Source organism: Dendrobates tinctorius, unplaced genomic scaffold (genome assembly GCF_039654945.1).
Source record: "Dendrobates tinctorius isolate UK_male_01 unplaced genomic scaffold, ASM3965494v1 ptg000421c, whole genome shotgun sequence".
Classification (NCBI taxonomy): domain Eukaryota; kingdom Metazoa; phylum Chordata; class Amphibia; order Anura; family Dendrobatidae; genus Dendrobates; species Dendrobates tinctorius.
The window spans coordinates 199,861-769,354 of record NW_027362085.1 but is presented as its reverse complement, the minus strand read 5'-3'; the positions used below and the strand labels follow the sequence as shown (position 1 = coordinate 769,354).

Below are 569,494 nucleotides of genomic sequence, written 5' to 3'. Positions count from 1 at the left end.
AAACTGGGCAGAAACACGCTGTTACCCTTTGGTATCCAAGCTTTTGACTTTCAGTTCTTGATCTCGATTGCTTGTTGTCACCACAGTAAGCACTTGCATCTTTTTTCTGTAGTGTAGAGGTTATCACTAGTGTTGAGCATTCCGATACCGCAAGTATCGGGTATCGGCCGATACTTGCTGTATCGGAATTCCGATACCGACTTCCGATATTTTTTCAATATCGGAATCGGAAGTTCAGTTGATTGACGGCCTGACGTCATCATGATGCGCGGTGTGTGCGCATCATGATGCGCCGTCATTTCGGGCCTTCCGGGGGTCTCTGCCGGCCTGCCGGGGGGCTGTGCCGGCCTGCCGGGGGGCTGTGTGGACTGCCCGGGGTCTGTACCGGCCTGCCGGGGGGCTGTGCCGGCCTGCCGGTGGTCTGTGCACCCTGTGGGGGTCTGTACCGGCCTGCCGGGGGGCTGTGCCGGCCTGCCGGGGGGCTGTGCTGATGTCCGGGGGTCTGTGCAAGCATCGTCCGATGGGACTACAAGTCCCATCGGGCGATGCCTGCTACCATGACAGTGATTGACACATTAGCCAATGATGGGACAGTAGTAGTCCCATCATCCGGCTAATGTGTTAAATGTTAAAAAAAAAAAAAATACTACATACATACTACATGCATGCTACATACATACTACATACATACTACATACATACTACATACATGCTACATGCATGCTACATACATACTACATGCTACATACATACTACATACATGCTACATACATACTGCATGCTACATACATACTACATACATACTACATACATACTACATACATACTACATGCATGCTACATACATACTACATACATACTACATGCATGCTACATACATACTACATGCTACATACATACTACATATATACTACATACATACTACATACATGCTACATACATACTGCATGCTACATACATACTACATACATACTACATACATACTACATGCATGCTACATACATACTACATGCATGCTACATACATACTACATGCATGCTACATACATACTACATGCTACATACATACCACATACATACTACATACATACTACATACTACATATATACTACATGCATGCTACATACATACTACATGCTACATACATACCACATACATACTACATACATACTACATACATACTACATGCTACATACATACTACATATATACTACATGCATGCTACATACATACTACATGCTACATACATACCACATACATACCACATACATACTACATACATACTACATGCTACATACATACTACATATATACTACATGCATGCTACATACATACTACATGCTACATACATACCACATACATACTACATACATACTACATACATACTACATGCTACATACATACTACATATATACTACATGCATGCTACATACATACTACATGCTACATACATACCACATACATACTACATATATACTACATGCATGCTACATACATACTACATATATACTACATGCATGCTACATACATACTACATGCTACATGCATGCTACATACATACTACATACATACTACATGCTACATACATACCACATATATTCTACATACATACAATACATTCATACAATACATACATAGACATACAGTACATATAACATAGAGTAACATACTTACCAATACTTGTCACATTGTTCCCCGAAGCCATTGTCTTTTCCGGGATAAATATTAACATAACAAACCACAAAAATACTCACCCACGATCCGAAGCAGTCCACGAGTGTGTCCCACGACGATCTTGGGTAGAGAACTGCAGCATCAGATGATGCTGCCGTTCTCTACGGGCTGCAGGAATCCAATGACGGAAGGTAGGTATCCTTCCGCACTGTATTCCTCCGCCACTTAAAAAAAAAAAAGTCCCTAGTCTCACTTTATGCCATTGCTGCGTGGGAATTTCCCACACAGCAATGGCATAAAGTGAGACTAGGGACTTTTTTTTTTTTTAAGTGGCGGAGGAATACAGTGCGGAAGGATACCTACCTTCCGTCATTGGATTCCTGCAGCCCGTAGAGAACGGCAGCAACAGCTGATGCTGCAGTTCTCTACCCAAGATCGTCGTGGGACACACTCGTGGACTGCTTCGGATCGTGGGTGAGTATTTTTGTGGTTTGTTATGTTAATATTTATCCCGGAAAAGACAATGGCTTCGGGGAACAATGTGACAAGTATTGGTAAGTATGTTACTCTATGTTATATGTACTGTATGTCTATGTATGTATTGTATGAATGTATTGTATGTATGTAGTATATATGTGGTATGTATGTAGCATGTAGTATGTATGTAGTATGTATGTAGCATGCATGTAGCATGTAGTATGTATGTAGCATGCATGTAGTATATATGTAGTATGTATGTAGCATGCATGTAGTATATATGTAGTATGTATGTGGTATGTATGTAGCATGTAGTATGTATGTAGCATGCATGTAGTATATATGTAGTATGTATGTAGCATGTAGTATGTATGTAGTATGTATGTAGTATGTATGTGGTATGTATGTAGCATGTAGTATGTATGTAGCATGCATGTAGTATATATGTAGTATGTATGTAGCATGTAGTATGTATGTAGTATGTATGTGGTATGTATGTGGTATGTATGTAGCATGTAGTATGTATGTAGCATGCATGTAGTATATATGTAGTATGTATGTAGCATGTAGTATGTATGTAGTATGTATGTAGTATGTATGTGGTATGTATGTAGCATGTAGTATGTATGTAGCATGCATGTAGTATATATGTAGTATGTAGTATGTATGTAGTATGTATGTGGTATGTATGTAGCATGTAGTATGTATGTAGCATGCATGTAGTATGTATGTAGCATGCATGTAGTATGTATGTAGCATGCATGTAGTATGTATGTAGTATGTATGTAGTATGTATGTAGCATGCAGTATGTATGTAGCATGCATGTAGTATATATGTAGTATGTATGTTGCATGTAGTATTTATGTAGTATGAATGTAGCATGTATGTAGTATGTAGTATGAATGTAGCATGTATGTAGTATGCATGTTGTATGTATGTAGCATGTAATTTTTTTTTTTTTTTTTACATTTAACACATTAGCCGGATGATGGGACTACTACTGTCCCATCATTGTCTAATGTGTCAATCACTGTCATGGTAGCAGGCATCGCCCGATGGGACTTGTAGTCCCATCGGACGATGCCTGCACAGACCCCCGGAGCCTGCACAGACCACCGGCAGGCCGGCACAGCCCCCCGGCAGGCCGGCACAGCCCCCCGGAGCCTGCACAGCCCCCCGGCAGGCCGGCACAGCCCCCCGGCAGGCCGGCACAGCCCCCCGGAGCCTGCACAGACCACCGGCAGGCCGGCACAGACCACCGGAGCCTGCACAGACCCCCTGGCAGGCCGGCACAGCCCCCCGAAAGGCCCGTACAGACCCCAGAGAGGCTGTACAAGGGCAGGAAAGGGTTTTTCTTATTCCGATACCGGAAGTCCCATAGACTTGAATGGGACTTCCGGTATCGGAATCGGCGATACCGATACTTTTTTTAAAGATCGGCCGATACCATCCGATCCGATACTTTGAAGTATCGGACGGTATCACTCAACTCTAGTTATCACGTTCGCCTCACACGCGAAATGTCCCCAGTTCGAAATAGGGCAGAAACACAGCTTTTTCTCTTGGAAAACGATCTTTTTGACTTTCAGTGCTTGTTCTTTATTGCTTGCCATGACCACAGCATTTTTTGTTTGTTTGAATCAGTTGGTTTCTGTAGTGTAGCGGTTATCACGTTCGCTTTACATGCGAAAGGTCCTCAGTTCGAAACTGGGCAGAAACACAGCGTTCCTCATGCAAACTAGCGCTTTTGACAATGAGTGCTTGATCTTTAATGCTTGCCATGACCACAGTAAACGCTCTTGTCTGGTTACTGTAGTGTAGTGATTGTCCTGTTTGCCATCCTCCTGAAAGTTCCCTGTTTTGATCCCGGGCAGAAACATGTGGCTTTTCTTTATTTTGATCACAAACGTATATTGTTGGCTTAATTAGCCTTAGTTAGCATATTCTATTGCTGGTTTAATGAGCATTACTTTTACCAATGTGATTATTTCTACCCGTTTTTGCTTTTGGCAAGCATGTGTGTTTTTGACAGTGTCTAAGTGTTCCTAATTCAAGTAACACCTGATAGGATCAAGGTGCGAAAGCAGGCATCTAGGTGCTTTTTCTTTTTGGCTTTTGGGCAAAGGTATGAGAATGTTTTGTGGAGCATGGTTTTGTTTCCCTGTTTGTTCTTTTTCTCCAATAGCCTGACAAATGAAAGGTTCCTGTGTTGCAAAATGCACTTTGTCCTGTCTTCAGACATAGAGGAAGACCTCTTGACTTTGGCTGGCTGTTTTTTTCTTTTTCAAGTTCATTTCAGCATGTTTAAACATCTTTAGATTTGCATGGAGTTTCTAAAGTGTAGTGGTTGTCACGTTCACCTCACACGCGAACGGTCCCCAGTTCGAAACTGGATAGAAGCATGAAATTAGGCGTTGATATTAAAGCTTTTGACGTTGAGTCTTTGTTCTCGATGGCTCGTCATGACCACAGTAACCTTCCGCAGTGGGTTTCTGTAGTGTAGCGGTTATCACGTTCGCTTTACACCCGAAAGGTCCTCAGTTCGAAACTGGGCAGAAACACAGCGTTCCTTTTGCAAACTAGTGCTTTTGACAATGAGTGCTTGATCTTTAATACTTACCATGACCACAGTAAACGCTCTTGTCTGGTTACTGTAGTGTAGTGATTGTCCTGTTTACCATCCTTCTGAAAGTTCCCTGTTTTGATCCCGGGCAGAAACATGTGGCTTTTCTTTATTTTGATCACAAACGTATATTGTTGGCTTAATTAGCCTTAGTTATCATATTCTATTGCTGGTTTAATGAGCATTACTTTTACCAATGTGATTATTTCTACCCGTTTTTACTTTTGGCAAGCATGTGTGTTTTTGACAGTGTCTAAGGCTAGTTTCACACTTGTTTTTTTTTGCAGCGCGTTTTTCCCGCAAAAAAACGCTTTGAAAAAACACATACAAAAGCATACAACTGCTGCGTTTTTTTCAAGCATTTTTATGAGCATGCATGAAAAAAACGCAGCGTTTTTATGCGTTTGTATGCGTTTTTAGTGCGTTTTTACCTCGTTTGCGTTTTTTTCCAACATTAGGTGGCCCCTCACACTAACCCAAACCATGACTTTACTAACCCTAACCCTGACCCTAACCCTAACCCTAACCCTGACCCTAACCCTAACCCTAACCCTGACCCTAACCCTTAACCAAATCATACTTAACCCTAACCCAAACCCTAAACCCTAACTAACCCTAACCCTAACCCTAACCCTGACCCTAACCCTAACCCTAACCCTGACCCTAACCCTTAACCAAATCATACTTAACCCTAACCCAAACCCTAAACCCTAACTAACCCTAACCCTAACCCTAACCCTGACCCTAACCCTAACCCTAACCCTGACCCTAACCCTAACCCTAACCCTAACCCTAACCCTGACCCTAACCCTTAACAAAACCATACTTAACCCTAACCCTGACCCTAACCCTAACCCTGACCATAACCCTAACCCTAACCCTGACCCTAACCCTAACCCTAACCCTGACCCTAACCCTTAACCAAACCATACTTAACCCTAATCCTGACCCTAACCCTGACCCTAACCCTTAACAAAACCATACTTAATCCTAACCCTGACCCTAACCCTAACCCTAACCCTAACCCTGACCCTAACCCTTAACCAAACCATACTTAACCCTAATCCTGACCCTAACCCTGACCCTAACCCTTAACAAAACCATACTTAACCCTAACCCTGACCCTAACCCTAACCCTAACCCTAACCCTGACCCTAACCCTAACCCTAACCCTAACCCTGACCCTAACCCTTAACCAAACCATACTTAACCCTAATCCTGACCCTAACCCTGACCCTAACCCTTAACCAAACCATACTTAACCCTAACCCTGACCCAAACCCCAACCCTAACCCTGACCCTGACCCTAACCCTAACCCTAAACCCCCTTAACTAACCCTAACTCTAACCCAAACCCCTAAATTCCATGGTTAAAAAAAAAAAACGCATATGCAAAAAAACGCATACATGAGCATGCCAGTGCGCACATATAGGCATCCATAGGCTATAATGGCCATTTTTAGCGCAAAACGTGCGCATATGTGCGCATGCGCTTTTTTGCAGGGCCAAAAAATGCAACATGCTGCGTCTGGAAAATACAAACGCACACCCCAAAAAAATGCAGCACATGAAAATCGCATACATGTGCTTACAAGCGCGCAGGTATGCGCACCCATGTTAAATATAGGGGAAAAAACGCATGCTCACATATGCGTTTTTTTCCAGCGCTAAAAAACGCAAATGTGAAACCAGCCTAAGTGTTCCTAATTCAAGTAACACCTGATAGGATCAAGGTGCGAAAGCAGGCATCTAGGTGCTTTTTCTTTTTGGCTTTTGGACAAAGGCATGAGAATGTTTTGTGGATCATGGTTTTGTTTCCCTGTTTGTTCTTTTTCTCCAATAGCCTGACAAATGAAAGGTTCCTGTGTTGCAAAATGCACTTTGTCCTGTCTTCAGACATAGAGGAAGACCTCTTGACTTTGGCTGGCTGTTTTTTTCTTTTTCAAGTTCATTTCAGCATGTTTAAACATCTTTAGCTTTGCATGGAGTTTCTGAAGTGTAGTGGTTGTCACGTTCACCTCTGGGCAGAAACACAGCGTTCCTCTTGCAAACTAGCGCTTATGACAATGAGTGCTTGATCTTTAATGCTTGCCATGACCACAGTAAACGCTCTTGTCTGGTTACTGTAGTGTAGTGATTGTCCTGTTTGCCATCCTCCTGAAAGTTCCCTGTTTTGATCCCGGGCAGAAACATGTGGCTTTTCTTTATTTTGATCACAAACGTATATTGTTGGCTTAATTAGCCTTAGTTAGCATATTCTATTGCTGGTTTAATGAGCATTACTTTTACCAATGTGATTATTTCTACCCGTTTTTGCTTTTGGCAAGCATGTGTGTTTTTGACAGTGTCTAAGTGTTCCTAATTCAAGTAACACCTGATAGGATCAAGGTGCGAAAGCAGGCATCTAGGTGTTTTTTCTTTTTGGCTTTTGGACAAAGGCATGAGAATGTTTTGTGGAGCATGGTTTTGTTTCCCTGTTTGTTCTTTTTCTCCAATAGCCTGACAAATGAAAGGTTCCTGTGTTGCAAAATGCACTTTTTCCTATCTTCAGACATAGAGGAAGACCTCTTGACTTTGGCTGGCTGTTTTTTTCTTTTTCAAGTTCATTTCAGCATGTTTAAACATCTTTAGCTTTGCATGGAGTTTCTGAAGTGTAGTGGTTGTCACGTTCACCTCACACGCGAGCGGTCCCCAGTTTGAAACTGGATAGAAGCATGACATTAGGCGTTGATATTAAAGCTTTTGACGTTGAGTCTTTGTTCTCGATGGCTCGTCATGAAAACAGTAGCCTTCCGCAGCCGGTTTCTGGAGTGTAGTGGTTATCACGTTCGCCTAACACGCGAAAGGTCCCCAGTTCGAAACTGGGCAGAAACACGGTGTTACCCTTTGGTATCCAAGCTTTTGACTTTCAGTTCTTGATCTCGATTGCTTGTTGTCACCACAGTAAGCACTTCCATCTGGTTTCTGTAGTGTAGCGGTTATCACGTTCGCCTCACACGTGACAGGTCCCCAGTTCGAAACTGGGCAGAAACACAGCGTTTCTCTTGCAAACTAGCGCTTTTGACAATGAGTGCTTGATCTTTAATGCTTGCCATGACCACAGTAAATGCTCTTGTCTGGTTACTGTAGTGTAGTGATTGTCCTGTTTGCCATTGTCGGGATCCCTCAGATATCTCTTTCTTCTGAAGGACCGATGTTCTTGGGTGTAAGGCACCATATGTCTCTAATTGATTCCTCCGTCGAGAAGGATAACACAGACACAAGCTGTATAATACCACTCTGGATGCCTGCCAAGACGCCTCTGGCTTATCAGTTAGGCTTCCATCTTTTATAGCAAAGAATTTAAACATTTACAGACATGCGCAGTATAAAAAATGATTTCACAACTTGTTTTCTACAAAGAAAGTCATGTAGGCTAAAAAGCAGGAGTATTTGACCTTGGTTCACAAGGGAACAGAAAAGATAAGTTTTAAACAAGAAAATGCAACATAGACAGAACTCAATTTAACTACTTCAGTTCCTATCATTCCCCCCTTTGACATCTTTATTCTTCACAATCTGGAACACTGGATCCTGCAACGACAGCTGATAGTGCCCTATTCACCAGGTACTATCCCAGGCCAACGGGTTGCCCGAGGGAGACAGGTATCTTCTTTTACCCTCTCCATCCCCCAGTTACTAAGGCCACGTCTGTCATCACAAGAGTACGCTCCTTCATGCCAGAAATGAGATGTCAACCTAAAACCCCTACTGGTAACCATTTATATGCATTGTCTCCACATATCCAGTACATGTCACTAGGTAGGTCCCATAGGGCTGAATGTTGTAATACCAGTCTATGAACCAGATCTATGAACGCAGATACATTCTGAAGCATACACCAATTTGGAAGTTGTCCTAAAGGGCTACAATAGCCTACATCGGGATTTCCACAGGTGGGAATTCCTTTCTCATATCCAGATGACTCGTTGCAAGGTATATTACCTGAAATATTAAAACAAGTTTCATTATTGCCCTGGGGAAATAAATTGGAATACTCCCAGGACGTGTTATGCAACCTTCTTTCTAGCAGTATTGGTTTGAAGGCATCAGTAGAGTGGGAAGTTACATTAAAACTAACTTGTAGGCCATACATTGGAATTTGCCCCAGGTAGGTTAATCGAGTTCTATTCCTGGGTACCCAAGCCCCCCTTTATATGCCAGATATTGAAGGTGTGCATTACTTCCTGAAAGGTTACCCTGCCACCAAGGGTATCCTACCCATCCCACAATAGGTATTCCAACAGTTGTGTTCCATAACTTCACATTATTTGTGGCATTATTAGCAAGTGTATCAGAACAACTGGTCCAGGCAAATAATTCCTCGGGTGGCACAGGAATAACAAGGAACGGAATACTAGTGGCCGATATTGGTGAATGTGTGCAGATCCAGCAATCTGCTGGAGGCTGAGTGTCATTTAACCAATCATTCAGTAATTTTTCATGATGTTGTATAAACTTATTATTCAAGGACATTGGAGAATTTAGATTGTCCCACGCAGCTACCATTATTACAGATAATGCAACAAAACTAAACCAAAACATTATGCACTCTTATGCTTTGTTAACTCCTGTGGCTAGTTTGCAATGTGATGCGTGGATCCAGGTTGGTCGTCCTTCCAACTTAACAGAAGTAGGCGTTGTCAGGAGTACTTGGTAAGGTCCCTGATATCGGGGTTCAAGGGTCTTTCTGGAGTGTTTCTTGACATATACGTAATCACCAGGTTGCAGACAGTGAGTTCCTTCCACACTATCTGGATCTGGAATGGAAGAGAAAACTAGAGAATGCATTTGAGTTAAATGCTTTTGCAACTGGATTACATAACTTGTCAAATTATCCACATTGAGTGTTAAGACCTGTGGGTAGTACAACCCTGTGTTTGGTGGTCTTCCAAACAGTATCTCGAAGGGTGACAGTTTAGCTTTCCCCGTGGGTGTGTGCCTTACTGAGAATAATGCTAATGGGAGACACTCTGGCCATGGTCTATGGGTTTGCTTCATGGTTTTCTGTATTTTCAATTTTAGTGTCCCGTTCATTCTTTCTACCTTCCCTGAACTCTGTGGGTGGTAGGGTGTATGAAATGCTTGTTCTACACCTATCATTTGCATTACATTTTGCATTACCTCAGCAGTAAAGTGTGTACCTCTGTCTGATTCAATTGTTTCAGGGACACCGAATCGTGGTACTAGTTCCATCACCAGTTTCTTTGCAGTGGCTCGAGCTGTAGCCGTTTTCACCGGGTAGGCCTCTGGCCATCCAGAGAAGAGATCTACACATACTAGGATATTTGCATACACTCCTACCTTGGTAGCTGTATGTCGTCAATCTGCCGTCTCTGAAACGGGTAGAGAGGCCTAGGTGTCGCTTTCTTAGGGACTTTTACTGTTTTACCTGGGTTGTGCTGTGCACAGATGAGGCATGATTGTACAAGTTTCGCGGCTGCATAACTGAAACCAGGAGCGATCCAGAAGGCATCTACCATGGCACACATGTGACTTTTTGAGGTGTGATTGGGGCCATGTGCTGCTTGCGCCATGATTGGGAACAGGGACTTTGGTGGGCACATTTTATCCTTATTCTCCCATACTCCATTTGAGTTCAGCTCAGCTCCCAGTCTCCCCTGGTGTACCTTCTCTGTTTGGGCAGCCTTTTGCTGGAGGGATTTCAGGACATCTAGACCCAATGTGGCTGGAATACGCTGACTCCCCGCCACCGTCCACTGCTCTCTCTAGGCCGCCTTGTGCTATTTTAGCAGCCTCGCTCGCCCTTCTATTGCCCTCTACCTCCACGGAGTCACCTTTGTGTGTGCTTTTACCTTGACAATGCCAACCTGGACTGGTAACATCAATGCCTCCATCAATTGTTTCACCAGCTCTGCATTTTTAATGGGCTTCGAATCTGTGAAAATATTAGCGACTTTACCTGCAGCGGCTCTACACGCCTCAGTGAGTGCCTTCAACTCTGCCTCCTGCGCAGACATGTGAGGAGAGAGTGGTTCCGCTCGGATTACCTCATGTGAGTATACTACTGCATATCCAGTGTAGAATCGTCCATCCTGGTGGTATCTGGGGCCATCTACAAAAAAGAAACTCAAAGTCTGCATTAGGAACAGGTTTTTCATGAATGTGTGCAAACCCAACTGTCTCCTGACTCATCAGTTCTATGCAGACATGTTCATGCGTCATGTCAAAGTATCCTTCCTCACTTGCTAATACGGTCACCAATTCCCCCTTTTCTGAATCCACAGGCAGGAGGGTGGCTGGATTCAGAACGTTACATCTTGTGAGGAGTGACATACTCAGGAATTAGTAGAGCACACTCAAGTTGGAGCTATCTGGCCATAGACAGATGTTTTGGTTGAACTTGTAGGAGTATGGCATGGATGTCATGTGGGGAATAGATTGTCAAAAGAAACATCAGTGTCATCTCACATGCCTTCCCTATTACGTCTCCACTTTTTTCCTTGTGCTCCAGCATACATGACAGGTCGTTTTATTGTCCTTGTTTGCTCAATTTCTTTAGCTACCTTAAGGAGGTCTTTCAGATCTACATATCTCCATTCAGGTCTGGCTGTCTGTACTGCGTCTCGTAAGTCTTTGTTCATACCGTCAATGAATGCATTCACCAGTATTCTAACATCAAGTGGGTTTATGCAAATGTACCCATGTCTGCCCATTTCAGCTGTAACCGTCCAAAGTACATCTCTACACTCTCTCCTTTTTGCTGTGTCACATTAGTCAGGAGTACAGACTGCTCTGATTGTTCCACTGCAGCCCATTGTCTTAGTGACTCACAGTACGTCTCCCCAGATCATGCAGATTTATCATCCATGCCCCAAGCCTGATTCTTTGTCACATCTGTGTGTGTCTTAATTATATGTCCTAGTGCGTCACCTGCCTTTAAACTCACCAACCTCTCTAGGTCTGCCCAGGTACACTTATATGTCTGCTGTACTTCCTTTATGTGTCTGTAAAACAGGAATGGTTGGTCTTCAGGGTCAGGCAGCTGCTTCAGCAAAGCTAGCTGGTCAGAGGGGCTCCAGGGACAATACTCCTGCATCTTTCTTATTCTAGTCACACTTCTAGGTCCTGATGGGGTTGGTCGTCTGATGTCTACTGCCAGCTTACTCCTCAAGGGCCAATGTCCCCACTACCCACTATCCACACTATTATGTCAGCTTCTTATGATCTTGTCTGGATATGATTTAGTGCAATTCGCTTAGGTCAGTAGCACAGGTCACACAAGTAGCTATTCAGTCTGGGTTTGTCTGAGTCTGACCACAGTGTTTACAAGTCCATCTGTTTTGTCTGGGTCTCTGGTTACACTTTGTCAATCAAACATTCATAATACACCTTCCATACTGCTGCACATTCTCAAGCATCATTTATTCACTTGCTATTTTCTTCCCTTGTCTGTGCCTTTTTGTACATCCAAACATTCACACTCTGGCATTTTTGCCTTTTTCAATATTTGTCCCACTTGTTTTACTGCTTCCTTCCTTCTCTGTCTCTTGTAATTTGACACAATTTGCTATACAAATCAATCACACAACTAGAAGCAGGTTCAAACACATTAATGACCAAGCAATCACTTACAATGACCAAACAATCACTTACAATTCCCTTCTAATTTAGGCACCATATCTTACTTTTAACTTCCAATCTTCAATTAAGTACTGTTGCTTTAAAATGCACAAATCTTTCAGCTCGTACCTTACGGATAGAATTACAGAGAATTTTGAGCACAGCTCACACTCAGCAGAGATAAGAGCTAAGGGAGAAGAAAAACTGCGCAGCGCCATCCTTCCTCCCTCCCGTCAGAATGCAGCGTCGTCCTTCACAGAATTCTGTAGTTCTTTACACTTATCAAAATCAATTTCTACAAAGAAACTCAAAATCACGGGATTTCACTGTAAGGGCAGATAACTGTATAATGAGATTAACCATGCCTTGCCCTTTTTCTGGCCAAATGCATTCAGGAAACTTTACAATGTAATGCCACATATAACACGAACTATATCATTACTCAATTCATTCAGTCTCAGATGTAGATTTGAAATATATATAACGCATCTGTCCGGGATTCCACCACAACTAGAAAGGTCACAAATCTCTTGACACAAAAATGATGTGTGATGATTCATTCATACGTGCTCATTCACTGATTTTTTTTTTTTTTTTTTTTTTACTCAATTACTCATCTCTCATCTTATTCAGAGGTTCTCATAGACATATATACAAGGATTCACACAGCCTGCCTATCTTGCACTTTGGATTTGATTACTACTTTTTCCAGGTTCTTTGCTGCACTACTTCCATATCTATCCTCAATTATATCACATAACCGGTCTCCTTCTTCAGGTGTCTTTCCCTGACTGTTCCCCATCTTTCTATCCTGTTTCTCTTGTTTCTTCCTGTTAGTCCCCTGCCTTAGGTGGTTTATTGGGTAAGCTCAAGACTAGGCTCTACTATACCTCGTTACCTTCTTCCTAAGGTGCCAACAGGTTAAACGGGGTGTCTGTTCCTCCTTGTACTACGTGTCTCGTGTACTTATATGCTAGGTAGCATCCGAACAGTAACACTCCCACAACACACAGGATTGTAAACAAAGTATCCATTTATCGGGGTTCTTCAGTCATATCTTGTCACAGGCTCATTTCGTGGTCCAGTGCTCATTCGGTCACACTCTTATCTGTCACAAGGTTTATTCATAAAGAGTGCTGATTTAAGCTTAGGCGGTGACCTCCCCGAAAGGACGCTGTCACATGACCCAGTTAGGCAATATCACCACTCTTTGAACGAATACCTACTGTGCAGCTTATTTGTCTACTTTCCACAGTCCTTCAAATCAAGGCAGTCACTCAACAACCTCCTCTATTCCTAGTGCGGAACCGTCTATTGTGAAAAACTTGTCCGTCCGGGCTGCGCAGTATGAACTGTTCACCCAGCCTTATATTCCGTAATGTCAGACCTCTCAACGTGTCACTCAATGGGACATGTGTATTCAATGCTAACAATACCCACCACTGTTCTCCCTTCTTGAAGTGATGAAACTTTTTATGTTTGTGTCTGGGGTTGTCCCTGCAAATGTCCAATCACCATACCCGTTATGATTTGCATCAGTTCTTCTCCTAAAAATAGCAGTACACAGGCAGAATCTGCAATAGCCTCTCATTCAGACAGGAATTACATATGCGTGTCACACCCAATTTCCTCAGAGTTCTTATATGGACCTGATTTTACGACCCCCTCCTCTACTAGATTCCCCTTGATACGGACGTTAGTTATAATGATAGATTATGAAGAGCAGAGAAGAGAAGAATTGATCTCTTACCTGGACAGGTGTTTAGGTCTGCTGTTCACAATTTCATCAGTAACTGGAGTGGTCTGTAGATGGGGTAGTCTTGGAGAGGTGCCTATATCAGGTCCCTGTTTCGGGCGCCAGGAAACTGTCAGGATCCCTCAGATATCTCTTTCTTCTGAAGGACCTATGTTCTTGGGTGTAAGGCACCATATGTCTCTAATTGATTGCTCCGTCGAGAAGGATAACACAGACACAAGCTGTATAATACCACTCGGGATGCCTGCCAAGACGCCTCTGCCTTATCAGTTAGGCTTCCATCTTTTATAGCAAAGAATTTAAACATTTACAGACATGCGCAGTATAAAAAATGATTTCACAACTTGTTTTCTACAAAGAAAGTCATGTAGGCTAAAAAGCAGGAGTATTTGACCTTGGTTCACAAGGGAACAGAAAAGATAAGTTTTAAACAAGAAAATGCAACATAGACAGAACTCAATTTAACTCCTTCAGTTCCTATCACCATCCTCATGAAAGTTCCCTGTTTTGATCCCAGCAGAAACATGTGGCTTTTCTTTATTTTGATCACAAATGTATATTGTTGGCTTAATTAGCATTAGTTAGCATATTCTATTGCTGGTTTAATGAGCATTACTTTTACCAATGTGATTATTTCTACCCGTTTTTGCTTTTGGCAAGCATGTGTGTTTTTGACAGTGTCTAAGTGTTCCTAATTCAAGTAAAACCTGATAGGATCAAGGTGCGAAAGCAGGCATCTAGGTGCTTTTTCTTTTTGGCTTTTGGACAAAGGCATGAGAATGTTTTGTGGAGCATGGTTTTGTTTCCCTGTTTGTTCTTTTTCTCCAATAGCCTGACAAATGAAAGGTTCCTGTGTTGCAAAATGCACTTTGTCCTGTCTTCAGACATAGAGGAAGACCTCTTGACTTTGGCTGGCTGTTTTTTTCTTTTTCAAGTTCATTTCAGCATGTTTAAACATCTTTAGCTTTGCATGGAGTTTCAGAAGTGTAGTGGTTGTCACGTTCACTTCACACGCGAACGGTCCCCAGTTTGAAACTGGATAGAAGCATGACATTAGGCGTTGATATAAAAGCTTTTGACGTTGAGTCTTTGTTCTCGATGGCTCGTCATGACCACAGTAACCTTCCGCAGCCGGTTTCTGTAGTGTAGTGGTTATCACGTTCGCCTAACACGCGAAAGGGCCCCAGTTCGAAACTGGGCAGAAACATGATGTTACCCTTTGGTATCCAAGCTTGTGACTTTCAGTTCTTGATCTCGATTGCTTGTTGTCATCACAGCAAGCGCTTGCATCTGGTTTCTGTAGTGTAGCGGTTATCACGTTTGCCTCACACGTGACAGGTCCCCAATTCGAAACTGGACAGAAACACAGCTTTTTCTCTTGGAAAACGATCTTTTTGAGTTTCAGTGCTTGTTCTTTATTGCTTGCCATGACCACAGCATTTTTTGTTTGTTTGAATCGGTTGGTTTCTGTAGTGTAGCGGTTATCACGTTTGCTTAACACGCGAAAGGTCCTCAGTTCGAAACTGGGCATAAACACAGTGGTCCTCTTGCAAACTTGCACTTTTGACAATGAGTGCTTGATCTTTAATGCTTGCCATGACCACAGTAAACGCTCTTGCCTGGTTACTGTAGTGTAGTGATTGTCCTGTTTGCCATCCTCCTGAAAGTTCCCTGTTTTGATCCCGGGCAGAAACATGTGGCTTTTCTTTATTTTGATCACAAACGTATATTGTTGGCTTAATTAGCCTTAGTTAGCATATTCTATTGCTGGTTTAATGAGCATTACTTTTACCAATGTGATTATTTCTACCCGTTTTTGCTTTTGGCAAACGTGTGTTTTTGACAGTGTCTAAGTGTTCCTAATTCAAGTAACACCTGATAGGATCAAGGTGCGAAAGCAGGCATCTAGGTGCTTTTTCTTTTTGGCTTTTGGACAAAGGCATGAGAATGTTTTGTGGAGCATGGTTTTGTTTCCCTGTTTGTTCTTTTTCTCCAATAGTCTGAAAAATGAAAGGTTCCTGTGTTGCAAAATGCACTTTGTCCTGTCTTCAGACATAGAGGAAGACCTCTTGACTTTGGCTGGCTGTTTTTTTCTTTGTCAAGTTCATTTCAGCATGTTTAAACATCTTTAGCTTTGCATGGAGTTTCTGAAGTGTAGTGGTTGTCACGTTCACCTCACACGCGAACGGTCCCCAGTTCGAAACTGGATAGAAGCATGACGTTAGGCGTTGATATTAAATCTTTTGACGTTGAGTCTTTGTTCTCGATGGCTCGTCATGACCACAGTAACCTTCCGCAGCCGGTTTCTGTAGTGTAGTGGTTATCACGTTCGCCTAACACGCGAAAGGTCCCCAGTTCGAAACTGGGCAGAAACACAGCTTTTTCTCTTGGAAAACGTTCTTTTTGACTTTCAGTGCTTGTTCTTTATTGCTTGCCATGACCACAGCATTTTTTGCTTGTTTCAATCGGTTGGTTTCTGTAGTGTAGCGGTTATCATGTTCGCTTTACACGCGAAAGGTCCTCAGTTCGAAACTGGGCATAAACACAGTGGTCCTCTTGCAAACTTGCACTTTTGACAATGAGTGCTTGATCTTTAATGCTTGCCATGACCACAGTAAACGCTCTTGTCTGGTTACTGTAGTGTAGTGATTGTCCTGTTTGCCATCCTCCTGAAAGTTCCCTGTTTTGATCCCGGGCAGAAACATGTGGCTTTTCTTTATTTTGATCACAAACGTATATTGTTGGCTTAATTAGCCTTAGTTAGCATATTGTATTGCTGGTTTAATGAGCATTACTTTTGCCAATGTGATTATTTCTACCCGTTTTTGCTTTTGGCAAGCATGTGTGTTTTTGACAGTGTCTAAGTGTTCCTAATTCAAGTAACACCTGATAGGATCAAGGTGCGAAAGCAGGCATCTAGGTGCAGTTTCTTTTTGGCTTTTGGACAAAGGTATGAGAATGTTTTGTGGAGCATGGTTTTGTTTCCCTGTTTGTTCTTTTTCTCCAATAGCCTGACAAATGAAAGGTTCCTGTGTTGCAAAATGCACTTTGTCCTGTCTTCAGACATAGAGGAAGACCTCTTGACTTTGGCTGGCTGTTTTTTTCTTTTTCAAGTTCATTTCAGCATGTTTAAACATCTTTAGCTTCGCATGGAGTTTCTGAAGTGTAGTGGTTGTCACGTTCACCTCACACGTGAAAGGTCCCCAGTTCAAAACTGGATAGAAGCATGACATTAGGCGTTGAAATTAAAGCTTTTGACGTTGAGTCTTTGTTCTCGATGGCTCGTCATGACCACAGTAACCTACCACAGCCGGTTTCTGTAGTGTAGCGGTTATCACGTTTGCCTCACAAGCGAAAGGTCCCTATTTCGAAACTGGGCAGAAACACAGCTTTTTCTCTTGGAAAACGATCTTTTTGACTTTCAGTGCTTGTTCCTTATTGCTTGCCATGACCACAGCATTTTTTGTTTGTTTGAATCGGTAGGTTTCTATCGGTTGGATTCTGTAGTGTAGCGGTTATCACGTTAGCTTTACACGCGAAAGGTCCTCAGTTCAAAACTGGGCAGTAGCACAGCGTTCCTCTTGCAAACTAGCACTTTTGACAATGAGTGCTTGATCTTTAATGCTTGCCATGACCACAGTAAACGCTCTTGTCTGGTTACTGTAGTGTAGTGATTGTCCTGTTTGCCATCCTCCTGAAAGTTCCCTGTTTTGATCCCAGCAGAAACATGTGGCTTTTCTTTATTTTGATCACAAACGTATATTGTTGGCTTTATTAGCATTAGTTAGCATATTCTATTGCTTGTTTAATGAGCATTACTTTTACCAATGTGTTTATTTCTACCCGTTTTTGCTTTTGGCAAGCATGTGTGTTTTTGACAGTGTCTAAGTGTTCCTAATTCAAGTAACACCTGATAGGATCAAGGTGCAAAAGCAGGCATCTAGGTGCTTTTTCTTTTTGGCTTTTGGACAAAGGCATGAGAATGTTTTGTGGAGCATGGTTTTGTTTCCCTGTTTGTTCTTTTTCTCCAATAGCCTGACAAATGAAAGGTTCCTGTGTTGCAAAATGCACTTTGTCCTGTCTTCAGACATAGAGGAAGACCTCTTGACTTTGGCTGGCTGTTTTTTTCTTTTTCAAGTTCATTTCAGCATGTTTAAACATTTTTAGCTTTGCATTGAGTTTCTGAAGTATAGTGGTTGTCACGCTCACCTCACACGCGAACGGTCCCCAGTTCGAAACTGGATAGAAGCATGACATTAGGCGTTGATATTAAAGCTTTTGACGTTGAGTCTTTGTTCTCGATGGCTCGTCATGACCACAGTAACCTTCCGCAGCCGGTTTCTGTAGTGTAGTGGTTATCACGTTCGCCTAACACGTGAAAGGTCCCCAGTTCGAATCTGGGCAGAAACACGCTGTTACCCTTTGGTATCCAAGCTTTTGACTTTCAGTTCTTGATCTCGATTGCTTGTTGTCACCACAGTAAGCGCTAGCATCCGGTTTCTGTATTGTAGTGGTTATCACGTTCGCCTAACACGCGAAAGGTCCCCAGTTCGAAACTGGGCAGAAACATGGTGTTACCCTTTGGTATCTAAGCTTTTGACTTTCAGTTCTTGATCTCGATTGCTTGTTGTCACCACAGTAAGCACTTGCATCTGGTTTCTGTAGTGTAGCGGTTATCACGTTCGCCTCACACGTGACAGGTCCCCAGTTCGAAACTGGGCAGAAACACAGCTTTTTCTCTTGCAAACTAGCGCTTTTGACAATGAGTGCTTGATCTTTAATGCTTGCCATGACCACAGTAAATGCTCTTGTCTGGTTACTGTTGTGTAGTGATTATCCTGTTTGCCATTGTCGGGAACCCTCAGATTACTCTTTCTTCTGAAGGACCGATGTTCTTGCGTGTAAGGCACCATATGTCTCTAATTGATTGCTCCGTCGAGAAGGATAACACAGACACAAGCTGTATAATACCACTCTGGATGCCTGCCAAGACGCCTCTGGCTTATCAGTTAGGCTTCCATCTTTTATAGCAAAGAATTTAAACATTTACAGACATGCGCAGTATAAAAAATGATTTCACAACTTGTTTTCTACAAAGAATGTCATGTAGGCTAAAAAGCAGGAGTATTTGACCTTGGTTCACAAGGGAACAGAAAAGATAAGTTTTAAACAAGAAAATGCAACATAGACAGAACTCAATTTAACTCCTTCAGTTCCTATCATTCCCCCCTTTGACATCTTTATTCTTCACAATCTGGAACACTGGATCCTGCAACGACAGCTGATAGTGCCCTATTCACCAGGTACTATCCCAGGCCGACGGGTTGCCCGAGGGAGACAGGTATCTTCTTTTACCCTCTCCATCCCCCAGTTACTAAGGCCACGTCTGTCATCACAAGAGTACGCTCCTTCATGCCAGAAATGAGATGTCAACCTAAAACCCCTACTGGTAACCATTTATATGCATTGTCTCCACATATCCAGTACATGTCACTAGGTAGGTCCCATAGGGCTGAATGTTGTAATACCAGTCTATGAACCAAATCTATGAACGCAGATACATTCTGAAGCATACACCAATTTGGAAGTTGTCCTAAAGGGCTACAATAGCCTACATCGGGATTTCCACAGGTGGGAATTCCTTTCTCATATCCAGATGACTCGTTGCAAGGTATATTACCTGAAATATTAAAACAAGTTTCATTATTGCCCTGGGGAAATAAATTGGAATACTCCCAGGACGTGTTATGCAACCTTCTTTCTAGCAGTATTGGTTTGAAGGCATCAGTAGAGTGGGAAGTTACATTAAAACTAACTTGTAGGCCATACATTGGAATTTGCCCCAGGTAGGTTAATCGAGTTCTATTCCTGGGTACCCGAGCCCCCCCTTTATATGCCAGATATTGAAGGTGTGCATTACTTCCTGAAAGGTTACCCTGCCACCAAGGGTATCCTACCCATCCCACAATAGGTATTCCAACAGTTGTGTTCCATAACTTCACATTATTTGTGGCATTATTAGCAAGTGTATCAGAACAACTGGTCCAGGCAAATAATTCCTCGGGTGGCACAGGAATAACAAGGAACGGAATACTAGTGGCTGATACTGGTGAATGTGTGCAGATCCAGCAATCTGCTGGAGGCTGAGTGTCATTTAACCAATCATTCAGTAATTTTTCATGATGTTGTATAAACTTATTATTCAAGGACATTGGAGAATTTAGACTGTCCCACGCAGCTACCATTATTACAGATAATGCAACAAAACTAAACCAAAACATTATGCACTCTTATGCTTTGTTAATTCCTGTGGCTAGTTTGCAATGTGATGCGTGGATCCAGGTTGGTCGTCCTTCCAACTTAACAGAAGTAGGCGTTGTTAGGAGTACTTGGTAAGGTCCCTGATATCGGGGTTCAAGGGTCTTTCTGGAGTGTTTCTTGACATATACGTAATCACCAGGTTGTAGACAGTGATTCCTTCCACACTATCTGGATCTGGAATGGAAGAGAAAACTAGAGAATGCATTTGAGTTAAATGCTTTTGCAACTGGATTACATAACTTGTCAAATTATCCACATTGAGTGTTAAGACCTGTGGGTAGTACAACCCTGTGTTCGGTGGTCTTCCAAACAGTATCTCGAAGGGTGACAGTTTAGCTTTCCCCGTGGGTGTGTACCCTACTGAGAATAATGCTAATGGGAGACACTCTGGCCATGGTCTATGGGTCTGCTCCATGGTTTTCTGTATTTTCATTTTTAGTGTCCCGTTCATTCTCTCTACCTTCCCTGAACTCTGTGGGTGGTAGGGTGTATGAAATGCTTGTTCTACACCTATCATTTGCATTACATTTTGCATTACCTCAGCAGTAAAGTGTGTACCTCTGTCTGATTCAATTGTTTCAGGGACACGGAATCGTGGTACTAGTTCCATCACCAGTTTCTTTGCAGTAGCTCGAGCTGTAGCCGTTTTCACCGGGTAGGCCTCTGGCCATCCAGAGAAGAGATCTACACATACTAGGATATTTGCATACACTCCTACCTTGGTAGCTGTATGTCGTCAATCTGCCGTCTCTGAAATGGGTAGAGAGGCCTAGGTGTCGCTTTCTTAGGGACTTTTACTGTTTTACCTGGGTTGTGCTGTGCACAGATGAGGCATGATTGTACAAGTTTCGCGGCTGCGTAACTGAAACCAGGAGCGATCCAGAAGGCATCTACCATGGCACACATGTGACTTTTTGAGGTGTGATTGGGGCCATGTGCTGCTTGCGCCATGATTGGGAACAGGGACTTTGGTGGGCACATTTTATCCTTATTCTCCCATACTCCATTTGAGTTCAGCTCAGCTCCCAGTCTCCCCTGGTGTACCTTCTCTGTTTGGGCAGCCTTTTGCTGGAGGGATTTCAGGACATCTAGACCCAATGTGGCTGGAATACGCTGACTCCCCGCCACCGTCCACTGCTCTCTCTAGGCCGCCTTGTGCTATTTTAGCAGCCTCGTTCGCCCTTCTATTGCCCTCTACCTCCACGGAGTCACCTTTGTGTGTGCTTTTACCTTGACAATGCCAACCTGGACTGGTAACATCAATGCCTCCATCAATTGTTTCACCAGCTCTGCATTTTTAATGGGCTTCGAATCTGTGAAAATATTAGCGACTTTACCTGCAGCAGCTCTACACGCCTCAGTGAGTGCCTTCAACTCTGCCTCCTGCGCCGACATGTGAGGAGAGAGTGGTTCCGCTCGGATTACCTCATGTGAGTATACTACTGCATATCCAGTGTAGAATCGTCCATCCTGGTGGTATCTGGGGCCATCTACAAAAAAGAAACTCAAAGTCTGCATTAGGAACAGGTTTTTCATGAATGTGTGCAAACCCAACTGTCTCCTGACTCATCAGTTCTATGCAGACATGTTCATGCGTCATGTCAAAGTATCCTTCCTCACTTGCTAATACGGTCACCAATTCCCCCTTTTCTGAATCCACAGGCAGGAGGGTGGCTGGATTCAGAACGTTACATCTTGTGAGGAGTGACATACTCAGGAATTAGTAGAGCACACTCAAGTTGGAGCTATCTGGCCATAGATAGATGTTTTGGTTGAACTTGTAGGAGTATGGCATGGATGTCATGTGGGGAATAGATTGTCAAAAGAAACGTCAGTGTCATCTCACATGCATTCCCTATTACGTCTCCACTTTTTTCCTTGTGCTCCAGCATACATGACAGGTCGTTTTATTGTCCTTGTTTGCTCAATTTCTTTAGCTACCTTAAGGAGGTCTTTCAGATCTACATGTCTCCATTCAGGTCTGGCTGTCTGTACTGCGTCTCGTAAGTCTTTGTTCATACCGTCAATGAATGCATTCACCAGTATTCTAACATCAAGTGGGTTTATGCAAATGTACCCCATGTCTGCCCATTTCAGCTGTAACCGTCCAAAGTACATCTCTACACTCTCTCCTTTTTGCTGTGTCACATTAGTCAGGAGTACAGACTGCTCTGATTGTTCCACTGCAGCCCATTGTCTTAGTGACTCACAGTACGTCTCCCCAGATCATGCAGATTTATCATCCATGCCCCAAGCCTGATTCTTTGTCACATCTGTGTGTGTCTTAATTATATGTCCTAGTGCGTCACCTGCCTTTAAACTCACCAACCTCTCTAGGTCTGCCCAGGTACACTTATATGTCTGCTGTACTTCCTTTATGTGTCTGTAAAACAGGAATGGTTGGTCTTCAGGGTCAGGCAGCTGCTTCAGCAAAGCTAGCTGGTCAGAGGGGCTCCAGGGACAATACTCCTGCATCTTTCTTATTCTAGTCACACTTCTAGGTCCTGATGGGGTTGGTCGTCTGATGTCTACTGTCAGCTTACTCCTCAAGGGCCAATGTCCCCACTACCCACTATCCACACTATTATGTCAGCTTCTTATGATCTTGTCTGGATAGGATTTAGTGCAATTCGCTTAGGTCAGTAGCACAGGTCACACAAGTAGCTATTCAGTCTGGGTTTGTCTGAGTCTGACCACAGTGTTTACAAGTCCATCTGTTTTGTCTGGGTCTCTGGTTACACTTTGTCAATCAAACATTCATAATACACCTTCCATACTGCTGCACATTCTCAAGCATCATTTATTCACTTGCTATTTTCTTCCCTTGTCTGTGCCTTTTTGTACATCCAAACATTCACACTCTAGTATTTTTGCCTTTTTCAATATTTGTCCCACTTGTTTTACTGCTTCCTTCCTGCTCTGTCTTTTGTAATTTGACACAATTTGCTATACAAATCAATCACACAACTAGAAGCAGGTTCAAACACATTAATGACCAAGCAATCACTTACAATGACCAAACAATCACTTACAATTCCCTTCTAAATTAGGCACCATATCTTACTTTTAACTTCCAATCTTCAATTAAGTACTGTTGCTTTAAAATGCACAAATCTTTCAGCGCGTACCTTACGGATAGAATTACAGAGAATTTTGAGCACAGCTCACACTCAGCAGAGATAAGAGCGAAGGGAGAAGAAAAACTGCGCAGCGCCATCTTTCCTCCCTCCCATAAGAATGCAGCGTCGTCCTTCACAGAATTCTGTAGTTCTTTAGACTTATCAAAATCAATTTCTACAAAGAAACTCAAAATCACGGGATTTCACTGTAAGGGTAGATAACTGTATAATGAGATTAACCATGCCTTGCCCTTTTTCTGGCCAAATGCATTCAGGAAACTTTACAATGTAATGCCACATATAACACGAACTATATCATTACTCAATTCATTCTGTCTCAGATGTAGATTTGAAATATCTATAACGCATCTGTCCGGGATTCCACCACAACTAGAAAGGTCACAAATCTCTTGACACAAAAATGATGTGTGATGATTCATTCATACGTGCTCATTCACTGATTCTTTTTTTTTTTATTTTTTTTTTACTCAATTACTCATCTCTCATCTTATTCAAAGGTTCTCATAGACATATATACAAGGATTCACACAGCCTGCCTATCTTGCACTTTGGATTTGATTAATACTTTTTCCAGGTTCTTTGCTGCACTACTTCCATATCTATCCTCAATTATATCACATAACCGGTCTCCTTCTTCAGGTGTCTTTCCCTGACTGTTCCCCATCTTTCTATCCTGTTTCTCTTGTTTCTTCCTGTTAGTCCCCTGCCTTAGGTGGTGTATTGGGTAAGCTCAAGACTAGGCTCTACTATACCTCGTTACCTTCTTCCTAAGGTGCCAACAGGTTAAACGGGATGTCTGTTCCTCCTTGTACTACGTGTCTCGTGTACTTATATGCTAGGTAGCATCCGAACAGTAACACTCCCACAACACACAGGATTGTAAACAAAGTATCCATTTATCGGGGTTCTTCAGTCATATCCTGTCACAGGCTCATTTCGTGGTCCTGTGCTCATTCGGTCACACTCTTATCTGTCACAAGGTTTATTCGTAAAGGGTGTTGATTTAAGCTTAGGCGGTGACCTCCCCGAAAGGACGCTGTCACATGACCCAGTTAGGCAATATCACCACTCTTTGAACGAATACCTACTGTGCAGCTTATTTGTCTACTTTCCACAGTCCTTCAAATCAAGGCAGTCACTCAACAACCTCCTCTATTCCTAGTGCGGAACCGTCTATTGTGAAAAACTTGTCCGTCCGGGCTGCGCAGTATGAACTGTTCACCCAGCCTTATATTCCGTAATGTCAGACCTCTCAACATGTCACTCAATGGGACATGTGTATTCAATGCTAACAATACCCACCACTGTTCTCCCTTCTTGAAGTGATGAAACTTTTTATGTTTGTGTCTGGGGTTGTCCCTGCAAATGTCCAATCACCATACCCGTTATGATTTGCATCAGTTCTTCTCCTAAAAATAGCAGTACACAGGCAGAATCTGCAATAGCCTATCATTCGGACAGGAATTACATATGCGTGTCACACCCGATTTCCTCAGAGTTCTTATATGGACCTGATTTTATGGCCCCCTCCTCTACTAGATTCCCCTTGATACGGACCTTAGTTATAATGATAGATTATGAAGAGCAGAGAAGAGAAGAATTGATCTCTTACCTGGCCAGGTGTTTAGGTCTGCTGTTCACAATTTCATCAGTAACTGGAGTGGTCTGTAGATCGGGTAGTCTTGGAGAGGTGCATATATAAGGTCCCTGTTTCGGGCGCCAGGAAACTGTCGGGATCCCTCAGATATCTCTTTCTTCTGAAGGACCGATGTTCTTGGGTGTAAGGCACCATATGTCTCTAATTGATTGCTTCGTCGAGAAGGATAACACAGACACAAGCTGTATAATACCACTCGGGATGCCTGCCAAGACGCCTCTGGCTTATCAGTTAGGCTTCCATCTTTTATAGCAAAGAATTTAAACATTTACAGACATGCGCAGTATAAAAAATGATTTCACAACTTGTTTTCTACAAAGAAAGTCATGTAGGCTAAAAAGCAGGAGTATTTGACCTTGGTTCACAAGGGAACAGAAAAGATAAGTTTTAAACAAGAAAATGCAACATAGACAGAACTCAATTTAACTCCTTCAGTTCCTATCACCATCCTCCTGAAAGTTCCCTGTTTTGATCCCGGGCAGAAACATGTGGCTTTTCTTTATTTTGATCACAAATGTATATTGTTGGCTTAATTAGCATTAGTTAGCATATTCTATTGCTGGTTTAATGAGCATTACTTTTACCAATGTGATTATTTCTACCCGTTTTTGCTTTTGGCAAGCATGTGTGTTTTTGACAGTGTCTAAGTGTTCCTAATTCAAGTAACACCTGATAGGATCAAGGTGCGAAAACAGGCATCTAGGTGCTTTTTCTTTTTGGCTTTTGGGCAAAGGCATGAGAATGTTTTGTGGAGCATGGTTTTGTTTCCCTGTTTGTTCTTTTTCTCCAATAGCCTGACAAATGAAAGGTTCCTGTGTTGCAAAATGCACTTTGTCCTGTCTTCAGACATAGAGGAAGACCTCTTGACTTTGGCTGGCTGTTTTTTTCTTTTTCAAGTTCATTTCAGTATGTTTAAACATCTTTAGCTTTGCATGGAGTTTCTGAAGTGTAGTGGTTGTCACGTTCACCTCACGCGCGGACGGTCCCCAGTTCAAAACTGGATAGAAGCATGACATTAGGTGTTGATATTAAAGCTTTTGACGTTGAGTCTTTGTTCTCGATGGCTCATCATGACCACAGTAAACTTCCTCAGCCGGTTTCTGTAGTGTAGTGGTTATCACTTTCGCCTAACACGCGAAAGGTCCCCAGTTCGAAACACGCTGTTACCCTTTGGTATCCAAGCTTTTGACTTTCAGTTCTTGATCTCGATTACTTGTTGTCACCACAGTAAGCGCTTGCATCCGGTTCCTGTAGTGTAGCGGTTATCATGTTCGCCTCACACGTGAAAAGTCCCCAGTTCGAAACTGGGCACAAACACAGCTTTTTCTCTTGGAAAACGATCTTTTTGACTTTCAGTGCTTGTTGTTTATTGCTTGCCATGACCACAGCATTTTTTGTTTGTTTATAACGGTTGGTTTCTGTAGTGTAGCGGTTATCACTTTTGCTTTACACGCGAAAGGTCCTCAGTTCGAAACTGGGCAGAAACACAGCGTTCCTCTTGCAAACTAGCGCTTTTGACAATGAGTGCTTGATCTTTAATGCTTGCCATGACCACAGTAAACGCTCTTGTCTGGTTACTGTAGTGTAGTGATTGTCCTGTTTGCCATCCTCCTGAAAGTTCCCTGTTTTGATCCCGGGCAGAAACATGTGGCTTTTCTATATTTTGATCACAAATGTATATTGTTGGCTTAATTAGCATTAGTTAGTATATTCTATTGCTGGTTTAATGAGCATTACTTTTACCAATGTGATTATTTCTACCCGTTTTTGCTTTTGGCAAGCATGTGTGTTTTTGACAGTGTCTAAGTGTTCCTAATTCAAGTAACACCTGATAGGATCAAGGTGCGAAAGCAGGCATCTAGGTGCTTTTTCTTTTTGGCTTTTGGACAAAGGCATGAGAATGTTTTGTGGAGCATGGTTTTGTTTCCCTGTTTGTTCTTTTTCTCCAATAGCCTGACAAATGAAAGGTTCCTGTGTTGCAAAATGAACTTTGTCCTGTCTTCAGACATAGAGGAAGACCTCTTGACTTTGGCTGGCTGTTTTTTTCTTTTTCAAGTTCATTTCAGCATGTTTAAACATCTTTAGCTTTGCATGGAGTTTCTGAAGTGTAGTGGTTGTCACGTTCACCTCACACGCGAACGGTCCCCAGTTCGAAACTGGATAGAAGCATGACATTAGGCATTGATATTAAATCTTTTGACGTTGAGTCTTTGTTCTCGATGGCTCGTCATGACCACAGTAACCTTCCGCAGCCGGTTTCTGTAGTGTAGTGGTTATCACGTTCGCCTAACACGCGAAAGGTCCCCAGTTTGAAACTGGGAAGAAACACGCTGTTACTCTTTGGTATCCAAGCTTTTGACTTTCAGTTCTTGATCTCGATTGCTTGTTGTCACCAAAGTAAGCACTAGCATCCGGTTTCTGTAGTGTATCTGTTATCACGTTCGCCTCACGCGCGAACAGTCCCCAGTTCGAAACTGGATAGAAGCATGACATTCGGCGTTGATATTAAAGCTTTTGACGTTGAGTCTTTGTTCTCGATGGCTCGTCATGACCACAGTAACCTTCCGCAGCCGGTTTCTGTAGTGTAGTGGTTATCACGTTCGCCTAACATGCGAAAGGTCCCCATTTTGAAACTGGGCAGAAACATGCTGTTACCCTTTGGTATCCAAGCTTTTGACTTTCAGTTCTTGATCTCGATTGCTTGCTGTCACCACAGTAAGTGCTTGCATCCGGTTTCTGTAGTGTAGCGGTTATCACGTTCGACTCACACGCGAAAGGTCCCCAGTTCGAAACTGGGCAGAAACACAGCTTTTTCTCTTGGAAAATGATCTTTTTGACTTTCAGTGCTTGTTCTTTATTGCTTGCCATGACCACAGCATTTTTTGTTTGCTTGAATCGGTTGGATTCTGTAGTGTAGCGGTTATCACGTTCGCTTTACACGCGAAAGGTCCTCAGTTCGAAACTGGGCAGAAACACAGCGTTCCTCTTGCAAACTAGTGCTTTTGACAATGAATGCTTGATCTTTAATGCTTGCCATGACCACAGTAAACGCTCTTGTCTGGTTACTGTAGTGTAGTGATTGTCCTGTTTGCCATCCTCCTGAAAGTTCCCTGTTTTGATCCCGGGCAGAAACATGTGGCTTTTCTTTATTTTGATCACAAACGTATATTGTTGGCTTAATTAGCCTTAGTTAGCATATTCTATTGCTGGTTTAAAGAGCATTACTTTTACCAATGTGATTATTTCTACCCGTTTTTGCTTTTGGCAAGTATGTGTGTTTTTGACAGTGTCTAAGTGTTCCTAATTCAAGTAACACCTAATAGGATCAAGGTGCGAAAGCAGGCATCTAGGTGCTTTTTCTTTTTGGCTTTTGGACAAAGGCATGAGAATGTTTTGTGGAGCATGGTTTTGTTTCCCTGTTTGTTCTTTTTCCTCCAATAGCCTGACAAATGAAAGGTTCCTGTGTTGCAAAATGCACTTTGTCCTGTCTTCAGATATAGAGGAAGACCTCTTGACTTTGGCTGGATGTTTTTTTCTTTTTCAAGTTCATTTCAGCATGTTTAAACATCTTTAGCTTTGCATGGAGTTTCTGAAGTGTCGTGGTTGTCACGTTCACCTCACACGCGAACGGTCCCCAGTTCGAAACTAGATAGAAGCATGTCGTTAGGTGTTAATGTTAAAGCTATTGACGTTGAGTCTTTGTTCTCGATGGCTCATCATGACCACAATAACCTTCAGCAGCCGGTTTCTGTAGTGTAGTGGTTATCACAGTCGCCTAACACGCGAAAGGTCACCAGTTCGAAACTGGGCAGAAACACGCTGTTACCCTTTGGTATCCAAGCTTTTGACTTTCAGTTCTTGATCTCGATTGCTTGATGTCACCACAGTAAGCACTTACATCTGGTTTCTGTAGTGTAGCGGTTAGCACGTTCGCCTCACACGCGAAAGGTCCCCAGTTCGAAACTGGGCAGAAACACAGCTTTTCTCTTGGAAAACGATCTTTTTGACTGTCAGTGCTTGTTCTTTATTGCTTGCCATGACCACAGCATTTTTTGTTTTTTTTTAATCGGTTGGTTTCTGTAGTGTAGCAGTTATCACGTTCGATTTACACCCGTAAAGTCCTCAGTTCGAAACAGGGCAGAAACACAGCGTTTCTCTTGCAAACTAGCGCTTTTGACAATGAGTGCTTGATCTTTAATGCTTGCCATGACCGCAGTAAATGCTCTTGTCTGGTTACTGTAGTGTAGTGATTGTCCTGTTTGCCATCCTCCTGAAAGTTCCCTGTTTTGATGCCGGGCAGAAACATGTGGCTTTTCTTTATTTTGATAACAAACGTTTATTGTTGGCTTAATTAGCCTTAGTTAGCATATTCTATTGCTGGTTTAATGAGCATTACTTTTACCAATGTGATTATTTCTACCCGTTTTTGCTTTTGGCAAGCATGTGTGTTTTTGACAGTGTCTAAGTGTTCCTAATTCAAGTAACACCTGATAGGATCAAGGTGCGAAAGCAGGCATCTAGGTGCTTTTTCTTTTTGACTTTTGGACAAAGGCATGAGAATGTTTTGTGGAGCATGGTTTTGTTTCCCTGTTTGTTCTTTTTCTCCAATAGCCTGACAAATGAAAGGTTCCTGTGTTGCAAAATGCACTTTGTCCTGTCTTCAGACATAGAGGAAGACCTCTTGACTTTGGCTGGCTGTTTTTTTCTTTTTCAAGTTCATTTCAGCATGTTTAAACATCTTTATCTTTGCATGGAGTTTCTGAAGTGTAGTGGTTGTCACTAGAGTTGAGCGACTTTTGGTTTTTTAGGGTCGCGTTTCGTTTCGTGAAACCCGACTTTTCCAAAAGTCGGGTCGAGCAAGATCGTCCGATTATAGGGAAAAGTCGGGGTCGTCCCGAAACACGAATCCCAATGTAAGTCAATGGGGAATAAAAGTCGGCAGTGAGAGGAGGACAGGAAACACACCTACAGTGCCCATTTGAATGCCAAAAGCATCAATTCTTCTTACATAAGCTTGTCAACCTTAATTAACTTCATAATACAAGTTACGCACTGAAAAATGGGGGTTATTTGGCTAAATTTGTGGGGGGGGAGGGCTGGCTGCAGGTTTTCATGTGCCCTGGGCGAAAGAGCGCCCCTTTAACACATACCACAACTCATCATGCTCCGATACGGCAGAGAAATAGCGGTATAGTACAATGAAAAATACCTCACTTTTTACATCTCATGACGAGGCCCATCTATTTCTCCATACAAAATCATTGGTCCCATATAATGTTTGAAACAGTATATGATGAGCTCCACATAATGCTACAGTATATGTTGGTCCCCATGGATGAAGCTCCACTGTCTTATGGGCCCAAATAATGCTCCAAACATAATGGGCCCCATTTCTAATGCTCTAGTGTATAATGGGCCCTGTAAATGCTGCTCCAGTGTCTGATGTCCACCTTTGGAATGTTCCAGTGTATGGTGGGCCCCATCTATCATTCTCCAGAGTATAGTGCGCCTCAAAAATTGCTGTCCCAACATAGAAAACAATCAAATAAGTCTCCTCGCTAGGGAATCCCTGTACTTGTCTGGACAGGTGCTGTAGCTTGCTTAACAGCTCGCCAGCCGTTCTCACGCCCAGTATGGATTGCACGTGATTGCACAAAGGTTAGAAAGGGTACCGTATCCCTGGATAACATGTATGGATAGCGTACACATTCAAAATATATGTCTATACAGCATGAGGCAGGCTCAGACGGTGTTAGGGCCAGTATGGATTGCACGTCATTGCACAAAGGTTAGAAGGGGTACCGTATCCCCGGATAACATGTATGGATAGCGTACACATTCAAAATATATGTCTTTACAGCATGAGGCAGGCTCAGACAGTGTTAGGCCCAGTATGGATTGCACGTCATTGCACAAAGGTTAGAAGGGGTACCGTATCCCCGGATAACATGTATGGATAGCGTACACATTCAAAATATATGTCTATACAGCATGAGGCAGGCTCAGACGGTGTTAGGCCCAGTATGGATTGCACGTCATTGCACAAAGGTTAGAAAGGGTACCGTATCCCCGGATAACATGTATGGATAGCGTACACATTCAAAATATATGTCTATACAGCATGAGGCAGGCTCAGATGGTGTTAGGCCCAGTATGGATTGCACGTCATTGCACAAAGGTTAGAAGGGGTACCGTATCCCCGGATAACATGTATGGATAGCGTACACATTCAAAATATATGTCTATACAGCATGAGGCAGGCTCAGACGGTGTTAGGCCCAGTATGGATTGCACGTCATTGCACAAAGGTTAGAAGGGGTACCGTATCCCCGGATAACATGTATGGATAGCGTACACATTCAAAATATATGTCTATACAGCATGAGGCAGGCTCAGACGGTGTTAGGCCCAGTATGGATTGCACGTCATTGCACAAAGGTTAGAAGGGGTACCGTATCCCCGGATAACATGTATGGATAGCGTACACATTCAAAATATATGTCTATACAGCATGAGGCAGGATCAGACGGTGTTAGGCCCAGTATGGATTGCACGTCATTGCACAAAGGTTAGAAGGGGTACCGTATCCCCGGATAACATGTATGGATAGCGTACACATTCAAAATATATGTCTATACAGCATGAGGCAGGCTCAGACGGTGTTAGGCCCAGTATGGATTGCACGTCATTGCACAAAGGTTAGAAGGGGTACCGTATCCCCGGATAACATGTATGGATAGCGTACACATTCAAAATATATGTCTATACAGCATGAGGCAGGCTCAGACGGTGTTAGGCCCAGTATGGATTGCACGTGATTGCACAAAGGTTAGAAAGGGTACCGTATCCCTGGATAACATGTATGGATAGCGTACACATTCAAAATATATGTCTATACAGCATGAGGCAGGCTCAGACGGTGTTAGGCCCAGTATGGATTGCACGTCATTGCACAAAGGTTAGAAGGGGTACCGTATACCCGGATAACATGTATGGATAGCGTACACATTCAAAATATATGTCTATACAGCATGAGGCAGGCTCAGACGGTGTTAGGCCCAGTATGGATTGCACGTCATTGCACAAAGGTTAGAAAGGGTACCGTATCCCTGGATAACATGTATGGATAGCGTACACATTCAAAATATATGTCTCAGGAGGCAGGCTCAGACGGTGTCAGGCACAGTATGGATTTGACGGCCCAGATTGCACAGCGGAGGAGCAGGGAGAGGTAAAGATTGCAAATGCTGGGGCCCTTGCCAAGCAAGGGGGGCCCACTCGTGGGCGTCGGTACTGGCACTGGGCCCCTCATAGTACAGCGGTGTGTCTGACGGCGGGTGTGCACCACCACCGTCAGAGACACTTGATTGCACTATGAGGGACCCTGTGCCAGTGCCCGCGCCCAAGAGTCGGCCTACCCACCTGTCCAGGGCAACGGCACTCGCACGGTGTCGTGCGTTAGGTGGTGACCCCGGCCATGGGGGGGAGGCAGCACAGTTAGGGAGTTTTAGAAAGTGGCATATGTTGATGTTGGACATTCAACTGATGCAAAAGGCGAAATAGGTGAAGTACCAGGAAGAGGTGGACCAAAGCAAGCCATTTTTCTGTCACCCTATGTGTCATCAGGGGAAGGTGGGACAAAATCCTTGGAAACCCATGCGTGGTTCATGTTAATGAAGGCTAGATCATCCACATTTTGGGTTGACAGACGGGTCCTTTTTTCTGTCAGGATTGATCCAGCTGCACTGAAGACTCTTTCCGATATCACAGTTGCAGCTGGGCAAGCGAGCTCCTGTAAGGCATATTGTGCCAATTCAGGCCAGGTGTCCAGTTTAGCGGCCCAATAGTCAAAGGGGAATGACCTGTGTGGGAGAACATCGATATGGGAGGAAAAGTAGTTTGTAACCATAGTTGACAACTGCTGTCTCCTGTCACTTTCCATCAATGCAGTATTACCAGTTGTGTGAGCGGTATTTGAAAAATCAGTCCACAACATTGTGATGAAACCCCTGTCTCCAACGCCACTTCTGCTGTGTGCACCACGAACACCTCTGCCAAGCTGCCCCCGGCCCGTACGCCTCGTGTGAGAACCATCACCGCTGCTGTGTGCTGGGAATGCCTCAAGCAACCGATTTACCAGAGTTGCTTGTTTATTAGCCAATATTAGGTCAAGGTTCTCCTGTGGCATGATGTTTTGTAATTTGCCTTTATAGCGTGGATCCAGGATGCTGGCCAACCAGTAGTCGTCATCGTTCATCATTTTGGCTATGCGGGGGTCCCTTTTTAGGATCCGCAAGGCATAATCTGACATGTGGGCCAATGTTCCCGGTGTCAATGATGCACTGCGAGTGCTGGGTGGAGGAGCACTTTCTGGCAAATCCACATCCCTCCAGTCATGCACAAACCCTGTACCAGACCTTGCCACGCCAACATTTTCACTTGCCCCACGAGATGCATCCTCCTCCCCTAAGTAATCATCCCCATCATCCTCCTCCTCCTCCTCTTCTTCCTCCACCTCGTCCAGGAGAGGTCCCTGAGCAGACAATGGCTGAATGTCATCAAGGATTCCCTCCTCCTCTTCCTCCTCATCAACATTGGCTGCAGACGCCTGCTCCTTAAGGTGCGTCAAAGTTTGCATGAGCAGACGCATAAGTGGGATGCTCATGCTTAGGATGGCGTCGTCTGCGCTTACGAGCCGTGTGCATTCCTCAAAACACTGAAGTACTTTACAAAGGTCTTTCAGCTTCGACCACTGCACGCCTGTCAACTCCATGTCTGCTCTCAAAGTGCCTGGCCGTGTATCCTCCCACAAATGCATTATGGCCTGCCTCTGCTCGCACAGCCGCTCTACCATGTGCAGGGTGGAGTTCCACCTTGTTGCAATGTCGATAATGAGGCGGTGGTTGGGAAGGTGGAGCAATCGCTGCAGCTTCTGCATACGAACGGAGTGTACAGACGACCGGCGGATGTGCGCGCACAGTCTTCGCACCTTCTGGAGCAGGGCTGTTAACTCCGGATAATTTTTGAGGAAGCACTGCACCACCAGGTTCAAGGTGTGAGCCAAGCAAGGTATGTGGCTGAGTTTTGAAAGGGCTATGGCTGCCACAAAATTACGTCCGTTATCACTAACTACCTTGCCTGCCTCAAGATGTACACTGCCCAGCCATGACTCAGTTTGTCGCTTCAAGTACTCGGCCAGCACCTCGGCGGTGTGTCTGTCGCCCAAACACATCATCTGCAACACAGCCTGCTGACGCTTTCCACTAGCTGCTCGATAGGGGGACACATCGTGTGCAACAGTGGCAGCTGCAGATGGAGTGCTCGTACGACTGCGCTCTGTGGACGAGCTGTCGCTTCTGGAGGAGGAGGAGGAGGAGAGTCGAACGCCTACAGCCAACTGTTTCCTATACCGTGGGCTAGGCAGCACTGTCCCACCACCGCTGTCCCCTGTGGACCCTGCATCCACCACATTAACCCAGTGCGCAGTGATGGACACGTAACGGCCCTGGCCATGCCGACTGGACCATGCATCAGTTGTGAGGTGCACCTTTCCGCTCACTGACTGCTTGAGTGCATGGACAATGCGGTCTTTCACATGATGGTGGAGTGCTGGGATGGCTTTGCGAGAGAAGAAGTGGCGACTGGGTAGGTCATAGCGTGGTACTGCATAGGCCATGAGTTCGCGGAAAGCTGTGCTTTCCACCAACCGAAAGGGCATCATCTCAAACGAGATTAGTTTGGCAATGTGGGCGTTCAAACCCAGTGTACGCGGATGAGAGACTGAGTACTTTCTTGACCTACTCATAGTGTCTGGGAGGGTGAGCTGGACTTGAGAGCTGCATATGGTGGAAGTAGCGGTGGACAGGGCGGACTGAGAGAGGGTTGATGATGGTGATGGAGTTGGTGTTCTTTCTGATGGCCTAGAATCAGTCTTTCGTTGATATAACAGTGGGATTCCCTGACTGCTGTGGCCTTGCAACGACACCTCAACATTTGCTGCTGTGCTAACCGGTGGGCTTACAGTGGGGGAAACAATGTAGCGTTGCTGACTACCTTCGTTGTGATCAGTTGCACATGTGGCACTTGAGGTTTGGTGTTGTGTCCACGCTTGCAAGTGCATGCTGGTTAAATGTCTAAGCATGCAACTGGTATTCAAATTTTTCAGATTTTTCCCTCGGCTAAAGGTCTTTGTGCACTTCTTACAGATAACCTTGGCCTGATCATGAGGATTTTGTTCAAAAAAGTGCCACACTGCACTCTTCCTACTTTGGCAGACATTTTGCGGCCTAGCACGCTGTGATCTTTTGACCCTCTGGACAAGCTGTCCAGCAACTCTTTTGATGTTTGGAACCTGTCTTTGGAGTGCTCCGGGCCTGCCAGATAACAGCTGTTGCGATGTCGATGTCTGCTGTGGATGCTCCTCATCTGAGCTATTGGAAGCAGCACCCTCTTCCCCCAATGGATGCCAATCTGGGTCAACAACTGGGTCATCCATCACCTCCTCTTCTATGTCATGTGCACCTTTCTCTGTGTCACCGTGTATGGTGGTATAGTGTGCGGGAAGGGGCACCTGAGTCTCATCAGGGTCAAAATCTGGCTCTGTACACTGCGAGGACAATGTAGTGCTCTGAGTGAATGTACCAGCAGAATCATCCATCAGCGGCTGTGCATCAGTGCACTCCATGTCAGATTCATCTTGGCCTGGGTAATTCACCATTTGACTTGATAATCCAGGCATGGTATGTGAAAACAGCTCCATGGAGTAATCAGTAGTATGGCCTGCGTCATCCTTCAATCTTGGTTGGGGTGAAGGACACAAGGAAAGGTGTGGTTCATGAACATGAGCCTCCAATGACGACTCAGTGCTTTTACTTTTTACAACTGAAGAAGAGGAGGCGATAGAGCTGGAGGCTGAGTCAGCAATGTAAGACAAAACTTTTTCCTGATGCTCTGCCTTTAAAAGCGGTTTGCCAACTCCTAGAAAACTAAGCGTTCGAGTCCTTATGTAGCCAGACGATGACACAGGGTCAGCACCTCCTGCATTCGGTCCTATTTTGCTCTTGCCACTACCATCAGATCCACCACCAACACCATCATTACCAGCTGCCAACCCCCGCCCAATTCCACGGCCTCTTCCACCAGCCTTCCTCATTTTTGGTAGAAATGTAGACAAAATCCAACAAACTATATAGTAATGTAAAACAAGGTACAAGGTGTCTATAGGACAGGGGAGTTTTAGAATTTCTGCACACACTTGTGGACAGTGGACACTTGTGGATTGTGTGCGGCCCTCTGATATCTGAGCGCTATGTGACACGCTCGATGGCACAGCTGCCTGTGACCAAAGTGACGAGAGGATAATGGAGATTTTGAATCTCTGCGTACACTTTTGGACACTGGACACTTGTGGATTGTGTGAGGCCCACTGATATCTGAGCGCTATGTGACACGCTCGATGGCACAGCTGCCTGTGACCAAAGTGACGAGAGGATAAGGGAGATTTTGAATCTCTGCGTACACTTTTGGACACTGGACACTTGTGGATTGTGTGAGGCCCACTGATATCTGAGCGCTATGTGACACGCTCGATGGCACAGCTGCCTGTGACCAAAGTGACGAGAGGATAATGGAGATTTTGAATCTCTGCGTCCATTTTTGGACACTGGACACTTGTAGATTGTGTGAGGCCCACTGATATCTGAGAGCTATGTGACACGCTCGATGGCACAGCTGCCTGTGACCAAAGTGACGAGAGGATAATGGAGATTTTGAATCTCTGCGTACACTTTTGGACACTGGACACTTGTGGATTGTGTGAGGCCCACTGATATCTGAGCGCTATGTGACACGCTCGATGGCACAGCTGCCTGTGACCAAAGTGAAGAGAGGATAATGGAGATTTTGAATCTCTGCGTACACTTTCGGACACTGGACACTTGTGGATTGTGTGAGGCCCACTGATATCTGAGCGCTATGTGACACGCTCGATGGCACAGCTGCCTGTGACCAAAGTGACGAGAGGATAATGGAGATTTTGAATCTCTGCGTACACTTTTGGACACTGGACACTTGTGGATTGTGTGAGGCCCACTGATATCTGAGCGCTATGTGACACGCTCGATGGCACAGCTGCCTGTGACCAAAGTGACGAGAGGATAATGGAGATTTTGAATCTCTGCGTACACTTTTGGACACTGGACACTTGTGGATTGTGTGCGGCCCACTGATATCTGAGCGCTATGTGACACGCTCGATGGCACAGCTGCCTGTGACCAAAGTGACGAGAGGATAATGGAGATTTTGAATCTCTGCGTACACTTTTGGACACTGGACACTTGTGGATTGTGTGAGGCCCACTGATATCTGAGCGCTATGTGACACGCTCGATGGCACAGCTGCCTGTGACCAAAGTGACGAGAGGATAATGGAGATTTTGAATCTCTGCGTACACTTTTGGACACTGGACACTTGTGGATTGTGTGAGGCCCACTGATATCTGAGCGCTATGTGACACGCTCGATGGCACAGCTGCCTGTGACCAAAGTGAAGAGAGGATAATGGAGATTTTGAATCTCTGCGTACACTTTCGGACACTGGACACTTGTGGATTGTGTGAGGCCCACTGATATCTGAGCGCTATGTGACACGCTCGATGGCACAGCTGCCTGTGACCAAAGTGACGAGAGGATAATGGAGATTTTGAATCTCTGCGTACACTTTTGGACACTGGACACTTGTGGATTGTGTGAGGCCCACTGATATCTGAGCGCTATGTGACACGCTCGATGGCACAGCTGCCTGTGACCAAAGTGACGAGAGGATAATGGAGATTTTGAATCTCTGCGTACACTTTTGGACACTGGACACTTGTGGATTGTGTGAGGCCCACTGATATCTGAGCGCTATGTGACACGCTCGATGGCACAGCTGCCTGTGACCAAAGTGACGAGAGGATAATGGAGATTTTGAATCTCTGCGTACACTTTTGGACACTGGACACTTGTAGATTGTGTGAGGCCCACTGATATCTGAGCGCTATATAACACGCTCGATGGCACAGCTGCCTGTGACCAAAGTGACAAGAGGATAATGGAGATTTTGAATCTCTGCGTACACTTTTGGACACTGGACACTTATAGATTGTGTGAGGCCCACTGATATCTGAGCGCTATGTGACACGCTCAATGGCACAGCTGCCTGTGACCAAAGTGACGAGAGGATAATGGAGATTTTGAATCTCTGCGTACACTTTTGGACACTGGACACTTGTGGATTGTGTGAGGCCCACTGATATCTGAGCGCTATGTGACACACTCGATGGCACAGCTGCCTGTGACCAAAGTGACGAGAGGATAATGGAGATTTTGAATCTCTGCGTACACTTTTGGACACTGGACACTTGTGGATTGTGTGAGGCCCACTGATATCTGAGCGCTATGTGACACGCTCGATGGCACAGCTGCCTGTGACCAAAGTGATGAGAGGATAAGGGAGATTGGATTGCTTTTAAAAAAGCAGTTTGCGGAGCATTGGGTAAACAGCAATGCCAGCGTGTCAGGAAGCCTTAAAAGGCAGCCCAACAACCAACACCACTGATACACCACAATATAGCCTCCCCTTGCACTGCACACACAGTGACTTGTGTGTTGTGCAGGCCAAATCGCTAGCAGCAGAAGCAGTTTTTTTGTCTTCTTCCCTGCCTAACGCTCTCCCTACAGAATCAGCAGCAACCTCTCCCTATACTAAGATCGGCAGAAGTAAGATGGCGGTCGGCGTGCACGCCCTTTTATACCCCCTGTGACGCCCACCAAAGCAAGCCAATCACTTGCATGCCCTTCTGAAAGATGGTGGTGACCAGTGCCTAGGTCATCACGTTGCCCACAGTGTCCGTGGATCCTGATTGGCTGAAAAAGAGCGCAAAACAAACTTTTGAAACGCGACTTTGGCGCGTAAGTCGCCGACCTCGTGGCCGACCTCATCCTAGGGTCGGGTTTCGTTTCATGAAACCCGACTTTGCCAAAAGTCGGCGACTTTTGAATTTTTTCGACCCGTTTCGCTCAACTCTAGTTATCACGTTCGCCTAACACGCGAAAGGTCCCCAGTTCGAAACTGGGCAGAAACACGCTGTTACCCATAGAATCATAGAATCATAGAATCATAGAATCTTAGAGTTGGAAGGGACCTCCTGGGCCATCTGGTCCAACCCCCTGCTCAAAGCAGGATTCGCTAAATCATCCCAGTCAGATGTCTGTCCAGCCTCTGTTTGAAGACTTCCATTGAAGGAGAACTCACCACTTCTCGTGGCAGCCTGTTCCACTCATTGATCACTCTAACTGTCAAAAAGTGTTTTCTAATATCTAATCTGTGTCTCTTCCCATTCAGTTTCATCCCATTGCTTCTAGTCTTTCCTTGTGCAAATGAGAATAAAGTTGATCCTTCTACAATGTGACAGCCCTTTAGATATTTGTAGACAGCTATTAAGTCTCCTCTCAGTCTTCTCTTTTGCAAACTAAACATTCCCAAATCCTGCAACCTTTCCTCATAAGACAGGGTTTGCAGACCGGTCACCATTCTGGTCGCTCTTTTCTGAACTTGCTCCAGTTTGTTGATGTCTTTTTTAAAATGTGGTGCCCAAAACTGGACACAATATTCCAGATGAGGTCTGACCAAAGAGGAGTAGAGGGAAATAATGACTTCACGTGATCTAGACTGTATGCTTCTGTTAATACATCCTAGAATTGCATTTGCCTTTTTTGCTGCTGCATCACACTGTTGACTCATATTCAGTCTGCGATCTATTAGTATACCCAAGTCTTTTTCACATGTGCTGTCACTTAGCCCTATTCCTCCCATTCTATATATGCTTTTTTCATTTTTATTGCCCAGATGTAGTACTTTGCATTTCTCCCTGTTAAAAACCATTCTGTTAGTTGCTGCCCACTTCTCCAGTTTATTTAAATCTTTTTGAATCATCTCTCTCTCCTCTCTAGTATTAGCTATCCCTCCTAGCTTTGTGTCATCAGCAAATTTAATCAGTTTACCCTCAATTCCTTCATCTAAATCGTTGATAAAGATGTTGAACAATACAGGGCCCAGGACAGAGCCCTGTGGTACCCCACTTGAGACATTCTTCCAACTGGATGTGCAGCCATTTACGACCACTCTTTGGGTCCGATCACTAAGCCAGTTATGAATCCACCTAACAGTTGCCTTGTCCATTCCATACTTAGTCATTTTTTCAATAAGGATTGTATGAGAGACTTTGTCAAATGCTTTGCTGAAGTCAAGATATACTATATCTACAGCATTTCCTTGATCCACCCAATCAGTGATACCGTCATAGAAGGAAATTAAGTTAGTCTGACATGACTTATCAGTTACAAACCCATGCTGACTCTGTTTAATCACTTCATTCTTATCCAGGTATTGACATACATGTAGTTTAATAATTTGTTCAAAGATCTTTCCTGGTATAGAAGTCAGACTCACCGGCCTATAGTTGCCTGGGTCCACCTTCTTCCCCTTTTTGAAGATAGGAACAACATTTGCTCTTCTCCAGTCTTCTGGCACTTCTCCTGTTCTCCAAGAATTTTCAAAGATTATGGAGAGGGGTTCAAAAATTTCTTCTGCTATCTCCTTCAGTACTCTGGGGTGTAATTCATCTGGACCTGGAGACTTGAATTCATTTAGGTTAGCTAAGTGTTTCCTCACTATCTTTCTGTTTATAGATATCCTGGATTCTTCTATTCCCTTAATAGGACAGTGAATAACAGTTGATGTTGCATTTCCTTTCTGAGAGAAAACAGATGCAAAATAGGAATTTAAAAGTTCAGCCTTCTCAACATCCTGTCTTACCATTTCATCATTTTCATCCTGTAAAAATCCTATAGCATCTTTGACTTTTCTTTTACTTTTGACATATCCCCAAAATCCTTTATTATTGCTTTTGACATCTCTTGCAAGCCTCAGTTCATTTTCAGCTTTAGATAATCTGATTTGTGCCCTGCAGGTTCTGCAGACAGCATTATATTCTTCTTTAGATATGCCTCCCTCTTTCCATTTTATAAACATTTTTTTCTTCCTTTTTAGCATGTGCTTAAGTTCTGTGTTCATCCATCCTGGTTTCCTTAAATGCTTCCTATTCTTCCCTCTTTTCGGAATTGTTAACAACTGTGCTTTGAGAATTTCATTTTTCAAGATTTCCCATCCTTCCTGGACATTTTTGTCTTTAAGGATATCCAGCCATTGGATCCCTCCAATTCTCTTTCTGAATCCCTTAAAATCTGCCTTTCTGAAATCTAACCTTGACGTCTGAGTCTTCACAGGTCTTCCACCTCTAGTTATCCAAAATTCTAAAATAGCATGGTCGCTACCTCCTAGGGTCCCAGCCACTTTTACCTCCTCAACCATTTCCTCCCTTTGGTATCCAAGCTTTTGACTTTCAGTTCTTGATCTCGATTGCTTGTTGTCTCCACAGTAAGCGCTTGCATCCGGTTTCTGTAGTGTAGCGGTTATCACGTTCGCCTCACACGCAAAAGGTCCCCACTTCGAAACTGGGCAGAAACACAGCTTTTTCTCTTGGAAAACGATCTTTTTGACTTTCAGTGCTTGTTCTTTATTGCTTGCCATGACCACAGCATCTTTTGTTTGTTTGAATCGGTTGGTTTCTGTAGTGTAGCGGTTATCACGTTTGCTTTACACGCGAAAGGTCCTCAGTTCGAAACTGGGCATAAACACAGTGGTCCTCTTGCAAACTTGCGCTTTTGACAATGAGTGCTTGATCTTTAATGCTTGCCATGACCACAGTAAACGCTCTTGTCTGGTTACTGTAGTGTAGTGATTGTCCTGTTTGCCATCCTCCTGAAAGTTCCCTGTTTTGATCCCGGGCAGAAACATGTGGCTTTTCTTTATTTTGATCACAAACGTATATTGTTGGCTTAATTAGCCTTAGTTAGCATATTCTATTGCTGGTTTAATGAGCATTACTTTTACCAATGTGATTATTTCTACCCGTTTTTGCTTTTGGCAAGCATGTGTGTTTTTGACAGTGTCTAAGTGTTCCTAATTCAAGTAACACCTGATAGGATCAAGGTGCGAAAGCAGGCATCTAGGTGCTTTTTCTTTTTGGCTTTTGGACAAAGGCATGAGAATGTTTTGTGGAGCATGGTTTTGTTTCCCTGTTTGTTCTTTTTCTCCAATAGCCTGACAAATGAAAGGTTCCTGTGTTGCAAAATGCACTTTGTCCTGTCTTCAGACATAGAGGAAGACCTCTTGACTTTGGCTGGCTGTTTTTTTCTTTTTCAAGTTCATTTCAGCATGTTTAAACATCTTTAGCTTTGCATGGAGTTTCTGAAGTGTAGTGGTTGACACGTTCACCTCACATGCGAACGGTCACCAGTTCGAAACTGGATAGAAGCATGACATTAGGTGTTGATATTAAAGCTTTTGATGTTGAGTTTTTGTTCTCGATGGCTCGTCATGACCACAGTAACCTTCCGCAGCCGGTTTCTGTAGTGTAGAGGTTATCACGTTAGCCTAACACGCGAAAGGTCCCCAGTTTGAAACTGGGCAGAAACACGCTGGTACCCTTTGGTATCCAAGCTTTTGACTTTCAGTTCTTGATCTCGATTGCTTGTTGTCACCACAGTAAGCGCTGGCTTCCGGTTTCTGTAGTGTAGCGGTTATCACGTTCGCCTCACACGCGAAAGGTCCCCACTTCGAAACTGGGCAGAAACACAGCTTTTTCTCTTGGAAAACGATCTTTTTGACTTTCAGTGCTTGTTCTTTATTGCTTGCCATGACCACAGCATTTTTTGTTTTTTAGAATCGGTTGGTTTCTGTAGTGTAGTGGTTATCACGTTTCCTTTACACGTGAAAGGTCCTCAGTTCGAAACTGGGCAGAAACACAGCGTTCCTCTTGCAAACTAGCGCTTTTGACAATGAGTGCTTGATCTTTAATGCTTGCCATGACCACAGTAAACGCTCTTGTCTGGTTACTGTAGTGTAGTGATTGTCCTGTTTGCCATCCTCCTGAAAGTTCCCTGTTTTGATCCCAGGCAGAAACATGTGGCTTTTCTTTATTTTGATCACAAACGTACATTGTTGGCTTAATTAGCCTTAGTTAGCATATTCTATTGCTGGTTTAATGAGCATTACTTTTACCAATGTGATTATTTCTACCCGTTTTTGCTTTTGGCAAGTATGTGTGTTTTTGACAGTGTCTAAGTGTTCCTAATTCAAGTAACACCTGATAGGATCAAGGTGCGAAAGCAGGCATCTAGGTGCTTTTTCTTTTTGGCTTTTGGACAAAGGCATGAGAATGTTTTGTGGAGCATGGTTTTGTTTCCCTGTTTGTTCTTTTTCTCCAGTAGCCTGACAAATGAAAGGTTCCTGTGTTGCAAAATGCACTTTGTCCTGTCTTCAGACATAGAGGAAGACCTCTTGACTTTGGCTGGCTGTTTTTTTCTTTTTCAAGTTCATTTCAGCATGTTTAAACATCTTTAGCTTTGCATGGAGTTTCAGAAGTGTAGTGGTTGTCACGTTCACCTCACACGCGAACGGTCCCCAGTTCGAAACTGGATAGAAGCATGACATTAGGCGTTGATATTAAAGCTTTTGACGTTGAGTCTTTGTTCTCGATGGCTCGTCATGACCACAGTAACCTTCCGCAGCCTGTTTCTGTAGTGTAGTGGTTATCACGTTCGCCTAACACGCGAACGGTCCCCAGTTCGAAACTGGGCAGAAACACGCTGTTACCCTTTAGTATCCAAGCTTTTGACTTTCAGTTCTTGATCTCGATTGCTTGTTGTCACCACAATAAGCACTTGCATCCGGTTTCTGTAGTGTAGCGGTTATCATGTTCGCCTAACACGCGAAAGGTCCCCAGTTCGAAACTGGGCAGAAACACAGCTTTTTCTCTTGGAAAATGATCTTTTTGACTTTCAGTGCTTGTTCTTTATTGCTTGCCATGACCACAGCATTTTTTGTTTGTTTGAATCGGTTGGTTTCTGTAGTGTAGCGGTTATCACATTCGCTTTACACGAGAAAGGTCCTCAGTTCGAAACTGGGCAGAAACACAGCGTTTCTCTTGCAAACTAGCGCTTTTGACAATGAGTGCTTGATCTTTAATGCTTGCCATGACCACAGTAAACGCTCTTGTTTGGTTACTGTAGTGTAGTGATTGTCCTGTTTGCCATCCTCCTGAAAGTTCCTTGTTTTGATCCCGGGCAGAAACATGTGGCTTTTCTTTATTTTGATCACAAACGTATATTGTTGGCTTAATTAGCCTTAGTTAGCATATTCTATTGCTGGTTTAATGAGCATTACTTTTACCAATGTGATTATTTCTACCCATTTTTGCTTTTGGCAAGCATGTGTGTTTTTGACAGTGTCTAAGTGTTCCTAATTCAAGTAACACCTGATAGGATCAAGGTGCGAAAGCAGGCATCTAGGTGCTTTTTCTTTTTGGCTTTTGGACAAAGGCATGAGAATGTTTTGTGGAGCATGGTTTTGTTTCCCTGTTTGTTCTTTTTCTCCAATAGCCTGACAAATGAAAGGTTCCTGTGTTGCAAAATGCACTTTGTCCTGTCTTCAGACATAGAGGAAGACCTCTTGACTTTGGCTGGCTGTTTTTTTCTTTTTCAAGTTGATTTCAGCATGTTTAAACATCTTTAGCTTTGCATGGAGTTTCTGAAGTGTAGTGGTTGTCACGTTCACCTCACACGTGAACGGTCCCCAGTTCGAAACTGGATAGAAGCATGACATTAGGCGTTGATATTAAAGCTTTTGACGTTGAGTCTTTGTTCTCGATGGCTCGTCATGACCACAGTAACCTTCCGCAGCCGGTTTCTGTAGTGTCGTGGTTATCACGTTCGCCTAACACGCGAAAGGTCTCCAGTACGAAACTTGGCAGAAACACGCTGTTACACTTTGGTATCCAAGCTTTTGACTTTCAGTTCTTGATCTCGATTGCTTGTTGTCACCACAGTAAGCACTTGCATCCGGTTTCTGTAGTGTAGCGGTTATCACGTTCGCCTCACATGCGAAAGGTCCTCAGTTCGAAACTGGGCCGAAACACAGATTTTTCTCTTGGAAAATGATCTTTTTTACTTTCAGTGCTTGATCTTTATTGCTTGCCATGACCACAGCATTTTTTGCCTTTTTGAATCGGTTGGTTTCTGTAGTGTAGCGGTTATCACGTTCGCATTACACGCGAAAGGTCCTCAGTTCGAAACTAGGCAGAAACACAGCATTTCTCTTGCAAACTAGCGCTTTTGACAATGAGTGCTTGATCTTTAATGCTTGCCATGACCACAGTAAACGCTCTTGTCTGGTTACTGTAGTGTAGTGATTGTTCTGTTTGCCATCCTCCTGAAAGTTCCCTGTTTTGATCCCGGGCAGAAACATGTGGCTTTTCTTTATTTTGATCACAAACGTATATTGTTGGCTTAATTAGCCTTAGTTAGCATATTCTATTGCTGGTTTAATGAGCATTACTTTTACCAATGTGATTATTTCTACCCGTTTTTGCTTTTGGCAAGCATGTGTGTTTTTGACAGTGTCTAAGTGTTCCTAATTCAAGTAACACCTGATAGGATCAAGGTGCTGTCGGGAACCCTCAGATTATTCTTTCATCTGAAGGACCGATGTTCTTAGGTGTGAAGCACCATATGTCTCTAATCAATTGCTCCGTCGATAAGGATAACACAGACAAGGGCTGTATAATACCACTCGGGATGCCTGCCAAGACACCTCTGGCTTATCAGTTAGGCTTCCGTCTTTTATAGTAAAGAATTTAAACATTTACAGACATGCGCAGTACAAATGATTTCACAACTTGTTTTCTACAAAGAAAGTCACTTAGGCGAAAAAGCAGAGGTATTTGACCTTGGTTCACAAGGGAGATGTCTGAGACATCTCCTCGAAGAACAGATAAGGTTTTAAACAAGAGAATGCAACATAGACAGAACTCAAGTTAACTCCTTCAGTTCCTATCATTCCCCCCTTTGACATCTTCATTTTCCACAATCTGGAACACTGGATCCTGCAACAACAGCGGATAGTGGCTCGTTCACCAGGTACTATCCCAGGCCGACGGGTTGCCCAAGGGAGACAGGTCTTCTACCTTCTCCATCCCCCAGATACTGAAGCCACGTCCATCATTGCAAGAGTACGCTCCTTCATGCCAGAAATGAGATGTCAATCTAGGACTCAAAGGAATAATAGTTAAATTCTTGTTGTTTACAGTCAAACTTCCTTATCTATTTCTACATCTTTTCTTGCATACAGAGATACACCAAAAAACAAGTTTCAATAGCACATATATTACGAAGATACAAACAACAATACGTAATAGACTTAGTATAATCCCAGTTATCCAGCCTCCAATACCCTTAAACCAATTAGCTGGATTAAGAAAGGAGAATGTATCTGACCACCAACTATCCTTAGTACGATCATTGTCTTTATCGTACTGATCTCTAAGTTTTTGAACATCCTCTATTTTCAATTTTAACTTTATAATGCTTTTGGGATCTATATAATGACAGCAAGCTGGTCCGATGACTTGACACATACCTCCTTGCGCTGCAGTTAAATAATCTAATACTATGGTATGCTGATTAGTGGCTATGATGAGCTGATTTTGGACAGCAACGGTGGTGTTCAATATATCCAATATATCCCATATTTGGTCATCTAAGTAATCTGTAGCCCTGACTAATTTATCCCACATTTGAGTAATCATAGGATAAATAAAAATAGAGCTGACAATTTTATTAGCCACACTCATCTGCACTATATGTGGTCTCCCAGAGAGGCGAGGTGCATTGTCAGCAGCTCTTTTGTACAACGTGTGTTTAGGTATGCTCTGAGTATTCAACTGGTCATTCGGAATAACAAAGGTAGCTGGAGTCAAACGACCCAGAGTACAAGCACCTTTTACCCCTACTGGCAACCATTTATATGCATTGTCTCCACATATCCAGTACATGTCACTAGGTAGGTCCCATAGGGCTGAATGTTGTAATACCAGTCTATGAACTAAATCTATGAACGCAGATACATTCTGAAGCATACACCAATTTGGAAGTTGTCCTAAAGGGCTACAATACCCTACATCGGGATTTCCACAGGTGGGAGTTCCTTTCTCATATCCAGATGACTCATTGCAAGGTATATTACCTGAAATATTAAAACAAGTTTCATTATTGCCCTGGGGAAATAAATTGGAATACTCCCAGGACGTGTTATGTAACCTTCTTTCTAGCAGTATTGGTTTGAAGGCATCAGTAGAGTGGGAAGTTACATTAAAACTAACTTGTAGGCCATACATTGGAATTTGCCCCAGGTAGGTTAATCGAGTTCTATTCCTGGGTACCCAAGCCCCCCCTTTATATGCCAGATATTGAAGGTATGTATTACTTCCTGAAAGATTACCCTGCCACCAAGGGTATCCTACCCATCCCACAATAGGTATTCCAACAGTTGTGTTCCATAACTTCACATTATTTGTGGCATTATTAGCAAGTGTATCAGAACAACTGGTCCAGGCAAATAATTCCTCGGGTGGCATAGGAATAACAAGGAACGGAATACTAGTGGCTGATAGTGGTGAATGTGTGCAGATCCAGCAATCTGCTGGAGGCTGAGTGTCATTTGACCAATCATTCAGTAATTTTTCATGATGTTGTATAAACTTATTATTCAAGGACATTGGAGAATTTAGATTGTCCCACGCAGCTACCATTATTACAGATAATGCAACAAAACCAAACCAAAACATTATGCACTCTTATGCTTTGTTAACTCCTGTGGCTAGTTTGCAATGCGATGCATGGATCCAGGTTGGTCGTCCTTCCAACTTAACAGAAGTAGGCGTTGTTAGGAGTACTTGGTAAGGTCCTTGATATCGGGGTTCAAGGGTCTTTCTGGAGTGTTTCTTGACATATACGTAATCACCAGGTTGTAGACAGTGAGTTCCTTCCACACTATCTGGATCTGGAATGAAAAAGAAAACTAGAGAATGCATTTGAGTTAAATGCTTTTGCAACTGGATTACATAACTTGTCAAATTATCCACATTGAGTGTTAAGACCTGTGGGTAGTACAACCCTGTGTTCGGTGGTCTTCCAAACAGTATCTCGAAGGGTGACAGTTTAGCTTTCCCCGTGGGTGTGTACCCTACTGAGAATAATGCTAATGGGAGACACTCTGGCCATGGTTTATGGGTTTGTTCCATGGTTTTCTGTATTTTCAATTTTAGTGTCCCGTTCATTCTCTCTACCTTCCCTGAACTCTGTGGGTGGTAGGGTGTATGAAATGCTTGTTCTACACCTATCATTTGCATTACATTTTGCATTACTTCAGCAGTAAAGTGTGTACCTCTGTCTGATTCAATTGTTTCAGGGACACCGAATCGTGGTACTAGTTCCATCACCAGTTTCTTTGCAGTGGCTCGAGCTGTAGCCGTTTTCACCGGGTAGGCCTCTGGCCATCCAGAGAAGAGATCTACACATACTAGGATATTTGCATACACTCCTACCTTGGTAGCTGTATGTCGTCAATCTGCCGTCTCTGAAATGGATAGAGAGGCCTAGGTGTCGCTTTCTTAGGGACTTTTACTGTTTTACCTGGGTTGTGCTGTGCACAGATGAGGCATGATTGTACAAGTTTCGCGGCTGCGCAACTGAAGCCAGGAGCGATCCAGAAGGCATCTACCATGGCACACATGTGACTTTTTGAGGTGTGATTGGGGCCATGTGCTGCTTGCACCATGATTGGGAACAGGGACTTTGGTGGGCACATTTTATCCTTATTCTCCCATACTCCATTTGAGTTCAGCTCAGCTCCCAGTCTCCCCCGGTATACCTTCTCTGTTTGGGCAGCCTTTTGCTGGAGGGATTTCAGGACATCTAGACCCAATGTGGCTGGAATACGCTGACTCCCCGCCACCGTCCACTGCTCTCTCTAGGCCGCCTTGTGCTATTTTAGCAGCCTCGTTCGCCCTTCTATTGCCCTCTACCTCCACGGAGTCACCTTTGTGTGTGCTTTTACCTTGACAATGCCAACCTGGACTGGTAACATCAATGCCTCCATCAATTGTTTCACCAGCTCTGCATTTTTAATGGGCTTCGAATCTGTGAAAATATTAGCGACTTTACCTGCAGCGGCTCTACACGCCTCAGTGAGTGCCTTCAACTCTGCCTCCTGCGCCGACATGTGAGGAGAGAGTGGCTCCGCTCGGATTACCTCATGTGAGGATACTACTGCATATCCAGTGTAGAATCGTCCATCCTGGTGGTATCTGGGGCCATCTACAAAAAAGAAACTCAAAGTCTGCATTAGGAACAGGTTTTTCATGAATGTGTGCAAACCCAACTGTCTCCTGACTCATCAGTTCTATGCAGACATGTTCATGCGTCATGTCAAAGTATCCTTCCTCACTTGCCAATACGGTCACCAATTCCCCCTTTTCTGAATCCACAGGCAGGAGGGTGGCTGGATTCAGAACGTTACATCTTGTGAGGAGTGACATACTCAGGAATTAGTAGAGCACACTCAAGTCGGAGCTGTCTGGCCATAGACAGATGTTTTGGTTGAACTTGTAGGAGTATGGCATGGATGTCATGTGGGGAATAGATTGTCAAAAGAAACGTCAGTGTCATCTCACATGCCTTTCCTATTACGTCTCCACTTTTTTCCTTGTGCTCCAGCATACATGACAGGTCGTCTTATTGTCCTTGTTTGCTCAATTTCTTTAGCTACCTTAAGGAGGTCTTTCGGATCTACATGTCTCCATTCAGGTCTGGCTGTCTGTACTGCGTCTCGTAAATCTTTGTTCATACCGTCAATGAATGCATTCACCAGTATTCTAACATCAAGTGGGTTTATGCAAATGTACCCCATGTCTGCCCATTTCAGCTGTAACCGTCCAAGGTATATCTCTACTCTCTCTCATCTTTGCTGTGTCACATTAGTCAGGAGTACAGACTGCTCTGATTGTTCCACTGCAGCCCATTGTCTTAGTGACTCACAGTACGTCTCCCCAGATCGTGCAGATTTATCATCCATGCCCCAAGCCTGATTCTTTGTCACATCTGTGTGTCTTAATTATATGATCTAGTGCGTCACCTGCCTTTAGACTCACCAACCTCTCTAGGTCTGCCCAGGTACACTTATATGTCTGCTGTACTTCCTTTATGTGTCTGTAAAACTGTAAAACGGGAATGGTTGGTCTTCAGGGGCAGGCAGCTGCTTCAGCAAAGCTAGCTGGTCAGAGGGGCTCCAGGGATAATACACCTGTATCTTTCTTATTCTAGTCACACTTCTAGGTCCTGATGGGGTTGGCCGTCTGATGTCTACTGTCAGCTTACTCCTCAAGGGCCAATGTCCCCACTACCCACTATCCACACTATTATGTCAGCTTCTTATGATCTTGTCTGGATAGGATTTAGTGCAATTCTCTTAGGTCAGAAGCACAGGTCACACAAGTAGCTATTCAGTCTGGGTTTGTCTGAGTCTGACCACAGTGTTTACAAGTCCATCTGTTTTGTCTGGGTCTCTGGTTACACTTTGTCAATCAAACATTCATAATACACCTTCCATACTGCTGCACATTCTCAAGCATCATTTATTCACTTGCTATTTTCTTCCCTTGTCTGTGCCTTTTTGTACATCCAAACATTCACACTCTGGCATTTTTGCCTTTTTCAATATTTGTCCCACTTGTTTTACTGCTTCCTTCCTTCTCTGTCTTTTGTAATTTGACACAATTTGCTATACAAATCAATCACACAACTAGAAGCAGGTTCAAACACATTAATGACCAAGCAATCACTTACAATTCCCTTCTAAATTAGGCACCATATCTTACTTTTAACTTCCAATCTTCAATTAAGTACTGTTGCTTTAAAATGCACAAATCTTTCAGCGTGTACCTTACGGATAGAATTACAGAGAATTTTGAGCACAGCTCACACTCAGCAGAGATAAGAGCGAAGGGAGAAGAAACTGCGCAGCTCCATCCTTCCTCCCTCCCGTCAGAATGCAGCGTCGTCCTTCACAGAATTCTGTAGTTCTTTAGACTTATCAAAATCAATTTCTACAAAGAAACTCAAAATCACGGGATTTCACTGTAAGGGCAGATAACTGTATAATGAGATTAACCATGCCTTGCCCTTTTTCTGGCCAAATGCATTCAAGAAACTTTACAATGTAATGCCACATATAACACGAACTACACTCACTGGCCACTTTATTAGGTACACCTGTCCAACTGTGTGTTAAGACTTAATTTCTAATCAGCCAATCACATGGCGGCAACTCAGTGCATTTAGGCATGTAGACATGGTCAAGACAATCTCCTGCAGTTCAAACCGAGCATCAGTATGGGGAAGAAAGGTGATTTGAGTGCCTTTGAACGTGGCATGATTGTTGGTGCCAGAAGGGCTGGTCTGAGTATTTCAGAAACTGCTGATCTACTGGGATTTTCACGCACAACCATCTCTAGGGTTTACAGAGAATGGTCCGAAAAAGAAAAAAAATCCAGTGAGCGGCAGTTCTGTGGCCGGAAATGCCTTGTTGATGCCAGAGGTCAGAGGAGAATGGGCAGACTGGTTCGAGCTGATAGAAAGGCAACAGTGACTCAAATTGCCACCCGTTACAACCAAGGTAGGCAGAAGAGCATCTCTGAACGCACAGTGCGTCGAACTTTGAGGCAGATGGGCTACAGCAGCAGAAGACCACACTGGGTACCACTCCTCTCAGCTAAGAACAGGCATCTGATGGCTACTTTCAGCTGGATAATGCGCCATGTCATAAAGCTCGAATCATCTCAGATTGGTTTCTTGAACATGACAATGAGTTCACTGTACTCAAATGGCCTCCTCAGTCACCAGATCTCAATCCAATAGAGCATCTTTGGGATGTGGTGGAACGGGAGATTCGCATCAGGGATGTGCAGCCGACAAATCTGCGCCAACTGTGTGATGCCATCATGTCAATATGGTCCAAAATCTCTGAGGAATGCTTCCAGCACCTTGTTGAATCTCTGCCACGAAGAATTGAGGCAGTTCTGAAGGCAAAAGGGGGTCCAACCCGTTACTAGCATGGTGTACCTAATAAAGTGGCCAGTGAGTGTATATCATTACTCAATTCATTCAGTCTCAGATGTAGATTTGAATTATCTATAACGCATCTGTCCGGGATTCCACCACAACTAGAAAGGTCACAAATCTCTTGACACAAAAATGATGTGTGATGATTCATTCATACGTGCTCATTCACTGATTTTTTTTTATTTATTTTTTTTTTTTTACTCAATTACTCATCTCTCATCTTATTCAGAGGTTCTCATAGACATATATGCAAGGATTCACACAGCCTGCCTATCTTGCACTTTGGATTTGATTAATACTTTTTCCAGGTTCTTTGCTGCACTACTTCCATATCTATCCTCAATTATATCACATAACCGATTTCCTTCTTCAGGTGTCTTTCCCTGACTGTTCCCCATTTTATCTTTTATTCTTATCCTGTTTCTCTTGTTGTCTTCCTGTTAGTCCCCTGCCTTAGGTGGTGTATTGGGTAAGCTCAAGACTAGGCTCTACTATACCTCGTTACCTTCTTCCTAAGGTGCTAACAGGCTAAATGGAGTGTCTGTTCCTCGGTGTACTACGTGTTTCGTGTACTTATATGCTATGTAGCATCCGAACAGAAATACTCCCACAACACACAGGATTGTAAACAAAGTGTCCATCTATCGGGGTTCTTCAGTCATATCCTGTCACAGGCTCATTTCGTGGTCCTGTGCTCATTCTATCACACTCTTATCTGTCACAAGGTTTATTCGTAAAGGGTGTTGATTTAAGCTTAGGCGGTGACCTCCCCGAAAGGACGCTGTCACATGACCCAGTTAGGCAATATCACCACTCTTTGAATGAATACCTACTGTGCAGCTTATTTGTCTACTTTTCACAGTCCTTCAAATCAAGGCAGTCACTCAACAACCTCCTCTATTTCTAGTGCGGAATCGTCTATTGTGAAAAACTTGTCCGTCCGGGCTGCGCAGTATGAACTGTTCACCCAGACTTATATTCCGTAATGTCAGACCTCTCCCATTTTGATTTGCATCAGCTCTTTTTCTAAAAATAGCTGTGCACAGACAGAACCTACAGTAACCTCTCATTCGAGCAGAAATTACATATGCGTGTCACACCCGATTTCCTCAGAGTTCTTATATGGACCTGATTTTACGGCCCCCTCCTCTACTAGATTCCCCTTTATACGGACCTTAGTTATAATGATAGATTATAAAGAGCAGAGAAGAGAAAAATTGATCTCTTACATGGCCAGGTGTTTAGGTCTGCTGTTCACAATTTCATCAGTAACTGGAGTGGTCTGTAGATCGGGTAGTCTTGGAGAGGTGCCTATATCAGGTCCCTGTTTCGGGCGCCAGGAAACTGTCGGGATACCTCAGATTACTCTTTCATCTGAAGGACCGATGTTCTTAGGTGTGAAGCACCATATGTCTTTAATCAATTGCTCCGTCGAGAAGGCTAACACAGACACGGGCTGTATAATACCACTCGGGATGCCTGCCAAGACGCCTCTGGCTTATCAGTTAGGCTTCCGTCTTTTATAGTAAAGAATTTAAACATTTACAGACATGCGCAGTACAAATGATTTCACAACTTGTTTTCTACAAAGAAAGTCACTTAGGCAAAAAAGCAGAGGTATTTGACCTTGGTTCACAAGGGAGATGTCTGAGACATCTCCTCGAAGAACAGATAAGGTTTTAAACAAGAGAATGCAACATAGACAGAACTCAATTTAACTCCTTCAGTTCCTATCAGTGCGAAAGCAGGCATCAAGGTGCTTTTTCTTTTTGGCTTTTGGACAAAGGCATGAGAATGTTTTGTGGAGCATGGTTTTGTTTCCCTGTTTGTTCTTTTTCTCCAATAGCCTGACAAATGAAAGGTTCCTGTGTTGCAAAATGCACTTTGTCCTGTCTTCAGACATAGAGGAAGACCTCTTGACTTTGGCTGGCTGTTTTTTTCTTTTTCAAGTTCATTTCAGCATGTTTAAACATCTTTAGCTTTGCATAGAGTTTCTGAAGTGTAGTGGTTGTCACGTTCACCTCACACGCGAAAGGTCCCCAGTTCGAAACTGGGCAGAAACACAGCATTTTCTCTTGGAAAACGATCTTTTTGACTTTCAGTGCTTGTTCTTTATTGCTTGCCATGACCACAGCATTTTTTATTTGTTTGAATCGGTTGGCTTCTGTAGTGTAGAGGTTATCACGTTCGCTTTACACGCGAAAGGTCCTCAGTTCGAAACTGGGCAGAAACACAGCGTTCCTCTTGCAAACTAGTGCTTTTGACAATGAGTGATTGATCGTTAATGTTTGTCATGACCACAGTAAACGCTCTTGTCTGGTTACTGTAGTGTAGTGATTGTCCTGTTTGCCATCCTCCTGAAAGTTCCCTGTTTTGATCCCGGGCAGAAACATGTGGCTTTTCTTTATTTTGATCACAAACGTATATTGTTGGCTTAATTAGCCTTAGTTAGCATATTCTATTGCTGGTTTAATGAGCATTACTTTTACCAATGTGATTATTTCTACCCGTTTTTGCTTTTGGCAAGCATGTGTGTTTTTGACAGTGTCTAAGTGTTCCTAATTCAAGTAACACCTGATAGGATCAAGGTGCGAAAGCAGGCATCTAGGTGATTTTTCTTTTTGGCTTTTGGACAAAGGCATGAGAATGTTTTGTGGAGCATGGTTTTGTTTCCCTGTTTGTTCTTTTTCTCCAATAGCCTGACAAATGAAAGGTTCCTGTGTTGCAAAATGCACTTGGTCCTGTCTTCAGACATAGAGGAAGACCTCTTGACTTTGGCTGGCTGTTTTTTTCTTTTTCAAGTTCATTTCAGCATGTTTTAACATCTTTATCTTTGCATGGAGTTTCTGAAGTGTAGTGGTTGTCACGTTCACCTCACACGCGAACCGTCCCCAGTTCGAAACTGGATAGAAGCATGACATTAGGCATTGATATTAAAGCTTTTGACGTTGAGTCTTTGTTCTCGATGGCTCGTCATGACCACAGTAACCTTCTGCAGCCGGTTTCTGTAGTGTGGTGGTAATCACGTTCGCCTAACACGCGAAAGGTCCCCAGTTCGAAACTGGGCAGAAACACGCTGTTACCCTTTGGTATCCAAGCTTTTGACTTTCAGTTCTTGATCTCGATTGCTTGTTGTCACCACAGTAAGCACTTGCATCCTGTTTCTGTAGTGTAGCGGTCATCACGTTTGCCTCACACGCGAAAGGTCCCCAGTTCGAAACTGGGCAGAAACACAGCTTTTTCTCTTGGAAAACGATCTTTTTGACTTTCAGTGCTTGTTCTTTATTGCTTGCCATGACCACAGCATTTTTTGTTTGTTTGAATCGGTTGGTTTCTGTAGTGTAGAGGTTATCACGTTCGCTTTACACGCGAAAGGTCCTCAGTTCGAAACTGGGCAGAAACACAGCGTTTCTCTTGCAAACTAGCGCTTTTGACAATGAGTGCTTGATCTTTAATGCTTGCCATGACCACAGTAAACGCTCTTGTTTGGTTACTGTAGTGTAGTGATTGTCCTGTTTGCCATCCTCCTGAAAGTTCCCTGTTTTGATCCCGGGCAGAAACATGTGGCTTTTCTTTATTTGATTCACAAACGTATATTGTTGGCTTAATTAGCCTTAGTTAGCATATTCTATTGCTGGTTTAATGAGCATTACTTTTACCAATGTGATTATTTCTACCCGTTTTTGCTTTTGGCAAGCATGTGTGTTTTTGACAGTGTCTAAGTGTTCCTAATTCAAGTAACACCTGATAGGATCAAGGTGCGAAAGCAGGCATCTAGGTGCTTTTTCTTTTTGGCTTTTGGACAAAGGCATGAGAATGTTTTGTGGAGCATGGTTTTGTTTCCCTGTTTGTTCTTTTTCTCCAATAGCCTGACAAATGAAAGGTTCCTGTGTTGCAAAATGCACTTTGCCCTGTCTTCAGACATAGAGGAAGACCTCTTGACTTTGGCTGGCTGTTTTTTTCTTTTTCAAGTTCATTTCAGCATGTTTAAACATCTTTAGCTTTGCATGGAGTTTCTAAAGTGTAGTGGTTGTCACGTTCACCTCACACGCGAACGGTCCCCAGTTCGAAACTGGATAGAAGCATGACATTAGGCGTTGATATTAAAGCTTTTGACGTTGAGTCTTTGTTCTCGATGGCTCATCATGACCACAGTAACCTTCAGCAGCCGGTTTCTGTAGTGTAGTGGTAATCACGTTCGCCTAACACGCGAAAGGTCCCCAGTTCGAAACTAGGCAGAAACACTCTGTTACCCTTTGGTATCCAAGCTTTTGACTTTCAGTTCTTGATCTCGATTACTTGTTGTCACCACAGTAAGCACTTGCATCCGGTTTCTGTAGTGTAGCGGTTATCACGTTCGCCTCACACGCGAAAGGTCCCCAGTTCGAAACTGGGCAGAAACACAGCTGTTTCTCTTGGAAAACGATCTTTTTGACTTTCATTGCTTGTTCTTTATTGCTTGCCATGACCACAGCATTTTTTGTTTGTTTGAATCGGTTGGTTTCTGTAGTGTAGCGGTTATCACGTTCGCTTTACACGCGAGAGGGCCTCAGTTCGAAACTGGGCAGAAACACAGCGTTTCACTTGCAGACTAGCGCTTTTGACAATGAGTGCTTGATCTTTAACGCTTGCCATGACCACAGTAAACCCTCTTGTCTGGTTACTGTAGTGTAGTGATTGTCCTGTTTGCCATCCTCCTGAAAGTTCCCTGTTTTGATCCCGGGCAGAAACATGTGGCTTTTCTTTATTTTGATCACAAACGTATATTGTTGGCTTAATTAGCCTTAGTTAGCATATTCTATTGCTGGTTTAATGAGCATTACTTTTACCAATGTGATTATTTCTACCCGTTTTTGCTTTTGGCAAGCATGTGTGTTTTTGACAGTGTCTAAGTGTTCCTAATTCAAGTAACACCTGATAGGATCAAGGTGCGAAAGCAGGCATCCAGGTGCTTTTTCTTTTTGGCTTTTGGACAAAGGCATGAGAATGTTTTGTGGAGCATGGTTTTGTTTCCCTGTTTGTTCTTTTTCTCCAATAGCCTGACAAATGAAAGGTTCCTGTGTTGCAAAATGCACTTTGTCCTGTCTTCAGACATAGAGGAAGACCTCTTGACTTTGGCTGGCTGTTTTTTTCTTTTTCAAGTTCATTTCAGCATGTTTAAACATCTTTAGCTTTGCATGGAGTTTCTGAAGTGTAGTGGTTGTCACGTTCACCTCACACGCGAACGGTCCCCAGTTCGAAACTGGATAGAAGTGTGATGTACCATGTCTGCAAGATATGTTTTCTGTTGCAATGTGCTAACAAATCCTCCATCCTAGGACATTGTAAACTCTCAGTAGTAGGAATTCCTTCCCCCCAGGTTTTATCAACCCTGCCACTTCCTCTGGAAGAGCAGGAATGTTAATTAGCTAGACCATCTTCCTCACACCATTTGCCTTCTCTCCTCTTCAGAGCGGGAAAAACTTCTTTGTTTGAAACGAATAAAACTATGAGAGACTATACCATAAGAACCAAATACCCTAGAGATATGAAAATCATATTTTTGTAACCTGAGCGGTCCCAGCTTCTAGACTGCGTATGTTTCGAAGTTCTACCCTGTCCAGAACATGAGATAGGATTTGCGCCCAAATGGACGGTCATATCGCATAGATGTTTGATGTTTTCTTGATGGGCTCATTACGCTGGGAAACATGATACCACTGATGAGTCCATACCAGATTCTCCCATAAAGTTATAGCTAATCTAAGTTTTGTAGCCAAAACATAACTTGGATAAGAGAGGTGGGATCAACCCAGAATGCACCTCTCTGTGATGTCACATAGGAAAGTCTATAAGGCATTTCCTGGGCAAACCAGCTCAGAACAGCTCAAGTCGTCGTGCTAGAAGGACCCCAATGAGCGGAGAAGTGCAGCTCCGCCTCCACCCACCTTAGCCGCATGGTCTGCCTAAGGAACAATATGGAACTGTGAGTGTAATCTCTTTGTTTTCTCCACTTTTATTTTATACCTGTACTGTACATATTTTATGTCTCAATTTTATAGCAACTTTTATCTGTAATCACTGTCCTCTTTCGGAAAATAAATGAAATTATTTAGATCTGTCTCCATGCTCTAAGAATCGAACTATACGCCTTTGATAGATAATCGCTACTAATTCAAAGGGTTTGCCACGGACCCTCTTAATTTAACACTGTGAATTAAGTAACCGTGACTGGTGGCAGCGTGTTGTGTACGGCTATTACGGCTTGCTGGCAGTACAGAAGGGTCTTATATTGCTGAATAAGGGTCTGCAGCCACAGCATTGATAATTCCCTTACTGCAGAAGCCTAATTGCCGGTTCACAACAGGCAGCCCGTCCGGCGGCCAATTATCCTAGGTGCAGTTCCCTGACTGACCTGAGGGTAAGGGGGGCGCCGGAGAGCTGTGAGTTCCAAAGTGGAACTGAGAAAGTGGGATATACATAAATCCCTGCAGTACTTGGAAGATTGATAGCAGTGGTGGGGCATCCAAATTAAACTCCCCCTGCGGCAAATTGTAGAGCGAGATTAGCTTGCTGGATATTTTTGTCACATGGTGCCGGTGGTGGGATAACTAAGATAAGCCCCAACGGTGCCTGTGATAGCTGTGTGCCGGCATTGTGTCACGTCCATCCGTCCGCTGATACACCCGTGTCAGTGGTGGGATTGTGACATAGTGGTGACACAGGGTCCGCTGTCCGTCGCGTTTTGGTGGCAGCGGGACCCCCGTTAGTATCGCCCGTAAGTAGACGAACGGCGGTGGGCTGTTCGTCACATATTGGTGGCAGCGCGGTGGGATAATCCTAGAGCATTAGTGATTTGGTTTGAGCAATCATTCCTCTCACTAAAAACCTGCACGGTTCCTGCGGGAATCCTGCATCATAGGTTTTGGAGAACAGACTCAGTGGTTACTAGTCCTGAGACATTAGTGTGTACTTGCAAGTATCCCCCTCCCGTTTCTTCGTTTTTCTTTTTCTATCTTTTATTTGGCAACCATGGCGGCAAAAGGAGAACCTTGGTACACCCGGCAGACAAAGGAAGTTCTTGCTGCGTTATGCACGTACCAAGGCCTTGACGCCACGAACAAAAACAGAGCTCAAATGATCGCGGCTCTAGTGCAGCTGGACAACGACCAGAATCCAGCGAGCGCAGAAGTTGGCCCAAGTTGCAATGGGGCTGCAGCAGAGGCTCCACTCCTGAGCGCTGGCCCCGCATTCAACCAGGACGGGGTGGACCCCTATCTGCAAATGGCCTTGGACGCACTCCCCGCCGAAGACAGTGATGGGCGGGTGAGGCTGATCCAGCAATATCGGCAGGAGGCCCAAGCCGAGCGTCAAGCCCAGGCTGAGAGAGCTGAGCGCCGAGCGGAGGCTGAGAGAGCAGAGCAGCGAGCCGAGAGGGAGGCGCAGAGGGCCCATGAACTGGAGGTACTCCAGCGGGGTGGGAATGCCCCCACAGCCCGAAGCAGTGAGCCCAGCAGCGTCCAGACTCCTAAACCCCGGCCAGAGCATTTTCCCGTGATGGAAAAGGATGGGGACTTGGACACATTTCTGCGAGCCTTTGAGAAAGCCTGCAGACAGTACCAGCTGCCTAGAGACCAATGGGCAAGGTACTTGACCCCAGGGCTAAAAGGCAAAGCCCTGGAGGCATTTGCTTCTCTTCCGCCAGAAGCCGATGACGACTATGACGCCATAAAGCAGGCGCTGATCGCCAAATACCGGCTGACACCTGAGGTATACCGAAAGAAGTTCCGACACCTCCAACGTGGCCCACACGATAGCTACAGTGATGTGGTGCAAGGACTCAGGACCCACTTTGACCAGTGGATCCATGGACTGTCCGTTGAAACCTTTGAGCAGCTACGGGACCTGATGATCAAAGACCAGTTCCTGCATCTCTGCCCAGCTGAGGTCCGACAGTTCATCCTGGACCGCGAACCAACGAACGCGGACAAAGCGGCGCAGATCGCCGACAACCACGAGGCCAACCGGAAGCCCGAGACGCGGAGGCCAGTCGCCACCAGCTGGAAAGGGGGTAAGCCAGCAACCAACCCCAATGCCCCAGCTAGCCGTCCCTCCGGAGGCCCAGTCCCTGTTGCCAACAGCAGGCCGGCTACTGACAGTCGCCTGTGTCACCACTGCCAGCGGCCTGGTCACTTCTTTTACACCTGTCCGAATAGGCCGAAGAACCCCCCAGCCAAGGCCCCCGGGCCCAACGCCTCTGTTCTTTTGGTGGGAGGTGTGGTTGGGAGGGCTGACGACAACGTTCAACCTGTTCAGGTGGGGGCCCGTCTTGCTACAGGCCTCAAGGACACCGGGGCTGAACGAACCCTCATCCGTCCTGGACTGGCGGCCCCTGAAGAGTTTGTTGAGGGGAAAACCCTGACTGTCACCGGGATTGGAGGCACCCGTTGTCCCTTGCCAGTGGCACGAGTTTTTCTTGACTGGGGTGCCGGGAGCGGGTTGAGGGAGGTGGGAGTGTCTGAAAACCTGCCCACTGATGTTTTATTGGGGACTGACTTGGGGAGGATGGTTGCATACTATGTCCCTGACACCCTTCCCCAAACTGATAATAAGGGTAACGTTAACCCTGATGATGTTGATGATGGGAAACTGAATGTGTTACCTGCTAATGCCTTGATGAGTAATGATGCAACTAACAACCATTCTTTCCCAAGGTATGATGCTGATGCTGATGTGAATGTACCAAAGCAAACTGATAACCATTCTTTTCCTAGGAATGATGATGTTGATGTATCTGTGCCGACTGAACCCGTTAACCCTTTCTTTGAAACGGTAGATGTGTCCACAGGTACCGAGGTGCTCAGCCCCGTCACTCTGCGGAGTGAGACGGCTGAGGAACCCCTGGCAGGAGCAAGCAACGGTGCTCAAGAGAATGGGGAGGTGCATGGGGACCATGAGGAAGGTAATGCCATGCAGCTGACCAGTGCCACCGAGGAAGGTAACTGGCCCATAAGTAGCACTGCTCCTAAAGTGTTGGGGGTGGATGGGGAGGTAGAGCCCAGGGCAGCACCAGCTGGTGGGTCTGAAGAAATCCCCAGGGAGACAGCATACATAGCAGCTGTCACACGCAGTCAGAGTGCCCAGATCGCAGGTAACGCACTGTCTTCTGGACCCTCTGCTGCTACAGGAGAGACTGAACCAGAGGTGAACCCAGAGCCGGTTCCAGAGGGTCCCAGTAAAGAGGGGACCCTGACGTCACTTCTGGCAGCCTCCAGCATGGAGTTCCAGGCTGCTCTGCACTCAGATGCCAGCCTGGAGAAATTGAGAGGTCTCGCCGAGACGCCCACCTCCAAGTCTGATAAGGAGAGGGTGTTCTGGGAACGAGGAAGGTTGTACCGGGAGACAGTACCCGGAGATCCTAAAAAGGAGTGGTTGAGGGAAAGACAGCTGGTCGTCCCCTATCAGTTCAGAACTGAGTTGTTGCGGATTGCCCATGAGATTCCACTCGCTGGACACTTGGGGATCAGCAAAACAAAGGCACGGCTGTCTCAACACTTCTATTGGCCCAAGATGGGGACAGATGTAACACACTACTGCCGCTCCTGTGCCACCTGTCAAAAAGTGGGTAAGGCGGGGCCTGCTCTTAAGGCTCCCCTTATTCCTTTGCCGGTGATAGAGGAGCCTTTCCAGAGAATCGCGGTGGACATTGTAGGACCGCTGTCCGTCCCCAGCAGCTCCGGAAAGCGATACATTCTCACCGTGGTAGACTACGCTACCCGGTACCCAGAGGCAGTAGCTCTGTCTTCAACCAGGGCAGATAAGGTGGCTGACGCACTGGTGACCATCTTTTCAAGAGTAGGATTTCCCAGGGAGATGCTTACCGATCAAGGGCCCCAATTCATGTCTCGCCTAATGGAGGCTCTCTGTGAGAAAATGCAGGTGACGCAGCTGGTATCGAGTCCGTATCACCCACAGACTAATGGTTTGTGTGAACGTTTCAACGGTACCCTCAAACAGATGCTCCGCATACTGGTTGAGACCCAAGGGCGCGACTGGGAGCGGTACCTCCCACACCTGCTGTTCGCTTACAGAGAAGTTCCGCAGGCCTCGACCGGGTTCTCCCCCTTCGAGCTCCTGTATGGCAGGCGAGTCCGGGGACCCCTTGGGTTGATAAGAGAATCCTGGGAAGATGAGCCAAACCCCACAGAAGTGTCCATCGTGGATTATGTCATGCGCTTCCGTGACAAGATGCAGACCTTGACGCAGTTGGTGCATGACAACATGACGCAGGCTCAGGCTGACCAGAAGCACTGGTACGACCAGAACGCCCGGGAGCGGACCTACCAGGTGGGTCAAAAGGTGTGGGTGTTGGTCCCTGTACCAACGGATAAGCTTCAGGCAGCCTGGGAAGGCCCGTACGTCGTCCACCAACAGCTCAACCCGGTCACCTACGTGGTCACGCTTGACCATGCTCGGGGTAGGCGCAAGGCCTTTCACGTCAACATGCTGAAGGCGCACTACGAACGTGAAGCTTGCATCCTACCGGTCTGCAATCTGCCAGAGGATGGGGAGGAAGAGTCCCTCCTGGACATGCTGGCCCAGGCCAAGGCCAATGGGTCCATTGAGGACATGGAGATAAGTGGTTCGCTCACCGTGTCCCAGCGGTTGCAGTTGATGGCCACCCTGGAACTCTTCCGGCCCGTGTTCACCAACCGTCCTGGGAGGACGGAGTTAGCGGTTCATGAGGTGGACACCGGGAATCATGCCCCATTACGGCGAACACCTTATCGGATCTCTGAAACGGTGCAACAAGTCATGCGCCAAGAGGTCGATGAGATGTTAAGGCTGGGAGTGATTCGACGGTCAAAAGGTGCGTGGGCTTCACCTGTAGTCCTCGTGCCTAAAAAGGATCGAACCACCCGGTTCTGCGTGGACTACAGGGGGCTCAACGCCATCACAACCTCTGATGCCCACCCGATGCCGCGCATCGAGGATCTGCTCGAGCGGTTGACAAACGCCAACTACATATCCATCATGGATTTGAGTCGGGGATACTGGCAGATTCCCCTGAGCCCTGAGGCGCAAGAGAAATCCGCCTTTATCACCCCCTTTGGACTGTACGAGTCCACGGTCATGCCCTTCGGCATGAAGAATGCCCCTGTCACTTTCCAGCGGATGGTCAACCACCTGCTTCGGGGACTGGAGGAGTACGCAGTGGCGTACTTAGACGATATTGCCGTCTTCAGTTCCACCTGGGAGGAACACCTTCAGCACCTCCAGGAGGTGCTCAAGCGTCTTCACCAGGCAGGCCTGACCATCAAGCCGGGGAAGTGCCAGATAGGCATGCGCGAGGTCCACTACCTGGGGCACCGGGTAGGCGGGGGTTCCATGAGTCCGGAGCCAGAAAAAGTGGACGCAATCGTGTCCTGGCCCACCCCCAGGACCAAGAAACAGGTGAAGTCCTTCTTGGGCACTGCAGGGTACTATAGGCGGTTCGTACAGGACTATAGCGCCCTTGCCAAACCCTTGACTGACCTCACCAAGCAGAGGCTACCCCAAACAGTCAACTGGACAGATGACTGTGAGGCGGCTTTCCAAGCTTTGAAAGCAGCCCTGTGCAACTCTCCAGTGTTGAGAGCAGTCGACAGCAGTCGCCCGTTTCTGGTACAGACCGACGCCAGCGAGTTTGGCCTCGGTGCTGTGCTTAGCCAGGTCGACTCGGGGGACCAAGAGCACCCCGTGTTGTACCTGAGCCGGAAACTTTTGCCGAGGGAAGTGGCATACTCGACCATCGAGAAGGAGTGTCTGGCCATGGTGTGGGCACTGCAGCGTTTGCAGCCCTACCTGTATGGACGCGCCTTCACGGTGGTAACCGACCACAACCCACTGAGCTGGTTGCACACCGTGTCGGGAACCAATGGAAGATTGCTCCGCTGGAGCCTTGCCCTTCAACAGTACGATTTTACTGTAAAACACAGGAAGGGCAGTGAAAACGGCAATGCCGATGGGTTGTCCCGCCGGGGCGAACCCGCTGAGGTGCGCATGGCCGATTACCGAGAGGTAATGCCTCCTTAGCGCCCTCTTAAGGGGGGAGGTGTGATGTACCATGTCTGCAAGATATGTTTTCTGTTGCAATGTGCTAACAAATCCTCCATCCTAGGACATTGTAAACTCTCAGTAGTAGGAATTCCTTCCCCCCAGGTTTTATCAACCCTGCCACTTCCTCTGGAAGAGCAGGAATGTTAATTAGCTAGACCATCTTCCTCACACCATTTGCCTTCTCTCCTCTTCAGAGCGGGAAAAACTTCTTTGTTTGAAACGAATAAAACTATGAGAGACTATACCATAAGAACCAAATACCCTAGAGATATGAAAATCATATTTTTGTAACCTGAGCGGTCCCAGCTTCGAGACCGCGTATGTTTCGAAGTTCTACCCTGTCCAGAACATGAGATAGGATTTGCGCCCAAATGGACGGTCATATCGCATAGATGTTTGATGTTTTCTTGATGGGCTCATTACGCTGGGAAACATGATACCACTGATGAGTCCATACCAGATTCTCCCATAAAGTTATAGCTAATCTAAGTTTTGTAGCCAAAACATAACTTGGATAAGAGAGGTGGGATCAACCCAGAATGCACCTCTCTGTGATGTCACATAGGAAAGTCTATAAGGCATTTCCTGGGCAAACCAGCTCAGAACAGCTCAAGTCGTCGTGCTAGAAGGACCCCAATGAGCGGAGAAGTGCAGCTCCGCCTCCACCCACCTTAGCCGCATGGTCTGCCTAAGGAACAATATGGAACTGTGAGAGTAATCTCTTTGTTTTCTCCACTTTTATTTTATACCTGTACTGTACATATTTTATGTCTCAATTTTATAGCAACTTTTATCTGTAATCACTGTCCTCTTTCGGAAAATAAATGAAATTATTTAGATCTGTCTCCATGCTCTAAGAATCGAACTATACGCCTTTGATAGATAATCGCTACTAATTCAAAGGGTTTGCCACGGACCCTCTTAATTTAACACTGTGAATTAAGTAACCGTGACTGGTGGCAGCGCGTTGTGTACGGCTATTACGGCTTGCTGGCAGTACAGAAGGGTCTTATATTGCTGAATAAGGGTCTGCAGCCACAGCATTGATAATTCCCTTACTGCAGAAGCCTAATTGCCGGTTCACAACAGGCAGCCCGTCCGGCGGCCAATTATCCTAGGTGCAGTTCCCTGACTGACCTGAGGGTAAGGGGGGCGCCGGAGAGCTGTGAGTTCCAAAGTGGAACTGAGAAAGTGGGATATACATAAATCCCTGCAGTACTTGGAAGATTGATAGCAGTGGTGGGGCATCCAAATTAAACTCCCCCTGCGGCAAATTGTAGAGCGAGATTAGCTTGCTGGATATTTTTGTCACATGGTGCCGGTGGTGGGATAACTAAGATAAGCCCCAACGGTGCCTGTGATAGCTGTGTGCCGGCATTGTGTCACGTCCCTCCGTCCGCTGATACACCCGTGTCAGTGGTGGGATTGTGACATAGTGGTGACACAGGGTCCGCTGTCCGTCGCGTTTTGGTGGCAGCGGGACCCCCGTTAGTATCGCCCGTAAGTAGACGAACGGCGGTGGGCTGTTCGTCACAAGAAGCATGACATTAGGCGTTGAAATTAAAGCTTTTGACGTTGAGTCTTTGTTCTCGATGGCTCGTCATGACCACAGTAACCTTCCGCAGCCAGTTTCTGTAGTGTAGTGGTTATCACTAGAGTTGATTGACTTTTGGTTTTTTAGGGTCGCGTTTCGTTTCGTGAAACCCGACTTTTCCAAAAGTCGGGTCGAGCAAGATCGTCCGATTAAAGGGAAAAGTCGGGGTCGTCCCGAAACACGAAACCCAATGTAAGTCAATGGGGAATAAAAGTCGGCAGTGAGAGGAGGACAGGAAACACACCAACAGTGCCCATTTGAATGCCAAAAACATCAATTCTTCTTACTTAAGCTTGTCAACCTTAATTAACTTCATAATATAAGTTACGCACTGAAAAATGGGTGTTATTTGGCTAAAGTTGTGGGGGGGGAGGGCTGGCTGCAGGTTTTCATGTGCCCTGGGCGAAAGAGCGCCCCTTTAACACATACCACAACTCATCATGCTCCGATACGGCAGATAAATAGCGGTATAGTACAATGAAAAATACCTCACTTTTTACATCTCATGACGAGGCCCATCTATTTCTCCATACAGAATCATTGGTCCCATATAATGTTTGAAACAGTATATGATGAGCTCCACATAATGCTACAGTATATGTTGGTCCCCATGGATGAAGCTCCACTGTCTTATGGGCCCAAATAATGCTCCAAACATAATGGGCCCCATTTCTAATGCTCTAGTGTATAATGGGCCCTGTAAATGCTGCTCCAGTGTCTGATGTCCACCTTTGGAATGTTCCAGTGTATGGTGGGCCCCATCTATCATTCTCCAGAGTATAGTGCTCCAAAAAAATTGCTGTCCCAACATTGAAAACAATCAAATAAGTCTCCTCGCTAGGGAATCCCTGTACTTGTCTGGACAGGTGCTGTAGCTTGCTTAACAGCTCGCCAGCCGTTCTCACGCCCAGTATGGATTGCACGTGATTGCACAAAGGTTAGAAAGGGTACCGTATCCCTGGATAACATGTATGGATAGCGTACACATTCAAAATATATGTCTATACAGCATGAGGCAGGCTCAGACGGTGTTAGGCCCAGTATGGATTGCACGTCATTGCACAAAGGTTAGAAAGGGTACCGTATCCCCGGATAACATGTATGGATAGCGTACACATTCAAAATATATGTCTATACAGCATGAGGCAGGCTCAGACGGTGTTAGGCCCAGTATGGATTGCACGTCATTGCACAAAGGTTAGAAAGGGTCCCGTATCCCCGGATAACATGTATGGATAGCGTACACATTCAAAATATATGTCTATACAGCATGAGGCAGGCTCAGACGGTGTTAGGCCCAGTATGGATTGCACGTCATTGCACAAAGGTTAGAAAGGGTACCGTATCCCCTGATAACATGTATGGATAGCGTACACATTCAAAATATATGTCTATACAGCATGAGGCAGGCTCAGACGGTGTTAGGCCCAGTATGGATTGCACGTCATTGCACAAAGGTTAGAAAGGGTACCGTATCCCTGGATAACATGTATGGATAGCGTACACATTCAAAATATATGTCTATACAGCATGAGGCAGGCTCAGACGGTGTTAGGCCCAGTATGGATTGCACATCATTGCACAAAGGTTAGAAAGGGTACCGTATCCCTGGATAACATGTATGGATAGCGTACACATTCAAAATATATGTCTATACAGCATGAGGCAGGCTCAGACGGTGTTAGGCCCAGTATGGATTGCACGTCATTGCACAAAGGTTAGAAAGGGTACCGTATCCCTGGATAACATGTATGGATAGCGTACACATTCAAAATATATGTCTATACAGCATGAGGCAGGCTCAGACGGTGTTAGGCCCAGTATGGATTGCACGTCATTGCACAAAGGTTAGAAAGGGTACCGTATCCCCGGATAACATGCATGGATAGCGTACACATTCAAAATATATGTCTATACAGCATGAGGCAGGCTCACACGGTGTTAGGCCCAGTATGGATTGCACGTCATTGCACAAAGGTTAGAAAGGGTACCGTATCCCCGGATAACATGCATGGATAGCGTACACATTCAAAATATATGTCTATACAGCATGAGGCAGGCTCAGACGGTGTTAGGCCCAGTATGGATTTCACCTAATTGCACAAAGGTTAGAAAGGGTACCGTATCCCCGGATAACATGTATGGATAGCGTACACATTCAAAATATATGTCTATACAGCATGAGGCAGGCTCAGACGGTGTTAGGCCCAGTATGGATTGCAAGTCATTGCACAAAGGTTAGAAAGGGTACCGTATCCCCGGATAACATGTATGGATAGCGTACACATTCAAAATATATGTCTATACAGCATGAGGCAGGCTCAGACGTTGTTAGGCCCAGTATGGATTGCACGTCATTGCACAAAGGTTAGAAAGGGTACCGTATCCCCGGATAACATGTATGGATAGCGTACACATTAAAAATATATGTCTATACAGCATGAGGCAGGCTCAGACGGTGTTAGGCCCAGTATGGATTGCACGTCATTGCACAAAGGTTAGAAAGGGTACCGTATCCCCGGATAACATGTATGGATAGCGTACACATTCAAAATATATGTCTATACAGCATGAGGCAGGCTCAGACGGTGTTAGGCCCAGTATGGATTGCACGTCATTGCACAAAGGTTAGAAAGGGTACCGTATCCCCGGATAACATGTATGGATAGCGTACACATTCAAAATATATGTCTATACAGCATGAGGCAGGCTCAGACGGTGTTAGGCCCAGTATGGATTGCACGTCATTGCACAAAGGTTAGAAAGGGTACCGTATCCCCGGATAACATGTATGGATAGCGTACACATTCAAAATATATGTCTATACAGCATGAGGCAGGCTCAGACGTTGTTAGGCCCAGTATGGATTGCACGTCATTGCACAAAGGTTAGAAAGGGTACCGTATCCCGGGATAACATGTATGGATAGCGTACACATTCAAAATATATGTCTATACAGCATGAGGCAGGCTCAGACGGTGTTAGGCCCAGTATGGATTGCACGTCATTGCACAAAGGTTAGAAAGGGTACCGTATCCCTGGATAACATGTATGGATAGCATACACATTCAAAATATATGTCTCAGGAGGCAGGCTCAGACGGTGTCAGGCACAGTATGGATTTGACGGCCCAGATTACACAGCGGAGGAGCAGGGAGAGGTAAAGATTGCAAATGCTGTGGCCCTGCCCAAGCAAGGGGGGCCCACTCTTGGGCATCGGTACTGGCACTGGGCCCCTCATAGTACAGCGGTGTGTCTGACGGCGGGTGTGCACCACCACCGTCAGAGACACTTGATTGCACTATGAGGGACCCTGTGCCAGTGCCCGCGCCCAAGAGTCGGCCTACCCACCTGTCCAGGGCAACGGCACTCGCACGGTGTCGTACGCTAGGTGGTTACCCCGGCCATGAGGGGGGAGGCAGCACAGTTAGGGATTTTTAGAAAGTGGCATATGTTGATGTTGGACATTCAGCTGATGCAAAAGGCGAAATAGGTGAAGTACCAGGAAGAGGTGGACCAAAGCAAGCCATTTTTCTGTCACCCTATGTGTCATCAGAGGAAGGTGGGACAAAATCCTTGGAAACCCATGCGTGGTTCATTTTAATGAAGGTTAGATCATCCACATTTTGGGTTGACAGACGGGTCTTTTTTTCTGTCAGGATTGATCCAGCTGCACTGAAGACTCTTTCCGATAGCACACTTGCAGCTGGGCAAGCGAGCTCCTGTAAGGCATATTGGGCCAATTCAGGCCAGGTGTCCAGTTTAGCGGCCCAATAGTCAAAGGGGAATGACCTGTGTGGGAGAACATCAATATGGGAGGAAAAGTAGTTTGTAACCATAGTTGACAACTGCTGTCTCCTGTCACTTTCCATCGATGCAGTATTACCAGTTGTGTGATCGGTATTTGAAAAATCAGTCCACAACATTGTCATGAAACCCCTGTCTCCAACGCCACTTCTGCTGTGTGCACCACGAACACCTCTGCCAAGCTGCCCCCGGCCCGTACGGCTCATGTGAGAACCATCACCGCTGCTGTGTGCTGGGAATGCCTCAAGCAACCGATTTACCAGAGTTGCTTGTTTATTAGCCAATATTAGGTCAAGGTTCTCTTGTGGCATGATGTTTTGTAATTTGCCTTTATAGCGTGGATCCAGGATGCTGGCCAACCAGTAGTCGTCATCGTTCATCATTTTGGCTATGCGGGGGTCCCTTTTTAGGATCCGCAAGGCATAATCTGACATGTGGGCCAATGTTCCCGGTGTCAATGATGCACTGCGAGTGCTGGGTGGAGGAGCACTTTCTGGCAAATCCACATCCCTCCAGTCATGCACAAACCCTGTACCAGACCTTGCCACGCCAACATTTTCACTTGCCCCACGAGATGCATCCTCCTCCCCTAAGTAATCATCCCCATCATCCTCCTCCTCCTCCTCTTCTTCCTCCACCTCGTCCAGGAGAGGTCCCTGAGCAGACAATGGCTGAATGTCATCAAGGATTCCCTCCTCCTCTTCCTCCTCATCAACATTGGCTGCAGACGCCTGCTCCTTAAGGTGCGTCAAAGTTTGCATGAGCAGACGTATAAGTGGGATGCTCATGCTTAGGATGGCGTCGTCTGCGCTTACCAGCCATGTGCATTCCTCAAAACACTGAAGGACTTTACAAAGGTCTTTCAGCTTCGACCACTGCACGCCTGTCAACTCCATGTCTGCTCTCAAAGTGCCTGGCCGTGTATCCTCCCACAAATGCATTATGGCCTGCCTCTGCTCGCACAGCCGCTCCACCATGTGCAGGGTGGAGTTCCACCTTGTTGCAATGTCGATAATGAGGCAGTGGTTGGGAAGGTGGAGCAATCGCTGCAGCTTCTGCATGCGAACGGAGTGTACAGGCGACCGGCGGATGTGCGCGCACAGTCTTCGCACCTTCTGGAGCAGGGCTGTTAACTCCGGATAATTTTTGAGGAAGCACTGCACCACCAGGTTCAAGGTGTGAGCCAAGCAAGGTATGTGGCTGAGTTTTGAAAGGGCTATGGCTGCCACAAAATTACGGCCGTTATCACTAACTACCTTGCCTGCCTCAAGATGTACACTGCCCAGCCATGACTCAGTTTGTCGCTTCAAGTACTCGGCCAGCACCTCGGCGGTGTGTCTGTCGCCCAAACACAACATCTGCAACACAGCCTGCTGACGCTTTCCACTAGCTGCTCGATAGGGGGACACATCGTGTGCAACAGTGGCAGCTGCAGATGGAGTGCTCGTACGACTGTGCTCTGTGGACGAGCTTTCGCTTCTGGAGGAGGAGGAGGAGAAGGAGGAGGGTCGAACGCCTACAGCCAACTGTTTACTATACCGTGGGCTAGGCAGCACTGTCCCACCACCGCTGTCCCCTGTGGACCCTGCATCCACCACATTAACCCAGTGCACAGTGATGGACACGTAACGGCCCTGGCCATGCCGACTGGACCATGCATCAGTTGTGAGGTGCACCTTTCCGCTCACTGACTGCTTGAGTGCATGGACAATGCGGTCTTTCACATGATGGTGGAGGGCTGGGATGGCTTTGCGAGAGAAGAAGTGGCGACTGGGTAGGTCATAGCGTGGTACTGCATAGGCCATGAGTTCGCGGAAAGCTGTGCTTTCCACCAACCGAAAGGGCATCATCTCAAACGAGATTAGTTTGGCAATGTGGGCGTTCAAACCCAGTGTACGCGGATGAGAGACTGAGTACTTTCTTGACCTACTCATAGTGTCTGGGAGCGTGAGCTGGACTTGAGAGCTGCATATGATGGAAGTAGCGGTGGACAGGGCGGACTGAGAGAGGGTTGATGATGGTGATGGAGTTGGTGTTCTATCTGATGGCCTAGAATCAGTCTTTCGTTGATATAACAGTGGGATTCCCTGACTGCTGTGGCCTTGCAACGACACCTCAACATTTGCTGCTGTGCTAACCGGTGGGCTTACAGTGGGGGAAACAATGTAGCATTGCTGACTACCTTCGTTGTGATCAGTTGCACATGTGGCACTTGAGGTTTGGTGTTGTGTCCACGCTTGCAAGTGCATGCTAGTTAAATGTCTAAGCATGCAACTGGTATTCAAATTTTTCAGATTTTTCCCTCGGCTAAAGGTCTTTGCGCACTTCTTACAGATAACCTTGGCCTGATCATGAGGATTTTGTTCAAAAAAGTGCCACACTGCACTCTTCCTACTTTGGCAGACATTTTGCGGCCTAGCACGCTGTGATCTTTTGACCCTCTGGACAAGCTGTCCAGCAACTCTTTTGATGTTTGGAACCTGTCTTTGGAGTGCTCCGGGCCTGCCAGATAACAGCTGTTGCGATGTCGATGTCTGCTGTGGATGCTCCTCATCTGAGCTATTGGAAGCAGCACCCTCTTCCCCCAATGGATGCCAATCTGGGTCAACAACTGGGTCATCCATCACCTCCTCTTCTATGTCATGTGCACCTTTCTCTGTGTCACCGTGTATGGTGGTATAGTGTGCGGGAAGGGGCACCTGAGTCTCATCAGGGTCAAAATCTGGCTCTGTACACTGCGAGGACAATGTAGTGCTCTGAGAGAATGTACCAGCAGAATCATCCATCAGCGGCTGTGCATCAGTGCACTCAATGTCAGATTCATCTTGGCCTGGGTAATTCACCATTTGACTTGATAATCCAGGCATGGTATGTGAAAACAGCTCCATGGAGTAATCAGTAGTATGGCCTGCGTCATCCTTCAATCTTGGTTGGGGTGAAGGACACAAGGAAAGGTGTTGTTCATGAACATGAGCCTCCAATGACGACTCAGTGCTTTTACTTTTTACAACTGAAGAAGAGGAGGCGACAGAGCTGGAGGCTGAGTCAGCAATGTAAGACAAAACTTTTTCCTGATGCTCTGCCTTTAAAAGCGGTTTGCCAACTCCTAGAAAACTAAGCGTTCAAGGCCTTATGTAGCCAGACGATGACGCAGGGGCAGCACCTACTGCATTCGGTCCTATTTTGCTCTTAATACTACCATCAGATCCACCACCAACACAATCATTACCAGCTGCTAACCCCCGCCCAATTCCACGGCCTCTTCCACCAGCCTTCCTCATTTTTGGTAGAAATGTAGACAAAATCCATCAAACTATATAGTAATAAGAAAAAAGAGAAAAAAGGTGTCTATAGGACAGGGGAGATTTAGAATTTCTGCACACACTTGTGGACAGTGGACACTTTTGGATTGTGTGAGGCCCACTGATATCTGAGCGCTATGTGACACGCTCGATGGCACAGCTGCCTGTGACCAAAGTGACGAGAGGATAATGGAGATTTTGAATCTCTGCGTACACTTTTGGACACTGGACACTTGTGGATTGTGTGAGGCCCACTGATATCTGAGCGCTATGTGACATGCTCGATGGCACAGCTGCCTGTGACCAAAGTGACGAGAGGATAATGGAGATTTTGAATCTCTGCGTACACTTTTGGACACTGGACACTTGTAGATTGTGTGAGGCCCACTGATATCTGAGTGCTATGTGACACGCTCGATGGCACAGCTGCCTGTGACCAAAGTGACGAGAGGATAATGGAGATTTTGAATCTCTGCGTACACTTTTGGACACTGGACACTTGTAGATTGTGTGAGGCCCACTGATATCTGAGCGCTATGTGACACGCTCGATGGCACAGCTGCCTGTGACCAAAGTGACGAGAGGATAATGGAGATTTTGAATCTCTGCGTACACTTTTGGACACTGGACACTTGTGGATTGTGTGAGGCCCACTGATATCTGAGCGCTATGTGACACGCTCGATGGCACAGCTGCCTGTGACCAAAGTGACGAGAGGATAATGGAGATTTTGAATCTCTGCGTACACTTTTGGACACTTGTAGATTGTGTGAGGCCCACTGATATCTGAGCGCTATGTGACACGCTCGATGGCACAGCTGCCTGTGACCAAAGTGACGAGAGGATAATGGAGATTTTGAATCTCTGCGTACACTTTTGGACACTGGACACTTGTGGATTGTGTGAGGCCCACTGATATCTGAGCGCTATGTGACACGCTCGATGGCACAGCTGCCTGTGACCAAAGTGACGAGAGGATAATGGAGATTTTGAATCTCTGCGTACACTTTTGGACACTGGACACTTGTGGATTGTGTGAGGCCCACTGATATCTAAGCGCTATGTGACACGCTCGATGGCACAGCTGCCTGTGACCAAAGTGACGAGAGGATAATGGAGATTTTGAATCTCTGCGTACACTTTTGGACACTGGACACTTGTGGATTGTGTGAGGCCCACTGATATCTGAGCGCTATGTGACACACTCGATGGCACAGCTGCCTGTGACCAAAGTGACGAGAGGATAATGGAGATTTTGAATCTCTGCGCACACTTTTGGACACTGGACACTTGTAGATTGTGTGAGGCCCACTGATATCTGAGCGCTATGTGACACGCTCGATGGCACAGCTGCCTGTGACCAAAGTGACGAGAGGATAATAGAGATTTTGAATCTCTGCGTACACTTTTGGACACTGGACACTTGTGGATTGTGTGAGGCCCACTGATATCTGAGCGCTATGTGACATGCTCGATGGCACAGCTGCCTGTGACCAAAGTGACGAGAGGATAATGGAGATTTTGAATCTCTGCGTACACTTTTGGACACTGGACACTTGTAGATTGTGTGAGGCCCACTGATATCTGAGCGCTATGTGACACGCTCGATGGCACAGCTGCCTGTGACCAAAGTGACGAGAGGATAATGGAGATTTTGAATCTCTGCGTACACTTTTGGACACTGGACACTTGTAGATTGTGTGAGGCCCACTGATATCTGAGCGCTATGTGACACGCTCGATGGCACAGCTGCCTGTGACCAAAGTGACGAGAGGATAATGGAGATTTTGAATCTCTGCGTACACTTTTGGACACTGGACACTTGTGGATTGTGTGAGGCCCACTGATATCTGAGCGCTATGTGACACGCTCGATGGCACAGCTGCCTGTGACCAAAGTGACGAGAGAATAATGGAGATTTTGAATCTTTGCGTACACTTTTGGACACTGGACACTTGTGGATTGTGTGAGGCCCACTGATATCTGAGCGCTATGTGACACACTCGATGGCACAGCTGCCTGTGACCAAAGTGACGAGAGGATAATGGAGATTTTGAATCTCTGCGTACACTTTTGGACACTGGACACTTGTGGATTGTGTGAGGCCCACTGATATCTGAGCGCTATGTGACACACTCGATGGCACAGCTGCCTGTGACCAAAGTGACGAGAGGATAATGGAGATTTTGAATCTCTGCGCACACTTTTGGACACTGGACACTTGTAGATTGTGTGAGGCCCACTGATATCTGAGCGCTATGTGACACACTCGATGGCACAGCTGCCTGTGACCAAAGTGACGAGAGGATAATGGAGATTTTGAATCTCTGCGTACACTTTTGGACACTGGACACTTGTGGATTGTGTGAGGCCCACTGATATCTGAGCGCTATGTGACACGCTCGATGGCACAGCTGCCTGTGACCAAAGTGACGAGAGGATAATGGAGATTTTGAATCTCTGCGTACACTTTTGGACACTGGACACTTGTGGATTGTGTGAGGCCCACTGATATCTGAGCGCTATGTGACACGCTCGATGGCACAGCTGCCTGTGACCAAAGTGACGAGAGGATAATGGAGATTTTGAATCTCTGCGTACACTTTTGGACACTGGACACTTGTAGATTGTGTGAGGCCCACTGATATCTGAGCGCTATGTGACAGGCTCGATGGCACAGCTGCCTGTGACCAAAGTGACGAGAGGATAATGGAGATTTTTAATCTCTGCGTACACTTTTGGACACTGGACACTTGTGGATTGTGTGAGGCCCACTGATATCTGAGCGCTATGTGACACGCTCGATGGCAAAGCTGCCTGTGACCAAAGTGACGAGAGGATAATGGAGATTTTGAATCTCTGCGTACACTTTTGAACACTGGACACTTGTGGATTGTGTGAGGCCCACTGATATCTGAGCGCTATGTTACACGCTCGATGGCACAGCTGCCTGTGACCAAAGTGACGAGAGGATAATGGAGATTTTGAATCTCTGCGTACACTTTTGGACACTGGACACTTGTGGATTGTGTGAGGCCCACTGATATCTGAGCGCTATGTGACACGCTCGATGGCACAGCTGCCTGTGACCAAAGTGACGAGAGGATAATGGAGATTTTGAATCTCTGCGTACACTTTTGGACACTGGACACTTGTGGATTGTGTGAGGCCCACTGATATCTGAGCGCTATGTGACACGCTCGATGGCACAGCTGCCTGTGACCAAAGTGACGAGAGGATAATGGAGATTTTGAATCTCTGCGTACACTTTTGGACACTGGACACTTGTGGATTGTGTGAGGCCCACTGATATCTGAGCGCTATGTGACACGCTCGATGGCACAGCTGCCTGTAACCAAAGTGACGAGAGGATAATGGAGATTTTGAATCTCTGCGTACACTTTTGGACACTGGACACTTGTGGATTGTGTGAGGCCCACTGATATCTGAGCGCTATGTGACACGCTCGATGGCACAGCTGCCTGTGACCAAAGTGACGAGAGGATAATGGAGATTTTGAATCTCTACGTACACTTTTGGACACTGGAAACTTGTGGATTGTGTGAGGCCCACTGATATCTGAGCGCTATGTGACACGCTCGATGGCACAGCTGCCTGTGACCAAAGTGACGAGAGGATAATGGAGATTTTGAATCTCTACGTACACTTTTGGACACTGGACACTTGTGGATTGTGTGAGGCCCACTGATATCTGAGCGCTATGTGACAGGCTCGATGGCACAGCTGCCTGTGACCAAAGTGACGAGAGGATAATGGAGATTTTGAATCTCTGCGCACACTTTTGGACACTGGACACTTGTGGATTTTGTGAGGCCCACTGATATCTGAGCGCTATGTGACACGCTCGATGGCACAGCTGCCTGTGACCAAAGTGACGAGAGGATAATGGAGATTTTGAATCTCTGCGTACACTTTTGGACACTGGACACTTGTAGATTGTGTGAGGCCCACTGATATCTGAGCGCTATGTGACACGCTCGATGGCACAGCTGCCTGTGACCAAAGTGACGAGAGGATAATGGAGATTTTGAATCTCTGCGTACACTTTTGGACACTGGACACTTGTGGATTGTGTGAGGCCCACTGATATCTGAGCGCTATGTGACACGCTCGATGGCACAGCTGCCTGTGACCAAAGTGACGAGAGGATAATGGAGATTTTGAATCTCTGCGTACACTTTTGGACACTGGACACTGTGGATTGTGTGAGGCCCACTGATATCTGAGCGCTATGTGACACACTCGATGGCACAGCTGCCTGTGACCAAAGTGACGAGAGGATAATGGAGATTTTGAATCTCTGCGCACACTTTTGGACACTGGACACTTGTAGATTGTGTGAGGCCCACTGATATCTGAGCGCTATGTGACACGCTCGATGGCACAGCTGCCTGTGACCAAAGTGACGAGAGGATAATGGAGATTTTGAATCTCTGCGTACACTTTTGGACACTGGACACTTTTGGATTGTGTGAGGCCCACTGATATCTGAGCTCTATGTGACACGCTCGATGGCACAGCTGCCTGTGACCAAAGTGACGAGAGGATAATGGAGATTTTGAATCTCTGCGTACACTTTTGGACACTGGACACTTGTGGATTGTGTGAGGCCCACTGATATCTGAGCGCTATGTGACACGCTCGATGGCACAGCTGCCTGTGACCAAAGTGACGATAGGATAATGGAGATTTTGAATCTCTGCGTACAATTTTGGACACTGGACACTTGTAGATTGTGTGAGGCCCACTGATATCTGAGCGCTATGTGACAGGCTAGATGGCACAGCTGCCTGTGACCAAAGTGACGAGAGGATAATGGAGATTTTTAATCTCTGCGTACACTTTTGGACCCTGGACACTTGTGGATTGTGTGAGGCCCACTGATATCTGAGCGCTATGTGACACGCTCGATGGCACAGCTGCCTGTGACCAAAGTGACGAGAGGATAATGGAGATTTTGAATCTCTGCGTACACTTTTGGACACTGGACACTTGTGGATTGTGTGAGGCCCACTGATATCTGAGCGCTATGTGACATGCTCGATGGCACAGCTGCCTGTGACCAAAGTGACGAGAGGATAATGGAGATTTTGAATCTCTGCGTACACTTTTTGACACTGGACACTTGTAGATTTTGTGAGGCCCACTGATATCTGAGCGCTATGTGACACGCTCGATGGCACAGCTGCCTGTGACCAAAGTGACGAGAGGATAATGGAGATTTTGAATCTCTGCGTACACTTTTGAACACTGGACACTTGTAGATTGTGTGAGGCCCACTGATATCTGAGCGCTATGTGACACGCTCGATGGCACAGCTGCCTGTGACCAAAGTGACGAGAGGATAATGGAGATTTTGAATCTCTGCGTACACTTTTGGACACTGGACACTTGTGGATTGTGTGAGGCCCACTGATATCTGAGCGCTATGTGACACGCTCGATGGCACAGCTGCCTGTGACCAAAGTGGCGAGAGGATAATGGAGATTTTGAATCTCTGCGTACACTTTTGGACACTGGACACTTGTAGATTGTGTGAGGCCCACTGATATCTGAGCGATATGTGACACGCTCGATGGCACAGCTGCCTGTGACCAAAGTGACGAGAGGATAATGGAGATTTTGAATCTCTGCGTACACTTTTGGACACTGGACACTTGAGGATTGTGTGAGGCCCACTGATATCTGAGCGCTATGTGACACGCTCGATGGCACAGCTGCCTGTGACCAAAGTGACGAGAGGATAATGGAGATTTTGAATCTCTGTGTACACTTTTGGACACTGGACACTTGTGGATTGTGTGAGGCCCACTGATATCTGAGCGCTATGTGACACGCTCGATGGCACAGCTGCCTGTGACCAAAGTGACGAGAGGATAATGGAGATTTTGAATCTCTGCGTACACTTTTGGACACTGGACACTTGTGGATTGTGTGAGGCCCACTGATATCTGAGCGCTATGTGACACGCTCGATGGCACAGCTGCCTGTGACCAAAGTGACGAGAGGATAATGGAGATTTTGAATCTCTGCGTACACTTTTGGACACTGGACACTTGTGGATTGTGTGAGGCCCACTGATATCTGAGCGCTATGTGACACGCTCGATGGCACAGCTGCCTGTGACCAAAGTGACGAGAGGATAATGGAGATTTTGAATCTCTGCGTAAACTTTTGGACACTGGACACTTGTGGATTGTGTGAGGCCCACTGATATCTGAGCGCTATGTGACACGCTCGATGGCACAGCTGCCTGTGACCAAAGTGACGAGAGGATAATGGAGATTTTGAATCTCTGCGTACACTTTTGGACACTGGACACTTGTGGATTGTGTGAGGCCCACTGATATCTGAGCGCTATGTGACACGCTCGATGGCACAGCTGCCTGTGACCAAAGTGACGAGAGGATAATGGAGATTTTGAATCTCTGCGTACACTTTTGGACACTGGACACTTGTGGATTGTGTGAGGCCCACTGATATCTGAGCGCTATGTGACACGCTCAATGGCACAGCTGCCTGTGACCATAGTGACGAGAGGATAATGGAGATTTTGAATCTCTACGTACACTTTTGGACACTGGACACTTGTGGATTGTGTGAGGCCCACTGATATCTGAGCGCTATGTGACAGGCTCGATGGCACAGCTGCCTGTGACCAAAGTGACGAGAGGATAATGGAGATTTTGAATCTCTGCGCACACTTTTGGACACTGGACACTTGTGGATTGTGTGAGGCCCACTGATATCTGAGCGCTATGTGACACGCTCGATTGCACAGCTGCCTGTGACCAAAGTGACGAGAGGATAATGGAGATTTTGAATCTCTGCGTACACTTTTGGACACTGGACACTTGTAGATTGTGTGAGGCCCACTGATATCTGAGCGCTATGTGACACGCTCGATGGCACAGCTGCCTGTGACCAAAGTGACGAGAGGATAATGGAGATTTTGAATCTCTGCGTACACTTTTGGACACTGGACACTTGTGGATTGTGTGAGGCCCACTGATATCTGAGCGCTATGTGACACACTCGATGGCACAGCTGCCTGTGACCAAAGTGACGAGAGGATAATGGAGATTTTGAATCTCTGCGTACACTTTTGGACACTGGACACTTGTAGATTGTGTGAGGCCCACTGATATCTGAGCGCTATGTGACACGCTCGATGGCTCAGCTGCCTGTGACCAATTTGACGAGAGGATAATGGAGATTTTGAATCTCTGCGTACACTTTTGGACACTGGACACTTGTGGATTGTGTGAGGCCCACTGATATCTGAGCGCTATGTGACACGCTCGATGGCACAGCTGCCTGTGACCAAAGTGACAAGAGGATAATGGAGATTTTGAATCTCTGCGTACACTTTTGGACACTGGACACTTGTGGATTGTGTGAGGCCCACTGATATCTGAGCGCTATGTGACACGCTCGATGGCACAGCTGCCTGTGACCAAAGTGACGAGAGGATAATGGAGATTTTGAATCTCTGCGTACACTTTTGGACACTGGACACTTGTGGAGTGTGTGAGGCCCACTGATATCTGAGCGCTATGTGACACACTCGATGGCACAGCTGCCTGTGACCAAAGTGACGAGAGGATAATGGAGATTTTGAATCTCTGCGCACACTTTTGGACACTGGACACTTGTAGATTGTGTGAGGCCCACTGATATCTGAGCGCTATGTGACACGCTCGATGGCACAGCTGCCTGTGACCAAAGTGACGAGAGGATAATGGAGATTTTGAATCTCTGCGTACACTTTTGGACACTGGACACTTGTGGATTGTGTGAGGCCCACTGATATCTGAGCGCTATGTGACACGCTCGATGGCACAGCTGCCTGTGACCAAAGTGACGAGAGGATAATGGAGATTTTGAATCTCTGCGTACACTTTTGGACACTGGACACTTGTAGATTGTGTGAGGCCCACTGATATCTGAGCGCTATGTGACAGGCTCGATGGCACAGCTGCCTGTGACCAAAGTGACGAGAGGATAATGGAGATTTTTAATCTCTGCGTACTCTTTTGGACACTGGACACTTGTGGATTGTGTGAGGCCCACTGATATCTGAGCGCTATGTGACACGCTCGATGGCACAGCTGCCTGTGACCAAAGTGACGAGAGGATAATGGAGATTTTGAATCTCTGCGTACACTTTTGGACACTGGACACTTGTGGATTGTGTGAGGCCCACTGATATCTGAGCGCTATGTGACATGCTCGATGGCACAGCTGCCTGTGACCAAAGTGACGAGAGGATAATGGAGATTTTGAATCTCTGCGTACACTTTTGGACACTGGACACTTGTAGATTGTGTGAGGCCCACTGATATCTGAGCGCTATGTGACACGCTCGATGGCACAGCTGCCTGTGACCAAAGTGACGAGAGGATAATGGAGATTTTGAATCTCTGCGTACACTTTTTGACACTGGACACTTGTAGATTGTGTGAGGCCCACTGATATCTGAGCGCTATGTGACACGCTCGATGGCATAGCTGCCTGTGACCAAAGTGACGAGAGGATAATGGAGATTTTGAATCTCTGCGTACACTTTTGGACACTGGACACTTGTGGATTGTGTGAGGCCCACTGATATCTGAGCGCTATGTGACACGCTCGATGGCACAGCTGCCTGTGACCAAAGTGACGAGAGGATAATGGAGATTTTGAATCTCTGCGTACACTTTTGGACACTGGACACTTGTAGATTGTGTGAGGCCCACTGATATCTGAGCGCTATGTGACACGCTCGATGGCACAGCTGCCTGTGACCAAAGTGACGAGAGGATAATGGAGATTTTGAATCTCTGCGTACACTTTTGGACACTGGACACTTGTGGATTGTGTGAGGCCCACTGATATCTGAGCGCTATGTGACACGCTCGATGGCACAGCTGCCTGTGACCAAAGTGACGAGAGGATAATGGAGATTTTGAATCTCTGCGTACACTTTTGGACACTGGACACTTGTGGATTGTGTGAGGCCCACTGATATCTGAGCGCTATGTGACACACTCGATGGCACAGCTGCCTGTGACCAAAGTGACGAGAGGATAATGGAGATTTTGAATCTCTGCGTACACTTTTGGACACTGGACACTTGTGGATTGTGTGAGGCCCACTGATATCTGAGCGCTATGTGACACACTCGATGGCACAGCTGCCTGTGACCAAAGTGACGAGAGGATAATGGAGATTTTGAATCTCTGCGCACACTTTTGGACACTGGACACTTGTAGATTGTGTGAGGCCCACTGATATCTGAGCGCTATGTGACACGCTCGATGGCACAGCTGCCTGTGACCAAAGTGACGAGAGGATAATGGAGATTTTGAATCTCTGCGTACACTTTTGGACACTGGACACTTGTGGATTGTGTGAGGCCCACTGATATCTGAGCGCTATGTGACACACTCGATGGCACAGCTGCCTGTGACCAAAGTGACGAGAGGATAATGGAGATTTTGAATCTCTGCGTACACTTTTGGACACTGGACACTTGTGGATTGTGTGAGGCTCACTGATATCTGAGCGCTATGTGACACGCTCGATGGCACAGCTGCCTGTGACCAAAGTGACGAGAGGATAATGGAGATTTTGAATCTCTGCGTACACTTTTGGACACTGGACACTTGTAGATTGTGTGAGGCCCACTGATATCTGAGCGATATGTGACAGGCTCGATGGCACAGCTGCCTGTGACCAAAGTGACGAGAGGATAATGGAGATTTTGAATCTCTGCGTACACTTTTGGACACTGGACACTTGTGGATTGTGTGAGGCCCACTGATATCTGAGCGCTATGTGACACGCTCGATGGCACAGCTGCCTGTGACCAAAGTGACGAGAGGATAATGGAGATTTTCAATCTCTGCGTACACTTTTGAACACTGGACACTTGTGGATTGTGTGAGGCCCACTGATATCTGAGCGCTTTGTGACACGCTCGATGGCACAGCTGCCTGTTACCAAAGTGACGAGAGGATAATGGAGATTTTGAATCTCTGCGTACACTTTTGGACACTGGACACTTGAGGATTGTGTGAGGCCCACTGATATCTGACCGCTGTGTGACACGCTCGATGGCACAGCTGCCTGTGACCAAAGTGTCGAGAGGATAATGGAGATTTTGAATCTCTGCGTACACTTTTGGACACTGGACACTTGTGGATTGTGTGAGGCCCACTGATATCTGAGCGCTATGTGACACGCTCGATGGCACAGCTGCCTGTGACCAAAGTGACGAGAGGATAATGGAGATTTTGAATCTCTGCGTACACTTTTGGACACTGGACACTTGTAGATTGTGTGAGGCCCACTGATATCTGAGCGCTATGTGACACGCTCGATGGCACAGCTGCCTGTGACCAAAGTGACGAGAGGATAATGGAGATTTTGAATCTCTGCGTACACTTTTGGACACTGGACACTTGTAGATTGTGTGAGGCCCATTGATATCTGAGCGCTATGTGACAGGCTCGATGGCACAGCTGCCTGTGACCAAAGTGACGAGAGGATAATGGAGATTTTGAATCTCTGCGTACACTTTTGGACACTGGACACTTGTGGATTGTGTGAGGCCCACTGATATCTGAGCGCTATGTGACACGCTCGATGGCACAGCTGCCTGTGACCAAAGTGACGAGAGGATAATGGAGATTTTGAATCTCTGCGTACACTTTTGGACACTGGACACTTGTGGATTGTGTGAGGCCCACTGATATCTGAGCGCTATGTGACATGCTCGATGGCACAGCTGCCTGTGACCAAAGTGACGAGAGGATAATGGAGATTTTGAATCTCTGCGTACACTTTTGGACACTGGACACTTGTAGATTGTGTGAGGCCCACTGATATCTGAGCGCTATGTGACACGCTCGATGGCACAGCTGTCTGTGACCAAAGTGACGAGAGGATAATGGAGATTTTCAATCTCTGCGTACACTTTTTGACACTGGACACTTGTAGATTGTGTGAGGCCCACTGATATCTGAGCGCTATGTGACACGCTCGATGGCACAGCTGCCTGTGACCAAAGTGACGAGAGGATAATGGAGATTTTGAATCTCTGCGTACACTTTTGGACACTGGACACTTGTGGATTGTGTGCGGCCCACTGATATCTGAGCGCTATGTGACACGCTCGATGGCACAGCTGCCTGTGACCAAAGTGACGAGAGGATAATGGAGATTTTGAATCTCTGCGTACACTTTTGGACACTGGACACTTGTAGATTGTGTGAGGCCCACTGATATCTGAGCGCTATTTGACACGCTCGATGGCACAGCTGCCTGTGACCAAAGTGACGAGAGGATAATGGAGATTTTGAATCTCTGCGTACACTTTTGGACACTGGACACTTGTGGATTGTGTGAGGCCCACTGATATCTGAGCGCTATGTGACACGCTCGATGGCACAGCTGCCTGTGACCAAAGTGACGAGAGGATAATGGAGATTTTGAATCTCTGCGTACACTTTTGGACACTGGACACTTGTAGATTGTGTGAGGCCCACTGATATCTGAGCGCTATTTGACACGCTCGATGGCACAGCTGCCTGTGACCAAAGTGACGAGAGGATAATGGAGATTTTGAATCTCTGCGTACACTTTTGGACACTGGACACTTGTGGATTGTGTGAGGCCCACTGATATCTGAGCGCTATGTGACACACTCGATGGCACAGCTGCCTGTGACCAAAGTGACGAGAGGATAATGGAGATTTTGAATCTCTGCGTACACTTTTGGACACTGGACACTTGTGGATTGTGTGAGGCCCACTGATATCTGAGCGCTATGTGACACACTCGATGGCACAGCTGCCTGTGACCAAAGTGACGAGAGGATAATGGAGATTTTGAATCTCTGCGCACACTTTTGGACACTGGACAGTTGTAGATTGTGTGAGGCCCACTGATATCTGAGCGCTATGTGACACGCTCGATGGCACAGCTGCCTGTGACCAAAGTGACGAGAGGATAATGGAGATTTTGAATCTCTGCGTACACTTTTGGACACTGGACACTTGTGGATTGTGTGAGGCCCACTGATATCTGAGCGCTATGTGACACACTCGATGGCACAGCTGCCTGTGACCAAAGTGACGAGAGGATAATGGAGATTTTGAATCTCTGCGTACACTTTTGGACACTGGACACTTGTGGATTGTGTGAGGCCCACTGATATCTGAGCGCTATGTGACACGCTCGATGGCACAGCTGCCTGTGACCAAAGTGACGAGAGAATAATGGAGATTATGAATCTCTGCGTACACTTTTGGACACTGGACACTTGTGGATTGTGTGAGGCCCACTGATATCTGAGCGCTATGTGACACGCTCGATGGCACAGCTGCCTGTGACCAAAGTGACGAGAGAATAATGGAGATTTTGAATCTCTGCGTACACTTTTGGACACTGGACACTTGTGGATTGTGTGAGGCCCACTGATATCTGAGCGCTATGTGACACGCTCGATGGCACAGCTGCCTGTGACCAAAGTGACGAGAGGATAATGGAGATTTTGAATCTCTGCGTACACTTTTGGACACTGGACACTTGTAGATTGTGTGAGGCCCACTGATATCTGAGCGATATGTGACAGGTTCGATGGCACAGCTGCCTGTGACCAAAGTGACGAGAGGATAATGGAGATTTTTAATCTCTGCGTACACTTTTGGACACTGGACACTTGTGGATTGTGTGACGCCCACTGATATCTGAGCGCTATGTGACACGCTCGATGGCACAGCTGCCTGTGACCAAAGTGACAAGAGGATAATGGAGATTTTGAATCTCTGTGTACACTTTTGAACACTGGACACTTGTGGATTGTGTGAGGCCCACTGATATCTGAGCGCTTTGTGACACGCTCGATGGCACAGCTTCCTGTGACCAAAGTGACGAGAGGATAATGGAGATTTTGAATCTCTGCGTCCAATTTTGGACACTGGACACTTGAGGATTGTGTGAGGCCCACTGATATCTGAGCGCTATGTGACACGCTCGATGGCACAGCTGCCTGTGACCAAAGTGACGAGAGGATAATGGAGATTTTTAATCTCTGCGTACACTTTTGGACACTGGACACTTGTAGATTGTGTGAGGCCCACTGATATCTGAGCGCTATGTGACACGCTCGATGGCACAGCTGTCTGTGACCAAAGTGACGAGAGGATAATGGAGATTTTCAATCTCTGCGTACACTTTTTGACACTGGACACTTGTAGATTGTGTGAGGCCCACTGATATCTGAGCGCTATGTGACACGCTCGATGGCACAGCTGCCTGTGACCAAATTGACGAGAGGATAATGGAGATTTTGAATCTCTGCGTACACTTTTGGACACTGGACACTTGTGGATTGTGTGCGGCCCACTGATATCTGAGCGCTATGTGACACGCTCGATGGCACAGCTGCCTGTGACCAAAGTGACGAGAGGATAATGGAGATTTTGAATCTCTGCGTACACTTTTGGACACTGGACACTTGTAGATTGTGTGAGGCCCACTGATATCTGAGCGCTATTTGACACGCTCGATGGCACAGCTGTCTGTGACCAAAGTGACGAGAGGATGATGGAGATTTTGAATCTCTGCGTACACTTTTGGACACTGGACACTTGTGGATTGTGTGAGGCCCACTGATATCTGAGCGCTATGTGACACGCTCGATGGCACAGCTGCCTGTGACCAAAGTGACGAGAGGATAATGGAGATTTTGAATCTCTGCGTACACTTTTGGACACTGGACACTTGTAGATTGTGTGAGGCCCACTGATATCTGAGCGCTATGTGACACGCTCGATGGCACAGCTGCCTGTGACCAAAGTGACGAGAGGATAATGGAGATTTTGAATCTCTGCGTACACTTTTGGACACTGGACACTTGTGGATTGTGTGAGGCCCACTGATATCTGAGCGCTATGTGACACGCTCGATGGCTCAGCTGCCTGTGACCAATTTGACGAGAGGATAATGGAGATTTTGAATCTCTGCGTACACTTTTGGACACTGGACACTTGTGGATTGTGTGAGGCCCACTGATATCTGAGCGCTATGTGACACGCTCGATGGCTCAGCTGCCTGTGACCAATTTGACGAGAGGATAATGGAGATTTTGAATCTCTGCGTACACTTTTGGACACTGGACACTTGTGGATTGTGTGAGGCCCACTGATATCTGAGCGCTATGTGACACGCTCGATGGCACAGCTGCCTGTGACCAAAGTGACGAGAGGATAATGGAGATTTTGAATCTCTGCGTACACTTTTGGACACTGGACACTTGTGGATTGTGTGAGGCCCACTGATATCTGAGCGCTATGTGACACGCTCGATGGCACAGCTGCCTGTGACCAAAGTGACGAGAGGATAATGGAGATTTTGAATCTCTGCGTACACTTTTGGACACTGGACACTTGTGGATTGTGTGAGGCCCACTGATATCTGAGCGCTATGTGACACACTCGATGGCACAGCTGCCTGTGACCAAAGTGACGAGAGGATAATGGAGATTTTGAATCTCTGCGCACACTTTTGGACACTGGACACTTGTAGATTGTGTGAGGCCCACTGATATCTGAGCGCTATGTGACACGCTCGATGGCACAGCTGCCTGTGACCAAAGTGACGAGAGGATAATGGAGATTTTGAATCTCTGCGTACACTTTTGGACACTGGACACTTGTGGATTGTGTGAGGCCCACTGATATCTGAGCGCTATGTGACACGCTCGATGGCACAGCTGCCTGTGACCAAAGTGACGAGAGGATAATGGAGATTTTGAATCTCTGCGTACACTTTTGGACACTGGACACTTGTAGATTGTGTGAGGCCCACTGATATCTGAGCGCTATGTGACAGGCTCGATGGCACAGCTGCCTGTGACCAAAGTGACGAGAGGATAATGGAGATTTTTAATCTCTGCGTACTCTTTTGGACACTGGACACTTGTGGATTGTGTGAGGCCCACTGATATCTGAGCGCTATGTGACACGCTCGATGGCACAGCTGCCTGTGACCAAAGTGACGAGAGGATAATGGAGATTTTGAATCTCTGCGTACACTTTTGGACACTGGACACTTGTGGATTGTGTGAGGCCCACTGATATCTGAGCGCTATGTGACATGCTCGATGGCACAGCTGCCTGTGACCAAAGTGACGAGAGGATAATGGAGATTTTGAATCTCTGCGTACACTTTTGGACACTGGACACTTGTAGATTGTGTGAGGCCCACTGATATCTGAGCGCTATGTGACACGCTCGATGGCACAGCTGCCTGTGACCAAAGTGACGAGAGGATAATGGAGATTTTGAATCTCTGCGTACACTTTTTGACACTGGACACTTGTAGATTGTGTGAGGCCCACTGATATCTGAGCGCTATGTGACACGCTCGATGGCATAGCTGCCTGTGACCAAAGTGACGAGAGGATAATGGAGATTTTGAATCTCTGCGTACACTTTTGGACACTGGACACTTGTGGATTGTGTGAGGCCCACTGATATCTGAGCGCTATGTGACACGCTCGATGGCACAGCTGCCTGTGACCAAAGTGACGAGAGGATAATGGAGATTTTGAATCTCTGCGTACACTTTTGGACACTGGACACTTGTAGATTGTGTGAGGCCCACTGATATCTGAGCGCTATGTGACACGCTCGATGGCACAGCTGCCTGTGACCAAAGTGACGAGAGGATAATGGAGATTTTGAATCTCTGCGTACACTTTTGGACACTGGACACTTGTGGATTGTGTGAGGCCCACTGATATCTGAGCGCTATGTGACACGCTCGATGGCACAGCTGCCTGTGACCAAAGTGACGAGAGGATAATGGAGATTTTGAATCTCTGCGTACACTTTTGGACACTGGACACTTGTGGATTGTGTGAGGCCCACTGATATCTGAGCGCTATGTGACACACTCGATGGCACAGCTGCCTGTGACCAAAGTGACGAGAGGATAATGGAGATTTTGAATCTCTGCGCACACTTTTGGACACTGGACACTTGTAGATTGTGTGAGGCCCACTGATATCTGAGCGCTATGTGACACGCTCGATGGCACAGCTGCCTGTGACCAAAGTGACGAGAGGATAATGGAGATTTTGAATCTCTGCGTACACTTTTGGACACTGGACACTTGTAGATTGTGTGAGGCCCACTGATATCTGAGCGCTATGTGACACGCTCGATGGCACAGCTGCCTGTGACCAAAGTGACGAGAGGATAATGGAGATTTTGAATCTCTGCGTACACTTTTGGACACTGGACACTTGTGGATTGTGTGAGGCCCACTGATATCTGAGCGCTATGTGACACGCTCGATGGCACAGCTGCCTGTGACCAAAGTGACGAGAGGATAATGGAGATTTTGAATCTCTGCGTACACTTTTGGACACTGGACACTTGTAGATTGTGTGAGGCCCACTGATATCTGAGCGCTATGTGACAGGCTCGATGGCACAGCTGCCTGTGACCAAAGTGACGAGAGGATAATGGAGATTTTTAATCTCTGCGTACACTTTTGGACACTGGACACTTGTGGATTGTGTGAGGCCCACTGATATCTGAGCGCTATGTGACACGCTCGATGGCACAGCTGCCTGTGACCAAAGTGACGAGAGGATAATGGAGATTTTGAATCTCTGCGTACACTTTTGGACACTGGACACTTGTGGATTGTGTGAGGCCCACTGATATCTGAGCGCTATGTGACATGCTCGATGGCACAGCTGCCTGTGACCAAAGTGACGAGAGGATAATGGAGATTTTGAATCTCTGCGTACACTTTTGGACACTGGACACTTGTAGATTGTGTGAGGCCCACTGATATCTGAGCGCTATGTGACAGGCTCGATGGCACAGCTGCCTGTGACCAAAGTGACGAGAGGATAATGGAGATTTTGAATCTCTGCGTACACTTTTTGACACTGGACACTTGTAGATTGTGTGAGGCCCACTGATATCTGAGCGCTATGTGACACGCTCGATGGCACAGCTGCCTGTGACCAAAGTGACGAGAGGAAAATGGAGATTTTGAATCTCTGCGTACACTTTTGGACACTGGACACTTGTGGATTGTGTGAGGCCCACTGATATCTGAGCGCTATGTGACACGCTCGATGGCACAGCTGCCTGTGACCAAAGTGACGAGAGGATAATGGAGATTTTGAATCTCTGCGTACACTTTTGGACACTGGACACTTGTAGATTGTGTGAGGCCCACTGATATCTGAGCGCTATGTGACAGGCTCGATGGCACAGCTGCCAGTGACCAAAGTGACGAGAGGATAATGGAGATTTTTAATCTCTGCGTACACTTTTGGACACTGGACACTTGTGGATTGTGTGAGGCCCACTGATATCTGAGCGCTATGTGACACGCTCGATGGCACAGCTGCCTGTGACCAAAGTGACGAGAGGATAATGGAGATTTTGAATCTCTGCGTACACTTTTGAACACTGGACACTTGTGGATTGTGTGAGGCCCACTGATATCTGAGCGCTATGTTACACGCTCGATGGCACAGCTGCCTGTGACCAAAGTGACGAGAGGATAATGGAGATTTTGAATCTCTGCGTACACTTTTGGACACTGGACACTTGTGGATTGTGTGAGGCCCACTGATATCTTAGCGCTATGTGACACGCTCGATGGCACAGCTGCCTGTGACCAAAGTGACGAGAGGATAATGGAGATTTTGAATCTCTGCGCACACTTTTGGACACTGGACACTTGTGGATTTTGTGAGGCCCACTGATATCTGAGCGCTATGTGACACGCTCGATGGCACAGCTGCCTGTGACCAAAGTGACGAGAGGATAATGGAGATTTTGAATCTCTGCGTACACTTTTTGACACTGGACACTTGTAGATTGTGTGAGGCCCACTGATATCTGAGCGCTATGTGACACGCTCGATGGCACAGCTGCCTGTGACCAAAGTGACGAGAGGAAAATGGAGATTTTGAATCTCTGCGTACACTTTTGGACACTGGACACTTGTGGATTGTGTGAGGCCCACTGATATCTGAGCGCTATGTGACACGCTCGATGGCACAGCTGCCTGTGACCAAAGTGACGAGAGGATAATGGAGATTTTGAATCTCTGCGTACACTTTTGGACACTGGACACTTGTAGATTGTGTGAGGCCCACTGATATCTGAGCGCTATGTGACAGGCTCGATGGCACAGCTGCCAGTGACCAAAGTGACGAGAGGATAATGGAGATTTTTAATCTCTGCGTACACTTTTGGACACTGGACACTTGTGGATTGTGTGAGGCCCACTGATATCTTAGCGCTATGTGACACGCTCGATGGCACAGCTGCCTGTGACCAAAGTGACGAGAGGATAATGGAGATTTTGAATCTCTGCGTACACTTTTGAACACTGGACACTTGTGGATTGTGTGAGGCCCACTGATATCTGAGCGCTATGTGACACGCTCGATGGCACAGCTGCCTGTGACCAAAGTGACGAGAGGATAATGGAGATTTTGAATCTCTGCGCACACTTTTGGACACTGGACACTTGTGGATTGTGTGAGGCCCACTGATATCTGAGCGCTATGTGACACGCTCGATGGCACAGCTGCCTGTGACCAAAGTGACGAGAGGATAATGGAGATTTTGAATCTCTGCGTACACTTTTGGACACTGGACACTTGTAGATTGTGTGAGGCCCACTGATATCTGAGCGCTATGTGACACGCTCGATGGCACAGCTGCCTGTGACCAAAGTGACGAGAGGATAATGGAGATTTTGAATCTCTGCGTACACTTTTGGACACTGGACACTTGTGGATTGTGTGAGGCCCACTGATATCTGAGCGCTATGTGACACGCTCGATGGCACAGCTGCCTGTGACCAAAGTGACGAGAGGATAATGGAGATTTTGAATCTCTGCGTACACTTTTGAACACTGGACACTTGTGGATTGTGTGAGGCCCACTGATATCTGAGCGCTATGTGACACGCTCGATGGCACAGCTGCCTGTGACCAAAGTGACGAGAGGATAATGGAGATTTTGAATCTCTGCGTACACTTTTGGACACTGGACACTTGTGGATTGTGTGAGGCCCACTGATATCTGAGCTCTATGTGACACGCTCGATGGCACAGCTGCCTGTGACCAAAGTGACGAGAGGATAATGGAGATTTTGAATCTCTGCGCACACTTTTGGACACTGGACACTTGTGGATTTTGTGAGGCCCACTGATATCTGAGCGCTATGTTACACGCTCGATGGCACAGCTGCCTGTGATCAAAGTGACGAGAGGATAATGGAGATTTTGAATCTCTGCGTACACTTTTGGACACTGGACACTTGTGGATTGTGTGAGGCCCACTGATATCTTAGCGCTATGTGACACGCTCGATGGCACAGCTGCCTGTGACCAAAGTGACGAGAGGATAATGGAGATTTTGAATCTCTGCGCACACTTTTGGACACTGGACACTTGTGGATTTTGTGAGGCCCACTGATATCTGAGCGCTATGTGACACGCTCGATGGCACAGCTGCCTGTGACCAAAGTGACGAGAGGATAATGGAGATTTTGAATCTCTGCGTACACTTTTTGACACTGGACACTTGTAGATTGTGTGAGGCCCACTGATATCTGAGCGCTATGTGACACGCTCGATGGCACAGCTGCCTGTGACCAAAGTGACGAGAGGAAAATGGAGATTTTGAATCTCTGCGTACACTTTTGGACACTGGACACTTGTGGATTGTGTGAGGCCCACTGATATCTGAGCGCTATGTGACACGCTCGATGGCACAGCTGCCTGTGACCAAAGTGACGAGAGGATAATGGAGATTTTGAATCTCTGCGTACACTTTTGGACACTGGACACTTGTAGATTGTGTGAGGCCCACTGATATCTGAGCGCTATGTGACAGTCTCGATGGCACAGCTGCCAGTGACCAAAGTGACGAGAGGATAATGGAGATTTTGAATCTCTGCGCACACTTTTGGACACTGGACACTTGTGGATTGTGTGAGGCCCAATGATATCTGAGCGCTATGTGACACGCTCGATGGCACAGCTGCCTGTGACCAAAGTGACGAGAGGATAATGGAGATTTTGAATCTCTGCGTACACTTTTGGACACTGGACACTTGTAGATTGTGTGAGGCCCACTGATATCTGAGCGCTATGTGACACGCTCGATGGCACAGCTGCCTGTGACCAAAGTGACGAGAGGATAATGGAGATTTTGAATCTCTGCGTACACTTTTGGACACTGGACACTTGTGGATTGTGTGAGGCCCACTGATATCTGAGCGCTATGTGACACGCTCGATGGCACAGCTGCCTGTGACCAAAGTGACGAGAGGATAATGGAGATTTTGAATCTCTGCGTACACTTTTGAACACTGGACACTTGTGGATTGTGTGAGGCCCACTGATATCTGAGCGCTATGTGACACGCTCGATGGCACAGCTGCCTGTGACCAAAGTGACGAGAGGATAATGGAGATTTTGAATCTCTGCGTACACTTTTGGACACTGGACACTTGTGGATTGTGTGAGGCCCACTGATATCTGAGCTCTATGTGACACGCTCGATGGCACAGCTGCCTGTGACCAAAGTGACGAGAGGATAATGGAGATTTTGAATCTCTGCGCACACTTTTGGACACTGGACACTTGTGGATTTTGTGAGGCCCACTGATATCTGAGCGCTATGTTACACGCTCGATGGCACAGCTGCCTGTGATCAAAGTGACGAGAGGATAATGGAGATTTTGAATCTCTGCGTACACTTTTGGACACTGGACACTTGTGGATTGTGTGAGGCCCACTGATATCTTAGCGCTATGTGACACGCTCGATGGCACAGCTGCCTGTGACCAAAGTGACGAGAGGATAATGGAGATTTTGAATCTCTGCGCACACTTTTGGACACTGGACACTTGTGGATTTTGTGAGGCCCACTGATATCTGAGCGCTATGTGACACGCTCGATGGCACAGCTGCCTGTGACCAAAGTGACGAGAGGATAATGGAGATTTTGAATCTCTGCGTACACTTTTTGACACTGGACACTTGTAGATTGTGTGAGGCCCACTGATATCTGAGCGCTATGTGACACGCTCGATGGCACAGCTGCCTGTGACCAAAGTGACGAGAGGAAAATGGAGATTTTGAATCTCTGCGTACACTTTTGGACACTGGACACTTGTGGATTGTGTGAGGCCCACTGATATCTGAGCGCTATGTGACACGCTCGATGGCACAGCTGCCTGTGACCAAAGTGACGAGAGGATAATGGAGATTTTGAATCTCTGCGTACACTTTTGGACACTGGACACTTGTAGATTGTGTGAGGCCCACTGATATCTGAGCGCTATGTGACAGTCTCGATGGCACAGCTGCCAGTGACCAAAGTGACGAGAGGATAATGGAGATTTTTAATCTCTGCGTACACTTTTGGACACTGGACACTTGTGGATTGTGTGAGGCCCACTGATATCTTAGCGCTATGTGACACGCTCGATGGCACAGCTGCCTGTGACCAAAGTGACGAGAGGATAATGGAGATTTTGAATCTCTGCGTACACTTTTGAACACTGGACACTTGTGGATTGTGTGAGGCCCACTGATATCTGAGCGCTATGTGACACGCTCGATGGCACAGCTGCCTGTGACCAAAGTGACGAGAGGATAATGGAGATTTTGAATCTCTGCGTACACTTTTGGACACTGGACACTTGTAGATTGTGTGAGGCCCACTGATATCTGAGCGCTATGTGACACGCTCGATGGCACAGCTGCCTGTGACCAAAGTGACGAGAGGATAATGGAGATTTTGAATCTCTGCGCACACTTTTGGACACTGGACACTTGTGGATTGTGTGAGGCCCACTGATATCTGAGCGCTATGTGACACGCTCGATGGCACAGCTGCCTGTGACCAAAGTGACGAGAGGATAATGGAGATTTTGAATCTCTGCGTACACTTTTGGACACTGGACACTTGTAGATTGTGTGAGGCCCACTGATATCTGAGCGCTATGTGACACGCTCGATGGCACAGCTGCCTGTGACCAAAGTGACGAGAGGATAATGGAGATTTTGAATCTCTGCGTACACTTTTGGACACTGGACACTTGTGGATTGTGTGAGGCCCACTGATATCTGAGCGCTATGTGACACGCTCGATGGCACAGCTGCCTGTGACCAAAGTGACGAGAGGATAATGGAGATTTTGAATCTCTGCGTACACTTTTGAACACTGGACACTTGTGGATTGTGTGAGGCCCACTGATATCTGAGCGCTATGTGACACGCTCGATGGCACAGCTGCCTGTGACCAAAGTGACGAGAGGATAATGGAGATTTTGAATCTCTGCGTACACTTTTGGACACTGGACACTTGTGGATTGTGTGAGGCCCACTGATATCTGAGCTCTATGTGACACGCTCGATGGCACAGCTGCCTGTGACCAAAGTGACGAGAGGATAATGGAGATTTTGAATCTCTGCGCACACTTTTGGACACTGGACACTTGTGGATTTTGTGAGGCCCACTGATATCTGAGCGCTATGTGACACGCTCGATGGCACAGCTGCCTGTGACCAAAGTAACGATAGGATAATGGAGATTTTGAATCTCTGCGTACACTTTTGGACACTGGACACTTGTAGATTGTGTGAGGCCCACTGATATCTGAGCGCTATGTGACAGGCTCGATGGCACAGCTGCCTGTGACCAAAGTGACGAGAGGATAATGGAGATTTTTAATCTCTGCGTACACTTTTGGACACTGGACACTTGTGGATTGTGTGAGGCCCACTGATATCTGAGCGCTATGTGACACGCTCGATGGCACAGCTGCCTGTGACCAAAGTGACGAGAGGATAATGGAGATTTTGAATCTCTGCGTACACTTTTGGACACAGGACACTTGTGGATTGTGTGAGGCCCACTGATATCTGAGCGCTATGTGACATGCTCGATAGCACAGCTGCCTGTGACCAAAGTGACGAGAGGATAATGGAGATTTTCAATCTCTGCGTACACTTTTGGACACTGGACACTTGTGGATTGTGTGAGGCCCACTAATATCTAAGCGCTATGTGACACGCTCGATGGCACAGCTGCCTGTGACCAAAGTGACGAGAGGATAATGGAGATTTTGAATCTCTGCGTACACTTTTGGACACTGGACACTTGTGGATTGTGTGAGGCCCACTGATATCTGAGCGCTATGTGACACGCTCGATGGCACAGCTGCCTGTGACCAAAGTGACGAGAGGATAATGGAGATTTTGAATCTCTACGTACAATTTTGGACACTGGACACTTGTGGATTGTTTGAGGCCCACTGATATCTGAGCGCTATGTGACACGCTCGATGGCACAGCTGCCTGTGACCAAAGTGACGAGAGGATAATGGAGATTTTGAATCTCTACGTACACTTTTGGACACTGGACACTTGTGGATTGTGTGAGGCCCACTGATATCTGAGCGCTATGTGACAGGCTCGATGGCACAGCTGCCTGTGACCAAAGTGACGAGAGGATAATGGAGATTTTGAATCTCTGCGCACACTTTTGGACACTGGACACTTGTGGATTTTGTGAGGCCCACTGATATCTGAGCGCTATGTGACACGCTCGATGGCACAGCTGCCTGTGACCAAAGTGACGAGAGGATAATGGAGATTTTGAATCTCTGCGTACACTTTTGGACACTGGACACTTGTAGATTGTGTGAGGCCCACTGATATCTGAGCGCTATGTGACACGCTCGATGGCACAGCTGCCTGTTACCAAAGTGACGAGAGGATAATGGAGATTTTGAATCTCTGCGTACACTTTTGGACACTGGACACTTGTGGATTGTGTGAGGCCCACTGATATCTGAGCGCTATGTGACACGCTCGATGGCACAGCTGCCTGTGACCAAAGTGACGAGAGGATAATGGAGATTTTGAATCTCTGCGTACACTTTTGGACACTGGACACTTGTGGATTGTGTGAGGCCCACTGATATCTGAGCGCTATGTGACACGCTCGATGGCACAGCTGCCTGTGACCAAAGTGACGAGAGGATAATGGAGATTTTGAATCTCTGCGTACACTTTTGGACACTGGACACTGTGGATTGTGTGAGGCCCACTGATATCTGAGCGCTATGTGACACACTCGATGGCACAGCTGCCTGTGACCAAAGTGACGAGAGGATAATGGAGATTTTGAATCTCTGCGTACACTTTTGGACACTGGACACTTGTGGATTGTGTGAGGCCCACTGATATCTGAGCGCTATGTGACACGCTCGATGGCACAGCTGCCTGTGACCAAAGTGACGAGAGGATAATGGAGATTTTGAATCTCTGCGTACACTTTTGGACACTGGACACTTGTGGATTGTGTGAGGCCCACTGATATCTGAGCGCTATGTGACACGCTCGATGGCACAGCTGCCTGTGACCAAAGTGACGATAGGATAATGGAGATTTTGAATCTCTGCGTACACTTTTGGACACTGGACACTTGTAGATTGTGTGAGGCCCACTGATATCTGAGCGCTATGTGACAGGCTCGATGGCACAGCTGCCTGTGACCAAAGTGACGAGAGGATAATGGAGATTTTTAATCTCTGCGTACACTTTTGGACACTGGACACTTGTGGATTGTGTGAGGCCCACTGATATCTGAGCGCTATGTGACACGCTCGATGGCACAGCTGCCTGTGACCAAAGTGACGAGAGGATAATGGAGATTTTGAATCTCTGCGTACTCTTTTGGACACTGGACACTTGTGGATTGTGTGAGGCCCACTGATATCTGAGCGCTATGTGACATGCTCGATGGCACAGCTGCCTGTGACCAAAGTGACGAGAGGATAATGGAGATTTTGAATCTCTGCGTACACTTTTTGACACTGGACACTTGTAGATTTTGTGAGGCCCACTGATATCTGAGCGCTATGTGACACGCTCGATGGCACAGCTGTCTGTGACCAAAGTGACGAGAGGATAATGGAGATTTTGAATCTCTGCGTACACTGTTGGACACTGGACACTTGTAGATTGTGTGAGGCCCACTGATATCTGAGCGCTATGTGACACGCTCGATGGCACAGCTGCCTGTGACCAAAGTGACGAGAGGATAATGGAGATTTTGAATCTCTGCGTACACTTTTGGACACTGGACACTTGTGGATTGTGTGAGGCCCACTGATATCTGAGCGCTATGTGACACGCTCGATGGCACAGCTGCCTGTGACCAAAGTGACGAGAGGATAATGGAGATTTTGAATCTCTGCGTACACTTTTGGACACTGGACACTGTGGATTGTGTGAGGCCCACTGATATCTGAGCGCTATGTGACACGCTCGATGGCACAGCTGCCTGTGACCAAAGTGACGAGAGGATAATGGAGATTTTGAATCTCTGCGTACACTTTTGGACACTGGACACTTGTGGATTGTGTGAGGCCCACTGATATCTGAGCGCTATGTGACACGCTCGATGGCACAGCTGCCTGTGACCAAAGTGACGAGAGGATAATGGAGATTTTTAATCTCTGCGTACACTTTTGGACACTGGACACTTGTGGATTGTGTGAGGCCCACTGATATCTGAGCGCTATGTGACACGCTCGATGGCACAGCTGCCTGTGACCAAAGTGACGATAGGATAATGGAGATTTTGAATCTCTGCGTACACTTTTGGACACTGGACACTTGTAGATTGTGTGAGGCCCACTGATATCTGAGCGCTATGTGACAGGCTCGATGGCACAGCTGCCTGTGACCAAAGTGACGAGAGGATAATGGAGATTTTTAATCTCTGCGTACACTTTTGGACACTGGACACTTGTGGATTGTGTGAGGCCCACTGATATCTGAGCGCTATGTGACACGCTCGATGGCACAGCTGCCTGTGACCAAAGTGACGAGAGGATAATGGAGATTTTGAATCTCTGCGTACACTTTTGGACACTGGACACTTGTGGATTGTGTGAGGCCCACTGATATCTGAGCGCTATGTGACATGCTCGATGGCACAGCTGCCTGTGACCAAAGTGACGAGAGGATAATGGAGATTTTGAATCTCTGCGTACACTTTTTGACACTGGACACTTGTAGATTTTGTGAGGCCCACTGATATCTGAGCGCTATGTGACACGCTCGATGGCACAGCTGTCTGTGACCAAAGTGACGAGAGGATAATGGAGATTTTGAATCTCTGCGTACACTGTTGGACACTGGACACTTGTAGATTGTGTGAGGCCCACTGATATCTGAGCGCTATGTGACACGCTCGATGGCACAGCTGCCTGTGACCAAAGTGACGAGAGGATAATGGAGATTTTGAATCTCTGCGTACACTTTTGGACACTGGACACTTGTGGATTGTGTGAGGCCCACTGATATCTGAGCGCTATGTGACACGCTCGATGGCACAGCTGCCTGTGACCAAAGTGGCGAGAGGATAATGGAGATTTTGAATCTCTGCGTACACTTTTGGACACTGGACACTTGTAGATTGTGTGAGGCCCACTGATATCTGAGCGATATGTGACACGCTCGATGGCACAGCTGCCTGTGACCAAAGTGACGAGAGGATAATGGAGATTTTGAATCTCTGCGTACACTTTTGGACACTGGACACTTGTGGATTATGTGAGGCCCACTGATATCTGAGCGCTATGTGACACGCTCGATGGCACAGCTGCCTGTGACCAAAGTGATGAGAGGATAATGGAGATTTTGAATCTCTGCGTACACTTTTGGACACTGGACACTTGTGGATTGTGTGAGGCCCACTGATATCTGAGCGCTATGTGACACGCTCGATGGCACAGCTGCCTGTGACCAAAGTGACGAGAGGATAATGGAGATTTTGAATCTCTGCGTACACTTTTGGACACTGGACACTTGTGGATTGTGTGAGGCCCACTGATATCTGAGCGCTATGTGACACACTCGATGGCACAGCTACCTGTGACCAAAGTGACGAGAGGATAATGGAGATTTTGAATCTCTGCGCACACTTTTGGACACTGGACACTTGTAGATTGTGTGCGGCCCACTGATATCTGAGCGCTATGTGACACGCTCGATGGCACAGCTGCCTGTGACCAAAGTGACGAGAGGATAATGGAGATTTTGAATCTCTGCGTACACTTTTGGACACTGGACACTTGTGGATTGTGTGAGGCCCTCTGATATCTGAGCGCTATGTGACATGCTCGATGGCACAGCTGCCTGTGACCAAAGTGACGAGAGGATAATGGAGATTTTGAATCTCTGCGTACACTTTTGGACACTGGACACTTGTGGATTGTGTGAGGCCCACTGATATCTGAGCGCTATGTGACATGCTCGATGGCACAGCTGCCTGTGACCAAAGTGACGAGAGGATAATGGAGATTTTGAATCTCTGCGTACACTTTTGGACACTGGACACTTGTAGATTGTGTGAGGCCCACTGATATCTGAGCGCTATGTGACAGGCTCGATGGCACAGCTGCCTGTGACCAAAGTGACGAGAGGATAATGGAGATTTTGAATCTCTGCGCACACTTTTGGACACTGGACACTTGTGGATTTTGTGAGGCCCACTGATATCTGAGCGCTATGTGACACGCTCGATGGCACAGCTGCCTGTGACCAAAGTGACGAGAGGATAATGGAGATTTTGAATCTCTGCGTACACTTTTGGACACTGGACACTTGTAGATTGTGTGAGGCCCACTGATATCTGAGCGCTATGTGACACGCTCGATGGCACAGCTGCCTGTTACCAAAGTGACGAGAGGATAATGGAGATTTTGAATCTCTGCGTACACTTTTGGACACTGGACACTTGTGGATTGTGTGAGGCCCACTGATATCTGAGCGCTATGTGACACGCTCGATGGCACAGCTGCCTGTGACCAAAGTGACGAGAGGATAATGGAGATTTTGAATCTCTGCGTACACTTTTGTACACTGGACACTTGTGGATTGTGTGAGGCCCACTGATATCTGAGCGCTATGTGACACGCTCGATGGCACAGCTGCCTGTGACCAAAGTGACGAGAGGATAATGGAGATTTTGAATCTCTGCGTACACTTTTGGACACTGGACACTGTGGATTGTGTGAGGCCCACTGATATCTGAGCGCTATGTGACACACTCGATGGCACAGCTGCCTGTGACCAAAGTGACGAGAGGATAATGGAGATTTTGAATCTCTGCGTACACTTTTGGACACTGGACACTTGTGGATTGTGTGAGGCCCACTGATATCTGAGCGCTATGTGACACGCTCGATGGCACAGCTGCCTGTGACCAAAGTGACGAGAGGATAATGGAGATTTTGAATCTCTGCGTACACTTTTGGACACTGGACACTTGTGGATTGTGTGAGGCCCACTGATATCTGAGCGTTATGTGACACGCTCGATGGCACAGCTGCCTGTGACCAAAGTGACGATAGGATAATGGAGATTTTGAATCTCTGCGTACACTTTTGGACACTGGACACTTGTAGATTGTGTGAGGCCCACTGATATCTGAGCGCTATGTGACAGGCTCGATGGCACAGCTGCCTGTGACCAAAGTGACGAGAGGATAATGGAGATTTTTAATCTCTGCGTACACTTTTGGACACTGGACACTTGTGGATTGTGTGAGGCCCACTGATATCTGAGCGCTATGTGACACGCTCGATGGCACAGCTGCCTGTGACCAAAGTGACGAGAGGATAATGGAGATTTTGAATCTCTGCGTACTCTTTTGGACACTGGACACTTGTGGATTGTGTGAGGCCCACTGATATCTGAGCGCTATGTGACATGCTCGATGGCACAGCTGCCTGTGACCAAAGTGACGAGAGGATAATGGAGATTTTGAATCTCTGCGTACACTTTTTGACACTGGACACTTGTAGATTTTGTGAGGCCCACTGATATCTGAGCGCTATGTGACACGCTCGATGGCACAGCTGTCTGTGACCAAAGTGACGAGAGGATAATGGAGATTTTGAATCTCTGCGTACACTGTTGGACACTGGACACTTGTAGATTGTGTGAGGCCCACTGATATCTGAGCGCTATGTGACACGCTCGATGGCACAGCTGCCTGTGACCAAAGTGACGAGAGGATAATGGAGATTTTGAATCTCTGCGTACACTTTTGGACACTGGACACTTGTGGATTGTGTGAGGCCCACTGATATCTGAGCGCTATGTGACACGCTCGATGGCACAGCTGCCTGTGACCAAAGTGACGAGAGGATAATGGAGATTTTGAATCTCTGCGTACACTTTTGGACACTGGACACTGTGGATTGTGTGAGGCCCACTGATATCTGAGCGCTATGTGACACACTCGATGGCACAGCTGCCTGTGACCAAAGTGACGAGAGGATAATGGAGATTTTGAATCTCTGCGTACACTTTTGGACACTGGACACTTGTGGATTGTGTGAGGCCCACTGATATCTGAGCGCTATGTGACACGCTCGATGGCACAGCTGCCTGTGACCAAAGTGACGAGAGGATAATGGAGATTTTGAATCTCTGCGTACACTTTTGGACACTGGACACTTGTGGATTGTGTGAGGCCCACTGATATCTGAGCGCTATGTGACACGCTCGATGGCACAGCTGCCTGTGACCAAAGTGACGATAGGATAATGGAGATTTTGAATCTCTGCGTACACTTTTGGACACTGGACACTTGTAGATTGTGTGAGGCCCACTGATATCTGAGCGCTATGTGACAGGCTCGATGGCACAGCTGCCTGTGACCAAAGTGACGAGAGGATAATGGAGATTTTTAATCTCTGCGTACACTTTTGGACACTGGACACTTGTGGATTGTGTGAGGCCCACTGATATCTGAGCGCTATGTGACACGCTCGATGGCACAGCTGCCTGTGACCAAAGTGACGAGAGGATAATGGAGATTTTGAATCTCTGCGTACACTTTTGGACACTGGACACTTGTGGATTGTGTGAGGCCCACTGATATCTGAGCGCTATGTGACATGCTCGATGGCACAGCTGCCTGTGACCAAAGTGACGAGAGGATAATGGAGATTTTGAATCTCTGCGTACACTTTTTGACACTGGACACTTGTAGATTTTGTGAGGCCCACTGATATCTGAGCGCTATGTGACACGCTCGATGGCACAGCTGTCTGTGACCAAAGTGACGAGAGGATAATGGAGATTTTGAATCTCTGCGTACACTGTTGGACACTGGACACTTGTAGATTGTGTGAGGCCCACTGATATCTGAGCGCTATGTGACACGCTCGATGGCACAGCTGCCTGTGACCAAAGTGACGAGAGGATAATGGAGATTTTGAATCTCTGCGTACACTTTTGGACACTGGACACTTGTGGATTGTGTGAGGCCCACTGATATCTGAGCGCTATGTGACACGCTCGATGGCACAGCTGCCTGTGACCAAAGTGGCGAGAGGATAATGGAGATTTTGAATCTCTGCGTACACTTTTGGACACTGGACACTTGTAGATTGTGTGAGGCCCACTGATATCTGAGCGATATGTGACACGCTCGATGGCACAGCTGCCTGTGACCAAAGTGACGAGAGGATAATGGAGATTTTGAATCTCTGCGTACACTTTTGGACACTGGACACTTGTGGATTGTGTGAGGCCCACTGATATCTGAGCGCTATGTGACACGCTCGATGGCACAGCTGCCTGTGACCAAAGTGACGAGAGGATAATGGAGATTTTGAATCTCTGCGTACACTTTTGGACACTGGACACTTGTGGATTGTGTGAGGCCCACTGATATCTGAGCGCTATGTGACACGCTCGATGGCACAGCTGCCTGTGACCAAAGTGACGAGAGGATAATGGAGATTTTGAATCTCTGCGTACACTTTTGGACACTGGACACTTGTGGATTGTGTGAGGCCCACTGATATCTGAGCGCTATGTGACACACTCGATGGCACAGCTACCTGTGACCAAAGTGACGAGAGGATAATGGAGATTTTGAATCTCTGCGCACACTTTTGGACACTGGACACTTGTAGATTGTGTGCGGCCCACTGATATCTGAGCGCTATGTGACACGCTCGATGGCACAGCTGCCTGTGACCAAAGTGACGAGAGGATAATGGAGATTTTGAATCTCTGCGTACACTTTTGGACACTGGACACTTGTGGATTGTGTGAGGCCCTCTGATATCTGAGCGCTATGTGACATGCTCGATGGCACAGCTGCCTGTGACCAAAGTGACGAGAGGATAATGGAGATTTTGAATCTCTGCGTACACTTTTGGACACTGGACACTTGTGGATTGTGTGAGGCCCACTGATATCTGAGCGCTATGTGACATGCTCGATGGCACAGCTGCCTGTGACCAAAGTGACGAGAGGATAATGGAGATTTTGAATCTCTGCGTACACTTTTGGACACTGGACACTTGTAGATTGTGTGAGGCCCACTGATATCTGAGCGCTATGTGACAGGCTCGATGGCACAGCTGCCTGTGACCAAAGTGACGAGAGGATAATGGAGATTTTGAATCTCTGCGCACACTTTTGGACACTGGACACTTGTGGATTTTGTGAGGCCCACTGATATCTGAGCGCTATGTGACACGCTCGATGGCACAGCTGCCTGTGACCAAAGTGACGAGAGGATAATGGAGATTTTGAATCTCTGCGTACACTTTTGGACACTGGACACTTGTAGATTGTGTGAGGCCCACTGATATCTGAGCGCTATGTGACACGCTCGATGGCACAGCTGCCTGTTACCAAAGTGACGAGAGGATAATGGAGATTTTGAATCTCTGCGTACACTTTTGGACACTGGACACTTGTGGATTGTGTGAGGCCCACTGATATCTGAGCGCTATGTGACACGCTCGATGGCACAGCTGCCTGTGACCAAAGTGACGAGAGGATAATGGAGATTTTGAATCTCTGCGTACACTTTTGGACACTGGACACTTGTGGATTGTGTGAGGCCCACTGATATCTGAGCGCTATGTGACACGCTCGATGGCACAGCTGCCTGTGACCAAAGTGACGAGAGGATAATGGAGATTTTGAATCTCTGCGTACACTTTTGGACACTGGACACTTGTGGATTGTGTGAGGCCCACTGATATCTGAGCGCTATGTGACACGCTCGATGGCACAGCTGCCTGTGACCAAAGTGACGAGAAGATAATGGAGATTTTGAATCTCTGCGTACACTTTTGGACACTGGACACTTGTGGATTGTGTGAGGCCCACTGATATCTGAGCGCTATGTGACACGCTCGATGGCACAGCTGCCTGTGACCAAAGTGACGATAGGATAATGGAGATTTTGAATCTCTGCGTACACTTTTGGACACTGGACACTTGTAGATTGTGTGAGGCCCACTGATATCTGAGCGCTATGTGACAGGCTCGATGGCACAGCTGCCTGTGACCAAAGTGACGAGAGGATAATGGAGATTTTTAATCTCTGCGTACACTTTTGGACACTGGACACTTGTGGATTGTGTGAGGCCCACTGATATCTGAGCGCTATGTGACACGCTCGATGGCACAGCTGCCTGTGACCAAAGTGACGAGAGGATAATGGAGATTTTGAATCTCTGCGTACTCTTTTGGACACTGGACACTTGTGGATTGTGTGAGGCCCACTGATATCTGAGCGCTATGTGACATGCTCGATGGCACAGCTGCCTGTGACCAAAGTGACGAGAGGATAATGGAGATTTTGAATCTCTGCGTACACTTTTTGACACTGGACACTTGTAGATTTTGTGAGGCCCACTGATATCTGAGCGCTATGTGACACGCTCGATGGCACAGCTGTCTGTGACCAAAGTGACGAGAGGATAATGGAGATTTTGAATCTCTGCGTACACTGTTGGACACTGGACACTTGTAGATTGTGTGAGGCCCACTGATATCTGAGCGCTATGTGACACGCTCGATGGCACAGCTGCCTGTGACCAAAGTGACGAGAGGATAATGGAGATTTTGAATCTCTGCGTACACTTTTGGACACTGGACACTTGTGGATTGTGTGAGGCCCACTGATATCTGAGCGCTATGTGACACGCTCGATGGCACAGCTGCCTGTGACCAAAGTGACGAGAGGATAATGGAGATTTTGAATCTCTGCGTACACTTTTGGACACTGGACACTGTGGATTGTGTGAGGCCCACTGATATCTGAGCGCTATGTGACACACTCGATGGCACAGCTGCCTGTGACCAAAGTGACGAGAGGATAATGGAGATTTTGAATCTCTGCGTACACTTTTGGACACTGGACACTTGTGGATTGTGTGAGGCCCACTGATATCTGAGCGCTATGTGACACGCTCGATGGCACAGCTGCCTGTGACCAAAGTGACGAGAGGATAATGGAGATTTTGAATCTCTGCGTACACTTTTGGACACTGGACACTTGTGGATTGTGTGAGGCCCACTGATATCTGAGCGCTATGTGACACGCTCGATGGCACAGCTGCCTGTGACCAAAGTGACGATAGGATAATGGAGATTTTGAATCTCTGCGTACACTTTTGGACACTGGACACTTGTAGATTGTGTGAGGCCCACAGATATCTGAGCGCTATGTGACAGGCTCGATGGCACAGCTGCCTGTGACCAAAGTGACGAGAGGATAATGGAGATTTTTAATCTCTGCGTACACTTTTGGACACTGGACACTTGTGGATTGTGTGAGGCCCACTGATATCTGAGCGCTATGTGACACGCTCGATGGCACAGCTGCCTGTGACCAAAGTGACGAGAGGATAATGGAGATTTTGAATCTCTGCGTACTCTTTTGGACACTGGACACTTGTGGATTGTGTGAGGCCCACTGATATCTGAGCGCTATGTGACATGCTCGATGGCACAGCTGCCTGTGACCAAAGTGACGAGAGGATAATGGAGATTTTGAATCTCTGCGTACACTTTTTGACACTGGACACTTGTAGATTTTGTGAGGCCCACTGATATCTGAGCGCTATGTGACACGCTCGATGGCACAGCTGTCTGTGACCAAAGTGACGAGAGGATAATGGAGATTTTGAATCTCTGCGTACACTGTTGGACACTGGACACTTGTAGATTGTGTGAGGCCCACTGATATCTGAGCGCTATGTGACACGCTCGATGGCACAGCTGCCTGTGACCAAAGTGACGAGAGGATAATGGAGATTTTGAATCTCTGCGTACACTTTTGGACACTGGACACTTGTGGATTGTGTGAGGCCCACTGATATCTGAGCGCTATGTGACACGCTCGATGGCACAGCTGCCTGTGACCAAAGTGACGAGAGGATAATGGAGATTTTGAATCTCTGCGTACACTTTTGGACACTGGACACTTGTGGATTGTGTGAGGCCCACTGATATCTGAGCGCTATGTGACACGCTCGATGGCACAGCTGCCTGTGACCAAAGTGACGAGAGGATAATGGAGATTTTGAATCTCTGCGTACACTTTTGGACACTGGACACTTGTGGATTGTGTGAGGCCCACTGATATCTGAGCGCTATGTGACACACTCGATGGCACAGCTACCTGTGACCAAAGTGACGAGAGGATAATGGAGATTTTGAATCTCTGCGCACACTTTTGGACACTGGACACTTGTAGATTGTGTGCGGCCCACTGATATCTGAGCGCTATGTGACACGCTCGATGGCACAGCTGCCTGTGACCAAAGTGACGAGAGGATAATGGAGATTTTGAATCTCTGCGTACACTTTTGGACACTGGACACTTGTGGATTGTGTGAGGCCCTCTGATATCTGAGCGCTATGTGACATGCTCGATGGCACAGCTGCCTGTGACCAAAGTGACGAGAGGATAATGGAGATTTTGAATCTCTGCGTACACTTTTGGACACTGGACACTTGTGGATTGTGTGAGGCCCACTGATATCTGAGCGCTATGTGACACGCTCGATGGCACAGCTGCCTGTGACCAAAGTGACGAGAGGATAATGGAGATTTTGAATCTCTGCGTACACTTTTGGACACTGGACACTGTGGATTGTGTGAGGCCCACTGATATCTGAGCGCTATGTGACACACTCGATGGCACAGCTGCCTGTGACCAAAGTGACGAGAGGATAATGGAGATTTTGAATCTCTGCGCACACTTTTGGACACTGGACACTTGTAGATTGTGTGAGGCCCACTGATATCTGAGCGCTATGTGACACGCTCGATGGCACAGCTGCCTGTGACCAAAGTGACGAGAGGATAATGGAGATTTTGAATCTCTGCGTACACTTTTGGACACTGGACACTTGTGGATTGTGTGAGGCCCACTGATATCTGAGCTCTATGTGACACGCTCGATGGCACAGCTGCCTGTGACCAAAGTGACGAGAGGATAATGGAGATTTTGAATCTCTGCGTACACTTTTGGACACTGGACACTTGTGGATTGTGTGAGGCCCACTGATATCTGAGCGCTATGTGACACGCTCGATGGCACAGCTGCCTGTGACCAAAGTAACGATAGGATAATGGAGATTTTGAATCTCTGCGTACACTTTTGGACACTGGACACTTGTAGATTGTGTGAGGCCCACTGATATCTGAGCGCTATGTGACAGGCTCGATGGCACAGCTGCCTGTGACCAAAGTGACGAGAGGATAATGGAGATTTTTAATCTCTGCGTACACTTTTGGACACTGGACACTTGTGGATTGTGTGAGGCCCACTGATATCTGAGCGCTATGTGACACGCTCGATGGCACAGCTGCCTGTGACCAAAGTGACGAGAGGATAATGGAGATTTTGAATCTCTGCGTACACTTTTGGACACAGGACACTTGTGGATTGTGTGAGGCCCACTGATATCTGAGCGCTATGTGACATGCTCGATAGCACAGCTGCCTGTGACCAAAGTGACGAGAGGATAATGGAGATTTTCAATCTCTGCGTACACTTTTTGACACTGGACACTTGTAGATTTTGTGAGGCCCACTGATATCTGAGCGCTATGTGACACGCTCGATGGCACAGCTGCCTGTGACCAAAGTGACGAGAGGATAATGGAGATTTTGAATCTCTGCGTACACTGTTGGACACTGGACACTTGTAGATTGTGTGAGGCCCACTGATATCTGAGCGCTATGTGACACGCTCGATGGCACAGCTGCCTGTGACCAAAGTGACGAGAGGATAATGGAGATTTTGAATCTCTGCGTACACTTTTGGACACTGGACACTTGTGGATTGTGTGAGGCCCACTGATATCTGAGCGCTATGTGACACGCTCGATGGCACAGCTGCCTGTGACCAAAGTGGCGAGAGGATAATGGAGATTTTGAATCTCTGCGTACACTTTTGGACACTGGACACTTGTAGATTGTGTGAGGCCCACTGATATCTGAGCGATATGTGACATGCTCGATGGCACAGCTGCCTGTGACCAAAGTGACGAGAGGATAATGGAGATTTTGAATCTCTGCGTACACTTTTGGACACTGGACACTTGTGGATTGTGTGAGGCCCACTGATATCTGAGCGCTATGTGACACGCTCGATGGCACAGCTGCCTGTGACCAAAGTGACGAGAGGATAATGGAGATTTTGAATCTCTGCGTACACTTTTGGACACTGGACACTTGTGGATTGTGTGAGGCCCACTGATATCTGAGCGCTATGTGACACGCTCGATGGCACAGCTGCCTGTGACCAAAGTGACGAGAGGATAATGGAGATTTTGAATCTCTGCGTACACTTTTGGACACTGGACACTTGTGGATTGTGTGAGGCCCACTGATATCTGAGCGCTATGTGACACACTCGATGGCACAGCTACCTGTGACCAAAGTGACGAGAGGATAATGGAGATTTTGAATCTCTGCGCACACTTTTGGACACTGGACACTTGTAGATTGTGTGAGGCCCACTGATATCTGAGCGCTATGTGACACGCTCGATAGCAACAGCTGCCTGTGACCAAAGTGACGAGAGGATAATGGAGATTTTGAATCTCTGCGTACACTTTTGGACACTGGACACTTGTGGATTGTGTGAGGCCCTCTGATATCTGAGCGCTATGTGACATGCTCGATGGCACAGCTGCCTGTGACCAAAGTGACGAGAGGATAATGGAGATTTTGAATCTCTGCGTACACTTTTGGACACTGGACACTTGTGGATTGTGTGAGGCCCACTGATATCTGAGCGCTATGTGACATGCTCGATGGCACAGCTGCCTGTGACCAAAGTGACGAGAGGATAATGGAGATTTTGAATCTCTGCGTACACTTTTGGACACTGGACACTTGTAGATTGTGTGAGGCCCACTGATATCTGAGCGCTATGTGACAGGCTCGATGTCACAGCTGCCTGTGACCAAAGTGACGAGAGGATAATGGAGATTTTTAATCTCTGCGTACACTTTTGGACACTGGACACTTGTGGATTGTGTGAGGCCCACTGATATCTGAGCGCTATGTGACACGCTCGATGGCACAGCTGCCTGTGACCAAAGTGACGAGAGGATAATGGAGATTTTGAATCTCTGTGTACACTTTTGAACAATGGACACTTGTGGATTGTGTGAGGCCCACTGATATCTGAGCGCTATGTGACACGCTCGATGGCACAGCTGCCTGTGACCAAAGTGACGAGAGGATAATGGAGATTTTGAATCTCTGCGTACACTTTTGGACACTGGACACTTGAGGATTGTGTGACGCCCACTGATATCTGAGCGCTATGTGACACGCTCGATGGCACAGCTGCCTGTGACCAAAGTGACGAGAGGATAATGGAGATTTTGAATCTCTGCGTACACTTTTGGACACTGGACACTTGTGGATTGTGTGAGGCCCACTGATATCTGAGCGCTATGTGACACGCTCGATGGCACAGCTGCCTGTGACCAAAGTGACGAGAGGATAATGGAGATTTTGAATCTCTGCGTACACTTTTGGACACTGGACACTTGTGGATTGTGTGAGGCCCACTGATATCTGAGCGCTATGTGACACGCTCGATGGCACAGCTGCCTGTGACCAAAGTGACGAGAGGATAATGGAGATTTTGAATCTCTGCGTACACTTTTGGACACTGGACACTTGTGGATTGTGTGAGGCCCACTGATATCTGAGCACTATGTGACACGCTCGATGGCACAGCTGCCTGTGACCAAAGTGACGAGAGGATAATGGAGATTTTGAATCTCTGCGTAAACTTTTGGACACTGGACACTTGTGGATTGTGTGAGGCCCACTGATATCTGAGCGCTATGTGACACGCTCGATGGCACAGCTGCCTGTGACCAAAGTGACGAGAGGATAATGGAGATTTTGAATCTCTGCGTACACTTTTGGACACTGGACACTTGTGGATTGTGTGAAGCCCACTGATATCTGAGCGCTATGTGACACGCTCGATGGCACAGCTGCCTGTGACCAAAGTGACGAGAGGATAATGGAGATTTTGAATCTCTGCGTACACTTTTGGACACTGGACACTTGTGGATTGTGTGAGGCCCACTGATATCTGAGCGCTATGTGACACGCTCGATGGCACAGCTGCCTGTGACCAAAGTGACGAGAGGATAATGGAGATTTTGAATCTCTGCGTACACTTTTGGACACTGGACACTTGTAGATTGTGTGAGGCCCACTGATATCTGAGCGCTATGTGACACGCTCGATGGCACAGCTGCCTGTGACCAAAGTGACGAGAGGATAATGGAGATTTTGAATCTCTGCGTACACTTTTGGACACTGGACACTTGTGGATTGTGTGAGGCCCACTGATATCTGAGCGCTATGTGACACGCTCGATGGCTCAGCTGCCTGTGACCAAAGTGACGAGAGGATAATGGAGATTTTGAATCTCTGCGTACACTTTTGGACACTGGACACTTGTGGATTGTGTGAGGCCCACTGATATCTGAGCGCTATGTGACACGCTCGATGGCACAGCTGCCTGTGACCAAAGTGACGAGAGGATAATGGAGATTTTGAATCTCTGCGTACACTTTTGGACACTGGACATTGGGAATTGTGTGAGGCCCACTGATATCTGAGCGCTATGTGACACGCTCGATGGCACAGCTGCCTGTGACCAAAGTGACGAGAGGATAATGGAGATTTTGAATCTCTGCGTACAATTTTGGACACTGGACACTTGTGGATTGTGTGAGGCCCACTGATATCTGAGCGCTATGTGACACACTCGATGGCACAGCTGCCTGTGACCAAAGTGACGAGAGGATAATGGAGATTTTGAATCTCTGCGCACACTTTTGGACACTGGACACTTGTAGATTGTGTGAGGCCCACTGATATCTGAGCGCTATGTGACACGCTCGATGGCACAGCTGCCTGTGACCAAAGTGACGAGAGGATAATGGAGATTTTGAATCTCTGCGTACACTTTTTGACACTGGACACTTGTAGATTGTGTGAGGCCCACTGATATCTGAGCGCTATGTGACACGCTCGATGGCACAGCTGCCTGTGACCAAAGTGACGAGAGGAAAATGGAGATTTTGAATCTCTGCGTACACTTTTGGACACTGGACACTTGTGGATTGTGTGAGGCCCACTGATATCTGAGCGCTATGTGACACGCTCGATGGCACAGCTGCCTGTGACCAAAGTGACGAGAGGATAATGGAGATTTTGAATCTCTGCGTACACTTTTGGACACTGGACACTTGTAGATTGTGTGAGGCCCACTGATATCTGAGCGCTATGTGACACGCTCGATGGCACAGCTGCCTGTGACCAAAGTGACGAGAGGATAATGGAGATTTTGAATCTCTGCGTACACTTTTGGACACTGGACACTTGTGGATTGTGTGAGGCCCACTGATATCTGAGCGCTATGTGACACGCTCGATGGCACAGCTGCCTGTGACCAAAGTGACGAGAGGATAATGGAGATTTTGAATCTCTGCGTACACTTTTGGACACTGGACACTTGTGGATTGTGTGAGGCCCACTGATATCTGAGCGCTATGTGACACGCTCGATGGCACAGCTGCCTGTGACCAAAGTGACGAGAGAATAATGGAGATTATGAATCTCTGCGTACACTTTTGGTCATTGGACACTTGTGGATTGTGTGAGGCTCACTGATATCTGAGCGCTATGTGACACGCTCGATGGCACAGCTGCCTGTGACCAAAGTGACGAGAGGATAATGGAGATTTTGAATCTCTGCGTACACTTTTGGACACTGGACACTTGTAGATTGTGTGAGGCCCACTGATATCTGAGCGATATGTGACAGGCTCGATGGCACAGCTGCCTGTGACCAAAGTGACGAGAGGATAATGGAGATTTTTAATCTCTGCGTACACTTTTGGACACTGGACACTTGTGGATTGTGTGAGGCCCACTGATATCTGAGCGCTATGTGACACGCTCAATGGCACAGCTGCCTGTGACCAAAGTGACGAGAGGATAATGGAGATTTTGAATCTCTGCGTACACTTTTGAACACTGGACACTTGTGGATTGTGTGAGGCCCACTGATATCTGAGCGCTTTGTGACACGCTCGATGGCACAGCTTCCTGTGACCAAAGTGACGAGAGGATAATGGAGATTTTGAATCTCTGCGTAAACTTTTGGACACTGGACACTTGAGGATTGTGTGAGGCCCACTGATATCTGAGCGCTATGTGACACGCTCGATGGCACAGCTGCCTGTGACCAAAGTGACGAGAGGATAATGGAGATTTTGAATCTCTGCGTACACTTTTGGACACTGGACACTTGTGGATTGTGTGAGGCCCACTGATATCTGAGCGCTATGTGACACGCTCGATGGCACAGCTGCCTGTGACCAAAGTGACGAGAGGATAATGGAGATTTTGAATCTCTGCGTACACTTTTGGACACTGGACACTTGTAGATTGTGTGAGGCCCACTGATATCTGAGCGCTATGTGACACGCTTGATGGCACAGCTGCCTGTGACCAAAGTGACGAGAGGATAATGGAGATTTTGAATCTCTGCGTACACTTTTGGACACTGGACACTTGTGGATTGTGTGAGGCCCACTGATATCTGAGCGCTATGTGACACGCTCGATGGCACAGCTGCCTGTGACCAAAGTGACGAGAGGACAATGGAGATTTTGAATCTCTGCGTACACTTTTGGACACTGGACACTTGTAGATTGTGTGAGGCCCACTGATATCTGAGCGCTATGCGACACGCTCGATGGCACAGCTGCCTGTGACCAAAGTGACGAGAGGATAATGGAGATTTTGAATCTCTGCGTACACTTTTGGACACTGGACACTTGTGGATTGTGTGAGGCCCACTGATATCTGAGCGCTATGTGACACGCTCGATGGCACAGCTGCCTGTGACCAAAGTGACGAGAGGATAATGGAGATTTTGAATCTCTGCGTACATTTTTGGACACTGGACACTTGTGGATTGTGTGAGGCCCACTGATATCTGAGCGCTATGTGACACGCTCGATGGCACAGCTGCCTGTGACCAAAGTGACGAGAGGATAATGGAGATTTTGAATCTCTGCGTACACTTTTGGACACTGGACACTTGTGGATTGTGTGAGGCCCACTGATATCTGAGCGCTATGTGACACACTCGATGGCACAGCTGCCTGTGACCAAAGTGACGAGAGGATAATGGAGATTTTGAATCTCTGCGCACACTTTTGGACACTGGACACTTGTAGATTGTGTGAGGCCCACTGATATCTGAGCGCTATGTGACACGCTCGATGGCACAGCTGCCTGTGACCAAAGTGACGAGAGGATAATGGAGATTTTGAATCTCTGCGTACACTTTTGGACACTGGACACTTGTGGATTGTGTGAGGCCCACTGATATCTGAGCGCTATGTGACACGCTCGATGGCACAGCTGCCTGTGACCAAAGTGACGAGAGGATAATGGAGATTTTGAATCTCTGCGTATACTTTTGGACACTGGACACTTGTAGATTGTGTGAGGCCCACTGATATCTGAGCGCTATGTGACAGGCTCGATGGCACAGCTGCCTGTGACCAAAGTGACGAGAGGATAATGGAGATTTTGAATCTCTGCGTACACTTTTGGACACTGGACACTTGTGGATTGTGTGAGGCCCACTGATATCTGAGCGCTATGTGACACGCTCGATGGCACAGCTGCCTGTGACCAAAGTGACGAGAGGATAATGGAGATTTTGAATCTTTGCGTACACTTTTGGACACTGGACACTTGTGGATTGTGTGAGGCCCACTGATATCTGAGCGCTATGTGACACGCTCGATGGCACAGCTGCCTGTGACCAAAGTGACGAGAGGATAATGGAGATTTTGAATCTCTGCGTACACTTTTGGACACTGGACACTTGTAGATTGTGTGAGGCCCACTGATATCTGAGCGCTATGTGACACGCTCGATGGCACAGCTGCCTGTGACCAAAGTGACGAGAGGATAATGGAGATTTTTAATCTCTGCGTACACTTTTGGACACTGGACACTTGTGGATTGTGTGAGGCCCACTGATATCTGAGCGCTATGTGACACGCTCGATGGCACAGCTGCCTGTGACCAAAGTGACGAGAGGATAATGGAGATTTTGAATCTCTGCGTACACTTTTGGACACTGGACACTTGTAGATTGTGTGAGGCCCACTGATATCTGAGCGCTATGTGACACGCTCGATGGCACAGCTGCCTGTGACCAAAGTGACGAGAGGATAATGGAGATTTTGAATCTCTGCGTACACTTTTTGACACTGGACACTTGTAGATTGTGTGAGGCCCACTGATATCTGAGCGCTATGTGACACGCTCGATGGCACAGCTGCCTGTGACCAAAGTGACGAGAGGATAATGGAGATTTTGAATCTCTGCGTACACTTTTGGACACTGGACACTTGTGGATTGTGTGAGGCCCACTGATATCTGAGCGCTATGTGACACGCTCGATGGCACAGCTGCCTGTGACCAAAGTGACGAGAGGATAATGGAGATTTTGAATCTCTGCGTACACTTTTGGACACTGGACACTTGTAGATTGTGTGAGGCCCACTGATATCTGAGCGCTATGTGACACGCTCGATGGCACAGCTGCCTGTGACCAAAGTGACGAGAGGATAATGGAGATTTTGAATCTCTGCGTACACTTTTGGACACTGGACACTTGTGGATTGTGTGAGGCCCACTGATATCTGAGCGCTATGTGACACGCTCGATGGCACAGCTGCCTGTGACCAAAGTGACGAGAGGATAATGGAGATTTTGAATCTCTGCGTACACTTTTGGACACAGGACACTTGTGGATTGTGTGAGGCCCACTGATATCTGAGCGCTATGTGACATGCTCGATAGCACAGCTGCCTGTGACCAAAGTGACGAGAGGATAATGGAGATTTTCAATCTCTGCGTACACTTTTTGACACTGGACACTTGTAGATTTTGTGAGGCCCACTGATATCTGAGCGCTATGTGACACGCTCGATGGCACAGCTGCCTGTGACCAAAGTGACGAGAGGATAATGGAGATTTTGAATCTCTGCGTACACTGTTGGACACTGGACACTTGTAGATTGTGTGAGGCCCACTGATATCTGAGCGCTATGTGACACGCTCGATGGCACAGCTGCCTGTGACCAAAGTGACGAGAGGATAATGGAGATTTTGAATCTCTGCGTACACTTTTGGACACTGGACACTTGTGGATTGTGTGAGGCCCACTGATATCTGAGCGCTATGTGACACGCTCGATGGCACAGCTGCCTGTGACCAAAGTGGCGAGAGGATAATGGAGATTTTGAATCTCTGCGTACACTTTTGGACACTGGACACTTGTAGATTGTGTGAGGCCCACTGATATCTGAGCGATATGTGACACGCTCGATGGCACAGCTGCCTGTGACCAAAGTGACGAGAGGATAATGGAGATTTTGAATCTCTGCGTACACTTTTGGACACTGGACACTTGTGGATTGTGTGAGGCCCACTGATATCTGAGCGCTATGTGACACGCTCGATGGCACAGCTGCCTGTGACCAAAGTGACGAGAGGATAATGGAGATTTTGAATCTCTGCGTACACTTTTGGACACTGGACACTTGTGGATTGTGTGAGGCCCACTGATATCTGAGCGCTATGTGACACGCTCGATGGCACAGCTGCCTGTGACCAAAGTGACGAGAGGATAATGGAGATTTTGAATCTCTGCGTACACTTTTGGACACTGGACACTTGTGGATTGTGTGAGGCCCACTGATATCTGAGCGCTATGTGACACACTCGATGGCACAGCTACCTGTGACCAAAGTGACGAGAGGATAATGGAGATTTTGAATCTCTGCGCACACTTTTGGACACTGGACACTTGTAGATTGTGTGAGGCCCACTGATATCTGAGCGCTATGTGACACGCTCGATGGCACAGCTGCCTGTGACCAAAGTGACGAGAGGATAATGGAGATTTTGAATCTCTGCGTACACTTTTGGACACTGGACACTTGTGGATTGTGTGAGGCCCTCTGATATCTGAGCGCTATGTGACATGCTCGATGGCACAGCTGCCTGTGACCAAAGTGACGAGAGGATAATGGAGATTTTGAATCTCTGCGTACACTTTTGGACACTGGACACTTGTGGATTGTGTGAGGCCCACTGATATCTGAGCGCTATGTGACATGCTCGATGGCACAGCTGCCTGTGACCAAAGTGACGAGAGGATAATGGAGATTTTGAATCTCTGCGTACACTTTTGGACACTGGACACTTGTAGATTGTGTGAGGCCCACTGATATCTGAGCGCTATGTGACAGGCTCGATGTCACAGCTGCCTGTGACCAAAGTGACGAGAGGATAATGGAGATTTTTAATCTCTGCGTACACTTTTGGACACTGGACACTTGTGGATTGTGTGAGGCCCACTGATATCTGAGCGCTATGTGACACGCTCGATGGCACAGCTGCCTGTGACCAAAGTGACGAGAGGATAATGGAGATTTTGAATCTCTGTGTACACTTTTGAACAATGGACACTTGTGGATTGTGTGAGGCCCACTGATATCTGAGCGCTATGTGACACGCTCGATGGCACAGCTGCCTGTGACCAAAGTGACGAGAGGATAATGGAGATTTTGAATCTCTGCGTACACTTTTGGACACTGGACACTTGAGGATTGTGTGACGCCCACTGATATCTGAGCGCTATGTGACACGCTCGATGGCACAGCTGCCTGTGACCAAAGTGACGAGAGGATAATGGAGATTTTGAATCTCTGCGTACACTTTTGGACACTGGACACTTGTGGATTGTGTGAGGCCCACTGATATCTGAGCGCTATGTGACACGCTCGATGGCACAGCTGCCTGTGACCAAAGTGACGAGAGGATAATGGAGATTTTGAATCTCTGCGTACACTTTTGGACACTGGACACTTGTGGATTGTGTGAGGCCCACTGATATCTGAGCGCTATGTGACACGCTCGATGGCACAGCTGCCTGTGACCAAAGTGACGAGAGGATAATGGAGATTTTGAATCTCTGCGTACACTTTTGGACACTGGACACTTGTGGATTGTGTGAGGCCCACTGATATCTGATCGCTATGTGACACGCTCGATGGCACAGCTGCCTGTGACCAAAGTGACGAGAGGATAATGGAGATTTTGAATCTCTGCGTAAACTTTTGGACACTGGACACTTGTGGATTGTGTGAGGCCCACTGATATCTGAGCGCTATGTGACACGCTCGATGGCACAGCTGCCTGTGACCAAAGTGACGAGAGGATAATGGAGATTTTGAATCTCTGCGTACAATTTTCGACACTGGACACTTGTGGATTGTGTGAGGCACACTGATATCTGAGCGCTATGTGACACGCTCGATGGCACAGCTGCCTGTGACCAAAGTGACGAGAGGATAATGGAGATTTTGAATCTCTGCGTACACTTTTGGACACTGGACACTTGTGGATTGTGTGAGGCCCACTGATATCTGAGCGCTATGTGACACGCTCGATGGCACAGCTGCCTGTGACCAAAGTGACGAGAGGATAATGGAGATTTTGAATCTCTGCGTACACTTTTGGACACTGGACACTTGTAGATTGTGTGAGGCCCACTGATATCTGAGCGCTATGTGACACGCTCGATGGCACAGCTGCCTGTGACCAAAGTGACGAGAGGATAATGGAGATTTTGAATCTCTGCGTACACTTTTGGACACTGGACACTTGTGGATTGTGTGAGGCCCACTGATATCTGAGCGCTATGTGACACGCTCGATGGCTCAGCTGCCTGTGACCAAAGTGACGAGAGGATAATGGAGATTTTGAATCTCTGCGTACACTTTTGGACACTGGACACTTGTGGATTGTGTGAGGCCCACTGATATCTGAGCGCTATGTGACACGCTCGATGGCACAGCTGCCTGTGACCAAAGTGACGAGAGGATAATGGAGATTTTGAATCTCTGCGTACACTTTTGGACACTGGACACTTGTGGATTGTGTGAGGCCCACTGATATCTGAGCGCTATGTGACACGCTAGATGGCACAGCTGCCTGTGACCAAAGTGACGAGAGGATAATGGAGATTTTGAATCTCTGCGTACACTTTTGGACACTGGACACTTGTGGATTGTGTGAGGCCCACTGATATCTGAGCGCTATGTGACACACTCGATGGCACAGCTGCCTGTGACCAAAGTGACGAGAGGATAATGGAGATTTTGAATCTCTGCGCACACTTTTGGACACTGGACACTTGTAGATTGTGTGAGGCCCACTGATATCTGAGCGCTATGTGACACGCTCGATGGCACAGCTGCCTGTGACCAAAGTGACGAGAGGATAATGGAGATTTTGAATCTCTGCGTACACTTTTTGACACTGGACACTTGTAGATTGTGTGAGGCCCACTGATATCTGAGCGCTATGTGACACGCTCGATGGCACAGCTGCCTGTGACCAAAGTGACGAGAGGAAAATGGAGATTTTGAATCTCTGCGTACACTTTTGGACACTGGACACTTGTGGATTGTGTGAGGCCCACTGATATCTGAGCGCTATGTGACACGCTCGATGGCACAGCTGCCTGTGACCAAAGTGACGAGAGGATAATGGAGATTTTGAATCTCTGCGTACACTTTTGGACACTGGACACTTGTAGATTGTGTGAGGCCCACTGATATCTGAGCGCTATGTGACACGCTCGATGGCACAGCTGCCTGTGACCAAAGTGACGAGAGGATAATGGAGATTTTGAATCTCTGCGTATACTTTTGGACACTGGACACTTGTGGATTGTGTGAGGCCCACTGATATCTGAGCGCTATGTGACACGCTCGATGGCACAGCTGCCTGTGACCAAAGTGACGAGAGGATAATGGAGATTTTGAATCTCTGCGTACACTTTTGGACACTGGACACTTGTGGATTGTGTGAGGCCCACTGATATCTGAGCGCTATGTGACACGCTCGATGGCACAGCTGCCTGTGACCAAAGTGACGAGAGAATAATGGAGATTATGAATCTCTGCGTACACTTTTGGACACTGGACACTTGTGGATTGTGTGAGGCTCACTGATATCTGAGCGCTATGTGACACGCTCGATGGCACAGCTGCCTGTGACCAAAGTGACGAGAGGATAATGGAGATTTTGAATCTCTGCGTACACTTTTGGACACTGGACACTTGTAGATTGTGTGAGGCCCACTGATATCTGAGCGATATGTGACAGGCTCGATGGCACAGCTGCCTGTGACCAAAGTGACGAGAGGATAATGGAGATTTTGAATCTCTGCGTACACTTTTGGACACTGGACACTTGTAGATTGTGTGAGGCTCACTGATATCTGAGCGCTATGTGACATGCTCGATGGCACAGCTGCCTGTGACCAAAGTGACGAGAGGATAATGGAGATTTTGAATCTCTGCGTACACTTTTGGACACTGGACACTTGTAGATTGTGTGAGGCCCACTGATATCTGAGCGATATGTGACAGGCTCGATGGCACAGCTGCCTGTGACCAAAGTGACGAGAGGATAATGGAGATTTTTAATCTCTGCGTATACTTTTGGACACTGGACACTTGTGGATTGTGTGAGGCCCACTGATATCTGAGCGCTATGTGACACGCTCGATGGCACAGCTGCCTGTGACCAAAGTGACGAGAGGATAATGGAGATTTTGAATCTCTGCGTACACTTTTGAACACTGGACACTTGTGGATTGTGTGAGGCCCACTGATATCTGAGCGCTTTGTGACACGCTCGATGGCACAGCTTCCTGTGACCAAAGTGACGAGAGGATAATGGAGATTTTGAATCTCTGCGTACACTTTTGGACACTGGACACTTGAGGATTGTGTGAGGCCCACTGATATCTGAGCGCTATGTGACACGCTCGATGGCACAGCTGCCTGTGACCAAAGTGACGAGAGGATAATGGAGATTTTGAATCTCTGTGTACACTTTTGGACACTGGACACTTGTGGATTGTGTGAGGCCCACTGATATCTGAGCGCTATGTGACACGCTCGATGGCACAGCTGCCTGTGACCAAAGTGACGAGAGGATAATGGAGATTTTGAATCTCTGCGTACACTTTTGGACACTGGACACTTGTAGATTGTGTGAGGCCCACTGATATCTGAGCGCTATGTGACACGCTTGATGGCACAGCTGCCTGTGACCAAAGTGACGAGAGGATAATGGAGATTTTGAATCTCTGCGTACACTTTTGGACACTGGACACTTGTGGATTGTGTGAGGCCCACTGATATCTGAGCGCTATGTGACACGCTCGATGGCACAGCTGCCTGTGACCAAAGTGACGAGAGGACAATGGAGATTTTGAATCTCTGCGTACACTTTTGGACACTGGACACTTGTAGATTGTGTGAGGCCCACTGATATCTGAGCGCTATGTGACACGCTCGATGGCACAGCTGCCTGTGACCAAAGTGACGAGAGGATAATGGAGATTTTGAATCTCTGCGTACACTTTTGGACACTGGACACTTGTGGATTGTGTGAGGCCCACTGATATCTGAGCGCTATGTGACACGCTCGATGGCACAGCTGCCTGTGACCAAAGTGACGAGAGGATAATGGAGATTTTGAATCTCTGCGTACATTTTTGTACACTGGACACTTGTGGATTGTGTGAGGCCCACTGATATCTGAGCGCTATGTGACACGCTCGATGGCACAGCTGCCTGTGACCAAAGTGACGAGAGGATAATGGAGATTTTGAATCTCTGCGTACACTTTTGGACACTGGACACTTGTGGATTGTGTGAGGCCCACTGATATCTGAGCGCTATGTGACACACTCGATGGCACAGCTGCCTGTGACCAAAGTGACGAGAGGATAATGGAGATTTTGAATCTCTGCGCACACTTTTGGACACTGGACACTTGTAGATTGTGTGAGGCCCACTGATATCTGAGCGCTATGTGACACGCTCGATGGCACAGCTGCCTGTGACCAAAGTGACGAGAGGATAATGGAGATTTTGAATCTCTGCGTACACTTTTGGACACTGGACACTTGTGGATTGTGTGAGGCCCACTGATATCTGAGCGCTATGTGACACGCTCGATGGCACAGCTGCCTGTGACCAAAGTGACGAGAGGATAATGGAGATTTTGAATCTCTGCGTATACTTTTGGACACTGGACACTTGTAGATTGTGTGAGGCCCACTGATATCTGAGCGCTATGTGACAGGCTCGATGGCACAGCTGCCTGTGACCAAAGTGACGAGAGGATAATGGAGATTTTGAATCTCTGCGTACACTTTTGGACACTGGACACTTGTGGATTGTGTGAGGCCCACTGATATCTGAGCGCTATGTGACACGCTCGATGGCACAGCTGCCTGTGACCAAAGTGACGAGAGGATAATGGAGATTTTGAATCTCTGCGTACACTTTTGGACACTGGACACTTGTGGATTGTGTGAGGCCCACTGATATCTGAGCGCTATGTGACACGCTCGATGGCACAGCTGCCTGTGACCAAAGTGACGAGAGGATAATGGAGATTTTGAATCTCTGCGTACACTTTTGGACACTGGACACTTGTAGATTGTGTGAGGCCCACTGATATCTGAGCGCTATGTGACAGGCTCGATGGCACAGCTGCCTGTGACCAAAGTGACGAGAGGATAATGGAGATTTTTAATCTCTGCGTACACTTTTGGACACTGGACACTTGTGGATTGTGTGAGGCCCACTGATATCTGAGCGCTATGTGACACGCTCGATGGCACAGCTGCCTGTGACCAAAGTGACGAGAGGATAATGGAGATTTTGAATCTCTGCGTACACTTTTGGACACTGGACACTTGTAGATTGTGTGAGGCCCACTGATATCTGAGCGCTATGTGACACGCTCGATGGCACAGCTGCCTGTGACCAAAGTGACGAGAGGATAATGGAGATTTTGAATCTCTGCGTACACTTTTTGACACTGGACACTTGTAGGTTGTGTGAGGCCCACTGATATCTGAGCGCTATGTGACACGCTCGATGGCACAGCTGCCTGTGACCAAAGTGACGAGAGGATAATGGAGATTTTGAATCTCTGCGTACACTTTTGGACACTGGACACTTGTGGATTGTGTGAGGCCCACTGATATCTGAGCGCTATGTGACACGCTCGATGGCACAGCTGCCTGTGACCAAAGTGACGAGAGGATAATGTTGATTTTGAATCTCTGCGTACACTTTTGGACACTGGACACTTGTAGATTGTGTGAGGCCCACTGATATCTGAGCGCTATGTGACACGCTCGATGGCACAGCTGCCTGTGACCAAAGTGACGAGAGGATAATGGAGATTTTGAATCTCTGCGTACACTTTTGGACACTGGACACTTGTGGATTGTGTGAGGCCCACTGATATCTGAGCGCTATGTGACACGCTCGATGGCACAGCTGCCTGTGACCAAAGTGACGAGAGGATAATGGAGATTTTGAATCTCTGCGTACACTTTTGGACACTGGACACTTGTGGATTGTGTGAGGCCCACTGATATCTGAGCGCTATGTGAAACACTCGATGGCACAGCTGCCTGTGACCAAAGTGACGAGAGGATAATGGAGATTTTGAATCTCTGCGTACACTTTTGGACACTGGACACTTGTGGATTGTGTGAGGCCCACTGATATCTGAGCGCTATGTGACACACTCGATGGCACAGCTGCCTGTGACCAAAGTGACGAGAGGATAATGGAGATTTTGAATCTCTGCGCACACTTTTGGACACTGGACACTTGTAGATTGTGTGAGGCCCACTGATATCTGAGCGCTATGTGACACGCTCGATGGCACAGCTGCCTGTGACCAAAGTGACGAGAGGATAATGGAGATTTTGAATCTCTGCGTACACTTTTGGACACTGGACACTTGTGGATTGTGTGAGGCCCACTGATATCTGAGCGCTATGTGACACGCTCGATGGCACAGCTGCCTGTGACCAAAGTGACGAGAGAATTATGGAGATTATGAATCTCTGCGTACACTTTTGGACACTGGACACTTGTGGATTGTGTGAGGCCCACTGATATCTGAGCGCTATGTGACACGCTCGATGGCACAGCTGCCTGTGACCAAAGTGACGAGAGGATAATGGAGATTTTGAATCTCTGCGTACACTTTTGGACACTGGACACTTGTAGATTGTGTGAGGCCCACTGATATCTGAGCGATATGTGTCAGGCTCCATGGCACAGCTGCCTGTGACCAAAGTGACGAGAGGATAATGGAGATTTTTAATCTCTGCATACACTTTTGGACACTGGACACTTGTGGATTGTGTGAGGCCCACTGATATCTGAGCGCTATGTGACACGCTCGATGGCACAGCTGCCTGTGACCAAAGTGACGAGAGGATAATGGAGATTTTGAATCTCTGCGTACACTTTTGAACACTGGACACTTGTGGATTGTGTGAGGCCCACTGATATCTGAGCGCTTTGTGACACGCTCGATGGCACAGCTGCCTGTGACCAAAGTGACGAGAGGATAATGGAGATTTTGAATCTCTGCGTACACTTTTGGACACTGGACACTTGAGGATTGTGTGAGGCCCACTGATATCTGAGCGCTATGTGACACGCTCGATGGCACAGCTGCCTGTGACCAAAGTGACGAGAGGATAATGGAGATTTTGAATCTCTGCGTACACTTTTGGACACTGGACACTTGTGGATTGTGTGAGGCCCACTGATATCTGAGCGCTATGTGACACGCTCGATGGCACAGCTGCCTGTGACCAAAGTGACGAGAGGATAATGGAGATTTTGAATCTCTGCGTACACTTTTGGACACTGGACACTTGTGGATTGTGTGAGGCCCACTGATATCTGAGCGCTATGTGACACGCTCGATGGCACAGCTGCCTGTGACCAAAGTGACGAGAGGATAATGGAGATTTTGAATCTCTGCGTACACTTTTGGACACTGGACACTTGTGGATTGTGTGAGGCCCACTGATATCTGAGCGCTATGTGACACGCTCGATGGCACAGCTGCCTGTGACCAAAGTGACGAGAGGATAATGGAGATTTTGAATCTCTGCGTACACTTTTGGACACTGGACACTTGTGGATTGTGTGAGGCCCACTGATATCTGAGCGCTATGTGACACGCTCGATGGCACAGCTGCCTGTGACCAAAGTGACGAGAGGATAATGGAGATTTTGAATCTCTGCGTACACTTTTGGACACTGGACACTTGTGGATTGTGTGAGGCCCACTGATATCTGAGCGCTATGTGACACGCTCGATGGCACAGCTGCCTGTGACCAAAGTGACGAGAGGATAATGGAGATTTTGAATCTCTGCGCACACTTTTGGACACTGGACACTTGTGGATTGTGTGAGGCCCACTGATATCTGAGCGCTATGTGACACGCTCGATGGCACAGCTGCCTGTGACCAAAGTGACGAGAGGATAATGGAGATTTTGAATCTCTGCGTACACTTTTGGACACTGGACACTTGTGGATTGTGTGAGGCCCACTGATATCTGAGCGCTATGTGACACGCTCGATGGCACAGCTGCCTGTGACCAAAGTGACGAGAGGATAATGGAGATTTTGAATCTCTGCGCACACTTTTGGACACTGGACACTTGTGGATTGTGTGAGGCCCACTGATATCTGAGCGCTATGTGACACGCTCGATGGCACAGCTACCTGTGACCAAAGTGACGAGAGGATAATGGAGATTTTGAATCTCTGCGTACACTTTTGGACACTGGACACTTGTGGATTGTGTGAGGCCCACTGATATCTGAGCGCTATGTGACACGCTCGATGGCACAGCTGCCTGTGACCAAAGTGACGAGAGGATAATGGAGATTTTGAATCTCTGCGTACAATTTTGGACACTGGACACTTGTGGATTGTGAGAGGCCCACTGATATCTGAGCGCTATGTGACACGCTCGATGGCACAGCTGTGACAAAAGTGACTAGAGGATAAGGGAGATTGGATTGCTTTTAAAAAAGCAGTTTGCAGAGCAGTGGGTAAACAGCAATGCCAGCGTGTCAGGAAGCCTTAAAAGGCAGCCCAACAACCAACACCACTGATACACCACAATATAGCCTCCCCTTGCACTGCACACACAGTGACTTGTGTGTTGTGCAGGCCAAATCGCTAGCAGCAGAAGCAGTTTTTTTGTCTTCTTCCCTGCCTAACGCTCTCCCTACAGAATCAGCAGCAACCTCTCCCTATACTAAGATCGGCAGAAGTAAGATGGCGGTCGGCGTGCACGCCCTTTTATACCCCCTGTGACGCCCACCAAAGCAAGCCAATCACTTGCATGCCATTCTGAAAGATGGTGGTGACCCGTGCCTAGGTCATCACGTTGCCCACAGTGTCCGTGGATCCTGATTGGCTGAAAAAGAGCGCAAAACAAACTTTTGAAACGCGACTTTGGCGCGTAAGTCGCCGACCTCGTGGCCGACCTCATCCTAGGGTCGGGTTTCGTTTCATGAAACCCGACTTTTGAATTTTTTCGACCCGTTTCGCTCAACTCTAGTTATCACGTTCGCCTAACACGCGAAAGGTCCCCAGATCGAAACTGGGCAGAAACACGCTGTTACCCTTTGGTATCCAAGCTTTTGACTTTCAGTTCTTGATCTCGATTGCTTGTTGTCACCACAGTAAGCACTTGCATCCGGTTTCTGTAGTGTAGCGGTTATCACGTTCGCCTCACACGCGAAAGGTCCCCAGTTCGAAACTGGGCAGAAACACAGCTTTTTCTCTTGGAAAACGATCTTTTTGACTTTCAGTGCTTGTTCTTTATTGCTTGCCATGACCACAGCATTTTTTTTTTGTTTGAATCAGTTGGTTTCTGTAGTGTAGCGGTTATCACGTTCACTTTACACGCGAAAGGTCCTCAGTTCGAAACTGGGCATAAACACAGCGTTTCTCTTGCAAACTAGCGCTTTTGACAATGAGTGCTTGATCTTTAATGCTTGCCATGACCACAGTAAACGCTCTTGTCTGGTTACTGTAGTGTAGTGATTGTCCTGTTTGCCATCCTCCTGAAAGTTCCCTGTTTTGATCCCGGGCAGAAACATGTGGCTTTTCTTTATTTTGATCACAAACGTATATTGTTGGCTTAATTAGCCTTAGTTAGCATATTCTATTGCTGGTTTAATGAGCATTACTTTTACCAATGTGATTATTTCTACCCGTTTTTGCTTTTGGCAAGCATGTGTGTTTTTGACAGTGTCTAAGTGTTCCTAATTCAAGTAACACCTGATAGGATCAAGGTGCGAAAGCAGGCATGTAGGTGCTTTTTCTTTTTGGCTTTTGGACAAAGGCATGAGAATGTTTTGTAGAGCATGGTTTTGTTTCCCTGTTTGTTCTTTTTCTCCAATAGCCTGACAAATGAAAGGTTCCTGTGTTGCAAAATGCACTTTGTCCTGTCTTCAGACATAGAGGAAGACCTCTTGACTTTGGCTGGCTGTTTTTTTCTTTTTCAAGTTCATTTCAGCATGTTTAAACAACTTTAGCTTTGCATGCAGTTTCTGAAGTGTAGTGGTTGTCACGTTCACCTCACATGCGAACGGTCCCCAGTTCGAAACTTGATAGAAGCATGACATTAGGCGTTGATATTAAAGCTTTTGACGTTGAGTCTTTGTTCTCGATGGCTCGTCATGACCACAGTAACCTTACGCAGCCGGTTTATGTAGTGTTGTGGTTATCACGTTCGCCTAACACGCGAAAGGTCCCCAGTTCGAAACTGGGCAGAAACACGCTGTTACTCTTTGGTATCCAAGCTTTTGAATTTCAGTTCTTGATCTCGATTGCTTGTTGTCACCACAGTATGCGCTTGCATCAGGTTTCTGTAGTGTAGCGGTTATCACGTTCGCCTCACACGCAAAAGGTCCCCAGTTTGAAACTGGGCAGAAACACAGCTTTTTCTCTTGGAAAACGATCTTTTTGACTTTCAGTGCTTGTTCTTTATTGCTTGCCATGACCACAGCATTTTTTGCTTGTTTGAATCGCTTGGTTTCTGTAGTGTAGAGGTTATCACGTTCGCCTCACACGTGAAAGGTCCCCAGTTTGAAACTGGGCAGAAACACAGCTTTTTCTCTAGGAAAATGTTTTTTTTGACTTTCAGTGCTTGTTCTTTATTGCTTGCCATGACCACAGGATTTTTTTTTTAGTTTGAATTGGTTGGTTTCTGTAGTGTAGCGGTTATCACGTTTGCTTTACACGCGAAAGGTCCTCTGTTTGAAACAGGGCAGAAACACAGAGTTCCTCTTGCAAACTAGCGCTTTTGACAATGAGTGCTTGATCTTTAATGCTTGCCATGACCACAGTAAACGCTCTTGTCTGGTTACTGTAGTGTAGTGATTGTCCTGTTTGCCATCCTCCTGAAAGTTCCCTGTTTTGATCCCGGGCAGAAACATGTGGCTTTTCTTTATTTTGATCACAAACGTATATTGTTGGCTTAATTAGCCTTAGTTAGCATATTCTATTGCTGGTTTAATGAGCATTACTTTTACCAATGTGATTATTTCTACCCGTTTTTGCTTTTGGCAAGCATGTGTGTTTTTGACAGTGTCTAAGTGTTCCTAATTCAAGTAACACCTGATAGGATCAAGGTGCAAAAGCAGGCATCTAGGTGATTTTTCTTTTTGGCTTTTGGACAAAGGCATGAGAATGTTTTGTGGAGCATGGTTTTGTTTCCCTGTTTGTTCTTTTTCTCCAATAGCCTGAAAAATGAAAGGTTCCTGTGTTGCAAAATGCACTTTGTCCTGTCTTCAGACATAGAGGAAGACCTCTTGACTTTGGCTGGCTGTTTTTTTCTTTTTCAAGTTCATTTCAGCATGTTTAAACATCTTTAGCTTTGCATGGAGTTTCTGAAGTGTAGTGGTTGTCACGTTCACCTCACACGCGAACGGTCCCCAGTTCGAAACTGGATAGAAGCATGACATTAGGCGTTGATATTAAAGCTTTTGACGTTGAGTCTTTGTTCTCGATGGCTCGTCATGACCACAGTAATCTTCTACAGCCGGTTTCTGTAGTGTAGTGGTTATCACGTTCGCCTAACACGCGAAAGGTCCCCAGTTCGAAACTGGGCAGAAACACGCTGTTACCCTTTGGTATCCAAGCTTTTGACTTTCAGTTCTTGATCTCGATTGCTTGTTGTCACCAAAGTAAGAACTTGCATCCGGTTTCTGTAGTGTAGCGGTTATCATGTTCGCCTCACACGCGAAAGGTCCCCAGTTCGAAACTGGGCAGAAACACAGCTTTTTCTCTTGGAAAACGATCTTTTTGACTTTCAGTGCTTGTTCTTTATTGCTTGCCATGACCACAGCATTTTTTGTTTGTTTGAATCGGTTGGTTTCTGTAGTGTAGCGGTTATCACGTTCGCTTTACATGCGAAAGGTCCTCAGTTCGAAACTGGGCAGAAACACAGCATTCCTCTTGCAAACTAGCGCTTTTGACAATAAGTGCTTGATCTTTAATGCTTGCCATGACCACAGTAAACGCTCTTGTCTGGTTACTGTAGTGTAGTGATTGTCCTGTTTGCCATCCTCCTGAAAGTTCCCTGTTTTGATCCCGGGCAGAAACATGTGGCTTTTCTTTATTTTGATCACAAACCTATACTGTTGGCTTAATTAGCCTTAGTTAGCATATTCTATTGCTGGTTTAATGAGCATTACTTTTACCAATGTGATTATTTCTTCCCGTTTTTGCTTTTGGCAAGCATGTGTGTTTTTGACAGTGTCTAAGTGTTCCTAATTCAAGTAACACCTGATAGGATCAAGGTGCTAAAGCAGGCATCTAGGTGCTTTTTCTTTTTGGCTTTTGGACAAAGGCATGAGAATGTTTTGTGGAGCATGGTTTTGTTTCCCTGTTTGTTCTTTTTCTCCAATAGCCTGACAAATGAAAGGTTCCTGTGTTGCAAAATGCACTTTGTCCTGTCTTCAGACATAGAGGAAGACCTCTTGACTTTGGCTGGCTGTTTTTTTCTTTTTCAAGTTCATTTCAGCATGTTTAAACATCTTTAGCTTTGAATGGAGTTTCTGAAGTGTAGTGGTTGTCACGTTCACCTCACACGCGAACGGTCCCCAGTTCGAAACTGGATATAAGTGTCGGGATCCCTCAGATTACTCTTTCATCTGAAGGACCGATGTTCTTAGGTGTGAAGCACCATATGTCTCTAATCAATTGCTCCGTCGAGAAGGATAACACAGACACGGCTGTATAATACCACTCGGGATGCCTCTCAAGACGCCTCTGGCTTATCAGTTAGGCTTCCGTCTTTTATAGTAAAGAATTTAAACATTTTACAGACATGCGCAGTACAAATGATTTTACAACTTGTTTTCGACAAAGAAAGTCATTTAGGCGAAAAAGCAGAGGTATTTGACCTTGGTTCACAAGGGAGATGTCTGAGACATCTCCTCGAAGAACAGATAAGGTTTTAAACAAGAGAATGCAACATAGACAGAACTCAATTTAACTCCTTCAGTTCCTATCATTCCCCCCTTTGACATCTTCATTTTCCACAATCTGGAACACTGGATCCTGCAACAACAGCGGATAGTGGCTCGTTCACCAGGTACTATCCCAGGCCGACGGGTTGCCCAAGGGAGACAGGTCTTCTACCTTCTCCATCCCCCAGATACTGAAGCCACGTCCATCATTGCAAGAGTACGCTCCTTCATGCCAGAAATGAGATGTCAATCTAGGACTCAAAGGAATAATAGTTAAATTCTTGTTGTTTACAGTCAAACTTCCTTATCTATTTCTACATCTTTTCTTGCATACAGAGATACACCAAAAAACAAGTTTCAATAGCACATATATTACGAAGATACAAACAACAATACGTAATAGACTTAGTATAATCCCAGTTATCCAGCCTCCAATACCCTTAAACCAATTAGCTGGATTAAGAAAGGAGAATGTATCTGACCACCAACTATCCTTAGTACGATCATTGTCTTTATTGTACTGATCTCTAAGTTTTTGAACATCCTCTATTTTTGATCTTAACTTTAAACTACTGTTGGGATCTATATAATGACAGCAAGCTGGTCCGATGACTTGACACATACCTCCTTGCGCTGCAGTTAAATAATCTAATACTATGGTATGCTGATTAGTGGCTATGATGAGCTGATTTTGGACAGCAACGGTGGTGTTCAATATATCCAATATATCCCATATTTGGTCATCTAAGTAATCTGTAGCCCTGACTAATTTATCCCACATTTGAGTAATCATAGGATAAATAAAAATAGAACTGACAATTTTATTAGCCACACTCATCTGCACTATATGTGGTCTCCCAGAGAGGCGAGGTGTATTGTCAGCAGCTCTTTTGTACAACGTGTGTTTAGGTATGCTCTGAGTATTCAACTGGTCATTCGGAATAACAAAGGTAGCTGGAGTCAAACGACCAAGAGTACAAGCACCTTTTACCCCTACTGGCAACCATTTATATGCATTGTCTCCACATACCCAGTACATGTCACTAGGTAGGTCCCATAGGGCTGAATGTTGTAATACCAGTCTATGAACTAAATCTATGAACGCAGATACATTCTGAAGCATACACCAATTTGGAAGTTGTCCTAAAGGGCTACAATACCCTACATCGGGATTTCCACAGGTGGGAGTTCCTTTCTCATATCCAGATGACTCGTTGCAAGGTATATTACCTGAAATATTAAAACAAGTTTCATTATTGCCCTGGGGAAATAAATTGGAATACTCCCAGGACGTGTTATGCAACCTTCTTTCTAGCAGTATTGGTTTGAAGGCATCAGTAGAGTGGGAAGTTACATTAAAACTAACTTGTAGGCCATACATTGGAATTTGCCCCAGGTAGGTTAATCGAGTTCTATTCCTGGGTACCCAAGCCCCCCCTTTATATGCCAGATATTGAAGGTATGTGTTACTTCCTGAAAGATTACCCTGCCACCAAGGGTATCCTACCCATCCCACAATAGGTATACCAACAGTTGTGTTCCATAACTTCACATTATTTGTGGCATTATTAGCAAGTGTATCAGAACAACTGCTCCAGGCAAATAATTCCTCGGGTGGCACAGGAATAACAAGGAACGGAATACTAGTGGCTGATACTGGTGAATGTGTGCAGATCCAGCAAATGATTTGACCAATCATTCAGTAATTTTTCATGATGTTGTATAAACTTATTATTCAAGGACATTGGAGAATTTAGATTGTCCCACGCAGCTACCATTATTACAGATAATGCAACAAAACCAAACCAAAACATTATGCACTCATATGCTTTGTTAATTCCTGTGGCTAGTTTGCAATGTGATGCGTGGATCCAGGTTGGTCGTCCTTCCAACTTAACAGAAGTAGGTGTTGTTAGGAGTACTTGGTAAGGTCCTTGATATCGGGGTTCAAGGGTCTTTCTGGAGTGTTTCTTGACATATACGTAATCACCAGGTTGTAGACAGTGATTCCTTCCACACTATCTGGATCTGGAGTGGAAGAGAAAACTAGAGAATGCATTTGAGTTAAATGCTTTTGCAACTGGATTACATAACTTGTCAAATTATCCACATTGAGTGTTAAGACCTGTGGGTAGTACAACCCTGTGTTTGGTGGTCTTCCAAACAGTATCTCGAAGGGTGACAGTTTAGCTTTCCCCGTGGGTGTGTACCTTACTGAGAATAATGCTAATGGGAGACACTCTGGCCATGGTTTATGGGTTTGTTCCATGGTTTTCTGTATTTTCAATTTTAGTGTCCCGTTCATTCTCTCTACCTTCCCTGAACTCTGTGGGTGGTAGGGTGTATGAAATGCTTGTTCTACACCTATCATTTGCATTACATTTTGCATTACCTCAGCAGTAAAGTGTGTACCTCTGTCTGATTCAATTGTTTCAGGGACACCGAATCGTGGTACTAGTTCCATCACCAGTTTCTTTGCAGTGGCTCGAGCTGTAGCCGTTTTCACCGGGTAGGCCTCTGGCCATCCAGAGAAGAGATCTACACATACTAGGATATTTGCATACACTCCTACCTTGGTAGCTGTATGTCGTCAATCTGCCGTCTCTGAAACGGGTAGAGAGGCCTAGGTGTCGCTTTCTTAGGGACTTTTACTGTTTTACCTGGGTTGTGCTGTGCACAGATGAGGCATGATTGTACAAGTTTCGCAGCTGCGCAACTGAAGCCAGGAGCGATCCAGAAGGCATCTACCATGGCACACATGTGACTTTTTGAGGTGTGATTGGGGCCATGTGCTGCTTGTGCCATGATTGGGAACAGGGACTTTGGTGGGCACATTTTATCCTTATTCTCCCATACTCCATTTGAGTTCAGCTCAGCTCCCAGTCTCCCCTGGTGTACCTTCTCTGTTTGGGCAGCCTTTTGCTGGAGGGATTTCAGGACATCTAGACCCAATGTGGCTGGAATACGCTGACTCCCCGCCACCGTCCACTGCTCTCTCTAGGCCGCCTTGTGCTATTTTAGCAGCCTCGTTCGCCCTTCTATTGCCCTCTACCTCCACGGAGTCACCTTTTGTGTGTGCTTTTACCTTGACAATGCCAACCTGGACTGGTAACATCAATGCCTCCATCAATTGTTTCACCAGCTCTGCATTTTTAATGGGCTTCGAATCTGTGAAAATATTAGCAACTTTACCTGCAGCGGCTCTACACGCCTCAGTGAGTGCCTTCAACTCTGCCTCCTGCGCCGACATGTGAGGAGAGAGTGGTTCCGCTCGGATTACCTCATGTGAGTATACTACTGCATATCCAGTGTAGAATCGTCCATCCTGGTGGTATCTGGGGCCATCTACAAAAAAGAAACTCAAAGTCTGCATTAGGAACAGGTTTTTCATGAATGTGTGCAAACCCAACTGTCTCCTGACTCATCAGTTCTATGCAGACATGTTCATGCGTCATGTCAAAGTATCCTTCCTCACTTGCCAATACGGTCACCAATTCCCCCTTTTCTGAATCCACAGGCAGGAGGGTGGCTGGATTCAGAACGTTACATCTTTTGAGGAGTGACATACTCAGGAATTAGTAGAGCACACTCAAGTCAGAGCTGTCTGGCCATAGACAGATGTTTTGGTTGAACTTGTAGGAGTATGGCATGGATGTCATGTGAAACGTCAGTGTCATCTCACATGCCTTCCCTATTACGTCTCCACTTTTTTCCTTGTGCTCCAGCATACATGACAGGTCGTTTTATTGTCCTTGTTTGCTCAATTTCTTTAGCTACCTTAAGGAGGTCTTTCGGATCTACATGTCTCCATTCAGGTCTGACTGTCTGTACTGCGTCTCGTAAGTCTTTGTTCATACCGTCAATGAATGCATTCACCAGTATTCTAACATCAAGTGGATTTATGCAAATGTACCCCATGTCTGCCCATTTCAGCTGTAACCGTCCAAGGTATATCTCTACTCTCTCTCCTCTTTGCTGTGTCACATTAGTCAGGAGTACAGACTGCTCTGATTGTTCCACTGCAGCCCATTGTCTTAGTGACTCACAGTACGTCTCCCCAGATCGTGCAGATTTATCATCCATGCCCCAAGCCTGATTCTTTGTCACATCTGTGTGTCTTAATTATATGATCTAGTGCGTCACCTGCCTTTAAACTCATCAACCTCTCTAGGTCTGCCCAGGTACACTTATATGTCTGCTGTACTTCCTTTATGTGTCTGTAAAACGGGAATGGTTGGTCTTCAGGGGCAGGCAGCTGCTTCAGCAAAGCTAGCTGGTCAGAGGGGCTCCAGGGATAATACAAACACCTGCATCTTTCTTATTCTAGTCACACTTCTAGGTCCTGATGGGGTTGGCCGTCTGATGTCTACTGTCAGCTTACTCCTCAAGGGCCAATGTCCCCACTACCCACTATCCACACTATTATGTCAGCTTCTTATGATCTTGTCTGGATAGGATTTAGTGCAATTCTCTTAGGTCAGTAGCACAGGTCACACAAGTAGCTATTCAGTCTGGGTTTGTCTGAGTCTGACCACAGTGTTTACAAGTCCATCTATTTTGTCTGGGTCTCTGGTTACACTTTGTCAATCAAACATTCATAATACACCTTCCATACTGCTGCACATTCTCAAGCATCATTTATTCACTTGCTATTTTCTTCCCTTGTCTGTGCCTTTTTGTACATCCAAACATTCACACTCTGGTATTTTTGCCTTTTTCAATGTTTGTCCCACTTGTTTTACTGCTTCCTTCCTTCTCTGTCTTTTGTAATTTGACACAATTTGCTATACAAATCAATCACACAACTAGAAGCAGGTTCAAACACATTAATGACCAAGCAATCACTTACAATTCCCTTCTAAATTAGGCACCATATCTTACTTTTAACTTCCAATCTTCAATTAAGTACTGTTGCTTTAAAATGCACAAATCTTTCAGCGTGTACCTTACGGATAGAATTACAGAGAATTTTGAGCACAGCTCACACTCAGCAGAGATAAGAGCGAAGGGAGAAGAAAAACTACGCAGCGCCATCCTTCACCCCTCCCGTCAGAATGCAGCGTCGTCCTTCACAGAATTCTGTAGTTCTTTAGACTTATCAAAATCAATTTCTACAAAGAAACTCAAAATCACGGGATTTCACTGTAAGGGCAGATAACTGTATAATGAGATTAACCATGCCTTGCCCTTTTTCTGGCCAAATGCATTCAGGAAACTTTACAATGTAATGCCACATATAACACGAACTATATCATTACTCAATTCATTCAGTCTCAGATGTAGATTTGAAATATCTATAACGCATCTGTCCGGGATTCCACCACAACTAGAAAGGTCACAAATCTCTTGACACAAAAATGATGTGTGATGATTCATTCATACGTGCTCATTCACTGATTTTTTTTTTTTTTTTTTATACTCAATTACTCATCTCTCATCTTATTCAGAGGTTCTCATAGACATATATACAAGGATTCACACAGCCTGCCTATCTTGCACTTTGGATTTGATTAATACTTTTTCCAGGTTCTTTGCTGCACTACTTCCATATCTATCCTCAATTATATCACATAACCGATTTCCTTCTTCAGGTGTCTTTCCCTGACTGTTCCCCATTTTATCTTTTATTCTTATCCTGTCTCTCTTGTTGTCTTCCTGTTAGTCCCCTGCCTTAGGTGGTGTATTGGGTAAGCTCAAGACTAGGCTCTACTATACCTCGTTACCTTCTTCCTAAGGTGCTAACAGGCTAAATGGAGTGTCTGTTCCTCGGTGTACTACGTGTTTCGTGTACTTATATGCTATGTAGCATCCGAACAGAAATACTCCCACAACACACAGGATTGTAAATAAAGTGTCCATCTACTGGGGTTCTTCAGTCATATCCTGTCACAGGCTCATTTCACGGTCCTGTGCTCATTCGGTCACACTCTTATCTGTCACAAGGTTTATTCGTAAAGGGTGTTGATTTAAGCTTAGGCGGTGACCTCCCCGAAAGGACGCTGTCACATGGCCCAGTTAGGCAATATCACCACTCTTTGAACGAATACCTACTGTGCAGCTTATTTTTCTACTTTCCACAACCTTTCAAATCAAAGTAGCCATTCAACAACCTCCTCTATTTCTAGTGCGGAATCGTCTATTGTGAAAAACTTGTCCGTCCGGGCTGCGCAGTATGAACTGTTCACCCAGCCTTATATTCCATAATGTCAGACCTCTCCCATTTTGATTTGCATCAGCTCTTTTTCTAAAAATAGCTGTGCACAGACAGAACCTACAGTAACCTCTCATTCGAGCAGAAATTACATATGCATGTCACACCCGATTTCCTCAGAGTTCTTATATGGACCTGATTTTACGGCCCCCTCCTCTACTAGATTCCCCTTTATACGGACCTTAGTTATAATGATAGATTATGAAGAGCAGAGAAGAGAAAAATTGATCTTTTACCTGGCCAGGTGTTTAGGTCTGCTGTTCACAATTTCATCAGTAACTGGAGTGGTCTGTAGATCGGGTAGTCTTGGAGAGGTCCCTGTTCGGGCGCCAGGAAACTGTCAGGATCCCTCAGATTACTCTTTCATCTGAAGGACCGATGTTCTTAGGTGTGAAGCACCATATGTCTCTAATCAATTGCTCCGTCGAGAAGGATAACACAGACACGGCTGTATAATACCACTCGGGATGCCTCTCAAGACGCCTCTGGCTTATCAGTTAGGCTTCCGTCTTTTATAGTAAAGAATTTAAACATTTTACAGACATGCGCAGTACAAATGATTTTACAACTTGTTTTCGACAAAGAAAGTCATTTAGGCGAAAAAGCAGAGGTATTTGACCTTGGTTCACAAGGGAGATGTCTGAGACATCTCCTCGAAGAACAGATAAGGTTTTAAACAAGAGAATGCAACATAGACGGAACTCAATTTAACTCCTTCAGTTCCTATCAGAAGCATGACATTAGGCGTTGATATTAACGCTTTTGACGTTGAGTCTTTGTTCTCGATGGCTCGTCATGACCACAGTAACCTTCCGCAGCCGGTTTATGTAGTGTTGTGGTTATCACGTTCGCCTAACACGCGAAAGGTCCCCAGATCGAAACTGGGCAGAAACACGCTGTTACCCTTTGGTATCCAAGCTTTTGAATTTCAGTTCTTGATCTCGATTGCTTGTTGTCACCACAGTATGCGCTTGCTTCAGGTTTCTGTAGTGTAGCGGTTATCACGTTCGCCTCACACGCAAAAGGTCCCCAGTTTGAAACTGGGCAGAAACACAGCTTTTTCTCTTGGAAAACGATCTTTTTGACTTTCAGTGCTTGTTCTTTATTGCTTGCCATGACCACAGCATTTTTTGCTTCTTTGAATCGCTTGGTTTCTGTAGTGTAGAGGTTATCACGTTCGCCTCACACGTGAAAGGTCCCCAGTTTGAAACTGGGCAGAAACACAGCTTTTTCTCTAGGAAAATGTTTTTTTTGACTTTCAGTGCTTGTTCTTTATTGCTTGCCATGACCACAGGATTTTTTTTTTAGTTTGAATTGGTTGGTTTCTGTAGTGTAGCGGTTATCACGTTTGCTTTACACGCGAAAGGTCCTCTGTTCGAAACAGGGCAGAAACACAGAGTTCCTCTTGCAAACTAGCGCTTTTGACAATGAGTGCTTGATCTTTAATGCTTGCCATGACCACAGTAAACGCTCTTGTCTGGTTACTGTAGTGTAGTGATTGTCCTGTTTGCCATCCTCCTGAAAGTTCCCTGTATTGATTCCGGGCAGAAACATGTGGCTTTTCTTTATTTTGATCACAAACGTATATTGTTGGCTTAATTAGCCTTAGTTAGCATATTCTATTGCTGGTTTAATGAGCATTACTTTTACCAATGTGATTACTTCTACCCGTTTTTGCTTTTGGCAAGCATGTGTGTTTTTGACAGTGTCTAAGTGTTCCTAATTCAAGTAACACCTGATAGGATCAAGGTGCAAAAGCAGGCATCTAGGTGCTTTTTCTTTTTGGCTTTTGGACAAAGGCATGAGAATGTTTTGTAGAGCATGGTTTTGTTTCCCTGTTTGTTCTTTTTCTCCAAAAGCCTGACAAATGAAAGGTTCCTGTGTTTCAAAATGCACTTGGTCCTGTCTTCTGACATAGAGGAAGACCTCTTGACTTTGGCTGGCTGTTTTTTTCTTTTTCAAGTTCATTTCAGCATGTTTAAACATCTTTAGCTTTGCATGGAGTTTCTGAAGTGTAGTGGTTGTCACGTTCACCTCACACGCGAACGGTCCCCAGTTCAAAACTGGATAGAAGCATGACATTAGGCGTTGATATTAAAGCTTTTGACGTAGAGTCTTTGTTCTCGATGGCTCGTCATGACCACAGTAACCTTCCGCAGCCGTTTTCTGTAGTGTAGTGGTTATCACGTTCGCCTAACACGCGAAAGGTCCCCAGTTTGAAACTGGGCAGAAACACGCTGTTACCCTTTGGTATCCAAGCTTTTGACTTTCAGTTCTTGATCTCGATTGCTTGTTGTCACCACAGTAAACGCTTGCTTCCGGTTTCTGTAGTGTAGCGGTTATCACGTTCGCCTCACACGCGAAAGGTCCCCAGTTCGAAACTGGGCAGAAACACAGCTTTTTCTCTTGGAAAACGATCTTTTTGACTTTCAGTGCTTGTTCTTTATTGCTTGCCATGACCACAGCATTTTTTGTTTGTTTGAATAGTTTGGTTTCTGTAGTGTAGCGGTTATCACGTTCGCTTTCCAGGCGAAAGGTCCTCAGTTCGAAACTGGGCAGAAACACAGCGTTCCTCTTGCAAACTAGTGCTTTTGACAATGAGTGCTTGATCTTTAATGCTTGCCATGACCACAGTAAACGCTCTTGTCTGGTTACTGTAGTGTAGTGATTGTCCTGTTTGCCATTCTCCTGAAAGTTCCCTGTTTTGATCCCGGGCAGAAACATGTGGCTTTTCTTTATTTTGATCACAAACTTATATTGTTGGCTTAATTAGCATTAGTTAGCATATTCTATTGCTGGTTTAATGAGCATTACTTTTACCAATGTGATTATTTCTTCCCGTTTTTGCTTTTGGCAAGCATGTGTGTTTTTGACAGTGTCTAAGTGTTCCTAATTCAAGTAACACCTGATAGGATCAAGGTGCGAAAGCAGGCATCTAGGTGCTTTTTCTTTTTGGATTTTGGACAAAGGCATGAGAATGTTTTGTGGAGCATGGTTTTGTTTCCCTGTGTGTTCTTTTTCTCCAATAGCCTGACAAATGAAAGGTTCCTGTGTTGCAAAATGCACTTTGTCCTGTCTTCAGACATAGAGGAAGACCTCTTGACTTTGGCTGGTTGTTTTTTTCTTTTTCAAGTTCATTTCAGCATGTTTAAACATCTTTAGCTTTGCATGGAGTTTCTGAAGTGTAGTGGTTGTCACGTTCACCTCACACGCGAACGGTCCCCAGTTTGAAACTGGATAGAAGCATGACATTAGGCGTTGATATTAAAGCTTTTGACGTTGAGTCTTTGTTCTCGATGGCTCGTCATGACCACAGAAACCTTCCGCAGCCGGTTTCTGTAGTGTAGTGGTTATCACGTTCGCCTAACACGCGAAAGGTCCCCAGTTCGAAACTTGGCAGAACCACGCTGTTACTCTTTGGTATCCAAGCTTATGACTTTCAGTTCTTGATCTCGATTGCTTGTTGTCACCACAGTAAGCGCTTGCATCCGGTTTCTGTAGTGTAGCGGTTATCACGTTCGCCTCACACGCGAAAGGTCCCCAGTTCGAAACTGGGCAGAAACACAGCTTTTTCTCTTGGAAAACGATCTTTTTGACTTTCAGTGCTTGTTCTTTATTGCTTGCCATGACCACAGCATTTTTTGTTTGTTTGAATCGGTTGGTTTCTGTAGTGTAGCAGTTATCACATTCGCTTTACACGTGAAATGTCCTCAGTTCGAAACTGGGCAGTAACACAGCGTTCCTCTTGCAAACTAGCGCTTTTGACAATGAGTGCTTGATCTTTAATGCTTGCCATGACCACAGTAAACACTCTTGTCTGGTTACTGTAGTGTAGTGATTGTCCTGTTTGCCATCCTCCTGAAAGTTCCCTGTTTTGATCCCGGGCAGAAACATGTGGCTTTTCTTTATTTTGATCACAAACGTATATTGTTGGCTTAATTAGCCTTAGTTAGCATATTCTATTGCTGGTTTAATGAGCATTACTTTTACCAATATGATTATTTCTACCCGTTTTTGCTTTTGGCAAGCATGTGTGTTTTTGACAGTGTCTAAGTGTTCCTAATTCAAGTAACACCTGATAGGATCAAGGTGCGAAAGCAGGCATCTAGGTGCTTTTTCTTTTTGGATTTTGGACAAAGGCATGAGAATGTTTTGTGGAGCATGGTTTTGTTTCCCTGTGTGTTCTTTTTCTCCAATAGCCTGACAAATGAAAGGTTCCTGTGTTGCAAAATGCAATTTGTCCTGTCTTCAGACATAGAGGAAGACCTCTTGACTTTGGCTGGCTGTTTTTTTCTTTTTCAAGTTCATTTCAGCATGTTTAAACATCTTTAGCTTTGCATGGAGTTTCTGAAGTGTAGTGGTTGTCACGTTCGCCTCACACGCCAACGGTCCCCAGTTCGAAACTAGATAGAAGCATGACGTTAGGCGTTGATATTAAAGCTTTTGACGTTGAGTCTTTGTTCTCGATGGCTCGTCATGACCACAGTAACCTTCCGCAGCTGGATTCTGTAGTGTAGTGGTTATCACGTTCGCCTAACACGTGAAAGGTCCCCAGTTCGAAACTGGGCAGAAACACGCTGTTACCCTTTGGTATCCAAGCTTTTGCCTTTCAGTTCTTGATCTCGATTGCTTGTTGTCACCACAGTAAGCGCTTGCGTCCGGTTTCTGTAGTGTAGCGGTTATCACGTTCGTCTCACACGCGAAAGGTCCTCAGTTCGAAACTGGGCAGAAACACAGCGTTCCTCTTGCAAACTAGTGCTTTTGACAATGAGTGCTTGATCTTTAATGCTTGCCATGACCACAGTAAATGCTCTTGTCTGGTTACTGTATTGTAGTGATTGTCCTGTTTGCCATCCTCCTGAAAGTTCCCTGTTTTGATCCCGGGCAGAAACATGTGGCTTTTCTTTATTTTGATCAAAACGTATATTGTTGGCTTAATTAGCCTTAGTTAGCATATTCTATTGCTGGTTTAATGAGCATTACTTTTACCAATGTGATTATTTCTACCCGTTTTTGCTTTTGGCAAGCATGTGTGTTTTTGACAGTGTCTAAGTGTTCCTAATTCAAGTAACACCTGATAGGATCAAGGTGCGAAAGCAGGCATCTAGGTGCTTTTTCTTTTTGGCTTTTGGACAAAGGCATGAGAATGTTTTGTGGAAAATGGTTTTGTTTCCCTGTTTGTTCTTTTTCCAATAGCCTGACAAATGAAAGGTTCCTGTGTTGCAAAATGCACTTTGTCCTGTCTTCAGACATAGAAGAAGACCTCTTGACTTTGGCTGGATGTTTTTTTCTTCTTCAAGTTCATTTCAGCATGTTTAAACATCTTTAGCTTGGCATGGAGTTTCTGAAGTGTAGTGGTTGTCACGTTCACCTCACACGCGAACGGTCCCCAGTTCGGAACTGGATAGAAGCATGACATTAGGCGTTGATATTAAAGCTTTTGACGTTGAGTCTTTGTTCTCGATGGCTCGTCATGACCACAGTAACCTGCAGCAGCCGGTTTCTGTAGTGTAGTGGTTATCACGTTTGCCTAACACGCGAAAGGTCCCCAGTTCGATACCCTTTGGTATCCAAGCTTTTGACTTTCAGTTCTTGATCTCGATTGCTTGTTGTCACCACAGTAAGTGCTTGTTGCTGGTTTCTGTAGTGTAGCGGTTATCACGTTCGCCTTACACGCGAAAGGTCCCCAGTTCGAAACTGGGCAGAAACACAGCATTTCTCTTGGAAAATCATCTTTTTGACTTTCAGTGCTTGTTCCTTATTGCTTGCCATGACCACAGCATTTTTTGTTTTTTTTAAATCAGTTGGTTTCTGTAGTGTAGCGGTTATCACGTTCGCTTTACACGCTAAAGGTCGTCTGTTCGAAACTGGGCAGAAACACAGTGTTTCTCTTGCAAAATAGAGCTTTTGACAATGAGTGCTTGATCTTTAGTACTTGCCATGACCACAGTAAATGCTTTTGTCTGGTTACTGTAGTGTTAGAGATTGTCCTGTTTGCCATCCTCCTGAAAGTTCCCTGTTTTGATCCCGGGCAGAAACATGCGGCTTTTCTTTATTTTGATCACAAACGTATATTGTTGGCTTAATTAGCCTTAGTTAGCATGTTCTATTGCTGGTTTAATGAGCATTACTTTTACCAATGTGATTATTTCTACCAGTTTTTGCTTTTGGCAAGCATGTGTGTTTTTGACAGTGTCTAAGTTTTCCTAATTCAAGTAACACCTGATAGGATCAAGGTGCGAAAGCAGGCATCTAGGTGCTTTTTCTTTTTGGCTTTTGGACAAAGGCATGAGAATGTTTTGTGGAAAATGGTTTTGTTTCCCTGTTTGTTCTTTTTTCCAATAGCCTGACAAATGAAAGGTTCCTGTGTTGCAAAATGCACTTTGTCCTGTCTTCAGACATAGAGGAAGACCTCTTGACTTTGGCTGGATTCTTTTTTCTTTTTCAGTTTCCTTTCAGCATATTTAAACATCTTTAGCTTTGCATGGAGTTTCTGAAGTGTAGTGGTTGTCACTAGAGTTGAGTGACTTTTGGTTTTTTAGGGTCGCGTTTCGTTTCGTGAAACCCGACTTTTCCAAAAGTCGGGTCGAGCAAGATCGTCCGATTATAGGGAAAAGTCGGGGTCGTCCCAAAACACGAAACCCAATGTAAGTCAATGGGGAATAAAAGTCAGCAGTGAGAGGAGGACAGGAAACACACCTACAGTGCCCATTTGAATGCCAAAAGCATCAATTCTTCTTACTTAAGCTTGTCAACCTTAATTAACTTCATAATACAAGTTACGCACTGAAAAATGGGGGTTATTTTGCTAAAGTTGTGGGGGGGGAGGGCTGGCTGCAGGTTTTCATGTGCCCTGGGCGAAAGAGCGCCCCTTTAACACATACCACAACTCATCATGCTCCGATACGGCAGAGAAATAGCGGTATAGTACAATGAAAAATACCTCACTTTTTACATCTCATGACGAGGCCCATCTATTTCTCCATACAGAATCATTGGTCCCATATAATGTTTGAAACAGTATATGATGAGCTCTACATAATGCTACAGTATATGTTGGTCCCCATGGATGAAGCTCCACTGTCTTATGGGCCCAAATAATGCTCCAAACATAATGGGCCCCATTTCTAATGCTCTAGTGTATAATGGGCCCTGTAAATGCTGCTCCAGTGTCTGATGTCCACCTTTGGAATGTTCCAGTGTATGGTGGGCCCCATCTATCATTCTCCAGAGTATAGTGCTCCCCAAAAATTGCTGTCCCAACATTGAAAACAATCAAATAAGTCTCCTCGCTAGGGAATCCCTGTACTAGTCTGGACTCCTCGTCATCCCCATCTTCCATTTCACTGCACAGTATTTCAACTTTGCAAGTGCTGTGATCCTGGGCAAGCAGGGGGGGCCCACTCGTTGGCGACGGCACTGGCACAGGGCCCCTGATAGTACGGTGGTGTGTCTGATGGCGGGTGGGCCGAACCTGCACTTTCATCTGCATCTTCCTCTTTGTCACCGTGTAAGATGGAACTGTATATGGGAAGGGTAACCTGAGTTTCATCAGGGTCAGATTCAGGTCGTGTAGCGTGCGAGGGGAATGTAGTGGTCTGGGTCAATGTACCAGCAGATTCATCGAGCAATGGTTGGGCATCAGTGCACTTGTGTCGCCCCCAGGAGTACGGTCACCACAGTGGCATTACCTTCTTCCTAGGGAGTGTGATGTCATGCTTGGGAGCAACGAAGGATCTCTCTAGCAGGTTAACTGATTGGGCGGCGTTATTCCCACGAGTCATGACCCTCCAAACAGCTTTGATGAAGGCAAAGTGTTTGTTTTACGTGGGCAGTATGGTTGCAAAGCTGAACCTTAAAGGAATGTCCAGAAGGGCACCACCAGGAGTGGAGCCTATGGTTAAATTCGACTCCACCTGGGAAACCTCAACCATGCCAGCTACAGAACAGATGCACACATTGCAAGCTTAATTCCGTTAACGAACGAGACTCCGTCATGCCCCGCGGTCCGAGTCCGGCTTACTAGAGGGACACGTGAGGCTCTGGCACATGAGATTGGCCAATAACTGGTGTGTCATGCCCTTACATGTCCGTGGCTGCATGTGCGCTACACTGAAAAGGCCAGCGTTTGTCGCTTACAGGTGCAGATAACCCGCTGAACAACGTTAGTGATGGGGATCACTGATTACAATTATTACCCGCGAACAATGATTTCCCAGTAAGTGCAGGTCAACCGCAGTTCCGGAATTAGGCCTAACCATCATTCCTGAAAAAATGAAAAACTTACGTGTGCAAACCACAGGTGCTGTAGCTTGCTTAACAGCTCGCCAGCCGTTCTCACGCCCTGTATGGATTACACGTGATTGCACAAAGGTGAGAAAGGGTACCGTATCCCCAGATAACATGTATGGATAGCGTACACATTCAAAATATATGTCTATACATCAGGAGGCAGGCTCAGACGGTGTTAGGCCCAGTATGGATTGCACGTGATTGCACAAAGGTTTGAAAGGGTACCGTTTCCCCGGATAACATGTATGGATAGCGTACACATTCAAAATATATGTCTCAGGAGGCAGGCTCAGATGGTGTTAGGCCCAGTATGGATTGCACGTGATTGCACAAAGGTTAGAAAGGGTACCGTATCCCCGGATAACATGTATGGATAGCGTACACATTCAAAATATATGTCTCAGGAGGCAGGCTCAGACGGTGTTAGGCCCAGTATGGATTGCACGTGATTGCACAAAGGTTAGAAAGGGTACCGTATCCCCGGATAACATGTATGGATAGCGTACACATTCAAAATATATGTCTCAGGAGGCAGGCTCAGACGGTGTTAGGCCCAGTATGGATTGCACGTGATTGCACAAAGGTTAGAAAGGATACCGTTTCCCCGGATAACATGTATGGATAGCGTACACATTCAAAATATATGTCTATACATCAGGAGGCAGGCTCAGACGGTGTCAGGCACAGTATGGATTTGACGGCCCAGACTACACAGCGGAGGAGCAGGGAGAGGTAAAGATTGCAAATGCTGGGGCCCTGCCCAAGCAAGGGGGGCCCACTCGTGGGCGTCGGTACTGGCACTGGGCCCCTCATAGTACGGCGGTGTGTCTGACGGCGGGTGTGCACCACCACCGTCAGAGACACTTGATTGCACTATGAAGGACCCTGTACCAGTGCCCGCGCCCAAGAGTCGGCCTACCCACCTGTCCAGGGCAACGGCACTCGCACGGTGTCGTGCGCTAGGTGGTGACCCCGGCCATGGGGGGGGAGGCAGCACAGTTAGGGAGTTTTAGAAAGTGGCATATGTTGATGTTGGACATTCAGCTGATGCAAAAGGTGAAATAGGTCAAGTCCCAGGAAGAGGTGGACCAAAGCAAGCCATTTTTCTGTCACCCTATGTGTCATCAGAGGAAGGTGGGACAAAATCCTTGGAAACCCATGCATGGTTCATTTTAATGAAGGTTAGATCATCCACATTTTGGGTTGACAGACGGGTCCTTTTTTCTGTCAGGATTGATCCAGCTGCACTGAAGACTCTTTCCGATAGCACACTTGCAGCTGGGCAAGCGAGCTCCTGTAAGGCATATTGGGCCAATTCAGGCCAGGTGTCCAGTTTAGCGGCCCAATAGTCAAAGGGGAATGACCTGTGTGGGAGAACATCGATATGGGAGGAAAAGTAGTTTGTAACCATAGTTGACAACTGCTGTCTCCTGTCACTTTCCATCGATGCAGTATTACCAGTTGTGTGAGCGGTACTTGAAAAATCAGTCCACAACATTGTCATGAAACCCCTGTCTCCAACGCCACTTCTGCTGTGTGCACCACGAACACCTCTGCCAAGCTGCCCCCGGCCCGTACGGCTCGTGTGAGAACCATCACCGCTGCTGTGTGCTGGGAATGCCTCAAGCAACCGATTTACCAGAGTTGCTTGTTTATTAGCCAATATTAGGTCAAGGTTCTCCTGTGGCATGATGTTTTGCAATTTGCCTTTATAGCGTGGATCCAGGATGCTGGCCAACCAGTAGTCATCATCGTTCATCATTTTGGCAATGCGTGGGTCCCTTTTTAGGATCTGCAAGGCATAATCTGACATGTGGGCCAATGTTTACTTAAAAAGCCATCCCTGGACCAGAACTGCACTGCTAACTACAGACCTGTCTCTAACCTTCCCTTCATCTCTTATCTCCTGGAACGCCTGGTCCACTCCCGTCTAATCCGCTATCTCTCAGATAACTCTCTTCTCGACCCCTTACAATCTGGTTTCCGCTCTTTACACTCTACTGAAACTGCCCTCACTAAAGTCTCTAATGATTTAATAACAGCTAAATCGAAAGGTCATTGCTCCCTGCTGATTCTCCTGGATCTCTCTGCCGCATTTGACACTGTGGATCACCAGCTCCTCCTCACTATGCTCTGCTCTATAGGCCTCAAGGACACAGCCCTCTCCTGGTTCTCCTCCTACCTCTCTGACCGCTCCTTCACTGTATCTTTTTCCGGCTCCTCTTCCTCTTCTCGTCCCCTTACTATCGGGGTCCCGCAGGGCTCAGTCCTAGGCCCCCTCCTCTTCTCTTTATACACTGCCCCTATTGGACAAACAATCAGCAGATTTGGGTTCCAGTATCATCTCTATGCTGATGACACCCAATTATACACTTCTTCCCCTGACATCACCCCTACCCTAATTCAAAATACCAAGGATTGTCTGTCTGCTGTCTCTAGCATCATGTCCTCCCTCTATCTGAAACTAAATCTCTCTAAAACTGAACTTCTTGTGTTTCTCCCCTCTACTAACCTCACTCTACCTAACATCGAAATAACCCTGGAGGGTTCAACCATAACTCCCAAGCAGCATGCCCGCTGTCTTGGGGTCATATTCGACACTGAACTTTCCTTTACTCCGTACATCCGATCACTCAGTCGCTCTTGTCACCTGCATCTTAAAAACATCTCCAGAATCCGACCTTTTCTCACCTTTGAAACTGCTAAGACTCTTACTGTCGCTCTTATTCATTCTCGTCTGGACTACTGCAACTCTCTTCTGATCGGTCTCCCTCTTACCAAACTTTCTCCTCTCCAATCCATCTTGAATGTGGCAGCCAGGGTCATATTTCTGTCCAGCCGCTTCACCGATGCCTCCATCTTATGCCAGTCATTACACTGGCTACCTATTCGCTACAGGGTCCAGTATAAACTCATCTCTCTCTCCCACAAAGCTCTCCACTGTTCTGCACCGCCTTATATCTCCTCTCTCATCTCTGTCTATCGCCCTACACATGCCCTCCATTCTACAAATGACCTAAGACTAACATCCCCCGTAATCCGAACCTCGCACCTCCGTCTCCAAGACTTCTCTCGTGCTGCTCCAGCTCTCTGGAATGCACTTCCCCAGATGATCAGACTGATACCTAGCCCTGACCTATTCAAGCGCGCTTTGAAAACCCATCTCTTCAAAGAAGCCTATCACATCAACTACTCAGCAAGCTAACTTTGCCCTGTTCCCGCCTTCCAAATATTATTCTGAATCTGCACCCTACTATTCATCTGTCTCCACACCCTTCATGCACATGATAACTGCACTTGATACTTGTCTATTGCACTTAAACACACGGGCTGATGACCGGATCATGCAGCTTTATATGAAAATCCCTATTATAATTGCCAGACCTGAATTAACAAGCATTTCTCACCTACTGTGTCCCCCCATTTCCTTGTAGATTGTAAGCTTGCGAGCAGGGACCTCACTCCTAATGTCATTGTTTGAATTGTCTTAACTTGTATTGAATTTATTGTCTGTACATGTCCCCGCTTAATTGTAAAGTGCTGCGGAATATGTTGGCGCTATATAAATAAAAATTATTATTATTATTAATGTTCCCGGTGTCAATGATGCACTGCGAGTGCTGGTTGGAGGAGCACTTTCTGGCAAATCCACATCCCTCCAGTCATGCACAAACCCTGTACCAGACCTTGCCACGCCAACATTTTCACTTGCCCCACGAGATGCATCCTCCTCCCCTAAGTAATCATCCCCATCCTCCTCCTCCTCCTCCTCTTCTTCCTCCACCTCGTCCAGGAGAGGTCCCTGAGCAGACAATGGCTGAATGTCATCAAGGATTCCCTCCTCCTCTTCCTCCTCATCAACATTGGCTGCAGATGCCTGCTCCTTAAGGTGCGTCAAAGTTTGCATGAGCAGACGCATAAGTGGGATGCTCATGCTTAGGATGGCGTCGTCTGCGCTTACCAGCCGTGTGCATTCCTCAAAACACTGAAGGACTTTACAGAGGTCTTTCAGCTTCGACCACTGCACACCTGTCAACTCCATGTCTGCTCTCAAAGTGCCTGGCCGTGTATGCTCCCACAAATGCATTATGGCCTGCCTCTGCTTGCACAGCCGCTCCACCATGTGCAGGGTGGAGTTCCACCTTGTTGCAATGTCGATAATGAGGCGGTGGTTGGGAAGGTGGAGCAATCGCTGCAGCTTCTGCATACGAACGGAGTGTACAGGCGACCGGCGGATGTGCGCGCACAGTCTTCGCACCTTCTGGAGCAGGGCTGTTAACTCAGGATAATTTTTGAGGAAGCACTGCACCACCAGGTTCAAGGTGTGAGCCAAGCAAGGTATATGGCTGAGTTTTGAAAGGGCTATGGCTGCCACAAAATTACAGCCGATATCACTAACTACCTTGCCTGCCTCAAGATGTACACTGCCCAGCCATGACTCAGTTTGTCGCTTCAAGTACTCGGCCAGAACCTCGGCGGTGTGTCTGTTGCCCAAACACATCATCTGCAACACAGCCTGCTGACGCTTTCCACTAGCTGCTCGATAGGGGGACACATCGTGTGCAACAGTGGCAGCTGCAGATGGAGTGCTCGTACGACTGCGCTCTGTGGACGAGCTTTCGCTTCTGGTGGAGGAGGAGGGTCGAACGCCTACAGCCAACTGTTTCCTATACCGTGGGCTAGGCAGCACTGTCCCACCACCGCTGTCCCCTGTGGACCCTGCATCCACCACATTAGCCCAGTGCGCAGTGATGGACACGTAACGGCCCTGGCCATGCCGACTGGACCATGCATCAGTTGTGAGGTGCACCTTTCCGCTCACTGACTGCTTGAGTGCATGGACAATGCGGTCTTTCACATGATGGTGGAGGGCTGGGATGGCTTTGTGAGAGAAGAAGTGGCGACTGGGTAGGTCATAGCGTGGTACTGCATAGGCCATGAGTTCGCGGAAAGCTGTGCTTTCCACCAACCAAAAGGGCATCATCTCAAACGAGATTAGTTTGGCAATGTGGGCGTTCAAACCCAGTGTACGCGGATGAGAGACTGAGTACTTTCTTGACCTACTCATAGTGTCTGGGAGGGTGAGCTGGACTTGAGAGCTGCATATGGTGGAAGTAGCGGTGGACAGGGCGGACTGAGAGAGGGTTGATGATGGTGATGGAGTTGGTGTTCTTTCTGATGGCCTAGAATCAGTCTTTCGTTTATATAACAGTGGGATTCCCTGACTGCTGTGGCCTTGCAACGACACCTCAACATTTGCTGCTGTGCTAACCGGTGGGCTTACAGTGGGGGAAACAATGTAGCGTTGCTGACTACCTTCGTTGTGATCAGTTGCACATGTGGCACTTGAGGTTTGGTGTTGTGTCCACGCTTGCAAGTGCATGCTGGTTAAATGTCTAAGCATGCAACTGGTATTCAAATTTTTCAGATTTTTCCCTCGGCTAAAGGTCTTTGCGCACTTCTTACAGATAACCTTGGCCTGATCATGAGGATTTTGTTCAAAAAAGTGCCACACTGCACTCTTCCTACTTTGGCAGACATTTTGCGGCCTAGCACGCTGTGATCTTTTGACCCTCTGGACAAGCTGTCCAGCAACTCTTTTGATGTTTGGAACCTGTCTTTGGAGTGCTCCGGGCCTGCCAGATAACAGCTGTTGCGATGTTGATGTCTGCTGTGGATGCTCCTCATCTGAGCTATTGGAAGCAGCACCCTCTTCCCCCAATGGATGCCAATCTGGGTCAACAACTGGGTCATCCATCACCTCCTCTTCTATGTCATGTGCACCTTCCTCTGTGTCACCGTGTATGGTGGTATAGTGTGCGGGAAGGGGCACCTGAGTCTCATCAGGGTCAGAATCTGGCTCTGTACACTGCGAGGACAATGTAGTGCTCTGAGTGAATGTACCAGCAGAATCATCCATCAGCGGCAGTGCATCAGTGCACTCCATGTCAGATTCATCTTGGCCTGGGTAATTCACCATTTCACTTGATAATCCAGGCATGGTATGTGAAAACAGCTCCATGGAGTAATCAGTCGTATGGCCTGCGTCATCCTTCAATCTTGGTTGGGGTGAAGGACACAAGGAAAGGTGTGGTTCATGAACATGAGCCTCCAATGACGACTCAGTGCTTTTACTTTTTACAACTGAAGAAGAGGAGGCGATAGAGCTGGAGGCTGAGTCAGCAATGTAAGACAAAACTTTTTCCTGATGCTCTGGCTTTAAAAGCGGTTTGCCAACTCCTAGAAAACTAAGCGTTCGAGGCCTTATGTAGCCAGACGATGACGCAGGCTCAACACCTCCTGCATTCGGTCCTATTTTGCTCTTGCCACTACCATCAGATCCACTACCAGCACCATCATTACCAGCTGCCAACCCCCGCCCAATTCCACGGCCTCTTCCACCAGCCTTCCTCATTTTTGGTAGAAATGTAGACAAAATCCAACAAACTATATAGTAATGTAAAACAAGGTACAAGGTGTCTATAGGACAGGCGAGATTTTGAATTTCTGCAGACACTTGTGGACACTGGACACTTTTGGATTGTGTGAGGCCCAATGAATATCTGAGCGCTATGTGACAGGCTCGATGGCACAGCTGTGACCAAAGTGACTAGAGGATAAGGGAGATTTTGAATCTCTGCACACGCTTTTGGACACTGGACACTTTTGGATTGTGTGAGGCCCACTGATATCTGAGCGCTATGTCACAGGCTCAATGGCACAGCTGTGACCAAAGTGACTAGAGGATAAGGGAGATTGGATTGCTTTTAAAAAAGCAGTTTGCAGAGCAGTGGGTAAACAGCAATGCCAGCCTGTCAGGAAGCCTTAAAAGGCAGCCCAACAACCAACACCACTGATACACCACAATATAGCCTCCCCTTGCACTGCACACACAGTGACTGGTGTGTTGTGCAGGCCAAATTGCTAGCAGCAGAAGCAGTTTTTTTTCTTCTCAGCAAGACAAAAAAAAAAATTGGGATTGCTTTTAAAAAAGCAGTTTGCGGAGCAGTGGGTAAACAGCAATGCAGGAATGTCAGGAAGCCTTAGAAGGCAGCCCAACAACCAACACCACTGATACACCACTATATAGCCTCCCCTTGCACTGCACACACAGTGACTGGTGTGTTGTGCAGGCCAAATCGCTAGCAGCAGAAGCAGTTTTTTTGTCTTCTTCCCTACCTAACGCTCTCCCTACAGAATCAGCAGCAACCTCTCCCTATACTGAGATCGGCAGAAGTAAGATGGCGGTCGGCGTGCACGCCCTTTTATACCCCCTGTGACGCCCACCAAAGCAAGCCAATCACTTGCATGCCCTTCTGAAAGATGGTGGTGACCCCTGCCTATGTCTTCACGTTGCCCACAGTGTCCTTGGATCTTGATTGGCTGAAAAAGAGCGCAAAACAAACTTTTGAAACGCGACTTTGGCACGTAAGTCGCCGACCTCGTGGCCGACCTCATCCTAGGGTCGGGTTTCGTTTCATGAAACCCGACTTTGCCAAAAGTCAGCGACTTTTGAAATTTTTCGACCCGTTTCGCTCAACTCTAGTTATCACGTTCACCTCACACGCGAACGGTCCTCAGTTCGAAACTAGGCGTTGATATTAAAGCTTTTGACGTTCAGTCTTTGTTCTCGATGGCTCATCATGACCACAGTAACCTGTTGCAGCCAGTTTCTGTAGTGTAGCGGTTATCACGTTCACCTTACACGCGAAAAGTCCCCAGTTCAAAACTGGGCAGAAACACAGTTTTTCTCTCGGAAAATAATCTTTTTGACTTTCAGTGCTTGTTCTTTATTGCTTGCCATGACCACAGCATTTTTTTGTTGTTGAACCGGTTGGTTTCTGTAGTGTAGCGGTTATCACGTTCGCTTTACACGCGAAATGGCCTCAGTTTGAAACTGGGCAGAAACACAGTGTTTCTCTTCCAAAATAGAGCTTTTGACAATGAGTGCTTGATCTTTAGTGCTTGCCATGACCACAGTAAATGGTTTTGTCTGGTTACTGTAGTGTAGTGATTGTCCTGTTTGCCATCCTCCTGAAAGTTCCCTGTTTTGATCCCGGGCAGAAACATGTGGCTTTTCTTTATTTTGATCACAAACGTATATTGTTGGCTTAATTAGCATTAGTTAGCATATTCTATTGCTGGTTTAATGAGCATTACTTTTACCAATGTGTTTATTTGTACCAGTTTTTGCTTTTGGCAAGCATGTGTGTTTTTGACAGTGTCTAAGTTTTCCTAATTCAAGTAACACCTGATAGGATCAAGGTGCGAAAGCAGGCATCTCGGTGCTTTTTCTTTTTGGCTTTTGGACAAAGGCATGAGAATGTTTTGTGGAAAATGGTTTTGTTTCCCTGTTTGTTCTTTTTTCCAATAGCCTGACAAATGAAAGGTTCCTGTGTTGCAAAATGCACTTTGTCCTGTCTTCAGACATAGAGGAAGACCTCTTGACTTTGGCTGGATGTTTTTTTCTTTTTCAAGTTCATTTCAGCATGTTTAAATATCTTTAGCTTTGCATGGAGTTTCTGAAGTGTAGTGGTTGTCACGTTCACCTCACACGTGAACGGTCCCCAGTTCGAAACTGGATAGAAGCATGACATTAGGAGTTGATATATTATAGCTTTTGACGTTGAGTCTTTGTTCTCGATGGCTCGTCATGACCACAGTAACCTTCCACAGCCGGTTTCTGTAGTGTAGTGGTTATCACGTTCGCCTAACACGCGAAAGGTCCCCAGGTCGAAACTGGGCAGAAACACGATGTTACCTTTGGTATCTAAGCTTTTGACTTTCAGTTCTTGATCTCGATTGCTTGTTGTCACCACAGTAACCTCTTGCAGCTGGTTGCTGTAGTGTAGCAGTTATCACGTTCGCCTCACACGCGAAAGGTCCCCAGTTCGAAACTGGGCAGAAACACAGCTTTTCTCTTGGAAAATGATCTTTTTGACTTTCAGTGCTTGTTCTTTATTGCTTGCCATGACCACAGCATTTTTTTGATTTTTTGAAATGGTTGGTTTCTGTAGTGTAGCGGTTATCATGTTTGCTTTACACGCGAAAGGTCCTCAGTTCGAAACTGGGCAGAAACACAGCGTTTCTCTTGCAAACTAGCGCTTTTGACAATGAGTGCTTGATCTGTAATTCTTGCCATGACCACAGTAAACGCTCTTGTCTGGTTACTGTAGTGTACTGATTGTCCTGTTTGCCATCCTCCTGAAAGTTCCCTTTTTTGATCCCGGGCAGAAACATGTGGCTTTTCTTTATTTTGATCACAAACATATATTGTTGGCTTAATTATCCTTAGTTAGCATATTCTATTGCTGGTTTAATGAGCATTACCTTTACCAATGTGATTATTTCTACCCGTTTTTGCTTTTGGCAAGCATGTGTGTTTTTGACAGTGTCTAAGTGTTCCTAATTCAAGTAACACCTGACAGGATCAAGGTGCGAAAGCAGGCATCTAGGTGCTTTTTCTTTTTGGCTTTTGGACAAAGGCATGAGAATGTTTTGTGGAAAATGGTTTTGTTTCCCTGTTTGTTCTTTTTTCCAATAGCCTGACAAATGAAAGGTTCCTGTGTTGCAAAATGCACTTTGTCCTGTCTTCAGACATAGAGGAAGACCTCTTGACTTTGGCTGGATGTTTTTTTCTTTTTCAAGTTCATTTCAGCATGTTTAAACATCTTTAGCTTTGCATGGAGTTTCTGAAGTGTAGTGGTTGTCACGTTCACCTCACATGCGAACGGTCCCTGGTTGGAAACTGGATAGAAGCATGATATTAGGCGTTGATATTAAAGCTTTTGACGTTGAGTCTTTGTTCTCGATGGCTCGTCATGACCACAGTAACCTTCCGCTGCCGGTTTCTGTAGTGTAGTGGATATCACGTTCGCCTAACACGCGAAAGGTCCCCAGTTCGAAACTGGGTAGAAACACAGCTTTTTCTCTTGGAAAACGATCTTTTTGACTTTCAGTGCTTGTTCTTTATTGCTTGCCATGACCACAGCATTTTTTGTTTTTTTGAATCTGTTGGTTTCTGTAGTGTAGCGGTTATCACGTTTGCTTTACATGCGAAAGGTCCTCAGTTCGAAACTGGGCAGAAACACGCTGTTACCCTTTGGTATCCAAGCTTTTGACTTTCAGTTCTTGTTCTCGATTGCTTGTTGTCACTAGTGTTGAGCATTCCGATACCGCAAGTATCGGGTATCGGCCGATACTTTCTGTATCGGAATTCCGATACCGACTTCCGATATTTTTTCAATATCGGAATTCGGCATCGGAATCGGAAGTTCAAAGTTGATTGACAGCCTGACGTCATCATGATGCGTGGTGTGTGCGCATCATGATGCGCCGTCATTTCGGGCCTTCCGGGGGTCTCTGCTGGCCTGCCGGGGGGCTGTGTGGACTGCCCGGGGTCTGTACCGGCCTGCCGGGGGGCTGTGCCGGCCTGCCGGTGGTCTGTGCACCCTGTGGGGGTCTGTACCGGCCTGCCGGGGGGCTGTGCCGGCCTGCCGGTGGTCTGTGCACCCTGTGGGGGTCTGTACCGGCCTGCCGGGGGGCTGTGCCGGCCTGCCGGTGGTCTGTGCACCCTGTGGGGGTCTGTACCGGCCTGCCGGGGGGCTGTGCTGGCCTGCCGGGGGGCTGTGCTGATGTCCGGGGGTCTGTGCAAGCATCGTCCGATGGTACTACAAGTCCCATCTGGCGATGCTTGCTACCATGACAGTGATTGACACATTAGCCAATGATGGGACAGTAGTAGTCCAATCATCCGGCTAATGTGTTAAATGTTAAAAAAAAAAAAATACTACATACATACTACATGCATGCTACATGCATGCTACATACATACTACATGCTACATACAAACTACATATATACTACATGCATGCTACATACATACTACATATATACTACATGCATGCTACATACATACTACATGCTACATACATACTACATGCTACATACATACTACATATATACTACATACATACTACATACATGCTACATACATGCTACATACTGCATGCTACATACATACTACATACATACTACATACATACTACATACATACTACATGCATGCTACATGCATGCTACATACATACTACATACATACTACATACATGCTACATGCATGCTACATGCATGATACATACATACTACATGCTACATACATACCACATACATGCTACATACATACTACATGCTACATACATACTACATATATACTACATGCATGCTACATACATACTACATGCTACATACATACCACATACATACTACATACATACTACATGCTACATACATACTACATATATACTACATACATACTACATACATACTACATACATACTACATGCATGCTACATACATACTACATACATACTACATGCTACATACATACCACATATATACTACATACATACTACATGCATGCTACATACATACTACATGCTACATACATACCACATACATGCTACATACATACTACATACATACTACATGCATGCTACATATATACTACATGCTACATACATACTACATACATGCTACATACATACTACATACATACTACATGCATGCTACATACATACTACATGCTACATACATACTACATACATACTACATGCATGCTACATACATACTACATGCTACATACATACTACATATATACTACATGCATGCTACATACATACTACATGCTACATACATACCACATACATACTACATACATGCTACATGCTACATACATACTACATATATACTACATGCATGCTACATACATACTACATACTGTATATACTACATGCATGCTACATACATACTGCATGCTACATGCATGCTACATACATACTACATACATACTACATGCTACATACATACCACATATATACTACATACATACAATACATTCATACAATACATACATAGACATACAGTACATATAACATAGAGTAACATACTAACCAATACTTGTCAGATTGTTCCCCGAAGCCATTGTCTTTTCCGGAATAAATATTAACATAACAAACCACAAAAATACTCACCCACGATCCGAAGCAGTCCACGAGTGTGTCCCACGACGATCTTGGGTAGAGTACTGCAGCATTAGATGATGCTGCCGTTCTCTACGGGCTGCAGGAATCCAATGACGGAAGGTAGGTATCCTTCCGCACTGTATTCCTCCGCCACTTAAAAAAAAAAAAGTCCCTAGTCTCACTTTATGCAATTGCTGCGTGGGAAATTCCCACACAGCAATGGCATAAAGTGAGACTAGGGACTTTTTTTTTTTTTAAGTGGCGGAGGAATACAGTGCGGAAGGATACCTACCTTCCGTCATTGGATTCCTGCAGCCCGTAGAGAACGGCAGCATCAGCTGATGCTGCAGTTCTCTACCCAAGATCGTCTTGGGACACACTCGTGGACTGCTTCGGATCGTGGGTGAGTATTTTTGTGGTTTGTTATGTTAATATTTATTCCGGAAAAGACAATGGCTTCGGGGAACAATGTGACAAGTATTGGTAAGTATGTTACTCTATGTTATATGTACTGTATGTCTATGTATGTATTGTATGAATGTATTGTATGTATGTAGTATATATGTGGTATGTATGTAGCATGTAGCATGTATGTAGTATGTATGTAGCATGCATGTAGCATGCAGTGTGTATGTAGCATGCATGTAGTATATATGTAGTATGTATGTAGCATGTAGTATGTATGTAGCATGCATGTAGTATATATGTAGTATGTATTTAGCATGTAGTATGTATGTAGCATGCATGTAGTATATATGTAGTATGTATGTAGCATGTAGTATGTATGTAGCATGCATGTAGTATATATGTAGTATGTAGCATGTAGTATGTATGTAGCATGCATGTAGTATGTATGTAGCATGCATGTAGTATGTATGTGGTATGTATGTAGCATGTAGTATGTATGTAGCATGCATGTAGTATATATGTGTTATGTATGTAGCATGTAGCATGCATGTAGCATGCATGTAGTATGTATGTAGTATGTATGTAGTATGTGGTATGTATGTAGCATGCATGTAGTATGTATGTAGTATATATGTGGTATGTATGTAGCATGTAGTATGTATGTAGCATGCAGTATGTATGTATCATGCATGTAGTATATATGTAGTATGTGTGTAGTATATATGTAGTATGTATGTTGCATGTAGTATTTATGTAGTATGAATGTAGCATGTATGTAGTATGTAGTATGAATGTAGCATGTATGTAGTATGCATGTTGCATGTATGTAGCATGTAATTTTTTTTTTTTTTACATTCAACACATTAGCCGGATGATGGGACTACTACTGTCCCATCATTGGCTAATGTGTCAATCACTGTCATGGTAGCAGGCATCGCCCGATGGGACTTGCAGTCCCATCGGACGATGCCTGCACAGACCCCCGAAGCCTGCACAGACCACCGGCAGGCCGGCACAGCCCCCCGGCAGGCCGGCACAGCCCCCCCGGAGCCTGCACAGACCACCGGCAGGCCGGCACAGCCCCCCGGCAGGCCGGCACAGCCCCCCGGAGCCTGCACAGCCCCCCGGCAGGCCGGCACAGCCCCCCGGCAGGCCGGCACAGCCCATCGGAGCCTGCACAGACCACCGGCAGGCCGGCACAGCCCCCCGGCAGGCCGGCACAGACCACCGGAGCCTGCACAGACCCCCTGGCAGGCCGGCACAGCCCCCCGAAAGGCCCGTACAGACCCCAGAGAGGCTGTACAAGGCAAAAACAGGGTTTTTCTTATTCCGATACCGGAAGTCCCATAGACTTGAATGGGACTTCCGGTATCGGAATCGGCGATACCGATACTTTTTTTAAAGGTCGGCCGATCCATTCCGATCCGATACTTTGAAGTATCGGACGGTATCGCTCAACTCTAGTTGTCACCACAGTAAGCGCTTGCATCTGGTTTCTGTAGTGTAGCGGTTATCATGTTCGCCTCACACGCGAAAGGTCCCAGTTCGAAAGTGGGCAGAAACACAGCTTTTCTCTTGGAAAACGATCTTTTTGACTTTCAGTGCTTGTTCTTTATTGCTTGCCATGACCACAGCATTTTTTGTTTTTTTGAATCTGTTTGTTTCTGTAGTGTCGCGGTTATCACTTTCGTTTTACACGCGAAAGGTCCTCAGTTCGAAACTGGGCCGAAACACAGCGTTTCTCTTGCAAACTAGCGCTTTTGACAATGACTGCATGATCTTTAATGCTTGCCATGACCACAGTAAACGCTCTTGTCTGGTTACTGTAGTGTAGTGATTGTCCTGTTTGCCATCCTCCTGAAAGTTCCCTGTTTTGATCCCGGGCAGAAACATGTGGCTTTTCTTTATTTTGATCACAAACGTATATTGTTGGCTTAATTAGCCTTAGTTAGCATATTCTATTGCTGGTTTAATGAGCATTACTTTTACCAATGTGATTATTTCTACCCGTTTTTGCTTTTGGCAAGCATGTGTGTTTTTGACAGTGTCTAAGTGTTCCTAATTCAAGTAACACCTGATAGGATCAATGTGCGAAAGCAGGCATCTAGGTGCTTTTTCTTTTTGGCTTTTGGACAAAGGCATGAGAATGTTTTGTGGAGCATGGTTTTGTTTCCCTGTTTGTTCTTTTTCTCCAATAGCCTGACAAATGAAAGGTTCCTGTGTTGCAAAATGCACTTTGTCCTGTCTTCAGACATAGAGGAAGACCTCTTGACTTTGGCTGGATGTTTTTTTCTTTTTCAAGTTCATTTCAGCATGTTTAAACATCTTTAGCTTTGCATGGAGTTTCTTAAGTGTAGTGGTTGTCACGTTCACCTCACAGGCGAACGGTCCCCAGTTTGAAACTTGATAGAAGCATGACATTAGGCGTTGATATTAAAGCTTTTGAAATTGAGTCTTTGTTCTCGATGGCTCGTCATGACCACAGTAACCTTCCGCAGCCGGTTTCTGTAGTGTAGTGGTTATCACTAGAGTTGAGCGACTTTTGGTTTTTTAGGGTCGCGTTTCGTTTAGTGAAACCCGACTTTTCCAAAAGTCGGGTCGAGCTTGATCGTCCGATTATAGGGAAAAGTCGGGGTCGTCCCGAAACACGAAACCCAATGTAAGTCAATGGGGAATAAAAGTCGGCAGTGAGAGGAGGACAGGAAACACACCTACAGTGCCCATTTGAATGCCAAAAGCATCAATTCTTCTTACTTAAGCTTGTCAACCTTAATTAACTTCATAATACAAGTTACACACTGAAAAATGGGTGTTATTTGGCTAAAGTTGTGGGGGGGAGGGCTGGCTGCAGGTTTTCATGTGCCCTGGGCGAAAGAGCGCCCCTTTAACACATACCACAACTCATCATGCTCCGATACGGCAGATAAATAGCGGTATAGTACAATGAAAAATACCTCACTTTTTACATCTCATGACGAGGCCCATCTATTTCTCCATACAGAATCATTGGTCCCATATAATGTTTGAAACAGTATATGATGAGCTCCACATAATGCTACAGTATATGTTGGTCCCCATGGATGAAGCTCCACTGTCTTATGGGCACAAATAATGCTCCAAACATAATGGGCCCCATTTCTAATGCTCTAGTGTATAATGGGCCCTGTAAATGCTGCTCCAGTGTCTGATGTCCACCTTTGGAATGTTCCAGTGTATGGTGGGCCCCATCTATCATTCTCCAGAGTATAGTGCTCCCCAAAAATTGCTGTCCCAACATTGAAAACAATCAAATAAGTCTCCTCGCTAGGGAATCCCTGTACTTGTCTGGACAGGTGCTGTAGCTTGCTTAACAGCTCGCCAGCCGTTCTCACGCCCAGTATGGATTGCACGTGATTGCACAAAGGTTAGAAAGGGTACCGTATCCCTGGATAACATGTATGGATAGCATACACATTCAAAATATATGTCTCAGGAGGCAGGCTCAGACGGTGTCAGGCCCAGTATGGATTGCACGTGATTGCACAAAGGTTAGAAAGGGTACCGTATCCCTGGATAACATGTATGGATAGCGTACACATTCAAAATATATGTCTCAGGAGGCAGGCTCAGACGGTGTCAGGCACAGTATGGATTGCACGTGATTGCACAAAGGTTAGAAAGGGTACCGTATCCCCGGATAACATGTATGGATAGCGTACACATTCAAAATATATGTCTCAGGAGGCAGGCTCAGACAATGTTAGACCCAGTATGGATTGCACGTGATTGCACAAAGGTTAGAAAGGGTACCGTATCCCCGGATAACATGTATGGATAGCGTACACATTCAAAATATATGTCTCAGGAGGCAGGCTCAGACGGTGTCAGGGACAGTATGGATTGCACGTGATTGCACAAAGGTTAGAAAGGGTACCGTATCCCCGGATAACATGTATGGATAGCGTACACATTCAAAATATATGTCTCAGGAGGCAGGCTCAGATGGTGTTAGGCCCAGTATGGATTGCACGTGATTGCACAAAGGTTAGAAAGGGTACCGTATCCCCGGATAACATGTATGGATAGCGTACACATTCAAAATATATGTATCAGGAGGCAGGCTCAGACGGTGTTAGGCCCAGTATGGATTGCACGTGATTGCACAAAGGTTAAAAAGGGTACCGTATCCCCGGATAACATGTATGGATAGCGTACACATTCAAAATATATGTCTCAGGAGGCATGCTCAGACGGTGTTAGGCCCAGTATGGATTGCACGTGATTGCACAAAGGTTAGAAAGGGTACCGTATCCCTGGATAACATGTATGGATAGCGTACACATTCAAAATATATGTCTCAGGAGGCAGGCTCAGACGGTGTTAGGCCCAGTATGGATTGCACGTGATTGCACAAAGGTTAGAAAGGGTACCGTATCCCTGGATAACATGTATGGATAGCGTACACATTCAAAATATATGTCTCAGGAGGCAGGCTCAGACGGTGTCAGGCACAGTATGGATTGCACGTGATTGCACAAAGGTTAGAAAGGGTACCGTTTCCCCGGATAACATGTATGGATAGCGTACATATTCAAAATATATGTCTCAGGAGGCAGGCTCAGACGTTGTTAGGCCCAGTATGGATTGCACGTGATTGCACAAAGGTTAGAAAGGGTACCGTATCCCCGGATAACATGTATGGATAGCGTACACATTCAAAATATATGTCTCAGGAGGCAGTCTCAGACGGTGTTAGGCCCAGTATGGATTGCACGTGATTGCACAAAGGTTAGAAAGGGTACCGTATCCCCGGATAACATGTATGGATAGCGTACACATTCAAAATATATGTCTCAGGAGGCAGGCTCAGACGGTGTTAGGCCCAGTATGGATTGCACGTGATTGCACAAAGGTTAGAAAGGGTACCGTATCCCTGGATAACATGTATGGATAGCGTACACATTCAAAATATATGTCTCAGGAGGCAGGCTCAGACGGTGTCAGGCCCAGTATGGATTGCACGTGATTGCACAAAGGTTAGAAAGGGTACCGTATCCCTGGATAACATGTATGGATAGCGTACACATTCAAAATATATGTCTCAGGAGGCAGGCTCAGACGGTGTCAGGCACAGTATGGATTGCACGTGATTGCACAAAGGTTAGAAAGGGTACCGTATCCCCGGATAACATGTATGGATAGCGTACACATTCAAATTATATGTCTCAGGAGGCAGGCTCAGACGGTGTTAGGCCCAGTATGGATTGCACGTGATTGCATAAAGGTTAGAAAGGGTACCGTATCCCTGGATAACATGTATGGATAGCGTACACATTCAAAATATATGTCTCAGGAGGCAGGCTCAGACGGTGTTAGGCCCAGTATGGATTGCACGTGATTGCACAAAGGTTAGAAAGGGTACCGTATCCCTGGATAACATGTATGGATAGCGTACACATTCAAAATATATGTCTCAGAAGGCAGGCTCAGACGGTGTCAGGCCCAGTATGGATTGCACGTGATTGCACAAAGGTTAGAAAGGGTACCGTACCCCCAGATAACATGTATGGATAGCGTACACATTCAAAATATATGTCTCAGGAGGCAGGCTCAGACGGTGTCAGGCACAGTATGGATTTGACGGCCCAGATTACACAGCGGAGGAGCAGGGAGAGGTAAAGATTGCAAATGCTGGGGCCCTGCCCAAGCAAGGGGGGCCCACTCGTGGGCGTCGGTACTGGCACTGTTCCCCTCATAGTACAGCGGTGTGTCTGACGGCGGGTGTGCACCACCACCGTCAGAGACACTTGATTGCACTATGAGGGACCCTGTGCCAGTGCCCGCGCCCAAGAATCGGCCCACCCACCTGTCCAGGGCAACGGCACTCGCACGGTGTCGTGCGGTAGGTGGTGACCCCGGCCATTGGGTGGGAGGCAGCACAGTTAGGTAGTTTTAGAAAGTGGCATATGTTGATGTTGGACATTCAGCTGATGCAAAAGGCAAAATAGGTGAAGTACCAGGAAGAGGTGGACCAAAGCAAGCCATTTTTCTGTCACCCTATGTGTCATCAGGGGAAGGTGGGACAAAATCCTTGGAAACCCATGCGTGGTTCATTTTAATGAAGGTTAGATCATCCACATTTTGGGTTGACAGACGGGTCCTTTTTTCTGTCAGGATTGATCCAGCTGCACTGAAGACTCTTTCCGATAGCACACTTGCAGCTGGGCAAGCGAGCTCCTGTAAGGCATATTGGGCCAATTCAGGCCAGGTGTCCAGTTTAGCGGCCCAATAGTCAAAGGGGAATGACCTGTGTGGGAGAACATCGAAATGGGAGGAAAAGTAGTTTGTAACCATAGTTGACAACTGCTGTCTCCTGTCACTTTCCATCGATGCAGTATTACCAGTTGTGTGAGCGGTATTTGAAAAATCAGTCCACAACATTGTCATGAAACCCCTGTCTCCAACGCCACTTCTGCTGTGTGCACCACGAACACCTCTGCCAAGCTGCCCCCGGCCCGTACGGCTCGTGTGAGAACAATCACCGCTGCTGTGTGCTGGGAATGCCTCAAGCAACCGATTTACCAGAGTTGCTTGTTTATTAGCCAATATTAGGTCAAGGTTCTCCTGTGGCATGATGTTTTGTAATTTGCCTTTATAGCGTGGATCCAGGATGCTGGCCAACCAGTAGTCGTCAACCTTCATCATTTTGGCAATGCGGGGGTCCCTTTTTAGGATCCGCAAGGCATAATCTGACATGTGGGCCAATGTTCCCGGTGTCAATGATGCACTGCAAGTGCTGGGTGGAGGAGCACTTTCTGGCAAATCCACATCCCTCCAGTCACGCACAAACCCTGTACCAGACCTTGCCACGCCAACATTTTCACTTGCCCCACGACATGCATCCTCCTCCCCTAAGTAATCATCCCCATCATCCTCCTCCTCCTCCTCTTCTTCCTCCACCTCGTCCAGGAGAGGTCCCTGAGCAGACAATGGCTGAATGTCATCAAGGATTCCCTCCTCCTCTTCCTCCTCATCAACATTGGCTGCAGACGCCTGCTCCTTAAGGTGCGTCAAAGTTTGCATGAGCAGACGCATAAGTGGGATGCTCATGCTTAGGATGGCGTCGTCTGCGCTTACCAGCCGTGTGCATTCCTCAAAACACTGAAGGACTTTACAAAGGTCTTTCAGCTTCGACCACTGCACGCCTGTCAACTCCATGTCTGCTCTCAAAGTGCCTGGCCGTGTATCCTCCCACAAATGCATTATGGCCTGCCTCTGCTCGCACAGCCGCTTCACCATGTACAGGGTGGAGTTTCACCTTGTTGCAATGTCGATAATGAGGCGGTGGTTGGGAAGGTGGAGCAATCGCTGCAGCTTCTGCTTACGAACGGAGTGTACAGGCGACCGGCGGATGTGCACGCACAGTCTTCGCACCTTCTGGAGCAGGGCTGTTAACTCCGGATAATTTTTGAGGAAGCACTGCACCACCAGGTTCAAGGTGTGAGCCAAGCAAGGTATGTGGCTGAGTTTTGAAAGGGCTATGGCTGCCAAAAAATTACGGCCGTTATCACTAACTACCTTGCCTGCCTCAAGATGTACACTGCCCAGCCATGACTCAGTTTGTCGCTTCAAGTACTCGGCCAGCACCTCGGCGGTGTGTCTGTCGCCCAAACACATCATCTGCAACACAGCCTGCTGACGCTTTCCACTAGCTGCTCGATAGGGGGACACATCGTGTGCAACAGTGGCAGCTGCAGATGGAGTGCTCGTACGACTGCGCTCTGTGGACGAGCTTTCGCTTCTGGAGGAGGAGGAGGGTCGAACGCCTACAGCCAACTGTTTCCTATACCGTGGGCTAGGCAGCACTGTCCCACCACCGCTGTCCCCTGTGGACCCTGCATCCACCACATTAACCCAGTGCGCAGTGATGGACAGGTAACGGCCCTGGCCATGCCGACTGGACCATGCATCAGTTGTGAGGTGCACCTTTCCGCTCACTGACTGCTTGAGTGCATGGACAATGCGGTCTTTCACATGATGGTGGAGGGCTGGGATGGCTTTGCGAGAGAAGAAGTGGCGACTGGGTAGGTCATAGCGTGGTACTGCATAGGCCATGAGTTTGCGGAAAGCTGTGCTTTCCACCAACCGAAAGGGCATCATCTCAAACGAGATTAGTTTGGCAATGTGGGCGTTCAAACCCAGTGTACGCGGATGAGAGACTGAGTACTTTCTTGACCTACTCATAGTGTCTGGGAGGGTGAGCTGGACTTGAGAGCTGCATATGGTGGAAGTAGCGGTGGACAGGGCGGACTAAGAGAGGGTTGATGATGGTGATGGAGTTGGTGTTCTTTCTGATGGCCTAGAATCAGTCTTTCGTTGATATAACAGTGGGATTCCCTGACTGCTGTGGTCTTGCAACGACACCTCAACATTTGCTGCTGTGCTAACCGGTGGGCTTACAGTGGGGGAAACAATGTAGCGTTGCTGACTACCTTCGTTGTGATCAGTTGCACATGTGGCACTTGAGGTTTGGTGTTGTGTCCACGCTTGCAAGTGCATGCTGGTTAAATGTCTAAGCATGCAACTGGTATTCAAATTTTTCAGATTTTTCCCTCGGCTAAAGGTCTTTGCGCACTTCTTACAGATAACCTTGGCCTGATCATGAGGATTTTGTTCAAAAAAGTGCCACACTGCACTCTTCCTACTTTGGCAGACATTTTGCATCCTAGCACGCTGTGATCTTTTGACCCTCTGGACAAGCTGTCCAACAACTCTTTTGATGTTTGGAACCTGTCTTTGGAGTGCTACGGGCCTGCCAGATAACAGCTGTTGCGATGTCGATGTCTGCTGTGGATGCTCCTCATCTGAGCTATTGGAAGCAGCACCCTCTTCCCCCAATGGATGCCAATCTGGGTCAACAACTGGGTCATCCATCACCTCCTCTTCTATGTCATGTGCACCTTTCTCTGTGTCACCGTGTATGGTGGTATAGTGTGTGGGAAGGGGCACCTGAGTCTCATCAGGGTCAAAATCTGGCTCTGTACACTGCGAGGACAATGTAGTGCTCTGAGTGAATGTACCAGCAGAATCATCCATCAGCGGCTGTGCATCAGTGCACTCCATGTCAGATTCATCTTGGCCTGGGTAATTCACCATTTCACTTGATAATCCAGGCATGGTATGTGAAAACAGCTCCATGGAGTAATCAGTAGTATGGCCTGTGTCATCCTTCAATCTTGGTTGGGGTGAAGGACACAAGGAAAGGTGTGGTTCATGAACATGAGCCTCCAATGACGACTCAGTGCTTTTAATTTTACAACTGAAGAAGAGGAGGCGATAGAGCTGGAGGCTGAGTCAGCAATGTAAGACAAAACTTTTTCCTGATGCTCTGCCTTTAAAAGCGGTTTGCCAACTCCTAGAAAACTAAGCGTTCGAGGCCTTATGTAGCCAGACGATGACACAGGGTCAGCACCTCCTGCATTCGGTCCTATTTTGCTCTTGCCACTACCATCAGATCCACCACCAACACCATCATTACCAGCTGCCAACCCCCGCCCAATTCCACGGCCTCTTCCACCAGCCTTCCTCATTTTTGGTAGAAATATAGACAAAATCCAACAAACTATATAGTAATGTAAAACAAGGTACAAGGTGTCTATAGGACAGGGGAGATTTAGAATTTCTGCACACACCTGTGGACAGTGGACACTTTTGGATTGTGTGAGGCCCACTGATATCTGAGCGCTATGTGACAGGCTCGATGGCACAGCTGCCTGTGACCAAAGTGACGAGAGGATAATGGAGATTTTGAATCTCTGCGCACACTTTTGGACACTGGACACTTGTGGATTGTGTGAGGCCCACTGATATCTGAGCGCTATGTGACAGGCTCGATGGCACAGCTGCCTGTGACCAAAGTGACGAGAGGATAATGGAGATTTTGAATCTCTGCGCACACTTTTGGACACTGGACACTTGTGGATTGTGTGAGGCCCACTGATATCTGAGCGCTATGTGACACGCTCGATGGCACAGCTGCCTGTGACCAAAGTGACGAGAGGATAATGGAGATTTTGAATCTCTGCGCACACTTTTGGACACTGGACACTTGTGGATTGTGTGAGGCCCACTGATATCTGAGCGCTATGTGACACGCTCGATGGCACAGCTGCCTGTGACCAAAGTGACGAGAGGATAATGGAGATTTTGAATCTCTGCGCACACTTTTGGACACTGGACACTTGTGGATTGTGTGAGGCCCACTGATATCTGAGCGCTATGTGACACGCTCGATGGCACAGCTGCCTGTGACCAAAGTGACGAGAGGATAATGGAGATTTTGAATCTCTGCGCACACTTTTGGACACTGGACACTTGTGGAATGTGTGAGGCCCACTGATATCTGAGCGCTATGTGACAGGCTCGATGGCACAGCTGCCTGTGACCAAAGTGACGAGAGGATAATGGAGATTTTGAATCTCTGCGCACACTTTTGGACACTGGACACTTGTGGATTGTGTGAGGCCCACTGATATCTGAGCGCTATGTGACACGCTCGATGGCACAGTTGCCTGTGTCCAAAGTGACGAGAGGATAATGGAGATTTTGAATCTCTGCGCACACTTTTGGAAACTGGACACTTGTGGATAGTGTGAGGCCCACTGATATCTGGTCGCTATGTGACACGCTCGATGGCACAGCTGCCTGTGACCAAAGTGACGAGAGGATAATGGAGATTTTGAATCTCTGCGCACACTTTTGGACACTGGACACTTGTGGATTGTGTGAGGCCCACTGATATCTGAGCGCTATGTGACACGCTCGATGGCACAGCTGCCTGTGACCAAAGTGACGAGAGGATAATGGAGATTTTGAATCTCTGCGCACACTTTTGGACACTGGACACTTGTGGATTGCGTGAGGCCCACTGATATCTGAGCGCTATGTGACAGGCTCGATGGCACAGCTGTGACAAAAGTGACTAGAGGATAAGGGAGATTGGATTGCTTTTAAAAAAGCAGTTTGCGGAGCAGTGGGTAAACAGCAATGCCAGCGTGTCAGGAAGCCTTAAAAGGCAGCCCAACAACCAACACCACTGATACACCACAATATAGCCTCCCCTTGCACTGCACACACAGTGACTTGTGTGTTGTGCAGGCCAAATCGCTAGCAGCAGAAGCAGTTTTTTTGTCTTCTTCCCTGCCTAACGCTCTCCCTACAGAATCAGCAGCAACCTCTCCCTATGCTAAGATCGGCAGAAGTAAGATGGCGGTCGGCGTGCACGCCCTTTTATACGCCCTGTGACGCCCACCAAAGCAAGCCAATCACTTGCATGCCCTTCTGAAAGATGGTGGTGACCCGTGCCTAGGTCATCACTTTGCCCACAGTGTCCGTGGATCCTGATTGGCTGAAAAAGAGCGCAAAACAAACTTTTGAAACGCGACTTTGGCGCGTAAGTCGCGGGCCTCGTGGTCGACCTCATCCTAGGGTCGGGTTTCGTTTCATGAAACCCGACTTTGCCAAAAGTCGACGACTTTTGAATTTTTTCGACCCGTTTCGCTCAACTCTAGTTATCACGTTCGCCTAACACTCGAAAGGTCCCCAGTTCGAAACTGGGCAGAAACACGCTGTTACCCTTTGGTATCCAAGCTTTTGACTTTCAGTTCTTGATCTCGATTGCTTGTTGTCACCACAGTAAGCGCTTGCATCCGGTTTCTGTAGTGTAGAGGTTATCACGTTTGCCTAACACGCGAAAGGTCCCTAGTTCGAAACTGGGCAGAAACACAGTGTTTTTCTTGCAAACTAGCGCTTTTGACAATGAGTGCTTGATCTTTAATGCTTGCCATGACCACAGTAAACGCTCTTGTCTGGTTACTGTAGTGTAGTGATTGTCCTGTTTGCCATCCTCCTGAATGTTCCCTGTTTTGATTCCGGGTAGAAACATGTGACTTTTCTTTATTTTGATCACAAACATATATTGTTGGCTTAATTAGCCTTAGTTAACATATTCTATTGCTGGTTTGATGAGCATTACTTTTACCAATGTGAATATTTCTACCCGTTTTTGCTTTTGGCAAGCATGTGTGTTTTTGACAGTGTCTAAGTGTTCCTAATTCAAGTAACACCTGATAGGATCAAGGTGCGAAAGCAGGCATCTAGGTGTTTTTTCTTTTTGGCTTTTGGACAAAGGCATGAGAATGTTTTGTGGAGCATGGTTTTGTTTCCCTGTTTGTTCTTTTTCTCCAATAGCCTGACAAATGAAAGGTTCCTGTGTTGCAAAATGCACTTTGTCCTGTCTTCAGACATAGAGGAAGACCTCTTGACTTTGGCTGGATGTTTTTTTCCTTTTTCAAGTTCATTTCAGCATGTTTAAACATCTTTAGCTTCGCATGGCGATTCTGAAGTGTAGTGGTTGTCACGTTCACCTCACACGCGAACGGTCCCCAGTTCGAAACTGGATAAAAGCATGACATTAGGCGTTGAAATTAAAGCTTTTGATGTTGAGTCTTTGTTCTCTATGGCTCGTCATGACCACAGTAACCTTCCGTAGCCGGTTTCTGTAATGTAGTGGTTGTCGCGTTCGCCTAACACGCGAAAGGTCCCCAGTTTGAAACTGGGCTGAAACACAATGTTACCCTTTGGCATCCAAGCTTTTGACTTTCAGTTCTTGATCTCAATTGCTTGTTGTCACCACAGTAAGCACTTGCATCCGGTTTCTGTAGTGTACCGGTTATCACGTTTGCCTCACACGCGAAAGGTCCACAGTTCGATATTGGGCAGAAACACAGCTTTTTCTCTTGGAAAACTATCTTTTTGACTTTCAATGCTTGTTCTTTATTGCTTGCCATGACCACAGCATTTTTGGTTTTTTTTGAGTTGGTTGGATTCTGTAGTGTAGAGGTTATCACGTTCGCTTTACACGCGAAAGGTCCTCAGTTCGAAACTGGGCAGAAACACAGCGTTTCTCTTGCAAACTAGCGCTTTTGACAATGAGTGCTTGATCTTTAATGCTTGCCATGACCACAGTAAACGCTCTTGTCTGGTTACTGTAGTGTAGTGATTGTCCTGTTTGCCATCCTCCTGAAAGTTCCCTGTTTTGATCCCGGGCAGAAACATGTGGCTTTTCTTTATTTTGATCACAAATGTATATTGTTGGCTTAATTAGCCTTAGTTAGCATATTCTTTTGCTGGTTTAATGAGCATTACTTTTACCAATGTGATTATTTCTACCCGTTTTTGCGTTTGGCAAGCATGTGTGTTTTTGACAGTGTCTAAGTGTTCCTAATTCAAGTAACACCTGATAGGATCAAGGTGCGAAAGCAGGCATCTAGGTGCTTTTTCTTTTTGGCTTTTGGACAAAGGCATGAGAATGTTTTGTGGAGCATGGTTTTGTTTCCCTGTTTGTTCTTTTTCTCCAATAGCCTGACAAATGAAAGGTTCCTGTGTTGCAAAATGCACTTTGTCCTGTCTTCAGACATAGAGGAAGACCTCTTGACTTTGGCTGGCTGTTTTTTTCTTTTTCAAGTTCATTTCAGCATGTTTAAACATGTTTATCTTTGCATTGAGTTTCTGAAGTGTAGTGGTTGTCACGTTCACCTCACACACGAACGGTCCCCAGTTCGAAACTGGATAGAAGCATGACATTAGGCGTTGGTATTAAAGCTTTTGACGTTGAGTCTTTGTTCTCGATGGCTCGTCATGACCACAGTAACCTTCCGCAGCCGGTTTCTGTAGTGTAGTGGTTATCACGTTCGCCTAACTCGCGAAAGGTCCACAGTTCGAAACTGGGCAGAAACACGCTGTTACCCTTTGGTATCCAAGCTTTTGACTTTCAGTTCTTGATCTCGATTGCTTGTTGTCACCACAGTAAGCGCTTGCATCCGGTTTCTGTAGTGTAGCCGTTATCACGTTTGACTCACACGCGAAAGGTCCCCAGTTCGAAACTTTGCAGAAACACAGCTATTTCTCTTGGAAAACGATCTTTTTGACTTTCAGTGCTTGTTCTTTATTGCTTGCCATGACCACATCATTTTTTGTTTGTTTGAATTGGTTTGTTTCTGTAGTGTAGCGGTTATCACGTTAGCTTTACACGTGAAAGGTCCTCAGTTCGAAACTAGGCAGAAACACAGCGTTCCTCTTGCAAACTAGCGCTTTTGACAATGAGTGCTTGATCTTTAATGCTTGCCATGACCACAGTAAACGCTCTTGTCACGTTACTGTAGTGTAGTGATTGTCCTGTTTGCCGTCCTCCTGAAAGTTCCCTGTTTTGATCCCGGGCAGAAACATGTGGCTTTTCTTTATTTTGATCACAAACGTATATTGTTGGCTTAATTAGCCTTAGTTAGCATATTCTATTGCTGGTTTAATGAGCATTACTTTTACCAATGTGATTATTTCTACCCGTTTTTGCTTTTGGCAAGCATGTGTGTTTTTGACAGTGTCTAAGTGTTCCTAATTCAAGTAACACCTGATAGGATCAAGGTGCGAAAGCAGGCATCTCAGTGCTTTTTCTTTTTGGCTTTTGGACAAAGGCATGAGAATGTTTTGTGGAGCATTTTTTTGTTTCCCTGTTTGTTCTTTTTCTCCAATAGCCTGACAAATGAAAGGTTCCTGTGTTGCAAAATGCACTTTGTCCTGTCTTCAGACATAGAGTAAGACCTCTTGACTTTGGCTGGATGTTTTTTTCTTTTTCAAGTTCATTTCAGCATGTTTAAACATCTTTAGCTTTGCATGGAGTTTCTGAAGTGTAGTGGTTGTCACTAGAGTTGAGCGATACCAGCCGATACTTGAAAATATCGGATCGGAATGGATCGGCCGATCTTAAAAAAAAGTATCGGTATCGCCGATTCCGATACCGGGAACCAATGCAAGTCACTGGGGCCAAAATATCGGAATTAAAAAAAACCCTTTCTTTCCTTGTAGGTTAATTCTACATGAAGAAAAACAACTAAGAATAATGTAGAATGTATTGTGGGAGGTGGAGGAGACATTAAAGCCATAGAGGTTTAGCCCAATCAAATGGAATAGCAGGAATTAAACTTTTTTTTTAAAGACGTTAGGAGTTACAAAGATATTGACTATGTTAGCCTCATTTATATTTTGCCAGACATGTATGTCTTCTTCTTCTTTCTTCTTTCTTCTTCTTTCTTATTCTTCTTCCTTTTTTTACCTTCTTCTTCTTCTTATTCCTTTTTTTACATTCTTCTTCCTTTTTTTACATTCTTCTACTTCCTTTTTTTATATTCTTCTTCTTATTCCTTTTTTTACACTCTTCTTCCTTTTTTTAAATTCTTCTACTTCCTTTTTTTACATTCTTCTTCTTCTTCCTTTTCTTACATTCTTCATATTCTTCTTATTCAACAATTATTATTCTACATATTCAACTTCTTCATCTTCTTCCTATTCCTCTTCATCATATTCTTGTTTGTGTCAGGCATTCCTGTAGTTGTTATCTAGAAAAGTTAGAAGTTTACACCTTCCGTTCTGCCTGTCACAAAAGATTTACAACAGGATTTGTCCGCGTTCAGTTTGGCCTGCAGCAGCAGGCCTTTTCCAGGGGCACCACGAGGAGGAACGGACTCACCCCCATACACTGCTTAGTCTTCTTCTGCTTATAAATAAGATAATATCATTTGCTCAGAGTATTAGTCTTATGCTTAATGTTCTTCTGCTTTGTTTTTTTATGCTTCTTTGTCTTCTCTCTCTTGTTGTTCTGCATCTTGGTGGTTGTCTTCCTGTTCTTTGTCCTCTTGAACCAGCTGACTGTACTGGCACCCGGAGGGGCAGCAGAAGGAACAAGAGCCAATGGCACTACCGAGGACCAGCTGACGGTGCTGGAACCCGGTTACTAAGCAGGAGGTACCTGTGCTACAAAGCACTACCAAGGACCAGCAGACGTTGCCGGAACTCGGATACCGAGATGGAGGCACCTAGGCCAAAGGCTCTGACGAGAACCAGCTGACGGTGCTGGAACCCGGAGGGGTAGCATAAGCTGCAAGAGCAAATGGAAATAGCGAGGACCAGCTGACAGTGCTGGCACCCGGAGGGGCAGCAGAAGGAATAAGAGCCAATGGCACAACCGAGGACCAGCTGACGGTGCTGGAACCCGGTTACTAAGCAGGAGGTACCTGTGCTACAAAGCACTACCAAGGACCAGCAGACATTGCCGGAACTCGGATACCGAGATGGAGGCACCTAGGCCAAAGGCTCTGACGAGAACCAGCTGACGGTGCTGGAACCCGGAGGGGTAGCATAAGCTGCAAGAGCAAATGGAAATAGCGAGGACCAGCTGACAGTGCTGGCACCCGGAGGGGCAGCAGAAGGAATAAGAGCCAATGGCACAACCGAGGACCAGCTGACGGTGCTGAAACCCGGTTACTAAGCAGGAGGTACCTGTGCTACAAAGCACTACCAAGGACCAGCAGACATTGCCGGAACTCGGATACCGAGATGGAGGCACCTAGGCCAAAGGCTCTGACGAGAACCAGCTGACGGTGCTGGAACCCGGAGGGGTAGCAGAAGTTACCCCTGAAAAGCAAAGTTGGCATGCTGCAAGCTGGCCGCAGTTACCGAATCACACAGTCCTACAGGGGGTGCTTGTCCTACTGGCACTACGGAACAAGCCTTTCTTACCAGAACCCGCAGTCCACATAGGAAGCACCTAAACTGCTGGCACCCTAGCCTCGGCTAACCCAACCGCAACACGAAATGGCAACTTGGGGTGGCAAACTGACATTGACACTTCCCGGAAACAGCAGGCAGGGCTGGAACCAAGCTGGGCAGGAGGGAGTACCCGTGCCAAAGTCAGTTATGAGCAGCAACTGGCGATGTTGGAGCCCAGGACAAGCACTTAGCAGGCTGAGGCCTGATGTGCTGTCAATTGGGAGGCAGCAGGACAGATTGCCATCAAAACAGCAGGGGAACAGCTGACGTTACTGAACCCCACAAACACAGGAGCTAGTGTTTTACTCTGTGAAGACGGCACTTCCGAGCAACAACTGGCTGTGTTGAAGCCCAGGGACAAGCACGGAGCAGGCTGAGGCTGCATTGAAGAAATTTTAAGATCGGTTGTAGACTTCTACTAATTTTAACCAAGCTCCACTTAGGACTGTGGCTTCACTGATTTTCGTATTTCCCCTGTCCTCCAACCCCGCCAGTTACAGCTCCGAAGTGGCGTCTGCAAAATCCACACTTGTTCCTGTGTAACAGGTGTTCAGTCCGGTCAGTTAATCCCCTGATGTGTGTCCGGCAATGTCGCCTGCTCTGTCCACATTCTCATAACTAGTTATGTGAATGTGGACAGAGCAGGTGACATTGCCGGACACACACCAGGGGATTAACTGACCGGACTGAACACCTGTAACACAGGAACAAGTGTGGATTGTGCAGATGCCACTTCGGAGCTGTAACTGGCGGGGTTGGAGGACAGGGGAAATACGAGAGACAGTGGAGCCACAGGCCTAATTGGAGCACGGTTAAAAATCAGTAGTGGTACAACTGTGTAGGCAGCAGGAGACTTTGCCATCCACACAGCAGGGGATCAGCTGACGTTACTGAACCCCACTGAGACACGGGAGCAAGTGTCTCTTTCCGTGTGGACGGCACTTCCGAGCTACAACTGGCTGTGTTGAAGCCCAGGAAATAGGAGGGTGTAGGCAGAGGACTACTGTATTTGGAATGTGGTGACAGCAGGAGAGACTGCCATCCACACAGCAGGGGATCAGCTGACGTTACTGAACCCCACTGAGACACGGGAGCAAGTGTCTCTTTCCGTGTGGACGGCACTTCCAAGCTACAACTGGCTGTGTTGAAGCCCAGGAAATAGGAGGGTGTAGGCAGAGGCCTACTGTATTTGGAATGAGGTGACAGCAGGAGAGACTGCCATCCACACAGCAGGGGATCAGCTGACGTTACTGAACCCCACTGAGACACGGGAGCAAGTATCTCTTTCCGTGTGGACGGCACTTCCGAGCTACAACTGGCTGTGTTGAAGCCCAGGAAATAGGAGGGTGTAGGCAGAGGCCTACTGTATTTGGAATGTGGTGACAGAAGGAGAGACTGCCATCCACACAGCAGGGGATCAGCTGACGTTACTGAACCCCACTGAGACACGGGAGCAAGTGTCTCTTTCCGTGTGGACGGCACTTCCGAGCTACAACTGGCTGTGTTGAAGCACAGGAAATAGGAGGGTGTAGGCAGAGGCCTACTGTATTTGGAATGTGGTGACAGCAGGAGAGACTGCCATCCACACAGCAGGGGATCAGCTGACGTTACTGAACCCCACTGAGACACGGGAGCAAGTATCTCTTTCCGTGTGGACGGCACTTCCGAGCTACAACTGGCTGTGTTGAAGCCCAGGAAATAGGAGGGTGTAGGCAGAGGCCTACTGTATTTGGAATGAGGTGACAGCAGGAGAGACTGCCATCCACACAGCAGGGGATCAGCTGACGTTACTGAACCCCACTGAGACACGGGAGCAAGTATCTCTTTCCGTGTGGATGGCACTTCCGAGCTACAACTGGCTGTGTTGAATCCCAGGAAATAGGAGGGTGTAGGCAGAGGCCTACTGTATTTGGAATGTGGCGACAGCAGGAGAGACTGCCATCCACACAGCAGGGGATCAGCTGACGTTACTGAACCCCACTGAGACACGGGAGCAAGTGTCTCTTTCCGTGTGGACGGCACTTCCGAGCTACAACTGGCTGTGTTGAAGCCCAGGAAATAGGAGGGTGTAGGCAGAGGCCTACTGTATTTGGAATGTGGTGACAGCAGGAGAGACTGCCATCCACACAGCAGGGGATCAGCTGACGTTACTGAACCCCACTGAGACACGGGAGCAAGTGTCTCTTTCCGTGTGGACGGCACTTCCGAGCTACAACTGGCTGTGTTGAAGCCCAGGAAATAGGAGGGTGTAGGCAGAGGCCTACTGTATTTGGAATGAGGTGACAGCAGGAGAGACTGCCATCCACACAGCAGGGGATCAGCTGACGTTACTGAACCCCACTGAGACGCGGGAGCAAGTATCTCTTTCCGTGTGGACGGCACTTCCGAGCTACAACTGGCTGTGTTGAAGCCCAGGAAATAGGAGGGTGTAGGCACAGGCCTACTGTACTTGGAATGAGGTGACAGCAGGAGAGACTGCCATCCACACAGCAGGGGATCAGCTGACGTTACTGAACCCCACTGAGACACGGGAGCAAGTGTCTCTTTCCGTGTGGACGGCACTTCCAAGCTACAACTGGCTGTGTTGAATCCCAGGAAATAGGAGGGTGTAGGCAGAGGCCTACTGTATTTGGAATGAGGTGACAGCAGGAGAGACTGCCATCCACACAACAGGGGATCAGCTGACGTTACTGAACCCCACTGAGACACGGGAGCAAGTGTCTCTTTCCGTGTGGACGGCACTTCCGAGCTACAACTGGCTGTGTTGAAGCCCAGGAAATAGGAGGGTGTAGGCAGAGGCCTACTGTATTTGGAATGAGCTGACAGCAGGAGAGACTGCCATCTCCACAGCAGGGGAACAGCTGGCAGTGCTGAACCCCACTAACACTTGAACGAATGTGTTTGGCTCTGTGGAGATGACACTTCTGAACACCAACTGACGCTGTTGGAGCCCAGGATTAGGCGAGGAGCAGGCTGGGGCCTGTTGCTTTTGGCAGGTGAAGGCAGCAGGAGACTTGCCATCTCCACAGCAGGGGAACAGCTGGCAGTGCTGAAACCCACTAACACTCGAACGAATGTGTTTGGCTCTGTGGAGATGTCACTTCTGAACACCAACTGACGCTGTTGGAGCCCAGGATTAGGCGTGGAGCAGGCTGGGGCCTACTGGATTTTGGCAGGTGTAGGCAGCAGGAGACTTGCCATCTCCACAGCAGGGGAACAGCTGGCAGTGCTGAAACCCACTAACACTCGAACGAATGTGTTTGGCTCTGTGGAGACGACACTTCTGAACACCAACTGACGCTGTTGGAGCCCAGGATTAGGCGAGGAGCAGGCTGGGGCCTGTTGCTTTTGGCAGGTGAAGGCAGCAGGAGACTTGCCATCTCCACAGCAGGGGAACAGCTGGCAGTGCTGAAACCCACTAATACTCGAACTAATGTGTTTGGCTCTGTGGAGATGTCACTTCTGAACACCAACTGATGCTGTTGGAGCCCAGGATTAGGCGAGGAGCAGGCTGGGGCCTGTTGCTTTTGGCAGCTGAAGGCAGCAGGAGACTTGCCATCTCCACAGCAGGGGAACAGCTGGCAGTGCTGAACCCCACTAACACTTGAACGAATGTGTTTGGCTCTGTGGAGACGACACTTCTGAACACCAACTGACACTGTTGGAGCCCAGGATTACGCATGCCGCATGCAGAGGCCAATGGGCAGCGGTTTTTATGGAGGTTGTTGACTACTACTGATTCTAACCATGCTTCACTTAGGCCTCTGGCTCCACTGTCTCTACTATTTACCCTGGCCTCCAACCCCGCCAGCTACATCTCTGAAGTGGCGTCAGCACAATCTACACTTGTTCCTGTGTTACTGGTGCTCAGTCCCGTCAGTTGATCCCCTGATGTTTGTCTGGCAAGTTCGCCAGCTCTGTCCTCATTCCCACTACTGGTTATGGGAATGTGGCAGAGCAGGAGACCTTGCCGGACACACATCAGGGGATAAACTGATGGGACTGAGCCACAGGAACACAGGAACAAGTGTAGATTGTGCTGACGCCACTTCAGAGATGTAGATGGCGGGGTTGGAGGTCAGGGGAAATAGTAGAGACAGTGGAGCCAGAGACCTAAGTTGGGCACGGTTAAAAATCAGTAGTGGTTTGAATGTTGATGGAGCTGGTGACTTTGCCGTCCACACAGCAGGGGATCAGCTGGCGTTACTGAACCCCACTAACACAGGAGCTAGTGTGTTTCTCTGCAGACGACACATCTGAGCGACAACTGGCTGTGTTGAAGCACAGGGATTATAGTTCAGGTGGTAGAAAAATGAACACACCAGCAGACCTGGATACAGTTGCCAACCACTAATTTAGTCTGTAAGAGGAATGGCAAAGTCTTTGGAGATCCAGGCCTTGTTCATTTTCAGAAAAGTCAGCCGGTCAACATTATCGGAAGATAGTCGCGTGCGACGGTCTGTTAGTACACCACCTGCGGCACTAAAGACACGTTCCGATAATACACTGGCAGCAGGGCAAGCCAGCACCTCCAATGCATACTGGCTAAGCTCTGGCCATGTATCCAGCTTAGAGACCCAAAACTTGAAGGGGGAAGAGCCATCTGGGAGTACAGCGACAGGGCAAGACATGTAGTCTGACACCATCTGACGGAAGCGTTGCCTCCTGCTGACTCGAGGCGTCGCTGATGGTGTAGACAATTGTGGTGGACACACAAAGCTTTGCCACATTTGGGCCATAGTGGTCTTGCCTTGTGCTGCGGCGCTGCCTCTGCTCCCTCTTTGTGCAGAGTTTCCTCCACTGCCTCGACGCACAGAGCTGCTTTGTAAAGCACTAGCAAGAATGCTGTCGGGTGGAATGGAAAACATTATGGACTGCACCAGTGACTCTTCGTACTCCCGCAGTTTACGCTCCCGGTTCAACGTTGGTATGAGCCTTTGTACGCTGTCCCGGTAGCGAGGATCTAGGAGGGTGTACACCCAATAATCAGCCGAGACGAGAATGTGGGCGATGTGGCGGTCGTTTCTCAGGCACTGCAGCATGAAATCAACCATGTGCTGCAGACTCCCAACTGCCAAAGAACCGCTGTCCCCTGTTTGAGGCGTGACCTCGGCCTGCTCTGCATCACCCCACCCTCGCTGTACATACTGAGTAGAGGTTTGTGTACCTCCCTCCTCTGGAGAGATGTCTTCCTCCTCCATCGACTCCTCCTCATCCTCCTCACAAAGTGTCCCCTGCCTAGGCCTTTGTGAGGAAACACGTAGCGCAGACTGTCCAGAAGCAGATGGCATTTGGGACTCCTCATCCTCCACCTCTTCCGAAACCTCATCCCTTAGTGCTTGCAGTGTTTGTTGAAGCAGGCAGATAAGGGGGACAGTCATGCTGACTAGTGCATCATCTGCACTCGCCATCCGCGTGGATTCATCGAAGGCACGCAAAACGAGGCAGATGTCCTTCATAGAGGCCCACTCAATGGTGCTGAAGTGTGAACGGCGCACAGTGCGACTTGTTTGCGCCTGATGCAGCTGGTACTCCATGACTGCTGCCTGCTGCTCACACAACCGCTCCAACATATGTAACGTTGAATTCCACCGGGTGGGTAGGTCACATATGATGCGATTTTCCGGAAGGCCAAATCGTCGCTGCAGAGCAGCGAGGCGCGATCTTGCCGTGCTGGAACGTCGCAAGTGAGCGCACTCTATGCGGACCTTGTGCAACAGTGCATCAAGATCCGGATAGTCCCTCAGAAAGCTCTGCACGACCAAGTTAAGCACATGTGCCAGACATGGGATGTGTGTGAGGTTGCCTAGGCCAAGAGCTGCCACCAGATTTCGGCCATTGTCACACACTACCAAGCCCGGCTTGAGATTCACTGGCCCAAACCACACATCGCTCTCCAGCTTGATAGCATTCCAGAGCTCCTGCGCTGTGTGGCTTCGATTCCCCAAAGAAATTAATTTGAGTACAGCCTGTTGACGTTTGGCCACGGCTGTGCTCATATCGGTCGTAACAGTCTCCTGCTCTGCTGTTTCTGAGGAACTTGAGTAGGAGGAGGAGTCTATGTGTACAGACTGGAGTCCTGCAATCCGTGGCGTTGGAAGAACACGTACAGCGCCACTCTCCAGATCTGTACCCGGCTCCACAACATTGACCCAGTGGGCAGTGAGGGAAAGGTATCGTCCCTGTCCATGGTTACTGGTCCACGCATCGGTAGTCAGGTGGACCTTGCTACTAACGGCGTTTAGTAGCGCATGTTTTATTTTGCCCTCAACATGTTTCTGCAGGGCAGGGACGGCTCGCCTGCTGAAATAAAAGCGGCTGGGCACGTTGTATTGGGGGACTGCCAATGCCATTAAGTCCCGGAAGGTGTCAGTGTCCACCAGCCTGAATGACAGCATTTCAACTGCCAGAAGTTTGGTAATGCCAGCATTCAGAGACTGTGCTCGGGGATGGTTTGCCGAGTAAGGGCGCCTATTATCACATGCCTGTGCTACCGATGGCTGTGATGGATGGGAACGTGCTGCTATGGGTGGAATCTGACAGGGTCTCCGGACAACAGTGGCAGAGGTTCTTCCTTGGCGATCCTGTGAGGAAGCCGAACCAGCAGTGTGTGAGCTGGAGGAAGAGGCCCCAACACGAACTGAAGAGGTGGTAGGTGGTGCTGTACGTTGGCCTACGTCTTCAGGGTGTCTCTGCAACTCCAACTTGTGCTTGGTGCGCACATGTTTCCACATATTTGTGGTATTGAGGTTGCTGACATTTCTCCCTCTTCGGTGCTCTGATCCTGAGAGGATGCGGAAGTAATTGAAGTCGATGCGTTAGCTGCCATCCATCCGACAACGGCTTCAATTTGTTCCTCCCACAGCAGTGGGGTACGTTGAGGTCCTACAAAGCTGCGCATAAAGGACTGTTGCCTGCTAAAACTGGGGGATGCTGATCCACTGGTGCCCGCAGCAGGCCCAGAATCCCCACGTCCTCTACCTGCTGAATCCCCACATCCTCTCCCTGCAGAATCCCCACGTCCTCTCCCTGCTGAAACTCCACGCCCACGCCCACGCGCCTTACTCCCTGCCTTCTTCATCTTGCCAGACTGCTTAAGATAGGCAGAAAAGTACAAAGGGGGGCCTTAGTGTGCTTATTCCTGAACAGCTGGTTACAGGTACAAGAAACACTAATTTTATGAAGTGTGTGTATGTGGACTACACTTTAATAGGAGCTGATGTGGCCTACACAAGTTCCAAATGTAGTGTTTGGTGAACTTTTTTTGTGGTTTCTTTGTTGGAAACAAACTCAAAGTATGTGAACAAAGAATTGAAACTGATAGTATCACCAACGTTTTGGAGCTATTACAATGCAGGCAGGTAACCTACAATGCAAAAGATGAGGCTCCAAAAAAATTGGGTAATACAAATCTGGCTGCGCCGGCAGGGCACAAGCCAGAAAAAAAGGCTCCTCTATCTACTCCTATATAGTGTTTGCAACCAACCAATGTTGATGGATACGGATGGATGCACACTAATAGGAGAAGAAAAAATGAGCTGCACTCAAAGACAAATATGTGTGAGGCAGTGACGCACGTTGAGCGTCCTACAACCAGACGTAGCTGCAGGACACTCTACTCAGCGTGAGCTGCACTCACACACAGTCAGAGACCTCTCAGACAGCCGTCAACAGTGCAGCTAATTGGGCACTGGCACTGACAGACTGCAGAAAGGCTCCGCTGTGTACTCCTATATAGTGTTTGCAACCACCGTAGATGGAGACTGATGGATGCACACTAATAGAAGAAAAAATGAGCTGCACTCAAATAAAAATATGTGTGAGGCACTGACGCACGCTGAGCGTCCTACAGCCAGACGTAGCTGCAGGACACACTACTCAGCGTGAGCTGCACTCACACACAGTCAGAGACCTCTCTGACAGCCGTGAACAGTGCAGCAAAGTGGACACTAGCACTGAAAGGCTGCAGAAAGGCTCCGCTGTCTACTACTAGTGTTTGCAACCAACGTATATGGATACGGATGGAAGCACACTAGATTGAAATTATGTAAAAAATGCAGCTCAAAAAATAAAAGATGTATGAGGCAGCAGTGATCACACTGGGTGGCCTACAGCCTGACGTGGCTGCAGGACCCACTCCACAGGGTGAGCTGCACTCACACAGCCCTTGCAGACAGCTGTGAACACTGCTGCTAGGGCAAAGAAGGCTACAGTGGTGGTTTATGTAGCCTGGGTAAAGCACTAGATGTTTGGTGGAATCGCTATTTCTAACTGTCCCTCACAGTCTTCTACAGCAGCCTGTCCCTAACTGAATTCACAGCAGAGTGACCAGAAATGGCGGCTGCGGTGGCTTTTATAGTGCATCATGACATCATTTCGGCAGCCAATCACAGCCATGCCAATAGTTAACATGCCTACATGCCTAACAGGATGTGCCCACACTTCGGAGGATTCCCATTGGCTTAATCAAAGCAAGCAGGCTCATAGCATGATGGGAACTTCCGATTCCGATTCCGGAATCCGATATGACAAAAGTATCGGAAGTCAGTATCGGAATTCCGATACCGCTAATATCGGCCGATACCCGATACTTGCGGTATCGGAATGCTCAACACTAGTTGTCACGTTCACCTCACACGCGAACGGTCCCCAGTTCGAAACTGGATAGAAGCATGACATTAGGCGTTGATATTAAAGCTTTTGACGTTGAGTCTCTGTTCTCGATGGCTCGTCATGACCACAGTAACCTTCCGCAGCCGGTTTCTGTAGTGTAGTGGTTATCACATTCGCCTAACATGCGAAAGGTCCCCAGTTCGAAACTGGGCAGAAACATGCTGTTACCCTTTGGTACCCAAGCTTTTGACTTTCAGTTCTTGATCTCGATTGCTTGTTGTCACCACAGTAAGCGCTTGCATCTGGTTTCTGTAGTGTAGCGGTTATCACGTTTGCCTCACATGCGATAGGTCCCCAGTTTGAAACTGGGCAGAAACACAGCTTTTTCTCTTGGAAAACGATCTTTTTGACTTTCAGTGCTTGTTCTTTATTGCTTGCTATGACCACAGCATTTTTTGCTTGTTTGAATTGGTTGGCTTCTGTAGTGTAGTGGTTATCACGTTTGCTTTACACGCGAAAGGTCCTCAGTTCAAAACTGGGCAGAAACACAGCGTTCCTCTTGCAAACTAGCGCTTTTGACAATGAGTGCTTGATCGTTAATGCTTGCCATGACCACAGTAAATGCTCTTGTCTGGTTACTGTAGTGTAGTGATTGTCCTGTTTGCCATCCTCCTGAAAGTTCCCTGTTTTGATCCCGGGCAGAAACCTTCCGCATCCGGTTTCTGTAGTGTAGTGGTTATCATGTTCGCCTAACACGCGAAAGTTCCCCAGTTCGAAACTGGGCAGAAACACGCTGTTACCCTTTGGTATCCAAGCTTTTGACTTTCAGTTCTTGATCTCGATTGCTTGTTGTCACCACAGTAAGCACTTGCATCCGGTTACTGTAGTGTATCGGTTATCACGTTCTCCTCACACGCGAAAGGTCCCCAGTTCGAAACTGGGCAGAAACACAGCTTTTATTTCTCTTGGAAAATGATCTTTTTGACTTTCAGTGCTTGTTCTTTATTGCTTGCCATGACCACAGCATTTTTTGTTTGTTTGAATCGGTTTGTTGCTGTAGTGTAGCGGTTATCAAGTTCGCTTTACATGTGAAAGGTCCTCAGTTCGAAACTGGGCAGAAACACAGCGTTCCTCTTGCAAACTAGCGCTTTTGACAATGAGTGCTTGATCGTTAATGCTTGCCATGACCACAGTAAACGCTCTTGTCTGGTTACTGTAGTGTAGTGATTGTCCTGTTTGCCGTCCTGTTTGCCATCCTCCTGAAAGTTCCCTGTTTTGATCCCGGGCAGAAACATGTGGCTTTTCTTTATTTTGATCACAAACGTATATTGTTGGCTTAATTAGCCTTAGTTAGCATATTCTATTGCTGGTTTAATGAGCATTACTTTTACCAATGTGGTTATTTCTACCCGTTTTTGCTTTTGGCAAGCATGTGTGTTTTTGACAGTGTCTAAGTGTTCCTAATTCAAGTAACACCTGATAGGATCAAGGTGCGAAAGCAGGCATCTAGGTACTTTTTCTTTTTGGCTTTTGTACAAAGGCATGAGAATGTTTTGTGGAGCATGGTTTTGTTTCCCTGTTTGTTCTTTTTCTCCAATAGCCTGACAAATGAAAGGTTCCTGTGTTGCAAAATGCACTTTGTCCTGGGAATCTTTGTTGGGAATCTCTCTCAGGCAAAACTAACAGGTCAAGGAAATTCTTATCCTCTCTTGCTGACAACTTTATCTTCCAAAAGGTAAGGGAGAAAACAAGGGCAACTGCTACCTTGGATCTAATCCTTATAAACAGGGAGGAAATGGTTGAGGAGGTAAAAGTGGCTGGGACCCTAGGAGGTAGCGACCATGCTATTTTAGAATTTTGGATAACTAGAGGCGGAAGACCTGTGAAGACTCAGACGTCAAGGTTAGATTTCAGAAAGGCAGATTTTAAGGGATTCAGAAAGAGAATTGGAGGGATCCAATGGCTGGATATCCTTAAAGACAAAAATGTCCAGGAAGGATGGGAAATCTTGAAAAATGAAATTCTCAAAGCACAGTTGTTAACAATTCCGAAAAGAGGGAAGAATAGGAAGCAGTTAAGGAAACCAGGATGGATGAACACAGAACTTAAGCACATGCTAAAAAGGAAGAATAAAATGTTTATAAAATGGAAAGAGGGAGGCATATCTAAAGAAGAATATAATGCTGTCTGCAGAACCTGCAGGGCACAAATCAGATTATCTAAAGCTGAAAATGAATTGAGGCTTGCAAGAGATGTCAAAAGCAATAATAAAGGATTTTGGGGATATGTCAAAAGTAAAAGAAAAGTCAAAGATGCTATAGGATTTTTACAGGATGAAAATGATGAAATGGTAAGACAGGATGTTGAGAAGGCTGAACTTTTAAATTCCTATTTTGCATCTGTTTTCTCTCAGAAAGGAAATGTAACATCAACTGTTATTCACTGTCCTATTAAGGGAATAGAAGAATCCAGGATATCTATAAACAGAAAGATAGTGAGGAAACACTTAGCTAGCCTAAATGAATTCAAGTCTCCAGGTCCAGATGAATTACACCCCAGAGTACTGAAGGAGATAGCAGAAGAAATTTTTGAACCCCTCTCTATAATCTTTGAAAATTCTTGGAGAACAGGAGAAGTGCCAGAAGACTGGAGAAGAGCAAATGTTGTTCCTATCTTCAAAAAGGGGAAGAAGGTGGACCCAGGTAACTATAGGCCGGTGAGTCTGACTTCTATACCAGGAAAGATCTTTGAACAAATTATTAAACAACATGTATGTCAATACCTGGATAAGAATGAAGTGATTAAACAGAGTCAGCATGGGTTTGTAACTAATAAGTCATGTCAGACTAACTTAATTTCCTTCTATGACGGTATCACTGATTGGTTGGATCAAGGAAATGCTGTAGATATAGTATATCTTGACTTCAGCAAAGCATTTGACAAAGTCTCTCATACAATCCTTATTGAAAAAATGATTAAGTATGGAATGGACAAGGCAACTGTTAGGTGGATTCATAACTGGCTTAGTGATCGGACCCAAAGAGTGGTCGTAAATGGCTGCACATCCAGTTGGAAGAATGTCTCAAGTGGGGTACCACAGGGCTCTGTCCTGGGCCCTGTATTGTTCAACATCTTTATCAACGATTTAGATGAAGGAATTGAGGGTAAACTGATTAAATTTGCTGATGACACAAAGCTAGGAGGGATAGCTAATACTAGAGAAGAGAGAGAGAGGATTCAAAAAGATTTAAATAAACTGGAGAAGTGGGCAGCAACTAACAGAATGGTTTTTAACAGGGAGAAATGCAAAGTACTACATCTGGGCAATAAAAATGGAAAAAGCATATATAGAATGGGAGGAATAGGGCTTAGTGACAGCACATGTGAAAAAGACTTGGGTATACTAATAGATCACAGACTGAATATGAGTCAACAGTGTGATGCAGCAGCAAAAAAGGCAAATGCAATTCTAGGATGTATTAACAGAAGCATACAGTCTAGATCACGTGAAGTCATTATTTCCCTCTACTCCTCTTTGGTCAGACCTCATCTGGAATATTGTGTCCAGTTTTGGGCACCACATTTTAAAAAAGACATCAACAAACTGGAGCAAGTTCAGAAAAGAGCGACCAGAATGGTGACCGGTCTGCAAACCCTGTCTTATGAGGAAAGGTTGCAGGATTTGGGAATGTTTAGTTTGCAAAAGAGAAGACTGAGAGGAGACTTAATACTGTCTACAAATATCTAAAGGGCTGTCACATTGTAGAAGGATCAACTTTATTCTCATCTGCACAAGGAAAGACTAGAAGCAATGGGATGAAACTGAATGGGAGGAGACACAGATTAGATATTAGAAAAAACTTTTTGACAGTTAGAGTGATCAATGAGTGGAACAGGCTGCCACGAGAAGTGGTGAGTTCTCCTTCACTGGAAGTCTTCAAACAGAGGCTGGACAGACATCTGACTGGGATGATTTAGCGAATCCTGCTTTGAGCAGGGGGTTGGACCAGATGGCCCAGGAGGTCCCTTCCAACTCTACGATTCTATGATTCTGTCTTCAGACATAGAGGAAGACCTCTTGACTTTGGCTGGCTGTTTTTTTCTTTTTCAAGTTCATTTCAGCATGTTTAAACATCTTTAGCTTTGCATGGAGTTTCTGAAGTGTAGTGGTTGTCACGTTCGCCTCATACGCGAAAGGTCCCCAGTTCGAAACTGGGCAAAAACACAGCTTTTTCTCTTGGAAAACGATCTTTTTGACTTTCAGTGCTTGTTCTTTATTGCTTGCCATGACCACAGCATTTTCTGTTTGTTTGAATTGCTTGGTTTCTGTAGTGTAGCGGTTATCACGTTGACTTTACACGCGAAAGGTCCTCAGTTCGAAACTGGGCAGAAACACAGCGTTCCTCTTGCAAACTAGCGATTTTGACAATGAGTGCTTGATCTTTAATGCTTGCCATGACCACAGTAAACGCTCTTGTCTGGTTACTGTAGTGTAGTGATTGTCCTGTTTGCCATCCTCCTGAAAGTTCCCTGTTTTGATCCCGGGCAGAAACATGTGGCTTTTCTTTATTTTGATCACAAACGTATATTGTTGGCTTAATTAGCCTTAGTTAGCATATTCTATTGCTGGTTTAATGAGCATTACTATTACCAATGTGATTATTTCTACCCGTTTTTGCTTTTGGCAAGCATGTGTGTTTTTGACAGTGTCTAAGTGTTCCTCATTCAAGTAACACCTGATAGGATCAAGGTGCGAAAGCAGGCATCTAGGTGCTTTTTCTTTTTGGCTTTTGGACAAAGGCATGAGAATGTTTTGTGGAGCATGGTTTTGTTTCCCTGTTTGTTCTTTTTCTCCAATAGCCTGACAAATGAAAGGTTCCTGTGTTGCAAAATGCACTTTGTCCTGTCTTCAGACATAGAGGAAGACCTCTTGACTTTGGCTGGCTGTTTTTTTCTTTTTCAAGTTCATTTCAGCATGTTTAAACATCTTTAGCTTTGCATTGAGTTTCTGAAGTGTAGTGGTTGTCACATTCACCTCACACGCGAACGGTCCCCAGTTCAAAACTCGATTGAAGCATGACATTAGGCATTGATGTTAAAGCTTTTGACATTGAGTCTTTGTTCTCGATGGCTCGTCATGACCACAGTAACCTTCCGCAGCCGGTTTCTGTAGTGTAGTGGTTATCACGTTCGCCTAACACGCGAAAGGTCCCCAGTTCGAAACTGGGCAGAAACACGCTGTTACCCTTTGGTATCCAAGCTTTTGACTTTCAGTTCTTGATCTCGATTGCTTGTTGTCACCACAGTAAACGCTTGCCTCCGGTTTCTGTAGTGTAGCGGTTATCACGTTCGCCTCACACGCGAAAGGTCCTCACTTCGAAACTGGGCAGAAACACAGCTTTTCTCTTGGAAAACGATCTTTTTGACTTTCAGTGCTTGTTCTTTATTGCTTGCCATGACCACAGCATTTTTTGTTTGTTTGAATCAGTTGTTTTCTGTAGTGTAGCGGTTATCACGTTTGCTTTACATGTGAAAGGTCCTCAGTTCGAAACTGGGCAGAAACACAGCGTTCCACTTGCAAACTAGTGCTTTTGACAATGAGTGCTTGATCTTTAATGCTTGCCATGACCACAGTAAACGCTCTTGTCTGCTTACTGTAGTGTAGTGATTGTCCTGTTTGCCATCCTCCTGAAAGTTCCTTGTTTTGATCCCGGGCAGAAACATGTGGCTTTTTTTTATTTTGATCACAAACGTATATTGTTGGCTTAATTAGCCTTAGTTAGCATATTCTATTGCTGGTTTAATGAGCATTACTTTTACCGATGTGATTATTTCTACCCGTTTTTGCTTTTGGCAAGCATGTGTGTTTTTGACAGTGTCTAAGTGTTCCTAATTCAAGTAACACCTGATAGGATCAAGGTGCGAAAGCAGGCATCTAGGTGCTTTTTCTTTTTGGCTTTTGGACAAAGGCATGAGAATGTATTGTGGAGCATGGTTTTGTTTCCCTGTTTGTTCTTTTTCTCCAATAGCCTGACAAATGAAAGGTTCCTGTGTTGCAAAATGCACTTTGTCCTGTCTTCAGACATAGAGGAAGACCTCTTGACTTTGGCTGGCTGTTTTTTTCTTTTTCAAGTTCATTTCAGCATGTTTAAACATCTTTAGCTTTGCATGGAGTTTCTGAAGTGTAGTGATTGTCACGTTCACTTCACACGCGAACGGTCCCCAGTTCGAAACTGGATAGAAGCATGACATTAGGCGTTGATATTAAAGCTTTTGACGTTGAGTCTTTGTTCTCGATGGCTCGTCGTGACCACAGTAACCTCCCGCAGTCGGTTTCTGTAGTGTAGTGGTTATCACGTTCGCCTAACACGCGAAAGGTCCCCAGTTCAAAACTGGGCAGAAACACGCTGTTACCCTTATGTATCCAAGCTTTTGACTTTCAGTTCTTGATCTCGATTGCTTGTTGTCACCACAGTAAGCGCTTGCTTCTGGTTTCTGTAGTGTAGCGGTTATCACGTTCACCTCACACGCGAAAGGTCCCCAGTTCGAAACTGGGCAGAAACACGGCTTTTCTCTTGGAAAACGATCTTTTTGACTTTCAGTGCTTGTTCTTTATTGCTTGCCATGACCACAGCATTTTTTTTTTGTTTGAATTGGTTGGTTTCTGTAGTGTAGCGGTTATCACGTTCGCTTTATATGCGGAAAGTCCTCCGTTCGAAACTGGGCAGAAACACAGCGTTCCTCTTGCAAACTAGTGCTTTTGACAATGAGTGCTTGATCTTTAATGCTTGCCATGACCACAGTAAATGCTCTTGTCTGGTTACTGTAGTGTAGTGATTGTCCTGTTTGCCATCCTCCTGAAAGTTCCCTGTTTTGGTCCCGGGCAGAAACATGTGGCTTTTCTTTATTTTGATCACAAACGTATATTGTTGGCTTAATTAGCCTTAGTTAGCATATTCTATTGCTGGTTTAATGAGCATTACTTTTACCAATGTGATTATTTCTACCCGTTTTTGCTTTTGGCAAGCATGTGTGTTTTTGACAGTGTCTAAGTGTTCCTAATTCAAGTAACACCTGATAGGATCAAGGTGCGAAAGCAGGCATCTAGGTGCTTTTTCTTTTTGGCTTTTGGACAAAGGCATGAGAATGTTTTGTGGAAAATGGTTTTGTTTCCCTGTTTGTTCTTTTTTCCAATAGCCTGACAAATGAAAGGTTCCTGTGTTGCAAAATGCACTTTGTCCTGTCTTCAGACAGAGAGGAAGACCTCTTGACTTTGGCTGGATGTTTTTTTCTTTTTCAAGTTTATTTCAGCATGTTTAAACATCTTTAGCTTTGCATGGAGTTTCTGAAGTGTAGTGGTTGTCACGTTCACCTCACACGCGAACGGTCCCCAATTCGAAACTGGATAGAAGCATGACATTAGGCGTTGATATTAAAGCTTTTAACATTGAGTCTTTGTTCTCGATGGCTCGTCATGACCACAGTAACCTTCCACAGCCGGTTTCTGTAGTGTAGTAGTTATCACGTTTGCTTAACACGCGAAAGGTCACCAGTTCGAAACTAGGCAGAAACACGCTGTTACCCTTTGGTATCCAAGCTTTTGACTTTCAGTTCTTGATCTCGATTGCTTGTTGTCACCACAGTAAGTACTTGCATCTGGTTTCTGTAGTGTAGTGGTTATCACGTTCGCCACACACGCGAAAGTTCACCAGTTCGAAACTGGGCAGAAACACGCTGTTACCCATTGGTATCTAAGCTTTTGACTTTCAGTTCTTGATCTCGATTGCTTGTCTCCACAGTAAGCGATTGCATCTGGTTTCTGTAGTGTAGCGGATATCACGTTCGCCTCACACGCGAAAGGTCCCCAGTTTGAAATTGGGCAGAAACACAGCTTTTTTTCTTGGAAAACGATCTTTTTGACTTTCAGTGCTTGTTCTTTATTGCTTGCCATGACCACAGCATTTTTTGCTTGTTTGAATCGGTTGGTTTCTGTAGTGTAGCGGTTATCAGGTTTGCTTTACACGCTAAAGGTCCTCAGTTCGAAACTGGGCAGAAACATTGCGTTCCTCTTGCAAAATAGCGCTTTTGACAATGAGTGCTTGATCTTTAATGCTTGCCATGACCACAGTAAACGCTCTTGTCTGGTTACTGTAGTGTAGTGATTGTCCTGTTTGCCATCCACCTGAAAGTTTCCTGTTTTGATCCCGGGCAGAAACATGTGGCTTTTCTTTATTTTGATCACAAACGTATATTGTTGGCTTAATTAGCCTTAGTTAGCATACTCTATTGCTGGTTTAATGAGCATTACTTTTACCAATGTGATTATTTCTACCCGTTTTTGCTTTTGGCAAGCATGTGTGTTTTTGACAGTGTCTAAGTGTTCCTAATTCAAGTAACACCTGATAGGATCAAGGTGCGAAAGCAGGCATCTAGGTGCTTTTTCTTTTTGACTTTTGGACAAAGGCATGAGAATGTTTTGTGGAGCATGGTTTTGTTTCCCTGTTTGTTCTTTTTCTCCAATAGCCTGACAAATGAAAGGTTCCTGTGTTGCAAAATGCACTTTGTCCTGTCTTCAGACATAGAGGAAGACCTCTTGACTTTGGCTGGCTGTTTTTTTCTTTTTCAAGTTCATTTCAGCATGTTTAAACATCTTTAGTTTTGCATGGAGTTTCTGAAGTGTAGTGGTTGTCACGTTCACCTCACACGCGAACGGTCCCCAGTTCGAAACTGGATAGAAGCATGACATTAGGCGTTGATATTAAAGCTTTTGACGTTGAGTCTTTGTTCTCGATGGCTCGTCATGACCACAGTTACCTTCCGCAGCCGGTTTCTGTAGTGTAGTGGTTATCACTAGTGTTGAGCATTCCGATACCGCAAGTATCGGGTATCGGCCGATACTTGCTGTATCGGGATACCGACTTCCGATATTTTTTCAATGTCGGAATCGGAAGTTCAAAGTTGATTGACAGCCTGACGTCATAATGATGCGCGGTGTGTGAGCATCATGATGCACCGTCATTTTGGGCCTTCCGGGGGTCTCTGCCAGCCTGCCGGGGGGCTGTGTGGACAGCCCGGGGTCTGTACCGGCCTGCCGGGGGGCTGTGCCGGCCTGCCGGTGGTCTGTGCACCCTGTGGGGGTCTGTACCGGCCTGCCGGGGGGCTGTGCCGGCCTGCCTGGGGGCTGTGCTGATGTCCAGGGGTCTGTGCAAGCATCGTCCGATGGGACTATAAGTCCCATCTGGCGATGCCTGCTACCATGACAGTGATTGACACATTAGCCAATGGGAAATTCCCACACAGCAATGGCATAAAGTGAGACTAGGGACTTTTTTTTTTTTAAGTGGCGGAGGAATACAGTGCGGAAGGATACCTACCTTCCGTCATTGGATTCCTGCAGACCGTAGAGAACGGCAGCATCAGCTGATGCTGCAGTTCTCTACCCAAGATCGTCGTGGGACACACTCGTGGACTGCTTCGGATCGTGGGTGAGTATTTTTGTGGTTTGTTATGTTAATATTTATTCCGGAAAAGACAATGGCTTCGGGGAACAATGTGACAAGTATTGGTAAGTATGTTACTCTATGTTATATGTACTGTATGTCTATGTATGTATTGTATGAATGTATTGTATGTATGTAGTATATATGTGGTATGTATGTAGCATGCAGTATGTATGTAGCATGCATGTAGTATATATGTAGTATGTATGTAGCATGTAGTATGTATGTAGCATGCATGTAGTATATATGTGGTATGTATGTAGCATGTAGTATGTATGTAGCATGCATGTAGTATATATGTAGTATGTATGTAGCATGTAGTATGCATGTAACATGCATGTAGGATATATATGTAGTATGTATGTAGCATGTAGTATGTATGTAGCATGCATGTAGTATATATGTAGTATGTATGTAGCATGTAGTATGTATGTAGCATGCATGTAGTATATATGTAGTATGTATGTAGCATGTAGTATGTATGTAGCATGCATGTAGTATATATGTAGTATGTATGTAGCATGTAGTATGTATGTAGCATGCATGTAGTATATATGTAGTATGTATGTATGTAGCATGTAGTATGTATGTAGTATGTATGGGAGAAAACAAGGGGAACTGCTACCTTGGATCTAATCCTTATAAACAGGGAGGAAATGGTTGAGGAGGTAAAAGTGGCTGGGACCCTAGGAGGTAGCGACCATGCTATTTTAGAATTTTGGATTACTAGAGGTGGAAGACCTGTGAAGACTCAGACGTCAAGGTTAGATTTCAGAAAGGCAGATTTTAAGGGATTCAGAAAGAGAACTGGAGGGATCCAATGGCTGGATATCCTTAAAGACAAAAATGTCCAGGAAGGATGGGAAATCTTGAAAAATGAAATTCTCAAAGCACAGTTGTTAACAATTCCGAAAAGAGGGAAGAATAGGAAGCATTTAAGGAAACCAGGATGGGTGAACACAGAACTTAAGCACATGCTAAAAAGGAAGAAAAAAATGTTTATAAAATGGAAAGAGGGAGGCATATCTAAAGAAGAATATAATGCTGTCTGCAGAACCTGCAGGGCACAAATCAGATTAGCTAAAGCTGAAAATGAACTGAGGCTTGCAAGAGATGTCAAAAGCAATAATAAAGGATTTTGGGGATATGTCAAAAGTAAAAGAAAAGTCAAAGATGCTATAGGATTTTTACAGGATGAAAATGATGAAATGGTAAGACAGGATGTTGAGAAGGCTGAACTTTTAAATTCCTATTTTGCATCTGTTTTCTCTCAGAAAGGAAATGCAACATCAACTGTTATTCACTGTCCTATTAAGGGAATAGAAGAATCCAGGATATCTATAAACAGAAAGATAGTGAGGAAACACTTAGCTAACCTAAATGAATTCAAGTCTCCAGGTCCAGATGAATTACACCCCAGAGTACTGAAGGAGATAGCAGAAGAAATTTTTGAACCCCTCTCCATAATCTTTGAAAATTCTTGGAGAACAGGAGAAGTGCCAGAAGACTGGAGAAGAGCAAATGTTGTTCCTATCTTCAAAAAGGGGAAGAAGGTGGACCCAGGCAACTATAGGCCGGTGAGTCTGACTTCTATACCAGGAAAGATCTTTGAACAAATTATTAAACAACATGTATGTCAATACCTGGATAAGAATGAAGTGATTAAACAGAGTCAGCATGGGTTTGTAACTAATAAGTCATGTCAGACTAACTTAATTTCCTTCTATGACGGTATCACTGATTGGGTGGATCAAGGAAATGCTGTAGATATAGTATATCTTGACTTCAGCAAAGCATTTGACAAAGTCTCTCATACAATCCTTATTGAAAAAATGACTAAGTATGGAATGGACAAGGCAACTGTTTGGTGGATTCATAACTGGCTTAGGCCGGTTTCACACTAGCGCATTTTCAACGCGCGCACGGCCGGGGGTAGCTCCGCCCCCGATCCGGCTCTCTGCCCGGCGTGCCCGCCCCTTCCTTGTAGCGCCGCCTCCTGGCGGACAGCGGCGCCTGCGATCGGCGCACCCTATCTTTAGCATAGGGTGCGCCGATCGTGCGCAGGCCGTGCGCTAGTTGCGCTTTGACCTGCGCTGCGCACTTTTGACGGTGCGCCGTGCGCGCCAAAATCAAACTTTTCGGATTTTGGCGCGCACGGCGCACCGTCAAAAGTGTGCAGCGCAGGTCAAAGCGCAACTAGCGCACGGCCTGCGCACGATCGGCGCACTCTATGCTAAAGATAGGGTGCGCCGATCGCAGGCGCCGCTGTCCGCTAGGAGGCGGCGCTACAAGGAAGGGGCGGGCACGCCGGGCAGAGAGCCGGATCGGGGGCGGAGCTACCACCGGCCGTGCGCGCGCTGAAAATGCGCTAGTGTGAAACCGGCCTTAGTGATCGGACCCAAAGAGTGGTCGTAAATGGCTGCACATCCAGTTGGAAGAATGTCTCAAGTGGGGTACCACAGGGCTCTGTCCTGGGCCCTGTATTGTTCAACATCTTTATCAACGATTTAGATGAAGGAATTGAGGGTAAACTGATTAAATTTGCTGATGACACAAAGCTAGGAGGGATAGCTAATACTAGAGAAGAGAGAGAGAGGATTCAAAAAGATTTAAATAAACTGGAGAAGTGGGCAGCAACTAACAGAATGGTTTTTAACAGGGAGAAATGCAAAGTACTACATCTGGGCAATAAAAATGAAAAAAGCATATATAGAATGGGAGGAATAGGGCTAAGTGACAGCACATGTGAAAAAGACTTGGGTATACTAATAGATCGCAGACTGAATATGAGTCAACAGTGTGATGCAGCAGCAAAAAAGGCAAATGCAATTCTAGGATGTATTAACAGAAGCATACAGTCTAGATCACGTGAAGTCATTATTTCCCTCTACTCCTCTTTGGTCAGACCTCATCTGGAATATTGTGTCCAGTTTTGGGCACCACATTTTAAAAAAGACATCAACAAACTGGAGCAAGTTCAGAAAAGAGCGAGCTGAATGGTGACCGGTCTGCAAACCCTGTCTTATGAGGAAAGGTTGCAGGATTTGGGAATGTTTAGTTTGCAAAAGAGAAGACTGAGAGGAGACTTAATAGCTGTCTACAAATATCTAAAGGGATGTCACATTGTAGAAGGATCAACTTTATTCTCATTTGCACAAGGAAAGACTAGAAGCAATGGGATGAAACTGAATGGGAAGAGACACAGATTAGATATTAGAAAAAACTTTTTGACAGTTAGAGTGATCAATGAGTGGAACAGGCTGCCACGAGAAGTGGTGAGTTCTCCTTCAATGGAAGTCTTCAAACAGAGGCTGGACAGACATCTGACTGGGATGATTTAGCGAATCCTGCTTTGAGCAGGGGGTTGGACCAGATGGCCCAGGAGGTCCCTTCCAACTCTACGATTCTATGATTCTATGATTCTATGATTCTATGATTCTATGTAGCATGCATGTAGTATATATGTAGTATGTATGTAGCATGTAGTATGTATGTAGCATGCATGTAGTATATATGTAGTATGTATGTATGTAGCATGTAGTATGTATGTAGCATGCATGTAGTATGTATGTAGCATGCATGTAGTATGTATGTGGTATGTATGTAGCATGTAGCATGCATGTAGTATGTATGTAGTATGTATGTAGTATGTATGTAGTATGTATGTGGTATGTATGTAGCATGTAGCATGCATGTAGTATGTATGTAGTATATATGTGGAATGTATGTAGCATGTAGTATGTATGTAGCATGTAGTATGTATGTAGCATGCATGTAGTATATATGTAGTATGTATGTATGTAGCATGTAGTATGTATGTAGCATGCATGTAGTATGTATGTAGCATGCATGTAGTATGTATGTGGTATGTATGTAGCATGTAGCATGCATGTAGTATGTATGTAGTATGTATGTAGTATGTATGTGGTATGTATGTAGCATGTAGCATGCATGTAGTATGTATGTAGTATATATGTGGTATGTATGTAGCATGTAGTATGTATGTAGCATGCAGTATGTATGTAGCATGCATGTAGTATATATGTAGTATGTATGTAGCATATATGTAGTATGTATGTAGCATGTAGTATGTATGTAGCATGCAGTATGTATGTAGCATGCATGTAGTATATATGTAGTATGTATGTAGTATATATGTAGTATGAATGTAGCATGTATGTAGCATGTATTTTTTTTTTTTTTTTTTTACATTCAACACATTAGCCGGATGATGGGACTACTACTGTCCCATAATTGGCTAATGTGTCAATCACTGTCATGGTAGCAGGCATCGCCCGATGGGACTTGTAGTCCCATCGGACGATGCCTGCACAGACCCCCGAAGCCTGCACAGACCACCGGCAGGCCGGCACAGCCCCCCGGCAGGCCGGCACAGCCCCCCGGAGCCTGCACAGGCCACCGGCAGGCCGGCACAGCCCCCCGGCAGGCCGGCACAGCCCCCCGGAGCCTGCACAGCCCCCCGGCAGGCCGGCACAGACCACCGGAGCCTGCACAGACCCCCTGGCAGGCCGGCACAGCCCCCCGAAAGGCCCGTACAGACCCCAGAGAGGCTGTACAAGGCAAAAACAGGGTTTTTCTTATTCCGATACCGGAAGTCCCATAGACTTGAATGGGACTTCCGGTATCGGAATCGGCGATACCGATACTTTTTTTAAAGATCGGCCGATCCATTCCGATCCGATACTTTGAAGTATCGGACGGTATCGCTCAACTCTAGTTATCACGTTCGCCTAACACGCGAAAGGTCCCCAGTTCGAAACTGGGCAGAAACACGCTGTTACCCTTTGGTATCCAAGCTTTTGACTTTCAGTTCTTGATCTCGATTGCTTGTTGTCACCACAGTAAGCACTTGCATCCGGTTTCTGTAGTGTAGCGGTTATCACGTTCGCCTCACACGCGAAAGGTCCCCAGTTCGAAACTGGGCAGAAACACAGCTTTTTCTCTTGGAAAACGATCTTTTTGACTTTCAGTGCTTGTTCTTTATTGCTTGCCATGACCACAGCATTTTTTGTTTGTTTTAATCGGTTGGTTTCTGTAGTGTAGCGGTTATTACGTTCGCTTTACACGCGAAAGGTCCACAGTTCGAAACTGGGCAGAAACACAGCGTTTCTCTTGCAAACTAGCGCTTTTGACAATGAGTGCTTGATCTTTAATGCTTGACATGACCACAGTAAACGCTCTTGTCTGGTTACTGTAGTGTAGTGATTGTCCTGTTTGCCATCCTCCTGAAAGTTCCCTGTTTTGATCCCGGGCAGAAACATGTGGCTTTTCTTTATTTTGATCACAAACGTATATTGTTGGCTTAATTAGCCTTAGTTAGCATATTCTATTGCTGGTTTAATGAGCATTACTTTTACCAATGTGATTATTTCTACCCGTTTTTGCTTTTGGCAAGCATGTGTGTTTTTGACAGTGTCTAAGTGTTCCTAATTCAAGTAACACCTAATAGGATCAAGGTGCGAAAGCAGGCATCTAGGTGCTTTTTCTTTTTGGCTTTTGGACAAAGGCATGAGAATGTTTTGTGGAGCATGGTTTTGTTTCCCTGTTTGTTCTTTTTCTCCAATAGCCTGACAAATGAAAGGTTCCTGTGTTGCAAAATGCACTTTGTCCTGTCTTCAGACATAGAGGAAGACCTCTTGACTTTGGCTGGCTGTTTTTTTCTTTTTCAAGTTCATTTCAGCATGTTTAAACATTTTTAGCTTTGCATGGAGTTTCTGAAGTGTAGTGGTTGTCACGTTCATCTCACAAGCGAACGGTCCCCAGTTCGAAACTAGATAGAAGCATGACATTAGGCGTTGATATTAATGCGTTTGACGTTGAGTCTTTGTTCTCGATGGCTCGTCATGACCACAGTAACCTTCCGCAGCCGGTTTCTGTAGTGTAGTGGTTATCACGTTCGCCTAACGCGCGAAAGGTCCCCAGTTCGAAACTGGGCAGAAACACGCTGTTCCCCTTTGGTATCCAAGCTTTTGACTTTCAGTTCTTGATCTTGATTGCTTGTTGTCACCACAGTAAGCACTTGCATCCGGTTTCTGTAGTGTAGCGGTTATCACGTTCGCCTCACACGCGAAAGGTCCCCAGTTCGAAACTGGGCCTAAACACAACTTTTTCTCTTGGTAAACGATCTTTTTGACTTTCAGTGCTTGTTCTTTATTGCTTGCCATGACCACAGCATTTTTTGTTTGTTAGAATGGGTTGGTTTCTGTAGTGTAGCGGTTATCACGTTCGCTTTGCACGCGAAAGGTCCTCAGTTCGAAACTGGGCAGAAACACAGCGATTCTCTTGCAAACTAGCGCTTTTGACAATGAGTACTTGATCTTTAATGCTTGACATAACCACAGTAAACGCTCTTGTCTGGTTACTGTAGTGTAGTGATTGTCCTGTTTGCCATCCTCCTGAAAGTTCCCTGTTTTGATCCCGGGCAGAAACATGTGGCTTTTCTTTATTTTGATCACAAACGTATATTGTTGGCTTAATTAGCCTTAGTTAGAATATTCTATTGCTGGTTTAATGAGCATTACTTTTACCAATGTGATTATTTCTACCCGTTTTTGCTTTTGGCAAGCATGTGTGTTTTTGACAGTGCCTAAGTGTTCCTAATTCAAGTAACACCTGATAGGATCAAGGTGCGAAAGCAGGCATCTAGGTGCTTATTCTTTTTGGCTTTTGGACAAAGGCATGAGAATGTTTTGTGGAGCATGGTTTTGTTTCCCTGTTTGTTCTTTTTCTCCAATAGCCTGACAAATGAAAGGTTCCTGTGTTGCAAAATGCACTTTGTCCTGTCTTCAGACATAGAGGAAGACCTCTTGACTTTGGCTGGCTGTTTTTTTCTTTTTCAAGTTCATTTCAGCATGTTTAAACATCTTTAGGTTTGCATGGAGTTTCTGAAGTTTAGTGGTTGTCACGTTCACCTCACACGCGAACGGTCCCCAGTTCGAAACTGGATAGAAGCATGACATTAGGCGTTGATATTAAAGCTTTTGACGTTGAGTCTTTGTTCTCGATGGCTCGTCATGACCACAGTAACCTTCCGCAGCCGGTTTCTGTAGTGTAGTGGTCATCATGTTCGCCTAACACACGAAAGGTCCCCAGTTCGAAACTGGGCAGAAATACGCTGTTACCCTTTGGTATCCAAGCTTTTGACTTTCAGTTCTTGATCTCAATTGCTTGTTGTCACCACAGTAAGTGCTTGCATCCGGTTTCTGTAGTGTAGCCGTTATCACGTTCGCCTCACTCGCGAAAGGTCGCCAGTTCGAAACTGGGCAGAAACACAGCTTTTTCTCTTGGAAAACGATCTTTTTGACTTTCAGTGCTTGTTCTTTATTGCTTGCCATGACCACAGCATTTTTTGTTTGTTTGAATCGGTTGGTTTCTGTAGTGTAGTGGTTATCACGTTCGCTTTACACGCGAAAGGTCCTCAGTTCAAAACTGGGCACAAAAACAGCGTTCCTCTTGCAAACTAGCGCTTTTGACAATGAGTGCTTGATCTTTAATGCTTGCCATGACCACAGTAAACGCTCTTGTCTGGTTACTGTAGTGTAGTGATTGTCCTGTTTGCCATCCTCCTGAAAGTTCCCTGTTTTGATCCCGGGCAGAAACATGTGGCTTTTCTTTATTTTGATCACAAACGTATATTGTTGGCTTAATTAGCCTTAGTTAGCATATTCTATTGCTGGTTTAATGAGCATTACTTTTACCAATGTGATTATTTCTACCCGTTTTTGCTTTTGGCAAGCATGTGTGTTTTTGACAGTGTCTAAGTGTTCCTAATTCAAGTAACACCTGATAGGATCAAGGTGCGAAAGCAGGCATCTAGGTTCTTTTTCTTTTTGGCTTTTGGACAAAGGCATGAGAATGTTTTGTGGAGCATGGTTTTGTTTCCCTGTTTGTTCTTTTTCTCCAATAGCCTGACAAATGAAAGGTTCCTGTGTTGCAAAATGCACTTTGTCCTGTCTTCAGACATAGAGGAAGACCTCTTGACTTTGGCTGGCTGTTTTTTTCTTTTTCAAGTTCATTTCAGCATGTTTAAACATCTTTAGCTTTGCATGGAGTTTCTGAAGTGTAGTGGTTGTCACGTTCACCTCAAACGCGAACGGTCCCCAGTTCGAAACTCGATAGAAGCATGACATTAGGCGTTGATATTAAATCTTTTGACGTTGAGTCTTTGTTCTCGATGGCTCGTCATGACCACAGTAACCTTCCGCAGCCGGTTTCTGTAGTAGAGTGGTTTTCACGTTCGCCTAACACGCGAAAGGTCCCCAGTTCAAAACTGGGCAGAAACACGCTGTTACCCTTTAGTATCCAAGCTTTTGACTTTCAGTTCTTGATCTCGATTGCTTGTTGTCACCACAGTAAGCGCTTGCATCCGGTTTCTGTAGTGTAGCGGTTATAACTTTCGCCTCACACTCGAAAGGTCCCCAGTTCGAAACTGGGCAGAAACACAGCTTTTTCTCTTGGAAAACGATCTTTTTGACTTTCAGTGCTTGTTCTTTATTGCTTGCCATGACCACAGCATTTTTTGTTTGTTTGAATCGGTTGGTTTCTGTAGTGTAGTGGTTATCACGTTCGCTTTACACGCGAAAGGTCCTCAGTTCAAAACTGGGCACAAACACAGCGTTCCTCTTGCAAACTAGCGCTTTTGACAATGAGTGCTTGATCTTTAATGCTTGCCATGACCACAGTAAACGCTCTTGTCTGGTTACTGTAGTGTAGTGATTGTCCTGTTTGCCATCCTCCTGAAAGTTCCCTGTTTTGATCCCGGGCAGAAACATGTGGCTTTTCTTTATTTTGATCACAAACGTATATTGTTGGCTTAATTAGCCTTAGTTAGCATATTCTATTGCTGGTTTAATGAGCATTACTTTTACCAATGTGATTATTTCTACCCGTTTTTGCTTTTGGCAAGCATGTGTGTTTTTGACAGTGTCTAAGTGTTCCTAATTCAAGTAACACCTGATAGGATCAAGGTGCGAAAGCAGGCATCTAGGTGCTTTTTCTTTTTGGCTTTTGGACAAAGGCATGAGAATGTTTTGTGGAGCATGGTTTTGTTTCCCTGTTTGTTCTTTTTCTCCAATAGCCTGACAAATGAAAGGTTCCTGTGTTGCAAAATGCACTTTGTCCTGTCTTCAGACATAGAGGAAGACCTCTTGACTTTGGCTGGCTGTTTTTTTCTTTTTCAAGTTCATTTCAGCATGTTTAAACATCTTTAGCTTTGCATGGAGTTTCTGAAGTGTAGTGGTTGTCACGTTCACCTCAAACGCGAACGGTCCCCAGTTCGAAACTCGATAGAAGCATGACATTAGGCGTTGATACTAAAGCTTTTGACGTTGAGTCTTTGTTCTCGATGGCTCGTCATGACCACAGTAACCTTCCGCAGCCGGTTTCTGTAGTAGAGTGGTTATCACGTTCGCCTAACACGCGAAAGGTCCCCAGTTCAAAACTGGGCAGAAACACGCTGTTACCCTTTGGTATCCAAGCTTTTGACTTTCAGTTCTTGATCTCGATTGCTTGTTGTCACCACAGTAAGCGCTTGCATCCGGTTTCTGTAGTGTAGCGGTTATTACTTTCGCCTCACACTCGAAAGGTCCCCAGTTCGAAACTGGGCAGAAACACAGCTTTTTCTCTTGGAAAACGATCTTTTTGACTTTCAGTGCTTGTTCTTTATTGCTTGCCATGACCACAGCATTTTTTGTTTGTTTGAATCGGTTGGTTTCTGTAGTGTAGCGGTTATCACGTTCGCTTTACACGCGAAAGGTCCTCAGTTCGAAACTGGGCAGAAACACAGCGTTCCTCTTGCAAACTAGCGCTTTTGACAATGAGGGCTTGATCTTTAATGCTTGCCATGACCACAGTAAACGCTCTTGTCTGGTTACTGTAGTGTACTGATTGTCCTGTTTGCCATCCTCCTGAAAGTTCCCTGTTTTGATCCCGGGCAGAAACATGTGGCTTTTCTTTATTTTGATCACAAACGTATATTGTTGGCTTAATTAGCCTTAATTAGCATATTCTATTGCTGGTTTAATGAGCATTACTTTTACCAATGTGATTATTTCTACCCGTTTTTGCTTTTGGCAAGCATGTGTGTTTTTGACAGTGTCTAAGTGTTCCTAATTCAAGTAACACCTGATAGGATCAAGGTGCGAAAGCAGGCATCTAGGTGCTTTTTCTTTTTGGCTTTTGGACAAAGGCATGAGAATGTTTTGTGGAGCATGGTTTTGTTTCCCTGTTTGTTCTTTTTCTCCAATAGCCTGACAAATGAAAGGTTCCTGTGTTGCAAAATGCACTTTGTCCTGTCTTCAGACATAGAGGAAGACCTCTTGACTTTGGCTGGCTGTTTTTTTCTTTTTCAAGTTCATTTCAGCATGTTTAAACATGTTTAGCTTTGCATGGAGTTTCTGAAGTGTAGTGGTTGTCACGTTCACCTCAAAAGCGAACGGTCCCCAGTTCGAAACTCGATAGAAGCATGACATTAGGCGTTGATATTAAAGCTTTTGACGTTGAGTCTTTGTTCTCGATGGCTCGTCATGACCACAGTAACCATCCGCAGCCGGTTTCTGTAGTATAGTGGTTATCACGTTCGCCTAACACGCGAAAGGTCCCCAGTTCAAAACTGGGCAGAAACACGCTGTTACCTTTTGGTATCCAAGCTTTTGACTTTCAGTTCTTGATCTCGATTGCTTGTTGTCACCACAGTAAACGCTTGCTTCCGGTTTCTGTAGTGTAGCGGTTATCACGTTCACCTCACACGCGAAAGGTCCCCAGTTCGAAACTGGGCAGAAACACTGCTTTTTCTCTTGGAAAACTATCTTTTTGACTTTCAGTGCTTGTTCTTTATTGCTTGCCATGACCACAGCATTTTTTGTTTGTTTGAATAGGTTGGTTTCTGTAGTGTAGCGGTTATCACGTTCGCTTTACACGCGAAAGGTCCTCAGATCGAAACTGTGCAGAAACACAGCGTTCCTCTCGCAAACTAGCGCTTTTGACAATGAGTGCTTGATCTTTAATGCTTGCCATGACCACAGTAAACGCTCTTGTCTGGTTACTGTAGTGTAGTGATTGTCCTGTTTGCCATCCTCCTGAAAGTTCCCTGTTTTGATCCCGGGCAGAAACATGTGGCTTTTCTTTATTTTGATCACAAACGTATATTGTTGGCTTAATTAGCCTTATTTAGCATATTCTATTGCTGGTTTAATGAGCATTACTTTTACCAATGTGATTATTTCTACCTGTTTTTGCTTTTGGCAAGCATGTGTGTTTTTGACAGTGTCTAAGTGTTCCTAATTCAAGTAACACCTGATAGGATCAAGGTGCGAAAGCAGGCATCTAGGTGCTTTTTCTTTTTGGCTTTTGGACAAAGGCATGAGAATGTTTTGTGGAGCATGGTTTTGTTTCCCTGTTTGTTCTTTTTCTCCAATAGCCTGAAAAATGAAAGGTTCCTGTGTTGCAAAATGCACTTTGTCCTGTCTTCAGACATAGAGGAAGAACTCTTGACTTTGGCTGGATGTTTTTTTTCTTTTTCAAGTTCATTTCAGCATGTTTAAACATCTTTATCTTTGCATGGAGTTTCTGAAGTGTAGTGGTTGTCACGTTCATCTCACAAGCGAACGGTCCCCAGTTCGAAACTAGATAGAAGCATGACATTAGGCGTTGATATTAATGCGTTTGACGTTGAGTCTTTGTTCTCGATGACTCGTCATGACCACAGTAACCTTCCGCAGCCGGTTTCTGTAGTGTAGTGGTTATCACGTTCGCCTAACACGCGAAAGGTCCCCAGTTCGAAACTGGGCAGAAACACGCTGTTACCCTTTGGTATCCAAGCTTTTGACTTTCAGTTCTTGATCTTGATTGCTTGTTGTCACCACAGTAAGCGTTTGCATCCGGTTTCTGTAGTGTAGCGGTTATCACGTTCGCCTCACACGCGAAAGGTCCCCAGTTCGAAACTGGGCCGAAACACAACTGTTTCTCTTGGTAAACGATCTTTTTGACTTTCAGTGCTTGTTCTTTATTGCTTGCCATGACCACAGCATTTTTTGTTTGTTCGAATGGGTTGGTTTCTGTAGTGTAGAGGTTATCACGTTCGCTTTGCATGCGAAAGGTCCTCAGTTCGAAACTGGGCAGAAACACAGTGATTTTCTTGCAAACTAGCACTTTTGACAATGAGTGCTTGATCTTTAATGCTTGACATAACCACAGTAAACGCTCTTGTCTGGTTACTGTAGTGTAGTGATTGTCCTGTTTGCCATCCTCCTGAAAGTTCCCTGTTTTGATCCCGGGCAGAAACATGTGGCTTTTCTTTATTTTGATCACAAACGTATATTGTTGGCTTAATTAGCCTTAGTTAGCATATTCTATTGCTGGTTTAATGAGCATTACTTTTACCAATGTGATTATTTCTACCCGTTTTTGCTTTTGGCAAGCATGTGTGTTTTTGACAGTGCCTAAGTGTTCCTAATTCAAGTAACACCTGATAGGATCAAGGTGCGAAAGCAGGCATCTAGGTGCTTATTCTTTTTGGCTTTTGGACAAAGGCATGAGAATGTTTTGTGGAGCATGGTTTTGTTTCCCTGTTTGTTCTTTTTCTCCAATAGCCTGACAAATGAAAGGTTCCTGTGTTGCAAAATGCACTTTGTCCTGTCTTCAGACATAGAGGAAGACCTCTTGACTTTGGCTGGATGTTTTTTTCTTTTTCAAGTTCATTTCAGCATGTTTAAACATCTTTAGGTTTGCATGGAGTTTCTGAAGTTTAGTGGTTGTCACGTTCACCTCACATGCGAACGGTCCCCAGTTCGAAACTGGATAGAAGCATGACATTAGGCGTTGATATTAAAGCTTTTGACGTTGAGTCTTTGTTCTCGATGGCTCGTCATGACCACAGTAACCTTCCGCAGCCGGTTTCTGTAGTGTAGTGGTTATCATGTTCGCCTAACACACGAAAGGTCCCCAGTTTGAAACTGGGCAGAAACACAGCTTTTTCTCTTGGAAAACGATCTTTTTGACTTTCAGTGCTTGTTCTTTATTGCTTGCCATGACCACAGCATTTTTAGTTTATTTGAATCGGCTGGTTTCTGTAGTGTAGCGGTTATCACGTTCGCTTTACACGTGAAAGGTCCTCAGTTCGAAACTGGATAGAAGCATGACATTAGGCGTTGATATTAAAGCTTTTGACATTGAGTCTTTGTTCTCGATGGCTCGTCATGACCACAGTAACCTTCGGCAGCCGGTTTCTGTAGTGTAGTGGTTATCACGTTCGCCTAAGGCCTCTTTCACACATCAGGTTTTCGCCGTCAGGCGCGATCCGGCGCTTTTGACAGAAACCGGATCTGGCGAAATGCTATGCCGGATCTGGTTTCCCCCAATTGACTTGCATTTGCGCCGGATGGCCATGCGTTTCATCCGGTTTTCGCCGGATCCGGCAATGTGTCGCGATCCGGCGTCTGGAAAAAACGGCTACTGTAACGTTTTTTGTCTCCGGCGAAAAAGCCGGACATGCCGGATCCGGCGCGTCCAGCTTTTTCACACAATGAAAGCCTATGAGCGCCGCAATGCGCCGGATCAGGCGGCCGGATCCGTTTTTTTGGTCTGAGCATGCTCAGTAGCTCTGCCCACAGGAGATATATAAAAGCAAGACAATGGGACCCTCAGCCACACCCAACCCAAGCCAAGAACCAGGAGCAGGAGAAGGCAGCAAACATCTGCAGCAGCAGCACCATCAGCACCACCACAAATGGAGCAGCAAATGGAACATGCTGAGGAGGGGAGTCCAGCAGCAGATAAGAGATGGTAATTATCAAATCCCCCATTCCTCCAAACTAGGGCCATGGAATATCAAGATATTCATTGGCCCTTTGTTTCTCTTTATTCAACAGCCGCCAAAGAGATGCAGCAGCAGCAGCAGAAATGGCATCACTGGCAGCAGCAACAGCAGCAGCAATACCCACAGCCATGGAGTCTGGCCATCAACAGGACAGCACATCTTCTTCTGGGAGCCCTCCCTCGCATCGTCAGCATTTGACGGTAAGTTTTTATTTCCAAAATCCATCATCTCTGTAATATATGTCTATTCATTGCCTTTTATTTCAAAACAGGAATCACAAGATGAAGAGGAGCTCCCAGAAGAAGAAGGAAGGGGTGGACAGACACTTGGAGTGGGCTCACAATTGGTAAGTTTTTTGCATCAAACGCAGAAACACAACATCACACTACACACAACACATAGAAAACAACGTTCTGCAGACCACACACAGCAAACAAATGCCTACATCCAAATACATAACATTTTTTGTTTTTTTCTCTAGTCTTCCCAATCTGGTCCTCGGCCAAGAGGTCCTCGCAGTGCCTCCCAGGGTCGTCGGCGACAGCAACGCGGCGATCACCATCGTGTAAGTATAAATATTTTTGCTTTGTTTTTTTGCACTTTTTATTTCATTTCTTTTGTGGAGGCTAATTATGTTATTTTTGTCTTTTTCTTTAACAGCCTTCACAGCGTGCTCCCGACTCTGACGGTGAGGATGGAGGGATTGATGTGGACCGCCTCATCGATCTCGTCAGAGAAAGGGAGCCGCTCTGGAATATGGCTGACCACCGCCACGCTGACCTGATCGTTAACCGACGACTCTGGGAGGAAATCTGTTCGCTCCTTGTGGGCCGCTGGGAGGACCTCGATGTTCGGGCCCAGATTAAAGAGCGTAAGTATATACAGTACCGATTGCTTGATGTAAACCAGTGTTTCCCGAACTCCAGTCCTCGTGGTCCCCACGGATCATGTGTTCAGGATTTCTATTTACTATGGAAATCCTGAAAACATGACCCCTGGGGACCATGAGGACTGGAGTTTGTGAAACACTGATGTTGTATACTAACCACTCCTTTCTCGTTTCAGGGAACAGAATTGTGAATCGGTGGCGGTCTGTGAGGGATCGTTTCAAGAAGGAGTTCAATAAAGAGATGCGGGCCCCGAGTGGATCTGGAGGACGCAGGAGCAAGTACAAGTACGCACAAGCCCTGTCGTTCCTCCGGGAAACAATGCTCACCAGAAGGTAAATATTACACACCACATGTGAAAAAAAATGTTAGATGTAACTTTTTTTTTCAGCCAGGGCCATACCATGTCAGTATTTTAATTGTTTTTTTCTCTTTATTCCACAGCACGGTGAGCAGCACTCGGGAGCCTGCACGATTGGACCCTTCTGAGGCGATCCCTGAGGAGACCGGCACCGAGGGACACTTCGACCGCCCCGGTACATCTGCACCTTCCCAGCCTTCCCACACATTCGACCCATCTGTCCCATCCACCAGCACAGGAGCATCGTGGCCGCCTACATTACATGAAGCTGCTGGTGAGGAGATCGCTTTCCCTTTACCCCACCCTTCTGCCCCTGCCACCTCTACTACACCTGCGGGTACTGGGCGGCAGCGGCAGAGGGGTCAGGAAAAGAGTTATGCGCAAGAGTTCTTGCATCTGAATGCATCTTTCCAGAACTGTCTAAAAGTCTTGTCAGAGCAAATCTCCGCAGGCTTTCAGCAGATCAACTCTAACACAGGAAAAGAAATATGATGTCATTGGAATCACTGAAACTTGGTGGGACAATACACATGATTGGAATACAAGACTAGAAGGATACAACTTATTTGCAAGAAACAGACTTGATAAACGAGGAGGGGGTGTCGCATTGTATGTTAGAAACGCGTATATCTGCACAGAGATTGAAGCTTCAGAGACTGGGAGTTCTGTGGAAACTGTTTGGGTAAGAATACAAGGACAGAACAATGGAAAGGACACCATTGTAGGCATTTACTACAGGCCGCCTGTGCAAGCTGAAGATATGGATGAACTCTTTATGCATCAAATGGCCAAGTTCTCCAAAAAATATGACATAGTTGTCATGGGAGATTTCAACTATCCAGACATTTGTTGGGAATCTCTCTCAGGCAAAACTAACAGGTCAAGGAAATTCTTATCCTCTCTTGCTGACAACTTTATCTTCCAAAAGGTAAGGGAGAAAACAAGGGGAACTGCTACCTTGGATCTAATCCTTATAAACAGGGAGGAAATGGTTGAGGAGGTAAAAGTGGCTGGGACCCTAGGAGGTAGCGACCATGCTATTTTAGAATTTTGGATAACTAGAGGCGGAAGACCTGTGAAGACTCAGACATCAAGGTTAGATTTCAGAAAGGCAGATTTTAAGGGATTCAGAAAGAGAATTGGAGGGATCCAATGGCTGGATACCCTTAAAGACAAAAATGTCCAGGAAGGATGGAAAATCTTGAAAAATGAAATTCTCAAAGCACAGTTGTTAACAATTCCGAAAAGAGGGAAGAATAGGAAGCAGTTAAGGAAACCAGGATGGATGAACACAGAACTTAAGCACATGCTAAAAAGGAAGAAAAAAATGTTTATAAAATGGAAAGAGGGAGGCATATCTAAAGAAGAATATAATGCTGTCTGCAGAACCTGCAGGGCACAAATCAGATTATCTAAAGCTGAAAATGAATTGAGGCTTGCAAGAGATGTCAAAAGCAATAATAAAGGATTTTGGGGATATGTCAAAAGTAAAAGAAAAGTCAAAGATGCTATAGGATTTTTACAGGATGAAAATGATGAAATGGTAAGACAGGATGTTGAGAAGGCTGAACTTTTAAATTCCTATTTTGCATCTGTTTTCTCTCAGAAAGGAAATGTAACATCAACTGTTATTCACTGTCCTATTAAGGGAATAGAAGAATCCAGGATATCTATAAACAGAAAGATAGTGAGGAAACACTTAGCTAGCCTAAATGAATTCAAGTCTCCAGGTCCAGATGAATTACACCCCAGAGTACTGAAGGAGATAGCAGAAGAAATTTTTGAACCCCTCTCTATAATCTTTGAAAATTCTTGGAGAACAGGAGAAGTGCCAGAAGACTGGAGAAGAGCAAATGTTGTTCCTATCTTCAAAAAGGGGAAGAAGGTGGACCCAGGTAACTATAGGCCGGTGAGTCTGACTTCTATACCAGGAAAGATCTTTGAACAAATTATTAAACAACATGTATGTCAATACCTGGATAAGAATGAAGTGATTAAACAGAGTCAGCATGGGTTTGTAACTAATAAGTCATGTCAGACTAACTTAATTTCCTTCTATGACGGTATCACTGATTGGGTGGATCAAGGAAATGCTGTAGATATAGTATATCTTGACTTCAGCAAAGCATTTGACAAAGTCTCTCATACAATCCTTATTGAAAAAATGATTAAGTATGGAATGGACAAGGCAACTGTTAGGTGGATTCATAACTGGCTTAGTGATCGGACCCAAAGAGTGGTCGTAAATGGCTGCACATCCAGTTGGAAGAATGTCTCAAGTGGGGTACCACAGGGCTCTGTCCTGGGCCCTGTATTGTTCAACATCTTTATCAACGATTTAGATGAAGGAATTGAGGGTAAACTGATTAAATTTGCTGATGACACAAAGCTAGGAGGGATAGCTAATACTAGAGAAGAGAGAGAGAGGATTCAAAAAGATTTAAATAAACTGGAGAAGTGGGCAGCAACTAACAGAATGGTTTTTAACAGGGAGAAATGCAAAGTACTACATCTGGGCAATAAAAATGGAAAAAACATATATAGAATGGGAGGAATAGGGCTAAGTGACAGCACATGTGAAAAAGACTTGGGTATACTAATAGATTACAGACTGAATATGAGTCAACAGTGTGATGCAGCAGCAAAAAAGGCAAATGCAATTCTAGGATGTATTAACAGAAGCATACAGTCTAGATCACGTGAAGTCATTATTTCCCTCTACTCCTCTTTGGTCAGACCTCATCTGGAATATTGTGTCCAGTTTTGGGCACCACATTTTAAAAAAGACATCAACAAACTGGAGCAAGTTCAGAAAAGAGCGACCAGAATGGTGACCGGTCTGCAAACCCTGTCTTATGAGGAAAGGTTGCAGGATTTGGGAATGTTTAGTTTGCAAAAGAGAAGACTGAGAGGAGATTAATAGCTGTCTACAAATATCTAAAGGGCTGTCACATTGTAGAAGGATCAACTTTATTCTCATTTGCACAAGGAAAGACTAGAAGCAATGGGATGAAACTGAATGGGAGGAGACACAGATTAGATATTAGAAAAAACTTTTTGACAGTAAGAGTGATCAATGAGTGGAACAGGCTGCCACGAGAAGTGGTGAGTTCTCCTTCAATGGAAGTCTTCAAACAGAGGCTGGACAGACATCTGACTGGGATGATTTAGCGAATCCTGCTTTGAGCAGGGGGTTGGACCAGATGGCCCAGGAGGTCCCTTCCAACTCTACGATTCTATGATTCTATGATTCTATGATCATTTGCATTACATTTTGCATTACCTCAGCAGTAAAGTGTGTACCTCTGTCTGATTCAATTGTTTCAGGGACACCGAATCGTGGTACTAGTTCCATCACCAGTTTCTTTGCAGTGGCTCGAGCTGTAGCCGTTTTCACCGGGTAGGCCTCTGGCCATCCAGAGAAGAGATCTACACATACTAGGATATTTGCATACACTCCTACCTTGGTAGCTGTATGTCGTCAATCTGCCGTCTCTGAAACGGGTAGAGAGGCCTAGGTGTCGCTTTCTTAGGGACTTTTACTGTTTTACCTGGGTTGTGCTGTGCACAGATGAGGCATGATTGTACAAGTTTCGCGGCTGCGCAACTGAAGCCAGGAGCGATCCAGAAGGCATCTACCATGGCACACATGTGACTTTTTGAGGTGTGATTGGGGCCATGTGCTGCTTGCGCCATGATTGGGAACAGGGACTTTGGTGGGCACATTTTATCCTTATTCTCCCATACTCCATTTGAGTTCAGCTCAGCTCCCAGTCTCCCCCGGTGTACCTTCTCTGTTTGGGCAGCCTTTTGCTGGAGGGATTTCAGGACATCTAGACCCAATGTGGCTGGAATACGCTGACTCCCCGCCACCGTCCACTGCTCTCTCTAGGCCGCCTTGTGCTATTTTAGCAGCCTCGTTCGCCCTTCTATTGCCCTCTACCTCCACGGAGTCACCTTTGTGTGTGCTTTTACCTTGACAATGCCAACCTGGACTGGTAACATCAATGCCTCCATCAATTGTTTCACCAGCTCTGCATTTTTAATGGGCTTCGAATCTGTGAAAATATTAGCGACTTTACCTGCAGCGGCTCTACACGCCTCAGTGAGTGCCTTCAACTCTGCCTCCTGCGCCGACATGTGAGGAGAGAGTGGCTCCGCTCGGATTACCTCATGTGAGGATACTACTGCATATCCAGTGTAGAATCGTCCATCCTGGTGGTATCTGGGGCCATCTACAAAAAAGAAACTCAAAGTCTGCATTAGGAACAGGTTTTTCATGAATGTGTGCAAACCCAACTGTCTCCTGACTCATCAGTTCTATGCAGACATGTTCATGCGTCATGTCAAAGTATCCTTCCTCACTTGCCAATACGGTCACCAATTCCCCCTTTTCTGAATCCACAGGCAGGAGGGTGGCTGGATTCAGAACGTTACATCTTGTGAGGAGTGACATACTCAGGAATTAGTAGAGCACACTCAAGTCGGAGCTGTCTGGCCATAGACAGATGTTTTGGTTGAACTTGTAGGAGTATGGCATGGATGTCATGTGGGGAATAGATTGTCAAAAGAAACGTCAGTGTCATCTCACATGCCTTCCCTATTACGTCTCCACTTTTTTCCTTGTGCTCCAGCATACATGACAGGTCGTTTTATTGTCCTTGTTTGCTCAATTTCTTTAGCTACCTTAAGGAGGTCTTTCAGATCTACATATCTCCATTCAGGTCTGGCTGTCTGTACTGCGTCTCGTAAGTCTTTGTTCATACCGTTAATGAATGCATTCACCAGTATTCTAACATCAAGTGGGTTTATGCAAATGTACCCCATGTCTGCCCATTTCAGCTGTAACCGTCCAAAGTACATCTCTACTCTCTCTCATCTTTGCTGTGTCACATTAGTCAGGAGTACAGACTGCTCTGATTGTTCCACTGCAGCCCATTGTCTTAGTGACTCACAGTACGTCTCCCCAGATCGTGCAGATTTATCATCCATGCCCCAAGCCTGATTCTTTGTCACATCTGTGTGTCTTAATTATATGATCTAGTGCGTCACCTGCCTTTAAACTCACCAACCTCTCTAGGTCTGCCCAGGTACACTTATATGTTTGCTGTACTTCCTTTATGTGTCTGTAAAACGGGAATGGTTGGTCTTCAGGGGCAGGCAGCTGCTTCAGCAAAGCTAGCTGGTCAGAGGGGCTCCAGGGATAATACACCTGTATCTTTCTTATTCTAGTCACACTTCTAGGTCCTGATGGGGTTGGTCGTCTGATGTCTACTGTCAGCTTACTCCTCAAGGGCCAATGTCCCCACTACCCACTATCCACACTATTATGTCAGCTTCTTATAATCTTGTCTGGATAGGATTTAGTGCAATTCTCTTAGGTCAGTAGCACAGGTCACACAAGTAGCTATTCAGTCTGGATTTGTCTGAGTCTGACCACAGTGTTTACAAGTCCATCTGTTTTGTCTGGGTCTCTGATTACACTTTGTCAATCAAACATTCATAATACACCTTCCACACTGCTGCACATTCTCAAGCATCATTTATTCACTTGCTATTTTCTTCCCTTGTCTGTGCCTTTTTGTACATCCAAACATTCACACTCTGGTATTTTTGCCTTTTTCAATATTTGTCCCACTTGTTTTACTGCTTCCTTCCTTCTCTGTCTCTTGTAATTTGACACAATTTGCTATACAAATCAATCACACAACTAGAAGCAGGTTCAAACACATTAATTACCAAGCAATCACTTACAATGACCAAACAATCACTTACAATTCCCTTCTAAATTAGGCACCATATCTTACTTTTAACTTCCAATCTTCAATTAAGTACTGTTGCTTTAAAATGCACAAATCTTTCAGCGCGTACCTTACGGATAGAATTACAGAGAATTTTGAGCACAGCTCACACTCAGCAGAGATAAGAGCGAAGGGAGAAGAAAAACTGCGCAGCGCCATCCTTCACCCCTCCCATCAGAATGCAGCGTCGTCCTTCACAGAATTCTGTAGTTCTTTAGACTTATCAAAATCAATTTCTACAAAGAAACTCAAAATCACGGGATTTCACTGTAAGGGCAGATAACTGTATAATGAGATTAACCATGCCTTGCCCTTTTTCTGGCCAAATGCATTCAGGAAACTTTACAATGTAATGCCACATATAACACGAACTATATCATTACTCAATTCATTCAGTCTCAGATGTAGATTTGAATTATCTATAACGCATCTGTCCGGGATTCCACCACAACTAGAAAGGTCACAAATCTCTTGACACAAAAATGATGTGTGATGATTCATTCATACGTGCTCATTCACTGATTTTTTTTTATTTATTTTTTTTTTTTTACTCAATTACTCATCTCTCATCTTATTCAGAGGTTCTCATAGACATATATACAAGGATTCACACAGCCTGCCTATCTTGCACTTTGGATTTGATTAATACTTTTTCCAGGTTCTTTGCTGCACTACTTCCATATCTATCCTCAATTATATCACATAACCGATTTCCTTCTTCAGGTGTCTTTCCCTGACTGTTCCCCATTTTATCTTTTATTCTTATCCTGTTTCTCTTGTTGTCTTCCTGTTAGTCCCCTGCCTTAGGTGGTGTATTGGGTAAGCTCAAGACTAGGCTCTACTATACCTCGTTACCTTCTTCCTAAGGTGCTAACAGGCTAAATGGAGTGTCTGTTCCTCGGTGTACTACGTGTTTTGTGTACTTATATGCTATGTAGCATCCGAACAGAAATACTCCCACAACACACAGGATTGTAAACAAAGTGTCCATCTATCGGGGTTCTTCAGTCATATCCTGTCACAGGCTCATTTCGTGGTCCTGTGCTCATTCTATCACACTCTTATCTGTCACAAGGTTTATTCGTAAAGGGTGTTGATTTAAGCTTAGGCGGTGACCTCCCCGAAAGGACGCTGTCACATGACCCAGTTAGGCAATATCACCACTCTTTGAACGAATACCTACTGTGCAGCTTATTTGTCTACTTTTCACAGTCCTTCAAATCAAGGCAGTCACTCAACAACCTCCTCTATTTCTAGTGCGGAATCGTCTATTGTGAAAAACTTGTCCGTCCGGGCTGCGCAGTATGAACTGTTCACCCAGCCTTATATTCCGTAATGTCAGACCTCTCCCATTTTGATTTGCATCAGCTCTTTTTCTAAAAATAGCTGTGCACAGACAGAACCTACAGTAACCTCTCATTCGAGCAGAAATTACATATGCGTGTCACACCCGATTTCCTCAGAGTTCTTATATGGACCTGATTTTACGGCCCCCTCCTCTACTAGATTCCCCTTTATACGGACCTTAGTTATAATGATAGATTATAAAGAGCAGAGAAGAGAAAAATTGATCTCTTACCTGGCCAGGTGTTTAGGTCTGCTGTTCACAATTTCATCAGTAACTGGAGTGGTCTGTAGATCGGGTAGTCTTGGAGAGGTGCCTATATCAGGTCCCTGTTTCGGGCGCCAGGAAACTGTCGGGATACCTCAGATTACTCTTTCATCTGAAGGACCGATGTTCTTAGGTGTGAAGCACCATATGTCTCTAATCAATTGCTCCGTCGAGAAGTATAACACAGACACGGGCTGTATAATACCAATCGGGATGCCTGCCAAGACGCCTCTGGCTTATCAGTTAGGCTTCCGTCTTTTATAGTAAAGAATTTAAACATTTACAGACATGCGCAGTACAAATGATTTCACAACTTGTTTTCTACAAAGAAAGTCACTTAGGCAAAAAAGCAGAGGTATTTGACCTTGGTTCACAAGGGAGATGTCTGAGACATCTCCTCAAAGAACAGATAAGGTTTTAAACAAGAGAATGCAACATAGACAGAACTCAATTTAACTCCTTCAGTTCCTATCAGTGCGAAAGCAGGCATCCAGGTGCTTTTTCTTTTTGGCTTTTGGACAAAGGCATGAGAATGTTTTGTGGAGCATGGTTTTGTTTCCCTGTTTGTTCTTTTTCTCCAATAGCCTGACAAATGAAAGGTTCCTGTGTTGCAAAATGCACTTTGTCCTGTCTTCAGACATAGAGGAAGACCTCTTGACTTTGGCTGGCTGTTTTTTTCTTTTTCAAGTTCATTTCAGCATGTTTAAACATCTTTAGCTTTGCATGGAGTTTCTGAAGTGTAGTGGTTGTCACGTTCACCTCCCACGCGAACGGTCCCCAGTTCGAAACTGGATAGAAGCATGACATTAGGCATTGATGTTAAAGCTTTTGACGTTGAGTCTTTGTTCTCGATGGCTCGTCATGACCACAGTAACCTTCCGCAGCCGGTTTCTGTAGTGTAGTGGTTATCACGTTCGCCTAACACGCGAAAGGTCACCAGTTCGAAACTGGGCAGAAACACGCTGTTACCATTTGGTATCCAAGCTTTTGACTTTCAGTTCTTGATCTCGATTGCTTGTTGTCACCACAGTAAGCGCTTGCATCCGGTTTCTGTAGTGTAGCGGTTATCACGTTCGCCTCACACGCGAAAGGTCCCCAGTTCGAAACTGGGCTGAAACACAGCTTTTTTTCTCTTGGAAAACGATCTTTTTGACTTTCAGTGCTTGTTCTTTATTGCTTGCCATGAACACAGCATTTTTTGTTTGTTTGAATCGGTTGGTTTCTGTAGTGTAGCAGTTATCACGTTCACTTTACACGCGAAAGGTCCTCAGTTCGAAACTGGGCAGAAACAAAACTTTTTCTCTTGGAAAACGATCTTTTTGACTTTCAGTGCTTGTTCTTTATTCCTTGCCATGACCACAGCATTTTTTGTTTGTTTGAATCGGTTGGTTTCTGTAGTGTAGCGTTTATCACGTTCGCTTTGCACGCGAAAGGTCCTCGGTTCGAAACTGGATAGAAGCATGACATTAGGCGTTGATATTAAAGCTTTTGATGTTGAGTCTTTGTTCTCGATGGCTCATCATGACCACAGTAACCTTCCTCAGCCGGTTTCTGTAGTGTAGTGGTTATCACGTTCGCCTAACACGAGAAAGGTCCCCAGTTCGAAACTGGGCAGAAACACGCTGTTACCCTTTGGTATCCAAGCTTTTGACTTTCAGTTCTTGATCTCGATTGCTTGTTGTCACCACAGTAAGTGCTTGCATCCGGTTTCTGTAGTGTAGCGGTTATCACATTCGCCTCACACGCGAAAGGTCGCCAGTTCGAAACTGGGCAGAAACACAGCTTTTTCTCTTGGAAAACGATCTTTTTGACTTTCAGTGCTTGTTCTTTATTGCTTGCCATGACCACAGCATTTTTTGTGCGTTTGAATCGGTTGGTTTCTGTAGTGTAGCGGTTATCACGTTCGCTTTACACGCGAAAGGTCCTCAGTTCGAAACTTGGCAGAAACACAGCGCTCCTCTTGCAAACTAGCGCTTTTGACAATGAGTGCTTGATCTTTAATGCTTGCCATGACCACAGTAAACGCTCTTGTCTGGTTACTGTAGTGTAGTGATTGTCCTGTTTGCCATCCTCCTGAAAGTTCCCTGTTTTGATCCCGGGCAGAAACATGTGGCTTTTCTTTATTTTGATCACAAACGTATATTGTTGGCTTAATTAGCCTTAGTTAGCATATTCTATTGCTGGTTTAATGAGCATTACTTTTACCAATGTGATTATTTCTACCCGTTTTTGCTTTTGGCAAGCATGTGTGTTTTTGACAGTGTCTAAGTGTTCCTAATTCAAGTAACACCTGATAGGATCAAGGTGCGAAAGCAGGCATCTAGGTTCTTTTTCTTTTTGGCTTTTGGACAAAGGCATGAGAATGTTTTGTGGAGCATGGTTTTGTTTCCCTATTTGTTCTTTTTCTCCAATAGCCTGACAAATGAAAGGTTCCTGTGTTGCAAAATGCACTTTGTCCTGTCTTCAGACATAGAGAAAGACCTCTTGACTTTGGCTGGCTGTTTTTTTCTTTTTCAAGTTCATTTCAGCATGTTTAAACATCTTTAGCTTTGCATGGAGTTTCTGAAGTGTAGTGGTTGTCACGTTCACCTCACATGCGAACGGTCACCAGTTCGAAACTGGATAGAAGCATGACATTAGGCGTTGATATTAAAGCTTTTGACGTTGAGTCTTTGTTCTCGATGGCTCGTCATGACCACAGTAACCTTCCGCAGCCGATTTCTGTAGTGTAGTGGTTATCACGTTCGCCTAACACGCGAAAGGTCCCCAGTTCGAAACTGGGCAGAAACACGCTGTTACCCTTTGGAATCCAAGCTTTTGACTTTCAGTTTTTGATCTCGATTGCTTGTTGTCACCACAGTAAGCACTTGCATCCGGTTTCTGTAGTGTAGAGGTTATCACGTTCGCCTCACACGTGAAAGGTCCCCAGTTCGAAACTGGGCAGAAACACAGCTTTTTCTCTTGGAAAATGATGTTTTTGACTTTCAGTGCTTGTTCTTTATTGCTTGCCATGACCACTGCATTTTTTTTTTGTTTGAATTGGTTGGTTTCTGTAGTGTAGCGGTTATCACGTTCGCTTTACACGCAAAAGGTCCCCAGTTCGAAACTGGGCAGAAACACAGCGTTCCTCTCGCAAACTAGCGCTTTTGACAATGAGTGCTTGATCTTTAATGCTTGCCATGACCACAGTAAACGCTCTTGTCTGGTTACTGTAGTGTAGTGATTGTCCTGTTTGCCATCCTCCTGAAAGTTCCCTGTTTTGATCCCGGGCAGAAACATGTGGCTTTTCTTTATTTTGATCACAAACGTATATTGTTGGCTTAATTAGCCTTAGTTAGCATATTCTATTGCTGGTTTAATGAGCATTACTTTTACCAATGTGATTATTTCTACCCGTTTTTGCTTTTGGCAAGCATGTGTGTTTTTGACAGTGTCTAAGTGTTCCTAATTCAAGTAACACCTGATAGGATCAAGGTGCGAAAGCAGGCATCTAGGTGCTTTTTCTTTTTGGCTTTTGGACAAAGGCATGAGAATGTTTTGTGGAGCATGGTTTTGTTTCCCTGTTTGTTCTCTTTCTCCAATAGCCTGAAAAATGAAAGGTTCCTGTGTTGCAAAATGCACTTTGTCCTGTCTTCAGACATAGAGGAAGACCTCTTGACTTTGGCTGGCTGTTTTTTTCTTTTTCAAGTTCATTTCAGCATGTTTAAACATCTTTAGCTTTGCATGGAGTTTCTGAAGTGTAGTGGGTGTCACGTTCACCTCACATGCGAACGGTCCCCAGTTCGAAACTGGATAGAAGCATGACATTAGGCGTTGATATTAAAGCTTTTGACGTTGAGTCTTTGTTCTCGATGGCTCGTCATGACCACAGTAACCTTCCGCAGCCGGTTTCTGTAGTGTAGTGGTTATCACGTTCGCCTAACAGGCGAAAGGTCCCCAGTTCGAAACTGGGCAGAAACACGCTGTTACCTTTTGGTATCCAAGCTTTTGACTTTCAGTTCTTGATCTCGATTGCTTGTTGTCACCACAGTAAACGCTTGCATCCGGTTTCTGTAGTGTAGAGGTTATCACGTTTGCCTCACAAGTGAAAGGTTCCCCGTTCGAAACTGGGCAGAAACACTGCTTTTTCTCTTGGAAAATGATCTTTTTGACTTTCAGTGCTTGTTCTTTATTGCTTGCCATGACCACAGCATTTTTTTTATGTTTGAATTGGTTGGTTTCTGTAGTGTAGCGGTTATCACATTTGCTTTACACGCGAAAGGTCCTCAGTTCGAAACTGGGCAGAAACACAGCGTTCCTCTTGCAAACTATCGCTTTTGACAATGAGTGCTTGATCTTTAATGCTTGCCATGACCACAGTAAACGCTCTTGTCTGGTTACTCTAGTGTAGTGATTGTCCTGTTTGCCATCCTCCTGAAAGTTCCCTGTTTTGATCCCGGGCAGAAACATGTGGCTTTTCTTTATTTTGATCACAAACGTATATTGTTGGCTTAATTAGCCTTAGTTAGCATACTCTATTGCTGGTTTAATGAGCATTACTTTTACCAATGTGATTACTTCTACCCGTTTTTGCTTTTGGCAAGCATGTGTGTTTTTGACAGTGTCTAAGTGTTCCTAATTCAAGTAACACCTGATAGGATCAAGGTGCGAAAGCAGGCATCTAGGTGCTTTTTCTTTTTGGCTTTTGGACAAAGGCATGAGAATGTTTTGTGGAGCATGGTTTTGTTTCCCTGTTTGTTCTTTTTCTCCAATAGCCTGACAAATGAAAGGTTCCTGTGTTTCAAAATGCACTTGGTCCTGACTTCAGACATAGAGGAAGACCTCTTGACTTTGGCTGGCTGTTTTTTTCTTTTTCAAGTTCATTTCAGCATGTTTAAACATATTTAGGTTTGCATGGAGTTTCTGAAGTGTAGTGGTTGTCACGTTCACCTCACACGCGAACGGTCCCCAGTTCTAAACTGGATAGAAGCATGACATTAGGCGTTGATATTAAAGCTTTTGATGTTGAGTCTTTGTTCTCTATGGCTCGTCATGACCACAGTAACCTTCCGCAGCCGATTTCTGTAGTGTAGTGCTTATCACGTTCGCCTAACACGCGAAAAGTCCCCAGTTCGAAACTGGGCAGAAACACGCTGTTACCCTTTGGTATCCAAGCTTTTGACTTTCAGTTCTTGATCTCGATTGCTTGTTGTCACCACAGTAAACACTTGCATCCGGTTTCTGTAGTGTAGCGGTTATCACGTTCGCCTCACACGCGAAAGGTCCCCAGTTCGAAACTGGGCAGAAACACAGCTTTTTCTCTTGGAAAACGATCTTTTTGACTTTCAGTGCTTGTTCTTTATTGCTTGCCATGACCACAGCATTTTTTGTTTGTTTGAATCGGTTGGTTTCTGTAGTGTAGCGGTTATCACTTTCGCTTTACACGCGAAAGGTCCTCAGTTCGAAACTGGGCAGAAACACAGCTTTTTCTCTTGGAAAACGATCTTTTTGACTTTCAGTGCTTGTTCTTTATTGCTTGCCATGACCACAGTATTTTTTGTCTGTTTGAATCGGTTGGTTTCTGTAGTGTAGTAGTTATCACGTTCGCTTTACACGCGAAAGGTCCTCAGTTAGAAACTGGGCGGAAACACAGCGTTCCTCTTGCAAACTAGCGCTTTTGACAATGAGTGCTTGATCTTTAATGCTTGCCATGACCACAGTAAACGCTCTTGTCTGGTTACTGTCGTGTAGTGATTGTCCTGTTTGCCATCCTCCTGAAAGTTCCCTGTTTTGATCCCAGGCAGAAACATGTGTCTTTTCTTTATTTTGATCACAAACGTATATTGTTGGCTTAATTAGCCTTAGTTAGCATATTCTATTGCTGGTTTAATGAGCATTACTTTTACCAATGTGATTATTTCTACCCGTTTTTGCTTTTGGCAAGCATGTGTGTTTTTGACAGTGTCTAAGTGTTCCTAATTCAAGTAACACCTGATAGGATCAAGGTGCGAAAGCAGGCATCTAGGTGCTTTTTCTTTTTGGCTTTTGGACAAAGGCATGAGAATGTTTTGTGGAGCATGGTTTTGTTTCCCTGTTTGTTCTTTTTCTCCAATAGCCTGACAAATGAAAGGTTCCTGTGTTGCAAAATGCACTTTGTCCTGTCTTCAGACATAGAGGAAGACCTCTTGACTTTGGCTGGCTGTTTTTTTCTTTTTCAAGTTCATTTCAGCATGTTTAAACATCTTTAGCTTTGCATGGAGTTTCTGAAGTGTAGTGGTTGTCACGTTCACCTCACACGCGAACGGTCCCCAGTTCGAAACTGGATAGAAGCATGACATTAGGCGTTGATATTAAAGCTTTTGACGTTGAGTCTTTGATCTCGATGGCTCGTCATGACCACAGTAACCTTCCGCAGCCGGTTTCTGTAGTGTAGTGGTTATCACGTTCGCCTAACACGAGAAAGGTCCCCAGTTCGAAACTGGGCAGAAACACGCTGTTACCCTTTGGTATCCAAGCTTTTGACTTTCAGTTCTTGATCTCGATTGCTTGTTGTCACCACAGTAAGCGCTTGCTTCAGGTTTCTGTAGTGTAGCGGTTATCACGTTCGCCTCACACGCGAAAGGTCCCCAGATCGAAACTGGGCAGAAACACAGCTTTTTCTCTTGGAAAACGATCTTTTTGACTTTCAGTGCTTGTTCATTATTGCTTGCCATGACCACAGAATTTTTTGTTTGTTTGAATTGGTTGGTTTCTGTAGTGTAGCGGTGATGTTCGCTTTATACGCGAAAGGTCCTCAGTTCGAAACTGGGCAGAAACACAGCGTTTCTCTTGCAAACTAGCGCTTTTGACAATGAGTGCTTCATCTTTAATTCTTGCCATGACCACAGTAAACGCTCTTGTCTGGTTACTGTAGTGTAGTGATTGTCCTGTTTGCCATCCTCCTGAAAGTTCCCTGTTTTGATCCCGGGCAGAAACATGTGGCTTTTCTTTATTTTGATCACAAATGTATATTGTTGGCTTAATTAGCCTTAGTTACCATATTCTATTGCTGGTTTAATGAGCATTACTTTTACCAATGTGATTATTTCTACCCGTTTTTGCTTTTGGCAAGCATGTGTGTTTTTGACAGTGTCTAAGTGTTCCTAATTCGAGTAACACCTGATAGGATCAAGGTGCGAAAGCAGGCATCTAGGTGCTTTTTCTTTTTGGCTTTTGGACAAAGGCATGAGAATGTTTTGTGGAGCATGGTTTTGTTTCCCTGTTTGTTCTTTTTTCCAATAGCCTGACAAATGAAAGGTTCCTGTGTTGCAAAATGCACTTTGTCCTGTCTTCAGACATAGAGGAAGACCTCTTGACTTTGGCTGGATGTTTTTTTCTTTTTCAAGTTCATTTCAGCATGTTTAAACATCTTTAGCTTTGCATGGAGTTTCTGAAGAGTAGTGGTTGTCACGTTCACCTCACACGCGAACGGTCCCCAGTTCGAAACTGGATAGAAGCATGACATTAGGCGTTGATATTAAAGCTTTTGACGTTGAGTCTTTGTTCTCGATGGCTCATCATGACCACAGTAACCTTCCGAAGCCGGTTTCTGTAGTGTAGTGGTTATCACGTTCGCCTAACACGCGAACGGTCCCCAGTTCGAAACTGGGCAGAAACACGATGTTACCCTTTGGTATCCAAGCTTTTGATTTTCAGCTCTTGATCTCGATTGCTTGTTGTCACCACAGTAAGCACTTGCATCTGCTTTCTGTAGTGTAGCGGTTATCGCGTTCGCCTCATACGTGACGGGTCCCCAGTTCGAAACTGGGCAGAAACACAGCTTTTCTCTTGGAAAACGATCTTTTTGACTTTCAGTGCTTGTTCTTTATTGCTTGCAATGACCACAGCATTTTTTGTTTTTTTTAAATCGGTTCGTTTCTGTAGTGTAGCGGTGATGTTCGCTTTACACGCGAAAGGTCCTTAGTTCGAAGCTGGGCAGAAACACAGCGTTTCTCTTGCAAACTAGCGCTTTTGACAATGAGTTCTTGATCTTTAATGCTTGCCATGACCACAGTAAACGCTCTTGTCTGGTTACTGTAGTGTAGTGATTGTCCTGTTTGCCATCCTCCTGAAAGTTCCCTGTTTTGATCCCGGGCAGAAACATGTGGCTTTTCTTTATTTTGATCACAAATGTATATTGTTGGCTTAATTAGCCTTAGTTAGCATATTCTATTGCTGGTTTAATGAGCATTACTTTTACCAATGTGATTATTTCTACCCGTTTTTGCTTTTGGCAAGCATGTGTGTTTTTGACAGTGTCTAAGTGTTCCTAATTCAAGTAACACCTGATAGGATCAAGGTGCGAAAGCAGGCATCTAGGTGCTCTTTTTTTTTGGCTTTTGGACAAAGGCATGAGAATGTTTTGTGGAGCATGGTTTTGTTTCCCTGTTTGTTCTTTTTTCCAATAGCCTGACAAATGAAAGGTTCCTGTGTTGCAAAATGCACTTTGTCCTGTCTTCAGACATAGAGGAATACCTCTTGACTTTGGCTGGATGTTTTTTTCTTTTTCAAGTTCATTTCAGCATGTTTAAACATCTTTATCTTTGCATGGAGTTTCTGAAGTGTAGTGGTTGTCACGTTCACCTCACACGCCAACGGTCCCCAGTTCGAAACTGGATAGAAGCATGACATTAGGCGTTGATATTAAAGCTTTTGACGTTGAGTCTTTGTTCTCGATGGCTCGTCATGACCACAGTAACCTTCCGCAGCCAGTTTCTGTAGAGTAGTGGTTAAGACGTTTGCCTAACACGCGAAAGGTCCCCAGTTTGAAACTGGGCAGAAACACGATGTTACCCTTTGGTATCCAAGCTTTTCACTTTCAGTTCTTGATCTCGATTGCTTGTTGTCACCACAGTAAGCACTTGCATCTGGTTTCTGTAGTGTAGCGGTTTTCACATTCGCCTCACGTGTGACAGGTCCCCAGTTCGAAACTGGGCAGAAACACAGCTTTTTCTCTTGGAAAATGATCTTTTTGACTTTCAGTGCTTGTTCTTTATTGCTTGCCATGACCACAGCATTTTTTTTTTTTTTTGAATCGCTTGGTTTCTGTAGTGTAGCGGTTATCACGTTTTCTTTACTCGCGAAAGGTCCTCAGTTCGAAACTGGGCAGAAACACAGCGTTTCTCTTGCAAACTAGCGCTTTTGACAATGAGTGCTTGATCTTTAATGCTTGCCATGACCACAGTAAACGCTCTTGTCTGGTTACTGTAGTGTATTGATTGTCCTGTTTGCCATCCTCCTGAAAGTTCCCTGTTTTGATCCCGGGCAGAAACATGTGGCTTGTCTTTATTTTGATCACAAATGTATATTGTTGGCTTAATTAGCATTAGTTAGCATATTCTATTGCTGGTTTAATGAGCATTACTTTTACCAATGTGATTATTTCTACCCGTTTTTGCTTTTGGCAAGCATGTGTGTTTTTGACAGTGTCTAAGTGTTCCTAATTCAAGTAAAACCTGATAGGATCAAGGTCCGAAAGCAGGCATCTAGGTGCTTTTTCTTTTTGGCTTTTGGACAAAGGCATGAGAATGTTTTGTGGAGCATGGTTTTGTTTCCCTGTTTGTTCTTTTTTCCAATAGCCTGACAAATGAAAGGTTCCTGTGTTGCAAAATGCACTTTGTCCTGTCTTCAGACATAGAGGAAGACCTCTTGACTTTGGCTGGATGTTTTTTTCTTTTTCAAGTTCATTTCAGCATGTTTAAGCATCTTTAGCTTTGCATAGAGTTTCTGAAGTGTAGTGGTTGTCACGTTCACCTCACACGCGAACGGTCCCCAGTTCGAAACTGGATAGAAGCATGACATTAGGCGTTGATACTAAAGCTTTTGACGTTGAGTCTTTGTTCTCGATGGCTCGTCATGACCACAGTAACCTTCCGCAGCCGGTTTCTGTAGTGTAGTGGTTATCACGTTCGCCTAACACGCGAAAGGTCCCCAGTTCGAAACTGGGCAGAAACAAGATGTTACCCTTTGGTATCCAAGCTTTTGACTTTCAGTTCTTGATCTCGATTGCTGGTTGTCACCACAGTAAGCACTTGCATCTGGTTTCTGTAGTGTAGCGGTTATCACGTTCGCCTGACAGGTCCCCAGTTCGAAACTGGGCAGAAACACAGCTTTTTCTCTTGGAAAACGATCTTTTTGACTTTCAGTGCTTGTTCTTTATTGCTTGCCATGACCACAGCATTTTTTGTTTGTTTGAATCGGTTGGTTTCTGTAGTGTAGCGGTTATCACGTTCGCTTTACACGCGAAAGGTCCTCAGTTCGCAACTGGATAGAAGCATGACATTAGGCGTTGATATTAAAGCTTTTGACACTGAGTCTTTGTTCTCGATGGCTCGTCATGACCACAGTAACCTTCGGCAGCCGGTTTCTGTAGTGTAGTGGTTATCACGTTCGCCTAAAGCCTCTTTCACCCATCAGGTTTTCGCCGTCAGGCGCGATCCGGCGCTTTTGACAGAAACCGGATCCGGCGAAATGCAATGCCGGCTCCGGTTTCCCCCCAATTGACTTGCATTTGCGCCTGATCGCGCCGGATGGCCATGCGTTTCATCCGGTTTTCGCCGGATCCGGCAATGTGTCGCGATCCGGCGTCTGGAAAAAACGGCTACTGTAACGTTTTTTGTCTCCGGCGAAAAAGCCAGACACGCCGGATCCGGCGCGTCCGGCTTTTTCACACAATGAGCGCCGCAATGAGCCGGATCCGGCGGCCGAATCTGGTTTTTTGGTCTGAGCATGCTCAGTAGCTCTGCCCACAGGAGATATATAAAAGCAAGACAATGGGACCCTCAGCCACACCCAACATGCCACCCAAGCCAAGAACCAGGAGCAGGAGAAGGCAGCAGACATCTGCAGCAGCAGCACCATCAGCACCACCACAAATGGAGCAGCAAATGGAACATGCTGAGGAGGGGAGTCCAGCAGCAGATAAGAGACGGTAATTATCAAATCCCCCATTCCTCCAAACTAGGGCCATGGAATATCAAGATATTCATTGGCCCTTTGTTTCTCTTTATTCAACAGCCGCCAAAGAGATGCAGCAGCAGCAGCAGAAATGGCATCACTGGCAGCAGCAACAGCAGCAGCAATACCCACAGCCATGGAGTCTGGCCATCAACAGGACAGCACGTCTTCTTCTGGGAGCCCTCCCTCGCATCGTCAGCGTTTGACGGTAAGTTTTTATTTCCAAAATCCATCATCTCTGTAATATATGTCTATTCATTGCCTTTTATTTCAAAACAGGAATCACAAGATGAAGAGGAGCTCCCAGAAGAAGAAGGAAGGGGTGGACAGACACCTGGAGTGGGCTCACAATTGGTAAGTTTTTTGCATCAAACGCAGAAACACAACATCACACTACACACAACACATAGAAAACAACGTTCTGCAGACCACACACAGCAAACAAATGCCTACATCCAAATACATAACATTTTTTGTTTTTTTCCCTAGTCTTCCCAATCTGGTGCTCGGCCAAGAGGTCCTCGCAGTGCCTCCCAGGGTCGTCGGCGACAGCAACGCGGCGGTCACCATCGTGTAAGTATAAATATTTTTGCTTTGTTTTTTTGCACTTTTTATTTCATTTCTTTTGTGGAGGCTAATTATGTTATTTTTGTCTTTTTCTTTAACAGCCTTCACAGCGTGCTCCCGACTCTGACGGTGAGGATGGAGGGATTGATGTGGACCGCCTCATCGATCTCATCAGAGAAAGGGAGCCGCTCTGGAATATGGCTGACCGCCGCCACGCTGACCTGATCGTTACCCGACGACTCTGGGAGGAAATCTGTTCGCTCCTTTTGGGCCGCTGGGAGGACCTCGATGTTCGGGCCCAGATTAAAGAGCGTAAGTATATACAGTACCAGTTGCTTGATGTAAACCAGTGTTTCCCGAACTCCAGTCCTCGTGGTCCCCACGGATCATGTGTTCAGGATTTCTATTTACTATGGAAATCCTGAAAACATGACCCCTGGGGACCATGAGGACTGGAGTTTGTGAAACACTGATGTTGTATACTAACCACTCCTTTCTCGTTTCAGGGAACAGAATTGTGAATCGGTGGCGGTCTGTGAGGGATCGTTTCAAGAAGGAGTTCAATAAAGAGATGCGGGCCCCGAGTGGATCTGGAGGACGCAGGAGCAAGTACAAGTACGCACAAGCCCTGTCGTTCCTCCGGGAAACAATGCTCACCAGAAGGTAAATATTACACACCACATGTGAAAAAAAATGTTAGATGTAACTTTTTTTTTTCAGCCAGGGCCATACCATGTCAGTATTTTAATTGTTTTTTTTCTCTTTATTCCACAGAACGGTGAGCAGCACTCGGGAGCCTGCACGATTGGACCCTTCTGAGGCGATCCCTGAGGAGACCGGCACCGAGGGACACTTCGACCGCCCCGGTACATCTGCACCTTCCCAGCCTTCCCACACATTCGACCCATCTGTCCCATCCACCAGCACAGGAGCATCGTGGCCGCCTACATTACATGAAGCTGCTGGTGAGGAGATCGCTTTCCCTTTACCCCACCCTTCTGCCCCTGCCACCTCTACTACACCTGCGGGTACTGGGCGGCAGCGGCAGAGGGGTCAGGAAAAGAGTTATGCGCAAGAGTTCTTGCATCTGAATGCTTCTTTCCAGAACTGTCTAAAAGTCTTGTCAGAGCAAATCTCCGCAGGCTTTCAGCAGATCAACTCTAGCATTCTGGAGGTGAAGACACTTCTGCAAACCATGCATTCAGAAGCAAGATCTTCGCCAAACCACACCTTTTTCAGGTCTGTTGTGGAGCGCATGGAAACGCTATCTCCTACCCAGCAGATGCATGTAATGCATTCGTGCCACGGTGCTCTACAGCAGGTTACCTCCCAACCTCCACCTCCCACGACTGTAGTTCCTCCACCTGCACCCCCTCCAGCCACTTTCCATCCTCCCCCTCCTATTACATCTGCACCCCCTCCAGCCACTTTCCATCCTCCCCCTCCTATTACATCTGCACCCCCTCCAGCCACTTTCCATCCTCCCCCTCCTATTACATACCAGCAACCTCACCAGTACCAGCAACCTCCCCAGTACCAGACATCTCCCCACTTCCAGCAACCTGCCCCATACCAAACTCCTTCCCCGTACCAAACTCCTTCCCCGTACCAAACTCCTTCCCCATACAACTTTCCATCAACATCATCTGCTCCTACAGTCCCTGCCCAACCCTCCACTCCACCGCCCACCACCTCTTCTGCCTCCAACATGTCCACCCATTCTGTAGCTTTTTCCACACCTTCACCTCTAACTGTTCCTTCCCCACCACGATCCCAGTCCTCTCTCCACACACCCAGTGTCGAAGTGTCCCGCAGCCCCTCCAGCAGTATTTCCACCCCACACTACACAGATTTGTAATTTTTTTTTTTTTTTAATAAAAATGCCCATTGGGTTTAAAACCTTTATTAAAAAAGTTTTTTGCACTTTAAAAACATTTAAAAAAAAAAAAAAAATTTAAATAAAAGTTAAATTATCGTTTCACAATGGTTGTCTGTCTTTTCTTTCTGCGGCGAACTATGTTTAAAAAAAAGGTTAAATACAGGGTATTTCAAAGGTAAAAAGGTATTCAAAACCAGGTATGTAACTGTGGGTAAATTTTAGCTTTTTGCCACAGTTGTGTTCCTGGTTGTGTTTGAAGCAAAGTATTTCACCTAAAAAGTTGTGTTTATTGTTGGTGATTTCCTACCAATGTACACAACTTTTGTTAAAAGGTGAAATACTTTGCATAAAACACAACCAGGTACACACCTGTGGCTTAAAGCTAAAAATAGTAGACCATGACAAGATAGACAACTTTGGTTGGCAAAGGTATATACTGTTGGTCCAGAAGGTACACAAGTTTGGTTAGGGCACAAATCTTTCACACTCTGTCATCCTGCCAGTGTACTCTGCCTTGAGGGTCAATTTTAAAAACCGGATAATCGTAATCCGTCGAAAAACAGATAGAAAAACGGATGAACCGGATGAGACGGATCCGGTTTTGTCTGTCAAGAACAAGACGGATCCGGCAGAAAACCGGATCCGGCACATCAGGTTTTACAAAACATTTGCCGGATCCGGCATTCCGGCACGACGCCGGATCGCGCCTAACGCCGAAAACATGATGTGTGAAAGTAGCCTAACACGCGAAAGGTCCCCAGTTCGAAACTGGGCAGAAACACGCTGTTACCCTTTGGTATCCAAGCTTTTGACTTTCAGTTCTTGATCTTGATTGCTTGTTGTCACCACAGTAAGCGCTTGCATCCGGTTTCTGTAGTGTAGCGGTTATCACGTTCGCCTCACACGCGAGAGGTCCCCAGTTCGAAAGTGGGCAGAAACACAGCTTTTTTTCTCTTGGAAAATGATCTTTTTGACTTTCAGTGCTTGTTCTTTATTGCTTGCCATGACCACAGCATTTTTTGATTGCTTGAATCGGTTGGTTTCTGGAGTGTAGTGGTTATCACGTTCGCTTTACACATGAAAGGTCCTCAGTTCGAAACTGGGCAGAAACACAGCGTTCCTCTTGCAAACTAGCGCTTTTGACAATGAGTGCTTGATCTTTAATGCTTGCCATGACCACAGTAAACGCTCTTGTCTGGTTACTGTAGTGTAGTGATTGTCCTGTTTGCCATCCTCCTGAAAGTTCCCTGTTTTGATCCCGGGCAGAAACATGTGGCTTTTCTTTATTTTGATCACAAACGTACATTGTTGGCGTAATTAGCCTTATTTAGCATATTCTATTGCTGGTTTAATGAGCATTACTTTTACTAATGTGATTATTTCTACCCGTTTTTGCTTTTGGCAAGCATGTGTGTTTTTGACAGTGTCTAAGTGTTCCTAATTCAAGTAACACCTGATAGGATCAAGTTGCGAAAGCAGGCATCTAGGTGCTTTTTCTTTTTGGCTTTTGGACAAAGGCAAGAGAATGTTTTGTGGAGCATGGTTTTGTTTCCCTGTTTGTTCTTTTTCTCCAATAGCCTGAAAAATGAAAGGTTCCTGTGTTGCAAAATGCACTTTGTCCTGTCTTCAGACATAGAGGAAGACCTCTTGACTTTGGCTGAATGTTTTTTCTTTTTCAAGTTCATTTCAGCATGTTTAAACATCTTTAGCTTTGCATAGAGTTTCTGAAGTGTAGTGGTTGTCACGTTCACCTCACACGCGAACGGTCCCCAGTTCAAAACTGGATAGAAGCATGACATTAGGCGTTGATATTAAAGCTTTTGACATTGAGTCTTTGTTCTCGATGGCTCGTCATGACCACAGTAACCTTCTGCAGCCGGTTTCTGTAGTGTAGTGGTTATCACTTTCGCCTAACACGCGAAGGGTCCCCAGTTCGAAACTGGGCAGAAACACGCTGTTACCCTTTGGTATCCAAGCTTTTGACTTTCAGTTCTTGATCTCGATTGCTTGTTGTCACCACAGTAAGCGCTTGCATCCGGTTTCTGTAGTGTAGCGGTTATCACGTTCGACTCACACGCGAAAGGTCCCCAGTTCGAAAATGGGCAGAAACACATCTTTTTTTTCTCTTGGAAAATGATCTTTTTGACTTTCAGTGCTTGTTCTTTATTGCTTGCCATGACCACAGCATTTTTTGCTTGTTTGAATCGGTTGGTTTCTGTAGTGTAGTGGTTATCACGTTCGCTTTACACGGGAAAGGTCCTCAGTTCGAAACTGGGCAGAAACACAGCGTTCCTCTTGCAAACTAGCGCTTTTGACAATGAGTGCTTGATCTTAAATGATTTCCATGACCACAGTAAACGCTCTTGTCTGGTTACTGTAGTGTAGTGATTGTCCTGTTTGCCATCCTCCTGAAAGTTCCCTGTTTTGATCCCGGGCAGAGACATGTGGCTTTTCTTTATTTTGATCACAAACGTATATTGTTGGCTTAATTAGAATTAGTTAGCATATTCTATTGCTGGTTTAATGAGCATTACTTTTACCAATGTGATTATTTCTACCCGTTTTTGCTTTTGGCAAGCATGTGTGTTTTTGACAGTGTCTAAGTGTTCCTAATTCAAGTAACACCTGATAGGATCAAGGTGCGAAAGCAGGCATCTAGGTGCTTTTTCTTTTTGGCTTTTGGACAAAGGCATGAGAACGTTTTGTGGAGCATGGTTTTGTTTCCCTGTTTGTTCTTTTTCTCCAATAGCCTGACAAATGAAAGGTTCCTGTGTTGCAAAATGCACTTTGTCCTGTCTTCAGACATAGAGGAAGACCTCTTGACTTTGGCTGGCTGTTTTTTACTTTTTCAAGTTCATTTCAGCATGTTTAAACATCTTTAGCTTTGCATGGAGTTTTTGAAGTGTAGTGGTTGTCACGTTCACCTCACACAAGAACGGTCCCCAGTTCGAAACTGGATAGAAGCATGACATTAGGCGTTGATATTAAAGCTTTTGACGTTGAGTCTTTGTTCTCGATGGCTCGTCATGACCACAGTAACCTTCCGCAGCTGGTTTCTGTAGTGTAGTGGGTATCACGTTCGCCTAACACGCAAAAGGTCCCCAGTTCGAAACTGGGCAGATACACGCTGAAACCCTTTGGTATCCAAGCTTTTGACTTTCAGTTCTTGATCTCGATTGCTTGTTGTCACCACAGTAAGCGCTTGCATCCGGTTTCTGTAGTGTAGCGGTTATCACGTTCGCCTCACACGTGAAAGTTCCCCAGTTCGAAACTGGGCAGAAACACAGCTTTTTCTCTTGGAAAACGATCTTTTTGACTTTCAGTGCTTGTTCTTTATTGCTTGCCATGACCACAGCATTTTTTGCTTGTTTGAATCGGTTGGTTTCTGTAGTGTAGTGGTTATCACGTTTGCTTTACACACGAAAGGTCCTCAGTTTGAAACTGGGCAGAAACACAGCGTTCCTCTTGCAAACTAGCGCTTCTAACAATGAGTGCTTGATCTTTAATGCTTGCCATGTCCACAGTAAACGCTCTTGTCTGGTTACTGTAGTGTAGTGATTGTCCTGTTTGCCATCCTCCTGAAAGTTCCCAGTTTTGATCCAGGGCAGAAACATGTGGCTTTTCTTTATTTTGATCACAAACGTATATTGTTGGCTTAATTAGCCTTAGTTAGCATATTCTATTGCTGGTTTAATGAGCATTACTTTTAGCAATGAGATTATTTCTACCCGTTTTTGCTTTTGGCAAGCATGTGTGTTTTTGACAGTGTCTAAGTGTTCCTAATTCAAGTAACACCTGATAGGATCAAGGTGCGAAAGCAGGCATCTAGGTGCTTTTTCTTTTTGGCTTTTGGACAAAGGCATGAGAATGTTTTGTGGAGCATGGTTTTGTTTCCCTGTTTGTTCTTTTTCTCCAATAGCCTGACAAATGAAAGGTTCCTGTGTTGCAAAATGCACTTTGTCCTGTCTTCAGACATAGAGGAAGACCTCTTGACTTTGGCTGGCTGTTTTTTTCTTTTTCAAGTTCATTTCAGCATGTTTAAACATCTTTAGCTTTGCATTGAGTTTCTGAAGTGTAGTGGTTGTCACGTTCACCTCACACGCGAACGGTCCCCAGTTCGAAACTGGATAGAAGCATGACATTAGGCGTTGATATTAAAGCTTTTGACGTTGAGTCTTTGTTCTCGATGGCTCGTCATGACTACAGTAACCTTTCGCAGCCGGTTTCTGTAGTGTAGTGGTTATCACTAGAGTTGAGCGACTTTTGGTTTTTTAGGGTCGCGTTTCGTTTCGTGAAACCCGACTTTTCCAAAAGTCGGGTCGAGCAAGATCGTCCGATTATAGGGAAAAGTCGGGGTCGTCCCGAAACACAAAACTTAATGTAAGTCAATGGTGAATAAAAGTCGGCAGTGAGAGGAGGACAGGAAACACACCTACAGTGCCCATTTGAATGCCAAAAGCATCAATTCTTCTTACTTAAGCTTGTCAACCTTAATTAACTTCATAATATAGGTTACGCACTGAAAAATGGGTGTTATTTGGCTAAAGTTGTGGGGGGGAGGGCTGGCTGCAGGTTTTCATGTGCCCTGGGCGAAAGAGCGCCCCTTTAACACATACCACAACTCATCATGCTCCGATATGGCAGATAAATAGCGGTATAGTACAATGAAAAATACCTCACTTTTTACATCTCATGACGAGGCCCATCTATTTCTCCATACAGAATCATTGGTCCCATAAAATGTTTGAAACAGTATATGATGAGCTCCACATAATGCTACAGTATATGTTGGTCCCCATGGATGAAGCTCCACTGTCTTATAGGCCCAAATAATGCTCCAAACATAATGGGCCCCATTTCTAATGCTCTAGTGTATAATGGGCCCTGTAAATGCTGCTCCAGTGTCTGATGTCCACCTTTGGAATGTTCCAGTGTATGGTGGGCCCCATCTATCATTCTCCAGAGTATAGTGCTCCCCAAAAATTGCTGTCCCAACATTGAAAACAATCAAATAAGTCTCCTCGCTAGGGAATCCCTGTACTTGTCTGGACAGGTGCTGTAGCTTGCTTAACAGCTCGCCAGCCGTTCTCACGCCCAGTATGGATTGCACGTGATTGCACAAAGGTTAGAAAGGGTACCGTATCCCTGGATAACATGTATGGATAGCGTACACATTCAAAATATATGTCTATACAGCATGAGGCAGGCTCAGACGGTGTTAGGCCCAGTATGGATTGCACGTCATTGCACAAAGGTTAGAAAGGGTACCGTATCCCCGGATAACATGTATGGATAGCGTACACATTCAAAATATATGTCTATACAGCATGAGGCAGGCTCAGACGGTGTTAGGCCCAGTATGGATTGCACGTCATTGCACAAAAGTTAGAAAGGGTACCGTATCCCCGGATAACATGTATGGATAGCGTACACATTCAAAATATATGTCTATACAGCATGAGGCAGGCTCAGACGGTGTTAGGCCCAGTATGGATTGCACGTCATTGCACAAAGGTTAGAAAGGGTACCGTATCCCCGGATAACATGTATGGATAGCGTACACATTCAAAATATATGTCTATACAGCATGAGGCAGGCTCAGACGGTGTTAGGCCCAGTATGGATTGCACGTCATTGCACAAAGGTTAGAAAGGGTACCGTATCCCTGGATAACATGTATGGATAGCGTACACATTCAAAATATATGTCTATACAGCATGAGGCAGGCTCAGACGGTGTTAGGCCCAGTATGGATTGCACGTCATTGCACAAAGGTTAGAAAGGGTACCGTATCCCTGGATAACATGTATGGATAGCGTACACATTCAAAATATATGTCTATACAGCATGAGGCAGGCTCAGACGGTGTTAGGCCCAGTATGGATTGCACGTCATTGCACAAAGGTTAGAAAGGGTACCGTATCCCCGGATAACATGTATGGATAGCGTACACATTCAAAATATATGTCTATACAGCATGAGGCAGGCTCAGACGGTGTTAGGCCCAGTATGGATTGCACGTCATTGCACAAAGGTTAGAAAGGGTACCGTATCCCCGGATAACATGTATGGATAGCATACACATTCAAAATATATGTCTATACAGCATGAGGCAGGCTCAAACGGTGTTAGGCCCAGTATGGATTGCACGTCATTGCACAAAGGTTAGAAAGGGTACCGTATCCCCGGATAACATGTATGGATAGCGTACACATTCAAAATATATGTCTATACAGCATGAGGCAGGCTCAGACGGTGTTAGGCCCAGTATGGATTGCACGTCATTGCACAAAGGTTAGAAAGGGTACCGTATCCCCGGATAACATGTATGGATAGCGTACACATTCAAAATATATGTCTATACAGCATGAGGCAGGCTCAGACGGTGTTAGGCCCAGTATGGATTGCACGTCATTGCACAAAGGTTAGAAAGGGTACCGTATCCCCGGATAACATGTATGGATAGCGTACACATTCAAAATATATGTCTATACAGCATGAGGCAGGCTCAGACGGTGTTAGGCCCAGTATGGATTGCACGTCATTGCACAAAGGTTAGAAAGGGTACCGTATCCCTGGATAACATGTATGGATAGCGTACACATTCAAAATATATGTCTCAGGAGGCAGGCTCAGACGGTGTCAGGCACAGTATGGATTTGACGGCCCAGATTACACAGCGGAGGAGCAGGGAGAGGTAAAGATTGCAAATGCTGGGGCCCTGCCCAAGCAAGGGGGGCCCACACTTGGGCGTCGGTACTGGCACTGGGCCCCTCATAGTACAGCGGTGTGTCTGACGGCGGGTGTGCACCACCACCGTCAGAGACACTTGATTGCACTATGAGGGACCCTGTGCCAGTGCCCGCGCCCAAGAGTCGGCCTACCCACCTGTCCAGGCTAACGGCACTCGCACGGTGTCGTGCGCTAGGTGGTTACCCCGGCCATGGGGGGGGGAGGCAGCACAGTTAGGGAGTTTTAGAAAGTGGCATATGTTGATGTTGGACATTGAGCTGATGCAAAAGGCGAAATAGGTGAAGTACCAGGAAGAAGTGGACCAAAGCAAGCCATTTTTCTGTCACCCTATGTGTCATCAGGGGAAGGTGGGACAAAATCCTTGGAAACCCATGCGTGGTTCATTTTAATGAAGGTTAGATCATCCACATTTTGGGTTGACAGACGGGTCCTTTTTTCTGTCAGGATTGATCCAGCTGCACTGAAGACTCTTTCCGATAGCACACTTGCAGCTGGGCAAGCGAGCTCCTGTAAGGCATATTGGGCCAATTCAGGCCAGGTGTCCAGTTTAGCGGCCCAATAGTCAAAGGGGAATGACCTGTGTGGGAGAACATCGATATGGGAGGAAAAGTAGTTTGTAACCATAGTTGACAACTGCTGTCTCCTGTCACTTTCCATCGATGCAGTATTACCAGTTGTGTGAGCGGTATTTGAAAAATCAGTCCACAACATTGTCATGAAACCCCTGTCTCCAACGCCACTTCTGCTGTGTGCACCACGAACACCTCTGCCAAGCTGCCCCCGGCCCGTACGACTCGTGTGAGAACCATCACCGCTGCTGTGTGCTGGGAATGCCTCAAGCAACCGATTTACCAGAGTTGCTTGTTTATTAGCCAATATTAGGTCAAGGTTCTCCTGTGGCATGATGTTTTGTAATTTGCCTTTATAGCGTGGATCCAGGATGCTGGCCAACCAGTAGTCGTCATTCGTTCATCATTTTGGCAATGCGGGGGTCCCTTTTTAGGATCCGCAAGGCATAATCTGACATGTGGGCCAATGTTCCCGGTGTCAATGATGCACTGCGAGTGCTGGGTGGAGGAGCACTTTCTGGCAAATCCACATCCCTCCAGTCACGCACAAACCCTGTACCAGACCTTGCCACGCCAACATTTTCACTTGCCCCACGAGATGCATCCTCCTCCCCTAAGTAATCATCCCCATCATCCTCCTCCTCCTCTTCTTCCTCCACCTCGTCCAGGAGAGGTCCCTGAGCAGACAATGGCTGAATGTCATCAAGGATTCCCTCCTCCTCTTCCTCCTCATCAACATTGGCTGCAGACGCCTGCTCCTTAAGGTGCGTCAAAGTTTGCATGAGCAGACGCATAAGTGGGATGCTCATGCTTAGGATGGCGTCGTCTGCGCTTACCAGCCGTGAGCATTCCTCAAAACACTGAAGGACTTTACAAAGGTCTTTCAGCTTCGACCACTGCACGCCTGTCAACTCCATGTCTGCTCTCAAAGTGCCTGGCCGTGTATCCTCCCACAAATGCATTATGGCCTGCCTCTGCTCGCACAGCCGCTCCACCATGTGCAGGGTGGAGTTCCACCTTGTTGCAATGTCGATAATGAGGCGGTGGTTGGGAAGGTGGAGCAATCGCTGCAGCTTCTGCATACGAACGGAGTGTACAGGCGACCGGCGGATGTGCGCGCACAGTTTTCGCACCTTCTGGAGCAGGGCTGTTAACTCCGGATAATTTTTGAGGAAGCACTGCACCACCAGGTTCAAGGTGTGAGCCAAGCAAGGTATGTGGCTGAGTTTTGAAAGGGCTATGGCTGCCACAAAATTACGGCCGTTATCACTAACTACCTTGCCTGCCTCAAGTTGTACACTGCCCAGCCATGACTCAGTTTGTCGCTTCAAGTACTCGGCCAGCACCTCGGCGGTGTGTCTGTCGCCCAAACACATCATCTGCAACACAGCCTGCTGACGCTTTCCACTAGCTGCTCGATAGGGGGACACATCGTGTGCAACAGTGGCAGCTGCAGATGGAGTGCTCGTACGACTGCGCTCTGTGGACAAGCTTTCGCTTCTGGAGGAGGAGGAGGGTCGAACGCCTACAGCCAACTGTTTCCTATACCGTGGGCTAGGCAGCACTGTCCCACCACCGCTGTCCCCTGTGGACCCTGCATCCACCACATTAACCCAGTGCGCAGTGATGGACACGTAACGGCCCTGGCCATGCCGACTGGACCATGCATCAGTTGTGAGGTGCACCTTTCCGCTCACTGACTGCTTGAGTGCATGGACAATGCGGTCTTTCACATGATGGTGGAGGGCTGGGATGGCTTTGCGAGAGAAGAAGTGGCGACTGGGTAGGTCATAGCGTGGTACTGCATAGGCCATGAGATCGCGGAAAGCTGTGCTTTCCACCAACCGAAAGGGCATCATCTCAAACGAGATTAGTTTGGCAATGTGGGCGTTCAAACCCAGTGTACGCGGATGAGAGACTGAGTACTTTCTTGACCTACTCATAGTGTCTGGGAGGGTGAGCTGGACTTGAGAGCTGCATATGGTGGAAGTAGCGGTGGACAGGGCGGACTGAGAGAGGGTTGATGATGGTGATGGAGTTGGTGTTCTTTCTGATGGCCTAGAATCAGTCTTTCGTTGATATAACAGTGGGATTCCCTGACTGCTGTGGCCTTGCCACGACACCTCAACATTTGCTGCTGTGCTAACCGGTGGGCTTACAGTGGGGGAAACAATGTAGCGTTGCTGACTACCTTCGTTGTGATCAGTTGCACATGTGGCACTTGAGGTTTGGTGTTGTGTCCACGCTTGCAAGTGCTTGCTGGTTAAATGTCTAAGCATGCAACTGGTATTCAAATTTTTCAGATTTTTCCCTCGGCTAAAGGTCTTTGCGCACTTCTTACAGATAACCTTGGCCTGATCATGAGGATTTTGTTCAAAAAAGTGCCACACTGCACTCTTCCTACTTTGGCAGACATTTTGCGGCCTAGCACGCTGTGATCTTTTGACCCTCTGGACAAGCTGTCCAGCAACTCTTTTGATGTTTGGAACCTGTCTTTGGAGTGCTCCGGGCCTGCCAGATAACAGCTGTTGCGATGTCGATGTCTGCTGTGGATGCTCCTCATCTGAGCTATTGGAAGCAGCACCCTCTTCCCCCAATGGATGCCAATCTGGGTCAACAACTGGGTCATCCATCACCTCCTCTTCTATGTCATGTGCACCTTTCTCTGTGTCACCGTGTATGGTGGTATAGTGTGCGGGAAGGGGCACCTGAGTCTCATCAGGGTCAAAATCTGGCTCTGTACACTGCGAGGACAATGTAGTGCTCTGAGTGAATGTACCAGCAGAATCATCCATCAGCGGCTGTGCATCAGTGCACTCCATGTCAGATTCATCTTGGCCTGGGTAATTCACCATTTGACTTGATAATCCAGGCATGGTATGTGAAAACAGCTCCATGGAGTAATCAGTAGTATGGCCTGCGTCATCCTTCAATCTTGGTTGGGGTGAAGGACACAAGGAAAGGTGTGGTTCATGAACATGAGCCTCCAATGACGACTCAGTGCTTTTACTTTTTACAACTGAAGAAGAGGAGGCGATAGAGCTGGAGGCTGAGTCAGCAATGTAAGACAAAACTTTTTCCTGATGCTCTGCCTTTAAAAGCGGTTTGCCAACTCCTAGAAAACTAAGCGTTCGAGGCCTTATGTAGCCAGACGATGACGCAGGGTCAGCACCTCCTGCATTCGGTCCTATTTTGCTCTTGCCACTACCATCAGATCCACCACCAACACCATCATTACCAGCTGCCAACCCCCGCCCAATTCCACGGCCTCTTCCACCATCCTTCCTCATTTTTGGTAGAAATGTAGACAAAGTCCTACAAACTATATAGTAATGTAAAACAAGGTACAAGGTGTCTATAGGACAGGGGAGATTTAGAATTTCTGCACACACTTGTGGACAGTGGACACTTTTGGATTGTGTGAGGCCCACTGATATCTGAGCGCTATGTGACACGCTCGATGGCACAGCTGCCTGTGACCAAAGTGACGAGAGGATAATGGAGATTTTGAATCTCTGCGTACACTTTTGGACACTGGACACTTGTGGATTGTGTGAGGCCCACTGATATCTGAGCGCTATGTGACACGCTCGATGGCACAGCTGCCTGTGACCAAAGTGACGAGAGGATAATGGAGATTTTGAATCTCTGCGTACACTTTTGGACACTGGACACTTGTGGATTGTGTGAGGCCCACTGATATCTGAGCGCTATGTGACACGCTCGATGGCACAGCTGCCTGTGACCAAAGTGACGAGAGGATAATGGAGATTTTGAATCTCTGCGTACACTTTTGGACACTGGACACTTGTGGATTGTGTGAGGCCCACTGATATCTGAGCGCTATGTGACACGCTCGATGGCACAGCTGCCTGTGACCAAAGTGACGAGAGGATAATGGAGATTTTTAATCTCTGCGTACACTTTTGGACACTGGACACTTGTGGATTGTGTGAGGCCCACTGATATCTGAGCGCTATGTGACACGCTCGATGGCACAGCTGCCTGTGACCAAAGTGACGAGAGGATAAGGGAGATTTTGAATCTCTACGTACACTTTTGGACACTGGACACTTGTGGATTGTGTGAGGCCCACTGATATCTGAGCGCTATGTGACACGCTCGATGGCACAGCTGCCTGTGACCAAAGTGACGAGAGGATAATGGAGATTTTGAATCTCTGCGTACACTTTTGGACACTGGACACTTGTGGATTGTGTGAGGCCCACTGATATCTGAGCGCTATGTGACATGCTCGATGGCACAGCTGCCTGTGACCAAAGTGAAGAGAGGATAATGGAGATTTTGAATCTCTGCGTACACTTTTGGACACTGGACACTTGTGGATTGTGTGAGGCCCACTGATATCTGAGCGCTATGTGACACGCTCGATGGCACAGCTGCCTGTGACCAAAGTGACGAGAGGATAATGGAGATTTTGAATCTCTGCGTACAATTTTGGACACTGGACACTTGTGGATTGTGTGAGGCCCACTGATATCTGAGCGCTATGTGACATGCTCGATGGCACAGCTGCCTGTGACCAAAGTGAAGAGAGGATAATGGAGATTTTGAATCTCTGCGTACACTTTTGGACACTGGACACTTGTGGATTGTGTGAGGCCCACTGATATCTGAGCGCTATGTGACACGCTCGATGGCACAGCTGCCTGTGACCAAAGTGACGAGAGGATAATGGAGATTTTGAATCTCTGCGTACACTTTTGGACACTGGACACTTGTAGATTGTGTGAGGCCCACTGATATCTGAGCGCTATGTGACACGCTCGATGGCACAGCTGCCTGTGACCAAAGTGACGAGAGGATAATGGAGATTTTGAATCTCTGCGTACACTTTTGGACACTGAACACTTGTGGATTGTGTGAGGCCCACTGATATCTGAGCGCTATGTGACACGCTCGATAGCACAGCTGCCTGTGACCAAAGTGACGAGAGGATAATGGAGATTTTGAATCTCTGCGTTCACTTTTGGACACTGGACACTTGTGGATTGTGTGAGGCCCACTGATATCTGAGCGCTATGTGACACGCTCGATGGCACAGCTGCCTGTGACCAAAGTGACGAGAGGATAATGGAGATTTTGAATCTCTGCGTACACTTTTGGACACTGGACACTTGTAGATTGTGTGAGGCCCACTGATATCTGAGCGCTATGTGACAGGCTCGATGGCACAGCTGCCTGTGACCAAAGTGACGAGAGGATAATGGAGATTTTTAATCTCTGCGTACACTTTTGGACACTGGACACTTGTGGATTGTGTGAGGCCCACTGATATCTGAGCGCTATGTGACACGCTCGATGGCACAGCTGCCTGTGACCATAGTGACGAGAGGATAATGGAGATTTTGAATCTCTGCGTACACTTTTGGACACTGGACACTTGTGGATTGTGTGAGGCCCACTGATATCTGAGCGCTATGTGACATGCTCGATGGCACAGCTGCCTGTGACCAAAGTGACGAGAGGATAATGGAGATTTTGAATCTCTGCGTACACTTTTGGACACTGGACACTTGTAGATTGTGTGAGGCCCACTGATATCTGAGCGCTATGTGACACGCTCGATGGCACAGCTGCCTGTGACCAAAGTGACGAGAGGATAATGGAGATTTTGAATCTCTGCGTACACTTTTGGACACTGGACACTTGTAGATTGTGTGAGGCCCACTGATATCTGAGCGCTATGTGACACGCTCGATGGCACAGCTGCCTGTGACCAAAGTGACGAGAGGATAATGGAGATTTTGAATCTCTGCGTACACTTTTGGACACTGGACACTTGTAGATTGTGTGAGGCCCACTGATATCTGAGCGCTATGTGACACGCTCGATGGCACAGCTGCCTGTGACCAAAGTGACGAGAGGATAATGGAGATTTTGAATCTCTGCGTACACTTTTGGACACTGGACACTTGTGGATTGTGTGAGGCCCACTGATATCTGAGCGCTATGTGACACACTCGATGGCACAGCTGCCTGTGACCAAAGTGACGAGAGGATAATGGAGATTTTGAATCTCTGCGTACACTTTTGGACACTGGACACTTGTGGATTGTGTGAGGCCCATTGATATCTGAGCGCTATGTGACACACTCGATGGCACAGCTGCCTGTGACCAAAGTGACGAGAGGATAATGGAGATTTTGAATCTCTGCGTACACTTTTGGACACTGGACACTTGTGGATTGTGTGAGGCCCACTGATATCTGAGCGCTATGTGACACGCTCGATGGCACAGCTGCCTGTGACCAAAGTGACGAGAGGATAATGGAGATTTTGAATCTCTGCGTACACTTTTGGACACTGGACACTTGTGGATTGTGTGAGGCCCACTGATATCTGAGCGCTATGTGACACGCTCGATGGCACAGCTGCCTGTGACCAAAGTGATGAAAGGATAATGGAGATTTTGAATCTCTGCGTACACTTTTGGACACTGGACACTTGTGGATTGTGTGAGGCCCACTGATATCTGAGCGCTATGTGACAGGCTCGATGGCACAGCTGCCTGTGACCAAAGTGACGAGAGGATAATGGAGATTTTGAATCTCTGCGCACACTTTTGGACACTGGACACTTGTGGATTGTGTGAGGCCCACTGATATCTGAGCGCTATGTGACACGCTCGATGGCACAGCTGCCTGTGACCAAAGTGACGAGAGGATAATGGAGATTTTGAATCTCTGCGCACACTTTTGGACACTGGACACTTGTGGATTGTGTGAGGCCCACTGATATCTGAGCGCTATGTGACACGCTCGATGGCACAGCTGCCTGTGACCAAAGTGACGAGAGGATAATGGAGATTTTGAATCTCTGCGTACACTTTTGGACACTGGACACTTGTGGATTGTGTGAGGCCCACTGATATCTGAGCGCTATGTGACACGCTCGATGGCACAGCTGTGACAAAAGTGACTAGAGGATAAGGGAGATTGGATTGCTTTTAAAAAAGCAGTTTGCAGAGCAGTGGGTAAACAGCAATGCCAGCGTGTCAGGAAGCCTTAAAAGGCAGCCCAACAACCAACACCACTGATACACCACAATATAGCCTCCCCTTGCACTGCACACACAGTGACTTGTGTGTTGTGCAGGCCAAATCGCTAGCAGCAGAAGCAGTTTTTTTGTCTTCTTCCCTGCCTAACGCTCTCCCTACAGAATCAGCAGCAACCTCTCCCTATACTAAGATCGGCAGAAGTAAGATGGCGGTCGGCGTGCACGCCCTTTTATACCCCCTGTGACGCCCACCAAAGCAAGCCAATCACTTGCATGCCATTCTGAAAGATGGTGGTGACCCGTGCCTAGGTCATCACGTTGCCCACATTGTCCGTGGATCCTGATTGGCTGAAAAAGAGCCCAAAACAAACTTTTGAAACGCGACTTTGGCGCGTAAGTCGCCGACCTCGTGGCCGACCTCATCCTAGGGTCGGGTTTCGTTTCATGAAACCCGACTTTTGAATTTTTTCGACCCGTTTCGCTCAACTCTAGTTATCACGTTCGCCTAACACGCGAAAGGTCCCCAGATCGAAACTGGGCAGAAACACGCTTTTACACTTTGGTATCCAAGCTTTTGACTTTCAGTTCTTGATCTCGATTGCTTGTTGTCACCACAGTAAGCACTTGCATCCGGTTTCTGTAGTGTAGCGGTTATCACGTTCGCCTCACACGCGAAAGGTCCCCAGTTCGAAACTGGGCAGAAACACAGCTTTTTCTCTTGGAAAACGATCTTTTTGACTTTCAGTGCTTGTTCTTTATTGCTTGCCATGACCACAGCATTTTTTTTTTGTTTGAATCGGTTGGTTTCTGTAGTGTAGCGGTTATCACGTTCACTTTACACGCGAAAGGTCCTCAGTTCGAAACTGGGCATAAACACAGCTTTTCTCTTGCAAACTAGTGCTTTTGACAATGAGTGCTTGATCTTTAATGCTTGCCATGACCACAGTAAACGCTCTTGTCTGGTTACTGTAGTGTAGTGATTGTCCTGTTTGCCATCCTCCTGAAAGTTCCCTGTTTTGATCCCGGGCAGAAACATGTGGCTTTTCTTTATTTTGATCACAAACGTATATTGTTGGCTTAATTAGCCTTAGTTAGCATATTCTATTGCTGGTTTAATGAGCATTACTTTTACCAATGTGATTATTTCTACCCGATTTTGCTTTTGGCAAGCATATGTGTTTTTGACAGTGTCTAAGTGTTCCTAATTCAAGTAACACCTGATAGGATCAAGGTGCGAAAGCAGGCATCTAGGTGCTTTTTCTTTTTGGCTTTTGGACAAAGGCATGAGAATGTTTTGTGGAGCATGGTTTTGTTTCCCTGTTTGTTCTTTTTTTCCAATAGCCTGACAAATGAAAGGTTCCTGTGTTGCAAAATGCACTTTGTCCTGTCTTCAGACATAGAGGAAGACCTCTTGACTTTGGCTGGCTGTTTTTTTCTCTTTCAAGTTCATTTCAGCATGTTTAAACATCTTTAGCTTTGCATGGAGTTTCTGAAGTTTAGTTGTTGTCACGTTCACCTCACACGCGAACGGTCCCCAGTTCGAAACTGGATAGAAGCATGACATTAGGCGTTGATATTAAAGCTTTTGATGTTGAGTCTTTGTTCTCGATGACTCGTCATGACCACAGTAACCTTCCACAGCCGGTTTCTGTAGTGCAGTGGTTATCACGTTCGCCTAACACGAGAAAGGTCCCCAGTTCGAAACTGGGCAGAAACCCGCTGTTACCCTTTGGTATCCAAGCTTTTGACTTTCAGTTCTTGATCTCGATTGCTTGTTGTCACCACAGTAAACACTTGCATCCGGTTTCTGTAGTGCAGCGGTTATCACTTTCGCCTCAAACGCGAAAGGTCGCCAGTTCGAAACTGGGCAGAAACACAGATTTTTCTCTTGGAAAACGATCTTTTTGACTTTCAGTGCTTGTTCTTTATTGCTTGCCATGACCACAGCATTTTTTGTGTGTTTGAATCGGTTGGTTTCTGTAGTGTAGCGGTTATCACGTTCGCTTTACACGCGAAAGGTCCTCAGTTTGAAACTGGGCAGAAACACAGCGTTCCTCTTGCAAACTAGCGCTTTTGACAATGAGTGATTGATGTTTAATGCTTGCCATGACCACAGTAAACGCTCTTGTCTGGTTACTGTAGTGTAGTGATTGTCCTGTTTGCCATCCTCCTGAAAGTTCCCTGTTTTGATCCCGGGCAGAAACATGTGGCTTTTCTTTATTTTGATCACAAACGTATATTGTTGGCTTAATTAGCCTTAGTTAGCATATTCTATTGCTGGTTTAATGAGCATTACTTTTACCAATGTGATTATTTCTACCCGTTTTTGCTTTTGGCAAGCATGTGTGTTTTTGACAGTGTCTAAGTGTTCCTAATTCAAGTAACACCTGATAGGATCAAGGTGCGAAAGCAGCCATCTAGGTGCTTTTTCTTTTTGGCTTTTGGACAAAGGCATGAGAATGTTTTGTGGAGCATGGTTTTGTTTCCCTGTTTGTTCTTTTTCTCCAATAGCCTGACAAATGAAAGGTTCCTGTGTTGCAAAATGCACTTTGTCCTGTCTTCAGACATAGAGGAAGACCTCTTGACTTTGGCTGGCTGTTTTTTTCTTTTTCAAGTTCATTTCAGCATGTTTAAACATCTTTAGCTTTGCATGGAGTTTCTGAAGTGTAGTGGTTGTCACGTTCACCTCAAACGCGAACGGTCCCCAGTTCGAAACTGGATTGAAGCATGACATTAGGCGTTGATATTAAAGCTTTTGACGTTGAGTCTTTGTTCTCGATGGCTCGTCATGACCACAGTAACCTTCCGCAGCCGGTTTCTGTAGTATAGTGGTTATCACGTTCGCCTAACACGCGAAAGGTCCCCAGTTCGAAACTGGGCAGAAACACACTGTTACCTTTTGGTATCCAAGCTTTTGACTTTCAGTTCTTGATCTCGATTGCTTGTTGTCACCACAGTAAGCGCTTGCATACGGTTTCTGTAGTGTAGCGGTTATCACGATCGCCTCACACGCGAAATGTCCCCAGTTCGAAACTGGGCAGAAACACAGCTTTTTCTCTTGGAAAACGATCTTTTTGACTTTCAGTGCTTGTTCTTTATTGCTTGCCATGACCACAGCATTTTTTGTTTGTTTGAATCGGTTGGTTTCTGTAGTGTAGCGGTTATCACGTTCGCTTTACACGCGAAAGGTCCTCAGTTCGAAACTGGGCAGAAACACAGCATTCCTCTTGCAAACTAGCGCTTTTGACAATGAGTGCTTGATCTTTAATGCTTGCCATGACCACAGTAAACACTCTTGTCTGGTTACTGAAGTGTACTGATTGTCCTGTTTGCCATCCTCCTGAAAGTTCCCTGTTTTGATCCCGGGCAGAAACATGTGGCTTTTCTTTATTTTGATCACAAACATATATTGTTGGCTTAATTAGCCTTAGTTAGCATATTCTATTGCTGGTTTAATGAGCATTACTTTTACCAATGTGATTATTTCTACCCGTTTTTGCTTTTGGCAAGCATGTGTGTTTTTGACAGTGTCTAAGTGTTCCTAATTCAAGTAACACCTGATAGGATCAAGGTGCGAAAGCAGGCATCTAGGTGCTTTTTCTTTTTGGCTTTTGGACAAAGGCATGAGAATGTTTTGTGGAGCATGGTTTTGTTTCCCTGTTTGTTCTTTTTCTCCAATAGCCTGACAAATGAAAGGTTCCTGTGTTGCAAAATGCACTTTGTCCTGTCTTCAGACATAGAGGAAGACCTCTTTACTTTGGCTGGCTGTTTTTTTCTTTTTCAAGTTCATTTCAGCATGTTTAAACATCTTTAGCTTTGCATTGAGTTTCTGACGTGTAGTGGTTGTCACGTTCACCTCACACGCGAACGGTCCCCAGTTTGAAACTGGATTGAAGCATGACATTAGGCATTGATGTTAAAGCTTTTGACGTTGAGTCTTTGTTCTCGATGGCTCGTCATGCCCACAGTAACCTTCCGCAGCCGGTTTCTGTAGTGTAGTGGTTATCACGTTCGCCTAACATGCGAAAGGTCCCCAGTTAGAAACTGGGCAGAAACACGCTCTTACTCTTTGGTATCCAAGCTTTTGACTTTCAGTTCTTGATCTCGATTGCTTGTTGTCACCACAGTAAGCGCTTGCATCCGGTTTCTGTAGTGTAGCTGTTATCACGTTCGCCTAACACGCGAAAGGTCCCCAGTTCGAAACTGGGCAGAAACACGCTGTTACCCTTTGGTATCCAAGCTTTTGAATTTCAGTTCTTGATCTCGATTGCTTGTTGTCACCACAGTAAGCGCTTGCATCAGGTTTCTGTAGTGTAGCGGTTATCACGTTCGCCTCACACGCAAAAGGTCCCCTGTTCGAAACTGGGCAGAAACACAGCTTTTTCTCTTGGCAAACGATCTTTTTGACTTTCAGTGCTTGTTCTTTATTGCTTGCCATGACCACAGCATTTTTTGGTTGTATGAATCGCTTGGTTTCTGTAGTGTAGCGGTTATCACGTTCGCTTTACACGCGAAAGGTCCTCGGTTCGAAACTGGGCAGAAACACGCTGTTACTCTTTGGTATCCAAGCTTTTGACTTTCAGTTCTTGATCTTGATTGCTTGTTGTCACCACAGTAAGCGCTTGCATCAGGTTTCTGTAGTGTAGCGGTTATCACGTTCGCCTCACACGCAAAAGGTCCCCTGTTCGAAACTGGGCAGAAACACAGCTTTTTCTCTTGGCAAACGATCTTTTTGACTTTCAGTGCTTGTTCTTTATTGCTTGCCATGACCACAGCATTTTTTGGTTGTATGAATCGCTTGGTTTCTGTAGTGTAGCGGTTATCACGTTCGCTTTACACGCGAAAGGTCCTCGGTTCGAAACTGGGCAGAAACACAGCATTCCTCTTGCAAACTAGCGCTTTTGACAATGAGTGCTTGATCTTTAATGCTTGCCATGACCACAGTAAACACTCTTGTCTGGTTACTGAAGTGTACTGATTGTCCTGTTTGCCATCCTCCTGAAAGTTCCCTGTTTTGATCCCGGGCAGAAACATGTGGATTTTCTTTATTTTGATCACAAACGTATATTGTTGGCTTAATTAGCCTTAGTTAGAATATTCTATTGCTGGTTTAATGAGCATTACTTTTACCAATATCATTATTTCTACCCGTTTTTGCTTTTGGCAAGCATGTGTGTTTTTGACAGTGTCTAAGTGTTCCTAATTCAAGTAACACCTGATAGGATCAAGGTGCGAAAGCAGGCATCTAGGTGCTTTTTCTTTTTGGCTTTTGGACAAAGGCATGAGAATGTTTTGTGGAGCATGGTTTTGTTTCCCTGTTTGTTCTTTTTCTCCAATAGCCTGACAAATGAAAGGTTCCTGTGTTGCAAAATGCACTTTGTCCTGTCTTCAGACATAGAGGAAGACCTCTTGACTTTGGCTGGATGTTTTTTTCTTTTTCAAGTTCATTTCAGCATGTTTAAACATCTTTAGCTTTGCATGGAGTTTCTGAAGTGTAGTGGTTGTCACTTTCACCTCACACGCGAACGGTCCCCAGTTCGAAACTGGATAGAAGCATGACATTAGGCGTTTATGTTAAAGCTTTTGACGTTGAGTCTTTGTTCTCGATGGCTCGTCATGACCACAATAACCTTCTGCAGCTGGTTTCTGTAGTGTAGTGGTTATCACTTTCGCCTAACACGCGTAAGGTCCCCAGTTCGAAACTGGGCATAAACTCGATGTTACCCTTTGGTATTTAAGCTTTTGACTTTCAGTTCTTGATCTCGATTGCTTGTTGTCACCACAGTAAGCACTTGCATCTGGTTTCTGTAGTGTAGCGGTTATCACGTTCGCCTCACACGCGAAAGTTCTCCAGTTTGAATCTGGGCAGAAACACAGCGTTTCTCTTGCAAACTAGCGCTTTTGACAATGAGTGCTTGATCTTTAATGTTTTCCATGACCACAGTAAACTCTCTTGTCTGGTTACTGTAGTGTAGTGATTGTCCTGTTTGCAATCCTCCTGAAAGTTCCCTGTTTTGATCCCAGGCAGAAACATGTGTCTTTTCTTTATTTTGATCACAAATGTATATTGTTGGCTTAATTAGCATTAGTTAGCATATTCTATTGCTGGTTTAATGAGCATTACTTTTACCAATGTGATTATTTCTACCCGTTTTTGCTTTTGGCAAGCATGTGTGTTTTTGACAGTGTCTAAGTGTTCCTAATTCAAGAAACACCTGATAGGAACAAGGTGCGAAAGCAGGCATCTAGGTGCTTTTTCTTTTTGGCTTTTGGACAAAGGCATGAGAATGTTTTGTGGAGCATGGTTTTGTTTCCCTGTTTGTTCTTTTTTCCAATAGCCTGACAAATGAAAGGTTCCTGTGTTGCAAAATGCACTTTGTCCCGTCTTCAGACATAGAGGAAGACCTCTTGACTTTGGCTGGCTGTTTTTTTCTTTTTCAAGTTCATTTCAGCATGTTTAAACATCTTTAGGTTTGCATGTAGTTTCTGAAGTGTAGTGGTTGTCACGTTCACCTCACACGCGAACGGTCCCCAGTTCGAAACTTGATAGAAGCATGACATTAGGCGTTGATACTAAAGCTTTTGACGTTGAGTCTTTGTTCTCGATGGCTCGTCATGACCACAGTAACCTTCCGCAGCCGGTTTCTGTAGTGTAGTGGTTATCACGTTCGCCTAACACGAGAAAGGTCCCCAGTTCGAAACTGGGCAGAAACACGATGTTACCCTTTGGTATCCAAGCTTTTGACTTTCAGTTCTTGATCTCGATTGCTTGTTGTCACCACAGTAAGGGCTTGCTTCTGGTTTCTGTAGTGTAGAGGCTATCACTTTCACCTCACACGCGAAAGGTCCCCAGTTCGAAACTGGGCAGAAACACAGCTTTTCTCTTGGAAAACGATCTTTTTGACTTTCAGTGCTTGTTCTTTATTGCTTGCCATGACCACAGCACTTTTTGTTTTTTTGAATCGGTTGGTTTCTGTAGTGTAGCGGGTATCACGTTAACTTTACACGCGGAAGGTCCTCACTTCGAAACTGGGCAGAAACACAGCATTTCTCTTGCAAACTAGTGCTTTTGACAATGAGTGCTTGATCTTTAATGCTTGCCATGACCACAGTAAACGCTCTTGTCTGGTTACTGTAGTGTAGTGATTGTCCTGTTTGCCATCCTCCTGAAAGTTCCCTGTTTTGATCCCGGGCAGAAACATGTTGCTTTTCTTTATTTTGATCACAAACGTATATTGTTGGCTTAATTAGCCTTAGTTAGCATATTCTGTTGCTGGTTTAATGAGCATTACGTTTACCAATGTGATTATTTCTACCCTTTTTTGCTTTTGGCAAGCATGTGTATTTTTGACAGTGTCTAAGTGTTCCAGGGGAAGAGTCTTGAGGAGATCATTTGCATATTCCCAGTGCCTTCTGGGATAAGTGAAGAGTCTCCGTGAGCTCAACGATCACTGGGTTTTGGCCGTTGCAGCTGAAAAGAGGAAATCGGAAAATTTTTTGCTCATCTTTCATCATTTTTAAGAAATCTCAAGATGGAAGAGGCCAGGAGCCATTTGGTGAGCTGCATTTCTTGCTACATGTTTACAGATTTACCAGTGGAAAAGCCAAACTTCTCTTGCCACAAATGCAAGCTTGTGACCCTGTTGGAGGAAAAGTTGCAAAATCTCGAAGAGAGGTTAGCTACGTTGAAGATCATTAAGGAAGGTGAAGAGTTCTTGGACAGGGCAGAATTATCTCTTCATGTTACAGAAAGAGAAGAAATTCGAAGTGCACCTGAATAAACAGAGGAATGGAGACATGTGACCCAGAGAAGCAGGAGGATCAGGAGGCAGTCAGCACCCATACTGCTCAGAAACCAGTACCAGGCTCTCACGCAGGAAAATGATGACGAAATACATCAGGATAAGACTTTGCCAACAAACAGCAACCTTGTACGCCTTCAGAGTCCTCCTAGATGGAGAAAGAAAAATGTTGTGAAGAAGAAACGGAGAGCGGTGGTCATGGGGGATTCCCTGTTGAGAGGAACAGAGGCCGCTATCTGCAGACCGGATATAACTTCAAGAGAAATGTGCTGTCTTCCAGGTGCAAAAATTAAAGATGTGTCTGACAGGATATCAGGACTCTTCAGACCTACAGATGACTATCCATTCCTGCTACTACATGTGGTAACAAATGACACCGCAAGAAACGACCTGGAAACCATCTGCAGAGACTTTGAAGACTTAGGCAAGAAAGTGAAAGAACTGGGAGCGCAGGTGGTCTTCTCTTCCATCCTCCCAGTGGATGGCCATGGAACAAGGAGGTGGAATAAGATTCTGCAGGTGAACAACTGGCTACGTCGATGGTGCCGTCAGCAACGATTTGGATTTCTGGATCACGGAGTGAACTACTTATACGATGGACTACTTGCTAGAGATGGGGTGCACCTTACGAAGACTGGAAAGCAGGTATTTGGAAGTCGCCTTGCTACACTTGTAAGGAGAGCTTTAAACTAGAACAACATGGGAAGGGAAGCAAAAGACCAGAAAAAGCCATACACCTGACAAATGCTATTGAGAACTCTGCTATTAGAAGTGGAAAGGAAGAACAAAGACGAAAGAATCTAATTAATAAAAATATTGGAGAAAGAGAAACCAATCACAAACTAAAATGTTTCTATACTAATGCACAAAGCATGGGCAACAAACAAGGAGAATTGGAACTACTAACACAGGAAAAGAAATATGATGTCATTGGAATCACCGAAACTTGGTGGGACAATACACATGATTGGAATACAAGACTAGAAGGATACAACTTATTTGCAAGAAACAGACTTGATAAACGAGCAGGGGGTGTCGCATTGTATGTTAGAAACGCGTATATCTGCACAGAGATTGAAGCTTCAGAGACTGGGAGTTCTGTGGAAACTGTTTGGGTAAGAATACAAGGACAGAACAATGGAAAGGACACCATTGTAGGCATTTACTACAGGCCGCCTGTGCAAGCTGAAGATATGGATGAACTCTTTATGCATCAAATGGCCAAGTTCTCCAAAAAATATGACATAGTTGTCATGGGAGATTTCAACTATCCAGACATTTGTTGGGAATCTCTCTCAGGCAAAACTAACAGGTCAAGGAAATTCTTATCCTCTCTTGCTGACAACTTTATCTTCCAAAAGGTAAGGGAGAAAACAAGGGGAACTGCTACCTTGGATCTAATCCTTATAAAACAGGGAGGAAATGGTTGAGGAGGTAAAAGTGGCTGGGACCCTAGGAGGTAGCGATCATGCTATTTTAGAATTTTGGATAACTAGAGGCGGAAGACCTGTGAAGACTCAGACGTCAAGGTTAGATTTCAGAAAGGCAGATTTTAAGGGATTCAGAAAGAGAATTGGAGGGATCCAATGGCTGGATATCCTTAAAGACAAAAATGTCCAGGAAGGATGGGAAATCTTGAAAAATGAAATTCTCAAAGCACAGTTGTTAACAATTCCGAAAAGAGGGAAGAATAGGAAGCATTTAAGGAAACCAGGATGGATGAACACAGAACTTAAGCACATGCTAAAAAGGAAGAAAAAAATGTTTATAAAATGGAAAGAGGGAGGCATATCTAAAGAAGAATATAATTCTGTCTGCAGAACCTGCAGGGCACAAATCAGATTATCTAAAGCTGAAAATGAATTGAGGCTTGCAAGAGATGTCAAAAGCAATAATAAAGGATTTTGGGGATATGTCAAAAGTAAAAGAAAAGTCAAAGATGCTATAGGATTTTTACAGGATGAAAATGATGAAATGGTAAGACAGGATGTTGAGAAGGCTGAACTTTTAAATTCCTATTTTGCATCTGTTTTCTCTCAGAAAGGAAATGTAACATCAACTGTTATTCACTGTGCTATTAAGGGAATAGAAGAATCCAGGATATCTATAAACAGAACGATAGTGAGAAAACACTTAGCTAACCTAAATGAATTCAAGTCTCCAGGTCCAGATGAATTACACCCCAGAGTACTGAAGGAGATAGCAGAAGAAATTTTTGAACCCCTCTCCATAATCTTTGAAAATTCTTGGAGAACAGGAGAAGTGCCAGAAGACTGGAGAAGAGCAAATGTTGTTCCTATCTTCAAAAAGGGGAAGAAGGTGGACCCAGGCAACTATAGGCTGGTGAGTCTGACTTCTATACCAGGAAAGATCTTTGAACAAATTATTAAACAACATGTATGTCAGTACCTGGATAAGAATGAAGTGATTAAACAGAGTCAGCATGGGTTTCTAACTAATAAGTCATGTCAGACTAACTTAATTTCCTTCTATGACGGTATCACTGATTGGGTGGATCAAGGAAATGCTGTAGATATAGTATATCTTGACTTCAGCAAAGCATTTGACAAAGTCTCTCATACAATCCTTATTGAAAAAATGACTAAGTATGGAATGGACAAGGCAACTGTTAGGTGGATTCATAACTGGCTTAGTGATCGGACCCAAAGAGTGGTCGTAAATGGCTGCACATCCAGTTGGAAGAATGTCTCAAGTGGGGTACCACAGGGCTCTGTCCTGGGCCCTGTATTGTTCAACATCTTTATCAATGATTTAGATGAAGGAATTGAGGGTAAACTGATTAAATTTGCTGATGACACAAAGCTAGGAGGGATAGCTAATACTAGAGAAGAGAGAGAGAGGATTCAAAAAGATTTAAATAAACTGGAGAAGTGGGCAGCAACTAACAGAATGGTTTTTAACAGGGAGAAATGCAAAGTACTACATCTGGGCAATAAAAATGAAAAAAGCATATATAGAATGGGAGGAATAGGGCTAAGTGACAGCACATGTGAAAAAGACTTGGGTATACTAATAGATCACAGACTGAATATGAGTCAACAGTGTGATGCAGCAGCAAAAAAGGCAAATGCAAATCTAGGATGTATTAACAGAAGCATACAGTCTAGATCACGTGAAGTCATTATTTCCCTCTACTCCTCTTTGGTCAGACCTCATCTGGAATATTGTGTCCAGTTTTGGGCACCACATTTTAAAAAAGACATCAACAAACTGGAGCAAGTTCAGAAAAGAGCGACCAGAATGGTGACCGGTCTGCAAACCCTGTCTTATGAGGAAAGGTTGCAGGATTTGGGAATGTTTAGTTTGCAAAAGAGAAGACTGAGAGGAGACTTAATAGCTGTCTACAAATATCTAAAGGGCTGTCACATTGTAGAAGGATCAACTTTATTCTCATTTGCACAAGAAAAGACTAGAAGCAATGGGATGAAACTGAATGGGAGGAGACACAGATTAGATATTAGAAAAAACTTGATGACAGTTAGAGTGATCAATGAGTGGAACAGGCTGACACGAGAAGTAGTGAGTTCTCCTTCATTGGAAGTCTTCAAACAGAGGCTGGACAGATATCTGAATGGGATGATTTAGCGAATCCTGCTTTGAGCAGGGGGTTGGACCAGATGCCCCAGGAGGTCCCTTTCAACTCTATGATTCTAATTCAAGTAACACCTGATAGGATCAAGGTGCGAAAGCAGGCATCTAGGTGCTTTTTCTTTTTGGCTTTTGGACAAAGGCATGAGAATGTTTTGTGGAGCATGTTTTTGTTTCCCTGTTTGTTCCTTTTCTCCAATAGCCTGACAAATGAAAGGTTCCTGTGTTGCAAAATGCACTTTGTCCTGTCTTCAGACATAGAGGAAGACCTCTTGACTTTAGCTGAATGTTTTTTTCTTTTTCAAGTTCATTTCAGCATGTTTAAACATCTTTAGCTTTGCATGGAGTTTCTGAAGTGTAGTGGTTGTCACGTTCACCTCACACGCGAACGGTCCCCAGTTCGAAACTGCATAGAAGCATGACATTAGGCGTTGATATTAAAGCTTTTGACGTTGAGTCTTTGTTCTCGATGGCTCGTCATGACCACAGTAACCTTCCACAGCCGGTTTCTGTAGTGTCGTGGTTATCACGTTCGCCTAACACGCGAAAGGTCCCCAGTTCGAAACTGGGCAGAAACACGCTGTTACCCTTTGGCATCCAAGCTTTTGACTTTCAGTTCTTGATCTCAATTGCTTGTTGTCACCACAGTAAGCACTTGCATCAGGTTTCTGTAGTGTAGCGGTTATCACTTTCGCCTCACACGCGAAAGGTCCCCAGTTCGAAACTGGGCAGATACACGCTGATAGGCTGGTTTCACATTTACGTTTTTTTTCGCGGTATTTTAGCGCTAAATAGCGCATGCATTTTTTTTCTCCTATACTTTGCATGGGATGCGCTTATGTGCGCATACACATGCGTTTGTACTCTTTTTACCGCGCATGCGTTTTTTTGCGGTATGCGCTCGGGCGCACAAAATGCAACCTGTTGCATTTTTTGAGCGTCCGACTTGCCTCAAAACAATGCATGCACGCGCAATGCATTTTTTTACAGCAAGACACCCATTTTAAGTCTATGGTGAGCATATGTGCGCATTGGCATGCTTATGTATGCTTTTTTTGCACATGCGTTTTTTTTTTTACCATTAGTTTAGACAATGGAATTTAGGGGTTTGGGTTAGAGTTAGGGTTAGTTAAGGGGGTTTAGGGTTAGGGTTAGGGTTAGGGTCAGGGTCAGGGTTAGGATCAGGGTATGGTTTGGTTAAGGGTTAGGGTTAGGGTCAGGGTCAGGGTTAGGGTTAGGATCAGGGTATGGTTTGGTTAAGGGTTAGGGTTAGGGTTAGGGTCAGGGCTAGGGTCAGGGTCAGGGTTAGGGTTAGGATCAGGGTATGGTTTGGTTAAGGGTTAGGGTTAGGGTCAGGGTCAGGGTTAGGGTTAGGGTTAGGATCAGGGTATGGTTTGGTTAAGAGTTAGGGTTAGGGTTAGGGTCAGGGTTAGGGTTAGGGTTAGGGTCAGGGTCAGGGTTAGGGTCAGGGTTAGGGTCAGGGTTAGGGTTAGGGTCAGGGTCAGGGTTAGGGTTAGGGTCAGGGTTAGGGTTAGTAAAGTCATGGTTTGGGTTAGTGTGAGAGGCCACCTAATGTTGGAAAAAAACGCAAACGCGGTAAAAACGCACTAAAAACGCATACAAACGCATAAAAACGCTGCATTTTTTCATGCATGCTCATAATAATGCTTGAAAAAAACGCAGCATCTGTATGCTTTTTTATGCGTTTTTTAAACTAGCCTTGCCCTTTGGTATCCAAGCTATTGACTTTCAGTTCTTGATCTCGATTGCTTGTTGTCACCACAGTAAGTGCTTGCATCCGGTTTCTGTAGTGTAGCCGTTATCACGTTCGCCTCACACGTGACAGGTCCTCAGTTCGAAACTGGGCTGAAACACTGCTTTTCTCTTGGAAAACGATCTTTTTGACTTTCAGAGCTTGTTCTTTATTGCTTGCCATGACCACAGCATTTTTTGGTTTTTTTTGAATCGGTTGGTTTCTGTAGTGTAGCGGTTATCACTTTCGCTTTACACGCGAAAGGTCCTCAGTTCGAAACTGGGCAGCAGGGCCGCCATCAGGGCATTACTGCCCTTACTACTGTATGGGGCCCCATGAACAGTAGCAAAAGGAGAGGCCCGGAAGCGCTGGCAGGCTGGGCCCTCCTCTCTTGATACTGCTGTTTGGGCTACAGGTGCAATAGGTCATGGCCGCTGCAAGCCAGATACCTAACAACACCGCGGTGATTTAAAGATACACCTACAGTGTTGTTAGTGAATGCGGCGGCCAGAATTCAGTGCTGTACCTTTAAAGCAGCAGCAGGACCAAGTGCATCATGGTCCTGACGCAGGTCATGTGACACACTGCGCGCTCTTCTTCATTCTCCAGCAGAGCAGCAACATGTCATGTTTCTGGGAGACAGAAGATGCTGAAATCGGCAGAGGCAGAGGAGGTGGGCAGTGTGCCAGGACTTGCAGGAAGTTGCAGAGGGGAGTGAGGTGAGGAGATGGCAATCTGCTGAGGAGATGGGAGGTTGCTGAGGTGAGGAGATGGGAGGCTGCTGAGGTGAGGAGATGGGAGGCTGCTGAGGTGAGGAGATGGAGGCTGCTGAGGTGTGGAGATGGGAGGCTGCTGAGGTGTGGAGATGGGAGGCTGCTGAGGTGAGGAGATGGGAGGCTGCTGAGGTGAGGAGATGGGAGGCTGCTGAGGTGAGGAGATGGGAGGCTGCTGAGGTGAGGAGATGGGAGGCTGCTGAGGTGAGGAGATGGGAGGCTGCTGAGGTGAGGAGATGGGAGGCTGCTGAGGTGTGGAGATGGGAGGCTGCTGAGGAGAGGAGATGGGAGGCTGCTGAGGTGTGGAGATGGGAGGCTGCTGAGGTGTGGAGATGGGAGGCTGCTGAGGAGAGGAGATGGGAGGCTACTGAGGTGAGGAGATGGAGGCTGGTGAGGAGATGGGAGGCTGCTGAGGAGATGGGAGGCTACTGAGGTGAGGAGATGGAGGCTGGTGAGGAGATGGGAGGCTGCTGAGGAGATGGGAGGCTGCTGAGGTGAGGAGATGGGAGGCTGCTGAGGTGTGGAGATGGGAGGCTGCTGAGGAGAGGAGATGGGAGGCTGGTGAGGAGATGGGAGGCTGCTGAGGAGATGGGAGGCTGCTGAGGTGAGGAGATGGGAGGCTGCTGAGGAGAGGAGATGGGAGGCTACTGAGGAGAGGAGATGGAGGCTGGTGAGGAGATGGGAGGCTGCTGAGGAGATGGGAGGCTGCTGAGGAGAGGAGATGGGAGGCTGCTGAGGAGAGGAGATGGGAGGCTGCTGAGGAGATGGGAGGCTGCTGAGGAGAGGAGATGGGAGGCTGCTGAGGAGAGGAGATGGGAGGCTGCTGAGGAGAGGAGATGGGAGGCTGCTGAGGTGTGGAGATGGGAGGCTGCTGAGGTGTGGAGATGGGAGGCTGCTGAGGAGAGGAGATGGGAGGCTGCTGAGGTGTGGAGATGGGAGGCTGCTGAGGTGAGGAGATGGGAGGCTGCTGAGGAGATGGGAGGCTGCTGAGGAGAGGAGATGGGAGGCTGCTGAGGTGTGGAGATGGGAGGCTGCTGACGTGTGGAGATGGGAGGCTGCTGAGGTGTGGAGATGGGAGGCTGCTGACGTGTGGAGATGGGAGGCTGCTGAGGAGAGGAGATGGGAGGCTACTGAGGTGAGGAGATGGAGGCTGGTGAGGAGATGGGAGGCTGCTGAGGAGATGGGAGGCTGCTGAGGTGAGGAGATGGGAGGCTGCTGAGGTGTGGAGATGGGAGGCTGCTGAGGTGTGGAGATGGGAGGCTGCTGAGGAGAGGAGATGGGAGGCTTCTGAGGTGAGGAGATGGAGGCTGGTGAGGAGATGGAAGGATGCTGAGGAGATGGGAGGCTGCTGAGGTGAGGAGATGGGAGGCTGCTGAGGAGAGGAGATGGGAGGCTGCTGAGGAGAGGAGATGGGAGGCTACTGAGGTGAGGAGATGGAGGCTGATGAGTAGATGGGAGGCTGCTGAGGAGATGGGAGGCTGCTGAGGAGAGGAGATGGGAGGCTGCTGAGGAGAGGAGATGGGAGGCTGCTGAGGAGAGGAGATGGGAGGCTGCTGAGGTGTGGAGATGGGAGGCTGCTGAGGTGTGGAGATGGGAGGCTGCTGAGGAGAGGAGATGGGAGGCTGCTGAGGTGTGGAGATGGGAGGCTGCTGAGGTGTGGAGATGGGAGGCTGCTGAGGTGAGGAGATGGGAGGCTGCTGAGGTGTGGAGATGGGAGGCTGCTGACGTGTGGAGATGGGAGGCTGCTGAGGAGAGGAGATGGGAGGCTACTGAGGTGAGGAGATGGAGGCTGGTGAGGAGATGGGAGGCTGCTGAGGAGATGGGAGGCTGCTGAGGAGATGGGAGGCTGCTGAGGTGAGGAGATGGGAGGCTGCTGAGGTGAGGAGATGGGAGGCCGCTGAGGTGAGGAGATGGGAGGCTGCTGAGGTGAGGAGATGGGAGGCTGCTGAGGAGAGGAGATGGGATGCTGCTGAGGAGAGGAGATGGGAGGCTGCTGAGGTGTGGAGATGGGAGGCTGCTGAGGTGTGGAGATGGGAGGCTGCTGAGGAGAGGAGATGGGAGGCTGCTGAGGTGTGGAGATGGGAGGCTGCTGAGGTGAGGAGATGGGAGGCTGCTGAAGAGATGGGAGGCTGCTGAGGTGAGGAGATGGGAGGCTGCTGACGTGTGGAGATGGGAGGCTGCTGACGTGTGGAGATGGGAGGCTGCTGAGACGACCAAAAAAATTCTAGAATTCCACTTTTTTCAATTTCAACGCACTTTGAATTTTTTTCCCATTTTCGAGTACGCTATTTGATAAAGCCAATCATGTCATTCAAAAGTACAACTCGTCCTGCAAAAAACAAGCCCTCACACGGCCATATTGATGGAAAAATAAAAAGTGGGTATATATGACTGGGAAACATCTTTATTTGGGAAACTAGCTGAAGAGCCCGGCGCTGCCCGGGCATAGTAACTAACTGTGGTTAGTTATAGCAAATTATAATTATCCGCCATCCCATAGTCCCGTGCCCATATACCCATCATACATATCCTCCATCCCATAGTCCCATGCCCATATACTCATCATACATATCCTCCATCCCATAGTCCCATGCCCATATACCCATCATACATATCCTCCATCCCATAGTCCCATGCCCATATACCCATCATACATATCCTCCATCCCATAGTCCGGTGCCCATATACCCATCACACATCCTCCATCCCATAGTCAACCATAGTGACATCATAATGAGGGGCGGGGCTTGATGCGCACACACTGGTTCCCCAGTATGCAAATAGGGGCATTATAACATCACAATGAGGGGCGGGGCTTGACGCGCACACACTTTTTCCTCATTATGTAGATAGGGGCAAAATTGGTGAATTGGAACGCACGGGGTTAAAATTTTGCCTCACAACATAGCCTAGGACACTCTCGGGTCCAGACGTGTGACGTGTGACATTTTGTGGCTGTAGCTGCGACGGTGCAGATGCCTATCCCGGACATACACACACACACTTTGAGCTTTCTATATTTGATTGTTCTGCGCTCGCACTGCGGTGCATGGACTGGGCGCCGATCTCCTGGCCTGCATCCTCATACATGCTGTGAGGCTGCTGAGTTCTAGTCAGGAGACCGGCGGCCCGTCCATGTACTGCGGTCCGAGCGCAGATCGATATCCACCGACAGCTTCATACATGTACAGAAAACAATACAATAATCTACAATCAGAAATACAGATTATAAAAAAAATCACAATCTGGTTTCAATTATTTTTTAAAAAAGTATGTGACTCATTTCCTTAACCCCTTACCTACAATTGACGTAATATTCCGTCCATGTGACCCTGGACCTAATTACCATGGACGGAATATTACGTCATCGCGATCAGCGGCGCCCACGTGGTGAGCGCCGCTGATCGCGGCCGAGTGTCAGCTAATTATCATAGCTGACACCCGGCACAATGTGTCAGGGACGGACACGATCGCGGTGTACCGGGGGTTAAAAGGAAGCATCGGCAGGGAGGGGGCTCCCTCCGTGCTTCCCTGAGCCCCCCACGGCAGCGCAATGTGCAGCGCTGCTGCGGGGGGCTCTTTCCCTGCAGGTCCCCGGATCCAATATGGCGACGGGGACCTCCGGGGGCCTGCAGGAAGCTGGCTTCCTCAGTGCCTGCAAAGCGCAGGCATGAGGAAGCCTGTGCAGTGCCTGTGACAGATCGCTGATCTGTCACAGTGATCTGTGATGTGACAGATCAGCGATCTGTCACAGGACAGTTATGTCCCCCCTGGGACATTGTAATAAAGTAAAAAAAAAATTAAAAAAAGTGTAAAAATAATAAAAAAAAAATCGCTAAATAAATTCAAAAAAAAAAAAAAAATATTCCCCAAAAAATTCATTTTTTGCAAATAAAAAAACCCAAAAACAATAAAAGTACACATATTTGGTATCGCCGCGTCCGTAACGACCCGCCCTATAAAACTGTCCCAATAGATAACCCCTTAAGTGAACCCCTTAAAAAATAAAAATAAAAAACGAAGCAAAAAATAATGATTTATTATCCTACCGCCGAACAAAAAGTGCAATAACGCGCGATCAAAAAGACGCATATAAATATCCATGGTACCGCTGAAAACGTCATCTTGTCCAGCAAAAAACAAGCCACCATACAGCATCATCAGCGAAAAAATAAAAAAGTTATAGCTCGCAGAATAAAGTGATGCAAAAATAATTATTTTTTATATAAAATTGTTTTCATTGCATAAAAGCGCCAAAACATAAAAAAATGACCTAAATGAGGTATCGCTGTAACCGTACTGAACCGAAGAATAAAACTGCCTTATAAATTTTACCGCACCCGGAACGGCATAAACGCACCACCCAAAAGAAATTCATGAAACGCTGGTTTTTGTTCATTCTGCGTCCCAAAAAACGAAATAAAAAGCAATCAAAAAATGTCACATGCCCAAACATGATACCAATAAAAGCGTCAACTCGTCCCGCCAAAAATAAGACCTCACATGACTCGGTGGGTCAAAATATGGAAAAATTATAGCTCTCAATATGTGGTGATGCAAAAACTATTTTTACAATAAAAAGCGTCTTTTAGCGTGCGACAGCTGCCAAACATAAAAACCGCCATAAATAGTAAATCAAACCCCCCGTTATCACCCCCTTAGTTAGGGAAAAATAATAAAATTAAAAAAATGTATTTATTTCCATTTTCCCATTAGGGCTAGGGTTAGGGCTAGGGCTAGGGTTAGGGCTAGGGTTAGGGTTAGGGTTAGGGCTAGGGTTAGGGCTAGGGTTAGGGTTAGGGCTAGGGTTAGGGCTAGGGTTAGAATTGGGGGTTTCCACTATTTGCGTACATGAGGTGCTCTCCAAACGCAACATGGCGTCTGATCTCAATTCCAGCCAATTCTGCGTTGAAAAAGTCAAATGGTGCTCCTTCCCTTCCAAGCTCTGCCATGCACCCAAACAGTGTTTTACCCCCTCATATGGGGTATCAGCCTACTCAGGACAATTTGCAAAACTACTTTTGGGGTCCTATTTCTCCTGTTGCCCTTAGGAAAATAAAAATTTTGGGGCAAAAATATCATTTTTGTGGAAAAAAAATGTTTTGTTATTTTCACGCCTGGGCGTTATAAACTTCTGTGAAGCCCTTGTGGGTTCAAAGTTCTCACCACACATCTAGATAAGTTCTTTGGGGGGTCTAGTTTCAAAAATGGGGTCACTTGTGGGGGGTTTCCACTGTTTAGGTACATCAGGGGCTCTCCAAACGCGACATGGCGTCCGATCAGAATTCCAGCCAATTTGCATTGAAAAAGTCAAACGGCGCTCCTTCCATTCTGAGCTCTGCCATGCGCCGAAACAGTGGTTCCCTCCCACATATCAGGTATCAGCGTACTCAGGACAAATTGCACAATAATTTTTGCAGTCCAATTTCTCCTGTTACCCTTGGTAAAATAAAAAAAATTGAACCTGAAGTAATTTTTTTTGTGAAAAAAAGTTAAATGTTAATTATTTTTAAATATTCAAAAAATTCCTGTGACGCACCTGAAGGGTTAATAAACTCCTTGAATGTGGTTTGTGAATGTGGCACCTTAAGGGGTGCAGTTTTTAGAATGGTGTCACTTTTGGGTATTTTCTATCATATAGACCCCTCAAAGTGGCTTCAAATGTGATGTAGTCCGTAAAAATAAAATGGTGTTGCAAAAATGAGAGATCGCTGGTCAACTTTTAACCCTTATATCTTACTAACAAATAAAAATTTTGGTTCCAAAATTGTGCTGATGTAAAGTAAACATGTGGCAAATGTTACTTATTAAGTTTTTTGTGTGCCATATCTCTGTGGTTTACGGGCATAAAAATTCAAAGTTGGAAAATTGCGGAATTTTCAAAATTTTCGCCAAATTTCCGTTTTTCTCACAAATAAACGCAAGTTATATGAATGAAATTTTACCACTAACATGAAGTACAATATGTCACGAGAAAAGAATGTCAGAATCACCGGGATCCATGGAAGCGTTTCAGAGTTATTACCTCATAAAGGGACAGTGGTCAGAATTGTAAAAATGGGCCCGGTAGTTAACGTGCAAACCACCCTTGGTAGTGAAGGGGTTAAAGAAAAAGAAAAATATACCTAAACAGAGTATTGGGTATTTTAACAAATGATTAATAAGTTACAGTACAGTAGAGCTCATCCAAAAGAGTCTACCTTGTTGTGGTGGCGGCTTAAAATTCTTTTGGCCAGAACAAAAGCTGCTGGCTATATGTATGATCTGGGAAATGTTAATGTGTGATTGTTGAGGACGTGGTGCAGAAGTGGAGTTTTTCCAAGAGTGGGTAGTGGGACTCTTGAGGGGTGGAGGCAGGGCTGGAGTGGAGCCTGGACGGAGTCTCAAGGGGGTCCAAACATTTTTACAGTATGGTGCCCTGAAATTCCTAATGGCAGCCCTGCTGGGAAGAAACACAGCGTTTCTCTTGCAAACTAGCGCTTTTGACAATGAGTGCTTGATCTTTAATGCTTGCCATGACCACAGTAAACGCTCTTGTCTGGTTACTGTAGTGTAGTGATTGTCCTGTTTGCCATCCTCCTGAAAGTTCCCTGTTTTGATCCCGGGCAGAAAAATGTGGCTTTTCTTTGTTTTGATCCCAAACGTATATTGTTGGCTTAATTAGCATTAGTTAGCATATTCTATTGCTGGTTTAATGAGCATTACTTTTACCAATGTGATTATTTCTACCCGTTTTTGCTTTTGGCAAGCATGTGTGTTTTTGACAGTGTCTAAGTGTTCCTAATTCAAGTAACACCTGATAGGATCAAGGTGCGAAAGCAGGCATCTAGGTGCTTTTTCTTTTTGGCTTTTGGACAAAGGCATGAGAATGTTTTGTGGAGCATGGTTTTGTTTCCCTGTTTGTTCTTTTTCTCCAATAGCCTGACAAATGAAAGGTTTCTGTGTTGCAAAATGCACTTTGTCCTGTCTTCAGACATAGAGGAAGACCTCTTGACTTTGGCTGGATGTTTTTTTCTTTTTCAAGTTCATTTCAGCAAGTTTAAACATCTTTAGCTTTGCACGTAGTTTCCGAAGTGTAGTGGTTGTCACGTTCATCTTACACGTGAACGGTCCCCAGTTCGAAAATGGATAGAAGCATGACCTTAGGCGTTGATATTAAAGCTTTTGACGTTGAGTCTTTGTTCTCGATGGCTCGTCATGACCACAGTAACCTTCCGCAGCCGGTTTCTGTAGTGTAGTGGTTATCACGTTCGCCTAACACGAGAAAGGTCCACAGTTCGAAAATGGATAGAAGCATGACCTTAGGAGTTGATATTAAAGCTTTTGACGTTGAGTCTTTATTCTCGAAGGCTCGTCATGACCACAGTAACCTTCTGCAGCCGGTTTCTGTAGTGTAGTGGTAATCACGTTTGCCTAACACGCGAAAGGTCCACAGTTTGAAACTGGGCAGAAACACGCTGTTACCCTTTGGTATCCAAGCTTTTGACTTTCAGTTCTTGATCTCGATTGCTTGTTGTCACCACAGTAAGCACCTGCTTCTGGTTTCTGTAGTGTAGCGGTTATCATGTTTGCCTCACACGCGAAAGGTCCCCAGTTCGAAACTGGGCAGAAACAAGGCTTTTCTCTTGGAAAATGATCTTTTTGACTTTCATTGCTTGTTCTTTATTGCTTGCCATGACCACAGCATTTTTTGTTGTTTTGAATTGGTTGGTTTCTGTAGTGTAGCTGTTATCATGTTCGTTTTACATGCGAAAGGTCCTCAGTTCGAAACTGGGCAGAAACACAGCGTTTCTCTTGTAAACTAGTGCTTTTGACAATGAGTGCTTGATCTTTAATGCTTGCCATGACCACAGTAAACGCTCTTGTCTGGTTACTGTAGTGTAGTGATTGTCCTGTTTGCCATCCTCCTGAAAGTTCCCTGCTTTGATCCCGGGCAGAAACACGTGGCATTTCTTTATTTTGATCACAAACGTATATTGTTGGCTTAACCCCTTCCTGACATGAGACGTACTATCCCGTCCACAGTACCCGGGCCCGTATGACCGGGGACGGGATAGTATGTCTACCGCGATCAGCGGCGCCCACGTGGTGAGCGCCGCTGATCGCGGCCGGGTGTCAGCTGATTATCACAGCTGACACCCGGCACAATGTGTCAGGGGCGGTCACGGACCGCCCCCGACACGTTAACCCCTTGCACACCGCGATCAAACATGATCGCGGTGTACCGGGGGTTAAAGGGAAGCATCGGCAGGGAGGGGGCTCCCTCCGTGCTTCCCTGAGCCCCCCACGGCAGCGCAATGTGCAGCGCTGCTGCGGGGGGCTCCTTTCCTCCAGGCCCCCGAATCCAAGATGGCGACGGGGGCCTTCGGGGGCCTGGGGAAGCTGGCTTCCTCAGTGCCTGCAAAGCGCATGCATGAGGAAGCCTTGTGCACTGCCTGTGACAGATTGCTGATCTGTCACAGTGATCTGTGATGTGACAGATCAGCGATCTGTCACAGGACAGTGATGTCCCACCTGGGACTATGTAATAAAGTTAAAAAAAATATTAAAAAAAAGTGTAAAAATAAATTAAAAAAAATCGCCAAATAAATTAGTAAAAAAAAAAAAAAATATTCCCCAATAAATTCATTTTTTGAAAATAATAAAAAAAAAAACAATAAAAGTACACATATTAGGTATCGCCGCGTCCGTAACGACCTGCCCTATAAAACTGTCCCAATAGTTAACCCCTTTAGCGAACCCCTTAAAAAACAAAAATAAAAAACGAAGCAAAAAATAATGATTTATTTTCATACCGCCAAACAAAAAGTGCAATAACGCGCGATCAAAAAGACGCATATAAATATCCATGGTACCGCTGAAAACGTCATCTTGTCCCGCAAAAAACAAGCCGTCACACAGCATCATCAGCAAAAAAATAAAAAAGTTATAACTCGCAGAATAAAGCGATGCAAAAATAATTATTTTTTATATAAAATAGTTTTCATTGCATAAAACTGACAAAAACATAAAAAAACGACCTAAATGAGGTATCGCTGTAACCGTACTGACCCGAAGAATAAAACCGCTTTATCAATTTTACCGCACGCGGAACGGTGTAAACGCACCCCCCCCAAAAGAAATTCATGAAACGCTGGTTTTTGTTCATTCTGCGTCACAAAAATCGGAATAAAAAGCGATCAAAAAATTTCACGTGCCCGAAAATGGTACCAATAAAAACGTCAACTCGTCCCGCAAAAAATAAGACCTCACATGACTCGGTGGATCAAAATACGGAAAAATTATAGCTCTCAATATGTGGTGATGCAAAAACTATTTTTACAATAAAAAGCGTCTTTTAGCGTGCGACAGCCGCCAAACATAAAAACCGCCATAAATAGTAAATCAAACCCCCCGTTATCACCCCCTTAGTTAGGGAAAAATAATAAAATAAAAAAATGTATTTATTTCCATTTTTCCATTAGGGTTAGGGCTAGGGGTGTGTTGGGGTAGGGTTAGGGTAGGGTTAGGGTTAGGGCTAGGGCTAGGGCTAGGGCTAGGGCTAGGGTTAGGGCTAGGGTTAGGGCTAGGGTTAGGGCTAGGGCTAGGGTTAGGGCTAGGGTTAGGGCTAGGGTTAGGGGCGTGTTGGGGTTCGGGTTGGAGTTAGAATTGGGGGTTTCCACTGTTTGGGCACATCAGGGGCTCTCCAAATGCAACAAGGCGTCTGATCTCAATTCCAGCCAATTCTGAGTTGAAAAAGTCAAATGGTGCTCCTTCCCTTCCAAGCTCTGCTATGCGCCCAAACAGTGTTTTACCCCCACATGTAGGGTATCAGCCTACTCAGGACAAATTGCAAAACAATTTTTGGGGTCCAATTTCTCCTGTTACCCTTAGGAAAATAAAAAATTGGGGGCAAAAATATCATTTTTGTGGAAAAAAATGATTTTTTTATTTTCACGTCCGAGCGTTATAAACTTCTGTGAAGCACTTGGGGGTTCAAAGTGCTCACCACACATCTAGAAAAGTTCCGTGGGGGTCTAGTGTCCAAAATGGGGTCACTTGTGGGGAGTTTCAATAGTTTAGGTACATCAGGGGCTCTCCAAACGCACATGACACCCGCAGACCATTCCATCAAAGTATGCATTCCAAAACGTCACTGCTTCCCTTCCGAGCCCCGACGTGTGTTCATACAGTAGTTTTCTCCCACATATGGGAAATCAGCGTACTCAGGACAAATTGGACAACAAGTTTTGGGGTCCAATTTCTCCTGGTACCCTTGGGAAAATAAAAAAATGGTGACTAAAAGATCATGTTTGTGGAAAAAATACGAATTTTTTATTTTCACGCCCGGGCGTTGTAAACTTCTGTGAAGCACTGGGGGGGTCAAAGTGCTCACCACACATCTAGATAAGTTCCTTGGGGGGTCTAGGTTACAAAATGGTGTCATTTGTGGGGGGTTTCCACTGTTTAGGTACATTAGGGGCTCTCCAAAGGCAACATGACACCCGCAGACCATTCCATCAAAGTCTGCATTCCAAAACGTCACTACTTCCCTTCCGAGCCCCGACGTGTGCCCATACAGTAGTTTTCTCCCACATATGGGGTATCAGCATACTCAGGACAAATTGGACAACAACTTTTGGGGTCCAATTTCTCCTGGTACCCTTGGGAAAATAAAAAAATGGTGACTAAAAGATCATGTTTGTGGAAAAAATACGAATTTTTTATTTTCACGCCCGGGCGTTGTAAACTTCTGTGAAGCACTGGGGGGGTCAAAGTGCTCACCACACATCTAGATAAGTTCCTTGGGGGGTCTAGTTTACAAAATGGTGTCATTTGTGGGGGGTTTCCACTGTTTAGGTACATTAGGGGCTCTCCAAAGGCAACATGACACCCGCAGACCATTCCATCAAAGTCTGCATTCCAAAACGTCACTACTTCCCTTCCGAGCCCCGACGTGTGCCCATACAGTAGTTTTCTCCCACATATGGGGTATTGATACTCAGGACAAATTGGACAACAACTTTTGGGGTCCAATTTCTCCTGGTACCCTTGGGAAAATAAAAAAATGGTGACTAAAAGATCATGTTTGTGGAAAAAATACGAATTTTTTATTTTCACGCCCGGGCGCTGTAATCTTCTGTGAAGCACTGGGGGGGTCAAAGTGCTCACCACACATCTAGATAAGTTCCTTGGGGGGTCTAGTTTACAAAATGGTGTCATTTGTGGGGGGTTTCCACTGTTTAGGTACATTAGGGGCTCTCCAAAGGCAACATGACACCCGCAGACCATTCCATCAAAGTCTGCATTCCAAAACGTCACTACTTCCCTTCCGAGCCCCGACGTGTGCCCATACAGTAGTTTTCTCCCACATATGGGGTATCAGCATACTCAGGACAAATTGGACAACAACTTTTGGGGTCCAATTTCTCCTGGTACCCTTGGGAAAATAAAAAAATGGTGACTAAAAGATCATCTTTGTGGAAAAAATACGAATTTTTTATTTTCACGCCCGGGCGTTGTAAACTTCTGTGAAGCACTGGGGGGGTCAAAGTTCTCACCACACATCTAGATAAGTTCCTTAGGGGGTCTATTTTCCAAAATGGTGTCATTTGTGGGGGGTTTCCACTGTTTTGGTACATCAGGGGTTTTCCAAACGCGACATGGTGTCCGATCTCAATTCCAGCCAAAAACGTCAAGTGGCGCTGCTTCCCTTCCGAGCTCTGCCATGCGCCCAAATAGTGGTTTACCCCCACATGTGGGGTATCAGCGTACTCAGGACAAATTGCACAATAACTTTTAGGGTCCTGTTACCCTTGGGAAAATAAGAATTGAGGGTGAAAAGATCATTTTTGTGGAAAAAAATATGATTTTTTAATTGTATGGCTTTATGTTATAAACTTCTGTGAAGCCCATGGGGGTTCAAAGTTCTCACCACACATCTAGATAAGTACCTTGGGGGGTCTAGTTTCCAAAATGGGGTCACTTGTAGGGGGTTTCCACTGTTTAGGTACATCAGGGACTCTCCAAACGTGACATGGCGTCCAATCTGAATTCCAGCCAATTTTGCATTGAAAAAGTCAAACTGCGCTCCTTCCATTCTGAGCTCTGCCATGCGCCGAAACAGTCGTTCCCCCCCACATATCAGGTATCTGCGTACTCAGGACAAACTGCACAATAACTTTTGCAGTTCAATTTCTCCTGTTACCCTTGGTAAAATAAAAAAAATTGAACCTGAAGTATTTTTTTTACGAAAAAAAGTTAGATGTTCATTTTTTTTAAAATATTCAAAAAATTTCATGTGATGCACCTAAAGGGTTAATAAACTTCTTGAATGTGGTTTTGAGCACCTTAAGGGGTGCAGTATTTAGAATGGTGTCACTTTTGGGTATTTTCTATCATATAGACCCCTCAAAGTGGCTTCAAATGTGATGTGGTCCTAAAAATAAAATGGTGTTGTAAAAATGAGAAATTGCTGGTCAAATTTTAACCCTTATAACTTCCTAACAAAAAAAAATTTTGGTTCCAAAATTGTGCTGATGTAAAGTAATCATGTGGGAAATGTTAGTTATCAAGTTTTTTGTGTGCCGTATCTCTGTGATTTAAGGGCATAAAAATTCAAAGTTGGAAAATTGCAAAATTTTCAAAATTTTCGCCAAATTTCCGTTTTTCTCACAAATAAACGCAAGTTATTTGAATGAAATTTTACCACTAACATGAAGTACAATATGTCACGAGAAAACAATGTCAGAATCACCGGGATCCATGGAAGCGTTTCAGAGTTATTACCTCATAAAGGGACAGTGGTCAGAATTGTAAAAATTGGCCTGGTCATGAACGTGCAAACCACCCTTGGGGGTGAAGGGGTTAATTAGCCTTAGTTAGCATATTCTATTGCTGGTTTAATGAGCTTTACTTTTACCAATGTGATTATTTCTACCCGTTTTTGCTTTTGGCAAGCATGTGTGTTTTTGACAGTGTCTAAGTGTTCCTAATTCAAGTAACACCTGATAGGATCAACGTGCGAAAGCAGGCATCTAGGTGCTTTTTCTTTTTGGCTTTTGGACAAAGGCATGAGAATGTTTTGTGGAGCATGGTTTTGTTTCCCTGTTTGTTCTTTTTCTCCAATAGCCTGACAAATGAAAGGTTCCTGTGTTGCAAACTGCACTTTGTCCTGTCTTCAGACATAGAGGAAGACCTCTTGACTTTGGCTGGCTGTTTTTTTCTTTTTCAAGTTCATTTCAGCATGTTTAAACATCTTTATCTTTGCATGTAGTTTCTGAAGTGTAGTGGTTGTCAAGTTCACCTCACACGCCAACGGTCCCCAGTTCGAAACTGGATAGAAGCATGACATTAGGCGTTGACATTAAAGCTTTTGTCGTTGAGTCTTTGTTCTCGATGGCTCGTCATGACCACAGTAACCTTCCGCAGCCGGATTCTGTAGTGTAGTGGTTATCACGTTCGCCTAACACACCAAAGGTCCCCAGTTCTAAACTGGGCAGAAACATGCTGTTACCCTTTGGTATCCAAGCTTTTGACTTTCAGGTCTTGATCTCGATTGCTTGTTGTCACCACAGTACGCGCTTGCTTCCGGTTTCTGTAGTGTAGCGGTTATCACTTTCGCATCACACGCGAAAAGTCCCCAGTTCGAAACTGGGCAGAAACACAGCTTTTGTCTTGGAAAACGAGCTTTTTGTCTTGGAAAACGATCTTTTTGACTTTCAGTGCTTGTTCTTTATTGCTTGCCATGACCACAGCATTTTTTGCTTGTTTGTATCGGTTGGTTTCTGTAGTGTAGCGGTTATCACGTTCGCTTTACACGCGAACGGTCCTCAGTTCGAAACTGGGCAGAAACACAGCGTTCCTCTTGCAAGCTAGTGCTTTTGACAATGAGTGCTTGATCTTTAATGCTTGCCATGACCACAGTAAACGCTCTTGTCTGGTTACTGTAGTGTAGTGATTGTCCTGTTTGCCATCCTCCTGAAAGTTCCCTGTTTTGATCCCGGGCAGAAACATGTGGATTTTCTTTATTTTGATCACAAACGTATATTGTTGGCTTAATTAGCCTTAGTTAGAATATTCTATTGCTGGTTTAATGAGCATTACTTTTACCAATATCATTATTTCTACCCGTTTTTGCTTTTGGCAAGCATGTGTGTTTTTGACAGTGTCTAAGTGTTCCTAATTCAAGTAACACCTGATAGGATCAAGGTGCGAAAGCAGGCATCTAGGTGCTTTTTCTTTTTGGCTTTTGGACAAAGGCATGAGAATGTTTTGTGGAGCATGGTTTTGTTTCCCTGTTTGTTCTTTTTCTCCAATAGCCTGACAAATGAAAGGTTCCTGTGTTGCAAAATGCACTTTGTCCTGTCTTCAGACATAGAGGAAGACCTCTTGACTTTGGCTGGATGTTTTTTTCTTTTTCAAGTTCATTTCAGCATGTTTAAACATCTTTAGCTTTGCATGGAGTTTCTGAAGTGTAGTGGTTGTCACGTTCACCTCACGCGCGAACGGTCCCCAGTTAGAAACTGGATAGAAGCATGACATTAGGCGTTGATATTAAAGCTTTTGACGTTGAGTCTTTGTTCTCGATGGCTCGTCATGACCACAGTAACCTTCCGCAGCCGGTTTCTGTAGTGTAGTGGTTATCACGTTCGCCTAACACGCGAAAGGTCCCCAGTTCGAAATTGGGCAGAACCACGCTGTTACCATTTGGTATCCAAGCTTTTGACTTTCAGTTCTTGATCTCGATTGCTTGTTGTCACCACAGTAAGCGCTTGCATCCGGTTTCTGTAGTGTAGCGGTTATCACGTTCGCCTCACACGCGAAAGGTCCCCAGTTCGAAACTGGGCAGAAACACAGCTTTTTCTCTTGGAAAATGATCTTTTTGACTTTCAGTGCTTGTTCTTTATTGCTTGCCATGACCACAGCATTTTTTGTTTGTTTGAATCGGTTGGTTTCTGTAGTGTAGCGGTTATCACGTTCGCTTTACACGTGAAAAGTCCTCAGTTTGAAACTGGGCAGAAACACAGCGTTCCTCTTGCAAACTAGCGTTTTTGACAATGAGTGCTTGATCTTTAATGCTTGCCATGACCACAGTAAACGCTCTTGTCTGGTTACTGTAGTGTAGTGATTGTCCTGTTTGCCATCCTCCTGAATGTTCCCTGTTTTGATCCCGGGCAGAAACATGTGGCTTTTCTTTATTTTGATCACAAACGTATATTGTTGGCTTAATTAGCCTTAGTTAGCATATTCTATTGCTGGTTTAATGAGCATTACTTTTACCAATGTGATTATTTCTACCCGTTTTTGCTTTTGGCAAGCATGTGTGTTTTTGACAGTGTCTAAGTGTTCCTAATTCAAGTAACACCTGATAGGATCATGGTGCGAAAGCAGGCATCTAGGTGCTTTTTCTTTTTGGCTTTTGGACAAAGGCATGAGAATGTTTTGTGGAGCATGGTTTTGTTTCCCTGTTTTTTCTTTTTCTCCAATAGCCTGACAAATGAAAGGTTCCTGTGTTGCAAAATGTACTTTGTCCTGTCTTCAGACATAGAGGAAGACCTCTTGACTTTGGCTGGCTGTTTTTTTCTTTTTCAAGTTCATTTCAGCATGTTTAAACATCTTTATCTTTGCATGGAGTTTTTGAAGTGTAGTGGTTGTCACGTTCACCTCACACGCGAAAGGTCCTCTGTTCGAAACTGGATAGAAGCATGACATTAGGCGTTGATATTAAAGCTTTTGACGTTGAGTCTTTGTTCTCGATGGCTCGTCATGACCACAGTAACCTTCCGCAGCCGGTTTCTGTAGTGTAGTGGTTATCACGTTCGCCTAACACGCGAAAGGTCCCCAGTTCGAAACTGGGCAGAAACACGCTGTTACCCTTTGGTATCCAAGCTTTTGACTTTCAGTTCTTGATCTCGATTGCTTGTTGTCACCACAGTAAGCGCTTGCATCCGGTTTCTGTAGTGTAGCGGTTATCACGTTTGCCTCACACGCGAAAAGTCCCCAGTTCGAAACTGGGCAGAAACACAGCTTTTGTCTTGGAAAACGAGCTTTTTGTCTTGGAAAACGATCTTTTTGACTTTCAGTGCTTGTTCTTTATTGCTTGCCATGACCACAGCATTTTTTGTTTGTTTGAATCGGTTGGTTTCTGTAGTGTAGCGGTTATCACGTTCGCTTTACATGCGAAAGGTCCTCAGTTCGAAACTGGGCAGAAACACAGCGTTCCTCTTGCAAACTAGTGCTTTTGACAATGAGTGCTTGATCTTTAATGCTTGCCATGACCACAGTAAACGCTCTTGTCTGGTTACTGTAGTGTAGTGATTGTCCTGTTTGCCATCCTCCTGAAAGTTCCCTGTTTTGATCCCGGGCAGAAACATGTGGCTTTTCTTTATTTTGATCACAAACGTATATTGTTGGCTTAATTAGCCTTAGTTAGCATATTCTATTGCTGGTTTAATGAGCATTACTTTTACCAATGTGATTATTTCTACCCGTTTTTGCTTTTGGCAAGCATGTGTGTTTTTGACAGTGTCTAAGTGTTCCTAATTCAAGTAACACCTGATAGGATCATGGTGCGAAAGCAGGCATCTAGGTGCTTTTTCTTTTTGGCTTTTGGACAAAGGCATGAGAATGTTTTGTGGAGCATGGTTTTGTTTCCCTGTTTGTTCTTTTTCTCCAATAGCCTGACAAATGAAAGGTTCCTGTGTTGCAAAATGCACTTTGTCCTGTCTTCAGACATAGAGGAAGACCTCTTGACTTTGGCTGGCTGTTTTTTTCTTTTTCAAGTTCATTTCAGCATGTTTAAACATCTTTAGCTTTGCATGGAGTTTCTGAAGTGTAGTGGTTGTCACGTTCTCCTCACACGTGACAGGTCCCCAGTTCGAACCTGGGCGGAAACACAGCTTTTTTTTCTCTTGGAAAACGATATTTTTGACTTTCAGTGCTTGTTCTTTATTGCTTGCCATGACCACAGCATTTTTTGTTTTTCTTTGAATCGGTTGGTTTCTGTAGTGTAGCGGTTATCACGTTTGCTTTACACACGAAAGGTCCTCAGTTCGAAACTGGATAGAAGCATGACATTAGGCGTTGATGCTAAAGCTTTTGACGTTGAGTCTTTGTTCTCGATGGCTCGTCATGACCACAGTAACCTTCCGCAGCTGGTTTCTGTAGTGTAGTGGTTATCACGTTCGCCTAACACGCGAAAGGTCCCCAGTTCGAAACTGGGCAGAAACACGATGTTACCCTTTGGTATCCAAGCTTTTGACTTTCAGTTCTTGATCTCGATTGCTTGTTGTCACCACAGTAAGCACTTGCTTCTGGTTTCTGTAGTGTAGAGGCTATCACGTTCACCTCACACGCGAAAGGTCCCCAGTTCGAAACTGGGCAGAACCACAGCTTTTCTCTTGGAAAACGATCTTTTTGACTTTCAGTGCTTGTTTTTTATTGCTTGTCATGACCACAGCACTTTTTGTTTTTTTGAATTGGTTGGTTTCTGTAGTGTAGCGTGTATCATGTTCGCTTTACACGCGGAAGGTCCTCACTTCGAAACTGGGCAGAAACACAGCGTTTCTCTTGCAAACTAGCGCTTTTGACAATGAGTGCTTGATCTTTAATGCTTGCCATGACCACAGTAAACGCTCTTGTCTGGTTACTGTAGTGTAGTGATTGTCCTGTTTGCCATCCTCCTGAAAGTTCCCTGTTTTGATCCCGGGCAGAAACATGTGTCTTTTCTTTATTTTGATCACAAACGTATATTGTTGGCTTAATTAGCATTAGTTAGCATATTCTATTGCTGGTTTAATGAGCATTACTTTTACCAATGTGATTATTTCTACCCTTTTTTGCTTTTGGCAAGCATGTGTGTTTTTGACAGTGTCTAAGTGTTCCAGGGGAAGAGTCTTGAGGAGATCATTTGCATATTCCCAGTGCCTTCTGGGATAAGTGAAGAGTCTCCGTGAGCTCAACGATCACTGGGTTTTGGCCGTTGCAGCTGAAAAGAGGAAATCGGAAAAATTTTTGCTCATCTTTCATCATTTTTAAGAAATCTCAAGATGGAAGAGGCCAGGAGCCATTTGGTGAGCTGCATTTCTTGCTACATGTTTACAGATTTACCAGTGGAAAAGCCAAACTTCTCTTGCCACAAATGCAAGCTTGTGACCCTGTTGGAGGAAAAGTTGCAAAATCTCGAAGAGAGGTTAGCTACGTTGAAGATCATTAAGGAAGGTGAAGAGTTCTTGGACAGAGCAGAATTATCTCTTCATGTTACAGAAAGAGAAGAAATTCGAAGTGCACCTGAATAAACAGAGGAATGGAGACATGTGACCCAGAGAAGCAGGAGGATCAGGAGGCAGTCAGCACCCATACTGCTCAGAAACCAGTACCAGGCTCTCACGCAGGAAAACGATGACGAAACACATCAGGATAAGACTTTGCCAACAAACAGCAACCTTGTACGCCTTCAGAGTCCTCCTAGATGGAGAAAGAAAAATGTTGTGAAGAAGAAACGGAGAGTGGTGGTCATGGGGGATTCCCTGTTGAGAGGAACAGAGGCCGCTATCTGCAGACCGGATATAACTTCAAGAGAAATGTGCTGTCTTCCAGGTGCAAAAATTAAAGATGTGTCTGACAGGATATCAGGACTCTTCAGACCTACAGATGACTATCCATTCCTGCTACTACATGTGGGAACAAATGACACCGCAAGAAACGACCTGGTAACCATCTGCAGAGACTTTGAAGACTTAGGCAAGAAAGTAAAAGAACTGGGAGCGCAGGTGGTCTTCTCTTCCATCCTCCCAGTGGATGGCCATGGAACAAGGAGGTGGAATAAGATTCTGCAGGTGAACAACTGGCTACGTCGATGGTGCCGTCAGCAACGATTTGGATTTCTGGATCACGGAGTGAACTACTTATACGATGGACTACTTGCTAGAGATGGGGTGCACCTTACGAAGACTGGAAAGCAGGTATTTGGAAGTCGCCTTGCTACACTTGTAAGGAGAGCTTTAAACTAGAACAACATGGGAAGGGAAGCAAAAGACCAGAAAAAGCCATACACCTGACAAATGCTATTGAGAACTCTGCTATTAGAAGTGGAAAGGAAGAACAAAGACGAAAGAATCTAATTAATAAAAATATTGGAGAAAGAGAAACCAATCACAAACTAAAATGTTTCTATACTAATGCACAAAGCATGGGCAACAAACAAGGAGAATTGGAACTACTAACACAGGAAAAGAAATATGATGTAATTGGAATCACCGAAACTTGGTGGGACAATACACATGATTGGAATACAAGACTAGAAGGATACAACTTATTTGCAAGAAACAGACTTGATAAACGAGGAGGGGGTGTCGCATTGTATGTTAGAAACGCGTATATCTGCACAGAGATTGAAGCTTCAGAGACTGGGAGTTCTGTGGAAACTGTTTGGGTAAGAATACAAGGACAGTACAATGGAAAGGACACCATTGTAGGCATTTACTACAGGCCGCCTGTGCAAGCTGAAGATATGGATGAACTCTTTATGCATCAAATGGCCAAGTTCTCCAAAAAATATGACATAGTTGTCATGGGAGATTTCAACTATCCAGACATTTGTTGGGAATCTCTCTCAGGCAAAACTAACAGGTCAAGGAAATTCTTATCCTCTCTTGCTGACAACTTTATCTTCCAAAAGGTAAGGGAGAAAACAAGGGGAACTGCTACCTTGGATCTAATCCTTATAAACAGGGAGGAAATGGTTGAGGAGGTAAAAGTGGCTGGGACCCTAGGAGGTAGCGACCATGCTATTTTAGAATTTTGGATAACTAGAGGCGGAAGACCTGTGAAGACTCAGACGTCAAGGTTAGATTTCAGAAAGGCAGATTTTAAGGGATTCAGAAAGAGAATTGGAGGGATCCAATGGCTGGATATCCTTAAAGACAAAAATGTCCAGGAAGGATGGGAAATCTTGAAAAATGAAATTCTCAAAGCACAGTTGTTAACAATTCCGAAAAGAGGGAAGAATAGGAAGCATTTAAGGAAACCAGGATGGATGAACACAGAACTTAAGCACATGCTAAAAAGGAAGAAAAAAATGTTTATAAAATGGAAAGACGGAGGCATATCTAAAGAAGAATATAATTCTGTCTGCAGAACCTGCAGGGCACAAATCAGATTAGCTAAAGCTGAAAATGAATTGAGGCTTGCAAGAGATGTCAAAAGCAATAATAAAGGATTTTGGGGATATGTCAAAAGTAAAAGAAAAGTCAAAGATGCTATAGGATTTTTACAGGATGAAAATGATGAAATGGTAAGACAGGATGTTGAGAAGGCTGAACTTTTAAATTCCTATTTTGCATCTGTTTTCTCTCAGAAAGGAAATGTAACATCAACTGTTATTCACTGTGCTATTAAGGGAATAGAAGAATCCAGGATATCTATAAACAGAAAGATAGTGAGAAAACACTTAGCTAACCTAAATGAATTCAAGTCTCCAGGTCCAGATGAATTACACCCCAGAGTGCCAGAAGACTGGAGAAGAGCAAATGTTGTTCCTATCTTCAAAAAGGGGAAGAAGGTGGACCCAGGCAACTATAGGCTGGTGAGTCTGACTTCTATACCAGGAAAGATCTTTGAACAAATTATTAAACAACATGTATGTCAATACCTGGATAAGAATGAAGTGATTATACAGAGTCAGCATGGGTTTGTAACTAATAAGTCATGTCACACTAATTTAATTTCCTTCTATGATGGTATCACTGATTGGGTGGATCAAGGAAATGCTGTAGATATAGTATATCTTGACTTCAGCAAAGCATTTGACAAAGTCTCTCATACAATCCTTATTGAAAAAATGACTAAGTATGGAATGGACAAGGCAACTGTTAGGTGGATTCATAACTGGCTTAGTGATCGGACCCAAAGAGTGGTCGTAAATGGCTGCACATCCAGTTGGAAGAATGTCTCAAGTGGGGTACCACAGGGCTCTGTCCTGGGCCCTGTATTGTTCAACATCTTTATCAACGATTTAGATGAAGGAATTGAGGGTAAACTGATTAAATTTGCTGATGACACAAAGCTAGGAGGGATAGCTAATACTAGAGAAGAGAGAGAGAGGATTCAAAAAGATTTAAATAAACTGGAGAAGTGGGCAGCAACTAACAGAATGGTTTTTAACAGGGAGAAATGCAAAGTACTACATCTGGGCAATAAAAATGAAAAAAGCATATATAGAATGGGAGGAATAGGGCTAAGTGACAGCACATGTGAAAAAGACTTGGGTATACTAATAGATCACAGACTGAATATGAGTCAACAGTGTGATGCAGCAGCAAAAAAGGCAAATGCAATTCTAGGATGTATTAACAGAAGCATACAGTCTAGATCACGTGAAGTCATTATTTCCCTCTACTCCTCTTTGGTCAGACCTCATCTGGAATATTGTGTCCAGTTTTGGGCACCACATTTTAAAAAAGACATCAACAAACTGGAGCAAGTTCAGAAAAGAGCGACCAGAATGGTGACCGGTCTGCAAACCCTGTCTTATGAGGAAAGGTTGCAGGATTTGGGAATGTTTAGTTTGCAAAAGAGAAGACTGAGAGGAGACTTAATAGCTGTATACAAATATCTAAAGGGCTGTCACATTGTAGAAGGATCAAATTTATTCTCATTTGCACAAGGAAAGACTAGAAGCAATGGGATGAAACTGAATGGGAGGAGACACAGATTAGATATTAGAAAAAACTTGTTGACAGTTAGAGTGATCAATGAGTGGAACAGGCTGACACGAGAAGTAGTGAGTTCTCCTTCATTGGAAGTCTTCAAACAGAGGCTGGACAGATATCTGACTGGGATGATTTAGCGAATCCTGCTTTGAGCAGGGGGTTGGACCAGATGGCCCAGGAGGTCCCTTCCAACTCTATGATTCTAATTCAATTAACACCTGATAGGCTCAAGGTGCGAAAGCAGGCATCTAGGTGCTTTTTCTTTTTGGCTTTTGGACAAAGGCATGAGAATGTTTTGTGGAAAATGGTTTTGTTTCCCTGTTTGTTCTTTTTTCCAATAGCCTGACAAATGAAAGGTTCCTGTGTTGCAAAATGCACTTTGTCCTGTCTTCAGACATAGAGGAAGACCTCTTGACTTTGGCTGGCTGTTTTTTTCTTTTTCAAGTTCATTTCATCATGTTTAAACATCTTTATCTTTGCATGGAGTTTCTGAAGTGTAGTGGTTGTCACGTACATCTCACACGCGAACGGTCCCCAGTTCGAAACTGGATAGAAGCATGACATTAGGCGTTGATATTAAAGCTTTTGACGTTGAGTCTTTGTTCTCGATGGCTCGTCATGACCACAGTAACCTTCCCCAGCCGGTTTCTGTAGTGTAGTGGTTATCACGTTCGCCTAACACGCGAAAGGTCCCCAGTTCGAATCTGGGCAGAAACACGCAGTTACCCTTTGGTATCCAAGCTTTTGACTTTCAGTTCTTGATCTCGATTGCTTGTTGTCACCACAGTAAGCGCTTGCATCCGGTTTCTGTAGTGTAGCGGTTATCAAGTTCGCCTCACACGCGAAAGGTCCCCAGTTCGAAACTGGGCAGAAACACAGCTTTTTCTCTTGGAAAACGATCTTTTTGACTTTCAGTGCTTGTTCTTTATTGCTTGCCATGACCACAGCATTTTTTGCTTGCTTGAACCGGTTGGTTTCTGTAGTGTAGCGGTTATCACATTTGCTTTACAGGCGAAAAGTCCTCAGTTCGAAACTGGGCAGAAACACAGCGTTCCTCTTGCAAACTAGCGCTTTTGACAATGAGTGCTTGATCTTTAATGCTTGCCATGACCACAGTAAACGCTCTTGTCTGGTTACTGTAGTGTAGTGATTGTCCTGTTTGCCATCCTCCTGAAAGTTCCCTGTTTTGATCCCGGGCAGAAACATGTGGCTTTTCTTTATTTTGATCACAAACGTATATTGTTGGCTTAATTAGCCTTAGTTAGCATATTCTATTGCTGGTTTAATGAGCATTACTTTTACCAATGTGATTATTTCTACCCGTTTTTGCTTTTGGCAAGCATGTGTGTTTTTGACAGTGTCTAAGTGTTCATAATTCAAGTAACACCTGATAGGATCAAGGTGCGAAAGCAGGCATCTAGGTGCTTTTTCTTTTTGGCTTTTGGACAAAGGCATGAGAATGTTTTGTGGATCATGGTTTTGTTTCCCTGTTTGTTCTTTTTCTCCAATAGCCTGACAAATGAAAGGTTCCTGTGTTGCAAAATGCACTTTGTCCTGTCTTCAGACATAGAGGAAGACCTCTTGACTTTGGCTGGCTGTTTTTTTCTTTTTCAAGTTCATTTCAGCATGTTTAAACATCTTTAGCTTTGCATGGAGTTTCAGAAGTGTAGTGGTTGTCACGTTCACCTCACACGCGAACGGTCCCCAGTTCGAAACTGGATAGAAGTGTAGTGTCGGTGGTGGTGGGGTGGTCCTACTTTTATACCGCGCAGAGATGACAACAGAGACACGATGGAGGCAGATTCTGGGTGCAACAGGTCCAAGTTTATTTCTTCACTTGCCGTCCGACTGACGGCACACCTCGCGGCCCTCCGTTTCCAGAGCCGCTTCTCACACCGTACACTGGAGACGTGTCTGCACACACCGTCCCCTCCTTTACTGTCGACGCTCCTGACAGTTCCGTCACTGTGGCCACCTTTGGCCCATTAACCAACAGCGCTTCTACTGCTCAGTCGTCGTGTCACATACGGTGTCTTACACCCAGTACCTCGTCTCAACTGCGGTCCTTTCCTGTCAGGACCACCCCCCTGATGTCCTCTCTCCTCAGTCCCCCTGGTCTGGATTCTCCTCAGGGCACACAGACTGGCGTAGTCCTCCTGTCACCTGGGCTTCCCCTGGGGACTGGATCTTTCTGGAACCCTCCCTCAGTATTTATAACTCCCCCGGTTCCTTGAAACTGTCACTCTAACTGTCACCACGCCCCCCATGACCAATGGTTTCTAAAGCCCTAAGCTGCTGTAAAGTCCTTTGCTCACACTCCACCCTGCCATCTAATGGTCATCCCAAGGTACTGCACGTCCACTACACTTTCCTAGTTGTTTCCCCACTGTAATCACTGACTCCTACCTACACTGTGCAAACCTATCTTTCTTCACTCTGACTAGTCCGTCCATCCGTCAGGTCACCTTCCCTACACTCCCCCTTCCTTTGTCCATTGTCGTCCTCGACAATCGTCATCCCTGCCTTCGTCGTTCTGAATCTACACCTACATTCTGTTGTCGGACCAGAAGTTGAGCCAAACCCACTATCTGCGGGGGCCGAACCATACTGGGAGCACTATGCTCTGAGCAGCCTACTGCTACTCACCAGCGCGCACGCCACATGACAATGTCTTTCAAATTGGGCAAGGTACACCCGTATTCTCTCTACGGCGTGTATCTTTCCCCTACTCTCCCCTACTGTTACCTTTCACTATCCGGTACGCCATGATCGAGGCCACTCACCTACCAGATCATTGCCGGCGCCCGCCTTTCCTTCTTCAGGGGTGTCCGTGGTGTTGGGGACCTGACCTAGGACGGCTGTCTTTCTCACGTCTTCCAACTCATTTTCCTTCTTTCAATTACATGTCATGGTCGGCGTCCCGGTCTCCCAGACCTCCTCAACTCTTAGATCCCTACCGGATCTCACACTTTCCTTTGGTCCCGCAGACCTTCCCTTACCCGGACCTGTTGCATTTACTTTGGCATATTATACATTAAACAACTTTATAATAGCACAAGTACCCATTTTTATAATTTTTTTTTTCTTGCTTTTAAAACCAAAATATAACATAACATTGCAAGTCTCCTTTCCTCCTCCCTTCCTTGGACATGGACACTCCCTCTCTTCTAAGTATCCCGCGCTCTGTCAGTCTAAAAAGTAAACACAATCTATCCTGTAAGAGGAACATAGAAAAACAGACATAAAAATCACAGATAAACATTTCTTTTTTTTTTTAAAAGCTGACCGCGAACTGTCCTTTTGACCTGCACAACGAACTCCTGACAGTTCAATCCTCCTTTCGGTGGTCAGTAGTATGGAACCCCACAACCGTGGAGCTCCCAGGATGCAAGAAGTGTCCCTTTCTGCAAGATAGTATAAACGAGCCATCCCGGGGGTCGTGCAGCCGCCATGCCAGCCTCTCCCCTCTCATGGAGCAGGTTCCAGACTTCCTGCCCCCTGGCCCTCTTCTTCTCTATAACTCCTGCGACCCAAACAGAGGGTCCGGCATGAGCCCTGGAGTCCGGTGGGCGGGACTTAACCGAGGAAGGACGTGGATCAGAGGCGGCCGATGATTCCTGCAGCTCAACAGCCGCTGGGGCCAGGTGGCAAATGGGGACAACCGGGTCCTTGGAGGCTGGAATCACAAGGCCCACTAAGTCGGCCGCAGTCGACTTCAGCAGCGGCATAACCGCGGCCTCAGGACAGGCCGCATCCACTACTTCCAATGGAGCCGGAGTAACGGCCGGTTCCAACGACGCAGCTGCTATCAGCAGGGGGAACGCAGCAGCGTCTTCTTTGGATGACTTCCGCACTGGCGGCTCCAGGCGGGGTACCTCAGGGACTTGAGCAGGGGCCTCGCACAACTCTGCATACACCACTGGGCCCGATGTACCCAGGCCTTCCGGTGCGCAGGGGGCAGCGTGCTGCGGCGGAATGATGAGGGCCGCTGGCGGAGGCACTAGTGGTGCCGGGGGTACTCTCACCTTCCCCGGCGCTGCGGCCTCCATCACATCAATACGTGGCTTCACCCGCAGCCTCCGTCCCTTGCTCCACTGTCCCGCGGGTTTTTCCCCTAAACTCGGGGGCTCCGCTGAGAAGTCCTCTGCTGGTATTGGTGGCGGCCGTTTTCGCTGACTCCGCTCAGGCTCCGCTCCCCAGCTCAGCATCCCGCTGCTCTCCCGTGGCTCTGAGGGCGACTTCTGGCACAGCTCCATCCCCTGCCGCCACTGCCACTCTAGGCGGCCGATGCCCCGACACCTGCAGAGTCTCATACCGTCCGTTGGGCAGCACTCGAATGGCATCAGACAGCCGCAGCCAAGTTTTTCTTCTGTGCCACTCCCTCTGTGAGGTGAGGTGTCGGCAGGCCTCTCCACCATCCTGTCAGGGTCCAATATATGGAAGCGTCGATTTCCAGGCACATACTGCTTCCTTTTGGGGTACGTTGGAGGGGGTCCCAGTCCATTCAACACGACTGCAAACACCCGGACCTCTCCTCTGCGCTGAAGCAACACCGCCATACTGCACAGTACCTGGTACCGCCCCGGATCCTCTGCTGGCCACACAGATCCGCCACAGCGCTTCCCATTTGTATTCCACAGGTAGGTCATTTGTAATCCACAGGTAATTGTAATCCAAACAGAGTAGTCCAAGTCCTTTTCCATTCTTTGAGGCAGGTCTGCCGCAGAAGATGAGGTATTAGCGGCGGCGATCCTGCTGACTACGCCAAATGTAGGGTCGGTGGTGGGGTGCTGAGCTGGGGGGGTGGTCCTACTTTTATACCGCGCAGAGATGACAACAGAGACACGATGGAGGCAGATTCTGGGTGCAACAGGTCCAAGTTTATTTCTTCACTTGCCGTCCGACTGACGGCACACCTCGCGGCCCTCCGTTTCCAGAGCCGCTTCTCACACCGTACACTGGAGACGTGTCTGCACACACCGTCCCCTCCTTTACTGTCGACGCTCCTGACAGTTCCGTCACTGTGGCCACCTTAGGCCCATTAACCAACAGCGCTTCTACTGCACAGTCGTCGTGTCACATACGGTGTCTTACACCCAGTACCTCGTCTCAACTGCGGTCCTTTCTTGTCAGGACCACCCCCCTGACGTCCTCTCTCCTCAGTCCCCCTGGTCTGGATTCTCCTCAGGGCACACAGACTGGCGTAGTCCTCCTGTCACCTGGGCTCCCCCTGGGGACTGGATCTTTCTGGAACCCTCCCTCAGTATTTATAACTCCCCCGGTTCCTTGAAACTGTCACTCTAACTGTCACCACGCCCCCCATGACCAACGGTTTCTAAAGCCCTAAGCTGCTGTAAAGTCCTTTGCTCACACTCCACCCTGCCATCTAATGGTCATCCCAAGGTACTGCACGTCCACTACACTTTCCTAGTTGTTTCCCCACTGTAATCACTGACTCCTACCTACACTGTGCAAACCTATCTTTCTTCACTCTGACTAGTCCGTCCATCCGTCAGGTCACCTTCCCTACAGAAGCATGACATTAGGCGTTGATATTAAAGCTTTTGACGTTGAGTCTTTGTTCTCGATGGCTCGTCATGACCACAGTAACCTTCCGCAGCCGGTTTCTGTAGTGTAGTGGTTATCACGTTCGCCTCACACGCGAAAGGTCCCCAGTTCGAAACTGGGCAAAAGCACAGCTTTTTCTCTTGGAAAATGATCTTGTTGACTTTCAGTGCTTGTTCTTTATTGCTTGCCATGACCACAGCATTTTTTGATTGCTTGAATCGGTTGGTTTCTGTTGTGTACAAGTTATCACGTTCGCTTTACACGCAAAAGGTCCTCAGTTCGAAACTGGGCAGAAACACAGCGTTCCTCTTGCAAACTAGCGCTTTTGACAATGAGTGCTTGATCTTTAATGCTTGCCATGACCACAGTAAACGCTCTTGTCTGGTTACTGTAGTGTAGTGATTGTCCTGTTTGCCATCCTCCTGAAAGTTCCCTGTTTTGATCCCGGGCAGAAACATGTGGCTTTTCTTTATTTTGATCACAAACGTATATTGTTGGCTTAATTAGCCTTAGTTAGCATATTCTATTGCTGGTTTAATGAGCATTACTTTTACCAATGTGATTATTTCTACCCGTTTTTGCTTTTGGCAAGCATGTGTGTTTTTGACAGTGTCTAAGTGTTCCTAATTCAAGTAACACCTGATAGGATCAAGGTGCGAAAGCAGGCATCTAGGTGCTTTTTCTTTTTGACTTTTGGACAAAGGCATGAGAATGTTTTGTGGAGCATGGTTTTGTTTCCCTGTTTGTTCTTTTTCTCCAATAGCCTGACAAATGAAAGGTTCCTGTGTTGCAAAATGCACTTTGTCCTGTCTTCAGACATAGAGGAAGACCTCTTGACTTTGGCTGGCTGTTTTTTTCTTTTTCAAGTTCATTTCAGCATGTTTAAACATCTTTAGCTTTGCATGGAGTTTTTGAAGTGTAGTGGTTGTCACGTTCACCTCACACGCGAATGGTCCCCAGTTCGAAACTGGATAGAAGCATGACATTAGGCGTTGATATTAAAGCTTTTGACATTGAGTCTTTGTTCTCGATGGCTCGTCATGACCACAGTAACCTTCCACAGCCGGTTTCAGTAGTGTAGTGGTTATCACTTTCGCCTAACACGCGAAAGGTCCCCAGTTCGAAACTGGGCAGAAACACGCTGTTACTCTTTGGTATCCAAGCTTTTGACTTTCAGTTCTTGATCTCGATTGCTTGTTGTCACCACAGTAAGCGCTTGCATCTGGTTTCTGTAGTGTAGCGGTTATCACGTTCGCCTCACACGCCATAGGTCCCCAGTTCGAAACTGGGCAGAAACACAGCGTTCATCTTGGAAAACGATCTTTTTGACTGTCAGTGCTTGTTCTTTATTGCTTGCCATGACCACAGCATTTTTTGTTTGTTTGAATCTGTAGGTTTCTGTAGTGTAGCGGTTATCACGTTCGCCTCACACGCCATAGGTCCCCAGTTCGAAACTGGGCAGAAACACAGCTTTTCTCTTGCAAACTAGCGCTTTTGACAATGAGTGCTTGATCTTTAATGCTTGCCATGACCACAGTAAATGCTCTTGTCTGGTTACTGTAGTGTAGTGATTATCCTGTTTGCCATTGTCGGGATCCCTCAGATATCTCTTTCTTCTGAAGGACCGATGTTCTTGCGTGTAAGGCACCATATGTCTCTAATTGATTGCTCCGTCGAGAAGGATAACACAGACACAAGCTGTATAATACCACTCTGGATGCCTGCCAAGACGCCTCTGGCTTATCAGTTAGGCTTCCATCTTTTATAGCAAAGAATTTAAACATTTACAGACATGCGCAGTATAAAAAATGATTTCCCAACTTGTTTTCTACAAAGAATGTCATGTAGGCTAAAAAGCAGGAGTATTTGACCTTGGTTCACAAGGGAACAGAAAAGATAAGTTTTAAACAAGAAAATGCAACATAGACAGAACTCAATTTAACTCCTTCAGTTCCTATCATTCCCCCCTTTGACATCTTTATTCTTCACAATCTGGAACACTGGATCCTGCAACGACAGCTGATAGTGCCCTATTCACCAGGTACTATCCCAGGCCGACGGGTTGCCCGAGGGAGACAGGTATCTTCTTTTACCCTCTCCATCCCCCAGTTACTAAGGCCACGTCTGTCATCACAAGAGTACGCTCCTTCATGCCAGAAATGAGATGTCAACCTAAAACCCCTACTGGTAACCATTTATATGCATTGTCTCCACATATCCAGTACATGTCACTAGGTAGGTCCCATAGGGCTGAATGTTGTAATACCAGTCTATGAACCAAATCTATGAACGCAGATACATTCTGAAGCATACACCAATTTGGAAGTTGTCCTAAAGGGCTACAATAGCCTACATCGGGATTTCCACAGGTGGGAATTCCTTTCTCATATCCAGATGACTCGTTGCAAGGTATATTACCTGAAATATTAAAACAAGTTTCATTATTGCCCTGGGGAAATAAATTGGAATACTCCCAGGACGTGTTATGCAACCTTCTTTCTAGCAGTATTGGTTTGAAGGCATCAGTAGAGTGGGAAGTTACATTAAAACTAACTTGTAGGCCATACATTGGAATTTGCCCCAGGTAGGTTAATCGAGTTCTATTCCTGGGTACCCGAGCCCCCCCTTTATATGCCAGATATTGAAGGTGTGCATTACTTCCTGAAAGGTTACCCTGCCACCAAGGGTATCCTACCCATCCCACAATAGGTATTCCAACAGTTGTGTTCCATAACTTCACATTATTTGTGGCATTATTAGCAAGTGTATCAGAACAACTGGTCCAGGCAAATAATTCCTCGGGTGGCACAGGAATAACAAGGAACGGAATACTAGTGGCTGATACTGGTGAATGTGTGCAGATCCAGCAATCTGCTGGAGGCTGAGTGTCATTTAACCTATCATTCAGTAATTTTTCATGATGTTGTATAAACTTATTATTCAAGGACATTGGAGAATTTAGACTGTCCCATGCAGCTACCATTATTACAGATAATGCAACAAAACTAAACCAAAACATTATGCACTCTTATGCTTTGTTAATTCCTGTGGCTAGTTTGCAATGTGATGCGTGGATCCAGGTTGGTCGTCCTTCCAACTTAACAGAAGTAGGCGTTGTCAGGAGTATTTGGTAAGGTCCCTGATATCGGGGTTCAAGGGTCTTTCTGGAGTGTTTCTTGACATATACGTAATCACCAGGTTGCAGACAGTGAGTTCCTTCCACACTATCTGGATCTGGAATGGAAGAGAAAACTAGAGAATGCATTTGAGTTAAATGCTTTTGCAACTGGATTACATAACTTGTCAAATTATCCACATTGAGTGTTAAGACCTGTGGGTAGTACAACCCTGTGTTTGGTGGTCTTCCAAACAGTATCTCGAAGGGTGACAGTTTAGCTTTCCCCATGGGTGTGTACCCTACTGAGAATAATGCTAATGGGAGACACTCTGGCCATGGTCTATGGGTCTGCTCCATGGTTTTCTGTATTTTCATTTTTAGTGTCCCGTTCATTCTTTCTACCTTCCCTGAACTCTGTGGGTGGTAGGGTGTATGAAATGCTTGTTCTACACCTATCATTTGCATTACATTTTGCATTACCTCAGCAGTAAAGTGTGTACCTCTGTCTGATTCAATTGTTTCAGGGACACCGAATCGTGGTACTAGTTCCATCACCAGTTTCTTTGCAGTAGCTCGAGCTGTAGCCGTTTTCACCGGGTAGGCCTCTGGCCATCCAGAGAAGAGATCTACACATACTAGGATATTTGCATACACTCCTACCTTGGTAGCTGTATGTCGTCAATCTGCCGTCTCTGAAATGGGTAGAGAGGCCTAGGTGTCGCTTTCTTAGGGACTTTTACTGTTTTACCTGGGTTGTGCTGTGCACAGATGAGGCATGATTGTACAAGTTTCGCGGCTGCGTAACTGAAACCAGGAGCGATCCAGAAGGCATCTACCATGGCACACATGTGACTTTTTGAGGTGTGATTGGGGCCATGTGCTGCTTGCGCCATGATTGGGAACAGGGACTTTGGTGGGCACATTTTATCCTTATTCTCCCATACTCCATTTGAGTTCAGCTCAGCTCCTAGTCTCCCCTGGTGTACCTTCTCTGTTTGGGCAGCCTTTTGCTGGAGGGATTTCAGGACATCTAGACCCAATGTGGCTGGAATACGCTGACTCCCCGCCACCGTCCACTGCTCTCTCTAGGCTGCCTTGTGCTATTTTAGCAGCCTCGTTCGCCCTTCTATTGCCCTCTACCTCCACGGAGTCACCTTTGTGTGTGCTTTTACCTTGACAATGCCAAACTGGACTGGTAACATCAATGCCTCCATCAATTGTTTCACCAGCTCTGCATTTTTAATGGGCTTCGAATCTGTGAAAATATTAGCGACTTTACCTGCAGCAGCTCTACACGCCTCAGTGAGTGCCTTCAACTCTGCCTCCTGCGCCGACATGTGAGGAGAGAGTGGTTCCGCTCGGATTACCTCATGTCAGTATACTACTGCATATCCAGTGTAGAATCGTCCATCCTGGTGGTATCTGGGGCCATCTACAAAAAAGAAACTCAAAGTCTGCATTAGGAACAGGTTTTTCATGAATGTGTGCAAACCCAACTGTCTCCTGACTCATCAGTTCTATGCAGACATGTTCATGCGTCATGTCAAAGTATCCTTCCTCACTTGCTAATACGGTCACCAATTCCCCCTTTTCTGAATCCACAGGCAGGAGGGTGGCTGGATTCAGAACGTTACATCTTGTGAGGAGTGACATACTCAGGAATTAGTAGAGCACACTCAAGTTGGAGCTATCTGGCCATAGACAGATGTTTTGGTTGAACTTGTAGGAGTATGGCATGGATGTCATGTGGGGAATAGATTGTCAAAAGAAACGTCAGTGTCATCTCACATGCCTTCCCTATTACGTCTCCACTTTTTTCCTTGTGCTCCAGCATACATGACAGGTCGTTTTATTGTCCTTGTTTGCTCAATTTCTTTAGCTACCTTAAGGAGGTCTTTCAGATCTACATGTCTCCATTCAGGTCTGGCTGTCTGTACTGCGTCTCGTAAGTCTTTGTTCATACCGTCAATGAATGCATTCACCAGTATTCTAACATCAAGTGGGTTTATGCAAATGTACCCCATGTCTGCCCATTTCAGCTGTAACCGTCCAAAGTACATCTCTACACTCTCTCCTTTTTGCTGTGTCACATTAGTCAGGAGTACAGACTGCTCTGATTGTTCCACTGCAGCCCATTGTCTTAGTGACTCACAGTACGTCTCCCCAGATCGTGCAGATTTATCATCCATGCCCCAAGCCTGATTCTTTGTCACATCTGTGTGTGTCTTAATTATATGTCCTAGTGCGTCACCTGCCTTTAAACTCACCAACCTCTCTAGGTCTGCCCAGGTACACTTATATGTCTGCTGTACTTCCTTTATGTGTCTGTAAAACAGGAATGGTTGGTCTTCAGGGTCAGGCAGCTGCTTCAGCAAAGCTAGCTGGTCAGAGGGGCTCCAGGGACAATACTCCTGCATCTTTCTTATTCTAGTCACACTTCTAGGTCCTGATGGGGTTGGTCGTCTGATGTCTACTGTCAGCTTACTCCTCAAGGGCCAATGTCCCCACTACCCACTATCCACACTATTATGTCAGCTTCTTATGATCTTGTCTGGATAGGATTTAGTGCAATTCGCTTAGGTCAGTAGCACAGGTCACACAAGTAGCTATTCAGTCTGGGTTTGTCTGAGTCTGACCACAGTGTTTACAAGTCCATCTGTTTTGTCTGGGTCTCTGGTTACACTTTGTCAATCAAACATTCATAATACACCTTCCATACTGCTGCACATTCTCAAGCATCATTTATTCACTTGCTATTTTCTTCCCTTGTCTGTGCCTTTTTGTACATCCAAACATTCACACTCTAGTATTTTTGCCTTTTTCAATATTTGTCCCACTTGTTTTACTGCTTCCTTCCTGCTCTGTCTTTTGTAATTTGACACAATTTGCTATACAAATCAATCACACAACTAGAAGCAGGTTCAAACACATTAATGACCAAGCAATCACTTACAATGACCAAACAATCACTTACAATTCCCTTCTAAATTAGGCACCATATCTTACTTTTAACTTCCAATCTTCAATTAAGTACTGTTGCTTTAAAATGCACAAATCTTTCAGCGCGTACCTTACGGATAGAATTACAGAGAATTTTGAGCACAGCTCACACTCAGCAGAGATAAGAGCGAAGGGAGAAGAAAAACTGCGCAGCGCCATCTTTCCTCCCTCCCGTCAGAATGCAGCGTCGTCCTTCACAGAATTCTGTAGTTCTTTAGACTTATCAAAATCAATTTCTACAAAGAAACTCAAAATCACGGGATTTCACTGTAAGGGTAGATAACTGTATAATGAGATTAACCATGCCTTGCCCTTTTTCTGGCCAAATGCATTCAGGAAACTTTACAATGTAATGCCACATATAACACGAACTATATCATTACTCAATTCATTCAGTCTCAGATGTAGATTTGAAATATCTATAACGCATCTGTCCGGGATTCCACCACAACTAGAAAGGTCACAAATCTCTTGACACAAAAATGATGTGTGATGATTCATTCATACGTGCTCATTCACTGATTTTTTTTTTTTGATTTTTTTTTTACTCAATTACTCATCTCTCATCTTATTCAAAGGTTCTCATAGACATATATACAAGGATTCACACAGCCTGCCTATCTTGCACTTTGGATTTGATTAATACTTTTTCCAGGTTCTTTGCTGCACTACTTCCATATCTATCCTCAATTATATCACATAACCGGTCTCCTTCTTCAGGTGTCTTTCCCTGACTGTTCCCCATCTTTCTATCCTGTTTCTCTTGTTTCTTCCTGTTAGTCCCCTGCCTTAGGTGGTGTATTGGGTAAGCTCAAGACTAGGCTCTACTATACCTCGTTACCTTCTTCCTAAGGTGCCAACAGGTTAAACGGGGTGTCTGTTCCTCCTTGTACTACGTGTCTCGTGTACTTATATGCTAGGTAGCATCCGAACAGTAACACTCCCACAACACACAGGATTGTAAACAAAGTATCCATTTATCGGGGTTCTTCAGTCATATCCTGTCACAGGCTCATTTCGTGGTCCTGTGCTCATTCGGTCACACTCTTATCTGTCACAAGGTTTATTCGTAAAGGGTGTTGATTTAAGCTTAGGCGGTGACCTCCCCGAAAGGACGCTGTCACATGACCCAGTTAGGCAATATCACCACTCTTTGAACGAATACCTACTGTGCAGCTTATTTGTCTACTTTCCACAGTCCTTCAAATCAAGGCAGTCACTCAACAACCTCCTCTATTCCTAGTGCGGAACCGTCTATTGTGAAAAACTTGTCCGTCCGGGCTGCGCAGTATGAACTGTTCACCCAGCCTTATATTCCGTAATGTCAGACCTCTCAACATGTCACTCAATGGGACATGTGTATTCAATGCTAACAATACCCACCACTGTTCTCCCTTCTTGAAGTGATGAAACTTTTTATGTTTGTGTCTGGGGTTGTCCCTGCAAATGTCCAATCACCATACCCGTTATGATTTGCATCAGTTCTTCTCCTAAAAATAGCAGTACACAGGCAGAATCTGCAATAGCCTCTCATTCGGACAGGAATTACATATGCGTGTCACACCCGATTTCCTCAGAGTTCTTATATGGACCTAATTTTATGGCCCCCTCCTCTACTAGATTCCCCTTGATACGGACCTTAGTTATAATGATAGATTATGAAGAGCAGAGAAGAGAAGAATTGATCTCTTACCTGGCCAGGTGTTTAGGTCTGCTGTTCACAATTTCATCAGTAACTGGAGTGGTCTGTAGATCGGATAGTCTTGGAGAGGTGCATATATAAGGTCCCTGTTTCGGGCGCCAGGAAACTGTCGGGATCCCTCAGATATCTCTTTCTTCTGAAGGACCGATGTTCTTGGGTGTAAGGCACCATATGTCTCTAATTGATTGCTTCGTCGAGAAGGATAACACAGACACAAGCTGTATAATACCACTCGGGATGCCTGCCAATACGCCTCTGGCTTATCAGTTAGGCTTCCATCTTTTATAGCAAAGAATTTAAACATTTACAGACATGCGCAGTATAAAAAATGATTTCACAACTTGTTTTCTACAAAGAAAGTCATGTAGGCTAAAAAGCAGGAGTATTTGACCTTGGTTCACAAGGGAACAGAAAAGATAAGTTTTAAACAAGAAAATGCAACATAGACAGAACTCAATTTAACTCCTTCAGTTCCTATCACCATCCTCCTGAAAGTTCCCTGTTTTGATCCCGGGCAGAAACATGTGGCTTTTCTTTATTTTGATCACAAATGTATATTGTTGGCTTAATTAGCATTAGTTAGCATATTCTATTGCTGGTTTAATGAGCATTACTTTTACCAATGTGATTATTTCTACCCGTTTTTGCTTTTGGCAAGCATGTGTGTTTTTGACAGTGTCTAAGTGTTCCTAATTCAAGTAACACCTGATAGGATCAAGGTGCGAAAACAGGCATCTAGGTGCTTTTTCTTTTTGGCTTTTGGACAAAGGCATGAGAATGTTTTGTGGAGCATGGTTTTGTTTCCCTGTTTGTTCTTTTTCTCCAATAGCCTGACAAATGAAAGGTTCCTGTGTTGCAAAATGCACTTTGTCCTGTCTTCAGACATAGAGGAAGACCTCTTGACTTTGGCTGGCTGTTTTTTTCTTTTTCAAGTTCATTTCAGCATGTTTAAACATCTTTAGCTTTGCATGGAGTTTCTGAAGTGTAGTGGTTGTCACGTTCACCTCACACGCAAACGGTCCCCAGTTCAAAACTGGATAGAAGCATGACATTAGGTGTTGATATTAAAGCTTTTGACGTTGAGTCTTTGTTCTCGATGGCTCGTCATGACCACAGTAACCTTCCTCAGCCGGTTTCTGTAGTGTAGTGGTTATCACTTTCGACTAACACGCGAAAGGTCCCCAGTTCGAAACAATCTGTTACCCTTTGGTATCCAAGCTTTTGACTTTCAGTTCTTGATCTCGATTACTTGTTGTCACCACAGTAAACACTTGCATCCGGTTTCTGTAGTGTAGTGGTTATCACGTTCGCCTAACACGCGAAAGGTCCCCAGTTTGAAACTGGGCAGAAACACGCTGTTACCCTTTGGTATCCAAGCTTTTGACTTTCAGTTCTTGATCTCGATTGCTTGTTGTCACCAAAGTAAGCACTTGCATCCGGTTTCTGTAGTGTAGCTGTTATCACGTTCGCCTCACACGCGAACGGTCCCCAGTTCGAAACTGGATAGAAGCATGACATTCGGCGTTGATATTAAAGCTTTTGACGTTGAGTCTTTGTTCTCGATGGCTCGTCATGACCACATTAACCTTCCGCAGCCGGTTTCTGTAGTGTAGTGGTTATCACGTTCGCCTAACACGCGAAAGGTCCCCATTTTGAAACTGGGCAGAAACACGCTGTTACCCTTTGGTATCCAAGCTTTTGACTTTCAGTTCTTGATCTCGATTGCTTGTTGTCACCACAGTAAGTGCTTGCATCCGGTTTCTGTAGTGTAGCGGTTATCACGTTCGACTCACACGCGAAAGGTCCCCAGTTCGAAACTGGGCAGAAACACAGCTTTTACTCTTGGAAAATGATCTTTTTGACTTTCAGTGCTTGTTCTTTATTGCTTGCCATGACCACAGCATTTTTTGTTTGCTTGAATCGGTTGGATTCTGTAGTGTAGCGGTTATCACGTTCGCTTTACACGCGAAAGGTCCTCAGTTCGAAACTGGGCAGAAACACAGCGTTCCTCTTGCAAACTAGTGCTTTTGACAATGAGTGCTTGATCTTTAATGCTTGCCATGACCACAGTAAACGCTCTTGTCTGGTTACTGTAGTGTAGTGATTGTCCTGTTTGCCATCCTCCTGAAAGTTCCCTGTTTTGATCCCCGGCAGAAACATGTGGCTTTTCTTTATTTTGATCACAAACGTATATTGTTGGCTTAATTAGCCTTAGTTAGCATATTCTATTGCTGGTTTAATGAGCATTACTTTTACCAATGTGATTATTTCTACCCGTTTTTGCTTTTGGCAAGCATGTGTGTTTTTGACAGTGTCTAAGTGTTCCTAATTCAAGTAACACCTGATAGGATCAAGGTGCGAAAGCAGGCATCTAGGTGCTTTTTCTTTTTGACTTTTGGACAAAGGCATGAGAATGCTTTGTGGAGCATGGTTTTGTTTCCCTGTTTGTTCTTTTTCTCTAATAGCCTGACAAATGAAAGGTTCCTGTGTTGCAAAATGCACTTTGTCCTGTCTTCAGACATAGAGGAAGACCTCTTGACTTTGGCTGGCTGTTTTTTTCTTTTTCAAGTTCATTTCAGCATGTTTAAACATCTTTAGCTTTGCATGGAGTTTCTGAAGTGTAGTTGTTGTCACGTTCACCTCACACGCGACCGGTCCCCAGTTCGAAACTGGATAGAAGCATGACATTAGGCGTTGATATTAAAGCTTTTGACGTTGAGTCTTTGTTCTCAATGGTGCGTCATGACCACAGTAACCTTCCGCAGCCGGTTTCTGTAGTGTAGTGGTTATCACGTTCGCCTAACACGCGAAAGGTCCCCAGTTCGAAACTGGGCAGAAACACGCTGTTACCCTTTGGTATCCAAGCTTTTGACTTTCAGTTCTTGATCTCGATTGCTTGTTGTCACCACAGTAAGCGCTTGCATCCGGTTTCTGTAGTGTAGCGGTTATCACGTTCGCATCACACGCGAAAGGTCCCCAGTTCGAAACTGGGCAGAAACACAGCTTTTTCTCTTGGAAAACGATCTTTTTGACTTTCAGTGCTTGTTATTTATTGCTTGCCATGACCACAGCATTTTTTGTTTGTTTGAATCGGTTGGTTTCTGTAGTGTAGCAGTTATCACGTTCGCTTTACACGTGAAAGGTCCTCAGTTCGAAACTGGGTAGAAACACAGCGTTCCTCTTGCAAACTAGCGCTTTTGACAATGAGTGCTTGATCTTTAATGCTTGCCATGACCACAGTAAATGCTCTTGTCTTGTTACTGTAGTGTAGTGATTGTCCTGTTTGCCATCCTCCTGAAAGTTCCCTGTTTTGATCCCGGGCAGAAACATGTGGCTTTTCTTTATTTTGATCACAAACGTATATTGTTGGCTTAATTAGCCTTAGTTATCATATTCTATTGCTGGTTTAATGAGCATTACTTTTACCAATGTGATTATTTCTACCCGTTTTTGCTTTTGGCAAGCATGTGTGTTTTTGACAGTGTCTAAGTGTTCCTAATTCAAGTAACACCTGATAGGATCAAGGTGCGAAAGCAGGCATCTAGGTGCTTTTTCTTTTTGGCTTTTGGACAAAGGCATGAGAATGTTTTGTGGAACATGGTTTTGTTTCCCTGTTTGTTCTTTTTCTCCAATAGCCTGACAAATGAAAGGTTCCTGTGTTGCAAAATGCACTTTGTCCTGTCTTCAGACATAGAGGAAGACCTCTTGACTTTGGCTGGCTGTTTTTTTCTTTTTCAAGTTCATTTCAGCATGTTTAAACATCTTTATCTTTGCATGGAGTTTCTGAAGTGTAGTGGTTGTCACTAGAGTTGAGCGACTTTTGGTTTTTTAGGGTCGCGTTTCGTTTCGTGAAACCCGACTTTTCCAAAAGTCGGGTCGAGCAAGATCGTCCGATTATAGGGAGAAGTCGGGGTCGTCCCGAAACACGAATCCCAATGTAAGTCAATGGGGAATAAAAGTCGGCAGTGAGAGGAGGACAGGAAACACACCTACAGTGCCCATTTGAATGCCAAAAGCATCAATTCTTCTTACTTAAGCTTGTCAACCTTAATTAACTTCATAATACAAGTTACGCACTGAAAAATGGGGGTTATTTGGCTAAATTTGTGGGGGGGAGGGCTGGCTGCAGGTTTTCATGTGCCCTGGGCGAAAGAGCGCCCCTTTAACACATACCACAACTCATCATGCTCCGATACGGCAGAGAAATAGCGGTATAGTACAATGAAAAATACCTCACTTTTTACATCTCATGACGAGGCCCATCTATTTCTCCATACAAAATCATTGGTCCCATATAATGTTTGAAACAGTATATGATGAGCTCCACATAATGCTACAGTATATGTTGGTCCCCATGGATGAAGCTCCACTGTCTTATGGGCCCAAATAATGCTCCAAACATAATGGGCCCCATTTCTAATGCTCTAGTGTATAATGGGCCCTGTAAATGCTGCTCCAGTGTCTGATGTCCACCTTTGGAATGTTCCAGTGTATGGTGGGCCCCATCTATCATTCTCCAGAGTATAGTGCGCCTCAAAAATTGCTGTCCCAACATAGAAAACAATCAAATAAGTCTCCTCGCTAGGGAATCCCTGTACTTGTCTGGACAGGTGCTGTAGCTTGCTTAACAGCTCGCCAGCCGTTCTCACGCCCAGTATGGATTGCACGTGATTGCACAAAGGTTAGAAAGGGTACCGTATCCCTGGATAACATGTATGGATAGCGTACACATTCAAAATATATGTCTATACAGCATGAGGCAGGCTCAGACGGTGTTAGGGCCAGTATGGATTGCACGTCATTGCACAAAGGTTAGAAGGGGTACCGTATCCCCGGATAACATGTATGGATAGCGTACACATTCAAAATATATGTCTTTACAGCATGAGGCAGGCTCAGAGAGTGTTAGGCCCAGTATGGATTGCACGTCATTGCACAAAGGTTAGAAGGGGTACCGTATCCCCGGATAACATGTATGGATAGCGTACACATTCAAAATATATGTCTATACAGCATGAGGCAGGCTCAGACGGTGTTAGGCCCAGTGTGGATTGCACGTCATTGCACAAAGGTTAGAAAGGGTACCGTATCCCCGGATAACATGTATGGATAGCGTACACATTCAAAATATATGTCTATACAGCATGAGGCAGGCTCAGATGGTGTTAGGCCCAGTATGGATTGCACGTCATTGCACAAAGGTTAGAAGGGGTACCGTATCCCCGGATAACATGTATGGATAGCATACACATTCAAAATATATGTCTATACAGCATGAGGCAGGCTCAGACGGTGTTAGGCCCAGTATGGATTGCACGTCATTGCACAAAGGATAGAAGGGGTACCGTATCCCCGGATAACATGTATGGATAGCGTACACATTCAAAATATATGTCTATACAGCATGAGGCAGGCTCAGACGGTGTTAGGCCCAGTATGGATTGCACGTCATTGCACAAAGGTTAGAAGGGGTACCGTATCCCCGGATAACATGTATGGACAGCGTACACATTCAAAATATATGTCTATACAGCATGAGGCAGGCTCAGACGGTGTTAGGCCCAGTATGGATTGCACGTCATTGCACAAAGGTTAGAAGGGGTACCGTATCCCCGGATAACATGTATGGATAGCGTACACATTCAAAATATATGTCTATACAGCATGAGGCAGGCTCAGACGGTGTTAGGCCCAGTATGGATTGCACGTCATTGCACAAAGGTTAGAAGGGGTACGGTATCCCCGGATAACATGTATGGATAGCGTACACATTCAAAATATATGTCTATACAGCATGAGGCAGGCTCAGACGGTGTTAGGCCCAGTATGGATTGCACGTGATTGCACAAAGGTTAGAAAGGGTACCGTATCCCTGGATAACATGTATGGATAGCGTACACATTCAAAATATATGTCTATACAGCATGAGGCAGGCTCAGACGGTGTTAGGCCCAGTATGGATTGCACATCATTGCACAAAGGTTAGAAGGGGTACCGTATCCCCGGATAACATGTATGGATAGCGTACACATTCAAAATATATGTCTATACAGCATGAGGCAGGCTCAGACGGTGTTAGGCCCAGTATGGATTGCACGTCATTGCACAAAGGTTAGAAAGGGTACCGTATCCCTGGATAACATGTATGGATAGCGTACACATTCAAAATATATGTCTCAGGAGGCAGGCTCAGACGGTGTCAGGCACAGTATGGATTTGACGGCCCAGATTGCACAGCGGAGGAGCAGGGAGAGGTAAAGATTGCAAATGCTGGGGCCCTTGCCAAGCAAGGGGGGCCCACTCGTGGGCGTCGGTACTGGCACTGGGCCCCTCATAGTGCAGCGGTGTGTCTGACGGCGGGTGTGCACCACCACCGTCAGAGACACTTGATTGCACTATGAGGGACCCTGTGCCAGTGCCCGCGCCCAAGAGTCGGCCTACCCACCTGTCCAGGGCAACGGCACTCGCACGGTGTCGTGCGTTAGGTGGTGACCCCGGCCATGGGGGGGAGGCAGCACAGTTAGGGAGTTTTAGAAAGTGGCATATGTTGATGTTGGACATTCAACTGATGCAAAAGGCGAAATAGGTGAAGTACCAGGAAGAGGTGGACCAAAGCAAGCCATTTTTCTGTCACCCTATGTGTCATCAGGGGAAGGTGGGACAAAATCCTTGGAAACCCATGCATGGTTCATGTTAATGAAGGCTAGATCATCCACATTTTGGGTTGACAGACGGGTCCTTTTTTCTGTCAGGATTGATCCAGCTGCACTGAAGACTCTTTCCGATATCACAGTTGCAGCTGGGCAAGCGAGCTCCTGTAAGGCATATTGTGCCAATTCAGGCCAGGTGTCCATTTTAGCGGCCCAATAGTCAAAGGGGAATGACCTGTGTGGGAGAACATCGATATGGGAGGAAAAGTAGTTTGTAACCATAGTTGACAACTGCTGTCTCCTGTCACTTTCCATCAATGCAGTATTACCAGTTGTGTGAGCGGTATTTGAAAAATCAGTCCACAACATTGTGATGAAACCCCTGTCTCCAACGCCACTTCTGCTGTGTGCACCACGAACACCTCTGCCAAGCTGCCCCCGGCCCGTACGGCTCGTGTGAGAACCATCACCGCTGCTGTGTGCTGGGAATGCCTCAAGCAACCGATTTACCAGAGTTGCTTGTTTATTAGCCAATATTAGGTCAAGGTTCTCCTGTGGCATGATGTTTTGTAATTTGCCTTTATAGCGTGGATCCAGGATGCTGGCCAACCAGTAGTCGTCATCGTTCATCATTTTGGCTATGCGGGGGTCCCTTTTTAGGATCCGCAAGGCATAATCTGACATGTGGGCCAATGTTCCCGGTGTCAATGATGCACTGCGAGTGCTGGGTGGAGGAGCACTTTCTGGCAAATCCACATCCCTCCAGTCATGCACAAACCCTGTACCAGACCTTGCCACGCCAACATTTTCACTTGCCCCACGAGATGCATCCTCCTCCCCTAAGTAATCATCCCCATCATCCTCCTCCTCCTCCTCTTCTTCCTCCACCTCGTCCAGGAGAGGTCCCTGAGCAGACAATGGCTGAATGTCATCAAGGATTCCCTCCTCCTCTTCCTCCTCATCAACATTGGCTGCAGACGCCTGCTCCTTAAGGTGCGTCAAAGTTTGCATGAGCAGACGCATAAGTGGGATGCTCATGCTTAGGATGGCGTCGTCTGCGCTTACGAGCCGTGTGCATTCCTCAAAACACTGAAGGACTTTACAAAGGTCTTTCAGCTTCGACCACTGCACGCCTGTCAACTCCATGTCTGCTCTCAAAGTGCCTGGCCGTGTATCCTCCCACAAATGCATTATGGCCTGCCTCTGCTCGCACAGCCGCTCTACCATGTGCAGGGTGGAGTTCCACCTTGTTGCAATGTCGATAATGAGGCGGTGGTTGGGAAGGTGGAGCAATCGCTGCAGCTTCTGCATACGAACGGAGTGTACAGGCGACCGGCGGATGTGCGCACACAGTCTTCGCACCTTCTGGAGCAGGGCTGTTAACTCCGGATAATTTTTGAGGAAGCACTGCACCACCAGGTTCAAGGTGTGAGCCAAGCAAGGTATGTGGCTGAGTTTTGAAAGGGCTATGGCTGCCACAAAATTACGGCCGTTATCACTAACTACCTTGCCTGCCTCAAGATGTACACTGCCCAGCCATGACTCAGTTTGTAGCTTCAAGTACTCGGCCAGCACCTCGGCGGTGTGTCTGTCGCCCAAACACATCATCTGCAACACAGCCTGCTGACGCTTTCCACTAGCTGCTCGATAGGGGGACACATCGTGTGCAACAGTGGCAGCTGCAGATGGAGTGCTCGTACGACTGCGCTCTGTGGACGAGCTGTCGCTTCTGGAGGAGGAGGAGGAGGAGGGTCGAACGCCTACAGCCAACTGTTTCCTATACCGTGGGCTAGGCAGCACTGTCCCACCACCGCTGTCCCCTGTGGACCCTGCATCCACCACATTAACCCAGTGCGCAGTGATGGACACGTAACGGCCCTGGCCATGCCGACTGGACCATGCATCAGTTGTGAGGTGCACCTTTCCGCTCACTGACTGCTTGAGTGCATGGACAATGCGGTCTTTCACATGATGGTGGAGGGCTGGGATGGCTTTGCGAGAGAAGAAGTGGCGACTGGGTAGGTCATAGCGTGGTACTGCATAGGCCATGAGTTCGCGGAAAGCTGTGCTTTCCACCAACCGAAAGGGCATCATCTCAAACGAGATTAGTTTGGCAATGTGGGCGTTCAAACCCAGTGTACGCGGATGAGAGACTGAGTACTTTCTTGACCTACTCATAGTGTCTGGGAGGGTGAGCTGGACTTGAGAGCTGCATATGGTGGAAGTAGCGGTGGACAGGGCGGACTGAGAGAGGGTTGATGATGGTGATGGAGTTGGTGTTCTTTCTGATGGCCTAGAATCAGTCTTTCGTTGATATAACAGTGGGATTCCCTGACTGCTGTGGCCTTGCAACGACACCTCAACATTTGCTGCTGTGCTAACCGGTGGGCTTACAGTGGGGGAAACAATGTAGCGTTGCTGACTACCTTCGTTGTGATCAGTTGCACATGTGGCACTTGAGGTTTGGTGTTGTGTCCACGCTTGCAAGTGCATGCTGGTTAAATGTCTAAGCATGCAACTGGTATTCAAATTTTTCAGATTTTTCCCTCGGCTAAAGGTCTTTGTGCACTTCTTACAGATAACCTTGGCCTGATCATGAGGATTTTGTTCAAAAAAGTGCCACACTGCACTCTTCCTACTTTGGCAGACATTTTGCGGCCTAGCACGCTGTGATCTTTTGACCCTCTGGACAAGCTGTCCAGCAACTCTTTTGATGTTTGGAACCTGTCTTTGGAGTGCTCCGGGCCTGCCAGATAACAGCTGTTGCGATGTCGATGTCTGCTGTGGATGCTCCTCATCTGAGCTATTGGAAGCAGCACCCTCTTCCCCCAATGGATGCCAATCTGGGTCAACAACTGGGTCATCCATCACCTCCTCTTCTATGTCATGTGCACCTTTCTCTGTGTCACCGTGTATGGTGGTATAGTGTGCGGGAAGGGGCACCTGAGTCTCATCAGGGTCAAAATCTGGCTCTGTACACTGCGAGGACAATGTAGTGCTCTGAGTGAATGTACCAGCAGAATCATCCATCAGCGGCTGTGCATCAGTGCACTCCATGTCAGATTCATCTTGGCCTGGGTAATTCACCATTTGACTTGATAATCCAGGCATGGTATGTGAAAACAGCTCCATGGAGTAATCAGTAGTATGGCCTGCGTCATCCTTCAATCTTGGTTGGGGTGAAGGACACAAGGAAAGGTGTGGTTCATGAACATGAGCCTCCAATGACGACTCAGTGCTTTTACTTTTTACAACTGAAGAAGAGGAGGCGATAGAGCTGGAGGCTGAGTCAGCAATGTAAGACAAAACTTTTTCCTGATGCTCTGCCTTTAAAAGCGGTTTGCCAACTCCTAGAAAACTAAGCGTTCGAGTCCTTATGTAGCCAGACGATGACACAGGGTCAGCACCTCCTGCATTCGGTCCTATTTTGCTCTTGCCACTACCATCAGATCCACCACCAACACCATCATTACCAGCTGCCAACCCCCGCCCAATTCCACGGCCTCTTCCACCAGCCTTCCTCATTTTTGGTAGAAATGTAGACAAAATCCAACAAACTATATAGTAATGTAAAACAAGGTACAAGGTGTCTATAGGACAGGGGAGTTTTAGAATTTCTGCACACACTTGTGGACAGTGGACACTTGTGGATTGTGTGCGGCCCTCTGATATCTGAGCGCTATGTGACACGCTCGATGGCACAGCTGCCTGTGACCAAAGTGACGAGAGGATAATGGAGATTTTGAATCTCTGCGTACACTTTTGGACACTGGACACTTGTGGATTGTGTGAGGCCCACTGATATCTGAGCGCTATGTGACACGCTCGATGGCACAGCTGCCTGTGACCAAAGTGACGAGAGGATAAGGGAGATTTTGAATCTCTGCGTACACTTTTGGACACTGGACACTTGTGGATTGTGTGAGGCCCACTGATATCTGAGCGCTATGTGACACGCTCGATGGCACAGCTGCCTGTGACCAAAGTGACGAGAGGATAATGGAGATTTTGAATCTCTGCGTACACTTTTGGACACTGGACACTTGTGGATTGTGTGAGGCCCACTGATATCTGAGCGCTATGTGACACGCTCGATGGCACAGCTGCCTGTGACCAAAGTGAAGAGAGGATAATGGAGATTTTGAATCTCTGCGTACACTTTCGGACACTGGACACTTGTGGATTGTGTGAGGCCCACTGATATCTGAGCGCTATGTGACACGCTCGATGGCACAGCTGCCTGTGACCAAAGTGACGAGAGGATAATGGAGATTTTGAATCTCTGCGTACACTTTTGGACACTGGACACTTGTGGATTGTGTGAGGCCCACTGATATCTGAGCGCTATGTGACACGCTCGATGGCACAGCTGCCTGTGACCAAAGTGACGAGAGGATAATGGAGATTTTGAATCTCTGCGTACACTTTTGGACACTGGACACTTGTAGATTGTGTGAGGCCCACTGATATCTGAGCGCTATATAACACGCTCGATGGCACAGCTGCCTGTGACCAAAGTGACAAGAGGATAATGGAGATTTTGAATCTCTGCGTTCACTTGTGGACACTGGACACTTGTGGATTGTGTGAGGCCCACTGATATCTGAGCGCTATGTGACACGCTCGATGGCACAGCTGCCTGTGACCAAAGTGACAAGAGGATAATGGAGATTTTGAATCTCTGCGTACACTTTTGGACACTGGACACTTATAGATTGTGTGAGGCCCACTGATATCTGAGCGCTATGTGACACGCTCAATGGCACAGCTGCCTGTGACCAAAGTGACGAGAGGATAATGGAGATTTTGAATCTCTGCGTACACTTTTGGACACTGGACACTTGTGGATTGTGTGAGGCCCACTGATATCTGAGCGCTATGTGACACACTCGATGGCACAGCTGCCTGTGACCAAAGTGACGAGAGGATAATGGAGATTTTGAATCTCTGCGTACACTTTTGGACACTGGACACTTGTGGATTGTGTGAGGCCCACTGATATCTGAGCGCTATGTGACACGCTCGATGGCACAGCTGCCTGTGACCAAAGTGATGAGAGGATAAGGGAGATTGGATTGCTTTTAAAAAAGCAGTTTGCGGAGCATTGGGTAAACAGCAATGCCAGCGTGTCAGGAAGCCTTAAAAGGCAGCCCAACAACCAACACCACTGATACACCACAATATAGCCTCCCCTTGCACTGCACACACAGTGACTTGTGTGTTGTGCAGGCCAAATCGCTAGCAGCAGAAGCAGTTTTTTTGTCTTCTTCCCTGCCTAACGCTCTCCCTACAGAATCAGCAGCAACCTCTCCCTATACTAAGATCGGCAGAAGTAAGATGGCGGTCGGCGTGCACGCCCTTTTATACCCCCTGTGACGCCCACCAAAGCAAGCCAATCACTTGCATGCCCTTCTGAAAGATGGTGGTGACCAGTGCCTAGGTCATCACGTTGCCCACAGTGTCCGTGGATCCTGATTGGCTGAAAAAGAGCGCAAAACAAACTTTTGAAACGAGACTTTGGCGCGTAAGTCGCCGACCTCGTGGCCGACCTCATCCTAGGGTCGGGTTTCGTTTCATGAAACCCGACTTTGCCAAAAGTCGGCGACTTTTGAATTTTTTCGACCCGTTTCGCTCAACTCTAGTTATCACGTTCGCCTAACACGCGAAAGGTCCCCAGTTCGAAACTGGGCAGAAACACGCTGTTACCCATAGAATCATAGAATCATAGAATCATAGAATCTTAGAGTTGGAAGGGACCTCCTGGGCCATCTGGTCCAACCCCCTGCTCAAAGCAGGATTCGCTAAATCATCCCAGTCAGATGTCTGTCCAGCATCTGTTTGAAGACTTCCATTGAAGGAGAACTCACCACTTCTCGTGGCAGCCTGTTCCACTCATTGATCACTCTAACTGTCAAAAAGTTTTTTCTAATATCTAAACTGTGTCTCTTCCCATTCAGTTTCATCCCATTGCTTCTAGTCTTTCCTTGTGCAAATGAGAATAAAGTTGATCCTTCTACAATGTGACAGCCCTTTAGATATTTGTAGACAGCTATTAAGTCTTCTCTCAGTCTTCTCTTTTGCAAACTAAACATTCCCAAATCCTGCAACCTTTCCTCATAAGACAGGGTTTGCAGACCGGTCACCATTCTGGTCGCTCTTTTCTGAACTTGCTCCAGTTTGTTGATGTCTTTTTTAAAATGTGGTGCCCAAAACTGGACACAATATTCCAGATGAGGTCTGACCAAAGAGGAGTAGAGGGAAATAATGACTTCACGTGATCTAGACTGTATGCTTCTGTTAATACATCCTAGAATTGCATTTGCCTTTTTTGCTGCTGCATCACACTGTTGACTCATATTCAGTCTGTGATCTATTAGTATACCCAAGTCTTTTTCACATGTGCTGTCACTTAGCCCTATTCCTCCCATTCTATATATGCTTTTTTCATTTTTATTGCCCAGATGTAGTACTTTGCATTTCTCCCTGTTAAAAACCATTCTGTTAGTTGCTGCCCACTTCTCCAGTTTATTTAAATCTTTTTGAATCATCTCTCTCTCCTCTCTAGTATTAGCTATCCCTCCTAGCTTTGTGTCATCAGCAAATTTAATCAGTTTACCCTCAATTCCTTCATCTAAATCGTTGATAAAGATGTTGAACAATACAGGGCCCAGGACAGAGCCCTGTGGTACCCCACTTGAGACATTCTTCCAACTGGATGTGCAGCCATTTACGACCACTCTTTGGGTCCGATCACTAAGCCAGTTATGAATCCACCTAACAGTTGCCTTGTCCATTCCATACTTAGTCATTTTTTCAATAAGGATTGTATGAGAGACTTTGTCAAATGCTTTGCTGAAGTCAAGATATACTATATCTACAGCATTTCCTTGATCCACCCAATCAGTGATACCGTCATAGAAGGAAATTAAGTTAGTCTGACATGACTTATCAGTTACAAACCCATGCTGACTCTGTTTAATCACTTCATTCTTATCCAGGTATTGACATACATGTAGTTTAATAATTTGTTCAAAGATCTTTCCTGGTATAGAAGTCAGACTCACCGGCCTATAGTTGCCTGGGTCCACCTTCTTCCCCTTTTTGAAGATAGGAACAACATTTGCTCTTCTCCAGTCTTCTGGCACTTCTCCTGTTCTCCAAGAATTTTCAAAGATTATGGAGAGGGGTTCAAAAATTTCTTCTGCTATCTCCTTCAGTACTCTGGGGTGTAATTCATCTGGACCTGGAGACTTGAATTCATTTAGGTTAGCTAAGTGTTTCCTCACTATCTTTCTGTTTATAGATATCCTGGATTCTTCTATTCCCTTAATAGGACAGTGAATAACAGTTGATGTTGCATTTCCTTTCTGAGAGAAAACAGATGCAAAATAGGAATTTAAAAGTTCAGCCTTCTCAACATCCTGTCTTACCATTTCATCATTTTCATCCTGTAAAAATACTATAGCATCTTTGACTTTTCTTTTACTTTTGACATATCCCCAAAATCCTTTATTATTGCTTTTGACATCTCTTGCAAGCCTCAGTTCATTTTCAGCTTTAGCTAATCTGATTTGTGCCCTGCAGGTTCTGCAGACAGCATTATATTCTTCTTTAGATATGCCTCCCTCTTTCCATTTTATAAACATTTTTTTCTTCCTTTTTAGCATGTGCTTAAGTTCTGTGTTCATCCATCCTGGTTTCCTTAAATGCTTCCTATTCTTCCCTCTTTTCGGAATTGTTAACAACTGTGCTTTGAGAATTTCATTTTTCAAGATTTCCCATCCTTCCTGGACATTTTTGTCTTTAAGGATATCCAGCCATTGGATCCCTCCAATTCTCTTTCTGAATCCCTTAAAATCTGCCTTTCTGAAATCTAACCTTGACGTCTGAGTCTTCACAGGTCTTCCACCTCTAGTTATCCAAAATTCTAAAATAGCATGGTCGCTACCTCCTAGGGTCCCAGCCACTTTTACCTCCTCAACCATTTCCTCCCTTTGGTATCCAAGCTTTTGACTTTCAGTTCTTGATCTCGATTGCTTGTTGTCTCCACAGTAAGCGCTTGCATCCGGTTTCTGTAGTGTAGCTGTTATCACGTTCGCCTCACACTCAAAAGGTCCCCACTTCGAAACTGGGCAGAAACACAGCTTTTTCTCTTGGAAAACGATCTTGTTGACTTTCAGTGCTTGTTCTTTATTGCTTGCCATGACCACAGCATCTTTTGTTTGTTTGAATCGGTTTGTTTCTGTAGTGTAGCGTTTATCACGTTTGCTTTACACGCGAAAGGTCCTCAGTTCGAAACTGGGCAGAAACACAGCGTTCGTCTTGCAAACTTGCGCTTTTGACAATGAGTGCTTGATCTTTAATGCTTGCCATGACCACAGTAAACGCTCTTGTCTGGTTACTGTAGTGTAGTGATTGTCCTGTTTGCCATCCTCCTGAAAGTTCCCTGTTTTGATCCCGGGCAGAAACATGTGGCTTTTCTTTATTTTGATCACAAACGTATATTGTTGGCTTAATTAGCCTTAGTTAGCATATTCTATTGCTGGTTTAATGAGCATTACTTTTACCAATGTGATTATTTCTACCCGTTTTTGCTTTTGGCAAGCATGTGTGTTTTTGACAGTGTCTAAGTGTTCCTAATTCAAGTAACACCTGATAGGATCAAGGTGCGAAAGCAGGCATCTAGGTGCTTTTTCTTTTTGGCTTTTGGACAAAGGCATGAGAATGTTTTGTGGAGCATGGTTTTGTTTCCCTGTTTGTTCTTTTTCTCCAATAGCCTGACAAATGAAAGGTTCCTGTGTTGCAAAATGCACTTTGTCCTGTCTTCAGACATAGAGGAAGACCTCTTGACTTTGGCTGGCTGTTTTTTTCTTTTTCAAGTTCATTTCAGCATGTTTAAACATCTTTAGCTTTGCATGGAGTTTCTGAAGTGTAGTGGTTGTCACGTTCACCTCACATGCGAACGGTCCCCAGTTCGAAACTGGATAGAAGCATGACATTAGGTGTTGATATTAAAGCTTTTGACGTTGAGTCTTTGTTCTCGATGGCTCGTCATGACCACAGTAACCTACCGCAGCCGTTTTCTGTCGTGTAGTGGTTATCACGTTAGCCTAACACGCGAAAGGTCCCCAGTTTGAAACTGGGCAGAAACACGCTGTTACCCTTTGGTATCCAAGCTTTTGACTTTCAGTTCTTGATCTCGATTGCTGGTTGTCACCACAGTAAACGCTTGCATCCGGTTTCTGTAGTGTAGCGGTTATCACGTTCGCCTCACACGCGAAAGGTCCCCAGTTCGAAACTGGGCAAAAGCACAGCTTTTTCTCTTGGAAAACGATCTTGTTGACTTTCAGTGCTTGTTCTTTATTGCTTGCCATGACCACAGCATTTTTTGTTTGTTTGAATAGGTTGGCTTCTGTAGTGTAGCGGTTATTACGTTCGCTTTACACGCGAAAGGTCCTCAGTTCGAAACTGGGCAGAAACACAGCATTCCTCTTGCAAACTAGCGCTTTTGACAATGAGTGCCTGATCTTTAATGCTTGCCATGACCACAGTAAACGCTCTTGTCTGGTTACTGTAGTGTAGTGATTGTCCTGTTTGCCATCCTCCTGAAAGTTTCCTGTTTTGATCCCGGGCAGAAACATGTGGCTTTTCTTTATTTTGATCACAAACGTATATTGTTGGCTTAATTAGCCTTAGTTAGCATATTCTATTGCTGGTTTAATGAGCATTACTTTTACCAATGTGATTATTTCTACCCGTTTTTGCTTTTGGCAAGCATGTGTGTTTTTGACAGTGTCTAAGTGTTCCTAATTCAAGTAACACCTGATAGGATCAAGGTGCGAAAGCAGGCATGTAGGTGCTTTTTCTTTTTGGCTTTTGGACAAAGGCATGAGAATGTTTTGTGGAGCATGGTTTTGTTTCCCTGTTTGTTCTTTTTCTCCAATAGCCTGACAAATGAAAGGTTCCTGTGTTGCAAAATGCACTTTGTCCTGTCTTCAGACATAGAGGAAGACCTCTTGACTTTGGCTGGCTGTTTTTTTCTTTTTCAAGTTCATTTCAGCATGTTTAAACATCTTTAGCTTTGCATGGAGTTTCTGAAGTGTAGTGGTTGTCACGTTCACCTCACACGCGAACGGTCCCCAGTTCGAAACTGGATAGAAGCATGACATTAGGCGTTGATATTATAGCTTTTGACGTTGAGTCTTTGTTCTCGATGGCTCGTCATGACCACAGTAACCTTACGCAGCCGGTTTCTGTAGTGTAGTGGTTATCACGTTCGCCTAACACGCGAAAGGTCTCCAGTACGAAACTTGGCAGAAACACGCTGTTACTCTTTGGTATCCAAGCTTTTGACTTTCAGTTCTTGATCTCGATTGCTTGTTGTCACCACAGTAAGCACTTGCATCCGGTTTCTGTAGTGTAGCGGTTATCACGTTCGCCTCACTTGCGAAATGTCCTCAGTTCGAAACTGGGCCGAAACACAGATTTTTCTCTTGGAAAATGATCTTTTTTACTTTCAGTGCTTGTTCTTTATTGCTTGCCATGACCACAGCATTTTTTGCCTTTTTGAATCGGTTGGTTTCTGTAGTGTAGCGGTTATCACGTTCGCATTACACGCGAAAGGTCCTCAGTTCGAAACTGGGCAGAAACACAGCATTTCTCTTGCAAACTAGCGCTTTTGACAATGAGTGCTTGATCTTTAATGCTTGCCATGACCACAGTAAACGCTCTTGTCTGGTTACTGTAGTGTAGTGATTGTTCTGTTTGCCATCCTCCTGAAAGTTCCCTGTTTTGATCCCGGGCAGAAACATGTGGCTTTTCTTTATTTTGATCACAAACGTATATTGTTGGCTTAATTAGCCTTAGTTAGCATATTCTATTGCTGGTTTAATGAGCATTTCTTTTACCAATGTGATTATTTCTACCCGTTTTTGCTTTTGGCAAGCATGTGTGTTTTTGACAGTGTCTAAGTGTTCCTAATTCAAGTAACACCTGATAGGATCAAGGTGCTGTCGGGAACCCTCAGATTACTCTTTCATCTGAAGGACCGATGTTCTTAGGTGTGAAGCACCATATGTCTCTAATCAATTGCTCCGTCGATAAGGATAACACAGACACGGGCTGTATAATACCACTCGGGATGCCTGCCAAGACACCTCTGGCTTATCAGTTAGGCTTCCGTCTTTTATAGTAAAGAATTTAAACATTTACAGACATGCACAGTACAAATGATTTCACAACTTGTTTTCTACAAAGAAAGTCACTTAGGCGAAAAAGCAGAGGTATTTGACCTTGGTTCACAAGGGAGACGTCTGAGACATCTCCTCGAAGAACAGATAAGGTTTTAAACAAGAGAATGCAACATAGACAGAACTCAATTTAACTCCTTCAGTTCCTATCATTCCCCCCTTTGACATCTTCATTTTCCACAATCTGGAACACTGGATCCTGCAACAACAGCGGATAGTGGCTCGTTCACCAGGTACTATCCCAGGCCGACGGGTTGCCCAAGGGAGACAGGTCTTCTACCTTCTCCATCCCCCAGATACTGAAGCCACGTCCATCATTGCAAGAGTACGCTCCTTCATGCCAGAAATGAGATGTCAATCTAGGACTCAAAGGAATAATAGTTAAATTCTTGTTGTTTACAGTCAAACTTCCTTATCTATTTCTACATCTTTTCTTGCATACAGAGATACACCAAAAAACAAGTTTCAATAGCACATATATTACGAAGATACAAACAACAATACGTAATAGACTTAGTATAATCCCAGTTATCCAGCCTCCAATACCCTTAAACCAATTAGCTGGATTAAGAAAGGAGAATGTATCTGACCACCAACTATCCTTAGTACCATCATTGTCTTTATCGTACTGATCTCTAAGTTTTTGAACATCCTCTATTTTCAATTTTAACTTTATAATGCTGTTGGGATCTATATAATGACAGCAAGCTGGTCCGATGACTTGACACATACCTCCTTGCGCTGCAGGTAAATAATCTAATACTATGGTATGCTGATTAGTGGCTATGATGAGCTGATTTTGGACAGCAACGGTGGTGTTCAATATATCCAATATATCCCATATTTGGTCATCTAAGTAATCTGTAGCCCTGACTAATTTATCCCACATTTGAGTAATCATAGGATAAATAAAAATAGAACTGACAATTTTATTAGCCACACTCATCTGCACTATATGTGGTCTCCCAGAGAGGCGAGGTGTATTGTCAGCAGCTCTTTTGTACAACGTGTGTTTAGGTATGCTCTGAGTATTCAACTGGTCATTCGGAATAACAAAGGTAGCTGGAGTCAAACGACCCAGAGTACAAGCACCTTTTATCCCTACTGGCAACCATTTATATGCATTGTCTCCACATATCCAGTACATGTCACTAGGTAGGTCCCATAGGGCTGAATGTTGTAATACCAGTCTATGAACTAAATCTATGAGCGCAGATACATTCTGAAGCATACACCAATTTGGAAGTTGTCCTAAAGGGCTACAATACCCTACATCGGGATTTCCACAGGTGGGAATTCCTTTCTCATATCCAGATGACTCGTTGCAAGGTATATTACCTGAAATATTAAAACAAGTTTCATTATTGCCCTGGGGAAATAAATTGGAATACTCCCAGGACGTGTTATGCAACCTTCTTTCTAGCAGTATTGGTTTGAAGGCATCAGTAGAGTGGGAAGTTACATTAAAACTAACTTGTAGGCCATACATTGGAATTTGCCCCAGGTAGGTTAATCGAGTTCTATTCCTGGGTACCCAAGCCCCCCCTTTATATGCCAGATATTGAAGGTGTGCATTACTTCCTGAAAGATTACCCTGCCACCAAGGGTATCCTACCCATCTCACAATAGGTATTCCAACAGTTGTGTTCCATAACTTCACATTATTTGTGGCATTATTAGCAAGTGTATCAGAACAACTGGTCCAGGCAAATAATTCCTCGGGTGGCATAGGAATAACAAGGAACGGAATACTAGTGGCTGATACTGGTGAATGTGTGCAGATCCAGCAATCTGCTGGAGGCTGAGTGTCATTTGACCAATCATTCAGTAATTTTTCATGATGTTGTATAAACTTATTATTCAAGGACATTGGAGCATTTAGACTGTCCCACGCAGCTACCATTATTACAGATAATGCAACAAAACCAAACCAAAACATTATGCACTCTTATGCTTTGTTAACTCCTGTGGCTAGTTTGCAATGCGATGCGTGGATCCAGGTTGGTCGTCCTTCCAACTTAACAGAAGTAGGCGTTGTTAGGAGTACTTGGTAAGGTCCTTGATATCGGGGTTCAAGGGTCTTTCTGGAGTGTTTCTTGACATATACGTAATCACCAGGTTGTAGACAGTGAGTTCCTTCCACACTATCTGGATCTGGAATGAAAGAGAAAACTAGAGAATGCATTTGAGTTAAATGCTTTTGCAACTGGATTACATAACTTGTCAAATTATCCACATTGAGTGTTAAGACCTGTGGGTAGTACAACCCTGTGTTCGGTGGTCTTCCAAACAGTATCTCGAAGGGTGACAGTTTAGTTTTCCCCGTGGGTGTGTACCTTACTGAGAATAATGCTAATGGGAGACACTCTGGCCATGGTCTATGGGTTTGTTCCATGGTTTTCTGTATTTTCAATTTTAGTGTCCCGTTCATTCTCTCTACCTTCCCTGAACTCTGTGGGTGGTAGGGTGTATGAAATGCTTGTTCTACACCTATCATTTGCATTACATTTTGCATTACCTCAGCAGTAAAGTGTGTACTTCTGTCTGATTCAATTGTTTCAGGGACACCGAATCGTGGTACTAGTTCCATCACCAGTTTCTTTGCAGTGGCTCGAGCTGTAGCCGTTTTCACCGGGTAGGCCTCTGGCCATCCAGAGAAGAGATCTACACATACTAGGATATTTGCATACACTCCTACCTTGGTAGCTGTATGTCGTCAATCTGCCGTCTCTGAAATGGGTAGAGAGGCCTAGGTGTCGCTTTCTTAGGGACTTTTACTGTTTTACCTGGGTTGTGCTGTGCACAGATGAGGCATGATTGTACAAGTTTCGCGGCTGCGCAACTGAAGCCAGGAGCGATCCAGAAGGCATCTACCATGGCACACATGTGACTTTTTGAGGTGTGATTGGGGCCATGTGCTGCTTGCGCCATGATTGGGAACAGGGACTTTGGTGGGCACATTTTATCCTTATTCTCCCATACTCCATTTGAGTTCAGCTCAGCTCCCAGTCTCCCCCGGTGTACCTTCTCTGTTTGGGCAGCCTTTTGCTGGAGGGATTTCAGGACATCTAGACCCAATGTGGCTGGAATACGCTGACTCCCCGCCACCGTCCACTGCTCTCTCTAGGCCGCCTTGTGCTATTTTAGCAGCCTCGTTCGCCCTTCTATTGCCCTCTACCTCCACGGAGTCACCTTTGTGTGTGCTTTTACCTTGACAATGCCAACCTGGACTGGTAACATCAATGCCTCCATCAATTGTTTCACCAGCTCTGCATTTTTAATGGGCTTCGAATCTGTGAAAATATTAGCGACTTTACCTGCAGCGGCTCTACACGCCTCAGTGAGTGCCTTCAACTCTGCCTCCTGCGCCGACATGTGAGGAGAGAGTGGCTCCGCTCGGATTACCTCATGTGAGGATACTACTGCATATCCAGTGTAGAATCGTCCATCCTGGTGGTATCTGGGGCCATCTACAAAAAAGAAACTCAAAGTCTGCATTAGGAACAGGTTTTTCATGAATGTGTGCAAACCCAACTGTCTCCTGACTCATCAGTTCTATGCAGACATGTTCATGCGTCATGTCAAAGTATCCTTCCTCACTTGCCAATACGGTCACCAATTCCCCCTTTTCTGAATCCACAGGCAGGAGGGTGGCTGGATTCAGAACGTTACATCTTTTGAGGGTGACATACTCAGGAATTAGTAGAGCACACTCAAGTCGGAGCTGTCTGGCCATAGACAGATGTTTTGGTTGAACTTGTAGGAGTATGGCATGGATGTCATGTGGGGAATAGATTGTCAAAAGAAACGTCAGTGTCATCTCACATGCCTTCCCTATTACGTCTCCACTTTTTTCCTTGTGCTCCAGCATACATGACAGGTCGTCTTATTGTCCTTGTTTGCTCAATTTCTTTAGCTACCTTAAGGAGGTCTTTCGGATCTACATGTCTCCATTCAGGTCTGGCTGTCTGTACTGCGTCTCGTAAATCTTTGTTCATACCGTCAATGAATGCATTCACCAGAATTCTAACATCAAGTGGGTTTATGCAAATGTACCCCATGTCTGCCCATTTCAGCTGTAACCGTCCAAGGTATATCTCTGCTCTCTCTCATCTTTGCTGTGTCACATTAGTCAGGAGTACAGACTGCTCTGATTGTTCCACTGCAGCCCATTGTCTTAGTGACTCACAGTACGTCTCCCCAGATCGTGCAGATTTATCATCCATGCCCCAAGCCTGATTCTTTGTCACATCTGTGTGTCTTAATTATATGATCTAGTGCGTCACCTGCCTTTAGACTCACCAACCTCTCTAGGTCTGCCCAGGTACACTTATATGTCTGCTGTACTTCCTTTATGTGTCTGTAAAACTGTAAAACGGGAATGGTTGGTCTTCAGGGGCAGGCAGCTGCTTCAGCAAAGCTAGCTGGTCAGAGGGGCTCCAGGGATAATACTCCTGCATCTTTCTTATTCTAGTCACACTTCTAGGTCCTGATGGGGTTGGTCGTCTGATGTCTACTGTCAGCTTACTCCTCAAGGGCCAATGTCCCCACTACCCACTATCCACACTATTATGTCAGCTTCTTATGATCTTGTCTGGATAGGATTTAGTGCAATTCTCTTAGGTCAGTAGCACAGGTCACACAAGTAGCTATTCAGTCTGGGTTTGTCTGAGTCTGACCACAGTGTTTACAAGTCCATCTGTTTTGTCTGGGTCTCTGGTTACACTTTGTCAATCAAACATTCATAATACACCTTCCACACTGCTGCACATTCTCAAGCATCATTTATTCACTTGCTATTTTCTTCCCTTGTCTGTGCCTTTTTGTACATCCAAACATTCACACTCTGGTATTTTTGCCTTTTTCAATATTTGTCCCACTTGTTTTACTGCTTCCTTCCTGCTCTGTCTTTTGTAATTTGACACAATTTGCTACACAAATCAATCACACAACTAGAAGCAGGTTCAAACACATTAATGACCAAGCAATCACTTACAATTCCCTTCTAAATTAGGCACCATATCTTACTTTTAACTTCCAATCTTCAATTAAGTACTGTTGCTTTAAAATGCACAAATCTTTCAGCGTGTACCTTACGGATAGAATTACAGAGAATTTTGAGCACAGCTCACACTCAGCAGAGATAAGAGCGAAGGGAGAAGAAACTGCGCAGCGCCATCCTTCCCCCCTCCCGTCAGAATGCAGCGTCGTCCTTCACAGAATTCTGTAGTTCTTTAGACTTATCAAAATCAATTTCTACAAAGAAACTCAAAATCACGGGATTTCACTGTAAGGGCAGATAACTGTATAATGAGATTAACCATGCCTTGCCCTTTTTCTGGCCAAATGCATTCAGGAAACTTTACAATGTAATGCCACATATAACACGAACTACACTCACTGGCCACTTTATTAGGTACACCTGTCCAACTGTGTGTTAAGACTTAATTTCTAATCAGCCAATCACATGACGGCAACTCAGTGCATTTAGGCATGTAGACATGGTCAAGACAATCTCCTGCAGTTCAAACCGAGCATCAGTATGGGGAAGAAAGGTGATTTGAGTGCCTTTGAACGTGGCATGATTGTTGGTGCCAGAAGGGCTGGTCTGAGTATTTCAGAAACTGCTGATCTACTGGGATTTTCACGCACAACCATCTCTAGGGTTTACAGAGAATGGTCCGAAAAAGAAAAAAAATCCAGTGAGCGGCAGTTCTGTGGCCGGAAATGCCTTGTTGATGCCAGAGGTCAGAGGAGAATGGGCATACTGGTTCGAGCTGATAGAAAGGCAACAGTGACTCAAATTGCCACCCGTTACAACCAAGGTAGGCAGAAGAGCATCTCTGAACGCACAGTGCGTCGAACTTTGAGGCAGATGGGCTACAGCAGCAGAAGACCACACTGGGTACCACTCCTCTCAGCTAAGAACAGGCATCTGATGGCTACTTTCAGCAGGATAATGCGCCATGTCATAAAGCTCGAATCATCTCAGATTGGTTTCTTGAACATGACAATGAGTTCACTGTACTCAAATGGCCTCCTCAGTCACCAGATCTCAATCCAATAGAGCATCTTTGGGATGTGGTGGAACGGGAGATTCGCATCAGGGATGTGCAGCCGACAAATCTGCGCCAACTGTGTGATGCCATCATGTCAATATGGTCCAAAATCTCTGAGGAATGCTTCCAGCACCTTGTTGAATCTCTGCCACGAAGAATTGAGGCAGTTCTGAAGGCAAAAGGGGGTCCAACCCGTTACTAGCATGGTGTACCTAATAAAGTGGCCAGTGAGTGTATATCATTACTCAATTCATTCAGTCTCAGATGTAGATTTGAATTATCTATAACGCATCTGTCCGGGATTCCACCACAACTAGAAAGGTCACAAATCTCTTGACACAAAAATGATGTGTGATGATTCATTCATACGTGCTCATTCACTGATTTTTTTTTTTTTTTTTTTACTCAATTACTCATCTCTCATCTTATTCAGAGGTTCTCATAGACATATATACAAGGATTCACACAGCCTGCCTATCTTGCACTTTGGATTTGATTAATACTTTTTCCAGGTTCTTTGCTGCACTACTTCCATATCTATCCTCAATTATATCACATAACCGATTTCCTTCTTCAGGTGTCTTTCCCTGACTGTTCCCCATTTTATCTTTTATTCTTATCCTGTTTCTCTTGTTGTCTTCCTGTTAGTCCCCTGCCTTAGGTGGTGTATTGGGTAAGCTCAAGACTAGGCTCTACTATACCTCGTTACCTTCTTCCTAAGGTGCTAACAGGCTAAATGGAGTGTCTGTTCCTCGGTGTACTACGTGTTTCGTGTACTTATATGCTATGTAGCATCCGAACAGAAATACTCCCACAACACACAGGATTGTAAACAAAGTGTCCATCTATCGGGGTTCTTCAGTCATATCCTGTCACAGGCTCATTTCGTGGTCCTGTGCTCATTCTATCACACTCTTATCTGTCACAAGGTTTATTCGTAAAGGGTGTTGATTTAAGCTTAGGCGGTGACCTCCCCGAAAGGACGCTGTCACATGACCCAGTTAGGCAATATCACCACTCTTTGAACGAATACCTACTGTGCAGCTTATTTGTCTACTTTTCACAGTCCTTCAAATCAAGGCAGTCACTCAACAACCTCCTCTATTTCTAGTGCGGAATCGTCTATTGTGAAAAACTTGTCCGTCCGGGCTGCGCAGTATGAACTGTTCACCCAGCCTTATATTCCGTAATGTCAGACCTCTCCCATTTTGATTTGCATCAGCTCTTTTTCTAAAAATAGCTGTGCACAGACAGAACCTACAGTAACCTCTCATTCGAGCAGAAATTACATATGCGTGTCACACCCGATTTCCTCAGAGTTCTTATATGGACCTGATTTTACGGCCCCCTCCTCTACTAGATTCCCCTTTATACGGACCTTAGTTATAATGATAGATTATAAAGAGCAGAGAAGAGAAAAATTGATCTCTTACATGGCCAGGTGTTTAGGTCTGCTGTTCACAATTTCATCAGTAACTGGAGTGGTCTGTAGATCGGGTAGTCTTGGAGAGGTGCCTATATCAGGTCCCTGTTTCGGGCGCCAGGAAACTGTCGGGATACCTCAGATTACTCTTTCATCTGAAGGACCGATGTTCTTAGGTGTGAAGCACCATATGTCTCTAATCAATTGCTCCGTCGAGAAGGCTAACACAGACGCGGGCTGTATAATACCACTCGGGATGCCTGCCAAGACGCCTCTGGCTTATCAGTTAGGCTTCCGTCTTTTATAGTAAAGAATTTAAACATTTACAGACATGCGCAGTACAAATGATTTCACAACTTGTTTTCTACAAAGAAAGTCACTTAGGCAAAAAAGCAGAGGTATTTGACCTTGGTTCACAAGGGAGATGTCTGAGACATCTCCTCGAAGAACAGATAAGGTTTTAAACAAGAGAATGCAACATAGACAGAACTCAATTTAACTCCTTCAGTTCCTATCAGTGCGAAAGCAGGCATCCAGGTGCTTTTTCTTTTTGACTTTTGGACAAATGCATGAGAATGTTTTGTGGAGCATGGTTTTGTTTCCCTGTTTGTTCTTTTTCTCCAATAGCCTGACAAATGAAAGGTTCCTGTGTTGCAAAATGCACTTTGTCCTGTCTTCAGACATAGAGGAAGACCTCTTGACTTTGGCTGGCTGTTTTTTTCTTTTTCAAGTTCATTTCAGCATGTTTAAACATCTTTAGCTTTGCATGGAGTTTCTGAAGTGTAGTGGTTGTCACGTTCGCCTCACACGCGAAAGGTCCCCAGTTCGAAACTGGGCAGAAACACAGCATTTTCTCTTGGAAAACGATCTTTTTGACTTTCAGTGCTTGTTCTTTATTGCTTGCCATGACCACAGCATTTTTTGTTTGTTTGAATCGGTTGGTTTCTGTAGTGTAGCGGTTTCACGTTCGCTTTACACGCGAAAGGTCCTCAGGTCGAAACTGGGCAGAAACACGCAGTTACCCTTTGGTATCCAAGCTTTTGACTTTCAGTTCTTGATCTCGATTGCTTGTTGTCACCACAGTAAGCACTTGCATCCTGTTTCTGTAGTGTAGCGGTCATCACGTTTGCCTCACACGCGAAAGGTCCCCAGTTCGAAACTGGGCAGAAACACAGCTTTTTCTCTTGGAAAACGATCTTTTTGACTTTCAGTGCTTGTTCTTTATTGCTTGCCATGACCACAGCATTTTTTGTTTGTTTGAATCGGTTGGTTTCTGTAGTGTAGCGGTTTCACGTTCGCTTTACATGCGAAAGGTCCTCAGGTCGAAACTGGGCAGAAACACAGCGTTTCTCTTGCAAACTAGCGCTTTTGACAATGAGTGCTTGATCTTTAATGCTTGCCATGACCACAGTAAACGCTCTTGTTTGGTTACTGTAGTGTAGTGATTGTCCTGTTTGCCATCCAACTGAAAGTTCCCTGTTTTGATCCCGGGCAGAAACATGTGGCTTTTCTTTATTTGATTCACAAACGTATATTGTTGGCTTAATTAGCCTTAGTTAGCATATTCTGTTGCTGGTTTAATGAGCATTACTTTTACCAATGTGATTATTTCTACCCGTTTTTGCTTTTGGCAAGCATGTGTGTTTTTGACAGTGTCTAAGTGTTCCTAATTCAAGAAACACCTGATAGGATCAAGGTGCGAAAGCAGGCATCTAGGTGCTTTTTCTTTTTGGCTTTTGGACAAAGGCATGAGAATGTTTTGTGGAGCATGGTTTTGTTTCCCTGTTTGTTCTTTTTCTACAATAGCCTGACAAATGAAAGGTTCCTGTGTTGCAAAATGCACTTTGTCCTGTCTTCAGACATAGAGGAAGACCTCTTGACTTTGGCTGGCTGTTTTTTTCTTTTTCAAGTTCATTTCAGCATGTTTAAACATCTTTATCTTTGCATGGAGTTTCTGAAGTGTAGTGGTTGTCACGTTCACCTCACACGCGAACGGTCCCCAGTTCGAAACTGGATAGAAGCATGACATTAGGCGTTGAAATTAAAGCTTTTGACGTTGAGTCTTTGTTCTCGATGGCTCGTCATGACCACAGTAACCTTCCGCAGCCAGTTTCTGTAGTGTAGTGGTTATCACTAGAGTTGAGTGACTTTTGGTTTTTTAGGGTCGCGTTTCGTTTCGTGAAACCCGACTTTTCCAAAAGTCGGGTCGAGCAAGATCGTCCGATTAAAGGGAAAAGTCGGGGTCGTCCCGAAACACGAAACCCAATGTAAGTCAATGGGGAATAAAAGTCGGCAGTGAGAGGAGGACAGGAAACACACCAACAGTGCCCATTTGAATGCCAAAAACATCAATTCTTCTTACTTAAGCTTGTCAACCTTAATTAACTTCATAATATAAGTTACGCACTGAAAAATGGGTGTTATTTGGCTAAAGTTGTGGGGGGGGAGGGCTGGCTGCAGGTTTTCATGTGCCCTGGGCGAAAGAGCGCCCCTTTAACACATACCACAACTCATCATGCTCCGATACGGCAGATAAATAGCGGTATAGTACAATGAAAAATACCTCACTTTTTACATCTCATGACGAGGCCCATCTATTTCTCCATACAGAATCATTGGTCCCATATAATGTTTGAAACAGTATATGATGAGCTCCACATAATGCTACAGTATATGTTGGTCCCCATGGATGAAGCTCCACTGTCTTATGGGCCCAAATAATGCTCCAAACATAATGGGCCCCATTTCTAATGCTCTAGTGTATAATGGGCCCTGTAAATGCTGCTCCAGTGTCTGATGTCCACCTTTGGAATGTTCCAGTGTATGGTGGGCCCCATCTATCATTCTCCAGAGTATAGTGCTCCCCAAAAATTGCTGTCCCAACATTGAAAACAATCAAATAAGTCTCCTCGCTAAGGAATCCCTGTACTTGTCTGGACAGGTGCTGTAGCTTGCTTAACAGCTCGCCAGCCGTTCTCACGCCCAGTATGGATTGCACGTGATTGCACAAAGGTTAGAAAGGGTACCGTATCCCTGGATAACATGTATGGATAGCGTACACATTCAAAATATATGTCTATACAGCGTGAGGCAGGCTCAGACGGTGTTAGGCCCAGTATGGATTGCACGTCATTGCACAAAGGTTAGAAAGGGTACCGTATCCCCGGATAACATGTATGGATAGCGTACACATTCAAAATATATGTCTATACAGCATGAGGCAGGCTCAGACGGTGTTAGGCCCAGTATGGATTGCACGTCATTGCACAAAGGTTAGAAAGGGTACCGTATCCCCTGATAACATGTATGGATAGCGTACACATTCAAAATATATGTCTATACAGCATGAGGCAGGCTCAGACGGTGTTAGGCCCAGTATGGATTGCACGTCATTGCACAAAGGTTAGAAAGGGTACCGTATCCCTGGATAACATGTATGGATAGCGTACACATTCAAAATATATGTCTATACAGCATGAGGCAGGCTCAGACGGTGATAGGCCCAGTATGGATTGCACATCATTGCACAAAGGTTAGAAAGGGTACCGTATCCCTGGATAACATGTATGGATAGCGTACACATTAAAAATATATGTCTATACAGCATGAGGCAGGCTCAGACGGTGTTAGGCCCAGTATGGATTGCACGTCATTGCACAAAGGTTAGAAAGGGTACCGTATCCCCGGATAACATGTATGGATAGCGTACACATTCAAAATATATGTCTATACAGCATGAGGCAGGCTCAGACGGTGTTAGGCCCAGTATGGATTGCACGTCATTGCACAAAGGTTAGAAAGGGTACCGTATCCCCGGATAACATGTATGGATAGCGTACACATTCAAAATATATGTCTATACAGCATGAGGCAGGCTCAGACGGTGTTAGGCCCAGTATGGATTGCACGTCATTGCACAAAGGTTAGAAAGGGTACCGTATCCCCGGATAACATGCATGGATAGCGTACACATTAAAAATATATGTCTATACAGCATGAGGCAGGCTCAGACGGTGTTAGGCCCAGTATGGATTGCACGTCATTGCACAAAGGTTAGAAAGGGTACCGTATCCCCGGATAACATGTATGGATAGCGTACACATTCAAAATATATGTCTATACAGCATGAGGCAGGCTCAGACGGTGTTAGGCCCAGTATGGATTGCACGTCATTGCACAAAGGTTAGAAAGGGTACCGTATCCCCGGATAACATGTATGGATAGCGTACACATTCAAAATATATGTCTATACAGCATGAGGCAGGCTCAGACGTTGTTAGGCCCAGTATGGATTGCACGTCATTGCACAAAGGTTAGAAAGGGTACCGTATCCCCGGATAACATGTATGGATAGCGTACACATTCAAAATATATGTCTATACAGCATGAGGAAGGCTCAGACGGTGTTAGGCCCAGTATGGATTGCACGTCATTGCACAAAGGTTAGAAAGGGTACCGTATCCCCGGATAACATGTATGGATAGCGTACACATTCAAAATATATGTCTATACAGCATGAGGCAGGCTCAGACGGTGTTAGGCCCAGTATGGATTGCACGTCATTGCACAAAGGTTAGAAAGGGTACCGTATCCCCGGATAACATGTATGGATAGCGTACACATTCAAAATATATGTCTATACAGCATGAGGCAGGCTCAGACGTTGTTAGGCCCAGTATGGATTGCACGTCATTGCACAAAGGTTAGAAAGGGTACCGTATCCCCGGATAACATGTATGGATAGCGTACACATTCAAAATATATGTCTATACAGCATGAGGCAGGCTCAGACGGTGTTAGGCCCAGTATGGATTGCACGTCATTGCACAAAGGTTAGAAAGGGTACCGTATCCCTGGATAACATGTATGGATAGCATACACATTCAAAATATATGTCTCAGGAGGCAGGCTCAGACGGTGTCAGGCACAGTATGGATTTGACGGCACAGATTACACAGCGGAGGAGCAGGGAGAGGTAAAGATTGCAAATGCTGTGGCCCTGCCCAAGCAAGGGGGGCCCACTCTTGGGCATCGGTACTGGCACTGGGCCCCTCATAGTACAGCGGTGTGTCTGACGGCGGGTGTGCACCACCACCGTCAGAGACACTTGATTGCACTATGAGGGACCCTGTGCCAGTGCCCGCGCCCAAGAGTCGGCCTACCCACCTGTCCAGGGCAACGGCACTCGCACGGTGTCGTACGCTAGGTGGTTACCCCGGCCATGAGGGGGAGGCAGCACAGTTAGGGAGTTTTAGAAAGTGGCATATGTTGATGTTGGACATTCAGCTGATGCAAAAGGCGAAATAGGTGAAGTACCAGGAAGAGGTGGACCAAAGCAAGCCATTTTTCTGTCACCCTATGTGTCATCAGGGGAAGGTGGGACAAAATCCTTGGAAACCCATGCGTGGTTCATTTTAATGAAGGTTAGATCATCCACATTTTGGGTTGACAGACGGGTCTTTTTTTCTGTCAGGATTGATCCAGCTGCACTGAAGACTCTTTCCGATAGCACACTTGCAGCTTGGCAAGCGAGCTCCTGTAAGGCATATTGGGCCAATTCAGGCCAGGTGTCCAGTTTAGCGGCCCAATAGTCAAAGGGGAATGACCTGTGTGGGAGAACATCAATATGGGAGGAAAAGTAGTTTGTAACCATAGTTGACAACTGCTGTCTCCTGTCACTTTCCATCGATGCAGTATTACCAGTTGTGTGAGCGGTATTTGAAAAATCAGTCCACAACATTGTCATGAAACCCCTGTCTCCAACGCCACTTCTGCTGTGTGCACCACGAACACCTCTGCCAAGCTGCCCCCGGCCCGTACGGCTCATGTGAGAACCATCACCGCTGCTGTGTGCTGGGAATGCCTCAAGCAACCGATTTACCAGAGTTGCTTGTTTATTAGCCAATATTAGGTCAAGGTTCTCCTGTGGCATGATGTTTTGTAATTTGCCTTTATAGCGTGGATCCAGGATGCTGGCCAACCAGTAATCGTCATCGTTCATCATTTTGGCAATGCGGGGGTCCCTTTTTAGGATCCGCAAGGCATAATCTGACATGTGGGCCAATGTTCCCGGTGTCAATGATGCACTGCGAGTGCTGGGTGGAGGAGCACTTTCTGGCAAATCCACATCCCTCCAGTCACGCACAAACCCTGTACCAGACCTTGCCACGCCAACATTTTCACTTGCCCCACGAGATGCATCCTCCTCCCCTAAGTAATCATCCCCATCATCCTCCTCCTCCTCCTCCTCCTCTTCTTCCTCCACCTCGCCCAGGAGAGGTCCCTGAGCAGACAATGGCTGAATGTCATCAAGGATTCCCTCCTCCTCTTCCTCCTCATCAACATTGGCTGCAGACGCCTGCTCCTTAAGGTGCGTCAAAGTTTGCATGAGCAGACGTATAAGTGGGATGCTCATGCTTAGGATGGCGTCGTCTGCGCTTACCAGCCATGTGCATTCCTCAAAACACTGAAGGACTTTACAAAGGTCTTTCAGCTTCGACCACTGCACGCCTGTCAACTCCATGTCTGCTCTCAAAGTGCCTGGCCGTGTATCCTCCCACAAATGCATTATGGCCTGCCTCTGCTCGCACAGCCGCTCCACCATGTGCAGGGTGGAGTTCCACCTTGTTGCAATGTCGATAATGAGGCAGTGGTTGGGAAGGTGGAGCAATCGCTGCAGCTTCTGCATGCGAACGGAGTGTACAGGCGACCGGCGGATGTGCGCGCACAGTCTTCGCACCTTCTGGAGCAGGGCTGTTAACTCCGGATAATTTTTGAGGAAGCACTGCACCACCAGGTTCAAGGTGTGAGCCAAGCAAGGTATGTGGCTGAGTTTTGAAAGGGCTATGGCTGCCACAAAATTACGGCCGTTATCACTAACTACCTTGCCTGCCTCAAGATGTACACTGCCCAGCCATGACTCAGTTTGTCGCTTCAAGTACTCGGCCAGCACCTCGGCGGTGTGTCTGTCGCCCAAACACATCATCTGCAACACAGCCTGCTGACGCTTTCCACTAGCTGCTCGATAGGGGGACACATCGTGTGCAACAGTGGCAGCTGCAGATGGAGTGCTCGTACGACTGCGCTCTGTGGACGAGCTTTCGCTTCTGGAGGAGGAGGAGAAGAAGGAGGAGGGTCGAACGCCTACAGCCAACTGTTTACTATACCGTGGGCTAGGCAGCACTGTCCCACCACCGCTGTCCCCTGTGGACCCTGCATCCACCACATTAACCCAGTGCACAGTGATGGACACGTAACGGCCCTGGCCATGCCGACTGGACCATGCATCAGTTGTGAGGTGCACCTTTCCGCTCACTGACTGCTTGAGTGCATGGACAATGCGGTCTTTCACATGATGGTGGAGGGCTGGGATGGCTTTGCGAGAGAAGAAGTGGCGACTGGGTAGGTCATAGCGTGGTACTGCATAGGCCATGAGTTCGCAGAAAGCTGTGCTTTCCACCAACCGAAAGGGCATCATCTCAAACGAGATTAGTTTGGCAATGTGGGCGTTCAAACCCAGTGTACGCGGATGAGAGACTGAGTACTTTCTTGACCTACTCATAGTGTCTGGGAGCGTGAGCTGGACTTGAGAGCTGCATATGATGGAAGTAGCGGTGGACAGGGCGGACTGAGAGAGGGTTGATGATGGTGATGGAGTTGGTGTTCTTTCTGATGGCCTAGAATCAGTCTTTCGTTGATATAACAGTGGGATTCCCTGACTGCTGTGGCCTTGCAACGAAACCTCAACATTTGCTGCTGTGCTAACCGGTGGGCTTACAGTGGGGGAAACAATGTAGCATTGCTGACTACCTTCGTTGTGATCAGTTGCACATGTGGCACTTGAGGTTTGGTGTTGTGTCCACGCTTGCAAGTGCATGCTGGTTAAATGTCTAAGCATGCAACTGGTATTCAAATTTTTCAGATTTTTCCCTCGGCTAAAGGTCTTTGCGCACTTCTTACAGATAACCTTGGCCTGATCATGAGGATTTTGTTCAAAAAAGTGCCACACTGCACTCTTCCTACTTTGGCAGACATTTTGCGGCCTAGCACGCTGTGATCTTTTGACCCTCTGGACAAGCTGTCCAGCAACTCTTTTGATGTTTGGAACCTGTCTTTGGAGTGCTCCGGGCCTGCCAGATAACAGCTGTTGCGATGTCGATGTCTGCTGTGGATGCTCCTCATCTGAGCTATTGGAAGCAGCACCCTCTTCCCCCAATGGATGCCAATCTGGGTCAACAACTGGGTCATCCATCACCTCCTCTTCTATGTCATGTGCACCTTTCTCTGTGTCACCGTGTATGGTGGTATAGTGTGCGGGAAGGGGCACCTGAGTCTCATCAGGGTCAAAATCTGGCTCTGTACACTGCGAGGACAATGTAGTGCTCTGAGAGAATGTACCAGCAGAATCATCCATCAGCGGCTGTGCATCAGTGCACTCCATGTCAGATTCATCTTGGCCTGGGTAATTCACCATTTGACTTGATAATCCAGGCATGGTATGTGAAAACAGCTCCATGGAGTAATCAGTAGTATGGCCTGCGTCATCCTTCAATCTTGGTTGGGGTGAAGGACACAAGGAAAGGTGTTGTTCATGAATATGAGCCTCCAATGACGACTCAGTGCTTTTACTTTTTACAACTGAAGAAGAGGAGGCGACAGAGCTGGAGGCTGAGTCAGCAATGTAAGACAAAACTTTTTCCTGATGCTCTGCCTTTAAAAGCGGTTTGCCAACTCCTAGAAAACTAAGCGTTCGAGGCCTTATGTAGCCAGACGATGACGCAGGGGCAGCACCTCCTGCATTCAGTCCTATTTTGCTCTTGATACTACCATCAGATCCACCACCAATACAATCATTACCAGCTGCTAACCCCCGCCCAATTCCACGGCCTCTTCCACCAGCCTTCCTCATTTTTGGTAGAAATGTAGACAAAATCCATCAAACTATATAGTAATAAGAAAAAAGAGAAAAAAGGTGTCTATAGGACAGGGGAGATTTAGAATTTCTGCACACACTTGTGGACAGTGGACACTTTTGGATTGTGTGAGGCCCACTGATATCTGAGCGCTATGTGACACGCTCGATGGCACAGCTGCCTGTGACCAAAGTGACGAGAGGATAATGGAGATTTTGAATCTCTGCGTACACTTTTGGACACTGGACACTTGTGGATTGTGTGAGGCCCACTGATATCTGAGTGCTATGTGACATGCTCGATGGCACAGCTGCCTGTGACCAAAGTGACGAGAGGATAATGGAGATTTTGAATCTCTGCGTACACTTTTGGACACTGGACACTTGTAGATTGTGTGAGGCCCACTGATATCTGAGTGCTATGTGACACGCTCGATGGCACAGCTGCCTGTGACCAAAGTGACGAGAGGATAATGGAGATTTTGAATCTCTGCGTACACTTTTGGACACTGGACACTTGTAGATTGTGTGAGGCCCACTGATATCTGAGCGCTATGTGACACGCTCGATGGCACAGCTGCCTGTGACCAAAGTGACGAGAGGATAATGGAGATTTTGAATCTCTGCGTACACTTTTGGACACTGGACACTTGTGGATTGTGTGAGGCCCACTGATATCTGAGCGCTATGTGACACGCTCGATGGCACAGCTGCCTGTGACCAAAGTGACGAGAGGATAATGGAGATTTTGAATCTCTGCGTACACTTTTGGACACTTGTAGATTGTGTGAGGCCCACTGATATCTGAGCGCTATGTGATACGCTCGATGGCACAGCTGCCTGTGACCAAAGTGACGAGAGGATAATGGAGATTTTGAATCTCTGCGTACACTTTTGGACACTGGACACTTGTGGATTGTGTGAGGCCCACTGATATCTGAGCGCTATGTGACACGCTCGATGGCACAGCTGCCTGTGACCAAAGTGACGAGAGGATAATGGAGATTTTGAATCTCTGCGTACACTTTTGGACACTGGACACTTGTGGATTGTGTGAGGCCCACTGATATCTAAGCGCTATGTGACACGCTCGATGGCACAGCTGCCTGTGACCAAAGTGACGAGAGGATAATGGAGATTTTGAATCTCTGCGTACACTTTTGGACACTGGACACTTGTGGATTGTGTGAGGCCCACTGATATCTGAGCGCTATGTGACACACTCGATGGCACAGCTGCCTGTGACCAAAGTGACGAGAGGATAATGGAGATTTTGAATCTCTGCGCACACTTTTGGACACTGGACACTTGTAGATTGTGTGAGGCCCATTGATATCTGAGCGCTATGTGACACGCTCGATGGCACAGCTGCCTGTGACCAAAGTGACGAGAGGATAATAGAGATTTTGAATCTCTGCGTACACTTTTGGACACTGGACACTTGTGGATTGTGTGAGGCCCACTGATATCTGAGCGCTATGTGACATGCTCGATGGCACAGCTGCCTGAGACCAAAGTGACGAGAGGATAATGGAGATTTTGAATCTCTGCGTACACTTTTGGACACTGGACACTTGTAGATTGTGTGAGGCCCACTGATATCTGAGCGCTATGTGACACGCTCGATGGCACATCTGCCTGTGACCAAAGTGACGAGAGGATAATGGAGATTTTGAATCTCTGCGTACACTTTTGGACACTGGACACTTGTAGATTGTGTGAGGCCCACTGATATCTGAGCGCTATGTGACACGCTCGATGGCACAGCTGCCTGTGACCAAAGTGACGAGAGGATAACGGAGATTTTGAATCTTTGCGTACACTTTTGGACACTGGACACTTGTGGATCGTGTGAGACCCACTGATATCTGAGCGCTATGTGACACGCTCGATGGCACAGCTGCCTGTGACCAAAGTGACGAGAGGATAATGGAGATTTTGAATCTCTGCGTACACTTTTGGACACTGGACACTTGTGGATTGTGTGAGGCCCACTGATATCTGAGCGCTATGTGACACACTCGATGGCACAGCTGCCTGTGACCAAAGTGACGAGAGGATAATTGAGATTTTGAATCTCTGCGTACACTTTTGGACACTGGACACTTGTGGATTGTGTGAGGCCCACTGATATCTGAGCGCTATGTGACACACTCGATGGCACAGCTGCCTGTGACCAAAGTGACGAGAGGATAATGGAGATTTTGAATCTCTGTGCACACTTTTGGACACTGGACACTTGTAGATTGTGTGAGGCCCACTGATATCTGAGCGCTATGTGACAGGCTCGATGGCACAGCTGCCTGTGACCAAAGTGACGAGAGGATAATGGAGATTTTTAATCTCTGCGTACACTTTTGGACACTGGACACTTGTGGATTGTGTGAGGCCCACTGATATCTGAGCGCTATGTGACACGCTCGATGGCACAGCTGCCTGTGACCAAAGTGACGAGAGGATAATGGAGATTTTGAATCACTGCGTACACTTTTGGACACTGGACACTTGTGGATTGTGTGAGGCCCACTGATATCTGAGCGCTATGTGACATGCTCGATGGCACAGCTGCCTGTGACCAAAGTGACGAGAGTATAATGGAGATTTTGAATCTCTGCGTGCACTTTTTGACACTGGACACTTGTAGATTTTGTGAGGCCCACTGATATCTGAGCGCTATGTGACACGCTCGATGGCACAGCTGCCTGTGACCAAAGTGACGAGAGGATAATGGAGATTTTGAATCTCTGCGTACACTTTTGGACACTGGACACTTGTAGATTGTGTGAGGCCCACTGATATCTGAGCGCTATGTGACACGCTCGATGGCACAGCTGCCTGTGACCAAAGTGACGAGAGGATAATGGAGATTTTGAATCTCTGAGTACACTTTTGGACACTGGACACTTGTAGATTGTGTGAGGCCCACTGATATCTGAGCGATATGTGACACGCTCGATGGCACAGCTGCCTGTGACCAAAGTGACGAGAGGATAATGGAGATTTTGAATCTCTGCGTACACTTTTGGACACTGGACACTTGTGGATTGTGTGAGGCCCACTGATATCTGAGCGCTATGTGACACGCTCGATGGCACAGCTGCCTGTGACCAAAGTGACGAGAGGATAATGGAGATTTTGAATCTCTGCGTACACTTTTGGACACTGGACACTTGTGGATTGTGTGAGGCCCACTGATATCTGAGCGCTATGTGACACACTCGATGGAACAGCTGCCTGTGACCAAAGTGACGAGAGGATAATGGAGATTTTGAATCTCTGCGTACACTTTTGGACACTGGACACTTGTGGATTGTGTGAGGCCCACTGATATCTGAGCGCTATGTGACACACTCGATGGCACAGCTACCTGTGACCAAAGTGACGAGAGGATAATGGAGATTTTGAATCTCTGCGCACACTTTTGGACACTGGACACTTGTAGATTGTGTGAGGCCCACTGATATCTGAGCGCTATGTGACACGCTCGATGGCACAGCTGCCTGTGACCAAAGTGACGAGAGGATAATGGAGATTTTGAATCTCTGCGTACACTTTTGGACACTGGACACTTGTGGATTGTGTGAGGCCCTCTGATATCTGAGCGCTATGTGACACGCTCGATGGCACAGCTGCCTGTGACCAAAGTGACGAGAGGATAATGGAGATTTTGAATCTCTGCGTACACTTTTGGACACTGGACACTTGTGGATTTTGTGAGGCCCACTGATATCTGAGCGCTATGTGACACGCTCGATGGCACAGCTGCCTGTGACCAAAGTGACGAGAGGATAATGGAGATTTTGAATCTCTGCGTACACTTTTTGACACTGGACACTTGTAGATTTTGTGAGGCCCACTGATATCTGAGCGCTATGTGACACGCTCGATGGCACAGCTGCCTGTGACCAAAGTGACGAGAGGATAATGGAGATTTTGAATCTCTGCGTACACTGTTGGACACTGGACACTTGTAGATTGTGTGAGGCCCACTGATATCTGAGCGCTATGTGACACGCTCGATGGCACAGCTGCCTGTGACCAAAGTGACGAGAGGATAATGGAGATTTTGAATCTCTGCGTACACTTTTGGACACTGGACACTTGTGGATTGTGTGAGGCCCACTGATATCTGAGCGCTATGTGACACGCTCGATGGCACAGCTGCCTGTGACCAAAGTGGCGAGAGGATAATGGAGATTTTGAATCTCTGCGTACACTTTTGGACACTGGACACTTGTAGATTGTGTGAGGCCCACTGATATCTGAGCGATATGTGACACGCTCGATGGCACAGCTGCCTGTGACCAAAGTGACGAGAGGATAATGGAGATTTTGAATCTCTGCGTACACTTTTGGACACTGGACACTTGTGGATTGTGTGAGGCCCACTGATATCTGAGCGCTATGTGACACGCTCGATGGCACAGCTGCCTGTGACCAAAGTGACGAGAGGATAATGGAGATTTTGAATCTCTGCGTACACTTTTGGACACTGGACACTTGTGGATTGTGTGAGGCCCACTGATATCTGAGCGCTATGTGACACGCTCGATGGCACAGCTGCCTGTGACCAAAGTGACGAGAGGATAATGGAGATTTTGAATCTCTGCGTACACTTTTGGACACTGGACACTTGTGGATTGTGTGAGGCCCACTGATATCTGAGCGCTATGTGACACACTCGATGGCACAGCTACCTGTGACCAAAGTGACGAGAGGATAATGGAGATTTTGAATCTCTGCGCACACTTTTGGACACTGGACACTTGTAGATTGTGTGAGGCCCACTGATATCTGAGCGCTATGTGACACGCTCGATGGCACAGCTGCCTGTGACCAAAGTGACGAGAGGATAATGGAGATTTTGAATCTCTGCGTACACTTTTGGACACTGGACACTTGTGGATTGTGTGAGGCCCTCTGATATCTGAGCGCTATGTGACATGCTCGATGGCACAGCTGCCTGTGACCAAAGTGACGAGAGGATAATGGAGATTTTGAATCTCTGCGTACACTTTTGGACACTGGACACTTGTGGATTGTGTGAGGCCCACTGATATCTGAGCGCTATGTGACATGCTCGATGGCACAGCTGCCTGTGACCAAAGTGACGAGAGGATAATGGAGATTTTGAATCTCTGCGTACACTTTTGGACACTGGACACTTGTAGATTGTGTGAGGCCCACTGATATCTGAGCGCTATGTGACAGGCTCGATGTCACAGCTGCCTGTGACCAAAGTGACGAGAATATAATGGAGATTTTTAATCTCTGCGTACACTTTTGGACACTGGACACTTGTGGATTGTGTGAGGCCCACTGATATCTGAGCGCTATGTGACACGCTCGATGGCACAGCTGCCTGTGACCAAAGTGACGAGAGGATAATGGAGATTTTGAATCTCTGTGTACACTTTTGAACAATGGACACTTGTGGATTGTGTGAGGCCCACTGATATCTGAGCGCTATGTGACACGCTCGATGGCACAGCTGCCTGTGACCAAAGTGACGAGAGGATAATGGAGATTTTGAATCTCTGCGTACACTTTTGGACACTGGACACTTGAGGATTGTGTGACGCCCACTGATATCTGAGCGCTATGTGACACGCTCGATGGCACAGCTGAATGTGACCAAAGTGACGAGAGGATAATGGAGATTTTGAATCTCTGCGTACACTTTTGGACACTGGACACTTGTGGATTGTGTGAGGCCCACTGATATCTGAGCGCTATGTGACACGCTCGATGGCACAGCTGCCTGTGACCAAAGTGACGAGAGGATAATGGAGATTTTGAATCTCTGCGTACACTTTTGGACACTGGACACTTGTGGATTGTGTGAGGCCCACTGATATCTGAGCGCTATGTGACACGCTCGATGGCACAGCTGCCTGTGACCAAAGTGACGAGAGGATAATGGAGATTTTGAATCTCTGCGTACACTTTTGGACACTGGACACTTGTGGATTGTGTGAGGCCCACTGATATCTGAGCGCTATGTGACACGCTCGATGGCACAGCTGCCTGTGACCAAAGTGACGAGAGGATAATGGAGATTTTGAATCTCTGCGTAAACTTTTGGACACTGGACACTTGTGGATTGTGTGAGGCCCACTGATATCTGAGCGCTATGTGACACGCTCGATGGCACAGCTGCCTGTGACCAAAGTGACGAGAGGATAATGGAGATTTTGAATCTCTGCGTACACTTTTCGACACTGGACACTTGTGGATTGTGTGAGGCCCACTGATATCTGAGCGCTATGTGACACGCTCGATGGCACAGCTGCCTGTGACCAAAGTGACGAGAGGATAATGGAGATTTTGAATCTCTGCGTACACTTTTGGACACTGGACACTTGTGGATTGTGTGAGGCCCACTGATATCTGAGCGCTATGTGACACGCTCGATGGCACAGCTGCCTGTGACCAAAGTGACGAGAGGATAATGGAGATTTTGAATCTCTGCGTACACTTTTGGACACTGGACACTTGTAGATTGTGTGAGGCCCACTGATATCTGAGCGCTATGTGACACGCTCGATGGCACAGCTGCCTGTGACCAAAGTGACGAGAGGATAATGGAGATTTTGAATCTCTGCGTACACTTTTGGACACTTGTGGATTGTGTGAGGCCCACTGATATCTGAGCGCTATGTGACACGCTCGATGGCTCAGCTGCCTGTGACCAAAGTGACGAGAGGATAATGGAGATTTTGAATCTCTGCGTACACTTTTGGACACTGGACACTTGTGGATTGTGTGAGGCCCACTGATATCTGAGCGCTATGTGACACGCTCGATGGCACAGCTGCCTGTGACCAAAGTGACGAGAGGATAATGGAGATTTTGAATCTCTGCGTACACTTTTGGACACTGGACACTTGTGGATTGTGTGAGGCCCACTGAAATCTGAGCGCTATGTGACACGCTCGATGGCACAGCTGCCTGTGACCAAAGTGACGAGAGGATAATGGAGATTTTGAATCTCTGCGTACACTTTTGGACACTGGACACTTGTGGATTGTGTGAGGCCCACTGATATCTGAGCGCTATGTGACACACTCGATGGCACAGCTGCCTGTGACCAAAGTGACGAGAGGATAATGGAGATTTTGAATCTCTGCGCACACTTTTGGACACTGGACACTTGTAGATTGTGTGAGGCCCACTGATATCTGAGCGCTATGTGACACGCTCGATGGCACAGCTGCCTGTGACCAAAGTGACGAGAGGATAATGGAGATTTTGAATCTCTGCGTACACTTTTTGACACTGGACACTTGTAGATTGTGTGAGGCCCACTGATATCTGAGCGCTATGTGACACGCTCGATGGCACAGCTGCCTGTGACCAAAGTGACGAGAGGAAAATGGAGATTTTGAATCTCTGCGTACACTTTTGGACACTGGACACTTGTGGATTGTGTGAGGCCCACTGATATCTGAGCGCTATGTGACACGCTCGATGGCACAGCTGCCTGTGACCAAAGTGACGAGAGGATAATGGAGATTTTGAATCTCTGCGTACACTTTTGGACACTGGACACTTGTAGATTGTGTGAGGCCCACTGATATCTGAGCGCTATGTGACACGCTCGATGGCACAGCTGCCTGTGACCAAAGTGACGAGAGGATAATGGAGATTTTGAATCTCTGCGTATACTTTTGGACACTGGACACTTGTGGATTGTGTGAGGCCCACTGATATCTGAGCGCTATGTGACACGCTCGATGGCACAGCTGCCTGTGACCAAAGTGACGAGAGGATAATGGAGATTTTGAATCTCTGCGTACACTTTTGGACACTGGACACTTGTGGATTGTGTGAGGCCCACTGATATCTGAGCGCTATGTGACACGCTCGATGGCACAGCTGCCTGTGACCAAAGTGACGAGAGAATAATGGAGATTATGAATCTCTGCGTACACTTTTGGACACTGGACACTTGTGGATTGTGTGAGGCTCACTGATATCTGAGCGCTATGTGACACGCTCGATGGCACAGCTGCCTGTGACCAAAGTGACGAGAGGATAATGGAGATTTTGAATCTCTGCGTACACTTTTGGACACTGGACACTTGTAGATTGTGTGAGGCCCACTGATATCTGAGCGATATGTGACAGGCTCGATGGCACAGCTGCCTGTGACCAAAGTGACGAGAGGATAATGGAGATTTTGAATCTCTGCGTACACTTTTGGACACTGGACACTTGTAGATTGTGTGAGGCTCACTGATATCTGAGCGCTATGTGACATGCTCGATGGCACAGCTGCCTGTGACCAAAGTGACGAGAGGATAATGGAGATTTTGAATCTCTGCGTACACTTTTGGACACTGGACACTTGTAGATTGTGTGAGGCCCACTGATATCTGAGCGATATGTGACAGGCTCGATGGCACAGCTGCCTGTGACCAAAGTGACGAGAGGATAATGGAGATTTTTAATCTCTGCGTATACTTTTGGACACTGGACACTTGTGGATTGTGTGAGGCCCACTGATATCTGAGCGCTATGTGACACGCTCGATGGCACAGCTGCCTGTGACCAAAGTGACGAGAGGATAATGGAGATTTTGAATCTCTGCGTACACTTTTGAACACTGGACACTTGTGGATTGTGTGAGGCCCACTGATATCTGAGCGCTTTGTGACACGCTCGATGGCACAGCTTCCTGTGACCAAAGTGACGAGAGGATAATGGAGATTTTGAATCTCTGCGTACACTTTTGGACACTGGACACTTGAGGATTGTGTGAGGCCCACTGATATCTGAGCGCTATGTGACACGCTCGATGGCACAGCTGCCTGTGACCAAAGTGACGAGAGGATAATGGAGATTTTGAATCTCTGTGTACACTTTTGGACACTGGACACTTGTGGATTGTGTGAGGCCCACTGATATCTGAGCGCTATGTGACACGCTCGATGGCACAGCTGCCTGTGACCAAAGTGACGAGAGGATAATGGAGATTTTGAATCTCTGCGTACACTTTTGGACACTGGACACTTGTAGATTGTGTGAGGCCCACTGATATCTGAGCGCTATGTGACACGCTTGATGGCACAGCTGCCTGTGACCAAAGTGACGAGAGGATAATGGAGATTTTGAATCTCTGCGTACACTTTTGGACACTGGACACTTGTGGATTGTGTGAGGCCCACTGATATCTGAGCGCTATGTGACACGCTCGATGGCACAGCTGCCTGTGACCAAAGTGACGAGAGGACAATGGAGATTTTGAATCTCTGCGTACACTTTTGGACACTGGACACTTGTAGATTGTGTGAGGCCCACTGATATCTGAGCGCTATGTGACACGCTCGATGGCACAGCTGCCTGTGACCAAAGTGACGAGAGGATAATGGAGATTTTGAATCTCTGCGTACACTTTTGGACACTGGACACTTGTGGATTGTGTGAGGCCCACTGATATCTGAGCGCTATGTGACACGCTCGATGGCACAGCTGCCTGTGACCAAAGTGACGAGAGGATAATGGAGATTTTGAATCTCTGCGTACATTTTTGTACACTGGACACTTGTGGATTGTGTGAGGCCCACTGATATCTGAGCGCTATGTGACACGCTCGATGGCACAGCTGCCTGTGACCAAAGTGACGAGAGGATAATGGAGATTTTGAATCTCTGCGTACACTTTTGGACACTGGACACTTGTGGATTGTGTGAGGCCCACTGATATCTGAGCGCTATGTGACACACTCGATGGCACAGCTGCCTGTGACCAAAGTGACGAGAGGATAATGGAGATTTTGAATCTCTGCGCACACTTTTGGACACTGGACACTTGTAGATTGTGTGAGGCCCACTGATATCTGAGCGCTATGTGACACGCTCGATGGCACAGCTGCCTGTGACCAAAGTGACGAGAGGATAATGGAGATTTTGAATCTCTGCGTACACTTTTGGACACTGGACACTTGTGGATTGTGTGAGGCCCACTGATATCTGAGCGCTATGTGACACGCTCGATGGCACAGCTGCCTGTGACCAAAGTGACGAGAGGATAATGGAGATTTTGAATCTCTGCGTATACTTTTGGACACTGGACACTTGTAGATTGTGTGAGGCCCACTGATATCTGAGCGCTATGTGACAGGCTCGATGGCACAGCTGCCTGTGACCAAAGTGACGAGAGGATAATGGAGATTTTGAATCTCTGCGTACACTTTTGGACACTGGACACTTGTGGATTGTGTGAGGCCCACTGATATCTGAGCGCTATGTGACACGCTCGATGGCACAGCTGCCTGTGACCAAAGTGACGAGAGGATAATGGAGATTTTGAATCTCTGCGTACACTTTTGGACACTGGACACTTGTGGATTGTGTGAGGCCCACTGATATCTGAGCGCTATGTGACACGCTCGATGGCACAGCTGCCTGTGACCAAAGTGACGAGAGGATAATGGAGATTTTGAATCTCTGCGTACACTTTTGGACACTGGACACTTGTAGATTGTGTGAGGCCCACTGATATCTGAGCGCTATGTGACAGGCTCGATGGCACAGCTGCCTGTGACCAAAGTGACGAGAGGATAATGGAGATTTTTAATCTCTGCGTACACTTTTGGACACTGGACACTTGTGGATTGTGTGAGGCCCACTGATATCTGAGCGCTATGTGACACGCTCGATGGCACAGCTGCCTGTGACCAAAGTGACGAGAGGATAATGGAGATTTTGAATCTCTGCGTACACTTTTGGACACTGGACACTTGAGGATTGTGTGAGGCCCACTGATATCTGAGCGCTATGTGACACGCTCGATGGCACAGCTGCCTGTGACCAAAGTGACGAGAGGATAATGGAGATTTTGAATCTCTGTGTACACTTTTGGACACTGGACACTTGTGGATTGTGTGAGGCCCACTGATATCTGAGCGCTATGTGACACGCTCGATGGCACAGCTGCCTGTGACCAAAGTGACGAGAGGATAATGGAGATTTTGAATCTCTGCGTACACTTTTGGACACTGGACACTTGTAGATTGTGTGAGGCCCACTGATATCTGAGCGCTATGTGACACGCTTGATGGCACAGCTGCCTGTGACCAAAGTGACGAGAGGATAATGGAGATTTTGAATCTCTGCGTACACTTTTGGACACTGGACACTTGTGGATTGAGTGAGGCCCACTGATATCTGAGCGCTATGTGACACGCTCGATGGCACAGCTGCCTGTGACCAAAGTGACGAGAGGACAATGGAGATTTTGAATCTCTGCGTACACTTTTGGACACTGGACACTTGTAGATTGTGTGAGGCCCACTGATATCTGAGCGCTATGTGACACGCTCGATGGCACAGCTGCCTGTGACCAAAGTGACGAGAGGATAATGGAGATTTTGAATCTCTGCGTACACTTTTGGACACTGGACACTTGTGGATTGTGTGAGGCCCACTGATATCTGAGCGCTATGTGACACGCTCGATGGCACAGCTGCCTGTGACCAAAGTGACGAGAGGATAATGGAGATTTTGAATCTCTGCGTACATTTTTGTACACTGGACACTTGTGGATTGTGTGAGGCCCACTGATATCTGAGCGCTATGTGACACGCTCGATGGCACAGCTGCCTGTGACCAAAGTGACGAGAGGATAATGGAGATTTTGAATCTCTGCGTACACTTTTGGACACTGGACACTTGTGGATTGTGTGAGGCCCACTGATATCTGAGCGCTATGTGACACACTCGATGGCACAGCTGCCTGTGACCAAAGTGACGAGAGGATAATGGAGATTTTGAATCTCTGCGCACACTTTTGGACACTGGACACTTGTAGATTGTGTGAGGCCCACTGATATCTGAGCGCTATGTGACACGCTCGATGGCACAGCTGCCTGTGACCAAAGTGACGAGAGGATAATGGAGATTTTGAATCTCTGCGTACACTTTTGGACACTGGACACTTGTGGATTGTGTGAGGCCCACTGATATCTGAGCGCTATGTGACACGCTCGATGGCACAGCTGCCTGTGACCAAAGTGACGAGAGGATAATGGAGATTTTGAATCTCTGCGTATACTTTTGGACACTGGACACTTGTAGATTGTGTGAGGCCCACTGATATCTGAGCGCTATGTGACAGGCTCGATGGCACAGCTGCCTGTGACCAAAGTGACGAGAGGATAATGGAGATTTTGAATCTCTGCGTACACTTTTGGACACTGGACACTTGTGGATTGTGTGAGGCCCACTGATATCTGAGCGCTATGTGACACGCTCGATGGCACAGCTGCCTGTGACCAAAGTGACGAGAGGATAATGGAGATTTTGAATCTCTGCGTACACTTTTGGACACTGGACACTTGTGGATTGTGTGAGGCCCACTGATATCTGAGCGCTATGTGACACGCTCGATGGCACAGCTGCCTGTGACCAAAGTGACGAGAGGATAATGGAGATTTTGAATCTCTGCGTACACTTTTGGACACTGGACACTTGTAGATTGTGTGAGGCCCACTGATATCTGAGCGCTATGTGACAGGCTCGATGGCACAGCTGCCTGTGACCAAAGTGACGAGAGGATAATGGAGATTTTTAATCTCTGCGTACACTTTTGGACACTGGACACTTGTGGATTGTGTGAGGCCCACTGATATCTGAGCGCTATGTGACACGCTCGATGGCACAGCTGCCTGTGACCAAAGTGACGAGAGGATAATGGAGATTTTGAATCTCTGCGTACACTTTTGGACACTGGACACTTGTAGATTGTGTGAGGCCCACTGATATCTGAGCGCTATGTGACACGCTCGATGGCACAGCTGCCTGTGACCAAAGTGACGAGAGGATAATGGAGATTTTGAATCTCTGCGTACACTTTTTGACACTGGACACTTGTAGATTGTGTGAGGCCCACTGATATCTGAGCGCTATGTGACACGCTCGATGGCACAGCTGCCTGTGACCAAAGTGACGAGAGGATAATGGAGATTTTGAATCTCTGCGTACACTTTTGGACACTGGACACTTGTGGATTGTGTGAGGCCCACTGATATCTGAGCGCTATGTGACACGCTCGATGGCACAGCTGCCTGTGACCAAAGTGACGAGAGGATAATGTTGATTTTGAATCTCTGCGTACACTTTTGGACACTGGACACTTGTAGATTGTGTGAGGCCCACTGATATCTGAGCGCTATGTGACACGCTCGATGGCACAGCTGCCTGTGACCAAAGTGACGAGAGGATAATGGAGATTTTGAATCTCTGCGTACACTTTTGGACACTGGACACTTGTGGATTGTGTGAGGCCCACTGATATCTGAGCGCTATGTGACACGCTCGATGGCACAGCTGCCTGTGACCAAAGTGACGAGAGGATAATGGAGATTTTGAATCTCTGCGTACACTTTTGGACACTGGACACTTGTGGATTGTGTGAGGCCCACTGATATCTGAGCGCTATGTGAAACACTCGATGGCACAGCTGCCTGTGACCAAAGTGACGAGAGGATAATGGAGATTTTGAATCTCTGCGTACACTTTTGGACACTGGACACTTGTGGATTGTGTGAGGCCCACTGATATCTGAGCGCTATGTGACACACTCGATGGCACAGCTGCCTGTGACCAAAGTGACGAGAGGATAATGGAGATTTTGAATCTCTGCGCACACTTTTGGACACTGGACACTTGTAGATTGTGTGAGGCCCACTGATATCTGAGCGCTATGTGACACGCTCGATGGCACAGCTGCCTGTGACCAAAGTGACGAGAGGATAATGGAGATTTTGAATCTCTGCGTACACTTTTGGACACTGGACACTTGTGGATTGTGTGAGGCCCACTGATATCTGAGCGCTATGTGACACGCTCGATGGCACAGCTGCCTGTGACCAAAGTGACGAGAGAATTATGGAGATTATGAATCTCTGCGTACACTTTTGGACACTGGACACTTGTGGATTGTGTGAGGCCCACTGATATCTGAGCGCTATGTGACACGCTCGATGGCACAGCTGCCTGTGACCAAAGTGACGAGAGGATAATGGAGATTTTGAATCTCTGCGTACACTTTTGGACACTGGACACTTGTAGATTGTGTGAGGCCCACTGATATCTGAGCGATATGTGTCAGGCTCCATGGCACAGCTGCCTGTGACCAAAGTGACGAGAGGATAATGGAGATTTTTAATCTCTGCATACACTTTTGGACACTGGACACTTGTGGATTGTGTGAGGCCCACTGATATCTGAGCGCTATGTGACACGCTCGATGGCACAGCTGCCTGTGACCAAAGTGACGAGAGGATAATGGAGATTTTGAATCTCTGCGTACACTTTTGAACACTGGACACTTGTGGATTGTGTGAGGCCCACTGATATCTGAGCGCTTTGTGACACGCTCGATGGCACAGCTGCCTGTGACCAAAGTGACGAGAGGATAATGGAGATTTTGAATCTCTGCGTACACTTTTGGACACTGGACACTTGAGGATTGTGTGAGGCCCACTGATATCTGAGCGCTATGTGACACGCTCGATGGCACAGCTGCCTGTGACCAAAGTGACGAGAGGATAATGGAGATTTTGAATCTCTGCGTACACTTTTGGACACTGGACACTTGTGGATTGTGTGAGGCCCACTGATATCTGAGCGCTATGTGACACGCTCGATGGCACAGCTGCCTGTGACCAAAGTGACGAGAGGATAATGGAGATTTTGAATCTCTGCGTACACTTTTGGACACTGGACACTTGTGGATTGTGTGAGGCCCACTGATATCTGAGCGCTATGTGACACGCTCGATGGCACAGCTGCCTGTGACCAAAGTGACGAGAGGATAATGGAGATTTTGAATCTCTGCGTACACTTTTGGACACTGGACACTTGTGGATTGTGTGAGGCCCACTGATATCTGAGCGCTATGTGACACGCTCGATGGCACAGCTGCCTGTGACCAAAGTGACGAGAGGATAATGGAGATTTTGAATCTCTGCGTACACTTTTGGACACTGGACACTTGTGGATTGTGTGAGGCCCACTGATATCTGAGCGCTATGTGACACGCTCGATGGCACAGCTGCCTGTGACCAAAGTGACGAGAGGATAATGGAGATTTTGAATCTCTGCGTACACTTTTGGACACTGGACACTTGTGGATTGTGTGAGGCCCACTGATATCTGAGCGCTATGTGACACGCTCGATGGCACAGCTGCCTGTGACCAAAGTGACGAGAGGATAATGGAGATTTTGAATCTCTGCGCACACTTTTGGACACTGGACACTTGTGGATTGTGTGAGGCCCACTGATATCTGAGCGCTATGTGACACGCTCGATGGCACAGCTGCCTGTGACCAAAGTGACGAGAGGATAATGGAGATTTTGAATCTCTGCGTACACTTTTGGACACTGGACACTTGTGGATTGTGTGAGGCCCACTGATATCTGAGCGCTATGTGACACGCTCGATGGCACAGCTGCCTGTGACCAAAGTGACGAGAGGATAATGGAGATTTTGAATCTCTGCGCACACTTTTGGACACTGGACACTTGTGGATTGTGTGAGGCCCACTGATATCTGAGCGCTATGTGACACGCTCGATGGCACAGCTACCTGTGACCAAAGTGACGAGAGGATAATGGAGATTTTGAATCTCTGCGTACACTTTTGGACACTGGACACTTGTGGATTGTGTGAGGCCCACTGATATCTGAGCGCTATGTGACACGCTCGATGGCACAGCTGCCTGTGACCAAAGTGACGAGAGGATAATGGAGATTTTGAATCTCTGCGTACAATTTTGGACACTGGACACTTGTGGATTGTGAGAGGCCCACTGATATCTGAGCGCTATGTGACACGCTCGATGGCACAGCTGTGACAAAAGTGACTAGAGGATAAGGGAGATTGGATTGCTTTTAAAAAAGCAGTTTGCAGAGCAGTGGGTAAACAGCAATGCCAGCGTGTCAGGAAGCCTTAAAAGGCAGCCCAACAACCAACACCACTGATACACCACAATATAGCCTCCCCTTGCACTGCACACACAGTGACTTGTGTGTTGTGCAGGCCAAATCGCTAGCAGCAGAAGCAGTTTTTTTGTCTTCTTCCCTGCCTAACGCTCTCCCTACAGAATCAGCAGCAACCTCTCCCTATACTAAGATCGGCAGAAGTAAGATGGCGGTCGGCGTGCACGCCCTTTTATACCCCCTGTGACGCCCACCAAAGCAAGCCAATCACTTGCATGCCATTCTGAAAGATGGTGGTGACCCGTGCCTAGGTCATCACGTTGCCCACAGTGTCCGTGGATCCTGATTGGCTGAAAAAGAGCGCAAAACAAACTTTTGAAACGCGACTTTGGCGCGTAAGTCGCCGACCTCGTGGCCGACCTCATCCTAGGGTCGGGTTTCGTTTCATGAAACCCGACTTTTGAATTTTTTCGACCCGTTTCGCTCAACTCTAGTTATCACGTTCGCCTAACACGCGAAAGGTCCCCAGATCGAAACTGGGCAGAAACACGCTGTTACCCTTTGGTATCCAAGCTTTTGACTTTCAGTTCTTGATCTCGATTGCTTGTTGTCACCACAGTAAGCACTTGCATCCGGTTTCTGTAGTGTAGCGGTTATCACGTTCGCCTCACACGCGAAAGGTCCCCAGTTCGAAACTGGGCAGAAACACAGCTTTTTCTCTTGGAAAACGATCTTTTTGACTTTCAGTGCTTGTTCTTTATTGCTTGCCATGACCACAGCATTTTTTTTTTGTTTGAATCAGTTGGTTTCTGTAGTGTAGCGGTTATCACGTTCACTTTACACGCGAAAGGTCCTCAGTTCGAAACTGGGCATAAACACAGCGTTTCTCTTGCAAACTAGCGCTTTTGACAATGAGTGCTTGATCTTTAATGCTTGCCATGACCACAGTAAACGCTCTTGTCTGGTTACTGTAGTGTAGTGATTGTCCTGTTTGCCATCCTCCTGAAAGTTCCCTGTTTTGATCCCGGGCAGAAACATGTGGCTTTTCTTTATTTTGATCACAAACGTATATTGTTGGCTTAATTAGCCTTAGTTAGCATATTCTATTGCTGGTTTAATGAGCATTACTTTTACCAATGTGATTATTTCTACCCGTTTTTGCTTTTGGCAAGCATGTGTGTTTTTGACAGCGTCTAAGTGTTCCTAATTCAAGTAACACCTGATAGGATCAAGGTGCGAAAGCAGGCATGTAGGTGCTTTTTCTTTTTGGCTTTTGGACAAAGGCATGAGAATGTTTTGTAGAGCATGGTTTTGTTTCCCTGTTTGTTCTTTTTCTCCAATAGCCTGACAAATGAAAGGTTCCTGTGTTGCAAAATGCACTTTGTCCTGTCTTCAGACATAGAGGAAGACCTCTTGACTTTGGCTGGCTGTTTTTTTCTTTTTCAAGTTCATTTCAGCATGTTTAAACAACTTTAGCTTTGCATGCAGTTTCTGAAGTGTAGTGGTTGTCACGTTCACCTCACATGCGAACGGTCCCCAGTTCGAAACTTGATAGAAGCATGACATTAGGCGTTGATATTAAAGCTTTTGACGTTGAGTCTTTGTTCTCGATGGCTCGTCATGACCACAGTAACCTTACGCAGCCGGTTTATGTAGTGTTGTGGTTATCACGTTCGCCTAACACGCGAAAGGTCCCCAGTTCGAAACTGGGCAGAAACACGCTGTTACTCTTTGGTATCCAAGCTTTTGAATTTCAGTTCTTGATCTCGATTGCTTGTTGTCACCACAGTATGCGCTTGCATCAGGTTTCTGTAGTGTAGCGGTTATCACGTTCGCCTCACACGCAAAAGGTCCCCAGTTTGAAACTGGGCAGAAACACAGCTTTTTCTCTTGGAAAACGATCTTTTTGACTTTCAGTGCTTGTTCTTTATTGCTTGCCATGACCACAGCATTTTTTGCTTGTTTGAATCGCTTGGTTTCTGTAGTGTAGAGGTTATCACGTTCGCCTCACACGTGAAAGGTCCCCAGTTTGAAACTGGGCAGAAACACAGCTTTTTCTCTAGGAAAATGTTTTTTTTGACTTTCAGTGCTTGTTCTTTATTGCTTGCCATGACCACAGGATTTTTTTTTTAGTTTGAATTGGTTGGTTTCTGTAGTGTAGCGGTTATCACGTTTGCTTTACACGCGAAAGGTCCTCTGTTTGAAACAGGGCAGAAACACAGAGTTCCTCTTGCAAACTAGCGCTTTTGACAATGAGTGCTTGATCTTTAATGCTTGCCATGACCACAGTAAACGCTCTTGTCTGGTTACTGTAGTGTAGTGATTGTCCTGTTTGCCATCCTCCTGAAAGTTCCCTGTTTTGATCCCGGGCAGAAACATGTGGCTTTTCTTTATTTTGATCACAAACGTATATTGTTGGCTTAATTAGCCTTAGTTAGCATATTCTATTGCTGGTTTAATGAGCATTACTTTTACCAATGTGATTATTTCTACCCGTTTTTGCTTTTGGCAAGCATGTGTGTTTTTGACAGTGTCTAAGTGTTCCTAATTCAAGTAACACCTGATAGGATCAAGGTGCAAAAGCAGGCATCTAGGTGATTTTTCTTTTTGGCTTTTGGACAAAGGCATGAGAATGTTTTGTGGAGCATGGTTTTGTTTCCCTGTTTGTTCTTTTTCTCCAATAGCCTGAAAAATGAAAGGTTCCTGTGTTGCAAAATGCACTTTGTCCTGTCTTCAGACATAGAGGAAGACCTCTTGACTTTGGCTGGCTGTTTTTTTCTTTTTCAAGTTCATTTCAGCATGTTTAAACATCTTTAGCTTTGCATGGAGTTTCTGAAGTGTAGTGGTTGTCACGTTCACCTCACACGCGAACGGTCCCCAGTTCGAAACTGGATAGAAGCATGACATTAGGCGTTGATATTAAAGCTTTTGACGTTGAGTCTTTGTTCTCGATGGCTCGTCATGACCACAGTAATCTTCTACAGCCGGTTTCTGTAGTGTAGTGGTTATCACGTTCGCCTAACACGCGAAAGGTCCCCAGTTCGAAACTGGGCAGAAACACGCTGTTACCCTTTGGTATCCAAGCTTTTGACTTTCAGTTCTTGATCTCGATTGCTTGTTGTCACCAAAGTAAGAACTTGCATCCGGTTTCTGTAGTGTAGCGGTTATCACGTTTGCCTCACACGCGAAAGGTCCCCAGTTCGAAACTGGGCAGAAACACAGCTTTTTCTCTTGGAAAACGATCTTTTTGACTTTCAGTGCTTGTTCTTTATTGCTTGCCATGACCACAGCATTTTTTGTTTGTTTGAATCGGTTGGTTTCTGTAGTGTAGCGGTTATCACGTTCGCTTTACATGCGAAAGGTCCTCAGTTCGAAACTGGGCAGAAACACAGCATTCCTCTTGCAAACTAGCGCTTTTGACAATAAGTGCTTGATCTTTAATGCTTGCCATGACCACAGTAAACGCTCTTGTCTGGTTACTGTAGTGTAGTGATTGTCCTGTTTGCCATCCTCCTGAAAGTTCCCTGTTTTGATCCCGGGCAGAAACATGTGGCTTTTCTTTATTTTGATCACAAACCTATACTGTTGGCTTAATTAGCCTTAGTTAGCATATTCTATTGCTGGTTTAATGAGCATTACTTTTACCAATGTGATTATTTCTTCCCGTTTTTGCTTTTGGCAAGCATGTGTGTTTTTGACAGTGTCTAAGTGTTCCTAATTCAAGTAACACCTGATAGGATCAAGGTGCTAAAGCAGGCATCTAGGTGCTTTTTCTTTTTGGCTTTTGGACAAAGGCATGAGAATGTTTTGTGGAGCATGGTTTTGTTTCCCTGTTTGTTCTTTTTCTCCAATAGCCTGACAAATGAAAGGTTCCTGTGTTGCAAAATGCACTTTGTCCTGTCTTCAGACATAGAGGAAGACCTCTTGACTTTGGCTGGCTGTTTTTTTCTTTTTCAAGTTCATTTCAGCATGTTTAAACATCTTTAGCTTTGAATGGAGTTTCTGAAGTGTAGTGGTTGTCACGTTCACCTCACACGCGAACGGTCCCCAGTTCGAAACTGGATATAAGTGTCGGGATCCCTCAGATTACTCTTTCATCTGAAGGACCGATGTTCTTAGGTGTGAAGCACCATATGTCTCTAATCAATTGCTCCGTCGAGAAGGATAACACAGACACGGCTGTATAATACCACTCGGGATGCCTCTCAAGACGCCTCTGGCTTATCAGTTAGGCTTCCGTCTTTTATAGTAAAGAATTTAAACATTTTACAGACATGCGCAGTACAAATGATTTTACAACTTGTTTTCGACAAAGAAAGTCATTTAGGCGAAAAAGCAGAGGTATTTGACCTTGGTTCACAAGGGAGATGTCTGAGACATCTCCTCGAAGAACAGATAAGGTTTTAAACAAGAGAATGCAACATAGACAGAACTCAATTTAACTCCTTCAGTTCCTATCATTCCCCCCTTTGACATCTTCATTTTCCACAATCTGGAACACTGGATCCTGCAACAACAGCGGATAGTGGCTCGTTCACCAGGTACTATCCCAGGCCGACGGGTTGCCCAAGGGAGACAGGTCTTCTACCTTCTCCATCCCCCAGATACTGAAGCCACGTCCATCATTGCAAGAGTACGCTCCTTCATGCCAGAAATGAGATGTCAATCTAGGACTCAAAGGAATAATAGTTAAATTCTTGTTGTTTACAGTCAAACTTCCTTATCTATTTCTACATCTTTTCTTGCATACAGAGATACACCAAAAAACAAGTTTCAATAGCACATATATTACGAAGATACAAACAACAATACGTAATAGACTTAGTATAATCCCAGTTATCCAGCCTCCAATACCCTTAAACCAATTAGCTGGATTAAGAAAGGAGAATGTATCTGACCACCAACTATCCTTAGTACGATCATTGTCTTTATTGTACTGATCTCTAAGTTTTTGAACATCCTCTATTTTTGATCTTAACTTTAAACTACTGTTGGGATCTATATAATGACAGCAAGCTGGTCCGATGACTTGACACATACCTCCTTGCGCTGCAGTTAAATAATCTAATACTATGGTATGCTGATTAGTGGCTATGATGAGCTGATTTTGGACAGCAACGGTGGTGTTCAATATATCCAATATATCCCATATTTGGTCATCTAAGTAATCTGTAGCCCTGACTAATTTATCCCACATTTGAGTAATCATAGGATAAATAAAAATAGAACTGACAATTTTATTAGCCACACTCATCTGCACTATATGTGGTCTCCCAGAGAGGCGAGGTGTATTGTCAGCAGCTCTTTTGTACAACGTGTGTTTAGGTATGCTCTGAGTATTCAACTGGTCATTCGGAATAACAAAGGTAGCTGGAGTCAAACGACCCAGAGTACAAGCACCTTTTACCCCTACTGGCAACCATTTATATGCATTGTCTCCACATACCCAGTACATGTCACTAGGTAGGTCCCATAGGGCTGAATGTTGTAATACCAGTCTATGAACTAAATCTATGAACGCAGATACATTCTGAAGCATACACCAATTTGGAAGTTGTCCTAAAGGGCTACAATACCCTACATCGGGATTTCCACAGGTGGGAGTTCCTTTCTCATATCCAGATGACTCGTTGCAAGGTATATTACCTGAAATATTAAAACAAGTTTCATTATTGCCCTGGGGAAATAAATTGGAATACTCCCAGGACGTGTTATGCAACCTTCTTTCTAGCAGTATTGGTTTGAAGGCATCAGTAGAGTGGGAAGTTACATTAAAACTAACTTGTAGGCCATACATTGGAATTTGCCCCAGGTAGGTTAATCGAGTTCTATTCCTGGGTACCCAAGCCCCCCCTTTATATGCCAGATATTGAAGGTATGTGTTACTTCCTGAAAGATTACCCTGCCACCAAGGGTATCCTACCCATCCCACAATAGGTATACCAACAGTTGTGTTCCATAACTTCACATTATTTGTGGCATTATTAGCAAGTGTATCAGAACAACTGCTCCAGGCAAATAATTCCTCGGGTGGCACAGGAATAACAAGGAACGGAATACTAGTGGCTGATACTGGTGAATGTGTGCAGATCCAGCAAATGATTTGACCAATCATTCAGTAATTTTTCATGATGTTGTATAAACTTATTATTCAAGGACATTGGAGAATTTAGATTGTCCCACGCAGCTACCATTATTACAGATAATGCAACAAAACCAAACCAAAACATTATGCACTCATATGCTTTGTTAATTCCTGTGGCTAGTTTGCAATGTGATGCGTGGATCCAGGTTGGTCGTCCTTCCAACTTAACAGAAGTAGGTGTTGTTAGGAGTACTTGGTAAGGTCCTTGATATCGGGGTTCAAGGGTCTTTCTGGAGTGTTTCTTGACATATACGTAATCACCAGGTTGTAGACAGTGATTCCTTCCACACTATCTGGATCTGGAGTGGAAGAGAAAACTAGAGAATGCATTTGAGTTAAATGCTTTTGCAACTGGATTACATAACTTGTCAAATTATCCACATTGAGTGTTAAGACCTGTGGGTAGTACAACCCTGTGTTTGGTGGTCTTCCAAACAGTATCTCGAAGGGTGACAGTTTAGCTTTCCCCGTGGGTGTGTACCTTACTGAGAATAATGCTAATGGGAGACACTCTGGCCATGGTTTATGGGTTTGTTCCATGGTTTTCTGTATTTTCAATTTTAGTGTCCCGTTCATTCTCTCTACCTTCCCTGAACTCTGTGGGTGGTAGGGTGTATGAAATGCTTGTTCTACACCTATCATTTGCATTACATTTTGCATTACCTCAGCAGTAAAGTGTGTACCTCTGTCTGATTCAATTGTTTCAGGGACACCGAATCGTGGTACTAGTTCCATCACCAGTTTCTTTGCAGTGGCTCGAGCTGTAGCCGTTTTCACCGGGTAGGCCTCTGGCCATCCAGAGAAGAGATCTACACATACTAGGATATTTGCATACACTCCTACCTTGGTAGCTGTATGTCGTCAATCTGCCGTCTCTGAAACGGGTAGAGAGGCCTAGGTGTCGCTTTCTTAGGGACTTTTACTGTTTTACCTGGGTTGTGCTGTGCACAGATGAGGCATGATTGTACAAGTTTCGCAGCTGCGCAACTGAAGCCAGGAGCGATCCAGAAGGCATCTACCATGGCACACATGTGACTTTTTGAGGTGTGATTGGGGCCATGTGCTGCTTGTGCCATGATTGGGAACAGGGACTTTGGTGGGCACATTTTATCCTTATTCTCCCATACTCCATTTGAGTTCAGCTCAGCTCCCAGTCTCCCCTGGTGTACCTTCTCTGTTTGGGCAGCCTTTTGCTGGAGGGATTTCAGGACATCTAGACCCAATGTGGCTGGAATACGCTGACTCCCCGCCACCGTCCACTGCTCTCTCTAGGCCGCCTTGTGCTATTTTAGCAGCCTCGTTCGCCCTTCTATTGCCCTCTACCTCCACGGAGTCACCTTTTGTGTGTGCTTTTACCTTGACAATGCCAACCTGGACTGGTAACATCAATGCCTCCATCAATTGTTTCACCAGCTCTGCATTTTTAATGGGCTTCGAATCTGTGAAAATATTAGCGACTTTACCTGCAGCGGCTCTACACGCCTCAGTGAGTGCCTTCAACTCTGCCTCCTGCGCCGACATGTGAGGAGAGAGTGGTTCCGCTCGGATTACCTCATGTGAGTATACTACTGCATATCCAGTGTAGAATCGTCCATCCTGGTGGTATCTGGGGCCATCTACAAAAAAGAAACTCAAAGTCTGCATTAGGAACAGGTTTTTCATGAATGTGTGCAAACCCAACTGTCTCCTGACTCATCAGTTCTATGCAGACATGTTCATGCGTCATGTCAAAGTATCCTTCCTCACTTGCCAATACGGTCACCAATTCCCCCTTTTCTGAATCCACAGGCAGGAGGGTGGCTGGATTCAGAACGTTACATCTTTTGAGGAGTGACATACTCAGGAATTAGTAGAGCACACTCAAGTCAGAGCTGTCTGGCCATAGACAGATGTTTTGGTTGAACTTGTAGGAGTATGGCATGGATGTCATGTGAAACGTCAGTGTCATCTCACATGCCTTCCCTATTACGTCTCCACTTTTTTCCTTGTGCTCCAGCATACATGACAGGTCGTTTTATTGTCCTTGTTTGCTCAATTTCTTTAGCTACCTTAAGGAGGTCTTTCGGATCTACATGTCTCCATTCAGGTCTGGCTGTCTGTACTGCGTCTCGTAAGTCTTTGTTCATACCGTCAATGAATGCATTCACCAGTATTCTAACATCAAGTGGATTTATGCAAATGTACCCCATGTCTGCCCATTTCAGCTGTAACCGTCCAAGGTATATCTCTACTCTCTCTCCTCTTTGCTGTGTCACATTAGTCAGGAGTACAGACTGCTCTGATTGTTCCACTGCAGCCCATTGTCTTAGTGACTCACAGTACGTCTCCCCAGATCGTGCAGATTTATCATCCATGCCCCAAGCCTGATTCTTTGTCACATCTGTGTGTCTTAATTATATGATCTAGTGCGTCACCTGCCTTTAAACTCATCAACCTCTCTAGGTCTGCCCAGGTACACTTATATGTCTGCTGTACTTCCTTTATGTGTCTGTAAAACGGGAATGGTTGGTCTTCAGGGGCAGGCAGCTGCTTCAGCAAAGCTAGCTGGTCAGAGGGGCTCCAGGGATAATACAAACACCTGCATCTTTCTTATTCTAGTCACACTTCTAGGTCCTGATGGGGTTGGCCGTCTGATGTCTACTGTCAGCTTACTCCTCAAGGGCCAATGTCCCCACTACCCACTATCCACACTATTATGTCAGCTTCTTATGATCTTGTCTGGATAGGATTTAGTGCAATTCTCTTAGGTCAGTAGCACAGGTCACACAAGTAGCTATTCAGTCTGGGTTTGTCTGAGTCTGACCACAGTGTTTACAAGTCCATCTATTTTGTCTGGGTCTCTGGTTACACTTTGTCAATCAAACATTCATAATACACCTTCCATACTGCTGCACATTCTCAAGCATCATTTATTCACTTGCTATTTTCTTCCCTTGTCTGTGCCTTTTTGTACATCCAAACATTCACACTCTGGTATTTTTGCCTTTTTCAATGTTTGTCCCACTTGTTTTACTGCTTCCTTCCTTCTCTGTCTTTTGTAATTTGACACAATTTGCTATACAAATCAATCACACAACTAGAAGCAGGTTCAAACACATTAATGACCAAGCAATCACTTACAATTCCCTTCTAAATTAGGCACCATATCTTACTTTTAACTTCCAATCTTCAATTAAGTACTGTTGCTTTAAAATGCACAAATCTTTCAGCGTGTACCTTACGGATAGAATTACAGAGAATTTTGAGCACAGCTCACACTCAGCAGAGATAAGAGCGAAGGGAGAAGAAAAACTACGCAGCGCCATCCTTCACCCCTCCCGTCAGAATGCAGCGTCGTCCTTCACAGAATTCTGTAGTTCTTTAGACTTATCAAAATCAATTTCTACAAAGAAACTCAAAATCACGGGATTTCACTGTAAGGGCAGATAACTGTATAATGAGATTAACCATGCCTTGCCCTTTTTCTGGCCAAATGCATTCAGGAAACTTTACAATGTAATGCCACATATAACACGAACTATATCATTACTCAATTCATTCAGTCTCAGATGTAGATTTGAAATATCTATAACGCATCTGTCCGGGATTCCACCACAACTAGAAAGGTCACAAATCTCTTGACACAAAAATGATGTGTGATGATTCATTCATACGTGCTCATTCACTGATTTTTTTTTTTTTTTTTTATACTCAATTACTCATCTCTCATCTTATTCAGAGGTTCTCATAGACATATATACAAGGATTCACACAGCCTGCCTATCTTGCACTTTGGATTTGATTAATACTTTTTCCAGGTTCTTTGCTGCACTACTTCCATATCTATCCTCAATTATATCACATAACCGATTTCCTTCTTCAGGTGTCTTTCCCTGACTGTTCCCCATTTTATCTTTTATTCTTATCCTGTCTCTCTTGTTGTCTTCCTGTTAGTCCCCTGCCTTAGGTGGTGTATTGGGTAAGCTCAAGACTAGGCTCTACTATACCTCGTTACCTTCTTCCTAAGGTGCTAACAGGCTAAATGGAGTGTCTGTTCCTCGGTGTACTACGTGTTTCGTGTACTTATATGCTATGTAGCATCCGAACAGAAATACTCCCACAACACACAGGATTGTAAATAAAGTGTCCATCTACTGGGGTTCTTCAGTCATATCCTGTCACAGGCTCATTTCACGGTCCTGTGCTCATTCGGTCACACTCTTATCTGTCACAAGGTTTATTCGTAAAGGGTGTTGATTTAAGCTTAGGCGGTGACCTCCCCGAAAGGACGCTGTCACATGGCCCAGTTAGGCAATATCACCACTCTTTGAACGAATACCTACTGTGCAGCTTATTTTTCTACTTTCCACAACCTTTCAAATCAAAGTAGCCATTCAACAACCTCCTCTATTTCTAGTGCGGAATCGTCTATTGTGAAAAACTTGTCCGTCCGGGCTGCGCAGTATGAACTGTTCACCCAGCCTTATATTCCATAATGTCAGACCTCTCCCATTTTGATTTGCATCAGCTCTTTTTCTAAAAATAGCTGTGCACAGACAGAACCTACAGTAACCTCTCATTCGAGCAGAAATTACATATGCATGTCACACCCGATTTCCTCAGAGTTCTTATATGGACCTGATTTTACGGCCCCCTCCTCTACTAGATTCCCCTTTATACGGACCTTAGTTATAATGATAGATTATGAAGAGCAGAGAAGAGAAAAATTGATCTTTTACCTGGCCAGGTGTTTAGGTCTGCTGTTCACAATTTCATCAGTAACTGGAGTGGTCTGTAGATCGGGTAGTCTTGGAGAGGTCCCTGTTCGGGCGCCAGGAAACTGTCAGGATCCCTCAGATTACTCTTTCATCTGAAGGACCGATGTTCTTAGGTGTGAAGCACCATATGTCTCTAATCAATTGCTCCGTCGAGAAGGATAACACAGACACGGCTGTATAATACCACTCGGGATGCCTCTCAAGACGCCTCTGGCTTATCAGTTAGGCTTCCGTCTTTTATAGTAAAGAATTTAAACATTTTACAGACATGCGCAGTACAAATGATTTTACAACTTGTTTTCGACAAAGAAAGTCATTTAGGCGAAAAAGCAGAGGTATTTGACCTTGGTTCACAAGGGAGATGTCTGAGACATCTCCTCGAAGAACAGATAAGGTTTTAAACAAGAGAATGCAACATAGACGGAACTCAATTTAACTCCTTCAGTTCCTATCAGAAGCATGACATTAGGCGTTGATATTAACGCTTTTGACGTTGAGTCTTTGTTCTCGATGGCTCGTCATGACCACAGTAACCTTCCGCAGCCGGTTTATGTAGTGTTGTGGTTATCACGTTCGCCTAACACGCGAAAGGTCCCCAGATCGAAACTGGGCAGAAACACGCTGTTACCCTTTGGTATCCAAGCTTTTGAATTTCAGTTCTTGATCTCGATTGCTTGTTGTCACCACAGTATGCGCTTGCTTCAGGTTTCTGTAGTGTAGCGGTTATCACGTTCGCCTCACACGCAAAAGGTCCCCAGTTTGAAACTGGGCAGAAACACAGCTTTTTCTCTTGGAAAACGATCTTTTTGACTTTCAGTGCTTGTTCTTTATTGCTTGCCATGACCACAGCATTTTTTGCTTCTTTGAATCGCTTGGTTTCTGTAGTGTAGAGGTTATCACGTTCGCCTCACACGTGAAAGGTCCCCAGTTTGAAACTGGGCAGAAACACAGCTTTTTCTCTAGGAAAATGTTTTTTTTGACTTTCAGTGCTTGTTCTTTATTGCTTGCCATGACCACAGGATTTTTTTTTTAGTTTGAATTGGTTGGTTTCTGTAGTGTAGCGGTTATCACGTTTGCTTTACACGCGAAAGGTCCTCTGTTCGAAACAGGGCAGAAACACAGAGTTCCTCTTGCAAACTAGCGCTTTTGACAATGAGTGCTTGATCTTTAATGCTTGCCATGACCACAGTAAACGCTCTTGTCTGGTTACTGTAGTGTAGTGATTGTCCTGTTTGCCATCCTCCTGAAAGTTCCCTGTATTGATTCCGGGCAGAAACATGTGGCTTTTCTTTATTTTGATCACAAACGTATATTGTTGGCTTAATTAGCCTTAGTTAGCATATTCTATTGCTGGTTTAATGAGCATTACTTTTACCAATGTGATTACTTCTACCCGTTTTTGCTTTTGGCAAGCATGTGTGTTTTTGACAGTGTCTAAGTGTTCCTAATTCAAGTAACACCTGATAGGATCAAGGTGCAAAAGCAGGCATCTAGGTGCTTTTTCTTTTTGGCTTTTGGACAAAGGCATGAGAATGTTTTGTAGAGCATGGTTTTGTTTCCCTGTTTGTTCTTTTTCTCCAAAAGCCTGACAAATGAAAGGTTCCTGTGTTTCAAAATGCACTTGGTCCTGTCTTCTGACATAGAGGAAGACCTCTTGACTTTGGCTGGCTGTTTTTTTCTTTTTCAAGTTCATTTCAGCATGTTTAAACATCTTTAGCTTTGCATGGAGTTTCTGAAGTGTAGTGGTTGTCACGTTCACCTCACACGCGAACGGTCCCCAGTTCAAAACTGGATAGAAGCATGACATTAGGCGTTGATATTAAAGCTTTTGACGTAGAGTCTTTGTTCTCGATGGCTCGTCATGACCACAGTAACCTTCCGCAGCCGTTTTCTGTAGTGTAGTGGTTATCACGTTCGCCTAACACGCGAAAGGTCCCCAGTTTGAAACTGGGCAGAAACACGCTGTTACCCTTTGGTATCCAAGCTTTTGACTTTCAGTTCTTGATCTCGATTGCTTGTTGTCACCACAGTAAACGCTTGCTTCCGGTTTCTGTAGTGTAGCGGTTATCACGTTCGCCTCACACGCGAAAGGTCCCCAGTTCGAAACTGGGCAGAAACACAGCTTTTTCTCTTGGAAAACGATCTTTTTGACTTTCAGTGCTTGTTCTTTATTGCTTGCCATGACCACAGCATTTTTTGTTTGTTTGAATAGTTTGGTTTCTGTAGTGTAGCGGTTATCACGTTCGCTTTCCAGGCGAAAGGTCCTCAGTTCGAAACTGGGCAGAAACACAGCGTTCCTCTTGCAAACTAGCGCTTTTGACAATGAGTGCTTGATCTTTAATGCTTGCCATGACCACAGTAAACGCTCTTGTCTGGTTACTGTAGTGTAGTGATTGTCCTGTTTGCCATTCTCCTGAAAGTTCCCTGTTTTGATCCCGGGCAGAAACATGTGGCTTTTCTTTATTTTGATCACAAACGTATATTGTTGGCATAATTAGCCTTAGTTAGCATATTCTATTGCTGGTTTAATGAGCATTACTTTTACCAATGTGATTATTTCTTCCCGTTTTTGCTTTTGGCAAGCATGTGTGTTTTTGACAGTGTCTAAGTGTTCCTAATTCAAGTAACACCTGATAGGATCAAGGTGCGAAAGCAGGCATCTAGGTGCTTTTTCTTTTTGGATTTTGGACAAAGGCATGAGAATGTTTTGTGGAGCATGGTTTTGTTTCCCTGTGTGTTCTTTTTCTCCAATAGCCTGACAAATGAAAGGTTCCTGTGTTGCAAAATGCACTTTGTCCTGTCTTCAGACATAGAGGAAGACCTCTTGACTTTGGCTGGTTGTTTTTTTCTTTTTCAAGTTCATTTCAGCATGTTTAAACATCTTTAGCTTTGCATGGAGTTTCTGAAGTGTAGTGGTTGTCACGTTCACCTCACACGCGAACGGTCCCCAGTTTGAAACTGGATAGAAGCATGACATTAGGCGTTGATATTAAAGCTTTTGACGTTGAGTCTTTGTTCTCGATGGCTCGTCATGACCACAGAAACCTTCCGCAGCCGGTTTCTGTAGTGTAGTGGTTATCACGTTCGCCTAACACGCGAAAGGTCCCCAGTTCGAAACTTGGCAGAACCACGCTGTTACTCTTTGGTATCCAAGCTTATGACTTTCAGTTCTTGATCTCGATTGCTTGTTGTCACCACAGTAAGCGCTTGCATCCGGTTTCTGTAGTGTAGCGGTTATCACGTTCGCCTCACACGCGAAAGGTCCCCAGTTCGAAACTGGGCAGAAACACAGCTTTTTCTCTTGGAAAACGATCTTTTTGACTTTCAGTGCTTGTTCTTTATTGCTTGCCATGACCACAGCATTTTTTGTTTGTTTGAATCGGTTGGTTTCTGTAGTGTAGCAGTTATCACATTCGCTTTACACGTGAAATGTCCTCAGTTCGAAACTGGGCAGTAACACAGCGTTCCTCTTGCAAACTAGCGCTTTTGACAATGAGTGCTTGATCTTTAATGCTTGCCATGACCACAGTAAACACTCTTGTCTGGTTACTGTAGTGTAGTGATTGTCCTGTTTGCCATCCTCCTGAAAGTTCCCTGTTTTGATCCCGGGCAGAAACATGTGGCTTTTCTTTATTTTGATCACAAACGTATATTGTTGGCTTAATTAGCCTTAGTTAGCATATTCTATTGCTGGTTTAATGAGCATTACTTTTACCAATATGATTATTTCTACCCGTTTTTGCTTTTGGCAAGCATGTGTGTTTTTGACAGTGTCTAAGTGTTCCTAATTCAAGTAACACCTGATAGGATCAAGGTGCGAAAGCAGGCATCCAGGTGCTTTTTCTTTTTGGATTTTGGACAAAGGCATGAGAATGTTTTGTGGAGCATGGTTTTGTTTCCCTGTGTGTTCTTTTTCTCCAATAGCCTGACAAATGAAAGGTTCCTGTGTTGCAAAATGCAATTTGTCCTGTCTTCAGACATAGAGGAAGACCTCTTGACTTTGGCTGGCTGTTTTTTTCTTTTTCAAGTTCATTTCAGCATGTTTAAACATCTTTAGCTTTGCATGGAGTTTCTGAAGTGTAGTGGTTGTCACGTTCGCCTCACACGCCAACGGTCCCCAGTTCGAAACTAGATAGAAGCATGACGTTAGGCGTTGATATTAAAGCTTTTGACGTTGAGTCTTTGTTCTCGATGGCTCGTCATGACCACAGTAACCTTCCGCAGCTGGATTCTGTAGTGTAGTGGTTATCACGTTCGCCTAACACGTGAAAGGTCCCCAGTTCGAAACTGGGCAGAAACACGCTGTTACCCTTTGGTATCCAAGCTTTTGCCTTTCAGTTCTTGATCTCGATTGCTTGTTGTCACCACAGTAAGCGCTTGCGTCCGGTTTCTGTAGTGTAGCGGTTATCACGTTCGTCTCACACGCGAAAGGTCCTCAGTTCGAAACTGGGCAGAAACACAGCGTTCCTCTTGCAAACTAGTGCTTTTGACAATGAGTGCTTGATCTTTAATGCTTGCCATGACCACAGTAAATGCTCTTGTCTGGTTACTTTATTGTAGTGATTGTCCTGTTTGCCATCCTCCTGAAAGTTCCCTGTTTTGATCCCGGGCAGAAACATGTGGCTTTTCTTTATTTTGATCAAAACGTATATTGTTGGCTTAATTAGCCTTAGTTAGCATATTCTATTGCTGGTTTAATGAGCATTACTTTTACCAATGTGATTATTTCTACCCGTTTTTGCTTTTGGCAAGCATGTGTGTTTTTGACAGTGTCTAAGTGTTCCTAATTCAAGTAACACCTGATAGGATCAAGGTGCGAAAGCAGGCATCTAGGTGCTTTTTCTTTTTGGCTTTTGGACAAAGGCATGAGAATGTTTTGTGGAAAATGGTTTTGTTTCCCTGTTTGTTCTTTTTCCAATAGCCTGACAAATGAAAGGTTCCTGTGTTGCAAAATGCACTTTGTCCTGTCTTCAGACATAGAAGAAGACCTCTTGACTTTGGCTGGATGTTTTTTTCTTCTTCAAGTTCATTTCAGCATGTTTAAACATCTTTAGCTTGGCATGGAGTTTCTGAAGTGTAGTGGTTGTCACGTTCACCTCACACGCGAACGGTCCCCAGTTCGGAACTGGATAGAAGCATGACATTAGGCGTTGATATTAAAGCTTTTGACGTTGAGTCTTTGTTCTCGATGGCTCGTCATGACCACAGTAACCTGCAGCAGCCGGTTTCTGTAGTGTAGTGGTTATCACGTTTGCCTAACACGCGAAAGGTCCCCAGTTCGATACCCTTTGGTATCCAAGCTTTTGACTTTCAGTTCTTGATCTCGATTGCTTGTTGTCACCACAGTAAGTGCTTGTTGCTGGTTTCTGTAGTGTAGCGGTTATCACGTTCGCCTTACACGCGAAAGGTCCCCAGTTCGAAACTGGGCAGAAACACAGCATTTCTCTTGGAAAATCATCTTTTTGACTTTCAGTGCTTGTTCCTTATTGCTTGCCATGACCACAGCATTTTTTGTTTTTTTTAAATCAGTTGGTTTCTGTAGTGTAGCGGTTATCACGTTCGCTTTACACGCTAAAGGTCGTCTGTTCGAAACTGGGCAGAAACACAGTGTTTCTCGTGCAAAATAGAGCTTTTGACAATGAGTGCTTGATCTTTAGTACTTGCCATGACCACAGTAAATGGTTTTGTCTGGTTACTGTAGTGTTAGAGATTGTCCTGTTTGCCATCCTCCTGAAAGTTCCCTGTTTTGATCCCGGGCAGAAACATGCGGCTTTTCTTTATTTTGATCACAAACGTATATTGTTGGCTTAATTAGCCTTAGTTAGCATGTTCTATTGCTGGTTTAATGAGCATTACTTTTACCAATGTGATTATTTCTACCAGTTTTTGCTTTTGGCAAGCATGTGTGTTTTTGACAGTGTCTAAGTTTTCCTAATTCAAGTAACACCTGATAGGATCAAGGTGCGAAAGCAGGCATCTAGGTGCTTTTTCTTTTTGGCTTTTGGACAAAGGCATGAGAATGTTTTGTGGAAAATGGTTTTGTTTCCCTGTTTGTTCTTTTTTCCAATAGCCTGACAAATGAAAGGTTCCTGTGTTGCAAAATGCACTTTGTCCTGTCTTCAGACATAGAGGAAGACCTCTTGACTTTGGCTGGATTCTTTTTTCTTTTTCAGTTTCCTTTCAGCATATTTAAACATCTTTAGCTTTGCATTGAGTTTCTGAAGTGTAGTGGTTGTCACTAGAGTTGAGTGACTTTTGGTTTTTTAGGGTCGCGTTTCGTTTCGTGAAACCCGACTTTTCCAAAAGTCGGGTCGAGCAAGATCGTCCGATTATAGGGAAAAGTCGGGGTCGTCCCAAAACACGAAACCCAATGTAAGTCAATGGGGAATAAAAGTCAGCAGTGAGAGGAGGACAGGAAACACACCTACAGTGCCCATTTGAATGCCAAAAGCATCAATTCTTCTTACTTAAGCTTGTCAACCTTAATTAACTTCATAATACAAGTTACGCACTGAAAAATGGGGGTTATTTTGCTAAAGTTGTGGGGGGGGAGGGCTGGCTGCAGGTTTTCATGTGCCCTGGGCGAAAGAGCGCCCCTTTAACACATACCACAACTCATCATGCTCCGATACGGCAGAGAAATAGCGGTATAGTACAATGAAAAATACCTCACTTTTTACATCTCATGACGAGGCCCATCTATTTCTCCATACAGAATCATTGGTCCCATATAATGTTTGAAACAGTATATGATGAGCTCTACATAATGCTACAGTATATGTTGGTCCCCATGGATGAAGCTCCACTGTCTTATGGGCCCAAATAATGCTCCAAACATAATGGGCCCCATTTCTAATGCTCTAGTGTATAATGGGCCCTGTAAATGCTGCTCCAGTGTCTGATGTCCACCTTTGGAATGTTCCAGTGTATGGTGGGCCCCATCTATCATTCTCCAGAGTATAGTGCTCCCCAAAAATTGCTGTCCCAACATTGAAAACAATCAAATAAGTCTCCTCGCTAGGGAATCCCTGTACTAGTCTGGACTCCTCGTCATCCCCATCTTCCATTTCACTGCACAGTATTTCAACTTTGCAAGTGCTGTGATCCTGGGCAAGCAGGGGGGGCCCACTCGTTGGCGACGGCACTGGCACAGGGCCCCTGATAGTACGTGTGTCTGATGGCGGGTGGGCCGAACCTGCACTTTCATCTGCATCTTCCTCTTTGTCACCGTGTAAGATGGAACTGTATATGGGAAGGGTAACCTGAGTTTCATCAGGGTCAGATTCAGGTCGTGTAGCGTGCGAGGGGAATGTAGTGGTCTGGGTCAATGTACCAGCAGATTCATCGAGCAATGGTTGGGCATCAGTGCACTTGTGTCGCCCCCAGGAGTACGGTCACCACAGTGGCATTACCTTCTTCCTAGGGAGTGTGATGTCATGCTTGGGAGCAACGAAGGATCTCTCTAGCAGGTTAACTGATTGGGCGGCGTTATTCCCACGAGTCATGACCCTCCAAACAGCTTTGATGAAGGCAAAGTGTTTGTTTTACGTGGGCAGTATGGTTGCAAAGCTGAACCTTAAAGGAATGTCCAGAAGGGCACCACCAGGAGTGGAGCCTACGGTTAAATTCGACTCCACCTGGGAAACCTCAACCATGCCAGCTACAGAACAGATGCACACATTGCAAGCTTAATTCCGTTAACGAACGAGACTCCGTCATGCCCCGCGGTCCGAGTCCGGCTTACTAGAGGGACACGTGAGGCTCTGGCACATGAGATTGGCCAATAACTGGTGTGTCATGCCCTTACATGTCCGTGGCTGCATGTGCGCTACACTGAAAAGGCCAGCGTTTGTCGCTTACAGGTGCAGATAACCCGCTGAACAACGTTAGTGATGGGGATCACTGATTACAATTATTACCCGCGAACAATGATTTCCCAGTAAGTGCAGGTCAACCGCAGTTCCGGAATTAGGCCTAACCATCATTCCTGAAAAAATGAAAAACTTACGTGTGCAAACCACAGGTGCTGTAGCTTGCTTAACAGCTCGCCAGCCGTTCTCACGCCCTGTATGGATTACACGTGATTGCACAAAGGTGAGAAAGGGTACCGTATCCCCAGATAACATGTATGGATAGCGTACACATTCAAAATATATGTCTATACATCAGGAGGCAGGCTCAGACGGTGTTAGGCCCAGTATGGATTGCACGTGATTGCACAAAGGTTTGAAAGGGTACCGTTTCCCCGGATAACATGTATGGATAGCGTACACATTCAAAATATATGTCTCAGGAGGCAGGCTCAGATGGTGTTAGGCCCAGTATGGATTGCACGTGATTGCACAAAGGTTAGAAAGGGTACCGTATCCCCGGATAACATGTATGGATAGCGTACACATTCAAAATATATGTCTCAGGAGGCAGGCTCAGACGGTGTTAGGCCCAGTATGGATTGCACGTGATTGCACAAAGGTTAGAAAGGGTACCGTATCCCCGGATAACATGTATGGATAGCGTACACATTCAAAATATATGTCTCAGGAGGCAGGCTCAGACGGTGTTAGGCCCAGTATGGATTGCACGTGATTGCACAAAGGTTAGAAAGGATACCGTTTCCCCGGATAACATGTATGGATAGCGTACACATTCAAAATATATGTCTATACATCAGGAGGCAGGCTCAGACGGTGTCAGGCACAGTATGGATTTGACGGCCCAGACTACACAGCGGAGGAGCAGGGAGAGGTAAAGATTGCAAATGCTGGGGCCCTGCCCAAGCAAGGGGGGCCCACTCGTGGGCGTCGGTACTGGCACTGGGCCCCTCATAGTACGGCGGTGTGTCTGACGGCGGGTGTGCACCACCACCGTCAGAGACACTTGATTGCACTATGAAGGACCCTGTACCAGTGCCCGCGCCCAAGAGTCGGCCTACCCACCTGTCCAGGGCAACGGCACTCGCACGGTGTCGTGCGCTAGGTGGTGACCCCGGCCATGGGGGGGGAGGCAGCACAGTTAGGGAGTTTTAGAAAGTGGCATATGTTGATGTTGGACATTCAGCTGATGCAAAAGGTGAAATAGGTCAAGTCCCAGGAAGAGGTGGACCAAAGCAAGCCATTTTTCTGTCACCCTATGTGTCATCAGAGGAAGGTGGGACAAAATCCTTGGAAACCCATGCATGGTTCATTTTAATGAAGGTTAGATCATCCACATTTTGGGTTGACAGACGGGTCCTTTTTTCTGTCAGGATTGATCCAGCTGCACTGAAGACTCTTTCCGATAGCACACTTGCAGCTGGGCAAGCGAGCTCCTGTAAGGCATATTGGGCCAATTCAGGCCAGGTGTCCAGTTTAGCGGCCCAATAGTCAAAGGGGAATGACCTGTGTGGGAGAACATCGATATGGGAGGAAAAGTAGTTTGTAACCATAGTTGACAACTGCTGTCTCCTGTCACTTTCCATCGATGCAGTATTACCAGTTGTGTGAGCGGTACTTGAAAAATCAGTCCACAACATTGTCATGAAACCCCTGTCTCCAACGCCACTTCTGCTGTGTGCACCACGAACACCTCTGCCAAGCTGCCCCCGGCCCGTACGGCTCGTGTGAGAACCATCACCGCTGCTGTGTGCTGGGAATGCCTCAAGCAACCGATTTACCAGAGTTGCTTGTTTATTAGCCAATATTAGGTCAAGGTTCTCCTGTGGCATGATGTTTTGCAATTTGCCTTTATAGCGTGGATCCAGGATGCTGGCCAACCAGTAGTCATCATCGTTCATCATTTTGGCAATGCGTGTGTCCCTTTTTAGGATCTGCAAGGCATAATCTGACATGTGGGCCAATGTTTACTTAAAAAGCCATCCCTGGACCAGAACTGCACTGCTAACTACAGACCTGTCTCTAACCTTCCCTTCATCTCTTATCTCCTGGAACGCCTGGTCCACTCCCGTCTAATCCGCTATCTCTCAGATAACTCTCTTCTCGACCCCTTACAATCTGGTTTCCGCTCTTTACACTCTACTGAAACTGCCCTCACTAAAGTCTCTAATGATTTAATAACAGCTAAATCGAAAGGTCATTGCTCCCTGCTGATTCTCCTGGATCTCTCTGCCGCATTTGACACTGTGGATCACCAGCTCCTCCTCACTATGCTCTGCTCTATAGGCCTCAAGGACACAGCCCTCTCCTGGTTCTCCTCCTACCTCTCTGACCGCTCCTTCACTGTATCTTTTTCCGGCTCCTCTTCCTCTTCTCGTCCCCTTACTATCGGGGTCCCGCAGGGCTCAGTCCTAGGCCCCCTCCTCTTCTCTTTATACACTGCCCCTATTGGACAAACAATCAGCAGATTTGGGTTCCAGTATCATCTCTATGCTGATGACACCCAATTATACACTTCTTCCCCTGACATCACCCCTACCCTAATTCAAAATACCAAGGATTGTCTGTCTGCTGTCTCTAGCATCATGTCCTCCCTCTATCTGAAACTAAATCTCTCTAAAACTGAACTTCTTGTGTTTCTCCCCTCTACTAACCTCACTCTACCTAACATCGAAATAACCCTGGAGGGTTCAACCATAACTCCCAAGCAGCATGCCCGCTGTCTTGGGGTCATATTCGACACTGAACTTTCCTTTACTCCGTACATCCGATCACTCAGTCGCTCTTGTCACCTGCATCTTAAAAACATCTCCAGAATCCGACCTTTTCTCACCTTTGAAACTGCTAAGACTCTTACTGTCGCTCTTATTCATTCTCGTCTGGACTACTGCAACTCTCTTCTGATCGGTCTCCCTCTTACCAAACTTTCTCCTCTCCAATCCATCTTGAATGTGGCAGCCAGGGTCATATTTCTGTCCAGCCGCTTCACCGATGCCTCCATCTTATGCCAGTCATTACACTGGCTACCTATTCGCTACAGGGTCCAGTATAAACTCATCTCTCTCTCCCACAAAGCTCTCCACTGTTCTGCACCGCCTTATATCTCCTCTCTCATCTCTGTCTATCGCCCTACACATGCCCTCCGTTCTACAAATGACCTAAGACTAACATCCCCCGTAATCCGAACCTCGCACCTCCGTCTCCAAGACTTCTCTCGTGCTGCTCCAGCTCTCTGGAATGCACTTCCCCAGATGATCAGACTGATACCTAGCCCTGACCTATTCAAGCGCGCTTTGAAAACCCATCTCTTCAAAGAAGCCTATCACATCAACTACTCAGCAAGCTAACTTTGCCCTGTTCCCGCCTTCCAAATATTATTCTGAATCTGCACCCTACTATTCATCTGTCTCCACACCCTTCATGCACATGATAACTGCACTTGATACTTGTCTATTGCACTTAAACACACGGGCTGATGACCGGATCATGCAGCTTTATATGAAAATCCCTATTATAATTGCCAGACCTGAATTAACAAGCATTTCTCACCTACTGTGTCCCCCCATTTCCTTGTAGATTGTAAGCTTGCGAGCAGGGACCTCACTCCTAATGTCATTGTTTGAATTGTCTTAACTTGTATTGAATTTATTGTCTGTACATGTCCCCGCTTAATTGTAAAGTGCTGCGGAATATGTTGGCGCTATATAAATAAAAATTATTATTATTATTAATGTTCCCGGTGTCAATGATGCACTGCGAGTGCTGGTTGGAGGAGCACTTTCTGGCAAATCCACATCCCTCCAGTCATGCACAAACCCTGTACCAGACCTTGCCACGCCAACATTTTCACTTGCCCCACGAGATGCATCCTCCTCCCCTAAGTAATCATCCCCATCCTCCTCCTCCTCCTCCTCTTCTTCCTCCACCTCGTCCAGGAGAGGTCCCTGAGCAGACAATGGCTGAATGTCATCAAGGATTCCCTCCTCCTCTTCCTCCTCATCAACATTGGCTGCAGATGCCTGCTCCTTAAGGTGCGTCAAAGTTTGCATGAGCAGACGCATAAGTGGGATGCTCATGCTTAGGATGGCGTCGTCTGCGCTTACCAGCCGTGTGCATTCCTCAAAACACTGAAGGACTTTACAGAGGTCTTTCAGCTTCGACCACTGCACACCTGTCAACTCCATGTCTGCTCTCAAAGTGCCTGGCCGTGTATGCTCCCACAAATGCATTATGGCCTGCCTCTGCTTGCACAGCCGCTCCACCATGTGCAGGGTGGAGTTCCACCTTGTTGCAATGTCGATAATGAGGCGGTGGTTGGGAAGGTGGAGCAATCGCTGCAGCTTCTGCATACGAACGGAGTGTACAGGCGACCGGCGGATGTGCGCGCACAGTCTTCGCACCTTCTGGAGCAGGGCTGTTAACTCAGGATAATTTTTGAGGAAGCACTGCACCACCAGGTTCAAGGTGTGAGCCAAGCAAGGTATATGGCTGAGTTTTGAAAGGGCTATGGCTGCCACAAAATTACAGCCGTTATCACTAACTACCTTGCCTGCCTCAAGATGTACACTGCCCAGCCATGACTCAGTTTGTCGCTTCAAGTACTCGTCCAGAACCTCGGCGGTGTGTCTGTTGCCCAAACACATCATCTGCAACACAGCCTGCTGACGCTTTCCACTAGCTGCTCGATAGGGGGACACATCGTGTGCAACAGTGGCAGCTGCAGATGGAGTGCTCGTACGACTGCGCTCTGTGGACGAGCTTTCGCTTCTGGTGGAGGAGGAGGGTCGAACGCCTACAGCCAACTGTTTCCTATACCGTGGGCTAGGCAGCACTGTCCCACCACCGCTGTCCCCTGTGGACCCTGCATCCACCACATTAGCCCAGTGCGCAGTGATGGACACGTAACGGCCCTGGCCATGCCGACTGGACCATGCATCAGTTGTGAGGTGCACCTTTCCGCTCACTGACTGCTTGAGTGCATGGACAATGCGGTCTTTCACATGATGGTGGAGGGCTGGGATGGCTTTGTGAGAGAAGAAGTGGCGACTGGGTAGGTCATAGCGTGGTACTGCATAGGCCATGAGTTCGCGGAAAGCTGTGCTTTCCACCAACCAAAAGGGCATCATCTCAAACGAGATTAGTTTGGCAATGTGGGCGTTCAAACCCAGTGTACGCGGATGAGAGACTGAGTACTTTCTTGACCTACTCATAGTGTCTGGGAGGGTGAGCTGGACTTGAGAGCTGCATATGGTGGAAGTAGCGGTGGACAGGGCGGACTGAGAGAGGGTTGATGATGGTGATGGAGTTGGTGTTCTTTCTGATGGCCTAGAATCAGTCTTTCGTTTATATAACAGTGGGATTCCCTGACTGCTGTGGCCTTGCAACGACACCTCAACATTTGCTGCTGTGCTAACCGGTGGGCTTACAGTGGGGGAAACAATGTAGCGTTGCTGACTACCTTCGTTGTGATCAGTTGCACATGTGGCACTTGAGGTTTGGTGTTGTGTCCACGCTTGCAAGTGCATGCTGGTTAAATGTCTAAGCATGCAACTGGTATTCAAATTTTTCAGATTTTTCCCTCGGCTAAAGGTCTTTGCGCACTTCTTACAGATAACCTTGGCCTGATCATGAGGATTTTGTTCAAAAAAGTGCCACACTGCACTCTTCCTACTTTGGCAGACATTTTGCGGCCTAGCACGCTGTGATCTTTTGACCCTCTGGACAAGCTGTCCAGCAACTCTTTTGATGTTTGGAACCTGTCTTTGGAGTGCTCCGGGCCTGCCAGATAACAGCTGTTGCGATGTTGATGTCTGCTGTGGATGCTCCTCATCTGAGCTATTGGAAGCAGCACCCTCTTCCCCCAATGGATGCCAATCTGGGTCAACAACTGGGTCATCCATCACCTCCTCTTCTATGTCATGTGCACCTTCCTCTGTGTCACCGTGTATGGTGGTATAGTGTGCGGGAAGGGGCACCTGAGTCTCATCAGGGTCAGAATCTGGCTCTGTACACTGCGAGGACAATGTAGTGCTCTGAGTGAATGTACCAGCAGAATCATCCATCAGCGGCAGTGCATCAGTGCACTCCATGTCAGATTCATCTTGGCCTGGGTAATTCACCATTTCACTTGATAATCCAGGCATGGTATGTGAAAACAGCTCCATGGAGTAATCAGTCGTATGGCCTGCGTCATCCTTCAATCTTGGTTGGGGTGAAGGACACAAGGAAAGGTGTGGTTCATGAACATGAGCCTCCAATGACGACTCAGTGCTTTTACTTTTTACAACTGAAGAAGAGGAGGCGATAGAGCTGGAGGCTGAGTCAGCAATGTAAGACAAAACTTTTTCCTGATGCTCTGGCTTTAAAAGCGGTTTGCCAACTCCTAGAAAACTAAGCGTTCGAGGCCTTATGTAGCCAGACGATGACGCAGGCTCAACACCTCCTGCATTCGGTCCTATTTTGCTCTTGCCACTACCATCAGATCCACTACCAGCACCATCATTACCAGCTGCCAACCCCCGCCCAATTCCACGGCCTCTTCCACCAGCCTTCCTCATTTTTGGTAGAAATGTAGACAAAATCCAACAAACTATATAGTAATGTAAAACAAGGTACAAGGTGTCTATAGGACAGGCGAGATTTTGAATTTCTGCAGACACTTGTGGACACTGGACACTTTTGGATTGTGTGAGGCCCAATGAATATCTGAGCGCTATGTGACAGGCTCGATGGCACAGCTGTGACCAAAGTGACTAGAGGATAAGGGAGATTTTGAATCTCTGCACACGCTTTTGGACACTGGACACTTTTGGATTGTGTGAGGCCCACTGATATCTGAGCGCTATGTCACAGGCTCAATGGCACAGCTGTGACCAAAGTGACTAGAGGATAAGGGAGATTGGATTGCTTTTAAAAAAGCAGTTTGCAGAGCAGTGGGTAAACAGCAATGCCAGCCTGTCAGGAAGCCTTAAAAGGCAGCCCAACAACCAACACCACTGATACACCACAATATAGCCTCCCCTTGCACTGCACACACAGTGACTGGTGTGTTGTGCAGGCCAAATTGCTAGCAGCAGAAGCAGTTTTTTTTCTTCTCAGCAAGACAAAAAAAAAAATTGGGATTGCTTTTAAAAAAGCAGTTTGCGGAGCAGTGGGTAAACAGCAATGCAGGAATGTCAGGAAGCCTTAGAAGGCAGCCCAACAACCAACACCACTGATACACCACTATATAGCCTCCCCTTGCACTGCACACACAGTGACTGGTGTGTTGTGCAGGCCAAATCGCTAGCAGCAGAAGCAGTTTTTTTGTCTTCTTCCCTACCTAACGCTCTCCCTACAGAATCAGCAGCAACCTCTCCCTATACTGAGATCGGCAGAAGTAAGATGGCGGTCGGCGTGCACGCCCTTTTATACCCCCTGTGACGCCCACCAAAGCAAGCCAATCACTTGCATGCCCTTCTGAAAGATGGTGGTGACCCCTGCCTATGTCTTCACGTTGCCCACAGTGTCCTTGGATCTTGATTGGCTGAAAAAGAGCGCAAAACAAACTTTTGAAACGCGACTTTGGCACGTAAGTCGCCGACCTCGTGGCCGACCTCATCCTAGGGTCGGGTTTCGTTTCATGAAACCCGACTTTGCCAAAAGTCAGCGACTTTTGAAATTTTTCGACCCGTTTCGCTCAACTCTAGTTATCACGTTCACCTCACACGCGAACGGTCCTCAGTTCGAAACTAGGCGTTGATATTAAAGCTTTTGACGTTCAGTCTTTGTTCTCGATGGCTCATCATGACCACAGCAACCTGTTGCAGCCAGTTTCTGTAGTGTAGCGGTTATCACGTTCACCTTACACGCGAAAAGTCCCCAGTTCAAAACTGGGCAGAAACACAGTTTTTCTCTCGGAAAATAATCTTTTTGACTTTCAGTGCTTGTTCTTTATTGCTTGCCATGACCACAGCATTTTTTTGTTGTTGAACCGGTTGGTTTCTGTAGTGTAGCGGTTATCACGTTCGCTTTACACGCGAAATGGCCTCAGTTTGAAACTGGGCAGAAACACAGTGTTTCTCTTCCAAAATAGAGCTTTTGACAATGAGTGCTTGATCTTTAGTGCTTGCCATGACCACAGTAAATGGTTTTGTCTGGTTACTGTAGTGTAGTGATTGTCCTGTTTGCCATCCTCCTGAAAGTTCCCTGTTTTGATCCCGGGCAGAAACATGTGGCTTTTCTTTATTTTGATCACAAACGTATATTGTTGGCTTAATTAGCATTAGTTAGCATATTCTATTGCTGGTTTAATGAGCATTACTTTTACCAATGTGTTTATTTGTACCAGTTTTTGCTTTTGGCAAGCATGTGTGTTTTTGACAGTGTCTAAGTTTTCCTAATTCAAGTAACACCTGATAGGATCAAGGTGCGAAAGCAGGCATCTCGGTGCTTTTTCTTTTTGGCTTTTGGACAAAGGCATGAGAATGTTTTGTGGAAAATGGTTTTGTTTCCCTGTTTGTTCTTTTTTCCAATAGCCTGACAAATGAAAGGTTCCTGTGTTGCAAAATGCACTTTGTCCTGTCTTCAGACATAGAGGAAGACCTCTTGACTTTGGCTGGATGTTTTTTTCTTTTTCAAGTTCATTTCTGCATGTTTAAATATCTTTAGCTTTGCATGGAGTTTCTGAAGTGTAGTGGTTGTCACGTTCACCTCACACGTGAACGGTCCCCAGTTCGAAACTGGATAGAAGCATGACATTAGGAGTTGATATATTATAGCTTTTGACGTTGAGTCTTTGTTCTCGATGGCTCGTCATGACCACAGTAACCTTCCACAGCCGGTTTCTGTAGTGTAGTGGTTATCACGTTCGCCTAACACGCGAAAGGTCCCCAGGTCGAAACTGGGCAGAAACACGATGTTACCTTTGGTATCTAAGCTTTTGACTTTCAGTTCTTGATCTCGATTGCTTGTTGTCACCACAGTAACCTCTTGCAGCTGGTTGCTGTAGTGTAGCAGTTATCACGTTCGCCTCACACGCGAAAGGTCCCCAGTTCGAAACTGGGCAGAAACACAGCTTTTCTCTTGGAAAATGATCTTTTTGACTTTCAGTGCTTGTTCTTTATTGCTTGCCATGACCACAGCATTTTTTTGATTTTTTGAAATGGTTGGTTTCTGTAGTGTAGCGGTTATCATGTTTGCTTTACACGCGAAAGGTCCTCAGTTCGAAACTGGGCAGAAACACAGCGTTTCTCTTGCAAACTAGCGCTTTTGACAATGAGTGCTTGATCTGTAATTCTTGCCATGACCACAGTAAACGCTCTTGTCTGGTTACTGTAGTGTACTGATTGTCCTGTTTGCCATCCTCCTGAAAGTTCCCTTTTTTGATCCCGGGCAGAAACATGTGGCTTTTCTTTATTTTGATCACAAACATATATTGTTGGCTTAATTATCCTTAGTTAGCATATTCTATTGCTGGTTTAATGAGCATTACCTTTACCAATGTGATTATTTCTACCCGTTTTTGCTTTTGGCAAGCATGTGTGTTTTTGACAGTGTCTAAGTGTTCCTAATTCAAGTAACACCTGACAGGATCAAGGTGCGAAAGCAGGCATCTAGGTGCTTTTTCTTTTTGGCTTTTGGACAAAGGCATGAGAATGTTTTGTGGAAAATGGTTTTGTTTCCCTGTTTGTTCTTTTTTCCAATAGCCTGACAAATGAAAGGTTCCTGTGTTGCAAAATGCACTTTGTCCTGTCTTCAGACATAGAGGAAGACCTCTTGACTTTGGCTGGATGTTTTTTTCTTTTTCAAGTTCATTTCAGCATGTTTAAACATCTTTAGCTTTGCATGGAGTTTCTGAAGTGTAGTGGTTGTCACGTTCACCTCACATGCGAACGGTCCCTGGTTGGAAACTGGATAGAAGCATGATATTAGGCGTTGATATTAAAGCTTTTGACGTTGAGTCTTTGTTCTCGATGGCTCGTCATGACCACAGTAACCTTCCGCTGCCGGTTTCTGTAGTGTAGTGGATATCACGTTCGCCTAACACGCGAAAGGTCCCCAGTTCGAAACTGGGTAGAAACACAGCTTTTTCTCTTGGAAAACGATCTTTTTGACTTTCAGTGCTTGTTCTTTATTGCTTGCCATGACCACAGCATTTTTTGTTTTTTTGAATCTGTTGGTTTCTGTAGTGTAGCGGTTATCACGTTTGCTTTACATGCGAAAGGTCCTCAGTTCGAAACTGGGCAGAAACACGCTGTTACCCTTTGGTATCCAAGCTTTTGACTTTCAGTTCTTGTTCTCGATTGCTTGTTGTCACTAGTGTTGAGCATTCCGATACCGCAAGTATCGGGTATCGGCCGATACTTTCTGTATCGGAATTCCGATACCGACTTCCGATATTTTTTCAATATCGGAATTCGGCATCGGAATCGGAAGTTCAAAGTTGATTGACAGCCTGACGTCATCATGATGCGTGGTGTGTGCGCATCATGATGCGCCGTCATTTCGGGCCTTCCGGGGGTCTCTGCTGGCCTGCCGGGGGGCTGTGTGGACTGCCCGGGGTCTGTACCGGCCTGCCGGGGGGCTGTGCCGGCCTGCCGGTGGTCTGTGCACCCTGTGGGGGTCTGTACCGGCCTGCCGGGGGGCTGTGCCGGCCTGCCGGTGGTCTGTGCACCCTGTGGGGGTCTGTACCGGCCTGCCGGGGGGCTGTGCCGGCCTGCCGGTGGTCTGTGCACCCTGTGGGGGTCTGTACCGGCCTGCCGGGGGGCTGTGCTGGCCTGCCGGGGGGCTGTGCTGATGTCCGGGGGTCTGTGCAAGCATCGTCCGATGGTACTACAAGTCCCATCTGGCGATGCCTGCTACCATGACAGTGATTGACACATTAGCCAATGATGGGACAGTAGTAGTCCAATCATCCGGCTAATGTGTTAAATGTTAAAAAAAAAAAAATACTACATACATACTACATGCATGCTACATGCATGCTACATACATACTACATGCTACATACAAACTACATATATACTACATGCATGCTACATACATACTACATATATACTACATGCATGCTACATACATACTACATGCTACATACATACTACATGCTACATACATACTACATATATACTACATACATACTACATACATGCTACATACTGCATGCTACATACATACTACATACATACTACATACATACTACATACATACTACATGCATGCTACATGCATGCTACATACATACTACATACATACTACATACATGCTACATGCATGCTACATGCATGATACATACATACTACATGCTACATACATACCACATACATGCTACATACATACTACATGCTACATACATACTACATATATACTACATGCATGCTACATACATACTACATGCTACATACATACCACATACATACTACATACATACTACATGCTACATACATACTACATATATACTACATACATACTACATACATACTACATACATACTACATGCATGCTACATACATACTACATACATACTACATGCTACATACATACCACATATATACTACATACATACTACATGCATGCTACATACATACTACATGCTACATACATACCACATACATGCTACATACATACTACATACATACTACATGCATGCTACATATATACTACATGCTACATACATACTACATACATGCTACATACATACTACATACATACTACATGCATGCTACATACATACTACATGCTACATACATACTACATACATACTACATGCATGCTACATACATACTACATGCTACATACATACTACATATATACTACATGCATGCTACATACATACTACATGCTACATACATACCACATACATACTACATACATGCTACATGCTACATACATACTACATATATACTACATGCATGCTACATACATACTACATACTGTATATACTACATGCATGCTACATACATACTGCATGCTACATGCATGCTACATACATACTACATACATACTACATGCTACATACATACCACATATATACTACATACATACAATACATTCATACAATACATACATAGACATACAGTACATATAACATAGAGTAACATACTAACCAATACTTGTCAGATTGTTCCCCGAAGCCATTGTCTTTTCCGGAATAAATATTAACATAACAAACCACAAAAATACTCACCCACGATCCGAAGCAGTCCACGAGTGTGTCCCACGACGATCTTGGGTAGAGTACTGCAGCATTAGATGATGCTGCCGTTCTCTACGGGCTGCAGGAATCCAATGACGGAAGGTAGGTATCCTTCCGCACTGTATTCCTCCGCCACTTAAAAAAAAAAAAGTCCCTAGTCTCACTTTATGCAATTGCTGCGTGGGAAATTCCCACACAGCAATGGCATAAAGTGAGACTAGGGACTTTTTTTTTTTTTAAGTGGCGGAGGAATACAGTGCGGAAGGATACCTACCTTCCGTCATTGGATTCCTGCAGCCCGTAGAGAACGGCAGCATCAGCTGATGCTGCAGTTCTCTACCCAAGATCGTCTTGGGACACACTCGTGGACTGCTTCGGATCGTGGGTGAGTATTTTTGTGGTTTGTTATGTTAATATTTATTCCGGAAAAGACAATGGCTTCGGGGAACAATGTGACAAGTATTGGTAAGTATGTTACTCTATGTTATATGCACTGTATGTCTATGTATGTATTGTATGAATGTATTGTATGTATGTAGTATATATGTGGTATGTATGTAGCATGTAGCATGTATGTAGTATGTATGTAGCATGCATGTAGCATGCAGTGTGTATGTAGCATGCATGTAGTATATATGTAGTATGTATGTAGCATGTAGTATGTATGTAGCATGCATGTAGTATATATGTAGTATGTATTTAGCATGTAGTATGTATGTAGCATGCATGTAGTATATATGTAGTATGTATGTAGCATGTAGTATGTATGTAGCATGCATGTAGTATATATGTAGTATGTAGCATGTAGTATGTATGTAGCATGCATGTAGTATGTATGTAGCATGCATGTAGTATGTATGTGGTATGTATGTAGCATGTAGTATGTATGTAGCATGCATGTAGTATATATGTGTTATGTATGTAGCATGTAGCATGCATGTAGCATGCATGTAGTATGTATGTAGTATGTATGTAGTATGTGGTATGTATGTAGCATGCATGTAGTATGTATGTAGTATATATGTGGTATGTATGTAGCATGTAGTATGTATGTAGCATGCAGTATGTATGTATCATGCATGTAGTATATATGTAGTATGTGTGTAGTATATATGTAGTATGTATGTTGCATGTAGTATTTATGTAGTATGAATGTAGCATGTATGTAGTATGTAGTATGAATGTAGCATGTATGTAGTATGCATGTTGCATGTATGTAGCATGTAATTTTTTTTTTTTTACATTCAACACATTAGCCGGATGATGGGACTACTACTGTCCCATCATTGGCTAATGTGTCAATCACTGTCATGGTAGCAGGCATCGCCCGATGGGACTTGTAGTCCCATCGGACGATGCCTGCACAGACCCCCGAAGCCTGCACAGACCACCGGCAGGCCGGCACAGCCCCCCGGCAGGCCGGCACAGCCCCCCCGGAGCCTGCACAGACCACCGGCAGGCCGGCACAGCCCCCCGGCAGGCCGGCACAGCCCCCCGGAGCCTGCACAGCCCCCCGGCAGGCCGGCACAGCCCCCCGGCAGGCCGGCACAGCCCATCGGAGCCTGCACAGACCACCGGCAGGCCGGCACAGCCCCCCGGCAGGCCGGCACAGACCACCGGAGCCTGCACAGACCCCCTGGCAGGCCGGCACAGCCCCCCGAAAGGCCCGTACAGACCCCAGAGAGGCTGTACAAGGCAAAAACAGGGTTTTTCTTATTCCGATACCGGAAGTCCCATAGACTTGAATGGGACTTCCGGTATCGGAATCGGCGATACCGATACTTTTTTTAAAGGTCGGCCGATCCATTCCGATCCGATACTTTGAAGTATCGGACGGTATCGCTCAACTCTAGTTGTCACCACAGTAAGCGCTTGCATCTGGTTTCTGTAGTGTAGCGGTTATCATGTTCGCCTCACACGCGAAAGGTCCCAGTTCGAAACTGGGCAGAAACACAGCTTTTCTCTTGGAAAACGATCTTTTTGACTTTCAGTGCTTGTTCTTTATTGCTTGCCATGACCACAGCATTTTTTGTTTTTTTGAATCTGTTTGTTTCTGTAGTGTCGCGGTTATCACTTTCGTTTTACACGCGAAAGGTCCTCAGTTCGAAACTGGGCCGAAACACAGCGTTTCTCTTGCAAACTAGCGCTTTTGACAATGAGTGCTTGATCTTTAATGCTTGCCATGACCACAGTAAACGCTCTTGTCTGGTTACTGTAGTGTAGTGATTGTCCTGTTTGCCATCCTCCTGAAAGTTCCCTGTTTTGATCCCGGGCAGAAACATGTGGCTTTTCTTTATTTTGATCACAAACGTATATTGTTGGCTTAATTAGCCTTAGTTAGCATATTCTATTGCTGGTTTAATGAGCATTACTTTTACCAATGTGATTATTTCTACCCGTTTTTGCTTTTGGCAAGCATGTGTGTTTTTGACAGTGTCTAAGTGTTCCTAATTCAAGTAACACCTGATAGGATCAATGTGCGAAAGCAGGCATCTAGGTGCTTTTTCTTTTTGGCTTTTGGACAAAGGCATGAGAATGTTTTGTGGAGCATGGTTTTGTTTCCCTGTTTGTTCTTTTTCTCCAATAGCCTGACAAATGAAAGGTTCCTGTGTTGCAAAATGCACTTTGTCCTGTCTTCAGACATAGAGGAAGACCTCTTGACTTTGGCTGGATGTTTTTTTCTTTTTCAAGTTCATTTCAGCATGTTTAAACATCTTTAGCTTTGCATGGAGTTTCTTAAGTGTAGTGGTTGTCACGTTCACCTCACAGGCGAACGGTCCCCAGTTTGAAACTTGATAGAAGCATGACATTAGGCGTTGATATTAAAGCTTTTGAAATTGAGTCTTTGTTCTCGATGGCTCGTCATGACCACAGTAACCTTCCGCAGCCGGTTTCTGTAGTGTAGTGGTTATCACTAGAGTTGAGCGACTTTTGGTTTTTTAGGGTCGCGTTTCGTTTAGTGAAACCCGACTTTTCCAAAAGTCGGGTCGAGCTTGATCGTCCGATTATAGGGAAAAGTCGGGGTCGTCCCGAAACACGAAACCCAATGTAAGTCAATGGGGAATAAAAGTCGGCAGTGAGAGGAGGACAGGAAACACACCTACAGTGCCCATTTGAATGCCAAAAGCATCAATTCTTCTTACTTAAGCTTGTCAACCTTAATTAACTTCATAATACAAGTTACACACTGAAAAATGGGTGTTATTTGGCTAAAGTTGTGGGGGGGATGGCTGGCTGCAGGTTTTCATGTGCCCTGGGCGAAAGAGCGCCCCTTTAACACATACCACAACTCATCATGCTCCGATACGGCAGATAAATAGCGGTATAGTACAATGAAAAATACCTCACTTTTTACATCTCATGACGAGGCCCATCTATTTCTCCATACAGAATCATTGGTCCCATATAATGTTTGAAACAGTATATGATGAGCTCCACATAATGCTACAGTATATGTTGGTCCCCATGGATGAAGCTCCACTGTCTTATGGGCACAAATAATGCTCCAAACATAATGGGCCCCATTTCTAATGCTCTAGTGTATAATGGGCCCTGTAAATGCTGCTCCAGTGTCTGATGTCCACCTTTGGAATGTTCCAGTGTATGGTGGGCCCCATCTATCATTCTCCAGAGTATAGTGCTCCCCAAAAATTGCTGTCCCAACATTGAAAACAATCAAATAAGTCTCCTCGCTAGGGAATCCCTGTACTTGTCTGGACAGGTGCTGTAGCTTGCTTAACAGCTCGCCAGCCGTTCTCACGCCCAGTATGGATTGCACGTGATTGCACAAAGGTTAGAAAGGGTACCGTATCCCTGGATAACATGTATGGATAGCATACACATTCAAAATATATGTCTCAGGAGGCAGGCTCAGACGGTGTCAGGCCCAGTATGGATTGCACGTGATTGCACAAAGGTTAGAAAGGGTACCGTATCCCTGGATAACATGTATGGATAGCGTACACATTCAAAATATATGTCTCAGGAGGCAGGCTCAGACGGTGTCAGGCACAGTATGGATTGCACGTGATTGCACAAAGGTTAGAAAGGGTACCGTATCCCCGGATAACATGTATGGATAGCGTACACATTCAAAATATATGTCTCAGGAGGCAGGCTCAGACAATGTTAGACCCAGTATGGATTGCACGTGATTGCACAAAGGTTAGAAAGGGTACCGTATCCCCGGATAACATGTATGGATAGCGTACACATTCAAAATATATGTCTCAGGAGGCAGGCTCAGACGGTGTCAGGGACAGTATGGATTGCACGTGATTGCACAAAGGTTAGAAAGGGTACCGTATCCCCGGATAACATGTATGGATAGCGTACACATTCAAAATATATGTCTCAGGAGGCAGGCTCAGATGGTGTTAGGCCCAGTATGGATTGCACGTGATTGCACAAAGGTTAGAAAGGGTACCGTATCCCCGGATAACATGTATGGATAGCGTACACATTCAAAATATATGTATCAGGAGGCAGGCTCAGACGGTGTTAGGCCCAGTATGGATTGCACGTGATTGCACAAAGGTTAAAAAGGGTACCGTATCCCCGGATAACATGTATGGATAGCGTACACATTCAAAATATATGTCTCAGGAGGCATGCTCAGACGGTGTTAGGCCCAGTATGGATTGCACGTGATTGCACAAAGGTTAGAAAGGGTACCGTATCCCTGGATAACATGTATGGATAGCGTACACATTCAAAATATATGTCTCAGGAGGCAGGCTCAGACGGTGTTAGGCCCAGTATGGATTGCACGTGATTGCACAAAGGTTAGAAAGGGTACCGTATCCCTGGATAACATGTATGGATAGCGTACACATTCAAAATATATGTCTCAGGAGGCAGGCTCAGACGGTGTCAGGCACAGTATGGATTGCACGTGATTGCACAAAGGTTAGAAAGGGTACCGTTTCCCCGGATAACATGTATGGATAGCGTACATATTCAAAATATATGTCTCAGGAGGCAGGCTCAGACGTTGTTAGGCCCAGTATGGATTGCACGTGATTGCACAAAGGTTAGAAAGGGTACCGTATCCCCGGATAACATGTATGGATAGCGTACACATTCAAAATATATGTCTCAGGAGGCAGTCTCAGACGGTGTTAGGCCCAGTATGGATTGCACGTGATTGCACAAAGGTTAGAAAGGGTACCGTATCCCCGGATAACATGTATGGATAGCGTACACATTCAAAATATATGTCTCAGGAGGCAGGCTCAGACGGTGTTAGGCCCAGTATGGATTGCACGTGATTGCACAAAGGTTAGAAAGGGTATCGTATCCCTGGATAACATGTATGGATAGCGTACACATTCAAAATATATGTCTCAGGAGGCAGGCTCAGACGGTGTCAGGCCCAGTATGGATTGCACGTGATTGCACAAAGGTTAGAAAGGGTACCGTATCCCTGGATAACATGTATGGATAGCGTACACATTCAAAATATATGTCTCAGGAGGCAGGCTCAGACGGTGTCAGGCACAGTATGGATTGCACGTGATTGCACAAAGGTTAGAAAGGGTACCGTATCCCCGGATAACATGTATGGATAGCGTACACATTCAAATTATATGTCTCAGGAGGCAGGCTCAGACGGTGTTAGGCCCAGTATGGATTGCACGTGATTGCATAAAGGTTAGAAAGGGTACCGTATCCCTGGATAACATGTATGGATAGCGTACACATTCAAAATATATGTCTCAGGAGGCAGGCTCAGACGGTGTTAGGCCCAGTATGGATTGCACGTGATTGCACAAAGGTTAGAAAGGGTACCGTATCCCTGGATAACATGTATGGATAGCGTACACATTCAAAATATATGTCTCAGAAGGCAGGCTCAGACGGTGTCAGGCCCAGTATGGATTGCACGTGATTGCACAAAGGTTAGAAAGGGTACCGTACCCCCAGATAACATGTATGGATAGCGTACACATTCAAAATATATGTCTCAGGAGGCAGGCTCAGACGGTGTCAGGCACAGTATGGATTTGACGGCCCAGATTACACAGCGGAGGAGCAGGGAGAGGTAAAGATTGCAAATGCTGGGGCCCTGCCCAAGCAAGGGGGGCCCACTCGTGGGCGTCGGTACTGGCACTGTTCCCCTCATAGTACAGCGGTGTGTCTGACGGCGGGTGTGCACCACCACCGTCAGAGACACTTGATTGCACTATGAGGGACCCTGTGCCAGTGCCCGCGCCCAAGAATCGGCCCACCCACCTGTCCAGGGCAACGGCACTCGCACGGTGTCGTGCGGTAGGTGGTGACCCCGGCCATTGGGTGGGAGGCAGCACAGTTAGGTAGTTTTAGAAAGTGGCATATGTTGATGTTGGACATTCAGCTGATGCAAAAGGCAAAATAGGTGAAGTACGAGGAAGAGGTGGACCAAAGCAAGCCATTTTTCTGTCACCCTATGTGTCATCAGGGGAAGGTGGGACAAAATCCTTGGAAACCCATGCGTGGTTCATTTTAATGAAGGTTAGATCATCCACATTTTGGGTTGACAGACGGGTCCTTTTTTCTGTCAGGATTGATCCAGCTGCACTGAAGACTCTTTCCGATAGCACACTTGCAGCTGGGCAAGCGAGCTCCTGTAAGGCATATTGGGCCAATTCAGGCCAGGTGTCCAGTTTAGCGGCCCAATAGTCAAAGGGGAATGACCTGTGTGGGAGAACATCGAAATGGGAGGAAAAGTAGTTTGTAACCATAGTTGACAACTGCTGTCTCCTGTCACTTTCCATCGATGCAGTATTACCAGTTGTGTGAGCGGTATTTGAAAAATCAGTCCACAACATTGTCATGAAACCCCTGTCTCCAACGCCACTTCTGCTGTGTGCACCACGAACACCTCTGCCAAGCTGCCCCCGGCCCGTACGGCTCGTGTGAGAACAATCACCGCTGCTGTGTGCTGGGAATGCCTCAAGCAACCGATTTACCAGAGTTGCTTGTTTATTAGCCAATATTAGGTCAAGGTTCTCCTGTGGCATGATGTTTTGTAATTTGCCTTTATAGCGTGGATCCAGGATGCTGGCCAACCAGTAGTCGTCATCGTTCATCATTTTGGCAATGCGGGGGTCCCTTTTTAGGATCCGCAAGGCATAATCTGACATGTGGGCCAATGTTCCCGGTGTCAATGATGCACTGCAAGTGCTGGGTGGAGGAGCACTTTCTGGCAAATCCACATCCCTCCAGTCACGCACAAACCCTGTACCAGACCTTGCCACGCCAACATTTTCACTTGCCCCACGACATGCATCCTCCTCCCCTAAGTAATCATCCCCATCATCCTCCTCCTCCTCCTCTTCTTCCTCCACCTCGTCCAGGAGAGGTCCCTGAGCAGACAATGGCTGAATGTCATCAAGGATTCCCTCCTCCTCTTCCTCCTCATCAACATTGGCTGCAGACGCCTGCTCCTTAAGGTGCGTCAAAGTTTGCATGAGCAGACGCATAAGTGGGATGCTCATGCTTAGGATGGCGTCGTCTGCGCTTACCAGCCGTGTGCATTCCTCAAAACACTGAAGGACTTTACAAAGGTCTTTCAGCTTCGACCACTGCACGCCTGTCAACTCCATGTCTGCTCTCAAAGTGCCTGGCCGTGTATCCTCCCACAAATGCATTATGGCCTGCCTCTGCTCGCACAGCCGCTTCACCATGTACAGGGTGGAGTTTCACCTTGTTGCAATGTCGATAATGAGGCGGTGGTTGGGAAGGTGGAGCAATCGCTGCAGCTTCTGCTTACGAACGGAGTGTACAGGCGACCGGCGGATGTGCACGCACAGTCTTCGCACCTTCTGGAGCAGGGCTGTTAACTCCGGATAATTTTTGAGGAAGCACTGCACCACCAGGTTCAAGGTGTGAGCCAAGCAAGGTATGTGGCTGAGTTTTGAAAGGGCTATGGCTGCCAAAAAATTACGGCCGTTATCACTAACTACCTTGCCTGCCTCAAGATGTACACTGCCCAGCCATGACTCAGTTTGTCGCTTCAAGTACTCGGCCAGCACCTCGGCGGTGTGTCTGTCGCCCAAACACATCATCTGCAACACAGCCTGCTGACGCTTTCCACTAGCTGCTCGATAGGGGGACACATCGTGTGCAACAGTGGCAGCTGCAGATGGAGTGCTCGTACGACTGCGCTCTGTGGACGAGCTTTCGCTTCTGGAGGAGGAGGAGGGTCGAACGCCTACAGCCAACTGTTTCCTATACCGTGGGCTAGGCAGCACTGTCCCACCACCGCTGTCCCCTGTGGACCCTGCATCCACCACATTAACCCAGTGCGCAGTGATGGACAGGTAACGGCCCTGGCCATGCCGACTGGACCATGCATCAGTTGTGAGGTGCACCTTTCCGCTCACTGACTGCTTGAGTGCATGGACAATGCGGTCTTTCACATGATGGTGGAGGGCTGGGATGGCTTTGCGAGAGAAGAAGTGGCGACTGGGTAGGTCATAGCGTGGTACTGCATAGGCCATGAGTTTGCGGAAAGCTGTGCTTTCCACCAACCGAAAGGGCATCATCTCAAACGAGATTAGTTTGGCAATGTGGGCGTTCAAACCCAGTGTACGCGGATGAGAGACTGAGTACTTTCTTGACCTACTCATAGTGTCTGGGAGGGTGAGCTGGACTTGAGAGCTGCATATGGTGGAAGTAGCGGTGGACAGGGCGGACTAAGAGAGGGTTGATGATGGTGATGGAGTTGGTGTTCTTTCTGATGGCCTAGAATCAGTCTTTCGTTGATATAACAGTGGGATTCCCTGACTGCTGTGGTCTTGCAACGACACCTCAACATTTGCTGCTGTGCTAACCGGTGGGCTTACAGTGGGGGAAACAATGTAGCGTTGCTGACTACCTTCGTTGTGATCAGTTGCACATGTGGCACTTGAGGTTTGGTGTTGTGTCCACGCTTGCAAGTGCATGCTGGTTAAATGTCTAAGCATGCAACTGGTATTCAAATTTTTCAGATTTTTCCCTCGGCTAAAGGTCTTTGCGCACTTCTTACAGATAACCTTGGCCTGATCATGAGGATTTTGTTCAAAAAAGTGCCACACTGCACTCTTCCTACTTTGGCAGACATTTTGCATCCTAGCACGCTGTGATCTTTTGACCCTCTGGACAAGCTGTCCAACAACTCTTTTGATGTTTGGAACCTGTCTTTGGAGTGCTACGGGCCTGCCAGATAACAGCTGTTGCGATGTCGATGTCTGCTGTGGATGCTCCTCATCTGAGCTATTGGAAGCAGCACCCTCTTCCCCCAATGGATGCCAATCTGGGTCAACAACTGGGTCATCCATCACCTCCTCTTCTATGTCATGTGCACCTTTCTCTGTGTCACCGTGTATGGTGGTATAGTGTGTGGGAAGGGGCACCTGAGTCTCATCAGGGTCAAAATCTGGCTCTGTACACTGCGAGGACAATGTAGTGCTCTGAGTGAATGTACCAGCAGAATCATCCATCAGCGGCTGTGCATCAGTGCACTCCATGTCAGATTCATCTTGGCCTGGGTAATTCACCATTTCACTTGATAATCCAGGCATGGTATGTGAAAACAGCTCCATGGAGTAATCAGTAGTATGGCCTGTGTCATCCTTCAATCTTGGTTGGGGTGAAGGACACAAGGAAAGGTGTGGTTCATGAACATGAGCCTCCAATGACGACTCAGTGCTTTTAATTTTACAACTGAAGAAGAGGAGGCGATAGAGCTGGAGGCTGAGTCAGCAATGTAAGACAAAACTTTTTCCTGATGCTCTGCCTTTAAAAGCGGTTTGCCAACTCCTAGAAAACTAAGCGTTCGAGGCCTTATGTAGCCAGACGATGACACAGGGTCAGCACCTCCTGCATTCGGTCCTATTTTGCTCTTGCCACTACCATCAGATCCACCACCAACACCATCATTACCAGCTGCCAACCCCCGCCCAATTCCACGGCCTCTTCCACCAGCCTTCCTCATTTTTGGTAGAAATATAGACAAAATCCAACAAACTATATAGTAATGTAAAACAAGGTACAAGGTGTCTATAGGACAGGGGAGATTTAGAATTTCTGCACACACCTGTGGACAGTGGACACTTTTGGATTGTGTGAGGCCCACTGATATCTGAGCGCTATGTGACAGGCTCGATGGCACAGCTGCCTGTGACCAAAGTGACGAGAGGATAATGGAGATTTTGAATCTCTGCGCACACTTTTGGACACTGGACACTTGTGGATTGTGTGAGGCCCACTGATATCTGAGCGCTATGTGACAGGCTCGATGGCACAGCTGCCTGTGACCAAAGTGACGAGAGGATAATGGAGATTTTGAATCTCTGCGCACACTTTTGGACACTGGACACTTGTGGATTGTGTGAGGCCCACTGATATCTGAGCGCTATGTGACACGCTCGATGGCACAGCTGCCTGTGACCAAAGTGACGAGAGGATAATGGAGATTTTGAATCTCTGCGCACACTTTGGGACACTGGACACTTGTGGATTGTGTGAGGCCCACTGATATCTGAGCGCTATGTGACACGCTCGATGGCACAGCTGCCTGTGACCAAAGTGACGAGAGGATAATGGAGATTTTGAATCTCTGCGCACACTTTTGGACACTGGACACTTGTGGATTGTGTGAGGCCCACTGATATCTGAGCGCTATGTGACACGCTCGATGGCACAGCTGCCTGTGACCAAAGTGACGAGAGGATAATGGAGATTTTGAATCTCTGCGCACACTTTTGGACACTGGACACTTGTGGAATGTGTGAGGCCCACTGATATCTGAGCGCTATGTGACAGGCTCGATGGCACAGCTGCCTGTGACCAAAGTGACGAGAGGATAATGGAGATTTTGAATCTCTGCGCACACTTTTGGACACTGGACACTTGTGGATTGTGTGAGGCCCACTGATATCTGAGCGCTATGTGACACGCTCGATGGCACAGTTGCCTGTGTCCAAAGTGACGAGAGGATAATGGAGATTTTGAATCTCTGCGCACACTTTTGGAAACTGGACACTTGTGGATAGTGTGAGGCCCACTGATATCTGGTCGCTATGTGACACGCTCGATGGCACAGCTGCCTGTGACCAAAGTGACGAGAGGATAATGGAGATTTTGAATCTCTGCGCACACTTTTGGACACTGGACACTTGTGGATTGTGTGAGGCCCACTGATATCTGAGCGCTATGTGACACGCTCGATGGCACAGCTGCCTGTGACCAAAGTGACGAGAGGATAATGGAGATTTTGAATCTCTGCGCACACTTTTGGACACTGGACACTTGTGGATTGCGTGAGGCCCACTGATATCTGAGCGCTATGTGACAGGCTCGATGGCACAGCTGTGACAAAAGTGACTAGAGGATAAGGGAGATTGGATTGCTTTTAAAAAAGCAGTTTGCGGAGCAGTGGGTAAACAGCAATGCCAGCGTGTCAGGAAGCCTTAAAAGGCAGCCCAACAACCAACACCACTGATACACCACAATATAGCCTCCCCTTGCACTGCACACACAGTGACTTGTGTGTTGTGCAGGCCAAATCGCTAGCAGCAGAAGCAGTTTTTTTGTCTTCTTCCCTGCCTAACGCTCTCCCTACAGAATCAGCAGCAACCTCTCCCTATGCTAAGATCGGCAGAAGTAAGATGGCGGTCGGCGTGCACGCCCTTTTATACGCCCTGTGACGCCCACCAAAGCAAGCCAATCACTTGCATGCCCTTCTGAAAGATGGTGGTGACCCGTGCCTAGGTCATCACTTTGCCCACAGTGTCCGTGGATCCTGATTGGCTGAAAAAGAGCGCAAAACAAACTTTTGAAACGCGACTTTGGCGCGTAAGTCGCGGGCCTCGTGGTCGACCTCATCCTAGGGTCGGGTTTCGTTTCATGAAACCCGACTTTGCCAAAAGTCGATGACTTTTGAATTTTTTCGACCCGTTTCGCTCAACTCTAGTTATCACGTTCGCCTAACACTCGAAAGGTCCCCAGTTCGAAACTGGGCAGAAACACGCTGTTACCCTTTGGTATCCAAGCTTTTGACTTTCAGTTCTTGATCTCGATTGCTTGTTGTCACCACAGTAAGCGCTTGCATCCGGTTTCTGTAGTGTAGAGGTTATCACGTTTGCCTAACACGCGAAAGGTCCCTAGTTCGAAACTGGGCAGAAACACAGTGTTTTTCTTGCAAACTAGCGCTTTTGACAATGAGTGCTTGATCTTTAATGCTTGCCATGACCACAGTAAACGCTCTTGTCTGGTTACTGTAGTGTAGTGATTGTCCTGTTTGCCATCCTCCTGAATGTTCCCTGTTTTGATTCCGGGTAGAAACATGTGACTTTTCTTTATTTTGATCACAAACATATATTGTTGGCTTAATTAGCCTTAGTTAACATATTCTATTGCTGGTTTGATGAGCATTACTTTTACCAATGTGAATATTTCTACCCGTTTTTGCTTTTGGCAAGCATGTGTGTTTTTGACAGTGTCTAAGTGTTCCTAATTCAAGTAACACCTGATAGGATCAAGGTGCGAAAGCAGGCATCTAGGTGTTTTTTCTTTTTGGCTTTTGGACAAAGGCATGAGAATGTTTTGTGGAGCATGGTTTTGTTTCCCTGTTTGTTCTTTTTCTCCAATAGCCTGACAAATGAAAGGTTCCTGTGTTGCAAAATGCACTTTGTCCTGTCTTCAGACATAGAGGAAGACCTCTTGACTTTGGCTGGATGTTTTTTTCCTTTTTCAAGTTCATTTCAGCATGTTTAAACATCTTTAGCTTCGCATGGCGATTCTGAAGTGTAGTGGTTGTCACGTTCACCTCACACGCGAACGGTCCCCAGTTCGAAACTGGATAAAAGCATGACATTAGGCGTTGAAATTAAAGCTTTTGATGTTGAGTCTTTGTTCTCTATGGCTCGTCATGACCACAGTAACCTTCCGTAGCCGGTTTCTGTAATGTAGTGGTTGTCGCGTTCGCCTAACACGCGAAAGGTCCCCAGTTTGAAACTGGGCTGAAACACAATGTTACCCTTTGGCATCCAAGCTTTTGACTTTCAGTTCTTGATCTCAATTGCTTGTTGTCACCACAGTAAGCACTTGCATCCGGTTTCTGTAGTGTACCGGTTATCACGTTTGCCTCACACGCGAAAGGTCCATAGTTCGATATTGGGCAGAAACACAGCTTTTTCTCTTGGAAAACTATCTTTTTGACTTTCAATGCTTGTTCTTTATTGCTTGCCATGACCACAGCATTTTTGGTTTTTTTTGAGTTGGTTGGATTCTGTAGTGTAGAGGTTATCACGTTCGCTTTACACGCGAAAGGTCCTCAGTTCGAAACTGGGCAGAAACACAGCGTTTCTCTTGCAAACTAGCGCTTTTGACAATGAGTGCTTGATCTTTAATGCTTGCCATGACCACAGTAAACGCTCTTGTCTGGTTACTGTAGTGTAGTGATTGTCCTGTTTGCCATCCTCCTGAAAGTTCCCTGTTTTGATCCCGGGCAGAAACATGTGGCTTTTCTTTATTTTGATCACAAATGTATATTGTTGGCTTAATTAGCCTTAGTTAGCATATTCTTTTGCTGGTTTAATGAGCATTACTTTTACCAATGTGATTATTTCTACCCGTTTTTGCGTTTGGCAAGCATGTGTGTTTTTGACAGTGTCTAAGTGTTCCTAGTTCAAGTAACACCTGATAGGATCAAGGTGCGAAAGCAGGCATCTAGGTGCTTTTTCTTTTTGGCTTTTGGACAAAGGCATGAGAATGTTTTGTGGAGCATGGTTTTGTTTCCCTGTTTGTTCTTTTTCTCCAATAGCCTGACAAATGAAAGGTTCCTGTGTTGCAAAATGCACTTTGTCCTGTCTTCAGACATAGAGGAAGACCTCTTGACTTTGGCTGGCTGTTTTTTTCTTTTTCAAGTTCATTTCAGCATGTTTAAACATGTTTATCTTTGCATTGAGTTTCTGAAGTGTAGTGGTTGTCACGTTCACCTCACACGCGAACGGTCCCCAGTTCGAAACTGGATAGAAGCATGACATTAGGCGTTGGTATTAAAGCTTTTGACGTTGAGTCTTTGTTCTCGATGGCTCGTCATGACCACAGTAACCTTCCGCAGCCGGTTTCTGTAGTGTAGTGGTTATCACGTTCGCCTAACTCGCGAAAGGTCCACAGTTCGAAACTGGGCAGAAACACGCTGTTACCCTTTGGTATCCAAGCTTTTGACTTTCAGTTCTTGATCTCGATTGCTTGTTGTCACCACAGTAAGCGCTTGCATCCGGTTTCTGTAGTGTAGCCGTTATCACGTTTGACTCACACGCGAAAGGTCCCCAGTTCGAAACTTTGCAGAAACACAGCTATTTCTCTTGGAAAACGATCTTTTTGACTTTCAGTGCTTGTTCTTTATTGCTTGCCATGACCACATCATTTTTTGTTTGTTTGAATTGGTTTGTTTCTGTAGTGTAGCGGTTATCACGTTAGCTTTACACGTGAAAGGTCCTCAGTTCGAAACTAGGCAGAAACACAGCGTTCCTCTTGCAAACTAGCGCTTTTGACAATGAGTGCTTGATCTTTAATGCTTGCCATGACCACAGTAAACGCTCTTGTCAGGTTACTGTAGTGTAGTGATTGTCCTGTTTGCCGTCCTCCTGAAAGTTCCCTGTTTTGATCCCGGGCAGAAACATGTGGCTTTTCTTTATTTTGATCACAAACGTATATTGTTGGCTTAATTAGCCTTAGTTAGCATATTCTATTGCTGGTTTAATGAGCATTACTTTTACCAATGTGATTATTTCTACCCGTTTTTGCTTTTGGCAAGCATGTGTGTTTTTGACAGTGTCTAAGTGTTCCTAATTCAAGTAACACCTGATAGGATCAAGGTGCGAAAGCAGGCATCTCAGTGCTTTTTCTTTTTGGCTTTTGGACAAAGGCATGAGAATGTTTTGTGGAGCATTTTTTTGTTTCCCTGTTTGTTCTTTTTCTCCAATAGCCTGACAAATGAAAGGTTCCTGTGTTGCAAAATGCACTTTGTCCTGTCTTCAGACATAGAGTAAGACCTCTTGACTTTGGCTGGATGTTTTTTTCTTTTTCAAGTTCATTTCAGCATGTTTAAACATCTTTAGCTTTGCATGGAGTTTCTGAAGTGTAGTGGTTGTCACTAGAGTTGAGCGATACCAGCCGATACTTGAAAATATCGGATCGGAATGGATCGGCCGATCTTAAAAAAAAGTATCGGTATCGCCGATTCCGATACCGGGAACCAATGCAAGTCACTGGGGCCAAAATATCGGAATTAAAAAAAACCCTTTCTTTCCTTGTAGGTTAATTCTACATGAAGAAAAACAACTAAGAATAATGTAGAATGTATTGTGGGAGGTGGAGGAGACATTAAAGCCATAGAGGTTTAGCCCAATCAAATGGAATAGCAGGAATTAAACTTTTTTTTTAAAGACGTTAGGAGTTACAAAGATATTGACTATGTTAGCCTCATTTATATTTTGCCAGACATGTATGTCTTCTTCTTCTTTCTTCTTTCTTCTTCTTTCTTATTCTTCTTCCTTTTTTTACCTTCTTCTTCTTCTTATTCCTTTTTTTACATTCTTCTTCCTTTTTTTACATTCTTCTACTTCCTTTTTTTATATTCTTCTTCTTATTCCTTTTTTTACACTCTTCTTCCTTTTTTTAAATTCTTCTACTTCCTTTTTTTACATTCTTCTTCTTCTTCCTTTTCTTACATTCTTCATATTCTTCTTATTCAACAATTATTATTCTACATATTCAACTTCTTCATCTTCTTCCTATTCCTCTTCATCATATTCTTGTTTGTGTCAGGCATTCCTGTAGTTGTTATCTAGAAAAGTTAGAAGTTTACACCTTCCGTTCTGCCTGTCACAAAAGATTTACAACAGGATTTGTCCGCGTTCAGTTTGGCCTGCAGCAGCAGGCCTTTTCCAGGGGCACCACGAGGAGGAACGGACTCACCCCCATACACTGCTTAGTCTTCTTCTGCTTATAAATAAGATAATATCATTTGCTCAGAGTATTAGTCTTATGCTTAATGTTCTTCTGCTTTGTTTTTTTATGCTTCTTTGTCTTCTCTCTCTTGTTGTTCTGCATCTTGGTGGTTGTCTTCCTGTTCTTTGTCCTCTTGAACCAGCTGACTGTACTGGCACCCGGAGGGGCAGCAGAAGGAACAAGAGCCAATGGCACTACCGAGGACCAGCTGACGGTGCTGGAACCCGGTTACTAAGCAGGAGGTACCTGTGCTACAAAGCACTACCAAGGACCAGCAGACGTTGCCGGAACTCGGATACCGAGATGGAGGCACCTAGGCCAAAGGCTCTGACGAGAACCAGCTGACGGTGCTGGAACCCGGAGGGGTAGCATAAGCTGCAAGAGCAAATGGAAATAGCGAGGACCAGCTGACAGTGCTGGCACCCGGAGGGGCAGCAGAAGGAATAAGAGCCAATGGCACAACCGAGGACCAGCTGACGGTGCTGAAACCCGGTTACTAAGCAGGAGGTACCTGTGCTACAAAGCACTACCAAGGACCAGCAGACATTGCCGGAACTCGGATACCGAGATGGAGGCACCTAGGCCAAAGGCTCTGACGAGAACCAGCTGACGGTGCTGGAACCCGGAGGGGTAGCAGAAGTTACCCCTGAAAAGCAAAGTTGGCATGCTGCAAGCTGGCCGCAGTTACCGAATCACACAGTCCTACAGGGGGTGCTTGTCCTACTGGCACTACGGAACAAGCCTTTCTTACCAGAACCCGCAGTCCACATAGGAAGCACCTAAACTGCTGGCACCCTAGCCTCGGCTAACCCAACCGCAACACGAAATGGCAACTTGGGGTGGCAAACTGACATTGACACTTCCCGGAAACAGCAGGCAGGGCTGGAACCAAGCTGGGCAGGAGGGAGTACCCGTGCCAAAGTCAGTTATGAGCAGCAACTGGCGATGTTGGAGCCCAGGACAAGCACTTAGCAGGCTGAGGCCTGATGTGCTGTCAATTGGGAGGCAGCAGGACAGATTGCCATCAAAACAGCAGGGGAACAGCTGACGTTACTGAACCCCACAAACACAGGAGCTAGTGTTTTACTCTGTGAAGACGGCACTTCCGAGCAACAACTGGCTGTGTTGAAGCCCAGGGACAAGCACGGAGCAGGCTGAGGCTGCATTGAAGAAATTTTAAGATCGGTTGTAGACTTCTACTAATTTTAACCAAGCTCCACTTAGGACTGTGGCTTCACTGATTTTCGTATTTCCCCTGTCCTCCAACCCCGCCAGTTACAGCTCCGAAGTGGCGTCTGCAAAATCCACACTTGTTCCTGTGTAACAGGTGTTCAGTCCGGTCAGTTAATCCCCTGATGTGTGTCCGGCAATGTCGCCTGCTCTGTCCACATTCTCATAACTAGTTATGTGAATGTGGACAGAGCAGGTGACATTGCCGGACACACACCAGGGGATTAACTGACCGGACTGAACACCTGTAACACAGGAACAAGTGTGGATTGTGCAGATGCCACTTCGGAGCTGTAACTGGCGGGGTTGGAGGACAGGGGAAATACGAGAGACAGTGGAGCCACAGGCCTAATTGGAGCACGGTTAAAAATCAGTAGTGGTACAACTGTGTAGGCAGCAGGAGACTTTGCCATCCACACAGCAGGGGATCAGCTGACGTTACTGAACCCCACTGAGACACGGGAGCAAGTGTCTCTTTCCGTGTGGACGGCACTTCCGAGCTACAACTGGCTGTGTTGAAGCCCAGGAAATAGGAGGGTGTAGGCAGAGGACTACTGTATTTGGAATGTGGTGACAGCAGGAGAGACTGCCATCCACACAGCAGGGGATCAGCTGACGTTACTGAACCCCACTGAGACACGGGAGCAAGTGTCTCTTTCCGTGTGGACGGCACTTCCAAGCTACAACTGGCTGTGTTGAAGCCCAGGAAATAGGAGGGTGTAGGCAGAGGCCTACTGTATTTGGAATGAGGTGACAGCAGGAGAGACTGCCATCCACACAGCAGGGGATCAGCTGACGTTACTGAACCCCACTGAGACACGGGAGCAAGTATCTCTTTCCGTGTGGACGGCACTTCCGAGCTACAACTGGCTGTGTTGAAGCCCAGGAAATAGGAGGGTGTAGGCAGAGGCCTACTGTATTTGGAATGTGGTGACAGAAGGAGAGACTGCCATCCACACAGCAGGGGATCAGCTGACGTTACTGAACCCCACTGAGACACGGGAGCAAGTGTCTCTTTCCGTGTGGACGGCACTTCCGAGCTACAACTGGCTGTGTTGAAGCCCAGGAAATAGGAGGGTGTAGGCAGAGGCCTACTGTATTTGGAATGTGGTGACAGCAGGAGAGACTGCCATCCACACAGCAGGGGATCAGCTGACGTTACTGAACCCCACTGAGACACGGGAGCAAGTGTCTCTTTCTGTGTGGACGGCACTTCCGAGCTACAACTGGCTGTGTTGAAGCCCAGGAAATAGGAGGGTGTAGGCAGAGGCCTACTGTATTTGGAATGAGGTGACAGCAGGAGAGACTGCCATCCACACAGCAGGGGATCAGCTGACGTTACTGAACCCCACTGAGACACGGGAGCAAGTATCTCTTTCCGTGTGGACGGCACTTCCGAGCTACAACTGGCTGTGTTGAAGCCCAGGAAATAGGAGGGTGTAGGCAGAGGCCTACTGTATTTGGAATGAGGTGACAGCAGGAGAGACTGCCATCCACACAGCAGGGGATCAGCTGACGTTACTGAACCCCACTGAGACACGGGAGCAAGTATCTCTTTCCGTGTGGATGGCACTTCCGAGCTACAACTGGCTGTGTTGAATCCCAGGAAATAGGAGGGTGTAGGCAGAGGCCTACTGTATTTGGAATGTGGCGACAGCAGGAGAGACTGCCATCCACACAGCAGGGGATCAGCTGACGTTACTGAACCCCACTGAGACACGGGAGCAAGTGTCTCTTTCCGTGTGGACGGCACTTCCGAGCTACAACTGGCTGTGTTGAAGCCCAGGAAATAGGAGGGTGTAGGCAGAGGCCTACTGTATTTGGAATGTGGTGACAGCAGGAGAGACTGCCATCCACACAGCAGGGGATCAGCTGACGTTACTGAACCCCACTGAGACACGGGAGCAAGTGTCTCTTTCCGTGTGGACGGCACTTCCGAGCTACAACTGGCTGTGTTGAAGCCCAGGAAATAGGAGGGTGTAGGCAGAGGCCTACTGTATTTGGAATGAGGTGACAGCAGGAGAGACTGCCATCCACACAGCAGGGGATCAGCTGACGTTACTGAACCCCACTGAGACGCGGGAGCAAGTATCTCTTTCCGTGTGGACGGCACTTCCGAGCTACAACTGGCTGTGTTGAAGCCCAGGAAATAGGAGGGTGTAGGCACAGGCCTACTGTACTTGGAATGAGGTGACAGCAGGAGAGACTGCCATCCACACAGCAGGGGATCAGCTGACGTTACTGAACCCCACTGAGACACGGGAGCAAGTGTCTCTTTCCGTGTGGACGGCACTTCCAAGCTACAACTGGCTGTGTTGAATCCCAGGAAATAGGAGGGTGTAGGCAGAGGCCTACTGTATTTGGAATGAGGTGACAGCAGGAGAGACTGCCATCCACACAACAGGGGATCAGCTGACGTTACTGAACCCCACTGAGACACGGGAGCAAGTGTCTCTTTCCGTGTGGACGGCACTTCCGAGCTACAACTGGCTGTGTTGAAGCCCAGGAAATAGGAGGGTGTAGGCAGAGGCCTACTGTATTTGGAATGAGCTGACAGCAGGAGAGACTGCCATCTCCACAGCAGGGGAACAGCTGGCAGTGCTGAACCCCACTAACACTTGAACGAATGTGTTTGGCTCTGTGGAGATGACACTTCTGAACACCAACTGACGCTGTTGGAGCCCAGGATTAGGCGAGGAGCAGGCTGGGGCCTGTTGCTTTTGGCAGGTGAAGGCAGCAGGAGACTTGCCATCTCCACAGCAGGGGAACAGCTGGCAGTGCTGAAACCCACTAACACTCGAACGAATGTGTTTGGCTCTGTGGAGATGTCACTTCTGAACACCAACTGACGCTGTTGGAGCCCAGGATTAGGCGTGGAGCAGGCTGGGGCCTACTGGATTTTGGCAGGTGTAGGCAGCAGGAGACTTGCCATCTCCACAGCAGGGGAACAGCTGGCAGTGCTGAAACCCACTAACACTCGAACGAATGTGTTTGGCTCTGTGGAGACGACACTTCTGAACACCAACTGACGCTGTTGGAGCCCAGGATTAGGCGAGGAGCAGGCTGGGGCCTGTTGCTTTTGGCAGGTGAAGGCAGCAGGAGACTTGCCATCTCCACAGCAGGGGAACAGCTGGCAGTGCTGAAACCCACTAATACTCGAACTAATGTGTTTGGCTCTGTGGAGATGTCACTTCTGAACACCAACTGATGCTGTTGGAGCCCAGGATTAGGCGTGGAGCAGGCTGGGGCCTACTGGATTTTGGCAGGTGTAGGCAGCAGGAGACTTGCCATCTCCACAGCAGGGGAACAGCTGGCAGTGCTGAAACCCACTAACACTCGAACGAATGTGTTTGGCTCTGTGGAGACGACACTTCTGAACACCAACTGACGCTGTTGGAGCCCAGGATTAGGCGAGGAGCAGGCTGGGGCCTGTTGCTTTTGGCAGGTGAAGGCAGCAGGAGACTTGCCATCTCCACAGCAGGGAAACAGCTGGCAGTGCTGAACCCCACTAACACTCGAACGAATGTGTTTGGCTCTGTGGAGATGACACTTCTGAACACCAACTGATGCTGTTGGAGCCCAGGATTAGGCGAGGAGCAGGCTGGGGCCTGTTGCTTTTGGCAGCTGAAGGCAGCAGGAGACTTGCCATCTCCACAGCAGGGGAACAGCTGGCAGTGCTGAACCCCACTAACACTTGAACGAATGTGTTTGGCTCTGTGGAGACGACACTTCTGAACACCAACTGACACTGTTGGAGCCCAGGATTACGCATGCCGCATGCAGAGGCCAATGGGCAGCGGTTTTTATGGAGGTTGTTGACTACTACTGATTCTAACCATGCTTCACTTAGGCCTCTGGCTCCACTGTCTCTACTATTTACCCTGGCCTCCAACCCCGCCAGCTACATCTCTGAAGTGGCGTCAGCACAATCTACACTTGTTCCTGTGTTACTGGTGCTCAGTCCCGTCAGTTGATCCCCTGATGTTTGTCTGGCAAGTTCGCCAGCTCTGTCCTCATTCCCACTACTGGTTATGGGAATGTGGCAGAGCAGGAGACCTTGCCGGACACACATCAGGGGATAAACTGATGGGACTGAGCCACAGGAACACAGGAACAAGTGTAGATTGTGCTGACGCCACTTCAGAGATGTAGATGGCGGGGTTGGAGGTCAGGGGAAATAGTAGAGACAGTGGAGCCAGAGACCTAAGTTGGGCACGGTTAAAAATCAGTAGTGGTTTGAATGTTGATGGAGCTGGTGACTTTGCTGTCCACACAGCAGGGGATCAGCTGGCGTTACTGAACCCCACTAACACAGGAGCTAGTGTGTTTCTCTGCAGACGACACATCTGAGCGACAACTGGCTGTGTTGAAGCACAGGGATTATAGTTCAGGTGGTAGAAAAATGAACACACCAGCAGACCTGGATACAGTTGCCAACCACTAATTTAGTCTGTAAGAGGAATGGCAAAGTCTTTGGAGATCCAGGCCTTGTTCATTTTCAGAAAAGTCAGCCGGTCAACATTATCGGAAGATAGTCGCGTGCGACGGTCTGTTAGTACACCACCTGCGGCACTAAAGACACGTTCCGATAATACACTGGCAGCAGGGCAAGCCAGCACCTCCAATGCATACTGGCTAAGCTCTGGCCATGTATCCAGCTTAGAGACCCAAAACTTGAAGGGGGAAGAGCCATCTGGGAGTACAGCGACAGGGCAAGACATGTAGTCTGACACCATCTGACGGAAGCGTTGCCTCCTGCTGACTCGAGGCGTCGCTGATGGTGTAGACAATTGTGGTGGACACACAAAGCTTTGCCACATTTGGGCCATAGTGGTCTTGCCTTGTGCTGCGGCGCTGCCTCTGCTCCCTCTTTGTGCAGAGTTTCCTCCACTGCCTCGACGCACAGAGCTGCTTTGTAAAGCACTAGCAAGAATGCTGTCGGGTGGAATGGAAAACATTATGGACTGCACCAGTGACTCTTCGTACTCCCGCAGTTTACGCTCCCGGTTCAACGTTGGTATGAGCCTTTGTACGCTGTCCCGGTAGCGAGGATCTAGGAGGGTGTACACCCAATAATCAGCCGAGACGAGAATGTGGGCGATGTGGCGGTCGTTTCTCAGGCACTGCAGCATGAAATCAACCATGTGCTGCAGACTCCCAACTGCCAAAGAACCGCTGTCCCCTGTTTGAGGCGTGACCTCGGCCTGCTCTGCATCACCCCACCCTCGCTGTACATACTGAGTAGAGGTTTGTGTACCTCCCTCCTCTGGAGAGATGTCTTCCTCCTCCATCGACTCCTCCTCATCCTCCTCACAAAGTGTCCCCTGCCTAGGCCTTTGTGAGGAAACACGTAGCGCAGACTGTCCAGAAGCAGATGGCATTTGGGACTCCTCATCCTCCACCTCTTCCGAAACCTCATCCCTTAGTGCTTGCAGTGTTTGTTGAAGCAGGCAGATAAGGGGGACAGTCATGCTGACTAGTGCATCATCTGCACTCGCCATCCGCGTGGATTCATCGAAGGCACGCAAAACGAGGCAGATGTCCTTCATAGAGGCCCACTCAATGGTGCTGAAGTGTGAACGGCGCACAGTGCGACTTGTTTGCGCCTGATGCAGCTGGTACTCCATGACTGCTGCCTGCTGCTCACACAACCGCTCCAACATATGTAACGTTGAATTCCACCGGGTGGGTAGGTCACATATGATGCGATTTTCCGGAAGGCCAAATCGTCGCTGCAGAGCAGCGAGGCGCGATCTTGCCGTGCTGGAACGTCGCAAGTGAGCGCACTCTATGCGGACCTTGTGCAACAGTGCATCAAGATCCGGATAGTCCCTCAGAAAGCTCTGCACGACCAAGTTAAGCACATGTGCCAGACATGGGATGTGTGTGAGGTTGCCTAGGCCAAGAGCTGCCACCAGATTTCGGCCATTGTCACACACTACCAAGCCCGGCTTGAGATTCACTGGCCCAAACCACACATCGCTCTCCAGCTTGATAGCATTCCAGAGCTCCTGCGCTGTGTGGCTTCGATTCCCCAAAGAAATTAATTTGAGTACAGCCTGTTGACGTTTGGCCACGGCTGTGCTCATATCGGTCGTAACAGTCTCCTGCTCTGCTGTTTCTGAGGAACTTGAGTAGGAGGAGGAGTCTATGTGTACAGACTGGAGTCCTGCAATCCGTGGCGTTGGAAGAACACGTACAGCGCCACTCTCCAGATCTGTACCCGGCTCCACAACATTGACCCAGTGGGCAGTGAGGGAAAGGTATCGTCCCTGTCCATGGTTACTGGTCCACGCATCGGTAGTCAGGTGGACCTTGCTACTAACGGCGTTTAGTAGCGCATGTTTTATTTTGCCCTCAACATGTTTCTGCAGGGCAGGGACGGCTCGCCTGCTGAAATAAAAGCGGCTGGGCACGTTGTATTGGGGGACTGCCAATGCCATTAAGTCCCGGAAGGTGTCAGTGTCCACCAGCCTGAATGACAGCATTTCAACTGCCAGAAGTTTGGTAATGCCAGCATTCAGAGACTGTGCTCGGGGATGGTTTGCCGAGTAAGGGCGCCTATTATCACATGCCTGTGCTACCGATGGCTGTGATGGATGGGAACGTGCTGCTATGGGTGGAATCTGACAGGGTCTCCGGACAACAGTGGCAGAGGTTCTTCCTTGGCGATCCTGTGAGGAAGCCGAACCAGCAGTGTGTGAGCTGGAGGAAGAGGCCCCAACACGAACTGAAGAGGTGGTAGGTGGTGCTGTACGTTGGCCTACGTCTTCAGGGTGTCTCTGCAACTCCAACTTGTGCTTGGTGCGCACATGTTTCCACATATTTGTGGTATTGAGGTTGCTGACATTTCTCCCTCTTCGGTGCTCTGATCCTGAGAGGATGCGGAAGTAATTGAAGTCGATGCGTTAGCTGCCATCCATCCGACAACGGCTTCAATTTGTTCCTCCCACAGCAGTGGGGTACGTTGAGGTCCTACAAAGCTGCGCATAAAGGACTGTTGCCTGCTAAAACTGGGGGATGCTGATCCACTGGTGCCCGCAGCAGGCCCAGAATCCCCACGTCCTCTACCTGCTGAATCCCCACATCCTCTCCCTGCAGAATCCCCACGTCCTCTCCCTGCTGAAACTCCACGCCCACGCCCACGCGCCTTACTCCCTGCCTTCTTCATCTTGCCAGACTGCTTAAGATAGGCAGAAAAGTACAAAGGGGGGCCTTAGTGTGCTTATTCCTGAACAGCTGGTTACAGGTACAAGAAACACTAATTTTATGAAGTGTGTGTATGTGGACTACACTTTAATAGGAGCTGATGTGGCCTACACAAGTTCCAAATGTAGTGTTTGGTGAACTTTTTTTGTGGTTTCTTTGTTGGAAACAAACTCAAAGTATGTGAACAAAGAATTGAAACTGATAGTATCACCAACGTTTTGGAGCTATTACAATGCAGGCAGGTAACCTACAATGCAAAAGATGAGGCTCCAAAAAAATTGGGTAATACAAATCTGGCTGCGCCGGCAGGGCACAAGCCAGAAAAAAAGGCTCCTCTATCTACTCCTATATAGTGTTTGCAACCAACCAATGTTGATGGATACGGATGGATGCACACTAATAGGAGAAGAAAAAATGAGCTGCACTCAAAGACAAATATGTGTGAGGCAGTGACGCACGTTGAGCGTCCTACAACCAGACGTAGCTGCAGGACACTCTACTCAGCGTGAGCTGCACTCACACACAGTCAGAGACCTCTCAGACAGCCGTCAACAGTGCAGCTAATTGGGCACTGGCACTGACAGACTGCAGAAAGGCTCCGCTGTGTACTCCTATATAGTGTTTGCAACCACCGTAGATGGAGACTGATGGATGCACACTAATAGAAGAAAAAATGAGCTGCACTCAAATAAAAATATGTGTGAGGCACTGACGCACGCTGAGCGTCCTACAGCCAGACGTAGCTGCAGGACACACTACTCAGCGTGAGCTGCACTCACACACAGTCAGAGACCTCTCTGACAGCCGTGAACAGTGCAGCAAAGTGGACACTAGCACTGAAAGGCTGCAGAAAGGCTCCGCTGTCTACTACTAGTGTTTGCAACCAACGTATATGGATACGGATGGAAGCACACTAGATTGAAATTATGTAAAAAATGCAGCTCAAAAAATAAAAGATGTATGAGGCAGCAGTGATCACACTGGGTGGCCTACAGCCTGACGTGGCTGCAGGACCCACTCCACAGGGTGAGCTGCACTCACACAGCCCTTGCAGACAGCTGTGAACACTGCTGCTAGGGCAAAGAAGGCTACAGTGGTGGTTTATGTAGCCTGGGTAAAGCACTAGATGTTTGGTGGAATCGCTATTTCTAACTGTCCCTCACAGTCTTCTACAGCAGCCTGTCCCTAACTGAATTCACAGCAGAGTGACCAGAAATGGCGGCTGCGGTGGCTTTTATAGTGCATCATGACATCATTTCGGCAGCCAATCACAGCCATGCCAATAGTTAACATGCCTACATGCCTAACAGGATGTGCCCACACTTCGGAGGATTCCCATTGGCTTAATCAAAGCAAGCAGGCTCATAGCATGATGGGAACTTCCGATTCCGATTCCGGAATCCGATATGACAAAAGTATCGGAAGTCAGTATCGGAATTCCGATACCGCTAATATCGGCCGATACCCGATACTTGCGGTATCGGAATGCTCAACACTAGTTGTCACGTTCACCTCACACGCGAACGGTCCCCAGTTCGAAACTGGATAGAAGCATGACATTAGGCGTTGATATTAAAGCTTTTGACGTTGAGTCTCTGTTCTCGATGGCTCGTCATGACCACAGTAACCTTCCGCAGCCGGTTTCTGTAGTGTAGTGGTTATCACATTCGCCTAACATGCGAAAGGTCCCCAGTTCGAAACTGGGCAGAAACATGCTGTTACCCTTTGGTACCCAAGCTTTTGACTTTCAGTTCTTGATCTCGATTGCTTGTTGTCACCACAGTAAGCGCTTGCATCTGGTTTCTGTAGTGTAGCGGTTATCACGTTTGCCTCACATGCGATAGGTCCCCAGTTCGAAACTGGGCAGAAACACAGCTTTTATTTCTCTTGGAAAATGATCTTTTTGACTTTCAGTGCTTGTTCTTTATTGCTTGCCATGACCACAGCATTTTTTGTTTGTTTGAATCGGTTTGTTGCTGTAGTGTAGCGGTTATCAAGTTCGCTTTACATGTGAAAGGTCCTCAGTTCGAAACTGGGCAGAAACACAGCGTTCCTCTTGCAAACTAGTGCTTTTGACAATGAGTGCTTGATCGTTAATGCTTGCCATGACCACAGTAAACGCTCTTGTCTGGTTACTGTAGTGTAGTGATTGTCCTGTTTGCCGTCCTGTTTGCCATCCTCCTGAAAGTTCCCTGTTTTGATCCCGGGCAGAAACATGTGGCTTTTCTTTATTTTGATCACAAACGTATATTGTTGGCTTAATTAGCCTTAGTTAGCATATTCTATTGCTGGTTTAATGAGCATTACTTTTACCAATGTGGTTATTTCTACCCGTTTTTGCTTTTGGCAAGCATGTGTGTTTTTGACAGTGTCTAAGTGTTCCTAATTCAAGTAACACCTGATAGGATCAAGGTGCGAAAGCAGGCATCTAGGTACTTTTTCTTTTTGGCTTTTGTACAAAGGCATGAGAATGTTTTGTGGAGCATGGTTTTGTTTCCCTGTTTGTTCTTTTTCTCCAATAGCCTGACAAATGAAAGGTTCCTGTGTTGCAAAATGCACTTTGTCCTGGGAATCTTTGTTGGGAATCTCTCTCAGGCAAAACTAACAGGTCAAGGAAATTCTTATCCTCTCTTGCTGACAACTTTATCTTCCAAAAGGTAAGGGAGAAAACAAGGGCAACTGCTACCTTGGATCTAATCCTTATAAACAGGGAGGAAATGGTTGAGGAGGTAAAAGTGGCTGGGACCCTAGGAGGTAGCGACCATGCTATTTTAGAATTTTGGATAACTAGAGGCGGAAGACCTGTGAAGACTCAGACGTCAAGGTTAGATTTCAGAAAGGCAGATTTTAAGGGATTCAGAAAGAGAATTGGAGGGATCCAATGGCTGGATATCCTTAAAGACAAAAATGTCCAGGAAGGATGGGAAATCTTGAAAAATGAAATTCTCAAAGCACAGTTGTTAACAATTCCGAAAAGAGGGAAGAATAGGAAGCAGTTAAGGAAACCAGGATGGATGAACACAGAACTTAAGCACATGCTAAAAAGGAAGAATAAAATGTTTATAAAATGGAAAGAGGGAGGCATATCTAAAGAAGAATATAATGCTGTCTGCAGAACCTGCAGGGCACAAATCAGATTATCTAAAGCTGAAAATGAATTGAGGCTTGCAAGAGATGTCAAAAGCAATAATAAAGGATTTTGGGGATATGTCAAAAGTAAAAGAAAAGTCAAAGATGCTATAGGATTTTTACAGGATGAAAATGATGAAATGGTAAGACAGGATGTTGAGAAGGCTGAACTTTTAAATTCCTATTTTGCATCTGTTTTCTCTCAGAAAGGAAATGTAACATCAACTGTTATTCACTGTCCTATTAAGGGAATAGAAGAATCCAGGATATCTATAAACAGAAAGATAGTGAGGAAACACTTAGCTAGCTTAAATGAATTCAAGTCTCCAGGTCCAGATGAATTACACCCCAGAGTACTGAAGGAGATAGCAGAAGAAATTTTTGAACCCCTCTCTATAATCTTTGAAAATTCTTGGAGAACAGGAGAAGTGCCAGAAGACTGGAGAAGAGCAAATGTTGTTCCTATCTTCAAAAAGGGGAAGAAGGTGGACCCAGGTAACTATAGGCCGGTGAGTCTGACTTCTATACCAGGAAAGATCTTTGAACAAATTATTAAACAACATGTATGTCAATACCTGGATAAGAATGAAGTGATTAAACAGAGTCAGCATGGGTTTGTAACTAATAAGTCATGTCAGACTAACTTAATTTCCTTCTATGACGGTATCACTGATTGGTTGGATCAAGGAAATGCTGTAGATATAGTATATCTTGACTTCAGCAAAGCATTTGACAAAGTCTCTCATACAATCCTTATTGAAAAAATGATTAAGTATGGAATGGACAAGGCAACTGTTAGGTGGATTCATAACTGGCTTAGTGATCGGACCCAAAGAGTGGTCGTAAATGGCTGCACATCCAGTTGGAAGAATGTCTCAAGTGGGGTACCACAGGGCTCTGTCCTGGGCCCTGTATTGTTCAACATCTTTATCAACGATTTAGATGAAGGAATTGAGGGTAAACTGATTAAATTTGCTGATGACACAAAGCTAGGAGGGATAGCTAATACTAGAGAAGAGAGAGAGAGGATTCAAAAAGATTTAAATAAACTGGAGAAGTGGGCAGCAACTAACAGAATGGTTTTTAACAGGGAGAAATGCAAAGTACTACATCTGGGCAATAAAAATGGAAAAAGCATATATAGAATGGGAGGAATAGGGCTTAGTGACAGCACATGTGAAAAAGACTTGGGTATACTAATAGATCACAGACTGAATATGAGTCAACAGTGTGATGCAGCAGCAAAAAAGGCAAATGCAATTCTAGGATGTATTAACAGAAGCATACAGTCTAGATCACGTGAAGTCATTATTTCCCTCTACTCCTCTTTGGTCAGACCTCATCTGGAATATTGTGTCCAGTTTTCGGCACCACATTTTAAAAAAGACATCAACAAACTGGAGCAAGTTCAGAAAAGAGCGACCAGAATGGTGACCGGTCTGCAAACCCTGTCTTATGAGGAAAGGTTGCAGGATTTGGGAATGTTTAGTTTGCAAAAGAGAAGACTGAGAGGAGACTTAATACTGTCTACAAATATCTAAAGGGCTGTCACATTGTAGAAGGATCAACTTTATTCTCATCTGCACAAGGAAAGACTAGAAGCAATGGGATGAAACTGAATGGGAGGAGACACAGATTAGATATTAGAAAAAACTTTTTGACAGTTAGAGTGATCAATGAGTGGAACAGGCTGCCACGAGAAGTGGTGAGTTCTCCTTCACTGGAAGTCTTCAAACAGAGGCTGGACAGACATCTGACTGGGATGATTTAGCGAATCCTGCTTTGAGCAGGGGGTTGGACCAGATGGCCCAGGAGGTCCCTTCCAACTCTACGATTCTATGATTCTGTCTTCAGACATAGAGGAAGACCTCTTGACTTTGGCTGGCTGTTTTTTTCTTTTTCAAGTTCATTTCAGCATGTTTAAACATCTTTAGCTTTGCATGGAGTTTCTGAAGTGTAGTGGTTGTCACGTTCGCCTCATACGCGAAAGGTCCCCAGTTCGAAACTGGGCAAAAACACAGCTTTTTCTCTTGGAAAACGATCTTTTTGACTTTCAGTGCTTGTTCTTTATTGCTTGCCATGACCACAGCATTTTTTGTTTGTTTGAATTGCTTGGTTTCTGTAGTGTAGCGGTTATCACGTTGACTTTACACGCGAAAGGTCCTCAGTTCGAAACTGGGCAGAAACACAGCGTTCCTCTTGCAAACTAGCGATTTTGACAATGAGTGCTTGATCTTTAATGCTTGCCATGACCACAGTAAACGCTCTTGTCTGGTTACTGTAGTGTAGTGATTGTCCTGTTTGCCATCCTCCTGAAAGTTCCCTGTTTTGATCCCGGGCAGAAACATGTGGCTTTTCTTTATTTTGATCACAAACGTATATTGTTGGCTTAATTAGCCTTAGTTAGCATATTCTATTGCTGGTTTAATGAGCATTACTATTACCAATGTGATTATTTCTACCCGTTTTTGCTTTTGGCAAGCATGTGTGTTTTTGACAGTGTCTAAGTGTTCCTCATTCAAGTAACACCTGATAGGATCAAGGTGCGAAAGCAGGCATCTAGGTGCTTTTTCTTTTTGGCTTTTGGACAAAGGCATGAGAATGTTTTGTGGAGCATGGTTTTGTTTCCCTGTTTGTTCTTTTTCTCCAATAGCCTGACAAATGAAAGGTTCCTGTGTTGCAAAATGCACTTTGTCCTGTCTTCAGACATAGAGGAAGACCTCTTGACTTTGGCTGGCTGTTTTTTTCTTTTTCAAGTTCATTTCAGCATGTTTAAACATCTTTAGCTTTGCATTGAGTTTCTGAAGTGTAGTGGTTGTCACATTCACCTCACACGCGAACGATCCCCAGTTCAAAACTCGATTGAAGCATGACATTAGGCATTGATGTTAAAGCTTTTGACATTGAGTCTTTGTTCTCGATGGCTCGTCATGACCACAGTAACCTTCCGCAGCCGGTTTCTGTAGTGTAGTGGTTATCACGTTCGCCTAACACGCGAAAGGTCCCCAGTTCGAAACTGGGCAGAAACACGCTGTTACCCTTTGGTCTCCAAGCTTTTGACTTTCAGTTCTTGATCTCGATTGCTTGTTGTCACCACAGTAAACGCTTGCCTCCGGTTTCTGTAGTGTAGCGGTTATCACGTTCGCCTCACACGCGAAAGGTCCTCACTTCGAAACTGGGCAGAAACACAGCTTTTCTCTTGGAAAACGATCTTTTTGACTTTCAGTGCTTGTTCTTTATTGCTTGCCATGACCACAGCATTTTTTGTTTGTTTGAATCAGTTGTTTTCTGTAGTGTAGCGGTTATCACGTTTGCTTTACATGTGAAAGGTCCTCAGTTCGAAACTGGGCAGAAACACAGTGTTCCACTTGCAAACTAGTGCTTTTGACAATGAGTGCTTGATCTTTAATGCTTGCCATGACCACAGTAAACGCTCTTGTCTGGTTACTGTAGTGTAGTGATTGTCCTGTTTGCCATCCTCCTGAAAGTTCCTTGTTTTGATCCCGGGCAGAAACATGTGGCTTTTTTTTATTTTGATCACAAACGTATATTGTTGGCTTAATTAGCCTTAGTTAGCATATTCTATTGCTGGTTTAATGAGCATTACTTTTACCGATGTGATTATTTCTACCCGTTTTTGCTTTTGGCAAGCATGTGTGTTTTTGACAGTGTCTAAGTGTTCCTAATTCAAGTAACACCTGATAGGATCAAGGTGCGAAAGCAGGCATCTAGGTGCTTTTTCTTTTTGGCTTTTGGACAAAGGCATGAGAATGTATTGTGGAGCATGGTTTTGTTTCCCTGTTTGTTCTTTTTCTCCAATAGCCTGACAAATGAAAGGTTCCTGTGTTGCAAAATGCACTTTGTCCTGTCTTCAGACATAGAGGAAGACCTCTTGACTTTGGCTGGCTGTTTTTTTCTTTTTCAAGTTCATTTCAGCATGTTTAAACATCTTTAGCTTTGCATGGAGTTTCTTAAGTGTAGTGATTGTCACGTTCACTTCACACGCGAACGGTCCCCAGTTCGAAACTGGATAGAAGCATGACATTAGGCGTTGATATTAAAGCTTTTGACGTTGAGTCTTTGTTCTCGATGGCTCGTCGTGACCACAGTAACCTCCCGCAGTCGGTTTCTGTAGTAGAGTGGTTATCACGTTCGCCTAACACGCGAAAGGTCCCCAGTTCAAAACTGGGCAGAAACACGCTGTTACCCTTATGTATCCAAGCTTTTGACTTTCAGTTCTTGATCTCGATTGCTTGTTGTCACCACAGTAAGCGCTTGCTTCTGGTTTCTGTAGTGTAGCGGTTATCACGTTCACCTCACACGCGAAAGGTCCCCAGTTCGAAACTGGGCAGAAACACGGCTTTTCTCTTGGAAAACGATCTTTTTGACTTTCAGTGCTTGTTCTTTATTGCTTGCCATGACCACAGCATTTTTTTTTTGTTTGAATTGGTTGGTTTCTGTAGTGTAGCGGTTATCACGTTCGCTTTATATGCGGAAAGTCCTCCGTTCGAAACTGGGCAGAAACACAGCGTTCCTCTTGCAAACTAGTGCTTTTGACAATGAGTGCTTGATCTTTAATGCTTGCCATGACCACAGTAAATGCTCTTGTCTGGTTACTGTAGTGTAGTGATTGTCCTGTTTGCCATCCTCCTGAAAGTTCCCTGTTTTGGTCCCGGGCAGAAACATGTGGCTTTTCTTTATTTTGATCACAAACGTATATTGTTGGCTTAATTAGCCTTAGTTAGCATATTCTATTGCTGGTTTAATGAGCATTACTTTTACCAATGTGATTATTTCTACCCGTTTTTGCTTTTGGCAAGCATGTGTGTTTTTGACAGTGTCTAAGTGTTCCTAATTCAAGTAACACCTGATAGGATCAAGGTGCGAAAGCAGGCATCTAGGTGCTTTTTCTTTTTGGCTTTTGGACAAAGGCATGAGAATGTTTTGTGGAAAATGGTTTTGTTTCCCTGTTTGTTCTTTTTTCCAATAGCCTGACAAATGAAAGGTTCCTGTGTTGCAAAATGCACTTTGTCTTGTCTTCAGACAGAGAGGAAGACCTCTTGACTTTGGCTGGATGTTTTTTTCTTTTTCAAGTTTATTTCAGCATGTTTAAACATCTTTAGCTTTGCATGGAGTTTCTGAAGTGTAGTGGTTGTCACGTTCACCTCACACGCGAACGGTCCCCAATTCGAAACTGGATAGAAGCATGACATTAGGCGTTGATATTAAAGCTTTTAACATTGAGTCTTTGTTCTCGATGGCTCGTCATGACCACAGTAACCTTCCACAGCCGGTTTCTGTAGTGTAGTAGTTATCACGTTTGCTTAACACGCGAAAGGTCACCAGTTCGAAACTAGGCAGAAACACGCTGTTACCCTTTGGTATCCAAGCTTTTGACTTTCAGTTCTTGATCTCGATTGCTTGTTGTCACCACAGTAAGTACTTGCATCTGGTTTCTGTAGTGTAGTGGTTATCACGTTCGCCACACACGCGGAAGTTCACCAGTTCGAAACTGGGCAGAAACACGCTGTTACCCATTGGTATCTAAGCTTTTGACTTTCAGTTCTTGATCTCGATTGCTTGTCTCCACAGTAAGCGATTGCATCTGGTTTCTGTAGTGTAGCGGATATCACGTTCGCCTCACACGCGAAAGGTCCCCAGTTTGAAATTGGGCAGAAACACAGCTTTTTTTCTTGGAAAACGATCTTTTTGACTTTCAGTGCTTGTTCTTTATTGCTTGCCATGACCACAGCATTTTTTGCTTGTTTGAATCGGTTGGTTTCTGTAGTGTAGCGGTTATCAGGTTTGCTTTACACGCTAAAGGTCCTCAGTTCGAAACTGGGCAGAAACATTGCGTTCCTCTTGCAAAATAGCGCTTTTGACAATGAGTGCTTGATCTTTAATGCTTGCCATGACCACAGTAAACGCTCTTGTCTGGTTACTGTAGTGTAGTGATTGTCCTGTTTGCCATCCACCTGAAAGTTTCCTTTTTTGATCCCGGGCAGAAACATGTGGCTTTTCTTTATTTTGATCACAAACGTATATTGTTGGCTTAATTAGCCTTAGTTAGCATACTCTATTGCTGGTTTAATGAGCATTACTTTTACCAATGTGATTATTTCTACCCGTTTTTGCTTTTGGCAAGCATGTGTGTTTTTGACAGTGTCTAAGTGTTCCTAATTCAAGTAACACCTGATAGGATCAAGGTGCGAAAGCAGGCATCTAGGTGCTTTTTCTTTTTGACTTTTGGACAAAGGCATGAGAATGTTTTGTGGAGCATGGTTTTGTTTCCCTGTTTGTTCTTTTTCTCCAATAGCCTGACAAATGAAAGGTTCCTGTGTTGCAAAATGCACTTTGTCCTGTCTTCAGACATAGAGGAAGACCTCTTGACTTTGGCTGGCTGTTTTTTTCTTTTTCAAGTTCATTTCAGCATGTTTAAACATCTTTAGTTTTGCATGGAGTTTCTGAAGTGTAGTGGTTGTCACGTTCACCTCACACGCGAACGGTCCCCAGTTCGAAACTGGATAGAAGCATGACATTAGGCGTTGATATTAAAGCTTTTGACGTTGAGTCTTTGTTCTCGATGGCTCGTCATGACCACAGTTACCTTCCGCAGCCGGTTTCTGTAGTGTAGTGGTTATCACTAGTGTTGAGCATTCCGATACCGCAAGTATCGGGTATCGGCCGATACTTGCTGTATCGGGATACCGACTTCCGATATTTTTTCAATGTCGGAATCGGAAGTTCAAAGTTGATTGACAGCCTGACGTCATAATGATGCGCGGTGTGTGAGCATCATGATGCACCGTCATTTTGGGCCTTCCGGGGGTCTCTGCCAGCCTGCCGGGGGGCTGTGTGGACAGCCCGGGGTCTGTACCGGCCTGCCGGGGGGCTGTGCCGGCCTGCCGGTGGTCTGTGCACCCTGTGGGGGTCTGTACCGGCCTGCCGCGGGGCTGTGCCGGCCTGCCGGGGGGCTGTGCTGATGTCCAGGGGTCTGTGCAAGCATCGTCCGATGGGACTATAAGTCCCATCTGGCGATGCCTGCTACCATGACAGTGATTGACACATTAGCCAATGGGAAATTCCCACACAGCAATGGCATAAAGTGAGACTAGGGACTTTTTTTTTTTTAAGTGGCGGAGGAATACAGTGCGGAAGGATACCTACCTTCCGTCATTGGATTCCTGCAGACCGTAGAGAACGGCAGCATCAGCTGATGCTGCAGTTCTCTACCCAAGATCGTCGTGGGACACACTCGTGGACTGCTTCGGATCGTGGGTGAGTATTTTTGTGGTTTGTTATGTTAATATTTATTCCGGAAAAGACAATGGCTTCGGGGAACAATGTGACAAGTATTGGTAAGTATGTTACTCTATGTTATATGTACTGTATGTCTATGTATGTATTGTATGAATGTATTGTATGTATGTAGTATATATGTGGTATGTATGTAGCATGCAGTATGTATGTAGCATGCATGTAGTATATATGTAGTATGTATGTAGCATGTAGTATGTATGTAGCATGCATGTAGTATATATGTGGTATGTATGTAGCATGTAGTATGTATGTAGCATGCATGTAGTATATATGTAGTATGTATGTAGCATGTAGTATGTATGTAACATGCATGTAGGATATATATGTAGTATGTATGTAGCATGTAGTATGTATGTAGCATGCATGTAGTATATATGTAGTATGTATGTAGCATGTAGTATGTATGTAGCATGCATGTAGTATATATGTAGTATGTATGTAGCATGTAGTATGTATGTAGCATGCATGTAGTATATATGTAGTATGTATGTAGCATGTAGTATGTATGTAGCATGCATGTAGTATATATGTAGTATGTATGTATGTAGCATGTAGTATGTATGTAGTATGTATGGGAGAAAACAAGGGGAACTGCTACCTTGGATCTAATCCTTATAAACAGGGAGGAAATGGTTGAGGAGGTAAAAGTGGCTGGGACCCTAGGAGGTAGCGACCATGCTATTTTAGAATTTTGGATTACTAGAGGTGGAAGACCTGTGAAGACTCAGACGTCAAGGTTAGATTTCAGAAAGGCAGATTTTAAGGGATTCAGAAAGAGAACTGGAGGGATCCAATGGCTGGATATCCTTAAAGACAAAAATGTCCAGGAAGGATGGGAAATCTTGAAAAATGAAATTCTCAAAGCACAGTTGTTAACAATTCCGAAAAGAGGGAAGAATAGGAAGCATTTAAGGAAACCAGGATGGGTGAACACAGAACTTAAGCACATGCTAAAAAGGAAGAAAAAAATGTTTATAAAATGGAAAGAGGGAGGCATATCTAAAGAAGAATATAATGCTGTCTGAAGAACCTGCAGGGCACAAATCAGATTAGCTAAAGCTGAAAATGAACTGAGGCTTGCAAGAGATGTCAAAAGCAATAATAAAGGATTTTGGGGATATGTCAAAAGTAAAAGAAAAGTCAAAGATGCTATAGGATTTTTACAGGATGAAAATGATGAAATGGTAAGACAGGATGTTGAGAAGGCTGAACTTTTAAATTCCTATTTTGCATCTGTTTTCTCTCAGAAAGGAAATGCAACATCAACTGTTATTCACTGTCCTATTAAGGGAATAGAAGAATCCAGGATATCTATAAACAGAAAGATAGTGAGGAAACACTTAGCTAACCTAAATGAATTCAAGTCTCCAGGTCCAGATGAATTACACCCCAGAGTACTGAAGGAGATAGCAGAAGAAATTTTTGAACCCCTCTCCATAATCTTTGAAAATTCTTGGAGAACAGGAGAAGTGCCAGAAGACTGGAGAAGAGCAAATGTTGTTCCTATCTTCAAAAAGGGGAAGAAGGTGGACCCAGGCAACTATAGGCCGGTGAGTCTGACTTCTATACCAGGAAAGATCTTTGAACAAATTATTAAACAACATGTATGTCAATACCTGGATAAGAATGAAGTGATTAAACAGAGTCAGCATGGGTTTGTAACTAATAAGTCATGTCAGACTAACTTAATTTCCTTCTATGACGGTATCACTGATTGGGTGGATCAAGGAAATGCTGTAGATATAGTATATCTTGACTTCAGCAAAGCATTTGACAAAGTCTCTCATACAATCCTTATTGAAAAAATGACTAAGTATGGAATGGACAAGGCAACTGTTTGGTGGATTCATAACTGGCTTAGGCCGGTTTCACACTAGCGCATTTTCAACGCGCGCACGGCCGGGGGTAGCTCCGCCCCCGATCCGGCTCTCTGCCCGGCGTGCCCGCCCCTTCCTTGTAGCGCCGCCTCCTGGCGGACAGCGGCGCCTGCGATCGGCGCACCCTATCTTTAGCATAGGGTGCGCCGATCGTGCGCAGGCCGTGCGCTAGTTGCGCTTTGACCTGCGCTGCGCACTTTTGACGGTGCGCCGTGCGCGCCAAAATCAAACTTTTCGGATTTTGGCGCGCACGGCGCACCGTCAAAAGTGCGCAGCGCAGGTCAAAGCGCAACTAGCGCACGGCCTGCGCACGATCGGCGCACCCTATGCTAAAGATAGGGTGCGCCGATCGCAGGCGCCGCTGTCCGCTAGGAGGCGGCGCTACAAGGAAGGGGCGGGCACGCCAGGCAGAGAGCCAGATCGGGGGCGGAGCTACCACCGGCCGTGCTGAAAATGCGCTAGTGTGAAACCGGCCTTAGTGATCGGACCCAAAGAGTGGTCGTAAATGGCTGCACATCCAGTTGGAAGAATGTCTCAAGTGGGGTACCACAGGGCTCTGTCCTGGGCCCTGTATTGTTCAACATCTTTATCAACGATTTAGATGAAGGAATTGAGGGTAAACTGATTAAATTTGCTGATGACACAAAGCTAGGAGGGATAGCTAATACTAGAGAAGAGAGAGAGAGGATTCAAAAAGATTTAAATAAACTGGAGAAGTGGGCAGCAACTAACAGAATGGTTTTTAACAGGGAGAAATGCAAAGTACTACATCTGGGCAATAAAAATGAAAAAAGCATATATAGAATGGGAGGAATAGGGCTAAGTGACAGCACATGTGAAAAAGACTTGGGTATACTAATAGATCGCAGACTGAATATGAGTCAACAGTGTGATGCAGCAGCAAAAAAGGCAAATGCAATTCTAGGATGTATTAACAGAAGCATACAGTCTAGATCACGTGAAGTCATTATTTCCCTCTACTCCTCTTTGGTCAGACCTCATCTGGAATATTGTGTCCAGTTTTGGGCACCACATTTTAAAAAAGACATCAACAAACTGGAGCAAGTTCAGAAAAGAGCGAGCTGAATGGTGACCGGTCTGCAAACCCTGTCTTATGAGGAAAGGTTGCAGGATTTGGGAATGTTTAGTTTGCAAAAGAGAAGACTGAGAGGAGACTTAATAGCTGTCTACAAATATCTAAAGGGATGTCACATTGTAGAAGGATCAACTTTATTCTCATTTGCACAAGGAAAGACTAGAAGCAATGGGATGAAACTGAATGGGAAGAGACACAGATTAGATATTAGAAAAAACTTTTTGACAGTTAGAGTGATCAATGAGTGGAACAGGCTGCCACGAGAAGTGGTGAGTTCTCCTTCAATGGAAGTCTTCAAACAGAGGCTGGACAGACATCTGACTGGGATGATTTAGCGAATCCTGCTTTGAGCAGGGGGTTGGACCAGATGGCCCAGGAGGTCCCTTCCAACTCTACGATTCTATGATTCTATGATTCTATGATTCTATGATTCTATGTAGCATGCATGTAGTATATATGTAGTATGTATGTAGCATGTAGTATGTATGTAGCATGCATGTAGTATATATGTAGTATGTATGTATGTAGCATGTAGTATGTATGTAGCATGCATGTAGTATGTATGTAGCATGCATGTAGTATGTATGTGGTATGTATGTAGCATGTAGCATGCATGTAGTATGTATGTAGTATGTATGTAGTATGTATGTAGTATGTATGTGGTATGTATGTAGCATGTAGCATGCATGTAGTATGTATGTAGTATATATGTGGAATGTATGTAGCATGTAGTATGTATGTAGCATGTAGTATGTATGTAGCATGCATGTAGTATATATGTAGTATGTATGTATGTAGCATGTAGTATGTATGTAGCATGCATGTAGTATGTATGTAGCATGCATGTAGTATGTATGTGGTATGTATGTAGCATGTAGCATGCATGTAGTATGTATGTAGTATGTATGTAGTATGTATGTGGTATGTATGTAGCATGTAGCATGCATGTAGTATGTATGTAGTATATATGTGGTATGTATGTAGCATGTAGTATGTATGTAGCATGCAGTATGTATGTAGCATGCATGTAGTATATATGTAGTATGTATGTAGCATATATGTAGTATGTATGTAGCATGTAGTATGTATGTAGCATGCAGTATGTATGTAGCATGCATGTAGTATATATGTAGTATGTATGTAGTATATATGTAGTATGAATGTAGCATGTATGTAGCATGTATTTTTTTTTTTTTTTTTTTACATTCAACACATTAGCCGGATGATGGGACTACTACTGTCCCATAATTGGCTAATGTGTCAATCACTGTCATGGTAGCAGGCATCGCCCGATGGGACTTGTAGTCCCATCGGACGATGCCTGCACAGACCCCCGAAGCCTGCACAGACCACCGGCAGGCCGGCACAGCCCCCCGGCAGGCCGGCACAGCCCCCCGGAGCCTGCACAGGCCACCGGCAGGCCGGCACAGCCCCCCGGCAGGCCGGCACAGCCCCCCGGAGCCTGCACAGCCCCCCGGCAGGCCGGCACAGACCACCGGAGCCTGCACAGACCCCCTGGCAGGCCGGCACAGCCCCCCGAAAGGCCCGTACAGACCCCAGAGAGGCTGTACAAGGCAAAAACAGGGTTTTTCTTATTCCGATACCGGAAGTCCCATAGACTTGAATGGGACTTCCGGTATCGGAATCGGCGATACCGATACTTTTTTTAAAGATCGGCCGATCCATTCCGATCCGATACTTTGAAGTATCGGACGGTATCGCTCAACTCTAGTTATCACGTTCGCCTAACACGCGAAAGGTCCCCAGTTCGAAACTGGGCAGAAACACGCTGTTACCCTTTGGTATCCAAGCTTTTGACTTTCAGTTCTTGATCTCGATTGCTTGTTGTCACCACAGTAAGCACTTGCATCCGGTTTCTGTAGTGTAGCGGTTATCACGTTCGCCTCACACGCGAAAGGTCCCCAGTTCGAAACTGGGCAGAAACACAGCTTTTTCTCTTGGAAAACGATCTTTTTGACTTTCAGTGCTTGTTCTTTATTGCTTGCCATGACCACAGCATTTTTTGTTTGTTTTAATCGGTTGGTTTCTGTAGTGTAGCGGTTATTACGTTCGCTTTACACGCGAAAGGTCCACAGTTCGAAACTGGGCAGAAACACAGCGTTTCTCTTGCAAACTAGCGCTTTTGACAATGAGTGCTTGATCTTTAATGCTTGACATGACCACAGTAAACGCTCTTGTCTGGTTACTGTAGTGTAGTGATTGTCCTGTTTGCCATCCTCCTGAAAGTTCCCTGTTTTGATCCCGGGCAGAAACATGTGGCTTTTCTTTATTTTGATCACAAACGTATATTGTTGGCTTAATTAGCCTTAGTTAGCATATTCTATTGCTGGTTTAATGAGCATTACTTTTACCAATGTGATTATTTCTACCCGTTTTTGCTTTTGGCAAGCATGTGTGTTTTTGACAGTGTCTAAGTGTTCCTAATTCAAGTAACACCTAATAGGATCAAGGTGCGAAAGCAGGCATCTAGGTGCTTTTTCTTTTTGGCTTTTGGACAAAGGCATGAGAATGTTTTGTGGAGCATGGTTTTGTTTCCCTGTTTGTTCTTTTTCTCCAATAGCCTGACAAATGAAAGGTTCCTGTGTTGCAAAATGCACTTTGTCCTGTCTTCAGACATAGAGGAAGACCTCTTGACTTTGGCTGGCTGTTTTTTTCTTTTTCAAGTTCATTTCAGCATGTTTAAACATTTTTAGCTTTGCATGGAGTTTCTGAAGTGTAGTGGTTGTCACGTTCATCTCACAAGCGAACGGTCCCCAGTTCGAAACTAGATAGAAGCATGACATTAGGCGTTGATATTAATGCGTTTGACGTTGAGTCTTTGTTCTCGATGGCTCGTCATGACCACAGTACCCTTCCGCAGCCGGTTTCTGTAGTGTAGTGGTTATCACGTTCGCCTAACGCGCGAAAGGTCCCCAGTTCGAAACTGGGCAGAAACACGCTGTTCCCCTTTGGTATCCAAGCTTTTGACTTTCAGTTCTTGATCTTGATTGCTTGTTGTCACCACAGTAAGCACTTGCATCCGGTTTCTGTAGTGTAGCGGTTATCACGTTCGCCTCACACGCGAAAGGTCCCCAGTTCGAAACTGGGCCTAAACACAACTTTTTCTCTTGGTAAACGATCTTTTTGACTTTCAGTGCTTGTTCTTTATTGCTTGCCATGACCACAGCATTTTTTGTTTGTTAGAATGGGTTGGTTTCTGTAGTGTAGCGGTTATCACGTTCGCTTTGCACGCGAAAGGTCCTCAGTTCGAAACTGGGCAGAAACACAGCGATTCTCTTGCAAACTAGCGCTTTTGACAATGAGTACTTGATCTTTAATGCTTGACATAACCACAGTAAACGCTCTTGTCTGGTTACTGTAGTGTAGTGATTGTCCTGTTTGCCATCCTCCTGAAAGTTCCCTGTTTTGATCCCGGGCAGAAACATGTGGCTTTTCTTTATTTTGATCACAAACGTATATTGTTGGCTTAATTAGCCTTAGTTAGAATATTCTATTGCTGGTTTAATGAGCATTACTTTTACCAATGTGATTATTTCTACCCGTTTTTGCTTTTGGCAAGCATGTGTGTTTTTGACAGTGCCTAAGTGTTCCTAATTCAAGTAACACCTGATAGGATCAAGGTGCGAAAGCAGGCATCTAGGTGCTTATTCTTTTTGGCTTTTGGACAAAGGCATGAGAATGTTTTGTGGAGCATGGTTTTGTTTCCCTGTTTGTTCTTTTTCTCCAATAGCCTGACAAATGAAAGGTTCCTGTGTTGCAAAATGCACTTTGTCCTGTCTTCAGACATAGAGGAAGACCTCTTGACTTTGGCTGGCTGTTTTTTTCTTTTTCAAGTTCATTTCAGCATGTTTAAACATCTTTAGGTTTGCATGGAGTTTCTGAAGTTTAGTGGTTGTCACGTTCACCTCACACGCGAACGGTCCCCAGTTCGAAACTGGATAGAAGCATGACATTAGGCGTTGATATTAAAGCTTTTGACGTTGAGTCTTTGTTCTCGATGGCTCGTCATGACCACAGTAACCTTCCGCAGCCGGTTTCTGTAGTGTAGTGGTCATCATGTTCGCCTAACACACGAAAGGTCCCCAGTTCGAAACTGGGCAGAAACACGCTGTTACCCTTTGGTATCCAAGCTTTTGACTTTCAGTTCTTGATCTCAATTGCTTGTTGTCACCACAGTAAGTGCTTGCATCCGGTTTCTGTAGTGTAGCCGTTATCACGTTCGCCTCACTCGCGAAAGGTCGCCAGTTTGAAACTGGGCAGAAACACAGCTTTTTCTCTTGGAAAACGATCTTTTTGACTTTCAGTGCTTGTTCTTTATTGCTTGCCATGACCACAGCATTTTTTGTTTGTTTGAATCGGTTGGTTTCTGTAGTGTAGTGGTTATCACGTTCGCTTTACACGCGAAAGGTCCTCAGTTCAAAACTGGGCACAAAAACAGCGTTCCTCTTGCAAACTAGCGCTTTTGACAATGAGTGCTTGATCTTTAATGCTTGCCATGACCACAGTAAACGCTCTTGTCTGGTTACTGTAGTGTAGTGATTGTCCTGTTTGCCATCCTCCTGAAAGTTCCCTGTTTTGATCCCGGGCAGAAACATGTGGCTTTTCTTTATTTTGATCACAAACGTATATTGTTGGCTTAATTAGCCTTAGTTAGCATATTCTATTGCTGGTTTAATGAGCATTACTTTTACCAATGTGATTATTTCTACCCGTTTTTGCTTTTGGCAAGCATGTGTGTTTTTGACAGTGTCTAAGTGTTCCTAATTCAAGTAACACCTGATAGGATCAAGGTGCGAAAGCAGGCATCTAGGTTCTTTTTCTTTTTGGCTTTTGGACAAAGGCATGAGAATGTTTTGTGGAGCATGGTTTTGTTTCCCTGTTTGTTCTTTTTCTCCAATAGCCTGACAAATGAAAGGTTCCTGTGTTGCAAAATGCACTTTGTCCTGTCTTCAGACATAGAGGAAGACCTCTTGACTTTGGCTGGCTGTTTTTTTCTTTTTCAAGTTCATTTCAGCATGTTTAAACATCTTTAGCTTTGCATGGAGTTTCTGAAGTGTAGTGGTTGTCACGTTCACCTCAAACGCGAACGGTCCCCAGTTCGAAACTCGATAGAAGCATGACATTAGGCGTTGATATTAAAGCTTTTGACGTTGAGTCTTTGTTCTCGATGGCTCGTCATGACCACAGTAACCTTCCGCAGCCGGTTTCTGTAGTAGAGTGGTTTTCACGTTCGCCTAACACGCGAAAGGTCCCCAGTTCAAAACTGGGCAGAAACACGCTGTTACCCTTTAGTATCCAAGCTTTTGACTTTCAGTTCTTGATCTCGATTGCTTGTTGTCACCACAGTAAGCGCTTGCATCCGGTTTCTGTAGTGTAGCGGTTATAACTTTCGCCTCACACTCGAAAGGTCCCCAGTTCGAAACTGGGCAGAAACACAGCTTTTTCTCTTGGAAAACGATCTTTTTGACTTTCAGTGCTTGTTCTTTATTGCTTGCCATGACCACAGCATTGTTTGTTTGTTTGAATCGGTTGGTTTCTGTAGTGTAGTGGTTATCACGTTCGCTTTACACGCGAAAGGTCCTCAGTTCAAAACTGGGCACAAACACAGCGTTCCTCTTGCAAACTAGCGCTTTTGACAATGAGTGCTTGATCTTTAATGCTTGCCATGACCACAGTAAACGCTCTTGTCTGGTTACTGTAGTGTAGTGATTGTCCTGTTTGCCATCCTCCTGAAAGTTCCCTGTTTTGATCCCGGGCAGAAACATGTGGCTTTTCTTTATTTTGATCACAAACGTATATTGTTGGCTTAATTAGCCTTAGTTAGCATATTCTATTGCTGGTTTAATGAGCATTACTTTTACCAATGTGATTATTTCTACCCGTTTTTGCTTTTGGCAAGCATGTGTGTTTTTGACAGTGTCTAAGTGTTCCTAATTCAAGTAACACCTGATAGGATCAAGGTGCGAAAGCAGGCATCTAGGTGCTTTTTCTTTTTGGCTTTTGGACAAAGGCATGAGAATGTTTTGTGGAGCATGGTTTTGTTTCCCTGTTTGTTCTTTTTCTCCAATAGCCTGACAAATGAAAGGTTCCTGTGTTGCAAAATGCACTTTGTCCTGTCTTCAGACATAGAGGAAGACCTCTTGACTTTGGCTGGCTGTTTTTTTCTTTTTCAAGTTCATTTCAGCATGTTTAAACATCTTTAGCTTTGCATGGAGTTTCTGAAGTGTAGTGGTTGTCACGTTCACCTCAAACGCGAACGGTCCCCAGTTCGAAACTCGATAGAAGCATGACATTAGGCGTTGATACTAAAGCTTTTGACGTTGAGTCTTTGTTCTCGATGGCTCGTCATGACCACAGTAACCTTCCGCAGCCGGTTTCTGTAGTAGAGTGGTTATCACGTTCGCCTAACACGCGAAAGGTCCCCAGTTCAAAACTGGGCAGAAACACGCTGTTACCCTTTGGTATCCAAGCTTTTGACTTTCAGTTCTTGATCTCGATTGCTTGTTGTCACCACAGTAAGCGCTTGCATCCGGTTTCTGTAGTGTAGCGGTTATTACTTTCGCCTCACACTCGAAAGGTCCCCAGTTCGAAACTGGGCAGAAACACAGCTTTTTCTCTTGGAAAACGATCTTTTTGACTTTCAGTGCTTGTTCTTTATTGCTTGCCATGACCACAGCATTTTTTGTTTGTTTGAATCGGTTGGTTTCTGTAGTGTAGCGGTTATCACGTTCGCTTTACACGCGAAAGGTCCTCAGTTCGAAACTGGGCAGAAACACAGCGTTCCTCTTGCAAACTAGCGCTTTTGACAATGAGGGCTTGATCTTTAATGCTTGCCATGACCACAGTAAACGCTCTTGTCTGGTTACTGTAGTGTACTGATTGTCCTGTTTGCCATCCTCCTGAAAGTTCCCTGTTTTGATCCCGGGCAGAAACATGTGGCTTTTCTTTATTTTGATCACAAACGTATATTGTTGGCTTAATTAGCCTTAATTAGCATATTCTATTGCTGGTTTAATGAGCATTACTTTTACCAATGTGATTATTTCTACCCGTTTTTGCTTTTGGCAAGCATGTGTGTTTTTGACAGTGTCTAAGTGTTCCTAATTCAAGTAACACCTGATAGGATCAAGGTGCGAAAGCAGGCATCTAGGTGCTTTTTCTTTTTGGCTTTTGGACAAAGGCATGAGAATGTTTTGTGGAGCATGGTTTTGTTTCCCTGTTTGTTCTTTTTCTCCAATAGCCTGACAAATGAAAGGTTCCTGTGTTGCAAAATGCACTTTGTCCTGTCTTCAGACATAGAGGAAGACCTCTTGACTTTGGCTGGCTGTTTTTTTCTTTTTCAAGTTCATTTCAGCATGTTTAAACATGTTTAGCTTTGCATGGAGTTTCTGAAGTGTAGTGGTTGTCACGTTCACCTCAAAAGCGAACGGTCCCCAGTTCGAAACTCGATAGAAGCATGACATTAGGCGTTGATATTAAAGCTTTTGACGTTGAGTCTTTGTTCTCGATGGCTCGTCATGACCACAGTAACCATCCGCAGCCGGTTTCTGTAGTATAGTGGTTATCACGTTCGCCTAACACGCGAAAGGTCCCCAGTTCAAAACTGGGCAGAAACACGCTGTTACCTTTTGGTATCCAAGCTTTTGACTTTCAGTTCTTGATCTCGATTGCTTGTTGTCACCACAGTAAACGCTTGCTTCCGGTTTCTGTAGTGTAGCGGTTATCACGTTCACCTCACACGCGAAAGGTCCCCAGTTCGAAACTGGGCAGAAACACTGCTTTTTCTCTTGGAAAACTATCTTTTTGACTTTCAGTGCTTGTTCTTTATTGCTTGCCATGACCACAGCATTTTTTGTTTGTTCGAATGGGTTGGTTTCTGTAGTGTAGAGGTTATCACGTTCGCTTTGCATGCGAAAGGTCCTCAGTTCGAAACTGGGCAGAAACACAGTGATTTTCTTGCAAACTAGCACTTTTGACAATGAGTGCTTGATCTTTAATGCTTGACATAACCACAGTAAACGCTCTTGTCTGGTTACTGTAGTGTAGTGATTGTCCTGTTTGCCATCCTCCTGAAAGTTCCCTGTTTTGATCCCGGGCAGAAACATGTGGCTTTTCTTTATTTTGATCACAAACGTATATTGTTGGCTTAATTAGCCTTAGTTAGCATATTCTATTGCTGGTTTAATGAGCATTACTTTTACCAATGTGATTATTTCTACCCGTTTTTGCTTTTGGCAAGCATGTGTGTTTTTGACAGTGCCTAAGTGTTCCTAATTCAAGTAACACCTGATAGGATCAAGGTGCGAAAGCAGGCATCTAGGTGCTTATTCTTTTTGGCTTTTGGACAAAGGCATGAGAATGTTTTGTGGAGCATGGTTTTGTTTCCCTGTTTGTTCTTTTTCTCCAATAGCCTGACAAATGAAAGGTTCCTGTGTTGCAAAATGCACTTTGTCCTGTCTTCAGACATAGAGGAAGACCTCTTGACTTTGGCTGGATGTTTTTTTCTTTTTCAAGTTCATTTCAGCATGTTTAAACATCTTTAGGTTTGCATGGAGTTTCTGAAGTTTAGTGGTTGTCACGTTCACCTCACATGCGAACGGTCCCCAGTTCGAAACTGGATAGAAGCATGACATTAGGCGTTGATATTAAAGCTTTTGACGTTGAGTCTTTGTTCTCGATGGCTCGTCATGACCACAGTAACCTTCCGCAGCCGGTTTCTGTAGTGTAGTGGTTATCATGTTCGCCTAACACACGAAAGGTCCCCAGTTTGAAACTGGGCAGAAACACAGCTTTTTCTCTTGGAAAACGATCTTTTTGACTTTCAGTGCTTGTTCTTTATTGCTTGCCATGACCACAGCATTTTTAGTTTATTTGAATCGGCTGGTTTCTGTAGTGTAGCGGTTATCATGTTCGCTTTACACGTGAAAGGTCCTCAGTTCGAAACTGGATAGAAGCATGACATTAGGCGTTGATATTAAAGCTTTTGACATTGAGTCTTTGTTCTCGATGGCTCGTCATGACCACAGTAACCTTCGGCAGCCGGTTTCTGTAGTGTAGTGGTTATCACGTTCGCCTAAGGCCTCTTTCACACATCAGGTTTTCGCCGTCAGGCGCGATCCGGCGCTTTTGACAGAAACCGGATCTGGCGAAATGCTATGCCGGATCTGGTTTCCCCCAATTGACTTGCATTTGCGCCGGATGGCCATGCGTTTCATCCGGTTTTCGCCGGATCCGGCAATGTGTCGCGATCCGGCGTCTGGAAAAAACGGCTACTGTAACGTTTTTTGTCTCCGGCGAAAAAGCCGGACATGCCGGATCCGGCGCGTCCAGCTTTTTCACACAATGAAAGCCTATGAGCGCCGCAATGCGCCGGATCAGGCGGCCGGATCCGTTTTTTTGGTCTGAGCATGCTCAGTAGCTCTGCCCACAGGAGATATATAAAAGCAAGACAATGGGACCCTCAGCCACACCCAACCCAAGCCAAGAACCAGGAGCAGGAGAAGGCAGCAAACATCTGCAGCAGCAGCACCATCAGCACCACCACAAATGGAGCAGCAAATGGAACATGCTGAGGAGGGGAGTCCAGCAGCAGATAAGAGATGGTAATTATCAAATCCCCCATTCCTCCAAACTAGGGACATGGAATATCAAGATATTCATTGGCCCTTTGTTTCTCTTTATTCAACAGCCGCCAAAGAGATGCAGCAGCAGCAGCAGAAATGGCATCACTGGCAGCAGCAACAGCAGCAGCAATACCCACAGCCATGGAGTCTGGCCATCAACAGGACAGCACATCTTCTTCTGGGAGCCCTCCCTCGCATCGTCAGCATTTGACGGTAAGTTTTTATTTCCAAAATCCATCATCTCTGTAATATATGTCTATTCATTGCCTTTTATTTCAAAACAGGAATCACAAGATGAAGAGGAGCTCCCAGAAGAAGAAGGAAGGGGTGGACAGACACTTGGAGTGGGCTCACAATTGGTAAGTTTTTTGCATCAAACGCAGAAACACAACATCACACTACACACAACACATAGAAAACAACGTTCTGCAGACCACACACAGCAAACAAATGCCTACATCCAAATACATAACATTTTTTGTTTTTTTCTCTAGTCTTCCCAATCTGGTCCTCGGCCAAGAGGTCCTCGCAGTGCCTCCCAGGGTCGTCGGCGACAGCAACGCGGCGATCACCATCGTGTAAGTATAAATATTTTTGCTTTGTTTTTTTGCACTTTTTATTTCATTTCTTTTGTGGAGGCTAATTATGTTATTTTTGTCTTTTTCTTTAACAGCCTTCACAGCGTGCTCCCGACTCTGACGGTGAGGATGGAGGGATTGATGTGGACCGCCTCATCGATCTCGTCAGAGAAAGGGAGCCGCTCTGGAATATGGCTGACCACCGCCACGCTGACCTGATCGTTAACCGACGACTCTGGGAGGAAATCTGTTCGCTCCTTGTGGGCCGCTGGGAGGACCTCGATGTTCGGGCCCAGATTAAAGAGCGTAAGTATATACAGTACCGGTTGCTTGATGTAAACCAGTGTTTCCCGAACTCCAGTCCTCGTGGTCCCCACGGATCATGTGTTCAGGATTTCTATTTACTATGGAAATCCTGAAAACATGACCCCTGGGGACCATGAGGACTGGAGTTTGTGAAACACTGATGTTGTATACTAACCACTCCTTTCTCGTTTCAGGGAACAGAATTGTGAATCGGTGGCGGTCTGTGAGGGATCGTTTCAAGAAGGAGTTCAATAAAGAGATGCGGGCCCCGAGTGGATCTGGAGGACGCAGGAGCAAGTACAAGTACGCACAAGCCCTGTCGTTCCTCCGGGAAACAATGCTCACCAGAAGGTAAATATTACACACCACATGTGAAAAAAAATGTTAGATGTAACTTTTTTTTTCAGCCAGGGCCATACCATGTCAGTATTTTAATTGTTTTTTTCTCTTTATTCCACAGCACGGTGAGCAGCACTCGGGAGCCTGCACGATTGGACCCTTCTGAGGCGATCCCTGAGGAGACCGGCACCGAGGGACACTTCGACCGCCCCGGTACATCTGCACCTTCCCAGCCTTCCCACACATTCGACCCATCTGTCCCATCCACCAGCACAGGAGCATCGTGGCCGCCTACATTACATGAAGCTGCTGGTGAGGAGATCGCTTTCCCTTTACCCCACCCTTCTGCCCCTGCCACCTCTACTACACCTGCGGGTACTGGGCGGCAGCGGCAGAGGGGTCAGGAAAAGAGTTATGCGCAAGAGTTCTTGCATCTGAATGCATCTTTCCAGAACTGTCTAAAAGTCTTGTCAGAGCAAATCTCCGCAGGCTTTCAGCAGATCAACTCTAACACAGGAAAAGAAATATGATGTCATTGGAATCACTGAAACTTGGTGGGACAATACACATGATTGGAATACAAGACTAGAAGGATACAACTTATTTGCAAGAAACAGACTTGATAAACGAGGAGGGGGTGTCGCATTGTATGTTAGAAACGCGTATATCTGCACAGAGATTGAAGCTTCAGAGACTGGGAGTTCTGTGGAAACTGTTTGGGTAAGAATACAAGGACAGAACAATGGAAAGGACACCATTGTAGGCATTTACTACAGGCCGCCTGTGCAAGCTGAAGATATGGATGAACTCTTTATGCATCAAATGGCCAAGTTCTCCAAAAAATATGACATAGTTGTCATGGGAGATTTCAACTATCCAGACATTTGTTGGGAATCTCTCTCAGGCAAAACTAACAGGTCAAGGAAATTCTTATCCTCTCTTGCTGACAACTTTATCTTCCAAAAGGTAAGGGAGAAAACAAGGGGAACTGCTACCTTGGATCTAATCCTTATAAACAGGGAGGAAATGGTTGAGGAGGTAAAAGTGGCTGGGACCCTAGGAGGTAGCGACCATGCTATTTTAGAATTTTGGATAACTAGAGGCGGAAGACCTGTGAAGACTCAGACATCAAGGTTAGATTTCAGAAAGGCAGATTTTAAGGGATTCAGAAAGAGAATTGGAGGGATCCAATGGCTGGATACCCTTAAAGACAAAAATGTCCAGGAAGGATGGAAAATCTTGAAAAATGAAATTCTCAAAGCACAGTTGTTAACAATTCCGAAAAGAGGGAAGAATAGGAAGCAGTTAAGGAAACCAGGATGGATGAACACAGAACTTAAGCACATGCTAAAAAGGAAGAAAAAAATGTTTATAAAATGGAAAGAGGGAGGCATATCTAAAGAAGAATATAATGCTGTCTGCAGAACCTGCAGGGCACAAATCAGATTATCTAAAGCTGAAAATGAATTGAGGCTTGCAAGAGATGTCAAAAGCAATAATAAAGGATTTTGGGGATATGTCAAAAGTAAAAGAAAAGTCAAAGATGCTATAGGATTTTTACAGGATGAAAATGATGAAATGGTAAGACAGGATGTTGAGAAGGCTGAACTTTTAAATTCCTATTTTGCATCTGTTTTCTCTCAGAAAGGAAATGTAACATCAACTGTTATTCACTGTCCTATTAAGGGAATAGAAGAATCCAGGATATCTATAAACAGAAAGATAGTGAGGAAACACTTAGCTAGCCTAAATGAATTCAAGTCTCCAGGTCCAGATGAATTACACCCCAGAGTACTGAAGGAGATAGCAGAAGAAATTTTTGAACCCCTCTCTATAATCTTTGAAAATTCTTGGAGAACAGGAGAAGTGCCAGAAGACTGGAGAAGAGCAAATGTTGTTCCTATCTTCAAAAAGGGGAAGAAGGTGGACCCAGGTAACTATAGGCCGGTGAGTCTGACTTCTATACCAGGAAAGATCTTTGAACAAATTATTAAACAACATGTATGTCAATACCTGGATAAGAATGAAGTGATTAAACAGAGTCAGCATGGGTTTGTAACTAATAAGTCATGTCAGACTAACTTAATTTCCTTCTATGACGGTATCACTGATTGGGTGGATCAAGGAAATGCTGTAGATATAGTATATCTTGACTTCAGCAAAGCATTTGACAAAGTCTCTCATACAATCCTTATTGAAAAAATGATTAAGTATGGAATGGACAAGGCAACTGTTAGGTGGATTCATAACTGGCTTAGTGATCGGACCCAAAGAGTGGTCGTAAATGGCTGCACATCCAGTTGGAAGAATGTCTCAAGTGGGGTACCACAGGGCTCTGTCCTGGGCCCTGTATTGTTCAACATCTTTATCAACGATTTAGATGAAGGAATTGAGGGTAAACTGATTAAATTTGCTGATGACACAAAGCTAGGAGGGATAGCTAATACTAGAGAAGAGAGAGAGAGGATTCAAAAAGATTTAAATAAACTGGAGAAGTGGGCAGCAACTAACAGAATGGTTTTTAACAGGGAGAAATGCAAAGTACTACATCTGGGCAATAAAAATGGAAAAAACATATATAGAATGGGAGGAATAGGGCTAAGTGACAGCACATGTGAAAAAGACTTGGGTATACTAATAGATTACAGACTGAATATGAGTCAACAGTGTGATGCAGCAGCAAAAAAGGCAAATGCAATTCTAGGATGTATTAACAGAAGCATACAGTCTAGATCACGTGAAGTCATTATTTCCCTCTACTCCTCTTTGGTCAGACCTCATCTGGAATATTGTGTCCAGTTTTGGGCACCACATTTTAAAAAAGACATCAACAAACTGGAGCAAGTTCAGAAAAGAGCGACCAGAATGGTGACCGGTCTGCAAACCCTGTCTTATGAGGAAAGGTTGCAGGATTTGGGAATGTTTAGTTTGCAAAAGAGAAGACTGAGAGGAGATTAATAGCTGTCTACAAATATCTAAAGGGCTGTCACATTGTAGAAGGATCAACTTTATTCTCATTTGCACAAGGAAAGACTAGAAGCAATGGGATGAAACTGAATGGGAGGAGACACAGATTAGATATTAGAAAAAACTTTTTGACAGTAAGAGTGATCAATGAGTGGAACAGGCTGCCACGAGAAGTGGTGAGTTCTCCTTCAATGGAAGTCTTCAAACAGAGGCTGGACAGACATCTGACTGGGATGATTTAGCGAATCCTGCTTTGAGCAGGGGGTTGGACCAGATGGCCCAGGAGGTCCCTTCCAACTCTACGATTCTATGATTCTATGATTCTATGATCATTTGCATTACATTTTGCATTACCTCAGCAGTAAAGTGTGTACCTCTGTCTGATTCAATTGTTTCAGGGACACCGAATCGTGGTACTAGTTCCATCACCAGTTTCTTTGCAGTGGCTCGAGCTGTAGCCGTTTTCACCGGGTAGGCCTCTGGCCATCCAGAGAAGAGATCTACACATACTAGGATATTTGCATACACTCCTACCTTGGTAGCTGTATGTCGTCAATCTGCCGTCTCTGAAACGGGTAGAGAGGCCTAGGTGTCGCTTTCTTAGGGACTTTTACTGTTTTACCTGGGTTGTGCTGTGCACAGATGAGGCATGATTGTACAAGTTTCGCGGCTGCGCAACTGAAGCCAGGAGCGATCCAGAAGGCATCTACCATGGCACACATGTGACTTTTTGAGGTGTGATTGGGGCCATGTGCTGCTTGCGCCATGATTGGGAACAGGGACTTTGGTGGGCACATTTTATCCTTATTCTCCCATACTCCATTTGAGTTCAGCTCAGCTCCCAGTCTCCCCCGGTGTACCTTCTCTGTTTGGGCAGCCTTTTGCTGGAGGGATTTCAGGACATCTAGACCCAATGTGGCTGGAATACGCTGACTCCCCGCCACCGTCCACTGCTCTCTCTAGGCCGCCTTGTGCTATTTTAGCAGCCTCGTTCGCCCTTCTATTGCCCTCTACCTCCACGGAGTCACCTTTGTGTGTGCTTTTACCTTGACAATGCCAACCTGGACTGGTAACATCAATGCCTCCATCAATTGTTTCACCAGCTCTGCATTTTTAATGGGCTTCGAATCTGTGAAAATATTAGCGACTTTACCTGCAGCGGCTCTACACGCCTCAGTGAGTGCCTTCAACTCTGCCTCCTGCGCCGACATGTGAGGAGAGAGTGGCTCCGCTCGGATTACCTCATGTGAGGATACTACTGCATATCCAGTGTAGAATCGTCCATCCTGGTGGTATCTGGGGCCATCTACAAAAAAGAAACTCAAAGTCTGCATTAGGAACAGGTTTTTCATGAATGTGTGCAAACCCAACTGTCTCCTGACTCATCAGTTCTATGCAGACATGTTCATGCGTCATGTCAAAGTATCCTTCCTCACTTGCCAATACGGTCACCAATTCCCCCTTTTCTGAATCCACAGGCAGGAGGGTGGCTGGATTCAGAACGTTACATCTTGTGAGGAGTGACATACTCAGGAATTAGTAGAGCACACTCAAGTCGGAGCTGTCTGGCCATAGACAGATGTTTTGGTTGAACTTGTAGGAGTATGGCATGGATGTCATGTGGGGAATAGATTGTCAAAAGAAACGTCAGTGTCATCTCACATGCCTTCCCTATTACGTCTCCACTTTTTTCCTTGTGCTCCAGCATACATGACAGGTCGTTTTATTGTCCTTGTTTGCTCAATTTCTTTAGCTACCTTAAGGAGGTCTTTCAGATCTACATATCTCCATTCAGGTCTGGCTGTCTGTACTGCGTCTCGTAAGTCTTTGTTCATACCGTTAATGAATGCATTCACCAGTATTCTAACATCAAGTGGGTTTATGCAAATGTACCCCATGTCTGCCCATTTCAGCTGTAACCGTCCAAAGTACATCTCTACTCTCTCTCATCTTTGCTGTGTCACATTAGTCAGGAGTACAGACTGCTCTGATTGTTCCACTGCAGCCCATTGTCTTAGTGACTCACAGTACGTCTCCCCAGATCGTGCAGATTTATCATCCATGCCCCAAGCCTGATTCTTTGTCACATCTGTGTGTCTTAATTATATGATCTAGTGCGTCACCTGCCTTTAAACTCACCAACCTCTCTAGGTCTGCCCAGGTACACTTATATGTTTGCTGTACTTCCTTTATGTGTCTGTAAAACGGGAATGGTTGGTCTTCAGGGGCAGGCAGCTGCTTCAGCAAAGCTAGCTGGTCAGAGGGGCTCCAGGGATAATACACCTGTATCTTTCTTATTCTAGTCACACTTCTAGGTCCTGATGGGGTTGGTCGTCTGATGTCTACTGTCAGCTTACTCCTCAAGGGCCAATGTCCCCACTACCCACTATCCACACTATTATGTCAGCTTCTTATAATCTTGTCTGGATAGGATTTAGTGCAATTCTCTTAGGTCAGTAGCACAGGTCACACAAGTAGCTATTCAGTCTGGATTTGTCTGAGTCTGACCACAGTGTTTACAAGTCCATCTGTTTTGTCTGGGTCTCTGATTACACTTTGTCAATCAAACATTCATAATACACCTTCCACACTGCTGCACATTCTCAAGCATCATTTATTCACTTGCTATTTTCTTCCCTTGTCTGTGCCTTTTTGTACATCCAAACATTCACACTCTGGTATTTTTGCCTTTTTCAATATTTGTCCCACTTGTTTTACTGCTTCCTTCCTTCTCTGTCTCTTGTAATTTGACACAATTTGCTATACAAATCAATCACACAACTAGAAGCAGGTTCAAACACATTAATGACCAAGCAATCACTTACAATGACCAAACAATCACTTACAATTCCCTTCTAAATTAGGCACCATATCTTACTTTTAACTTCCAATCTTCAATTAAGTACTGTTGCTTTAAAATGCACAAATCTTTCAGCGCGTACCTTACGGATAGAATTACAGAGAATTTTGAGCACAGCTCACACTCAGCAGAGATAAGAGCGAAGGGAGAAGAAAAACTGCGCAGCGCCATCCTTCACCCCTCCCATCAGAATGCAGCGTCGTCCTTCACAGAATTCTGTAGTTCTTTAGACTTATCAAAATCAATTTCTACAAAGAAACTCAAAATCACGGGATTTCACTGTAAGGGCAGATAACTGTATAATGAGATTAACCATGCCTTGCCCTTTTTCTGGCCAAATGCATTCAGGAAACTTTACAATGTAATGCCACATATAACACGAACTATATCATTACTCAATTCATTCAGTCTCAGATGTAGATTTGAAATATCTATAACGCATCTGTCCGGGATTCCACCACAACTAGAAAGGTCACAAATCTCTTGACACAAAAATGATGTGTGATGATTCATTCATACGTGCTCATTCACTGATTTTTTTTTATTTATTTTTTTTTTTTTACTCAATTACTCATCTCTCATCTTATTCAGAGGTTCTCATAGACATATATACAAGGATTCACACAGCCTGCCTATCTTGCACTTTGGATTTGATTAATACTTTTTCCAGGTTCTTTGCTGCACTACTTCCATATCTATCCTCAATTATATCACATAACCGATTTCCTTCTTCAGGTGTCTTTCCCTGACTGTTCCCCATTTTATCTTTTATTCTTATCCTGTTTCTCTTGTTGTCTTCCTGTTAGTCCCCTGCCTTAGGTGGTGTATTGGGTAAGCTCAAGACTAGGCTCTACTATACCTCGTTACCTTCTTCCTAAGGTGCTAACAGGCTAAATGGAGTGTCTGTTCCTCGGTGTACTACGTGTTTTGTGTACTTATATGCTATGTAGCATCCGAACAGAAATACTCCCACAACACACAGGATTGTAAACAAAGTGTCCATCTATCGGGGTTCTTCAGTCATATCCTGTCACAGGCTCATTTCGTGGTCCTGTGCTCATTCTATCACACTCTTATCTGTCACAAGGTTTATTCGTAAAGGGTGTTGATTTAAGCTTAGGCGGTGACCTCCCCGAAAGGACGCTGTCACATGACCCAGTTAGGCAATATCACCACTCTTTGAACGAATACCTACTGTGCAGCTTATTTGTCTACTTTTCACAGTCCTTCAAATCAAGGCAGTCACTCAACAACCTCCTCTATTTCTAGTGCGGAATCGTCTATTGTGAAAAACTTGTCCGTCCGGGCTGCGCAGTATGAACTGTTCACCCAGCCTTATATTCCGTAATGTCAGACCTCTCCCATTTTGATTTGCATCAGCTCTTTTTCTAAAAATAGCTGTGCACAGACAGAACCTACAGTAACCTCTCATTCGAGCAGAAATTACATATGCGTGTCACACCCGATTTCCTCAGAGTTCTTATATGGACCTGATTTTACGGCCCCCTCCTCTACTAGATTCCCCTTTATACGGACCTTAGTTATAATGATAGATTATAAAGAGCAGAGAAGAGAAAAATTGATCTCTTACCTGGCCAGGTGTTTAGGTCTGCTGTTCACAATTTCATCAGTAACTGGAGTGGTCTGTAGATCGGGTAGTCTTGGAGAGGTGCCTATATCAGGTCCCTGTTTCGGGCGCCAGGAAACTGTCGGGATACCTCAGATTACTCTTTCATCTGAAGGACCGATGTTCTTAGGTGTGAAGCACCATATGTCTCTAATCAATTGCTCCGTCGAGAAGTATAACACAGACACGGGCTGTATAATACCAATCGGGATGCCTGCCAAGACGCCTCTGGCTTATCAGTTAGGCTTCCGTCTTTTATAGTAAAGAATTTAAACATTTACAGACATGCGCAGTACAAATGATTTCACAACTTGTTTTCTACAAAGAAAGTCACTTAGGCAAAAAAGCAGAGGTATTTGACCTTGGTTCACAAGGGAGATGTCTGAGACATCTCCTCGAAGAACAGATAAGGTTTTAAACAAGAGAATGCAACATAGACAGAACTCAATTTAACTCCTTCAGTTCCTATCAGTGCGAAAGCAGGCATCCAGGTGCTTTTTCTTTTTGGCTTTTGGACAAAGGCATGAGAATGTTTTGTGGAGCATGGTTTTGTTTCCCTGTTTGTTCTTTTTCTCCAATAGCCTGACAAATGAAAGGTTCCTGTGTTGCAAAATGCACTTTGTCCTGTCTTCAGACATAGAGGAAGACCTCTTGACTTTGGCTGGCTGTTTTTTTCTTTTTCAAGTTCATTTCAGCATGTTTAAACATCTTTAGCTTTGCATGGAGTTTCTGAAGTGTAGTGGTTGTCACGTTCACCTCCCACGCGAACGGTCCCCAGTTCGAAACTAGATAGAAGCATGACATTAGGCATTGATGTTAAAGCTTTTGACGTTGAGTCTTTGTTCTCGATGGCTCGTCATGACCACAGTAACCTTCCGCAGCCGGTTTCTGTAGTGTAGTGGTTATCACGTTCGCCTAACACGCGAAAGGTCACCAGTTCGAAACTGGGCAGAAACACGCTGTTACCATTTGGTATCCAAGCTTTTGACTTTCAGTTCTTGATCTCGATTGCTTGTTGTCACCACAGTAAGCGCTTGCATCCGGTTTCTGTAGTGTAGCGGTTATCACGTTCGCCTCACACGCGAAAGGTCCCCAGTTCGAAACTGGGCTGAAACACAGCTTTTTTTCTCTTGGAAAACGATCTTTTTGACTTTCAGTGCTTGTTCTTTATTGCTTGCCATGAACACAGCATTTTTTGTTTGTTTGAATCGGTTGGTTTCTGTAGTGTAGCAGTTATCACGTTCACTTTACACGCGAAAGGTCCTCAGTTCGAAACTGGGCAGAAACACAGCGTTCCTCTTGCAAACTAGCGCTTTTGACAATGAGTGCTTGATCTTTAATGCTTGCCATGACCACAGTAAACGCTCTTGTCTGGTTACTGTAGTGTAGTGATTGTCCTGTTTGCCATCCTCCTGAAAGTTCCCTGTTTTGATCCCGGGCAGAAACATGTGGCTTTTCTTTATTTTGATCACAAACGTATATTGTTGGCTTAATTAGCCTTAGTTAGCATATTCTATTGCTGGTTTAATGAGCATTACTTTTACCAATGTGATTATTTCTACCCGTTTTTGCTTTTGGCAAGCATGTGTGTTTTTGACAGTGTCTAAGTGTTCCTAATTCAAGTAACACCTGATAGGATCAAGGTGCGAAAGCAGGCATCTAGGTGCTTTTTCTTTTTGGCTTTTGGACAAAGGCATGAGAATGTTTTGTGGAGCATGGCTTTGTTTCCCTGTTTGTTCTTTTTCTCCAATAGCCTGACAAATGAAAGGTTCCTGTGTTGCAAAATGCACTTTGTCCTGTCTTCAGACATAGAGGAAGACCTCTTGACTTTGGCTGGCTGTTTTTTTCTTTTTCAAGTTCATTTCAGCATGTTTAAACATCTTTAGCTTTGCGTGGAGTTTCTGAAGTGTAGTGGTTGTCACGTTCACCTCACACGCGAACGGTCCCCAGTTCGAAACTGGATAGAAGCATTACATTAGGCATTGATATTAAAGCTTTTGACGTTGAGTCTTTGTTCTTAATGGCTTGTCATGACCACAGTAACCTTCCGCAGCCGGTTTCTGTAGTGTAGTGGTTATCACTTTCGCCTAACACGCGAAAGGTCCCCAGTTCGAAACTGGGCAGAAACACGCTGTTACCCTTTGGTATCCAAGCTTTTGACTTTCAGTTCTTGATCTTGATTGCTTGTTGTCACCACAGTAAGTGCTTGCATCCGGTTTCTGTAGTGTAGCGGTTATCACGTTCGCCTCACAAGCGAAAGGTCCCCAGTTCGAAACTGGGCCGAAACAAAACTTTTTCTCTTGGAAAACGATCTTTTTGACTTTCAGTGCTTGTTCTTTATTCCTTGCCATGACCACAGCATTTTTTGTTTGTTTGAATCGGTTGGTTTCTGTAGTGTAGCGTTTATCACGTTCGCTTTGCACGCGAAAGGTCCTCAGTTCGAAACTGGATAGAAGCATGACATTAGGTGTTGATATTAAAGCTTTTGATGTTGAGTCTTTGTTCTCGATGGCTCATCATGACCACAGTAACCTTCCTCAGCCGGTTTCTGTAGTGTAGTGGTTATCACGTTCGCCTAACACGAGAAAGGTCCCCAGTTCGAAACTGGGCAGAAACACGCTGTTACCCTTTGGTATCCAAGCTTTTGACTTTCAGTTCTTGATCTCGATTGCTTGTTGTCACCACAGTAAGCACTTGCATCCGGTTTCTGTAGTGTAGCGGTTATCACATTCGCCTCACGCGCGAAAGGTCGCCAGTTCGAAACTGGGCAGAAACACAGCTTTTTCTCTTGGAAAACGATCTTTTTGACTTTCAGTGCTTGTTCTTTATTGCTTGCCATGACCACAGCATTTTTTGTGCGTTTGAATCGGTTGGTTTCTGTAGTGTAGCGGTTATCACGTTCGCTTTACACGCGAAAGGTCCTCAGTTCGAAACTTGGCAGAAACACAGCGCTCCTCTTGCAAACTAGCGCTTTTGACAATGAGTGCTTGATCTTTAATGCTTGCCATGACCACAGTAAACGCTCTTGTCTGGTTACTGTAGTGTAGTGATTGTCCTGTTTGCCATCCTCCTGAAAGTTCCCTGTTTTGATCCCGGGCAGAAACATGTGGCTTTTCTTTATTTTGATCACAAACGTATATTGTTGGCTTAATTAGCCTTAGTTAGCATATTCTATTGCTGGTTTAATGAGCATTACTTTTACCAATGTGATTATTTCTACCCGTTTTTGCTTTTGGCAAGCATGTGTGTTTTTGACAGTGTCTAAGTGTTCCTAATTCAAGTAACACCTGATAGGATCAAGGTGCGAAAGCAGGCATCTAGGTTCTTTTTCTTTTTGGCTTTTGGACAAAGGCATGAGAATGTTTTGTGGAGCATGGTTTTGTTTCCCTATTTGTTCTTTTTCTCCAATAGCCTGACAAATGAAAGGTTCCTGTGTTGCAAAATGCACTTTGTCCTGTCTTCAGACATAGAGAAAGACCTCTTGACTTTGGCTGGCTGTTTTTTTCTTTTTCAAGTTCATTTCAGCATGTTTAAACATCTTTAGCTTTGCATGGAGTTTCTGAAGTGTAGTGGTTGTCACGTTCACCTCACATGCGAACGGTCACCAGTTCGAAACTGGATAGAAGCATGACATTAGGCGTTGATATTAAAGCTTTTGACGTTGAGTCTTTGTTCTCGATGGCTCGTCATGACCACAGTAACCTTCCGCAGCCGATTTCTGTAGTGTAGTGGTTATCACGTTCGCCTAACACGCGAAAGGTCCCCAGTTCGAAACTGGGCAGAAACACGCTGTTACCCTTTGGAATCCAAGCTTTTGACTTTCAGTTCTTGATCTCGATTGCTTGTTGTCACCACAGTAAGCACTTGCATCCGGTTTCTGTAGTGTAGAGGTTATCACGTTCGCCTCACACGTGAAAGGTCCCCAGTTCGAAACTGGGCAGAAACACAGCTTTTTCTCTTGGAAAATGATGTTTTTGACTTTCAGTGCTTGTTCTTTATTGCTTGCCATGACCACTGCATTTTTTTTTTGTTTGAATTGGTTGGTTTCTGTAGTGTAGCGGTTATCACGTTCGCTTTACACGCAAAAGGTCCCCAGTTCGAAACTGGGCAGAAACACAGCGTTCCTCTCGCAAACTAGCGCTTTTGACAATGAGTGCTTGATCTTTAATGCTTGCCATGACCACAGTAAACGCTCTTGTCTGGTTACTGTAGTGTAGTGATTGTCCTGTTTGCCATCCTCCTGAAAGTTCCCTGTTTTGATCCCGGGCAGAAACATGTGGCTTTTCTTTATTTTGATCACAAACGTATATTGTTGGCTTAATTAGCCTTAGTTAGCATATTCTATTGCTGGTTTAATGAGCATTACTTTTACCAATGTGATTATTTCTACCCGTTTTTGCTTTTGGCAAGCATGTGTGTTTTTGACAGTGTCTAAGTGTTCCTAATTCAAGTAACACCTGATAGGATCAAGGTGCGAAAGCAGGCATCTAGGTGCTTTTTCTTTTTGGCTTTTGGACAAAGGCATGAGAATGTTTTGTGGAGCATGGTTTTGTTTCCCTGTTTGTTCTCTTTCTCCAATAGCCTGAAAAATGAAAGGTTCCTGTGTTGCAAAATGCACTTTGTCCTGTCTTCAGACATAGAGGAAGACCTCTTGACTTTGGCTGGCTGTTTTTTTCTTTTTCAAGTTCATTTCAGCATGTTTAAACATCTTTAGCTTTGCATGGAGTTTCTGAAGTGTAGTGGGTGTCACGTTCACCTCACATGCGAACGGTCCCCAGTTCGAAACTGGATAGAAGCATGACATTAGGCGTTGATATTAAAGCTTTTGACGTTGAGTCTTTGTTCTCGATGGCTCGTCATGACCACAGTAACCTTCCGCAGCCGGTTTCTGTAGTGTAGTGGTTATCACGTTCGCCTAACAGGCGAAAGGTCCCCAGTTCGAAACTGGGCAGAAACACGCTGTTACCTTTTGGTATCCAAGCTTTTGACTTTCAGTTCTTGATCTCGATTGCTTGTTGTCACCACAGTAAACGCTTGCATCCGGTTTCTGTAGTGTAGAGGTTATCACGTTTGCCTCACAAGTGAAAGGTTCCCCGTTCGAAACTGGGCAGAAACACTGCTTTTTCTCTTGGAAAATGATCTTTTTGACTTTCAGTGCTTGTTCTTTATTGCTTGCCATGACCACAGCATTTTTTTTATGTTTGAATTGGTTGGTTTCTGTAGTGTAGCGGTTATCACATTTGCTTTACACGCGAAAGGTCCTCAGTTCGAAACTGGGCAGAAACACAGCGTTCCTCTTGCAAACTATCGCTTTTGACAATGAGTGCTTGATCTTTAATGCTTGCCATGACCACAGTAAACGCTCTTGTCTGGTTACTCTAGTGTAGTGATTGTCCTGTTTGCCATCCTCCTGAAAGTTCCCTGTTTTGATCCTGGGCAGAAACATGTGGCTTTTCTTTATTTTGATCACAAACGTATATTGTTGGCTTAATTAGCCTTAGTTAGCATACTCTATTGCTGGTTTAATGAGCATTACTTTTACCAATGTGATTACTTCTACCCGTTTTTGCTTTTGGCAAGCATGTGTGTTTTTGACAGTGTCTAAGTGTTCCTAATTCAAGTAACACCTGATAGGATCAAGGTGCGAAAGCAGGCATCTAGGTGCTTTTTCTTTTTGGCTTTTGGACAAAGGCATGAGAATGTTTTGTGGAGCATGGTTTTGTTTCCCTGTTTGTTCTTTTTCTCCAATAGCCTGACAAATGAAAGGTTCCTGTGTTTCAAAATGCACTTGGTCCTGACTTCAGACATAGAGGAAGACCTCTTGACTTTGGCTGGCTGTTTTTTTCTTTTTCAAGTTCATTTCAGCATGTTTAAACATATTTAGGTTTGCATGGAGTTTCTGAAGTGTAGTGGTTGTCACGTTCACCTCACACGCGAACGGTCCCCAGTTCTAAACTGGATAGAAGCATGACATTAGGCGTTGATATTAAAGCTTTTGATGTTGAGTCTTTGTTCTCTATGGCTCGTCATGACCACAGTAACCTTCCGCAGCCGATTTCTGTAGTGTAGTGCTTATCACGTTCGCCTAACACGCGAAAAGTCCCCAGTTCGAAACTGGGCAGAAACACGCTGTTACCCTTTGGTATCCAAGCTTTTGACTTTCAGTTCTTGATCTCGATTGCTTGTTGTCACCACAGTAAACACTTGCGTCCGGTTTCTGTAGTGTAGCGGTTATCACGTTCGCCTCACACGCGAAAGGTCCCCAGTTCGAAACTGGGCAGAAACACAGCTTTTTCTCTTGGAAAACGATCTTTTTGACTTTCAGTGCTTGTTCTTTATTGCTTGCCATGACCACAGCATTTTTTGTTTGTTTGAATCGGTTGGTTTCTGTAGTGTAGCGGTTATCACTTTCGCTTTACACGCGAAAGGTCCTCAGTTCGAAACTGGGCAGAAACACAGCTTTTTCTCTTGGAAAACGATCTTTTTGACTTTCAGTGCTTGTTCTTTATTGCTTGCCATGACCACAGTATTTTTTGTCTGTTTGAATCGGTTGGTTTCTGTAGTGTAGTAGTTATCACGTTCGCTTTACACGCGAAAGGTCCTCAGTTAGAAACTGGGCGGAAACACAGCGTTCCTCTTGCAAACTAGCGCTTTTGACAATGAGTGCTTGATCTTTAATGCTTGCCATGACCACAGTAAACGCTCTTGTCTGGTTACTGTCGTGTAGTGATTGTCCTGTTTGCCATCCTCCTGAAAGTTCCCTGTTTTGATCCCGGGCAGAAACATGTGTCTTTTCTTTATTTTGATCACAAACGTATATTGTTGGCTTAATTAGCCTTAGTTAGCATATTCTATTGCTGGTTTAATGAGCATTACTTTTACCAATGTGATTATTTCTACCCGTTTTTGCTTTTGGCAAGCATGTGTGTTTTTGACAGTGTCTAAGTGTTCCTAATTCAAGTAACACCTGATAGGATCAAGGTGCGAAAGCAGGCATCTAGGTGCTTTTTCTTTTTGGCTTTTGGACAAAGGCATGAGAATGTTTTGTGGAGCATGGTTTTGTTTCCCTGTTTGTTCTTTTTCTCCAATAGCCTGACAAATGAAAGGTTCCTGTGTTGCAAAATGCACTTTGTCCTGTCTTCAGACATAGAGGAAGACCTCTTGACTTTGGCTGGCTGTTTTTTTCTTTTTCAAGTTCATTTCAGCATGTTTAAACATCTTTAGCTTTGCATGGAGTTTCTGAAGTGTAGTGGTTGTCACGTTCACCTCACACGCGAACGGTCCCCAGTTCGAAACTGGATAGAAGCATGACATTAGGCGTTGATATTAAAGCTTTTGACGTTGAGTCTTTGATCTCGATGGCTCGTCATGACCACAGTAACCTTCCGCAGCCGGTTTCTGTAGTGTAGTGGTTATCACGTTCGCCTAACACGAGAAAGGTCCCCAGTTCGAAACTGGGCAGAAACAGGCTGTTACCCTTTGGTATCCAAGCTTTTGACTTTCAGTTCTTGATCTCGATTGCTTGTTGTCACCACAGTAAGCGCTTGCTTCAGGTTTCTGTAGTGTAGCGGTTATCACGTTCGCCTCACACGCGAAAGGTCCCCAGATCGAAACTGGGCAGAAACACAGTTTTTTCTCTTGGAAAACGATCTTTTTGACTTTCAGTGCTTGTTCATTATTGCTTGCCATGACCACAGAATTTTTTGTTTGTTTGAATTGGTTGGTTTCTGTAGTGTAGCGGTGATGTTCGCTTTATACGCGAAAGGTCCTCAGTTCGAAACTGGGCAGAAACACAGCGTTTCTCTTGCAAACTAGCGCTTTTGACAATGAGTGCTTCATCTTTAATTCTTGCCATGACCACAGTAAACGCTCTTGTCTGGTTACTGTAGTGTAGTGATTGTCCTGTTTGCCATCCTCCTGAAAGTTCCCTGTTTTGATCCCGGGCAGAAACATGTGGCTTTTCTTTATTTTGATCACAAATGTATATTGTTGGCTTAATTAGCCTTAGTTACCATATTCTATTGCTGGTTTAATGAGCATTACTTTTACCAATGTGATTATTTCTACCCGTTTTTGCTTTTGGCAAGCATGTGTGTTTTTGACAGTGTCTAAGTGTTCCTAATTCGAGTAACACCTGATAGGATCAAGGTGCGAAAGCAGGCATCTAGGTGCTTTTTCTTTTTGGCTTTTGGACAAAGGCATGAGAATGTTTTGTGGAGCATGGTTTTGTTTCCCTGTTTGTTCTTTTTTCCAATAGCCTGACAAATGAAAGGTTCCTGTGTTGCAAAATGCACTTTGTCCTGTCTTCAGACATAGAGGAAGACCTCTTGACTTTGGCTGGATGTTTTTTTCTTTTTCAAGTTCATTTCAGCATGTTTAAACATCTTTAGCTTTGCATGGAGTTTCTGAAGAGTAGTGGTTGTCACGTTCACCTCACACGCGAACGGTCCCCAGTTCGAAACTGGATAGAAGCATGACATTAGGCGTTGATATTAAAGCTTTTGACGTTGAGTCTTTGTTCTCGATGGCTCATCATGACCACAGTAACCTTCCGAAGCCGGTTTCTGTAGTGTAGTGGTTATCACGTTCGCCTAACACGCGAACGGTCCCCAGTTCGAAACTGGGCAGAAACACGATGTTACCCTTTGGTATCCAAGCTTTTGATTTTCAGCTCTTGATCTCGATTGCTTGTTGTCACCACAGTAAGCACTTGCATCTGCTTTCTGTAGTGTAGCGGTTATCGCGTTCGCCTCATACGTGACGGGTCCCCAGTTCGAAACTGGGCAGAAACACAGCTTTTCTCTTGGAAAACGATCTTTTTGACTTTCAGTGCTTGTTCTTTATTGCTTGCAATGACCACAGCATTTTTTGTTTTTTTTAAATCGGTTCGTTTCTGTAGTGTAGCGGTGATGTTCGCTTTACACGCGAAAGGTCCTTAGTTCGAAGCTGGGCAGAAACACAGCGTTTCTCTTGCAAACTAGCGCTTTTGACAATGAGTTCTTGATCTTTAATGCTTGCCATGACCACAGTAAACGCTCTTGTCTGGTTACTGTAGTGTAGTGATTGTCCTGTTTGCCATCCTCCTGAAAGTTCCCTGTTTTGATCCCGGGCAGAAACATGTGGCTTTTCTTTATTTTGATCACAAATGTATATTGTTGGCTTAATTAGCCTTAGTTAGCATATTCTATTGCTGGTTTAATGAGCATTACTTTTACCAATGTGATTATTTCTACCCGTTTTTGCTTTTGGCAAGCATGTGTGTTTTTGACAGTGTCTAAGTGTTCCTAATTCAAGTAACACCTGATAGGATCAAGGTGCGAAAGCAGGCATCTAGGTGCTCTTTTTTTTTGGCTTTTGGACAAAGGCATGAGAATGTTTTGTGGAGCATGGTTTTGTTTCCCTGTTTGTTCTTTTTTCCAATAGCCTGACAAATGAAAGGTTCCTGTGTTGCAAAATGCACTTTGTCCTGTCTTCAGACATAGAGGAAGACCTCTTGACTTTGGCTGGATGTTTTTTTCTTTTTCAAGTTCATTTCAGCATGTTTAAACATCTTTATCTTTGCATGGAGTTTCTGAAGTGTAGTGGTTGTCACGTTCACCTCACACGCCAACGGTCCCCAGTTCGAAACTGGATAGAAGCATGACATTAGGCGTTGATATTAAAGCTTTTGACGTTGAGTCTTTGTTCTCGATGGCTCGTCATGACCACAGTAACCTTCCGCAGCCAGTTTCTGTAGTGTAGTGGTTAAGACGTTTGCCTAACACGCGAAAGGTCCCCAGTTCGAAACTGGGCAGAAACACGATGTTACCCTTTGGTATCCAAGCTTTTCACTTTCAGTTCTTGATCTCGATTGCTTGTTGTCACCACAGTAAGCACTTGCATCTGGTTTCTGTAGTGTAGCGGTTTTCACATTCGCCTCACGTGTGACAGGTCCCCAGTTCGAAACTGGGCAGAAACACAGCTTTTTCTCTTGGAAAATGATCTTTTTGACTTTCAGTGCTTGTTCTTTATTGCTTGCCATGACCACAGCCTTTTTTTTTTTTTTTGAATCGCTTGGTTTCTGTAGTGTAGCGGTTATCACGTTTTCTTTACTCGCGAAAGGTCCTCAGTTCGAAACTGGGCAGAAACACAGCATTTCTCTTGCAAACTAGCGCTTTTGACAATGAGTGCTTGATCTTTAATGCTTGCCATGACCACAGTAAACGCTCTTGTCTGGTTACTGTAGTGTATTGATTGTCCTGTTTGCCATCCTCCTGAAAGTTCCCTGTTTTGATCCCGGGCAGAAACATGTGGCTTGTCTTTATTTTGATCACAAATGTATATTGTTGGCTTAATTAGCATTAGTTAGCATATTCTATTGCTGGTTTAATGAGCATTACTTTTACCAATGTGATTATTTCTACCCGTTTTTGCTTTTGGCAAGCATGTGTGTTTTTGACAGTGTCTAAGTGTTCCTAATTCAAGTAAAACCTGATAGGATCAAGGTCCGAAAGCAGGCATCTAGGTGCTTTTTCTTTTTGGCTTTTGGACAAAGGCATGAGAATGTTTTGTGGAGCATGGTTTTGTTTCCCTGTTTGTTCTTTTTTCCAATAGCCTGACAAATGAAAGGTTCCTGTGTTGCAAAATGCACTTTGTCCTGTCTTCAGACATAGAGGAAGACCTCTTGACTTTGGCTGGATGTTTTTTTCTTTTTCAAGTTCATTTCAGCATGTTTAAGCATCTTTAGCTTTGCATAGAGTTTCTGAAGTGTAGTGGTTGTCACGTTCACCTCACACGCGAACGGTCCCCAGTTCGAAACTGGATAGAAGCATGACATTAGGCGTTGATACTAAAGCTTTTGACGTTGAGTCTTTGTTCTCGATGGCTCGTCATGACCACAGTAACCTTCCGCAGCCGGTTTCTGTAGTGTAGTGGTTATCACGTTCGCCTAACACGCGAAAGGTCCCCAGTTCGAAACTGGGCAGAAACAAGATGTTACCCTTTGGTATCCAAGCTTTTGACTTTCAGTTCTTGATCTCGATTGCTGGTTGTCACCACAGTAAGCACTTGCATCTGGTTTCTGTAGTGTAGCGGTTATCACGTTCGCCTGACAGGTCCCCAGTTCGAAACTGGGCAGAAACACAGCTTTTTCTCTTGGAAAACGATCTTTTTGACTTTCAGTGCTTGTTCTTTATTGCTTGCCATGACCACAGCATTTTTTGTTTGTTTGAATCGGTTGGTTTCTGTAGTGTAGCGGTTATCACGTTCGCTTTACACGCGAAAGGTCCTCAGTTCGCAACTGGATAGAAGCATGACATTAGGCGTTGATATTAAAGCTTTTGACACTGAGTCTTTGTTCTCGATGGCTCGTCATGACCACAGTAACCTTCGGCAGCCGGTTTCTGTAGTGTAGTGGTTATCACGTTCGCCTAAAGCCTCTTTCACCCATCAGGTTTTCGCCGTCAGGCGCGATCCGGCGCTTTTGACAGAAACCGGATCCGGCGAAATGCAATGCCGGCTCCGGTTTCCCCCCAATTGACTTGCATTTGCGCCTGATCGCGCCGGATGGCCATGCGTTTCATCCGGTTTTCGCCGGATCCGGCAATGTGTCGCGATCCGGCGTCTGGAAAAAACGGCTACTGTAACGTTTTTTGTCTCCGGCGAAAAAGCCAGACACGCCGGATCCGGCGCGTCCGGCTTTTTCACACAATGAGCGCCGCAATGAGCCGGATCCGGCGGCCGAATCCGGTTTTTTGGTCTGAGCATGCTCAGTAGCTCTGCCCACAGGAGATATATAAAAGCAAGACAATGGGACCCTCAGCCACACCCAACATGCCACCCAAGCCAAGAACCAGGAGCAGGAGAAGGCAGCAGACATCTGCAGCAGCAGCACCATCAGCACCACCACAAATGGAGCAGCAAATGGAACATGCTGAGGAGGGGAGTCCAGCAGCAGATAAGAGACGGTAATTATCAAATCCCCCATTCCTCCAAACTAGGGCCATGGAATATCAAGATATTCATTGGCCCTTTGTTTCTCTTTATTCAACAGCCGCCAAAGAGATGCAGCAGCAGCAGCAGAAATGGCATCACTGGCAGCAGCAACAGCAGCAGCAATACCCACAGCCATGGAGTCTGGCCATCAACAGGACAGCACGTCTTCTTCTGGGAGCCCTCCCTCGCATCGTCAGCGTTTGACGGTAAGTTTTTATTTCCAAAATCCATCATCTCTGTAATATATGTCTATTCATTGCCTTTTATTTCAAAACAGGAATCACAAGATGAAGAGGAGCTCCCAGAAGAAGAAGGAAGGGGTGGACAGACACCTGGAGTGGGCTCACAATTGGTAAGTTTTTTGCATCAAACGCAGAAACACAACATCACACTACACACAACACATAGAAAACAACGTTCTGCAGACCACACACAGCAAACAAATGCCTACATCCAAATACATAACATTTTTTGTTTTTTTCCCTAGTCTTCCCAATCTGGTGCTCGGCCAAGAGGTCCTCGCAGTGCCTCCCAGGGTCGTCGGCGACAGCAACGCGGCGGTCACCATCGTGTAAGTATAAATATTTTTGCTTTGTTTTTTTGCACTTTTTATTTCATTTCTTTTGTGGAGGCTAATTATGTTATTTTTGTCTTTTTCTTTAACAGCCTTCACAGCGTGCTCCCGACTCTGACGGTGAGGATGGAGGGATTGATGTGGACCGCCTCATCGATCTCATCAGAGAAAGGGAGCCGCTCTGGAATATGGCTGACCGCCGCCACGCTGACCTGATCGTTACCCGACGACTCTGGGAGGAAATCTGTTCGCTCCTTGTGGGCCGCTGGGAGGACCTCGATGTTCGGGCCCAGATTAAAGAGCGTAAGTATATACAGTACCAGTTGCTTGATGTAAACCAGTGTTTCCCGAACTCCAGTCCTCGTGGTCCCCACGGATCATGTGTTCAGGATTTCTATTTACTATGGAAATCCTGAAAACATGACCCCTGGGGACCATGAGGACTGGAGTTTGTGAAACACTGATGTTGTATACTAACCACTCCTTTCTCGTTTCAGGGAACAGAATTGTGAATCGGTGGCGGTCTGTGAGGGATCGTTTCAAGAAGGAGTTCAATAAAGAGATGCGGGCCCCGAGTGGATCTGGAGGACGCAGGAGCAAGTACAAGTACGCACAAGCCCTGTCGTTCCTCCGGGAAACAATGCTCACCAGAAGGTAAATATTACACACCACATGTGAAAAAAAATGTTAGATGTAACTTTTTTTTTTCAGCCAGGGCCATACCATGTCAGTATTTTAATTGTTTTTTTTCTCTTTATTCCACAGAACGGTGAGCAGCACTCGGGAGCCTGCACGATTGGACCCTTCTGAGGCGATCCCTGAGGAGACCGGCACCGAGGGACACTTCGACCGCCCCGGTACATCTGCACCTTCCCAGCCTTCCCACACATTCGACCCATCTGTCCCATCCACCAGCACAGGAGCATCGTGGCCGCCTACATTACATGAAGCTGCTGGTGAGGAGATCGCTTTCCCTTTACCCCACCCTTCTGCCCCTGCCACCTCTACTACACCTGCGGGTACTGGGCGGCAGCGGCAGAGGGGTCAGGAAAAGAGTTATGCGCAAGAGTTCTTGCATCTGAATGCTTCTTTCCAGAACTGTCTAAAAGTCTTGTCAGAGCAAATCTCCGCAGGCTTTCAGCAGATCAACTCTAGCATTCTGGAGGTGAAGACACTTCTGCAAACCATGCATTCAGAAGCAAGATCTTCGCCAAACCACACCTTTTTCAGGTCTGTTGTGGAGCGCATGGCAACACTATCTCCTACCCAGCAGATGCATGTTATGCATTCGTGCCACGGTGCTCTACAGCAGGTTACCTCCCAACCTCCACCTCCCACGACTGTAGTTCCTCCACCTGCACCCCCTCCAGCCACTTTCCATCCTCCCCCTCCTATTACATCTGCACCCCCTCCAGCCACTTTCCATCCTCCCCCTCCTATTACATCTGCACCCCCTCCAGCCACTTTCCATCCTCCCCCTCCTATTACATACCAGCAACCTCACCAGTACCAGCAACCTCCCCAGTACCAGACATCTCCCCACTTCCAGCAACCTGCCCCATACCAAACTCCTTCCCCGTACCAAACTCCTTCCCCGTACCAAACTCCTTCCCCATACAACTTTCCATCAACATCATCTGCTCCTACAGTCCCTGCCCAACCCTCCACTCCACCGCCCACCACCTCTTCTGCCTCCAACATGTCCACCCATTCTGTAGCTTTTTCCACACCTTCACCTCTAACTGTTCCTTCCCCACCACGATCCCAGTCCTCTCTCCACACACCCAGTGTCGAAGTGTCCCGCAGCCCCTCCAGCAGTATTTCCACCCCACACTACACAGATTTGTAATTTTTTTTTTTTTTTAATAAAAATGCCCATTGGGTTTAAAACCTTTATTAAAAAAGTTTTTTGCACTTTAAAAACATTTAAAAAAAAAAAAAAAATTTAAATAAAAGTTAAATTATCGTTTCACAATGGTTGTCTGTCTTTTCTTTCTGCGGCGAACTATGTTTAAAAAAAAGGTTAAATACAGGGTATTTCAAAGGTAAAAAGGTATTCAAAACCAGGTATGTAACTGTGGGTAAATTTTAGCTTTTTGCCACAGTTGTGTTCCTGGTTGTGTTTGAAGCAAAGTATTTCACCTAAAAAGTTGTGTTTATTGTTGGTGATTTCCTACCAATGTACACAACTTTTGTTAAAAGGTGAAATACTTTGCATAAAACACAACCAGGTACACACCTGTGGCTTAAAGCTAAAAATAGTAGACCATGACAAGATAGACAACTTTGGTTGGCAAAGGTATATACTGTTGGTCCAGAAGGTACACAAGTTTGGTTAGGGCACAAATCTTTCACACTCTGTCATCCTGCCAGTGTACTCTGCCTTGAGGGTCAATTTTAAAAACCGGATAATCGTAATCCGTCGAAAAACAGATAGAAAAACGGATGAACCGGATGAGACGGATTCGGTTTTGTCTGTCAAGAACAAGACGGATCCGGCAGAAAACCGGATCCGGCACATCAGGTTTTACAAAACATTTGCCGGATCCGGCATTCCGGCACGACGCCGGATCGCGCCTAACGCCGAAAACATGATGTGTGAAAGTAGCCTAACACGCGAAAGGTCCCCAGTTCGAAACTGGGCAGAAACACGCTGTTACCCTTTGGTATCCAAGCTTTTGACTTTCAGTTCTTGATCTTGATTGCTTGTTGTCACCACAGTAAGCGCTTGCATCCGGTTTCTGTAGTGTAGCGGTTATCACGTTCGCCTCACACGCGAGAGGTCCCCAGTTCGAAAGTGGGCAGAAACACAGCTTTTTTTCTCTTGGAAAATGATCTTTTTGACTTTCAGTGCTTGTTCTTTATTGCTTGCCATGACCACAGCATTTTTTGATTGCTTGAATCGGTTGGTTTCTGGAGTGTAGTGGTTATCACGTTCGCTTTACACATGAAAGGTCCTCAGTTCGAAACTGGGCAGAAACACAGCGTTCCTCTTGCAAACTAGCGCTTTTGACAATGAGTGCTTGATCTTTAATGCTTGCCATGACCACAGTAAACGCTCTTGTCTGGTTACTGTAGTGTAGTGATTGTCCTGTTTGCCATCCTCCTGAAAGTTCCCTGTTTTGATCCCGGGCAGAAACATGTGGCTTTTCTTTATTTTGATCACAAACGTACATTGTTGGCGTAATTAGCCTTATTTAGCATATTCTATTGCTGGTTTAATGAGCATTACTTTTACTAATGTGATTATTTCTACCCGTTTTTGCTTTTGGCAAGCATGTGTGTTTTTGACAGTGTCTAAGTGTTCCTAATTCAAGTAACACCTGATAGGATCAAGTTGCGAAAGCAGGCATCTAGGTGCTTTTTCTTTTTGGCTTTTGGACAAAGGCAAGAGAATGTTTTGTGGAGCATGGTTTTGTTTCCCTGTTTGTTCTTTTTCTCCAATAGCCTGAAAAATGAAAGGTTCCTGTGTTGCAAAATGCACTTTGTCCTGTCTTCAGACATAGAGGAAGACCTCTTGACTTTGGCTGAATGTTTTTTCTTTTTCAAGTTCATTTCAGCATGTTTAAACATCTTTAGCTTTGCATAGAGTTTCTGAAGTGTAGTGGTTGTCACGTTCACCTCACACGCGAACGGTCCCCAGTTCAAAACTGGATAGAAGCATGACATTAGGCGTTGATATTAAAGCTTTTGACATTGAGTCTTTGTTCTCGATGGCTCGTCATGACCACAGTAACCTTCTGCAGCCGGTTTCTGTAGTGTAGTGGTTATCACTTTCGCCTAACACGCGAAGGGTCCCCAGTTCGAAACTGGGCAGAAACACGCTGTTACCCTTTGGTATCCAAGCTTTTGACTTTCAGTTCTTGATCTCGATTGCTTGTTGTCACCACAGTAAGCGCTTGCATCCGGTTTCTGTAGTGTAGCGGTTATCACGTTCGACTCACACGCGAAAGGTCCCCAGTTCGAAAATGGGCAGAAACACATCTTTTTTTTCTCTTGGAAAATGATCTTTTTGACTTTCAGTGCTTGTTCTTTATTGCTTGCCATGACCACAGCATTTTTTGCTTGTTTGAATCGGTTGGTTTCTGTAGTGTAGTGGTTATCACGTTCGCTTTACACGGGAAAGGTCCTCAGTTCGAAACTGGGCAGAAACACAGCGTTCCTCTTGCAAACTAGCGCTTTTGACAATGAGTGCTTGATCTTAAATGATTTCCATGACCACAGTAAACGCTCTTGTCTGGTTACTGTAGTGTAGTGATTGTCCTGTTTGCCATCCTCCTGAAAGTTCCCTGTTTTGATCCCGGGCAGAGACATGTGGCTTTTCTTTATTTTGATCACAAACGTATATTGTTGGCTTAATTAGAATTAGTTAGCATATTCTATTGCTGGTTTAATGAGCATTACTTTTACCAATGTGATTATTTCTACCCGTTTTTGCTTTTGGCAAGCATGTGTGTTTTTGACAGTGTCTAAGTGTTCCTAATTCAAGTAACACCTGATAGGATCAAGGTGCGAAAGCAGGCATCTAGGTGCTTTTTCTTTTTGGCTTTTGGACAAAGGCATGAGAACGTTTTGTGGAGCATGGTTTTGTTTCCCTGTTTGTTCTTTTTCTCCAATAGCCTGACAAATGAAAGGTTCCTGTGTTGCAAAATGCACTTTGTCCTGTCTTCAGACATAGAGGAAGACCTCTTGACTTTGGCTGGCTGTTTTTTACTTTTTCAAGTTCATTTCAGCATGTTTAAACATCTTTAGCTTTGCATGGAGTTTTTGAAGTGTAGTGGTTGTCACGTTCACCTCACACAAGAACGGTCCCCAGTTCGAAACTGGATAGAAGCATGACATTAGGCGTTGATATTAAAGCTTTTGACGTTGAGTCTTTGTTCTCGATGGCTCGTCATGACCACAGTAACCTTCCGCAGCTGGTTTCTGTAGTGTAGTGGGTATCACGTTCGCCTAACACGCAAAAGGTCCCCAGTTCGAAACTGGGCAGATACACGCTGAAACCCTTTGGTATCCAAGCTTTTGACTTTCAGTTCTTGATCTCGATTGCTTGTTGTCACCACAGTAAGCGCTTGCATCCGGTTTCTGTAGTGTAGCGGTTATCACGTTCGCCTCACACGTGAAAGTTCCCCAGTTCGAAACTGGGCAGAAACACAGCTTTTTCTCTTGGAAAACGATCTTTTTGACTTTCAGTGCTTGTTCTTTATTGCTTGCCATGACCACAGCATTTTTTGCTTGTTTGAATCGGTTGGTTTCTGTAGTGTAGCGGTTATCACGTTTGCTTTACACACGAAAGGTCCTCAGTTTGAAACTGGGCAGAAACACAGCGTTCCTCTTGCAAACTAGCGCTTCTAACAATGAGTGCTTGATCTTTAATGCTTGCCATGTCCACAGTAAACGCTCTTGTCTGGTTACTGTAGTGTAGTGATTGTCCTGTTTGCCATCCTCCTGAAAGTTCCCAGTTTTGATCCAGGGCAGAAACATGTGGCTTTTCTTTATTTTGATCACAAACGTATATTGTTGGCTTAATTAGCCTTAGTTAGCATATTCTATTGCTGGTTTAATGAGCATTACTTTTAGCAATGAGATTATTTCTACCCGTTTTTGCTTTTGGCAAGCATGTGTGTTTTTGACAGTGTCTAAGTGTTCCTAATTCAAGTAACACCTGATAGGATCAAGGTGCGAAAGCAGGCATCTAGGTGCTTTTTCTTTTTGGCTTTTGGACAAAGGCATGAGAATGTTTTGTGGAGCATGGTTTTGTTTCCCTGTTTGTTCTTTTTCTCCAATAGCCTGACAAATGAAAGGTTCCTGTGTTGCAAAATGCACTTTGTCCTGTCTTCAGACATAGAGGAAGACCTCTTGACTTTGGCTGGCTGTTTTTTTCTTTTTCAAGTTCATTTCAGCATGTTTAAACATCTTTAGCTTTGCATTGAGTTTCTGAAGTGTAGTGGTTGTCACGTTCACCTCACACGCGAACGGTCCCCAGTTCGAAACTAGATAGAAGCATGACATTAGGCGTTGATATTAAAGCTTTTGACGTTGAGTCTTTGTTCTCGATGGCTCGTCATGACTACAGTAACCTTTCGCAGCCGGTTTCTGTAGTGTAGTGGTTATCACTAGAGTTGAGCGACTTTTGGTTTTTTAGGGTCGCGTTTCGTTTCGTGAAACCCGACTTTTCCAAAAGTCGGGTCGAGCAAGATCGTCCGATTATAGGGAAAAGTCGGGGTCGTCCCGAAACACAAAACTTAATGTAAGTCAATGGTGAATAAAAGTCGGCAGTGAGAGGAGGACAGGAAACACACCTACAGTGCCCATTTGAATGCCAAAAGCATCAATTCTTCTTACTTAAGCTTGTCAACCTTAATTAACTTCATAATATAGGTTACGCACTGAAAAATGGGTGTTATTTGGCTAAAGTTGTGGGGGGGAGGGCTGGCTGCAGGTTTTCATGTGCCCTGGGCGAAAGAGCGCCCCTTTAACACATACCACAACTCATCATGCTCCGATATGGCAGATAAATAGCGGTATAGTACAATGAAAAATACCTCACTTTTTACATCTCATGACGAGGCCCATCTATTTCTCCATACAGAATCATTGGTCCCATAAAATGTTTGAAACAGTATATGATGAGCTCCACATAATGCTACAGTATATGTTGGTCCCCATGGATGAAGCTCCACTGTCTTATAGGCCCAAATAATGCTCCAAACATAATGGGCCCCATTTCTAATGCTCTAGTGTATAATGGGCCCTGTAAATGCTGCTCCAGTGTCTGATGTCCACCTTTGGAATGTTCCAGTGTATGGTGGGCCCCATCTATCATTCTCCAGAGTATAGTGCTCCCCAAAAATTGCTGTCCCAACATTGAAAACAATCAAATAAGTCTCCTCGCTAGGGAATCCCTGTACTTGTCTGGACAGGTGCTGTAGCTTGCTTAACAGCTCGCCAGCCGTTCTCACGCCCAGTATGGATTGCACGTGATTGCACAAAGGTTAGAAAGGGTACCGTATCCCTGGATAACATGTATGGATAGCGTACACATTCAAAATATATGTCTATACAGCATGAGGCAGGCTCAGACGGTGTTAGGCCCAGTATGGATTGCACGTCATTGCACAAAGGTTAGAAAGGGTACCGTATCCCCGGATAACATGTATGGATAGCGTACACATTCAAAATATATGTCTATACAGCATGAGGCAGGCTCAGACGGTGTTAGGCCCAGTATGGATTGCACGTCATTGCACAAAAGTTAGAAAGGGTACCGTATCCCCGGATAACATGTATGGATAGCGTACACATTCAAAATATATGTCTATACAGCATGAGGCAGGCTCAGACGGTGTTAGGCCCAGTATGGATTGCACGTCATTGCACAAAGGTTAGAAAGGGTACCGTATCCCCGGATAACATGTATGGATAGCGTACACATTCAAAATATATGTCTATACAGCATGAGGCAGGCTCAGACGGTGTTAGGCCCAGTATGGATTGCACGTCATTGCACAAAGGTTAGAAAGGGTACCGTATCCCTGGATAACATGTATGGATAGCGTACACATTCAAAATATATGTCTATACAGCATGAGGCAGGCTCAGACGGTGTTAGGCCCAGTATGGATTGCACGTCATTGCACAAAGGTTAGAAAGGGTACCGTATCCCTGGATAACATGTATGGATAGCGTACACATTCAAAATATATGTCTATACAGCATGAGGCAGGCTCAGACGGTGTTAGGCCCAGTATGGATTGCACGTCATTGCACAAAGGTTAGAAAGGGTACCGTATCCCCGGATAACATGTATGGATAGCGTACACATTCAAAATATATGTCTATACAGCATGAGGCAGGCTCAGACGGTGTTAGGCCCAGTATGGATTGCACGTCATTGCACAAAGGTTAGAAAGGGTACCGTATCCCCGGATAACATGTATGGATAGCATACACATTCAAAATATATGTCTATACAGCATGAGGCAGGCTCAAACGGTGTTAGGCCCAGTATGGATTGCACGTCATTGCACAAAGGTTAGAAAGGGTACCGTATCCCCGGATAACATGTATGGATAGCGTACACATTCAAAATATATGTCTATACAGCATGAGGCAGGCTCAGACGGTGTTAGGCCCAGTATGGATTGCACGTCATTGCACAAAGGTTAGAAAGGGTACCGTATCCCCGGATAACATGTATGGATAGCGTACACATTCAAAATATATGTCTATACAGCATGAGGCAGGCTCAGACGGTGTTAGGCCCAGTATGGATTGCACGTCATTGCACAAAGGTTAGAAAGGGTACCGTATCCCCGGATAACATGTATGGATAGCGTACACATTCAAAATATATGTCTATACAGCATGAGGCAGGCTCAGACGGTGTTAGGCCCAGTATGGATTGCACGTCATTGCACAAAGGTTAGAAAGGGTACCGTATCCCCGGATAACATGTATGGATAGCATACACATTCAAAATATATGTCTATACAGCATGAGGCAGGCTCAAACGGTGTTAGGCCCAGTATGGATTGCACGTCATTGCACAAAGGTTAGAAAGGGTACCGTATCCCCGGATAACATGTATGGATAGCGTACACATTCAAAATATATGTCTATACAGCATGAGGCAGGCTCAGACGGTGTTAGGCCCAGTATGGATTGCACGTCATTGCACAAAGGTTAGAAAGGGTACCGTATCCCCGGATAACATGTATGGATAGCGTACACATTCAAAATATATGTCTATACAGCATGAGGCAGGCTCAGACGGTGTTAGGCCCAGTATGGATTGCACGTCATTGCACAAAGGTTAGAAAGGGTACCGTATCCCCGGATAACATGTATGGATAGCGTACACATTCAAAATATATGTCTATACAGCATGAGGCAGGCTCAGACGGTGTTAGGCCCAGTATGGATTGCACGTCATTGCACAAAGGTTAGAAAGGGTACCGTATCCCTGGATAACATGTATGGATAGCGTACACATTCAAAATATATGTCTCAGGAGGCAGGCTCAGACGGTGTCAGGCACAGTATGGATTTGACGGCCCAGATTACACAGCGGAGGAGCAGGGAGAGGTAAAGATTGCAAATGCTGGGGCCCTGCCCAAGCAAGGGGGGCCCACACTTGGGCGTCGGTACTGGCACTGGGCCCCTCATAGTACAGCGGTGTGTCTGACGGCGGGTGTGCACCACCACCGTCAGAGACACTTGATTGCACTATGAGGGACCCTGTGCCAGTGCCCGCGCCCAAGAGTCGGCCTACCCACCTGTCCAGGCTAACGGCACTCGCACGGTGTCGTGCGCTAGGTGGTTACCCCGGCCATGGGGGGGGGAGGCAGCACAGTTAGGGAGTTTTAGAAAGTGGCATATGTTGATGTTGGACATTCAGCTGATGCAAAAGGCGAAATAGGTGAAGTACCAGGAAGAAGTGGACCAAAGCAAGCCATTTTTCTGTCACCCTATGTGTCATCAGGGGAAGGTGGGACAAAATCCTTGGAAACCCATGCGTGGTTCATTTTAATGAAGGTTAGATCATCCACATTTTGGGTTGACAGACGGGTCCTTTTTTCTGTCAGGATTGATCCAGCTGCACTGAAGACTCTTTCCGATAGCACACTTGCAGCTGGGCAAGCGAGCTCCTGTAAGGCATATTGGGCCAATTCAGGCCAGGTGTCCAGTTTAGCGGCCCAATAGTCAAAGGGGAATGACCTGTGTGGGAGAACATCGATATGGGAGGAAAAGTAGTTTGTAACCATAGTTGACAACTGCTGTCTCCTGTCACTTTCCATCGATGCAGTATTACCAGTTGTGTGAGCGGTATTTGAAAAATCAGTCCACAACATTGTCATGAAACCCCTGTCTCCAACGCCACTTCTGCTGTGTGCACCACGAACACCTCTGCCAAGCTGCCCCCGGCCCGTACGACTCGTGTGAGAACCATCACCGCTGCTGTGTGCTGGGAATGCCTCAAGCAACCGATTTACCAGAGTTGCTTGTTTATTAGCCAATATTAGGTCAAGGTTCTCCTGTGGCATGATGTTTTGTAATTTGCCTTTATAGCGTGGATCCAGGATGCTGGCCAACCAGTAGTCGTCATTCGTTCATCATTTTGGCAATGCGGGGGTCCCTTTTTAGGATCCGCAAGGCATAATCTGACATGTGGGCCAATGTTCCCGGTGTCAATGATGCACTGCGAGTGCTGGGTGGAGGAGCACTTTCTGGCAAATCCACATCCCTCCAGTCACGCACAAACCCTGTACCAGACCTTGCCACGCCAACATTTTCACTTGCCCCACGAGATGCATCCTCCTCCCCTAAGTAATCATCCCCATCATCCTCCTCCTCCTCTTCTTCCTCCACCTCGTCCAGGAGAGGTCCCTGAGCAGACAATGGCTGAATGTCATCAAGGATTCCCTCCTCCTCTTCCTCCTCATCAACATTGGCTGCAGACGCCTGCTCCTTAAGGTGCGTCAAAGTTTGCATGAGCAGACGCATAAGTGGGATGCTCATGCTTAGGATGGCGTCGTCTGCGCTTACCAGCCGTGAGCATTCCTCAAAACACTGAAGGACTTTACAAAGGTCTTTCAGCTTCGACCACTGCACGCCTGTCAACTCCATGTCTGCTCTCAAAGTGCCTGGCCGTGTATCCTCCCACAAATGCATTATGGCCTGCCTCTGCTCGCACAGCCGCTCCACCATGTGCAGGGTGGAGTTCCACCTTGTTGCAATGTCGATAATGAGGCGGTGGTTGGGAAGGTGGAGCAATCGCTGCAGCTTCTGCATACGAACGGAGTGTACAGGCGACCGGCGGATGTGCGCGCACAGTTTTCGCACCTTCTGGAGCAGGGCTGTTAACTCCGGATAATTTTTGAGGAAGCACTGCACCACCAGGTTCAAGGTGTGAGCCAAGCAAGGTATGTGGCTGAGTTTTGAAAGGGCTATGGCTGCCACAAAATTACGGCCGTTATCACTAACTACCTTGCCTGCCTCAAGTTGTACACTGCCCAGCCATGACTCAGTTTGTCGCTTCAAGTACTCGGCCAGCACCTCGGCGGTGTGTCTGTCGCCCAAACACATCATCTGCAACACAGCCTGCTGACGCTTTCCACTAGCTGCTCGATAGGGGGACACATCGTGTGCAACAGTGGCAGCTGCAGATGGAGTGCTCGTACGACTGCGCTCTGTGGACAAGCTTTCGCTTCTGGAGGAGGAGGAGGGTCGAACGCCTACAGCCAACTGTTTCCTATACCGTGGGCTAGGCAGCACTGTCCCACCACCGCTGTCCCCTGTGGACCCTGCATCCACCACATTAACCCAGTGCGCAGTGATGGACACGTAACGGCCCTGGCCATGCCGACTGGACCATGCATCAGTTGTGAGGTGCACCTTTCCGCTCACTGACTGCTTGAGTGCATGGACAATGCGGTCTTTCACATGATGGTGGAGGGCTGGGATGGCTTTGCGAGAGAAGAAGTGGCGACTGGGTAGGTCATAGCGTGGTACTGCATAGGCCATGAGATCGCGGAAAGCTGTGCTTTCCACCAACCGAAAGGGCATCATCTCAAACGAGATTAGTTTGGCAATGTGGGCGTTCAAACCCAGTGTACGCGGATGAGAGACTGAGTACTTTCTTGACCTACTCATAGTGTCTGGGAGGGTGAGCTGGACTTGAGAGCTGCATATGGTGGAAGTAGCGGTGGACAGGGCGGACTGAGAGAGGGTTGATGATGGTGATGGAGTTGGTGTTCTTTCTGATGGCCTAGAATCAGTCTTTCGTTGATATAACAGTGGGATTCCCTGACTGCTGTGGCCTTGCAACGACACCTCAACATTTGCTGCTGTGCTAACCGGTGGGCTTACAGTGGGGGAAACAATGTAGCGTTGCTGACTACCTTCGTTGTGATCAGTTGCACATGTGGCACTTGAGGTTTGGTGTTGTGTCCACGCTTGCAAGTGCTTGCTGGTTAAATGTCTAAGCATGCAACTGGTATTCAAATTTTTCAGATTTTTCCCTCGGCTAAAGGTCTTTGCGCACTTCTTACAGATAACCTTGGCCTGATCATGAGGATTTTGTTCAAAAAAGTGCCACACTGCACTCTTCCTACTTTGGCAGACATTTTGCGGCCTAGCACGCTGTGATCTTTTGACCCTCTGGACAAGCTGTCCAGCAACTCTTTTGATGTTTGGAACCTGTCTTTGGAGTGCTCCGGGCCTGCCAGATAACAGCTGTTGCGATGTCGATGTCTGCTGTGGATGCTCCTCATCTGAGCTATTGGAAGCAGCACCCTCTTCCCCCAATGGATGCCAATCTGGGTCAACAACTGGGTCATCCATCACCTCCTCTTCTATGTCATGTGCACCTTTCTCTGTGTCACCGTGTATGGTGGTATAGTGTGCGGGAAGGGGCACCTGAGTCTCATCAGGGTCAAAATCTGGCTCTGTACACTGCGAGGACAATGTAGTGCTCTGAGTGAATGTACCAGCAGAATCATCCATCAGCGGCTGTGCATCAGTGCACTCCATGTCAGATTCATCTTGGCCTGGGTAATTCACCATTTGACTTGATAATCCAGGCATGGTATGTGAAAACAGCTCCATGGAGTAATCAGTAGTATGGCCTGCGTCATCCTTCAATCTTGGTTGGGGTGAAGGACACAAGGAAAGGTGTGGTTCATGAACATGAGCCTCCAATGACGACTCAGTGCTTTTACTTTTTACAACTGAAGAAGAGGAGGCGATAGAGCTGGAGGCTGAGTCAGCAATGTAAGACAAAACTTTTTCCTGATGCTCTGCCTTTAAAAGCGGTTTGCCAACTCCTAGAAAACTAAGCGTTCGAGGCCTTATGTAGCCAGACGATGACGCAGGGTCAGCACCTCCTGCATTCGGTCCTATTTTGCTCTTGCCACTACCATCAGATCCACCACCAACACCATCATTACCAGCTGCCAACCCCCGCCCAATTCCACGGCCTCTTCCACCATCCTTCCTCATTTTTGGTAGAAATGTAGACAAAGTCCTACAAACTATATAGTAATGTAAAACAAGGTACAAGGTGTCTATAGGACAGGGGAGATTTAGAATTTCTGCACACACTTGTGGACAGTGGACACTTTTGGATTGTGTGAGGCCCACTGATATCTGAGCGCTATGTGACACGCTCGATGGCACAGCTGCCGGTGACCAAAGTGACGAGAGGATAATGGAGATTTTGAATCTCTGCGTACACTTTTGGACACTGGACACTTGTGGATTGTGTGAGGCCCACTGATATCTGAGCGCTATGTGACACGCTCGATGGCACAGCTGCCTGTGACCAAAGTGACGAGAGGATAATGGAGATTTTGAATCTCTGCGTACACTTTTGGACACTGGACACTTGTGGATTGTGTGAGGCCCACTGATATCTGAGCGCTATGTGACACGCTCGATGGCACAGCTGCCTGTGACCAAAGTGACGAGAGGATAATGGAGATTTTGAATCTCTGCGTACACTTTTGGACACTGGACACTTGTGGATTGTGTGAGGCCCACTGATATCTGAGCGCTATGTGACACGCTCGATGGCACAGCTGCCTGTGACCAAAGTGACGAGAGGATAATGGAGATTTTTAATCTCTGCGTACACTTTTGGACACTGGACACTTGTGGATTGTGTGAGGCCCACTGATATCTGAGCGCTATGTGACACGCTCGATGGCACAGCTGCCTGTGACCAAAGTGACGAGAGGATAAGGGAGATTTTGAATCTCTACGTACACTTTTGGACACTGGACACTTGTGGATTGTGTGAGGCCCACTGATATCTGAGCGCTATGTGACACGCTCGATGGCACAGCTGCCTGTGACCAAAGTGACGAGAGGATAATGGAGATTTTGAATCTCTGCGTACACTTTTGGACACTGGACACTTGTGGATTGTGTGAGGCCCACTGATATCTGAGCGCTATGTGACATGCTCGATGGCACAGCTGCCTGTGACCAAAGTGAAGAGAGGATAATGGAGATTTTGAATCTCTGCGTACACTTTTGGACACTGGACACTTGTGGATTGTGTGAGGCCCACTGATATCTGAGCGCTATGTGACACGCTCGATGGCACAGCTGCCTGTGACCAAAGTGACGAGAGGATAATGGAGATTTTGAATCTCTGCGTACAATTTTGGACACTGGACACTTGTGGATTGTGTGAGGCCCACTGATATCTGAGCGCTATGTGACATGCTCGATGGCACAGCTGCCTGTGACCAAAGTGAAGAGAGGATAATGGAGATTTTGAATCTCTGCGTACACTTTTGGACACTGGACACTTGTGGATTGTGTGAGGCCCACTGATATCTGAGCGCTATGTGACACGCTCGATGGCACAGCTGCCTGTGACCAAAGTGACGAGAGGATAATGGAGATTTTGAATCTCTGCGTACACTTTTGGACACTGGACACTTGTAGATTGTGTGAGGCCCACTGATATCTGAGCGCTATGTGACACGCTCGATGGCACAGCTGCCTGTGACCAAAGTGATGAGAGGATAATGGAGATTTTGAATCTCTGCGTACACTTTTGGACACTGAACACTTGTGGATTGTGTGAGGCCCACTGATATCTGAGCGCTATGTGACACGCTCGATAGCACAGCTGCCTGTGACCAAAGTGACGAGAGGATAATGGAGATTTTGAATCTCTGCGTTCACTTTTGGACACTGGACACTTGTGGATTGTGTGAGGCCCACTGATATCTGAGCGCTATGTGACACGCTCGATGGCACAGCTGCCTGTGACCAAAGTGACGAGAGGATAATGGAGATTTTGAATCTCTGCGTACACTTTTGGACACTGGACACTTGTAGATTGTGTGAGGCCCACTGATATCTGAGCGCTATGTGACAGGCTCGATGGCACAGCTGCCTGTGACCAAAGTGACGAGAGGATAATGGAGATTTTTAATCTCTGCGTACACTTTTGGACACTGGACACTTGTGGATTGTGTGAGGCCCACTGATATCTGAGCGCTATGTGACACGCTCGATGGCACAGCTGCCTGTGACCATAGTGACGAGAGGATAATGGAGATTTTGAATCTCTGCGTACACTTTTGGACACTGGACACTTGTGGATTGTGTGAGGCCCACTGATATCTGAGCGCTATGTGACATGCTCGATGGCACAGCTGCCTGTGACCAAAGTGACGAGAGGATAATGGAGATTTTGAATCTCTGCGTACACTTTTGGACACTGGACACTTGTAGATTGTGTGAGGCCCACTGATATCTGAGCGCTATGTGACACGCTCGATGGCACAGCTGCCTGTGACCAAAGTGACGAGAGGATAATGGAGATTTTGAATCTCTGCGTACACTTTTGGACACTGGACACTTGTAGATTGTGTGAGGCCCACTGATATCTGAGCGCTATGTGACACGCTCGATGGCACAGCTGCCTGTGACCAAAGTGACGAGAGGATAATGGAGATTTTGAATCTCTGCGTACACTTTTGGACACTGGACACTTGTAGATTGTGTGAGGCCCACTGATATCTGAGCGCTATGTGACACGCTCGATGGCACAGCTGCCTGTGACCAAAGTGACGAGAGGATAATGGAGATTTTGAATCTCTGCGTACACTTTTGGACACTGGACACTTGTGGATTGTGTGAGGCCCACTGATATCTGAGCGCTATGTGACACACTCGATGGCACAGCTGCCTGTGACCAAAGTGACGAGAGGATAATGGAGATTTTGAATCTCTGCGTACACTTTTGGACACTGGACACTTGTGGATTGTGTGAGGCCCACTGATATCTGAGCGCTATGTGACACACTCGATGGCACAGCTGCCTGTGACCAAAGTGACGAGAGGATAATGGAGATTTTGAATCTCTGCGTACACTTTTGGACACTGGACACTTGTGGATTGTGTGAGGCCCACTGATATCTGAGCGCTATGTGACACGCTCGATGGCACAGCTGCCTGTGACCAAAGTGACGAGAGGATAATGGAGATTTTGAATCTCTGCGTACACTTTTGGACACTGGACACTTGTGGATTGTGTGAGGCCCACTGATATCTGAGCGCTATGTGACACGCTCGATGGCACAGCTGCCTGTGACCAAAGTGATGAAAGGATAATGGAGATTTTGAATCTCTGCGTACACTTTTGGACACTGGACACTTGTGGATTGTGTGAGGCCCACTGATATCTGAGCGCTATGTGACAGGCTCGATGGCACAGCTGCCTGTGACCAAAGTGACGAGAGGATAATGGAGATTTTGAATCTCTGCGCACACTTTTGGACACTGGACACTTGTGGATTGTGTGAGGCCCACTGATATCTGAGCGCTATGTGACACGCTCGATGGCACAGCTGCCTGTGACCAAAGTGACGAGAGGATAATGGAGATTTTGAATCTCTGCGCACACTTTTGGACACTGGACACTTGTGGATTGTGTGAGGCCCACTGATATCTGAGCGCTATGTGACACGCTCGATGGCACAGCTGCCTGTGACCAAAGTGACGAGAGGATAATGGAGATTTTGAATCTCTGCGTACACTTTTGGACACTGGACACTTGTGGATTGTGTGAGGCCCACTGATATCTGAGCGCTATGTGACACGCTCGATGGCACAGCTGTGACAAAAGTGACTAGAGGATAAGGGAGATTGGATTGCTTTTAAAAAAGCAGTTTGCAGAGCAGTGGGTAAACAGCAATGCCAGCGTGTCAGGAAGCCTTAAAAGGCAGCCCAACAACCAACACCACTGATACACCACAATATAGCCTCCCCTTGCACTGCACACACAGTGACTTGTGTGTTGTGCAGGCCAAATCGCTAGCAGCAGAAGCAGTTTTTTTGTCTTCTTCCCTGCCTAACGCTCTCCCTACAGAATCAGCAGCAACCTCTCCCTATACTAAGATCGGCAGAAGTAAGATGGCGGTCGGCGTGCACGCCCTTTTATACCCCCTGTGACGCCCACCAAAGCAAGCCAATCACTTGCATGCCATTCTGAAAGATGGTGGTGACCCGTGCCTAGGTCATCACGTTGCCCACATTGTCCGTGGATCCTGATTGGCTGAAAAAGAGCCCAAAACAAACTTTTGAAACGCGACTTTGGCGCGTAAGTCGCCGACCTCGTGGCCGACCTCATCCTAGGGTCGGGTTTCGTTTCATGAAACCCGACTTTTGAATTTTTTCGACCCGTTTCGCTCAACTCTAGTTATCACGTTCGCCTAACACGCGAAAGGTCCCCAGATCGAAACTGGGCAGAAACACGCTTTTACACTTTGGTATCCAAGCTTTTGACTTTCAGTTCTTGATCTCGATTGCTTGTTGTCACCACAGTAAGCACTTGCATCCGGTTTCTGTAGTGTAGCGGTTATCACGTTCGCCTCACACGCGAAAGGTCCCCAGTTCGAAACTGGGCAGAAACACAGCTTTTTCTCTTGGAAAACGATCTTTTTGACTTTCAGTGCTTGTTCTTTATTGCTTGCCATGACCACAGCATTTTTTTTTTGTTTGAATCGGTTGGTTTCTGTAGTGTAGCGGTTATCACGTTCACTTTACACGCGAAAGGTCCTCAGTTCGAAACTGGGCATAAACACAGCTTTTCTCTTGCAAACTAGTGCTTTTGACAATGAGTGCTTGATCTTTAATGCTTGCCATGACCACAGTAAACGCTCTTGTCTGGTTACTGTAGTGTAGTGATTGTCCTGTTTGCCATCCTCCTGAAAGTTCCCTGTTTTGATCCCGGGCAGAAACATGTGGCTTTTCTTTATTTTGATCACAAACGTATATTGTTGGCTTAATTAGCCTTAGTTAGCATATTCTATTGCTGGTTTAATGAGCATTACTTTTACCAATGTGATTATTTCTACCCGATTTTGCTTTTGGCAAGCATATGTGTTTTTGACAGTGTCTAAGTGTTCCTAATTCAAGTAACACCTGATAGGATCAAGGTGCGAAAGCAGGCATCTAGGTGCTTTTTCTTTTTGGCTTTTGGACAAAGGCATGAGAATGTTTTGTGGAGCATGGTTTTGTTTCCCTGTTTGTTCTTTTTTTCCAATAGCCTGACAAATGAAAGGTTCCTGTGTTGCAAAATGCACTTTGTCCTGTCTTCAGACATAGAGGAAGACCTCTTGACTTTGGCTGGCTGTTTTTTTCTCTTTCAAGTTCATTTCAGCATGTTTAAACATCTTTAGCTTTGCATGGAGTTTCTGAAGTTTAGTTGTTGTCACGTTCACCTCACACGCGAACGGTCCCCAGTTCGAAACTGGATAGAAGCATGACATTAGGCGTTGATATTAAAGCTTTTGATGTTGAGTCTTTGTTCTCGATGACTCGTCATGACCACAGTAACCTTCCACAGCCGGTTTCTGTAGTGCAGTGGTTATCACGTTCGCCTAACACGAGAAAGGTCCCCAGTTCGAAACTGGGCAGAAACCCGCTGTTACCCTTTGGTATCCAAGCTTTTGACTTTCAGTTCTTGATCTCGATTGCTTGTTGTCACCACAGTAAACACTTGCATCCGGTTTCTGTAGTGCAGCGGTTATCACTTTCGCCTCAAACGCGAAAGGTCGCCAGTTCGAAACTGGGCAGAAACACAGATTTTTCTCTTGGAAAACGATCTTTTTGACTTTCAGTGCTTGTTCTTTATTGCTTGCCATGACCACAGCATTTTTTGTGTGTTTGAATCGGTTGGTTTCTGTAGTGTAGCGGTTATCACGTTCGCTTTACACGCGAAAGGTCCTCAGTTTGAAACTGGGCAGAAACACAGCGTTCCTCTTGCAAACTAGCGCTTTTGACAATGAGTGCTTGATGTTTAATGCTTGCCATGACCACAGTAAACGCTCTTGTCTGGTTACTGTAGTGTAGTGATTGTCCTGTTTGCCATCCTCCTGAAAGTTCCCTGTTTTGATCCCGGGCAGAAACATGTGGCTTTTCTTTATTTTGATCACAAACGTATATTGTTGGCTTAATTAGCCTTAGTTAGCATATTCTATTGCTGGTTTAATGAGCATTACTTTTACCAATGTGATTATTTCTACCCGTTTTTGCTTTTGGCAAGCATGTGTGTTTTTGACAGTGTCTAAGTGTTCCTAATTCAAGTAACACCTGATAGGATCAAGGTGCGAAAGCAGCCATCTAGGTGCTTTTTCTTTTTGGCTTTTGGACAAAGGCATGAGAATGTTTTGTGGAGCATGGTTTTGTTTCCCTGTTTGTTCTTTTTCTCCAATAGCCTGACAAATGAAAGGTTCCTGTGTTGCAAAATGCACTTTGTCCTGTCTTCAGACATAGAGGAAGACCTCTTGACTTTGGCTGGCTGTTTTTTTCTTTTTCAAGTTCATTTCAGCATGTTTAAACATCTTTAGCTTTGCATGGAGTTTCTGAAGTGTAGTGGTTGTCACGTTCACCTCAAACGCGAACGGTCCCCAGTTCGAAACTGGATAGAAGCATGACATTAGGCGTTGATATTAAAGCTTTTGACGTTGAGTCTTTGTTCTCGATGGCTCGTCATGACCACAGTAACCTTCCGCAGCCGGTTTCTGTAGTATAGTGGTTATCACGTTCGCCTAACACGCGAAAGGTCCCCAGTTCGAAACTGGGCAGAAACACACTGTTACCTTTTGGTATCCAAGCTTTTGACTTTCAGTTCTTGATCTCGATTGCTTGTTGTCACCACAGTAAGCGCTTGCATCCGGTTTCTGTAGTGTAGCGGTTATCACGATCGCCTCACACGCGAAATGTCCCCAGTTCGAAACTGGGCAGAAACACAGCTTTTTCTCTTGGAAAACGATCTTTTTGACTTTCAGTGCTTGTTCTTTATTGCTTGCCATGACCACAGCATTTTTTGTTTGTTTGAATCGGTTGGTTTCTGTAGTGTAGCGGTTATCACGTTCGCTTTACACGCGAAAGGTCCTCAGTTCGAAACTGGGCAGAAACACAGCATTCCTCTTGCAAACTAGCGCTTTTGACAATGAGTGCTTGATCTTTAATGCTTGCCATGACCACAGTAAACACTCTTGTCTGGTTACTGAAGTGTACTGATTGTCCTGTTTGCCATCCTCCTGAAAGTTCCCTGTTTTGATCCCGGGCAGAAACATGTGGCTTTTCTTTATTTTGATCACAAACGTATATTGTTGGCTTAATTAGCCTTAGTTAGCATATTCTATTGCTGGTTTAATGAGCATTACTTTTACCAATGTGATTATTTCTACCCGTTTTTGCTTTTGGCAAGCATGTGTGTTTTTGACAGTGTCTAAGTGTTCCTAATTCAAGTAACACCTGATAGGATCAAGGTGCGAAAGCAGGCATCTAGGTGCTTTTTCTTTTTGGCTTTTGGACAAAGGCATGAGAATGTTTTGTGGAGCATGGTTTTGTTTCCCTGTTTGTTCTTTTTCTCCAATAGCCTGACAAATGAAAGGTTCCTGTGTTGCAAAATGCACTTTGTCCTGTCTTCAGACATAGAGGAAGACCTCTTTACTTTGGCTGGCTGTTTTTTTCTTTTTCAAGTTCATTTCAGCATGTTTAAACATCTTTAGCTTTGCATTGAGTTTCTGACGTGTAGTGGTTGTCACGTTCACCTCACACGCGAACGGTCCCCAGTTTGAAACTGGATTGAAGCATGACATTAGGCATTGATGTTAAAGCTTTTGACGTTGAGTCTTTGTTCTCGATGGCTCGTCATGCCCACAGTAACCTTCTGCAGCCGGTTTCTGTAGTGTAGTGGTTATCACGTTCGCCTAACATGCGAAAGGTCCCCAGTTAGAAACTGGGCAGAAACACGCTCTTACTCTTTGGTATCCAAGCTTTTGACTTTCAGTTCTTGATCTTGATTGCTTGTTGTCACCACAGTAAGCGCTTGCATCCGGTTTCTGTAGTGTAGCTGTTATCACGTTCGCCTAACACGCGAAAGGTCCCCAGTTCGAAACTGGGCAGAAACACGCTGTTACCCTTTGGTATCCAAGCTTTTGAATTTCAGTTCTTGATCTCGATTGCTTGTTGTCACCACAGTAAGCGCTTGCATCAGGTTTCTGTAGTGTAGCGGTTATCACGTTCGCCTCACACGCAAAAGGTCCCCTGTTCGAAACTGGGCAGAAACACAGCTTTTTCTCTTGGCAAACGATCTTTTTGACTTTCAGTGCTTGTTCTTTATTGCTTGCCATGACCACAGCATTTTTTGGTTGTATGAATCGCTTGGTTTCTGTAGTGTAGCGGTTATCACGTTCGCTTTACACGCGAAAGGTCCTCGGTTCGAAACTGGGTAGAAACACGCTGTTACTCTTTGGTATCCAAGCTTTTGACTTTCAGTTCTTGATCTTGATTGCTTGTTGTCACCACAGTAAGCGCTTGCATCAGGTTTCTGTAGTGTAGCGGTTATCACGTTCGCCTCACACGCAAAAGGTCCCCTGTTCGAAACTGGGCAGAAACACAGCTTTTTCTCTTGGCAAACGATCTTTTTGACTTTCAGTGCTTGTTCTTTATTGCTTGCCATGACCACAGCATTTTTTGGTTGTATGAATCGCTTGGTTTCTGTAGTGTAGCGGTTATCACGTTCGCTTTACACGCGAAAGGTCCTCGGTTCGAAACTGGGCAGAAACACAGCATTCCTCTTGCAAACTAGCGCTTTTGACAATGAGTGCTTGATCTTTAATGCTTGCCATGACCACAGTAAATGCTCTTGTCTGGTTACTGTAGTGTAGTGATTGTCCTGTTTGCCATCCTCCTGAAAGTTCCCTGTTTTGATCCCGGGCAGAAACATGTGGCTTTTCTTTATTTTGATCACAAACGTATATTGTTGGCTTAATTAGCCTTAGTTAGCATATTCTATTGCTGGTTTAATGAGCATTACTTTTACCAATGTGATTATTTCTACCCGTTTTTGCTTTTGGCAAGCATGTGTGTTTTTGACAGTGTCTAAGTGTTCCTAATTCAAGTAACACCTGATAGGATCAAGGTGCGAAAGCTGGCATCTAGGTGCTTTTTCTTTTTGGCTTTTGGACAAAGGCATGAGAATGTTTTGTGGAGCATGGTTTTGTTTCCCTGTTTGTTCTTTTTCTCCAATAGCCTGACAAATGAAAGGTTCCTGTGTTGCAAAATGCACTTTGTCCTGTCTTCAGACATAGAGGAAGACCTCTTTACTTTGGCTGGCTGTTTTTTTCTTTTTCAAGTTCATTTCAGCATGTTTAAACATCTTTAGCTTTGCATGGAGTTTCTGAAGTGTAGTGGTTGTCACGTTCACCTCACACGCGAACGGTCCCCAGTTCGAAACTGGATAGAAGCATGACATTAGGCGTTTATGTTAAAGCTTTTGACGTTGAGTCTTTGTTCTCGATGGCTCGTCATGACCACAATAACCTTCTGCAGCTGGTTTCTGTAGTGTAGTGGTTATCACTTTCGCCTAACACGCGTAAGGTCCCCAGTTCGAAACTGGGCATAAACTCGATGTTACCCTTTGGTATTTAAGCTTTTGACTTTCAGTTCTTGATCTCGATTGCTTGTTGTCACCACAGTAAGCACTTGCATCTTGTTTCTGTAGTGTAGCGGTTATCACGTTCGCCTCACACGCGAAAGTTCTCCAGTTTGAATCTGGGCAGAAACACAGCGTTTCTCTTGCAAACTAGCGCTTTTGACAATGAGTGCTTGATCTTTAATGTTTTCCATGACCACAGTAAACTCTCTTGTCTGGTTACTGTAGTGTAGTGATTGTCCTGTTTGCAATCCTCCTGAAAGTTCCCTGTTTTGATCCCAGGCAGAAACATGTGTCTTTTCTTTATTTTGATCACAAATGTATATTGTTGGCTTAATTAGCATTAGTTAGCATATTCTATTGCTGGTTTAATGAGCATTACTTTTACCAATGTGATTATTTCTACCCGTTTTTGCTTTTGGCAAGCATGTGTGTTTTTGACAGTGTCTAAGTGTTCCTAATTCAAGAAACACCTGATAGGAACAAGGTGCGAAAGCAGGCATCTAGGTGCTTTTTCTTTTTGGCTTTTGGACAAAGGCATGAGAATGTTTTGTGGAGCATGGTTTTGTTTCCCTGTTTGTTCTTTTTTCCAATAGCCTGACAAATGAAAGGTTCCTGTGTTGCAAAATGCACTTTGTCCCGTCTTCAGACATAGAGGAAGACCTCTTGACTTTGGCTGGCTGTTTTTTTCTTTTTCAAGTTCATTTCAGCATGTTTAAACATCTTTAGGTTTGCATGTAGTTTCTGAAGTGTAGTGGTTGTCACGTTCACCTCACACGCGAACGGTCCCCAGTTCGAAACTTGATAGAAGCATGACATTAGGCGTTGATACTAAAGCTATTGACGTTGAGTCTTTGTTCTCGATGGCTCGTCATGACCACAGTAACCTTCCGCAGCCGGTTTCTGTAGTGTAGTGGTTATCACGTTCGCCTAACACGAGAAAGGTCCCCAGTTCGAAACTGGGCAGAAACACGATGTTACCCTTTGGTATCCAAGCTTTTGACTTTCAGTTCTTGATCTCGATTGCTTGTTGTCACCACAGTAAGGGCTTGCTTCTGGTTTCTGTAGTGTAGAGGCTATCACTTTCACCTCACACGCGAAAGGTCCCCAGTTCGAAACTGGGCAGAAACACAGCTTTTCTCTTGGAAAACGATCTTTTTGACTTTCAGTGCTTGTTCTTTATTGCTTGCCATGACCACAGCACTTTTTGTTTTTTTGAATCGGTTGGTTTCTGTAGTGTAGCGGGTATCACGTTAACTTTACACGCGGAAGGTCCTCACTTCGAAACTGGGCAGAAACACAGCATTTCTCTTGCAAACTAGTGCTTTTGACAATGAGTGCTTGATCTTTAATGCTTGCCATGACCACAGTAAACGCTCTTGTCTGGTTACTGTAGTGTAGTGATTGTCCTGTTTGCCATCCTCCTGAAAGTTCCCTGTTTTGATCCCGGGCAGAAACATGTTGCTTTTCTTTATTTTGATCACAAACGTATATTGTTGGCTTAATTAGCCTTAGTTAGCATATTCTGTTGCTGGTTTAATGAGCATTACGTTTACCAATGTGATTATTTCTACCCTTTTTTGCTTTTGGCAAGCATGTGTATTTTTGACAGTGTCTAAGTGTTCCAGGGGAAGAGTCTTGAGGAGATCATTTGCATATTCCCAGTGCCTTCTGGGATAAGTGAAGAGTCTCCGTGAGCTCAACGATCACTGGGTTTTGGCCGTTGCAGCTGAAAAGAGGAAATCGGAAAATTTTTTGCTCATCTTTCATCATTTTTAAGAAATCTCAAGATGGAAGAGGCCAGGAGCCATTTGGTGAGCTGCATTTCTTGCTACATGTTTACAGATTTACCAGTGGAAAAGCCAAACTTCTCTTGCCACAAATGCAAGCTTGTGACCCTGTTGGAGGAAAAGTTGCAAAATCTCGAAGAGAGGTTAGCTACGTTGAAGATCATTAAGGAAGGTGAAGAGTTCTTGGACAGGGCAGAATTATCTCTTCATGTTACAGAAAGAGAAGAAATTCGAAGTGCACCTGAATAAACAGAGGAATGGAGACATGTGACCCAGAGAAGCAGGAGGATCAGGAGGCAGTCAGCACCCATACTGCTCAGAAACCAGTACCAGGCTCTCACGCAGGAAAATGATGACGAAATACATCAGGATAAGACTTTGCCAACAAACAGCAACCTTGTACGCCTTCAGAGTCCTCCTAGATGGAGAAAGAAAAATGTTGTGAAGAAGAAACGGAGAGCGGTGGTCATGGGGGATTCCCTGTTGAGAGGAACAGAGGCCGCTATCTGCAGACCGGATATAACTTCAAGAGAAATGTGCTGTCTTCCAGGTGCAAAAATTAAAGATGTGTCTGACAGGATATCAGGACTCTTCAGACCTACAGATGACTATCCATTCCTGCTACTACATGTGGTAACAAATGACACCGCAAGAAACGACCTGGAAACCATCTGCAGAGACTTTGAAGACTTAGGCAAGAAAGTGAAAGAACTGGGAGCGCAGGTGGTCTTCTCTTCCATCCTCCCAGTGGATGGCCATGGAACAAGGAGGTGGAATAAGATTCTGCAGGTGAACAACTGGCTACGTCGATGGTGCCGTCAGCAACGATTTGGATTTCTGGATCACGGAGTGAACTACTTATACGATGGACTACTTGCTAGAGATGGGGTGCACCTTACGAAGACTGGAAAGCATGTATTTGGAAGTCACCTTGCTACACTTGTAAGGAGAGCTTTAAACTAGAACAACATGGGAAGGGAAGCAAAAGACCAGAAAAAGCCATACACCTGACAAATGCTATTGAGAACTCTGCTATTAGAAGTGGAAAGGAAGAACAAAGACGAAAGAATCTAATTAATAAAAATATTGGAGAAAGAGAAACCAATCACAAACTAAAATGTTTCTATACTAATGCACAAAGCATGGGCAACAAACAAGGAGAATTGGAACTACTAACACAGGAAAAGAAATATGATGTCATTGGAATCACCGAAACTTGGTGGGACAATACACATGATTGGAATACAAGACTAGAAGGATACAACTTATTTGCAAGAAACAGACTTGATAAACGAGCAGGGGGTGTCGCATTGTATGTTAGAAACGCGTATATCTGCACAGAGATTGAAGCTTCAGAGACTGGGAGTTCTGTGGAAACTGTTTGGGTAAGAATACAAGGACAGAACAATGGAAAGGACACCATTGTAGGCATTTACTACAGGCCGCCTGTGCAAGCTGAAGATATGGATGAACTCTTTATGCATCAAATGGCCAAGTTCTCCAAAAAATATGACATAGTTGTCATGGGAGATTTCAACTATCCAGACATTTGTTGGGAATCTCTCTCAGGCAAAACTAACAGGTCAAGGAAATTCTTATCCTCTCTTGCTGACAACTTTATCTTCCAAAAGGTAAGGGAGAAAACAAGGGGAACTGCTACCTTGGATCTAATCCTTATAAAACAGGGAGGAAATGGTTGAGGAGGTAAAAGTGGCTGGGACCCTAGGAGGTAGCGATCATGCTATTTTAGAATTTTGGATAACTAGAGGCGGAAGACCTGTGAAGACTCAGACGTCAAGGTTAGATTTCAGAAAGGCAGATTTTAAGGGATTCAGAAAGAGAATTGGAGGGATCCAATGGCTGGATATCCTTAAAGACAAAAATGTCCAGGAAGGATGGGAAATCTTGAAAAATGAAATTCTCAAAGCACAGTTGTTAACAATTCCGAAAAGAGGGAAGAATAGGAAGCATTTAAGGAAACCAGGATGGATGAACACAGAACTTAAGCACATGCTAAAAAGGAAGAAAAAAATGTTTATAAAATGGAAAGAGGGAGGCATATCTAAAGAAGAATATAATTCTGTCTGCAGAACCTGCAGGGCACAAATCAGATTAGCTAAAGCTGAAAATGAATTGAGGCTTGCAAGAGATGTCAAAAGCAATAATAAAGGATTTTGGGGATATGTCAAAAGTAAAAGAAAAGTCAAAGATGCTATAGGATTTTTACAGGATGAAAATGATGAAATGGTAAGACAGGATGTTGAGAAGGCTGAACTTTTAAATTCCTATTTTGCATCTGTTTTCTCTCAGAAAGGAAATGTAACATCAACTGTTATTCACTGTGCTATTAAGGGAATAGAAGAATCCAGGATATCTATAAACAGAACGATAGTGAGAAAACACTTAGCTAACCTAAATGAATTCAAGTCTCCAGGTCCAGATGAATTACACCCCAGAGTACTGAAGGAGATAGCAGAAGAAATTTTTGAACCCCTCTCCATAATCTTTGAAAATTCTTGGAGAACAGGAGAAGTGCCAGAAGACTGGAGAAGAGCAAATGTTGTTCCTATCTTCAAAAAGGGGAAGAAGGTGGACCCAGGCAACTATAGGCTGGTGAGTCTGACTTCTATACCAGGAAAGATCTTTGAACAAATTATTAAACAACATGTATGTCAGTACCTGGATAAGAATGAAGTGATTAAACAGAGTCAGCATGGGTTTCTAACTAATAAGTCATGTCAGACTAACTTAATTTCCTTCTATGACGGTATCACTGATTGGGTGGATCAAGGAAATGCTGTAGATATAGTATATCTTGACTTCAGCAAAGCATTTGACAAAGTCTCTCATACAATCCTTATTGAAAAAATGACTAAGTATGGAATGGACAAGGCAACTGTTAGGTGGATTCATAACTGGCTTAGTGATCGGACCCAAAGAGTGGTCGTAAATGGCTGCACATCCAGTTGGAAGAATGTCTCAAGTGGGGTACCACAGGGCTCTGTCCTGGGCCCTGTATTGTTCAACATCTTTATCAATGATTTAGATGAAGGAATTGAGGGTAAACTGATTAAATTTGCTGATGACACAAAGCTAGGAGGGATAGCTAATACTAGAGAAGAGAGAGAGAGGATTCAAAAAGATTTAAATAAACTGGAGAAGTGGGCAGCAACTAACAGAATGGTTTTTAACAGGGAGAAATGCAAAGTACTACATCTGGGCAATAAAAATGAAAAAAGCATATATAGAATGGGAGGAATAGGGCTAAGTGACAGCACATGTGAAAAAGACTTGGGTATACTAATAGATCACAGACTGAATATGAGTCAACAGTGTGATGCAGCAGCAAAAAAGGCAAATGCAAATCTAGGATGTATTAACAGAAGCATACAGTCTAGATCACGTGAAGTCATTATTTCCCTCTACTCCTCTTTGGTCAGACCTCATCTGGAATATTGTGTCCAGTTTTGGGCACCACATTTTAAAAAAGACATCAACAAACTGGAGCAAGTTCAGAAAAGAGCGACCAGAATGGTGACCGGTCTGCAAACCCTGTCTTATGAGGAAAGGTTGCAGGATTTGGGAATGTTTAGTTTGCAAAAGAGAAGACTGAGAGGAGACTTAATAGCTGTCTACAAATATCTAAAGGGCTGTCACATTGTAGAAGGATCAACTTTATTCTCATTTGCACAAGAAAAGACTAGAAGCAATGGGATGAAACTGAATGGGAGGAGACACAGATTAGATATTAGAAAAAACTTGATGACAGTTAGAGTGATCAATGAGTGGAACAGGCTGACACGAGAAGTAGTGAGTTCTCCTTCATTGGAAGTCTTCAAACAGAGGCTGGACAGATATCTGAATGGGATGATTTAGCGAATCCTGCTTTGAGCAGGGGGTTGGACCAGATGCCCCAGGAGGTCCCTTTCAACTCTATGATTCTAATTCAAGTAACACCTGATAGGATCAAGGTGCGAAAGCAGGCATCTAGGTGCTTTTTCTTTTTGGCTTTTGGACAAAGGCATGAGAATGTTTTGTGGAGCATGGTTTTTGTTTCCCTGTTTGTTCCTTTTCTCCAATAGCCTGACAAATGAAAGGTTCCTGTGTTGCAAAATGCACTTTGTCCTGTCTTCAGACATAGAGGAAGACCTCTTGACTTTAGCTGAATGTTTTTTTCTTTTTCAAGTTCATTTCAGCATGTTTAAACATCTTTAGCTTTGCATGGAGTTTCTGAAGTGTAGTGGTTGTCACGTTCACCTCACACGCGAACGGTCCCCAGTTCGAAACTGCATAGAAGCATGACATTAGGCGTTGATATTAAAGCTTTTGACGTTGAGTCTTTGTTCTCGATGGCTCGTCATGACCACAGTAACCTTCCACAGCCGGTTTCTGTAGTGTCGTGGTTATCACGTTCGCCTAACACGCGAAAGGTCCCCAGTTCGAAACTGGGCAGAAACACGCTGTTACCCTTTGGCATCCAAGCTTTTGACTTTCAGTTCTTGATCTCAATTGCTTGTTGTCACCACAGTAAGCACTTGCATCAGGTTTCTGTAGTGTAGCGGTTATCACTTTCGCCTCACACGCGAAAGGTCCCCAGTTCGAAACTGGGCAGATACACGCTGATAGGCTGGTTTCACATTTACGTTTTTTTTCGCGGTATTTTAGCGCTAAATAGCGCATGCATTTTTTTTCTCCTATACTTTGCATGGGATGCGCTTATGTGCGCATACACATGCGTTTGTACTCTTTTTACCGCGCATGCGTTTTTTTGCGGTATGCGCTCGGGCGCACAAAATGCAACCTGTTGCATTTTTTGAGCGTCCGACTTGCCTCAAAACAATGCATGCACGCGCAATGCATTTTTTTACAGCAAGACACCCATTATAAGTCTATGGTGAGCATATGTGCGCATTGGCATGCTTATGTATGCTTTTTTTGCACATGCGTTTTTTTTTTTACCATTAGTTTAGACAATGGAATTTAGGGGTTTGGGTTAGAGTTAGGGTTAGTTAAGGGGGTTTAGGGTTAGGGTTAGGGTTAGGGTCAGGGTCAGGGTTAGGATCAGGGTATGGTTTGGTTAAGGGTTAGGGTTAGGGTCAGGGTCAGGGTTAGGGTTAGGATCAGGGTATGGTTTGGTTAAGGGTTAGGGTTAGGGTTAGGGTCAGGGCTAGGGTCAGGGTCAGGGTTAGGGTTAGGATCAGGGTATGGTTTGGTTAAGGGTTAGGGTTAGGGTCAGGGTCAGGGTTAGGGTTAGGGTTAGGATCAGGGTATGGTTTGGTTAAGAGTTAGGGTTAGGGTTAGGGTCAGGGTTAGGGTTAGGGTTAGGGTCAGGGTCAGGGTTAGTGTCAGGGTTAGGGTCAGGGTTAGGGTTAGGGTCAGGGTCAGGGTTAGGGTTAGGGTCAGGGTTAGGGTTAGTAAAGTCATGGTTTGGGTTAGTGTGAGAGGCCACCTAATGTTGGAAAAAAACGCAAACGCGGTAAAAACGCACTAAAAACGCATACAAACGCATAAAAACGCTGCATTTTTTCATGCATGCTCATAATAATGCTTGAAAAAAACGCAGCATCTGTATGCTTTTTTATGCGTTTTTTAAACTAGCCTTGCCCTTTGGTATCCAAGCTATTGACTTTCAGTTCTTGATCTCGATTGCTTGTTGTCACCACAGTAAGTGCTTGCATCCGGTTTCTGTAGTGTAGCCGTTATCACGTTCGCCTCACACGTGACAGGTCCTCAGTTCGAAACTGGGCTGAAACACTGCTTTTCTCTTGGAAAACGATCTTTTTGACTTTCAGAGCTTGTTCTTTATTGCTTGCCATGACCACAGCATTTTTTGGTTTTTTTTGAATCGGTTGGTTTCTGTAGTGTAGCGGTTATCACTTTCGCTTTACACGCGAAAGGTCCTCAGTTCGAAACTGGGCAGCAGGGCCGCCATCAGGGCATTACTGCCCTTACTACTGTATGGGGCCCCATGAACAGTAGCAAAAGGAGAGGCCCGGAAGCGCTGGCAGGCTGGGCCCTCCTCTCTTGATACTGCTGTTTGGGCTACAGGTGCAATAGGTCATGGCCGCTGCAAGCCAGATACCTAACAACACCGCGGTGATTTAAAGATACACCTACAGTGTTGTTAGTGAATGCGGCGGCCAGAATTCAGTGCTGTACCTTTAAAGCAGCAGCAGGACCAAGTGCATCATGGTCCTGACGCAGGTCATGTGACACACTGCGCGCTCTTCTTCATTCTCCAGCAGAGCAGCAACATGTCATGTTTCTGGGAGACAGAAGATGCTGAAATCGGCAGAGGCAGAGGAGGTGGGCAGTGTGCCAGGACTTGCAGGAAGTTGCAGAGGGGAGTGAGGTGAGGAGATGGCAATCTGCTGAGGAGATGGGAGGTTGCTGAGGTGAGGAGATGGGAGGCTGCTGAGGTGAGGAGATGGGAGGCTGCTGAGGTGAGGAGATGGAGGCTGCTGAGGTGTGGAGATGGGAGGCTGCTGAGGTGTGGAGATGGGAGGCTGCTGAGGTGAGGAGATGGGAGGCTGCTGAGGTGAGGAGATGGGAGGCTGCTGAGGTGAGGAGATGGGAGGCTGCTGAGGTGAGGAGATGGGAGGCTGCTGAGGTGTGGAGATGGGAGGCTGCTGAGGAGAGGAGATGGGAGGCTGCTGAGGTGTGGAGATGGGAGGCTGCTGAGGTGTGGAGATGGGAGGCTGCTGAGGAGAGGAGATGGGAGGCTACTGAGGTGAGGAGATGGAGGCTGGTGAGGAGATGGGAGGCTGCTGAGGAGATGGGAGGCTACTGAGGTGAGGAGATGGAGGCTGGTGAGGAGATGGGAGGCTGCTGAGGAGATGGGAGGCTGCTGAGGTGAGGAGATGGGAGGCTGCTGAGGTGTGGAGATGGGAGGCTGCTGAGGAGAGGAGATGGGAGGCTGGTGAGGAGATGGGAGGCTGCTGAGGAGATGGGAGGCTGCTGAGGTGAGGAGATGGGAGGCTGCTGAGGAGAGGAGATGGGAGGCTACTGAGGAGAGGAGATGGAGGCTGGTGAGGAGATGGGAGGCTGCTGAGGAGATGGGAGGCTGCTGAGGAGAGGAGATGGGAGGCTGCTGAGGAGAGGAGATGGGAGGCTGCTGAGGAGATGGGAGGCTGCTGAGGAGAGGAGATGGGAGGCTGCTGAGGAGAGGAGATGGGAGGCTGCTGAGGAGAGGAGATGGGAGGCTGCTGAGGTGTGGAGATGGGAGGCTGCTGAGGTGTGGAGATGGGAGGCTGCTGAGGAGAGGAGATGGGAGGCTGCTGAGGTGTGGAGATGGGAGGCTGCTGAGGTGAGGAGATGGGAGGCTGCTGAGGAGATGGGAGGCTGCTGAGGAGAGGAGATGGGAGGCTGCTGAGGTGTGGAGATGGGAGGCTGCTGACGTGTGGAGATGGGAGGCTGCTGAGGTGTGGAGATGGGAGGCTGCTGACGTGTGGAGATGGGAGGCTGCTGAGGAGAGGAGATGGGAGGCTACTGAGGTGAGGAGATGGAGGCTGGTGAGGAGATGGGAGGCTGCTGAGGAGATGGGAGGCTGCTGAGGAGATGGGAGGCTGCTGAGGTGAGGAGATGGGAGGCTGCTGAGGTGTGGAGATGGGAGGCTGCTGAGGTGTGGAGATGGGAGGCTGCTGAGGAGAGGAGATGGGAGGCTGCTGAGGTGAGGAGATGGAGGCTGGTGAGGAGATGGAAGGATGCTGAGGAGATGGGAGGCTGCTGAGGTGAGGAGATGGGAGGCTGCTGAGGAGAGGAGATGGGAGGCTGCTGAGGAGAGGAGATGGGAGGCTACTGAGGTGAGGAGATGGAGGCTGATGAGTAGATGGGAGGCTGCTGAGGAGATGGGAGGCTGCTGAGGAGAGGAGATGGGAGGCTGCTGAGGAGAGGAGATGGGAGGCTGCTGAGGAGAGGAGATGGGAGGCTGCTGAGGTGTGGAGATGGGAGGCTGCTGAGGAGAGGAGATGGGAGGCTGCTGAGGTGTGGAGATGGGAGGCTGCTGAGGTGTGGAGATGGGAGGCTGCTGAGGTGAGGAGATGGGAGGCTGCTGAGGTGTGGAGATGGGAGGCTGCTGACGTGTGGAGATGGGAGGCTGCTGAGGAGAGGAGATGGGAGGCTACTGAGGTGAGGAGATGGAGGCTGGTGAGGAGATGGGAGGCTGCTGAGGAGATGGGAGGCTGCTGAGGTGAGGAGATGGGAGGCTGCTGAGGTGAGGAGATGGGAGGCTGCTGAGGAGAGGAGATGGGATGCTGCTGAGGAGAGGAGATGGGAGGCTGCTGAGGTGTGGAGATGGGAGGCTGCTGAGGTGTGGAGATGGGAGGCTGCTGAGGAGAGGAGATGGGAGGCTGCTGAGGTGTGGAGATGGGAGGCTGCTGAGGTGAGGAGATGGGAGGCTGCTGAAGAGATGGGAGGCTGCTGAGGTGAGGAGATGGGAGGCTGCTGACGTGTGGAGATGGGAGGCTGCTGACGTGTGGAGATGGGAGGCTGCTGAGACGACCAAAAAAATTCTAGAATTCCACTTTTTTCAATTTCAACGCACTTTGAATTTTTTTCCCATTTTCGAGTACGCTATTTGATAAAGCCAATCATGTCATTCAAAAGTACAACTCGTCCTGCAAAAAACAAGCCCTCACACGGCCATATTGATGGAAAAATAAAAAGTGGGTATATATGACTGGGAAACATCTTTATTTGGGAAACTAGCTGAAGAGCCCGGCGCTGCCCGGGCATAGTAACTAACTGTGGTTAGTTATAGCAAATTATAATTATCCGCCATCCCATAGTCCCGTGCCCATATACCCATCATACATATCCTCCATCCCATAGTCCCATGCCCATATACTCATCATACATATCCTCCATCCCATAGTCCCATGCCCATATACCCATCATACATATCCTCCATCCCATAGTCCCATGCCCATATACCCATCATACATATCCTCCATCCCATAGTCCCATGCCCATATACCCATCATACACATCCTCCATCCCATAGTCCCATGCCCATATACCCATCATACATATCCTCCATCCCATAGTCCGGTGCCCATATACCCATCACACATCCTCCATCCCATAGTCAACCATAGTGACATCATAATGAGGGGCGGGGCTTGATGCGCACACACTGGTTCCCCAGTATGCAAATAGGGGCATTATAACATCACAATGAGGGGCGGGGCTTGACGCGCACACACTTTTTCCTCATTATGTAGATAGGGGCAAAATTGGTGAATTGGAACGCACGGGGTTAAAATTTTGCCTCACAACATAGCCTAGGACACTCTCGGGTCCAGACGTGTGACGTGTGACATTTTGTGGCTGTAGCTGCGACGGTGCAGATGCCTATCCCGGACATACACACACACACTTTGAGCTTTCTATATTAGATTGTTCTGCGCTCGCACTGCGGTGCATGGACTGGGCGCCGATCTCCTGGCCTGCATCCTCATACATGCTGTGAGGCTGCTGAGTTCTAGTCAGGAGACCGGCGGCCCGTCCATGTACTGCGGTCCGAGCGCAGATCGATATCCACCGACAGCTTCATACATGTACAGAAAACAATACAATAATCTACAATCAGAAATACAGATTATAAAAAAAATCACAATCTGGTTTCAATTATTTTTTAAAAAAGTATGTGACTCATTTCCTTAACCCCTTACCTACAATTGACGTAATATTCCGTCCATGTGACCCTGGACCTAATTACCATGGACGGAATATTACGTCATCGCGATCAGCGGCGCCCACGTGGTGAGCGCCGCTGATCGCGGCCGAGTGTCAGCTAATTATCATAGCTGACACCCGGCACAATGTGTCAGGGACGGACACGATCGCGGTGTACCGGGGGTTAAAAGGAAGCATCGGCAGGGAGGGGGCTCCCTCCGTGCTTCCCTGAGCCCCCCACGGCAGCGCAATGTGCAGCGCTGCTGCGGGGGGCTCTTTCCCTGCAGGTCCCCGGATCCAATATGGCGACGGGGACCTCCGGGGGCCTGCAGGAAGCTGGCTTCCTCAGTGCCTGCAAAGCGCAGGCATGAGGAAGCCTGTGCAGTGCCTGTGACAGATCGCTGATCTGTCACAGTGATCTGTGATGTGACAGATCAGCGATCTGTCACAGGACAGTTATGTCCCCCCTGGGACATTGTAATAAAGTAAAAAAAAAATTAAAAAAAGTGTAAAAATAATAAAAAAAAAATCGCTAAATAAATTCAAAAAAAAAAAAAAAATATTCCCCAAAAAATTCATTTTTTGCAAATAAAAAAACCCAAAAACAATAAAAGTACACATATTTGGTATCGCCGCGTCCGTAACGACCCGCCCTATAAAACTGTCCCAATAGATAACCCCTTAAGTGAACCCCTTAAAAAATAAAAATAAAAAACGAAGCAAAAAATAATGATTTATTATCCTACCGCCGAACAAAAAGTGCAATAACGCGCGATCAAAAAGACGCATATAAATATCCATGGTACCGCTGAAAACGTCATCTTGTCCAGCAAAAAACAAGCCACCATACAGCATCATCAGCGAAAAAATAAAAAAGTTATAGCTCGCAGAATAAAGTGATGCAAAAATAATTATTTTTTATATAAAATTGTTTTCATTGCATAAAAGCGCCAAAACATAAAAAAATGACCTAAATGAGGTATCGCTGTAACCGTACTGAACCGAAGAATAAAACTGCCTTATAAATTTTACCGCACCCGGAACGGCATAAACGCACCACCCAAAAGAAATTCATGAAACGCTGGTTTTTGTTCATTCTGCGTCCCAAAAAACGAAATAAAAAGCAATCAAAAAATGTCACATGCCCAAACATGATACCAATAAAAGCGTCAACTCGTCCCGCAAAAAATAAGACCTCACATGACTCGGTGGGTCAAAATATGGAAAAATTATAGCTCTCAATATGTGGTGATGCAAAAACTATTTTTACAATAAAAAGCGTCTTTTAGCGTGCGACAGCTGCCAAACATAAAAACCGCCATAAATAGTAAATCAAACCCCCCGTTATCACCCCCTTAGTTAGGGAAAAATAATAAAATTAAAAAAATGTATTTATTTCCATTTTCCCATTAGGGCTAGGGTTAGGGCTAGGGCTAGGGTTAGGGCTAGGGTTAGGGTTAGGGTTAGGGCTAGGGTTAGGGCTAGGGTTAGGGTTAGGGCTAGGGTTAGGGCTAGGGTTAGAATTGGGGGTTTCCACTATTTGCGTACATGAGGTGCTCTCCAAACGCAACATGGCGTCTGATCTCAATTCCAGCCAATTCTGCGTTGAAAAAGTCAAATGGTGCTCCTTCCCTTCCAAGCTCTGCCATGCACCCAAACAGTGTTTTACCCCCTCATATGGGGTATCAGCCTACTCAGGACAATTTGCAAAACTACTTTTGGGGTCCTATTTCTCCTGTTGCCCTTAGGAAAATAAAAATTTTGGGGCAAAAATATCATTTTTGTGGAAAAAAAATGTTTTGTTATTTTCACGCCTGGGCGTTATAAACTTCTGTGAAGCCCTTGTGGGTTCAAAGTTCTCACCACACATCTAGATAAGTTCTTTGGGGGGTCTAGTTTCAAAAATGGGGTCACTTGTGGGGGGTTTCCACTGTTTAGGTACATCAGGGGCTCTCCAAACGCGACATGGCGTCCGATCAGAATTCCAGCCAATTTGCATTGAAAAAGTCAAACGGCGCTCCTTCCATTCTGAGCTCTGCCATGCGCCGAAACAGTGGTTCCCTCCCACATATCAGGTATCAGCGTACTCAGGACAAATTGCACAATAATTTTTGCAGTCCAATTTCTCCTGTTACCCTTGGTAAAATAAAAAAAATTGAACCTGAAGTAATTTTTTTTGTGAAAAAAAGTTAAATGTTAATTATTTTTAAATATTCAAAAAATTCCTGTGACGCACCTGAAGGGTTAATAAACTCCTTGAATGTGGTTTGTGAATGTGGCACCTTAAGGGGTGCAGTTTTTAGAATGGTGTCACTTTTGGGTATTTTCTATCATATAGACCCCTCAAAGTGGCTTCAAATGTGATGTAGTCCGTAAAAATAAAATGGTGTTGCAAAAATGAGAGATCGCTGGTCAACTTTTAACCCTTATATCTTACTAACAAATAAAAATTTTGGTTCCAAAATTGTGCTGATGTAAAGTAAACATGTGGCAAATGTTACTTATTAAGTTTTTTGTGTGCCATATCTCTGTGGTTTACGGGCATAAAAATTCAAAGTTGGAAAATTGCGGAATTTTCAAAATTTTCGCCAAATTTCCGTTTTTCTCACAAATAAACGCAAGTTATATGAATGAAATTTTACCACTAACATGAAGTACAATATGTCACGAGAAAAGAATGTCAGAATCACCGGGATCCATGGAAGCGTTTCAGAGTTATTACCTCATAAAGGGACAGTGGTCAGAATTGTAAAAATGGGCCCGGTAGTTAACGTGCAAACCACCCTTGGTAGTGAAGGGGTTAAAGAAAAAGAAAAATATACCTAAACAGAGTATTGGGTATTTTAACAAATGATTAATAAGTTACAGTACAGTAGAGCTCATCCAAAAGAGTCTACCTTGTTGTGGTGGCGGCTTAAAATTCTTTTGGCCAGAACAAAAGCTGCTGGCTATATGTATGATCTGGGAAATGTTAATGTGTGATTGTTGAGGACGTGGTGCAGAAGTGGAGTTTTTCCAAGAGTGGGTAGTGGGACTCTTGAGGGGTGGAGGCAGGGCTGGAGTGGAGCCTGGACGGAGTCTCAAGGGGGTCCAAACATTTTTACAGTATGGTGCCCTGAAATTCCTAATGGCAGCCCTGCTGGGAAGAAACACAGCGTTTCTCTTGCAAACTAGCGCTTTTGACAATGAGTGCTTGATCTTTAATGCTTGCCATGACCACAGTAAACGCTCTTGTCTGGTTACTGTAGTGTAGTGATTGTCCTGTTTGCCATCCTCCTGAAAGTTCCCTGTTTTGATCCCGGGCAGAAAAATGTGGCTTTTCTTTGTTTTGATCCCAAACGTATATTGTTGGCTTAATTAGCATTAGTTAGCATATTCTATTGCTGGTTTAATGAGCATTACTTTTACCAATGTGATTATTTCTACCCGTTTTTGCTTTTGGCAAGCATGTGTGTTTTTGACAGTGTCTCAGTGTTCCTAATTCAAGTAACACCTGATAGGATCAAGGTGCGAAAGCAGGCATCTAGGTGCTTTTTCTTTTTGGCTTTTGGACAAAGGCATGAGAATGTTTTGTGGAGCATGGTTTTGTTTCCCTGTTTGTTCTTTTTCTCCAATAGCCTGACAAATGAAAGGTTCCTGTGTTGCAAAATGCACTTTGTCCTGTCTTCAGACATAGAGGAAGACCTCTTGACTTTGGCTGGATGTTTTTTTATTTTTCAAGTTCATTTCAGCAAGTTTAAACATCTTTAGCTTTGCACGTAGTTTCCGAAGTGTAGTGGTTGTCACGTTCATCTTACACGTGAACGGTCCCCAGTTCGAAAATGGATAGAAGCATGACCTTAGGCGTTGATATTAAAGCTTTTGACGTTGAGTCTTTGTTCTCGATGGCTCGTCATGACCACAGTAACCTTCCGCAGCCGGTTTCTGTAGTGTAGTGGTTATCACGTTCGCCTAACACGAGAAAGGTCCACAGTTCGAAAATGGATAGAAGCATGACCTTAGGAGTTGATATTAAAGCTTTTGACGTTGAGTCTTTATTCTCGAAGGCTCGTCATGACCACAGTAACCTTCTGCAGCCGGTTTCTGTAGTGTAGTGGTAATCACGTTTGCCTAACACGCGAAAGGTCCACAGTTTGAAACTGGGCAGAAACACGCTGTTACCCTTTGGTATCCAAGCTTTTGACTTTCAGTTCTTGATCTCGATTGCTTGTTGTCACCACAGTAAGCACCTGCTTCTGGTTTCTGTAGTGTAGCGGTTATCATGTTTGCCTCACACGCGAAAGGTCCCCAGTTCGAAACTGGGCAGAAACAAGGCTTTTCTCTTGGAAAATGATCTTTTTGACTTTCATTGCTTGTTCTTTATTGCTTGCCATGACCACAGCATTTTTTGTTGTTTTGAATTGGTTGGTTTCTGTAGTGTAGCTGTTATCATGTTCGTTTTACATGCGAAAGGTCCTCAGTTCGAAACTGGGCAGAAACACAGCGTTTCTCTTGTAAACTAGTGCTTTTGACAATGAGTGCTTGATCTTTAATGCTTGCCATGACCACAGTAAACGCTCTTGTCTGGTTACTGTAGTGTAGTGATTGTCCTGTTTGCCATCCTCCTGAAAGTTCCCTGCTTTGATCCCGGGCAGAAACACGTGGCATTTCTTTATTTTGATCACAAACGTATATTGTTGGCTTAACCCCTTCCTGACATGAGACGTACTATCCCGTCCACAGTACCCGGGCCCGTATGACCGGGGACGGGATAGTATGTCTACCGCGATCAGCGGCGCCCACGTGGTGAGCGCCGCTGATCGCGGCCGGGTGTCAGCTGATTATCACAGCTGACACCCGGCACAATGTGTCAGGGGCGGTCACGGACCGCCCCCGACACGTTAACCCCTTGCACACCGCGATCAAACATGATCGCGGTGTACCGGGGGTTAAAGGGAAGCATCGGCAGGGAGGGGGCTCCCTCCGTGCTTCCCTGAGCCCCCCACGGCAGCGCAATGTGCAGCGCTGCTGCGGGGGGCTCCTTTCCTCCAGGCCCCCGAATCCAAGATGGCGACGGGGGCCTTCGGGGGCCTGGGGAAGCTGGCTTCCTCAGTGCCTGCAAAGCGCATGCATGAGGAAGCCTTGTGCACTGCCTGTGACAGATTGCTGATCTGTCACAGTGATCTGTGATGTGACAGATCAGCGATCTGTCACAGGACAGTGATGTCCCACCTGGGACTATGTAATAAAGTTAAAAAAAATATTAAAAAAAAGTGTAAAAATAAATTAAAAAAAATCGCCAAATAAATTAGTAAAAAAAAAAAAAAATATTCCCCAATAAATTCATTTTTTGAAAATAATAAAAAAAAAAACAATAAAAGTACACATATTAGGTATCGCCGCGTCCGTAACGACCTGCCCTATAAAACTGTCCCAATAGTTAACCCCTTTAGCGAACCCCTTAAAAAACAAAAATAAAAAACGAAGCAAAAAATAATGATTTATTTTCATACCGCCAAACAAAAAGTGCAATAACGCGCGATCAAAAAGACGCATATAAATATCCATGGTACCGCTGAAAACGTCATCTTGTCCCGCAAAAAACAAGCCGCCACACAGCATCATCAGCAAAAAAATAAAAAAGTTATAACTCGCAGAATAAAGCGATGCAAAAATAATTATTTTTTATATAAAATAGTTTTCATTGCATAAAACTGACAAAAACATAAAAAAACGACCTAAATGAGGTATCGCTGTAACCGTACTGACCCGAAGAATAAAACCGCTTTATCAATTTTACCGCACGCGGAACGGTGTAAACGCACCCCCCCCAAAAGAAATTCATGAAACGCTGGTTTTTGTTCATTCTGCGTCACAAAAATCGGAATAAAAAGCGATCAAAAAATTTCACGTGCCCGAAAATGGTACCAATAAAAACGTCAACTCGTCCCGCAAAAAATAAGACCTCACATGACTCGGTGGATCAAAATACGGAAAAATTATAGCTCTCAATATGTGGTGATGCAAAAACTATTTTTACAATAAAAAGCGTCTTTTAGCGTGCGACAGCCGCCAAACATAAAAACCGCCATAAATAGTAAATCAAACCCCCCGTTATCACCCCCTTAGTTAGGGAAAAATAATAAAATAAAAAAATGTATTTATTTCCATTTTTCCATTAGGGTTAGGGCTAGGGGTGTGTTGGGGTAGGGTTAGGGTAGGGTTAGGGTTAGGGCTAGGGCTAGGGCTAGGGCTAGGGCTAGGGTTAGGGCTAGGGTTAGGGCTAGGGTTAGGGCTAGGGCTAGGGTTAGGGCTAGGGTTAGGGCTAGGGTTAGGGGCGTGTTGGGGTTCGGGTTGGAGTTAGAATTGGGGGTTTCCACTGTTTGGGCACATCAGGGGCTCTCCAAATGCAACAAGGCGTCTGATCTCAATTCCAGCCAATTCTGAGTTGAAAAAGTCAAATGGTGCTCCTTCCCTTCCAAGCTCTGCTATGCGCCCAAACAGTGTTTTACCCCCACATGTAGGGTATCAGCCTACTCAGGACAAATTGCAAAACAATTTTTGGGGTCCAATTTCTCCTGTTACCCTTAGGAAAATAAAAAATTGGGGGCAAAAATATCATTTTTGTGGAAAAAAATGATTTTTTTATTTTCACGTCCGAGCGTTATAAACTTCTGTGAAGCACTTGGGGGTTCAAAGTGCTCACCACACATCTAGAAAAGTTCCGTGGGGGTCTAGTGTCCAAAATGGGGTCACTTGTGGGGAGTTTCAATAGTTTAGGTACATCAGGGGCTCTCCAAACGCACATGACACCCGCAGACCATTCCATCAAAGTATGCATTCCAAAACGTCACTGCTTCCCTTCCGAGCCCCGACGTGTGTTCATACAGTAGTTTTCTCCCACATATGGGAAATCAGCGTACTCAGGACAAATTGGACAACAAGTTTTGGGGTCCAATTTCTCCTGGTACCCTTGGGAAAATAAAAAAATGGTGACTAAAAGATCATGTTTGTGGAAAAAATACGAATTTTTTATTTTCACGCCCGGGCGTTGTAAACTTCTGTGAAGCACTGGGGGGGTCAAAGTGCTCACCACACATCTAGATAAGTTCCTTGGGGGGTCTAGGTTACAAAATGGTGTCATTTGTGGGGGGTTTCCACTGTTTAGGTACATTAGGGGCTCTCCAAAGGCAACATGACACCCGCAGACCATTCCATCAAAGTCTGCATTCCAAAACGTCACTACTTCCCTTCCGAGCCCCGACGTGTGCCCATACAGTAGTTTTCTCCCACATATGGGGTATCAGCATACTCAGGACAAATTGGACAACAACTTTTGGGGTCCAATTTCTCCTGGTACCCTTGGGAAAATAAAAAAATGGTGACTAAAAGATCATGTTTGTGGAAAAAATACGAATTTTTTATTTTCACGCCCGGGCGTTGTAAACTTCTGTGAAGCACTGGGGGGGTCAAAGTGCTCACCACACATCTAGATAAGTTCCTAGGGGGGTCTAGTTTACAAAATGGTGTCATTTGTGGGGGGTTTCCACTGTTTAGGTACATTAGGGGCTCTCCAAAGGCAACATGACACCCGCAGACCATTCCATCAAAGTCTGCATTCCAAAACGTCACTACTTCCCTTCCGAGCCCCGACGTGTGCCCATACAGTAGTTTTCTCCCACATATGGGGTATTGATACTCAGGACAAATTGGACAACAACTTTTGGGGTCCAATTTCTCCTGGTACCCTTGGGAAAATAAAAAAATGGTGACTAAAAGATCATGTTTGTGGAAAAAATACGAATTTTTTATTTTCACGCCCGGGCGCTGTAATCTTCTGTGAAGCACTGGGGGGGTCAAAGTGCTCACCACACATCTAGATAAGTTCCTTGGGGGGTCTAGTTTACAAAATGGTGTCATTTGTGGGGGGTTTCCACTGTTTAGGTACATTAGGGGCTCTCCAAAGGCAACATGACACCCGCAGACCATTCCATCAAAGTCTGCATTCCAAAACGTCACTACTTCCCTTCCGAGCCCCGACGTGTGCCCATACAGTAGTTTTCTCCCACATATGGGGTATCAGCATACTCAGGACAAATTGGACAACAACTTTTGGGGTCCAATTTCTCCTGGTACCCTTGGGAAAATAAAAAAATGGTGACTAAAAGATCATCTTTGTGGAAAAAATACGAATTTTTTATTTTCACGCCCGGGCGTTGTAAACTTCTGTGAAGCACTGGGGGGGTCAAAGTTCTCACCACACATCTAGATAAGTTCCTTAGGGGGTCTATTTTCCAAAATGGTGTCATTTGTGGGGGGTTTCCACTGTTTTGGTACATCAGGGGTTTTCCAAACGCGACATGGTGTCCGATCTCAATTCCAGCCAAAAACGTCAAGTGGCGCTGCTTCCCTTCCGAGCTCTGCCATGCGCCCAAATAGTGGTTTACCCCCACATGTGGGGTATCAGCGTACTCAGGACAAATTGCACAATAACTTTTAGGGTCCTGTTACCCTTGGGAAAATAAGAATTGAGGGTGAAAAGATCATTTTTGTGGAAAAAAATATGATTTTTTAATTGTATGGCTTTATGTTATAAACTTCTGTGAAGCCCATGGGGGTTCAAAGTTCTCACCACACATCTAGATAAGTACCTTGGGGGGTCTAGTTTCCAAAATGGGGTCACTTGTAGGGGGTTTCCACTGTTTAGGTACATCAGGGACTCTCCAAACGTGACATGGCGTCCAATCTGAATTCCAGCCAATTTTGCATTGAAAAAGTCAAACTGCGCTCCTTCCATTCTGAGCTCTGCCATGCGCCGAAACAGTCGTTCCCCCCCACATATCAGGTATCTGCGTACTCAGGACAAACTGCACAATAACTTTTGCAGTTCAATTTCTCCTGTTACCCTTGGTAAAATAAAAAAAATTGAACCTGAAGTATTTTTTTTACGAAAAAAAGTTAGATGTTCATTTTTTTTAAAATATTCAAAAAATTTCATGTGATGCACCTAAAGGGTTAATAAACTTCTTGAATGTGGTTTTGAGCACCTTAAGGGGTGCAGTATTTAGAATGGTGTCACTTTTGGGTATTTTCTATCATATAGACCCCTCAAAGTGGCTTCAAATGTGATGTGGTCCTAAAAATAAAATGGTGTTGTAAAAATGAGAAATTGCTGGTCAAATTTTAACCCTTATAACTTCCTAACAAAAAAAAATTTTGGTTACAAAATTGTGCTGATGTAAAGTAATCATGTGGGAAATGTTAGTTATCAAGTTTTTTGTGTGCCGTATCTCTGTGATTTAAGGGCATAAAAATTCAAAGTTGGAAAATTGCAAAATTTTCAAAATTTTCGCCAAATTTCCGTTTTTCTCACAAATAAACGCAAGTTATTTGAATGAAATTTTACCACTAACATGAAGTACAATATGTCACGAGAAAACAATGTCAGAATCACCGGGATCCATGGAAGCGTTTCAGAGTTATTACCTCATAAAGGGACAGTGGTCAGAATTGTAAAAATTGGCCTGGTCATGAACGTGCAAACCACCCTTGGGGGTGAAGGGGTTAATTAGCCTTAGTTAGCATATTCTATTGCTGGTTTAATGAGCTTTACTTTTACCAATGTGATTATTTCTACCCGTTTTTGCTTTTGGCAAGCATGTGTGTTTTTGACAGTGTCTAAGTGTTCCTAATTCAAGTAACACCTGATAGGATCAAGGTGCGAAAGCAGGCATCTAGGTGCTTTTTCTTTTTGGCTTTTGGACAAAGGCATGAGAATGTTTTGTGGAGCATGGTTTTGTTTCCCTGTTTGTTCTTTTTCTCCAATAGCCTGACAAATGAAAGGTTCCTGTGTTGCAAACTGCACTTTGTCCTGTCTTCAGACATAGAGGAAGACCTCTTGACTTTGGCTGGCTGTTTTTTTCTTTTTCAAGTACATTTCAGCATGTTTAAACATCTTTATCTTTGCATGTAGTTTCTGAAGTGTAGTGGTTGTCAAGTTCACCTCACACGCGAACGGTCCCCAGTTCGAAACTGGATAGAAGCATGACATTAGGCGTTGACATTAAAGCTTTTGTCGTTGAGTCTTTGTTCTCGATGGCTCGTCATGACCACAGTAACCTTCCGCAGCCGGATTCTGTAGTGTAGTGGTTATCACGTTCGCCTAACACACCAAAGGTCCCCAGTTCTAAACTGGGCAGAAACACGCTGTTACCCTTTGGTATCCAAGCTTTTGACTTTCAGGTCTTGATCTCGATTGCTTGTTGTCACCACAGTACGCGCTTGCTTCCGGTTTCTGTAGTGTAGCGGTTATCACTTTCGCATCACACGCGAAAAGTCCCCAGTTCGAAACTGGGCAGAAACACAGCTTTTGTCTTGGAAAACGAGCTTTTTGTCTTGGAAAACGATCTTTTTGACTTTCAGTGCTTGTTCTTTATTGCTTGCCATGACCACAGCATTTTTTGCTTGTTTGTATCGGTTGGTTTCTGTAGTGTAGCGGTTATCACGTTCGCTTTACACGCGAACGGTCCTCAGTTCGAAACTGGGCAGAAACACAGCGTTCCTCTTGCAAGCTAGTGCTTTTGACAATGAGTGCTTGATCTTTAATGCTTGCCATGACCACAGTAAACGCTCTTGTCTGGTTACTGTAGTGTAGTGATTGTCCTGTTTGCCATCCTCCTGAAAGTTCCCTGTTTTGATCCCGGGCAGAAACATGTGGATTTTCTTTATTTTGATCACAAACGTATATTGTTGGCTTAATTAGCCTTAGTTAGAATATTCTATTGCTGGTTTAATGAGCATTACTTTTACCAATATCATTATTTCTACCCGTTTTTGCTTTTGGCAAGCATGTGTGTTTTTGACAGTGTCTAAGTGTTCCTAATTCAAGTAACACCTGATAGGATCAAGGTGCGAAAGCAGGCATCTAGGTGCTTTTTCTTTTTGGCTTTTGGACAAAGGCATGAGAATGTTTTGTGGAGCATGGTTTTGTTTCCCTGTTTGTTCTTTTTCTCCAATAGCCTGACAAATGAAAGGTTCCTGTGTTGCAAAATGCACTTTGTCCTGTCTTCAGACATAGAGGAAGACCTCTTGACTTTGGCTGGATGTTTTTTTCTTTTTCAAGTTCATTTCAGCATGTTTAAACATCTTTAGCTTTGCATGGAGTTTCTGAAGTGTAGTGGTTGTCACGTTCACCTCACGCGCGAACGGTCCCCAGTTAGAAACTGGATAGAAGCATGACATTAGGCGTTGATATTAAAGCTTTTGACGTTGAGTCTTTGTTCTCGATGGCTCGTCATGACCACAGTAACCTTCCGCAGCCGGTTTCTGTAGTGTAGTGGTTATCACGTTCGCCTAACACGCGAAAGGTCCCCAGTTCGAAATTGGGCAGAACCACGCTGTTACCATTTGGTATCCAAGCTTTTGACTTTCAGTTCTTGATCTCGATTGCTTGTTGTCACCACAGTAAGCGCTTGCATCTGGTTTCTGTAGTGTAGCGGTTATCACGTTCGCCTCACACGCGAAAGGTCCCCAGTTCGAAACTGGGCAGAAACACAGCTTTTTCTCTTGGAAAATGATCTTTTTGACTTTCAGTGCTTGTTCTTTATTGCTTGCCATGACCACAGCATTTTTTGTTTGTTTGAATCGGTTGGTTTCTGTAGTGTAGCGGTTATCACGTTCGCTTTACACGTGAAAAGTCCTCAGTTTGAAACTGGGCAGAAACACAGCGTTCCTCTTGCAAACTAGCGCTTTTGACAATGAGTGCTTGATCTTTAATGCTTGCCATGACCACAGTAAACCCTCTTGTCTAGTTACTGTAGTGTAGTGATTGTCCTGTTTGCCATCCTCCTGAATGTTCCCTGTTTTGATCCCGGGCAGAAACATGTGGCTTTTCTTTATTTTGATCACAAACGTATATTGTTGGCTTAATTAGCCTTAGTTAGCATATTCTATTGCTGGTTTAATGAGCATTACTTTTACCAATGTGATTATTTCTACCCGTTTTTGCTTTTGGCAAGCATGTGTGTTTTTGACAGTGTCTAAGTGTTCCTAATTCAAGTAACACCTGATAGGATCATGGTGCGAAAGCAGGCATCTAGGTGCTTTTTCTTTTTGGCTTTTGGACAAAGGCATGAGAATGTTTTGTGGAGCATGGTTTTGTTTCCCTGTTTTTTCTTTTTCTCCAATAGCCTGACAAATGAAAGGTTCCTGTGTTGCAAAATGTACTTTGTCCTGTCTTCAGACATAGAGGAAGACCTCTTGACTTTGGCTGGCTGTTTTTTTCTTTTTCAAGTTCATTTCAGCTTGTTTAAACATCTTTATATTTGCATGGAGTTTTTGAAGTGTAGTGGTTGTCACGTTCACCTCACACGCGAAAGGTCCTCTGTTCGAAACTGGATAGAAGCATGACATTAGGCGTTGATATTAAAGCTTTTGACGTTGAGTCTTTGTTCTCGATGGCTCGTCATGACCACTGTAACCTTCCGCAGCCGGTTTCTGTAGTGTAGTGGTTATCACGTTCGCCTAACACGCGAAAGGTCCCCAGTTCGAAACTGGGCAGAAACACGCTGTTACCCTTTGGTATCCAAGCTTTTGACTTTCAGTTCTTGATCTCGATTGCTTGTTGTCACCACAGTAAGCGCTTGCATCCGGTTTCTGTAGTGTAGCGGTTATCACGTTTGCCTCACACGCGAAAAGTCCCCAGTTCGAAACTGGGCAGAAACACAGCTTTTGTCTTGGAAAACGAGCTTTTTGTCTTGGAAAACGATCTTTTTGACTTTCAGTGCTTGTTCTTTATTGCTTGCCATGACCACAGCATTTTTTGTTTGTTTGAATCGGTTGGTTTCTGTAGTGTAGCGGTTATCACGTTCGCTTTACATGCGAAAGGTCCTCAGTTCGAAACTGGGCAGAAACACAGCGTTCCTCTTGCAAACTAGTGCTTTTGACAATGAGTGCTTGATCTTTAATGCTTGCCATGACCACAGTAAACGCTCTTGTCTGGTTACTGTAGTGTAGTGATTGTCCTGTTTGCCATCCTCCTGAAAGTTCCCTGTTTTGATCCCGGGCAGAAACATGTGGCTTTTCTTTATTTTGATCACAAACGTATATTGTTGGCTTAATTAGCCTTAGTTAGCATATTCTATTGCTGGTTTAATGAGCATTACTTTTACCAATGTGATTATTTCTACCCGTTTTTGCTTTTGGCAAGCATGTGTGTTTTTGACAGTGTCTAAGTGTTCCTAATTCAAGTAACACCTGATAGGATCATGGTGCGAAAGCAGGCATCTAGGTGCTTTTTCTTTTTGGCTTTTGGACAAAGGCATGAGAATGTTTTGTGGAGCATGGTTTTGTTTCCCTGTTTGTTCTTTTTCTCCAATAGCCTGACAAATGAAAGGTTCCTGTGTTGCAAAATGCACTTTGTCCTGTCTTCAGACATAGAGGAAGACCTCTTGACTTTGGCTGGCTGTTTTTTTCTTTTTCAAGTTCATTTCAGCATGTTTAAACATCTTTAGCTTTGCATGGAGTTTCTGAAGTGTAGTGGTTGTCACGTTCTCCTCACACGTGACAGGTCCCCAGTTCGAACCTGGGCAGAAACACAGCTTTTTTTTCTCTTGGAAAACGATATTTTTGACTTTCAGTGCTTGTTCTTTATTGCTTGCCATGACCACAGCATTTTTTGTTTTTTTTTGAATCGGTTGGTTTCTGTAGTGTAGCGGTTATCACGTTTGCTTTACACACGAAAGGTCCTCAGTTCGAAACTGGATAGAAGCATGACATTAGGCGTTGATGCTAAAGCTTTTGACGTTGAGTCTTTGTTCTCGATGGCTCGTCATGACCACAGTAACCTTCCGCAGCTGGTTTCTGTAGTGTAGTGGTTATCACGTTCGCCTAACACGCGAAAGGTCCCCAGTTCGAAACTGGGCAGAAACACGATGTTACCCTTTGGTATCCAAGCTTTTGACTTTCAGTTCTTGATCTCGATTGCTTGTTGTCACCACAGTAAGCACTTGCTTCTGGTTTCTGTAGTGTAGAGGCTATCACGTTCACCTCACACGCGAAAGGTCCCCAGTTCGAAACTGGGCAGAACCACAGCTTTTCTCTTGGAAAACGATCTTTTTGACTTTCAGTGCTTGTTTTTTATTGCTTGTCATGACCACAGCACTTTTTGTTTTTTTGAATTGGTTGGTTTCTGTAGTGTAGCGTGTATCATGTTCGCTTTACACGCGGAAGGTCCTCACTTCGAAACTGGGCAGAAACACAGCGTTTCTCTTGCAAACTAGCGCTTTTGACAATGAGTGCTTGATCTTTAATGCTTGCCATGACCACAGTAAACGCTCTTGTCTGGTTACTGTAGTGTAGTGATTGTCCTGTTTGCCATCCTCCTGAAAGTTCCCTGTTTTGATCCCGGGCAGAAACATGTGTCTTTTCTTTATTTTGATCACAAACGTATATTGTTGGCTTAATTAGCATTAGTTAGCATATTCTATTGCTGGTTTAATGAGCATTACTTTTACCAATGTGATTATTTCTACCCTTTTTTGCTTTTGGCAAGCATGTGTGTTTTTGACAGTGTCTAAGTGTTCCAGGGGAAGAGTCTTGAGGAGATCATTTGCATATTCCCAGTGCCTTCTGGGATAAGTGAAGAGTCTCCGTGAGCTCAACGATCACTGGGTTTTGGCCGTTGCAGCTGAAAAGAGGAAATCGGAAAAATTTTTGCTCATCTTTCATCATTTTTAAGAAATCTCAAGATGGAAGAGGCCAGGAGCCATTTGGTGAGCTGCATTTCTTGCTACATGTTTACAGATTTACCAGTGGAAAAGCCAAACTTCTCTTGCCACAAATGCAAGCTTGTGACCCTGTTGGAGGAAAAGTTGCAAAATCTCGAAGAGAGGTTAGCTACGTTGAAGATCATTAAGGAAGGTGAAGAGTTCTTGGACAGAGCAGAATTATCTCTTCATGTTACAGAAAGAGAAGAAATTCGAAGTGCACCTGAATAAACAGAGGAATGGAGACATGTGACCCAGAGAAGCAGGAGGATCAGGAGGCAGTCAGCACCCATACTGCTCAGAAACCAGTACCAGGCTCTCACGCAGGAAAACGATGACGAAACACATCAGGATAAGACTTTGCCAACAAACAGCAACCTTGTACGCCTTCAGAGTCCTCCTAGATGGAGAAAGAAAAATGTTGTGAAGAAGAAACGGAGAGTGGTGGTCATGGGGGATTCCCTGTTGAGAGGAACAGAGGCCGCTATCTGCAGACCGGATATAACTTCAAGAGAAATGTGCTGTCTTCCAGGTGCAAAAATTAAAGATGTGTCTGACAGGATATCAGGACTCTTCAGACCTACAGATGACTATCCATTCCTGCTACTACATGTGGGAACAAATGACACCGCAAGAAACGACCTGGTAACCATCTGCAGAGACTTTGAAGACTTAGGCAAGAAAGTAAAAGAACTGGGAGCGCAGGTGGTCTTCTCTTCCATCCTCCCAGTGGATGGCCATGGAACAAGGAGGTGGAATAAGATTCTGCAGGTGAACAACTGGCTACGTCGATGGTGCCGTCAGCAACGATTTGGATTTCTGGATCACGGAGTGAACTACTTATACGATGGACTACTTGCTAGAGATGGGGTGCACCTTACGAAGACTGGAAAGCAGGTATTTGGAAGTCGCCTTGCTACACTTGTAAGGAGAGCTTTAAACTAGAACAACATGGGAAGGGAAGCAAAAGACCAGAAAAAGCCATACACCTGACAAATGCTATTGAGAACTCTGCTATTAGAAGTGGAAAGGAAGAACAAAGACGAAAGAATCTAATTAATAAAAATATTGGAGAAAGAGAAACCAATCACAAACTAAAATGTTTCTATACTAATGCACAAAGCATGGGCAACAAACAAGGAGAATTGGAACTACTAACACAGGAAAAGAAATATGATGTAATTGGAATCACCGAAACTTGGTGGGACAATACACATGATTGGAATACAAGACTAGAAGGATACAACTTATTTGCAAGAAACAGACTTGATAAACGAGGAGGGGGTGTCGCATTGTATGTTAGAAACGCGTATATCTGCACAGAGATTGAAGCTTCAGAGACTGGGAGTTCTGTGGAAACTGTTTGGGTAAGAATACAAGGACAGTACAATGGAAAGGACACCATTGTAGGCATTTACTACAGGCCGCCTGTGCAAGCTGAAGATATGGATGAACTCTTTATGCATCAAATGGCCAAGTTCTCCAAAAAATATGACATAGTTGTCATGGGAGATTTCAACTATCCAGACATTTGTTGGGAATCTCTCTCAGGCAAAACTAACAGGTCAAGGAAATTCTTATCCTCTCTTGCTGACAACTTTATCTTCCAAAAGGTAAGGGAGAAAACAAGGGGAACTGCTACCTTGGATCTAATCCTTATAAACAGGGAGGAAATGGTTGAGGAGGTAAAAGTGGCTGGGACCCTAGGAGGTAGCGACCATGCTATTTTAGAATTTTGGATAACTAGAGGCGGAAGACCTGTGAAGACTCAGACGTCAAGGTTAGATTTCAGAAAGGCAGATTTTAAGGGATTCAGAAAGAGAATTGGAGGGATCCAATGGCTGGATATCCTTAAAGACAAAAATGTCCAGGAAGGATGGGAAATCTTGAAAAATGAAATTCTCAAAGCACAGTTGTTAACAATTCCGAAAAGAGGGAAGAATAGGAAGCATTTAAGGAAACCAGGATGGATGAACACAGAACTTAAGCACATGCTAAAAAGGAAGAAAAAAATGTTTATAAAATGGAAAGACGGAGGCATATCTAAAGAAGAATATAATTCTGTCTGCAGAACCTGCAGGGCACAAATCAGATTAGCTAAAGCTGAAAATGAATTGAGGCTTGCAAGAGATGTCAAAAGCAATAATAAAGGATTTTGGGGATATGTCAAAAGTAAAAGAAAAGTCAAAGATGCTATAGGATTTTTACAGGATGAAAATGATGAAATGGTAAGACAGGATGTTGAGAAGGCTGAACTTTTAAATTCCTATTTTGCATCTGTTTTCTCTCAGAAAGGAAATGTAACATCAACTGTTATTCACTGTGCTATTAAGGGAATAGAAGAATCCAGGATATCTATAAACAGAAAGATAGTGAGAAAACACTTAGCTAACCTAAATGAATTCAAGTCTCCAGGTCCAGATGAATTACACCCCAGAGTGCCAGAAGACTGGAGAAGAGCAAATGTTGTTCCTATCTTCAAAAAGGGGAAGAAGGTGGACCCAGGCAACTATAGGCTGGTGAGTCTGACTTCTATACCAGGAAAGATCTTTGAACAAATTATTAAACAACATGTATGTCAATACCTGGATAAGAATGAAGTGATTATACAGAGTCAGCATGGGTTTGTAACTAATAAGTCATGTCACACTAATTTAATTTCCTTCTATGATGGTATCACTGATTGGGTGGATCAAGGAAATGCTGTAGATATAGTATATCTTGACTTCAGCAAAGCATTTGACAAAGTCTCTCATACAATCCTTATTGAAAAAATGACTAAGTATGGAATGGACAAGGCAACTGTTAGGTGGATTCATAACTGGCTTAGTGATCGGACCCAAAGAGTGGTCGTAAATGGCTGCACATCCAGTTGGAAGAATGTCTCAAGTGGGGTACCACAGGGCTCTGTCCTGGGCCCTGTATTGTTCAACATCTTTATCAACGATTTAGATGAAGGAATTGAGGGTAAACTGATTAAATTTGCTGATGACACAAAGCTAGGAGGGATAGCTAATACTAGAGAAGAGAGAGAGAGGATTCAAAAAGATTTAAATAAACTGGAGAAGTGGGCAGCAACTAACAGAATGGTTTTTAACAGGGAGAAATGCAAAGTACTACATCTGGGCAATAAAAATGAAAAAAGCATATATAGAATGGGAGGAATAGGGCTAAGTGACAGCACATGTGAAAAAGACTTGGGTATACTAATAGATCACAGACTGAATATGAGTCAACAGTGTGATGCAGCAGCAAAAAAGGCAAATGCAATTCTAGGATGTATTAACAGAAGCATACAGTCTAGATCACGTGAAGTCATTATTTCCCTCTACTCCTCTTTGGTCAGACCTCATCTGGAATATTGTGTCCAGTTTTGGGCACCACATTTTAAAAAAGACATCAACAAACTGGAGCAAGTTCAGAAAAGAGCGACCAGAATGGTGACCGGTCTGCAAACCCTGTCTTATGAGGAAAGGTTGCAGGATTTGGGAATGTTTAGTTTGCAAAAGAGAAGACTGAGAGGAGACTTAATAGCTGTATACAAATATCTAAAGGGCTGTCACATTGTAGAAGGATCAAATTTATTCTCATTTGCACAAGGAAAGACTAGAAGCAATGGGATGAAACTGAATGGGAGGAGACACAGATTAGATATTAGAAAAAACTTGTTGACAGTTAGAGTGATCAATGAGTGGAACAGGCTGACACGAGAAGTAGTGAGTTCTCCTTCATTGGAAGTCTTCAAACAGAGGCTGGACAGATATCTGACTGGGATGATTTAGCGAATCCTGCTTTGAGCAGGGGGTTGGACCAGATGGCCCAGGAGGTCCCTTCCAACTCTATGATTCTAATTCAATTAACACCTGATAGGCTCAAGGTGCGAAAGCAGGCATCTAGGTGCTTTTTCTTTTTGGCTTTTGGACAAAGGCATGAGAATGTTTTGTGGAAAATGGTTTTGTTTCCCTGTTTGTTCTTTTTTCCAATAGCCTGACAAATGAAAGGTTCCTGTGTTGCAAAATGCACTTTGTCCTGTCTTCAGACATAGAGGAAGACCTCTTGACTTTGGCTGGCTGTTTTTTTCTTTTTCAAGTTCATTTCATCATGTTTAAACATCTTTATCTTTGCATGGAGTTTCTGAAGTGTAGTGGTTGTCACGTACATCTCACACGCGAACGGTCCCCAGTTCGAAACTGGATAGAAGCATGACATTAGGCGTTGATATTAAAGCTTTTGACGTTGAGTCTTTGTTCTCGATGGCTCGTCATGACCACAGTAACCTTCCCCAGCCGGTTTCTGTAGTGTAGTGGTTATCACGTTCGCCTAACACGCGAAAGGTCCCCAGTTCGAATCTGGGCAGAAACACGCAGTTACCCTTTGGTATCCAAGCTTTTGACTTTCAGTTCTTGATCTCGATTGCTTGTTGTCACCACAGTAAGCGCTTGCATCCGGTTTCTGTAGTGTAGCGGTTATCAAGTTCGCCTCACACGCGAAAGGTCCCCAGTTCGAAACTGGGCAGAAACACAGCTTTTTCTCTTGGAAAACGATCTTTTTGACTTTCAGTGCTTGTTCTTTATTGCTTGCCATGACCACAGCATTTTTTGCTTGCTTGAACCGGTTGGTTTCTGTAGTGTAGCGGTTATCACATTTGCTTTACAGGCGAAAAGTCCTCAGTTCGAAACTGGGCAGAAACACAGCGTTCCTCTTGCAAACTAGCGCTTTTGACAATGAGTGCTTGATCTTTAATGCTTGCCATGACCACAGTAAACGCTCTTGTCTGGTTACTGTAGTGTAGTGATTGTCCTGTTTGCCATCCTCCTGAAAGTTCCCTGTTTTGATCCCGGGCAGAAACATGTGGCTTTTCTTTATTTTGATCACAAACGTATATTGTTGGCTTAATTAGCCTTAGTTAGCATATTCTATTGCTGGTTTAATGAGCATTACTTTTACCAATGTGATTATTTCTACCCGTTTTTGCTTTTGGCAAGCATGTGTGTTTTTGACAGTGTCTAAGTGTTCATAATTCAAGTAACACCTGATAGGATCAAGGTGCGAAAGCAGGCATCTAGGTGCTTTTTCTTTTTGGCTTTTGGACAAAGGCATGAGAATGTTTTGTGGATCATGGTTTTGTTTCCCTGTTTGTTCTTTTTCTCCAATAGCCTGACAAATGAAAGGTTCCTGTGTTGCAAAATGCACTTTGTCCTGTCTTCAGACATAGAGGAAGACCTCTTGACTTTGGCTGGCTGTTTTTTTCTTTTTCAAGTTCATTTCAGCATGTTTAAACATCTTTAGCTTTGCATGGAGTTTCAGAAGTGTAGTGGTTGTCACGTTCACCTCACACGCGAACGGTCCCCAGTTCGAAACTGGATAGAAGTGTAGTGTCGGTGGTGGTGGGGTGGTCCTACTTTTATACCGCGCAGAGATGACAACAGAGACACGATGGAGGCAGATTCTGGGTGCAACAGGTCCAAGTTTATTTCTTCACTTGCCGTCCGACTGACGGCACACCTCGCGGCCCTCCGTTTCCAGAGCCGCTTCTCACACCGTACACTGGAGACGTGTCTGCACACACCGTCCCCTCCTTTACTGTCGACGCTCCTGACAGTTCCGTCACTGTGGCCACCTTTGGCCCATTAACCAACAGCGCTTCTACTGCTCAGTCGTCGTGTCACATACGGTGTCTTACACCCAGTACCTCGTCTCAACTGCGGTCCTTTCCTGTCAGGACCACCCCCCTGATGTCCTCTCTCCTCAGTCCCCCTGGTCTGGATTCTCCTCAGGGCACACAGACTGGCGTAGTCCTCCTGTCACCTGGGCTTCCCCTGGGGACTGGATCTTTCTGGAACCCTCCCTCAGTATTTATAACTCCCCCGGTTCCTTGAAACTGTCACTCTAACTGTCACCACGCCCCCCATGACCAACGGTTTCTAAAGCCCTAAGCTGCTGTAAAGTCCTTTGCTCACACTCCACCCTGCCATCTAATGGTCATCCCAAGGTACTGCACGTCCACTACACTTTCCTAGTTGTTTCCCCACTGTAATCACTGACTCCTACCTACACTGTGCAAACCTATCTTTCTTCACTCTGACTAGTCCGTCCATCCGTCAGGTCACCTTCCCTACACTCCCCCTTCCTTTGTCCATTGTCGTCCTCGACAATCGTCATCCCTGCCTTCGTCGTTCTGAATCTACACCTACATTCTGTTGTCGGACCAGAAGTTGAGCCAAACCCACTATCTGCGGGGGCCGAACCATACTGGGAGCACTATGCTCTGAGCAGCCTACTGCTACTCACCAGCGCGCACGCCACATGACAATGTCTTTCAAATTGGGCAAGGTACACCCGTATTCTCTCTACGGCGTGTATCTTTCCCCTACTCTCCCCTACTGTTACCTTTCACTATCCGGTACGCCATGATCGAGGCCACTCACCTACCAGATCATTGCCGGCGCCCGCCTTTCCTTCTTCAGGGGTGTCCGTGGTGTTGGGGACCTGACCTAGGACGGCTGTCTTTCTCACGTCTTCCAACTCATTTTCCTTCTTTCAATTACATGTCATGGTCGGCGTCCCGGTCTCCCAGACCTCCTCAACTCTTAGATCCCTACCGGATCTCACACTTTCCTTTGGTCCCGCAGACCTTCCCTTACCCGGACCTGTTGCATTTACTTTGGCATATTATACATTAAACAACTTTATAATAGCACAAGTACCCATTTTTATAATTTTTTTTTTCTTGCTTTTAAAACCAAAATATAACATAACATTGCAAGTCTCCTTTCCTCCTCCCTTCCTTGGACATGGACACTCCCTCTCTTCTAAGTATCCCGCGCTCTGTCAGTCTAAAAAGTAAACACAATCTATCCTGTAAGAGGAACATAGAAAAACAGACATAAAAATCACAGATAAACATTTCTTTTTTTTTTTAAAAGCTGACCGCGAACTGTCCTTTTGACCTGCACAACGAACTCCTGACAGTTCAATCCTCCTTTCGGTGGTCAGTAGTATGGAACCCCACAACCGTGGAGCTCCCAGGATGCAAGAAGTGTCCCTTTCTGCAAGATAGTATAAACGAGCCATCCCGGGGGTCGTGCAGCCGCCATGCCAGCCTCTCCCCTCTCATGGAGCAGGTTCCAGACTTCCTGCCCCCTGGCCCTCTTCTTCTCTATAACTCCTGCGACCCAAACAGAGGGTCCGGCATGAGCCCTGGAGTCCGGTGGGCGGGACTTAACCGAGGAAGGACGTGGATCAGAGGCGGCCGATGATTCCTGCAGCTCAACAGCCGCTGGGGCCAGGTGGCAAATGGGGACAACCGGGTCCTTGGAGGCTGGAATCACAAGGCCCACTAAGTCGGCCGCAGTCGACTTCAGCAGCGGCATAACCGCGGCCTCAGGACAGGCCGCATCCACTACTTCCAATGGAGCCGGAGTAACGGCCGGTTCCAACGACGCAGCTGCTATCAGCAGGGGGAACGCAGCAGCGTCTTCTTTGGATGACTTCCGCACTGGCGGCTCCAGGCGGGGTACCTCAGGGACTTGAGCAGGGGCCTCGCACAACTCTGCATACACCACTGGGCCCGATGTACCCAGGCCTTCCGGTGCGCAGGGGGCAGCGTGCTGCGGCGGAATGATGAGGGCCGCTGGCGGAGGCACTGGTGGTGCCGGGGGTACTCTCACCTTCCCCGGCGCTGCGGCCTCCATCACATCAATACGTGGCTTCACCCGCAGCCTCCGTCCCTTGCTCCACTGTCCCGCGGGTTTTTCCCCTAAACTCGGGGGCTCCGCTGAGAAGTCCTCTGCTGGTATTGGTGGCGGCCGTTTTCGCTGACTCCGCTCAGGCTCCGCTCCCCAGCTCAGCATCCCGCTGCTCTCCCGTGGCTCTGAGGGCGACTTCTGGCACAGCTCCATCCCCTGCCGCCACTGCCACTCTAGGCGGCCGATGCCCCGACACCTGCAGAGTCTCATACCGTCCGTTGGGCAGCACTCGAATGGCATCAGACAGCCGCAGCCAAGTTTTTCTTCTGTGCCACTCCCTCTGTGAGGTGAGGTGTCGGCAGGCCTCTCCACCATCCTGTCAGGGTCCAATATATGGAAGCGTCGATTTCCAGGCACATACTGCTTCCTTTTGGGGTACGTTGGAGGGGGTCCCAGTCCATTCAACACGACTGCAAACACCCGGACCTCTCCTCTGCGCTGAAGCAACACCGCCATACTGCACAGTACCTGGTACCGCCCCGGATCCTCTGCTGGCCACACAGATCCGCCACAGCGCTTCCCATTTGTATTCCACAGGTAGGTCATTTGTAATCCACAGGTAATTGTAATCCAAACAGAGTAGTCCAAGTCCTTTTCCATTCTTTGAGGCAGGTCTGCCGCAGAAGATGAGGTATTAGCGGCGGCGATCCTGCTGACTACGCCAAATGTAGGGTCGGTGGTGGGGTGCTGAGCTGGGGGGGTGGTCCTACTTTTATACCGCGCAGAGATGACAACAGAGACACGATGGAGGCAGATTCTGGGTGCAACAGGTCCAAGTTTATTTCTTCACTTGCCGTCCGACTGACGGCACACCTCGCGGCCCTCCGTTTCCAGAGCCGCTTCTCACACCGTACACTGGAGACGTGTCTGCACACACCGTCCCCTCCTTTACTGTCGACGCTCCTGACAGTTCCGTCACTGTGGCCACCTTAGGCCCATTAACCAACAGCGCTTCTACTGCACAGTCGTCGTGTCACATACGGTGTCTTACACCCAGTACCTCGTCTCAACTGCGGTCCTTTCTTGTCAGGACCACCCCCCTGACGTCCTCTCTCCTCAGTCCCCCTGGTCTGGATTCTCCTCAGGGCACACAGACTGGCGTAGTCCTCCTGTCACCTGGGCTCCCCCTGGGGACTGGATCTTTCTGGAACCCTCCCTCAGTATTTATAACTCCCCCGGTTCCTTGAAACTGTCACTCTAACTGTCACCACGCCCCCCATGACCAACGGTTTCTAAAGCCCTAAGCTGCTGTAAAGTCCTTTGCTCACACTCCACCCTGCCATCTAATGGTCATCCCAAGGTACTGCACGTCCACTACACTTTCCTAGTTGTTTCCCCACTGTAATCACTGACTCCTACCTACACTGTGCAAACCTATCTTTCTTCACTCTGACTAGTCCGTCCATCCGTCAGGTCACCTTCCCTACAGAAGCATGACATTAGGCGTTGATATTAAAGCTTTTGACGTTGAGTCTTTGTTCTCGATGGCTCGTCATGACCACAGTAACCTTCCGCAGCCGGTTTCTGTAGTGTAGTGGTTATCACGTTCGCCTAACACGCGAAAGGTCCCCAGTTCGATACTGGGCAGAAACACGCTGTTACCCTTTGGTATCCAAGCTTTTGACTTTCAGTTCTTGATCTTGATTGCTTGTTGTGACCACAGTAAGCGCTTGCATCTGGTTTCTGTAGTGTAGCGGTTATCACGTTCGCCTCACACGCGAAAGGTCCCCAGTTCGAAACTGGGCAGAAAGACAGCTTTTCCTCTTGGAAAACGATCTTTTTGACTTTCAGTGCTTGTTCTTTATTGCTTGCCATGACCACAGCATTTTTTGTTAGTTTGAATTGGTTGTTTTCTGTAGTGTAGCGGTTATCACGTTTGCTTTACACGTGAAAAGTCCTCAGTTCGAAACTGGGCAGAAACACAGCGTTCCTCTTGCAAACTAGCGCTTTTGACAATGAGTGCTTGATCTTTAATGCTTGCCATGACCACAGTAAACGCTCTTGTCTGGTTACTGTAGTGTAGTGATTGTCCTGTTTGCCATCCTCCTGAAAGTTCCCTGTTTTGATCCCGGGCAGAAACATGTGGCTTTTCTTTATTTTGATCACAAACGTATATTGTTGGCTTAATTAGCCTTAGTTAGCATATTCTATTGCTGGTTTAATGAGCATTACTTTTACCAATGTGATTATTTCTACCCGTTTTTGCTTTTGGCAAGCATGTGTGTTTTTGACAGTGTCTAAGTGTTCCTAATTCAAGTAACACCTGATAGGATCAAGGTGCGAAAGCAGGCATCTAGGTGCTTTTTCTTTTTGACTTTTGGACAAAGGCATGAGAATGTTTTGTGGAGCATGGTTTTGTTTCCCTGTTTGTTCTTTTTCTCCAATAGCCTGACAAATGAAAGGTTCCTGTGTTGCAAAATGCACTTTGTCCTGTCTTCAGACATAGAGGAAGACCTCTTGACTTTGGCTGGCTGTTTTTTTCTTTTTCAAGTTCATTTCAGCATGTTTAAACATCTTTAGCTTTGCATGGAGTTTTTGAAGTGTAGTGGTTGTCACGTTCACCTCACACGCGAATGGTCCCCAGTTCGAAACTGGATAGAAGCATGACATTAGGCGTTGATATTAAAGCTTTTGACATTGAGTCTTTGTTCTCGATGGCTCGTCATGACCACAGTAACCTTCCACAGCCGGTTTCAGTAGTGTAGTGGTTATCACTTTCGCCTAACACGCGAAAGGTCCCCAGTTCGAAACTGGGCAGAAACACGCTGTTACTCTTTGGTATCCAAGCTTTTGACTTTCAGTTCTTGATCTCGATTGCTTGTTGTCACCACAGTAAGCGCTTGCATCTGGTTTCTGTAGTGTAGCGGTTATCACGTTCACCTCACACGCCATAGGTCCCCAGTTCGAAACTGGGCAGAAACACAGCGTTCATCTTGGAAAACGATCTTTTTGACTGTCAGTGCTTGTTCTTTATTGCTTGCCATGACCACAGCATTTTTTGTTTGTTTGAATCTGTAGGTTTCTGTAGTGTAGCGGTTATCACGTTCGCCTCACACGCCATAGGTCCCCAGTTCGAAACTGGGCAGAAACACAGCTTTTCTCTTGCAAACTAGCGCTTTTGACAATGAGTGCTTGATCTTTAATGCTTGCCATGACCACAGTAAATGCTCTTGTCTGGTTACTGTAGTGTAGTGATTATCCTGTTTGCCATTGTCGGGATCCCTCAGATATCTCTTTCTTCTGAAGGACCGATGTTCTTGCGTGTAAGGCACCATATGTCTCTAATTGATTGCTCCGTCGAGAAGGATAACACAGACACAAGCTGTATAATACCACTCTGGATGCCTGCCAAGACGCCTCTGGCTTATCAGTTAGGCTTCCATCTTTTATAGCAAAGAATTTAAACATTTACAGACATGCGCAGTATAAAAAATGATTTCCCAACTTGTTTTCTACAAAGAATGTCATGTAGGCTAAAAAGCAGGAGTATTTGACCTTGGTTCACAAGGGAACAGAAAAGATAAGTTTTAAACAAGAAAATGCAACATAGACAGAACTCAATTTAACTCCTTCAGTTCCTATCATTCCCCCCTTTGACATCTTTATTCTTCACAATCTGGAACACTGGATCCTGCAACGACAGCTGATAGTGCCCTATTCACCAGGTACTATCCCAGGCCGACGGGTTGCCCGAGGGAGACAGGTATCTTCTTTTACCCTCTCCATCCCCCAGTTACTAAGGCCACGTCTGTCATCACAAGAGTACGCTCCTTCATGCCAGAAATGAGATGTCAACCTAAAACCCCTACTGGTAACCATTTATATGCATTGTCTCCACATATCCAGTACATGTCACTAGGTAGGTCCCATAGGGCTGAATGTTGTAATACCAGTCTATGAACCAAATCTATGAACGCAGATACATTCTGAAGCATACACCAATTTGGAAGTTGTCCTAAAGGGCTACAATAGCCTACATCGGGATTTCCACAGGTGGGAATTCCTTTCTCATATCCAGATGACTCGTTGCAAGGTATATTACCTGAAATATTAAAACAAGTTTCATTATTGCCCTGGGGAAATAAATTGGAATACTCCCAGGACGTGTTATGCAACCTTCTTTCTAGCAGTATTGGTTTGAAGGCATCAGTAGAGTGGGAAGTTACATTAAAACTAACTTGTAGGCCATACATTGGAATTTGCCCCAGGTAGGTTAATCGAGTTCTATTCCTGGGTACCCGAGCCCCCCCTTTATATGCCAGATATTGAAGGTGTGCATTACTTCCTGAAAGGTTACCCTGCCACCAAGGGTATCCTACCCATCCCACAATAGGTATTCCAACAGTTGTGTTCCATAACTTCACATTATTTGTGGCATTATTAGCAAGTGTATCAGAACAACTGGTCCAGGCAAATAATTCCTCGGGTGGCACAGGAATAACAAGGAACGGAATACTAGTGGCTGATACTGGTGAATGTGTGCAGATCCAGCAAATGATTTGACCAATCATTCAGTAATTTTTCATGATGTTGTATAAACTTATTATTCAAGGACATTGGAGAATTTAGACTGTCCCATGCAGCTACCATTATTACAGATAATGCAACAAAACTAAACCAAAACATTATGCACTCTTATGCTTTGTTAATTCCTGTGGCTAGTTTGCAATGTGATGCGTGGATCCAGGTTGGTCGTCCTTCCAACTTAACAGAAGTAGGCGTTGTCAGGAGTATTTGGTAAGGTCCCTGATATCGGGGTTCAAGGGTCTTTCTGGAGTGTTTCTTGACATATACGTAATCACCAGGTTGCAGACAGTGAGTTCCTTCCACACTATCTGGATCTGGAATGGAAGAGAAAACTAGAGAATGCATTTGAGTTAAATGCTTTTGCAACTGGATTACATAACTTGTCAAATTATCCACATTGAGTGTTAAGACCTGTGGGTAGTACAACCCTGTGTTTGGTGGTCTTCCAAACAGTATCTCGAAGGGTGACAGTTTAGCTTTCCCCATGGGTGTGTACCCTACTGAGAATAATGCTAATGGGAGACACTCTGGCCATGGTCTATGGGTCTGCTCCATGGTTTTCTGTATTTTCATTTTTAGTGTCCCGTTCATTCTTTCTACCTTCCCTGAACTCTGTGGGTGGTAGGGTGTATGAAATGCTTGTTCTACACCTATCATTTGCATTACATTTTGCATTACCTCAGCAGTAAAGTGTGTACCTCTGTCTGATTCAATTGTTTCAGGGACACCGAATCGTGGTACTAGTTCCATCACCAGTTTCTTTGCAGTAGCTCGAGCTGTAGCCGTTTTCACCGGGTAGGCCTCTGGCCATCCAGAGAAGAGATCTACACATACTAGGATATTTGCATACACTCCTACCTTGGTAGCTGTATGTCGTCAATCTGCCGTCTCTGAAATGGGTAGAGAGGCCTAGGTGTCGCTTTCTTAGGGACTTTTACTGTTTTACCTGGGTTGTGCTGTGCACAGATGAGGCATGATTGTACAAGTTTCGCGGCTGCGTAACTGAAACCAGGAGCGATCCAGAAGGCATCTACCATGGCACACATGTGACTTTTTGAGGTGTGATTGGGGCCATGTGCTGCTTGCGCCATGATTGGGAACAGGGACTTTGGTGGGCACATTTTATCCTTATTCTCCCATACTCCATTTGAGTTCAGCTCAGCTCCTAGTCTCCCCTGGTGTACCTTCTCTGTTTGGGCAGCCTTTTGCTGGAGGGATTTCAGGACATCTAGACCCAATGTGGCTGGAATACGCTGACTCCCCGCCACCGTCCACTGCTCTCTCTAGGCTGCCTTGTGCTATTTTAGCAGCCTCGTTCGCCCTTCTATTGCCCTCTACCTCCACGGAGTCACCTTTGTGTGTGCTTTTACCTTGACAATGCCAAACTGGACTGGTAACATCAATGCCTCCATCAATTGTTTCACCAGCTCTGCATTTTTAATGGGCTTCGAATCTGTGAAAATATTAGCGACTTTACCTGCAGCAGCTCTACACGCCTCAGTGAGTGCCTTCAACTCTGCCTCCTGCGCCGACATGTGAGGAGAGAGTGGTTCCGCTCGGATTACCTCATGTCAGTATACTACTGCATATCCAGTGTAGAATCGTCCATCCTGGTGGTATCTGGGGCCATCTACAAAAAAGAAACTCAAAGTCTGCATTAGGAACAGGTTTTTCATGAATGTGTGCAAACCCAACTGTCTCCTGACTCATCAGTTCTATGCAGACATGTTCATGCGTCATGTCAAAGTATCCTTCCTCACTTGCTAATACGGTCACCAATTCCCCCTTTTCTGAATCCACAGGCAGGAGGGTGGCTGGATTCAGAACGTTACATCTTGTGAGGAGTGACATACTCAGGAATTAGTAGAGCACACTCAAGTTGGAGCTATCTGGCCATAGACAGATGTTTTGGTTGAACTTGTAGGAGTATGGCATGGATGTCATGTGGGGAATAGATTGTCAAAAGAAACGTCAGTGTCATCTCACATGCCTTCCCTATTACGTCTCCACTTTTTTCCTTGTGCTCCAGCATACATGACAGGTCGTTTTATTGTCCTTGTTTGCTCAATTTCTTTAGCTACCTTAAGGAGGTCTTTCAGATCTACATGTCTCCATTCAGGTCTGGCTGTCTGTACTGCGTCTCGTAAGTCTTTGTTCATACCGTCAATGAATGCATTCACCAGTATTCTAACATCAAGTGGGTTTATGCAAATGTACCCCATGTCTGCCCATTTCAGCTGTAACCGTCCAAAGTACATCTCTACACTCTCTCCTTTTTGCTGTGTCACATTAGTCAGGAGTACAGACTGCTCTGATTGTTCCACTGCAGCCCATTGTCTTAGTGACTCACAGTACGTCTCCCCAGATCGTGCAGATTTATCATCCATGCCCCAAGCCTGATTCTTTGTCACATCTGTGTGTGTCTTAATTATATGTCCTAGTGCGTCACCTGCCTTTAAACTCACCAACCTCTCTAGGTCTGCCCAGGTACACTTATATGTCTGCTGTACTTCCTTTATGTGTCTGTAAAACAGGAATGGTTGGTCTTCAGGGTCAGGCAGCTGCTTCAGCAAAGCTAGCTGGTCAGAGGGGCTCCAGGGACAATACTCCTGCATCTTTCTTATTCTAGTCACACTTCTAGGTCCTGATGGGGTTGGTCGTCTGATGTCTACTGTCAGCTTACTCCTCAAGGGCCAATGTCCCCACTACCCACTATCCACACTATTATGTCAGCTTCTTATGATCTTGTCTGGATAGGATTTAGTGCAATTCGCTTAGGTCAGTAGCACAGGTCACACAAGTAGCTATTCAGTCTGGGTTTGTCTGAGTCTGACCACAGTGTTTACAAGTCCATCTGTTTTGTCTGGGTCTCTGGTTACACTTTGTCAATCAAACATTCATAATACACCTTCCATACTGCTGCACATTCTCAAGCATCATTTATTCACTTGCTATTTTCTTCCCTTGTCTGTGCCTTTTTGTACATCCAAACATTCACACTCTAGTATTTTTGCCTTTTTCAATATTTGTCCCACTTGTTTTACTGCTTCCTTCCTGCTCTGTCTTTTGTAATTTGACACAATTTGCTATACAAATCAATCACACAACTAGAAGCAGGTTCAAACACATTAATGACCAAGCAATCACTTACAATGACCAAACAATCACTTACAATTCCCTTCTAAATTAGGCACCATATCTTACTTTTAACTTCCAATCTTCAATTAAGTACTGTTGCTTTAAAATGCACAAATCTTTCAGCGCGTACCTTACGGATAGAATTACAGAGAATTTTGAGCACAGCTCACACTCAGCAGAGATAAGAGCGAAGGGAGAAGAAAAACTGCGCAGCGCCATCTTTCCTCCCTCCCGTCAGAATGCAGCGTCGTCCTTCACAGAATTCTGTAGTTCTTTAGACTTATCAAAATCAATTTCTACAAAGAAACTCAAAATCACGGGATTTCACTGTAAGGGCAGATAACTGTATAATGAGATTAACCATGCCTTGCCCTTTTTCTGGCCAAATGCATTCAGGAAACTTTACAATGTAATGCCACATATAACACGAACTATATCATTACTCAATTCATTCAGTCTCAGATGTAGATTTGAAATATCTATAACGCATCTGTCCGGGATTCCACCACAACTAGAAAGGTCACAAATCTCTTGACACAAAAATGATGTGTGATGATTCATTCATACGTGCTCATTCACTGATTTTTTTTTTTTGATTTTTTTTTTACTCAATTACTCATCTCTCATCTTATTCAAAGGTTCTCATAGACATATATACAAGGATTCACACAGCCTGCCTATCTTGCACTTTGGATTTGATTAATACTTTTTCCAGGTTCTTTGCTGCACTACTTCCATATCTATCCTCAATTATATCACATAACCGGTCTCCTTCTTCAGGTGTCTTTCCCTGACTGTTCCCCATCTTTCTATCCTGTTTCTCTTGTTTCTTCCTGTTAGTCCCCTGCCTTAGGTGGTGTATTGGGTAAGCTCAAGACTAGGCTCTACTATACCTCGTTACCTTCTTCCTAAGGTGCCAACAGGTTAAACGGGGTGTCTGTTCCTCCTTGTACTACGTGTCTCGTGTACTTATATGCTAGGTAGCATCCGAACAGTAACACTCCCACAACACACAGGATTGTAAACAAAGTATCCATTTATCGGGGTTCTTCAGTCATATCCTGTCACAGGCTCATTTCGTGGTCCTGTGCTCATTCGGTCACACTCTTATCTGTCACAAGGTTTATTCGTAAAGGGTGTTGATTTAAGCTTAGGCGGTGACCTCCCCGAAAGGACGCTGTCACATGACCCAGTTAGGCAATATCACCACTCTTTGAACGAATACCTACTGTGCAGCTTATTTGTCTACTTTCCACAGTCCTTCAAATCAAGGCAGTCACTCAACAACCTCCTCTATTCCTAGTGCGGAACCGTCTATTGTGAAAAACTTGTCCGTCCGGGCTGCGCAGTATGAACTGTTCACCCAGCCTTATATTCCGTAATGTCAGACCTCTCAACATGTCACTCAATGGGACATGTGTATTCAATGCTAACAATACCCACCACTGTTCTCCCTTCTTGAAGTGATGAAACTTTTTATGTTTGTGTCTGGGGTTGTCCCTGCAAATGTCCAATCACCATACCCGTTATGATTTGCATCAGTTCTTCTCCTAAAAATAGCAGTACACAGGCAGAATCTGCAATAGCCTCTCATTCGGACAGGAATTACATATGCGTGTCACACCCGATTTCCTCAGAGTTCTTATATGGACCTAATTTTATGGCCCCCTCCTCTACTAGATTCCCCTTGATACGGACCTTAGTTATAATGATAGATTATGAAGAGCAGAGAAGAGAAGAATTGATCTCTTACCTGGCCAGGTGTTTAGGTCTGCTGTTCACAATTTCATCAGTAACTGGAGTGGTCTGTAGATCGGATAGTCTTGGAGAGGTGCATATATAAGGTCCCTGTTTCGGGCGCCAGGAAACTGTCGGGATCCCTCAGATATCTCTTTCTTCTGAAGGACCGATGTTCTTGGGTGTAAGGCACCATATGTCTCTAATTGATTGCTTCGTCGAGAAGGATAACACAGACACAAGCTGTATAATACCACTCGGGATGCCTGCCAATACGCCTCTGGCTTATCAGTTAGGCTTCCATCTTTTATAGCAAAGAATTTAAACATTTACAGACATGCGCAGTATAAAAAATGATTTCACAACTTGTTTTCTACAAAGAAAGTCATGTAGGCTAAAAAGCAGGAGTATTTGACCTTGGTTCACAAGGGAACAGAAAAGATAAGTTTTAAACAAGAAAATGCAACATAGACAGAACTCAATTTAACTCCTTCAGTTCCTATCACCATCCTCCTGAAAGTTCCCTGTTTTGATCCCGGGCAGAAACATGTGGCTTTTCTTTATTTTGATCACAAATGTATATTGTTGGCTTAATTAGCATTAGTTAGCATATTCTATTGCTGGTTTAATGAGCATTACTTTTACCAATGTGATTATTTCTACCCGTTTTTGCTTTTGGCAAGCATGTGTGTTTTTGACAGTGTCTAAGTGTTCCTAATTCAAGTAACACCTGATAGGATCAAGGTGCGAAAACAGGCATCTAGGTGCTTTTTCTTTTTGGCTTTTGGACAAAGGCATGAGAATGTTTTGTGGAGCATGGTTTTGTTTCCCTGTTTGTTCTTTTTCTCCAATAGCCTGACAAATGAAAGGTTCCTGTGTTGCAAAATGCACTTTGTCCTGTCTTCAGACATAGAGGAAGACCTCTTGACTTTGGCTGGCTGTTTTTTTCTTTTTCAAGTTCATTTCAGCATGTTTAAACATCTTTAGCTTTGCATGGAGTTTCTGAAGTGTAGTGGTTGTCACGTTCACCTCACACGCAAACGGTCCCCAGTTCAAAACTGGATAGAAGCATGACATTAGGTGTTGATATTAAAGCTTTTGACGTTGAGTCTTTGTTCTCGATGGCTCGTCATGACCACAGTAACCTTCCTCAGCCGGTTTCTGTAGTGTAGTGGTTATCACTTTCGACTAACACGCGAAAGGTCCCCAGTTCGAAACAATCTGTTACCCTTTGGTATCCAAGCTTTTGACTTTCAGTTCTTGATCTCGATTACTTGTTGTCACCACAGTAAACACTTGCATCTGGTTTCTGTAGTGTAGTGGTTATCTCGTTCGCCTAACACGCGAAAGGTCCCCAGTTTGAAACTGGGCAGAAACACGCTGTTACCCTTTGGTATCCAAGCTTTTGACTTTCAGTTCTTGATCTCGATTGCTTGTTGTCACCAAAGTAAGCACTTGCATCCGGTTTCTGTAGTGTAGCTGTTATCACGTTCGCCTCACACGCGAACGGTCCCCAGTTCGAAACTGGATAGAAGCATGACATTCGGCGTTGATATTAAAGCTTTTGACGTTGAGTCTTTGTTCTCGATGGCTCGTCATGACCACATTAACCTTCCGCAGCCGGTTTCTGTAGTGTAGTGGTTATCACGTTCGCCTAACACGCGAAAGGTCCCCATTTTGAAACTGGGCAGAAACACGCTGTTACCCTTTGGTATCCAAGCTTTTGACTTTCAGTTCTTGATCTCGATTGCTTGTTGTCACCACAGTAAGCGCTTGCATCCGGTTTCTGTAGTGTAGCGGTTATCACGTTCGACTCACACGCGAAAGGTCCCCAGTTCGAAACTGGGCAGAAACACAGCTTTTACTCTTGGAAAATGATCTTTTTGACTTTCAGTGCTTGTTCTTTATTGCTTGCCATGACCACAGCATTTTTTGTTTGCTTGAATCGGTTGGATTCTGTAGTGTAGCGGTTATCACGTTCGCTTTACACGCGAAAGGTCCTCAGTTCGAAACTGGGCAGAAACACAGCGTTCCTCTTGCAAACTAGTGCTTTTGACAATGAGTGCTTGATCTTTAATGCTTGCCATGACCACAGTAAACGCTCTTGTCTGGTTACTGTAGTGTAGTGATTGTCCTGTTTGCCATCCTCCTGAAAGTTCCCTGTTTTGATCCCCGGCAGAAACATGTGGCTTTTCTTTATTTTGATCACAAACGTATATTGTTGGCTTAATTAGCCTTAGTTAGCATATTCTATTGCTGGTTTAATGAGCATTACTTTTACCAATGTGATTATTTCTACCCGTTTTTGCTTTTGGCAAGCATGTGTGTTTTTGACAGTGTCTAAGTGTTCCTAATTCAAGTAACACCTGATAGGATCAAGGTGCGAAAGCAGGCATCTAGGTGCTTTTTCTTTTTGACTTTTGGACAAAGGCATGAGAATGCTTTGTGGAGCATGGTTTTGTTTCCCTGTTTGTTCTTTTTCTCTAATAGCCTGACAAATGAAAGGTTCCTGTGTTGCAAAATGCACTTTGTCCTGTCTTCAGACATAGAGGAAGACCTCTTGACTTTGGCTGGCTGTTTTTTTCTTTTTCAAGTTCATTTCAGCATGTTTAAACATCTTTAGCTTTGCATGGAGTTTCTGAAGTGTAGTTGTTGTCACGTTCACCTCACACGCGACCGGTCCCCAGTTCGAAACTGGATAGAAGCATGACATTAGGCGTTGATATTAAAGCTTTTGACGTTGAGTCTTTGTTCTCAATGGTGCGTCATGACCACAGTAACCTTCCGCAGCCGGTTTCTGTAGTGTAGTGGTTATCACGTTCGCCTAACACGCGAAAGGTCCCCAGTTCGAAACTGGGCAGAAACACGCTGTTACCCTTTGGTATCCAAGCTTTTGACTTTCAGTTCCTGATCTCGATTGCTTGTTGTCACCACAGTAAGCGCTTGCATCCGGTTTCTGTAGTGTAGCGGTTATCACGTTCGCATCACACGCGAAAGGTCCCCAGTTCGAAACTGGGCAGAAACACAGCTTTTTCTCTTGGAAAACGATCTTTTTGACTTTCAGTGCTTGTTCTTTATTGCTTGCCATGACCACAGCATTTTTTGTTTGTTTGAATCGGTTGGTTTCTGTAGTGTAGCGGTTATCACGTTCGCTTTACACGTGAAAGGTCCTCAGTTCGAAACTGGGTAGAAACACAGCGTTCCTCTTGCAAACTAGCGCTTTTGACAATGAGTGCTTGATCTTTAATGCTTGCCATGACCACAGTAAATGCTCTTGTCTTGTTACTGTAGTGTAGTGATTGTCCTGTTTGCCATCCTCCTGAAAGTTCCCTGTTTTGATCCCGGGCAGAAACATGTGGCTTTTCTTTATTTTGATCACAAACGTATATTGTTGGCTTAATTAGCCTTAGTTATCATATTCTATTGCTGGTTTAATGAGCATTACTTTTACCAATGTGATTATTTCTACCCGTTTTTGCTTTTGGCAAGCATGTGTGTTTTTGACAGTGTCTAAGTGTTCCTAATTCAAGTAACACCTGATAGGATCAAGGTGCGAAAGCAGGCATCTAGGTGCTTTTTCTTTTTGGCTTTTGGACAAAGGCATGAGAATGTTTTGTGGAGCATGGTTTTGTTTCCCTGTTTGTTCTTTTTCTCCAATAGCCTGACAAATGAAAGGTTCCTGTGTTGCAAAATGCACTTTGTCCTGTCTTCAGACATAGAGGAAGACCTCTTGACTTTGGCTGGCTGTTTTTTTCTTTTTCAAGTTCATTTCAGCATGTTTAAACATCTTTAGCTTTGCATGGAGTTTCTGAAGTGTAGTGGTTGTCACTAGAGTTGAGCGACTTTTGGTTTTTTAGGGTCGCGTTTCGTTTCGTGAAACCCGACTTTTCCAAAAGTCGGGTCGAGCAAGATCGTCCGATTATAGGGAGAAGTCGGGGTCGTCCCGAAACACGAATCCCAATGTAAGTCAATGGGGAATAAAAGTCGGCAGTGAGAGGAGGACAGGAAACACACCTACAGTGCCCATTTGAATGCCAAAAGCATCAATTCTTCTTACTTAAGCTTGTCAACCTTAATTAACTTCATAATACAAGTTACGCACTGAAAAATGGGGGTTATTTGGCTAAATTTGTGGGGGGGAGGGCTGGCTGCAGGTTTTCATGTGCCCTGGGCGAAAGAGCGCCCCTTTAACACATACCACAACTCATCATGCTCCGATACGGCAGAGAAATAGCGGTATAGTACAATGAAAAATACCTCACTTTTTACATCTCATGACGAGGCCCATCTATTTCTCCATACAAAATCATTGGTCCCATATAATGTTTGAAACAGTATATGATGAGCTCCACATAATGCTACAGTATATGTTGGTCCCCATGGATGAAGCTCCACTGTCTTATGGGCCCAAATAATGCTCCAAACATAATGGGCCCCATTTCTAATGCTCTAGTGTATAATGGGCCCTGTAAATGCTGCTCCAGTGTCTGATGTCCACCTTTGGAATGTTCCAGTGTATGGTGGGCCCCATCTATCATTCTCCAGAGTATAGTGCGCCTCAAAAATTGCTGTCCCAACATAGAAAACAATCAAATAAGTCTCCTCGCTAGGGAATCCCTGTACTTGTCTGGACAGGTGCTGTAGCTTGCTTAACAGCTCGCCAGCCGTTCTCACGCCCAGTATGGATTGCACGTGATTGCACAAAGGTTAGAAAGGGTACCGTATCCCTGGATAACATGTATGGATAGCGTACACATTCAAAATATATGTCTATACAGCATGAGGCAGGCTCAGACGGTGTTAGGGCCAGTATGGATTGCACGTCATTGCACAAAGGTTAGAAGGGGTACCGTATCCCCGGATAACATGTATGGATAGCGTACACATTCAAAATATATGTCTTTACAGCATGAGGCAGGCTCAGAGAGTGTTAGGCCCAGTATGGATTGCACGTCATTGCACAAAGGTTAGAAGGGGTACCGTATCCCCGGATAACATGTATGGATAGCGTACACATTCAAAATATATGTCTATACAGCATGAGGCAGGCTCAGACGGTGTTAGGCCCAGTGTGGATTGCACGTCATTGCACAAAGGTTAGAAAGGGTACCGTATCCCCGGATAACATGTATGGATAGCGTACACATTCAAAATATATGTCTATACAGCATGAGGCAGGCTCAGATGGTGTTAGGCCCAGTATGGATTGCACGTCATTGCACAAAGGTTAGAAGGGGTACCGTATCCCCGGATAACATGTATGGATAGCATACACATTCAAAATATATGTCTATACAGCATGAGGCAGGCTCAGACGGTGTTAGGCCCAGTATGGATTGCACGTCATTGCACAAAGGATAGAAGGGGTACCGTATCCCCGGATAACATGTATGGATAGCGTACACATTCAAAATATATGTCTATACAGCATGAGGCAGGCTCAGACGGTGTTAGGCCCAGTATGGATTGCACGTCATTGCACAAAGGTTAGAAGGGGTACCGTATCCCCGGATAACATGTATGGACAGCGTACACATTCAAAATATATGTCTATACAGCATGAGGCAGGCTCAGACGGTGTTAGGCCCAGTATGGATTGCACGTCATTGCACAAAGGTTAGAAGGGGTACCGTATCCCCGGATAACATGTATGGATAGCGTACACATTCAAAATATATGTCTATACAGCATGAGGCAGGCTCAGACGGTGTTAGGCCCAGTATGGATTGCACGTCATTGCACAAAGGTTAGAAGGGGTACGGTATCCCCGGATAACATGTATGGATAGCGTACACATTCAAAATATATGTCTATACAGCATGAGGCAGGCTCAGACGGTGTTAGGCCCAGTATGGATTGCACGTGATTGCACAAAGGTTAGAAAGGGTACCGTATCCCTGGATAACATGTATGGATAGCGTACACATTCAAAATATATGTCTATACAGCATGAGGCAGGCTCAGACGGTGTTAGGCCCAGTATGGATTGCACGTCATTGCACAAAGGTTAGAAGGGGTACCGTATCCCCGGATAACATGTATGGATAGCGTACACATTCAAAATATATGTCTATACAGCATGAGGCAGGCTCAGACGGTGTTAGGCCCAGTATGGATTGCACGTCATTGCACAAAGGTTAGAAAGGGTACCGTATCCCTGGATAACATGTATGGATAGCGTACACATTCAAAATATATGTCTCAGGAGGCAGGCTCAGACGGTGTCAGGCACAGTATGGATTTGACGGCCCAGATTGCACAGCGGAGGAGCAGGGAGAGGTAAAGATTGCAAATGCTGGGGCCCTTGCCAAGCAAGGGGGGCCCACTCGTGGGCGTCGGTACTGGCACTGGGCCCCTCATAGTACAGCGGTGTGTCTGACGGCGGGTGTGCACCACCACCGTCAGAGACACTTGATTGCACTATGAGGGACCCTGTGCCAGTGCCCGCGCCCAAGAGTCGGCCTACCCACCTGTCCAGGGCAACGGCACTCGCACGGTGTCGTGCGTTAGGTGGTGACCCCGGCCATGGGGGGGAGGCAGCACAGTTAGGGAGTTTTAGAAAGTGGCATATGTTGATGTTGGACATTCAACTGATGCAAAAGGCGAAATAGGTGAAGTACCAGGAAGAGGTGGACCAAAGCAAGCCATTTTTCTGTCACCCTATGTGTCATCAGGGGAAGGTGGGACAAAATCCTTGGAAACCCATGCATGGTTCATGTTAATGAAGGCTAGATCATCCACATTTTGGGTTGACAGACGGGTCCTTTTTTCTGTCAGGATTGATCCAGCTGCACTGAAGACTCTTTCCGATATCACAGTTGCAGCTGGGCAAGCGAGCTCCTGTAAGGCATATTGTGCCAATTCAGGCCAGGTGTCCATTTTAGGGGCCCAATAGTCAAAGGGGAATGACCTGTGTGGGAGAACATCGATATGGGAGGAAAAGTAGTTTGTAACCATAGTTGACAACTGCTGTCTCCTGTCACTTTCCATCAATGCAGTATTACCAGTTGTGTGAGCGGTATTTGAAAAATCAGTCCACAACATTGTGATGAAACCCCTGTCTCCAACGCCACTTCTGCTGTGTGCACCACGAACACCTCTGCCAAGCTGCCCCCGGCCCGTACGGCTCGTGTGAGAACCATCACCGCTGCTGTGTGCTGGGAATGCCTCAAGCAACCGATTTACCAGAGTTGCTTGTTTATTAGCCAATATTAGGTCAAGGTTCTCCTGTGGCATGATGTTTTGTAATTTGCCTTTATAGCGTGGATCCAGGATGCTGGCCAACCAGTAGTCGTCATCGTTCATCATTTTGGCTATGCGGGGGTCCCTTTTTAGGATCCGCAAGGCATAATCTGACATGTGGGCCAATGTTCCCGGTGTCAATGATGCACTGCGAGTGCTGGGTGGAGGAGCACTTTCTGGCAAATCCACATCCCTCCAGTCATGCACAAACCCTGTACCAGACCTTGCCACGCCAACATTTTCACTTGCCCCACGAGATGCATCCTCCTCCCCTAAGTAATCATCCCCATCATCCTCCTCCTCCTCCTCTTCTTCCTCCACCTCGTCCAGGAGAGGTCCCTGAGCAGACAATGGCTGAATGTCATCAAGGATTCCCTCCTCCTCTTCCTCCTCATCAACATTGGCTGCAGACGCCTGCTCCTTAAGGTGCGTCAAAGTTTGCATGAGCAGACGCATAAGTGGGATGCTCATGCTTAGGATGGCGTCGTCTGCGCTTACGAGCCGTGTGCATTCCTCAAAACACTGAAGGACTTTACAAAGGTCTTTCAGCTTCGACCACTGCACGCCTGTCAACTCCATGTCTGCTCTCAAAGTGCCTGGCCGTGTATCCTCCCACAAATGCATTATGGCCTGCCTCTGCTCGCACAGCCGCTCTACCATGTGCAGGGTGGAGTTCCACCTTGTTGCAATGTCGATAATGAGGCGGTGGTTGGGAAGGTGGAGCAATCGCTGCAGCTTCTGCATACGAACGGAGTGTACAGGCGACCGGCGGATGTGCGCACACAGTCTTCGCACCTTCTGGAGCAGGGCTGTTAACTCCGGATAATTTTTGAGGAAGCACTGCACCACCAGGTTCAAGGTGTGAGCCAAGCAAGGTATGTGGCTGAGTTTTGAAAGGGCTATGGCTGCCACAAAATTACGGCCGTTATCACTAACTACCTTGCCTGCCTCAAGATGTACACTGCCCAGCCATGACTCAGTTTGTAGCTTCAAGTACTCGGCCAGCACCTCGGCGGTGTGTCTGTCGCCCAAACACATCATCTGCAACACAGCCTGCTGACGCTTTCCACTAGCTGCTCGATAGGGGGACACATCGTGTGCAACAGTGGCAGCTGCAGATGGAGTGCTCGTACGACTGCGCTCTGTGGACGAGCTGTCGCTTCTGGAGGAGGAGGAGGAGGAGGGTCGAACGCCTACAGCCAACTGTTTCCTATACCGTGGGCTAGGCAGCACTGTCCCACCACCGCTGTCCCCTGTGGACCCTGCATCCACCACATTAACCCAGTGCGCAGTGATGGACACGTAACGGCCCTGGCCATGCCGACTGGACCATGCATCAGTTGTGAGGTGCACCTTTCCGCTCACTGACTGCTTGAGTGCATGGACAATGCGGTCTTTCACATGATGGTGGAGGGCTGGGATGGCTTTGCGAGAGAAGAAGTGGCGACTGGGTAGGTCATAGCGTGGTACTGCATAGGCCATGAGTTCGCGGAAAGCTGTGCTTTCCACCAACCGAAAGGGCATCATCTCAAACGAGATTAGTTTGGCAATGTGGGCGTTCAAACCCAGTGTACGCGGATGAGAGACTGAGTACTTTCTTGACCTACTCATAGTGTCTGGGAGGGTGAGCTGGACTTGAGAGCTGCATATGGTGGAAGTAGCGGTGGACAGGGCGGACTGAGAGAGGGTTGATGATGGTGATGGAGTTGGTGTTCTTTCTGATGGCCTAGAATCAGTCTTTCGTTGATATAACAGTGGGATTCCCTGACTGCTGTGGCCTTGCAACGACACCTCAACATTTGCTGCTGTGCTAACCGGTGGGCTTACAGTGGGGGAAACAATGTAGCGTTGCTGACTACCTTCGTTGTGATCAGTTGCACATGTGGCACTTGAGGTTTGGTGTTGTGTCCACGCTTGCAAGTGCATGCTGGTTAAATGTCTAAGCATGCAACTGGTATTCAAATTTTTCAGATTTTTCCCTCGGCTAAAGGTCTTTGTGCACTTCTTACAGATAACCTTGGCCTGATCATGAGGATTTTGTTCAAAAAAGTGCCACACTGCACTCTTCCTACTTTGGCAGACATTTTGCGGCCTAGCACGCTGTGATCTTTTGACCCTCTGGACAGGCTGTCCAGCAACTCTTTTGATGTTTGGAACCTGTCTTTGGAGTGCTCCGGGCCTGCCAGATAACAGCTGTTGCGATGTCGATGTCTGCTGTGGATGCTCCTCATCTGAGCTATTGGAAGCAGCACCCTCTTCCCCCAATGGATGCCAATCTGGGTCAACAACTGGGTCATCCATCACCTCCTCTTCTATGTCATGTGCACCTTTCTCTGTGTCACCGTGTATGGTGGTATAGTGTGCGGGAAGGGGCACCTGAGTCTCATCAGGGTCAAAATCTGGCTCTGTACACTGCGAGGACAATGTAGTGCTCTGAGTGAATGTACCAGCAGAATCATCCATCATCGGCTGTGCATCAGTGCACTCCATGTCAGATTCATCTTGGCCTGGGTAATTCACCATTTGACTTGATAATCCAGGCATGGTATGTGAAAACAGCTCCATGGAGTAATCAGTAGTATGGCCTGCGTCATCCTTCAATCTTGGTTGGGGTGAAGGACACAAGGAAAGGTGTGGTTCATGAACATGAGCCTCCAATGACGACTCAGTGCTTTTACTTTTTACAACTGAAGAAGAGGAGGCGATAGAGCTGGAGGCTGAGTCAGCAATGTAAGACAAAACTTTTTCCTGATGCTCTGCCTTTAAAAGCGGTTTGCCAACTCCTAGAAAACTAAGCGTTCGAGTCCTTATGTAGCCAGACGATGACACAGGGTCAGCACCTCCTGCATTCGGTCCTATTTTGCTCTTGCCACTACCATCAGATCCACCACCAACACCATCATTACCAGCTGCCAACCCCCGCCCAATTCCACGGCCTCTTCCACCAGCCTTCCTCATTTTTGGTAGAAATGTAGACAAAATCCAACAAACTATATAGTAATGTAAAACAAGGTACAAGGTGTCTATAGGACAGGGGAGTTTTAGAATTTCTGCACACACTTGTGGACAGTGGACACTTGTGGATTGTGTGCGGCCCTCTGATATCTGAGCGCTATGTGACACGCTCGATGGCACAGCTGCCTGTGACCAAAGTGACGAGAGGATAATGGAGATTTTGAATCTCTGCGTACACTTTTGGACACTGGACACTTGTGGATTGTGTGAGGCCCACTGATATCTGAGCGCTATGTGACACGCTCGATGGCACAGCTGCCTGTGACCAAAGTGACGAGAGGATAAGGGAGATTTTGAATCTCTGCGTACACTTTTGGACACTGGACACTTGTGGATTGTGTGAGGCCCACTGATATCTGAGCGCTATGTGACACGCTCGATGGCACAGCTGCCTGTGACCAAAGTGACGAGAGGATAATGGAGATTTTGAATCTCTGCGTACACTTTTGGACACTGGACACTTGTGGATTGTGTGAGGCCCACTGATATCTGAGCGCTATGTGACACGCTCGATGGCACAGCTGCCTGTGACCAAAGTGAAGAGAGGATAATGGAGATTTTGAATCTCTGCGTACACTTTCGGACACTGGACACTTGTGGATTGTGTGAGGCCCACTGATATCTGAGCGCTATGTGACACGCTCGATGGCACAGCTGCCTGTGACCAAAGTGACGAGAGGATAATGGAGATTTTGAATCTCTGCGTACACTTTTGGACACTGGACACTTGTGGATTGTGTGAGGCCCACTGATATCTGAGCGCTATGTGACACGCTCGATGGCACAGCTGCCTGTGACCAAAGTGACGAGAGGATAATGGAGATTTTGAATCTCTGCGTACACTTTTGGACACTGGACACTTGTAGATTGTGTGAGGCCCACTGATATCTGAGCGCTATATAACACGCTCGATGGCACAGCTGCCTGTGACCAAAGTGACAAGAGGATAATGGAGATTTTGAATCTCTGCGTTCACTTGTGGACACTGGACACTTGTGGATTGTGTGAGGCCCACTGATATCTGAGCGCTATGTGACACGCTCGATGGCACAGCTGCCTGTGACCAAAGTGACAAGAGGATAATGGAGATTTTGAATCTCTGCGTACACTTTTGGACACTGGACACTTATAGATTGTGTGAGGCCCACTGATATCTGAGCGCTATGTGACACGCTCAATGGCACAGCTGCCTGTGACCAAAGTGACGAGAGGATAATGGAGATTTTGAATCTCTGCGTACACTTTTGGACACTGGACACTTGTGGATTGTGTGAGGCCCACTGATATCTGAGCGCTATGTGACACACTCGATGGCACAGCTGCCTGTGACCAAAGTGACGAGCGGATAATGGAGATTTTGAATCTCTGCGTACACTTTTGGACACTGGACACTTGTGGATTGTGTGAGGCCCACTGATATCTGAGCGCTATGTGACACGCTCGATGGCACAGCTGCCTGTGACCAAAGTGATGAGAGGATAAGGGAGATTGGATTGCTTTTAAAAAAGCAGTTTGCGGAGCATTGGGTAAACAGCAATGCCAGCGTGTCAGGAAGCCTTAAAAGGCAGCCCAACAACCAACACCACTGATACACCACAATATAGCCTCCCCTTGCACTGCACACACAGTGACTTGTGTGTTGTGCAGGCCAAATCGCTAGCAGCAGAAGCAGTTTTTTTGTCTTCTTCCCTGCCTAACGCTCTCCCTACAGAATCAGCAGCAACCTCTCCCTATACTAAGATCGGCAGAAGTAAGATGGCGGTCGGCGTGCACGCCCTTTTATACCCCCTGTGACGCCCACCAAAGCAAGCCAATCACTTGCATGCCCTTCTGAAAGATGGTGGTGACCAGTGCCTAGGTCATCACGTTGCCCACAGTGTCCGTGGATCCTGATTGGCTGAAAAAGAGCGCAAAACAAACTTTTGAAACGCGACTTTGGCGCGTAAGTCGCCGACCTCGTGGCCGACCTCATCCTAGGGTCGGGTTTCGTTTCATGAAACCCGACTTTGCCAAAAGTCGGCGACTTTTGAATTTTTTCGACCCGTTTCGCTCAACTCTAGTTATCACGTTCGCCTAACACGCGAAAGGTCCCCAGTTCGAAACTGGGCAGAAACATGCTGTTACCCATAGAATCATAGAATCATAGAATCATAGAATCTTAGAGTTGGAAGGGACCTCCTGGGCCATCTGGTCCAACCCCCTGCTCAAAGCAGGATTCGCTAAATCATCCCAGTCAGATGTCTGTCCAGCATCTGTTTGAAGACTTCCATTGAAGGAGAACTCACCACTTCTCGTGGCAGCCTGTTCCACTCATTGATCACTCTAACTGTCAAAAAGTTTTTTCTAATATCTAAACTGTGTCTCTTCCCATTCAGTTTCATCCCATTGCTTCTAGTCTTTCCTTGTGCAAATGAGAATAAAGTTGATCCTTCTACAATGTGACAGCCCTTTAGATATTTGTAGACAGCTATTAAGTCTTCTCTCAGTCTTCTCTTTTGCAAACTAAACATTCCCAAATCCTGCAACCTTTCCTCATAAGACAGGGTTTGCAGACCGGTCACCATTCTGGTCGCTCTTTTCTGAACTTGCTCCAGTTTGTTGATGTCTTTTTTAAAATGTGGTGCCCAAAACTGGACACAATATTCCAGATGAGGTCTGACCAAAGAGGAGTAGAGGGAAATAATGACTTCACGTGATCTAGACTGTATGCTTCTGTTAATACATCCTAGAATTGCATTTGCCTTTTTTGCTGCTGCATCACACTGTTGACTCATATTCAGTCTGTGATCTATTAGTATACCCAAGTCTTTTTCACATGTGCTGTCACTTAGCCCTATTCCTCCCATTCTATATATGCTTTTTTCATTTTTATTGCCCAGATGTAGTACTTTGCATTTCTCCCTGTTAAAAACCATTCTGTTAGTTGCTGCCCACTTCTCCAGTTTATTTAAATCTTTTTGAATCATCTCTCTCTCCTCTCTAGTATTAGCTATCCCTCCTAGCTTTGTGTCATCAGCAAATTTAATCAGTTTACCCTCAATTCCTTCATCTAAATCGTTGATAAAGATGTTGAACAATACAGGGCCCAGGACAGAGCCCTGTGGTACCCCACTTGAGACATTCTTCCAACTGGATGTGCAGCCATTTACGACCACTCTTTGGGTCCGATCACTAAGCCAGTTATGAATCCACCTAACAGTTGCCTTGTCCATTCCATACTTAGTCATTTTTTCAATAAGGATTGTATGAGAGACTTTGTCAAATGCTTTGCTGAAGTCAAGATATACTATATCTACAGCATTTCCTTGATCCACCCAATCAGTGATACCGTCATAGAAGGAAATTAAGTTAGTCTGACATGACTTATCAGTTACAAACCCATGCTGACTCTGTTTAATCACTTCATTCTTATCCAGGTATTGACATACATGTAGTTTAATAATTTGTTCAAAGATCTTTCCTGGTATAGAAGTCAGACTCACCGGCCTATAGTTGCCTGGGTCCACCTTCTTCCCCTTTTTGAAGATAGGAACAACATTTGCTCTTCTCCAGTCTTCTGGCACTTCTCCTGTTCTCCAAGAATTTTCAAAGATTATGGAGAGGGGTTCAAAAATTTCTTCTGCTATCTCCTTCAGTACTCTGGGGTGTAATTCATCTGGACCTGGAGACTTGAATTCATTTAGGTTAGCTAAGTGTTTCCTCACTATCTTTCTGTTTATAGATATCCTGGATTCTTCTATTCCCTTAATAGGACAGTGAATAACAGTTGATGTTGCATTTCCTTTCTGAGAGAAAACAGATGCAAAATAGGAATTTAAAAGTTCAGCCTTCTCAACATCCTGTCTTACCATTTCATCATTTTCATCCTGTAAAAATACTATAGCATCTTTGACTTTTCTTTTACTTTTGACATATCCCCAAAATCCTTTATTATTGCTTTTGACATCTCTTGCAAGCCTCAGTTCATTTTCAGCTTTAGCTAATCTGATTTGTGCCCTGCAGGTTCTGCAGACAGCATTATATTCTTCTTTAGATATGCCTCCCTCTTTCCATTTTATAAACATTTTTTTCTTCCTTTTTAGCATGTGCTTAAGTTCTGTGTTCATCCATCCTGGTTTCCTTAAATGCTTCCTATTCTTCCCTCTTTTCGGAATTGTTAACAACTGTGCTTTGAGAATTTCATTTTTCAAGATTTCCCATCCTTCCTGGACATTTTTGTCTTTAAGGATATCCAGCCATTGGATCCCTCCAATTCTCTTTCTGAATCCCTTAAAATCTGCCTTTCTGAAATCTAACCTTGACGTCTGAGTCTTCACAGGTCTTCCACCTCTAGTTATCCAAAATTCTAAAATAGCATGGTCGCTACCTCCTAGGGTCCCAGCCACTTTTACCTCCTCAACCATTTCCTCCCTTTGGTATCCAAGCTTTTGACTTTCAGTTCTTGATCTCGATTGCTTGTTGTCTCCACAGTAAGCGCTTGCATCCGGTTTCTGTAGTGTAGCTGTTATCACGTTCGCCTCACACTCAAAAGGTCCCCACTTCGAAACTGGGCAGAAACACAGCTTTTTCTCTTGGAAAACGATCTTGTTGACTTTCAGTGCTTGTTCTTTATTGCTTGCCATGACCACAGCATCTTTTGTTTGTTTGAATCGGTTTGTTTCTGTAGTGTAGCGTTTATCACGTTTGCTTTACACGCGAAAGGTCCTCAGTTCGAAACTGGGCAGAAACACAGCGTTCCTCTTGCAAACTTGCGCTTTTGACAATGAGTGCTTGATCTTTAATGCTTGCCATGACCACAGTAAACGCTCTTGTCTGGTTACTGTAGTGTAGTGATTGTCCTGTTTGCCATCCTCCTGAAAGTTCCCTGTTTTGATCCCGGGCAGAAACATGTGGCTTTTCTTTATTTTGATCACAAACGTATATTGTTGGCTTAATTAGCCTTAGTTAGCATATTCTATTGCTGGTTTAATGAGCATTACTTTTACCAATGTGATTATTTCTACCCGTTTTTGCTTTTGGCAAGCATGTGTGTTTTTGACAGTGTCTAAGTGTTCCTAATTCAAGTAACACCTGATAGGATCAAGGTGCGAAAGCAGGCATCTAGGTGCTTTTTCTTTTTGGCTTTTGGACAAAGGCATGAGAATGTTTTGTGGAGCATGGTTTTGTTTCCCTGTTTGTTCTTTTTCTCCAATAGCCTGACAAATGAAAGGTTCCTGTGTTGCAAAATGCACTTTGTCCTGTCTTCAGACATAGAGGAAGACCTCTTGACTTTGGCTGGCTGTTTTTTTCTTTTTCAAGTTCATTTCAGCATGTTTAAACATCTTTAGCTTTGCATGGAGTTTCTGAAGTGTAGTGGTTGTCACGTTCACCTCACATGCGAACGGTCCCCAGTTCGAAACTGGATAGAAGCATGACATTAGGTGTTGATATTAAAGCTTTTGACGTTGAGTCTTTGTTCTCGATGGCTCGTCATGACCACAGTAACCTACCGCAGCCGTTTTCTGTCGTGTAGTGGTTATCACGTTAGCCTAACACGCGAAAGGTCCCCAGTTTGAAACTGGGCAGAAACACGCTGTTACCCTTTGGTATCCAAGCTTTTGACTTTCAGTTCTTGATCTCGATTGCTGGTTGTCACCACAGTAAACGCTTGCATCCGGTTTCTGTAGTGTAGCGGTTATCACGTTCGCCTCACACGCGAAAGGTCCCCAGTTCGAAACTGGGCAAAAGCACAGCTTTTTCTCTTGGAAAACGATCTTGTTGACTTTCAGTGCTTGTTCTTTATTGCTTGCCATGACCACAGCATATTTTGTTTGTTTGAATAGGTTGGCTTCTGTAGTGTAGCGGTTATCACGTTCGCTTTACACGCGAAAGGTCCTCAGTTCGAAACTGGGCAGAAACACAGCATTCCTCTTGCAAACTAGCGCTTTTGACAATGAGTGCCTGATCTTTAATGCTTGCCATGACCACAGTAAACGCTCTTGTCTGGTTACTGTAGTGTAGTGATTGTCCTGTTTGCCATCCTCCTGAAAGTTTCCTGTTTTGATCCCGGGCAGAAACATGTGGCTTTTCTTTATTTTGATCACAAACGTATATTGTTGGCTTAATTAGCCTTAGTTAGCATATTCTATTGCTGGTTTAATGAGCATTACTTTTACCAATGTGATTATTTCTACCCGTTTTTGCTTTTGGCAAGCATGTGTGTTTTTGACAGTGTCTAAGTGTTCCTAATTCAAGTAACACCTGATAGGATCAAGGTGCGAAAGCAGGCATGTAGGTGCTTTTTCTTTTTGGCTTTTGGACAAAGGCATGAGAATGTTTTGTGGAGCATGGTTTTGTTTCCCTGTTTGTTCTTTTTCTCCAATAGCCTGACAAATGAAAGGTTCCTGTGTTGCAAAATGCACTTTGTCCTGTCTTCAGACATAGAGGAAGACCTCTTGACTTTGGCTGGCTGTTTTTTTCTTTTTCAAGTTCATTTCAGCATGTTTAAACATCTTTAGCTTTGCATGGAGTTTCTGAAGTGTAGTGGTTGTCACGTTCACCTCACACGCGAACGGTCCCCAGTTCGAAACTGGATAGAAGCATGACATTAGGCGTTGATATTATAGCTTTTGACGTTGAGTCTTTGTTCTCGATGGCTCGTCATGACCACAGTAACCTTACGCAGCCGGTTTCTGTAGTGTAGTGGTTATCACGTTCGCCTAACACGCGAAAGGTCTCCAGTACGAAACTTGGCAGAAACACGCTGTTACTCTTTGGTATCCAAGCTTTTGACTTTCAGTTCTTGATCTCGATTGCTTGTTGTCACCACAGTAAGCACTTGCATCCGGTTTCTGTAGTGTAGCGGTTATCACGTTCGCCTCACTTGCGAAATGTCCTCAGTTCGAAACTGGGCTGAAACACAGATTTTTCTCTTGGAAAATGATCTTTTTTACTTTCAGTGCTTGTTCTTTATTGCTTGCCATGACCACAGCATTTTTTGCCTTTTTGAATCGGTTGGTTTCTGTAGTGTAGCGGTTATCACGTTCGCATTACACGCGAAAGGTCCTCAGTTCGAAACTGGGCAGAAACACAGCATTTCTCTTGCAAACTAGCGCTTTTGACAATGAGTGCTTGATCTTTAATGCTTGCCATGACCACAGTAAACGCTCTTGTCTGGTTACTGTAGTGTAGTGATTGTTCTGTTTGCCATCCTCCTGAAAGTTCCCTGTTTTGATCCCGGGCAGAAACATGTGGCTTTTCTTTATTTTGATCACAAACGTATATTGTTGGCTTAATTAGCCTTAGTTAGCATATTCTATTGCTGGTTTAATGAGCATTACTTTTACCAATGTGATTATTTCTACCCGTTTTTGCTTTTGGCAAGCATGTGTGTTTTTGACAGTGTCTAAGTGTTCCTAATTCAAGTAACACCTGATAGGATCAAGGTGCTGTCGGGAACCCTCAGATTACTCTTTCATCTGAAGGACCGATGTTCTTAGGTGTGAAGCACCATATGTCTCTAATCAATTGCTCCGTCGATAAGGATAACACAGACACGGGCTGTATAATACCACTCGGGATGCCTGCCAAGACACCTCTGGCTTATCAGTTAGGCTTCCGTCTTTTATAGTAAAGAATTTAAACATTTACAGACATGCACAGTACAAATGATTTCACAACTTGTTTTCTACAAAGAAAGTCACTTAGGCGAAAAAGCAGAGGTATTTGACCTTGGTTCACAAGGGAGACGTCTGAGACATCTCCTCGAAGAACAGATAAGGTTTTAAACAAGAGAATGCAACATAGACAGAACTCAATTTAACTCCTTCAGTTCCTATCATTCCCCCCTTTGACATCTTCATTTTCCACAATCTGGAACACTGGATCCTGCAACAACAGCGGATAGTGGCTCGTTCACCAGGTACTATCCCAGGCCGACGGGTTGCCCAAGGGAGACAGGTCTTCTACCTTCTCCATCCCCCAGATACTGAAGCCACGTCCATCATTGCAAGAGTACGCTCCTTCATGCCAGAAATGAGATGTCAATCTAGGACTCAAAGGAATAATAGTTAAATTCTTGTTGTTTACAGTCAAACTTCCTTATCTATTTCTACATCTTTTCTTGCATACAGAGATACACCAAAAAACAAGTTTCAATAGCACATATATTACGAAGATACAAACAACAATACGTAATAGACTTAGTATAATCCCAGTTATCCAGCCTCCAATACCCTTAAACCAATTAGCTGGATTAAGAAAGGAGAATGTATCTGACCACCAACTATCCTTAGTACCATCATTGTCTTTATCGTACTGATCTCTAAGTTTTTGAACATCCTCTATTTTCAATTTTAACTTTATAATGCTGTTGGGATCTATATAATGACAGCAAGCTGGTCCGATGACTTGACACATACCTCCTTGCGCTGCAGGTAAATAATCTAATACTATGGTATGCTGATTAGTGGCTATGATGAGCTGATTTTGGACAGCAACGGTGGTGTTCAATATATCCAATATATCCCATATTTGGTCATCTAAGTAATCTGTAGCCCTGACTAATTTATCCCACATTTGAGTAATCATAGGATAAATAAAAATAGAACTGACAATTTTATTAGCCACACTCATCTGCACTATATGTGGTCTCCCAGAGAGGCGAGGTGTATTGTCAGCAGCTCTTTTGTACAACGTGTGTTTAGGTATGCTCTGAGTATTCAACTGGTCATTCGGAATAACAAAGGTAGCTGGAGTCAAACGACCCAGAGTACAAGCACCTTTTATCCCTACTGGCAACCATTTATATGCATTGTCTCCACATACCCAGAACATGTCACTAGGTAGGTCCCATAGGGCTGAATGTTGTAATACCAGTCTATGAACTAAATCTATGAGCGCAGATACATTCTGAAGCATACACCAATTTGGAAGTTGTCCTAAAGGGCTACAATACCCTACATCGGGATTTCCACAGGTGGGAATTCCTTTCTCATATCCAGATGACTCGTTGCAAGGTATATTACCTGAAATATTAAAACAAGTTTCATTATTGCCCTGGGGAAATAAATTGGAATACTCCCAGGACGTGTTATGCAACCTTCTTTCTAGCAGTATTGGTTTGAAGGCATCAGTAGAGTGGGAAGTTACATTAAAACTAACTTGTAGGCCATACATTGGAATTTGCCCCAGGTAGGTTAATCGAGTTCTATTCCTGGGTACCCAAGCCCCCCCTTTATATGCCAGATATTGAAGGTGTGCATTACTTCCTGAAAGATTACCCTGCCACCAAGGGTATCCTACCCATCTCACAATAGGTATTCCAACAGTTGTGTTCCATAACTTCACATTATTTGTGGCATTATTAGCAAGTGTATCAGAACAACTGGTCCAGGCAAATAATTCCTCGGGTGGCATAGGAATAACAAGGAACGGAATACTAGTGGCTGATACTGGTGAATGTGTGCAGATCCAGCAATCTGCTGGAGGCTGAGTGTCATTTGACCAATCATTCAGTAATTTTTCATGATGTTGTATAAACTTATTATTCAAGGACATTGGAGCATTTAGACTGTCCCACGCAGCTACCATTATTACAGATAATGCAACAAAACCAAACCAAAACATTATGCACTCTTATGCTTTGTTAACTCCTGTGGCTAGTTTGCAATGCGATGCGTGGATCCAGGTTGGTCGTCCTTCCAACTTAACAGAAGTAGGCGTTGTTAGGAGTACTTGGTAAGGTCCTTGATATCAGGGTTCAAGGGTCTTTCTGGAGTGTTTCTTGACATATACGTAATCACCAGGTTGTAGACAGTGAGTTCCTTCCACACTATCTGGATCTGGAATGAAAGAGAAAACTAGAGAATGCATTTGAGTTAAATGCTTTTGCAACTGGATTACATAACTTGTCAAATTATCCACATTGAGTGTTAAGACCTGTGGGTAGTACAACCCTGTGTTCGGTGGTCTTCCAAACAGTATCTCGAAGGGTGACAGTTTAGTTTTCCCCGTGGGTGTGTACCTTACTGAAAATAATGCTAATGGGAGACACTCTGGCCATGGTCTATGGGTTTGTTCCATGGTTTTCTGTATTTTCAATTTTAGTGTCCCGTTCATTCTCTCTACCTTCCCTGAACTCTGTGGGTGGTAGGGTGTATGAAATGCTTGTTCTACACCTATCATTTGCATTACATTTTGCATTACCTCAGCAGTAAAGTGTGTACTTCTGTCTGATTCAATTGTTTCAGGGACACCGAATCGTGGTACTAGTTCCATCACCAGTTTCTTTGCAGTGGCTCGAGCTGTAGCCGTTTTCACCGGGTAGGCCTCTGGCCATCCAGAGAAGAGATCTACACATACTAGGATATTTGCATACACTCCTACCTTGGTAGCTGTATGTCGTCAATCTGCCGTCTCTGAAACGGGTAGAGAGGCCTAGGTGTCGCTTTCTTAGGGACTTTTACTGTTTTACCTGGGTTGTGCTGTGCACAGATGAGGCATGATTGTACAAGTTTCGCGGCTGCGCAACTGAAGCCAGGAGCGATCCAGAAGGCATCTACCATGGCACACATGTGACTTTTTGAGGTGTGATTGGGGCCATGTGCTGCTTGCGCCATGATTGGGAACAGGGACTTTGGTGGGCACATTTTATCCTTATTCTCCCATACTCCATTTGAGTTCAGCTCAGCTCCCAGTCTCCCCCGGTGTACCTTCTCTGTTTGGGCAGCCTTTTGCTGGAGGGATTTCAGGACATCTAGACCCAATGTGGCTGGAATACGCTGACTCCCCGCCACCGTCCACTGCTCTCTCTAGGCCGCCTTGTGCTATTTTAGCAGCCTCGTTCGCCCTTCTATTGCCCTCTACCTCCACGGAGTCACCTTTGTGTGTGCTTTTACCTTGACAATGCCAACCTGGACTGGTAACATCAATGCCTCCATCAATTGTTTCACCAGCTCTGCATTTTTAATGGGCTTCGAATCTGTGAAAATATTAGCGACTTTACCTGCAGCGGCTCTACACGCCTCAGTGAGTGCCTTCAACTCTGCCTCCTGCGCCGACATGTGAGGAGAGAGTGGCTCCGCTCGGATTACCTCATGTGAGGATACTACTGCATATCCAGTGTAGAATCGTCCATCCTGGTGGTATCTGGGGCCATCTACAAAAAAGAAACTCAAAGTCTGCATTAGGAACAGGTTTTTCATGAATGTGTGCAAACCCAACTGTCTCCTGACTCATCAGTTCTATGCAGACATGTTCATGCGTCATGTCAAAGTATCCTTCCTCACTTGCCAATACGGTCACCAATTCCCCCTTTTCTGAATCCACAGGCAGGAGGGTGGCTGGATTCAGAACGTTACATCTTTTGAGGGTGACATACTCAGGAATTAGTAGAGCACACTCAAGTCGGAGCTGTCTGGCCATAGACAGATGTTTTGGTTGAACTTGTAGGAGTATGGCATGGATGTCATGTGGGGAATAGATTGTCAAAAGAAACGTCAGTGTCATCTCACATGCCTTCCCTATTACGTCTCCACTTTTTTCCTTGTGCTCCAGCATACATGACAGGTCGTCTTATTGTCCTTGTTTGCTCAATTTCTTTAGCTACCTTAAGGAGGTCTTTCGGATCTACATGTCTCCATTCAGGTCTGGCTGTCTGTACTGCGTCTCGTAAATCTTTGTTCATACCGTCAATGAATGCATTCACCAGAATTCTAACATCAAGTGGGTTTATGCAAATGTACCCCATGTCTGCCCATTTCAGCTGTAACCGTCCAAGGTATATCTCTACTCTCTCTCATCTTTGCTGTGTCACATTAGTCAGGAGTACAGACTGCTCTGATTGTTCCACGGCAGCCCATTGTCTTAGTGACTCACAGTACGTCTCCCCAGATCGTGCAGATTTATCATCCATGCCCCAAGCCTGATTCTTTGTCACATCTGTGTGTCTTAATTATATGATCTAGTGCGTCACCTGCCTTTAGACTCACCAACCTCTCTAGGTCTGCCCAGGTACACTTATATGTCTGCTGTACTTCCTTTATGTGTCTGTAAAACTGTAAAACGGGAATGGTTGGTCTTCAGGGGCAGGCAGCTGCTTCAGCAAAGCTAGCTGGTCAGAGGGGCTCCAGGGATAATACTCCTGCATCTTTCTTATTCTAGTCACACTTCTAGGTCCTGATGGGGTTGGTCGTCTGATGTCTACTGTCAGCTTACTCCTCAAGGGCCAATGTCCCCACTACCCACTATCCACACTATTATGTCAGCTTCTTATGATCTTGTCTGGATAGGATTTAGTGCAATTCTCTTAGGTCAGTAGCACAGGTCACACAAGTAGCTATTCAGTCTGGGTTTGTCTGAGTCTGACCACAGTGTTTACAAGTCCATCTGTTTTGTCTGGGTCTCTGGTTACACTTTGTCAATCAAACATTCATAATACACCTTCCACACTGCTGCACATTCTCAAGCATCATTTATTCACTTGCTATTTTCTTCCCTTGTCTGTGCCTTTTTGTACATCCAAACATTCACACTCTGGTATTTTTGCCTTTTTCAATATTTGTCCCACTTGTTTTACTGCTTCCTTCCTGCTCTGTCTTTTGTAATTTGACACAATTTGCTACACAAATCAATCACACAACTAGAAGCAGGTTCAAACACATTAATGACCAAGCAATCACTTACAATTCCCTTCTAAATTAGGCACCATATCTTACTTTTAACTTCCAATCTTCAATTAAGTACTGTTGCTTTAAAATGCACAAATCTTTCAGCGTGTACCTTACGGATAGAATTACAGAGAATTTTGAGCACAGCTCACACTCAGCAGAGATAAGAGCGAAGGGAGAAGAAACTGCGCAGCGCCATCCTTCCCCCCTCCCGTCAGAATGCAGCGTCGTCCTTCACAGAATTCTGTAGTTCTTTAGACTTATCAAAATCAATTTCTACAAAGAAACTCAAAATCACGGGATTTCACTGTAAGGGCAGATAACTGTATAATGAGATTAACCATGCCTTGCCCTTTTTCTGGCCAAATGCATTCAGGAAACTTTACAATGTAATGCCACATATAACACGAACTACACTCACTGGCCACTTTATTAGGTACACCTGTCCAACTGTGTGTTAAGACTTAATTTCTAATCAGCCAATCACATGGCGGCAACTCAGTGCATTTAGGCATGTAGACATGGTCAAGACAATCTCCTGCAGTTCAAACCGAGCATCAGTATGGGGAAGAAAGGTGATTTGAGTGCCTTTGAACGTGGCATGATTGTTGGTGCCAGAAGGGCTGGTCTGAGTATTTCAGAAACTGCTGATCTACTGGGATTTTCACGCACAACCATCTCTAGGGTTTACAGAGAATGGTCCGAAAAAGAAAAAAAATCCAGTGAGCGGCAGTTCTGTGGCCGGAAATGCCTTGTTGATGCCAGAGGTCAGAGGAGAATGGGCATACTGGTTCGAGCTGATAGAAAGGCAACAGTGACTCAAATTGCCACCCGTTACAACCAAGGTAGGCAGAAGAGCATCTCTGAACGCACAGTGCGTCGAACTTTGAGGCAGATGGGCTACAGCAGCAGAAGACCACACTGGGTACCACTCCTCTCAGCTAAGAACAGGCATCTGATGGCTACTTTCAGCAGGATAATGCGCCATGTCATAAAGCTCGAATCATCTCAGATTGGTTTCTTGAACATGACAATGAGTTCACTGTACTCAAATGGCCTCCTCAGTCACCAGATCTCAATCCAATAGAGCATCTTTGGGATGTGGTGGAACGGGAGATTCGCATCAGGGATGTGCAGCCGACAAATCTGCGCCAACTGTGTGATGCCATCATGTCAATATGGTCCAAAATCTCTGAGGAATGCTTCCAGCACCTTGTTGAATCTCTGCCACGAAGAATTGAGGCAGTTCTGAAGGCAAAAGGGGGTCCAACCCGTTACTAGCATGGTGTACCTAATAAAGTGGCCAGTGAGTGTATATCATTACTCAATTCATTCAGTCTCAGATGTAGATTTGAATTATCTATAACGCATCTGTCCGGGATTCCACCACAACTAGAAAGGTCACAAATCTCTTGACACAAAAATGATGTGTGATGATTCATTCATACGTGCTCATTCACTGATTTTTTTTTTTTTTTTTTTTTTTACTCAATTACTCATCTCTCATCTTATTCAGAGGTTCTCATAGACATATATACAAGGATTCACACAGCCTGCCTATCTTGCACTTTGGATTTGATTAATACTTTTTCCAGGTTCTTTGCTGCACTACTTCCATATCTATCCTCAATTATATCACATAACCGATTTCCTTCTTCAGGTGTCTTTCCCTGACTGTTCCCCATTTTATCTTTTATTCTTATCCTGTTTCTCTTGTTGTCTTCCTGTTAGTCCCCTGCCTTAGGTGGTGTATTGGGTAAGCTCAAGACTAGGCTCTACTATACCTCGTTACCTTCTTCCTAAGGTGCTAACAGGCTAAATGGAGTGTCTGTTCCTCGGTGTACTACGTGTTTCGTGTACTTATATGCTATGTAGCATCCGAACAGAAATACTCCCACAACACACAGGATTGTAAACAAAGTGTCCATCTATCGGGGTTCTTCAGTCATATCCTGTCACAGGCTCATTTCGTGGTCCTGTGCTCATTCTATCACACTCTTATCTGTCACAAGGTTTATTCGTAAAGGGTGTTGATTTAAGCTTAGGCGGTGACCTCCCCGAAAGGACGCTGTCACATGACCCAGTTAGGCAATATCACCACTCTTTGAACGAATACCTACTGTGCAGCTTATTTGTCTACTTTTCACAGTCCTTCAAATCAAGGCAGTCACTCAACAACCTCCTCTATTTCTAGTGCGGAATCGTCTATTGTGAAAAACTTGTCCGTCCGGGCTGCGCAGTATGAACTGTTCACCCAGCCTTATATTCCGTAATGTCAGACCTCTCCCATTTTGATTTGCATCAGCTCTTTTTCTAAAAATAGCTGTGCACAGACAGAACCTACAGTAACCTCTCATTCGAGCAGAAATTACATATGCGTGTCACACCCGATTTCCTCAGAGTTCTTATATGGACCTGATTTTACGGCCCCCTCCTCTACTAGATTCCCCTTTATACGGACCTTAGTTATAATGATAGATTATAAAGAGCAGAGAAGAGAAAAATTGATCTCTTACATGGCCAGGTGTTTAGGTCTGCTGTTCACAATTTCATCAGTAACTGGAGTGGTCTGTAGATCGGGTAGTCTTGGAGAGGTGCCTATATCAGGTCCCTGTTTCGGGCGCCAGGAAACTGTCGGGATACCTCAGATTACTCTTTCATCTGAAGGACCGATGTTCTTAGGTGTGAAGCACCATATGTCTCTAATCAATTGCTCCGTCGAGAAGGCTAACACAGACGCGGGCTGTATAATACCACTCGGGATGCCTGCCAAGACGCCTCTGGCTTATCAGTTAGGCTTCCGTCTTTTATAGTAAAGAATTTAAACATTTACAGACATGCGCAGTACAAATGATTTCACAACTTGTTTTCTACAAAGAAAGTCACTTAGGCAAAAAAGCAGAGGTATTTGACCTTGGTTCACAAGGGAGATGTCTGAGACATCTCCTCGAAGAACAGATAAGGTTTTAAACAAGAGAATGCAACATAGACAGAACTCAATTTAACTCCTTCAGTTCCTATCAGTGCGAAAGCAGGCATCCAGGTGCTTTTTCTTTTTGACTTTTGGACAAATGCATGAGAATGTTTTGTGGAGCATGGTTTTGTTTCCCTGTTTGTTCTTTTTCTCCAATAGCCTGACAAATGAAAGGTTCCTGTGTTGCAAAATGCACTTTGTCCTGTCTTCAGACATAGAGGAAGACCTCTTGACTTTGGCTGGCTGTTTTTTTCTTTTTCAAGTTCATTTCAGCATGTTTAAACATCTTTAGCTTTGCATGGAGTTTCTGAAGTGTAGTGGTTGTCACGTTCGCCTCACACGCGAAAGGTCCCCAGTTCGAAACTGGGCAGAAACACAGCATTTTCTCTTGGAAAACGATCTTTTTGACTTTCAGTGCTTGTTCTTTATTGCTTGCCATGACCACAGCATTTTTTAGTTGTTTGAATTGGTTGGCTTCTGTAGTGTAGCGGTTATCACGTTCGCTTTACACGCGAAAGGTCCTCAGTTCGAAACTGGGCAGAAACACAGCGTTCATCTTGCAAACTAGTGCTTTTGACAATGAGTGATTGATCGTTAATGTTTGTCATGACCACAGTAAACGCTCTTGTCTGGTTACTGTAGTGTAGTGATTGTCCTGTTTGCCATCCTCCTGAAAGTTCCCTGTTTTGATCCCGGGCAGAAACATGTGGCTTTTCTTTATTTTGATCACAAACGTATATTGTTGGCTTAATTAGCCTTAGTTAGCATATTCTATTGCTGGTTTAATGAGCATTACTTTTACCAATGTGATTATTTCTACCCGTTTTTGCTTTTGGCAAGCATGTGTGTTTTTGACAGTGTCTAAGTGTTCCTAATTCAAGTAACACCTGATAGGATCAAGGTGCGAAAGCAGGCATCTAGGTGCTTTTTCTTTTTGGCTTTTGGACAAAGGCATGAGAATGTTTTGTTGAGCATGGTTTTGTTTCCCTGTTTGTTCTTTTTCTCCAATAGCCTGACAAATGAAAGGTTCCTGTGTTGCAAAATGCACTTGGTCCTGTCTTCAGACATAGAGGAAGACCTCTTGACTTTGGCTGGCTGTTTTTTTCTTTTTCAAGTTCATTTCAGCATGTTTAAACATCTTTATCTTTGCATGGAGTTTCTGAAGTGTAGTGGTTGTCACGTTCACCTCACACGCGAACGGTCCCCAGTTCAAAACTGGATAGAAGCATGACATTAGGCATTGATATTAAAGCTTTTGACGTTGAGTCTTTGTTCTCGATGGCTCGTCATGACCACAGTAACCTTCTGCAGCCGGTTTCTGTAGTGTGGTGGTTATCACGTTCGCCTAACACGTGAAAGGTCCCCAGTTCGAAACTGGGCAGAAACACGCTGTTACCATTTGGTATCCAAGCTTTTGACTTTCAGTTCTTGATCTCGATTGCTTGTTGTCACCACAGTAAGCACTTGCATCCTGTTTCTGTAGTGTAGCGGTCATGACGTTTGCCTCACACGCGAAAGGTCCCCAGTTCGAAACTGGGCAGAAACACAGCTTTTTCTCTTGGAAAACGATCTTTTTGACTTTCAGTGCTTGTTCTTTATTGCTTGCCATGACCACAGCATTTTTTGTTTGTTTGAATCGGTTGGTTTCTGTAGTGTAGCGGTTTCACGTTCGCTTTACACGCGAAAGGTCCTCAGGTCGAAACTGGGCAGAAACACGCAGTTACCCTTTGGTATCCAAGCTTTTGACTTTCAGTTCTTGATCTCGATTGCTTGTTGTCACCACAGTAAGCACTTGCATCCTGTTTCTGTAGTGTAGCGGTCATCACGTTTGCCTCACACGCGAAAGGTCCCCAGTTCGAAACTGGGCAGAAACACAGCTTTTTCTCTTGGAAAACGATCTTTTTGACTTTCAGTGCTTGTTCTTTATTGCTTGCCATGACCACAGCATTTTTTGCTTGTTTGAATCGGTTGGTTTCTGTAGTGTAGCGGTTTCACGTTCGCTTTACATGCGAAAGGTCCTCAGGTCGAAACTGGGCAGAAACACAGCGTTTCTCTTGCAAACTAGCGCTTTTGACAATGAGTGCTTGATCTTTAATGCTTGCCATGACCACAGTAAACGCTCTTGTTTGGTTACTGTAGTGTAGTGATTGTCCTGTTTGCCATCCAACTGAAAGTTCCCTGTTTTGATCCCGGGCAGAAACATGTGGCTTTTCTTTATTTGATTCACAAACGTATATTGTTGGCTTAATTAGCCTTAGTTAGCATATTCTGTTGCTGGTTTAATGAGCATTACTTTTACCAATGTGATTATTTCTACCCGTTTTTGCTTTTGGCAAGCATGTGTGTTTTTGACAGTGTCTAAGTGTTCCTAATTCAAGAAACACCTGATAGGATCAAGGTGCGAAAGCAGGCATCTAGGTGCTTTTTCTTTTTGGCTTTTGGACAAAGGCATGAGAATGTTTTGTGGAGCATGGTTTTGTTTCCCTGTTTGTTCTTTTTCTCCAATAGCCTGACAAATGAAAGGTTCCTGTGTTGCAAAATGCACTTTGTCCTGTCTTCAGACATAGAGGAAGACCTCTTGACTTTGGCTGGCTGTTTTTTTCTTTTTCAAGTTCATTTCAGCATGTTTAAACATCTTTATCTTTGCATGTAGTTTCTGAAGTGTAGTGGTTGTCACGTTCACCTCACACGCGAACGGTCCCCAGTTCGAAACTGGATAGAAGCATGACATTAGGCGTTGAAATTAAAGCTTTTGACGTTGAGTCTTTGTTCTCGATGGCTCGTCATGACCACAGTAACCTTCCGCAGCCAGTTTCTGTAGTGTAGTGGTTATCACTAGAGTTGAGTGACTTTTGGTTTTTTAGGGTCGCGTTTCGTTTCGTGAAACCCGACTTTTCCAAAAGTCGGGTCGAGCAAGATCGTCCGATTAAAGGGAAAAGTCGGGGTCGTCCCGAAACACGAAACCCAATGTAAGTCAATGGGGAATAAAAGTCGGCAGTGAGAGGAGGACAGGAAACACACCAACAGTGCCCATTTGAATGCCAAAAACATCAATTCTTCTTACTTAAGCTTGTCAACCTTAATTAACTTCATAATATAAGTTACGCACTGAAAAATGGGTGTTATTTGGCTAAAGTTGTGGGGGGGGAGGGCTGGCTGCAGGTTTTCATGTGCCCTGGGCGAAAGAGCGCCCCTTTAACACATACCACAACTCATCATGCTCCGATACGGCAGATAAATAGCGGTATAGTACAATGAAAAATACCTCACTTTTTACATCTCATGACGAGGCCCATCTATTTCTCCATACAGAATCATTGGTCCCATATAATGTTTGAAACAGTATATGATGAGCTCCACATAATGCTACAGTATATGTTGGTCCCCATGGATGAAGCTCCACTGTCTTATGGGCCCAAATAATGCTCCAAACATAATGGGCCCCATTTCTAATGCTCTAGTGTATAATGGGCCCTGTAAATGCTGCTCCAGTGTCTGATGTCCACCTTTGGAATGTTCCAGTGTATGGTGGGCCCCATCTATCATTCTCCAGAGTATAGTGCTCCCCAAAAATTGCTGTCCCAACATTGAAAACAATCAAATAAGTCTCCTCGCTAGGGAATCCCTGTACTTGTCTGGACAGGTGCTGTAGCTTGCTTAACAGCTCGCCAGCCGTTCTCACGCCCAGTATGGATTGCACGTGATTGCACAAAGGTTAGAAAGGGTACCGTATCCCTGGATAACATGTATGGATAGCGTACACATTCAAAATATATGTCTATACAGCGTGAGGCAGGCTCAGACGGTGTTAGGCCCAGTATGGATTGCACGTCATTGCACAAAGGTTAGAAAGGGTACCGTATCCCCGGATAACATGTATGGATAGCGTACACATTCAAAATATATGTCTATACAGCATGAGGCAGGCTCAGACGGTGTTAGGCCCAGTATGGATTGCACGTCATTGCACAAAGGTTAGAAAGGGTACCGTATCCCCTGATAACATGTATGGATAGCGTACACATTCAAAATATATGTCTATACAGCATGAGGCAGGCTCAGACGGTGTTAGGCCCAGTATGGATTGCACGTCATTGCACAAAGGTTAGAAAGGGTACCGTATCCCTGGATAACATGTATGGATAGCGTACACATTCAAAATATATGTCTATACAGCATGAGGCAGGCTCAGACGGTGATAGGCCCAGTATGGATTGCACATCATTGCACAAAGGTTAGAAAGGGTACCGTATCCCTGGATAACATGTATGGATAGCGTACACATTAAAAATATATGTCTATACAGCATGAGGCAGGCTCAGACGGTGTTAGGCCCAGTATGGATTGCACGTCATTGCACAAAGGTTAGAAAGGGTACCGTATCCCCGGATAACATGTATGGATAGCGTACACATTCAAAATATATGTCTATACAGCATGAGGCAGGCTCAGACGGTGTTAGGCCCAGTATGGATTGCACGTCATTGCACAAAGGTTAGAAAGGGTACCGTATCCCCGGATAACATGTATGGATAGCGTACACATTCAAAATATATGTCTATACAGCATGAGGCAGGCTCAGACGGTGTTAGGCCCAGTATGGATTGCACGTCATTGCACAAAGGTTAGAAAGGGTACCGTATCCCCGGATAACATGCATGGATAGCGTACACATTAAAAATATATGTCTATACAGCATGAGGCAGGCTCAGACGGTGTTAGGCCCAGTATGGATTGCACGTCATTGCACAAAGGTTAGAAAGGGTACCGTATCCCCGGATAACATGTATGGATAGCGTACACATTCAAAATATATGTCTATACAGCATGAGGCAGGCTCAGACGGTGTTAGGCCCAGTATGGATTGCACGTCATTGCACAAAGGTTAGAAAGGGTACCGTATCCCCGGATAACATGTATGGATAGCGTACACATTCAAAATATATGTCTATACAGCATGAGGCAGGCTCAGACGTTGTTAGGCCCAGTATGGATTGCACGTCATTGCACAAAGGTTAGAAAGGGTACCGTATCCCCGGATAACATGTATGGATAGCGTACACATTCAAAATATATGTCTATACAGCATGAGGCAGGCTCAGACGGTGTTAGGCCCAGTATGGATTGCACGTCATTGCACAAAGGTTAGAAAGGGTACCGTATCCCCGGATAACATGTATGGATAGCGTACACATTCAAAATATATGTCTATACAGCATGAGGCAGGCTCAGACGGTGTTAGGCCCAGTATGGATTGCACGTCATTGCACAAAGGTTAGAAAGGGTACCGTATCCCCGGATAACATGTATGGATAGCGTACACATTCAAAATATATGTCTATACAGCATGAGGCAGGCTCAGACGTTGTTAGGCCCAGTATGGATTGCACGTCATTGCACAAAGGTTAGAAAGGGTACCGTATCCCCGGATAACATGTATGGATAGCGTACACATTCAAAATATATGTCTATACAGCATGAGGCAGGCTCAGACGGTGTTAGGCCCAGTATGGATTGCACGTCATTGCACAAAGGTTAGAAAGGGTACCGTATCCCTGGATAACATGTATGGATAGCATACACATTCAAAATATATGTCTCAGGAGGCAGGCTCAGACGGTGTCAGGCACAGTATGGATTTGACGGCACAGATTACACAGCGGAGGAGCAGGGAGAGGTAAAGATTGCAAATGCTGTGGCCCTGCCCAAGCAAGGGGGGCCCACTCTTGGGCATCGGTACTGGCACTGGGCCCCTCATAGTACAGCGGTGTGTCTGACGGCGGGTGTGCACCACCACCGTCAGAGACACTTGATTGCACTATGAGGGACCCTGTGCCAGTGCCCGCGCCCAAGAGTCGGCCTACCCACCTGTCCAGGGCAACGGCACTCGCACGGTGTCGTACGCTAGGTGGTTACCCCGGCCATGAGGGGGAGGCACCACAGTTAGGGAGTTTTAGAAAGTGGCATATGTTGATGTTGGACATTCAGCTGATGCAAAAGGCGAAATAGGTGAAGTACCAGGAAGAGGTGGACCAAAGCAAGCCATTTTTCTGTCACCCTATGTGTCATCAGGGGAAGGTGGGACAAAATCCTTGGAAACCCATGCGTGGTTCATTTTAATGAAGGTTAGATCATCCACATTTTGGGTTGACAGACGGGTCTTTTTTTCTGTCAGGATTGATCCAGCTGCACTGAAGACTCTTTCCGATAGCACACTTGCAGCTTGGCAAGCGAGCTCCTGTAAGGCATATTGGGCCAATTCAGGCCAGGTGTCCAGTTTAGCGGCCCAATAGTCAAAGGGGAATGACCTGTGTGGGAGAACATCAATATGGGAGGAAAAGTAGTTTGTAACCATAGTTGACAACTGCTGTCTCCTGTCACTTTCCATCGATGCAGTATTACCAGTTGTGTGAGCGGTATTTGAAAAATCAGTCCACAACATTGTCATGAAACCCCTGTCTCCAACGCCACTTCTGCTGTGTGCACCACGAACACCTCTGCCAAGCTGCCCCCGGCCCGTACGGCTCATGTGAGAACCATCACCGCTGCTGTGTGCTGGGAATGCCTCAAGCAACCGATTTACCAGAGTTGCTTGTTTATTAGCCAATATTAGGTCAAGGTTCTCCTGTGGCATGATGTTTTGTAATTTGCCTTTATAGCGTGGATCCAGGATGCTGGCCAACCAGTAATCGTCATCGTTCATCATTTTGGCAATGCGGGGGTCCCTTTTTAGGATCCGCAAGGCATAATCTGACATGTGGGCCAATGTTCCCGGTGTCAATGATGCACTGCGAGTGCTGGGTGGAGGAGCACTTTCTGGCAAATCCACATCCCTCCAGTCACGCACAAACCCTGTACCAGACCTTGCCACGCCAACATTTTCACTTGCCCCACGAGATGCATCCTCCTCCCCTAAGTAATCATCCCCATCATCCTCCTCCTCCTCCTCCTCCTCTTCTTCCTCCACCTCGCCCAGGAGAGGTCCCTGAGCAGACAATGGCTGAATGTCATCAAGGATTCCCTCCTCCTCTTCCTCCTCATCAACATTGGCTGCAGACGCCTGCTCCTTAAGGTGCGTCAAAGTTTGCATGAGCAGACGTATAAGTGGGATGCTCATGCTTAGGATGGCGTCGTCTGCGCTTACCAGCCATGTGCATTCCTCAAAACACTGAAGGACTTTACAAAGGTCTTTCAGCTTCGACCACTGCACGCCTGTCAACTCCATGTCTGCTCTCAAAGTGCCTGGCCGTGTATCCTCCCACAAATGCATTATGGCCTGCCTCTGCTCGCACAGCCGCTCCACCATGTGCAGGGTGGAGTTCCACCTTGTTGCAATGTCGATAATGAGGCAGTGGTTGGGAAGGTGGAGCAATCGCTGCAGCTTCTGCATGCGAACGGAGTGTACAGGCGACCGGCGGATGTGCGCGCACAGTCTTCGCACCTTCTGGAGCAGGGCTGTTAACTCCGGATAATTTTTGAGGAAGCACTGCACCACCAGGTTCAAGGTGTGAGCCAAGCAAGGTATGTGGCTGAGTTTTGAAAGGGCTATGGCTGCCACAAAATTACGGCCGTTATCACTAACTACCTTGCCTGCCTCAAGATGTACACTGCCCAGCCATGACTCAGTTTGTCGCTTCAAGTACTCGGCCAGCACCTCGGCGGTGTGTCTGTCGCCCAAACACATCATCTGCAACACAGCCTGCTGACGCTTTCCACTAGCTGCTCGATAGGGGGACACATCGTGTGCAACAGTGGCAGCTGCAGATGGAGTGCTCGTACGACTGCGCTCTGTGGACGAGCTTTCGCTTCTGGAGGAGGAGGAGAAGAAGGAGGAGGGTCGAACGCCTACAGCCAACTGTTTACTATACCGTGGGCTAGGCAGCACTGTCCCACCACCGCTGTCCCCTGTGGACCCTGCATCCACCACATTAACCCAGTGCACAGTGATGGACACGTAACGGCCCTGGCCATGCCGACTGGACCATGCATCAGTTGTGAGGTGCACCTTTCCGCTCACTGACTGCTTGAGTGCATGGACAATGCGGTCTTTCACATGATGGTGGAGGGCTGGGATGGCTTTGCGAGAGAAGAAGTGGCGACTGGGTAGGTCATAGCGTGGTACTGCATAGGCCATGAGTTCGCAGAAAGCTGTGCTTTCCACCAACCGAAAGGGCATCATCTCAAACGAGATTAGTTTGGCAATGTGGGCGTTCAAACCCAGTGTACGCGGATGAGAGACTGAGTACTTTCTTGACCTACTCATAGTGTCTGGGAGCGTGAGCTGGACTTGAGAGCTGCATATGATGGAAGTAGCGGTGGACAGGGCGGACTGAGAGAGGGTTGATGATGGTGATGGAGTTGGTGTTCTTTCTGATGGCCTAGAATCAGTCTTTCGTTGATATAACAGTGGGATTCCCTGACTGCTGTGGCCTTGCAACGAAACCTCAACATTTGCTGCTGTGCTAACCGGTGGGCTTACAGTGGGGGAAACAATGTAGCATTGCTGACTACCTTCGTTGTGATCAGTTGCACATGTGGCACTTGAGGTTTGGTGTTGTGTCCACGCTTGCAAGTGCATGCTGGTTAAATGTCTAAGCATGCAACTGGTATTCAAATTTTTCAGATTTTTCCCTCGGCTAAAGGTCTTTGCGCACTTCTTACAGATAACCTTGGCCTGATCATGAGGATTTTGTTCAAAAAAGTGCCACACTGCACTCTTCCTACTTTGGCAGACATTTTGCGGCCTAGCACGCTGTGATCTTTTGACCCTCTGGACAAGCTGTCCAGCAACTCTTTTGATGTTTGGAACCTGTCTTTGGAGTGCTCCGGGCCTGCCAGATAACAGCTGTTGCGATGTCGATGTCTGCTGTGGATGCTCCTCATCTGAGCTATTGGAAGCAGCACCCTCTTCCCCCAATGGATGCCAATCTGGGTCAACAACTGGGTCATCCATCACCTCCTCTTCTATGTCATGTGCACCTTTCTCTGTGTCACCGTGTATGGTGGTATAGTGTGCGGGAAGGGGCACCTGAGTCTCATCAGGGTCAAAATCTGGCTCTGTACACTGCGAGGACAATGTAGTGCTCTGAGAGAATGTACCAGCAGAATCATCCATCAGCGGCTGTGCATCAGTGCACTCCATGTCAGATTCATCTTGGCCTGGGTAATTCACCATTTGACTTGATAATCCAGGCATGGTATGTGAAAACAGCTCCATGGAGTAATCAGTAGTATGGCCTGCGTCATCCTTCAATCTTGGTTGGGGTGAAGGACACAAGGAAAGGTGTTGTTCATGAATATGAGCCTCCAATGACGACTCAGTGCTTTTACTTTTTACAACTGAAGAAGAGGAGGCGACAGAGCTGGAGGCTGAGTCAGCAATGTAAGACAAAACTTTTTCCTGATGCTCTGCCTTTAAAAGCGGTTTGCCAACTCCTAGAAAACTAAGCGTTCGAGGCCTTATGTAGCCAGACGATGACGCAGGGGCAGCACCTCCTGCATTCGGTCCTATTTTGCTCTTGATACTACCATCAGATCCACCACCAATACAATCATTACCAGCTGCTAACCCCCGCCCAATTCCACGGCCTCTTCCACCAGCCTTCCTCATTTTTGGTAGAAATGTAGACAAAATCAATCAAACTATATAGTAATAAGAAAAAAGAGAAAAAAGGTGTCTATAGGACAGGGGAGATTTAGAATTTCTGCACACACTTGTGGACAGTGGACACTTTTGGATTGTGTGAGGCCCACTGATATCTGAGCGCTATGTGACACGCTCGATGGCACAGCTGCCTGTGACCAAAGTGACGAGAGGATAATGGAGATTTTGAATCTCTGCGTACACTTTTGGACACTGGACACTTGTGGATTGTGTGAGGCCCACTGATATCTGAGTGCTATGTGACATGCTCGATGGCACAGCTGCCTGTGACCAAAGTGACGAGAGGATAATGGAGATTTTGAATCTCTGCGTACACTTTTGGACACTGGACACTTGTAGATTGTGTGAGGCCCACTGATATCTGAGTGCTATGTGACACGCTCGATGGCACAGCTGCCTGTGACCAAAGTGACGAGAGGATAATGGAGATTTTGAATCTCTGCGTACACTTTTGGACACTGGACACTTGTGGATTGTGTGAGGCCCACTGATATCTGAGCGCTATGTGACACGCTCGATGGCACAGCTGCCTGTGACCAAAGTGACGAGAGGATAATGGAGATTTTGAATCTCTGCGTACACTTTTGGACACTTGTAGATTGTGTGAGGCCCACTGATATCTGAGCGCTATGTGATACGCTCGATGGCACAGCTGCCTGTGACCAAAGTGACGAGAGGATAATGGAGATTTTGAATCTCTGCGTACACTTTTGGACACTGGACACTTGTGGATTGTGTGAGGCCCACTGATATCTGAGCGCTATGTGACACGCTCGATGGCACAGCTGCCTGTGACCAAAGTGACGAGAGGATAATGGAGATTTTGAATCTCTGCGTACACTTTTGGACACTGGACACTTGTGGATTGTGTGAGGCCCACTGATATCTAAGCGCTATGTGACACGCTCGATGGCACAGCTGCCTGTGACCAAAGTGACGAGAGGATAATGGAGATTTTGAATCTCTGCGTACACTTTTGGACACTGGACACTTGTGGATTGTGTGAGGCCCACTGATATCTGAGCGCTATGTGACACACTCGATGGCACAGCTGCCTGTGACCAAAGTGACGAGAGGATAATGGAGATTTTGAATCTCTGCGCACACTTTTGGACACTGGACACTTGTAGATTGTGTGAGGCCCATTGATATCTGAGCGCTATGTGACACGCTCGATGGCACAGCTGCCTGTGACCAAAGTGACGAGAGGATAATAGAGATTTTGAATCTCTGCGTACACTTTTGGACACTGGACACTTGTGGATTGTGTGAGGCCCACTGATATCTGAGCGCTATGTGACATGCTCGATGGCACAGCTGCCTGAGACCAAAGTGACGAGAGGATAATGGAGATTTTGAATCTCTGCGTACACTTTTGGACACTGGACACTTGTAGATTGTGTGAGGCCCACTGATATCTGAGCGCTATGTGACACGCTCGATGGCACATCTGCCTGTGACCAAAGTGACGAGAGGATAATGGAGATTTTGAATCTCTGCGTACACTTTTGGACACTGGACACTTGTAGATTGTGTGAGGCCCACTGATATCTGAGCGCTATGTGACACGCTCGATGGCACAGCTGCCTGTGACCAAAGTGACGAGAGGATAACGGAGATTTTGAATCTTTGCGTACACTTTTGGACACTGGACACTTGTGGATCGTGTGAGACCCACTGATATCTGAGCGCTATGTGACACGCTCGATGGCACAGCTGCCTGTGACCAAAGTGACGAGAGGATAATGGAGATTTTGAATCTCTGCGTACACTTTTGGACACTGGACACTTGTGGATTGTGTGAGGCCCACTGATATCTGAGCGCTATGTGACACACTCGATGGCACAGCTGCCTGTGACCAAAGTGACGAGAGGATAATTGAGATTTTGAATCTCTGCGTACACTTTTGGACACTGGACACTTGTGGATTGTGTGAGGCCCACTGATATCTGAGCGCTATGTGACACACTCGATGGCACAGCTGCCTGTGACCAAAGTGACGAGAGGATAATGGAGATTTTGAATCTCTGTGCACACTTTTGGACACTGGACACTTGTAGATTGTGTGAGGCCCACTGATATCTGAGCGCTATGTGACAGGCTCGATGGCACAGCTGCCTGTGACCAAAGTGACGAGAGGATAATGGAGATTTTTAATCTCTGCGTACACTTTTGGACACTGGACACTTGTGGATTGTGTGAGGCCCACTGATATCTGAGCGCTATGTGACACGCTCGATGGCACAGCTGCCTGTGACCAAAGTGACGAGAGGATAATGGAGATTTTGAATCACTGCGTACACTTTTGGACACTGGACACTTGTGGATTGTGTGAGGCCCACTGATATCTGAGCGCTATGTGACATGCTCGATGGCACAGCTGCCTGTGACCAAAGTGACGAGAGGATAATGGAGATTTTGAATCTCTGCGTGCACTTTTTGACACTGGACACTTGTAGATTTTGTGAGGCCCACTGATATCTGAGCGCTATGTGACACGCTCGATGGCACAGCTGCCTGTGACCAAAGTGACGAGAGGATAATGGAGATTTTGAATCTCTCCGTACACTTTTGGACACTGGACACTTGTAGATTGTGTGAGGCCCACTGATATCTGAGCGCTATGTGACACGCTCGATGGCACAGCTGCCTGTGACCAAAGTGACGAGAGGATAATGGAGATTTTGAATCTCTGCGTACACTTTTGGACACTGGACACTTGTGGATTGTGTGAGGCCCACTGATATCTGAGCGCTATGTGACACGCTCGATGGCACAGCTGCCTGTGACCAAAGTGGCGAGAGGATAATGGAGATTTTGAATCTCTGAGTACACTTTTGGACACTGGACACTTGTAGATTGTGTGAGGCCCACTGATATCTGAGCGATATGTGACACGCTCGATGGCACAGCTGCCTGTGACCAAAGTGACGAGAGGATAATGGAGATTTTTAATCTCTGCGTACACTTTTGGACACTGGACACTTGTGGATTGTGTGAGGCCCACTGATATCTGAGCGCTATGTGACACGCTCGATGGCACAGCTGCCTGTGACCAAAGTGACGAGAGGATAATGGAGATTTTGAATCTCTGCGTACACTTTTGGACACTGGACACTTGTGGATTGTGTGAGGCCCACTGATATCTGAGCGCTATGTGACACACTCGATGGAACAGCTGCCTGTGACCAAAGTGACGAGAGGATAATGGAGATTTTGAATCTCTGCGTACACTTTTGGACACTGGACACTTGTGGATTGTGTGAGGCCCACTGATATCTGAGCGCTATGTGACACACTCGATGGCACAGCTACCTGTGACCAAAGTGACGAGAGGATAATGGAGATTTTGAATCTCTGCGCACACTTTTGGACACTGGACACTTGTAGATTGTGTGAGGCCCACTGATATCTGAGCGCTATGTGACACGCTCGATGGCACAGCTGCCTGTGACCAAAGTGACGAGAGGATAATGGAGATTTTGAATCTCTGCGTACACTTTTGGACACTGGACACTTGTGGATTGTGTGAGGCCCTCTGATATCTGAGCGCTATGTGACACGCTCGATGGCACAGCTGCCTGTGACCAAAGTGACGAGAGGATAATGGAGATTTTGAATCTCTGCGTACACTTTTGGACACTGGACACTTGTGGATTGTGTGAGGCCCACTGATATCTGAGCGCTATGTGACATGCTCGATGGCACAGCTGCCTGTGACCAAAGTGACGAGAGGATAATGGAGATTTTGAATCTCTGCGTACACTTTTGGACACTGGACACTTGTAGATTGTGTGAGGCCCACTGATATCTGAGCGCTATGTGACACGCTCGATGGCACAGATGCCTGTGACCAAAGTGACGAGAGGATAATGGAGATTTTTAATCTCTGCGTACACTTTTGGACACTGGACACTTGTGGATTGTGTGAGGCCCACTGATATCTGAGCGCTATGTGACACGCTCGATGGCACAGCTGCCTGTGACCAAAGTGACGAGAGGATAATGGAGATTTTGAATCTCTGTGTACACTTTTGAACACTGGACACTTGTGGATTGTGTGAGGCCCACTGATATCTGAGCGCTATGTGACACGCTCGATGGCACAGCTGCCTGTGACCAAAGTGACGAGAGGATAATGGAGATTTTGAATCTCTGCGTACACTTTTGGACACTGGACACTTGAGGATTGTGTGACGCCCACTGATATCTGAGCGCTATGTGACACGCTCGATGGCACAGCTGCCTGTGACCAAAGTGACGAGAGGATAATGGAGATTTTGAATCTCTGCGTACACTTTTGGACACTGGACACTTGTGGATTGTGTGAGGCCCACTGATATCTGAGCGCTATGTGACACGCTCGATGGCACAGCTGCCTGTGACCAAAGTGACGAGAGGATAATGGAGATTTTGAATCTCTGCGTACACTTTTGGACACTGGACACTTGTGGATTGTGTGAGGCCCACTGATATCTGAGCGCTATGTGACACGCTCGATGGCACAGCTGCCTGTGACCAAAGTGACGAGAGGATAATGGAGATTTTGAATCTCTGCGTAAACTTTTGGACACTGGACACTTGTGGATTGTGTGAGGCCCACTGATATCTGAGCTCTATGTGACACGCTCGATGGCACAGCTGCCTGTGACCAAAGTGACGAGAGGATAATGGAGATTTTGAATCTCTGCGTACACTTTTGGACACTGGACACTTGTGGATTGTGTGAGGCCCACTGATATCTGAGCGCTATGTGACACGCTCGATGGCACAGCTGCCTGTGACCATAGTGACGAGAGGATAATGGAGATTTTGAATCTCTGCGTACACTTTTGGACACTGGACACTTGTGGATTGTGTGAGGCCCACTCATATCTGAGCGCTATGTGACACGCTCGATGGCACAGCTGCCTGTGACCAAAGTGACGAGAGGATAATGGAGATTTTGAATCTCTGCGTACACTTTTGGACACTGGACACTTGTGGATTGTGTGAGGCCCACTGATATCTGAGCTCTATGTGACAGGCTCGATGGCACAGCTGCCTGTGACCAAAGTGACGAGAGGATAATGGAGATTTTGAATCTCTGCGCACACTTTTGGACACTGGACACTTGTGGATTGTGTGAGGCCCACTGATATCTGAGCGCTATGTGACACGCTCGATGGCACAGCTGCCTGTGACCAAAGTGACGAGAGGATAATGGAGATTTTGAATCTCTGCGTACACTTTTGGACACTGGACACTTGTAGATTGTGTGAGGCCCACTGATATCTGAGCGCTATGTGACACGCTCGATGGCACAGCTGCCTGTGACCAAAGTGACGAGAGGATAATGGAGATTTTGAATCTCTGCGTACACTTTTGGACACTGGACACTTGTGGATTGTGTGAGGCCCACTGATATCTGAGCGCTATGTGACATGCTCGATGGCACAGCTGCCTGTGACCAAAGTGACGAGAGGATAATGGAGATTTTGAATCTCTGCGTACACTTTTGGACACTGGACACTTGTAGATTGTGTGAGTCACACTGATATCTGAGCGCTATGTGACACGCTCGATGGCTCAGCTGCCTGTGACCAAAGTGACGAGAGGATAATGGAGATTTTGAATCTCTGCGTACACTTTTGGACACTGGACACATGTGGATTGTGTGAGGCCCACTGATATCTGAGCGCTATGTGACATGCTCGATGGCACAGCTGCCTGTGACCAAAGTGACGAGAGGATAATGGAGATTTTGAATCTCTGCGTACACTTTTGGACACTGGACACTTGTAGATTGTGTGAGGCACACTGATATCTGAGCGCTATGTGACACGCTCGATGGCTCAGCTGCCTGTGACCAAAGTGACGAGAGGATAATGGAGATTTTGAATCTCTGCGTACACTTTTGGACACTGGACACATGTGGATTGTGTGAGGCCCACTGATATCTGAGCGCTATGTGACACGCTCGATGGCACAGCTGCCTGTGACCAAAGTGACGAGAGGATAATGGAGATTTTGAATCTCTGCGTACACTTTTGGACACTGGACACTTGTGGATTGTGTGAGGCCCACTGATATCTGAGCGCTATGTGACACGCTCGATGGCACAGCTGCCTGTGACCAAAGTGACGAGAGGATAATGGAGATTTTGAATCTCTGCGTACACTTTTGGACACTGGACACTTGTGGATTGTGTGAGGCCCACTGATATCTGAGCGCTATGTGACACACTCGATGGCACAGCTGCCTATGACCAAAGTGACGAGAGGATAATGGAGATTTTGAATCTCTGCGCACACTTTTGGACACTGGACACTTGTAGATTGTGTGAGGCCCACTGATATCTGAGCGCTATGTGACACGCTCGATGGCACAGCTGCCTGTGACCAAAGTGACGAGAGGATAATGGAGATTTTGAATCTCTGCGTACACTTTTGGACACTGGACACTTGTGGATTGTGTGAGGCCCACTGATATCTGAGCGCTTTGTGACACGCTCGATGGCACAGCTGCCTGTGACCAAAGTGACGAGAGGATAATGGAGATTTTGAATCTCTGCGTACACTTTTGGACACTGGACACTTGTAGATTGTGTGAGGCCCACTGATATCTGAGCGCTATGTGACAGGCTCGATGGCACAGCTGCCTGTGACCAAAGTGACGAGAGGATAATGGAGATTTTTAATCTCTGCGTACACTTTTGGACACTGGACACTTGTAGATTGTGTGAGGCCCACTGATATCTGAGCGCTATGTGACAGGCTCGATGGCACAGCTGCCTGTGACCAAAGTGACGAGAGGATAATGGAGATTTTTAATCTCTGCGTACACTTTTGGACACTGGACACTTGTGGATTGTGTGAGGCCCACTGATATCTGAGCGCTATGTGACACGCTCGATGGCACAGCTGCCTGTGACCAAAGTGACGAGAGGATAATGGAGATTTTGAATCTCTGTGTACACTTTTGAACACTGGACACTTGTGGATTGTGTGAGGCCCACTGATATCTGAGCGCTATGTGACACGCTCGATGGCACAGCTGCCTGTGACCAAAGTGACGAGAGGATAATGGAGATTTTGAATCTCTGCGTACACTTTTGGACACTGGACACTTGAGGATTGTGTGACGCCCACTGATATCTGAGCGCTATGTGACACGCTCGATGGCACAGCTGCCTGTGACCAAAGTGACGAGAGGATAATGGAGATTTTGAATCTCTGCGTAAACTTTTGGACACTGGACACTTGTGGATTGTGTGAGGCCCACTGATATCTGAGCGTTATGTGACACGCTCGATGGCACAGCTGCCTGTGACCAAAGTGACAAGAGGATAATGGAGATTTTGAATCTCTGCGTACACTTTTGGACACTGGACACTTGTGGATTGTGTGAGGCCCACTGATATCTGAGCGCTATGTGACACGCTCGATGGCACAGCTGCCTGTGACCAAAGTGACGAGAGGATAATGGAGATTTTGAATCTCTGCGTACACTTTTGGACACTGGACACTTGTGGATTGTGTGAGGCCCACTGATATCTGAGCGCTATGTGACACGCTCGATGGCACAGCTGCCTGTGACCATAGTGACGAGAGGATAATGGAGATTTTGAATCTCTACGTACACTTTTGGACACTGGACACTTGTGGATTGTGTGAGGCCCACTGATATCTGAGCGCTATGTGACACGCTCGATGGCACAGCTGCCTGTGACCAAAGTGACGAGAGGATAATGGAGATTTTGAATCTCTGCGTACACTTTTGGACACTGGACACTTGTGGATTGTGTGAGGCCCACTGATATCTGAGCGCTATGTGACAGGCTCGATGGCACAGCTGCCTGTGACCAAAGTGACGAGAGGATAATGGAGATTTTGAATCTCTGCGCACACGTTTGGACACTGGACACTTGTGGATTGTGTGAGGCCCACTGATATCTGAGCGCTATGTGACACGCTCGATGGCACAGCTGCCTGTGACCAAAGTGACGAGAGGATAATGGAGATTTTGAATCTCTCCGTACACTTTTGGACACTGGACACTTGTAGATTGTGTGAGGCCCACTGATATCTGAGCGCTATGTGACACGCTCGATGGCACAGCTGCCTGTGACCAAAGTGACGAGAGGATAATGGAGATTTTGAATCTCTGTGTACACTTTTGAACACTGGACACTTGTGGATTGTGTGAGGCCCACTGATATCTGAGCGCTATGTGACACGCTCGATGGCACAGCTGCCTGTGACCAAAGTGACGAGAGGATAATGGAGATTTTGAATCTCTGCGTACACTTTTGGACACTGGACACTTGAGGATTGTGTGACGCCCACTGATATCTGAGCGCTATGTGACACGCTCGATGGCACAGCTGCCTGTGACCAAAGTGACGAGAGGATAATGGAGATTTTGAATCTCTGCGTAAACTTTTGGACACTGGACACTTGTGGATTGTGTGAGGCCCACTGATATCTGAGCGTTATGTGACACGCTCGATGGCACAGCTGCCTGTGACCAAAGTGACAAGAGGATAATGGAGATTTTGAATCTCTGCGTACACTTTTGGACACTGGACACTTGTGGATTGTGTGAGGCCCACTGATATCTGAGCGCTATGTGACACGCTCGATGGCACAGCTGCCTGTGACCAAAGTGACGAGAGGATAATGGAGATTTTGAATCTCTGCGTACACTTTTGGACACTGGACACTTGTGGATTGTGTGAGGCCCACTGATATCTGAGCGCTATGTGACACGCTCGATGGCACAGCTGCCTGTGACCATAGTGACGAGAGGATAATGGAGATTTTGAATCTCTACGTACACTTTTGGACACTGGACACTTGTGGATTGTGTGAGGCCCACTGATATCTGAGCGCTATGTGACACGCTCGATGGCACAGCTGCCTGTGACCAAAGTGACGAGAGGATAATGGAGATTTTGAATCTCTGCGTACACTTTTGGACACTGGACACTTGTGGATTGTGTGAGGCCCACTGATATCTGAGCGCTATGTGACAGGCTCGATGGCACAGCTGCCTGTGACCAAAGTGACGAGAGGATAATGGAGATTTTGAATCTCTGCGCACACGTTTGGACACTGGACACTTGTGGATTGTGTGAGGCCCACTGATATCTGAGCGCTATGTGACACGCTCGATGGCACAGCTGCCTGTGACCAAAGTGACGAGAGGTTAATGGAGATTTTGAATCTCTCCGTACACTTTTGGACACTGGACACTTGTAGATTGTGTGAGGCCCACTGATATCTGAGCGCTATGTGACACGCTCGATGGCACAGCTGCCTGTGACCAAAGTGACGAGAGGATAATGGAGATTTTGAATCTCTGCGTACACTTTTGGACACTGGACACTTGTGGATTGTGTGAGGCCCACTGATATCTGAGCGCTATGTGACACGCTCGATGGCACAGCTGCCTGTGACCAAAGTGACGAGAGGATAATGGAGATTTTGAATCTCTGCGTACACTTTTGGACACTGGACACTTGTAGATTGTGTGAGGCCCACTGATATCTGAGCGCTATGTGACACGCTCGATGGCTCAGATGCCTGTGACCAAAGTGACGAGAGGATAATGGAGATTTTGAATCTCTGCGTACACTTTTGGACACTGGACACATGTGGATTGTGTGAGGCCCACTGATATCTGAGCGCTATGTGACACGCTCGATGGCACAGCTGCCTGTGACCAAAGTGACGAGAGGATAATGGAGATTTTGAATCTCTGCGTACACTTTTGGACACTGGACACTTGTGGATTGTGTGAGGCCCACTGATATCTGAGCGCTATGTGACACACTCGATGGCACAGCTGCCTGTGACCAAAGTGACGAGAGGATAATGGAGATTTTGAATCTCTGCGCACACTTTTGGACACTGGACACTTGTAGATTGTGTGAGGCCCACTGATATCTGAGCGCTATGTGACACGCTCGATGGCACAGCTGCCTGTGACCAAAGTGACGAGAGGATAATGGAGATTTTGAATCTCTGCGTACACTTTTGGACACTGGACACTTGTGGATTGTGTGAGGCCCACTGATATCTGAGCGCTATGTGACACGCTCGATGGCACAGCTGCCTGTGACCAAAGTGACGAGAGGATAATGGAGATTTTGAATCTCTGCGTACACTTTTGGACACTGGACACTTGTAGATTGTGTGAGGCCCACTGATATCTGAGCGCTATGTGACAGGCTCGATGGCACAGCTGCCTGTGACCAAAGTGACGAGAGGATAATGGAGATTTTTAATCTCTGCGTACACTTTTGGACACTGGACACTTGTGGATTGTGTGAGGCCCACTGATACCTGAGCGCTATGTGACACGCTCGATGGCACAGCTGCCTGTGACAAAAGTGACGAGATTATAATGGAGATTTTGAATCTCTGCGTACACTTTTGGACACTGGACACTTGTGGATTGTGTGAGGCCCACTGATATCTGAGCGCTATGTGACACGCTCGATGGCACAGCTGCCTGTGACCAAAGTGACGAGAGGATAATGGAGATTTTGAATCTCTGCGTACACTTTTGGACACTGGACACTTGTAGATTGTGTGAGGCCCACTGATATCTGAGCGCTATGTGACACGCTCGATGGCACAGCTGCCTGTGACCAAAGTGACGAGAGGATAATGGAGATTTTGAATCTCTGCGTACACTTTTTGACACTGGACACTTGTAGATTGTGTGAGGCCCACTGATATCTGAGCGCTATGTGACACGCTCGATGGCACAGCTGCCTGTGACCAAAGTGACGAGAGGATAATGGAGATTTTGAATCTCTGCGTACACTTTTGGACACTGGACACTTGTAGATTGTGTGAGGCCCACTGATATCTGAGCGCTATGTGACACGCTCGATGGCACAGCTGCCTGTGACCAAAGTGACGAGAGGATAATGGAGATTTTGAATCTCTGCGTACACTTTTGGACACTGGACACTTGTGGATTGTGTTAGGCCCACTGATATCTGAGCGCTATGTGACACGCTCGATGGCACAGCTGCCTGTGACCAAAGTGACGAGAGGATAATGGAGATTTTGAATCTCTGCGTACACTTTTGGACACTGGACACTTGTAGATTGTGTGAGGCCCACTGATATCTGAGCGCTATGTGACACGCTCGATGGCACAGCTGCCTGTGACCAAAGTGAAGAGAGGATAATGGAGATTTTGAATCTCTGCGTACACTTTTGGACACTGGACACTTGTGGATTGTGTGAGGCCCACTGATATCTGAGCGCTATGTGACACGCTCGATGGCACAGCTGCCTGTGACCAAAGTGACGAGAGGATAATGGAGATTGTGAATCTCTGCGTACACTTTTGGACACTGGACACTTGTGGATTGTGTGAGGCCCACTGATATCTGAGCGCTATGTGACACACTCGATGGCACAGCTGCCTGTGACCAAAGTGACGAGAGGATAATGGAGATTTTGAATCTCTGCGTACACTTTTGGACACTGGACACTTGTGGATTGTGTGAGGCCCACTGATATCTGAGCGCTATGTGACACACTCGATGGCACAGCTGCCTGTGACCAAAGTGACGAGAGGATAATGGAGATTTTGAATCTCTGCGCACACTTTTGGACACTGGACACTTGTAGATTGTGTGAGGCCCACTGATATCTGAGCGCTATGTGACACGCTCGATGGCACAGCTGCCTGTGTCCAAAGTGACGAGAGGATAATGGAGATTTTGAATCTCTGCGTACACTTTTGGACACTGGACACTTGTGGATTGTGTGAGGCCCACTGATATCTGAGCGCTATGTGACACACTCGATGGCACAGCTGCCTGTGACCAAAGTGACGAGAGGATAATGGAGATTTTGAATCTCTGCGTACACTTTTGGACACTGGACACTTGTGGATTGTGTGAGGCCCACTGATATCTGAGCACTATGTGACACGCTCGATGGCACAGCTGCCTGTGACCAAAGTGACGAGAGGATAATGGAGATTTTGAATCTCTGCGTACACTTTTGGACACTGGACACTTGTGGATTGTGTGAGGCCCACTGATATCTGAGCGCTATGTGACACGCTCGATGGCACAGCTGCCTGTGACCATAGTGACGAGAGGATAATGGAGATTTTGAATCTCTGCGTACACTTTTGGACACTGGACACTTGTGGATTGTGTTAGGCCCACTGATATCTGAGCGCTATGTGACACGCTCGATGGCACAGCTGCCTGTGACCAAAGTGACGAGAGAATAATGGAGATTATGAATCTCTGCGTACACTTTTTGACACTGGACACTTGTGGATTGTGTGAGGCTCACTGATATCTGAGCGCTATGTGACACGCTCGATGGCACAGCTGCCTGTGACCAAAGTGACGAGAGGATAATGGAGATTTTGAATCTCTGCGTACACTTTTGGACACTGGACACTTGTAGATTGTGTGAGGCCCACTGATATCTGAGCGATATGTGACAGGCTCGATGGCACAGCTGCCTGTGACCAAAGTGACGAGAGGATAATGGAGATTTTTAATCTCTGTGTACACTTTTGGACACTGGACACTTGTGGTTTGTGTGAGGCCCACTGATATCTGAGCGCTATGTGACACGCTCGATGGCACAGCTGCCTGTGACCAAAGTGACGAGAGGATAATGGAGATTTTGAATCTCTGCGTACACTTTTGGACACTGGACACTTGTGGATTGTGTGAGGCCCACTGATATCTGAGCGCTATGTGACACACTCGATGGCACAGCTGCCTGTGACCAAAGTGACGAGAGGATAATGGAGATTTTGAATCTCTGCGTACACTTTTGAACACTGGACACTTGTGGATTGTGTGAGGCCCACTGATATCTGAGCGCTATGTGACACGCTCGATGGCACAGCTGCCTGTGACCAAAGTGACGAGAGGATAATGGAGATTTTGAATCTCTGCGTACACTTTTGGACACTGGACACTTGTGGATTGTGTTAGGCCCACTGATATCTGAGCGCTATGTGACACGCTCGATGGCACAGCTGCCTGTGACCAAAGTGACGAGAGAATAATGGAGATTATGAATCTCTGCGTACACTTTTGGACACTGGACACTTGTGGATTGTGTGAGGCTCACTGATATCTGAGCGCTATGTGACACGCTCGATGGCACAGCTGCCTGTGACCAAAGTGACGAGAGGATAATGGAGATTTTGAATCTCTGCGTACACTTTTGGACACTGGACACTTGTAGATTGTGTGAGGCCCACTGATATCTGAGCGATATGTGACAGGCTCGATGGCACAGCTGCCTGTGACCAAAGTGACGAGAGGATAATGGAGATTTTTAATCTCTGCGTACACTTTTGGACACTGGACACTTGTGGATTGTGTGAGGCCCACTGATATCTGAGCGCTATGTGACACGCTCGATGGCACAGCTGCCTGTGACCAAAGTGACGAGAGGATAATGGAGATTTTGAATCTCTGCGTACACTTTTGAACACTGGACACTTGTGGATTGTGTGAGGCCCACTGATATCTGAGCGCTTTGTGACACGCTCGATGGCACAGCTTCCTGTGACCAAAGTGACGAGAGGATAATGGAGATTTTGAATCTCTGCGTACACTTTTGGACACTGGACACTTGAGGATTGTGTGAGGCCCACTGATATCTGAGCGCTATGTGACACGCACGATGGCACAGCTGCCTGTGACCAAAGTGACGAGAGGATAATGGAGAATTTGAATCTCTGCGTACATTTTTGGACACTGGACACTTGTAGATTGTGTGAGGCCCACTGATATCTGAGCGCTATGTGACACGCTCGATGGCACAGCTGCCTGTGACCAAAGTGACGAGAGGATAATGGAGATTTTGAATCTCTGCGTACACTTTTGGACACTGGACACTTGTGGATTGTGTGAGGCCCACTGATATCTGAGCGCTATGTGACACGCTCGATGGCACAGCTGCCTGTGACCAAAGTGACGAGAGGATAATGGAGATTTTGAATCTCTGCGTACACTTTTGGACACTGGACACTTGTGGATTGTGTGAGGCCCACTGATATCTGAGCGCTATGTGACACGCTCGATGGCACAGCTGCCTGTGACCAAAGTGACGAGAGGATAATGGAGATTTTGAATCTCTGCGTACACTTTTGGACACTGGACACTTGTGGATTGTGTGAGGCCCACTGATATCTGAGCGCTATGTGACACGCTCGATGGCACAGCTGCCTGTGACCAAAGTGACGAGAGGATAATGGAGATTTTGAATCTCTGCGCACACTTTTGGACACTGGACACTTGTAGATTGTGTGAGGCCCACTGATATCTGAGCGCTATGTGACACGCTCGATGGCACAGCTGCCTGTGACCAAAGTGACGAGAGGATAATGGAGATTTTGAATCTCTGCGTACACTTTTGGACACTGGACACTTGTGGATTGTGTGAGGCCCACTGATATCTGAGCGCTATGTGACACGCTCGATGGCACAGCTGCCTGTGACCAAAGTGACGAGAGGATAATGGAGATTTTGAATCTCTGCGTACAATTTTGGACACTGGACACTTGTGGATTGTGAGAGGCCCACTGATATCTGAGCGCTATGTGACACGCTCGATGGCACAGCTGTGACAAAAGTGACTAGAGGATAAGGGAGATTGGATTGCTTTTAAAAAAGCAGTTTGCAGAGCAGTGGGTAAACAGCAATGCCAGCGTGTCAGGAAGCCTTAAAAGGCAGCCCAACAACCAACACCACTGATACACCACAATATAGCCTCCCCTTGCACTGCACACACAGTGACTTGTGTGTTGTGCAGGCCAAATCGCTAGCAGCAGAAGCAGTTTTTTTGTCTTCTTCCCTGCCTAACGCTCTCCCTACAGAATCAGCAGCAACCTCTCCCTATACTAAGATCGGCAGAAGTAAGATGGCGGTCGGCGTGCACGCCCTTTTATACCCCCTGTGACGCCCACCAAAGCAAGCCAATCACTTGCATGCCATTCTGAAAGATGGTGGTGACCCGTGCCTAGGTCATCACGTTGCCCACAGTGTCCGTGGATCCTGATTGGCTGAAAAAGAGCGCAAAACAAACTTTTGAAACGCGACTTTGGCGCGTAAGTCGCCGACCTCGTGGCCGACCTCATCCTAGGGTCGGGTTTCGTTTCATGAAACCCGACTTTTGAATTTTTTCGACCCGTTTCGCTCAACTCTAGTTATCACGTTCGCCTAACACGCGAAAGGTCCCCAGATCGAAACTGGGCAGAAACACGCTGTTACCCTTTGGTATCCAAGCTTTTGACTTTCAGTTCTTGATCTCAATTGCTTGTTGTCACCACAGTAAGCACTTGCATCCGGTTTCTGTAGTGTAGCGGTTATCACGTTCGCCTCACACGCGAAAGGTTCTTAGTTCGAAACTGGGCAGAAACACAGCTTTTTCTCTTGGAAAACGATCTTTTTGACTTTCAGTGCTTGTTCTTTATTGCTTGCCATGACCACAGCATTTTTTGCTTGTTTGAATCGGTTGGTTTCTGTAGTGTAGCGGTTATCACGTTCGACTCACACGCGTATAGGTCCCCAGTTCGAAACTGGGCAGAAACACAGCTTTTTCTCTTGGAAAACGATCTTTTTGACTTTCAGTGCTTGTTCTTTATTGCTTGCCATGACCACAGCATTTTTTGTTTGTTTGAATCGGTTGGTTTCTGTAGTGTAGCTATTATCAAGTTTGCTTTACACACGAAAGGTCCTCAGTTCGAAACTGGGCAGAAACACTGCGTTCCTCTTGCAAACTAGCGCTTTTGACAATGAGTGCTTGATCTTTAATGCTTGCCATGACCACAGTAAACGCTCTTGTCTGGTTACTGTAGTGTAGTGATTGTCCTGTTTGCCATCCTCCTGAAAGTTCCCTGTTTTGATCCCGGGCAGAAACATGTGGCTTTTCTTTATTTTGATCACAAACGTATATTGTTGGCTTAATTAGCCTTAGTTAGCATATTCTATTGCTGGTTTAATGAGCATTACTTTTACCAATGTGATTATTTCTACCCGTTTTTGCTTTTGGCAAGCATGTGTGTTTTTGACAGTGTCTAAGTGTTCCTAATTCAAGTAACACCTGATAGGATCAAGGTGCGAAAGCAGGCATCTAGGTGCTTTTTCTTTTTGGCTTTTGGACAAAGGCATGAGAATGTTTTGTGGAGCATGGTTTTGTTTCCCTGTTTGTTCTTTTTCTCCAATAGCCTGACAAATGAAAGGTTCCTGTTTTGCTAAATGCACTTTGTCCTGTCTTCAGACATAGAGGAAGACCTCTTGACTTTGGCTGGCTGTTTTTTTCTTTTTCAAGTTCATTTCAGCATGTTTAAACATCTTTAGCTTTGCATGGAGTTTCTGAAGCGTAGTGGTTGTCACGTTCACCTCACACGCGAACGGTCCCCAGTTCGAAACTGGATAAAAGCATGACATTAGGCGTTGATATTAAAGCTTTTGACGTTGAGTCTTTGTTCTCGATGGCTCGTCATGACCACAGTAACCTTCCACAGCCGGTTTCTGTAGTGTAGTGGTTATCACGTTCGCCTAACACGCGAAAGGTCCCCAGTTCGAAACTGGGCAGAACCACGCTGTTACTCTTTGGTATCCAAGCTTTTGACTTTCAGTTCTTGATCTCGATTGCTTGTTGTCACCACAGTAAGCGCTTGCATCCGGTTTCTGTAGTGTAGCCGTTATCACTAGAGTTGAGCGAAACGGGTCGAAAAAATTCAAAAGTCGCCGACTTTTGGCAAAGTCGGGTTTCATGAAACGAAACCCGACCCTAGGATGAGGTCGGCCGCGAGGTCGGCGACTTACGCGCCAAAGTCGCGTTTCAAAAGTTTGTTTTGCGCTCTTTTTCAGCCAATCAGGATCCACGGACACTGTGGGCAACGTGATGACCTAGGCACGGGTCACCACCATCTTTCAGAAGGGCATGCAAGTGATTGGCTTGCTTTGGTGGGAGTCACAGGGGGTATAAAAGGGCGTGCACGCCGACCGCCATCTTACTTCTGCCGATCTTAGTATATGGAGAGGTTGCTGCTGATTCTGTAGGGAGCGCGTTAGGCAGGGAAGAAGACAAAAAAACTGCTTCTGCTGCTAGCGATTTGGCCTGCACAACACACAAGTCACTGTGTGTGCAGTGCAAGGGGAGGCTATATTGTGGTGCATCAGTGGTGTTGGTTGTTGGGCTGCCTTTTAAGGCTTCCTGACACGCTGACATTGCTGTTTACCCACTGCTCCGCAAACTGCTTTTTTAAAAGCAATCCAATCTCCCTTATCCTCTAGTCACTTTTGTCACAGCTGTGCCATCGAGCGTGTCACATAGCGCTCAGATATCAGTGGGCCTCACACAATCCACAAGTGTCCAGTGTCCAAAAGTGTACGCAGAGATTCAAAATCTCCATTATCCTCTCGTCACTTTGGTCACAGGCAGCTGTGCCATCGAGCGTGTCACATAGCGCTCAGATATCAGTGGGCCTCACACAATCCACAAGTGTCCAGTGTCCAAAAGTGTACGCAGAGATTCAAAATCTCCATTATCCTCTCGTCACTTTGGTCACAGGCAGCTGTGCCATCGAGCGTGTCACATAGCGCTCAGATATCAGTGGGCCTCACACAATCCACAAGTGTCCAGTGTCCAAAAGTGTACGCAGAGATTCAAAATCTCCATTATCCTCTCGTCACTTTGGTCACAGGCAGCTGTGCCATCGAGCGTGTCACATAGCGCTCAGATATCAGTGGGCCTCACACAATCCACAAGTGTCCAGTGTCCAAAAGTGTACGCAGAGATTCAAAATCTCCACTATCCTCTCGTCACTTTGGTCACAGGCAGCTGTGCCATCGAGCGTGTCACATAGCGCTCAGATATCAGTGGGCCTCACACAATCCACAAGTGTCCAGTGTCCAAAAGTGTACGCAGAGATTCAAAATCTCCATTATCCTCTCGTCACTTTGGTCACAGGCAGCTGTGCCATCGAGCGTGTCACATAGCGCTCAGATATCAGTGGGCCGCACACAATCCACAAGTGTCCAGTGTCCAAAAGTGTACGCAGAGATTCAAAATCTCCATTATCCTCTCGTCACTTTGGTCACAGGCAGCTGTGCCATCGAGCGTGTCACGTAGCGCTCAGAAATCAGTGGGCCTAACACAATCCACAAGTGTCCAGTGTCCAAAAGTGTACGCAGAGATTCAAAATCTCCATTATCCTCTCGTCACTTTGGTCACATGCAGCTGTGCCATCGAGCGTGTCACATAGCGCTCAGATATCAGTGGGCCTCACACAATCCACATGTGTCCAGTGTCCAAAAGTGTACGCAGAGATTCAAAATCTCCATTATCCTCTCGTCACTTTGGTCACAGGCAGCTGTGCCATCGAGCGTGTCACATAGCGCTCAGATATCAGTGGGCCTCACACAATCTACAAGTGTCCAGTGTCCAAAAGTGTACGCAGAGATTCAAAATCTCCATTATCCTCTCATCACTTTGGTCACAGGCAGCTGTGCCATCGAGCGTGTCACATAGCGCTCAGATATCAGTGGGCCTCACACCATCCACAAGTGTCCAGTGTCCAAAAGTGTACGCAGAGATTCAAAATCTCCATTATCCTCTCGTCACTTTGGTCACAGGCAGCTGTGCCATCGAGCGTGTCACATAGCGCTCAGATATCAGTGGGCCTCACACAATCCACAAGTGTACAGTGTCCAAAAGTGTACGTAGAGATTCAAAATCTCCATTATCCTCTCGTCACTTTGGTCACAGGCAGCTGTGCCATCGAGCGTGTCACATAGCGCTCAGATAACAGTGGGCCTCACACAATCCACAAGTGTCCAGTGTCCAAAAGTGTACGCAGAGATTCAAAATCTCCATTATCCTCTCGTCACTTTGGTCACAGGCAGCTGTGCCATCGAGCGTGTCACATAGCGCTCAGATATCAGTGGGCCTCACACAATCCACAAGTGTCCAGTGTCCAAAAGTGTACGCAGAGATTCAAAATCTCCATTATCCTCTCGTCACTTTGGTCACAGGCAGCTGTGCCATCGAGCGTGTCACGTAGCGCTCAGATATCAGTGGGCCTCACACAATCCACAAGTGTCCAGTGTCCAAAAGTGTACGCAGAGATTCAAAATCTCCATTATCCTCTCGTCACTTTGGTCACAGGCAGCTGTGCCATCGAGCGTGTCACATAGCGCTCAGATATCAGTGGGCCTCACACAATCCACAAGTGTCCAGTGTCCAAAAGTGTACGCAGAGATTCAAAATCTCCATTATCCTCTCGTCACTTTGGTCACAGGCAGCTGTGCCATCGAGCGTGTCACATAGCGCTCAGATATCAGTGGGCCGCACACAATCCACAAGTGTCCACTGTCCACAAGTGTACGCAGAGATTCAAAATCTCCATTATCCTCTCGTCACTTTGGTCACAGGCAGCTGTGCCATCGAGCGTGTCACATAGTGCTCAGATAACAGTGGGCCTAACACAATCCACAAGTGTCCAGTGTCCAAAAGTGTACGCAGAGATTCAAAATCTCCATTATCCTCTCGTCACCTTGGTCACAGGCAGCTGTGCCATCGAGCGTGTCACATAGCGCTCAGATATCAGTGGGCCTAACACAATCCACAAGTGTCCAGTGTCCAAAAGTGTACGCAGAGATTCAAAATCTCCATTATCCTCTCGTCACTTTGGTCACAGGCAGCTGTGCCATCGAGCGTGTCAAATAGCGCTCAGATATCAGTGGGCCTCACACAATCCACAAGTGTCCAGTGTCCAAAAGTGTACGCAGAGATTCAAAATCTCCATTATCCTCTCGTCACCTTGGTCACAGGCAGCTGTGCCATCGAGCGTGTCACGTAGCGCTCAGATATCAGTGGGCCTAACACAATCCACAAGTGTCCAGTGTCCAAAAGTGTACGCAGAGATTCAAAATCTCCATTATCCTCTCGTCACTTTGGTCACAGGCAGCTGTGCCATCGAGCGTGTCACATAGCGCTCAGATATCAGTGGGCCTCACACAATCCACAAGTGTCCAGTGTCCAAAAGTGTACGCAGAGATTCAAAATCTCCATTATCCTCTCGTCACTTTGGTCACAGGCAGCTGTGCCATCGAGCGTGTCACATAGCGCTCAGATATCAGTGGGCCTCACACAATCCACAAGTGTCCAGTGTCCAAAAGTGTACGCAGAGATTCAAAATCTCCATTATCCTCTCGTCACTTTGGTCACAGGCAGCTGTGCCATCGAGCGTGTCACATAGCGCTCAGATATCAGTGGGCCGCACACAATCCACAAGTGTCCAGTGTCCAAAAGTGTACGCAGAGATTCAAAATCTCCATTATCCTCTCGTCACTTTGGTCACAGGCAGCTGTGCCATCGAGCGTGTCACATAGCGCTCAGATATCAGTGGGCCGCACACAATCCACAAGTGTCCACTGTCCACAAGTGTACGCAGAGATTCAAAATCTCCATTATCCTCTCGTCACTTTGGTCACAGGCAGCTGTGCCATCGAGCGTGTCACATAGTGCTCAGATAACAGTGGGCCTAACACAATCCACAAGTGTCCAGTGTCCAAAAGTGTACGCAGAGATTCAAAATCTCCATTATCCTCTCGTCACCTTGGTCACAGGCAGCTGTGCCATCGAGCGTGTCACATAGCGCTCAGATATCAGTGGGCCTAACACAATCCACAAGTGTCCAGTGTCCAAAAGTGTACGCAGAGATTCAAAATCTCCATTATCCTCTCGTCACTTTGGTCACAGCTGTGCCATCGAGCCTGTGACATAGCGCTCAGATATCAGTGGGCCGCACACAATCCACAAGTGTCCACTGTCCACAAGTGTGTGCAGAAATTCTAAATCTCCCCTGTCCTATAGACACCTTGTACCTTGTTTTACATTACTATATAGTTTGTTGGACTTTGTCTACATTTCTACCAAAAATGAGGAAGGCTGGTGGAAGAGGCCGTGGAATTGGGCGGGGGTTGGCAGCTGGTAATGATGGTGTTGGTGATGGATCTGATGGTAGTGGCAAGAGCAAAATAGGACCAAATGCAGGAGGTGCTGACCCTGCGTCATCGTCTGGCTACATAAGGCCTCGAACGCTTAGTTTTCTAGGAGTTGGCATACCGCTTTTAAAGGCAGAGCATCAGGAAAAAGTTTTGTCTTACATTGCTGACTCAGCCTCCAGCTCTATCGCCTCCTCTTCTTCAGTTGTAAAAAGTAAAAGCACTGAGTCGTCATTGGAGGCTCATGTTCATGAACCACACCTTTCCTTGTGTCCTTCACCCCAACCAAGATTGAAGGATGACGCAGGCCATACTACTGATTACTCCATGGAGCTGTTTTCACATACCATGCCTGGATTATCAAGTCAAATGGTGAATTACCCAGGCCAAGATGAATCTGACATGGAGTGCACTGATGCACAGCCGCTGATGGATAAATCTGCTGGTACATTCACTCAGAGCACTACATTGTCCTCGCAGTGTACAGAGCCAGATTTTGACCCTGATGAGACTCAGGTGCCCCTTCCCGCACACTATACCACCATACACGGTGACACAGAGAAAGGTGCACATGACATAGAAGAGGAGGTGATGGATGACCCAGTTGTTGACCCAGATTGGCATCCATTGGGGGAAGAGGGTGCTGCTTCCAATAGCTCAGATGAGGAGCATCCACAGCAGACATCGACATCGCAACAGCTGTTATCTGGCATGCCCGGAGCACTCCAAAGACAGGTTCCAAACATCAAAAGAGTTGCTGGACAGCTTGTCCAGAGGGTCAAAAGATCACAGCGTGCTAGGCCACAAAATGTCTGCCAAAGTAGGAAGAGTGCAGTGTGGCACTTTTTTGAACAAAATCCTCATGATCAGGCCAAGGTTATCTGTAAGAAGTGTGCAAAGAACTTTAGCCGAGGGAAAAATCTGAAAAATTTGAATACCAGTTGCATGCTTAGACATTTAACCAGCATGCACTTGCAAGCGTGGACACAACACCAAACCTCAAGTGCCACATGTGCAACTGATCACAACGAAGGTAGTCAGCAACGCTACATTGTTTCCCCCACTGTAAGCCCACCGGTTAGCACAGCAGCAAATGTTGAGGTGTCGTTGCAAGGCCACAGCAGTCAGGGAATCCCACTGTTATATCAACGAAAGACTGATTCTAGGCCATCAGAAAGAACACCAACTCCATCACCATCATCAACCCTCTCTCAGTCCGCCCTGTCCACCGCTACTTCCACCATATGCAGCTCTCAAGTCCAGCTCACCCTCCCAGACACTATGAGTAGGTCAAGAAAGTACTCAGTCTCTCATCCGCGTACACTGGGTTTGAACGCCCACATTGCCAAACTAATCTCGTTTGAGATGATGCCCTTTCGGTTGGTGGAAAGCACAGCTTTCCGCGAACTCATGGCCTATGCAGTACCACGCTATGACCTACCCAGTCGCCACTTCTTCTCTCGCAAAGCCATCCCAGCCCTCCACCATCATGGGAAAGACCGCATTGTCCATGCACTCAAGCAGTCAGTGAGCGGAAAGGTGCACCTCACAACTGATGCATGGTCCAGTCGGCATGGCCAGGGCCGTTACGTGTCCATCACTGTGCACTGGGTTAATGTGGTGGATGCAGGGTCCACAGGGGACAGCGGTGGTGGGACAGTGCTGCCTAGCCCACGGTATAGGAAACAGTTGGCTGTAGGCGTTCGACCCTCCTCCTCCTCCTCCTCCAGAAGCGAAAGCTCGTCCACAGAGCGCAGTCGTACGAGCACTCCATCTGCAGCTGCCACTGTTGCACACGATGTGTCCCCCTATCGAGCAGCTAGTGGAAAGCGTCAGCAGGCTGTGTTGCAGATGATGTGTTTGGGCGACAGACACACCGCCGAGGTGCTGGCCGAGTACTTGAAGCGACAAACTGAGTCATGGCTGGGCAGTGTACATCTTGAGGCAGGCAAGGTAGTTATTGATAACGGCCGTAATTTTGTGGCAGCCATAGCCCTTTCAAAACTCAGCCACATACCTTACTTGGCTCACACCTTGAACCTGGTGGTGCAGTGCTTCCTCAAAAATTATCCGGAGTTAACAGCCCTGCTCCAGAAGGTGCGAAGACTGTGCGCGCACATCCGCCGGTCACCTGTACACTCCGTTCGTATGCAGAAGCTGCAGCGATTGCTCCACCTTCCCAACCACCGCCTCATTATCGACATTGCAACAAGGTGGAACACCACCCTGCACATGGTGGAGCGGCTGTGCGAGCAGAGGCAGGCCATAATGCATTTGTGGGAGGATACACGGCCAGGCACTTTGAGAGCAGACATGGAGTTGACAGGCGTGCAGTGGTCGAAGCTGAAAGACCTTTGTAAAGTCCTTCAGTGTTTTGAGGAATGCACATGGCTGGTAAGCGCAGACGACGCCATCCTAAGCATGAGCATCCCACTTATGCGTCTGCTCATGCAAACTTTGATGTACCTTAAGGAGCAGGCGTCTGCAGCCAATGTTGATGAGGAGGAAGAGGAGGAGGGAATCCTTGATGACATTCAGCCATTGTCTGCTCAGGGACATCTCCTGGACGAGGTGGAGGAAGAAGAGGAGGAGGAGGAGGAGGATGATGGGGATGATTACTTAGGGGAGGAGGATGCATCTCGTGGGGCAAGTGAAAATGTTGGCGTGGCAAGGTCTGGTACAGGGTTTGTGCGTGACTGGAGGGATGTGGATTTGCCAGAAAGTGCTCCTCCACCCAGCACTCGCAGTGCATCATTGACACCGGGAACATTGGCCCACATGTCAGATTATGCCTTGCGGATCCTAAAAAGGGACCCCCCGCATTGCCAAAATGATGAACGATGACGACTACTGGTTGGCCAGCATCCTGGATCCACGCTATAAAGGCAAATTACAAAACATCATGCCACAGGAGAACCTTGACCTAATATTGGCTAATAAACAAGCAACTCTGGTAAATCGGTTGCTTGAGGCATTCCCAGCACACAGCAGCGGTGATGGTTCTCACACGAGCCGTACGGGCCGGGGGCAGCTTGGCAGAGGTGTTCGTGGTGCACACAGCAAAAGTGGCGTTGGAGACAGGGGTTTCATGACAATGTTGTGGACTGATTTTTCAAATACCGTTCACACAACTGGTAATACTGCATCGATGGAAAGTGACAGGAGACAGCAGTTGTCAACTATGGTTACAAACTACTTTTCCTCCCATATCGATGTTCTCCCACACAGGTCATTCCCCTTTGACTATTGGGCCGCTAAACTGGACACCTGGCCTGAATTGGCCCAATATGCCTTACAGGAGCTCGCTTGCCCAGCTGCAAGTGTGCTATCGGAAAGAGTCTTCAGTGCAGCTGGATCAATCCTGACAGAAAAAAGGACCCGTCTGTCAACCCAAATTGTGGATGATCTAACCTTCATTAAAATGAACCACGCATGGGTTTCCAAGGATTTTGTCCCACCTTCCCCTGATGACACATAGGGTGACAGAAAAATGGCTTGCTTTGGTCCACCTCTTCCTGGTACTTCACCTATTTCGCCTTTTGCATCAGCTGAATGTCCAACATCAACATATGCCACTTTCTAAAACTCCCTAACTGTGCTGCCTCCCCCCCATGGCCGGGGTAACCACCTAGCGCACGACACCGTGCGAGTGCCGTTGCCCTGGGCAGGTGGGTAGGCCGACTCTTGGGCGCGGGCACTGGCACAGGGTCCCTCATAGTGCAATCAAGTGTCTCTGACGGTGGTGGTGCACACCCACCGTCAGACACACGGCTGTACTATGAGGGGCCCAGTGCCAGTACCGACGCCCAAGAGTGGGCCACCCTTGGTTGGGCAGGGCCCCAGCATTTGCAATCTTTACCTCTCCCTGCTCCTCCGCTGTGTAATATGGGCCGTCAAATCCATACTGTGCCTGACACCGTCTGAGCCTGCCTCCTGAGACATATATTTTGAATGTGTACGCTATCCATACATGTTGTCCAGGGATACGGTACCCTTTCTAACCTTTGTGCAATGATGTGCAATCCATACTGGGCCTAACACCGTCTGAGCCTGCCTCATGCTGTATAGACATATATTTTGAATGTGTACGCTATCCATACATGTTATCCGGGGATACGGTACCCTTTCTAACCTTTGTGCAATGACGTGCAATCCATACTGGGCCTAACACCGTCTGAGCCTGCCTCATGCTGTATAGACATATATTTTGAATGTGTACGCTATCCATACATGTTATCCGGGGATACGGTACCCTTTCTAACCTTTGTGCAATGACGTGCAATCCATACTGGGCCTAACACCGCCTGAGCCTGCCTCATGCTGTATAGACATATATTTTGAATGTGTACGCTATCCATACATGTTATCCGGGGATACGGTACCCTTTCTAACCTTTGTGCAATGACGTGCAATCCATACTGGGCCTAACACCGTCTGAGCCTGCCTCATGCTGTATAGACATATATTTTGAATGTGTACGCTATCCATACATGTTATCCAGGGATACGGTACCCTTTCTAACCTTTGTGCAATGACGTGCAATCCATACTGGGCCTAACACCGTCTGAGCCTGCCTCATGCTGTATAGACATATATTTTGAATGTGTACGCTATCCATACATGTTATCCGGGAATACGGTACCCTTTCTAACCTTTGTGCAATGACGTGCAATCCATACTGGGCCTAACACTGTCTGAGCCTGCCTCATGCTGTATAGACATATATTTTGAATGTGTACGCTATCCATACATGTTATCCGGGGATACAGTACCCTTTCTAACCTTTGTGCAATCACGTGCAATCCATACTGGGCCTAACACCGTCTGAGCCTGCCTCATGCTGTATAGACATATATTTTGAATGTGTACGCTATCCATACATGTTATCCGGGGATACGGTACCCTTTCTAACCTTTGTGCAATCACGTGCAATCCATACTGGGCCTAACACCGTCTGAGCCTGCCTCATGCTGTATAGACATATATTTTGAATGTGTACGCTATCCATACATGTTATCCAGGGATACGGTACCCTTTCTAACCTTTGTGCAATGACGTGCAATCCATACTGGGCCTAACACCGTCTGAGCCTGCCT

At 45.7% G+C, this 569,494-nt stretch overlaps 170 non-coding genes across 170 annotated transcripts in view; all 170 read left to right on the top strand.

Moving 5' to 3' along the window:
- The window catches only part of TRNAV-AAC (transfer RNA valine (anticodon AAC)), a 73-nt gene extending 57 nt beyond the window's left edge, over positions 1-16 (top strand). Inside the window, exon 1 of the tRNA in view lies at positions 1-16. This exon is cut by the window's left edge and continues 57 nt beyond it. This is a non-coding gene — a tRNA (tRNA-Val).
- Positions 17-3,797: 3,781 nt separating this feature from the next.
- TRNAV-UAC (transfer RNA valine (anticodon UAC)) lies at positions 3,798-3,870 on the top strand. Its single transcript has one exon. It is a non-coding gene; the product is annotated as a tRNA-Val (tRNA).
- Positions 3,871-4,638: 768 nt separating this feature from the next.
- On the top strand, positions 4,639-4,711 carry TRNAV-UAC (transfer RNA valine (anticodon UAC)). The gene has a single exon. It is a non-coding gene; the product is annotated as a tRNA-Val (tRNA).
- Positions 4,712-15,286: 10,575 nt separating this feature from the next.
- TRNAV-AAC (transfer RNA valine (anticodon AAC)) lies at positions 15,287-15,359 on the top strand. Its single transcript has one exon. It is a non-coding gene; the product is annotated as a tRNA-Val (tRNA).
- Positions 15,360-16,454: 1,095 nt separating this feature from the next.
- TRNAV-AAC (transfer RNA valine (anticodon AAC)) lies at positions 16,455-16,527 on the top strand. The gene has a single exon. It is a non-coding gene; the product is annotated as a tRNA-Val (tRNA).
- A 1,962-nt stretch (positions 16,528-18,489) lies between these two features.
- Positions 18,490-18,562, top strand: TRNAV-AAC (transfer RNA valine (anticodon AAC)). Its single transcript has one exon. It is a non-coding gene; the product is annotated as a tRNA-Val (tRNA).
- An 86-nt stretch (positions 18,563-18,648) lies between these two features.
- TRNAV-AAC (transfer RNA valine (anticodon AAC)) lies at positions 18,649-18,721 on the top strand. The gene has a single exon. It is a non-coding gene; the product is annotated as a tRNA-Val (tRNA).
- A 7,963-nt stretch (positions 18,722-26,684) lies between these two features.
- TRNAV-UAC (transfer RNA valine (anticodon UAC)) lies at positions 26,685-26,757 on the top strand. Its single transcript has one exon. It is a non-coding gene; the product is annotated as a tRNA-Val (tRNA).
- Positions 26,758-28,002: 1,245 nt separating this feature from the next.
- On the top strand, positions 28,003-28,075 carry TRNAV-CAC (transfer RNA valine (anticodon CAC)). The gene has a single exon. It is a non-coding gene; the product is annotated as a tRNA-Val (tRNA).
- Positions 28,076-28,172: 97 nt separating this feature from the next.
- On the top strand, positions 28,173-28,245 carry TRNAV-UAC (transfer RNA valine (anticodon UAC)). Its single transcript has one exon. It is a non-coding gene; the product is annotated as a tRNA-Val (tRNA).
- Positions 28,246-29,173: 928 nt separating this feature from the next.
- Positions 29,174-29,246, top strand: TRNAV-CAC (transfer RNA valine (anticodon CAC)). Its single transcript has one exon. It is a non-coding gene; the product is annotated as a tRNA-Val (tRNA).
- A 13,687-nt stretch (positions 29,247-42,933) lies between these two features.
- Positions 42,934-43,006, top strand: TRNAV-CAC (transfer RNA valine (anticodon CAC)). Its single transcript has one exon. It is a non-coding gene; the product is annotated as a tRNA-Val (tRNA).
- Positions 43,007-43,944: 938 nt separating this feature from the next.
- Positions 43,945-44,017, top strand: TRNAV-AAC (transfer RNA valine (anticodon AAC)). Its single transcript has one exon. It is a non-coding gene; the product is annotated as a tRNA-Val (tRNA).
- An 86-nt stretch (positions 44,018-44,103) lies between these two features.
- On the top strand, positions 44,104-44,176 carry TRNAV-AAC (transfer RNA valine (anticodon AAC)). Its single transcript has one exon. It is a non-coding gene; the product is annotated as a tRNA-Val (tRNA).
- A 10,370-nt stretch (positions 44,177-54,546) lies between these two features.
- TRNAV-UAC (transfer RNA valine (anticodon UAC)) lies at positions 54,547-54,619 on the top strand. The gene has a single exon. It is a non-coding gene; the product is annotated as a tRNA-Val (tRNA).
- A 768-nt stretch (positions 54,620-55,387) lies between these two features.
- Positions 55,388-55,460, top strand: TRNAV-AAC (transfer RNA valine (anticodon AAC)). Its single transcript has one exon. It is a non-coding gene; the product is annotated as a tRNA-Val (tRNA).
- Positions 55,461-55,546: 86 nt separating this feature from the next.
- On the top strand, positions 55,547-55,619 carry TRNAV-CAC (transfer RNA valine (anticodon CAC)). Its single transcript has one exon. It is a non-coding gene; the product is annotated as a tRNA-Val (tRNA).
- A 97-nt stretch (positions 55,620-55,716) lies between these two features.
- On the top strand, positions 55,717-55,789 carry TRNAV-UAC (transfer RNA valine (anticodon UAC)). The gene has a single exon. It is a non-coding gene; the product is annotated as a tRNA-Val (tRNA).
- A 768-nt stretch (positions 55,790-56,557) lies between these two features.
- Positions 56,558-56,630, top strand: TRNAV-AAC (transfer RNA valine (anticodon AAC)). Its single transcript has one exon. It is a non-coding gene; the product is annotated as a tRNA-Val (tRNA).
- An 86-nt stretch (positions 56,631-56,716) lies between these two features.
- TRNAV-CAC (transfer RNA valine (anticodon CAC)) lies at positions 56,717-56,789 on the top strand. The gene has a single exon. It is a non-coding gene; the product is annotated as a tRNA-Val (tRNA).
- Positions 56,790-56,886: 97 nt separating this feature from the next.
- On the top strand, positions 56,887-56,959 carry TRNAV-UAC (transfer RNA valine (anticodon UAC)). Its single transcript has one exon. It is a non-coding gene; the product is annotated as a tRNA-Val (tRNA).
- Positions 56,960-127,372: 70,413 nt separating this feature from the next.
- On the top strand, positions 127,373-127,445 carry TRNAV-CAC (transfer RNA valine (anticodon CAC)). Its single transcript has one exon. It is a non-coding gene; the product is annotated as a tRNA-Val (tRNA).
- A 2,279-nt stretch (positions 127,446-129,724) lies between these two features.
- On the top strand, positions 129,725-129,797 carry TRNAV-AAC (transfer RNA valine (anticodon AAC)). Its single transcript has one exon. It is a non-coding gene; the product is annotated as a tRNA-Val (tRNA).
- Positions 129,798-129,883: 86 nt separating this feature from the next.
- TRNAV-CAC (transfer RNA valine (anticodon CAC)) lies at positions 129,884-129,956 on the top strand. Its single transcript has one exon. It is a non-coding gene; the product is annotated as a tRNA-Val (tRNA).
- Positions 129,957-130,053: 97 nt separating this feature from the next.
- On the top strand, positions 130,054-130,126 carry TRNAV-UAC (transfer RNA valine (anticodon UAC)). Its single transcript has one exon. It is a non-coding gene; the product is annotated as a tRNA-Val (tRNA).
- Positions 130,127-138,685: 8,559 nt separating this feature from the next.
- Positions 138,686-138,758, top strand: TRNAV-UAC (transfer RNA valine (anticodon UAC)). Its single transcript has one exon. It is a non-coding gene; the product is annotated as a tRNA-Val (tRNA).
- Positions 138,759-139,685: 927 nt separating this feature from the next.
- On the top strand, positions 139,686-139,758 carry TRNAV-CAC (transfer RNA valine (anticodon CAC)). The gene has a single exon. It is a non-coding gene; the product is annotated as a tRNA-Val (tRNA).
- A 1,097-nt stretch (positions 139,759-140,855) lies between these two features.
- TRNAV-CAC (transfer RNA valine (anticodon CAC)) lies at positions 140,856-140,928 on the top strand. Its single transcript has one exon. It is a non-coding gene; the product is annotated as a tRNA-Val (tRNA).
- A 1,097-nt stretch (positions 140,929-142,025) lies between these two features.
- On the top strand, positions 142,026-142,098 carry TRNAV-CAC (transfer RNA valine (anticodon CAC)). Its single transcript has one exon. It is a non-coding gene; the product is annotated as a tRNA-Val (tRNA).
- A 903-nt stretch (positions 142,099-143,001) lies between these two features.
- TRNAV-UAC (transfer RNA valine (anticodon UAC)) lies at positions 143,002-143,074 on the top strand. Its single transcript has one exon. It is a non-coding gene; the product is annotated as a tRNA-Val (tRNA).
- Positions 143,075-153,325: 10,251 nt separating this feature from the next.
- TRNAV-UAC (transfer RNA valine (anticodon UAC)) lies at positions 153,326-153,398 on the top strand. Its single transcript has one exon. It is a non-coding gene; the product is annotated as a tRNA-Val (tRNA).
- A 95-nt stretch (positions 153,399-153,493) lies between these two features.
- On the top strand, positions 153,494-153,566 carry TRNAV-UAC (transfer RNA valine (anticodon UAC)). The gene has a single exon. It is a non-coding gene; the product is annotated as a tRNA-Val (tRNA).
- A 769-nt stretch (positions 153,567-154,335) lies between these two features.
- TRNAV-AAC (transfer RNA valine (anticodon AAC)) lies at positions 154,336-154,408 on the top strand. The gene has a single exon. It is a non-coding gene; the product is annotated as a tRNA-Val (tRNA).
- Positions 154,409-154,663: 255 nt separating this feature from the next.
- On the top strand, positions 154,664-154,736 carry TRNAV-UAC (transfer RNA valine (anticodon UAC)). The gene has a single exon. It is a non-coding gene; the product is annotated as a tRNA-Val (tRNA).
- A 767-nt stretch (positions 154,737-155,503) lies between these two features.
- TRNAV-AAC (transfer RNA valine (anticodon AAC)) lies at positions 155,504-155,576 on the top strand. Its single transcript has one exon. It is a non-coding gene; the product is annotated as a tRNA-Val (tRNA).
- A 97-nt stretch (positions 155,577-155,673) lies between these two features.
- Positions 155,674-155,746, top strand: TRNAV-UAC (transfer RNA valine (anticodon UAC)). Its single transcript has one exon. It is a non-coding gene; the product is annotated as a tRNA-Val (tRNA).
- A 27,740-nt stretch (positions 155,747-183,486) lies between these two features.
- On the top strand, positions 183,487-183,559 carry TRNAV-AAC (transfer RNA valine (anticodon AAC)). Its single transcript has one exon. It is a non-coding gene; the product is annotated as a tRNA-Val (tRNA).
- Positions 183,560-183,815: 256 nt separating this feature from the next.
- On the top strand, positions 183,816-183,888 carry TRNAV-UAC (transfer RNA valine (anticodon UAC)). The gene has a single exon. It is a non-coding gene; the product is annotated as a tRNA-Val (tRNA).
- Positions 183,889-184,058: 170 nt separating this feature from the next.
- TRNAV-AAC (transfer RNA valine (anticodon AAC)) lies at positions 184,059-184,131 on the top strand. The gene has a single exon. It is a non-coding gene; the product is annotated as a tRNA-Val (tRNA).
- Positions 184,132-188,503: 4,372 nt separating this feature from the next.
- TRNAV-AAC (transfer RNA valine (anticodon AAC)) lies at positions 188,504-188,576 on the top strand. The gene has a single exon. It is a non-coding gene; the product is annotated as a tRNA-Val (tRNA).
- Positions 188,577-189,672: 1,096 nt separating this feature from the next.
- TRNAV-AAC (transfer RNA valine (anticodon AAC)) lies at positions 189,673-189,745 on the top strand. Its single transcript has one exon. It is a non-coding gene; the product is annotated as a tRNA-Val (tRNA).
- Positions 189,746-189,831: 86 nt separating this feature from the next.
- On the top strand, positions 189,832-189,904 carry TRNAV-CAC (transfer RNA valine (anticodon CAC)). Its single transcript has one exon. It is a non-coding gene; the product is annotated as a tRNA-Val (tRNA).
- A 7,815-nt stretch (positions 189,905-197,719) lies between these two features.
- TRNAV-CAC (transfer RNA valine (anticodon CAC)) lies at positions 197,720-197,792 on the top strand. Its single transcript has one exon. It is a non-coding gene; the product is annotated as a tRNA-Val (tRNA).
- Positions 197,793-197,889: 97 nt separating this feature from the next.
- On the top strand, positions 197,890-197,962 carry TRNAV-UAC (transfer RNA valine (anticodon UAC)). The gene has a single exon. It is a non-coding gene; the product is annotated as a tRNA-Val (tRNA).
- A 768-nt stretch (positions 197,963-198,730) lies between these two features.
- On the top strand, positions 198,731-198,803 carry TRNAV-AAC (transfer RNA valine (anticodon AAC)). The gene has a single exon. It is a non-coding gene; the product is annotated as a tRNA-Val (tRNA).
- Positions 198,804-199,059: 256 nt separating this feature from the next.
- TRNAA-UGC (transfer RNA alanine (anticodon UGC)) lies at positions 199,060-199,132 on the top strand. The gene has a single exon. It is a non-coding gene; the product is annotated as a tRNA-Ala (tRNA).
- A 2,267-nt stretch (positions 199,133-201,399) lies between these two features.
- TRNAV-UAC (transfer RNA valine (anticodon UAC)) lies at positions 201,400-201,472 on the top strand. The gene has a single exon. It is a non-coding gene; the product is annotated as a tRNA-Val (tRNA).
- A 1,097-nt stretch (positions 201,473-202,569) lies between these two features.
- On the top strand, positions 202,570-202,642 carry TRNAV-UAC (transfer RNA valine (anticodon UAC)). The gene has a single exon. It is a non-coding gene; the product is annotated as a tRNA-Val (tRNA).
- A 768-nt stretch (positions 202,643-203,410) lies between these two features.
- Positions 203,411-203,483, top strand: TRNAV-AAC (transfer RNA valine (anticodon AAC)). Its single transcript has one exon. It is a non-coding gene; the product is annotated as a tRNA-Val (tRNA).
- An 86-nt stretch (positions 203,484-203,569) lies between these two features.
- TRNAV-CAC (transfer RNA valine (anticodon CAC)) lies at positions 203,570-203,642 on the top strand. Its single transcript has one exon. It is a non-coding gene; the product is annotated as a tRNA-Val (tRNA).
- A 97-nt stretch (positions 203,643-203,739) lies between these two features.
- TRNAV-UAC (transfer RNA valine (anticodon UAC)) lies at positions 203,740-203,812 on the top strand. Its single transcript has one exon. It is a non-coding gene; the product is annotated as a tRNA-Val (tRNA).
- Positions 203,813-204,581: 769 nt separating this feature from the next.
- On the top strand, positions 204,582-204,654 carry TRNAV-AAC (transfer RNA valine (anticodon AAC)). The gene has a single exon. It is a non-coding gene; the product is annotated as a tRNA-Val (tRNA).
- Positions 204,655-204,740: 86 nt separating this feature from the next.
- TRNAV-CAC (transfer RNA valine (anticodon CAC)) lies at positions 204,741-204,813 on the top strand. Its single transcript has one exon. It is a non-coding gene; the product is annotated as a tRNA-Val (tRNA).
- A 97-nt stretch (positions 204,814-204,910) lies between these two features.
- On the top strand, positions 204,911-204,983 carry TRNAA-UGC (transfer RNA alanine (anticodon UGC)). The gene has a single exon. It is a non-coding gene; the product is annotated as a tRNA-Ala (tRNA).
- An 11,239-nt stretch (positions 204,984-216,222) lies between these two features.
- On the top strand, positions 216,223-216,295 carry TRNAV-AAC (transfer RNA valine (anticodon AAC)). The gene has a single exon. It is a non-coding gene; the product is annotated as a tRNA-Val (tRNA).
- An 86-nt stretch (positions 216,296-216,381) lies between these two features.
- Positions 216,382-216,454, top strand: TRNAV-CAC (transfer RNA valine (anticodon CAC)). The gene has a single exon. It is a non-coding gene; the product is annotated as a tRNA-Val (tRNA).
- Positions 216,455-217,211: 757 nt separating this feature from the next.
- Positions 217,212-217,284, top strand: TRNAV-UAC (transfer RNA valine (anticodon UAC)). Its single transcript has one exon. It is a non-coding gene; the product is annotated as a tRNA-Val (tRNA).
- A 768-nt stretch (positions 217,285-218,052) lies between these two features.
- Positions 218,053-218,125, top strand: TRNAV-AAC (transfer RNA valine (anticodon AAC)). The gene has a single exon. It is a non-coding gene; the product is annotated as a tRNA-Val (tRNA).
- An 86-nt stretch (positions 218,126-218,211) lies between these two features.
- TRNAV-CAC (transfer RNA valine (anticodon CAC)) lies at positions 218,212-218,284 on the top strand. The gene has a single exon. It is a non-coding gene; the product is annotated as a tRNA-Val (tRNA).
- A 97-nt stretch (positions 218,285-218,381) lies between these two features.
- On the top strand, positions 218,382-218,454 carry TRNAV-UAC (transfer RNA valine (anticodon UAC)). Its single transcript has one exon. It is a non-coding gene; the product is annotated as a tRNA-Val (tRNA).
- Positions 218,455-219,222: 768 nt separating this feature from the next.
- TRNAV-AAC (transfer RNA valine (anticodon AAC)) lies at positions 219,223-219,295 on the top strand. The gene has a single exon. It is a non-coding gene; the product is annotated as a tRNA-Val (tRNA).
- Positions 219,296-219,551: 256 nt separating this feature from the next.
- Positions 219,552-219,624, top strand: TRNAV-UAC (transfer RNA valine (anticodon UAC)). The gene has a single exon. It is a non-coding gene; the product is annotated as a tRNA-Val (tRNA).
- Positions 219,625-220,551: 927 nt separating this feature from the next.
- On the top strand, positions 220,552-220,624 carry TRNAV-CAC (transfer RNA valine (anticodon CAC)). Its single transcript has one exon. It is a non-coding gene; the product is annotated as a tRNA-Val (tRNA).
- A 97-nt stretch (positions 220,625-220,721) lies between these two features.
- TRNAV-UAC (transfer RNA valine (anticodon UAC)) lies at positions 220,722-220,794 on the top strand. The gene has a single exon. It is a non-coding gene; the product is annotated as a tRNA-Val (tRNA).
- A 1,097-nt stretch (positions 220,795-221,891) lies between these two features.
- Positions 221,892-221,964, top strand: TRNAV-CAC (transfer RNA valine (anticodon CAC)). The gene has a single exon. It is a non-coding gene; the product is annotated as a tRNA-Val (tRNA).
- Positions 221,965-222,898: 934 nt separating this feature from the next.
- TRNAV-AAC (transfer RNA valine (anticodon AAC)) lies at positions 222,899-222,971 on the top strand. The gene has a single exon. It is a non-coding gene; the product is annotated as a tRNA-Val (tRNA).
- Positions 222,972-225,234: 2,263 nt separating this feature from the next.
- Positions 225,235-225,307, top strand: TRNAV-AAC (transfer RNA valine (anticodon AAC)). Its single transcript has one exon. It is a non-coding gene; the product is annotated as a tRNA-Val (tRNA).
- Positions 225,308-230,634: 5,327 nt separating this feature from the next.
- On the top strand, positions 230,635-230,707 carry TRNAV-AAC (transfer RNA valine (anticodon AAC)). The gene has a single exon. It is a non-coding gene; the product is annotated as a tRNA-Val (tRNA).
- A 259-nt stretch (positions 230,708-230,966) lies between these two features.
- TRNAV-UAC (transfer RNA valine (anticodon UAC)) lies at positions 230,967-231,039 on the top strand. Its single transcript has one exon. It is a non-coding gene; the product is annotated as a tRNA-Val (tRNA).
- Positions 231,040-243,730: 12,691 nt separating this feature from the next.
- TRNAV-CAC (transfer RNA valine (anticodon CAC)) lies at positions 243,731-243,803 on the top strand. The gene has a single exon. It is a non-coding gene; the product is annotated as a tRNA-Val (tRNA).
- A 1,097-nt stretch (positions 243,804-244,900) lies between these two features.
- On the top strand, positions 244,901-244,973 carry TRNAL-CAA (transfer RNA leucine (anticodon CAA)). The gene has a single exon. It is a non-coding gene; the product is annotated as a tRNA-Leu (tRNA).
- Positions 244,974-245,070: 97 nt separating this feature from the next.
- Positions 245,071-245,143, top strand: TRNAV-UAC (transfer RNA valine (anticodon UAC)). The gene has a single exon. It is a non-coding gene; the product is annotated as a tRNA-Val (tRNA).
- A 768-nt stretch (positions 245,144-245,911) lies between these two features.
- Positions 245,912-245,984, top strand: TRNAV-AAC (transfer RNA valine (anticodon AAC)). Its single transcript has one exon. It is a non-coding gene; the product is annotated as a tRNA-Val (tRNA).
- A 256-nt stretch (positions 245,985-246,240) lies between these two features.
- On the top strand, positions 246,241-246,313 carry TRNAV-UAC (transfer RNA valine (anticodon UAC)). Its single transcript has one exon. It is a non-coding gene; the product is annotated as a tRNA-Val (tRNA).
- A 768-nt stretch (positions 246,314-247,081) lies between these two features.
- Positions 247,082-247,154, top strand: TRNAV-AAC (transfer RNA valine (anticodon AAC)). Its single transcript has one exon. It is a non-coding gene; the product is annotated as a tRNA-Val (tRNA).
- A 415-nt stretch (positions 247,155-247,569) lies between these two features.
- Positions 247,570-247,642, top strand: TRNAV-UAC (transfer RNA valine (anticodon UAC)). Its single transcript has one exon. It is a non-coding gene; the product is annotated as a tRNA-Val (tRNA).
- A 256-nt stretch (positions 247,643-247,898) lies between these two features.
- Positions 247,899-247,971, top strand: TRNAV-UAC (transfer RNA valine (anticodon UAC)). Its single transcript has one exon. It is a non-coding gene; the product is annotated as a tRNA-Val (tRNA).
- A 7,201-nt stretch (positions 247,972-255,172) lies between these two features.
- On the top strand, positions 255,173-255,245 carry TRNAV-CAC (transfer RNA valine (anticodon CAC)). Its single transcript has one exon. It is a non-coding gene; the product is annotated as a tRNA-Val (tRNA).
- Positions 255,246-264,575: 9,330 nt separating this feature from the next.
- Positions 264,576-264,648, top strand: TRNAV-CAC (transfer RNA valine (anticodon CAC)). Its single transcript has one exon. It is a non-coding gene; the product is annotated as a tRNA-Val (tRNA).
- Positions 264,649-270,796: 6,148 nt separating this feature from the next.
- Positions 270,797-270,869, top strand: TRNAV-UAC (transfer RNA valine (anticodon UAC)). Its single transcript has one exon. It is a non-coding gene; the product is annotated as a tRNA-Val (tRNA).
- Positions 270,870-271,796: 927 nt separating this feature from the next.
- On the top strand, positions 271,797-271,869 carry TRNAV-CAC (transfer RNA valine (anticodon CAC)). The gene has a single exon. It is a non-coding gene; the product is annotated as a tRNA-Val (tRNA).
- A 938-nt stretch (positions 271,870-272,807) lies between these two features.
- On the top strand, positions 272,808-272,880 carry TRNAV-AAC (transfer RNA valine (anticodon AAC)). Its single transcript has one exon. It is a non-coding gene; the product is annotated as a tRNA-Val (tRNA).
- A 276-nt stretch (positions 272,881-273,156) lies between these two features.
- On the top strand, positions 273,157-273,229 carry TRNAV-UAC (transfer RNA valine (anticodon UAC)). The gene has a single exon. It is a non-coding gene; the product is annotated as a tRNA-Val (tRNA).
- Positions 273,230-274,172: 943 nt separating this feature from the next.
- Positions 274,173-274,245, top strand: TRNAV-AAC (transfer RNA valine (anticodon AAC)). Its single transcript has one exon. It is a non-coding gene; the product is annotated as a tRNA-Val (tRNA).
- A 5,125-nt stretch (positions 274,246-279,370) lies between these two features.
- TRNAV-AAC (transfer RNA valine (anticodon AAC)) lies at positions 279,371-279,443 on the top strand. Its single transcript has one exon. It is a non-coding gene; the product is annotated as a tRNA-Val (tRNA).
- An 86-nt stretch (positions 279,444-279,529) lies between these two features.
- Positions 279,530-279,602, top strand: TRNAV-CAC (transfer RNA valine (anticodon CAC)). Its single transcript has one exon. It is a non-coding gene; the product is annotated as a tRNA-Val (tRNA).
- Positions 279,603-284,349: 4,747 nt separating this feature from the next.
- On the top strand, positions 284,350-284,422 carry TRNAV-CAC (transfer RNA valine (anticodon CAC)). The gene has a single exon. It is a non-coding gene; the product is annotated as a tRNA-Val (tRNA).
- Positions 284,423-293,394: 8,972 nt separating this feature from the next.
- On the top strand, positions 293,395-293,467 carry TRNAV-AAC (transfer RNA valine (anticodon AAC)). Its single transcript has one exon. It is a non-coding gene; the product is annotated as a tRNA-Val (tRNA).
- Positions 293,468-293,871: 404 nt separating this feature from the next.
- TRNAV-CAC (transfer RNA valine (anticodon CAC)) lies at positions 293,872-293,944 on the top strand. The gene has a single exon. It is a non-coding gene; the product is annotated as a tRNA-Val (tRNA).
- Positions 293,945-294,041: 97 nt separating this feature from the next.
- On the top strand, positions 294,042-294,114 carry TRNAV-UAC (transfer RNA valine (anticodon UAC)). Its single transcript has one exon. It is a non-coding gene; the product is annotated as a tRNA-Val (tRNA).
- A 768-nt stretch (positions 294,115-294,882) lies between these two features.
- On the top strand, positions 294,883-294,955 carry TRNAV-AAC (transfer RNA valine (anticodon AAC)). The gene has a single exon. It is a non-coding gene; the product is annotated as a tRNA-Val (tRNA).
- An 86-nt stretch (positions 294,956-295,041) lies between these two features.
- On the top strand, positions 295,042-295,114 carry TRNAV-CAC (transfer RNA valine (anticodon CAC)). Its single transcript has one exon. It is a non-coding gene; the product is annotated as a tRNA-Val (tRNA).
- Positions 295,115-308,172: 13,058 nt separating this feature from the next.
- TRNAV-UAC (transfer RNA valine (anticodon UAC)) lies at positions 308,173-308,245 on the top strand. Its single transcript has one exon. It is a non-coding gene; the product is annotated as a tRNA-Val (tRNA).
- A 1,097-nt stretch (positions 308,246-309,342) lies between these two features.
- TRNAV-UAC (transfer RNA valine (anticodon UAC)) lies at positions 309,343-309,415 on the top strand. The gene has a single exon. It is a non-coding gene; the product is annotated as a tRNA-Val (tRNA).
- A 9,179-nt stretch (positions 309,416-318,594) lies between these two features.
- Positions 318,595-318,667, top strand: TRNAV-CAC (transfer RNA valine (anticodon CAC)). Its single transcript has one exon. It is a non-coding gene; the product is annotated as a tRNA-Val (tRNA).
- A 24,323-nt stretch (positions 318,668-342,990) lies between these two features.
- TRNAV-CAC (transfer RNA valine (anticodon CAC)) lies at positions 342,991-343,063 on the top strand. Its single transcript has one exon. It is a non-coding gene; the product is annotated as a tRNA-Val (tRNA).
- Positions 343,064-345,342: 2,279 nt separating this feature from the next.
- On the top strand, positions 345,343-345,415 carry TRNAV-AAC (transfer RNA valine (anticodon AAC)). The gene has a single exon. It is a non-coding gene; the product is annotated as a tRNA-Val (tRNA).
- An 86-nt stretch (positions 345,416-345,501) lies between these two features.
- Positions 345,502-345,574, top strand: TRNAV-CAC (transfer RNA valine (anticodon CAC)). The gene has a single exon. It is a non-coding gene; the product is annotated as a tRNA-Val (tRNA).
- Positions 345,575-345,671: 97 nt separating this feature from the next.
- TRNAV-UAC (transfer RNA valine (anticodon UAC)) lies at positions 345,672-345,744 on the top strand. The gene has a single exon. It is a non-coding gene; the product is annotated as a tRNA-Val (tRNA).
- Positions 345,745-354,303: 8,559 nt separating this feature from the next.
- TRNAV-UAC (transfer RNA valine (anticodon UAC)) lies at positions 354,304-354,376 on the top strand. The gene has a single exon. It is a non-coding gene; the product is annotated as a tRNA-Val (tRNA).
- Positions 354,377-355,303: 927 nt separating this feature from the next.
- On the top strand, positions 355,304-355,376 carry TRNAV-CAC (transfer RNA valine (anticodon CAC)). Its single transcript has one exon. It is a non-coding gene; the product is annotated as a tRNA-Val (tRNA).
- A 1,097-nt stretch (positions 355,377-356,473) lies between these two features.
- On the top strand, positions 356,474-356,546 carry TRNAV-CAC (transfer RNA valine (anticodon CAC)). Its single transcript has one exon. It is a non-coding gene; the product is annotated as a tRNA-Val (tRNA).
- A 1,097-nt stretch (positions 356,547-357,643) lies between these two features.
- On the top strand, positions 357,644-357,716 carry TRNAV-CAC (transfer RNA valine (anticodon CAC)). The gene has a single exon. It is a non-coding gene; the product is annotated as a tRNA-Val (tRNA).
- Positions 357,717-358,619: 903 nt separating this feature from the next.
- TRNAV-UAC (transfer RNA valine (anticodon UAC)) lies at positions 358,620-358,692 on the top strand. The gene has a single exon. It is a non-coding gene; the product is annotated as a tRNA-Val (tRNA).
- A 10,247-nt stretch (positions 358,693-368,939) lies between these two features.
- Positions 368,940-369,012, top strand: TRNAV-UAC (transfer RNA valine (anticodon UAC)). The gene has a single exon. It is a non-coding gene; the product is annotated as a tRNA-Val (tRNA).
- Positions 369,013-369,107: 95 nt separating this feature from the next.
- Positions 369,108-369,180, top strand: TRNAV-UAC (transfer RNA valine (anticodon UAC)). The gene has a single exon. It is a non-coding gene; the product is annotated as a tRNA-Val (tRNA).
- A 769-nt stretch (positions 369,181-369,949) lies between these two features.
- Positions 369,950-370,022, top strand: TRNAV-AAC (transfer RNA valine (anticodon AAC)). Its single transcript has one exon. It is a non-coding gene; the product is annotated as a tRNA-Val (tRNA).
- Positions 370,023-370,277: 255 nt separating this feature from the next.
- On the top strand, positions 370,278-370,350 carry TRNAV-UAC (transfer RNA valine (anticodon UAC)). Its single transcript has one exon. It is a non-coding gene; the product is annotated as a tRNA-Val (tRNA).
- A 767-nt stretch (positions 370,351-371,117) lies between these two features.
- On the top strand, positions 371,118-371,190 carry TRNAV-AAC (transfer RNA valine (anticodon AAC)). Its single transcript has one exon. It is a non-coding gene; the product is annotated as a tRNA-Val (tRNA).
- A 97-nt stretch (positions 371,191-371,287) lies between these two features.
- On the top strand, positions 371,288-371,360 carry TRNAV-UAC (transfer RNA valine (anticodon UAC)). The gene has a single exon. It is a non-coding gene; the product is annotated as a tRNA-Val (tRNA).
- Positions 371,361-375,180: 3,820 nt separating this feature from the next.
- On the top strand, positions 375,181-375,252 carry TRNAV-CAC (transfer RNA valine (anticodon CAC)). Its single transcript has one exon. It is a non-coding gene; the product is annotated as a tRNA-Val (tRNA).
- Positions 375,253-399,362: 24,110 nt separating this feature from the next.
- Positions 399,363-399,435, top strand: TRNAV-AAC (transfer RNA valine (anticodon AAC)). The gene has a single exon. It is a non-coding gene; the product is annotated as a tRNA-Val (tRNA).
- Positions 399,436-403,807: 4,372 nt separating this feature from the next.
- On the top strand, positions 403,808-403,880 carry TRNAV-AAC (transfer RNA valine (anticodon AAC)). The gene has a single exon. It is a non-coding gene; the product is annotated as a tRNA-Val (tRNA).
- Positions 403,881-405,135: 1,255 nt separating this feature from the next.
- On the top strand, positions 405,136-405,208 carry TRNAV-CAC (transfer RNA valine (anticodon CAC)). Its single transcript has one exon. It is a non-coding gene; the product is annotated as a tRNA-Val (tRNA).
- A 7,809-nt stretch (positions 405,209-413,017) lies between these two features.
- TRNAV-CAC (transfer RNA valine (anticodon CAC)) lies at positions 413,018-413,090 on the top strand. The gene has a single exon. It is a non-coding gene; the product is annotated as a tRNA-Val (tRNA).
- Positions 413,091-413,187: 97 nt separating this feature from the next.
- Positions 413,188-413,260, top strand: TRNAV-UAC (transfer RNA valine (anticodon UAC)). Its single transcript has one exon. It is a non-coding gene; the product is annotated as a tRNA-Val (tRNA).
- Positions 413,261-414,028: 768 nt separating this feature from the next.
- On the top strand, positions 414,029-414,101 carry TRNAV-AAC (transfer RNA valine (anticodon AAC)). The gene has a single exon. It is a non-coding gene; the product is annotated as a tRNA-Val (tRNA).
- A 256-nt stretch (positions 414,102-414,357) lies between these two features.
- Positions 414,358-414,430, top strand: TRNAA-UGC (transfer RNA alanine (anticodon UGC)). The gene has a single exon. It is a non-coding gene; the product is annotated as a tRNA-Ala (tRNA).
- Positions 414,431-416,697: 2,267 nt separating this feature from the next.
- Positions 416,698-416,770, top strand: TRNAV-UAC (transfer RNA valine (anticodon UAC)). Its single transcript has one exon. It is a non-coding gene; the product is annotated as a tRNA-Val (tRNA).
- A 1,097-nt stretch (positions 416,771-417,867) lies between these two features.
- On the top strand, positions 417,868-417,940 carry TRNAV-UAC (transfer RNA valine (anticodon UAC)). Its single transcript has one exon. It is a non-coding gene; the product is annotated as a tRNA-Val (tRNA).
- Positions 417,941-418,708: 768 nt separating this feature from the next.
- TRNAV-AAC (transfer RNA valine (anticodon AAC)) lies at positions 418,709-418,781 on the top strand. The gene has a single exon. It is a non-coding gene; the product is annotated as a tRNA-Val (tRNA).
- Positions 418,782-418,867: 86 nt separating this feature from the next.
- TRNAV-CAC (transfer RNA valine (anticodon CAC)) lies at positions 418,868-418,940 on the top strand. Its single transcript has one exon. It is a non-coding gene; the product is annotated as a tRNA-Val (tRNA).
- A 97-nt stretch (positions 418,941-419,037) lies between these two features.
- Positions 419,038-419,110, top strand: TRNAA-UGC (transfer RNA alanine (anticodon UGC)). Its single transcript has one exon. It is a non-coding gene; the product is annotated as a tRNA-Ala (tRNA).
- An 11,239-nt stretch (positions 419,111-430,349) lies between these two features.
- On the top strand, positions 430,350-430,422 carry TRNAV-AAC (transfer RNA valine (anticodon AAC)). The gene has a single exon. It is a non-coding gene; the product is annotated as a tRNA-Val (tRNA).
- Positions 430,423-430,508: 86 nt separating this feature from the next.
- On the top strand, positions 430,509-430,581 carry TRNAV-CAC (transfer RNA valine (anticodon CAC)). Its single transcript has one exon. It is a non-coding gene; the product is annotated as a tRNA-Val (tRNA).
- A 940-nt stretch (positions 430,582-431,521) lies between these two features.
- On the top strand, positions 431,522-431,594 carry TRNAV-AAC (transfer RNA valine (anticodon AAC)). Its single transcript has one exon. It is a non-coding gene; the product is annotated as a tRNA-Val (tRNA).
- Positions 431,595-431,680: 86 nt separating this feature from the next.
- On the top strand, positions 431,681-431,753 carry TRNAV-CAC (transfer RNA valine (anticodon CAC)). The gene has a single exon. It is a non-coding gene; the product is annotated as a tRNA-Val (tRNA).
- A 585-nt stretch (positions 431,754-432,338) lies between these two features.
- TRNAV-UAC (transfer RNA valine (anticodon UAC)) lies at positions 432,339-432,411 on the top strand. The gene has a single exon. It is a non-coding gene; the product is annotated as a tRNA-Val (tRNA).
- Positions 432,412-433,179: 768 nt separating this feature from the next.
- TRNAV-AAC (transfer RNA valine (anticodon AAC)) lies at positions 433,180-433,252 on the top strand. The gene has a single exon. It is a non-coding gene; the product is annotated as a tRNA-Val (tRNA).
- Positions 433,253-433,338: 86 nt separating this feature from the next.
- On the top strand, positions 433,339-433,411 carry TRNAV-CAC (transfer RNA valine (anticodon CAC)). The gene has a single exon. It is a non-coding gene; the product is annotated as a tRNA-Val (tRNA).
- A 97-nt stretch (positions 433,412-433,508) lies between these two features.
- TRNAV-UAC (transfer RNA valine (anticodon UAC)) lies at positions 433,509-433,581 on the top strand. The gene has a single exon. It is a non-coding gene; the product is annotated as a tRNA-Val (tRNA).
- A 768-nt stretch (positions 433,582-434,349) lies between these two features.
- TRNAV-AAC (transfer RNA valine (anticodon AAC)) lies at positions 434,350-434,422 on the top strand. Its single transcript has one exon. It is a non-coding gene; the product is annotated as a tRNA-Val (tRNA).
- A 256-nt stretch (positions 434,423-434,678) lies between these two features.
- Positions 434,679-434,751, top strand: TRNAV-UAC (transfer RNA valine (anticodon UAC)). The gene has a single exon. It is a non-coding gene; the product is annotated as a tRNA-Val (tRNA).
- Positions 434,752-435,678: 927 nt separating this feature from the next.
- Positions 435,679-435,751, top strand: TRNAV-CAC (transfer RNA valine (anticodon CAC)). Its single transcript has one exon. It is a non-coding gene; the product is annotated as a tRNA-Val (tRNA).
- A 97-nt stretch (positions 435,752-435,848) lies between these two features.
- On the top strand, positions 435,849-435,921 carry TRNAV-UAC (transfer RNA valine (anticodon UAC)). Its single transcript has one exon. It is a non-coding gene; the product is annotated as a tRNA-Val (tRNA).
- Positions 435,922-437,018: 1,097 nt separating this feature from the next.
- On the top strand, positions 437,019-437,091 carry TRNAV-CAC (transfer RNA valine (anticodon CAC)). The gene has a single exon. It is a non-coding gene; the product is annotated as a tRNA-Val (tRNA).
- A 934-nt stretch (positions 437,092-438,025) lies between these two features.
- TRNAV-AAC (transfer RNA valine (anticodon AAC)) lies at positions 438,026-438,098 on the top strand. Its single transcript has one exon. It is a non-coding gene; the product is annotated as a tRNA-Val (tRNA).
- Positions 438,099-440,361: 2,263 nt separating this feature from the next.
- TRNAV-AAC (transfer RNA valine (anticodon AAC)) lies at positions 440,362-440,434 on the top strand. The gene has a single exon. It is a non-coding gene; the product is annotated as a tRNA-Val (tRNA).
- A 5,327-nt stretch (positions 440,435-445,761) lies between these two features.
- Positions 445,762-445,834, top strand: TRNAV-AAC (transfer RNA valine (anticodon AAC)). Its single transcript has one exon. It is a non-coding gene; the product is annotated as a tRNA-Val (tRNA).
- Positions 445,835-446,093: 259 nt separating this feature from the next.
- Positions 446,094-446,166, top strand: TRNAV-UAC (transfer RNA valine (anticodon UAC)). Its single transcript has one exon. It is a non-coding gene; the product is annotated as a tRNA-Val (tRNA).
- A 13,211-nt stretch (positions 446,167-459,377) lies between these two features.
- Positions 459,378-459,450, top strand: TRNAV-CAC (transfer RNA valine (anticodon CAC)). The gene has a single exon. It is a non-coding gene; the product is annotated as a tRNA-Val (tRNA).
- A 1,097-nt stretch (positions 459,451-460,547) lies between these two features.
- TRNAL-CAA (transfer RNA leucine (anticodon CAA)) lies at positions 460,548-460,620 on the top strand. The gene has a single exon. It is a non-coding gene; the product is annotated as a tRNA-Leu (tRNA).
- A 97-nt stretch (positions 460,621-460,717) lies between these two features.
- TRNAV-UAC (transfer RNA valine (anticodon UAC)) lies at positions 460,718-460,790 on the top strand. Its single transcript has one exon. It is a non-coding gene; the product is annotated as a tRNA-Val (tRNA).
- Positions 460,791-461,558: 768 nt separating this feature from the next.
- On the top strand, positions 461,559-461,631 carry TRNAV-AAC (transfer RNA valine (anticodon AAC)). The gene has a single exon. It is a non-coding gene; the product is annotated as a tRNA-Val (tRNA).
- Positions 461,632-461,887: 256 nt separating this feature from the next.
- TRNAV-UAC (transfer RNA valine (anticodon UAC)) lies at positions 461,888-461,960 on the top strand. The gene has a single exon. It is a non-coding gene; the product is annotated as a tRNA-Val (tRNA).
- A 768-nt stretch (positions 461,961-462,728) lies between these two features.
- Positions 462,729-462,801, top strand: TRNAV-AAC (transfer RNA valine (anticodon AAC)). Its single transcript has one exon. It is a non-coding gene; the product is annotated as a tRNA-Val (tRNA).
- Positions 462,802-463,216: 415 nt separating this feature from the next.
- TRNAV-UAC (transfer RNA valine (anticodon UAC)) lies at positions 463,217-463,289 on the top strand. The gene has a single exon. It is a non-coding gene; the product is annotated as a tRNA-Val (tRNA).
- A 256-nt stretch (positions 463,290-463,545) lies between these two features.
- Positions 463,546-463,618, top strand: TRNAV-UAC (transfer RNA valine (anticodon UAC)). The gene has a single exon. It is a non-coding gene; the product is annotated as a tRNA-Val (tRNA).
- A 7,202-nt stretch (positions 463,619-470,820) lies between these two features.
- TRNAV-CAC (transfer RNA valine (anticodon CAC)) lies at positions 470,821-470,893 on the top strand. Its single transcript has one exon. It is a non-coding gene; the product is annotated as a tRNA-Val (tRNA).
- A 9,296-nt stretch (positions 470,894-480,189) lies between these two features.
- On the top strand, positions 480,190-480,262 carry TRNAV-CAC (transfer RNA valine (anticodon CAC)). The gene has a single exon. It is a non-coding gene; the product is annotated as a tRNA-Val (tRNA).
- Positions 480,263-486,410: 6,148 nt separating this feature from the next.
- TRNAV-UAC (transfer RNA valine (anticodon UAC)) lies at positions 486,411-486,483 on the top strand. Its single transcript has one exon. It is a non-coding gene; the product is annotated as a tRNA-Val (tRNA).
- A 927-nt stretch (positions 486,484-487,410) lies between these two features.
- On the top strand, positions 487,411-487,483 carry TRNAV-CAC (transfer RNA valine (anticodon CAC)). Its single transcript has one exon. It is a non-coding gene; the product is annotated as a tRNA-Val (tRNA).
- A 938-nt stretch (positions 487,484-488,421) lies between these two features.
- Positions 488,422-488,494, top strand: TRNAV-AAC (transfer RNA valine (anticodon AAC)). The gene has a single exon. It is a non-coding gene; the product is annotated as a tRNA-Val (tRNA).
- A 276-nt stretch (positions 488,495-488,770) lies between these two features.
- On the top strand, positions 488,771-488,843 carry TRNAV-UAC (transfer RNA valine (anticodon UAC)). Its single transcript has one exon. It is a non-coding gene; the product is annotated as a tRNA-Val (tRNA).
- Positions 488,844-489,786: 943 nt separating this feature from the next.
- On the top strand, positions 489,787-489,859 carry TRNAV-AAC (transfer RNA valine (anticodon AAC)). Its single transcript has one exon. It is a non-coding gene; the product is annotated as a tRNA-Val (tRNA).
- A 5,125-nt stretch (positions 489,860-494,984) lies between these two features.
- On the top strand, positions 494,985-495,057 carry TRNAV-AAC (transfer RNA valine (anticodon AAC)). The gene has a single exon. It is a non-coding gene; the product is annotated as a tRNA-Val (tRNA).
- An 86-nt stretch (positions 495,058-495,143) lies between these two features.
- On the top strand, positions 495,144-495,216 carry TRNAV-CAC (transfer RNA valine (anticodon CAC)). The gene has a single exon. It is a non-coding gene; the product is annotated as a tRNA-Val (tRNA).
- A 4,747-nt stretch (positions 495,217-499,963) lies between these two features.
- TRNAV-AAC (transfer RNA valine (anticodon AAC)) lies at positions 499,964-500,036 on the top strand. The gene has a single exon. It is a non-coding gene; the product is annotated as a tRNA-Val (tRNA).
- An 86-nt stretch (positions 500,037-500,122) lies between these two features.
- Positions 500,123-500,197, top strand: TRNAV-CAC (transfer RNA valine (anticodon CAC)). The gene has a single exon. It is a non-coding gene; the product is annotated as a tRNA-Val (tRNA).
- Positions 500,198-509,627: 9,430 nt separating this feature from the next.
- TRNAV-CAC (transfer RNA valine (anticodon CAC)) lies at positions 509,628-509,700 on the top strand. The gene has a single exon. It is a non-coding gene; the product is annotated as a tRNA-Val (tRNA).
- A 97-nt stretch (positions 509,701-509,797) lies between these two features.
- Positions 509,798-509,870, top strand: TRNAV-UAC (transfer RNA valine (anticodon UAC)). Its single transcript has one exon. It is a non-coding gene; the product is annotated as a tRNA-Val (tRNA).
- A 768-nt stretch (positions 509,871-510,638) lies between these two features.
- TRNAV-AAC (transfer RNA valine (anticodon AAC)) lies at positions 510,639-510,711 on the top strand. Its single transcript has one exon. It is a non-coding gene; the product is annotated as a tRNA-Val (tRNA).
- Positions 510,712-510,797: 86 nt separating this feature from the next.
- On the top strand, positions 510,798-510,870 carry TRNAV-CAC (transfer RNA valine (anticodon CAC)). Its single transcript has one exon. It is a non-coding gene; the product is annotated as a tRNA-Val (tRNA).
- A 97-nt stretch (positions 510,871-510,967) lies between these two features.
- On the top strand, positions 510,968-511,040 carry TRNAV-UAC (transfer RNA valine (anticodon UAC)). Its single transcript has one exon. It is a non-coding gene; the product is annotated as a tRNA-Val (tRNA).
- A 12,888-nt stretch (positions 511,041-523,928) lies between these two features.
- Positions 523,929-524,001, top strand: TRNAV-UAC (transfer RNA valine (anticodon UAC)). The gene has a single exon. It is a non-coding gene; the product is annotated as a tRNA-Val (tRNA).
- A 1,097-nt stretch (positions 524,002-525,098) lies between these two features.
- Positions 525,099-525,171, top strand: TRNAV-UAC (transfer RNA valine (anticodon UAC)). Its single transcript has one exon. It is a non-coding gene; the product is annotated as a tRNA-Val (tRNA).
- A 9,025-nt stretch (positions 525,172-534,196) lies between these two features.
- On the top strand, positions 534,197-534,269 carry TRNAV-UAC (transfer RNA valine (anticodon UAC)). The gene has a single exon. It is a non-coding gene; the product is annotated as a tRNA-Val (tRNA).
- A 1,255-nt stretch (positions 534,270-535,524) lies between these two features.
- On the top strand, positions 535,525-535,597 carry TRNAV-CAC (transfer RNA valine (anticodon CAC)). The gene has a single exon. It is a non-coding gene; the product is annotated as a tRNA-Val (tRNA).
- Positions 535,598-558,730: 23,133 nt separating this feature from the next.
- TRNAV-CAC (transfer RNA valine (anticodon CAC)) lies at positions 558,731-558,803 on the top strand. The gene has a single exon. It is a non-coding gene; the product is annotated as a tRNA-Val (tRNA).
- A 1,108-nt stretch (positions 558,804-559,911) lies between these two features.
- Positions 559,912-559,985, top strand: TRNAV-AAC (transfer RNA valine (anticodon AAC)). Its single transcript has one exon. It is a non-coding gene; the product is annotated as a tRNA-Val (tRNA).
- Positions 559,986-569,494: the final 9,509 nt, after the last annotated feature.